The 576,716-nt window shown below is 46.7% G+C and overlaps 2 protein-coding genes and 1 long non-coding RNA gene across 4 annotated transcripts; 2 read left to right on the top strand and 1 right to left on the bottom strand.

Annotated features, from left to right (window-relative positions):
* Positions 1-153,452: 153,452 nt before the first annotated feature.
* TMEM59 (transmembrane protein 59) lies at positions 153,453-294,732 on the bottom strand. 2 transcript variants are annotated; one of them, XM_085602573.1, is made up of 8 exons: positions 294,529-294,732; positions 256,096-256,201; positions 246,875-246,969; positions 228,912-229,064; positions 219,884-219,965; positions 198,264-198,363; positions 173,513-173,630; positions 153,453-155,530 (listed from the first exon to the last, which is right to left on the bottom strand). In XM_085602573.1, the coding sequence occupies exons 1-8, from the start codon at positions 294,694-294,696 to the stop codon at positions 155,375-155,377; spliced, it is 978 nt and encodes a 325-aa protein (XP_085458699.1). In that variant the 5' UTR covers positions 294,697-294,732; the 3' UTR covers positions 153,453-155,374. The 2 variants fall into 2 exon arrangements, with proteins under 2 accessions (XP_085458699.1, XP_085458703.1); XM_085602577.1 differs by lacking the exons at positions 228,912-229,064; positions 246,875-246,969; positions 256,096-256,201; positions 294,529-294,732 and adding an exon at positions 222,590-223,071.
* On the top strand, positions 243,288-286,949 carry LOC146834936 (uncharacterized). The gene is made up of 4 exons (XR_014960671.1): positions 243,288-243,469; positions 244,430-244,595; positions 284,854-285,046; positions 286,326-286,949. It is a non-coding gene; the product is annotated as an uncharacterized LOC146834936 (long non-coding RNA).
* A 373-nt stretch (positions 294,733-295,105) lies between the features above and the next one.
* TCEANC2 (transcription elongation factor A N-terminal and central domain containing 2) lies at positions 295,106-401,489 on the top strand. Its single transcript, XM_085602572.1, has 4 exons — positions 295,106-295,402; positions 308,122-308,263; positions 392,403-392,596; positions 400,603-401,489. The coding sequence occupies exons 1-4, from the start codon at positions 295,301-295,303 to the stop codon at positions 400,789-400,791; spliced, it is 627 nt and encodes a 208-aa protein (XP_085458698.1). The 5' UTR covers positions 295,106-295,300; the 3' UTR covers positions 400,792-401,489.
* The last annotated feature ends 175,227 nt before the right edge of the window (positions 401,490-576,716 follow it).

Below are 576,716 nucleotides of genomic sequence, written 5' to 3'. Positions count from 1 at the left end.
GCAGTGGTCCTGCTCAACAACAAGCAATAACCCCTGGTACCAGCCAGGAACCTCAAACCCTGCACACTCTGCACCCGCCAAGCCTGGGCTGTGCCTGAGTGGACAAACACCCCGAGGACATCCCCCCAGTGACTGTGACCCCGAATCCAGCACCCAAGGACCCACCTTGACGCTCCTGACGACCCCTTTAGCCTCAGAACCAGGGACCCCTTAAACCGCGACCAGCAGAGGGTAAGATTCCCGACGGAAAAAGACACCCCTGCACCCGGCGCCCTGCGGCCCCCTGTGCTCAGCACCTGGGTGCCTACCTAACCTACAGCTTCCCAACTTATCTCTCGAAGTGGTGGTCACACCTGAGGAATCTCCGTCCCCGAGCTTACAGCCTTTGTTCGTTTTGTAGCTTCTCCTTTGAAATCCATTGAGCGCCCGACGGCTCAAAAGCACCCTGCACCCAGCCGCCCGAGTGCCCCTGGAAGTGCAACACCTATCTTCATCTACTTCCGCACTTGCCCTGAGTAAGTGACCAGGAGCCCAGCTCCCACATCCACGTGGCCTGCTTGCCAGCAGCCTCCAACCAAGGGCCCCCTGCCTCCCATAGGATAACATTGGGCCTAACTCACTCTGCACCCGGCTGCCCCTGCGCCGCTGAGGGTGTAACAACTGTACCTACCTGACCCTGGGAGACCCCTGAGTCTATGCTCAGAACCTTAACTCTACCAGTCGAGTACTTACCCAAAAGCCGATAACTCACTTTTCTTCCATAGGGTAACATTGGCTGGTTTTGCTTGAAAATTCTTCTGTTGAGTTTTGAAACTTTAAAATATTCAGCTAAAATCAGCCGAATTACGAAAATGAATTTACTCACCTGTTATCAGGAGAGATCCCAGTGCTGGATCTTGATACCCAGCACTAACCCTGCAAAGTAATTACAACCGTACTTACCGCTAACTTGATTTTCCTCCATAGGATAACATTGCCTGGTTTTTGCCAGAAATTCTTCTAAGTGTCGATTTTTAAAACTTACAAATATTCCTTAAAAATCGCCTGTATAACAAAAAACGCTTTCTTCCAACTGTTTACAGGAGATGCACCAGTGCTGGATCCAGGTTCCAACACTGAGTTAGAAAAAGTAACGATAACCCTACTTACCTGCTATGTGAATTTCCTCCCATTGGATAACATTGGTGATTTTATGTGAAAACGTTTCTGTCAACTTTTAAAATACAATAATATTACTTAAAAATCATTCCTGTAACCAAAACGTATTTACTTACCTGTTTCCAGGAACTGTCCCAGGACTGAATCTAGGATCCAGTCCTGAGGTTAGAAAAGTAATCCTAAAAGTAATCAATTGCATTTACTTAGAAATTCCCATTGAGCTCAATGTTATAATTGTGTTTGAATTGTGTTGCCCATTACAACAACTGTAACTATTGCATTCAAAAGTCTATTGCCTATTGAAAAGTATTTAGCTAAAGCATCTCATTCTGAGAAAGTATATTTTGATACCTATTATTCGTTCTAAAACAAAACAACTATATAGTTTGATACAAAACCATTGGCCTAGAGTTCAGTTCTTGAGTGTGTGAGACCATTTGCTGACTGAGTGTGTACAACAAATGCTTTACACTGTCCTCTGATACAGCCTTACTGCTCGACCAAGCTACCACTTTAGAGAGTAAGGTTATATCTAACTTTAGCCCCTGCCAAACCTCTGGGGACTGTGGACTCTGTGCACACTGTACCTATTTGGGAACAGTATATACAGAGCCACTTTCTTACAGGTGGACACTAACAACCCGAACATTTTTCGACCTATATCTAAACTTCCATTCCTGGCCAAAATACTTGAGCAGCATGTGCTCAGAGCGCTGTCCTCCTTTTTGGAGACACATCAGCTGTTACATGTCCGACAAGCGGGCTTTAGGGCCCATAGCAGCACAGAACTGGTAATGCTTTCAGTGCTGTATGAGCTGAGGCTTGCGGCAGATAAGAAGGAATCATCCGCTTTGATCCTTCTGGATCTCTCTGCCGCATTCAACACGGTGAACCATACCCACCTCTTGGCCCGTGTTCGGTGGCTGGGAATCACTGGTAGAGTACTCCAATGGATCGCCTCCTTCCTGAAGGATCGGTCACAAAGAGTACAACTGGGGAAAAGCATATCTATGAAGGGCACCCTGCTATGTGGGGTTCTACAGGGCTCTGCGCTATCCCCTCTGCTCTTCAACATTTCCCTCCAGCCACTGGTTGAAGCTCTGGCAAAACTGGACTGTCAGGTGTTTAACTACGCCGATGACACTTAGTTAATCGTGAGGCTTGACAGCCCTTCACTGAGACAGGCGAACGTGCAAAACATTCTCAGGTTAAACCTGAATTGGATGACTAACAACTCACTAAAAGTGAACCCGATAAGACGTAAGTACTCGCTATCACAACAGGGGTTAATCTCTGGTCTGATGCCTTCTGGCCACAGGAGCTAGGTACAACTCCAACACCAGTGCCAGTGGTAGAGAGCCTGGGCATTAGATTGGACTCCAAGTTAACACTGAATAATCAGGAGACCTCCGTAGTGGGAAGCTGCATGAGTCTTATGAGGCAGCTTCGGAGACTGGTACCCCTGTTGTCTTTCTCTACCTTGCGTACTGTGTTGTTGGCCTTAATTGTGTCGCGCCTGGACTACGGTAACGCAGTATATCTAGGGCTACCTGACAAGCTTCTGGGAAGACTTCAGGTGGTAATGAATGACGCAGCACGTTTGATTTTTAAACTCCAGAGAAGAGCACATGCTACACCCTTGTTACAACAACTGCACTGGCTCCCAGTAAGGCAGAGGGTCAAGTTCAAGGGGCTCTGCATTGCACACAAGGCCCTTCATGGAGCAGCACCTGGTTATATCAAAGATCGTCTGAAGAAATATGTGCCAGGACGATGCCTCCGATCGGCTGAGGCAAGCCTGCTGGCATGCCCACGCTTTGATAAAAATACCTTGGGGGGTGCATGCTTTTTCAGTTGTGATTCCTCAGCTTTGGAATAAGCTCCTGGATAGCCTGCGTAGGGAAACTTCCTTATTTCCATTTAGGAAGGGTCTTAAGACCTTCCTTTTTACTCAGGCGTTCGGATAGGCTTATCCGAGGATGTGAAGTTTTGGGAAGCATGTTAAGTTCCAGGTTTAGTGTTTATTGTGCGCCTAGAGACCTGTGGTGATTTGGCACTATATAAATATAAATTAACAATAACAATAACATATCAATATAAATGTGAGACCTATATCAATACAGATATGAGACCTATATCAATACAGATATGATCTGCACACAACATTGTGCCGAGACTGAACATTATAGGAGTCTGATTTTCTAAACACTGTAAGTAGGACTGATCACTATCGCAATCAGCCATCTTGCACTCTGTGATGGGGACGATATCATTATGAATCCACCATCCAGCATACCATGAAAAGGATTGTGTCCCTACAGTTGTCTCCTGCACACTGTAGCTTCTCAGCATCTCAGTGACAGTGACCTGGACACTGCAGTGTCTGTATTTGTTTGTGGAACTGTATGTGAATTCAGTACTATGCGAACAAGATATTCATTACCCTAGGCACACATCACTGGTATGTAAGAATTATTGTATTCTGTTATCTTAGAGTATCTCTAAAAATATTTTCAGCATAGGATGCTGACTTGTTTAACTGCTACCAAAGCCAACAAAGTTTGCGAATTGCTCTTCAGATAAGCGAAGGGACCTCCAGTGTGCCCGTGCCAGGTATCAATAGTTCACCAGGTCCTGTTTATTTTCTTTATATTCTGTCACCAGCCACCTTCAGTTCATGACAGGGAAAGCAGAAATACGATTACAAGGGTGGAGAGACTGAAGAAAAACAAGACGGAATCAGCTACAGGGATCTGACATGAGACAACTTTACTTTAGAGACTGACCTATTAGATTCTAGGGTACTCTAGGCCGATCTCCCTATTAGATTCTATTGTACTATAGGCCGATCTCCCTATTAGAGTCTATTGAATTATAGGCCGATCTCCGTATCAGATTCTAGTGTACTATACGCCGATCTCCCTATTAGATGCTAGTGTACTATAGGACGATCTCCCTGTTAGATTCTAGTGTACTATAGGCCGATCTCCCTGTTAGATTCTAGTGTACTATAGGACGATCTACCTATTAGATTCTAGTGTACTATAGGTAGATCTCCTTATTAGATTCTAGTGCACTATAGGCCGATCTCCCAATTAGATTCTAGTGTACTATAGGCCGATCTCCCTATTAGATTCTAGTGTACTCTAGGCCGATCTCCCTGTTAGATTCTAGTGTACTATAGGCCGATCTCCCTATTAGATACTAGTGTTCTCTATGCCGATCTCTCTATTAGATTCTAGTGTACTATAGGCAGATCTCCCTTTTAGATTCTAGAGTACTATAGGCCGATATCCCTATTAGATTCTAGTGTACTATAGGCCGATCTCCCTATTAGATTCTAGAGTACTATAGGCCGATCTCCCTATTAGATTCTAGTGTACTACAGGCCGATCTCCCTATTAGATTCTAGTGTACTATAGGCAGATCTCCCTATTAGATTCTAGTGTTCTCTAGGCTGATCTCTCTATTAGATTCTAGTGTACTATAGGCCGATCTCCCTATTAGATTCTAGTGTACTATAGGCCGATCTCCCTATTAGATTCTAGTGTTCTCTACGCCGATCTCTCTATTAGATTCTAGTGTACTATAGGCAGATCTCCCTTTTACATTCTAGTGTACTATAGGCCGATCTCCCTATTAGATTCTAGTGTACTATAGGCGGATCTCCCTATTAGATTCTAGAGTACTATAGGCCGAGCTCCCTATTAGATTCTAGTGTACTACAGGACGATCTCCTTATTAGATTCTAGTGTACTACAGGCCGATCTCCTTATTAGATTCCAGTGTACTGTAGGCCGATCTCCCTATTAGATTCTAGTGTAAATATTCTGGGCCATGTTCTATTGTCCCACGTGGAAGATTGAGCGGCGGAAAATAAGGTCTTGACAGAAGTTCAATCGAACAATGTTTAAACCTATTCCTTAATTGCGGGGTAATATGAAAAAGCCAAAAGGGGCTTTTTACTGGCATTCATAGACTTATCAAGTGCCTTTGACTTGGTGAATCGCACCAAGCTGTGGGACTTGAAGAGCTGGATGAACGTAGAGACAGAACTACTTCTCATCAGGCACTTGCACCAGGACCTTACTATAAGGGTCTGCTATTCTTCTTCTGGTGAATGCTCCCCCAATATAATGTATTGTCAGACAAGGGTGCAATTTGGCTCCTTTCCTTTTCCTGCTGTACATAAATAGGATTTTGGGCGGCAGGTAATAGTCATTTGTAATGTATATTGAGTTAATAATTAACTGTTGTTGAGGATATCTCTAAATTAGGTGGACAGCGCCACCTTGTGGCAGATGTCACAAGCCCGGTGTTGACAATTAAGTGCTGGTGCCGAGAACCAAAACCACCGGCACAAATTTAGCACTGGCCTCACCCCCGTTATTGTGGATTAAATGTTAGGGGACCCCAGAGGCAGGACTCGCTACAACTTGCATTTCTGATTGCTTTTCCTTAGATGGGGTGGACCACATTCCGTGGCTTTCTTATTTAAAGGACACATTTGATAACATTGGGCTGTTCAATCTATTTAAAAACTCCGTTATCATTGGTTCGGAACATAAAGTTGAGGTGAAAAAACGTTTCGCGCAATAAACAGTCCACGCTGATGTTTTAGGCGTAAAAGGCCATTTGTTAGAAGGCGACCTCAGAGGGGCCCGGAGGGGGCCCTGACTGCCCTGAGACCCACCCTCGAGGTATCGTAGCCGGGCACTGGCGGGAGACTCCTCAGGGGAGGAACCTCGTATCTAGGATCGCACACTCGGCACCACACGACAGAGAGACACCACACGAGGAGTTCTTAAGAGCAAATCTTTATCAGATCGGAGTGGTAGGATCTTTATGATCCGCAAGGCGAAATATATACAAGTAGAGCGCGGGCTCACAAAGTCTTGGAGGGGGGATAGGAGGTAGCGGGACAGTCTTTGGGGGTATGGATCAAATGCAGGAGCGTACCCGGCGCACAGCTCACAATCCTCGAGCTGGGGGATACGCTTGTCGTCGTGGGGTCCGGCGGGACCAAGAGAGTCTGTGGGAGCTGCGAGTTACTCAGCAGGGCTCGAGCACAAGTTCGGAGGTCTTGCGATCTTCAAGGAGCCGCGAGTCACTCAGCAGGGCTCAGGCACGAATTCGGAGGTCTTACGATCTTCAGGGAGCTGCGAGTCACTCAGCAGGGCTCAAGCACAAGTTCGGAGGTCTTACGATCTTCAAGGAGCCGCGAGTCACTCAGCAGGGCTCAAGCACAAGTTCGGAGGTCTTACGATCTTCAAGGAGCCGCGAGTCACTCAGCAGGGCTCAAGCACAAGTTCGGAGGTCTTACGATCTTCAAGGAGCCGCGAGTCACTCAGCAGGGCTCAGGTGTTTCCAAGGCGAATCTGCCGGACCGTCCCAGAGCACCCCTTGTTATAGGGCGACTCCTCTTTGATGTCCGGAGTCTGTGCAGGCAGGGGTCTTGTCACCTGGGGGTCGCTTGTTGGGGGTTTCCTGCCATTGTCCTTTGATTCTTTCAGGGCCTGGTCGGGAGGAGCCCCAGACACCCAGCAGGCGTGGAGCCAGCCCTCGGGGAGGCCGGCGGGTTGATCGAAACCCACCTTCCTAGGGAAGCGCAGAGGTGTGATGGTAACTGCTCCTTCCTTTCTCATCCCAAGGGGAGCGCGATGTCCTCCAGCCGGAGTGGCGCCTAGAGGCTAGGGTCGCGCTGGGGCCGGGCGGCCATCTTGGTGCATGAAGTGGGCACGCGGGCCCGGGGTGGCCGAAGGAGGAAGGCCACGGACGGGGGAAGTCCGGGTCGGGTGTGTGTGTTCTGGCGGGAAGGATTGGCTAAGCCGTGGGCTCGGGGCTGGTGTGAGGTGCAGGGGTCAGGTCTGACTAGATTACGAGGGCCGGGTCTAACACCATTTATTAGGACCAGGCTGCACAACATATTCAATAACCAAATAACGAAATAAAGCCTGGTCTTCCTGCGCGAAAGACCTCGGGGAAGACTAGTCTGCGACTCTGCTTCCCCCGGGGCCCACCATTCTGGATTACCGTATGAACGCTCGGTTTGACAAAGCCCAGGTAAAAGAATCAATAAAAAGTACTCACTGGTGTCAACCACAAGGAGTCTGGAACCCTATTTGGTTTCGATTACTGATCCTACCCAGCGCTCTTACCTCACTCTTTTTAGGTTATGTACATTGCATTTGAAATTCGATTGGCAACATTACCTTTCCCGCTGTTGCTGTGATTATGTTTCCATGCAAAGCACTAGCCATTTAATTCTGTTTTACCCCCTGCATGCAGAAGTGAGGCACTCTTTCTAGACACCAATCTTACGAAAGACAGAGATACAGCACCATAAGGAAGGGCTTGCGCTTCTGCAGCGTTTAGATTCATTAGACACTTGTAATGCTTTGTTAAATTTTGTAGGAGTGGCTTTTAATATTAGGAAGCTAATATTGCTAATATTGCCCCATAATATTGCTTTTTATCAAGAGAAGATTATTCCTTGAGGGTGTGATTTCTTATCCTACTGGAATACGTATCTGTGTGTTTATAGTGATGATGTTGTCTTGCTTTTATGGCCTCGGCTGAATAAATATATTTTGATTGATTGATTGACTGAGTAAACTATAATGTTGCTCCATCTACAATAGGCCCAGTTTAGGATTTACATGACTACTTTAGGGTTTACATGAAGGGCCTGGGGGCTTTTCACAAAGTGCCTTTTGTAGTAGAACTTGTACAAAATATGTGCAACATTTCTCCCCAGCCTTGTGCTGCTATAGTGAAATTATTCACATATGAACTTTGGAAACAAGCTAATTCAACACTAAATAAACAAAACAATCACAACCCGTTGTAACAAAGTAACAATTTCACAACACACAACAAGCCTTGAAACACAGAAACAATTTCACACACCGTAGTGAAAACTGGCACCTTTGTGAATTTTACCTAAAGAAATAAAAAGGAAATCAAAACTTCGGTTCTAACACCAAACAAACAATGAATAAATATACAGTAATCACAATTCAATGCTAGCAAACAGTGTTTTGTGGTGCACTTAACTCTAACAGCAAGTAAAGAGGAAATTATATATGGACGTCTGCTATTTATAGGTGTGGATGTCTTTAGTGTTCTTTTATGTGCTGTGGGCCATACTCAAGGTATATTAAAGTAAGCTGAGTTCAAGTAAGTTTATGAACCTCTAACGAAAACCTATATAAATGTTTCCAGTCAATCCCAGCTGCATCTTGGAACTCATAATTAGTTCTGTCTAGCTAGCCTTGTGAAGGTTACGTCATTCAATGGCTGCCATATTTAAACAGTTCGATATTGCTTGTTGTATTTAAGCTACACACACCCAGTTCTCTGTCCGAAAAGCCATGACACAAGTGGATCCAGTGGAAACCATTTCAAACTTGTCAATTGTAATTTACTTCAGAGAGACAATCTGTCCTGTCCTCTGGTAAATGGGGCAAGTCTATACATTCGTTCAGGTATTTCTCCATACAAGTGCCTTATTCCGTACTTTTTCATGCAAGATTGATTTAAAATTATTTTTCTACATGTCATTGAGATGGGTTGAGCAATCTTCTAATGGACGAGGGTGAGCCGAGAGGTAAGTCACAATATATGCAAGTAACCAGTGCTTAATTTGAGCCGGAAGCAGCATGTGGGGGCTACCAGCTCTAATTTATTGGGACCGGCCCTTACTTTTCCCCATCAGACATTCAAAGAGAGCAAGATATAGAACTAAGGGGCATATCAGCAAGGGCCGGCGATAATTATCGCTCAGCGCTCTTAGCGTGAGGATAATTATCGCCGGCCAACTCTGAATTTTATCGCAGAGATAGCGTGCTATTAGCAACGCTTATCTCCAAAGCGATAAAATTCAGAGCGCAAGCTGCCAAATGTGCGATTATCGCTGGAAATCCAGCGATAATCACACAACTTTTGGCGATAGCTTGCTGATAGAGCCTCACATACTTAGCCATGATATCCACCTTCCATAGAATATCATGGCTAAGTCAATCCTGAAGCAAGTGTAAGGAAAGTAGCGATAACAGAGGTTATCTCTACTTTTATTGTCGCTATGCTGCATTGTGTGAGGCTTGATAATAGGAGAAATGTTGCTTAGCGACATTTCTCCCGTTATCCTGGGGTGGAACGCCCACTTTGCATCTCATTAGAGATGTAAAGATGAGCGTTAAGGGAAATGGCGATAAGGCAAGGTTTCACGCGATAGCGTGACCATGCTGATAAGGCGATAAAATTATCGCCGCTTTTCGTCCAAAAACAGACGCAAAAGCGGCGATAATTTTCTATCGCCTGCTTGCTGATATGCCCCACAGAAAGTTGTTGAAAGAGAAAGAGGTAGAAACCATCACAAATAGAGAAAGCAGAAACCTGCAAGAGTGAGATAAAGAGGGCAGGGAGTGTCTGGCAGTGGATTAAAGAGGCATGGGGAGGTTTTTAAGACTATACAAGTTGGCCTTAGGTGCTTTGACATTTAGTAGCGCTGGCAGCGGGCTTCTAAGCAGAGCTTTGGCCACTGGAACCTATTCTTTTACTCTGTACAGATTGAAAGTACCTGCTCTTATGTAATCTATTAGGAGAGTCTTGAGTAAAGACGAGGGTTGGTGGGAGAATGAGTTTGTATCAATCAAACAAGTCTTTAGTGCATAGGTAATTACAAATGTTCATCTCTATAATACAGAATTGTGTGTTGATAAATAAAATTGAGCTGCATAGTTAGAATCATCAAAAGATAAGTGAAATTATCATAATAAAAGCTGCAGATTTTTTTAGTATGTTGTATGCAAAAAGGCAGTATGAATCGCATCGAAAGTGCATTTGGATGACACAATTTAAAATACATTCATTATAAACTAATAGGGCCAAATATATTAAACAAAATGTGTAAATATGCAAATTACATTACTTAATCTGAAGTGGAATTATTATCAAATAACTGACTCAAATAAATTGATTAAAAATTTGCAAATAGAAGGAATGAATTCCGTCAATGAAATTGTCATGAACAAACAAGTTCAAGTAATCAGATGTAACAAGATTCAATTCATCAGCATTTTACCAAGTTTAATGACTGACGAAATTTCAATATCTCAAAAAGACACATTGTTAGACTTTCCCATTATTCAATCATTTTCTAAATTGGCTGCTGCATCAGGTAGTTGGCATACAATAATTAACAAGAATTTGTTTGATTAGATTATTAACACTTTAGCCACTTGGTACTAATATCAATTATTTTTCCACTGCTTGCAATTTAATTCCATCAAATTCCATAAACTGCACATCTTATATTTAATATTGTATTAGTTCCATTCAAAGAATGGATGAGGGTGTGCCGATATGTGCTGATTTTTATATGATTCAGCTGGGTACCAATAGGTCTTTTATGTTCCTCTAAAAGTGGAGGACCAGCTCACAATATATGTAATATTGCTTACCTCTTGTAGTTAGGGGACCTGTTTTTATTATTTTTAGGTCGAGCATTCGAGACCTCTTGTATATACTTTAGTATATACTTATATGTGTATGTACTTTGTGGGCTCTGGCGATCAGCACTAGGACTTGTCTGCTTCCGCTTAGGGTCTTTTTTTCTGTTCAACTGCCTCTATTTAACTGTCTTGATAGAAAACGACCAGCAGAGTTCAGTAAAATACCAGAATTTTTTTCTTCTGAGAGACTTTCTTTTTTCATTTTTCTGGCAACTGCTTCTATTTAACTTTCTCGATAGAAAAAGACCAGCAGAGGTCAGTAAAATACCAGAATCACTTTAGCATTCTCTAGAATCCAGTCCATAGAAAATGTCTTCCACGAGCACCCGCAGACGATAATATTTTTTTCAAATCTTGAATTTCCAGTGATATGAAGACCAAAGGCCCTGATTTTATATTAAAAACAGAGCTTTGGACTATACCATTTCCCGCTGAAAGGCAATATTTCTCTCCATGTGCTCCTATACCTGGTATGTCACGCAGTATGGTGCTTACTTTCTCTCCATTTTAAAGAACAGTAGATGTTTCAGCACCCAGGCTAATGTGCTGTATAGCTAAATACATATAAGGTCCCAAAGGCGGGCCCAATTGCATTGCAAATGTTTGTTTCCTCCATGGGTGGTTGAATCACTCTATGTTCACCGGCACAATCTAGGAATCATTAGTTTCTATGTAATATCTACTAGAAATTGTTTGCAAAAAGTAACGTTATTATTGATTAGTTGCAATCAATTAATCAACCTGTACTTGTAGAGCGTGGCTTATCACCCATGAGGGTATCTAGGTGCTGAGATGCTTGGCTTAGTTGAAAAGCCAGGTCTTGAGTCACTTCCTGAAGTCCATCAGCAAGGGTGATGTTCATAGGTGGAGAGGGAGGGCGTTCCAGGACTTGGTGGCGGGGTGGGAGAAGGAGCAGCCTCTGCTGTGACTGCGGCGGCTGCACTGCATCAGTGCGAGGGCAAGGAACGCAGAGAGAAGGTTTCTAGATCGTTGGTAGAAGTTCAGGTGGCGGTTCATGTATGCTGGTCCTTGGTCGTGAAGGGATTCGTAGGTGTGTGTAAGTAACTTGAATTGCCATCTTTTTTGAATGGGGAGCCAGTGGAGTTTCCTCGGGTATTGGGAGATGTGTATCTGTTTAGGCAGATTGAGGATCAGTCTGGCCTCTGTGTTCTGTATTATCTGGAACCTTCTCATGAGTTTGGCGGTGGTTCCTGCATACAGTGCGTTGCCGTAGTCCAACTGGCTTGTGATTAGGGCTTGCATGGCTGTTTTTATCATGCTAACGGGGAACCATTTAAAGATTCTTCAGAGCTTTTGGAGAGTGTAGTAGCAGGCAGAAGAGACTGTTGATATGTTGTTTCATGGTGAGTTTGATGTCCAGGATGATGCTGAGGTTGCGGGCGTGGTATTTTGGTATGGGTCCAAGTTCGGCGGGCCACCAGGTGTCGTTCCAGCAGCACTTCGGTCTTGTCTATGTTGAATTTCAGACAGTTGTCTTTCATCCAGTGTGTGACATTCTTCATGCAGTTGTGTGTAAGTTGGTCTTAGTGGTGGTGGGGTCTGGTGAGAGCGAGAGGAAGAGCTGGGTATCATCAGTGTAGGGTATAATGTTGAGATTGTGGGTATTGACAGTGTTAGCTAGAGGCGTCATGCAGTTTTGAAGAGAGTGGGGCTGTGGAATGAACCTTGAGGGACGCCGTAGATAGTGCTCGTGGGTTCCGAGGTGAAGGGAGGTAGGCGGATTCTCTGCATACGTCATTTGGAGAATGTATATCCCATGGAGAATGATGTAACCCAACTGAGTGCATCTCCCTAGATACCGATCTGGTACAGACTCTTGATGAGTGTGTAGTGGTATACGGTGTCGAAAGCTGCAGAGAGCTCAAGGAAGATCAGGGTCACCAATTCTCCTTTGCTGAGTGGGGTGTGGATGTCGTCCTGCTGATGCATTGCTGCCGGTGGTAGCTAAGATAAGGTGGAAGAGCTGTGGAGGCTCTTACTTTTCAGCGTTGGCTGCGGCAGACTGGAATGCACTCCCCTTTTATCTTCGTGCTGCTAAGGATGTGGGTTCTTACAAGCACATTATAAAGACCTGGCCATTTTACTGTGGCTTCTAACTTGTTCCTTTTGAAGTAATCAGTGGCAGTAGTACATGCAGTGCTGGGACGCTCTGTGAGCAGCCGTGCACTTTACAAGTGCAATTGATTTGAATTAATTTGGTGGCAGCAATCAGTGTTGTCTCGGTGCTGTGGTTGGTGCAGAAATTGAATTGGGAGGCATCTGGCAGGTTGTTTCTCTCCAGGTGTTCGGGGAGCTGCTGGTTGATGACCTTTGGCAGGAAAAGTGAGCAGCGAGATGGGGCGCTAGTTCTGGAGTTCGCTGGGGTCTGCGGAGGGTTTTTTGAGGAGATGTCGGACCTCTGCTTGTTTCCATGCGTCGTGAAAGGAGACTTTGGTGCAGCGGCGTCACTAGGATTGGTGTCACCCAGTGCGGTAACTCATGGTGTCACCCGTGGGGTCCACACCCCCCTATTGACGCCACTGAAAACACTCCAGAGCAAATAAAGTTCAAGGCGATATCGCTGCACAGGGTCACAGGTTGCCGTTCAACTTGGAGCGGGTAATAAAAAGCGCAGGTCGCCTACCTGTTTGGCAAGGACAGGCCCGGGGCCTTGACGCACTCCACACGGTGCAGGGAGGCAGGTGCTGCGCGCCGGCTGGGGCTCAGGCAGATCGAGGAGCGACATGGCCTGCGATGGGAGGCATGCAAGCGTTGGCAGATGTCAGTGCAAGGCCGCTCCTCCTGACAGCATCTTGCTCGGTATCCTCAGCGCGGAGCAAAGGTCAGAAGGATGATGGCGACCTACTTCCCTCCGCTACCACCAGCAGCAGCACAGGTCTCTCACTCGGGAGGGCTGCCCCTGTCACGCAGTGGCGTCACTAGGGGGGTGCGGGGGGTGCGGACCGCAACGGGTTACACCATTACATGGGGTGACACCGAGGTACGGGCAGCGCAATCAAAGCTTAGAGGGTGTCTGACCTGGTGATTCAGTGTGCGCGATCTCGGACGAAGATCAGATCGGATAACTAAACGAAATATACGACTGCCAGGAGTTTCAGACTGCGTCTTATTCAAGATGGATTTTGGTTGGTTAATCAAATAAATGTCACCAATTCTGCCAACAGCGCTGCAAAATAATGAGCTGTCATAAGAAAGCGTTACAAAAATTAGGAGTGAGAACAGAGACTTGCAGCTAGTGAAGAAGAACACACTGTCGAGAAACATGTTGACGAGCAGAGAGAGACACATTAGCAACAAAGACTGATACTGGACCAAGAGAAAGCCCAATCAATGCAATTTAAAAGTGGCATTTAGGAGGGCGCAGAAAGCGTATTTTTATGTTAGTATCTTTGTTTGTTTCTGCTTCTTCTGTATTTTGGTTGTTCTGATACTCGTCCCGTTTTACAAGACATCGAGTCATCAAATGACATTTCTTTGGCCAGGTCTGGGACATTTTGACAACAAGTTAAAGGTTGTTCGTTATGGTAAAGAACAACACGGTCCATCCCCTATTTGAGCATTCATGTTCTTGCAGGTGAGCTCTGGGGACTTAAGGACCACTTGACGGTTCTCGTGACAGGGGCAGCCCTCCCGAGTGAGAGACCTGTGCTGCTGCTGGTGGTAGCGGAGGGAAGGAGGTCGCCATCATCCTTCTGACCTTTGCTCCACGCTGAGGATACAGAGCAAGATGCTGTCAGGAGGAGCGTCCTTGCACTGCCATCTGCCAACGCTTGCATGCCTCCCATCGCAGGCCATGTCGCTCCTCGATCTGCCTGTGCCATCTGAGCCCCAGCCGGCGCGCAGCACCTGCCTCCCTGCGCCGTGTGTGAGTGCGTCAAGGCCCCGGGCCTGTCCTTGCCAAACAGGTAGGCGACCTGCGCTTTTTATTACCCGCTCCAAGTTGAACGGCAACCTGTGACCCTGTGCAGCGATATCGCCTTGAACTTTATTTGCTCTGGAGTGTTTTCAGTGGCGTCAATAGGGGGGTGTGGACCCCACGGGTGACACCATGAGTTACCGCACTGGGTGACACCAATCCTAGTGACGCCGCTGCTGTCACGAGAACCGTCAAGTGGTCCTTAAGTCCCCTGAGCTCACCTGCAAGAACATGAATGCTCAAATAGGGGATGGACCGTGTTGTTCTTTACAAACAACCTTTAACTTGTTGTCAAAATGTCTGTCATGATCCGGCGCGCGGCGAAGCCCCGCCACCAAGGAACGGACTCCAAGTCCCAGGATCCAGCGCGCTTACCCGCAACACGGGACCTCCGGAAGCCGATATAGCGCGGGACAACCCGGGAGGCGGGGCCAATGATTCCTATCGTCTGACTCTCGAGTAACGTCCTGGAAGCGACCTCCGAGTTGCTTCGTTCCTGCTTGGCTCCTTTTGTTCGAATCCGGCGCAGAATCCCCGTTGGGAGAACCAAGACGGTGTTATCGGCAGCAAGGCGCAGGTGAGAGCTCTCCCTCTGTTGGCCTCACCCTCAACCCGCGGTACCGGGTTGCTTTCCCCTGGCGGGCCTTCCTGGCTACCCGCGACCCGGCTGTCCTCCCAGTCCTTTACCACACCCCCAGTCGGGGGACCCTACCTGCTGGTCTGGCGCTCCTCTGCCCAAGGATTCCGGGCGTGACGTTGCAGCGCCGGCTGCACTCGATTGGTGGACCTCCCGTCTCTCCGTGACCGGAGACACCGTCTGTCCTCTGGCGCTCCTCCGCCCAAGGATTCCGGGCGTGACGTTGAAGCACCAGCGGCAGTCGCTCTACAGACTTCAGGTCTCTACATGATAGGAACGGAGGAGACCCCTTCAGACTTCGGGCGCTCCTCCGCCCCAGGAGGTGAAAGGGCGTCGAGTGGTAGCGCCACCCAGTCAGGACTCTGACTCTTGCAGTACCCTCGCTCCCTTTTCGCACTTACCCGTGACTTAACGGGATAGAATAGGACGAAGGCACCCTGGCTTCTACCCGCTTTTGAGCACACCCTCAGCCTTGCCCAGTGACGCAACTTGGGCCTAGGTGTCCCGAGGAACCGGACGAAAGGGAGGAAGGGACTACAGGTACTATAAAAGCCAGGCCCGGGGTGGTGGCGGGGTCAAGAGGGTAAGCCTAGGTTAATCCCTCTCTTTCTCTCTTACAGGTCTCTCTCCCCGCTGTTCCTACCCTTCCTTCCCTCACCCACCTGTCTTCTGAGTCCGTGGGTGTTACACATACGCCGGACTGGGGACGGATGGGGGGTGGACCCATACATAGCATCGGCGTCATCCCGAGGAGAGGATCCCTGGGGACCGTGACAGAATCATTGGCCCACGAATTTTCCTCCTCCTGATCACGTCGGTGCGGAAACATGGCCACCTTGGACGACGTGTTAGCCGCGTTGGCCCAAGTACAGTTGGAATTGGCGGCTTCCAGGGCGGATTCCGCAGCGTTGCATACTCGCTTGGACCGCATGCAGCGCAATCCCTTCGACGCAGGGGCTGTCTCCTCTGTCCCTACACCTCAGGTCGTAGTGGAGATGCCGACACAGATACCCTTGCCCCCCCCCCCCGGAGAGATTCCACGGGGACATTCAAAAGGTGCAAGTCTTCCTGACTCAGATACAGCTGCACTTCCACTGCAAGCCGAAACTCTTCCACACCAACCAGGCCAGAGTGGCGTTCCTAATCTCCTACTTGACCGGAGAAGCAACACAGTGGGCGGTCCCTCTTGTACGAAGAGACGATGCCCTCCTATACGACTGGGATGCCTTCCGGCGGGAGTTCGAAAAGACCTTCGACCGTCGGGCCGACACCTTCTCCGCCGATCGCGATCTCCTTGATCTCCGCCAAACCAGTTCCGATTTCTTGGGGTATGTCAACAGCTTTCGCCGGTTGGTGGCCGAAACCAACTGGCCTGAGTCGAAGCAAGCCGCGAGCTTCTATCAAGGTCTGACGGATGAGCTGAAGGACGTCATCGCTCAGATAGACCCGCAACCTGTCACTTGTGCAGCCATGATTGAGCTGGCTTCCAGGCTCGAATACCGGCTCAGAGAGAGAAAAGGAGACCACAAAAGGAAGGACAAGACCCCATCTCTGTATGAGCCCCCACGGTTGCCGGAGCAGACTTCGCCTCGAGGCGATCCCATGGAGGTTGGGACGGTGAGAGCATCCCTGACCCTTACCGAACGGGACCACCAACGAAGACAGGGCCTCTGTCTCTATTGCGGCAAGAAAGGCCATTTCTTGCGCGAATGCCCGGTGCGCCCGAAGACCAGTCGGCCCCGAACCAGTCAGACCGCAGCCGGCCTCGGTGAAGGGGCGTCGGGAAACCAACGCGCTTGAAGGAACCGGATGGGAAGCCTTCAAGCTGTCATTTCATCCCTTCCCTGAAAGCTGACGGCACTAAAGAACCCGACCATCTGTTTCTTACCGTACAGGTGACTCTCGATGGGGGCCCCACAGACGTTAGGGCCATGATCGATTCCGGAGCCACGGGCTGCTTCATGGACATCGAGGAAGCAACACGGTTGAAGATTCCCCTCCGCCGCAAAGCCACTCCCGAGCTGGTGTATGCAGTCGATGGCAAGGAATTGGAATCCGGTCCCATTCGGCATGTCACCCCGTCCCTGTGGATTACCATAGGAGGGGACCACGGCGAATGGCTCGCTCTGAACATCATACAAGCCCCGAGATGTAGGATCATCCTTGGATTGCCGTGGTTGAGGCGACATGAGCCCTCCATTCACTGGCCGACCAACTCGATCTCGTTCAGCTCCCCCTTTTGTCAAGCCCAGTGCCGCCTCAAGGGGGCCCCTCTGGATACAGACGAAGCGGTCTCGCATTACTTGGCCACCGCCGCAGAGAAGGAAGTGTCCCTCCCCGACTGCTATGCCCAGTATGCGGAGGTCTTCGATAAACAGAAAGCCGAAGAGCTGCCGCCACATCGCGACTACGACTGTCGTATCGAGCTGATTCCAGGAGCCACCGTCCCGTGCAGCAGGGTGTATGCCCTTACGGGCCCCGAAACCAGCCACTTAAGAGAGTACTTGGACAAGTACTTAAAACTGGGGTTTATCCGCCCCTCCAGTTTCCCGGCGGCGTCACCCCTATTCTTAATACCAAAGGCGAACGGCGAGCTCCGCTGCTGCATAGACTACCGCTCCCTCAACGCGCAGACCATCAAGAACCAATACCCCTTGACGCTCATTCCGGTGCTGTTGGAGCAGGTCCAAGGAGCGCGGATCTATACAAGATTGGACCTCCGAGGGGCGTACCATCTGGTCCGAATCCGCGTGGGCGACGAGTGGAAGACCGCGTTCAAGACGAGATTCGGCTTGTACGAATACTTGGTGATGCCCTTCGGGCTTTGCAACGCCCCGGCCGCGTTTCAATACTTCCTCAACGAAGTGTTGAGAGAGTTCCTGGACCGATATGTCGTAGTATATATCGACGACATCCTGATCTTTTCACCAGATCCTGAGGAACATGTCGGTCACGTCCGAAATGTGCTGGCGGCCCTTGGAAGAAACCGGTTGTTCTACAAACTCACTAAATGTGAGTTCCATGTCACCACGTTGGAATTCCTTGGTGTTCTGCTCACCCCAGAGGGACAAATCATGACTACCCGTAAGGTGCAAGCCGTCGCCAAGTGGCCTCAACCAACAACCGTGAAGGAAGTCCAGAGTTTCCTGGGCTTCTCCAACTTTTACCGGAGGTTCATCCGTCATTTTTCGCACATGGTAACACCGCTCACTAAGCTGACGCAACAGGGGGCCCACTTTTTATGGTCTGCTGAAGCCCAGTCCGCGTTCAAACAACTCAAGAGAGCCTTCACAAGTGCCCCCATTTTACGACATGCCAATCCAGATCTTCCATTCCTGGTCGAAGCGGACGCTTCAGACGAAGCCGTGGGCGCGATACTATCCCAGCGCCAACCGGACACCGGAGTGCTCCACCCGGTGGCCTACATGTCCAAGAAGTTAAGCCCGGCCGAACTCAACTACACCATCTCTGAGAAGGAACTGCTCGCCATTCGAGAAGCATTCCTGGAATGGCGGCATTGGTTGATGGGGGCTCGGCACCAGGTAACGGTGTACACGGACCATCGGAATCTCCAATTCCTGCGGTCCGCCCGCCATCTCTCACCCAGACAGAAGAGGTGGATGCTCTTCTTCGCGGAGTACCATTTTCTGGTTACCTATCGACCTGGAACGCTAAACAGAAAAGCCGATGCCCTGTCACGCCAGACTTACCCGTGCCTTCCTGCAGGGACCCCGGAACAGTCCATCGTCTCACCTGGGCAGGTCATAGGCAGAGTGAAGACCGACTCGTTTCTACAGAAGGTGAAACAAGGACTCCGAACCTTCGCCTGGACTACATGGCTGAAGAGCCACAAGGAATGGTGCCTCCACCATGGTCTTCCCTTGTGTGGCTCCAGGCTATTAATACCCACGCTCCGGCTCCGGAAGCTCGTTTTCTCCTGGTGTCATGATCTGCCCTGTGCGGGGCACACGGGAGGGACCAAAACCTTGGAAAGGGTGCTGAGACAATTCTGGTGGCCCTCCGTCCGACCGGACATTTTACAGTGGGTAAAACAGTGTGCGATCTGTGTGCAAATGAAATCCGACCATCAAAGAAAACAAGGGCTCCTGATGCCGCTTCCTACCCCTATGAACCCCTGGGAAAGGATATCCATAGACTTTGTGGTGGGGCTCCCGAAGGACCAGGGATGTACCGCCATACTCGTTGTTGTGGATTACCTCACCAAGATGGGTCACTTCATCGCCTGTAAACAAGTCCCCACTGCCGGGGTTTTGGCATCGCTCCTGTTAAAACACGTTGTGCGGCTTCATGGACTTCCGTTGGGGATTGTGTCGGACCGGGGGTCGCAGTTTACAGCCCGGTTTTGGAAGGTGTGGTGTGAACAGCTCGGTATCCGCTCCTCCCTCTCCACGAGCTTCCACCCCCAGACTGATGGCCAGACAGAGCGGCTCAACCAGACACTCAAACAATACCTGCGCTGTTACACTGATCAGGCAGCTGACTCGTGGGTTGACTTGCTCTGGGTGGCCGAAGTGGCCTATAATAACGCACAGCACTCCGCCACACACCACACCCCCTTCTTTCTCGCTTCTGGTTCCACCCGCGCTTTGTCCCCTTTATTCTTCCGCAAGAAACCACGTCTCTTCCCAATCTTCAGACGAGGCTCAGCGCTATACGCTCCGCGTTGAGGCAAGCCCGGACTAACCTTCGGGTGGCCAAGGGTAAATACAAGGACCAGGCCGACAAACATCGCAGGCCCGCACCGGTCTATCACAAAGGGGACAGGGTGTGGTTGTCCACTAGGAATATCCAATTCAGAAAACCCAGTGCCTTCAACCCCAAGTATATAGGGCCCTACCCTGTGGTGCGACACGTGAACCCCGTGGCGGTGCAACTGCGGTTGCCCCCTCATCTGCGGATTCACCCGGTGTTCCACGTGTCGCTGCTCAAACCTTCATTGTGCCCGATAAAGAAAGTCCCGGCCCCCGTGTGGGTACATCATGACCAGGAGTATGTCGTACGGCGAGTTCTAGATTCCAAGCTGGTGAGGGGGAAACTTTGGTACCTCTTGGCGTGGAAAGGCTATGGGCCGGAGGAGGACTCCTGGGAACCTGCTTCGGCGGTGCACGCGGCTCGCCTAGTGGCGGCCTTCCACCGCCGCTCTCCCTCCAAGCCTGGGGGCCCCGGCGGCCGGGGTGCCGGGGTGAAGGGGGGTATGCTGTCATGATCGGCGCGCGGCGAAGCCCCGCCACCAAGGAATGGACTCCAAGTCCCAGGATCCAACGCGCTTACCCGCAACACGGGACCTCCGGAAGCCGATATAGCGCGGGACAACCCGGGAGGCGGGGCCAATGATTCCTATCGTCTGACTCTCGAGTAACGTCCTGGAAGCGACCTCCGAGTTGCTTCGTTCCTGCTTGGCTCCTTTTGTTCGAATCCGGCGCAGAATCCCCGTTGGGAGAGCCGAGACGGTGTTATCGGCAGCAAGGCGCAGGTGAGAGCTCTCCCTCCGTTGGCCTCACCCTCAACCCGCGGTACCGGGTTGCTTTCCCCTGGCGGGCCTTCCTGGCTACCCACGACCCGGCTGTCCTCCCAGTCCTTTACCACACCCCCAGTCGGAGGACCCTTCCTGCTGGTCCGGCGCTCCTCCGCCCAAGGATTCCGGGCGTGACGTTGCAGCGCCGGCTGCACTCGATTGGCGGACCTCCCGTCTCTCCGTGACCGGAGACACCGTCTGTCCTCTGGCGCTCCTCTGCCCAAGGATTCCGGGCGTGACGTTGAAGCGCCAGCGGCAGTCGCTCTACAGACTTCAGGTCTCTCCGTGATAGAAACGGAGGAGACCCCTTCAGACTTCGGGCGCTCCTCCGCCCCAGGAGGTGAAAGGGCATCGAGTGGTAGCGCCACCCAGTCAGGACTCTGACTCTTGCAGTACCCTCGCTCCCTTTTCGCACTTACCCGTGACTTAACGGGATAGAATAGGACGAAGGCACCCTGGCTTCTACCCGCTTTTGAGCACACCCTCAGCCTTGCCCAGTGACGCAACTTGGGCCTAGGTGTCCCGAGGAACCGGACGAAAGGGAGGAAGGGACTACAGGTACTATAAAAGCCAGGCCCGGGGTGGTGGCGGGGTCAAGAGGGTAAGCCTAGGTTAATCCCTCTCTTTCTCTCTTACAGGTCTCTCTCCCCGCTGTTCCTACCCTTCCTTCCCTCACCCACCTGTCTTCTGAGTCCGTGGGTGTTACACATACGCCGGACTGGGAACGGATGGGGGTCGACCCATACATAGCATCGGCGTCATCCCGAGGAGAGGATCCCTGGGGACCGTGACAATGTCCCAGACCTGGCCAAAGAAATGTCATTTGATGACTCGATATCTTGTAAAACGGGACGAGTATCAGAACAACCAAAATACAGAAGAAGCAGAAACAAACAAAGATACTAACATAAAAATACGCTTTCTGCGCCCTCCTAAATGCCATTTTTAAATTGCATTGATTGGGCTTTCTCTTGGTCCAGTATCAGTCTTTGTTGCTAATGTGTCTCTCTCTGCTCGTCAACATGTTTCTCGACAGTGTGTTCTTCTTCACTAGCTGCAAGTCTCTGTTCTCACTCCTAATTTTTGTAACGCTTTCTTATGACAGCTCATTATTTTGCAGCGCTGTTGGCAGAATTGGTGACATTTATTTGATTAACCAACCAAAATCCATCTTGAATAAGACGCAGTCTGAAACTCCTGGCAGTCGGATATTTCGTTTAGTTATCCGATCTGATCATCGTCCGAGATCGCGCACACTGAATCACCAGGTCAGACACCCTCTGAGCTTTGATTGCACTGCCCGTACCTCGGTGTCACCCCATGTAATGGTGTCACCCGGTGCGGTCCGCACCCCCCGCACCCCCCTAGTGACGCCACTGGATATATTTAAACGAACGGGTTGGTGGGGCGGGAGTTTTCTGCCCTTGTTGTTTGGTGGTAGGAGGATTCCTTGCTTGAAGCCTCGGTGTTTGGGTTACTTTATTCCAAATAGTGAAGGGTTTAGTTTCGTGATGCAGCGATGGATGGGTAATTTAAAATCCAGTATAGGGTAGGGAGGGGGAAGTGTGGGATTTTGGGAAGGATTTTGAAAATTGGATTACTGGTCGAGGCAGGTGAAAACCTGCTCAAGCAGTAGCCACAATGTCTGTCAGGGTGAAGTCACAAACATCCCCAAATTAAGCTGTGCTTAACCCTCTGCTAGTGTGGCACAAAAGTAGTCGGGCTTAACCTAGCGGTAATGTGTAAAGTATTTATGCAGTACTTACAGTATTACATTGAAAACACAACACAAGAAAAATCCCATTTCTATTTAGAAAAATAGAGTAGAAAGTAATAAATTGAGACCAAAGTGACAAAAATCCAATCAGTAGGAGTGGAGATATGCAATTTTAAAGATTTAAGTGAAATTACTGCCTGGAAGCACAAAGACCCAACTGTGGTTATCTGGTCACACCGGACTGGGACAAAGCACAACTTCAGGCCGATCGCAACGAAGAGTGGACTGGATACAGGGACCAAGTTAGGACCACTGAACAAATGACCTTAAACCCGGGAGTATTGAAAGATCCCTCATAGAGATGTGTTGCGCAGCAGTGGTTCTGAGGAGATGCAGGGCTACCATGCAGTGTCCTGCATTGTTGTTGAGGATGCTGTTGACAAGGGGCTTGCTATGCGAAGGCCACGCAGCTGTGGATCCAAATGAGATGTAGGGGGGAGTCCAGTGTGGTCATCAAGGATGCCGTTGACCAGGCGCTTGTGATGCAAAGGCTTGCATCAAAGGATGAATCATGCAGGGGCAGTTCCAAGGAGCCTGCATGCTGCGATGTGAGGTCCAGCGTCTGGGATGTGTTGCGCTGCGGCATTTCCAATGCGCTTGCGAGGAAATGCGTCGCAAAGCATCGGTTCTGCCCACAGGACCGCAGTTAGGTTAGGCTGGATCAGCACCAACGGTCCAGGACTGGGGTGGCACTAATTGGGGAGTAGGACTCACAGCAAACAGAGTCCAGATGCTGGGTTCAAGGTGGTTGCCCTTTAAATTGATTGCATGTACTCTAGGTACACTCCAGATTGGATTCTGGGTTACCCTGTTGAGTCCCTAGTATATGGTATACTATGTACCCATGGCATAGGTACCCCAGAGGCCTACCAGGGGCTGCAGCACATATTGTGCCACCCCTGGGAAGCCGTTTAAAATGACACAACAGGTCTGCTACAGCAGCCTGTGTAAGGTGGTGAATGCACCCCTTACTGAGATATAGGTTATCTATATCTCTATATATGACTGCACATGTAAGCCTTAACAATCTTGATGGCAGGGTGCTGGGTTTCATGTGAGAGGGTGCCCATGCATGAGTAGAGACCCTCTGCAGCTTTCGGAACGTTTAGTCCGGGTTTGTTTGTGATGCCGCTAAACCATATACTCTTAAGTGCATTATAACCTCACGGTAAATGCTAACTTTGGAATGGCTGCATGGAAACATGTTGTGTTTGGTATCATACCTCCACACCAGTAACTGGTGTGGGAGGTATGATTTCACCCTACTAGAGGGAGAAACATGATAGCACCGGTATACCCGGTACCAGCTTAACAGACCCTGGCATCACAAAATGGATGCTGCCAGCCACAGACCCGAGTCTGCCCTCCTGCTGCTGGAAGACACTCCGGCAGGGAAGGCCTGGACAATAGGTTTCCTGTCAGAGGGAGGTGTAGCCACCTCCCAGACAGGCTTTAGTGTATTGGGGCTGGGCGGGTGCACTTCAAGAGTGCTTTGATGTCTGCACTGGGGGAAAATTTGGTGTCCTTGTGCATAGTCCAGCTCAAACCGGTTGCAGGGGCACTCAGCCCCTGCTCTGGCGTGAAACTGGACAAAGGACATGGGTGTAGCCACCCCTCTGTCCTGACCCTCCCATAGGTGTGTCCCCAGAGTTTGTCCCGCCCCTTCCTTGGGTATAAAGTAGGAACCCCTGACTACAGGACTTTAGATTTACCTGGACGAAACTTTGCTACAGAATCCCAGAACTTCTACTATCTACACGACATTGGATGATCGAAGAATCTCCCTTGGAGTAAAGGAGTTACTCCCCTGCAAGGCAGGCACCAAAGACACATCTGTCCGGTTTGCATCGACGTTGGTCCCGAAGGACACCGATGATTTTGCAACACAGGAGGTGGGTTTCTAAGCTTCCCCAAGGCCGATCCGTGCTCTCAGCAACTCTGAGATCCAAAGCCCTCGTGGGGACCGTGAAACCCAAACCTCTGGACCCCGCGACCATTTGCAGCAGCATAGGCTTCTTGGCGATCCCCGAGGCTGTGCTTTGGGCTACTTGTAGTCCAGACCCCGAGCAGTGACTCACTGAAGATTGCTGGCCTACACTCCTCGAGTGACCCGTGGGCTGGTATCTAGTAATTCCTCTTGAGGTCCCTTCGCGATCCCCTGTCCGTTGATTTGTGGGTCCCTGAGAAGGGTACTTTGACTTTGAACAGGCTTACCTGGTTGTTCCAGACGTGCCCTGAATCTCCGTTGCTTGGGGTGTCCACAGGACCTTGCTGGTCCACACCAAAGCCATTTTTCTCTCACCGCATGGGTTGCAGTTGCCAAGGCTTGTTGGTCTCCAATCCAGAAACTGACCCCCCAGCACTCGACATCCTTCGTGGGACAGCTCGCCTGTGGACTGTGGTCATTATCGACGCCTCCTTGTCCCCTTAGCAGTGGAGTTAAGCTTCACCTCTTCGCACCTGAAACACCCGACATCGGTGGGCATTCGTCTATCTTGCCCCTGGTCACTGGAAAGTGACCCAGACTCTGTCCCCTCTGCTTTCAGGTTCTTCACATCTTCGATCCAGGCTTGGATCACACCGGACACTTCTCCTTTCCACAGCAGCAGCACTTTGCAGCACATCACCATTGAAATCAACGACGAGTTCCGACACCATTTGACACCTATGCACCCGACTTCCCTGGGTGAAGTAACACGAGTACTTCGGTGCCCCAAAGTCTAAAGAGGTTTTCTCAAAGTCCTCTCCTAAGTGTCCTTATTCTTTAAAATTCCAACCGCGACTTTCCTATTTAATTGTACGGGGCTCGCGGCTGTGTTCTCACACTGCACACGTCCCCCGTGGGTCTCCTGTGTCACTGCCTTGGGTGGTTTCTTGGGGTTCCAGCGATTCTACGTGCTCTAGGCAGTGTGTCTAGTCAAGTCGTGGTTCTTATAACACTTTCTTAATATACGGTTTGGTCTCCCACGGGGCCCATTTTATATTGTGCTATTTACTGTCGTTTAATAACTGTATTATTGTGTGCCTTGCTCTCTAACTGCATAAAGAGGTTAGTAGAGAGTGTTTAGAAATAAATACATATATTTTATATATATACCTTGTGTGGTTCTTCTTTCATTTAGTTATTCAAGAGGTTATAATCTGGTAAACCAAGCTGCTTTACAGTCCTTCAAGACTTAGCCTGAAGGCTGCTCTCCATAGCTACCACTAGGAGAGCTTTCAATGAAGGTTGTCTTAAACCTAATCATCAATAAGGGTTGTTTGGACTGGTGCAAGGTGCCCACTATAACTAGTGGACAGCATATACCAGGCCAACTTCTCACACCACCTAGCCCTTGAAGTCAGTCTGGTGGTCCTAGGTTCAAGATGCTGGTCCAGTCCTTCCTACTCAGGCAGCAGAGTAGCAGTCCTTGTTGCACTGCACAGCACAGCAGTTCTTCTGACGTCTTCCACAGGTCCAGAGGTGTACTGAAGAATTGGGTCTGAGGGTCCATTATTTAATCTTGGTGACCACTTTGAAGTAGGAGAAGGTTCTGGAGGTTCCTACCCCTAGAGGTGTTTGGAATTTCCTGCCTCCCTGCCCTGACTCCAGCATGTCTATGGCTGTTTAGGGTCAACCCTAGGAGTGACTGATATGTAACAAAAAGTAAGGTTTGGGCCCGGCAAAAGTTTTTGTTGATCAGGTTGAAATAGCAGTTGAAAACTGCACACACAGGCTGCAATGGCAAACCTGAAACAAGTTTAAAAGGGCTACTTAAGTGGGTGGCACAATCAGTGCTGCAATCCCATTAGTAACATTTAATGTACAGGCCCTGAATACATGTAATACCACTTTACTAGGGACTTACAAGTACATTAAATGTGCCAATTGGGGTAAGCCAATTTGACCAAGTTTAGAGGAGAGAGTACACACACTTTATAACTGGTTAGCAGTAGTAAAGTGCACAGTCATAAGGCCAACAAAAATGAGATCAGCAAAACTAGAGTGAGGCAAAATGTTTGGGGAAGACCAAGCTAAAGCTCGCAGGTCTAACAGGGGTATGTAGGAAGCTGGCTCTTTATATAGTAGACCAAAAAGAGGTACACTGTGCAGAGTCCAGGCAAACATCAATGGAATTACAGAGGCACAAATGATACCCCAAATGTTCTCTATTGTGGTAGTGTGGGCAAGAAGTTAGGCATATCAGAGGGTAGTGCTAAGCATTTATTGCACACATAAAGGCAATATGTGAGACACAGTCAATAAAGAAATCCAACACCAATTTATAAAAATAGCGTGTTCTTTTATATGAATTTAGATACCAAGATCATCGGAATCAGGTAAGTACTTTTCGAGTTATGAATTTTTCAGTTTTCAAAAGTTGACTGCAATTTTTGGGTGCGGTAATGTTATCCTATAGGGGAAAACATGTACTGCATTCAGGCACTTAACAGCGACATACAGCACTATTCTCCAGGATTTAAGGTGAGTATGAGTCAAGGTCCAAGGCCATACCAACAGGTCACCTCAGGAGGCTCTGGGCCATCCTGGTGTAGAGGTTTATTACAGCGTTGGATGTCCCATTCACTTCAATGGGGAACAGACCAGTCAGTAAGAGGCTGCAAGCTAGGACCGACGAAGCCCATAGGGGGGCAGGACCCTTGAGATGATCGGGCATGCAGGGACACTGTTTGTCCACTTCTGGGCTGTCGGACTTGGGTGCAATGGTGTCTTTTGGCGTCGGGTTCTCTGCTGGAGTCACTCACGGTTGGAGGAGACCTGCAGAAAGAGGCTGCAGGCGGCGACTGGAAGTCCAGTCTGGGTAAACCCAAGGATGGACTTAACTCTTGTGGGTATGGGGACCCCGTTGGCACCATCACCTTCCTTGGACTCAGGCTGTAGAGAGTGAGTGCAGAGGTAGTTTAAGGCGTCGGGTGGTGGCGGTTCGAAGACTCACTTTGTTCTGCAGAAAAAGGACAAACAGGACAGCTGGGCTACTCTCGGTGTGGGTCTCACTGTCCCTAAAGTGCCTTGATGGGCAGGTCCATTTTCCTTGGTGTTGGTGTCCGTTCAGGCCACAACAAGTCTTGGTTACTGGAAGGGTTCCAATACCCCAGGTATTGGTGTTGTGCAGCTCTGGGCAGTCTTGGTGTCCCCAAACTTGGAGGGAGGACGGATCTGACCTGTAGGAGCACAGCTACCACTTTCGGGGCGGCTGCTGTATCAGTAGTCCCCGTAGGCGGCAGGTCGGTGTACCAGGCATTGCTTCTTTGGTGTCTGAAGCTGCAGGGGAGTGACTCCTCTACTCCAAGGGAGTTTCTTTGGCAAATGGCAAAAAACTGGCAGCCCTCCGTGTTTCTTGGAGTCTGCACAGTGGCAGGACTAGTCGGTTGCTCCATGAGGGCTGGATGCTGTAAGCAGACTGGTAGGGTTGGCACCAAGTGAGTAGTGCCCCTCATTTCTCGGGTCAGTAGTCTTCTTTGTCCACTCCTTCTTTTGTGTCCATCAAAATCTAAGGTCCTGGCATCAAGGGGTCCCCAAAATACTCAAATTATGGTCGTAAAGGGGAGTGAGGGGTAGTAACCAATGGGCTACTTACCCCTGGAGTCACTACACGCACTAGATCACCACTTCCTTTGGGGAGTGGGCATCACACAGTCTCAGAATTCCTAATTCCACCACACACAAGATGGTGACATTTCTAAATTTGTCTTCACTTCATGGTGTTCACCCTAGAGGTGTGTCCAGCCTGGTAGTGCAACATGCCTCCTGCATAGCTAATTTTCCCGCCTGTCCTGATGCTGGATGTTCCAGTGCAGGGAGTGGCATATTCCCTGTCTGGGGAAGCATTGAGTTGCATTTAAAAGGCGGCAGAGGCCTTTGAAGCCGCCTGCCTTGATATGCTGATTTACCAGCCTCCCTGGAGGAGGAGATGATAAAATGTCTCCCTTGAGCAGGCATTGTTTCTGTCCTCTAAGAGCGGGGCGCTCATTTCCTTGGGGGTCAGAAACTCGTCTGTGGTGGCAGGCTGGACTGGACCAGTCAGCCAGCACACTAGAAGGCCAGTAGGGTTCACGGGGTACCCTTTCAATCAATCAATCAGGGGTTCGTTGAGCGCGGCTACTCACCCGTAAGGGTCTCAAGGCGCTGAAGGGGGGGGGGGGGGGGTATGTTCCAGTCCATCAAGGAGGAGGTCTGTCGAAGAGCCAGGTCTTGAGGTTTCTCGCGAAGATGGAGAGCGATGTTGTCTGTCTGAGGTGGATCGGAAGGGCGTTCCAGGCCCTGGCCGCAAGGAAGGAGAAGGAGCGGCCTCCCGATCTGGTCTTTCTGGTGCGGGGAACCACGGCATAGGAGAGCTGGGCTGATCGTAGGGTCCTTTGGGGTGCGTCGAATTTGTGTCGGCGTTTCAGGTATGCTGGTCTGGTGTCGTGGAGGGCCTTGAGTGCGTGGGTGAGAATCTTGAAGGTGATTCTAGCCTCGATGGGGAGCCAGTGGAGTGCGCGCTGGTGCTGGGCGATGTGGCAGTGTCTAGGCAGGTTGAGGACCAGTCTTAGGGCGGCGTTCTGGATGTTTTGTAGCTTGCAGGTGAGGTTTTGGTTTATTCTGGCATAGAGTGTGTTGCCGTAGTTAAGCCTGCTGGTGACGAGGGCGTGAGTGATGGTCTTTCTGTGCTCGAGGAGTATCCATTTGAAGGTCTTACGTAGGAGGCAGGATGATGCGACGGAGTTGATCTGGCGGTCCATTTTGAGCTCGGATTCCAGGATGATTCCAAGGTTGCGTGCATGGTCGTGAGGGTGGGTGGGCTTCCGAGGGCAGGGGCCACCATGTGTCATTCCAGGAGTCGGGGTTTGGGCCCATGATGAGTAATTCTGTTTGGTCGGTGTTGAGTTGTAGGCAGCTGCTCTTCATCCATTTGGTGACTGCTTCCATGCCTTCTTGAAAGTTGTGCCTAGCGGTGTTGGGTTCATTGGATAAGGAGAGGATGAGTTGGGTGCCATCTAGACATTGAAGAGCGTGGGGCTTAGGGAGGACCCCTGGGGGACTCCGCAGGTGGTTGGTGTGGGGTCCGAGAGCAAAGGGTAGAGTCTGACCCATTGTGTTCTGCTGGAGAGGAAGGAGTGGATCCAGTCGAGGATCTTGTCCCGGATTGCTGCGTCGTGGAGTCTGCGTGTTAGGGTGCGGTGAGAGACTGTGTCGAACGCCGCTGAGAAGTCAAGGAGGATGAGAGCTACTGTTTCTCCTCTGTCCAGTAGGGAGCGGATGTCGTCTGTTGTGGCGAGGAGGGCAGTTTCTGTGCTGTGGTCTTTTCTGAAGACAGATTGGGAGGAGTTGACGATGTTGTGCTCTTCGATGAAGGTGGCAAGTTGGCGGTTGATGGCTTTCTCAATGACTTTTGCTGGGAATGGGAACAGTGAGATGGGACTGTAGTTCTTGAGGTCGGTGGCGTCCGCCGAGGCCTTCTTCAGGAGGGGGTTGATCTCGGCGTGTTTCCAGTCGTCGGAGACCGAGGCGTTCGTCAGAGAGCGGTTGAGGGTGTGGCTTAGCATGGGTGCGATGGTGTCGGCGGCTCTGTTGAAGATGTGGTGGGGGCAGGGGTCCGTGGGGGCCTCGGAGTGGATTGACTTCATTGTCTTCAGTGTGTCTTCGGTGGTGAGGGCTGTCCAATTGTCAATCATTCGCTTCAGGATGTCGTGTGTGGCTGGTGGGGGTTCAGAGTGTTGGCTGTCCTCATCGAAGTTGTCGTATATGTTCTGGATTTTGTGGTGGAAGAAGGTGCTGAGTTTGTTGCAGAGGTCTTGTGTGGGAGGGATGTCAGTAGACTCGCTGGTGGGTTGGGAGAGCTCCTTGATGATGCTGAAGAGTTCTTTGCTGTTGTGCGCGTGTGTGGAGATTCTGTCTTCAATCACTTTTTTTCTCATTTTTCTGATGAGTTGGTGGTGGGCGTTGGTGGCGGCTCTGAAGTCGTTGTGGGCCTCTGTGGATTTGGAGTTCCACCAGGCCTTTTTGAGGTGGCGGCACGTGCGTCTGCACTCTCGAAGTTCGGTGGTAAACCATCTGGCTTTCTTGGCATGAGTGTTGTTGTTTTTCTTGAGGGGGGCTATGGTGTTGGGGCTGTTGGAGATCCATCTGTGCAGGGTTCGGGCTGCGGTGTTGGGGTCATCGGCTACTGCGATGGTTGGGGTGGAGCTGCTGAGTGAGGAGGTGAGCTGGTCGTCGGTGATACTGGTCCAGTTTCTTCGTGGGAGCAAGTGCTGGTGTCTGTGGATGGTGGGTGTTCTGAAGGTGAAGTGGATGCATCGGTGGTCTGTCCATGGGAGTTTGGTGGTGTGGCTGAAAGTGATGGAGTTTCCTGTTGTGAAGATGGGGTCGAGGGTGTGTCCTGCTGCGTGTGTGGGTTCGGTCACGATCTGGTGGAGTCCAATGTTGTGGAGGATGTCCAGGAGGGATGTGGTGTTGGGGTCCAATTGGTTGTCGAGGTGGAAGTTGAGGTCTCCCAGCAGGGTGTAGTTGGTGGATGCAATGGCATGTGGGGAGATGATGCCTGTGATGGAGTTGGCAAATGGTCTGCGGGGTCAAGGGGGCCGGTAGATGAGAACTCCCCGGAGGGTGGTGGTAGGGCTGGCCAGTATCTTGAAGTAAATGTGTTCCATCAGGTATGTGAGCTTGTTGGGGTGCGTGCTCAGGCAGAGGGTGGATTTGTGGACGATGGTGATTCCCCCTCCCGGGCGGGTGGGGCGGTCCTTTCTGGAGATCTTGTATCCTTGGGGAATGGCGATGGCGATGTCCGGTCCTGAGGTGGTGTTGGTCCAAGTTTTGGTCAAGAAAGCTACATCAGGGTGGTGCTTTCGAGGAGGTCCCAGATTTCGGTGGCGTGTTTGTGGAGTGATCAGACGTTGAGGAGGATGTATTGCAGGGTCTTCGGTTTGGGTGTGTTCTTGCGGGCCGGTTGTGCTGGGTCAGTGCTCCTGGCAGTGCTGTAGGTGTGCCGGCAGCAGTGGCAGTTAAAGGGTCCGTAGGTGTCGGCTGGTGATGCTAGCTTGCAGTTGTTGTTGCCACCTGGGTTGAGTGAGTGGAGTGCCGCTGGGTTGAAGCGTTGGCGGTTTGGAGATCCAGGGTTCCTGGCGCTGGTCGCGGTCGGGTCACGGACGGGTGCAGACAGGCTTGCCATTGGCGCGCCAGCGGCGTACCCACTGTGTGCGGCCGCCATTAAGTAGGGGTCGGGGAGGGCTGGACAGCTGGGAGGTGGAGGCGGGGAGGGTAACAGGCTGGTAGCGCTGGGGGGGAGGGGCCGCAAGGGCAGCAGCAGTGGGAAAAACGGGGGAAAGGAGGCCAAAAGAGCAAGGAAAAGTGAAATAAAGAGAAAGAGTGCAAAAAGAATGAACGGTGAAACGGAGCAGAAAGCAGAGGAAAGTGAAGAAAAGCAAAGAGAATAAAGGGTGAAACAGAGCAGAAAGCAGAGAAAAAGTGAAGAAAAACCTGAAGAGTGAAGAAGCTAGAGGGTGACACGGAGCAGAAGTGAGACTGAAGGGGGCAGAAAGCAGACAAAGGCGGGCCTCGAACACCAGCACTAAGGGTGTGCAGGGGCTCACAGAGGGCCACCCTTAACGGTGGAGCTGCGAGGGTGGGAGAGCAGTTTCACTGACAGTGAGTCAGTGGTCTTGCTCGTCTGTCCACGCAGTGGCCGCCATTAAGTAGGGCTCGGGAAGGGCTGGACAACTGGGAGGAGGGGAAGGGAACTGAAACAAGCTGGTCGCGCTGGGGGGGAGGGGCTGTGGGGGCAGCAGCAGCAGGAAAAACGGGGAAAAGGAGGCCAAAAGAGCGAGGAAAAGTGAAATACAGAGAAAGAGTGCAAAAAGAATGAAGGGTGAAATGGAGCCGAAAGCACAGAAAAGTGAAGAAAAACAAATAGAATAAAGGGTGAAACGGAGCAGAAAGCAGAGAAAAGTGAAGAAAAGCAAAGAGAATAAAGGGTGAAACGGAGCAGAAAGCAGAGAAAAAGTGAAGAAAAACCTGAAGGGTGAAGTAGCTAGAGGGTGACACGGAGCAGAAGTCAGGCTGAAGGGGGCAGAAAACAGACACAGGAGGGCCTCGAACACAAGCACTATGGGAGTGCAGTGGCTCACAGAGTGCCTCTCTTAATGGTGGTGCTGTAAGGGTGGGAGAGCAGTTTCACTGACAGTGAGTCAGTGGTCTTGCTCCTCTGTGCATGTATTAATAAAGCCATCACTGGAATTAGTCTGGGTTTAATATATGAGGTGTTTCATACCAAACATCATAGGTTTCAGTGAAGCCATCATGTAGCTGGGAAACTCATTTTGACCAGTGCTCAGTACATACCTTAAGATGGCTTCTCTGTTCACTTGTACTGTCAGTAATTGAACTGGCCAGCACAGAGGCAAGTCAGCTCATGCAGTTATGTCCTCACATGTTAAATAATGCACCCTGCCTTAGGGCTGTAAGGTCTGCTGTGTGGGTGACTTACAAATATTACATGCAGTGTTTAGGGGACATGGCACACAGGTGTGTGCTATTTCGTATTTTTCGCTTTTTAGAGCACCTGATCCCACAGCCTTCAGGAGCAGTCTGTATGAGTTTGGTGTTGGGTCCTTTAAAGTGGCACAAGACAGTCGCGGCCGGCATGACTCGCTGGTAGGGGTGTGGGGGGAGGGTCACACGTTTTAATAATAATAAAAAATATTTTAACTTACCTTACCGCCGGCCGGGTCCCGCGTCATCTCTGCTCCTCTCCTGCTTTACTGCCTCCGGAAGGAACAGGAGGCAGGCAGCCAGGCTCCCAGTCCCACCCCTAAGCCAATCACAACGACGCAAGCAGCGTTGTGATTGGTCAGGAAGCCGTCCAACCAGGGGCTAATGGCCCTGCCATGTTCTCCATGTAGGCTGCATTGCAGCCTGCATGGAGAAGGGCCGAGTGCGCGTGACTGAGGGCCGACCAAACCAGTCATGCACACTCAGTAGTGGGCACACTACTCCTCCCCTGCCCAGCCCTGCTCGCAGAGCAGCCCCGCCTACCCCCAACCAAACCCTTCTCCTTTCACACAGTGCGAGAAGCAGAAACATACAATGGTAGTTATTACCATTTTATCAGCATACAAATCCGAGCACTCAGGTGTTTAAAAGATAGTCATGTATACAGTAATATCGTAGTAATAGTCTACTTTAATCCAAGTTTTCAGTTCAGGTCCAAGTGGTACAATCCGAGTCTTCACATTAGGCTTGTAGTGAATATCACTGCCAGTTCGTATTCCAAAAGAGAAACAATCCAACACAATTTTCCAAACGAAGAGCAGTTGATATAATCAGCTTAAAGACAATCAGACAACACGTGTTTCGTCGATGGGTCAATAACACCTCGACGTCTTCAGGGCTGCGGACATTAAGTAAATCATCGTTAGGATATATATATTCATGGTGCATCACTTTCCATCACCAAACACTGGTGTCCGAATAAAAAGGGGGAAAAAGAGAAGTAGGATTCACATCTAAGTGCATAAACTTAATGAAAGTGACTCTGTGGTGGGGATAGGGGCTTGTGAATATGCTCCTCAGTTTCCTACAGAATGATTGGGAGAGTTGATTGATGGGGCCACAACTGTGGTCAGTGAAGTGTGGCAACAGTGATTTAGATGGCTTTGGAAAGGTGAAAACACCTAGGAAGGGCTGTCAGCCTTGAGGGGATGGAGGGTTGTGTGTGTTGATGGTAAATCGAGGCAATGGGACATGAAATCTTGGAGAGTACAAAAATCTTAACCTGCACAATTAATGAGTTGAGACCAAAAAAACAAAAGACAGGAGTGCTATCGAATTTCTTCAACAACACAGTGCGGCTATGATACTCCCTCAGGAGACTGCAATGCTGGGCATGCAATGTAAAATCCTTGGTGGGGAGGGGAGGGGGCAGTGTTGGCTTCTGCTAAGTTTACCACAGGGCCCAGTGTTAAGCTGATATTCTTAAGAAAAGGAGTGCTATTTGTGGTGCCGAAGACATAGACAGCTCCTAACAGGTGTTACTCAGTAGTGCTGCTAAACTGGAGGAAACAAGGGAATGTGATCATTTCTGGGTCCCCTACTACGACTGCAGAGTGACAGGCTCGATAAACTGCACCCCAAAGTGCGAGGGACCTCGAATGTTTACCACATCCTAGAAGAGGTCTTTGACGAGATGATGGGTGTGGAGAGATCCCTAGGTGGGAGGAGACGGGATACAGTTGGTGCTTTCCAGCTTTGCACACACTTTGGGTTTAAAGGACATTTGCAGGCTTAAACATGGGACAGGCAGGAAATTAAACCCTCTTTTCTGAAGTGTATTGCTCCTTCCGGACATTACACTACATTGTAATTCCTAATTTGGAGTGCCTTCCGATTGCCATAGTTGAGTTCCTAGCCAGGGACCTTCACGATTGTTCTCCCTCGGTATTGTCATTGGGTGTAAGTAGTACTAACCCTTCAGGGGTATGGAGATGGAATGCATTGGAGTTGAAGGATTAGGAAACAATAGAGGGCTTGCAGGAAGTCACAATCTTTTTTGCAGAAGAACATGGGTTCACACATTGGCCTGGGTGACGCATAAATGAAAGACTCATTCAAAACACACCCTCCACCTGGAGGCTGAATGGGGCAATTCACTGGACCCTCTGAAATTTGCCAAATGGAACAAAACAATATTTATTTATTTTTTGCTGCAGGTGACTAATGGATGCCCATTATTTAGCATCCTAACTATTTGTGGGTAAAAACACAAATTTCAGTACTATCACAAGGTCCCTGCTATTCAGAGAAGGTGGTAGCAGGGGGGATTGTGTAGAGAGTACCCTAAATCAGAACTGTGAGACCGGCCTCGTGGCGTGGGCCCTCCCGACCAGCAAGTCACACTACAACCACGCCGAACCTCGTGGGCACGGCCTTCCGGCTTCCGTGGACCAACATCCCGAGGGCCGACCAGATCCCCAACACGCATGCCCGGCCAAGGGAGAACAAAACCCCCCCCCCAAACCAGACCGAGAGGCGCGGACCCTGTCACACCTCTGGTCTCTTCCCCGAGGGAGGTTTCGATCGACCACCAGGCCCCCGGCGAGCGGGCGCCTCTCCTGCTGGGCGTCTGGAGTCCCTCCCGGACACACCTGAACAGATCAAGGGGCTGAGCGACAGGAAACCCCGACACACCGCCCCCAGGCACCAGACCCCTCTCCGCGAGGACTCCGGACTTCAAAGAGGAGGGGGAGTATAACAAGGGGTGCTGAAGGGACGAGAGGCAGAGAAGACCTGGACTGACGAGAGCCTGCTGACCTGGTTGCGGCTCGATCGCTCACCGAACAGAAGAACGCTACCCGAACTCTGAACCACCTGAGCCCTGCGGACGCTGTCGCGGCTCCCCGAACTCTGAACCATCTGAGCCCTGCTGACGCTGTCGCGGCTCCCCGAACTCTGAACCATCTGAGCCCTGCTGACGCCGTCGCGGCTCCCCGAATTCCGAACCATCTGAGCCCTGCTGACGCCGTCGCGGCTCCCCGAATTCTGAACCATCTGAGCCCTGCTGACGCCGTTGCGGCTCCCTGAACTACGACCCTCCGGTGCCTGCTGAGTGACTCGCGGCCCGCTCCTCCAAGAAAATCGGCAGAGATTGCCGAGAGAAGCAACATCCCCTCAGCTCGAGGATTGAGAGCTGTGCGCCGGATACCTCGCAGAGACACTGATTCAAAGACTGTCCCGCTACCCCTTTTCCCTCATCACGAGATCGCTGCCGCTTGTGGCATTAATTCTGCACCTGCCTGCCGGATCATAAAGATCCCTGACAACTACCGATAAAAGCATATTGTCTTATAACGACCTACTGTGTGGTGTCCCTCTATCCGAAGAGAGAGTAAGCGCAGCGTGTGCGATCCTAGGTGCGAGACCCTTCCAGGAAGGGCCTCCCTGCTCTTGCTCGGCCTAATTCTGGGAAAGGTGGGCCTCAGGGGGGTCAGGAACACATTCCGCAACCTCCCCGGGGAACGCCTTCCAACATTTGGTGGCAGGCGACGGGATCCGAGCCAACACCTAGAGATCGTGCAGTAGACGGCTTGCGCACTACCAAGAAGAAATGGAAGGAGAAACTTCCCTAGGTGCCGCAGGCACCAACCCGAGCACAGCATTTCAAAAGGACCAGTTAGAATCTTATACGCACCGAGAACTGAAACAATTTTGCAAAGACTTTGGAATCGCTACCACCGGACTAAGCACGAAAGAGGACTTCCAGGGGGCATTAAAAACCTGGGCCGAGGCAGAAACTCCCCGGACACAAACAGAAGGAGAGCCTACCAACGAACCACGAAGCCCCCCGGGGAGGAACGGCGCCCCCGAGGGGGGCCTATCCCCAGAGGAACTAGCGGACCGAGAAAGAGGTCGCAACCACGAACTGGAACTAGTAAAATTAAAAATCGAAGGAGAGATAAAACTGGCTGAGAAAAAACTGGCGGTGGAACAGTTACGCCTACAAGGAGAACTAGAGGAAAAGAAACGACAGAGAGAACACGAAGAAAAGAAACTCCAACTAGAGCACGAACGTAGCCTAAAAGAAATCGAGCTCAAGGCTAAAAGGGCGGAGGCCCGACCCTCGGAAACCCAACCCATCTCCTCCACCGTGGAACCGAAGGTCCACATCCCCAAGGATGTGGTGAAAGAATACTATAAGAACGACGACATTCAGCAATGGTTCAAGGCCTACGAAGTCGCTATGACCTCCCACCGAGTCCCGCAGAAAGACTGGGGGGCTGGGCTGTGGGGCCGGTTCCTGAGTGAGGGGAGAGATATCCTGCTGGACCTGCCCTCCACGGTGATGAACTCCTACAGTCACATGAAAGAGGCCCTGGTAGCCAGATATGGGCTCACCCCTGAAATGTACCGGCAACGGTTTAGAGACTGCAAAAAGATACCCGCTACCACCTGGGTGGAGTACGTGAACTTTTACAGCCGGGCCTTGGACGGATGGATCAAGGGCAGCAAGGTCTCCAACTTTGAGGAGCTGTTCGACCTAATCGCATGGGAACACTTGGCCGCTAATTGCTTCGTAGAGCTGCGCCAGCACCTCCTGGACAGCAAACTCACAGACCCTCGAAAACTGGCCGTCGAGGCTGACCGGTGGGTGAACACCCGGGCCTCCCGGGGCCCCGTGGGGGACTACGGTCGCCACAGTCAGGGACCCCCCCGCCAGAGGGGCGGAGGGAATCAAGGCCGGCAAAGGGAGCTCCCGGGGGGATCCCTGCTCAGCCCTCCCAGAGGACAATCTCCGCCCTTTCCAGCTCCACCTCCGGCCAGCACCGGGCCACCAGGGAGGCCGGGGCCCCGAGGGAGGATCACCTGTTTCCGCTGCCAACAGACCGGACACTATGCCAGTGACCCTCAGTGTCCCCTGTACCAGCGGACCGCCACAACAACCCCGCCGGCTCGACAGATGGCCACTGTAGCCCTGGGGGAAGAGATGGAAGACTCCGAAGAATGGGAACCAGCCGCCATGGCCTTGGTCTCCCTAGGGGACCGGGAGATGGTCCCCGGAACGCCCCTGCCCGCCAACACGAAGAAGTACCGACAACAGGTAACGGTCAACGGTCACCGCATCGAGGGGCTCCGGGACACGGGGGCGAGTGTCACGGCGGTCCATTGTCACCTGATTTCCGAGGATCAGATCCTGCCTGACGCCTTTTGCCCCGTCATATCATCAGACAATTCCGAGAGCCTCTGCCGGATGGCCCTAGTCCCCTTCGAATGGGGGGGAGTCACCGGCAAGTTAAAAGTAGCGGTCCGAACCTCCCAGCCCGTGGACTGCCACCTGGGCAACGACCTGGAGAACTCCCCGTGGGGACAAGTGGAACGAAGGGCCCACCTCGAGATGATGGGCCTACCCGAGTGGGTATGCGCCACCACGCGCTCGATGACTCTCCGGGCGCCTTCCTCCGAGGGGGGAGAGGCCATGCCACTGAGCACCGCCACCCTCCCCGAGATCCAGAATACACCACCAGAGGCCAACGACCCCCTTCTGGACGGTCCAACCGCTCCCGACGAAGGATCAGGGCCTTCCGACCCCGAAACCCTGACCAAACTCGAGGACTTGCCAGAACTGGCCCCGTGGCCCTGCGAAGGGGGCCCCTCCCGTGAAGAGATATGCCAAGAACAATCCACCTGCCCGTCCCTCATTGGACCCCGACAACAGGCCGAGGCCCAAGCAGCAGGCGACCGGACTGGCACCCACTGGGTATACTGGGAGAACGGACTGCTGTACAGCGAACAGAAGTCAGGCGAGTTGGGATCGGCCTGAGTACTAGTGGTACCCCTACGCTTCCGAAGTCTTCTCCTGGGCCTGGCCCATGATGTACCCCTGGCCGGACACTTAGGCCAAGATAAGACCTACCAACGACTCGTCACCCACTTCTATTGGCCCAAGATGCGAGCAAATGTGGAGGCCCACTGCAAGTCCTGCCCCACGTGCCAGGCCAGCGGAAAGAGTGGGGGCAAGCGCAAGGCTCCGCTTCAACCCTTCCCCGTCGTCAGTACCCCTTTTGAGCGGGTAGGAATCGACATTGTAGGACCACTGGACCCCAAGACCGCCCAGGGCCACCGGTTCATCCTCGTCCTGGTGGATCATGCCACCCGTTACCCCGAAGCCATCCCTCTCCGTACCGTGACGACCCCCGTGGTGGGCCGGGCCTTGATGGGGATCTTCTCCCGCATGGGGTTCCCCCGCAAAGTCGTGAGTGACCGGGGTACGAACTTTATCTCCCGATATATGAAGTCCCTCTGGCAGCAGTGCGGAGTATCGTACAAATTCACCACCCCGTACCACCCCCAAGGAAACGGCCTAGTCGAGCGCTTTAACAAAACACTGAAAGGGATGATCATGGGCCTCGAGGAACCCCTATGCCGGAGGTGGGATGTCCTCCTCCCATGTCTCCTGTTCACCTACCGGGAGGTTCCCCAAAATTCCTTGGGATTCAGCCCATTCGAACTATTATATGGACACCCCGTCCGAGGACCCCTGAGCCTGGTCAAGGAGGGGTGGGAAACAACCCCCCGGGGGACCCCTCCGGACGTGTTCCGATACATCTTGGCGCTCCGCAACCAGACCCGAAAATTCAGGGAACTCGCAGAAGCAAACCTCGAGGCCAGTCAGGAAGAAATGAAGCGCTGGTATGACCAGAATGCTACGCTGGTCGAGTTTCAGCCGGGCCAACAAGTCTGGGTCATGGCCCCGGTGAGACCCTGCGCTCTCCAAGATAAATGGACTGGGCCCTTCAAGGTGATCGAGCGGAAGAGCCAAGTCACATATCTCATCGATGTGCAATCCCCGCGGAACCCCCTCCGGGTTCTCCACGTGAACCGCCTCAAGCCCCACTTTGTACGGACCGAATTAAGTCTACTCCTGGCCACCGACGATGGGGCCGAAGAAGACACCGAGCCCCTTCCAGACCCCCTGGGGGCGAAGGAAACCGATGGATCCGTGGAGGGAGTGAGACTGTCGACCGCCCTCACAGCCCAACAGACCGACGACTGCCGCCAGCTACTAGGGCAGTTCGCGGATCTCTTCTCCCTGACCCCCGGGGTCACCAGCTGGTGTGTCCACGACGTGGACACCGGAGACAGCCCGCCAGTGAGACATCGGGCCTACCGTGTCCCTGATCGGGTCCGGACCTGCATCCAGACCGAGGTGGCAAAGATGTTAGCCCTCGGGGTGATTGAACCCTCCGACAGCCCCTGGGACAGCCCGGTAGTCCTGGTTCCGAAAGTGACTACCCCGGGTGTTGCCCCCGAGCTGAGATTTTGCGTGGACTACCGAGGCCTCAATGCGGTCACCCGAGCAGACGCTCACCCTATCCCCCGTGCCGACGAACTCATTGACCGCCTTGGGGCCGCCTGCTACCTCAGCATCTTCGACCTGACCAGTGGGTACTGGCAGATTGCCCTCACCGAGGGAGCCAAGGAGCGCTCCGCCTTCTCCACCCCGGATGGGCACTACCGCTTTAGAGTGATGCCGTTCGGAATGAAAAATGCCCCGGCCACCTTCCAGCGGCTGGTGAACAAGGTCCTGTCCGGACTAGAGGGGTTCAGCGCAGCATACCTTGACGACATAGCAGTCTTCAGCTCCCAATGGACCGAGCACCTCCAGCACCTCCGTCAAGTCCTGCTGGCTCTGCGCCGGGCCGGCCTCACCATCAAAGCTAGCAAATGTCAAATTGGGCACGGCTCCGTAACCTATCTGGGGCACCAGGTGGGGAGTGGGCAGGTCGCCCCCCTCCAGCCGAAGATCGACGCCATCTTGTCCTGGGAACCCCTTGCAACCCAAACGGAAGTCCGAGCCTTCCTGGGCCTCACCGGCTACTACCGAAGGTTTATTAAAAACTATGGCATCATCGCAGGCCCTCTCACAGAACTAACCTCCAAAAAACACCCCAAGAAAATACAATGGACTCCCGCCTGCCAGAAGGCGTTCGACACCCTAAAGGCCGCAATGTGCGCGGCTCCAGTGTTCAAAGCACCCGACTACGCCCAGGAGTTTGTGGTCCAGACGGACGCCTCGGAACACGGCATCGGGGCAGTCCTCTCACAGTACGACGACAAAGGCATAGATCAGCCCATAGCCTTCATCAGCCGAAGGTTACTGCCCCGGGAACAGCGGTGGAGCACAATTGAACGAGAGACATTCGCAGTAGTCTGGGCCCTCAAAAAGCTACGGCCCTACCTGTTCGGAACACACTTCCGCGTGCAAACAGATCATCGACCCCTGCGGTGGTTGATGCAGATGCGAGGGGAAAACCCCAAGCTGCTACGCTGGTCCATCTCTCTCCAGGGGATGGATTTCACTGTGGAACATCGCCCCGGGACTGACCATGCCAACGCGGACGGCCTGTCCCGATTCTTCCGCTTCAGCGAGGAGAACTCCCAAGTGGATGGGTAGTTCTCCCCGCCTTTCAGCTGGGGGGGGCACGTGTGAGACTGGCCTCGTGGCGTGGGCCCTCCCGACCAGCAAGTCACACTACAACCACGCCGAACCTCGTGGGCACGGCCTTCCGGCTTCCGTGGACCAACATCCCGAGGGCCGACCAGGTCCCCAACACGCATGCCCGGCCAAGGGAGAACGAAACCCCCCCCCCCAAACCAGACCAAGAGGCGCCGACCCTGTCACACCTCTGGTCTCTTCCCCGAGGGAGGTTTCGATCGACCACCAGGCCCCCGGCGAGCGGGCGCCTCTCCTGCTGGGCGTCTGGAGTCCCTCCCGGACACACCTGAACAGGAAACCCCGACACACCGCCCCCAGGCACCAGACCCCTCTCCGCGAGGACTCCGGACTTCAAAGAGGAGGGGGAGTATAACAAGGGGTGCTGAAGGGACGAGAGGCAGAGAAGACCTGGACTGACGAGAGCCTGCTGACCTGGTCGCGGCTCGATCGCTCACCGAACAGAAGAACGCTACCCGAACTCTGAACCACCTGAGCCTTGCGGACGCTGTCGCGGCTCCCCGAACTCTGAACCATCTGAGCCCTGCTGACGCTGTCGCGGCTCCCCGAACTCTGAACCATCTGAGCCCTGCTGACGCCGTCGCGGCTCCCCGAATTCTGAACCATCTGAGCCCTGCTGACGCCGTCGCGGCTCCCTGAACTACGACCCTCCGGTGCCTGCTGAGTGACTCGCGGCCCGCTCCTCCAAGAGAATCGGCAGAGATTGCCGAGAGAAGCAACATCCCCTCAGCTCGAGGATTGAGAGCTGTGCGCCGGATACCTCGCAGAGACACTGATTCAAAGACTGTCCCGCTACCCCTTTTCCCTCATTACGAGATCGCTGCCGCTTGTGGCATTAATTCTGCACCTGCCTGCCGGATCATAAAGATCCCTGACAACTACCGATAAAAGCATATTGTCTTATAACGACCTACTGTGTGGTGTCCCTCTATCCGAAGAGAGAGTAAGCGCAGCGTGTGCGATCCTAGGTGCGAGACCCTTCCAGGAAGGGCCTCCCTGCTCTTGCTCGGCCTAATTCTGGGAAAGGTGGGCCTCAGGGGGGTCAGGAACACATTCCGCAACCTCCCCGGGGAACGCCTTCCAACAAGAACCATCTTAGCCTAACCCATAATGGCAATGACATCTACTAATCAAACCATTCACGACGAAGAGACAATTGGAACCTGCAGCCCTTCAAACATGGAAGAGAAGATTATAAAAAATTGATTTTGACAACTTTCTTAGAAAATATTTCATGTTACAACAAAATGACTTCACACTGCTACAATCATTTAATACAGTATTGAACTGAAATGATCAGATAGTAAACGTTCTCAATATAGCTATTTACTTAACGTACTATGAAGGAGCGTATTACACGGACTTACATTTCTTTTTAAGGAAGTACTAGTCTGCAACGTTAAATACGAAATTTAAATTTAGTCTAAAAGGGAAAAGGAACCTTTAGCATATTATCAAGAAACGGCGTTAAAATTATCCCCGCTTTAGCGGCAGAAAACTGCCGCTAAAGCTGCGATAATGGGCTTGATAATATGCCCTTGAGAATTCCCATAGAAGCCCATGTTCTGGTGTCAACATGGGCTTCTATGGGAATTCTCTGCGCATATTATCAAGCCCATTATCACCGCTTTAGCAGCAGTTTTCTGCCGCTAAAGCGGCGATAATTTTAACGCCGTTTCTTGATAATATGCCCCTTCCTTCTTAAGTATCTACAGAATGATTCTCTGCCAGAGGAATAACCATGTCAGTGGTAATTTAACCAGATTGCCATTAGATGAGATATGATGGTATCCATGTCTTCTTTTTACATTCATGAGAGAAACAGCGATCAAATGCATGTCTTCTTTTTACATTCATGAGAGAAACAGCGATCAAATGCTATAGGATATCAGTATAAAGAGATAATATATTTATAATGGGTATTTATTGTAGCGGAATCCTTCCCAGGAATCTTCCCATGCCTCAGACTGGAGCTCGTTTGCAGGTTAAAAGAATACAAGTCAATAGACCCGATTCAGGCGGGAAACTCCCGATTGTTTATGCAAAAATGGCTTTATTTTGGCTACCTCCCACCTGCAAATGCCGCTCTATCACTAACAGTCAACGAAAGAAATACATTCTTCCGATTATTATTTTTTCCCCCCTCTTCTAAAATGTTGGCTGGCATCGAGTACCACTTGGAGTCGGCAGCATAGTAGCAAGTTGACTGGAAATGACATCATAGATGCACATTGAATGCCTCATTGCTAGTCAGACAGTTCCTTTTTAGGTCTCGCCTGGCTATCGCGCAAGCGATCGTCAGGCGAGACTTATGTAGGGGCTTCAGAAAATGCTCCCAAAGGCTTCCCAGGCGGATCGGGTGGCGGTTACGCGCACAACCACGCGCATTCCATTTGCCACCAGCTACTTCCTGCGCGTGCGCCGCCTCACGCATTCAGAGAGATTTAGTAAGGGGCACAAGACCTTAGGAATGCGGTTTATGGCCAGTGCATGTGAGGCATTCAAGCGCGAAGCTGGCATCTGGCATCGGACTTGAAAGCAGCAGACTGCTTTCGCCAGCGCGCGCTCGGCCGCACTTCCTGCATCCCCTCTTACAACAATTAACTTTCATCATAACTCACACCCCATATGCTGGTTCCCTCCCACCCTTCCTTTGATGTCCGCTTTTCTTGTTGTTTACAAACCACGCCACACACTGCTGCACGCCACACACTGCTGCACGCCGCACACTGCTGCATGCCGCACACTACCGCACGCCACACACTGCTGCGCACACTGATGCATTACACACTGCTGCATTACACACTGCTGCACGCCGCACACTGCTGCACGCCGCACACTGCTACACGAAACACTGCTGCACGCCTCACACTGCTGCACGACTCACACGGCTGCATGCCTCACACTGCTGCACGCCACACACTGCTGCACGCCACACACTGCTGCACGCCACACACTGCTGCACGCCGCACACTGCTGCACGCCGCACACTACCGCACGCCACACACTGCTGCGCACACTGATGCATTACACACTGCTGCATTACACACTGCTGCACGCCGCACACTGCTGCACGCCGCACACTGCTACACGAAACACTGCTGCACGCCTCACACTGCTGCACGACTCACACGGCTGCATGCCTCACACTGCTGCACGCCACACACTGCTGCACGCCACACACTGCTGCACGCCACACACTGCTGCACGCCACACACTACTGCACGCCTCACACTGCTGCACGCCGCACACTGCTGCACACCACACACTGCTGCACGCCACACACTGCTGCACGCCACACACTGCTGCATGCCGCTGCACGCCACACACTGCTGCAGCCACACACTGCTGCATGCCACACACTGCTGCACACCGCTGCACGCTGCAAACTGCTACACGAAACACTGCTGCACGCCACACACTGCTGCACGCCACACACTGCTGCACGCCACACACTGCTGCACGCCGCACAATGCTACACAAAACACTGCTGCACGGCACACACTGCTGCACGCCGCACACTGCTGCACACCACACACTGCTGCACACTGCTGCATTACTCACTGCTGCATGCTGCACGACACTGCTGCATGCCGCACACTGCTGCACGCCGCACACTGCTGCACGCCACACACTGCTGCACGCCACACACAACTGCACGCCACACACTGCTGCATGCCTCACACTGCTGCACGCCTCACACTGCTGCACACTGCACACGGCTGCACACCGCACACTGCTGCATGCCACACACTGCTGCATGCCACACACTGCTGCATGCCACACACTGCTGCACGCCACACACTGCTGCACGCCGCACACTGCTGCACGCCGCACACTGCTGCACGCCACACACTGCTGCACGCCGCACAATGCTACACGAAACACTGCTGCACAGCACACACTGCTGCACGGCACACACTGCTGCACGCCGCACACTGCTGCACGCCGTACACTGCTGCATGCCACACACTGCTGCACACTGCTGCATTACTCACTGCTGCATGCTGCACGACACTGCTGCACGCCGCACACTGCTGCACGCCGCACACTGCTGCACACTGCTGCATGCCGCACACTGCCGCACACTGCACACTGCTGCATGCCGCACACTGCTGCACGCCGCTGCATGCCGCACACTGCCGCACACTGCACACTGCTGCATGCCACACACTGCTGCACGCCGCACAATGCTACACGAAACACTGCTGCACGCTACACACTGCTGCACGGCACACACTGCTGCACGCCGCACACTGCTGCACGCCACACACTGCTGCACACTGCTGCATTACTCACTGCTGCATGCTGCACAACACTGCTGCACATAGCACACTGCTGCACGCAGCACACTGCTGCACGCCGCACATTGCTGCACGCAGCACACTGCTGCACGCCGCACACTGCTGCACGCCTCAAACTGCTGCACACCGCACACTGCTGCATGCCGCACACTGCTGCACGCCGCACACTGCTGCACGCCACACACTGCTGCATGCCGCTGCACGCCACACACTGCTGCACGCCACACACTGCTGCACGCAGCACACTGCTGCATGCCGCACACTGCTGCATGCCGCACGCCGCACACTGCTGCACGCCGCACACTGCTACACGAAACACTGCTGCACGCCACACACTGCTGCACGCCACAAACTGCTGCACCCCACACAATGCTACACGAAACACTGCTGCACGCCACACACTGCTGCACGGTACACACTGCTGCACGCCGCACACTGATGCACGCCACACACTGCTGCATGCTGCACGACACTGCTGCACGCCGAACACTGCTGCACGCCGCTGCATGCCACACAGTGCTGCATGCCTCACACTGCTACACAAAACACTGCTGCACGCCACACACTGCTGCACGCCGCACACTGCTGCACGCCGCACACTGCTGCACGCCGCACACTGCTGCACGCCTCACACTGCTGCACGCCGCACACTGCTGCATGCCGCACACTGCTACACGCCACACACTGCTGCACGCCACACACTGCTGCATGCCACTGCACGCCGCACTGCTGCACGCCGCACACTGCTGCACGCCGCACACTGCTACACGAAACACTGCTGCACGCCACACACTGCTGCACGCCACACACTGCTGCACGCCAAAAACTGCTGCACGCCACACACTGCTGCACGCCGCACAGTGCTACACGAAACACTGCTGCACGCCACACACTGCTGCACGGCACACATTGCTGCACGCCGCACACTGCTGCACGCCACAGACTGCTGCATTACTCACTGCTGCATGCTGCACGCAGCCCACTGCTGCACGCCCCACACTGCTGCACGCCGCACACTGCTGCACGCCGCTGCACGCCACACAGTGCTGCATGCCTCAAACTGCTACACGAAACACTGCTGCACGCCACACAATGCTGCACACCGCACACTGCTGCACGCCACACACTGCTACACGCCACACACTGCTGCACGCCGCACACTGCTGCACGCCACACACTGCTACACGCCACACACTGCTGCACGCCACACACTGCTGCACGCCGCACACTGCTGCACGCTGCACACTGCTGCACTCCACACACTGCTTTTATGCAAGTTTATGCTACTGACATTGTAAATGACAATGCCTTTTATTTGTTTTAAAACCAAAACATAAATAAAAGGCATTGTAATTTTACAATGCCAATAGCTCAAACTCTTATAAATGCGAGACCTATTGCATTGCAAACGCTTGTTTCCATGGCATTAGATGTGGAATCCAGAGTCTTTCATCTTTGAGGAGCACTTTTGTGATTTTTTTGTCAAAGCTTCCTCTATTTTTATACCCATCCAAAGTTCTTCTGCTTCAAGAGGTGGCAAATCCGCTCCAGAAATGTCTGTCTGGCCATAATTCCTCGGATTAAGAAGGCAAGGGCAGGGGGCTGATCCTTCTCATTTCTAGGCCTCTCTCTCTGGAATAAACTGCCATTGACACTCAGGGATAAAGGAAATCCCAATCTTCCGGAAAAAATGTAAGACTTGGCTCTTTTCCTGCCTGCAGACAGCTCCGTCACTATAGCGCCAGGACGCTCCTCGGCGTAACAGCCACGCTTTAAAAATCACCTACTTGCATACAGTGTTGAAAGCAGGTGAGAATTACAAACCCAACCTCCGGCTTTAGTGCCTGGATCCAAAAAATGATCTTTGGTGTGTGAGGACTTTTGCCAGGTGAAGGCCATTTAAGGCAGGAAGGTGTAGTTTTAGTTGTAGTTAGCTACTTTGAAAGAGAAGTGATGGACCTCATCAAACTCATTCTAGGAGTACATCACAAGAGAGGCGCCAAAAGAGGAAACATTTCTTGTACTCCACTCACATGGAGAAAAAGAGACACAGAAGGTCCAAGGACAGTGGTGGCTGCCACCTATTAGTACCGGTGGCTTGGGGGCACGGAAGATAGAAAACTAAACTAAAAAGTTACTTCGCTTGCTGCCGGCCGCTGCCTTGCCTCCGTCCTCTACTGTTCCTGCGTGAAGCAGGAAGCACACACAGGCTCCCCTAAGCCAATCATGACGCTGCTGTCACCATTCCGGCATGCAGTGACCTCGCAGTGTCAGCTGAGTGCTCCGCTCCCTAAACAAGGAAGTGGTTCGGTGTATATATGATAAAATAGCACACGTCGCAACTCTTGTCAGGCCGCGATTGGTTATTCTAGTTGGATAGTGTCATCACCTGTAGGTCAATAACAATAACGACATTTGCGCAGTGACTCTTATCCCTTGTACTGAATGTTCAAGGAGTTGTGGTAATGTGCCTATGAAGTGGAAATGTAAGCAATGCCGATTCAGAAAATGTTATCCTGTATTGTCAAACATGCAAATGTATGTCAAAAGTCATTGTGTGTAAAGAGAAGGCAACTTAAGAAACATGAGCATGTAAATAGTGGTGTTGCTTAGTGTGCCTTGTAGGAGAGTGGGATCTGCTTCTTATTGTTACCCCCACTTTTTGCTGCTGTAACACTGTTTTTCGACTTTAGTCTGGCTGAGGCCCTGCTATTCAGGACCCCAGCCTAGCTGCTTCCTCTCTAAATTGATTCCTCGTACCTTAGGTACACAACATATTGGATTCTGAGGTGCCCATATAAGTCCCTAGTATATGGTATACTATGTACCCAGGGCATAGGTACCCCAGAGGCCTACCAGGGGCTGAATCATGTATTATGCCATCCCCGGGAAGCCCTCCAAAATGACATCACAGGTCTGCTACTGCAGCCTGGGTAAGGTGGTGCATGCACCCCTTACAGAGATATAGGTTCACTATATCTCACCTATCACTGCACATAAAAACCTTTCAGTCACCCCTATGGCAGGCCTTATCAGTCCTGAAGGCAGGGTGCTTGGTTTTGTGTGAGAGGGTGCCCATGCATGAGCAGAGCCCCTCTGTAGCCTTCGGAATCTCTTCTCCGGGGTTGTCTGTGATGCAGCCTGACCAAATACTCTTAAGTGCATTATAACCCAACGGTAAATGATAACTTTGGACTGGCTGCACAGAAATATGTCGTGTTTGGTGTCAAACACCTTGGAATCATACCCCCACACCAGTAACTGGTGTGGGAGTATGATCCCACCCTTCTAGAGGGAGAGACATGACGGCACCGGTATACCAGGTACCAACTTAAAAAAGCCCTGGCATCACAAAATGGATGCTGCAGCCACAGACACGAGTCTGGCCCCCTGTTGCTGACCGAAACTCCGGCAGGGAAGTACTGGACAATAGGTTTCCTGTCACAGGGAGGTGTCACCACCTCCCAGACAGGCTTTAGTGTATTGGGGCTGGGTGGGTGCACTCTGAGAGTGCTCTGAAGTCCTGCACTGGGGGCACATTTGGTGTCCCTGTGCATAGTCCAGCTCAGACCGGTTCAGGGGCTACCAGCCCCTGCTCTGGCGCAAAACTGGACAAAGGAAATGGGTGTAGCCACCCCTCTTTCCAAACCCTCCCATAGGTGGGTCCCCTGAGTTAGTCCAACCCCTTCCTTGGGTATAAGATAGGAACCCCTGGCAACAGGACTTTAGATATTCCTGGACGAAACTCTGCAACTGAATCCTGGACCTTCGACGATCTGTTCAACGCCAGATGACTGAAGAATCTCCCTTGGAGTAAAGGAGTTATTCCCCTGCTTGGCAGGCACCAAAGACGCATCTGTCCGGTCTGCATCTCCGAAGCTCCTGCTGGACGCTGAAGACTTTGCAACACCAGAGGTGGATTTTCAGACTTCCCAGAGGCCGAAAACCGAGTCCCCAGCAAAGCTGAGACCCGTAGCCCTCGTGGGTGCCGTGGAACCAGAACCCCTGGACATCGTGCACATTTGCAAGTGCATCAGCTTCTTTACGTCTCCTGAGGCTGTGCATTGGGTTACTTGTAGCCCAGACCCTGAGCGGAGAATCCACTGAAGATTGTCGGCCTAGTCACCCCGAGTGACCCACGGACTGCCATTTTGTGATTCCTCTCGAGGTCCCTTCGCGATCCCTGGTCCATCGACTGGTGGGTCCCTGTGAAGGTAACTGACTTTCTTTGGGCTTCCCTGGTTGCTCTAGACGTGCCCTCACTCCTCCATACTAGGGGAGTCCCTCGGACCTTGCTGGTCCACACTGAAGTATCTTTCTCCTTTCTGCGTGGTTTGCTGTTGCCAAGGATTGTTGTGTCCAATACGGGCACCGACGCTGCGCACTCGACATCCTTCATGGGACAGCTCGAATACAGCTCCTGGTTGTCCTCGATGCCTCCTGGTCCTCGTGGCTGAAGAGTCAATCTTCACCCGAAACACCCGACATCGGTGGGCATTCATCTATCGTGCCCCTGGTCACTGGCAAGTGACCCAGACTCTGTCCCTTCTGCTTTTAGGTTCTTCACATCGTCGATCCAGGCTTGGATCTCTTTGGACACTTCGCATCTTCCCGGCAGCAGCACTTCTTTGCCAGCTTCCATTGAAAACGACGACGCAACCCAACACCATTTGACACCTATGCACCTGGCTTCCCTGGGTGAGGTAAGTCGAGTACTCTGGTGCTACCGTGGGTGTTGACCCTAGAACTGTCTAAGTCCAAGAGGGTTTGGTCCTAGTCCATCTCTAAGTGTCCTTTATCTTTAAAAATCTAACCGCGACTTTCCCCATAGAAGCTAACAGGAGCTCGCGGCTGTGTTCTCACACTGCACACGGCCCCCTGGTGTGGTTTCCTTTCATTTAGCCATTCAAGAGATTATAGACTGGTAAAACAAGCTGCTTTACATTCCTTCAAGACTTAGCCTGAAGGCTGCTCTCCATAGCTACCACTAGGATAGCTTTCAATAAAGGTTGTCTTTAACCTATCATCAATAAGGGGTTGTTTGGCCTGGTGCAAGGTGCCCACTATAACTAGTGGACAGCATATACCAGGCCAACTTCTCACAGGCCTGTCCTGACCACATGACACCCACTCCTTGGGCGTGAGTCGATAAAAGCTATCCCCAAACAAATGCTAAAATATAGGGGTCTAGAAGTATTAAAAAAACTAAAATCTAAAAAAGCATCACATTTCTTTAACAGCAAGTGAAAGCTACTCAATAATCAATTAAAGCATAAAAACTATATTAAAACACATTTTAGAATTAATTTAGCATAAAAAAGGAAAGTCAAATTAAAAACAGTCCCACGACTCGAAACTGCCAGATTGTTTATGTATTCCAAGAGGTAGACTAAACATTGCTGTTCCTAGCAACCACAGAGGATGATCCCACAATCATCCATTGGTTCAAATCCATGGAGCAAACATGTTCCCATCCATCCACCTCAGCAGACGCCGAAAGAGGAGCAACCAGTGCAAGATCCGCAGAAGCCGAGCGAAAATCTAGATCACTAGGAGCTGAAGCATATCAGGAGGTCTCATTAACTGCATTCAGAAACAACAGCGGTACAAGTGGGCCATTAGCGGGCTCACCAGTAGGTCAATGTCCAGAGACCGAGCCAGTTGCATTCCTAGGCATATGATCAGGGCACACTCGAAAGTGCACAGAAGACACGGAATACGGGCTGCATGTAGTGTAGCCAAACAGACCGTAAAGACAAGAACCAGTGTTCATTCAGTTCCTGAAGCAAGGGTGTGCCAAAACACTATATCATGCATTCACGACACTGGAGCCCATGTGGAAGTGCCAGTTCCATCTGGCCTCTTGGTGGGACATTTATTGTGGGGCAGAAAAAGTAAAAGCAAAGTCCAGACAATCAGGAACAGGACCAGCGGAAGACCTCCAAAAAATACTTCCCAGCACGGAGTGTATAAATGATGGAATAACTTTGAAGACTGTCTGGAAGGTACTAACCAAGCCAGAGCCTATTTTCTTAAAGAAGTGCACCAATCTTGGAGTACTAGACATGTTAAAAAAGCGGTAAATGAGTTCCCCAAAATGTAACAGGAAATTAGTGCAAAGTAATGACTGTATCATAGAGGAAGACCTTGCAACTTGAAGATCAAATGTCTCCTATGCAGATGTTAAGTCCACATCCTTCTGGAAAAAGTAAGGCTTTCAGTCTGCTCAGGGCATCAAAATGCACCTTTGAAAGTTTTATCGAAGGCCAAAGCCTCGCCTTCCTAACTGTGCAGGGAGGTGGAAACAGTACTTGTGTGCAACAGGCCATGACTGCAGAAACCGTCACCAGATAGGCGATGTCCGGTTTCATGCCACAGCAGTTCTGATAGTTCAATGTCAAATAACTTCCATTTGAGAGTATCCGGATAGCCGGATGGATCACTGCTGCTGGGGTACCCTTCAGATAGCAGCACAAATTTGCCATAGGTGCATTAAATGCACCATGAAGCGAAACCACCCTACATACCAAGTAATGCCCTAAAGTATTCTCGCAGTCAGCCCTGCTAAGAAAGACTTCAGTCTCACCATTCCTACAGTGATATCTAAAAGGTCAAATCCATGACTCGTGCACATATCCTTCTCCTAGCACTTCATATCTCCCTACTTGATGGTGTTGTAAACAGTATTAGAAGTGGAATGTCGACATTGGCAGAGAAATTAATGATCTAATCCACAGAAGGTACTTCTGCAACAGTAAATGGTAATTTCTCCAACTTCTCTATGTGTAACATAGTGTATGTCGCATCTTTTCTTGACATTATGATTTTCTGTTTTGTGAGGTTGTATGGTAAAAATAAGCTAGTGGCATTAAGGTGTTGCCATTGTACGCGACCGGCACAAATTGTCTGAAGAGTCCAGCTTACTATCATTATCGATCTAAGCTGTGACTGCCCATGCTGTAAAGAAGACATGTCATTCTATAAAATGTCCATTGTAGACAACACAATGTTACCTAGTTCTATAGTCCCATGTCATCAGAAATCAGGGACAAGTGTTTTTTTTTCACCTGGAACAATGTTGAGGGTTTTAGAAAATCAAGACATAACTTCCCAACACTGTAGCTTGTTACCACCCCCAACTGTTGTATCTGCAAGACATCTGAAAATACACACACTGGCCAATAAATGAGATTCAGGACTCAATAAGGAGATCTACCCCAATTTATAAAAATAACACGTATCTTTATATATGTTAAGGCACCTGAAGCAATTTGTTCAGGTAAGTATTGTGAGAAGTTGGCCTGGTATATGATGTTCACTAGTTAAAGTGACCACCTTGTACCATGCCAAGCAACCCTTATGGTGTGGTTGTAAGTCAACCTTTTCGGACTAGCTGCCCTAGTGGTAGCGTAGGCTAAGCAGTCTTTGAGGCTAAACTCGTGAAGCGTGTTAAGCAAGCTGTTTTACCAAATGCAACCCCCTTTTATACCAATGAAAGGACACCACACAGATATATATTCAAAATATATATGTATTTATTTCTCAAAGTAACCCCTAGTCTCTTTATGAGCACTGGAGCACAAATCGTCAAACAAGATTACAGTAGAATACACAGAAGTTGCACTTTATATGGATAGGCCCTGGTGGCCGCTCAAACCATATACTAAAATAGTGGTATAAGTACCACGAACAGAAAAGGGAAAAGGCCTAGGGCCTCTAGAATCGCTGGGCCTACAAGGAGCTAACTTCAGTTAGTGACCAGGAGGTCCACGGGTTGCGTGTGCAGAGCAAATAGTCACACGCAGGCTCCCATAGGTTTTCAATGGGTGCGTAAAGAGTACAAAGTTACTGCAAAAAGGATCTTCCGGATGGACTATGAACTCAAGATTCGAAACACAGACACTAGAGATGATACTCTACACTTGGGCACCGGAGTGCCAGCTTTACCTCACCCACAGGAAGCGGGTGCGTAGGTGTCGAAGTGCGTCGGGTTTCTTCTATCTGTTCAATGGAGCCTGAAGACAAAGATGCTGCAGGCGGTCGGTCCGGAAGAGATGCGGTGGATCCAAGAGTGGATCGGAGTTGTTGAAGACCTGTAAGCAGAGGGGACAGTGTTCACAGTCACTAGCCAGTGACCAGCGTGGCACCAGGTGGGTACCAGGCGATGTCGGGTGCAAACAGGAAGGAAGGTGTAGCTTGTCTCTGCAGCCACGTGGTCCCTGAAGGTCAACGACGTCCAGGAGTCGGGTCACGAGCTGTCCCACGCAGGCTCTCGCTATCGGCGGTGTCGGCGACTTGATCGCAGCAAACAAGCCTTGGCAAAAGCAATTGTTGTGGAAAACGAAATAAGCTGATGGTTCTGACCAGCAAGGTCAGAGGGACTGCTCCTTTGGAGGGGAGCAAGGGCCAGTCTGGAGCAACCAGACCAGCGGTGTAGTTCTTGAAGTTCGTCGCCAAGATGGCCACTAGCCAGCGGGCCAGCAACCGGTTAGGCGCGTCGAGTGGCAAAATGCAGAAGGGCCCCACGCAGATCGTGGAGATGCTGGAGGGCTCACCTTTGGTGCAGATGCTGCTCGAGGGTTGGGCTTCTCAGATCCCAAAGCACAACTTGGAGGGAGCCTTGGTTGTTGCGCTTGCAGCTTGTCGTGGTCTTTTCAAGATGGCTGGCTCCACGTGTCTCGGTGCCTCCACGGGTCTCCTCTTTTCAGGGACTGTGGATCGGGCGGTGAGAGGTCTGGAGGTCCAGGTCTTGTCAGTCTCTGGGCTCGGGCTCCGGCGGGAGGCGGCGGCAAAGCAGACGTTGATTCGCTGGATGGTGCTTGCGTTAGCAAGGTGGTCACTCCCTGACCACAGGGGAGATTGGCTTCAGTCCTCTGTGCGGCAGAGCGTCGAAGTTCCCGTCTTCTTCTTAGTTTCAAGTTGATTCCAGGATGTCTGAAGTCTTAGGACACAGCTCCTACCTTTAAGCGGATTCTAGGGGCCGGACTACCTGCTAGGTCCCTCCCTAAGGGTGGGACCAGGAAGGGGGGTGGTTACACCCCCAATCCTTTGTCCAGCTCGCCCCAGGCCCGGGACTGGTGTGCCCCAGGACCGGATTGAACTGGCATATGCACCGAGGCTCCTTGTGAGCCTCAGGCATGTCTGGTTTCTTTCAAGCCCTACCTGACCAATACACAAAATCCTGTCTGGGGTGGTGCACACACCTCCCCTGGCAGGAAACCCTTTGTCCACACCTCCCAAGCTGGAAGGACTCCCAGCAGCAGGAGGGCAGACTTGTGTCTGTGGTGGCAGCATCCATTTTGTTGTGCTGAGGCTATGTCTGATTTTACCCGGGTTTCAGGTACTGTACATGTCGTGTCCCTCTAGAAGGGTGGAATGCTAACCCCGTCGCCAGAATTGGCGAGGGGTTAGTATTCCAATTCGTATGACACCTTACTCGACATGTTTTGATAAAGCCAAACCAAAGATAGTATTTAACCGCGAGGTTCATAATGCACTTAAGAGTATATGGTATGACGATATCTGGAAACAGTAGAAGGAAGTGGTTCCGACCACTGCAGACAGGCTCAGCTCATGCCAGAGCACCATCTCACATGGAACCAAGCACTCTGCCTTCAGGATTGTCAAGGCCTGCTATAGGAGTGGCTGATAGGTTACCATGTGTTCCATTTAAGGTTATGTATAGGTATACTACACCTAAGTAAGAGGTGGTTACACCAACTCACCCCAGCTGAGTGAACAGCCAGTTGTGTCAAATTTGTTAGGCCAGGCCAGGGGTGGCACAATACATGCTTCAGCCCCTGGTAGGCCTTAGATACACCAATGCCCTGGGTACCTAGTGTACACTGGTACAGGGGCTCACAGGGTGATCTAGTTCCAATGGGTTATGCACCTAGGGTACATGGAGTCCATTTTAAAGAGAGAGCAGATGGGCTGAGATCCTGAATGGCAGGATCTCAGGCCCACTAAGTCGAAAAACCAGCTAGACACTAGGCAAAAAATTGGGGGTAACCATAGTCAGATATCCACCTTCCTACAAGTATGTTTTAAATAGGAATTCTTTCCAGTTCAAAAAGTCGACACAGTTAAATTTTTAGAAACTGCAATGTCATCCTATGGGAGGAACAGCCAATGCATCGTTAAGGTACAGTACAGCGACTTAGGGGACCAATCTCCAGGAGTGAAGGTGAGTGGTGGGCAAGGTCCAATGCAGCACCAGCAGAACAACACCAGTGGCACTAAGGCGGCCGGGTGCAGAGGTGCAAAACAGCTTTGGGTGTTCAGTGTTACTCTACGGGGATCGTTTTTCTCTTAAAGAGGATACAGGCTCGGACTGGAAGGCCAGTCAGGCTGAACCAACAGAGGGGCTCAGGACTCACAATGCTCGGGGAGGTAGAGACACCTTTGGTCCCCTTCTACATGGCCCAGGGGCATGGTTCCAGAGGTGTCTTTAGACGTTGGGCTTTTCTTACCAGGAGAAGTTGTGGTAGAGGGGCCTGCGTGCAGAGGCTACAGGTGATGTCGGAGAGTTTACTGGGGCGAGATCGTGGTGGATTGGGTCTCTGGATGGCTGGGAGACCACGATGACACAGTTTGTCCACTTGAACTGGGACTTGGAGCGACAGGTGCAGTGGTGTCTGCAGACGTTCGGCTTCTGTGGTCACAAAGTCCTCACAGGAGTATTTGGATGCCTGCAGCGAAGCAGGTCCGCTACTTCTTGGAAGATCTTGGTTCCTGGGTGAAGTGCTGGCAGGTATCCCAGGCTTTGGGGACTTAGTAGCTTCAGGACAAGTTGACTTTTGGCACAATTGTCGAAGTCAGCACGGAGGCCAGCAGGGTTGGCGCCAGGTCAGTTGCTTGGTCTTCAGATCTTGCAGGATGCGACTCTTCACATCTTTCTTTGTCTTTCAGGTTGTCAGGATCTTATTTCCTGGTACCAGGAGCTCCCCTTAATCCTGAATGTATGGGTGTTAGGGGAGTGTAGGGGGTAGCCAATGGGCTACTGACCCTTTGGGTCACTACGCCCCCTATATGGCCACTATTTGTGGAAAATTGGCATAACCCTGTCCCAGAGTTCCTAAGTGTGCAAACACAAAGATGGCCACTTCTGAAAAGTTGCACCCACATCAGGTTAGGCCACTTTAGGGGTGGTACTAGCCTGGGGGTGGGCACGTCTACCTAATTTCCCACCTTTTCAGGTGCCAAAGGGCTCTGTACTAAGGTGGGCCAGCCTCCTTTCCAGTGAGGGGAGCCAGATTCGCATTTCAAAGTCGGGAGCTTCTTTGAAGCTCGCCGGCCTGGGAGTGCTAATCAGTAGGTCATCTTGAAGAAGGGAGTGTAAACACCCTCTTCCTGTGCAGGCTATGTTTCTGGCCTCCTGAGAGGAAAGGCCCTCCCCTGGGAGGTCAGAAATCTATCTCGGGTGGCAGGCTGGCAGAGACCAGTATGCCAACATACCAGAGGCTGGTAGGTTTTCAGGGGACACCTGTAAGGTGCCCTCTGTGTGCATGTATTCACGAATCCATCACTGGAATCAGGTTGGTTTGTGAATACAAGATGTTTGATTTCAAACATCCCTATTTTCAGTGAAGCCATCATGTAGCTGGGGAACTCGTTTTCACCAGTGTCCAGCACATGTTCTAAAATGGCTTCCCTGTTCACTTGCACTGGCAGCAATTGAACTGACCAGCACAGGGGCATATCTGCTCATGCCAGTATGCCCTCACATGTACCATTAAGCACCCTGCCTTAGGGCTGTAAGGCCTGCTGTAGGGATGACTAACAAATGCTACATGCAGTGTTAGGGTGTATGGCACACAGGGATGTGTGTCAGATCATGTTTTCAGTTTTGTCTGTATCAAAACATGCAGCCTGTGATAGCAGCCCTACATGAGTTTCGTGAAGGGTCCCTTAGGGTGGCACAATTCCAGCTGCAGCCCTTGGGGGACACACTTTAGTACCTCAGGCCCTAGGTACCAGGGGTACCATTTACTCAGGCCTTAAACAGGATGCTAAGGTATGGCCAATTGGGGGAACTATTGTACAGTTTTTGGAAAGAGATCTGGCACTGGGGTCCTGGTTAGCAGGAACCTAGTGCACTTTCAGTTGAAATCACATCATGCATCAGGCAAAAAGTGAGGGAGACCATGTCGAAAACTTTCCTACAAGGAATATATATATGATAATTGCAGAAGTTCAGTTGGACCAAATATATCATACTATACCCTATCCCAAACAATTCCATCAGGAACCGGAACAGCAGAAATGTTCACTAGGAAAGGTCTCTTTTCACTTTGTGTGATGAATGAAGAGGTGCTAGGACCAGGTTCACCAATTGTACAGCAGACCATTCTGGGATATAGTGTCCATTTAGAAGTAGAAAACCGTCACAAAACCAATCCAAAGAATGAGGAAAATAAATGAAATTGTAATCCACAGGTATAGCCATGGAGGAACAAAGTACACCTTCTTCAACCAAAAGTAGAAAACATGCAGTCTACCTCGCAGAGGTGAAGATGGCTTAGATGAATATGTAGAGACGTCATCCAAGTCGAAAAAGGAGCCGAAGGCAGTTTGATCTATTTTTGGCAGCTCTGCAGATTGTGTAGGAATTGAAGTTGACTCGAATTGTGGTGAATTGACATAGACCCTACCCTACCCGTGCACAGGTTGTTTGTACAGTAGTTGTTGATATAACAGGTAGAAGAGGTACTTCATTGCTAGCTATCCCCAGCTAGGGAGTAGAAGCTTCATCGCTGATCAAAGCTTTCAATGGGATTTCCTGTACAGTAGTGAGAGGAGTCAGGTAACTATTGAGGATCCCACACTGCCTACTGTGTAGAATCTGCTACATAATGCAGTTCGATGAGATCTATTGACACAAATCTCTTGTTTTTGGAACCAGCAAGAGGCGGTAAAAGTACAGTTCTGGTACCTTCAACAGCCAGGACAGGTACAGGCACTCTTTATGATGGCTCAAACTCTTTCTTTTCCACTATTGTCTCCCGGACCAGTTCACGGATCGTGAGGATCCAACCAGGAGTTGCTGGTGCTGCCTTCACTTCTCCAGTGACAATGTGTTTTACTTGGACATTGCTTTGTATGTCCCAGAAACCATTCAATTCCTGTACAACAGCCAAACGTTCATTGTTTTTAACGGGTGTTTCCGCTGCCATTGTGCTGGGACTGTTGAGGTCAGGTATCCACATCATAACCCCAAACAGGACCTCATACTCAGGGATTTCCTAGGCAGATTGCTGAGGGCTCTTTGGGCCCGATATCGGTGATGGACCCAACAGCGACCTGAGCCTAATACCCTTGCTGTAAAACAATTGCCAGTTCTTCTTATCCACCACTGAATTTTGCTCAGGGTGGTAGGGGAAGGATTATGGTATGGTCACCCCCAATCTTCCCATGGTGTCTTTGAAGCCTTGGAGGCGAATGCCGGACCCTGGTCTGAATGGAATGAGGCAACTACGTATGTCCCGATGAAAACTTGCAGATATTTTATAACAGTTGGGCGTCAGCCAACCGCTGTGGCCAGACCCATAGGAATAGAGAGCAGGTATCCACTGCAACCAAGATGTACTTGTAAGTCCCATAGGGTGTTAATGGGCCGCAGTGGTCCAAGTAAACAGAAGTGAGAGGCTTGTTTGATATTAATAGAGGTGTTTGTGGTGGACATGCGACTGTAGAACCCTTCAACTGCTGGCAGATGTCACATTTAAGGACAAAGTCCCTAGTCGGTTTATATAATCCTGTCCACCAGTAGTGTTGCCGCAATAGTGAAATTGTAGCTGCCAACCCTGGACTATGCTAGACCCTCATGTGCTGCTAGGATTAAGGAGTTTGGTATCACTCTATCCCCCACTCTGGGAATACGAGCAAATGATTGGTACTTCTCGACCTTTCGGCCGCATTCGACACGGTCGACCACACCATCTTGGTCGACCGTGTCGAACAGGCTGGCCTGAGAGGCTCGGCACTTAGATGGCTGAAGTCATTTATCTCGGAGCGTACCCAGGCAGTGAGATTGGGAACTTTTACAGCGCCCAAAATCAAAAATGAATGTGGAGTCCCCCAAGGCTCGTCCCTGTCCCCACTTTTGTTTAATTTGTACTTACGACCCTTGTTATTTTCATTAAAAAAGTTTAGCGCCTTAATTCTTAACTATGCAGATGATCTGCAACTGATCTTCTGTCTGGACTCCCCTGGCGCTGCCACCGAATTTCGGGAGGTCATGGTTCACATTCAGAGATGGATGGGCCTAAATCATCTGAAACTCAACCCAGGCAAAACTGAACTGATTTTGCCTGGGAAGAGTGAACTGCATTGGGGACCACACTTCTGGCCTCCAGAAATGGGAGATCCTCCAGCTAAATCCCAAACAGTTAAGAGCTTAGGTATCACTTTTAATGAAGATCTTTCGCTCAAAAGCCAGGTAGGGACTGTGGTATCTGCAAGTTTCTTCCAACTTCGCAAGATTAAGAAGATCGCCCACCTTTTAACCCACCCTGCTCTGATTCAGGTCATCATTGCTCTTGTGCTGTCCCGTTTGGATTATTCCAATAGTTTATATCTGGGCCTACCGGCGGGGCAGCTCAAGAGACTCCAACTGGTTCAGAACCAAGCGGCCAGGTTGATCTGTAAAATTCCTAAGTGGCAGTCTATTAGACCTGGACTGGCCAGTCTCCACTGGCTGCCTGTAGCGCAGAGAGCAGCATTTAAAGCGGGATGCATTATCTTCAGGGCTCTACAAGGTAAGGGCCCTGGATTCATTAGCTGCCTGCTGGTCAGTTACACTCCCTCCCGTGCTCTCCGTTCTGGCCAAAAGAATTTGTTAGTCGTGCCCCGGATCAGGAAACAACGCCAGGGAGGAGGATCTTTCCACTTCCTAGCTTCCTCCCTGTGGAACTCCTTGCCACTGCCACTAAGACTCCACGAAGATCTGTTAGCCTTTAGACAGGCTTTTAAGACTTGGCTCTTTAAGCAAGCTTATCCTTAGTTAAATTTTCTCTCTTTCTGTCACATGTTATGTTTTGCTAGTCTTCCACAGCGCCATGAAGCCTACGGGCGTACGTGCGCTTAATAAATTTAATTTAACATAACATAACATAACATATGTTTACACATTTAACTGGTAGGAGTACTTTGCTGGAGAGCCTTTCGGCAGGTGGGTGTTGTCACGCGCAGCGTTGACAGCCAAAATGATCTCTATCTAACCTCGTAGTGGAACGAGTAATCGCAGCGACACTAGCAATTTGCACTTTTGCTGCGTCATCAGCTATGGAATTCCCTGCAATGTGTATTCATACAGGTTGATGGCTCAAGGTATGAATCAGATGAGTCTCTGGCAAGCACTCCTGCAGCTTAGCGCTCTGTGATTGATAGTGTACCCTTTGGAATCCTTGAATCTATTCTGGGCCCAAAATTGTAGGTATTTGTTGTAAGACTGGACACAATAATACGAATCACACACTGTGTGGGGAATCCGCAATCCATATTCCCAAGTGCCAAAATTAGAGCTGTCAATTCAGCCAGCTGCGCTGTGCACTCACCAGGTGACTGCGTGTAGGTTTTCTCAGGGTAGAATTCTCCATCCTGCATGCAACCATTTACGGTGGTGCACGCTGCCGAGTATTGGTGCTTCGGCTCTATAGCAGGCTGGGCAGAACGATAGGTATAGATGATGTAATCATACTGACCAAGTGGCATGACTTGATTAAGCAGAGGATATTCATTTTTGTACTGCAGGTATGCTTGTGTTAATAGTATAGAGTCAAATATGAAGTCTACATCTGATGTGGTGAGAGAGTTGTACCCTTTCCGGATGTACAGCCTTTTGGTTAGGAAAGCTAGCCCTTGTGACAGCCTCAAGGGCTGGAACTGGAGTCATGACAATTGTTAATTTCCTTGAGCCCATACATTCTTTTTCTCATTACAGCAGGGTAGGAGGCTTGCTCAGTATATGGTGCTTACTTATTGTAACACCTTACACTAATCCAGACAACTCTTATGGTGATTTGAGTGGTCTTAGACAACCTTGGAAAGCTCTCTAAGTGGTAGCTGTGGAAAGCAGCCTTCAGGCTTTGTCCAGAAGGAGTGTAAAGCAGCTTGTTTTTCCAGAACTTAATCTTATCGGTGAAGATTAAATGAAAAAGAACCACACAATGTATTTATAAAAATATGTATTCATTATAAGACACTCACTAACACATAACCAGATTTCCTACCCGGAGATACAACACAATTCACATAATACTTTGCAAATAAAAACACAATGGTCTCCAGGGGGAGACCAAACCATATATTAAAATAGTGGAATACGACTTAAGACTCAAGGCGAGAGTGGACTCAGAAGACGTAGAAGAGCTGGGGACCCAAGGAACCACCCAAGGTGAGTATCTAGGAACGGTAAACTCACAAAGAGAAGGGGGTGGGTCCAGAGGAAGTTTAGAGGCCTGCAAGGATTGGTTTCCCAAACAGTATTCATACAAACAGTTTAGCTGGTGTGTGATATGCCTGATGTAAATATTGAAATTAAATATTGAAATGAATTATTGGAAAATTATCATTTGAGGTGCACACACTAGTGAGTTTACAACAACATTCCCATTCCTTTTGTGTAAACTGAGGATTGAGCCTGGCATTCCATCTGTCCAGACTTGCATGGTCTTTCGTTACTTTCTCTTCCCTGGCTACCCTGTATAATTTTGTTATGAGCTTTCGCCGTGTTGGGCTGACTAGGAGGAGTTGGAGCATTTGCAGTGTCTGTGGCTCATCCGGAAAGGTGGGGTAGTGTGTCCGAATTGCCTTCTTGAGTCTGTGAAAGATAAATATGAAAAGCGGGGAGCTGTTATGAACATACCCCATTTTCTCATCCGTGAGTAAACTGCCATTAGGAAATAGGTCCTGCATAGTATCTATCCCTGCCAGCACCAGTGTACGTATAGCGCCTGTTCCTGAGTTACTGATAGCGCTGCATGGTGTACTAGCGGGAGCGATAGGGCGTACAATGGGAGTTTCGCAGACAGTCGGCCTATATCTTGCCATGCCGCTACCGTGGTGTCTATTGTGTTGATTTCTTGTCTAGGGGTGCCTCTGTGTGTGTGCGATACACCTGAGTGGAACTGGATGAGCGTCTCCGTCCTCCACTGCAATGTGCGGTGTGAATTTGTGGTGACTACGCCAGTAATACGCATCCTGCGCCTGCGCACACAGGTAATACAAATACATGTCGGGCACACCAAACCCACCTTTGTCATAATCCAGCGTAAAGACATCCAGACTCTCCCAGGCTTGCTTCAATCCCCAGATTAATCGCACCAGCAGCGAGCGTACGGTTTTGAAGAAACGTTGTGTCAATTTTAGTGGTATGTTGCTGAACAGATGCAGAAAGCGGGGCAGGATGACTATGCTGATGAGGGCTATGTGGTCTGTCAGTGACAGTGGCATCTTTGACCAACGGTCAACTTGCTGCTCTAGTTTGACGCATGCCACACCATAGTTCTCCCGTATGACTATGTCTGGATCCCGGTGTATCCACACCCCCAAGTACTTGACAGGGTCAGTAGACCATACAAGGGGGAAAGTTAAGGGATAACTCTGCATGCATTGAGTCAGTGAGACCACCAAAGACTTACTCCAGTTCATGCTAAGTCCTGAGAAATACCCAAACCTAACACACTCTCGCATTATAGGCGCAAGGTATACTTGCCGTTCTCGGACGAAGAGCAGCATATCATCAGCGTATAATGAGATGCTCACAGGTCTGTGTGCGAATCTCAATGCCGCTTCCCTGTGTCATTTTCTAATAATGCAGGCCAACGACTCTAGCATCAAATCGAAAAGGAGCGGTGATAGGGGACGCCCCTGCCGGGTGTCCCTACCAATCCGAATGGGGCCCTACGTGAACCCACCCACTCTTATACGTGCCATAGGGTTTGTGTATAATTACATCAACCATTGATTGTATCCTTCTGGAAATCCTACGCGTTGTAGGATGCGGAACATATACCCCCATTCAATCGAATCGAACACTTTGGCCGCATCTAAAATGACTGCTACCGCCTGCAAGTAAGGGTCAAGTATATGAAACATCGCAAAGTTTGTACGTAAATTATGTGATGTGGATCTATCTGATATGAAGCCAGACTGGTCCGGCAGGACCAGTTTCGGCATCAATGGCTGAAGTCTGGTGGCCAGAATTTTGGCTAGGATCTTTGCGTCCATGTTAATTAGAGACAGGGGGCAGTACGACTCGTAACACAAGGGCTCTTTATCTTTTTTTAGTAACGTTATGATTAGAGCCTCCCTTAGGGTTGGTGGCAGCATTCCCGTTTCATAGGCTTCCATGTACATTTTCAGCATGTACGGGATCAGGTCATCCGCAAATGCCTTGGAAAAGTCACTTGTGAGGCCGTCCGGTCCTGGCGCTTTTTGTTTGGTAGAGAGCGTATCGCCTCTCGAATGTCAGCAGCTTCCATCGGCTGGCACAAGTAGTCTCGTTGGCCTGAGGATGGCTAGGGCAATGTCCTCTAAGTACTCTTCTAGTTCCGTAGGACCGGTCTCACCTTTTGAAGTGGACATATCGGTGTAGCGACTGCGGAACTGCTCCGTGATTGCTTGTGTGGTATAGTGGTCCTGCCCGGTGCGATCTGTAATTTTCCCTATTACAATGTTTTCAGCCTATATCTTGATCTTATCAGCCAGGATGTGTCCCGGTCAGCCACCCTCGCCATATGCACGAGCGATGTGCCTCTTGGACAAATACCGCATCTCCTCGGATACCAGCTCGTTGTATTCCAATATGCGCTCTTTGATGCACGCTAGCATGACATCAGCTGAGGAGTCTGCGTAATCCCGCTCCAACTGTGCTTATTCCGTTTCTTTGTGGGATAACAGGCTCCGGATGTCCTTGAGAATGCCTGAAGTGGTACTTATGCAGGTGCCCCTGATTGTGACTTTGAAGGCCTCCCATAGCGTGGCAGCACTGTCCACCGACCTCTTATTTAAGCTGGATTATTGCTTCTCTAATTCTGTGTGTGTACAGTGGGTCCACTAGTGCCTCAGGTCGAAAGCGCCAAGTGAATTGACGTGGGATGCTCGCCGGGATGTGTAGAGTAAGCCTGACCGGCTTATGATCGGACAATGTTCTAGGCAGCGGAACCACTGAGTGTATCCATGGATTAACCGCCTTGCTCACTAGCCAGTAGTAAATGTAAATGTGCTTGTACTTATATAGCGCACAGCTACCCCGGTTCGGGGTTTCCCGGCGCTGTACTCATACCGCTAGGGAACCCTTCCTGGCTTTTTCCCTGTGAAATGTCCACTCCTGGGCATCCCCAGGGTGAAGCCAGGCATCCCAGCGCTGTGGGGCCGTTGTGGAGATTAAGCACGCTATTGCCCAGAGTTGCAGCGTGGGACCCATGATTAGAATAGGCACTGAGGCGAGAATATCCGGTCCGCGGAATTTATAGCCCGAGACCCTGCCGCAACGGGAATCGAACCCTGGTCCCGGACCAGTGCTCTGCATCGAGGTCTGCCGCTCTAACAATTGAGCCACACTTCTCCACAAGTAGTCTAGCCTTGACCAGCTGCCATGCGCCATGGACGTGTGAGTGCCCTCCGGCCTGTCAATGTTTTGATATCTCCATGCATCTATGAGACCTATCTCTTCCATCCCGTTGTTTATAACCAGTGCCGTCTTGGGTGACTGACCGCCCTGCTTGCTCAATTTGTCTCTTCTGGGGTCTAGATATGTGTTTAGGTAACCACCCCATAGTATATGCGCTTCAGGCCACTCCCTTAAAATAGTGAGCATGCCCCCAAAGATTGCAGGCGTGTCAGTGTTAGGTCCATAGACGTTCACTACGGTGATCATTTGACCTAAGAGTTTCCCATGCAACATAGCGTACCACCCTTCGTCGTCTATGTGTGATTTTATAACTGTAAGCGTGAGACCTCTTTTCACCAGTTTGAGAACCCCCCTTGCGTAGGACGAGCACGAAGATGCCAGGTGATATCCATCCCACTTGCATCCCACCCTGACCATTGTCTGTTTGGTGAGGTGAGTCTCTTGGAGCAGTGCGATCTTGATATTATGTCTATCTTAATAGGCCAACACTTTTTGTGTATGAATTCGTGGTGACCACACCAAAGAGTGGGAGAGTTCAGTCCGTGGATGTTCCACGTCATACATTTTAACGTTTCATGTTCACAATTTGCCATGTACTTGTACCTGTGTTATCTCGCATGTGTCCACACAGTATAATGAAAAGATATTCGTATGCGTGTTCTTGTGTCTTGGTCGATCACTTAAAAACAGCGATTCATCCCTTTCCCTCCCATTGCTTCCCCCCTCCCACTTCAGCACCCCCAACTTTGCCAGAGACATCCCATAAACATCAAACACCCTCCCCGTATCAAACAGTCATAATCAAGTGCAGGGTACACCCACTGGTGTATCGCCGGAGCGCAGACAATCTCCCGGATGAGAGGGGAGGTTGCTAAATGGTACATGATCGCCTCCGACTAGGTTTTGGATTTTTTGTACTTTAAGGTATCTGTAGCACATAGGCCCTTGCTTTATGAGCCTCCCGCCCCAGCAGTGCAACTGTGTGTCACCTGGCCCATTTTATTTGAGCAGATCTCGGCAAACTGGAGATAACAATGCCCATCTCTGCTCGTCCTCCCACAAGAGCAGGCATGCGACTGACCTACATACACCCCAGAACAGAACTGTTATATTTAAGCAGTTACATCACCACAAGTGTTCAGCAAGTGCTCAGTCTTCTTCAGCTTGCGCTTCAGGCACGCTTCTGGCTTGTCATTTCAGGTTCTTCACATAGTCCATAGCTGCTATGGGATTTGCGAATATTTTGGATTTGCCTTCTGCACCGCAGCATTGCGTAGGGGACTTTTTCAGCTATCAGCAATTTCTTTACCGCCTGGTATTCTCTTCTCGCCACCTGGACCGCCATTGTGAAATCCGGGTAAAACGCCAGTGTATTTCCTTAATATGAGATCTCTCCCTTTTCCCGGGCCAAACGTAACACCGAATCACAGTCCCTGTAGTTCAGGAGCCGGGCGATAATCTGCCTTGGCGGTGCGCCCAGAGGCGTGCAAGTCGACAGCAACTGGTGAGCTCTTTCGACAATCAAAACCTGGGATAGTTGCTCCAGCCCAAATAGCTCACGTAGCATCATCTCTACGTACGTTTCCAGTCGTCCAGTATTGGTTGACTCCGGCAGACTAGTGATTCGTATGATGTTTCGTCAGGACCTGGCCTCCAAGTCTTCATTTTTTGCCTGGATGACGTTGAGCACTTTTTCCATGTCGAGAGCCTTTGATGTTTCTGTCTGCAGGTGGTCTTCCATGTCCGATATACGCTTCTAAGCTTCCCCCAGCCTGGTAGCATGTTTGTCCAGTTTAGCTGACATATTATCCATTCTTGTGTTTAAGGCAGCTATGTTACCATCAATGGATTTCAGGATGTTCTGAATGGCAATAAGTGTAGCCTCCAGTAATGGCGGTCTCTCAGCGGAGGCATCGAGCTCCGAGTCTGATTTTGTCCTAGGTCTCGATTTTGCCGGTGCGCGGGGTTCAAACGTGAGGCGGGGTTGAGCTTTGTCAGTCTTGCCCATGTCTAAGCACAGTGTGCTCTTCAGTTGCGACGAGCAGGCCAGGATAGAGTGCTTAGGTAATCTTTTGGCTGTCTACTGTCCAGCCGAGTGACCCCCGCTGCGCGCACCTCTCCAGGGAGGGTGGTGGCGCTGCAGCATGGCCCTAGATTGTAAACCTCTATCATCTGCACCGTTTGTGGGTAACTTATAGGCTAGTCTATCACACACAGTCCGACATGCAGCAATTCGATACATAACGGTCGTTGGCTTCTGAAGAATGAGTGCAGAGCAACACAGTTATATGCCCTTTCTAGCCCCGCTACGTTCCGCTAGTCTGCTTCTAGCTCGGGTGCCCGAACTCTTCCATCCTCATAATGATAGCCGCACTAATTACTGCCCGGTTCCGGGTGACACACCCCATAATTCTATTCAGATGACCCGTCCGGGCCCGGCTTCACACCCGTTTCGATTGCTCAATGCCACGCTCTCAGGCCTCACGCTGCCAGGCCTATCGACAAATGCAGCATCTGTTTCGCAATCTGCCCCATGTGTCAGTGTTGACTTCAGCAATCGCTCACCTTATGCTGGCGACATCATCAGGTCAAATCAGTTAGTTTACCAGCGCTCCGGCATATCTGTTGTTCCTCAGTGGTTGCCGAGCAGGGGGGAGCGCCCTCACCCGATGTCCGGCGCTCGGGCCCACCCGACCCTGGTCTCCCCCGATCCGAGGTCCGCCAACCACGCACCTCAGGATCACCGTTACACTCGCCGCCTCTCAGGATCTCAGCGATTTTCCCAGTCGCAGGCCTATGGGTTTCAGCACGCTGGGTGGCGTTGATCTGTCTCTCCGTGACGTCCCTGGCTCGCTACGCATAAAAGTGGTGCTCCGTACAGCCGTCTGCCTCTCTCACCAGCCACCGCGGAGTTCGAAGGTATGCTGCTCCTCGCTGGCTGCGCGTTGGGGTCATTTGCACCCCTCCAGCAAGATCGTTCATCCGTGGACAGTTCCATAGCTTCTACCACGGCTGCCATTTTATGCCGCCAGGTGGCCAACTCGTTTAGACCCGTTTGGGGTCTCCACTTCAGTCCGCCAGCCACTGCTCGTCACTAGATCAACTACTGATAGCTTGTTTCATCTCTTGTGCGAGATTGTACTCCGGATGGCACCTAGGGAGCAGAATTTCTGCCGGATTCCATATTCAGCTGGTGGAGCTGCACTACGGCGCAGCCATCTTACTGCGAGCTCTCTAGCAACCCCCTTTATTTCTTATTATCCCACTTCTTCTTAATTGAAGATTTGGGCGGTTGCTTAGAGTCTTTTCAAAATTATCCTTAGTTTGTGGTTTGCTAAGTCTGGCTGGTAAATGATCGCTACTCACTGTTGCATAAGTTTCTTCGATAATTTTTGGTAATTAGTGCTCCTGAATCCCAGAGCGAAATCCCATAGGCTTTGGCATATGGCCAATGCTGCTGCTTCCCCCTAAATATTACTCAGCATAATGGCGGATACTGCAGCCAAATTGCCCATCAGTTTAATCCCCAAATCCAGGGCAGGGGCTGCCCTGTACTCATTCTGAACTTGTTTATGAGCCTCTGGCAAAACAGCTAATGATGGGGAACCAGGAGTCCTGGTATATACTGCAGCAAATACTCTTCACCATGTGCTGCAATCTTCTACTGGATCCCATCCCCATTGGCAAGAATATTGTAAGAATTCTGCGTTTTTACGGGGGTCCCACATGAGGGAACACTGCTTCAAGCTGGTTTGTTTTTTGTGCAATCCAGTACGGAACTTCCTCCCGTCTGGTGGTCATTTTACCCATAACAGCATTTATAGTCTGTGGACTAATGCCTGGTGTAGCCAATTGTGGTTTTGCAGCTTGAGCAGTCCTCACTGGATTGAGTGTCCTTGATCCCAGGACAAACTGGGTCAGGCATCTATAGATTTCAGTTAGACCCATGTTTAGTCTTCATACTTGTGCTGCTGTTAGATTTGCTGTTTGGATGTGGTGTGTAATCAGCTAAGACTGGCCATGTAGCTCTCTCATTAGTAAGTGGACCTAATCTAACTTCTTCTGTAGTGTGGGGTAGGGCACCTTCAAACCAATTTCTGTGTTCTTGGTATGTAAGTTGTATCTGTAGTGCTTCGTAAGCTGTATATTGATTACGAACATCAGCTGCAGTGTAATTGTGAAACAGTTATGTTCAGTAGTCTGCTTCTGGGAATGTAACCTATGAATAGAATACCTATGTCCTAAGTACTTCGTGAGCCTCAACCACAAAAGTAACACCCCACCCTGCAAGTGTGAGATCATGTTGTAGCAGTTTCGGAGTAACTGCAGGTGTGCAGTTTTCAGGCATCTTCTATGCCACAAGAGTATGTGGAAATCAGAGAGGGTACTACTATGGGGTAATCCTTTTGAAAGGTTCAAGCTTAAACATCCTACAGTCAATTTATAGGGTAACCTACTCAGCTGAGGAGGATGTTTCCCTAACACCAAGGACGTTTCCTGTTAATAGGTGAGAAGGGGTCTTTGGGTATACAAAAGAAAACTACTCAGGTGATCCATTTAATAAGAGCCCAAGCTAAAATGTTGGCGGAGCCATATCGTATGGCTTGTACCTCAAAAGTAAAACTGTGTGTTTGTTGTACAACATAAACATCAGCATTGTGCTAGACTAATTCTGTGCACACCCTCAGGATATGTTGCCCTATAGTCCTGCAAGCCCACCCACAGTGCACCATCTGCAACCCGAACATTACAGGGTAACAAATGGGTATGCAATCTTAGAACATGATAACCCTGATCCCCCGAGGAAATCGTGGCAACAGATCTAGAACCTTTTTATTTGGTCTCTCATGCATGCCCAAAGAAATGCACAAGAAATACTCAGCAAGGCATTTCAATATTTATTGAAGAATGGTGATTGTTGTGTAAAACATGTGTGCTGCGATAATGAGGTGAATGAACCGGGATTAGCGTAATTAGCATTATGAGAATAGTAAAAAGGATGAACAATTCCACCATTGTGCTAAGACAGTGAATATATGTGGGCATATACATGCTGTGTATATTGCACTCCTATCTAGCGCTTCCCTTACCAAGTCTTGCCTAGGGTGGGTGATCTGCCAAATCCCTGCCGAGTGGGCTAACTCCCCATTACCTGCAGGTAAGTGTCATCAGGATATCCGTCTTGGTGTAGAGCTTGATAGCCCTCATGTCTGTAAATAGGAATCAGCTGAGCTGGAATTCTGGCATGCAGTGACCTCGCACAAGGAAGTGGTTCGGTAGATATAATAAACAGCACCCATGTGGCCATGTCGCAACCATTGTCAGGCCGCAATTGTTTATTCTAGTTGGATAGCCTCGTCGCCTACTGGTCAATAACAAGAACGACATTTGCACAGTGACTTTAATCCTTTGTAATGAATGTTCAAGGAGTCGTGATAGTGTGCCTACAAAGTGGAAATGTAAGCAATGCCAATTCTGAGAAGGTTATCCTGCATTGTCACGCACGCAAATGTATTTCAAAAGTCATCGTGTGTAAAGAGAAGGCATCTTAAGAAACATGAGCATGTAAATATTGGTGTTTCTTACTGAGCCTATCCTGACCACGTGACAAAGCCAACTGCCTTTTGGCCAGATACCTGCCTGCTCTTTGGGAGATGGCGATCTCGCATTATATGTAAAGTGCTTTGAGGCCTTTGAGTCTACCTAGTGCTATATAAAACCTATACATAAATAAAATAACTAGTCTCTCTAAATATGAGGTAAGGATTCCCTTGGTGATACAAGATGGAATTGAGGATGAGAAACAGCCTCTGCTGATTGGACTAGACATTACTGACACTTGCATATAAGTGACCAGGTGTTGTCTAAAATCAACAGTCTGTGGGGGCGGTTTCACCACAAACAATGGCAGCTGCACGGAGCACATCTTCTCCACTGAAGTGCTATAATCCGCCATTATCGATGACAGAGACTGCACTGAATGCACCTCCCAGCCTAGGAGAAAGTCTGCAACAGGAGTGGGCGGCCGGCAGACTCTGGGATCCCATGCTGTGCCCTGTTACCCTAACTCTGCTGCGGCCTACCAGTAGGAGTGGTAGAGGGACTGCAAAGCCCCATGATGCTCTGCAGCCACCACCGAGAGGACAGAGGCATGGTAGTGGACACTCAGCAACACACCCAGTTTCTCTAACAGAGTGGCAGCCTGTACCGTGGCCTGTCAGACAGTCAAGCATAGCAAACCAACTTTGGCACTTAGTACCATGGCCAGCTGGAGCAGCATGGGGCCAGGAGCCGCGCCTTGGGTGGGGAGTGCCCTAACACTGGGAACAGAGAGCAGCCCACACCAAGTGCGAGAGGCGGAGTTGCAGTCACCCAAAGGACTTGCCACATTCCCCTTTGGGGCTGCTGCAGGACGCTCTGTGCCCATTTGGTGAAGGGATCCTTCCCAGCACTTCAGGCCTATGACCAGCAGCAGTGCTGGGGCCGAGACAGCAGTTGAGCCTCAGAGTGAGCACAAACCAAGGAGCGGAGGACTTCAGACCAGGGGCTGTGAGTGGAACACCTCCCTAGGGACTACACGTGTTATATTCCCCTCCCCCCCCCCCTCCACCAGGGACACTCACTTGCTGCTCAAAGTGAGGCTCCGGACCAATGGGCCTCATGGTCTGACTGTTGGCCCACCCACCACTAAGCCATCTGGGATTTGGCCCCGGTTGCACTAAGCATGGCGACAAGACCTACGCCCCCTCGGTGTGAGAGGGTGGAGGCCATCACACAAACCTGCCCTAACACCTTGACAGTGCATTGCTATGCATCGAAAGGCTCAGAGAACCATGGCCTGCGTGAGGCGCTATTTCAAGTGTGGCTTGAGGGACTATCCCACTCTACAGGCAGATCTTTGGCAGACAGGCCACGGTCGCAGACCCTGGAGTGCGACACTTCTCAATAGCATTTGGAAAGATGAACACTCTCCCCTTGCCCCCTCCTCACAGAGTAAATTAGAGAAATACACAAAACCAGCCTCTGCTCCCAGTGAGGCAGGCCCGCCACCGCCAATCACGCCTCATCGATCCTGCAGCCAATCCATGAGTCGAGAACCTTGCTTGAGGGCAAAATTGGAGAACTTAGCACTGACCTGTCACTGCTCTGTCAGGGCTGATGCAACACTGTAGAGAAAGTTAATGAAGCAGAGGGAAGGATTATGGAGGCTGAATACTCTTTACGCACTTCCAAATTCCAAATCACCACCCCACAACGGACTGTTCACCTCCTTTAAGCACATGTTAAGGATGCAGCAAGAAGGTCCAGACACAACAACATCCGCATTGTGGGGATCCCAGAAAGCTCGGAGGACTATTGCTACCCACTTCATATCAAATTGGCTCAAACCTTGGGTGCTGGCAGATGAGATATCTACATGCTTCCTTTTGGAGTAGTCTCACAGATCTCTAGTCTCTGTGCCCCCTCCGGGAGCCACCTCATCTGATCACTGCCCGCATTCTCAATTTTGCAGAGACTTAATGCTAAGGGTCACTCATTGTCATACGGATCTTCAAAGGCCCTGATGTTCTCGTTTTACACTCTCAAGGTCCAGCAAGCTTGGCACTCCTTCTTGGACATCAAACAAAAGGTGAGGGCAAAGAGCATTAAGTACATGTTGTTATTTCCGGCTCGCCTAAAGGTCCTTTTTGGAGACAAGACACTCTTTTTTGACAATCCCAAGAGTGCCTGGGACTGGGTGGAAGAGAGTCCCAATCTATGCAGACTGGGTGCCTCTCTGTTCCATGGGGGCCTTGGCAGACCAGACCACCCTGGTACCTAGCAGAGATCGAACTGGAGAAGACAGAGGAGCAGACGCCAGATCTGGTCTGTGTAAACCAGGGGTGATGCTGTGCGGACAACAGTCTGCTGCCCGAAGGTGATGAGCAGGCAACCCCACCACACACCCCGTGAGGGCAGGGGTGTCCCCCTACCTGTTTGGAGCACTAAGAGTGACTAAAATGCTGCCTACATGCCTTTTACATTCTCTATTTTGGGCGCGTGGAATGGGAGACATTGGCTGATACCAACTTGTTTCATTGTTTGTTAATGGATTGCGTTGAGGAAGGAGATCTGGAAGGGTTGGTGTGAGAAGTTGGCCTGATATGTAGTGCTCACTATTCTAGTGATCACTGTGTATCATTCCAAACGACCCTTATTGATGATTGGTTGTAAGTCAACCTTATAGACCAGCTATCCTAGTAGCGTGGATACGAGCAGTCTTAGGCTAAACTCTAGAGGGCGTGTTAAGCCAGCTGTTTACCATCACATATACCCCTTGAACACCAAGTGAAAGGACTCCACACAAGTTGTTATGAAAATAAAAGGATATTTATTTATAACAAGACTACCCTGGCTCTTTATGAGTCAGGGAGCTAAGCACACTACAAAACTCTTAGGAAAATACTTCAGTTGCACAATTTACACAAATGCCCGAGGGGCACGAGAAACCATCTACACTAACAGTGAAATGCGAATGGTTAGAGTCTGGAGGTACTGATTCCGGAGTGTTCCGATCAGTGGGACTAAACGAAAAAGGAACTGGACACTTGTAGAGCGAACCTGCGATGGAGCACCGAGATGCTCGAGTTACCTAGCCCGGAGGCTGCGGCTGCGTGAAGTTCGGCAAGATGTCGGGAGTCCTCGTGTAGTCTCAGGAGCCTGAAAGAAGAAGTTGCTGGCAGGCGACCAGTGACGATGTTCAGAGCGATCCAAGCCTGGATCGGTGATGAAGGAAACCTGAAAGCAGAGGGGACTCAGTTCCCTTTGTCCAAGCTCCCCTTGCTGGAAGGTCCCCCAGCAGCAGGAGGTCAGACTTGTGTCTGGTGGCAGCATCCATTTTGTGATGCTGAGGCTTGAGTCAACTTTAACCGGGGTTCAAGGTTACTTCCATGTCGTGTCCCTCTAAAAGGGGGGAATGCTAACCCCGTCGCCAGGACTGGCGAGGGGTTCGTATTCCCATTCGTATGACACCTTACTCGACATGTGTAGGTGATGTGATGCCAAAGTTAGCAAATAACCGCAAGGATTATAATGCATTAAAAGTAGTTGGCCCGCGTCACCATGGAACGGCTATTAGGACTTGGTTCCGCAAGCCGTCGACGGGCTCAGCTCGCGCCAGAGCACCGTCCCACATGATTCCCGGCACTCTGCCTTCAGGATTGATAAGGCCTGCTATAGGAGTGACTGATAGGAATCCATGTGTCCATTTTAGGGTTTAGGTGTAGGAATACTACACCTACAGCAACGGGTGATTACACCACGTGGCCCCAGCTGTCGTGCAGCCAGTTGTGTCAGATTTGGGCGGCCATTCCAGGGGTGGCATAATACATGCTTCAGCCCCTGGTAGGCCCTGGGTACACCGATGCCCTGGATACCTGTGGTATGCTGAGACAGGGACTGACAAGGCGGCCCAGTTCCAATTAGTGGATGCACCTAATGTACATGTGTGTTAATTTCGAGAGAGAACAGCTAGGCTGTGGGTCTGATTGGCAGGCCCACAGCCGGAGAAAGTCGTAAACCAATGAAGCAAAAGCAAAAAAATCTGGGTGATCATAGGATTGCAGACCCTACTCTCCTACAGTTGGTTCAAGGGGATTATTTCTTCACTGCTGCCCTGTTGACATTGGTACCCAGTTTACACCACAACAGGTACTTCCCATTTTTGCATTATGGGGGGGGGGCGAAGTAGTGTTACACAGAGCCTGAACAATTTTAATTGATTGTCTATAACTGCACGAATCGCATGAACCGCGGTCCTGTGTCCCACACTACCTGCTTTACGCTATGTTTGGTTCCAATATAGCCGCACTTTCAGACTCTGATCCGGCAGGCCATTTGGGTCTACTCACCTGGAATGCATATGCCTTTCTCGATAGGATGAAGAGAGGGCAGTCCTGAAATCTGCCCATAGATTGGGACCAGACATACTGCTCTAAGAAATCCACTTTTTAGGGACCAACTGCCCCTTTCTGGTCTGCATGGGCTTCATATGGGTTTTGCACGCCGGCCTGGTTCACAAGAGGCTTGAGAGAGATGGCCCTCCTCCTTTGGAACCACTTACCATTCACGGTCTCCCAGACCCGGCACAACAAGCTTGGCTTCAACATGGCGGTGGCTGAGACCCTCCACTGTAGACCCCTCTCGCTTATGGGCGTCTACAAGCTACCTCCACTATCGATATCATTTGTCAGACTCCTAGGATAGGTGCAGTAACAGACGTCGACTAGCTCCTGTGTGATCAGGGGCAACCTCAGATAATACACTGGACTGGTCTACATATCCTCAAGACAGGGGCCAGGCTTGACGCCCTGGCAGGTTTAATGAGATCCATGAATTTGGCAGCCGGTTCCCGCGGTTGCCGTTGTCCAGGGACAGACATCAACAGTGTTCCACTTCTGCTGCTGCATCAGCCAACTCAGCTTCTGCTTCACTTTGCAGTGAGTGTTCAGAACGACTGACATCCACAGAGCCCCTAGTTCATCCCACAGCTGCCGGTATTTGACAGTCATTGAGCTTGGATGTTGCGTCACCCAACTGAAAGATGTTACACCTTCTTCTCTGGGGCACAGAAGACGTTTTCATGTTTAGGCTTCTTCCTGATGCTTAAAGCAGAACATTCAAGAATGGGTGAAGTCCAGGTTCTGGCTTGCAGTCTCTCAGCCCCCTCCCTGGTAGAAATGAAGCACCAGTGGGGGCAGCATGGATGTGGTAGCGACTGAAGACTATTAGCTCCAGAGTTCAGAGATTGCCTCATCGAGAGCACAGACACCTACCTGGATACAAATGATGGGTCGGTGGACTCGGCGGGTATACTGTCGGATGCATACAAGCCCACAATTAGGGGGGCATCATTAACTACTGCATGAGTCAAAAGCACAAAGCTCAAAAAGACATCACCGATGTAAAAGCCTGGATACAAGACTTAGATGCAATGTACCTAGTCTCCTATTACAGTAATATTCTTATTGACCTGCTCCACGCCCAACAATACTTTATAACAGATCTACCCACCAACAGACTGAATGAGAAGGAAAAGCCCCTCTTGGAGGCAGACGTCATGGTCTAGGAGCAGGACAAATCTGGGTCAAGGCTTTGGCACTTCGGCTTCTGAAGGACAGGGTCACTGATGCACCCCGATTAATTGGGTTTCATGCCCAACAGAGTCACCAGGCACAACATCCGGAGAGAGTCCATAACACGCTTGCCCTCATGCTTCACCTATGCAAAACCATGCTCTGCTGATTGTCTAATTCCACAAGGCATTCAGAGGGCTAGGACTATCTATTCGTACACAGTTTATCAGGTCTGTGAAATTGTTAAACATGTTATTCTCAGCAAGAGCCATTATCAGCAGTGCCATGTCAGAGTCCTTTACAATTAAGATGGGCACAAGACAGGGATGCCCGCTTACACTCCTGCGGTTTGCATTAGAGATAATGTAGTGAAGGCAGCGATTTAGATACATACATTGCTATGTTAGCATAAGCGCGTTAGACGTAGAAACGCCATCTTGCCACTCTTGCCACTTTTTGCGGCTTTTGCACCCGACACTGCAGATACATGTTATTATTTGAAAACTGCTTGCTTGCCTTTTCTTCGCATGAGAACTGTCTGTTGTTCACATCCCTAGACATGTACTGCGACCTTGCTCTGAACATTGTGTGCAATAACAGTCTGAGCCACCAAACAATGTATGTTTTTGAGTTCAGGTTGATCGGCCCACTCTCTAACCATAACACGCACACAGCTGCAAATACCTGAAAGTCGAGAGCCTTTAATATTGCAGTTTGCATGCATTAGGCACACATTCTGGAGAAGAACTTTTCCAGGTGCAGAGCAAAGCTGATCCTGTGATGTGATTCACCTAAGCTGATCTTTGCGGTATGGGGTTCCCCATTCAAACCTAGAGACCTTCTAGTAGTATAATAATACTAGCCTACTAGCGAAAGGAAGGTGGTTGTATTCCACTGTCATTTGTAACATGATTTCTCCCTTCATTTTCTATGGTATTGTAACAATGCTGATGGTTTTAATTTTAATCATGTGTCTGCTTATGTTAGCCAAAGTACTGCATCTTAGGACACGTAGTTTATAAAATAAACCTTTTAAACTTTACCGTGTCTCTGATTACTCTTGTTATGAACTGATATGAGAATAATAACGAACAGGTATTTCTGATTCCCACCATTCCTGAGAGTACTCTAAGTCGCTTGTTCTGGGTTGTCTATACATTGGGATCTCTGAGAGAATACGGATAATGAATGGGACACTGATGCTAGTCTGATTGGGGTTCTGGGTACTGAGGTGAGTTTTTGGTACACCACAATTTACTGAGGTCCTGGTTTCCTGCGCATAGTTCTGTGCATGAGCAGAATCCCTGCAACAATAGAACAACTTCTGAAATGGCTGAGATAGACATACAGGTCAAAGGGTTGGAATGAGCATCGGGAGTGGAGCATAGGGTCATGCTTTATAGAGAGGATGTCCTCCTCTACCTTCAATCAGGGTTGGTAAAGAGTAACTACTCACCCGTGAGGGTCTCAAGGTGCTGGGGGGGGGGAGGAGGGGGGCTGCTCCATTGAGTGCTGGGGCCACCCGAAAAGCCAGGTCTTGAGGTCATTCCTGAACTGGGGCAATGTGGGAGATTGCCAGAGGGGGAGGGTGTTCAAGGCTTTGGCTGTGAGTTAGGAGAAGGACTTTACTCCTGTTCTAGTCTTGCTGATATGTGGGACAGTGGCCAGTGAGAGCTGGGTTGATCAGAGGTGTCTTTTGGGTGCGTGGAAGGAGAGACAACTGTTCAGGTGTATGAGTCCGGTGTTGTGAAGGGCCTTATATGCGTGGGTGAGGAGTTTGAAGGTTAATCTCCTTTTGACTGGAAGCCAGTGGATATTGCGGAGGTGTTGGGTGATGCGACTGCGACAGGGAATGTCGAGGGTCAGTTTGGCTGCAGTGTTCTGGACAGTCTGGAGTTTGCAAAGGAGCTTCTTGTTGATTACGGCATAGAGATTGTTGCCGTAGTCCAGTCTGCTGCGGATGAGTGTGTTTTTCTGGATTCAGTTGGGATCCATCTGAAGGTCTTTCGAAGCATGTGGAGGGTGTTGAAGCAGGTCAAGGAGACAGAGTTGATCTGGCAGAGCAATGAGTTTGGTATGATGCAGAGATTGTATGCGTGGTCCGTCGGTGTGGGGGGATTTCCGAGGGCGGAGGGCCACCAGAAGTCATTCCATGCAGGAAGGGGAGTTGGAGCCAAGGATGAGGACTTCTGTCTTTTCTAAGTTGAGTTTCAGGCAGCTGTTCTTCATCCAGGTGGCAATGGCTTTCATCCCTTCTCGGAAGTTGTGTCTGGTGATGGGTTAGTTGGTTACTGTTGGTGACCAGTCATAGTCTGGGCCGCTTCCCTACAGATATTGTGGATTTTAGAGTATTTCACCGGCCTCCAGTCAAATCATCCATTATCCTGGTTGGAACCAAGTCACTGGATTTATCCTGGACACCTGGATGGCATTCTGTACCAGATAGCTTCCGTTAGCCGGGTCTGGTTGCTCAGTGGACTAAAGCAACCACTGCAGGGGCCTGTGTTCGACCTCATGGTCACAGGTTCAAATCCCGGCGGGTCCACTCAGCCTTTCATCCATCTGAGGTTGATAAAATGTGTACCATTGAGTTGGGTAACAATAAACATCTGTTATTCAGCGCCAAGACACCTACGGGTAATCGTGCGCTTTACAAATACACCTGTTATGTTATGTTACATGGGGGTCTACATGACCACCGACCCACAAAGGGCATGGGACCAAAATTTACAACCACAGGTCAAGAAGGTTAAAGACTTTTTGGAACTCCCTTCCTCTGTCCTTTCATTGGGAGATCGGCCATCTTTAAAATTGTGACGCTTCCGTGTATACGGAGAGGAGTTGGCCTAATGGCTAGGGCTGTCGACCTCGAAACTGGGGAACTGAGTTAGAGTCTCGGCAATGACGCTGAACATCCTGTGATTCTGGGCAAATCACGAAATCTCCCCGTTCCGAACCAAAATGAATGTTTGTCCTCATGTAACGTAACTGGTGCTATGTAAAGCGCTCTGATACCCGATTCGGGTCAGGTTCGCGCTATATAAAACTCTGCAAAAAAAAAAAAAATACTGTATCAACCTCCGAATTTTCTCTACCTAATCCCACAGGCCTTCTTCGATCACCTCAATGCCCTTTTACAAGGCATTTTGTGGAACCATTGCATTGTCCAAATGCTTCAAATTGACCTACGAAGAGGGAATAGGGACACCGGATATGGTCTGTTATGCTCTGCATCTCACTGTGAGGACCTGGCCGGCTTTTTTGTGGAAAAGGTGGAGGCCATATATCGTTCCTTTCCTGACTTATCCGCCCCCTTGGGAAAGGAGGAATTTTGTCTAACGACGACACGGTCTCTGTGTTCTCTCCCTGAGCTCTCGATGGAGGAGTTTAATAAAATTGTGGCAAAAGTTAAATCAGGTTCACCCAAGGACCCTCTTCGTCCTGCTCAGTTTAGAGAATCTGCGTCACTCTGTTTCCCTCCTTTGCGCGATCTTGTCAATTTATCTTTAACGTCTGGCTCTGTCCCTGCTAGTTGGAAACAAGCTCAGGTGATGCCTATTTTAAAAAACCAGCCCTACATCCTTCTAAATTGGAGAATTATCGCCCCATATCGCTTCTTCCGTGGGCTGCTAAACTGACTGAGGCTCATGTCAACGCCATCTTATCTAACCATCTCTATCGCGCGGATATTCTGGATCCTACTCAGAACGGCTTCCGACCTGGCCATAGCACTGAGACGGCGTTGCTCTTTATGGTCGACCATTTGCGAACTTTGGTCGACTCTGGTCAAACGGCGGCACTGGTGCTTCTTGGTCTCAGTGCCGCGTTTGACACCGTCTCTCATGCTATTTTACTACAACGTCTGGGTGAGGCTGGTGTCGGTAACATGGCACTGGAATGGTTTCGATCATTTCTATCCGATCGTACGTTTAGGGTTGTTACACCTCCCTTTCAATCTAAACCTTACCCTATTGCCCAGGGCGTCCCGCAAGGGTCGGCTCTTAGTCCCACACTTTTCAATCTATATGTTCAGCCGCTGGCTGCTGTCGCTAAACGCTGGAACCTGACTATGGTATCCTATGCGGACGACACGCAGCTGGCGGTTGCATTAAGTGGGGCTTCCGACCTTGAAGCTGCTAAGTTCCGTGAGGGAATTAGCTCAGTAGCCCGTTGGATGACTGATAACTGCCTACAATTGAACGCTAAAAAAACCGAAGTGCTCATTGTCGGCAAGCAGAGTCATCTTTGGGGTGACCACTGGTGGCCTTCGGAGCTTGGTCCTACTCCTCTCCCTGTTACGGAGGTTAAAAACCTTGGGATTTGGCTGGATTCTAGTCTCAGCTTTGTCCCCCACACAAAGAAAACTGCTGCTACTTGCTTCGGGATTCTTCGAAGGCTTAGACCCACTTTCAAATTTTTTGATGCTCCAACCAGACAGATCATTGTACAGGCTACGATTCTGTCTCGGTTGGATTATGCGAGCTCTCTTTTGCTAGGAGCCAACTTGGCCGAACTCTCTGGACTCCAACGCGTTCAAAACGCTGCCGCCAGAGATTTGGTCGGCCTACCGAGATTTTGTTCGGCCAAAAAAAATATTGGTAAACTTCATTGGCTCCCTGTTTCTCAGAGGATCAAGTTCAAGTCTCTATGCCTACTGTTCAAAATCCTCAAGCATTCTTCTCCTCAGATTCTGGAGCATCTTATTCAGCCTTATGTTCCTTCGCGCTCTCTAAGGTCCTCTGGTCTCCATTTAGTCACAGTTCCACGTTTTAAGAGGGCTCGGGCTGGTGGCCGCTCTTTTAGAGTACTAGCGGCTAGGCTTTGGAACTCTCTCCCTGCTTATATCCGTGCCATTGATGAACTTCTGGTTTTTAGGAAGGCCGTCAAAACCTTCCTTTTCCCCCAGGATTCTTAGTGTTATGCTCCTGTCTTTGGTTATGCTTTTGCCTGGTAATTTGTCCGTTATAGCGCCGGGACGCCCCTTTGCTGGGGCATCTGTGCGCTTTATAAATCTGGCTAACATAACATAACCTGGCCACACAATTGGCAGTCCTAAATACTAGTGGCTTGGACGGTTCAGTGACCCCGCCTATGCCTCAGAGGGCTGGGCGCTGGAGGGAATGCATCTCTCTCACTTCCTGTATGGCAGGACTATCCCACCGTCCCTCCAAATGCTGACAAATCAGTGTTCAAGTCCTGGAGTGACGCCCTCAGGACCCTTGGCTGGTCCAGTCGCCTGACCTGGGAAAGCCCCTGTAGCTTGACACATGGCTCCACCAGGTCTCCACACAATCTGGACTTGGGAGGTGGGACATCGACATTTTCAGGCTGGGGGACCAGCTTTATCACTTTAGTAAAATCATTAGCAGACTTGCTTGCAGGTGGAGTTCACTCGCCATCGCACCCAGTTTTGTTAACTACAGGCACCCACTTACCATCTGAGATTTAGAACATTCCAAAATACAACCCATAAATCTTTCTCAAACAACTTCACATCTCCCTTATTTATAAGACTCTGATGGTTAACACCCCAGACACATTAATCCACTTGCGGGCAGTATGGTCATCAGACTTGGGCACCTCTGACAATGACAACTTGAAAGAAGCACTGGCATCCCCCCTGGAAGTAGCAATAGCCTCCGAATTACGGTCCATCCAAAAGTACTTACACTGCTCCTACTATGCCTGGAGGTGGTTATAGCAGATGGGGGGCGACACAATCACAAGCGTGCTCCGGTGACTTTTTACACACTGTATGGTAGTGCACCGTTCTGCTGCCTTTCTGTGGGGTGGTGCTGTTGACCTTGGAGGGGACCTTGGGATGTATGCTTCTAAAGAACCCCAAAATAGTCCTGTTCTAGATTTCAGATTCCATCAATGGGAACGGATACAAGCAGGCCCTGCCGTGGTTGAGCTGGTGGCCGCCAAGAAGGAGATCACCAAGCACTAGACAGATACTATAGCACCCTCACTGGAGGGTTGGAAGAGGGTGTGGGACCAGTGCTGTTAGAAGGCGGACCGCTGGGGAGTCGGCGGGACCACCCAGTGGGCCTCCTTACTGCAAGGAAGTAGCCGAGCACTGCTGAGAAGCCTCCGAGGAGAGGTCCTTCCCCTATAATCGTACTAGCCCAGTAACACCACCACACAGGACTCGACACGAGTATCAGTTCTCATATATCTTTATCAGTAATTATCGTAGGTTTCTTTGGCAATATGTAGAGGTGGATCGAGGGATCCGCAAGAGAGTCTCAATGTCTTTGTGGGGAAGGGGTAGCGGGACAGTCTCAGTTTCAGCCTGGTACGGGGGAACCCTACGCCCAGGTATTAAGCCTCAAGCTGGGAGGGGCTCCGGGAGTTGGAACGTCGGGTGCCGGACACAAGGGCAGCCCGAAGAGGTTGAGCCGCGATGGAGTCAGCAGGGCTCAGTGGGTCAGTTCCGCTAGCTCGAGCCGCGACGAAGTCAGCAGGGCTCCGATGGTCGTTCAGCGAGGTTGGGCCGCGACGGCGTCAGCAGGGCTCCGATGGTCGTTCAGCGAGGATGGGCCGCGACGGCGTCAGCAGGGCTCCGATGTTTCCGTGAGGGTCTTGTTCTCAGCAAGGTGGAGTCGCGACGCAGTCAGCAGGGCTCGTGGTACAGGTCCAGATAGAGTCTTTTCTCCGTAGGGTCAGCCGCGATCCAATCAGCAGGGCTCTCGACTCCAGGATACAACTACTGTCCTGGTGCGGGTTCGCCCCAGATATAGGTCTGGAGCCCTTTGATGTCCGGACCCTTGCGTCCGGAGGGGGCGGAGAGGCCGGGCTGGGAGAGGCCAGACGCCCAGCGGGAGAGGCGCCAGTGCCCAGGGAGGCCGGAGAGCGGTTGCACCCAGGCGTTGGGGGATGGTAGGGGGTCCCATCGACACTCCCCTCCTCCGGGATCGGGGGATTGGTCACGTGGTGCCCCCTGGCCGGATCTTGGTGCCTCGATGTCGGGGTTTCGCTGGGGCCGCGGCCGGGGGGGAGGCCGGGTCACGTTGGCTGGTGTGGGTAGATGTGTGCAATCCAGGGGGGACCCCGAAGGGTGAAGGGGTCCCCGGTCGGCCTGAAAAGGGGGCCAGGACCACGCCACGAGGCCGGGTCCAACAGGCGTCCCCCCCAGCTGAAGGCAGGGAGAGTCACCCATCTCCTTGGGGGTTCTCCTCGCCAAGGTGGAAGAAACGGGACAGGCCGTCGGCATTGGCGTGGTCGTTGCCGGGCCGGTGTTCTACTGTGAAGTCCATCCCTTGCAGAGAGATGGACCATCGCAACAACTTCGGGTTTTCTCCTCTCATTTGCATTAGCCACCGCAAGGGCCGGTGGTCGGTTTGGACCCGAAAGTGGGTGCCGAAGAGGTAGGGCCGGAGCTTTTTGAGGGCCCATACCACGGCGAAGGCCTCTCGCTCAATGGTGCTCCATCTCTGCTCCCGGGGCAGCAGTCGCCGGCTGATGAAGGCCACTGGTCTGTCAAGGCCTTCCGAATTTACTTGGGACAGGACCGCCCCCACCCCGTACTCGGAGGCACCGGTCTGTACTATGAATTCCCGGCTGTAGTCGGGGGCTTGCAGCACAGGAGCGGTACAAATTGCTGTCTTGAGGGTCTCGAAGGCCGCCTGGCAGCGGGGTGTCCAGTTCACCTTTTTGGGTTGCTTCTTGGACGTAAGCTCCGTGAGGGGTCCCACAATGCTCCCATAGTTTTGGATGAACCGCCGGTAATAGCCCGTGAGGCCCAGGAAGGCCCGGACAGCGGTTTGGGTGGCTGGGGGCTCCCAGGCCTTGATGGAATCAATTTTTGCCTGGAGGGAAGCCACCTGGCCGCTCCCCACTTGATGGCCCAGATAGGTCACGGATCCCTGGCCTAACTGGCATTTGCTGGCCTTTATCGTGAGTCCGGCTCTCTGGAGGGCGGCCAGAACTTCCCCGAGGTGCTCGGCCCAATGTCTGCTGAATACGGCAATATCGTCCAGGTAGGCGGCGCTGAACGCTTCCAGTCCGGCCAGGACCTTGTTCACTAGTCTTTGGAAGGTCGCCGGGGCATTTTTCAGGCCGAAGGGCATCACCCGAAAGTGGTAGTGCCCATCGGGAGTGGAGAAGGCGGATCGCTCACGGGCGCCGGGGGTGAGCCTGATCCGCCAGTATCCGGCAGTGAGGTCGAAGGTGCTTAGGTAGCGGGCGGCCCCTAGGCGGTCGATGAGTTCGTCGGCCCGAGGGATGGGATGGGCATCGGTCTTGGTGACGGCATTCAACCCTCGGTAGTCCACGCAAAATCTGAGTTCTGGGGTGGTGCCTGGGGCGGCGGCCTTCGGTACTAGGACCACCGGGCTGGCCCAGGGACTGTCGGAAGGTTTGATGACCCCGAGGGCTAGCATCTTCGCGACCTCGGCTTGGATGCAGGCACGCACTCGGTCAGGCACCCTGTAGGCCCGGTGTCGCATGGGGGGGCTGTCCCCGGTGTCGACGTCGTGGACTCACCAGGGAGTGACCCCGGGAGTGAGGGAGAAGAGGGCAGCGAAGGGTTCCAGCAGCTGTTGACAGTCGTGGCGCTGTTCCGAGGTCAGGGTGGTGGAGAGGTTGACGCCCTCTATGGAGCCGTCTTGGTCGGAGGTTCTCAGGAGGTCGGGTAGGGGCTCGGAGTCGCCCTCGCCCCCATCGTCGGTAGCCAGCAGCATGCTTAGTTCCGTTCGGGCAAAGTGGGGTTTGAGCCGGTTTGCGTGCAGAACCCGGAGGGGGTTCCTGGGGGACTCCAGGTCGACTAGGTAGGTGACGGGGCTCTTCTTCTCCACCACCTTGAAGGGCCCGGTCCATTTGTCCTGGAGGGCACAGGGGTCCACGGGTGACATGACCCAGACTTGCTGGCCCGGCTCGAACTCAATGGAGGAGGCGTTCTGGTCATACCAGCGTTTCATGTCCTCTTGGCTGGCCTCCGGGTTTGGTTCCGCAGAGTCAGGAGGTATCGGTAGACGTCGGGAGGGGCATTTCGGATGTTCGTCTCCCAGCCTTCCTTGACCAGGCTGAGGGGACCTCGGACAGGGTGTCCGTATAAGAGTTCGAAGGGGCTGAACCCTAGAGACTTCTGTGGGACCTCCCGATAGGCAAATAGGAGGCAGGGCAGCAGGACGTCCCATTTCCGCCTCAGGGGCTCTTCCAGGCCCTTGATCATCCCTTTCAGTGTTCTGTTGAAACGTTCGACTAGTCCGTTCCCCTGGGGGTGGTACGGGGTGGTGAACCTGTAGGTGACCCCGCATTGTTGCCATAGGGACCGCATGTATTTTGATATAAAGTTTGTACCTCGGTCGCTCACCACTTCCCGGGGGAATCCCACTCTCGAGAAGATTCCCATCAAGGCCCGGCCCACCACGGGGGCTGTCACAGTTCGGAGAGGGATGGCCTCAGGGTATCGGGTGGCGTGGTCGACTAGGACGAGGATGAAGCGGTGACCCAGGGCGGTTCGGGGGTCCAGGGGCCCCACTATGTCGATTCCCACTCGCTCGAACGGGGTGTTGACGGCCGGGAAGGGCTGGAGAGGGGCTTTGACCCGTCCCCCAGTCTTCCCGCTGGCTTGGCAGGTCGGGCAGGTCCGGCAGTGATTATCCACGTCCTTACGCATTCGGGGCCAGTAGAAGTGGGTCACCAGGCGGCTGTATGTTTTGTCTTGCCCCAGGTGCCCGGCGAGGGGCACATCATGTGCCAAATTGAGGAGGAATCCTCGGAATCGGAGGGGGACCACCAGCACTCGACCGGCCCCTAGTTCTGCGATCTTCTGCTCGCTGTAGAGTAGGTCATTGTCCCAATAGACCCAGTGCGTTCCTGTTTGGTCACCGGCGGCCTGAGCGGCCGCCTGCTGTCGGGTCCCCTCGAGGGAGGGGCAGGTTTTCTGTTCTTGCTGGAACTGTTCCCTGGTGGGGCCCCCGTCGTGGCGCCACTGTGCAAGTTCAGGGAGTTCGCCGAGGGAGGCGATCTCGCTCTGGGGAAGTTCGGACGGCCCGGCCTCCGCGTCGGGTTCCTCCTCGACCAAAGGAGGTGGGGGTTCGGGCCCCTCGGGCTCATCGGGGGCCGCCGCTACGGTTGGTCGGTGGGCCTGGGCGGTCATGGACCGGGTGGTGGCCCGTTCAGGCAGTCCCAGCATCCCTAGGTGCTCCCGGCGCTCAACCTGGGCACAGGGGGAACTTTCCAGGTCGTTCCCCAGGAGACAGTCCACCGGGGCGTCGTCGCGGACGGTCACTTTCAGCAGGCCTGACACTCCTCCCCACTCAAATGGAATCCGGGCCATCCGGCACATGCTCTCGGTGTTGTCGGCCATCCGGACGGGGCATAGTACATGAGGCAGGATCTGTTCGGGGGTCACCAGGTGGCAGCGGACAGCGGTTACGCTGGCTCCAGTGTCACGGAGGGCTTCGGCCCGGTGTCCATTAATGGTGACCCACTGCTGGTATTTCTGGGTGTTGCTCGGGATGGGGGTTTGGGGCACCATTTCTCGGCTGCCCAGGCATACGAGGGACATAGCGGCTGGCTCCCACTCTGTGGACCCGGCGTCGGTGTTCTCTTCCTCCTCTTCCCCTTCCCCCAGGGCGGCGGCCGCCAGCTGTCGGGGCGGGGGCCCGGTGGCCCCGCTTCGTCGGTTCATGGGGCAGGATGGGTCACTGGCATAGTGTCCTGGTTGTTGGCAGCTGTAGCAGGTTACCGTTGTCCGAGGTCCTGGTCGGGCTGGGGTTATCCCCCTTCGTGCTAGGGTCGGGGACGTGCGGTTCGAGGGCAGACCCCGAGGAGGACACCGGGGCGGCCCTGCTGTAAAGTCTCGGTTCCGGTTTGATTCCCCTCCTCCGCCGCGCTGGCGGGGGGGTCCTGTGGCGTTCCGCTGGTACTCCCCCATTGAGTTCCGGGGGACCCGGGTGTTCACCCACCGATCGGCCTCGACGGCGAGCTTCCGTGGCTCGGTCAGTTTGCTGTCGAGGAGGTGCTGTCTTAGCTCGACGAAACAGTTGTTGGAGAGATGCTCCCAGATAATGAGGTCGAACAGCTGCTCGTAGGAGGTGACTTTGCTGCCCTTGACCCACCCTTCCAGGGCTCTGCTAAAAAAGTCGACGTACTCCACCCACGTGGTACCGGGGAGTTTCTTGCAGTCTCGGAAGCGCTGGCGGTACATTTCGGCAGTGAGGCCATAGCGGGTGAGCAGGGCCTCCTTCATGTGATCGTACGAGGTCATTATGTCGTCCGGGAGCTGTAGCAGGGTGTCTCGACCCTCGCTGAGGAATCGTCCCCATAGGCCGGCACCCCAATCCTTCCGGGGTACCTGATGGGAGGTCATGGCCACTTCGTAGGCTTTGAACCATTGTTGGATGTCGTCGTTTTTGTAGTATTCTTTGACGACATCCTTGGGGATATGTACCTTCGCCTCTGTCGGCGGAGGAGTGTCCTTGTTACCGGGGATGCCGGTCTCCCCATTTTTGGACTTAAGTTCAAGTTCCTTGAGGCTCCGCTCGTGCTCGAGGGTTAGCTTTTTCTCCTCCAGTTCTCTGTGCCGTTTTTTTTCCTCAATCTCTTCTTGCAACCGTAGTTGCTCTAGGGCCAACTTCTTTTCCGCCAGCAGGAGTTCTCCGTCCAGCTGGAGTCGTGCGAGTTCTAATTCATGGGTCCCGACCCTCTCCCGCTCCCGTATCTCTTCTGGGGATAGGCCGTCTTCCACGCGGTTTCTCCCCCCATTTGCCGGGACCGTGGTTGGCTGCAAGGCTACGTTTAGTTCTGACGTTCCTTCGTTTTGGGGCGATGCTGCTTCGGACTCTACCCAGGCTCTTAGGGCTTTCTGCATGTCCTCTTTTGAGCCTAATCCGGTGGTCGAAATACCTTTGTCTTTGCAGAACTGTTTGAGTTCTTTGTGGGTATATTCCTCCAACCGTTCTTGTTGGAACCCCGCGGTCGTGGTGGTCTCCTGGCTGCTCATGGTTATTCTGCGTCTGGTTAGGTAGTGGGTGAGTTACTTGCTGTACGATTTGCGTCCGGCTTGGATCCCGTCGCTAGCCACCAAATGTTAGAAGGCGGACCGCTGGGGAGTCGGCGGGACCACCCAGTGGGCCTCCTTACTGCAAGGAAGTAGCTGAGCACTGCTGAGAAGCCTCCGAGGAGAGGTCCTTCCCCTATAATTGTACTAGCCCAGTAACAACACCACACAGGACTCGACACGAGTATCAGTTCTTATATATCTTTATCAGTAATTATCGTAGGTTTCTTTGGCAATATGTACAGGTGGATCGAGGGATCCGCAAGAGAGTCTCAATGTCTTTGTCGGGAAGGGGTAGCGGGACAGTCTCAGTTTCAGCCTGGTACGGGGGTACCCTGCGCCCAGGTATTAAGCCTCAAGCTGGGAGGGGCTCCGGGAGTTGGAACGTCGGGTGCCGGACACAAGGGCAGCCCGAAGAGGTTGAGCCGCGATGGAGTCAGCAGGGCTCGGTGGGTCAGTTCCGCTAGCTCGAGCCGCGACGAAGTCAGCAGGGCTCCGATGGTCGTTCAGCGAGGTTGGGCCGCGACAGCGTCAGCAGGGCTCCGATGGTCGTTCAGCGAGGTTGGGCCGCGACGGCGTCAGCAGGGCTCCGATATTTCCGTGAGGGTCTTGTTCTCAGCAAGGTGGAGCCGCGACGCAGTCAGCAGGGCTCGTGGTACAGGTCCAGATAAGAGTCTTTTCTCCGTAGGGTCAGCCGCGATCCGATCAGCAGGGCTCTCGACTCCAGGATACAACTACTGTCCTGGTGCGGGTTCGCCCCAGATATAGGTCTGGAGCCCTTTGATGTCCGGACCCTCGCGTCCGGAGGGGGCGGAGAGGCCGGGCTGGGAGAGGCCAGACGCCCAGCGGGAGAGGCGCCAGTGCCCAGGGAGGCCGGAGAGCGGTTGCACCCAGGCGTTGGGGGACGGTAGGGGGTCCCATCGACACTCCCCTCCTCCGGGATCGGGGGATTGGTCACGTGGTGCCCCCTGGCCGGATCTTGGTGCCTCGATGTCGGGGTTTCGCTGGGGCCGCGGCCGGGGGGAGGCCGGGTCACGTTGGCTGGTGTGGGTATATGTGTGCAATCCAGGGGGGACCCCGAAGGGTGAAGGGGTCCCCGGTCGGCCTGAAAAGGGGGCCAGGACCACACCACGAGGCCGGGTCCAACAAGTGCCTTGGTTTGGAACGGCCTATCTTCCAGGCCAGGGGCTGCACCCAGAAACATGTGAAAATCTGTAGGGAGTCAGGACTGATGAAGTATAGTCGGATCCATTCCTGCGCATAGTTCTGTGCATGAGCAGAATCCCTGCAACATGGCGCACCTAACGTTTGGTCTTTTGATTTGAAACGCCTTAGTAGTGCTTATATTAGTCCACGACACCCTCACTTGTTTCCGGATAGCGGAAGTGACGGTTTTAACCTACCTGTTTGTACGATAGGTTCCCTCAAGCTTGTTAATTAAAAAGGTTTTTATATTTCTGAACCCTTGTGCTACTGTAATATCCATTGTTGTTCTTCTCTGTGTCCTTATGGCGGGCGATATTGCAGCGCATAGCCGGACACCTCTGCAACGTCATTTGACGCAGATTGGGTGCCGGACGATGGGATGGCCATTATTTTTGTGGTGAGTGCTGATGCGTCTTACCCCTACGAGTTGTTTTACTCTTGGGTGACACTGCCGGCAGTGAATGTGGATGATAATACGTTTCACTCCTATACTCACACACGGGTCCCAGCAAATTATACGCCGTATAGGACGAAGGAGATTCCCCTTTCGGCCTGGCAGCATCGCATTTGGTTTAATGGCACCCTTCCCCATGCGGTTACACCGGCTAGAATGGGCCCTTTGTCAATTCCAGGGGCCACATGGCCGGATTTACGCCTCATTCCCACTATCTGACTGTTGCGGTGGATGAGTTGCGTGTACTCCATACAGCCCGTATTACAGTATATAAGGCTTTAGTGCAATACGTTTCACGAAACGTGCAGGTGGGGGCACCTGCTGTTGCGGGACAACCAGCTGGCCAAGCCGCGCTCATTATTAGTCCCGTCATGGTTAATTCGGTAATGGGCAAGCGCCCCCAGAATAAGGATGATTTGCCTTATTGGCTTGCTGAGAAATTTGACCAGCTGGAAGCAGTATTTCCGCACTCTACTCCTGTGGAGAAACACAGGATCCTCACCATTAGTTTGCAGAAGGACTTAGTCCCAGAGGTGTCCGATTGTGACAACTGGGGTAAGGTCTTTGCCGCAGTCTACTCGAAGTGCTTTGGCACCCCGTCTTTGGCTGTGCTTCCCTCCGTCATTAAACGTGTTCAAGATAACCACGGTCCGGAGGCGGCTGTCGAGTTGGGAATGCGGCTTGTTGTTGTGTTCGACGTAGTTGCCTCTCTAATCCTTGGTAATCTCAAGGGAGATGCGGTGCAATTCCAAGTGGCTAATGGCTTAGCCCGCGTCGATGAGCTTGACAAGCCCAAAGAGTTGCCTAAAATGATTGCGGAAGCTTATAGAACTATTGGCCGTAGTAGCTTAGGGATTAAACCGACTATAGTAATTCCTGACTTAATACAGCAGACTAAAGTGAGTTCGTCTGTCAAAGACGATCGTCCAGCTTTTCCTAAACAAAATTGGCGAACAAAGAAACAGGGGAAGCAGCAAAATAAACAGGGGTCTCGTCCTGCCTCTTCCGTACAGGCGACCGGTGAACGCACATACGATTTGAGCGAGCGCTCTAGTATTAGGTCACCTGATAGATTTCAGGTTACTAAACAACGTTCTCCTCGTTCTTCACAGGAAACATCGGCCTCACAGTCCGGTGGCGGAAAACGTGGCAAAGGTCGGGGTGCCCAACAAGGACGTGAGCAACCCCGTCAGACTGATGGTAAAGGCAAGCAGGACGAGTTTGTACATCAACGTCCCCCGTTTCAGAAGAAGAAGGTTGCTGCGCTAACAGCGAGGTATGCCACAGATCGTGAGAACGCAGCTTCAGAACCTGACATGGGCACTAACACTGCTCGACAGCGCAGCGGAGGTTACAGTAGTGCAGCAAGCACTGCGTCCATATCTGGAGGCGACAGCAACTGACACGTTCATTACTGTAGAAACTGCTGACACTAGAGTGGCTCCCCCTGATAGGCTATTTGACATAGTCCTTTTTGAAGGTGACATACAACGTACAAAACAAGGGATTTTTGGGGATAATCTGACCTCTTCCTATGATATTCTCTTAGCGGAGGTGGACTGGCCCCCGGCTTTCATTTTGGATGCTCCCAGAGGGGAGGATTTAATCCTCCCATCCTTTGCGCACACAGTGCCAAAGGAACACGCTGAAAGGTTTGCCGAAGAGTGGGCTCAGGTGCTTGCTCCGGCGTTGTACCGTACTCAGGTTGGGTGGGATAAATTGTCTCCAAGCCATGAGATTCCTTTACGGTCCATGCCCCAGCCCCAATATCCCATGCGTCGCGAAAGCTAGATCTCACGTCGAGGAAATCCTTGAGCAATTGAAATATCAGGGTGTTATTGAAACATGTGTGTCACCAATGAATAATCCTTTTTTCACTGTAACGAAGCCTGATGGGTCGTACCGCCTAGTGTTGGATTACCGGCATTTGAACTCTCATTGCCGGACATGTGCGGTACAGAATACCCATAGTTCTGCCCTCGTTGATAGTCTTGTGCGTAAAAGGTTTAAGACCACACTTGACATATCCAATGGCTTTTACAGCCATAACCTGTCCTCTACTAGTAGTCAGTGGACAGCGTCTACTTCTGGCGGCAAACAAAAACAGTTTAAGAGATTAGCCATGGGCTATAAAAACAGCCCTGGCGTCTTTGACGCACGTGTTGTCTCTCTGTTAGAGAGCACTGACCCTGATGCGTACTCGTATGTTGATGATATCTATCTCACAGACGACAAGTTATGGCCGCATCTGTGTCGCGTTGATCGCATTATTGTTCTGTTTGCAGACTACGGTTACAAATTCAACTTTGCGAAGTCTCACATTGCAGAGTTAACAGTGTTGTTTTTGGGCTACGAGCTCAACAATGAAGGTCGAGGGTTAGCTCCTCACTTTCTGGAGAAGTGCACATGCTTGCGTGCTCCTACAACACTGAAAAAATTGCAGTCTTTGCTGGGCTTTCTGAATTTCGATCGTACTTACATTCCAGATTATGCCCAGTGTATCAAGCCGCTATATGCCTTGGTACAACATACTTTTTCCAAATTGAGCTGGCTGCCAGAGCATTCAGCTATTTTGCAATCTTTGCAGGCTGATCTTCTTGAATCGAAATACTTACTGACACGCGATAACCACACAAACCTGGTAATAAGAATTGTGCCAGGCACAGTGAGTTTCACGTACTTAACATTCAATGAGGGCAACACAGTCCCCATTGCCTACAAATCCCACCTGTACACTTCGGCTGAACTGCGCTTTTCCTCAGTCCAAAAATGTTTGACTGCAGTGCAGATGGCGATTCTTAAAGAACGGGCGCTGTCGCAAGTAAAACGCATGTTGGTGGTCACACCGTATCCTGCCAAAGAGGGAGTGACGAAAGCCAGTGTACCCAATTCAAAAGCTTTGCATCCACGTTGGATACAATGGGCCACTTCTCTGACATCGCCAGATGTCACCTATATCTTTGATGCCTCATTGCAGACGCAGGAGTACTTGCAATATGAATTTGTTCATCCGGCTCCTCTGTCTTTGCGCCCGCTCGAAGATTACCATGGTGTCATTTATACTGACGGTTCGGCGCAACCGGCGACGGAATCGAAGCATGCCTATTCAGCAGCCTGCGCAATTGTAGTGGGTACTTTCGAGAATGGAGAATTCAAGTCTGATGTCATGCATACGCAGTCATTGGGTGATTGTACCGCACAGTTGGCAGAGCTCCGTGCTCTGGTGCTTGCAGTGGAGTTTGCTGATCCTCGGGTTACTACTCTTATAGTGAGTGACTCGTTTTACTGTGTTCAGTACTTTAACGACAATCTATTCTTTTGGTCTCAAAATGAATATCGCGATTCCAAAGGTAGCACAATTAAGCATAAAATGCTTTGGGTTCGAGTGGGAGAACTTAAAGAACATCTGCCTCTCGTGAATGTAATTCACACTCTTCGTCACCAGCGAGTTGGTGTCCACACTGTCGCCAGCAGCTTGGCTGATGAGGCAGCGAAAACAGCAGTGGTGACATATCTAGTAGCAGCAGTTACAAGATCCAAAAGTTAGATCAATGACATTTTGGCAGCTATTGCTGCTACAGAGAAGGGAAGTAACCATTATCACTTAAGGCCTGATAACATCCCATTAGTGAGAATTAACGACGTTGGTGACAGATTGATTCCCAACGCAGACTGCAGACCATCCTTGATAACAGTGGCTCACGAGGGTATGGTCTCTGCCCATGCTGGCGTTGCAGCACCTGTTACTCTGTTACAACAACGTTACTGGTGGCGCGGGTTATATAAACAGACTCGCACTTATGTTCTTGATTGTGACATTTGCCAGCAGATTAAACCTTTAACTGCTGCGCGCCCACCACAAACTCAGTTGTACATATCTAATAAACCACTTGGGTGTGTTTATCGAGATCACTGCGGTCCTTTCTCCTCTGATACTGCGTACAAGTATATCTTAGTTGCAGTGGATTCGTGCACACGTTTTCTTTGGGTATGGCCACAAAGGAGTGCTGATGCCCGTACTGTCATCAGGGATTTGCGTGTCTTTGTGGGAAGTTTTGCGTGTGGTACCTTTCATTCTGATCAAGGCCCTGCGTTCGCCTCTAAGGCGTACAAAGAAGCCATGAAATCATTGGGGGTCAAAGTCAAATTTTCGTCTCCCTACCGACTTGAGGGCAATAGTGTAGTGGAGCGAATGAACCGTGACTTAAAGCAATCCTTGACAGCTAGGACCCCATACATGATGCTCTTTGGCATAAAAATGTTTGTCCCGGACCTTGATGATCTAGACATGGCGGCTTCTGCCGCACCCTTTGACGTAGATGATCACTGTGCTATGTTAGAGTCTACAAGAGACCAGAGACAGTGTCGCAAAGGAACACTTGCCCTCCACATCTGATGCTGCGCTTCAGATTCCGGTAGTCGGCTGGCTACCTCGAGTTGGTGACCTGGTCCGTGAGAAGGTGGAGAACAAGAAGAAGTTCGGCCCCTCTTATCGTGACCCGGTTCCAGTGCTTGGCGTGCAGGGTACAAGAACAGTCATTTTACCTCCACTTCCTGGTCGCAAGGATAACAGGTACATCTCCATTGACAATGCCAAACTACAGCGAGTGGCCGATTCTTCTTAGTACGACTCCAGCGGTCTCGTGCCCTGCGATGCTGAGAAATTCTGTTTTGGCTCCGGCTTCTACCACCATGCCTGATATTTCTATCGAGATGCATACAGTTGCTGATCCTTTGTTGCAACCACCGGCTGGTGGTCCACCTGAAGATACTGAGTATGCTTATCCTGCAGATGTGACATTGCCTGTTTTACAATCAATCGCAGTTACCCAGTCACGTTTCTCATTTGATACTAACTCTATGACTTCCATTGCCCCGTCAAAAGTCTCTATTTTTGCTGTTTGGTTTAAGAGACATTTTTTAATTCCCCCTTGGACTTACATTTGGCTGATGCTCATATGTATTTTTTTTGTTTATGTCCATTGGTTTTCTGGTGGTATTTTTTCGTCTTGTGAATGGACACTACCTTAAAGAAAGATCTACAATTGGACTAATTGAAGGAACTTTGGCCCCCCACTTCTCCTCACACATCATGAAGAGGGACCAGACTTTTGTGAATATTACTGCCTGGCCTGTGTTAGATGGAATTGTGTGGGATGCTGTTAAATTTCAAATTCATGGACCCACTGAAGTTATTTAATGTTCCGAATGTTCTTCGTGTTTCTATGGGAGATGTAGTTAAACAAAACATCCGCTTTGATGATTGGGACGTTCAGGCCATAGAGGCACTGTTCTCTGATTTAAAATATTATGCTGCATTTGATGCTGAAGATTTGAATTTAGATACTGCTAATTACGGGGAGTTGTATTGCTATCAACATTATGGCAATCATTTCCTACATAAAGCCAATACGTATTGTAATTTCATGAATTATACACAATGGGAACATTGTCTGACGCCAATGCTAGGCAGCTCCATGACGTTGGTGCACAAATTTGCTTATTTTACTGATTTCAGTGTTTCAAAACCTGCCGACTTTTATTTTAAAGTGGCAGCGGAGTTTGCCTCGAAGGTTAGGCTGACACACACTAAATTATTGGATTCCAAATCCTTTATGGATGATTTGTCGGTCAGGGTTTATGATCTGTGGAAAGCTACTATTGATCTTAAATCTGTTTGGGGTTCTAAACAAGGTACCTATGATTACTAGTGCGCCATTATTCTTAGCGCTGTGTTGTAGGCGCGCTGCGCATTTACTCCGATATTTTAATCGCTACCCGTTTTTTCATTTTGTTTAATCTTAATTTATTTTTCCTTGTTTTTAACCTGGGGAGTGCCCCTTACCTGCAGTGTAATTTGTAGTAACACTGCTGTTTAGCGGGTCCGGTCCCGGGGTTTCAGGCAGTTGGGAGGGAATCAGCCGCCATCTTGGGAGTGGACTGGGTGACACAGTTTGGGCGCCGTCTTGAGTGTCCCAGTGGTGCTGATCACTCGTGGACACCCTATTTAAGGCGGTGCATCAAGGGGGTCAGCTGGACAAGGTACCTATGATTACTAGTGCGCCATTGTTCTTAGCGCTGTGTTGTAGGCGCGCTGCGCATTTACTCCGATATTTTAATCGCTACCCGTTTTTTCATTTTGTTTAATCTTAATTTATTTTTCCTTGTTTTTAACCTGGGGAGTGCCCCTTACCTGCACTGTAATTTGTAGTAACACCGCTGTTTAGCGGGTCCGGTCCCGGGGTTTCAGGCAGTTGGGAGGGAATCGGCCGCCATCTTGGGAGTGGACTGGGTGACACAGTTTGGGCACCATCTTGAGTGTCCCAGTGGTGCTGATCACTCGTGGACACCCTATTTAAGGCGGTGCATCAAGCGCGCAGCGGTGACGCGCAGCGGGGGCGCCCTCCCTTGCGCCTGAGTCGTGCCAGAGTCCTGCCCGTCTGCGCTCGTCCGCGCCGAGGCATGGCCAGGGCAGGGCTCCGTAGCCTTTTTTCGGTTGTTGTAGTTTTGCACTTTTCTATATCAGTTTTCGTAACTCATCGCCCTGCACGCATATTCCGCTTCATCCTCTCTCTGGCCCTACTAATTGCCCTAAGTGTGTATTTAGACTTCCATCTCCTGTTCCTATCTCTGCATATAGGAAAGTCCCTTTAGGCTGCCCTGCCGCTATTACGCCTCCGTTGGTAGAATCTCAGGATCCGTTTATATTTAAGGTCTGCCATCTTAATGTGAGGTCTTTGGTTAGACACCATCAGGATGTGCATAGTCTACTTACGGACGAAGCCCCTGCTGTTTTGTTTATGTCAGAGACATGGTTGCATGATGATGCCTCGGCTGCAGTGAATTTGGCTCTCCCCCCTGAGTATGTGATTTTTCTTCACAATCGTAACTCGAGAGGAGGTGGCATTGCGGCCGCTATTAAATCCTGCTATCCATGTGTATGGAAAGCTATGGATATAGCTGGCTGCGAAAGTGCGTACTTTCGCATTTCGGTTAATCCTCATTTTACTTTCTCTGGCTTATTTATCTATCGGCCTCCGGGCCCGGATGCCGCTTTCAGGTCAGCTCTTCCTGAAGCTGTCAGTACATTAGCTTTAAGGGCTGCTAACTTTAGCATCATTGGGGATTTAAATCTTCATTTTGATACTCCCCTTTCCTCTGCTGTTAGTAGCACTCTTGTTGATCTGGAAGCTCTCCAGCTATTTCAGCTGGTTAACCATTGTACTCATGTTGGCGGTCACATTTTGGACCCTGTTTTCACCAATTTATCTGCGGCTAAAGTGCTGCCTCCCAGGCCTATGGCCTGGACTGATCACCATCTTATAGAGCTACACCTTGTGATTAGGGACCTTCCTCACAGAGTAATTTCGTCTGTGTCTCTTAGGCGTCCATGGAGAAAGTTGAAATTAGATGATTTTCATCGGCTTCTTGTTCAATATCCTTTGGGTCCTTTTTTGGATGTTGAGTCGGGATATGACCTGTTTTGCAATTGGCTGACTGGAGCCTTGGACTGCTTGATCCCTATTGCGGAGAGTAAACGCCGTCGTGCCGAACCTAGTCCTTGGTATGATGATTCGCTTCGCCTCCTTAGGAAAGCATGCAAACAAGCTGAAAGAACTTGGCGTAAGTCTTATTTGGCCTGCAGGAAAGCGATCTACCGTGCTAGGATTAAGAAATATCACAGAGCGGTTAATAAAGCCCGGGCTGCTTACTATTCTCGCGAACTTAACACCAGCACCAATCCTACTAAATTAGTATTTAAGGTGCTTAAGGATCTTACAGCTAGTAGAGCTCCAGCCGCTGAGATCTGTTCTGCTTCGCACTGTGAGGACCTGGCCGCCTTTTTTGTGGAAAAGGTGGAGGCCATTTATCGCTCCTTTTCTGTTCCATCCGTCTCTGTGGAGAAGTTGGAACCCTGCCCAATGACCACTATGTGTTTGGGCTCTTTTCCAGAGCTTTCGATGGAGGAGTTTAATAATATTGTGGCTAAAGTTAAATCTGGCTCTCCTAGGGATCCTCTTCGACCTGCCCAATTTAGAGATTCAGCGTCATTGTGTCTTCCTCCCCTGCGTGATCTTGTTAATCTATCTTTGACGTCTGGCTCTGTTCCTGCTAGCTGGAAACAAGCTCAGGTGATGCCTATCTTAAAAAAACCTGCCTTGGACCCATTAAAGCTGGAGAACTATCGCCCTATATCTCTTCTTCCATGGGCTGCAAAACTGACTGAGGTTCATGTTAATACCATCTTATCTAATCATCTTCACCGTGCTAGCATTTTGGATCCCTCGCAGAACGGCTTTCGACCCGGCCATAGTACTGAGACTGCGTTGCTCTTCATGGTTGAGCACCTACGTACTTTGGGCGACTCTGGTCAAACGGCGGCACTGGTGCTTCTCGATCTCAGTGCCGCCTTCGACACCGTCCCCCACGCCATTTTATTACAGCGTTTGGGTGAGGCTGGTGTCGACAATGTGGCTCTTGAGTGGTTTCGATCGTTTTTATCCAGTCGTACGTTTAGGGTTGTCACTCTTCCTTTTCAATCTAAACCCTATCCTATCACTCAGGGTGTGCCGCAAGGGTCTGCCCTGAGCCCCACACTTTTCAATCTTTATGTGCAGCCGCTGGCTGCTGTCGCCAAGCGTTGGAACCGGACTATGGTGTCCTATGCTGACGACACGCAGCTGGTGGTTGCATTAAGTGGGGCTTCTGACCTTGAGGTGGCTAAGTTCCGCGAGGGACTGAGCTCAGTGGCCCGCTGGATGACAGATAATTGCCTGCAATTGAACGCTAAAAAAACCGAAGTGCTCATTGTAGGCAAGCAGAGTCATCTCTGGGGCGATCATTGGTGGCCACCTGAGCTTGGTTCAACTCCTGTTCCTGTCACCGAGGTTAAGAACCTTGGAACTTGGTTGGATTCCAAACTCAGTTTTGCTTGTCACACTAAGAAAACTGCTGCCACGTGTTTTGGGATTCTACGTAGGCTCAGACCTATTTTTAAATTCTTTGATGCTCCAATCAGACAGCTCATTGTTCAAGCTACGATTTTGTCTAGGTTGGACTATGCGAGCTCTCTTTTGGTGGGGGCTAATCTGGCCGAACTTTCTAGACTTCAACGCGTTCAAAACGCTGCCGCCAGGGCTCTGGTTGGCTTACCGAGATTTTGCTCGGCCAAAAATACCATTGTCAAACTTCATTGGCTCCCTGTTGCTCAGAGGATTAAGTTTAAATCTCTGTGCCTTGTGTTTAAAATTCTGAAGCATTCTTCTCCTCAGATTTTGGAGCACTTTATTCTGCCTTATGTTCCTTCGCGCTCTCTAAGATCTTCGGGTCTTCACTTGGTCACAGTTCCGCGCTTTAAGAGAGCTAGGACCGGCGGCCGCTCCTTTAGAGTACTTGCTGCCAGGCTATGGAACTCTCTTCCTGTCCATGTCCGCGCAATTAACGAACTCTTTGCCTTTAGGAAGGCTGTTAAAACCTTCCTTTTTCTTCAGGATTCTTAGTGATGCTGTGTTCTTGTCTTTGGTACTACTTGTGTCCGGTATTTTGTCCTTTATAGTGCCGGGACGCCCCTTTGCTGGGGCAGCTGTGCGCTCTACAAATCCGGATAACATAACATAACATAAACCATGGTAGGTACAAGGAACAGAAGCTTTGCATTGTGCCTGCCTCATCCCGAACCACATATTTTTGAATTCAACTATTTTTCAGACCACCTGTTTTGGATTGGCTACTTCTAAAAAGCTGAATTACCCCTCTATTCCAGATCTTGGTGCTTATACAAATTGGGATAATCATACAGATCTGTCCCTTGATGCGTTGCAGTCATACATTAATAACACATCATTCAATATTTCCGAATTAAATTCGGAAGGATGGTTAACTTGGCAGACAAGCTCAGATTCCGGTCAACATCGTTTTTTGGGTCTACAACCTGGGTATACGCAGGTTCACGTAGACCCCCGGTTTGAATCTGCTCATTCTGTTACTACCTACTCTGTTGGGAAGTTATGCCAATCTTGGCTGCAACACTCCACCTTGGCATCTGTTAAACTTCATTTATCTAAATTACATGACAAAATAGGTTTGAATGATTTTGTTAAGGGTCTTGTAGGTGGCAGGTCCAAAAGATGGGTGTATGCTGTGTATAACGAAGTTTGGAAATTATCTCAAATTGAAGCGGCTTCCAGATTGAGAGCAATTGATCAAGCCAATTTGGAAAAAGTTCTGGCTGTTATCGATAATAGCATTAACACCCTTTCTTCCAGAATTTACATATTGGATAATATGGTTTCATCTGTTGTTGATATTGTGCAGGCTGGGAAAGTCCCCTGGGACTACATGAATACTTCATCTTTATTCCTTCCCTTTAATCTAACTGCGAAAGAACAATTCATGTCCATGAAAGATGCAACATACTCATTACTGCATATTGAAAAGTTAGAACCTTTGCCTTTCTCTGTGGCCGAATTGAACTCAGCTGTGTGGCTTATCCACGGGTTAATCACATTGCCATTTCCTTTGTTTAAATTCAGTTTGTGCATGAAACATTATGCCCTAGGCAGATATGAACAGTTGGGTACTGCTTTCCTGCATGAAGTTTGGTCACGCCCATTTACATACAGGTGCATGAGAGAAGGTAAAGAAGTTTATTTGAAGGATGAGGAATGCACTTCCACACCTGATCACTCTGTAGTCTGTAGGCACGTCCAATTGCATGGCACGTACAATGTGCAAGCGCCTAATTTAGCATGCGTCCTGAAAGGGATTCCAGTGCCAGCTATTACACCCTCTTTCACGTTGCTAGCTAACGGTAGTTATTTGCTTTTAAATAACGAGGCTTGCTGCGGGATGCTAGTGGGAATTCTCTACATTGTGACTGTATCACAGAGAGTAGTCTGCTATAAAAATGTCCTTTTCCCACCCCATCTGGACTTCCATTCCAACCTTGAAAGCAGAGTTCAACAAGATGAGCAGAATAAGGGCTCTATTGTCTCAAAAAGAAGTCGCTCTGATTTCGTCCCGTGAAACGTTTGTCCTTCACGTAGCAAACACCCGCAAGGAGGTGCATGCCCTTTTAAATACTGACCTTCCACTGCATTTCAGTGCCCTGATTCAAACTATATTTAATGCCTCGTCAACAACTGGCTTGGTACATTTTTTCAAGATTGTGGGCTCAGGCCTAGTTAACTCTTTCCAAACTATTTTTGGTGCAATACCAGCATTTTTTCATTCTATTTTTTCCAGCGTCTTTGGCGGGCTCCCGTTGATTCTCGCCCTCACGGCTGGGGTGCTGTTGTTGGTCTGCTTACTGCGCAATGGCTGCACAATTTGTGTCACGCGACAGCCTGTCCCGGCTGCTCCATCTTCGTAACCGGAGTCTTGAATATTATGGAACTTTACCACTGGCAACCCTGAGCATAGCCTATGGATTGTCCTTCCGGTTTTCCTACTTTACATACGTCCAACCTGTGTTTCATGCCTAGATTGTCCTTTCAAATGGGCTTTGGATTTGTGGTTGTCAAACTCGGTGTCTCCTGCCCCGGATTATGATCGACTGATGTGTCCATTAGTGGCTCATGAGTTGGACTGTTCTGGTGTCAGGATTATGGCCTGTGGAGCGGCACATGGAGTCCTGGGGAATTGGGGCATCAGTACGGCCGCATACGACTTCCTGGCGGGAAGCTATCTTGGAGAACACGCCAGTTGTCCTCTGAATGTGCTATAGGCTCCAGTGGCCAAAGAACATGTATGTTTGTTTACCTTATTAGACTGGATGGCGGACACCTTTGCAGAACGTTCCAATGACTTTCTCTTGGAAGCTGTCGCCACTTACTGTGCTTACACGTTAATGGATTGACTTCGATGTCGTCACACACACATTTTTTTTTTTTGTGATCCGATATTTGGGCTCGTTGAGCCTTTGCAAAATGTAACGACTTTCCATTATTTCTCCTTCATTTTGGTTTTTTTAACGGTTTTTTTCTTCGAACTTTCACTCCCCTTTATTTGGATTTCCATTACAGACCCCTAGTTCCGTTCTATCGAACTTGAACTCTGTGTTCCTTCTTTGTATCCCTATTTATTTGTAGTCCGATCAAGGGGGGGTGTAGTGAAGGCAGCGATTTAGATACATACATTGCTATGTTAGCATAAGCGCGTTAGACGTAGAAACACCATCTTGCCACTCTTGCCACTTTTTGCTGCTTTTGCACACGACACTGCAAATACATGTTATTATTTGAAAACTGCATGCTTGCCTTTTCTTCGCATTGTTCACATCCCTAGACGTGCACTGCGACCTTGGTCTGAACATTGTGTGCAATAACAGTCTGAGCCACCAAACAATGTATGTTTTTGAGTTCAGGTTGATCGACCCACTCTCTAGCCATAACACGCACACAGCTGCAAATACCTGAAAGTCGAGAGCCTTTAACATTGCAGTTTGCATGCATTAGGCACACATTCTGGAGAATAACTTTTCCAGGCGCAGAGCAAAGCTGATCCTGTGATCTGATTCACCTAAGCTGATCTTTACGGTATGGGGTTCCCCATTCAAACCAAGAGACCTATTAGTATAATATTACTAGCCTACTAGCGAAGGGAAGGTGGTTGTATTCCACTGTCATTTGTAACATGATTTCTCCCTTCATTTTCTATGGTATTGTAACAATGCTGATGGTTTTAATTTTAATCATTTGTGTTAGCCAAAGTACTGCATCTTAGGACACGTAGTTTATAAAATAAACCTTTTAAACTTTACCGTGTCTCTGATTACTCTTGTTGTGAACTGATATGAGAATAATAACGAACCGGTATTTCTGATTCCCACCATTCCTGAGAGTACTCTAAGTCGCTTGTTCTGGGTTGTCTATACATTGGGACCTCCGAGAGAATACGGATAACGAATGGGACACTGATGCTAGTCGGATTGGGGTTCTGGGTACTGAGGTAAGTTTTTGGTACACCACAATTCACTGAGGTCCTGGTTTCCTGCGCATAGTTCTGTGCATGAGCAGAATCCCTGCAACAATAGAACAACTTCTGAACTGGCTGAGATAGACCTACAGGTCACAGGGTTGGAATGAGCATCGGGAGTGGAGCATAGGGTCATGCTTTATAGAGAGGATGTCCTCCTCTACCTTCAATCAGGGTTGGTAAAGAGTAACTACTCACCCGTGAGGGTCTCAAGGTGCTGGCGGGGGGGGGGGGGGGCGGCTGCTCCATTGAGTGCTGGGGCCACCCGAAAAGCCAGGTCTTGAGGTCATTCCTGAACTGGGGCAATGTGGGAGATTGCCAGATGGGGAGGGTGTTCAAGGCTTTGGCTGTGAGTTAGGAGAAGGACTTTCCTCCTGTTCTAGTCTTGCTGATATGTGGGACAGTGGCCAGTGAGAGCTGGGTTGATCAGAGGTGTCTTGTGGGTGCGTGGAAGGAGAGACAACTGTTCAGGTATATGAGTCCGGTGTTGTGAAGGGCCTTATATGCGTGGGTGAGGAGTTTGAAGGTTATTCTCCTTTTGACTGGAAGCCAGTGGATATTGCGGAGGTGTTGGGTGATGTGACTGCGACAGGGAATGTCGAGGGTCAGTTTGGCTGCAGTGTTCTGGACAGTCTGGAGTTTGCAAAGGAGTTTCTTGATGATTCCGGCATAGAGATTGTTGCCGTAGTCCAGTCTGCTGCGGATGAGTGTGTTTTTCTGGATTCAGTTGGGATCCATCTGAAGTTCTTTCGAAGCATGTGGAGGGTGTCGAAGCAGGTCAAGGAGACGGAGTTGATCTGGCAGTTCATTGTGAGCAATGAGTTTGGTATGATGCAGAGAATTTATGCATGGTCCATTGGTGTGGGGGGATTTCCGAGGGCGGAGGGCCACCAGGAGTCATTCCATGCAGGAAGGGGAGGTGGAGCCAAGGATGAGGACTTCTGTCTTTTTTAAGTTGAGTTTCAGGCAGCTGTTCTTCATCCAGGTGGCGATGGCTTTCATCCCTTCTCGGAAGTTGTGTCTGGTGATGGGTTAGTTGGTTACTGTTGGTGACCAGTCATAGTCTGGGCCGGTTCCCTGCAGATATTGTGGATTTTAGAGTATTTCACCGGCCTCCAGTCAAATCATCCATTTTCCTGGTTGGAACCAAGTCACTGGATTTATCCTGGACACCTGGATGGCATTCTGTACCGGATAGCTTCCGTTACATGGGGGTCTACATGACCACCAACCCACAAAGGGCATGGGACCAAAATTTACAACCACAGGTCAAGAAGGTTAAAGACTTTTTGGAACTCCCTTCCTCTGTCCTTTCATTGGGCGATCGGCCATCTTTAAAATTGTGACGCTTCCGTGTATACGGAGAGGAGTTGGCCTAATGGCTAGGGCTGTCGACCTCGAAACTGGGGAACTGAGTTAGAGTCTCGGCAATGACGCTGAACATCCTGTGATTCTGGGCAAATCACTAAATCTCCCCGTGCCGAACCAAAATGAATGTTTGTCCTCATGTAACGTAACTGGTGCTATGTAAAGCGCTCTGATACCCGATTCGGGTCAGGTTCACGCAATATAAAACTCTGCAAAAAAAACAAAAAAAATACTGTATCAACCTCTGAATTTTCTCTACCTAATCCCACAGGCCTTCTTCGATCACCTCAATGCCCTTTTACAAGGCATTTTGTGGAACCATTGCATTGTCCAAATGCTTCAAATTGACCTACGAAGAGGGAATAGGGACACCGGATATGGTCTGTTACTACCTGGCCACACAATTGGCAGTCCTAAATACTGGTGGCTTGGACGGTTTAGTGACCCCGCCTATGCCTCAGAGGGCTGGGCGCTGGAGGGAATGGATCTCTCTCACTTCCTGTATGGCAGGACTATCCCACCGTCTCTCCAAATGCTGACAAATCAGTGTTCAAGTCCTGGAGTGACGCCCTTAGGACCCTTGGCTGGTCCAGTCGCCTGACCTGGGAAAGCCCCTGTAGCTCGACACTTGGCTCCACCAGGTCTCCACACAATCTGGACTTGGGAGGTGGGACATCGACATTTTCAGGCTGGGGGACCAGCTTCATTTATCACTTTAGTAAAATCATTAGCAGACTTGCTTGCAGGTGGAGTTCACTCGCCATCGCACCCAGTTTTGTTAACTACATGCACCCACTTACCATCTGAGATTTAGAACATTCCAAAATACAACCCATAAATCTTTCTCAAACAACTTCACATCTCCCTTATTTATAAAAGACTCTGATGGTTAACACCCCAGACACATTAATCCACTTGCGGGCAGTATGGTCATCAGACTTGGGCACCTCTGACAATGACAACTTGAAAGAAGCACTGGCATCCCCCCTGGAAGTAGCAATAGCCTCCGAATTACGGTCCATCCAAAAGTACTTACACTGCTCCTACTATGCCTGGCGGTGGTTATAGCAGAGGGGGGGGGGGGGGGGGGAACAATCACAAGCGTGCTCCGGTGACTTTTTACATACTGTATGGTAGTGCACCGTTCTGCTGCCTTTCTGTGGGGTGGTGCTGTTGACCTTGGAGGGGACCTTGGGATGTATGCTTCTAAAGAACCCCAAAATAGTCCTGTTCTAGATTTCAGATTCCATCAATGGGAACGGATACAAGCAGGCCCTGCCGTGGTTGAGCTGGTGGCCGCCAAGAAGGAGATCACCAAGCACTAGACAGATACTATAGCACCCTCACTGGAGCGTTGGAACCAGTGCCTTGGTTTGGAACGGCCTATCTTCCAGGCCAGGGGCCGCACCCAGAAACATGGGAAAATCTGTAGGGAGTCAGGACTGATGAAGTATAGTCGGATCCACCTGGAGCCTTGTGAACAGAGACAGTGGTCCTTGGAGTGGAACATGAGGCTGTCTCAGCCTCAGGAGGCCGGAGGGGTGGGGGTGGATAAAACACATCCAGCAGCAGAGAATAGGGACAGAGCAGACTAATAGATATATTTTGATTCTGGGTTGGTGGTACTCTTGCCTGCAATATACCAGTGATGAGATTAGATTGCTGGCTAATGCATTATTGTATGAAAATTGATAAAACATGTAAATATATATATAAAGGATTAAAAAAACATCCATTTCCCAGGCACACTAATTACAACAAAAACACTCAAACCTTAAGTCTGAAGAAACAAAAAAGAGATTATTCAAAAAAAATAACTCTTGCTTCCTCTCCTCACAAGACATTCTTTTTCAACCCTTCCTCCTTACTCACCCCACCTCCCACACATACAGATACACCTTGATGGAAAAAAAAATGCTGGGTTATCAGACAAAGGACCAAGGTGTGATTCGGAAAGTATGCCAGATCTAGAAGGGTGTAAGCACTGTTTCTTCACCTACTTTTTAATTCCAACAAAGGGCAGACGTTTAAGACCAATTTTAGACCTTTCTTCTAGAACAGGTTTATCAAGACAGAACACTACAAAATGACAGTTTTATCCCATGATCCGTATGTTTTGCAGTTGAAAAATTGGATGGTTTCTCTGAATTTGCAAGATGCAGATTTCTAAGCTCGGAGAAGGTCAGGCCGTTTCTCAAATTTGTGCTGGGAAATGGTGTGAACTGCAAAAGTTTTCAGCTTCTCTCATTTTTTTTTTTACGAGACAATTCCTCTTACAGATTATGCCAGTCCAAGCTACTCACCCATGCATTCAAGGCCCTTCACATGTACAGCCTACATCAACCACAGCCTAACCTTCCACCAACCTACCAGTCACCTGCACACCACGTTAGCTCACAGCAACCGAATCCACCGGAGCAGGGCTGGAGGACGCTTTTTCTCCTTACTTGCAGCAAAGGCAAGGAAGGACCAGCCTCTACACCTATGGACCTTGGCTACTCTATCAGAATTTCGCAAGACACTCAAGACCTGGCTCTTTGGATGAGCCTAGGAACCCTGCAGCACTTGGAGACCTTCACGGGTGAAAAGCAGCACTGTACAGATTGACTGTATTTATTTATAAAGCTTTATATAGCGTGAACAAGATCCCAAAGGATATCAGAGCACTTTACAAAAGGATGGAAGGCAGGCAATAAATGCAATATCGACATCAAGTAAGAATAACAAACATGAATAATTACAAAATTACAGGACAAGGGGTCAGAGGAGAGTAATACAATACCAGGTACATAGTGGGCTAAGAGAGGGGCCCACGATGAGGTAAAGAAGAGTAGCATCCACTAAAGGTCTAACGGTTGAAGGATCAGTGACTTAGAACCGATGATCCTAACCCAATTGAGGTAAGAACTTGTGCATTAGGAATCTTTTGGCTTTCAGTTTGAAAGCAATCGTGTAGGAGATTCTGCATCTTCGTAGCAGCGCCGGAGAAGGCTCGGTGGCAGGTTCTTTTTTTGCTAAAGATGTGTGGTTTCAAGAGGAAAGTGTCCGCGCTTCTTGAGGCTCTACCACCACACGATAATTCAAGCTTTTGCGCTAGGTAACTGGGAGTTTTGAAATGGAGGGCTTTGTGCACCAGAACGGCAATTTTTAACTAAATCCGAGCTTTGTAGGGCAACCATTTAGGACCGGGGATATGTGCACATTTCTTTTGGTACCTGTAACCAGTCTAGCCGCAGTGTTCAGGGATGACCTTAGTGGAGCCACAGAGCATAGTGCTACCATAATCTAACCTCAGCAAAACAAGCGCTTGGACCACCTGCTTGCAATCAGTTTGTGGAAGGAATAGTTTGATATTTCGTCATCAAGTGATTGGCTCCCTTACACACATTGCTGATATGAATCTTCATGTTCAGATGCTTTTCCAGGGTGATTCCGAGAGATTTGGCTGAGTCTATGAGGGGGGAGCAGTTGAAAGCGGTGAGGTGATACAACCAAAGGTCTAGCTTGGGGATGTGGCTCGGAGGAGAGATGAGAAGGAATTCTGTTTTGGAGGTGTTGAGCTGGAGGTGGTTCTCAGTTAACCAGTTTTGAGTAGACGTTAGGGTAGTGTTGAGAGCAATGTTATCAGGGGAGGAGATTTTCAAATAAAGTTGTGTATCGTCCACATACATATGGAAGAGAAAGTTCGTGGAGTTTAGTGAATTAGCGAATGGTTCCAAGAATAGGTTTAAGGGTATAGGAGATAAGGCGGACCCTAGGGGGACCCCCATGAGTATTAGAGAGGGCTGGGAGAGAGAGTGGTTCCCCTTGACTCTTTGTGATCTATGTTGGAGGAAAGGCGAGAACCATTGTAACACCCAACCAGAGAAACCCATCCTGTTCTTCAGAATGGATAGGAGGTTGTCGCGATTGACCGTGTTGAAGGCGGAGGAAAGGTCAAGGAGGATTAGGAGGCAGGATTCATTTTGGTCAAGCATTTTTAAAATGTCCTCAATAACGTGAGGTAGAGCCGATTCAGTGCTGTGTCCCCTGTGACTGTATGATCACAGTGAAGCCTTCTTTCCTTCATCAGGTATTAGTATTTCATTTGCCTTTTTTGATTTCCCTGCTGTCATTTTATCCTCCTCCTCATCTCTCTCAAGAAGAGTAGAAATTACATAGTATAGATCCTAGGAACACTCTCGGTCTTTATATCCATAGCACTTTAGATGTTTTTATAATAGTGTTTGAAGCACTTTTTAAGTTACAGCAGATTATATTGCATTTAATATATTTGTGAATTAAACACTTATGAGTTTGGGGGCAGGGGACCTGCTCCAGTATGCCTTTGTTCCCATACAGTGAGAGTGATATTCTTATGTGTTCAATCTGAGTATTAGTGCTCTGGGCCTCAGTACATTATTTTGCAAAACACTATTGGCAGGATAATCATGATCGATTGTGATCCCAATGTAGATAAAACAGTTTTTGGGTGAACAGCCCAATCAGATTCCCCTCACTTCTCTTTGAGATTTCATGTGGTATGGGTTCCCAAGAGCAGGTCAATTACCTGTGGTGAAGTTTTTGTGATGGACATGATGGTTCCTTACGCCTGGCCACCTCCCTTCTTGAGGGGGAAATGGCATTAACAAGGCGGTTGGAACCACGCACGCAGTTACAACGCGAGCTATACCACGTTGCCTTTACCACGCATATTTCTTTACCACGCATGCCTTTACAATGATTTCCGTTGTAAAAACGGTAAAGGCAAATGCGTGGTAAAGAAAGTCAGCGCTCTACATTCGGAGCAAATGGTCGGGGATGGGAGGTGTTGAATATTCAGAGGGATTTCCCGCCCAGACGAGAATGGTAGGATCGGGACGCAGCTTGGTGAGTAGTTTTCTGTTTTTATGGATGAAGGCTGGGTTTTAGGAATGAGGGCAGCGGGTCGGGATGGTTTTTTAAATTTTTTTTTAGAGCTGGGGCCAGTTTCAGGGCTCAGGGCCGTTTGCTAGTGTGTTCTTAGGGCTTGGGTCAGGGTCGTTTTAAGGGGTAGGCTGGGTTTCAGGGCGGGGGCGGTGGGTAGGGTAGTTCTTAAGGCTGAGGGCCGGTTTTAGAGCTGAGGGGGCTGGGGTTTTTTAGCTCTAGGGTTGGGGTAGGTTTTAGGGCTGGAGGCTGGTTTCAGGGTGGGGGCTGCAGTGTTTTGAGAGCTGGGGTCGTTTTAAGGGCAGGGGCCGGTTTTAGGGGTCAGGGCTGGTGGCTCAAGTGTAACCTTTACAACTCATATGTCTTTAGTAATCACGACTTTACAACGAAATTTGTGGTAAAGGCATGCGGGGTAAAGACTGCGTTGTTAAGGCATGCAATGTAATTGCATGGGTGGTTCCGTAGTACAACACCCTTGAAGATGTGTTTGAATTTCTACTTTTTGTTGTTTTGCTCTGCCCGACTTCTCGGTAGCCTGGAGGATGAAGGAAATTGCTTGACAAAACCAGTGTCACCAGCACCAAGTGATTCTTTAAGTATCTATGATGTAATTTCTAGGATTCTGACTTCAAGAGCTGCAGACTTTCAATTCAATTCTTACAAATGCTTGAGAGCAATACAGGCTCTCGTGCATTACAGCAGCAGGAAATCAAGTAAGGTGACTTTTAGCGTGCAAGCAAGTCTTCAGCAGCAGGTATTTGATTAGTTTGACAGAATTTCATGTCTGGGTTCTATTTTGAATACCTACAAAGTTGGCAAAGGTATTGGGGGCAACAACACTGTACAGTGACTGTTTCAAGTAGCTAATGCATTTCCTTTAAGTGCCTGCATACAATTGTAATGTTACAGAGTCTCTTTAGCAGCTTCATAGCAGCTCACTGTGTTAGGGCTGCCTTGTATATTGTTTTGCAATATACAGAATAATTTAGAAGGAGCAGGACTCAGTTTACCCTAACTACATCAACACTACATCCACCATTGGTGCTCTGTACTTTTAAAAAGTGGCTGCAAACATCTCTAACACAGTCAGGCTGCAAACGCCTAACCTGACTTGGCAAAACGTTGATGGTTCAAAATGTGAACATACAGTCAGAGAAGTAGAAATATTTCGCTTTGAAAAGGGCATGTCTGCATGCAAAATAAGTTCAAATCCACCGCTGCAATACCCAAGTGCTGTTTGTGAAAGCGTTGCAACACTTATCTTCCGTAAGTCTTTGTTCACCAAGAACATCTAACACAGAATGAAGCAATAATACAGGCAGAAGAGCATTCAAAAGTGTTGTTTGTAATTCAGTAAGATTTATCAAAAATAGGAACATAAAATAGTTGTCTTAATACTGGTTTATGGTGCCTCTTCAAAATTAAATACAAAAAAAAGTTATTCATGCCGCCAATGAATAATACACATATTTCAAAAAATAAGCACTCCTTTTGGACATCCCCCTTCAATTTCCATTGTACAATTTGCATTGGAAGAATACATTTTTCAAAATATTTTTATTAGTTTCAGTTTTGCAAAGCACATACAAATCAAACAGTGGTGGGCTGTATCGGCATATCTTACAGATCAAGAGAACAACTAGGCTTAACTGTCATGATCATCTTGTGTACTAGGACTCGACCTGAGATACCTACAAACATTACGTTCCTCATCTGGAAGCAGGAGAAATATTGACCAAAAAAGAGCTTATTTTGTAATTCCCAGCGTGGGTGGGACTTGTCTAATTGACGCGTGTGCCTCCCACCCAGAACCATTCTACCTTTACAACGCAAAAACAAGACAAAAAAGGGGGGGCTCCCCCAAGTATAGTCGAATAATGTTCTCTTGTCCTCCACTATATCTGTCATCCTTTCCATCGCCAGAGCTCGCCATATCGGAGCATGCCATTGTGTTCGGGAGGGGGGCCTCCATTTTCTTCCATGCTGCAGCTATTGCCATTTTGGAGGCCCCTAAGCACAACCACATCACAGAGCGGTCCCAGTGTGTTTGACGTTTCAGACTCTAGTCCCGGATTCCCAAGAGAGTGTGCTCTATTGTAGTGGGAATTAGATAGCCCAGTATTGTCTTAATTTAGGATAAGATTTCCTTTCAGAAAGGCTGGATGGAGGGGCAGTCCCACTATATGTGTTTAAAATCTCCCAGGAGACCACATCCTCTCCAATATCTATCGGAGGTGTTAGGGAATATTTTGCTCAACTTCTGGGGGTGCAAGTACCAGTGATACGTAATTTTATAGTGAACCTCTCTTAGATACATGAAGCGATAGTATTTGTGGATGTCTTTATACAAGGAACCCATTGTTTAACCCCCAACGGTGTAGAGAGAAGAGAATCCCAGAACCCATGGTGTCTAGGGTCGGAGCGAGGACCCAGGGCCCGTATGAGAGAGTAAAGAAAAGAGATGGGGGGCCCCCCCTCGAGGAAGCCCCTGACTGCGCAAATTCTACAATCGGGAGTAGATCTCTGGTTGTGGCTAGCCTTAACCGAGGTTGTTGTACCTAATGTTTAAGTTGGCTATAGTGCAATCTTTCAGAGGACTAAAGCTTAAAAGTTTTGGCGCATTCCTCAAAGGTCAACAACTTCCCCCCTTAAAGAGATCCGAAATTATCAGACAACCCCCCCTTCTGCCAAGCCTCGAATGGGCCCTACCGGTGGAAAGTCCAGATTAAAGTGAATGGGGGTGTAGGGGGAAGGGAAAGTGGTCAGGGGAATGGATCGGTTAAGGTCATCCCATACCTGCAGGGTAGTGGCCGTGGGGGTGCTAATTAATACATTTAGTGGTCGATTTTGTTTCGACTTCCAAAGGAGGTTCCAAATCGTTCTGCCCACTATTTGCCTGTTTATGTGCAGCCAGAGTTTTTCCGATTCGCGAAGTGACCAGTCAGTAATCACCTGAAGTTGTGCCGCCCTATTGTAGCCCAAGAAGTCCGGGAGTTCCAATCCCGCAGCCATTCTCGCCTTGGTAAGTAACCAGAAGGATAACCAAGCCCTTTGCCCTTGCTAAATTAATATGGTGACCATCTTTTTCAAGTCACCAAACAAGATCCTCTCCAACGGTATTGGAATGCCCTGAAAGAGGTAAAGTAACCTAGGGAGCACACTCATTTTACCTGCATTGATGCGTCCTATCCAGGAAGTATAGGAGGTTCACTACCTGGTCAGGTCAGCCTGAAGTGGTCGAAGCAAAGGAGGATAGTTGGCTCCATAGAGGTTTGATATCTTAAGGGCGAGTTTGACTCCTAGGTACGTAATGTCTTTATGCGTTTTTTGGAAAGGGGATAGTCCCTCCAAAGCGCTCATGGATTCTCTGGACAGAGTCAGGTTAAGGAGATAGGATTTCGATACATTGACTTTTTACCTCAAAGCCTTTTCGAAGGACACGAGCTTGCTCCGGATGCCCGGGAGAGATGACATCGGTCTTGTGACTAGGAGCAACAAGTCATCCGCGAAGAGGGAGCTTTTGTGTTAGTCTGTTCCAAAAGGCACCCCCCTATGTCTGGGTTATCCCTGATTTGTTCGAAGGGCTTGATACTAAGCGCAAATAGGAGGTGGGAAAGCGGGCACCCCTGTCTGATGCCTAGCGAGAGATCAAAGGGCTCCAATGCTACACCATTTACTAGAACCCGCGATTGAGGAGCAGAGTAGTTAGCCCTGACCATAACTATGAAGGCCATGTCAAAGCCAAATTTCTTCATTGTTCGCGAAAGAAAGACCCAATCGACCCGATCAAAGAACTTCTCTGCATCAAGCGGGAGAAGGGCCGCAGGGATGTCCTTTTTTTTGCACTTTTTCGATGAGGTGTACCACTCTCCTTAGGTTGTTGTGCGTTTGCCTCCCCTTAATGAACCCTGCTTGATCGGGCTTAATGAGATATGGCATGACATTCTCTAAGCGCGTGGCCAGATTTTAGAGTATACTTTGGCATCAAAGGTCTAAAGCGCAATAGGCCTGTAAGAAGCGCAATTTGTGCGGTCCTTACCAGGTTTGGGGATGACCAAGATTAGAGCTTACCCCATAGATGGGGTCACTTGCTGTGTGGTTGCAAGATCGTTAAATAAGGACACTAGACGAGGCATCAGCTCGGGGGCAAAGGTACGATAGAAGTGGCCATTTAGGCCATCAGGGCCAGGTGCTTTTTTGCAAATTAAGTGAGTCTATTGCCATTTGTACCTTCTCGCCGGAGATAGGTCTGCTTAAGTCCTCGCTCGTGGAGACTGGGATCTGCGGAAGTGCGAGCTCTTCTAAGTGTCTCTCCTGGCCCTCAACCACCATGGGGTCTACAGTGTATAGGAACCTATAGAAATCCCCAAAAGCTCTAGCTTTCCACTCTTCACTGTTCTGAACAGAGCCATTATTTTCCACAATTTGCGCTACATGTTCCTTCTCCTGTCTCGCTCTTAGCGGTCTAGCCAGGAGGGATCCCACCTTATTTCCCCCTTCGTAGTTTCGGGCTTGTAGACGCAGGATGGTTCTTTCTGTCCGATTGGTGTAGATAGCCTGTAATTTTCCTTTTAGCTGTGTGACTTTTCTTAAGTTCTGCACTGAGGGATTGACCTTGTGGGCCACCATGCGAGTTGGAGTTCTCCTTCCAGGACTTTCCTCTCCCCCTTATGTTGTTTTTTCAAAGTGGTTTCCAGTTCAATGCACCTAACCCTAATGACTGCCTTGAAGACATCCCAATTGTAAGCGATAGAAGTCACTGCGGGGTCTTTGAAGACAAATAATTCCGTGATTGCTTTTCTTAATTTATCTTTAAGGAGACGATCTCTGCTAAGGAAGTCAGGGAAATACCGTGTGACGTGTTTAGCACGTGGGGGTGGCCAGTCTAGTACAAGCTCTAAAGGGGCATGATCTGAGCGGTAAATCGGATGGAACTGGCAACCTGAAAGTGTGTGACATAGGGATTGGCTAATGAAGTCATGGTCTATCCTGGAGTAGGACCTGTGAGAGTGAGAGGGGGGGGGAGGAGGAAAGGAGAATTCCTTTGTTGATGGGTGAAGATCCCTCCAGGCATCCATTAAGACCCAAGCCCTGGATTGTCAATTTGAGCGTCTTGTTAAATACCCCCCCTGTTGCCCGGTGCGGGGGTGGGTAGTATCTAGTGAGGGGTCCCTGATAGAGTTAAAATCTCCCAGCAATAGGATGTCCCCTGAAGCGAACCCCTCCAGTGCGACTAGGAATGCATTAAGAAAGTCTTGTTGCACATTGGGTGCATAAACTGTGGCGAAAGTGCATGGTCTAACCCTTAATTCACCCCGACCATCAGGAATCTCCCTGCTTTATCAGCTTTAGAATCCTGAAGGAGAAATGGGACAGGAGTGGAAGAGGATAGCCACCCCATTGTGTTTCGTGTGGGCGGAAGACCGAAAAATCTGCGAGTAAGCTCTATGTCTCAGCCCCTGTTCATCTTTTTTTGGTAGGTGGGTTTCTTGCAGGGCCACTATTTGTACATTATGGCCTAGTAGAAACTTCCATATGCTATGCCTGTTATTAGGGGAGTTAAGACCCCTCACATTTTAGGATAAACAGTTAACCAACATTATGTATGTAAAGATACTCCCTTCTGTCCCTCAGAGATAGCCAGTGAGAATCCGAACCTCCACCCACCCCGAATCTGACCATGTAGACTGATCAAAAAAATCTGTGATAGTAATACCAAACTCAACAACAACATGTAAAAACTAGAACGTTGAGCTCCGAGGTGCTCAATCTCAGAAGAGCACCTCAACGTGCATCACCAGGGGCGGACCCAATTCCGACGCCAAGGCCCTCTTCTTAGCTGAATATAACAAAGTTAAAATTAGACCATTGATCTAGGACAGTTTGAAGACTAAGGGCTATGTCTCGGGTCCCTTTCACATGCATGACCCCTCAAGGGTCTATGGGATCTGAGTGGCACAAAGTCACCTTCAAGTAGGGTCAAATCCCCTTGCGTTTTGAGAGCCTTAGGACTTCACCAGCCTGCATCTGACGTTTGAAAGTGTTATCAGTACAGAGGGTTTCTTAGTGTTTCAACTTATTGTTTTCTTGCCGCCTCTTTGTTGTAACCAAGGGCCTCCATAGCTTCTTTTCCTTTGTGACTGTTCCCAAGGCGCCCGCTTCTCTAGATTTTTTTCTGAGCAGGGATTTTAATGCCCAGGATGGATGCTGCTTCATAGAGCTCCGTGCAGTGAACGCTTTTGTTGTCCAACGAGAAGGCCAGGCCAAAAGGATATGTCCATCGATACTTTAGTTTGCGCTCCCGCCGAGCGTCTGATCAGCCTGAACTGCTGGTGACAAGCAAGTGTTGCCTGGGCCACGTCCTGGAAAAACCAGCAGGAAGCATTTTGGAATGTGATTTTGTCCATAGCACATGCCTTTTGAAGAATCAATTATTTGATCTTGAAGGAGCGGAATTTCGCCCAAACATCCCAGGGTTTCCTGGAGTCCCCTCTAGAACTGCACCTCCAGACCACCTTCTCCAAGCACAGTCGCAAACATCCCCACCATGAATGCTTCCAAATTGGGGCCCTTGCAGCCTTCCTCTAGGCCCCTCACACGGATGTTGTTGCATCTAGAGGGATTCTAGTATCGTGGCCTTAAGCTGATTGCGTAGGTCAGCAGATCCTTCTGCAAGAGGCTGAACATGATCCAACAGTTCTTGGCATTTCGCCTCTAGATCTAGGGTGCGAGCCCCAATCGACTCAACGTCCAACAATTTTCCTCCAATCTCAGCCCCCATACCCGCTTTAATGTCCTCCCGGAGTTCCTTCTTAAATTCCCTCAGTGACGCAATCAGATCCTCTAGTGAGCGCCATGTCGCCGCCGGTGGGTGCTCCTCCTTCCTAGTCTGCGCCCGCGGATGCCGGGGTGAAGTAACTAGAAACTTTGGTGTTTTGCGCTTTCTTTGGCGACATGTGGCCCAGGTCACGGTATCAGTCAGAGGCCTCCTTGCAGTGAGGTGGTGAAAGATCAATGGGGAAGCGCAGTAGGAAGGTGCGGAGACCCCCTTTGTGCTGCATCTGTGCTTAGGGTCCCCTTTTCACAGCATTCTAGGTGCCCGAGACCTCTTCACTCCCCCCAGTTTTGGCTTGGACGCCTCTCTGGGCCCTGGATGGCACCACCCAGGTGAGTACCGGCACTGAGCTGCAGGAGATCAGCTCTCGGTCTCGGCCACTCGCTTGTAGGTGTAAGTCCGGAGCCTTTCGACCTTCCCTAAGCCAAGCCCAGGCAGCACCACTGCAGGGCCCTTCTACATATGCACTTGGAACAGGTGGACCCTCGGCTCCACTGGGTAGGGTGCTTTAACTGCTGCTTCTTCTGGGGCCCTCCACCCTAAGTTGTTTGTCTCTCTTCCACATCTCCGGGATCATGCGGTAGCCCAGGAGTATCGAGCCGGGCCTCAGCAGCATGGGAAGAGATACAACAAGGAGGGCCCTCATGATCCTGTGCGGAGCCACGCCGTAGGGCCCGCTCCCAGGGAGGCCCGCTCCCAGGGAGGCCCCCCCCAGGACAGAGCCGGTGCAGCAGAGTGAGGAATCCAGACCACGGCCCAGTCACGAGGCCGCCTCTCTATGACTGGGGTTGCCTGACCTCCGCCATCTTAGGGCCAGGCAACCCAGATCCAATGTTCACCCACAGGGGGTGGCAGGTCAGGGGTCCCCAGCTTGACCCTATGAGCCGCAGTTGTCCACACTTCGCTCAGGCGATTCCCCAGCACCCCACAGGTCCCCGCTCCTCACCTCGAGGGATTCGCGGGGACCTCACTGTGTCCGACCAGGCCGCGGCGATGAGAGCTCATAACCAGCCTCTGGGTCGGGCCCCCAGTCAGACACTGTCTGCAGTGAACCCAGGTCGCAGGCACCGCTGGCACCTTTCTCAGGTGGAAGCACCGACCAGCCGAAGCCCCAGTTAGCGGGAGGCGATGCCGCAGAGTGTTGTCCACGTCTGGGCTGCCATTTTGGCTTTAGCCTCGCTGCCTCGGTCAGGAACGCCGCGACCCGCAGGTCCCCCTCCGTCCAGCAGTGTGGGGGACCCGATTATGGGCATTTGTGGGACTGCTCTGATCAGACTAATTGCTTCCGGCCTGGCGCGGAGCCGAGCTACGTCTGTTCGGCCATGATGGCTGGCCACACCCCCTGAAGAATACCTCTAGAGGTATAAGCGTGTTAAACAATCTCTGCTAAGCACTGCTATTCAAAGAAAATCACCCAGGACTTTTTCCAGCACAGCACCGTAAGTGATTCGGCAACCAGAACAACCAACCATTGGCAAAGCCAATAGGTCTCGACTTTCGGATCTACTGGCTTTGCCAATGCTGTACAACATGAGAACAAATGATGTGATGCGTGCATGATGTTACACATTTGTAGTGCATACCTGTCATTACGCTACTGGCACCTGCATCATTCAATATGCATGTGACATGGCACAGGCACAAGCAATGATGTGCACGCAATAACGTTTACATGCACGTGCTATCACCAAGCTTGCGCACATATACTGAATGACACCACTAACACCATTCTTTTTTAGGTCTCACGTGCGTTGCACGGTAGAGCCCTGCTGCCTCTCCGCGAGAGATTTTGTAGGAGAGGATTTTCAGCAGAGGCCTTTATGCCCCGCCCCTCCCTCCCATTTACCGGAGTCACTGTTTATGTTAACCGTTGGCCTGCCATTGGAAAAGAGGTGTTTTGGTTGCCTCCCTTTGGCTTGGATCTGGACTCGGTGGCCTGCTTCACGGCTGTCGTGAAGCACTTTATCATCTTTATGGGGCCATGTGCACATGGCCCCATAAAGACAAGAGATCAATGCTTGTTTTACATAGTGCGTACTTTGCCCGTGGACAGACAGCGCAATGTAAACAAGCGTCTGCAATGCGCGAGAGCTGGTTATTTCTGTGATTTAAATCCACGTTATTCTTCTTACTTGCTGTCCTGTGAAATCGGACTATACTGCAGAACCAAAAATGTATTTAAAACTGTTTAGGTGGATAAATATCCAGGCGAACTGGAGGATTAAAATAGTTACCGGAGACCATCGGCAGCTAACGCAGCAAGTTGGCGGAAAGTAAATGGCCGATTTTTTATGAATGATGTAACCTTTACAGCGATCGTGTCTGAGCTGGAAGGCAGGCCAGCTGAGCTTCGGACCTCGCGGGGAGAGATGTCAAACGTGTCTGGTGCAGCTTTGTGCCTAGCGTGGATTATGGGGGCGCAGCCAGCCTTTGATGTCATGCACCCTCCCAGGATAGCAGCCTGAAGAGATGACGTCAGAGGGTGTTTGAGGCACGCAGCAGGTATATACTCCCCTAGAGTACCGGCAGTGCGCCTGCGCTAGAGAGCCGCCCGCCACCACCCCCACTCTCCCCACCATCTTCACCCCTCTCTATGTGCCATCCCTCCTGAATACAGTGCCCTGAAGACATGTCAGAGGGTGTTGGAGGCACACTGCAGGTATAAACTGCACTAGAGTACCGGCAGAGTAGAGGAAACCCGTAGAGAAGCACTCATAGGGGGTAATGGAGGCTGCAGTGTGCCTGCGCCAGAGTCCCCTCACCACCACCAGCCCTTTTTATGTGCCATCACAACTGAATGCAGCGCCATGAAGACATGACAGACGGTGTTTGAAGTGTACTGCGGGCTCCTGGTTTCACTCACCTCCCTAGCTGGGTACCCGTTGAGTAGAGGCACCTGTGGAGGTGTGCTGATGGGGTTTATGCGAGGCAGCAGAGCGCCTGGCACCAGAGAGCCATATGGCAAGGCTACCCCCGTAGCGCCATCCTAACTGAAAACAGGACCCGGAACGGACGACTTTTCCGAGGGTGGTTGGAGCAGCGGGTTGTCTATTATAAAAGATGTGTAAGGGCCTCTGATCCCATGCTATCCCAACCCCCGTAGTGGATGCCAAAGAGATAACATGCCAGTGTGCGTCTGGGGCTGTCACAAGAAATGTATATGTATATATATATGGGGCCTCGGCGTACCTCTGGTCTGCTGGCCACACACGCGGAGGAGGGGGGAGGAAATGGGTGTTTTACAGGAGTTGCCAGTGGGTGGCTTTCTGCCGCCTCTCGAGGCGAACCTTCTTGAGAGTCCAGGGAACTCTACCCCTCACGTGCGTGCCCGGTGGGCACCATTCACAAGTCCTTACTTCCTGCAATACGATTTTCTAACTAATGTTATTGATTTATTTTTGTAATTAGTTTTTTTGTTCCCGTTTATGTACACTGCTCCAAAAAGGCATGGCTGCGCTGTATCAAACACACCTAAATAACAATCATTGAAAATGCAATAGGTCTCGCCTTTGATTAAGTTAAAGCTTTTTGCTTTGCTAATGGTATTGTATAGCAAAGAAAATGGCTTTAACTTAATGAAAGGCAAGACCTATTGCATTTTCAATGCTTGTTTAGCTTAGGTGCTTTTAAGCCACGCCCTTAACTGCATCGGCCACGCCCATTTTAGGCCCCTCACTCCCGGATGGGGGGGGGGGGGAAGAAGGGGGAGGCGCCCCTGAACGATCACTGCTCCGTTGGGAAATCTTACAGGCACTTGTTTAATTGTGGAACAGTTCTCGCATTCATTAGTAATGTGTTCATCGGTGCAATGTCACAATAGTGCTTAAAGGTGAAGTAGAAAGGAGGGGGAAGCTAGTGAAAAAGCACTGCTTGCATCAGCAGTGGCAATTAAGATCATCTACTCTAGTCCAGGCAGTGATACTACCCTCTTCTGGTGAACTGTGCAGAGTCACCAGCGTGTGCTGTGCATATGGGGCTGGTGTATAACGCCATAACCCCAAGCGGCCTTTTACTCTCTACTTAGTGACTTTCTTTGTAAAAGAGGCACGTTTTATTCATTTATCCCACAGCTCGGGGACCCCTTTACACCCCCTGAAGGCACTGTATGATAACTCAGACTATCAGCTTTCGGTCGAAGGTTCTTTAAAAGACAAGGCAGAGGCTGCAGGTTGTCAACACCACTCAGACGCGAGTCACCACAGCTGCACACGTGATTATATCCATGCGGAGGTTCAAGTATCTTTAAAGGCCTCAAAAGAAATGAAACTGCATGATTAACGACGCGTGATGAACAGACACCTCAAATTATGACTTGTCCGAGCCTGTTCTTCCCGATTAAAGATTTGATTCACATAGAAAGATGAAAACATATAACATAAGAAATAAGTCAAATCCTCTTATTGAATTCCATTATTGGGGCTTCTAAAAAAAATAATTACACACAAAAGCGAAATACCCTGCAAACAAATTCAGTACTGCGAATTATGAAAAATAATGCTGCTTTGAAACCACTGGCTAACATTCAATAAGAAGGCTTACCACATGTAATAAATATATATGTACACTCACGCGATTAATAGGTAAGCGTGTATTCTTGTCCAGTTATATTTTCAGGGGACAAAGGGCCATAATGCTGAAGGTGGCTTGAAAATGTCAAAGAACATCTTTTTTAAAGGATTAGTTAAGCAGTAAAACAATTATTCATTTGGTGGATTTTAGTGAAGACATGTTTTGCTGAGCTAATAAACACATCTTTACGTTGGTTTAACTCCTTGTACTATGGTTCTGAATGCATACTTTATTTATGCCTTCCACACATGAAACAAGCTCTAACCTGGACCACACCGGAAGCGCAATGCTACATAACCAGTCCTTTTCCGGTGTCCCGGCTACTGCGCAGTTCACTATACTCGTTTCACGTCGTCCCTTGTTTTCGTGAAGCTTGTCACTTCACGCATGCGCAGTTACAAAATAAGAAATCTGCGCTTGTATGAAGCTGGGAGCCATAGTGCACGCCGGGAAAAAGGATTAATGCTCCCGTGCGTTGCTCACTGTAACAGGTAATAATAACCAGCCATCACTGTACCTGGTCATGTTAGTGAGGGATGTCGCATCCTGTCCTGCATGCGGCGAGCGCTCCCTGGATGCGGCTCTATTGTTCCGCGTGTGCAGGAATGGCGATGGCAGAGGGGGTGGAGTCTCGCCACGCCTGGCTGAGCTACTAAGGCACGGTCGGCTTTCACTTTCGTCCTTCGCGAATGCTTTCTTGTCTTTATGGGGCCATATGTTTGAAACACATGGCACCATAAAGATAAGAAAGCTTTTACCACAAACATAAACCAAGCGAGCAAGTCCAACTGGGACGGCTCTAAAAGAGAAAACTGTACGTCACTGGAAGCTCTTTTCCAATGGCTGGCCACCATTTAGCATAAACGGTGACGCCAGCCAATGGAAAAGAGGGGCGGGGCTTAAACCCCACTAGTGAAATCTACTATAACTCATTCAATCTCGCCAGTGAGACTGCGCATGTCTGCGCAGCCTATGCCAGGCGAGACCTAAAGAGGGCAGGTTTACGAAAAAGTCTACGAAATCACAGCGAAGAAAACTAGATCTGATCTCACCAGTTTCATTGTGGCCCCAGTGGTCGAAGTGAGCGGGATCGGGAGGGCACGGCGTGCCCCTACTTCTTTTTTTCAGTAGACTCCGTTCCCCTACTTTGTTTATTTTAAACATTCGCCCCAGGATGGCAGAAATATCCAAGGCCTGCAAAGAAGGTTCGGCGTTCGGGGACGGGTGTAGGGGGCAGAGCACGAAAAGGACTCTTTTCCTTCTTGCCAGAGAAGACAACGACAGTGTGCACTTCTGCTCTGCCACTGGCAGCTGCCCCCAACCCCTTTCTTTCTCTTATTCCCTTTTTGTCTCGCTTCTCCTCACTTACAGAAAACCGTGACTTCAAAAAACGATTCTTACCCTCTCTTTCCTTCTTTCGTTTATTTGTTCCCCTGTGAAATGGATCCAAAAACAGAAAAAACACTTTTGTTGTCTTTTCTTACATTTTTGTTTTCCACAGTGCAGCCTTGGGAATAAAAAGGTTCAAAGTATGAAAAATAAATGAAAAACTTAAATAAAGCAAGACAGAGTGTTCGCAAAGTGTCCAGATTGATTTTATTCTCACCCAAACACATGCAGAGAGAATGTGGCACTATGGTCAGAGCTGCCGAATTTGGAACTGGGGAACCAGGTTCAATCTTCATGACCAGTCCCCCAGACCACTCTCCTGAGGGAGCTCATTTCCATGCTAGACCTTAGAAGGTCCCTTAGACCTTAGAAGCCCTGGTGTCTTAGCACCAGCAGGTGGACCCTAGCGGTGGCAAGTGTAGGTTAACCTTGATGCTTGCCCAACACAATCCATACTGAAGTTCACCTCCAGTCTTGTGGGCAGGCCTATGAAGAAGCACACCCTAAAGCAACAGTGACCTGGTCACTGAGGTCACAAAACTGTTGAGAAGGGGCGTCTCTAGGACCGTGCGACCGAACCAAGCACTAACTTTTGGGTGGGGGTGTCGTTGTTTGCAAGTATATTATGCTTCTAAAAGCTCTTGCTGCCCCCCACCCCCCCCGCCCCGCCCGCCCCGGACACAGATAAATTGTACACTGAAGATACCACGCTCTCTGCAAAGAGCAGGCCCTCTTTCTGTGAGAGACCACAAGTCCCTAGGCAGGCGGGGTTGACCGAGTGGGGTACTGGTCAGTGGTATCAGAAAGCAAACTAAAATAATTGTGGTTTTTAAAGACGGATAACCACCCATAATCACATGTCTTAATTTTCTAGAATGTCCCAAAATCCTTCGTATTCCCCTCAGCTTTATTGGTACCCAGTTACACCCCTTGTGCACCGTAAGAGGAGAGTGTGACCTCTCAGAATAGTTGAAAAAACGAGCCACAGATGAAGTAACGTCAGTCAAATGCATTGGCAGAAGTCGCGAAGTCCTTCAGAAAAAAGTACAATTAAAAAATACAGTAAAGGCTGTAGTGGGGAAGTGCTGCCATTGAAAGTAGTGTGTCTTCGTGAAGTCAAGCGATGGCCGTGGAATATTGAGGCCAAAACAAATCCACGGATCACTGGGGCACGTGAGGTCGCCACGGAATCATGGGCTGCAGAATAAAGTCTGGTTGGGAATATTTTCTGCTGATTTAATGACAGTTGAAGGCTGCCATACATTGGGAAGATGGCACTAAACCTGTTTTGTTCCTGTTTGTTGTACTGATGCGCATTTAATGTGGTCACTGCGAACCTAGAATGCTTTTCTACAACACAGGATGGTTCTTAGCGTGATAAGAACCAGTGATAACCATAGCCCTTCCTTGAGAACATCCAAGTAAACCGAGATGCCTGTCGGACACCCACAGGTACTGAAATCTCTGTACTAGAACTACTGGAAGTTGAGAAGGATCTAGTTCAGCTTCCGTCAAGACTCAGAGCTCTGCTCAATTAGAGCTCTTTATTCCACCGATACTCAGGGCCAGGTCTCACCGGTGCTGAGCACCGGCAGTTTTTTTAAAGGGGGCCTCGAAACGGGTCTCTATCGGGATCGGTTTTGTGCACAGGCAGTCCATTGTCATGGTGTCAGAAGGGTTTTAAGTCGAAGCTTTTACAATATTATATACAAGCCATAGTTGCTGCTTATTTATCTTATGCAACTAACGACAAAGCCAATAGTCATGACTTGTAGGTATGATGTTACTTGTATCATATCTGGATGCAATGACAAACAGCAAAATACAAGTCGGGCGGCATACTATGCTAAGCACAGATTTTTAGTTGAGGGTGTTTAAGTAACACACTTAATTACATTGGCCACGCATAGCGTAACAAAAACCACAACATAGCACAGCACAACAAAGCACAGCACAACAAAGCACATCACAACAAAGCACAGCATAAGATAGCATTGCATAGCATAACATAGCACAAGTTACTACTTGTGTAACAATATATCTGTAAGAGACATTAGTTAGTGATAGATTCCTTACCTTAGAATATCCCCAGGCGTCAGACTGGATCCGGAAAGTTTTGCTAGCAGTACCCCTGCGCGTCAGTAGGTGGCGTCGTGTGGCTCTTCGTCCGTCAGTTCTGTACATGACTTTCCGCGCCAGGAACGCAGAGCCATGCAAGAAACGGAACACAGGTGCCATGAAACTAGGGCCCTGAAAGGGATGACCGTAACCCTAGAAATCAATTCGCAGAACGGGGAGGATGGGTGGGGCGGTAAGGAATCTACCACTAACTAATGTCTCTTACAGATATTTCGTTACACAAGTAGTAACTTGTTCATCTGAAAGAGACATGTTAGTGATAGATTCCTTACCTTAGAATAGATACCCCAGCAATACCAACCCTGGTGGTGGGTCTACGAACAGATTACACCAGAAAGCCACAGAGAACAGAACGGCCAAAGAAGCCGTCTCTCCGGAACGGACTGTCAAGGCAGTAATGCTTGATAAACGTGTGCAGCGGAGCCCACGTAGCTGCCAAACAAATGTCCTGCAAGCGTCCCAAGGAAGTAGTGGCTGCCGTCGCCCAGGTAGAATGGGCACGAAGCCCCACAGTAGGCTCCTTCTTAGCCAACGATTAACAGGCCTTGATGCAGAGAACGACCCACCAAGAGATGGTCGGCTTGTGAACAGCCCGACCTCTTTGGGCACCCACGTAGCCAACAAAGAGCTGGTCATCCACCCAGAAGTGTTGTGTGCGCTGCAGGTAGAACGAGAGCGCACTTTTTGGGTCCAGAAGGTGGAGCCTCTATTCCTCTTTCGAAGGATGCGGAAAGAAGGTGGGCAAACCATGAATGCTTCCAAATTGGGGCCCTTGCAGCCTTCCTCTAGGCCCCTCACACGGATGTTGTTGCATCTAGAGGGATTCTAGTATCGTGGCCTTAAGCTGATTGCGTAGGTCAGCAGATCCTTCTGCAAGAGGCTGAACATGATCCAACAGTTCTTGGCATTTCGCCTCTAGATCTAGGGTGCGAGCCCCAATCGACTCAACGTCCAACAATTTTCCTCCAATCTCAGCCCCCATACCCGCTTTAATGTCCTCCCGGAGTTACTTCTTAAATTCCCTCAGTGACGCAATCAGATCCTCTAGTGAGCGCCATGCGCCATGTCGCCGCCGGTGGGTGCTCCTCCTTCCTTGTCTGCGCCCGCGGATGCCGGGGTGAAGTAACTAGAAACTTTGGTGTTTTGCGCTCTCTTTGGCGACATGTGGCCCAGGTCACGGTATCAGTCAGAGGCCTCCTTGCAGTGAGGTGGTGAAAGATCAATGGGGAAGCGCAGTAGGAAGGTGCGGAGACCCCCTTTGTGCTGCATCTGTGCTTAGGGTCCCCTTTTCACAGCATTCTAGGTGCCCGAGACCTCTTCACTCCCCCCAGTTTTGGCTTGGACGCCTCTCTGGGCCCTGGATGGCACCACCCAGGTGAGTACCGGCACTGAGCTGCAGGAGATCAGCTCTCGGTCTCGGCCACTCGCTTGTAGGTGTAAGTCCGGAGCCTTTCGACCTTCCCTAAGCCAAGCCCAGGCAGCACCACTGCAGGGCCCTTCTACATATGCAGTTGGAACAGGTGGACCCTCGGCTCCACTGGGTAGGGTGCTTTAACTGCTGCTTCTTCTGGGGCCCTCCACCCTAAGTTGTTTGTCTCTTCCACATCTCCGGGATCATGCGGTAGCCCAGGAGTATCGAGCCGGGCCTCAGCAGCATGGGAAGAGATACAACAAGGAGGGCCCTCGTGATCCTGTGCGGAGCCACGCCGTAGGGCCCGCTCCCAGGGAGGCCCCCCCCAGGACAGAGCCGGTGCAGCAGAGTGAGGAATCCAGACCACGGCCCAGTCACGAGGCCGCCTCTCTATGACTGGGGTTGCCTGACCTCCGCCATCTTAGGGCCAGGCAACCCAGATCCAATGTTCACCCACAGGGGGTGGCAGGTCAGGGGTCCCCAGCTGGACCCTATGAGCCGCAGTTGTCCACACTTCGCTCAGGCGATTCCCCAGCACCCCACAGGTCCCCGCTCCTCACCTCGAGGGATTCGCGGGGACCTCACTGTGTCCGACCAGGCCGCGGCGATGAGAGCTCATAACCAGCCTCTGGGTCGGGCCCCCAGTCAGACACTGTCTGCAGTGAACCCAGGTCGCAGGCACCTTTCTCAGGTGGAAGCACCGACCAGCCGAAGCCCCAGTTAGCGGGAGGCGATGCCGCAGAGTGTTGTCCACGTCTGGGCTGCCATTTTGGCTTTAGCCTCGCTGCCTCGGTCAGGAACGCCGCGACCCGCAGGTCCCCCTCCGTCCAGCAGTGTGGGGGACCCGATTATGGGCATTTGTGGGACTGCTCTGATCAGACTAATTGCTTCCGGCCTGGCGCGGAGCCGAGCTACGTCTGTTCGGCCATGATGGCTGGCCACGCCCCCTGAAGAATACCTCTAGAGGTATAAGCGTGTTAAACAATCTCTGCTAAGCACTGCTATTCAAAGAAAATCACCCAGGACTTTTTCCAGCACAGCACCGTAAGTGATTCGGCAACCAGAACAACCAACCATTGGCAAAGCCAATAGGTCTCGACTTTCGGATCTACTGGCTTTGCCAATGCTGTACAACATGAGAACAAATGATGTGATGCGTGCATGATGTTACACATTTGTAGTGCATACCTGTCATTACTCTACTGGCACCTGCATCATTCAATATGCATGTGACATGGCACAGGCACAAGCAATGATGTGCACGCAATAACGTTTACATGCACGTGCTATCACCAAGCTTGCGCACATATACTGAATGACACCACTAACCCCATTCTTTTTTAGGTCTCACGTGCGTTGCACAGTAGAGCCCTGCTGCCTCTCCGCGAGAGATTTTGTAGGAGAGGATTTTCAGCAGAGGCCTTTATGCCCCGCCCCTCCCTCCCATTTACCGGAGTCACTGTTTATGTTAACCGTTGGCCTGCCATTGGAAAAGAGGTGTTTTGGTTGCCTCCCTTTGGCTTGGATCTGGACTCGGTGGCCTGCTTCACGGCTGTCGTGAAGCACTTTATCATCTTTATGGGGCCAAGTGCACATGGCCCCATAAAGACAAGAGATCAATGCTTGTTTTACATAGTGCGTACTTTGCCCGTGGACAGACAGCGCAATGTAAACAAGCGTCTGCAATGCGCGAGAGCTGGTTATTTCTGTGATTTAAATCCACGTTATTCTTCTTACTTGCTGTCCTGTGAAATCGGACTATACTGCAGAACCAAAAATGTATTTAAAACTGTTTAGGTGGATAAATATCCAGGCGAACTGGAGGATTAAAATAGTTACCGGAGACCATCGGCAGCTAACGCAGCAAGTTGCCGGAATGTAAATGGCCGATTTTCTATGAATGATGTAACCTTTACAGCGATCGTGTCTGAGCTGGAAGGCAGGCCAGCTGAGCTTCGGACCTCGCGGGGAGAGATGTCAAACGTGTCTGGTGCAGCTTTGTGCCTAGCGTGGATTATGGGGGCGCAGCCAGCCTTTGATGTCATGCACCCTCCCAGGATAGCAGCCTGAAGAGATGACGTCAGAGGGTGTTTGAGGCACGCAGCAGGTATATACTCCCCTAGAGTACCGGCAGTGCGCCTGCGCTAGAGAGCCGCCCGCCACCACCCCCACTCTCCCCACCATCTTCACCCCTCTCTATGTGCCATCCCTCCTGAATACAGTGCCCTGAAGACATGTCAGAGGGTGTTGGAGGCACACTGCAGGTATAAACTGCACTAGAGTACCGGCAGAGTAGAGGAAACCCGTAGAGAAGCACTCATAGGGGGTAATGGAGGCTGCAGTGTGCCTGCGCCAGAGTCCCCTCACCACCACCAGCCCTTTTTATGTGCCATCACAACTGAATGCAGCGCCATGAAGACATGACAGACGGTGTTTGAAGTGTACTGCGGGCTATTGGTTTCACTCACCTCCCTAGCTGGGTACCCGTTGAGTAGAGGCACCTGTGGAGGTGTGCTGATGGGGTTTATGCGAGGCAGCAGAGCGCCTGGCACCAGAGAGCCATATGGCAAGGCTACCCCCGTAGCGCCATCCTAACTGAAAACAGGACCCGGAACGGACGACTTTTCCGAGGGTGGTTGGAGCAGCGGGTTGTCTATTATAAAAGATGTGTAAGGGCCTCTGATCCCATGCTATCCCAACCCCCGTAGTGGATGCCAAAGAGATAACATGCCAGTGTGCGTCTGGGGCTGTCACAAGAAATGTATATGTATATATATATATGGGGCCTCGGCGTACCTCTGGTCTGCTGGCCACACACGCGGAGGAGGGGGGAGGAAATGGGTGTTTTACAGGAGTTGCCAGTGGGTGGCTTTCTGCCGCCTCTCGAGGCGAACCTTCTTGAGAGTCCAGGGAACTCTACCCCTCACGTGCGTGCCCGGTGGGCACCATTCACAAGTCCTTACTTCCTGCAATACGATTTTCTAACTAATGTTATTGATTTATTTTTGTAATTAGTTTTTTTGTTCCCGTTTATGTACACTGCTCCAAAAAGGCATGGCTGCGCTGTATCAAACACACCTAAATAACAATCATTGAAAATGCAATAGGTCTCGCCTTTGATTAAGTTAAAGCTTTTTGCTTTGCTAATGGTATTGTATAGCAAAGAAAATGGCTTTAACTTAATGAAAGGCAAGACCTATTGCATTTTCAATGCTTGTTTAGCTTAGGTGCTTTTAAGCCACGCCCTTAACTGCATCGGCCACGCCCATTTGAGGCCCCTCACTCCCGGATGGGGGGGGGGGGGGGGGGGGGGAAAGGAGGGGGAGGCGCCCCTGAACGATCACTGCTCCGTTGGGAAATCTTACAGGCACTTGTTTAATTGTGGAACAGTTCTCGCATTCATTAGTAATGTGTTCATCGGTGCAATGTCACAATAGTGCTTAAAGGTGAAGTAGAAAGGAGGGGGAAGCTAGTGAAAAAGCACTGCTTGCATCAGCAGTGGCAATTAAGATCATCTACTCTAGTCCAGGCAGTGATACTACCCTCTTCTGGTGAACTGTGCAGAGTCACCAGCGTGTGCTGTGCATATGGGGCTGGTGTATAACGCCATAACCCCAAGCGGCCTTTTACTCTCTACTTAGTGACTTTCTTTGTAAAAGAGGCACGTTTTATTCATTTATCCCACAGCTCGGGGACCCCTTTACACCCCCTGAAGGCACTGTATGATAACTCAGACTATCAGCTTTCGGTCGAAGGTTCTTTAAAAGACAAGGCAGAGGCTGCAGGTTGTCAACACCACTCAGACGCGAGTCACCACAGCTGCACACGTGATTATATCCATGCGGAGGTTCAAGTATCTTTAAAGGCCTCAAAAGAAATGAAACTGCATGATTAACGACGCGTGATGAACAGACACCTCAAATTATGACTTGTCCGAGCCTGTTCTTCCCGATTAAAGATTTGATTCACATAGAAAGATGAAAACATATAACATAAGAAATAAGTCAAATCCTCTTATTGAATTCCATTATTGGGGCTTCTAAAAAAAATAATTACACACAAAAGCGAAATACCCTGCAAACAAATTCAGTACTGCGAATTATGAAAAATAATGCTGCTTTGAAACCACTGGCTAACATTCAATAAGAAGGCTTACCACATGTAATAAATATATATGTACACTCACGCGATTAATAGGTAAGCGTGTATTCTTGTCCAGTTATATTTTCAGGGGACAAAGGGCCATAATGCTGAAGGTGGCTTGAAAATGTCAAAGAACATCTTTTTTAAAGGATTAGTTAAGCAGTAAAACAATTATTCATTTGGTGGATTTTAGTGAAGACATGTTTTGCTGAGCTAATAAACACATCTTTACGTTGGTTTAACTCCTTGTACTATGGTTCTGAATGCATACTTTATTTATGCCTTCCACACATGAAACAAGCTCTAACCTGGACCACACCGGAAGCGCAATGCTACATAACCAGTCCTTTTCCGGTGTCCCGGCTACTGCGCAGTTCACTATACTCGTTTCACGTCGTCCCTTGTTTTCGTGAAGCTTGTCACTTCACGCATGCGCAGTTACAAAATAAGAAATCTGCGCTTGTATGAAGCTGGGAGCCATAGTGCACGCCGGGAAAAAGGATTAATGCTCCCGTGCGTTGCTCACTGTAACAGGTAATAATAACCAGCCATCACTGTACCTGGTCATGTTAGTGAGGGATGTCGCATCCTGTCCTGCATGCGGCGAGCGCTCCCTGGATGCGGCTCTATTGTTCCGCGTGTGCAGGAATGGCGATGGCAGAGGGGGTGGAGTCTCGCCACGCCTGGCTGAGCTACTAAGGCACGATCGGCTTTCACTTTCGTCCTTCGCGAATGCTTTCTTGTCTTTATGGGGCCATATGTTTGAAACACATGGCACCATAAAGATAAGAAAGCTTTTACCACAAACATAAACCAAGCGAGCAAGTCCAACTGGGACGGCTCTAAAAGAGAAAACTGTACGTCACTGGAAGCTCTTTTCCAATGGCTGGCCACCATTTAGCATAAACGGTGACGCCAGCCAATGGAAAAGAGGGGCGGGGCTTAAACCCCACTAGTGAAATCTACTATAACTCATTCAATCTCGCCAGTGAGACTGCGCATGTCTGCGCAGCCTATGCCAGGCGAGACCTAAAGAGGGCAGGTTTACGAAAAAGTCTACGAAATCACAGCGAAGAAAACTAGATCTGATCTCACCAGTTTCATTGTGGCCCCAGTGGTCGAAGTGAGCGGGATCGGGAGGGCACGGCGTGCCCCTACTTCTTTTTTTCAGTAGACTCCGTTCCCCTACTTTGTTTATTTTAAACATTCGCCCCAGGATGGCAGAAATATCCAAGGCCTGCAAAGAAGGTTCGGCGTTCGGGGACGGGTGTAGGGGGCAGAGCACGAAAAGGACTCTTTTCCTTCTTGCCAGAGAAGACAACGACAGTGTGCACTTCTGCTCTGCCACTGGCAGCTGCCCCCAACCCCTTTCTTTCTCTTATTCCCTTTTTGTCTCGCTTCTCCTCACTTACAGAAAACCGTGACTTCAAAAAACGATTCTTACCCTCTCTTTCCTTCTTTCGTTTATTTGTTCCCCTGTGAAATGGATCCAAAAACAGAAAAAACACTTTTGTTGTCTTTTCTTACATTTTTGTTTTCCACAGTGCAGCCTTGGGAATAAAAAGGTTCAAAGTATGAAAAATAAATGAAAAACTTAAATAAAGCAAGACAGAGTGTTCGCAAAGTGTCCAGATTGATTTTATTCTCACCCAAACACATGCAGAGAGAATGTGGCACTATGGTCAGAGCTGCCGAATTTGGAACTGGGGAACCAGGTTCAATCTTCATGACCAGTCCCCCAGACCACTCTCCTGAGGGAGCTCATTTCCATGCTAGACCTTAGAAGGTCCCTTAGACCTTAGAAGCCCTGGTGTCTTAGCACCAGCAGGTGGACCCTAGCGGTGGCAAGTGTAGGTTAACCTTGATGCTTGCCCAACACAATCCATACTGAAGTTCACCTCCAGTCTTGTGGGCAGGCCTATGAAGAAGCACACCCTAAAGCAACAGTGACCTGGTCACTGAGGTCACAAAACTGTTGAGAAGGGGCGTCTCTAGGACCGTGCGACCGAACCAAGCACTAACTTTTGGGTGGGGGTGTCGTTGTTTGCAAGTATATTATGCTTCTAAAAGCTCTTGCTGCCCCCCCCCCCCGCCCCGGACACAGATAAATTGTGCACTGAAGATACCACGCTCTCTGCAAAGAGCAGGCCCTCTTTCTGTGAGAGACCACAAGTCCCTAGGCAGGCGGGGTTGACCGAGTGGGGTACTGGTCAGTGGTATCAGAAAGCAAACTAAAATAATTGTGGTTTTTAAAGACGGATAACCACCCATAATCACATGTCTTAATTTTCTAGAATGTCCCAAAATCCTTCGTATTCCCCTCAGCTTTATTGGTACCCAGTTACACCCCTTGTGCACCGTAAGAGGAGAGTGTGACCTCTCAGAATAGTTGAAAAAACGAGCCACAGATGAAGTAACGTCAGTCAAATGCATTGGCAGAAGTCGCGAAGTCCTTCAGAAAAAAGTACAATTAAAAAATACAGTAAAGGCTGTAGTGGGGAAGTGCTGCCATTGAAAGTAGTGTGTCTTCGTGAAGTCAAGCGATGGCCGTGGAATATTGAGGCCAAAACAAATCCACGGATCACTGGGGCACGTGAGGTCGCCACGGAATCATGGGCTGCAGAATAAAGTCTGGTTGGGAATATTTTCTGCTGATTTAATGACAGTTGAAGGCTGCCATACATTGGGAAGATGGCACTAAACCTGTTTTGTTCCTGTTTGTTGTACTGATGCGCATTTAATGTGGTCACTGCGAACCTAGAATGCTTTTCTACAACACAGGATGGTTCTTAGCATGATAAGAACCAGTGATAACCATAGCCCTTCCTTGAGAACATCCAAGTAAACCGAGATGCCTGTCGGACACCCACAGGTACTGAAATCTCTGTACTAGAACTACTGGAAGTTGAGAAGGATCTAGTTCAGCTTCCGTCAAGACTCAGAGCTCTGCTCAATTAGAGCTCTTTATTCCACCGATACTCAGGGCCAGGTCTCACCGGTGCTGAGCACCGGCAGTTTTTTTAAAGGGGGCCTCGAAACGGGTCTCTATCGGGATCGGTTTTGTGCACAGGCAGTCCATTGTCATGGTGTCAGAAGGGTTTTAAGTCGAAGCTTTTACAATATTATATACAAGCCATAGTTGCTGCTTATTTATCTTATGCAACTAACAACAAAGCCAATAGTCATGACTTGTAGGTATGATGTTACTTGTATCATATCTGGATGCAATGACAAACAGCAAAATACAAGTCGGGCGGCATACTATGCTAAGCACAGATTTTTAGTTTAGGGTGTTTAACCCCTTCGGTGCTCATGACGGAATGGTTCCGTCATGACCCACGGTTGAGCTGTGCTCATGACGGAACCATTCCGTCATGACCACGCCCGCGCAAGATTCCGTCAGCACAGCGGCGGAATCTGCGCAGCATCGAAGGGGTTAAGTAACACACTTAATTACATTGGCCACGCATAGCGTAACAAAAACCACAATATAGCACAGCACAACAAAGCACAGCACAACAAAGCACAGCATAAGATAGCATTGCATAGCATAACATAGCACAAGTTACTACTTGTGTAACAATATATCTGTAAGAGACATTAGTTAGTGATAGATTCCTTACCTTAGAATATCCCCAGGCGTCAGACTGGATCCGGAAAGTTTTGCTAGCAGTACCCCTGCGCGTCAGTAGGTGGCGTCGTGTGGCTCTTCGTCCGTCAGTTCTGTACATGACTTTCCGCGCCAGGAACGCAGAGCCATGCAAGAAACGGAACACAGGTGCCATGAAACTAGGGCCCTGAAAGGGATGACCGTAACCCTAGAAATCAATTCGCAGAACGGGGAGGATGGATGGGGCGGTAAGGAATCTACCACTAACTAATGTCTCTTACAGATATTTCGTTACACAAGTAGTAACTTGTTCATCTGAAAGAGACATGTTAGTGATAGATTCCTTACCTTAGAATAGATACCCCAGCAATACCAACCCTGGTGGTGGGTCTACGAACAGATTACACCAGAAAGCCACAGAGAACAGAACGGCCAAAGAAGCCGTCTCTCCGGAACGGACTGTCAAGGCAGTAATGCTTGATAAACGTGTGCAGCGGAGCCCACGTAGCTGTCAAACAAATGTCCTGCAAGCGTCCCAAGGAAGTAGTGGCTGCCGTCGCCCAGGTAGAATGGGCACGAAGCCCCACAGTAGGCTCCTTCTTAGCCAACGATTAACAGGCCTTGATGCAGAGAACGACCCACCAAGAGATGGTCGGCTTGTGAACAGCCCGACCTCTTTGGGCACCCACGTAGCCAACAAAGAGCTGGTCATCCACCCAGAAGTGTTGTGTGCGCTGCAGGTAGAACGAGAGCGCACTTTTTGGGTCCAGAAGGTGGAGCCTCTATTCCTCTTTCGAAGGATGCGGAAAGAAGGTGGGCAAAGTGATGGTCTGCCCGATGCGAAGGGCGTGACTACCTTTGGCAAAAAAGAAGGACGGGTCCTTAAAACCACCTTGTCCGGATGAACAGAAAGGAAAGGAGGTTTGGAAGAAAGAGCCTGGAGCTCACTCACTCTTCTGGCAGAGGTGATAGCTACCAGGAAAGCAGTCTTGAGAGTGAGAAGACGCAAAGGACAGGTATGAAGGGGCTCGAAGGGAGCGCACATCAGATATGTCAAGACAAGGTTTAAGTCCCATTGAGGCATTATGAACGGCACGGGAGGAAACGTGTGCGTAATGCCTTTTAGGAAACGGTTAACAACCGGGGACTTAAAAAGAGAAGGCTGATCTGGAAGCCGTAAAATGGCGGGGATGGCCGAAAGATAACCTTTGATCGTGCCCAGAGCAGAGCCCTGCTGGGCCAAAGAAGAAGGAACAGAAGGACCTCGGAAAGAGGGGCAGAAAGGGGATCCACAGCCTTCACTGTGCACCATGCCACAAATTTGTTCCACCTGCAGGCGTATACCGTTTTAGTGAAGGGATGCCTGGCTGCCAGAATTATATTACAGACTTCGGGAGGAAGATCGAAGGCGGTCAACTGTCCCCGCTCAATATCCACGCATGGAGGTGGAGACTGGACAGGTTCGGGTGGAGGACAGTCCCCTGCTGCTGCGACAGAAGATCCTCCTGAAGAGGCAGTCGGAACGGGGGAAATCGATCGCCATGCTCAGTAGCTTGGGATACCAGGATCTTCGTGCCCAAGCCGGAGCCGGAGCCACAAGGATGACTTGGGCCTGGTAGCGCCGAACCTTCTTCAGCACCCTGGGCAGAAGTGGTATAGGAGGAAAGGCGTACAACAGACCACAACGCCACTCGCGACGAAAAGCGTCGCCGAGCGAGTGCCGCCTTGGAAATTCCAATGTGCAGAACTGGTGACATTGCGCGTTCTCTTCGGTGGCGAATAGATGTAACCAAGGCTCTCCCCATTGCAAAAAGACCTTGCGCCAGACGCCATTCGTGATCCATCAAGCACGGCGGCTGAGTTCGTCCACCCTGGCGTTCAGAGAACCTGCCAGGTGTTGAACCACCAAGGTAATGCCTTGATGTTCCAGCCATGTCCAGAGGCGCAGAGCCTCCTGAAATAGGGTCCAGGACCCCACCCCGCCCTGTTTGTTGCAATAACACATGGCGGTGGTGTTGTCCGTGAACACCTGCACCACACTTTCCTGGACAGAGGGAAGGAATGCCTTCAGTGCAAGTCAGATCGCCCGAAGTTCCAACAGATTGATATGCAGCCGGGACTCCACCGGAGACAGAGGCCTCTGATCTCCGCCTCCCCCAAGTGGCCTCCCCATCCCAGGAGGGACGCATCCGTCACCACTGTGTGCTCCGGTTGGGGAAGGGAGAGGGATCTGCCACTGACCCAATCGCTATTCGTGAGCCACCACTGCAATTGTCATGCAGTGCCCTCCGAGATCTGGACATGATCGGACAGGTTGCTCTGATCTGCGCCCACTGGAACTTCAGGTCCCACTGCAGAGCCCGCATATGTCATCTGGCATGTGGTACTAGCAGGATGCAGGAGGCCATCAGGCCCAGGAGCCAGAGGGTCATCCTGACTGAAACCGGGGATAGAGGCTGAAAGATCGGAATCATAGCCTGAATATCCTGGACTCGCTGCTCGGGAGGATAAACCCGAAATATTGTCGAATCCAGAACCGCTCCAATGAAGGGGAGCTTCTGAGAGGGACCCAGGTGCGACTTCGGCACGTTGATGGAGAACCCCAGCAAATGCAAGAGGTCAGCCGTAGTCTGAAGGTGGTTCATGACTGCCTGGGGTGAGCCCGCCTTCAGCAACCAGTTGTCGAGGTAAGGGAAGACTGACACCCCTGACCTGCGCAGGTGATCCGCGACCACCGCCATCACCTTCGTGAACACCCGAGGGGCGCTGGTAAGGCCGAAGGGGAGCACGGCAAACTGAAAATGCTCCTGGCCTACCGTGAACCGCAGGTAAGGCCGGTGGGCTGGCAGGAGGGGAATGTGAAAATATGCATCCTGCAAGTCCAACGCTACCATCCATTCTCCAGGGTCAAGGGCAGCCAAGACCTGAGCTAGAGTCAGCATTTTGAACGTCTCCTTCCGGTAGAAGCAATTGATGTCACTATGGTCGTGCGCAGCGTCGCGCCGGAGGAGCGCCAGAGGAAAGCCCGTCTGTGCCCGTCCGGGCCAGGACGGGCCGTAGGGCCTCCCCCCCTGGTCGGCCGAGGGTTTACACCCCTGCAACCCTTAGATCTCTTCATCAAGGGAGAACTACGCCAGATGAGAGAACACTTGCCAGTCTTCGGTCGGAAGACCTATTACAGGTAGAGGCCAAACCAGCCATCATCAAGTCACAGGGCCTGATAATTGCCTCACTCAACACACGATCCTTACAGAAACACCATCTAGAGGTGGCAACACTGCTGGATGAGGGTGAGATAGACATCTTAGCGCTCTCAGAAACTTGGCTAGGGAGCTCCTCAACACCTGACATCATAGCGGCCTTACCGCCCAATTTCGATGCTCGGTGGTATAACCGCCCTAATGACAGCAGAGGGGGCGGGGTGGCCATCATGTTCAGAAGGAATCTTAAGGTAACACAAATCACCGCAGAAAGCTGTGCTGGGGCAGAAGTTCTAGGGATCAAAATATCACTAAAATCCTCATGTATACTGCTCATTGTAGTACATCGTCCGCCGCAGTGCGCGCGGGAATTCAATGACGCCATTTTTGAGCTGTTGACCGATCTGGCATCCAGATATAAGTCCCTAGTAGTAGTGGGAGACTTCAATTATCATTGGGACGAGATCCCTAGGGGGCCCCTCGGCAGCTGAGTTTGGATCCAATCTTGCGACCCTGTCTCTAAACCAGCTGGTTAGCGGGCCCACCCATGTAAAGGGACATACCCTAGATCTTGTCTGGTCCACCATGCCTCGAATGGAGATCCTTGCGGTCAGCCCCTGCATCTGGTCGGATCATTATCTGATCAAGGGCTGGGTCCCAGGGGAGCCTTTAACTGCGGCCCCTCCACAAATAAGGAGGAAGGTCCGTCCATGGAAAAAGGTCGAGGCCGACTCCTTAGTCACGACTCTTCTCTCCTCCCTCCCGCCGAACAGGATGCAAGGAAACCTGGATGCAGAGACCTTGACCTTCACGACCTGGATTCGCTCTGCCTTAGATAAACTAGCCCCAGAACGACTAGAGCTCACCCGGAAAAAAGGGAAAGGAGCTCCTTGGTTTGATGCATCCCTTAGGGAAAGGAAGCAAGCTCTCAGGAGGGTGGAGCGAAGCTGGAGACGGGATTACGGGCCTACAGAGGCACTAACCTACAAAACTATGCTGGTTAGCTATAAACGGGCCATCCTGGCTAGGAAATCCGCCTTCTATGAAGGACGGATCAGGGAGGCAACGAATAAACAAAGGGAAACCTTTATTATTCTAAGGGAACTCACCCAGTTGAGTGAAAAAAACAGCAGTCTGGCCCAGCCTGACTGCGACGCCTTTTCTTCCTCCAAAAGGTGCAGGATATCCTCTCGGATATCTCTAGGCTCTCGGACAGTTTACCAACACAACTTGGTATGGACAGCTTGCAGGCCGTAGGATCTTTGGTCAGGTTCCCATCCATCAATGGGGAGCACCTGATAGAACTGGTTAGCCGTATAAAATCAGGATCTTCCAGTGATCCCTGCCCTCCGAAAATTTTCAAACTAGCCTTGCCAGGTATCCAATCCCAGCTTTTGCAGCTAATCAGTGCCTCATTGGATGCGGGTTACCTCCCAGCATCCCTGAAGGAGGCCAGGGTTTCACCACTTCTGAAGAAAGCAGGTACTGACCCTTTAGTACTAAAAAACTACAGGCCTATCTCTCAGCTGCCTTTTCTAAGCAAGATCTTGGAAAAACATGTCTTGAATGTAGTCACCCACTACCTTGAGGAACACCATCTCCTACATGTCAGGCAGGCGGGATTCCGACCACAACATAGTACGGAACTGGTGATGGCCACGGTCACCGACGAGCTAAGAGTAAGAGCCGACAATAAACAACCTTGCGCTCTGATTCTGTTAGATCTCTCGGCAGCTTTCGATACGGTCAGCCATTCCATCTTGCTGAGCCGTATCGCGAAGTTGGGGATTGCCGGCCAGGCATACAAGTGGCTGGAGTCCTTCCTATCGGGTCGTACTCAGAGGGTTCAGATGGGGGACCAGCTATCAGGGAGTAGTGATGTGACCTGGGGGGTGCCTCAAGGATCCGCACTCTACCCCCTACTGTTTAATATCTATCTGCAACCCCTGATTGAGCAACTCACGCGGAAGAACTGTGAGGTCTTTAACTACGCAGACGACACACAGTTACTGGTCCGGCTGGGTGACACATCAGAGGCCCAGGAAGCAGTCAGAGATCTTCTGAGATTCACGGTCAACTGGATGACTAACAACTTCTTTAAAGTCAATGCAGATAAAATGGAGGTTCTGGTGGTGACCAACATTGCCAATCCCTGGGATGATCTGTATTGGCCCCCAGAACTCGGCAAAACTCCGAGCCCGGGGACGGTAGTGAAGAGTCTTGGCCTAAAGATCGATGCGGCTCTCTATGGCCCCCCCCCAAGTGTCGGCAGTGGTAGGTTCCTGTACTGCCCTGATGCGGCAGCTGCGTAAACTTACTGCCATTCTCTCTGCCTCCACGCTGCAGACTGTTGTCTCCGCTACCGTCATCTCGAGGCTAGATTATGGCAACATTCTGTATCTGGGCCTGTCACAGAAGCTGATGAGGAAATTGCAAGTCGTGCAAAACGACGCTGCCAGACTGGTCTTTTCTCTTCCTAGAAGTGCACATGCATCCACTCTCCTTCGCAAACTGCATTGGCTTCCTGTGAAGCTTAGGGTCCATTTCAAAGGCCTCTGTATGGCTCATAAAGCACTATTTGGTAATGCCCCGGAATATATTAAACAGCGATTAAGGAAGTATGTTCCCGGTAGGTCACTGCGTTCTGGCTCTGTCCCAAATTTGGCTCAACCTAGATTCAATTTAAAAACTAAAGGAGGTAGGGCTTTCTCAGTGCTCATTCCTCAACTCTGGAATGACCTTCCACCGAGCCTGAAGGAAGAATTCAACCTTCTTTCCTTCAGGAAAAAATTGAAGACATTTTTGTTTGGCACGGTAACATCTTCGGCCTAATTGGGTATTGGCGGATGGTCGGGAGGGGCATGATGTTTGTGGGTCGCCTGTTTAGCGCTTAGAGACCAGTGGTGATAAGCGCTCTATAAGAGCCATATAACATAACATGTCCCTGAGGTCCAAGATGGGGCGCAAACCCCCCCTTGTCCTTCTTGGGGACCAGAAAGTAGTGGGAACAACAACCACGTCTCACTTCTGGCCAAGAAACGCACTCGATGGCCCCCTTGGCCAAGAGTGCCGTGACTTCCTGCTGGAGAAGTGCCAAGTGTTCCCCCGAAATGCGGTGGTACCGAGGTGGCATAGCTGGAGGGGTGGACTGAAAGGGAAGGGAGTAACCCCTGTGGATGATCTGCAACACCCACTTGTCCGATGTGATAGTTTGCCAGTGGGGAAGGTGATGGCAGATCTTGCCACCCACTGGCGTGGGGTGCTCCACAAAGCTCTGATTAGCAAGGTTTGGAGGTAAAAGCAGCGGGGGCGGAGGTGGACTGACCCCCACGCTGATTTCCAGAGCCGCCCCTGTAGAAGCCGCGACCGCGCTGAGGCTAAACTAGGAGTGGCTGGGCTCTTCGCGGAAAGACCGAAGGACTTGCCCGCGGCCCGCAAGTCCTTAAAACGCTCCAGGACACGGTCTGCCTTATCGCCAAACAGGCGAGTGCCATCAAAATGCATGTCCATGAGCGAGCTTTGGACATCTGGCGAGAACCCAGTAGATCTCAACCAGGCGTGGCAACGAAGCGCCACAGTCCTAGAAATCGCTCTACCCAGTGAGTCTGCGGTGTCCAAACCGCACCGAAGGGTGAACTTAGACACGTCCTTACCCTCGGCAATAGCATGGGAAAGCACGGCTTGGGCCTCTTCAGGACACTGAGGCAACACCTGTGCAACTGCATCCCACACCGCGTGGGAATAGCGGCCCAACAGGCAGGCGGTGTTCACCGACCGCAGCCCCAAGCTGGCCGAAGAGAACCGCTTACCGAACTGCTCCAGCTTCTTAGAGTCCTTATCCAGCGGAGCCGAGGGAAAAGCACTCAGACGTCGAGGCTTGGATGACCAGGCTCTCAGGTCTAGGATGAGTGGTCAGGAAAGCGGGGTGACCAGGCGCCGGGGGTGACGCCTGGCGACATTCTTATCCACAGGGACCCCTGTGGCTGGCCGCGACCAAGTGCCCAGCAAGACGTCAGTGAGGGAGTTGTTAAATGGCAGCATGGGCTCAGACAAAGTGGAGACGCCGTCTGGAGCACCTCAGTGAGGAGATTAGTTTTGAGGGCCACTGTGGGGAGATAAAGGTTTAGGACATCAGCTGCCCGATGGAGCACCATCGTATAGGAGGTGCCCTCCTCCATGGTAGGCAGGGGAGTGGCAAACCCCGGGTCAGAGGAGATGTCGAGGTCGCCGGCATCCTCCAAGTCATCCGCCCAGCCCTGCTCGGAGTCACACTGACGGACAAGAGGGCCTCGGACCCCTCCCAGTGATCCTCAACCTCCGTCGCAGGCGGATCAGGCCGCGGCGGCAGAGCAGGAGCCGAAGAAGGTACAAACGGCATCAGGAACAGCACCGAGAACGGCGTCGGCCGGGGCAGTCGGCGCCGTGTCCCAATGCGGATCCCAGGCAGGAACAAAATGGTCCTGGGCAAGGGCGGAACAAATGGCACCCACTGCATCGCCGGAGGCGGAGCAGAGGGTGGCGCTGGGGCCAGAGCTGGCAGCGCTGAACCTTGTGGCGCCATGGCCAGAGCCAACAGCGCAGGATTCTGTGGCGCCGAAGCTGGATCCGCCGGCGGCCCAACAGGATCAGAACACGGGACTGCAGGGCCCAAAGGCACGCCGGCGGGAGCCCAAGGCCTAAAGAGGCGGTCTATGGTAGCAAGAAATTGTTGCACCTGTGCGGGGAGTCGCCGACGGACCAGAGTAAGGTGGGTAGGCCGCGGGACTCCCAGGCGACGAAGGAGCCGCCGGGGCAGAACCCCTGTCACCCTCATCTGCATCCGGGGATAGACAGGGGGACGTCGGAGAGCGAACACGCTTCTTCGACTTCTTTTTGCGTCATCTCTTATCCGAATCCGATGGTGAAGACTTGGAGTCCGTGGAGTGACAACTGCAGCCCCGCGAGCGGTCCCTGGAATGGCCCCCAGACCGGGAACGGTGCTGGGATGATTGGCGGACCTCCAGCAGCTTCCGGCGCCGCTCCCGCAAGGCTTTCGGGGCCATGGCTCGACAGTACCGACAGGACAAGGAATCACAGTCAGTCTCCAGGCAGTAGAGGCAGACATTGGGGGGGGGGGTCCGGCACCGACATATTGCCACGGCAAGCCCCTCAAGACTTCAATCCAAGCATCCCTACGTGCACCAAGCAAACCAAAATTGTACAGGAGACAAAAGTCTCAAAAATGGTAGTCAAAAAGTGACTAAGGTACGTGCCCTAACCAGATCTGCGCTTGCTGGCGCAGAAAAAGAAAGAACTGACATCAGCGCGCATGGGTGGTGCCTAAGTAGTCTCCGTGACGTCATCTCGGCGCTTACAACGCCACCTACTGACGCGCAGGGGTACGGCTAGCAAAACTTTCCTGATCCAGTCTGACTCCTGGGGATATTCTAAAGGTAAGGGATCTATCACTAGCATGTCTCTTTCAGATACATAACATAAGAAAACATAGCATTAAGTTTGATAAACTCATATTAGCGGGCTAGCTAGCTTTAACCAGCAGTGATTGTAAGCAACCCCGTCAACCCAGAAGCAGTCACTCGGTCACCTTTGCTCTTGTATTGCAATGGCTTAGTTTATTAAACAGTGCCCATATTTATACTGTTAGCACTTTACTTGTGCAAATTTCAGGGCTCACAAAACTTTGATGAATAGAAATTCACAACTGAGGCGGTTAAGTTCACGCTACATAAAACCCCAAGGATAAATAAAAAACATTGCCATTTACAATGTGAATAGCTCCAACAAATACAAGACCTATTGCAAAGTAAAAAACACTGCCATTTACAATGCCAATAGCTCCAGCGCCAACAAATGCGAGACCTATTGCTTTTCCAATGCTCGTTTTTAATATACTGAACCACTATGGGTGGCGCACTTGGCACAGTACATTGAAAAAAGGATTTGCTTGTCCTGAAGCACATTTCTGCAAGCTGAGCAACCCAGCAGCACAGGGGAGCTGTTATGCCCTCAATGAATTGTAAACAAAATAGTTAAAAGATAAATATTTTTTTTTTAAACTGTGAAGGGTGGGCGAGCAATGAAGCAGCAGGTGAGGAGAAGGAGGTAGAGAAGGGGACACAAAAATAAAGCCAGATTGGATAAATGGGATATAGGTGGGGAAAAGCATCACACAAAGTAGAGTGTAACACTGAGCATATGGGTAGGCGGGTATATGGCAGGAGAGCAACACACAAATGAGGGAGCTTAAAAAAACAGATCTACTCATGGAGTGCTTAGCAAAAAAGAAAAACAGTTTTCCGAAAAGAGGAATGATGCAACTCACTCAATCATAAGGATGCTAAAGAAGCTAGGTTCCTGGGGAACTACAAAAACAAGTAGAGGAAGGCAATCCAACGAATAAGAAGCAAGCAAATGAAAGGCAATAAAGTCAACCAATGGTAAGCAATGTGTAGTCTCTGAGCTCATTGTGTTTTTTTTATATAGTCCACAAGAGGCTGTCATTTGCACATACCCAAAAGCTGCCTGGTAAGCAAGACCTAAACAAGTTACTTACCTTCAGTAAGGACTTATCTGGTAGAGACTTTATCTAGCTTTAGATTTTTTACCGTAGACTATTCCCCAGGTGTCAGACTGGATTCAGAAACTTTTCAAGCAGTACTGATGTGCGCCAGCAGGTGGCACCATTCAACTCTGCGCTGTCGCCATTGTCTGACCCGGAAGTGATGTGTGCAGAGACTATATAGGTGCAACCCCAGCATGTTGACATCAGTTACTGTTTAAAACATTTCCATGTCAGACATGCAGAGCCATGAAGGTTGCTGATGTACCACTGTGCCGACACCAGGGACCTCATAAGGCTTGACCCTATATGGAGAAATCCAACCACAGAGTGGGGAGGATCGGTAAGGAATCTGAGGCTAGAGCAGTCTCTACCAGATAAGGCGTTACCAAAGCTAAGTAACTTGTTTATCTGATAGAAAGCAATGCCTCCCAGATGCTGGACTGTGACTTAGACCAGGAAGTGCTGGAAGACCTAATGGGCAAAATGCCTGTCATGACAGACATGACTGCCCAGGTAGTAGTGCTTTGAAAAGGTGTGCAGGGATGCCCATGTGAGAGACTGACAATGTGCAGGACAGGGACTCCACAAGTTAATGCGTTGGTCGCAGTCTTGGCTATGGTGGAATGAGCCCTCAGAGGGCTGCTTCTTGGCCAGAGTGCATAGCAGATTTTAATCCAGAGCACAACCCATCATGAGATCATCCATTTCTATACGGCCTTCCCTTTCTTTACACTGACGAATCCAATAAAGAGTTAAACGTCCACCTGGAACTCTCTGGTACAATCATTGTAGAACAACAATGCTCTTTTTGGGTCCAGTCAGTAGAGTCTCTCCTCCTCTTTGGAAGGATGCAGCATAGCAAAGACGGTAAGCACTGGGTTGGTCTGGACTACGTGAAAAGGTGTCAAAACTTTCAGCATGAAAGAGGCACTTGTTCTCAAAATCAGTTCATCTGGGAAGAAAAGTCATGTAAGGAGGGTGCACAGAAAGTGGTTGCAGTTCACTAACCCTCTTGGCTGATGCACTGGCCACTAGAAAGGCTGTTAAGGTCAACAGGCATAGAGGGCAATTGTTTAAGGGCTCAAGGACAAGCAAATCCGGAAAATCAAAACTAGGTTCAGGTCCCACTGGGTCATGATGAAGGGTTTTGGAGGGAACATATGTTGTTGTCCTTTTAGAAAACGAGTCATAACAGGTGACTTGAACAGGGAGGGGTGATCCGGCACTCACAAGAATGCAGATATGGCTGAAAGGTACATTTTAACGGTGCCCAGAGTAAAGCCTTGCTGGGCTAACGACAGAACAAACAACAAAACCTCAGACAAGGGAGCAAAAAGGGGATCAACATTTTTGCAAGCACGCCAAGCTACAAATTTGTTCGACCGTCAGGCGTATACTGTCTTGGTTGAGGGACGCATGGCTGCCAGAATGACATCACAGACTTCTGGATGGAGATTACAAACTTAACTGCCGCCGCTCAACCTCCATGCAAGAAGATGGAACATGCACAGGTTAAGGGTGCAAGATTTTGCCCTGTTGCTGCAACAATAGATCCCCCCGCAGCCTAATAAGAGGACCAATGCTCAGGAGTTTGGGATACAATACTCTCTGTGCCCAATCCAGAGCATCAAGAATTACTTGGGCCTGGTCATTCCTTATCTTCTTGGGAAGTCTGGGCAGAAGTGGTATTAACTGAAAAGCGTAAAGGAGGCCTGAGCTCTCCTAGAGACGAAATGTGTCTCCAAGAGAGTCACCTTGGAAAGTCCAACGCGCAAAAGTTCTGACATTGGGTGTTCTCGGCGGTGGTGAATAGATATGATTAGGGTTCTCTCCAGTCTCTGAAGATGCCTTGCACCACTTTGGATGGAGACACCATTAGTGAATGTCGAAGCATAGACAGCGGAGTTGGTCTGTTCTGACATTCAGAGACCTCGCCAGATGTTCAACCACCAGGAAAATGCCCCGACGTTCTAGCCATATACAGAAATGCAGGTCTTCTTGAAACAGCCACGATACCACCCTGCCCTGCTTGTTGCAATGTCACATAGTGGTGATATTTTCTGTGAACACCGGACCTTACCTTCGCTTGATGGAAGGAAGAAAGGCTTTCTATGGCAGTCTGATTGCTCTCAAGTCCAACAGGTTTATGTGGAGCTGAGACTTCACCAGAGACCTTTGATCTCCACCTCCCCCATGGGCAACCACCGCCCAGGAGTGATGCATCTGTCACTACAGTAAGCTCTGGGTGGGGAAGGGAGAATGTTCTGCCAATGACCCAATTGCAGTTTGTCAGACACCACTGGGGGTCTTTTGCAGTTCCCTCTGATATCTCAACCAGGTCAAAGAGATTCCTCTGATGCCATGCCAACTGGGACTTCAGGTCCCACTGCTGAGCCCGCATATGCCAACGGGCTTGTGTTACCAGCAGGATGTAGGAGGCTATGAGGCCCAGCAGCCTCAGAGTAAGACTCAGTGAAACCAGCAATAGAGGCTAAAACATCAGAATCATAGCCTGAATATCATGGACTCGCTGTTCCAGAGAATAGGCCAGAAACTGCATTGTATCCAGAACAGCTCAAATTAAAGGGATCATCTGAGAAGGAGTCAGGTGTGACTTCTGCATGTTTATAACGAATGCAGAAGGTCTGCCATAGTCTAGAGGTGGGAGACAACTGCCTTGGGAGAGGCCACCTTCAACAGCCAATCATCAAGGATGGTGAAGACTAATAGCCCCTTACCTCTGCAGGTGAGCTGCAACCACCGGCATCCCCTTGGTGAACTCAAAAGGGGCACTGCTAAGGCCAAAACAGAACACTGTAAACTGAATGCTTGTGGCCCGATGTGAAGCACAGAGAACGCCTGAGGGCAGGCAGGACAGAAATAAAGGAGTTGGATTCCTGCAAGTCCAGCACTGTCTCCAGAGTGGTGGGCTTGCACTAGCATCTTGAATTCCTCCTTCTACAGGGCGAAGGACTCAGTTTTCCTTGGACACCAAAAAGTAGCAGGTATAACAACCGTAACCTACTTCAGAAGTCGGCACCCTCTTGATGGCTGCTTTGGCTAAAAGAGCCTGAACTTCCTGATGGAGCAGGGAGAGGTGGTCCTCTGTCAGAGGATGATAGTATGTGTGTTAGGGTTTCTAGAACAGGGATGGCGTAATCCAGCTAAATAATTCATAGTACCCACGTGTCCCATGTTTTGGATTGCCAGTGGGGCATATAATGAAGGATCTTGCCACCAACTGGTTGCCCGTAATGGTACGAGAGCAAACTGAAGTTATTTTGAGGCTACAGCTGCACAAGAGGGTGGCAGACTGGGTTGACTTCTGGCTGTGTGTCCCAAGAGGCCTGTGGGACCGTGTCCATTGCCACAAAAGAACTAGGAAGCCTGTGAGCCTTGGTGGCTGGACAGGAATGGACATGGCTGGTGGCTACGGTAGGGGCCACAGAAGGGGTGAAAGGCAACATGGGGTTGGCGTAAGGCCATGGAAAGGCCCAAGGACAAGGCAGTGGCCCAACTGTCCTTATAGCACTTTAGTGCTGAAGCTCCCCTGTCATCAAAGAGACAGATGCCATCGAAGGGCACATCCATAAGGATGCCTGCACATTCCCTGAAAAGCCAGTAGACCTCAGCCAGGTGTAGCGTCCGAGTACCGCTGAGCATGCAATCACTCTGAATAGCAAGTCAGTTGTATCCAGCCTGCAGCAAATGGCGAACTTTGAATCTGCATCAGCAATAGCCTGTGTAAGTATGCTTTTAGCCTCCTCCGAGACTATTGGCGGTACTTGGTCAACCAAATCACAAAGTGTGCAGGTATATCGGCCCAAAAGGTACGCCGTGTTCACCGACCGCAGTGCAAGGCTGGCAGAAGAAACCATCTTCTTGCCAAAGGTGTCCAGTCTCCTGGATTCCATATGAGGTGGTATGGTAGGGACACGATTTTCAGGGGGCAAAAACCAGCACTGAGAGAGCACCTTCTCCATCCTCCCCTGGCAAACCTAATTGTTGACATCGCAAATTGTACCCCAGGACATTGAGGTGCTGAGGGTCCGGCAGTGGAGGGAGCCATTACTGGGATCAGTAACCCACCCCTCCCTCTGCTTTCAATGTCGGAGGTCGCAGGCGCAATCATGAGGGCCCCCACTTCCACCATAGACACTTAATTTAAACACCTCTTAGAGGGTAGTCCCTGCAGACAGTCATTCCCTACTCTGCATGACATTACCCTATAACCACATTTACAGCAAAATTACTCAACCTATTGTGGATGACATTTTTGGAACGCCACACCCTGTGGGTATGCATGAAGCACCGATATTGAGCTGGCAGGTCTTCAGTGGTCACACACTGCATTTGATAACCCCTCACCCCCATGCAATAGACCTACTGAGAGTGGCCAACTGGCTCATAAACACGAGTATTGCCCACAAGGTCGCAGATTAACAATGGTCTGCGCAAACACCTACTCAATTCACTCAACATATGAAAACATGGGGGCGGCAACAGATTAACATACACCAAACAATGTAAATGCAAACAGGGGAGTGGAGAGAGGGACTGATATTCAAAAAGGAAATATCACCACACTGCTCAGAGGTTACGGTTTGTTTAACCTGTTTTTGGACTGGTCTGTTCGCTGGCTCACGCATGTATTGTATTGATATAGCGCTTACTACCCCGGATGAGGCGCCAAAGCATTTTTTCGGCGAGCAGCACGCTACTATAGAACTCAAAGGATTAGTGCTGAATTAGTTTAGTGAAATATGAAAAGGATTTGAGTGATGGATAGGTTAGTCAGTTATTTGGATTGAGAAGGATAGTGGAGGGATAGAGAAGGGAAAAAGGTTTGCATTTATAAGCGCTTTCTACCCCTGGTGAGGTGTTGAAGTGCTTTTTCGGCGAGCGCTACTCCGTAACCCATACAATGTTAGTGGTGAATTAGTATAGTTAAATGTGAAATTAATTTGAGTGTTATTTGGATTGAGAAGGATAGTGGAGGGATAGAAGAGGGAAGGATTTGGACTTTTTTTTGGAGCTCATAGCAGTAGGAGGAGGCTTGGGATGACTAAAAGGGAGTTGGAGGGTGAAGAGTAAGATGTAGGGTTTAGAAAGGCTTGTTTTGGAGTATTAGAATAGTAAAAGAAGTATGAGATGATGCAGGGAGGGGTGGAGTAGTGGAGAGTCTCTAGAGGGTAATTTTGGGAATCATAGTAGTGGTATGGGGTTAGGGATGAAATGGAGTAGCGGTAGATATATTGATAGAGGAATAGGGTGTGAATTACGGTAGTGCATTGGAAAGCGAGTTTGAGATGAGTCGGAGAGTTGAGGCTGAGAATATATTGAGAGTGGTAAAGGGTGAAAAATAGGGTAAAATAAATATATAGATCCAAAAGTAATAAATATATAGATCCATAAGTACATGGAAGGTATATAGATGCATAAAGGAAGGTAGTATATGTAGATTAAAGCTGCATTAAATAAACTCTGGCTTTCAAGTGTTGTACTCTAAATTAATTGTATTTATTTATAATTCTTTTTGTAAATAAACAGTGAAGTAATTGTAGATATGATAAAAAGATTTACCTATTTATGCAGTCACTTAGTGACATTTTTCGGTTTTTAACATGTATATATCAGTAATATGTACATTTGTTAAGCAGAACTAATTAATATCCACATATAATTTTTTTAAACAATTATTCTACACATTTATACAAAGCAATATACATAAAAAGGTACATATCTATAGTACAAATAAATGGTTATATACAGAGAGATATGCTGAATATTTCTCTGTTTGCATATGTTTGGAGGATATGTGGGGAAGAGCCAATTCTGGAGTAGTTTTCTGAGGATAATAGGGTTATCCGTGGATCTTATGTTAGGGGGTGGGGGGGTAAAGGGTTCCATAGATTGGCTGCTTGAACAGAGAATGATGTGCCACCCATCGTTTTTTGTTGCCACTCTAGAGAAGAGGTTCCTTTGTTGAATGGGTTTGGCGATTTTATTCCTGAGGAAGAGCGGTCCTGTCCTATGTATTGCTTTGTGGGTGATACAAAGCCGCTTGAACGTGGATCTTCTGGCAACCGGTAACCAATGCAGGGCTATCAAGGCAGGGGAGATGTGGTCTTGCGCTTTTATATGTAAGTGTAGTCTGGCAGCAGAGTTCTGAATCTGTTGTAGTCTTTTCATGGTCGTTAAGGTGATCCGTGGTAGAGGCTATTGGCGTAATAGAGTTTGGACAAAACAAGGGAGATGGTAGCCTGGACCTTGTGTGGAAATCCAAAATGGAGGAAGATTTGTCAGAGTTTCTATAGTAACAAAGTTTGATCTGGCTAGTTTGTCCACTTTGGCATGCATTGATAGCTTGAAGTCCATGGTCTTTGAGAGTTCTTACTTCCTTCGATATTTTAGGTGGTGTTCTCAGATCAGGCCATGCGGCAAGCGGGTCAAAGTTTAATCACCACACGTTAGTATTTTCGTTTTGGAAGCATTCAATTTGAGATGGCTCCACGTCATCCATTGAGCCACGGCTATGAGACAACTGAAAATGGGCGAGTTTCCAATGTCTTTGGGGCATTGCAGTTGAAGCAGTATTTGTGTGTCATCTACATAGTTCTAGCACGCGAGGTGAAATTGATCAGTGCTGGAAATGACTTCATGTAGATGGTGAAAAGCTTGGGTGACATAATAGAACCTTGAGGGACCCCTGCTTTTGTGAAGTACTGTTTGGATGAGAAAGGTGGGGTACGGATGACTTTAGCTCTGTAGCAAAGGTAGGATGCGATCCAGTCTAGAGCAGTCCCCACTATGCCGGCTTCGTAGACTCTTTGTATCAGAGTGCCATGGCCAACCGTGTCAAAGGCAGCCGAAAGGTCCAAGAGAAGTAGCGCAGCAACCCCGTTGCAGGCAACTATGTTCTTCAGGTCATCTCAGATGGCAAGGAGGGCCGATTCTCAAACTCTTCCTGGACGGAATCCTGTTTGGAAGTCTGAAAGTATTAAACTTTCTTCAATGAATTGTGACATCTGGGCAAAAGCTGCTCTTTATAAGTTTGCCCAGGAAAGGTCCATTTGAAATTGGTATGTAATTGTCAGGGTTCAGCGGGATGTGCAACCCATCATTCAGACTCTTATCTATTTAATGTATGCACAGTAGTCAAAGAATAATGGACACTGTGCGCAGAAACCTCCATACAGGTAACATACAGAAGGTAGCCGACTACACACGTCATGGTGGAATGTACTCAAATAACTAATTTATTACACAAAGCAGTATATGCCATGTATAATTATGATGGAGATTTTGCACATTGTACACTGTAAATGTAACAGAAAAAATCAATAAAGAGATGGTTTTTGTTGTTGTTTTTTTAAAAAGGTGGTATGGTAGGGAATGCACTAGGGTTGACCTTGGATGTGGAGGCCTGGACAACCAGACAATCTCTGGACTGAGTTGCTGGGTGAGGATAGCTGGGTACTCAGGAGTGGGACAACGTTGGCGAGCAACTGTCTTGTGCACAGAAGCGCATATGCAGGGCTTGGCCCAGGTGCCGAGCATGAGGGCTTCATTAAAAGGGAGGTGAGGTTCTGAGGGGGTGGCTCCCTTTTGAAGCACTTCGGTCAAGACATTTATCTTGACTGAAAAAGAGGGCAGCGAAAGGTCCAGGACCTCAGCCACCCTTACTACCACCACAGCAAAGAAGCCCCGTCCCTCCTTAGCTACAGTAGGAGGAGAGACCAGGCAGTGTCTGGGGAGGTGCCAAGACCACTGGCATCGACCAGTTCCTCACACCTGTTAACTTCTATGATCACACCAGCCCCCTTGATGTGGCTGGTGTGATCATAGAGATGCTCAAATCTTCCCCAAGCATACTCCTCGTCAGGCCGGCTGAAAAAAGCAGGCCCTGGTTTCGACTTGGAAGTTTGAGTTCCGGCCAGAGCTGGAGTTAACGTTGGGAAACGCTGACCCTGTGCCTTATGTGTGTCAGGTATGGGTATGGAGTCGGTGCCGCTGTGGGGTGTCCACAGCACCAGAAACAGTTGTTGGAACAGGCTTCGGGGGTATGGGTATGGAGTCGGTGCCGCTGTGGGGTGTCCACAGCACCAGAAACAGTTGTTGGAACAGGCTTCGGGGGAAGATTGTGGTCTTGCAATCTGAGGCGTTCCAAATACCGAACCAGATCCAGGGGGGCTGCTAGCAGAAATCCAGTGGAGCTACTCACAGAACCCATGGGCCCAAAGGCACCAGAGGGGTCAGCATGCAAAAGAACAAGGTACATGACCTCAAAATGTATTGGGTTGGGTGGGGTGGTGTTTGCTCCAGCTGCAGGAAAGCCAGGGAGGTAGGAGCGGACCCAAAGGCAGCTCCATGTGGGAGGAGGGATGTCATTGCTGCACCTAATCTGACCAGCGCAGTGAAGTGGAAGAGCACTGGGACTTCTTGTGGGATTTACATGATGACTTCCAGCGAGATGGTGAACCCCTGGCATGACTGAAAATGGGCCCAGGCCTGCCACCACGACCGGGATCTGGAATATTGTGAAGGTGACAGGCATCAAGCAACATGGTGCTTTAAGAAGCATTCCCTCAGCACCTTGGGGCTCATGGTGCGGCAGTCCTCAAGTCCTGTAGTTGTGGTCTGGCTCCAGGCACCCAAGGCCAAGAGATCTGTCTGTGGCAGGAACCACATGGCTTAAGCCACACCATTTTTGGGGGCCATACAACACACAGTATGAGACAAAGTCTTGAAAAAGACTTGACGAAATGTTAAAAAAATAACAAAGTTGTGGTCTCCGAATCTCCGCTCAATGGCGAGGAAAGAAAAGAACAGAGGTCAGCGTGCTGGGTGGTTCATTTAAAGGCACTGTTCATGTCACTTATGGTACAGATGATGCAGAAGTGAACAACGCCACCTACCGGTGTGTAGAGGAACTGCTCGAAAACTTTCCAGATCCAGTCTGACGCTTGGGGAGCAGTCTAAGATAAGGAATCTGTGGCTAGATGTCTCAATCAGCTATAGTAAGCACATTGAGTTTAATGAGCACAGATAATTCAGAATGGAAGCAATTTATGTACTGGAAATGAATCGGTTAAATCAATAAGGACATTGTTCCCTGTTGGCGGCGAAACTGAGAATATCGTTCACCTGCTCAACAGAGGAGAAAAAGGTGGGAAGAGTGTGAAGATAGGGAGAGGGAACAAAAGGGGGGGGGGGGGGAAGAAGAAAGAAGAGGAGAGGGGGATAGGGGTAGGATGAAAAGAGGCAAAGAGAATTTCCCCAGTCTCAAGGATCCACTCCTGAAGGGGAGGACTCTATGAAGCCTCTCGTGAGCCCTCACACACCCCGAAGGATGTCTTGCTTCATCATTGGGCTAGTTGTTGCTCCTCGTCGGGCCGGCGCTGCAATGCCCGACGGTCCCCCGAAGGGTCTCTCTATCGGAGGTCTTTTAAAGAGAAAAGCCGTAAGGTGAATGCGGGTGTGTGGGCAAAAAGAGAGAGAGGCGGTGAGATGGATCCGAGAGGTTAGTGGTAAGATGCGTGCAAAGTGTGTGGGTTAAAAAATGCCTAGGGTTGTCCAAAAAGGTGGATATTTAATAATGTGGACCCTCTGGCAGACTAAAAAGACCAAAAGGTCACGGGGTCACTAATCAGCTCAAGGTGCTGGTGTGACTATAATTAAAAGGTCGACATGTTTCACGCCTTGGATGCCCAGACGGGTCAGTGGCGTTTCTTCAGGACCGTAGATAAGTGAAAAGTAGTGCACGGTGAAGACGGGAGTGCCAGAGATTGGAAGGGTAACTCACGTCTAAGGAAAAGGTTAAAAAGGTACGGGACTGCGGGGTACAATGACCTGGTCAGCAGAAACAAGAAGAACGTACCAAACTAGTGTAACCCTCGTGTATCTGTACGGGGCTGCATAGGATCCGCCGAGGCTGCCAGCGCCCTATTTGGGTTGCGTCGGGGGCCGGCTCAGTCAGCACCTACCCACTGCCATCGGCTGCCTGGAAATGAATCGCCCATAGAATGAGAAGGAGAACAACTTTATACTATCACAAATTCAAAAGAAAATAAACCAACTGACATTATTAAAGAGAATTTATTGTAAAATAAAAAAAGAAAAAAAAAAAAAAATCAAACACTGCCCCCAGTACACATTAAGTAACATTTCAGGAACTAAGTAGTACTTATCTACCACAAAAGAAGAGAAAGATGTTGGATAGACAGTCTATTAAAGGGTTACATTTTCCTCTAATTGTAAGTGTCAGTAGTGCATAAATATAAACATCTAAACACATATATGAGTTACAGACTTTTACAAAGAATACATAGAGATCTCAGCATGAACGCAAATGCAAGACTACCAAATGCATTTTCATGCCTTAACTCTATAACGCATCAAATGTAAAAAGAGTGTCTGATTCAACAATTTGAGGCAATTGACCTTCCTTAAAAATATCCACCATTCTATTTTGCAGATAAAGCAAGCAGGCTGGTTAGTACCCATACTCAATAGGATCTGAAATATTACACAAGAAGCCAGTGCAATAAGCCTGAGAAGGTCTTGTTGGGTGTAAAGACAATGGGCTTTGGTCAAATTAAAACATAACATTTTGAAACTGACGGCAACTAATGCATTTGTAAAAAAAATAATCATGTGCAAGTATATCGCCAAGGCTTGTAAAGTGCACTATTCTATCTGTGAATCTGAACCTTCGAGAGTAGGCTAGATACTGCTACTAAAAATGGCATATTCAAATTATACAGCCCTGCAGATCTAAGATGGTATTATTATCCACAAGTATGGACCTTACATATGTAAATGCTCCTACTCTTTTCAGTAATACCATGACTACTAGTGCAAATGTCTTAAGAATTAAAATACATTTGTCGTTTCATTTATGTAAGATCCTAACTATATGAGTTGGGTTTAATGCAGAATAGATCAATTCACAAAATATACAATTAACCCTGATGCTCTACTAAAAGCACAGAATATGTCAATAGAAAATAATCTGTTGTGGTGTGGTAAATGTGATTATGTATTGTGAACTGCCCAACTATGAAGGATCCCTTCTAGAAATTAGATCCGTAATTGAGAGAAAAAGAATTAACCTCCTAGTTATAAATTATTTGAAACTTATTCCAGAATGTATCAAATATTAAGTAGGTTAACTCTGAGGGGATTGTAATCTCTCACTTGGCACACATGTAGATGAGGAGACTTATTTTTCCAACATTGACTGTTTCTTACAGGAGGGAAGTCCTTTACTCCCAAAGGCCAAATATCTGCCTGGTGCAATCTAAGCAAATACTTCTTTATCTACTAAAGATTACAAAGGAAACTGAAATTAACTTCCCCGCCATTCTCAAAACAAGGTTTTGGGGGAGGTAGGGCTGCAGCCCAGGATACTACTTTGAGGACACCCCTTATCTCAAATATCACACCATACACGTCAATCCTATACAGCTTCTTGGCGCATTCAGTTTGCTATTAAAATTGGGAACACGCGCAAATAGTGATTTAAATTAAATGCTTTAGGAAAAAGAATGAAATTAAAGGAGATATTTTCGTTATATTACAACATAACTATTGTACATGTGAACCCTTAAACAGTTTTTTTTAAACTTACTCCAGTATAGAGATAAAAAAAAAAAAGAAAGACTTATATTTGCCCAATGGAAACAGGACACCTCCAAGTATATAAGCAATTGTATAAAGTATCCTTAAAAAAGAGTGAAGATGTGCTCCCAAGGCTCTGTTAAGCATATAGCACCTTCTGTAGTACAAATCAACAAAATGCAGCTTAGACATTTTAAAGCATTTCTCCTTACCAACTATAAAGAAAAATCAGTGGCGTGTTATCTTGTTCCAATACGAATATTTAGATTTATTTAATTTCTACGCTTAAATCCCCTCCGAACATTGCTAGAGATTAAGGAAACAGTCAAGCAAAAATCAACTTTGAGGTCTATTTAGGTCTCAACTTGTCAAAAGCTCTTTAAATTGCTGAGCGAGCTAGGTCAACTTTTGTGGGTAAAGGCCCAGCTTCTTCATGTTCTTCATCGTTGCTTCGAACAAGAACAAGGGATGAGGGTGGATACAAGTTCAGCTTGTGTTCATTCATGTATTCTTGGTCTCCAAAGATGCTCAGCTTCTGTAAGAATGAATGGGTGATTTTAACGTACAAGACATTTCATAACAGTGTGACCAGTACCACTACAATTTGATTGTGCAAGCACAGTTTCTTTTTATTAGGCACCCCAAAGCCCTCATCAATGTTCAATTTATCTGGAGTAATCACGCCTGCAGTAAAAAACTGGATATTGAAAGCATCACAGGGGTCTATGTAAAATTAAAAATTCAGACTTATAACCATGTTAAAACTTTATAGACCAGGGTTTGAATGTCAAATATAGAGCATAAAGTCCTGGAAAAAAAAAAAAAATCAAACCAATAAATTAAAACCAAATATGGAAAAGGGTGACCTCTTTTTTATTATAATTCAACGGAACCCATTCAGCCCCACCATCACAGATCATCTTGCCATCCACAGAAAAGGTAGGCAGCAAAGCCAGAGGACTTACGAATGTTTAAGAAATTGATTAAAGTAACCAAGATGTAGTAATTAAAAAAAAGAGGCACAATGCATTCTGCAAAGTCCATGGAAATATCTCCTCATACACAGCTTACTAAAATGTGTGGGAAAGATTTTAATACATGAACAGTATTGCTGTCTGTGTTCATGTGATAACTTACTCAATTTGTAGCAGTAACTCATACTTTTTGTAACAGAGAAGATCATAATCTCTACTCACATACTTGCTTTGTGGCTAAATCCTATTGGCAGGAGCGGCTGGGTGCAGAGTACTCGGATGGTGATGGGAAAGGAATCCTAGAGTATCATGATAGCTCGCTCAAAGAAGTGAAGTACGCCCACTTCAAAATTCTCCATAACTGATAGTAGTCTCCTTTCAAACTATAAGGCTCGTCTGGTTTCTAGTCTGGTGTGTTGGCGGTGTCTAGACGTTGCATGTGATTTGTATCCCATACTTTGGTAATGCCCAGTATTGGATATATATTGGCATTATGTATGGGAGACACTAAGCTTAACTAGTTTTAATCATTTCGAAGTGTCGGACAAGTTGGCCTTGTTACATGATTTTGTTGCTTCAGATATTGCGACTTCTCATTGGCGAAGATAGATGTCGACGGCCCTTATGGTGGCTAAGATTTGCATATTACGGCATTGGCATACAGCACAGACGCCCATGCATCAAGAATGGCTAGCTGAACTTTACTGGTTAGCTACATATGAATGCCGGATTTATAAGGTTCAAGTTAAAATCCAGGTATTCAACAAGATTTGAGGTCCCTTTTTGTGTTTGTTAATTTTAACCATCTTCCCCTTGTGTGTAGTATGTTTCTTTTATCTGCTCAACTGTGATGGAGATTGGCGTGCTTTCAACTAGGATATACATCGGGATGAACTGTTAGAGGTTGGTGGGTTAATCCATTTTTTGTTGGGTGTATGTGTGGAGATAATTTATCTTCGGCATTGCTTAAACTGTATTTTGCTCCTTAATGGATTTATTTTTCTATTTTTCTTTCTTTTTGTTCCTTTTTGGGGTCTTACTTAGCATAGTATTTATGTTAGAATGGAGTACTTTGTATTTAATTACGGTTTTTATGTAAAATGAAAATTTCAATGAAGAAATGTACAAAAAATATATATCATAACTGTTGGCAGTGGCTTACTCTCCAGTGTCAGTTTGACTTTGCCTTAAAGCACTGCTCTGAATCTTTCTGCTTTACTGTTATTGACGTGTAACTGTAAGGGGAAGTGAAAGAACATTTCAATTGGGGACAGTTGGTTTGATACTTTGAACCCATTAAAAGAGGAAGACCATGATTAAGGGGCAGTCTTGCATAAAGCAGCTACAGTTAACTATGAAAATTATTTCATTCTTTTTTAGAGACTGATCTAGTTGAAGTCCATATCCGAAGCTCAGATTCCAAGACGGATGTACCGTGGTCAGTGTCCTACAGCGGTCTTTAAAAAAAAAAATTATTGTATTTTATTATTTCAACACAACAGAGGAAAAAAAAAAATGAAAAGAAAGCAAACAAAAAAGAAACTTACAATGTCAAGCAGTGAAGGCATTAATATGGATCCCCAAGGTTAAAAAAAAAAAAAACAATAGCAAGGTCACAGTTGTAATACAGAGCAAAGGTGCATGATAATATGAGTGGCAGCAAAGGTGCAAACAGTACATTAACAGACACTCAGTACATTAATGGTGAGGTAATGCGACAGAACCATGCGGGCGCCAATAGCTGCGGACAAGATGGAGGCCGTGTGTCAGAGAGAACCAGGAGGAGGGTATATGCAAAACTATCCAATGAAGTGTAGCGAAATCGTGCAGTCACACTTTAGACATCAGGATCCTCCATTGCAGACTGAGCAGCAGCTCGATATTGAGCAAATAGCCCCCAAAAACTTTTAGGGCGATTAAAAGGGGGGAGCAGTTCGCTGTAGACATCAGATTGGGTGTCGCAATACAACACGTCACGCTCCCACTCCGCAACTGTAGGTAGCGGGCCCCTCAGCCACCGCATCGCTAATCGACGCTTAGCAAGCAGGAGGCCCATGGCAGACAATTTGCGTACAGTATTCTTAAGGGGTTTGGTGTAGCCAAGAAGCGCCAGCAGGGGGTCTGGGGTGAGGAGTAGCCCCAGAATATCGCTTCGCTTCTGGAAAATTAGTTCCCAATAGTGAAACACTGACGGGCATTGCCACGCTAGGTGGAAAAAATCTGCATGTGGGGCACAGCATCTCTCACAATAGGCAGAGTCTAACAACCCATATCTAAAAAGCCGTAAAGGGGAGTAATATACTTAGGCTGTCCGGTTTTAGGTTTAAACCTACAATAACTGATAAAACCCCACTGAAAGAGAAATAGCCCTCACCAGTGAAAACATATAAACACTGAAAAAACACCTGCACAACCACAAACTATATGCAATTCAAAGAAAGGAAAAAGAGAGTGAAAGAGTCATTTTCTTTCTTCCTGAAGGGGCCAACACAATGTAACTTTGTTATACAACCTAGCAGTAAGAAAGTCTGGGCTAGCATTATTCTGCTTGAGTTTTATTGTTTAGGGATGCCACTAAAATATTGTTTTGTGGTCTTTGGTCTAAAGATGCAGGTTTTAGAAGCATGTTTTAGGGCTTGTTTAATTATTGTATAAACTGTAGAGAATCAGGAAATAGCTAAATCATATTTGATATTTTGGCTGTGTTTGGCTCTTTCACTGATAGGTAAAATAGCTAGTTTCACAAGAATCTCTCCTAATATGTGTCATCACATTTACCCAAAGAGAATGGGTAAAAACCCTTAATACATCAGCTCCCACTTTCTAGTGAGTCAGTATTGATAGTAGGCGAATTGTCAACACCTCAGTCTTTAAACATTCAATGCAAGGTATAGTGACAAGTATATGTTAAAAGAGTGCTATCACCAAGCATCTGGGAAAGTGGTTAAAACATGACCACTGTGTCACTTGGAATGCTCTGCAAAAAAGGTTATTTCCAAGTTCAACAAAGATTGGAGTGATATTGTTTGTATTTGCATTGATTCAGCTACGTATATGAAAAAGTTTTGTGATGACCTGACAAAATTGATACCTGAGCTGAAGTGCTTCCCTTTAAGAGATCCTTGCCACTTGTTAGATGGTATGCTGAAAGCATCCTTACAATCTTCAGAGTTAATGAGTAATTCTATTGACTTTTTAGTCCATTCCAGTGCACTGTTTTCTTATGCACAAGAACTAAAGCGTAAATATTTATCATTTTGTGCTTTGTGTGGCATCAAAGAAAGAGTCATCCCAACTGTGTCTCTTAGCTGATGGTTCTCAGTCCAAGAGGCTATGAATGCTATATTATCCATGTGGAAACTGTTTACAGAATGTTTGCTGAGTGAGGATGCTAAAGACAAGAAATGTGAGGATCTTTGGTCACATATTGATAGTGATGTGAAAAAGTATACTACACTGCATTCTTAGATTTTTACAGGAAAACATAACTGCTGTAGTGAACATAATAAAAAAAACTAAAGTCGGAAAACACCCTTGTCTGCCAAGTGTTCAGCATAATTGGTGTAGATGTGAAACATCTCCTTGAGAGTAGGCTGGGTGACACCTTTAGTGACTTTGCACTGCAACATGTAACATGTTAGAGTGCTGGCCGCTTGGTAAGCAAATCGATAGTGAAGAGCAATTCAGGAACTTTTATTTTACAATGTATGAGAAATTACTTGCAATGATGCATAGAAATGTCCCTTCACCACCAATGGCATTTGAAGTCAATGAAACCTCACTGTGGTACCACTTCGATAACTCTGATGGCATAAGCGCCCAGATCAGCGCAAATGTTGCAGAACCAGCCCTGAGAATCGCAATCTTCATGTGAACCAGTATTGGCATGGAAAGCTATGTCAGTGGCCAGAGTTAACAAATTGTGTACTGGCTGTTTTGGTGTTGCCCATCTCAAGTGCCAATGTTGAGAGGGCCTTTTCACAGAAGTTTACATGGGAAGGAAAGATCGAGCATACATGACCAAAGACTCACTGAAGAAGTATTGTATGGTGTACTACAATAAGTTTAATTTTCAAAAATCTATTTGGACCTCATATACACTATACTTACACTGTCTATATACCATGCTCTATCAGCGCAGAAAGCAAGCAATAATAAAAGCAAAACATTCTATAAACACCGGAAAAACACTGTTTCTGTAGTTTTTAATGGCACGACAAAGTGAAACCACTGATAACCACTGTTTTTTTGAGGTATTGAACTCACTTGAAAACACTGAAAAAACCCCACCAGAATTTACCAAAAATAGAAACTGAAAACAGGAAAGCCTAAATATACTCTATTGAGAAATTTAAAATGAACCAGTCGGTGGCGGCCATTCAGGGAGATCCCACGAGTAACCTTACAACAATAAAACCAGATGTCGTCAGAGATGGGAGTTCCTATGTCAGCCTGCCAAGTTTGTCTAATGCCGCTAAGGGAAGACGCTTTTTCACTATGTGCAAGAGTGTAGAGCTTGGGGATGATACCGCGCGGGGCGGGAGCGCTTGGTAGAGTTGTCAGGGGGGGGGGGGGGGGGGGAAATCGCCAAGGGTTCCTTTAAGTCATCACCCAACACCGCCTTCAAAGCGTGCAGAGTACGAAAAAAATTAAACTTGGTGAGGGCTGAATGTATGCCGTCCGTGCCTGCCACCTCATCCCAGGTGCCCAACCGTCCTTGATGAAATAGATCGCCCATTTGATATATACGTAGTTTGTGAAGGGAATCTAGGGTACCTCTATCTGAGCTGAGTACAAACCACTGGCACCAGTCGATATGCATACGGGGCGAGTATAGTTGCGCCCCCTCATATATTCACAGCAGAGCATTCCACGCGTGTACTACGGAATTAATGGAGTCTAATACGCCACTTCGTAGAGTAGGGGCCTGTGTCAATAGTCGAGGCAACGAGTAGGGGGCGGCGACAACCCTCTCAATGTGGAGATGGGGCAGATCTTGAGGACCATGCACCCAGCTATGAGCGTGGGAGGCCTGCGCAGCCCTATAATACAATTCGAAGTTGGGGGCGTTAAGGCCGCCAGCGGCATACGGGACCATAAGCGTGTCAAAGGCGATTCGCGGAGTCTTGCCTGCCCATGCCGGTTTGATCATCAGAGATCGTAAGTCGCGAAACAGCTGTGGAGGAACCACGATCGGTATATTGAGAAACAGAAAAAGTAGGCGAGGTAGCACAACCATTTTCATCAGGGATACTCTGCCAACTAAAGATAATGGGAGACGTATCCATCTGTCCACGTCATCACCTATCTTCCCCATCAATGTGCCATAATTGGCCCGAAGGACCTCCTCGGCGTTCGAATGAACTTGGATACCTAGGTACCGCACCGGTTCGGTGGTCCACTGGAGTGGGAAGTCAAGCGGAAAGTGGACCGTGGTAGGTGTCAATGGGAACAAAAAAGACTTATCCCAATTGATCCTCAGGCCAGACAATCCCCGAAGCGTAATACCTCCCGTATCACAGGGGGTAGGTGGGTCTCAGGGTCTCTGATGTACAACAGCGTGTCGTCTGCGTATGCCGAGACAATGAGGTTGTAATGTGGAAAGCGAAGCCCTCTGTGATTGTGATATTCACGTAATGCCCCTAACAGTGGCTCGACAGCTATCGCATACAGCAGCGGGGAGAGTTGACAGCCTTGCCTCGTGCCACGGCAGATTGAAAAAGGGGAGGAAACCTGCACTTGAATGATCTTTCCTGCTCCACCAGCAGCAATCTTTTACAGGACTTGGCTGCTCTAAATATTATTTTACATAATTCTGGTCCTACTCATAAAGCAGGGAACCTGCTGGACCCCATTCTTTCTAATTTAGAAACCATTATATGTGAGGTTCCTTTACCTATTGTATGGTCTGACCACTATATGGTGACTTTCTCTGTTACGATTGGCTGTCCACCGAACACCCTCTCTAATTCTACAGAATCTAGACTATCCAGAAATTGGAACAAATTGGACTTTAAGAAACTCAACTCCTGTCTTGAGAATTCTAGACCTTTCACGGAAGTCACTAGTATTGACGCAGCTGATGCTGTTAATGCCTGGCTTGCACATGCTGCCGATGCCTGCATACCGCAGCGCATGCAAAAACACAACCTTAACCACCCGCCTGTGCCCTGGTTTACAGCTGCTTTAAAAAAAGAAAAAACCATCTGCAAAAACCTCGGGCGCAAATGGCGCATAAAATATGATCCGTGTTCCAAGCAAATTTACAAAGCTGCCTTAACTAAATATCACTCTCTATGCAAAACTGCAAAAGTTGAACATGTCAACCTAACTATCCTTGAGGCACAAAATCGTCCTAAAGCACTTTTTAAGGTAGTACAAAAACTCTCGGGTGCACTGTGTCAGCCCAAACCACCTTGTCTAGATACTGCACAGTGCAACTCTCTGGCTGAATTTTTTATCGCCAAAATTGATATCATTTATTTTGATTTTGAAAAACTTGCCCCTCCTCCTTCTCTGTCTCACTTACCAGCCCCAATCACATCTTCTGATCGAGTGACTTTAGAGGATAGGTCCCTTAGACCTGCACAGCAGACCCCCCCCCCCCCACAGTATCTAACCTTACGACCTCCTGTGATTCAGGGATCCCACGGGATACCTGTCCTCCTGCTTCACAGTTGATCGACACATGGGATCCTCTTAACATCAATACTCTCTCGGATATCAGTAAAATCAAATCCGGCTCCCCATTGGATCCTTTTCCCCCTCAAATATTAAAAATGCTGGACAATTCGTCCCTTGAACTCATTATGGATCTTATTAACTCCTCCCTTAGAGAAGCTACAGTACCCTCTGCATGGAAACATGCGATGATAGTGCCGCTGCTAAAAAAGGCCAATGCTGACCCTAGCATTCCATCTAACTTCCGTCCTTTTTCACTTCTCCCAGTTTTCTCAAAAATTATGGAAAAGCACATCAACTCTCAACTCTCTTTCCATGTTGAATCCAGGGGAATTTTACATCCATCCCAATCCTGTTTTAGGTCAGGTTTCTCGACGGAATCTACTCTATTGGGGGTCTCTGAAAACATACGATGCCGAGTGGATAGGGGGGAAAACCGTGGCACTCATTTTGCTTGATTTGAGTGCCGCATTTGACACGGTTTCCCACCCCATTCTTATCAATGCCCTTAGATCATCTGGCATCACCGGCTCAGCCCTCAACTGGTTTGTTAGTTTTTTATCAGACCGTACCTTCCAAGTCTTCTCTTCCTCATCAGCTTCCCAAACCTTTAAATCGTCGTACGGTGTTCCGCAAGGTTCCATCTTGAGCCCCTTGCTCTTTAATTTGTATGTCAGACCTTTGGCTACTATTGCGGAGCAAGCTGGGCTCACTATTTACTCGTACGCCGATGATACCCAGGTCATCTACTCTCTTTCTACGGGTTCTCACTCCTCCATCTCTTCCCTCTGCACAGGACTCAGTAACATTGCAGCTTGGATGTATGATAACAAATTGAAACTCAACGGGGGAAAACAGAGCTTCTTCTGTTTGGCCATAATACCACCTTATGGGGACCCCAACACTGGCCCTCTCAAATGGGCACTCTACCTATTCCATCTAAAACAGCACGCAACCTCGGCGTCATTTTTGACGACCAATTATCTATGAAAAACCACGCGGTTAAGACTTCCTCCACTTGCATCACTATCATTAAGTGGTTGCGCAAGATCATCTGGATGCTCCCCCAGGATACCCAGAAAACCGTGGTCCAGGCCTTAATCACCTCTAGACTGGACTACCGGAACATTCTTCTCCTGGGAGCTTGCAAAGAGGTGATTCGTAAATTACAGACAGTCCAGAATATGGCAGCGCGACTGCTCTGTAAACTCCCCAATACATCCCCTACCTCCAACTCTACGCACTCTGCACTGGCTCCGCATTGAAAGCCGTACAAAATTTAAGGCCCTTTGCTTCATGTACAGAATAAATGCTGGCCTGGCCCCACTCTATCTTAACTCCTTGGTACAGCACTACTGTCCCCCCCTCGCACTCTGCGATAATCTAATCAGCATTTGTTCTCGGTTCCTAGAATCAAAAGATGCAGAATGGGTGGCCGCTCTTTCACCTGGCTGGCCCCCTCACTCTGGAATTCCCTTCCTCTCCGGTTACGAACTGAACCGTGCTACCTTAAGTTTCGCAGACAGGTAAAAAATTGGTAATTCAATATGTAACAGTCTTCCTTTCTGACTCTCCCCCTCTCATTTGGTTTTTAGCACCGGGAAACCTACGGGTAGCTGAGCACTTTACAAACTTAAATATAATAATAATAAACCACATCACCCGTGCGAACCAGAGCAACAGGGGAGTTGTATAACACCGACACCATTTGCATGAATTCCTCACCAACTCCAACGCGCCGCAGCACAGCGTACCTAAACCTCCATTCGATGGAATCAAAAGCCTTTTCGGCGTCATGGAATAGCGCGGCGGCTTTGACCTCTGGGCGGATATGCTGCAACGCGCCAAAAACTGTGCGGATATTTTGAGTCAGCGTGCGACTTGGGATGAACCCAGCCTGTTCAGGGCCAATAAGTTGGGGAAGGAGCGGGGCTAGACGATTGGCAAGGATCTTTGCATACAGTTTAGTGTCCACATTGATCAGAGAAAGCGGACGGGGGTCCTTGTTAGGCTTCAAAAGGGTGATAATTAAAGCCTCACGCATAGATGGGGGCATGATGCCGTTCGCGGCCATATCGTGGAAAAGCGTGATATGTGGGATGAGGAGATCACTGAAGGCTTTGTAAAAGGGGACTGTGAGACCGTCAAGCCCAGGTGCGCTGCTTTAGCGCATTAATCCAAGAGCTAGTCGAATCTCCGCCACTTCGACGGGGCGCATCAAGAATTCCCTGTGCCATTTTTGGAGCCAGGGTAGTTGTATATATTCCAAGTAATTGGTGATTTCATCCTCACTCGGGGCAAGTTTGGAGCTATATAGGTCCTGATAGTAAGATAAGAATTGCATATTGACATCAGTGGGGTGCGTCAGTCGTCCTGTCGCTGCCTTCTATCTCAGGAGCATCTCGCGCGTCCAGTCGTAGGCGGGCCATCGCCGCCAGAACCGAGCCAGGCCTATCGGTTTCGCCATACGCTCTGGTGGTAGCGTATTTACCTATGTGCTTGACCTCGCTATCTGCGGCCTCATGAAATTCGGCCAATGTGGACTTAAGGAGTTCTCTCGGTTCAGGGTCATCTGAAAGAAGCAGGCGTGACTCTATATCTGAAAGCCGGGCCTCCAGCAGTGTAAGGCGATCACGGATAGCGCGAAGCACTCACGCATGTTTACTAATAGCAATACCCCGAATGAAAACCTTAAATGTTTCCCACACGGTCATAAAGGAGTCGACCGAACCCACATTTGTATCGAAGAAGGAGGAGACAGTGAGTGTACCCTCCACTAGTGGCAGAGTGGGTGCGCCACACATCTGCCAATTGAAGCTGCAGAGCAATATCCAGCACCGCCTTCGCCGATGCAGAGAGTGAACGGGTGGGGCCTCTGGAGCGGTCTAACGTCGGGTCCATAACACAATTAAAGTCACCCCCCCAGAAGATCGGCAAATTACAGTGTGCTTTAATTAAATCAAAAAGGGATTGAAAAAACCCTGGGTCGTCGTAATTAGGGCCATAGGAGTTGACCACAAGGAACTCCCAGCGAGGGCTGTGACAGTGTGAGATAACGAACCTGCCTGCAGAGTCTGTGTGTAAAGGGGTTAACTTAAAGCCAGCCCTAGGGTTAAGCCAGGTCAAAACACCCCTGGCGTGGGAGGTAAAGCAAGCCGCGTGCGAAAGCCCTGCTAGTTGTTTGCTAGTCAGGAGTGCAGCGCCCGGTAGCAGGTGCGTCTCTTGCACGAACGGGACATCAATCTCCTTTCGCTTTAAATAGGCTATAACCTTCCTCACCTTGCGCTGGACATTGAGACCGCGAATATTCCACGACATAAGGGTCAGATTAGTAGATGATTGGGACCTAGGTCGATGATCACACATATCTAATGCTGACAACAACATGGGGAATTGCAACCTGCACTGCAGCAAGCTGGACATCCATCATGTAGACAGCACGCCTGCATGCAAACCATAAAGCAACGGGGAAGGAGGGACATATAGATCCTTCACATACCAAATGAGGAAATTGGCGATCCAAATAACGCAAAAAACATAAAAAGGAAAAAGGAAAAAGAAAAGACAATCCATAAACACTTGCCACCCCCCACCCACGCCTTGCAATCCCCAACTTAGCGAAGGCAATGCACAACCCACCCAAACATAGGGAAGCAGTCAACGTCCACCTCTCGGGATCCCCAACCCATTGGAGGTAAATCAGCGGTTAACGCAAAGGGGCGGATGTTGCCCAGCCACACAAACTGAGCATAATACGCAAACACCGCCTACATGTGGCAGGTCCACCACAACTCTCAAGGAGATAAACAGATAGGAATGCCAAAGAGTCAAAGCAACATAGCTTAGAAGGGCTAAGGCCTACTGGAGGGGGAACAGGCCCATGTGGGGCAGCGTGGGGAGACGGCCACATGTATCAGAGAAAAGGAAACATGGAAGCGAATGAGGCAAAGCCCAACAAGGGGGAAGAACCACAGCGCTCTGGTAGAGCTTCACCAAGCATACCATGCACCCCGCTGGGTCAACGGCGAGACAGCAGGCAACACAATAATACATCATGGTACCATAAACAGCAGCAATGGAAAGCATCTGGAGCACACAAGTAACACAACAAATCGTTCAGTCATCATCGTCCAGATGCACATGAGCAGTAGGCTGCGAGGAAGGGGGCTTCTGACTGCCCAAAGGTTTGTTGGCTTTCTCCCAATCACGGACGGCCTTGTGCAAGGATTGCGGGTTGGAATAAATCCTGGGCTTGCCATCAAAAAGGACCTTCAGGCGTGCTGTGTAGAGCATGGCATGGTCAATGTGGTAGTCTCGCAGTTTGCGTTTCAGTAGGGCGAATTGCCGGCGCGCCTCCTGCATTTTCAGAGTGAAATCGGGGAATAGAGAGATGTCTGATCCTTCGTACCTAAGGGACCCCAATTCATGTGCTTTGCGCAGTGCAGCGTCTGTCTCGATAGTTTAAGAGTTTAGCAATAATGGGCTGAGGAGGGGCGCCAGGCTGGGGTCGGGGCCCAAGGGAGTGGTGTGCTCTCAACAACGAACAGGTGGGAGAAGGTATCGGCGCCCAGGAGAGTGGTCAACAGGCGCCCTACAAACTGCTCCATGTTCACCGTCGACTCCGCCAGGCCAGTTCTGCGCAGATTGGAGCGGCGCGACCGGGCCTCAAAGTCCTCCGTCTTGTCGAGTAGGGTCGCAAGAGCGCGCTCCATCTGCCTGCCCACTTCTCCCGCGTCGGTCTGGGATTCCTCTACTTCAGCAATGCGACGCTCCGCCATATCCAGGCGCTCAGCCTGCTTATCAACACGCTCAGATACACTGTCCATGCGATAAGCCAGCGTATCAATCTTAGAGTCTATGGCAGTGAGGCTCCGCTGCATTGACGCGATAATCTTTTTTATGTCACCTACAGGGTGGTCGGTTGGGGCGTCAGTTCCAGGGAGGGTCGTGTCCACACCCTCTGCCCCCTCCTCTATGCGACGGGATTTACGGTGTTCAAATTGTAGTTTAGGTTGACTACGATCAAGCTTCCCCATAACGGCGCCGGAAGGAGCAGGCAGGCGCAAAGCAGAAGAGGGGGGGCGCTGAATCTCAGGGCCAAGAGAACCAAACTCACCAGCTCTAGTCAGTCAGCTTTCTTGCAGCAAGAGGAATGGAAGACCCAGAGCCAGGAGAGGAGATGGGCCCCCGAAGACAGGAAGGTGCAGCCCAAAGCAGCAGCAACCACAGCAAGAAATATGGCGCTCACCGTCAGGAGCCTTAGACGGATGCGTCAGGCCGAGGAAGTCAGGCAGGCAGAGAGACCCAGGAAGGTGAGCAGCAGGAGGCAGCAACCCCCAGTAATGTCCAGGTACAGCGCGCCCACATGCGCCAGCCCTATGCCCAAGGGGAAGGATAGTCGCCAGCTGCAGCGCAGGTCCACGGGGCAGCAGCGTCAGATGGCAGCCGGGGGGCCCCCCAGCAGGCAGGGCGCAAGGCAGCAGAGGGCCAAGCAGGCAGCTCCTGGGGAGGGCGTTTCGGGCACACAACACGTCGTGGTCTCAAGCCCCCTTACCGGTAGCAGGAGCGGCAGCCAGAAAAACAGGAACGGAGCAGCAGGCTTCGCTCCAGAAGCGTCCGGTCCGGATGACTGGAGGGCTGGCCGGCACCAAACTCGAGGGCGGGGATTCTAGGACGCACCTCGTCGCGGCTGCCGGGAGCCCGCGGCGCGGGAGGAAAACAATGCCACCGGTGATCGGGAGTGCCCCCCGAAGTCCGCGGGCACCCAGGAAGCCGGCGCCTGCATCTGTCTCGGCTGCGGCAGAAATATGGCCGGATACCTGGCGGATGGCGGCGATGTGCGGAGCTCTAACTGAGCGCAGCCATATTCTTGCTGGGCAAGCTCTGCCCCCTCCTACAGCGGTCTTTAACAGCTGCCTGTTGTGGGCTTTTGAAGGCCAGTAACCAGTCCTATGACACAGAAGCACAATAGTATCCTAATTAGCATGCCACATTTCTCACGTCCTTTAGCTTCAATTTACATCCAAAACCTGTCTGATGCTTAGTCTTTCATACTGCGGGCACTGAATGAAGGCATTTGTAAAGCGCTGGCTTTCACTCCAAAGGAGCATCTTGGCGCTAAAAGCGGGTAAGCGGAGTGTGGTCTCTGATGGCGTCGTTATCAGATAAGCAATAAAGCCAGATTGTCTGGTACTGCAAAGATCCAGGTTTTCAATCTTTTCTTAAACATGGACTCCGGCTGTAGGAGTCTCAGTTGAGTGGGTAGATAGTTCCATGCTTTTGTTCCCAGGACTGCCATAGACTTTCCTCCTCTGGACATCAGACGGAAATGGGGGGGGGGGGGTACTAACAGATTCTGTGGAGGATCTCAAGTTGCGTGTAGATACATAAGCTTTTATTCTAATCCTGAGGTATGTGGGGGCCACTTTGTTTTACAGCTCTGAAGATTATTACCAGGATCTTAAAGGGAATCCTCTGGTGTACTGGCAACCAGTGGAGAATTTGGAGGGCCTCGGAGGCAGATGACCCCTTGGTAGTTTCAGTACCATTAGGGCTGCTGCATTTTGAACAGTCGTATCGACAATGGGGTGACCCTGTGTCCCTCAGAACCTGGGTATAAATGATATGAGAAACAATGAACATTTTGAACAGTCTGCAGCTTTTTCAGAGTACTCTTCTTTACTCCTGCATAGAGACTGTTACAATAGTCTAGGCGTGATAAGATCAAGGCCACTGCCACGGTCTTACGCGCTGTAGCTGGAAGGAGGTCACAGAATTGAAGAGTTTTTATCCAATGGAAACAGGCTCCTGCCACCGACAGTGCCTGCTGGTGAAAGGAGAGAAAGGTATCAAATCTAACCCCTAGGTTCTTAACAGTGTCCACTGTATCAGGGGGGGGGGGCTGTATCTGTTGGCCACCACAATTTGGGCGTGACGATGTTAAATTTTCCCAGCAGCATAATCTCCGTCTTTTGGCTGTTGCACTTGAGGTGATTGGCCTTCATCCATTCAAAAACAGCCGAGAGACATTGTTGGAAGTTTTCTTCTGCTGCTGTGGATTCTTTATCCAGGGTTAGAATAAGCTGCATGTCATCAGCGTAAGATACAGTCTCGATGTCAAAAGATGACACCAGGTCTAATAAGGGCACCATGTATATATTAAAAAGAGGCATCCTATCAACATTCTCCTCAAATGGTATGCTTTAGTAATTTTTTTTTCAAAGAGTGGATATAAGTATTCATTGTGTCACTTACAATTACAATTGTGTTACAGCAGAAAACCGTTACAGCAGAAAACCATTTGAAAGTTATTTTTCATCAGCAGTGCAAACTATTCATTCGTAGAGTAACAAGAGAAATAATATCCTAATCAATAATGAGTTCCAGGTGCATTCATCAAGGAAAATTCCAGTTGGTGCACACAGCTCATGCGGATACTGTAACACCTCAGTTGCTAGTTTGCGCTATACAAGTACATACATAAGATGTGCCACCCAAGTGTTGTGGGTGTGCCCCTGCATACCACCGGGGGCAATTCCCCAACTTGAATGAACATTCAGTTGTATTCAATGCAAGTCCAATTCAAGTCGTATGTCTAAAAAAACGTGTCTTTACTCTCCCGCTTGGGGACTTCTGTTCTATCAGAGGGGCATTGGTTTCTTTCAGACCCTTGCCAGAAGCAGGAGGGCTGACAGCAGCAGAGGGGGAGGGTTGCCCTGGCTCACATACAAAGCTGATGCCCTCAGTAACAACACATTTGTCAATGATGTATGCACCAATTTTTCACTATTTAAACACTTCGATATTGGCTGGCTGCTCTTGAGGCCAGATGTTTTCCAAACATGCCTCAGACAAAATAGGCAGCTTTTAATATGGATTCCCTTTCTAAGCTGGTGCAGCCGCTGTTACTGTGGGACTGACCTGTCTTTATTTAGGCTACAAGAAGCTCACTGTGAGATGTGAAGATACAAGTATCAGTAAACTGTGTATGGATTGTGCATCACCAGTTCTTGAACATGTGTGTACATACACTAGGAAAGTTTCACTTTTACTTCCAGGATAGTAACAAGATTCAAATAGAAGAGATTGGAGTGTTACTTCCAATCCCTCATCAATAGCTCTGTTGACTAAGCTTTCATCCACTAAAGTCTATATTCCCAAGAACCCAGATTAATTTAATACTCCGCTGTAGAGACTACCATCACAATATATCACATGGATTATTTTTTTTAAAGCAGTTTGAAATTAAGGATGGAAAGGAAATTGTTTTACAGTAATAAAATGTAGTAAATAAGTAATTATTGTAGTAATTAGGCGTGTGACATACTAAATATCTATAGCTTTTTTTCAAATTAAAGATATTGAATATATACTTAAACAAAGGTGCATGTTCCTTTTGATAAAAATTGTTTTATAGAACTAGGAAGCTACCCACACAATGGTGATCTCTACCTTTGAATTTAAAGTTATGCAAAAAACTGTTTTTCTTCTTAGGCTCTCACTTAATGTGACTTTGGCCAGTCAGGCTATAGAGCAAAATGACTCGGATCTTTCATTAAATTATATTGCCAATTATTTATAACTTCAAAGGTGGCAATTACACTTTAATTTCTGGAATAATGTTATATTTTGGAATAAACTTTCCCAAAACTTCACATCTCAGGCACTGGTGGAATCATTCATATCTTTGCTAGAACTGGGTTCATAACCGCTGTTTTCATGGAAGATCAGGAAAGCTACCGACTTACCACGTGCGGGCAAACTGAGCCAGAGAAAGACGACTGCTGCCTTTGAGGTGGGTGGGAGTAGCGAGTAGGAATCCAGAGAGCAGAAACCAACCATCACAAACTTTTTTTTGAGATCACATTGTAATGAAAAATGATGGGTGATACATGATGGACAGAAAGGGATAGGCATAGGAGTAGTCTCCAATTAGATCCTATCTTGACTCAGTAAAACACCTTGATGGGCCTCAATAGATTCTATATGCCTCTTTGGAAGGAGTTGCCTCTTTCCCTGCTGAAGAATAAGATTTCTCTTTACCTCTTTTCTGACGCTACTTGACTCAGACTCGTTATTGCTGGTAGAGAAACTACCAGCCACATTTCATTACCATGGCTCAGAGTACCTACTTTGCTGCAGTGCCAGCAAATTTCCATTAGGAGGCCCTTTAAATCAAACCTGTACCTGCCTGGTAGTCATGCGTTTTTGGAGCCATATATACAGAGAGGTTTCCTCCTTCTGTCCTTATAGATGTTACGAAGGACATTCGGATAAGATAAACGTTACGAAGGACTTTCAGGCAAGATAAACAGTCCATGAAAATCCCTCAAAGGCTGTGCCAAGGAGGACAAAGTTCATCAGATTCAGTCTTGAAGTTCTGAAAATTATCTAGGTAGTAATGCTACCATTGGCCAAGTACAACTGAGCAGTAATTAAGCACAAAGTGATGAAAAAGGTTTACATTTTTGTCGAGCCATCAGAGGACCTAAAGAAATCAATTACACACAAAGACAACTTGTTAAAAATTATGCCTTCAGAAAATTCAAGCAAGTAAAACTAGCCTAGTTAAACATCACAACCCAAATTTGTGTATTTCTTCTTTACATCATCCGTTGGGCTAGGGAAAGCTAGAAGGAAAACCACACAGTGATTAAAAAAAACACAAAGTAAGGCATCAACAGTGTCCAAAGATCCTGCCTCCTGCACCAGCCAAGTCTTCAGGCCTCTTCTTTTCACAGACTCATACTGCTTGGGGTACTAGGAGTTGAGAAAACCTGTCCAGGAACAACTTTCAGCCCAGTGGATTGACTGTTGTTGGCTCTCAAAGACTAGGTGCAACTGTAATACCTCTTACAGGCCTCCGTCTCTAGCTCGATCCATACTCTTGTGAATCTCACTGACAGTTCCACAAGGGAATTTATTCCTTTTTGTAAGATTTTTGCCATCTTATGTATAACTGGCTGCTTCCTAAGTGAATGCATAAGGTTATTAATTAGTTTCTATTTCATACATTTGTAACTGTTTTATTAAAACGTGCTATGAACCTTTATGTTCTTTATCACTTAACATTTTTGCCTGGTGTGTCCTTAAATACACACATTGCAAGCACATTTCAAAACAGTATTCTTTCTGTTTATGTGCTTGGCCAAGCAACAAAGGATTTCATCAGGGTTTGTGTGTGGTAACTCAATCCAAGAACAAGAAGCCTGTTCTTTCCGGGTCTGTCCCTTTGGAAGAGTGGGGGCTCAGGACACAATCCCACCTCACCAAGAGGTGTGTTAAAATCTGCTGTATCAGCACAGAAAGAGGCAGGCAAGCCTGCATCTGTGGCAGTGCGCATTCAGTAAGTGAAAACTGTTAGTGTGTAGAGTGCCTCTGAAAGGAGCATGTTACACAAAACAAGGCACAACCAATAATCTGCATAGTGTATGATAATTTGAGCAACATACCCAGCACATTCACATACAGACGGATGCTTCATGTTATTTCACCTACTAGTCAGTAATCTTCTATTTCCATGCGTTCACCTTGATAGGTTTAAGGCGCCCATGTACAAACTACCCAATTTCAGCATCTAACAGTAATGGAACCCTGCACACCTGTACCTACTAACTAGTCATTCAAGACAGGTTGCATGATTTCCCATTGTCACTTGTCACACAAATTAATTTGAAATCCAAATGATCAACTAATTAAATAAGGGTTCTAAGTAACACGCATGTAAACAACTCAAGGAATTCAATTTAGAATTATTAATCCAAGAAGTGGCAAGTCACAAACAATCTTATGCAAAGAGGAGAAAGAAAAAATCTCGTTAGGGTCTATAAAACGGTAAACATACAAAAAAACATTAAATGTACCTCATTAGGAACATACTGGTCCACGGCTGTTGCAACAGTAGCACAGCAAATCCAGAGAAGGACAAGCACAGACAGGACAAGTGTGGTGCTCAGAATCCAGCCAGAGTTCCTAAAAGTGCTGAAAGCAAGCAAATACAGTCATAGGATGTAAAGGGTAAATTAATAAAAGTGAGATTAAAAATGGTTGTCAGATGTAGAAAAAAAATACCAAGGATGCTACTGTTCAGTATCCAATTGGTATAATTGCACTCAAAATATATTTCATCATAACAAAAAAATAATTGTGGCAATATCTACATTGTAGTTGTGATTCGGTTTCACCCCTAAACTGCAAAGGCTTTTCCTGCCCCTGTGCTGAACCACTTCATTGATTTTTTTTGTTTTTTGAAATCTTTTTATTTAACAGGCTCATGAAGTGGTACAGAATGAAAAACAAGCACATTCATTCAGATGTTCAAATATATGGTAACACATTACATTGCAAGAGGATCAATACGCTACAATCATCCTAGTCTATATGAGATAGATTACCATATAGTTAGGTCCTGTTTAAATCATGTGGTGCACCTGGCCTCGAGCCTTCCTCAGTCACGAGCCGTCCGTGGCCCCACTGGCTCGCAGGCTGTCGATTCCTCGCCTAGGTTTCTGTATTTCTACCAGGAGGACCATATTTGATCATATTTTTTCTTGCACCTCCTACTGTCGTATATATCCTTCTCCACTTGTTGGCAATAATCGAGGCCGGTCTCCCACTCTGTCACCGTTGGGGGAATATGTGACCTCATCTGCGCGCGATGTTTCATTTTGCCACTCCGACTGCTAAGGCCAGCCAGGTTCTCGTGTGTCTTGGCCAGTTCTCCTCCCCCTGACCATCAGTAAAAGCCACTTGGCATATACGGGCACCTCTCCTTCCGTGATCCTTCACATAATTATTGCCACTCCGTGCCAAATCGATTAATGACTGGGTACTCCCACAGAATATGAAAGAAGGATCCCTCAGTCTGGTAGCCTCTTATACAATGCTAGTACTGTACCTTTCCCCCCCCCCCCCATCTATGTAGCAGGGTGCAGGGGTAGTATGAACAGTGCAGGACCCTGAGCTGAATCAGTCTTTTATTGATGTGTGAAGCACTTCGCACTTAAGCTTTTATAATGTTTTTGCCACAAAAAGTACCAAGGCCAAATATGCACACACCTTCTCCCCCAACATGTTGCAGATTTTAAAAAGTACAGAATGTTTGTAGAATCCCCTGGAGATAGAATCTGTCGGTCTATCTATATATTCCATAGGAATAGAGTTGTTTTGTGTTGCTCCATGAAACATTCCAAAAAGGTGCTCTGTTTTGGCTAATTTGTGCCTGGGCAGTTTTGGGGAGATCTGTCAAGCAGGGGCCTTGAAGAAAGGGGGGGTCCTAAGGGCGGTCCCAAAATGCTAAATCCCCATGCATTTTCTAAAGACTTCTTTAGACAAGGCTAAAGCAAAAAATGCTTAATGGAATGACACCATATTAAGCAGTCAGCTAGATCTTGGTTTGCAGATTGTGCTTTGGTGTAAACCCATTCAGTAGTTTTTGAGGAATGAAGGTTAAAAAAATAATTGTACATCTGAACGGTTGTGCGGGGGGAGTGCCGATTCAAAAATAGTGTGTTCTAATTGGCCCAGGGAGCTTTCTTTCCCTTCGTCCTACAGGAGTCAGACTCCAGCTGGAGCGAGGGCTTTGAATGGCTGCCAGCAATATGAGAACAAGCATTTGCAATGCAATTGGTCTCGCATTTGGGAGAGTTAGAGCTTATTGGCGTAGTAAATGACAATGTCTTCTATCTATGTGTTTTGGTTTGGAGTGGATGCATGTGGAGTGGAGTGGAATTATGTGGGTTGGTATTGTTAGTTGTGTAATTGTGTGGGGTGTAATTGTGTGGTGTGTAATGTATTTGTGTAGTGGAATTATGTAGTCTGGTGAATAGATAAGGGTGAGAGCTTCACGGAATAGAAAGGAAGATAGAGAAAGATAGGTAGTTTGTTTATGAAGTGTTGAATGAACTCACTATAAAGATGCAGAAGGAGTGTGTGAGAAAGAGAAAGCAGGGGAGAGCAGACCACAGACTCAAATAGGGAGTGCCATGTACGCAGAAGACAACCGAAGAGGAGGAGGGGGTGGCTGTGATGGACGGAAACCTTAAAAAAAGGCACGGGAAAAGAAAATGTGCTCGAAGACCTGAAGTGAACCACATGAAAGAGGTGAGAAGAGTGCTTGAGAGTACGAGAGGGAAGAGTGGGAGAGGAACCCAGAGGTGGACCACTGCACAGCACAAGGAGGTACAGGAAGGTAGCATGTGTGAGTTGGCAGCATAGTGAGGAGAAAGGGAGAGCAAGGGAGGGATGAGAAGGGGCAGTGGGATTGCAAGATGTGTGCGTAGTGGCAGTATGAGGGAGAGATGAGCGTGGCAGTGGGTGTGTGAGTGAAAACAGGGTTGGTAGAAGTGCCAGGGAGAGATGGGTTGTATTGGAATTGCTTGCTGTGTAATTGTGTGGTGTGGTGTTGTGTAGTAGAGATTTGGCCCGTTGTGCTGGGGAATTATGTGGATATTAATTAAATGCTATTAAGTGCACTGGAATTATGTTGAGTGAGGTTGTGTGTTATGGAGTTGAGTAGTGGCATGTTGGGGAGTTGAATTATGTGGTGTACGGTTATATTTGGTGGCATGATGTGGAAATCTGGGGTGTGGATTGGAGGTATGTAGAGGTAGGTTGTGTTGTGAAGATGAAATATGTTGTTTGGTGTGGAATTGTGCGGTGTGTGTTGGAAATGTGTGAAGTTGAATTTTGTGACCTTGGACATGTGTGGCGTTGTGTAATTAAGCTTATTGGAATTGTTTTAGGATGTGGAAGGCATTTATGTGGATTGCTGATATGTGGCATAGAGTGGTTTTATGTGGGGTGCATTTAGATTGTATTGAGTAGAGTGTAATGATGTGGTGCGGAGTGGTAATATGTGGAGTGTAATTATGTTGTGTGGTGTAGAATTGTGTGGCATTGGATTGTGTACTGTGTGAAATGGCGTGGGGTGGTTTGGAGTGGTATTAAGTGGTATGGTGTGGAAAAGTATTATATGGTTTGGAATTATGTTGCATGTTGAGAATCTGAATTTATTTTGTGCAATGCCAATAGGTTTTGCATTTGCAAGAGATAGAGCTATTGGTGGTGTAACTGATAATTCAATGTATCCATGTGTTATACAGTGGAGTGGATGTATGTGGGTTCGATTGGAATGGTTAGTTGTGGAATTGTGTGGCGTGGAGATGTGTGGTGTGGAGATGTGTGGTGTGGATGTGTGTAGTGGCATGATGTGCAGTGGAACTATGTGGATAGTAATTCTGTGTTTTTGAATTATGTGGAGTGGGATTGTGTGTTGGAAAGACAGGAAGGACTGGGGAAGTGTTAGTGGAATGGCTAACCCTGCTTGATGTGCAACTCACTGCCAGTGTAATAGTTGAAAACTATGGTGCGTGTCAGTAAAAGTAAAACATTGCATATTACTGTGTTGGATATACTGGGAGGGCTGTGACAGCATTAGTGGCACGGGAAGTCCTGCTTAAAAAAGGAGGGCTACATAATTTGCACATAAATACGTACACAAGCACATATATAAATAACAGTCAGTAACTACCTAGAACATATACAAGTAGACTATTTAGGACATAGCAATAGAACCCACACACATATATTCAACAGACACGGCATAAGACAATCCTTAACTTAAGGGTTACTATGCTTTTTGGCTGCAGTTGAGGTAATGGGACTGGACTCCATAGATAACATGTCTATAACGGAAACTTCTGGCTCCCCTCACTCACAGCAGTGTTCAATGCTATTAGCATTACGGGCCCTCCTTTGTCTTGGAAACAGTCGATCATCGTACCGATTTATAATAAAGGAGATGGCTCTGATCCTGCAAATTATTGGGCAATAGGGCAAATTGATAGTACGGCCAAGTTAATGGGTCGTCTATTATTAAACAGAATGGAAGACTGGGCAGCTGAGAAGGGGATACTTGCGAATGTACAATATGGGTTCAGGAAAGGCAGTGGGACTGTGGACCAATGTCTGAACTTGGCCTTTCTAGCAGCAAAGTATACACAGGCCAAGTAAGAGAATCTCTAAATGGCATTCATGGGCCTCTCACCGCTTTCGATTGTTTCAACCATAACAAGCTGTGGCACATTGTGGAGAAAATGGGGGTGGAGGCACCAATAATTTTTTTTATTAGACAGCTGTATGCTGGTGCTACCGCAACGGTTCGCCATGGTAGGTATGGTGAATGTACCAGACCCTTTAATATTACAAATGGCGTAAAGCAGGGCTGTGTGCTCGTGCCCTTCCTGTTTATACTGTACCGTAATAAATTAAATGACCACCTAGTAGAAAAGGTAATAGAAACCCCGAAAGCAAGTGCTACCCCATTACCCATTTGGCTCTACGCAGATGATGCGGTTCTTTTGGCAAAAACACCTTTAGCCCTACAAAATTGCATCACCAATAATGCGTCTTTTATGAAAAACCTTGATCTACATGTCAACAAAACGAAGTCCTTGGTAATGTGTGTTGGAAGAAGTAAAAATAAAGGAATGTATGCCATTGAAGATAGAAAAGTTGACGACGTACATAATTTTTCATATTTAGGCATTTTCTTTGACACCAATTTAAACTGGAAAATGGTGACTTCAAGGGTAACTCAGATGAACAAAAGTATAGCCGCAATGTTTAGGTTTGTGACGAATTTGGGCAATAAACCAATACCAGAGATCGTTAAAATGTATCTGGCAAAAATGTTTGGGGCAACGTACGGGGCAGCAATATGTGACACGGCGGATGTCGATAAACCTCCAAAAAAAGAGGACGGGTGTGCTAAGGAGGTTATTGTCCTTTCCAAAGGCTTTCACAAATGAGATTACTCATAAAGAACTAGGCCTACCCTACATCACTGATACAATCAAACTGGCCCCTTTGTTGCTCTGGTTGTCAATATGGAAACGAAAGGTGATACCAACAAATCAATGCATCTTAAATGATATGAAACTGGGTTACGGATATAAAATTTCATGGTTAGATTATGTAAGGAGCACTCTTAATAATTGGGGCTAGTGGTCCCCTATGAGCCCCTAGCTTCTGTTAAGAGTCTCCAAGATGGATGCTGCATTAATTTAGAGCCCACAAATCAAGTGGAATCATTTAATACCTGTTGCAATTTACCTCAATTTAATATACGAAATAAGAGCAGGACAAGTAATTAGTCTATATAATAAGTACTGCAGCATTAGTTTGACATATCCAATCCAGTGTTAGCTCAGATAAACATTTCATGGATTTTATCTCCGGACTGGCAAGCACATCTTGACGGCCAGGAATGTTATTTAGTTAAATAACTGTAAAGGCAGTCAATCGGGGGTGGGGAGGGGGGCAGCTCAGTTTAATTAGGCAGCTCTGTAGAAATCTATCCATGGGCTGGAGGCCGTGGACTAGAAACAGGAGGAGACCAACAGAAGAACCCCTGGATCGAGGGAGCTCCCATTTACTCTGGCGTCGTACCGGCTGCAGGTGTGTGGGAGCAGTATAGGGGGGTTAGGAGAGCAACCATTTATCTGTATTCTAAATAAAAATCGTGTTCACTTTCTGGATGAAACTAAAGTGCACACGATCTAGGAGAGGAAACTCAGGAAGTGATATCACTGCCTGTTAACGTGCCGCTATTGCTGGACGTTGGAATCCAGCGTTGGAGCTGTCCACAGCCCAGCTCATTAACCCTACGTGCGTGGTGGGGTGGGGGCGTGGGGGGGGGAGAAGAGTTAGACAAAAGGATGCAATTAATTAACAAACCGAAGTGCACACTATCTAGGAGCAGAAACAAAGGAAGCAGTAAAAATGTACTAGGAAGGGAAATGCACGAACGTGCGTGAATACAAGCCTGAGGCAGACCCAAACAAAACTAGGAGGGTGAATGCTGAAATAAAACTTAAGCAGCTACGTCTGAGCACCCCCAGTGTAACCGAGGTTGAAAACATAATGAAATAGTATCCCCACAAGCAGATCAACAGAACAAAGAGTGATGATATTGTAGGAAAAAGGAGGGACAAAGAGGCAGGACTGGCCACTAGTAAGCAAGGATTTTTAAAGGACATTGAAACAAACGAATGAGAAGCAAGGAATGGCATTCGGCCCACAGAAATAGATGTATACTAAAGTATACAAGAGGTCATACGCTTACGCTAGACCTAAAAATGTTGCTGGCATCCATTACAGGACTCAGACCTCTGTCCTGAAGTTAAAAAAAAATAATAAAAGGAGACTCCCAAGGGTGCGAAAAAAAAGAAAATGGTGGCTGGTCCACATTAATTAGTTAAAGGCCCTAGGAAGATAACCCATCCACGGGGTTGGATTTCCTTAAACACCTCCGGAGCTCCACAGGCCCCGGGGACTCCATCCCAAGGGCTGATTTCTTTAACAAAGGGGAGGGGGGCTGCGAGCCCCCTTCTCAGAGCCTCTAAAGGTCATGAGGAGCACACCCTAGGGGCCGAAATTACTGTAAATTGGAAGGGGCCAGTGCAAACCCCCTCCCCGAGCCATTAATGGCCCTGGGCACCCCATCCCCCGGGGTGGTGTTAGGCGCTCCGTCCCGGGTGCCCACCCCAGGGACATAGCGTTTTCCCTGCCCACACTGGCGTGGGCAGGGAAACCTGTGATTGCCCAGGCTTGCTGGGAGCATTTTTTCATTTCCCGGCAAGCAGGAGCAAATACAAGCTGGCAGGAACTATTAAAATGCTCCAAACCACCGCTGTAAGTGGACCTTTGATCTGTTTTCCTATCGACACTGAAGTGGGCACGAAAACAGATGAAAATATTGCCCCCCGCCGGGAGGGAGCAGCATTAGGAGCCGCTTCCTGTGGGAGAGAGAAATGCCTCCTCCAGCTGCATACAGAGCTGGCTAGGGCTGCGAGCGCCCACTTTCAGGTGTTCCAGGCTCCTGGGGATAGGGGAATCAGAAACTGCTCGGGAAGAGGGGCAACATGGCCCCCTCTCCTTTAATGCAAAAGCAAACAGCCCTGGGAGATGGAAGTCGCCAAGGGAGGGGGGCCGCGCCGCCCTCCTTCCTTTTAAACATATGTATGGCCCTGGGGATCGGGTCCCCAGATCCCTAAGAAACTGGAGGGAGAGGGGAGGCAAGTGGCCCCCCCTCCCCTTTAATGGAGAGGAAAAAACAACAAAAAAAAAAAAGACCTGGGTGATGGGATCCCCAGGGCCTAAAGCAACTTGGTGTAGGGGGCCATGCTGCCCCTCCTTTTAACATATGTACGACCCTGGGAGACAGGGTCCCCACTGCATAACATGGCTCGCAGAGGGGGGCCATGCCGCCCCCCCCCTACCCTTTCAAACATATATGTACCACCCTGGAAGATGGAGTTGTCGCTGCCAAAGTAGGCTCAGGGGAGGGGACGAGTGGTCTCCCTCCCCTTCAATAAATAAATAATTTAAAAAGGCCCTGGGGAGGAGGTTCCCCTTGCCATTCAAGGCAAGGGGGGGGGGGGGCATGCCGCCGCCTCTGCCCGTTCAAACATATGTACCGCCCTGGGGATGGCGTCCCCATGCCCCCTCAGTTCCTATTAAAAGAAAAAGGCCCTGGGAGAATGGGCTACCAAGTGCCTAATCAGGCTCGGGTGGGGTTGCTTGGGCTGTCCCTCTTAAAAAACATCAGGCCCTGAGGTCCCCAGGACCTATGGGCTCAATTAGGCTTGGAGACGGGGAGGACACATGGCCGCCCCAAAACATAAGGCCCTGTGGCCAACCCTTTGGCAGTGCACAACAGGGGTTTGCTTTATCTATGATAATAAAATATTACTTTACATTGTAAAAACTCTAGAAATTCTCAACAAAAAACAAAGGCTAAAGTAACGTTACAGATAGGTGCATTTTTCAGCGACAATGTTTTGAACTAAAAAAAAAAAAAAAAAAAAAAAAAAACAGAAAATTCACTGGTCATAGATAGCAGAGCTAACTATACCTTGCACCCCCACCATGTACTACTTATGGCCTCACATATTAGATCACTCATATGTTTGATGACATCATCCGAGCTTCTTTTGAACAAATTGCTCTATGAACGGGTAAAGCTTTAGAGCTCTGGATGCAAGTACAAAATCGCTCAGAGGAATAAGAGGTATCCTTATTGCCAGCACAGATATTACTCCCTTAGGTGTTGAAATCATGGAGTATGCGCCACATTGATCATCTACTATAGACTTCATGGGTAGCCTTATTCACATCAACAATCAACCACAGTTGTCTGATAGCTCTTCCCTAGCCTTCATTAACATTGAGCACTCGTCTTCTGGTTTCCTGTTCATGAATCAACGTAGCCAGCTATGTTTCATTCTATACAGCGAAAGACATGTGAGTGTTAAGCTGTGTTTTTTTTATTGTTATTCCATTTTCATATCCCTCTGTTATTAGATAAAGAGGGGTTTCTGGAACCCGATCTCCTGGCTCATTCCCTTTGACATTTTCAGTATTTACAGTACTTTGTATTGTTAATATAAAAATTGATGATTATATTTTATATGTACACTGCAACCTTTCCTTGGCTAACTGAGAAGTAGCTCCCTGTTCATTACAATTTTACAATTATGTACATGTGCAAACATTGAATGTTATATTGCCTATAAAACCAAATAGAAATATGTTTAAAAAACAATCAACCACAGAAAAATGGGAAACAGTCATTGCATACAGTGTTCAATCTGTATAAAACTGTTAAGAGAAAGCCAAGTTCTTAAAAATACTGAATGACTATTCCAAAAGGAATGCCCTAGTACGGACAGGTTTTATCTGTAACAAACCCCTGACAGTCATCTAACCTACGAGATATGAAGTTGATATGAGTAAAGAAGTGCGTACTGTAAACAGTATTGACTGTATGGAAAGAGTTTACCCTGTACCATACGGTTTGCAGACAGTGAAACTCATGAGATACACTACAGAGCACTAAAAATATCTTCTAAGAACAGTGTACAGTCGATGCAACACTTGCCAAAAAAGACACTATTTGCTAAAAATAAGCAACGCCTCTAGTTGCTAAAGATTATACTTGGGGTTCCCAGTTTTATGGTGTTTTATTTTTTTGACATTTCCGTTTTTTGCTAATTTTATCTGTATTTATCCATATTTATTTCGGGTTTTATGGAAAAATGAAGCTGAACTAAGTATATAGTTCCACATTTATTTAACTGATAAATATGCACTCATGCTTGCCTGCCAAGTTTCAATGCTGTGAACACCCGCATAAGATAAATCAATGCACTTATATAAAAATATGCAAATTAAAACATTAACCTCGTCATATCTACTGCTGTTAAAGCCAGTTTACTAAAATTCCTTTCTTTAACCCCTATACCCATCAATCCACACAGCTATTGGCCAGGCAGTCATGGCAGACAGTATTTAGAATTACTTAAAAAGCAACCAAATTTCTGTTTTTATCCACATTTAAAAATAAATACAGGCAAGAAAATAAATGTTTTCTGTCTGTATATATCTTTAAAAATCAGTAAAAAAGAAACCGGGGAGCCTTAATTTTACTACATGCAGCCTTCATAGGATGGTGAACACGTTACAGATAGTCTATCTTCTGAAGAAAAATAAGCACATGTACATAGCCTAATACCTGGTGGACACAATCTTCTATGTTAAGTAGAAATTGTCATGCTGAGACTATTCTGTTTAATAACTCAAGGCTGCTTACAATACTTAGTATGTAGAACGCAGAATCTTTGCCCTGCTGGAAGCTTTTTCTGCTGTACCAATAAAACTTTTGTGAACATAATGAACACAAATCCTCAATTGTCACCTACGCACAGAATTCTAGACTGGAGGCGAGGATTATGACTTCTTTCTTCACTTTATTTGGAAAAGCAGCGTCAAGGTTAACAAAGACTACGTTTCCCATGAACCAGAGGGAAAGGTAGCAAAAAACAAACATGGTAACAGCCAATCCCATTAGGGAACCAGTGTTCAGTCAGGGGCTTCCCAGTCCAACATAGTCCTTTGCTAGTGTCCCCTTTTCCTTCGCTGCTACGCAGCCAGATAAGTGCTCTTCAGTTTAACTGTTTAGTGCTTCGTTAATGCATTTATTCCTATTCATAGATGGATTGTATGTTCATATGCTAATTTGTATTGTAGTTGCGAACGCGCTGTCATATTTCGCTTCTGCTATTGTATACCTTGTTATTTGCTGTGCGCGCCGCGGTCTTATTTCGGTGTTACCGTGTTCTCACTTTGTACAGCGCATGGGCTGCACTTCATAAATCCTGTGGTTTTCAGCGCCGCGGGAATAGGTTTCCCATCCCTACGCGGCGTTCTGCTGGCCTGTGCTCTGCAGACATCCCACTTCAGGGAGGCGGTGCGGGTGCGTCGCGTTGTTTGACCTTCCCTCAGGAATTTAAACATAGCGCGCACTCCCTCATCAGAGCCTCTGGTCTGAGGGGGAAGCCCGGCACGTGTCTGTAGGCGGTAGCGGTCCTAATTACTCATGCCGACCGACTTTTGCGCACTAACGCTCTGTTCCCTGCCCGATTTCAAATGGGAACAAGAGTCAGTATTTGCTTGCATTGAACGCCTAGCTGTGGTCCAGTATTGGCCAATAGGCCTCGCAGGCAACACAACCTAGACCAGTTCCCAATTCCCTAACAGTTGGGCGACTCCTTACTGATACCATAGTTGTCTGGCTCCTTACTGATATTGCTTTGTTTGCCAGCAGTTTCTTGTCCCCTGGGGCTAGAACCCCGTGAAATTGCGGTTTTACCCGCCCATACTTTCGGCTGCCACTCAGCCCCAAAATCTTAGGCCTTCACCAACGGCCTGGTGGGTTTCCACCCTTATATAATATTTTTCTCCTTGTGCTCCACGGTACCCCAACACTATGGAGTATTATGATGATTTTCAAGAGGAGGAAGACACCCTCGCAGACATGCCTGGGGAGGCCATCACTCCTTTGGAGGGCAGGCTTTCCTGCCAGATCAATCAGGCGTTTGAGCGGTTTGCAGAGCGACTTGCTGTCCCCCCAGCCCTGGCCCCCTCGGGCCAAGATAACCTTGCTCCCCGCCACCTGAGCGCCCCTGTGAACCAGGGGTGGATGTGGACGCTTTTGAGCGTTTGAAGCAGGCTTTTTTTATCGATAGCCAACCAGCGCTGCCTCCAGGGGACCCCCCCACCTCCCCTGCCGTCTACCGACCAGGGCACAGCTGGAGACCCCGACTCCGATCCAGGTCCTTCGAGACCCTGACTTCCCTCCCGCCCTTTCCAAACTCGCCAGGGCACCTCTGACATGCTCTATCCCAACAACATTGTCCACCCACGTTCCTCGGAGAGGGCCCTGGACGATACGGTCGCTATGTACGTAGCTAGGCCCATCTGACGGGGGGAGGGGGGGCCAGGGGGGGGGCGTTTGGCGAGCCATTCGTGAAGGAGCTCGGCAAATTTGTTAATACCTTCAAGTCGTTGGACAAGGCCCAGTTCACAATTAAGGTTTTACTGCGTTTTTGAGGGGCCGGCCAAAGCAGGATCAGCTCGGCTGGTCGTCAACCCAATCAGACCACCCTGAGAGGCTCCGGACAATAGCAGAACCAGTCCCAATTCGGGAACTTTTATCCCACAGGAGGACGCCGCGTAAAAGGGAAAGGCTTCAGCGGAGGAGCTTCTACTTCAAATCTCGGACCACTAACAAAAATAGGGGGGCGGTTGGCAGGTTGTTACCAGGCTTGGTTGTCCATCACACACGATGCCTGGGTGCCTCAAACAGTGCGGGGTTTCAGATAAGAGTTTGTAGGGAACCCGGTTCAGAGATCCCACCCCCGGCCCATTCAATTTTCCCCACAAGACGCAGCCCTGGTGGACGAGGAAGTTGCATCCCTTCTCCGCACGGACGTCATCTCCTTACTTCTCTCCATCCCAGGGGTTTTTTAAGCAATGTTTTCTTGGTGGACAAAACCGACAGCGGCAAGAGGCCGGTCATAAATTTGGGCGAATTCAACTAATGGCTGATTTATCGCCCTTTCAAAATCGAGGGGGTTCATCTTCTACGGGACGCGTTACGTCCTCACGATTGGATGGTTTGCTTGGACCTAAAGGACGCCTACTTGGTGATCCCGGTTTTCCCCCTCACCTGCGGTTCCTGCAGTTTGCCTGGCGTCACCTCATTTACAAGTTCATGGCCCTTCCTTTTGGGCGCTCTTCATCTCCCCGTTTCACCAAGGTCCTCAAGCCGGTGGTGGAGTTCCTGAGAGCTCAGGGGTCAGGATGATTGTGTATCTAGACGACCTTCTCCTGATGGCTTCCTGCCCCCATCAACTGACAACTCATCTGTAGATGGCAGTGACTCTGCTCCAGGACCTCGGCTTTGTGATCAACGAGCAGAAATCACAAACAAACCAGCTCAGTCCATTACCTTCTTGGAGTTCGACAGACTCCACAACATCCAGCCAGGAAGGTCACGCTTACACGACATGGACCATACCCGAGAAGCGACGTGCTGGCGCGGATGTGGCCAAGTGGGCAGGCTAGTGCATCTACTCTGGGAGTGCGCACACATTCAACCATACTGGACACAGGTGTTGGATGAGGTGGATAAGCACTTCGAGACGGAGATACCACGCTTTCCGGCATACGTCCTATTGTGTCTTCCTAATCCCTTGACCTACCCATTGAAATCTCGTAGAGGGCGGCAGATCGCCATAGCATTGGGGTCTGCGACACAAAACATTTTAACACATTGGCGCACCCACACGCCCCCAGCCTTCACAGGCTGGTTATATCGCCTGTGGTATGTGTTGGGGATGGAGAAGCTGGCGCTCACCATGGCAGGGGAGGGAACTAAATACGGGGAGCTTTGGCGACCATTTCTGTCGATGTTGGCCACTGAATTTCGAGAAGCCACATGCCCCAGATATTTAAGACTGCTACGGCTCGCGGAGGTGGATCAGGCTGGGGGTTAGAGGCATGGTCAGGGGGCCCATATATAGCTTAGAGGGGAGACGCGGGCGGGGCGGGGGGATGTTTTATTGCTTATTTTTGTATATTATTGCCCTGCGGGCTATGTACAGTTAAGACATATATACAGTCGCCACCCTCGGTGGTATTCATATCGCATCACGTGTTTCTTGGTTTTGTAAATTTAATAAAAATATTTAAACCATAAAGGCAGGGTTGCACAGTATCCACGTGCCATATAGATTAATGTGGGGAACTTTATCCTGAGACAACCAATATATTTCGGTCAAGCTGGTCAAAGCTTTCGAGGTGGAGTTCTTTGTGAGATCAAACTGTTGTATCATAACTGTTGAGCGTAGGTGGCGACTTTGAGAGACAATTGCATCCTTCCAAGGACTGGGTGCCACAGTATCTCTATGGGAGCCTGCGAACTTAAAGATATGGTATGATAGACAAACAATTTAGTGCCAGGATCTGAACAAAGCGAATGAACTGCTGAACCAGTGGGGGGTTCTTGTGCTAGTTGATCAATGATTTTCATTTGCTGCAATTTTTAGGCTCAATTGATCCCTGGCATAGTGTGACCTACTGGGGTAAAGACGGAAAGGAAAATGCTACTTACCAGTATGCATCTGTTCTTGGCATGTAGAGCTGCAGATCCACACACCAAGCATAGATCGCCATCTGGTGTTGGGTCCGGATGTTTGCACTTGTTTTGTCTTGGAAAAGTCTTTGGAAGTCACGAGATAGGAGACTCTTCCTTTGGATGATTGTGCGCATGGGCATCAGCTCCATCTTCAGATTGTTTTTTGCCAGCAGGGAGATGGAGTTTTGTGAGACACTCCAAAGATGCCCATGTATGCTGTATCTAAATAAGATAATACTGGAACAGATAAAGGTAGGTGGGTGGGCGTGTGTGGATCTGCAGCTATACATGCCAAGAACAGATGCATACTGGTAAGTAGCATTTTCCGTTCGAGGCATATGAGCTGCAGATCACACACTTAGCATAGAATGTATAGCAGTACCCATCCTTAGCGGCGACCACCAGTATCTGTTGAGATGGTTTGAAATAATGTTTTGAGTACAGCCTGGCCCACACTAGCTTTCTGTTTTGTTTGCACATCTACACAATAGTGCTTTGTGAATGTGTGCGGTGTAGACCATGTAGCTGCTTTGCAGATGTCATGTAAGGGAATGTTCCCTAAAAATGCCATTGAAGCCCCTATCTTTCAGGTAGACTGGGCTTTAGGGGGAACTGACAATGTTAGTTTTGCTTTGCGATAGCAAATCTGTATGCATTTGACAATCCACCTTGCTATCCCAGCTTTTGATATGGGGTTGCCTTTATGTGGTGGTGAGAAGGATACGAAAAGCTGTTTTGTCTTGCGAAAAGGTTTTGTTCTTTGAATGTAATAAAGCAGGCTCCCTTGACATCTAGAGTGTGGAGAGCTCTTTCTGCGACTGTTTGAGGTTGCGAGAAGAACACTGGCAACTCTACAGACTGATTGAGGTGGAAGGGAGAAATAACGTTGGGGAGGAATTTAGGATTAGTTCGTAGAACAACCTTATTATGATGTATTTGTAAGGTTCCTGAATGGTTAGTGCTTGGAGCTCACTAACTCTAAGAGAAGTGATGGCTACTAAAAAAGCAACCTTCCATGTTAAAAACTGTAGCTCACATTTATGTAGAGGTTCAAAGGGAGGACCCATTAGTCTTGTGAGAACGATGTTTAAATTCCACACAGGTGAGGGTGGTCCTCTGGGAGGAATTATTCTTTTGCTTCCATAAATGCTTTGATGGCAGGTACTCTGAAAAGTGATAAGTGTTGCCTATTTTGTAAATAGGTCGCTATGGCAGCGAGGTGCAACCTAATAGATGTATAAGCCAAGTTACACCTTTTGAGATGTAGTAGGTAACCTAGGATGTGCTTGATAGACACATCTAGAGGATTAATGGTGTTATGACAATTTAGAACAAATCTTTTCCACTTGGCTGCATAGCAGGCCCTAGTGGTAGGACGTCTAGCCTCCTTAACGTTCATACAGTCAGGGGGAAGGTTGAGGTAACCAAATTCTAAGACCTCAGGAGCCAGATCGCAAGGTTGAGCTGAGCTGGGTCCAGGTGTCTGATCTCTCCATGGTTCTGGGTTAAGAGGTGAGGGGAGAGGTGCAGTTTTTGGTGCGGAACCACAGAGTTCCAGTAATGTGGTGTACCATAGTTGTCTGGCCCAAGTTGGAGCAACTAGAATGAGAGTCAGTGAGTGTTGCTGTAGCTTTCGCACCACCAATGGAATGAGTGGGAGAGGCAGAAAAGCGTACGCAAATCTGCCTGACCAATTTATCCATATTGCATTGCCTTTGGACAATGGGTGTGGGAATCTGGTGGCGAAGCTTGGGCATTTGGCGTTTGTTTGTGACGAAGAGGTCTGTGTGGTTGGCCCCATATTTGAAAAAATGGTTGAAGAACTTGCAGATGAAGTTCTCACTCGTGAATCTGTTGCATTTGACGGCTTAGCAGATCGGCTATGTTGTTTTGGACACCCGGGACATGTTGGGCTAGGAGAAAAATGTTCTGCGGTACAGCCCATCTCCATATGCTTTGTGCTAGATGAGAGAGCTGTAGAGAATGTGTCCCGCCTTGGTTCTGTATGTAATACATGGCTGTCATGTTGTCCGTGCAGACTAGGAAAGCCTTGCCGGATATTTGCTTTTGGAATGCCTTTAGGGCTAGGAATATGGCTAGTAACTCCAGGTGGTTGATGTGGAGTAATTTCTGTTGAGGAGTCCACCTGCCCTGCATGGTGTGATGTAAAAGAGGAGCTCCCCAGCCAGAGAGCGATGTGTCCGCTGTCAGGACAAATTGTGGAACTGGCTCTAGGAACGGTTGCCCTTTGGAAAGGTTTTTGGTGTTCCACCACTGCAGAGAGCGGTGAGTCCGACAGTCTACCAACACCAGATCTGTTAACTGACCTTGAGCCTGGTTCCATTGGCGTGCTAGGCACTCTTGGAGAGGATGCATCTGGAGTCTTGCGTGAGGCACTATGGATATGCAAGAGGCCATCATCCCTATGAGTTGCATGAACACTCGAGCTAGAAGAGAGTGTTGAGGCTGAAACTTGGTTATGAGGGCTTGTATGCTGGCTATCCTGGCTGGGCTGGGATAAGAGAGCACTTTTGAGGTGTCTATTGTGGCCCCTAGGTACTGTTGTAGCCCCTAGGTACTGTTGTATGTGGGACAGTTGTAGATGAGACTTTGCGTGGTTTACTGTGAACCCCAAGTTGTGGAGTAGTTGATTAGTGGCGTGAGTGTGTTGTACACACTGACAGTATGAGCTGGCTTTTATGAGCCAGTCTAGATATGGGAAGACGTGAATGTGCTGTCTTCTTAGATGGGCTGCCACTACCGCCAGGCACTTGGTGAATACCCGGTGTGCTGTGGTGACTCCAAAAGGGAGTACCGTGAATTGGTAGTGTTGACCGTCCACTACGAACGTGAGATATTTCCTGTAAGATGTGTGAATGGGAGTGTGGAAGTAGGCGTCTTTGAGATCTAGAGTGGCAAGGAAATCGCCTTGTGAAAGAAAATAAGGACCTGCTGAAGAGTAACCATATGAAAATGGTCTGACTGTATGTAGAGGTGTAGGGATCTGAGGTCCAGAATAGGTCTCAGAGAGTCGCCCTTTTTGGTATGAGAAAATACAGAGTAAACTCCTGTGTTTTGTTGGTGCAGGGGATCTGGTTCTATTGCACTTTGTTGTAGGAGGGAGAGGACTTCCAGCTTGAGCAGTGATAAATGTTCTAACGATATTGGGCGCTGTTTGGTTGGTATGTGGTGGGGGGGGGGGGGAGGGGTAGAGGTGAGTTCTAGACAGTAGCCCGATTGAATGATTTGTCTCACCCACCTGTCTGTGGTGATGTTGGTCCAAACAGGCAGGAACTGTTGTAATCTTCCCCCGACTGGAGTGGAATGGGCCGGTGTGGGGAGGGGGGGGGGGGGGGGGGGTTCGGGGGTACGAAGGGAAGTCACTGGGTAGGGATGGAGGCAGAGCTGGTGTTGTTGATCTTGCCTCTACCTTTGTTATTGTTGCCTCTGTAGCCTCCTCTCTGGTTACCTCTGGTGAATGTAGACTGAGTGGGAGTCTTAAGTGGTGGAGGGGTTGTCAGAGGAGTAGCCTCTGGAGGTGCCCTTGTAAGAGGGACGACAAAAGGAACGTCTGGGAGCTTGCGATTGCAAGGCTCCCATTGATTTAGCTGTGTCCGTGTCCTTCATCTTTTCAAGGGATGAATCAACATTAGGGCCAAATAAGTGTTTCTAATTGAATGGTTGGTTTAGGATGGAACTTTGTACTTCAGGTTTGAAACCTGAAATGCGTAGCCAGGCACGTTGCCGCAGAAGAACAATTGTGTTGACAGCTCTGGAGGTGGTATCTGCCACGTCCAGCGCGCAACGAATGGAGGTGTTGGTGAGGAGTTTCCTCTCTTGTATAAGGCGATTAGCTTTTTCCTTATATTTGTCTGGGAGTTGTTGCAATAGGGTTTCAAGTTGGTCGTAATGTGCCCTATCGTACCTATCTAACAGTGCTTGAGTGTTGGCGATACACCATAGGTTAGCTCCCTGTGAAGCGGTTCTTTTGCCAGAAGTGTCTAAGAGTTTGGACTTTTTATCGGGGGTGGAGCATCCCCTGATGTTTGAGAGTTGGCAGTCTTTCTAGCATTGGAGACTACAAGAGAGTCTAGTGGTACGGGTCCCTTCATGTACGCTGGATCTACTGGGGCAGCCTTGTATTTCTCGATCTTGGGGTTTATAACCCTAGCCCTCACAGGATCTTTAAATACCTCAGCTGCATGCTTGGTAACTCCTTTTAGCCTGGGCAGAATAGTGATGTACCTTTGTGGGTTATCAAAGGTGTCCATAAGGAAATCCTCTTCCACAGGGTCAGTATGTAAGTCAAACCTGTGGTATTGGGCAGTTCTGTGTAGAAGCTGATGGAAACCCATTGTGTCCTCCGGAGGGGAAGGCCTGGAGGGGTAGATGTCATCCTGTGGAACATTAGGAACATCTGGCGTACTATAATCGTCCCAGGGGTCGGGGGAAGAAGGTGGATCCCCCCCCCCCTAGTGGCTCATCATCCGCACCCCTTCCTGTGTCAGAGGTGTCCTCATCATCCATTGGTGGAGGAGATGGTGTAGGAGAATGGTGTGGTGGGGATGGTGGGGGAGGTGGTGGAGAAGGGACCCCGAGGGGAGAAGTGGCAATGTCCCATCTTTTAGGTGGTGGAGCCGATACAGGCGTATCCAATGGTCTCTTCTTTGTACTTAAAGTCAGCTGACCAGTTTTAGGGTCTTTTAGAAGAGTTTTCTGCTTAGAGTCTGGTTTAAATAGCTCTTCTGATAGAGGTTGGTCTTTCGGCGCCGATCGTTTCGGTTGGGAAGACTTGCGCGGCATCGACTCTGGAACGGTTTTGTGCTCCTTTGGCTTAGAACTGTGATGTTTTACAGTCTCTGTGGCCGCTTGTGGAACCGGGTGATTTTTCGGATACGAGACTTTTTTCGGCTCCAAAGGGTGTGAATCGGAAGCTTTAGGGATCGGTTTTTTGCTAGGCTCAGAGTGTTTTTTTTTCGGAGTCGATTGGGCAGTGCCTGTAGATTTCGGTGCAGAGTTTTTGGATGTGGAGGCAGCGATCGGCACAGAGGAGGAGGGCGGTTTCTTTTTCAGTGCCGGTGTCCGCTCGGTACCGATGGTAGACTGACTCCAGCCAGAGTCGCCTGAAGGTTTAGTAGGCTTCTTTGCTGGGCCCGAGGGTGGGGCATGGGAAGCAGTCTCTCAGTGTGCACCTGGGCCTGAAGGTGAAGGTGTGACGGAAGCCTTTTTCGATGGTATAGGGAGGGGGGTCGGGGTCAACGTCTCTACTTATGACCCGCTGCCCAGGAGTGATGTCCTCGATGTCAGAGTCAACGACTTCGGAGGCGCTAACGGGGCCTTCTTCGATGCGCTCCTGTTCAGGTACATAGACGCCCTCCTGGAAGAGATCATCGGGAATGGGCGCCCACGAGCAAGCCAGTGTTCTCCTGGCTCGACTATCTCGAACGTCCTCTTCGAGCGGAAAGAGGCTCAAGCTGCACAGTCTCTGGCCTCGTGCTCCGGAGACAAGCAGAGGTTGCACACCTCATGCAGATCGGTGTGGGGAAATTTCGACCCACATGGAGGACATTTCTTGAATGGCGTCCTTTCCATGAGCCAGATACCAAGGCCCAGGTAGGCCCGAAGGCCTTCGTCAATGACCGGAATCGAGGACTTCGATGTTGAAGAGATGCACGATGACTAGGGATCGTGATCGAAAACAATACCGGAGAAGGGTGAAGGATTGCATGTCGAAAGTGGAATCGGTGACTGTTCCGAACTGGAGCTCGAGAAACACATCCGAGCCCGATGGCGGAAAAAAACAATCTGAAGATGGAGCCAATGCTCATGCGCACGATCATCCAAAGGAGGAGTCACCTATCTCGTGACTTCCAAAGACTTTTCCAAGACAAAAACAAGTGCAAACATCCGGGCCCAACACCAGATGGAGATCTATGCTTAGTGTGTGATCTTCAGTTCATATGCCTCGAACATAGGTTTATTACTGGTATGCTGTAAACTGTAAATCTGAATCCAATTAAGCTGGCTAGCTTATGGCTCAAGTTGGTCCTTGTTCTGGCCTCATTGAGTGTTGTTTTCATTAGTTCTCTAACCAGACTCTTGGATGAGGGCATGGCAGGGCTCCATGGTTTTGCTCAATCAGCTCTATTGTTCTTTGAGGATTCACTAGGGTGGGGGATGGGGCAGGCCGTTATAGTCTTGCAGTGTTCACCGACACAATAGATGGGGGTTACAGTTTTCCGTGTCCTATTTTCCTTTGGGAAAACAGGACTGGCATGGGTGTTGGCTTAGGTGAGAAAAGATGAAATATATCAGAGAAGAATTTGCCCCTTTAAGCCCCTACCTTCTTCGTATCCAAGAGACTCATCTTGCCCACAGCGAGATTAATAAATTGAACAGTTCACTCTTGCTGCTGCTGTGATTGGTGCCCCTAAGAGGATGGTGGTGTTTAGGAATGGGGACGGTGAGGTCAAGCTGAACACATACAGGTGGTGACTGATTGCCAGGACAGGGATAGGTAACTTCAAATTAACGAGCTGTCTTTTACATGGGCCAAATGAGGATAATGCAAAAATATTTAATGTGCCCCTCGGTGAGCTTAGCATGTGGCAATATCCAATCATCATGTGTGGTGACTTCAATCTGAAAATCCATCAGTGGCGGGATTCAAATGCCACTTCTAATCAAGTTCAGGGTTGTAAGCCGAAGTCCCGGGCCACGTTGATGCAAGTTCTTGAGACTCGTGCCTTAGTTGATGTCTGGCTTGCTTGCCACAATGGGGTGAATGAGTTTACCATTTATTCTTCCACGGAACATCTTCCCGCATGGATGTGTTTTTGGTCAGCCATAATACTAAATCTGCCCTTTCGATTAAGATAAATCCTAGGCTAGTATTAGCTTACAATTCACTTTCAGTATTTATCAGTTGAAGTAGAGTGAGTGATACTGCAGCGTCCAGTCGCTGGACTTTTGATCGGTGGCTGCTATTGGACCCAGATTATGCGACATTTATGGAGGATGACTTAAGGGACCTCATTAGAATCAACAAAGGATGGGCCTGTTTAACAGTCTGGGATATCCTTAAGGCATTCTTCAGGGCTCAAACACAAAGGTTATACAACTCAAAAGGGCAAAAATTATCAGGATGCCGAGTCGCAGAAGTGGGATAGACTTCTCAAGCTGAACTGGGATATGCTCCTTGTCGGAGTAGTTCAGCAAATTCACTTTGCGTATTCGAACAGTTGACCACTGTGCAAATTCAATTAAAGAAAAGGATTTGAGACCGGGTTTGTATAAAATATCAGATTAAAGGTCTGTCTTATTTTGAAAATAACGAGATTGGCCGCCTTCTTGCCTTTCAAATAAAGGAAAAGAAAACATGGGTATACAGAAATTCAACGGGCAGGATAGTCACCAGTCGCTCTGAAATACTGGCAATGTTCAAATCAATTCTATGGTGAATTGCATTTGGATGACTGCAGGGCTACTCAGAGTATGATGAACAGTTACCTATAAGCAATTAATATAAAACTCGCACAGGAACAGGGAGTATCTTTGGATGCCAGGATTACTGACGAGGAGATTGTTAGAGCTATCTCACAACATGCACCTGGAAAGGCTGCTGGCCCAGACTCCATCTCAGTGGATTTCTATAAGAAATTCTAAGGAGTAATTAAGCCACTCTATCATGAAATGGTGAACTCGACAGTTTTTAGGTCTCGCCTAGGTAGCGATTGCGCAGTCTCTGCGAGATATGCGGTATTCAGGATATGGGCTTTAAAAGCTCCGCCCAATGACAAGGACTGCCCCGTTACATGTGTTGTGAGCACTTTTTCCTTTCTTTAAGCTGGAGCACTTGAGCCAGTGCTTGTGGTTTACAGAGCTCAGTTATAAACAGGGCTGTAAATCTTGCCACACTTGCTGTGTGTTTGAAGACAGAGGTCTGTTTCGGCTGCAGCAGTCTCCTCCTCCCTCCTGCTTTTGAAACGCATGGCCTGACATCACGGTCCCTGCCTTCTTATGGCTGCTGCCGCCTCAGTCTCAGAGCTCAACAAGCATTTGCAATGCAATAGGTATCGCATTTGTGAGAGTTTGAGCTATTGTAAATGACAATGTTTTTTTAATGCACTTTGAAGACCTGCAAGCGGTGTGTAAACACGCACTTTGTACTTCTAGTCGATCCTTATGAGAAGTAAGGCTGGCAGTAACTGCACCTCTGACTGCCAGCTTTGCTTCTCATAAGCAAGAATTAGAAGTAAAAAAATTGAAAATGCAAGACCTATTGCATTGCAAATGCTGGTTTTAAATGTGGTTCTGTATTTATGGAGTGAAACGTATATTGCAGTATTAGACAAGAAGAATGAGGACCCTCAATTGTCTTGGTGACCAATCTCTCTAAATTGCGACTCGAAAATGTATACTCTGATTTTATCCAATCGCCTCACTCACTTAATTGATCCAGTCCAACATGAATTCATTCCTTTCCGAGACACTACTTCCCATCTCAATCTTGCTTCATTTGCTCTGAATGTGTAAGGTATATAGAAATGTCCCGCTGGGTTGATTCGGTTGGATGCAGAAAAAGCAATCAACAGGGTCTCCTGGGGTTACCTTGGGCAATTATGGTTTTGATGGGTGCTGGACATGGGTTTATCACACGGAGTAGGGCACTCTACTCTTCTTTAACCGCTGGAATAGTTTGTATGGGCTGCCTCTGAGATCATCCAAATCAAACGAGGAACAAGGCAGGGATATTCCATGTCCCTGCTTTTATTTGCTTTTTACCTGGATCTATTTATTTGAACCCTCAAGTCATCCCCGCTTATCTCTTCATTGCGGCTGAACAAGTGGGAAGCCAAATTGTTGACATAGGCTGATGATATCGCCATACTAACTTCATACCCTATAAATGCTTTGCTGGCAATTGGAAGAACATTTTTAATATTTGGGTCAGTCTCTGGGTACAAGTTGAATACAGATAAGACCGAAATTCTGGCTAACATAAGCCTATCAATTCCCCATCCCAGATATGTCAATTAAGTTAAATATTTGGGTATTCACATCTCATTGGATATGTCCATCACTGTTTCTTTGAATTATGATGCTTTGTATGTTAACACTTTCTATTTTTAAAATATGGGGCAGGTTACACTTGGGGTCTGTGAGTCAGTGGTGTAACAAAACTTGAGGGCCCCCCTGCAAGTTCCTTGGGGGTGCTCCAGACTCTCCGACCAGGGCACTGTGCTGAGGGGGCCTATGTAATGCCACTGCTGTGAGCCAGATGCGATGTTATCAAGCTGGTCATCCTGCATCGATATCTTTATTTAGAACAATCCCCCCCCCCCCCCCCATACGTGTGCCAAGGATTCATGAAGAAGGTTAAAAATAGCTGGCCAAAATGTATGACAATTCAAAACCATTAGGTGCGCAATACGCTATATGCACTTTTTGCAGAATGAGGGACATTCACTCCAGCTTCATTATGGTTCGTCTTTTACCTTCAGACTCTCAACCCTCACCGGACCCAACAAATGGGATCTAGCCTATCTGCACCCTGAGTATATAGTATTCTCTAAAAAGATTCACCCAGGTAAAGGTCTAATAGATACCTTTTACTTCAAGCACATGTGTTTTAAAGCTCTAATTGTCTACCACAAGGCCTCACAGGCCACCTGTGCCATCTGTACGATACTCTTGTATCGCCAATACCCCGCGATAAATTATAATCCTAATTTGCCACCATTTGTTCACAAGGGCTGCGTCAGTTGATGGAGGGGTTCACTAGGTTTTAAACAGGGTCCATTAAAATGGAATGGTAATTGGTTATCCTTGCAGGAGTTAAGTCAGGAATTTGTAATACACAAACTGATTGTTTTTTATTTTGCAGTTATTTTTGCTTCATCTTTGCTCCACAGAAATTAGTCTATCTGACAATGATTTTTTTACAGCATTTTGTTAAAGCATCGGGCGGCCTTACATGTGCACCTTCAGGATAATAAGATTAATAGATTAGAAGCAGTTTATTCTAGATGGTCTACTAATCTCGGTATAAGCATCTCACTTGCAGATCTAACAGGTATAAATGTCCTTGGGCAGAAAATGTCTCCCGTCTTAAGGCTCATTTTTTTTTTTTAATCTTCAGTGATTTGTATTTTACACCTTATAATTTATATAAGAGGGAGCCTCAGGGAGACATCCAACTGCTTTATTTGTAACATATCTCAGGCTGACAACACATTTTTTCGACTTGTGCTATCATTACTTCCTACTGGGCCAAAGTATTTGATCTAATTAATCGCGGATTGAAGACTGGTATGCATCCCGAATCCAAGATTATGTTGGATTATTCCTCTAGTGTTCCAGCCAAAGTTGTCGGGTTGATTTCTTTGCATTAACTACTGCCATGCTATTTCTTGCCAGAGCATAGCTTCAGAAGGCGGCCCCGGATCCCTTTGCTTGGTAGCATGATTTCTTTCTCTGCGTGGCTTAGAAATGGCACTTGTTAAAAAATTCCAGACGCAGACAGCTGCTGAAAATTTGTGAGCCAGTTAGGAAAGGGCTTTCCAACCTCACACCCGAATAGGTTTTACATATATGAAGGTATACCGGGTCATTTTCTTAGTGTTCTGGCCGCTGTGTCTGTTTTTAGCTGTCTATTAAAGTCACGGTTCTTTACACATGTATGATCCACACTTTGTTTTGATCAAGTATTATGTTCCCTTGGACTTGTTTAAATAATGGGGTCTTTGTAATTGCCCTGATAAACTACTTTTTTTCATCTTTTTGCAATTGAAAAAGAGAGAAAATGCTAAAACTGGTATGGAAATGGGCACTGTAGCAGAGAACAGAGGTATTTGTTCTTCGTGTCATAGCTCTCCAGAGTATTCTCATAAACACATGTATTGCTAGAAACAAACTAACTACAGCATTCAAACGATAAGTGGGTTATCAGGTGGTCCTAACTTATTCATAAATACTGGGTATTCTATGAGAAGCAACTTTTGTAGGCGAGAGTTAACCTATATGATGCTGTGATTCAGAAACATTTTAAAAAGAAGCAAACAAATACTCACAGAGAAAGACATCTTAGAAAACTGTCTCCTCCCTCTTGTTCAAAGTCCCTTGTTCCTTGGAGCCATGATCTCTCTTGCACAGAGCCATCAAGCAGAAGATCTACAAAAATAATCAGCAGAACAGATTAAGAAACGTTATGGACACAAATTTCAGCCCAGAAATTGCTCCAGAAAATATTATGCTTGAATCCCTCCCTTAATTTAGCCATTTAGATGCTAACAATTCGACTGAAAAGTACAAGAGGGTATTCCAGATCTGTAGATCACATACAAACAAGTAGCCAAAATACACTGACTAATCTAAAATTATGACTAAGGAATTAACCATGTATGCACAGCCATGCTTAATCCAATGCAATTAATTGTATTGCACAATATATATGCTTAAGGTTGTTGAACATGAAATAAGATTTATTCCCTAATTGCATGCAGGGTTCATCAAACAAGCAAGTCTTTTAGGACAGTGACCCAGACTGGTCTTCATTTGTGTACTGGTTCTCAGAACTACTGGCTCCTTGGCTAAAGGTGAGGCCTCCGGCCCGATCAGATTAAGCTGGAGTTGAATGCCACCTTTTCACATATCTTGGCTCTGACCCGTAGGTATCTGTTTAACTCCTTTGAAGTATCTGGTCGGGTTCCTAGGACATAGGGTGAGAGTAATTGTTATTTTTTCTTTTTTTTTAGTGAAAGATCCCACTCTCTGTGGGTCATATTGCCCCATTTCTTTAATCAATGCAGACGCCAAGCTTTACACAAGGACTTTTGCTTGCTCTGCAGTTATCTTGGGCTTAGTTGATCCAAACCAGCATGGCTTTATTCCGGGACGCGATACAATATTTCTCATGTCAATATGGCAATCACGGCCCTGGAGACAGCCTCCTTTTGTGGGGGACAACTAGGCATGATCTTTCTAGATGCTAAGAAGGCCTTTGGTTGAGACTCCTGGCTCTTCCTCTGGGTAGTGGGGGTGGTGGTGGGGGGGTCATGGAGATCGTGAGACTAGCCTCTGGTTTCGTCTCCAGAATTCAACACATTTACATCGGTTTGAAAGCCAGAATCCAATGTTCAGGCTCCCTCTCAGATCCCATAACCATTTCTCGAGGTACCAGGCAGGGGTGCCCGCTGTCACCTCAGTTATTTGCATTATGCATCTAACTCCCGAGATCGTCTGAGGCAATTCAGACCCCGAGGATACATCGGTTTGAGATCAAGGTTTTTGCATTCGCAAATGATTTGGCCGTTTTAACCCCTTCCTCGATAAGCAGATTAGTGGCAGTGGTGGCAGCTGTTCAAACATTTAAGCAAGTTTCTGGATACAAGCTGAACACATATGACGCAGATCTTGTCCAATGTTACTACCGCTGGTCATGATAAAGATGGGTACAGTCAGATGTTTATTTAGGGGGAACCTTATCGATCCATATGGTCGACATTGTCAAGAATAATTATGGGAAGCTTTATCAAGACAGCTATTGTTTTACTAAATTGAACCGGCTCCATCTAGGTTTGCTTGGACGCTTTAATCTCATCAAAATGAATATTCTCCCGACGTACCTTTATCTGTTTCTATGTCTTCCACATTTCCCCCTTGTGGTATTTAAAAAAAAAAAAAAGTTTTACACGGGTTTGAGGCTCTATGCAGAGGTTCTTCTGGTGTTACAGAAAACCTCGCTGTGAGATTCAGTACCTTCAACTGCCTAAGGAGGATGGTGGTGTTTCACTTCTGGTCTTGCGGTTTTATTATCGCGTCTCAATTCTTTTTCTTCACAACTCTACTTGGTTCTGGGGTGGGGATGTGGCTACAAGGGTGTATGTTCACCGCGATTCTGCCGTTCGGGGAACCAATCATTCCAGGTGTCAGTATTGTTGACTCAATGTATTTCAAGCGGACTCGATTTAAGACCCTAAAGTTTTTTCATCTCATTGTCAGGTTTTCTAAAGCACATAAAAAAAAGTTAATTTATCATGGATATAACCCCAATTTACCTTCCGGTTTGCAGGTTTTAGCCGGGGTCAATTATTTGAGAGTGGAGTTCTTCTCGAGAATCTGCAGCAGCAGTTCACTCTTCCCCATACTTGTTTTTAAAGGTATATGCAAGTTCAACACTTTACCTAGTGTTCGAATAATCCTTTATTAGAGCTAGTAGCGAAAGCTCCAGCAAAAAGAAATATTAGTCAGGTCTATAAGCTAGTTTATCAGCTCTCTCGGGATCACACGGAGGATCCGTTCCAGTACAGAGCTAATAAATGGAACCTACTTCTCAACACAGAGGTTGTCGATCTGAGGCATAGTAATATTCTGGCGCAGTCGGGTCTCAAAGTGTCACGCATTGAGGTGCATCATTTTAAATGCATTCATGACTTATTATATTCCTCACGGCCTTTTTGTTATTAAGCTTCAGGTGGAAGATTGCCGTTTCCGTTGCAGCTTTGAGGAGTCTAATGTGGTTCATATCTTTGCATCTTGTCCTTCCTTCATCTATATTGTGAGTTTGTTTTTGGCAAGATGTACTGTATCTCAAATTTCTGGGTGGCGATGGATCTGAAACGGATAATCTGTGGACACTCACCGGCTATGCCTCCACATTTAATGGGTTTATATTTCTTTTCAATCTCTCTGGCCAGACTTGCGCTGGCACGCTCCTGGCTTTCCAGTGATAGCCCTGTTCATATGAACTGGTGGCAGGGATTCATGAATAACAGAATGCTGGAGAGGATACTAGTAGAGAATGAACCACGGAGATGGAGGCTGCGGCGTATATGGGATCCAATGCAGCTTTGGATGACAGATGCATTTGCTGGCACGGACACTCTGGTTTAGCCCTTATTGCTCCCCTCTATTCTGAACAATGTATTTCTTATCGTGTGGATGACCCTTCTGGCTGCTTCCCATAGAATGTACTTCATCTTAGAATGGCTCTCATTTTGAGTCAGGATTTGCTTTTTATGCTGTTCTCCAATTTTGTTGTATGTTCCTCATAACTCGAATTTAAAAAAAAAAAAAAAAAAATTGCTCAAGAACATATGCTTGAATCCCTCAATTAGCTCAGCCATTTAGGTGCTAACCATTCGCTTGAAAAGTCCAAGAGAGTATTCTAGATCTACAGATCACATGAAAACAAGGAGCCCTAATACACTGACTAATCTAAAATTATTCCTAAAGAATTAACCATTTATGCATAGCCATGCTTAATCCAATTCAATCAATTGTATCGCACATAATATACGCTTAAGACTGTTGCACATGAAATTAGACTAATTTCCTAATTGCATGTGGTGTTCATAAAACAAGCAAATCTGCTAGGACACAGTGACGTCGATTGGTATTCAGTTGTGGACTGGTTCTCAGAACTTAAAACAAAAATTTGTGGCATGTGGAAAATACAGATCCTGCTCACTGCATGAAATAGTTAATCTGGCACCTCTGCTCACTACAAGGGACATACATACGAATAGGAGAAAGATGCTCCCTCTGTAGACGAGGGACTCCGAAGCAGGAACGGATTAATGTTTTTAGAAGCCCAATTCATGTCAAGGGGGTTGTTAGGGCAGTATATTACATGTTTAGGTAGAGCCTGGGCAGCGCACGCGTTGCTGCGAGGCATGCAGTAGTGGAGGATGGACTTGAAAACCCACCCACTATCCACCCATACTTGTAATTGGCTTGGGTCATTGTCCTTCGTAAAGGCTGGCTTCCGATTCATTATTAGACTAGTTAGTCCCTCCTTGGTACTGCCTTGTCTGCATGTGTTAACTCCCATAATGACTGGACCTTTTACTTGTCTTGTTACACGTCTGCTTCATGTTGGTTCGGAGCACTATTTTATTTAATGATCTGCCCCTATTCCACCTAGTACCTCGCAGGACACCCCCCACTTGTATTAAAATGTTTACTAATGGCGGTCCGCTTGAATTATACCAGCCTTATTTTTTAAATTTATTTTAGCAGCGCAGTCGCATTAAATATAGTGCTTCGCTCATTTATAATGTTTACTAGCGCCCATGCAGCACTTTCATATTCAGAGGCTACGCCCCTTCCTTTACACAAACCGTGTGTAAAGAAAGGTACGCAGTCGACATTAAAGTGAAAGCACGGCATGGGAGCTTTTACCTCCAAAAAAATCTGTTTGTCAGCTTGACAAACATGCTTTTTTTTTTTTTAAATCAAAGCCCCCATGCAGCAGTTTCACTTTAATGTCGGACACGCCACTTTCTTTAGACGAGGATTGTCTAAAGAAAGGGGTGCAGTCGTCATGAATGTGAAAGTGCTGCATGGGCGCTAGTAAAATAAGCATTTGCAATGCAAAAGGGGGGAGTTAGAGCTATTGGCGCTGTAATGGAAATGTGTGTTAGTTATGAAGATTGTTTTTAGCACCCTTTAAGTGCCCTTAAGTAATGTCTCACATCTGCATTTATTTTTTAGGGTGTTTGCATCATTTTATATGCAGTAACCTGGAGATAAAAAAGCAACTAATTACAGTCTGACGCCCCTCTTTCCCCCCCAGCAATCGGGATCAGTTCACACACTGCTTTTTATGCACTACACACACTGGCTTCATTAACTCCATCTTCTAGAAAACAAATTGTGCCAAATGTACTTTTCAGGGTCAGTCGCTAGGTTCAAAACACATTAACATATGCAACCAGTTTTGAATCCAAATATAGCAATAAGCAACACAAATGTGGTATGTCAAGCTTTTGAAAGGGCCTCCCAGTGCGCTGCAACACTTTTTTTTGTGTCTTTAGTAACTTGTGATCTGTATAAACTAGAAACAAACGTTTTTGCTGTAGAAATCTACAGATTATGCAGTGGATGATATGTGGCAAATGCAGAAAATCTATATCCATGCAAAAATCATTGTCGCCCCACAATCACATAATTCCAGTGGCCTGGATATAATCATACCACTGGAATTATGCGGCAGGGGAAAACCAAATGATAGGACTGGTTTGACTAAATCTTGCAGCAAGAAAAGGCAAATTATGCGGCACACTTAATGTTGGTATTACCTCACTATTTTGGCAATTTTTACACAATACTTTGTGAGCAAAGCTTTTGTCTCAATAGTACCAATTTGACACCCATTTACAGAAATAAGCAACAGAAACTTGCAAATCAACCTATGCAAAGGACCTTTCACTACCCTGCAACATGTATGTGTTGCAACGTTTTATTTGTAACTTTTGATTTACAAACAAATTTATCAAATCTGCAAATAAGGTAGCAGATGATCGATTATGTGGTAAATACGGCAAATCCATAGTTATGCGGGAACCGCCACAGCCGTAAAATCGCCTAATTCCAGTAGTCTTGAGCATAGATGGGACACGGTGATGGTTATGAATGCTTAGATGGGCCTTAAACGCACAGGTTCATATAAAGTGAAAGCACGCCCTCTTTCCATCTGAACAATCCATCTGCATTCTCAGTGCAATTTTATGTTGTCCATTACAGGGGGTGAAGTTTATTCTCATGGGGTACTCGGAACGTGTACGAAGCGCACAAACGTCTGTGCTGAAGACGGAAGCTGCTGTGGACACGATAATGTTTTCAAGTATATATTTGTCCCAAAAAGCATGCGCTGCTGTATATTTATTTACAAGTCTTTTTAGTTTTTTTTATGAACAAATTGCTTAAGCGATAACAAGCAAGTTCACGTAGACATTGCAAAAAGTGATGGAAAAATCAAATGGATGTATTAAATGATGGGTAACAGCCTCTGGCAAAGGAATTACCGTAGAAAAAGCTGTTTGCTCTGTAAATTGAAACTAGTTGAGTTCGGGATCCTCCATCCAAAGCGATTATTTGGTCTGGCCCGTCTGTAGGCTGTAAATGCTTGAGAGGTCAGAGGGTGGGGGAGGGCGCAGGTTGCCACATATGCAGGAACAAGGAAGGGCTCTAGCATTCACTAGTTCAAAAAAATAAGAGGCTTTTTGTGGATTTTGTTTTTAAAACAAATTAGGGAACGTTTGTTCCAGAAAATGCATGTGTACTTTACTCCCTGCAGGGTCTCATGCTGCGATTATAAAAATTAAGTGGAAATTCGCACAGATGCTGCCCAATAAATCCTGAGCACTAATACGGGTCAGTCAATTGCACATCTTCAAAGGCAAAGCAAGGAAACCTAATCCGTGGGACCAGATCGCAATTACTGAGCAATTTCCACGGCTCCAGGGGGGTGGCCTGCGAATTGTGGCACGGCAACTTAAAACTGCTGTGGTCTGCCTTTTCCAGGCACTTATAATCAAGGAAGAGGGACCAAGGGCTTTTTTGAGGTCCCAGTAAGGTGACCTAGGTGCTACAGTAAAAAGTGAAGGACTGGTCTCACACCACCTGGTGTCATGCTTCATCATTGACCAGTCCTAGCCCTCTAAAAACTTGGTTTGATAGAGGGCGGGCATACACCTGACAACAGGGATGCACTTCTAAACTAAGTGGGGGCCCTTGCAGACAAATAGTGGGATTAAAAGGCCAATATAGATGTCAAATCAATTTTAATATAACTGGCATCTATATGGTGACTAAAATAAGTGATCGGTGTGTTGGGGATTCTATTGTCCCCCCCACCGTGGTGAATACGGTAGACATGTTTCTGCCAGTTGGCCCAGTAGGGTCCAGGGCATTCAGCAGGACCTAAAGATCAGAAAACAGGCCCCACTCTTACCAGGCTGTGGTGAGAGGGTTCCACTAGGTGGGGTGATCTAGATCATGCTCCACTATTATACGGCTAATGCGTTCAAGCCCTAGAGATGGGATCAATTTGCACCATAGGAGGTTGAGGGAGGAAGACCCCTGTGGTCAAACGTGTTCCGTGGTGCGTCCTCCACGTCTGCACTTAAATGTATGCGCCTCACCTCCATCATTTGTGCTGCACATATGTTGGAGGCTGCCTGCTCCTAGTGTCCCGTGCCTCTGGTTCCATTCCCCAGATCTTCTCTGGGGCTTTGGTGGTTATACTTTTTTGGAGGTTCAGCATACATGACCAATCAAGATCAAAGCAAACTAGGGTATGCAGTTCCTAACAGTGGAGAATGGGAGTGAAGTCCCAGTAAGACAGTAGGTTGTTCTCTATAAAAGGAGGGAAAGGGGAATCACTCCTTTCGAAATTAGGGCCCTCACACACCCAGCCAGCTAGGTGTCATGCTTCATCATAGGGCATACTCCTCATCAAGTCGGCGCTGCCATACTGGACGGGCACCCTATGAGGGGCTCTTAGGCAGAGATCTTTTATTCCTTGCCGTTTGGTGCCGTGGGTGTGAGGGGCCTAAAAGTGTAGATGTGTTGCTAGTGAAGGTCAATAGACCGTGCAAATTAAAACAGGAATTGTAAAGTCAGGCAGAACAATTTGAATGACCCTGGCTTCCAACCTGGTTAAAAATTAGAGTGGCGACTACCTGAAGTGATGTTTCAGGATGTTGCGCTCAGTCTCGCGTGGTCGATATGTTTCTTGCCTATTAGTCGGGATGATCGGGCGGCAATTCTTCAGGGCCTATTATGTGAGTATCTATCTACACTACATATAAGGTATTCTGGGGTACTGATCTCGATATACCGCGATTGACACCTAAAGGTGAATTACCTGTAGATGTAGTGGCCAAACAAACAGTAATGTTAAACAGTAGTAATCATGTCTATTGGTCATCAAACCACCACTTTCCCCTGCAAATCACATCATGCTAAGATATAAGAGTCAGCGTGAGGTCACATGCACTCAGGTCACCGAGCACATGAGCCATTCTCTTGAACAAGGCACAAATCCCCACTGGTCGTTATGCATCTGGTCTTTCAGGACTGCATTCAGACGTAGTGCCTACAAGTTTCGAAAGACATTGTCTGTATTCAACATGGACAACAGTCTATATGCATTACGGCCTGTGGTATCCTTGCCTGGTTTCAGTATGCCTAGGACAATGGCTTCAGTAAAACCTGAGGTTAGTCTAACAATCACCCATATGTCCCACATAGTTCCACATATAGGCCATCACAGCTTGGCATTCTGTCTGTGTTTAGTTCTTTGATGGTAGATTTATTTCAGATACATTTATAGGTAGGCTCCTTTTGCACCTCTGAAGATTTGAGCTTTGTAGATGTTTTACGCAGCAGTATTAACAGTATGACAATATGATCATTCCAACTTCTTTATTATTTTTTTAAGACTCTGGTATAAGATTCTTGCCCCAGGATGGCTTTAGCACAGTGGCACAATCTAGGTGCTGGTGCACCATCTAGTAGTTTATTTATTGTATGACCAATTAAAATCTTCACGATATCATCAGAACACGTAAAAAGGAGCTTGCAATACATCTAAAAAATTTTTTTAAAAAATAAATAAAAGGAGTAAATGAGTCTGCCGTATAGCAATGGTCAAATAGCTCCCCAAAACATATGGCGAGCAATGCAGTAGTCCCAAGTGGATATCTTACATTCAGCTCAAAACAGTCTATCAGAACTTTCTCTACATCCTCGGATGCACCTTGCTGTACCTCCCTGGATGCACCCGGCATAACACGCATTGGTAAATACATTAGGTTTCGCCTATGTGATTCGGATCGGAATTCAACACCTTTCCCATATGCAGAGCGCAGCCCCTGAACTGATACAGATAAGCAGAGACAAGCTCTGCATAAAACACGAGGCAGATCCTGCAAGCCCGGTGACGTTGAAAGGCAAAGACGCAAGATATGCAAGGCAGGTGGGTGCAGTTGGGTGTCACAGTTTAATATCCAACGTCTGTTACCACATGCACTGCACGGCCCGCTGGGCACGTGCCTCAAGAGACTGAAGCCACGCCAGGAACTGGGTCACATCAGATCAGCGTGGCTGATATCCACGTGGAAGGGCAGCAAGAAATTTGCACTGTGCATGCAAAACCTTCGGCTCGATCAGCATTTCTCCCTCAAGTGTCTCAGGCTGCTGCATGCAAAACCTGGGGTGGGAGGTGGGGACTAGGGGAGGGCTCAGGGCTGAAAGAGGATTGGGAACAAAGTGTTTAAAGCCTTGTGAAAGAGAAATGAAAGTTAAATAACAAACACGTAAATTGCACTATGAAATGCGTGCTAAAGAAGTTTAAATGAAAGACACTGGAGAAAGCAGGGAAACATGTATAAAGGCCAAAACAGAATATTTGGAAGGTGCACTGGTTTCAAAGTCAGTGAAGTACTTCAGACAATCAAAACTTAAACGATGAGGAAAAGTGGCTCGTATGGCATGATAACCAGCAGTAACCTGCTGGCTATCATGCCATACGAGCCACTTTTCCTCATCGTTTAAGTTTTGATTGTCTGATATACGGTGGATTGAAGAAGCATGACTCATAGTTGATGCTATTTATCCTATGGACATCACTTTCGCTTCTCTTGGCAAATTGTAATGGAGAGATATTTTCTTTCACTAAATATAAGTGAGTGGTTAAGGCTATATAAAGCATTCGACCGGGACTTTTGACCCTGAGAGAGCTCAGTATATGCTCTACATTTTTTAGGCCAAATTGTGACTTACTACATAGGAGCCCTGACGAAGTTCCCTCTGTCAAAGAATCGGGAACGAAACGCGTTGGCTGTGTGCCAGTTCTGAATAATTTATTGAATAAAAGGACTTTTTGTATGGAATAACTGAATCCCGTTACTTTATTGACTTTGAAACGAGTGCACCTTCCAAATATTCTGTTTTGGCTTCTATATAACACCCTTGGACGGCGGGTGTGGGAAGAGTTTGCACCACCATACGAATTGGTAGTATACATGGACTGGAAGTGCTTGGCCTTGGTCTGCAGTTTGTTCTTTTCTCGAAACATGTATAAAGGGAATGGAGAGTATGTGGCACAGTGGCCAGAGCTGCTCACTCGAGATCTGGGGATCCCGATTCGAGTCTCCGCAGTGCAACATCCGGTGATTGAGCAAATCTCTCCGGGTAATAAATTGGGCTATATAAATCTGCTAATTTAATTTAAATTATCACACAAGCCAAAAAATCAGAAAGAGGCAAAACTCCATGAAAAAATAGGTCCACCAAAGCAGATGTTAACAGTATTTCAGCTACGGGAAATGGATAAGAGAAGCAGATGAGGAACAAGCATTGGTAAATGCAGGAAAAAATGTGACAGCCATTAGAACTAGAGTGAAAAAAAGAAAGTGGCTAGCAGAGGAACCAATGAAAAGCCAGGAAAGTGAGGGGACAGGACGTAAGCCCCTTTGAAGAATCATTATTAAAAACAATAGACAATAGCGAAACTTAAAACAGCCAGATCATTTCATATTTTAAGGATAGCGTGTGGGGTAATCATTATTTTCAGAGTAAAATACATAAAACCAGTGTCCAGCTCATTTCAAGCACTAACATCACTGCCAACGTAAGTGCAGGTGCGATTTCACAGAAAGTGCCAAGACACATGCTTTCAAATTAACCGTGATAAGGTTTAATGTTGTGGAGGCACCTTGAAGATAACTTGCCAGAGGACTTCTTAAGTCATTAAAGATCACCAGCAAGGCCCCTTTTATCGAACCCAAACTGCAACCGTATGAAGGACCACCAAATAAATTCCTGTATGTCGTGGTGTGACAGTGCTCGAGTGTGTTTGTGAGCATTCCAGGGTAGACTAGTTGCCAATAGCTTATGATGGGTAACAACTTGGCTGGGATTCCTGCCAAGATCCCTTCTGCTGATGGGCTATGTAATTTATGATGCCGTTTTGCTAGGGCAAATGAGATATTAGCTGCCTTCTCCTCTACTGCCCTTGCTTGTAGAAAGACTTTTCCTGCATCTGACAACCAGACAGAGGTATTTTTATTACCAGTCATGGTGAGATTTAAGGGCTCCAAACCCCAGGTTAGCTGAGGTTTCTTTCGCTCATTGCCCAAAGATTAGGACCTTGGTTTTTGTAGTGTTTACTATTAAAGAATTTGTGGAGTTGTAGTTATTAAGTATGCCCACTGGGGAGTCCTTTTGGCAAAATCAAGTTTGATACAAAGGGATAATGTTATTATCCGTAACCCAGGCCTTTAATATATGCAGAAGTAGCTTCGCAAAGGCTTTTCCCTTGCCCGTCCAATAAGGCGATTCATCTGTAGTTAAGGTGAGGTGTTGCCTTTTTTATGGCTAGGATACAGGATAGAACCCCTCCACTATCTAAAAAGTGTGTTGTGCATGTGGGGTGTCCAAAAAAAAAAAAAATCAACGTCTACCCTGAAGATACTGCCTGGCAGTCCATTTGCCCCTGGGGCAAAGTCTTTGTGAATGAATTTAAGAATTTATGCGGTTTCCTCCTCAGTTACATACAATAAATCCTCTAAGTGCATCAGTCGCATTGCTAAATGACTCACCCAAGGTGCCCATGGGTTTCCCAGCATCCAAGTAAGTACAAGTTACATGTTCTGTCCATTTTTCTGCACAGACAGTGTTCTTTTTACAGGTGGTTTGGTTTACCAGACCATTTACATATCCCCAGAATTTCTGTGAGTTGCACGCCACGAGTTAGAGGAATATGTGAATGTTCGCCGAGCATTTGATCAAGCAGGGGTGTATTTTAGCCCCTTTCCTCTTCCTGCTTTACATAAATGGAATTAGCGAGTTTTTGATCAGTAATAGTAAAGATGTCCCCTGCATGGGCCATACTTCTATACCCATCCTATTATATGTGGATGACGCATTTCTAAAAGCCGAACTGCACATAGCTTCCAGTGCCCTCTTAGACTTGTTTTTAACGTATATGGAGGACTTAGGCCGTTAAGTCCTACCATGACCTGTGGTAGCCCCGGCACCAAGGTAAAGTCTCTTAAGATGGCGAGTCTGCCCCATCAAAGGTTAAAAATCCCAATTATCAGTTTTTTTTTTTTTTTAATCAGTCTTAAGGCTGGTCATCGCTCATAAAACTGAGAGGCCAGATTTTTAGCCGAAATATTGAAGCCATTTTTAGATTTGTCAGCAATCTTCAAAATAAACCAATTGAAGCAATGCTGAATATTTACAAGAGTAAGTGTAGGTCAGGGTGAGTTTATGGTGCTGCCCTCTGGGGGCATAATAGCTTGGAACCTTTACAACACATGGAGAATCAATTTATGCATATACTTTTATCAGTCTCAGAAAGCACTCCCTATCTAATTTGTCACAAAAAGCTTGGCATGCTGTTTCTGAAAGATGTGAAAAGGCGAGCACCCCTATTACTCTGGACGAAAATGTGGTCAAGAGGCTGGATTAACAAGATCTTGTATCTCAGACAGCATGCCATTAGATGGGGGCAGATCAAATACCAGGGCTTAAGTATGTGAAGGTTTGTTTCTTTTGCGTACTTGGGTCTGTCCGATTTTTACAATTTCCCTTTTTTTCATTAGCCCAAATTTGAAGCCACTTGTTAAAAAAAGCATACCTTGAGCACTGCATGAATAACTACATAGATGCTGCCCAAAAAATGCAAAGGATTGTAAACTATGACAAGTAACAACAACCTCTGGCCTAGAGCCTTCACTGGGGTGGATTATATCCCCTACTTATCGTTACTGGCTTACCCTTTTTAGACTAAGCACTTTGCACTTTAAAGTTGCCTCTTCCACAATGGGCACCTGGCCTCAAGACCTACCCTCCCGCGGGTGAGACAATAGCTCAACTCACAGTATCAGCCAATTTGTTTTGCCACTTGTACCAGGAGTCAACACTTTGTTTCTAGGCAATCATTTTCGGAAGGCCAATGTGAGACAGTATAAGGAAGGGCTACTGCTTATGCAGGCACTACTAGATTCTTTCGCAGTTTTCTGTGCAGTACTCAATTTTTATAAAATCAGCATTTCACATTAGGAGGGGTTATGAACCTTGGAATTAGTAGTTTCTGTATGAATTTGTTACCGGCAACACCTTTTAATCTCATTAAATGTTATGAAGTTTACTGAATATCATAGATTGATCTGGCTCAGTGATGTGTTTTTATTCACTATACTTTTATAAATATGTGATCTGGCTTTTTGTGTGCTTTTATGATCTTTGGCTGAATAAATTTATCTTGACTGGACTATGTGCATGTACTCTTCATCCATGTATTTTTGTTTTAAGGCCCTGGCTGTCTTTTTTATGTTTTGTCAGTGCCTCTTCTCTCTCTTTCAGCCACAGCTCGTTTCCGCCTTTTATGCCGGATTTCGGCCAGCCGGCACAACCTTTTTCTATGTTGAAATTCTATTTTCTTAGTATATGGTTTATGCGTGAGACTCATTAGCAGCAGCGATAATGACAACCTTAAATAAAGTTAGCGCGCCGCGTAGACCTGTTATTAGAGTCCCCCATTCTTTTTCTACCAAGGTCAGTTCTTCATCGGAGGCAAGGGGTCTATGTCATTCTTTGCACTTTTGTTATTGAAGTTTACTGCAAAGCCTCCACTTAATTCTTTTCAGGAGAGGTTTGGCTTCGACTGACTGCAACTGTCCGGCTGGTATAGCAAGCATATGGACATTGGAGCTCAAATGAATCTTAATTGACAAGGGATTGTGATCACTTACAGTTCTAGTTGGAACTTTGCATTCTGCGCATCTTGTGCGCAGATAGCTGCTCAAGAACGCATACTCCTGCTCCATCTATGAACCCAAGATTTCTGTTGCTCCCCCCACTCCAGTCATATTGTTTAATACCAGTTTTCCTTTTACCTTTATAACCTGAAGAGCTACCCCACAGCTTCAGCCCTCAAATGCACAGCTCATTTATTTTTATTAAATCAACACCAATCCTTTGTTTGGAAAGAGCTGCCATAAAAGAACATAAAATACCAAACACAGAACCACTTAAAATCACTGCGATAAAAATTAGGAGAAAATCCAGGAAAATAGCAGTATATGTAGGGTTAAAAAGGTACATAAAAGTCATACATAGTACTAAAATTCCAAAATCATGATAATAAAGAACATTAAATTAATTTGATAACAGCTGATTGTGTGCTGCAGGCATAGGCTGCATATAGGTCTCCACACCTAGTCTATGAACACATGAGAGGCCCTTTTCTGTACAATTGGCTGTGCTGTGTTAGATCTAAATCCTGGAGGCTGTTCTATAATCCCTGGCCCCCAGATTACGAAACAGCAGCACAATTAATTTCCTCTGATAAGCGTGGTAATACAGTCAAAAACAACAAGTTACTTACCTTTGGTAACGCATTATCTGGTAGAGACTATCTAGCTGCAAATTCCTTACCTTTGAGTTTCCCAGGTGTCAGGCTGGATCTGGAAACTTTTGCTGAGCAATACCACTTACGCGTGACGTCGGGTGGCTCCATTCGGCTTCGAGTGACGTCCATAGCGTTGGTTATGACGTTGCGTGTCTATATAGGTGCCACCCAGGCGCGCGGACGTCAGTACTTTGATTTTTTGCCACGCCGGAAGCACAGAGCCACGAAGTGACTGACGTAATCATGTGCAAAACTAGGGCCCTGAAAGGGGAATAACTCTAGACCTACTACATCAGTCCGCAAGGCAGGTAGGCATTGGTGGGGCTGTAAGGAATCTGCAGATAGAGTCTCTACCATTTAATGCGTTACCGAAGGTAACCTGTTCATCTGATAGAGACTTCTAGCTGCAGATGCCTTACCTTTGAATCAGATACCCGAGCCATACCATCCCGGCGGTGGGTTGCGGACTCATGACCTAGACTAAGAAGTCTTGCAGGACTGGACAGGCAAAGTGCTCATCCCTGCGCATTTGACCATCAGGCAATAATGTTTGGCGAACGCGTGCAATGATCCCCACGTCGCTGCCTGACAGATGTCTTGGACTTGGACACCCCGAGCGAAGGCCGTAGTTGCAGCCTTTCCCCTGGTGGAGTGGGCCCTTAATCCCTCAGGGGGCTGCTTCTTTGCCAAGGCATAACAGATTTTATTGCAAGAGAACTACCCAGCGAGATATGTTTTTTTTCTTCACTGCCTTTCCATTCTCTGCTCCCACATACCCCACAAAGAGTTGGTCATCCACCCGGAACTCTTTTGTGCGGTCAAGGTAGAATGACAATGCTCTTTTTGGGTCCAGCCGGTGGAGACGCTCCTCTTCCTTACAGGGATGTGGGGGAGCACAGAAGGTGGGCAAAGTAATGGATTGGCCCAGATGAAATGAGGTCGCAGCCTTTGGTAAAAATAATGGCCTGGTGCGAAGCACAACTTTGTCTGGAAAGGACATAAGATAAGGAGGCGAGCTGGATAACGCTTTCAATTCACTCACCCTCCGGGCCGATGTTATCGCCACTAAGAAGGCTGTTTTGATGGACAACAGCCGGAGGGAACAATTGTGTAAAGGCTAGAAAGAAGCGCACATTAGGTAAGTGAGGACCAAATTAAGGTCCCATTGCGGCATAATAAAGAGCACGGGTGGAAATAAATAAGCCACCCCTTTTAGAAAACTATTTACAATCGGGGATTTAAAGAGAGAAGGCTGGTCTTGCAGCCGCAAAAACGCAGGCAGAGCAGGGAGGTAACCCTGAGAGTTCCCAAGGCAGAGCCCTGCTGGGCAAGGGTTAGAATGAATAAAAGGACAGTAGATAGAGGAGCAGAAAGAGGGTCAATGGACATCTCTGTACAGAAGAATACACATTTCTGCCGGCCATAAACTGCCACCGCTCAATCTCCACTCATGGAGGTGCAGTGTCGACAGGTTCAGGTGGGAACCCTTCCCTGTTGCTGCGACAGAAGTTCCTCCGGTAGGGGCAGGCTGATCGGAGGCTCAATACTCATGCCCAGATACTCTGGATACCAGACTCTCCTTGCCCAGTCCGGCGCCACAAGGATGACTTCGGCCAGGTCGCTCCTGATTTCATTCGAACCCTGGGAAAGGCGTACAACAGGCCTGAGCAACACTCGTAACGAAACTAGTCGCCGAGCGATAGTAGCTTTGGAAACTCCAGCACGCAGTACTGTGGACATTGCGTGTTCTTTTCGGAGGCGAATAAATCTAACCAAGGTTCTCCTCACTGCTGAAAGAGACCTTGCGCCGCCTCCGACTGGAGACACCATTCGTGATCCTGAAGGCATCGATGGTGGAGATCGTCCGCCCTGGCGTTCAGAGAACCTGTCAGGTGTTGAACCACCAGCGTTATGCCCTGCTGTTCGAGCCATGTCCAGATACGCAGGGCCTCTTGACAAAGGGTCCACGACCCCACCCCGCCCTGCTTGTTGCAGTACCACATGGAGGTGGTGTTGTCTGTGAACACCTGCACTAACTTACCCTTGACAGACGGAAGAAATGCTTTCAATGCCAACCAAATTGCTCAGAGCTCCAACAAGTTTATGTGGAGCCCAGTCTCCGCCGGAGACCAGTGACCCCTGTTCTCCGCCTCTTTCAAGTGGCCGCCCCATCCCAGAAGTGGTGCATTCATCGCAACTGAAATCTGGTTGGGGAAGGGAAAGAGGTCTGCCGTTGACCCAATCGCGGTTCGTTAACCACCACAGCAGATCAATCCGAGATCTGAACCACGTCAGTGAGATTTCCACGATGCTGTGCCCATTGGAACTTCAAGTCCCACTGCAGAACCCGCATACGTCACCTGGCGTGTCTTACCAACAGGATGCAGGAGGCCATGAGACCCAACAGCCACAGAATCAACCTCACCGAAATCCAGGAAAGAGGCTCAAATTTCAGAATCATAACCTGAATATCCTGGACTCGCTGCTCGGGAGGATAAGCCCGAAACTGCACTGTGTCCAGAACCGATCAGATGAAAGTCAGCATCTGAAAAGATGTGACTTTGGCACGTTTATAGAGAACCCCAGCGAATGCAGGAGGTCCGCTGTAGTCTGAAGGGGGAAGAGGACTACCTGGGGCGAGGACGCCTTCAACAGTCAGTCATCTAGGTAGGGGAAGACTGAAAACCCCAACCTGCGCATATTAGCTGCAACCACTGCCATCACCTTGGTGAACACCCGAGGGGTACTGGGAAGACCGAAGGGGAGGACGGTAAACTGAAAGTGCTCGTGGCCTACCTTGAACCGCAGGTAATGCCTGTGGCCCGGCAGGACAGGAATGTGAAAATATGCATCCTGCAAGTCCAACGCCACCATCCACTCTCCTTGGTCTAAGGCAGACAAGACCTGAGCCCATGTGAGCATTTTGAATTTCTCCTTTTTGGAGGAAAAGATTAACGGTCCGAAGATCTAAAATGGGCCACAGCCCCTTGTTCGTCTTCGGAATCAGAAAGTAGCGGGAATAACAGCCATGGCCTACTTTTGAAGCTGGGACCCTTTCTACAGCTCCCTTGGCCAAAAGGGCTGTAACTTCCTCTTGGAGCAACTTCAAATGATCCTCCGCCGGTCGTTCCCGAGTTGATGGAATAGGAGGAGGAAAGGAAAGGAAGAGAATAGCCCTCCTGGACGATCTGCAAGACCCACTTGTCTGTTCTAGATCTTCAGCGGAGGAGATGATGAATTCTCCCACCCACTGGAGTAGTGTGGTCCTGCAGAATTAGCCTAGGAGTGCTTGGAGGCTGCATGGCAGACTACTTCTGGCCTCCATTCCCAGGACTGAATATACCGCTTGCTCGTCCACGTAGTCTGTGCGGGACGTGGCTAGGATAGGGCTGACGCGGCTGGAAACCCCTTCAGTTGCCACGAAAGGGGCAAAAAAAAGACTGGCCACAAGGAGTGGAGGAGAGGCCCAAGGATCTGGCCATAGCTAGGGAGTCCTTTAACCTAAACAGGGCTGAGTCTGCCTTTTCCCCAAAAAGGCGGATTCCATCGAAGGGCATGTGCATCAAATTGGCTTGGACATCCCACGAGAAGCCAGTTGTACGAAGCCAGACTTGGCGTCTCAAGGCCACCGTTGTTGAAATGGACATGCCCAGCGAATCGGTCGTATCCAAACCACACCGAATGGCAATTTTTGCTGCATCTCTACAGTCCTTGACAGCTTGGGAGAGCACAGCCTGGGCCTCCTCTGGGACTTGTGGCAGCACCTGCGCAACCGTCCGAACCGGGAGAAATGGCTCAACAAGCATGTGGTATTCACCGACTGCAATGCCAGACTGGAGGAAGAAAATATCTTCCCAAATGAGTCCAGTCTCTTGGATTCCCTATCTGGAGGGGCAGAAGGGAATGCATCCTGGGAAGTAGAGGCCTGCACCACCAAACTTTCTGGGGTGGGGTGTTGGCTGAGGAACTTTGGGTCGTCCGGATCTGGGTGATGGCGGTGTGCAATCGTCCTATTCACAGGAGCCCCTGTGCTAGGCTTGGACCATGTTCCTAAAAGGACATCCGTAAGGGCCTCATTAAAGGGCAATAGTGGTTCTGAGGTGGAAGCCCCAGGTTGAAGCACTTTGGTCAGGAGATTAGTCCTGACCAAAGTGAGGGCAGTGAGGGCAGTGAGGGCAGCTCCAGTCCAAGGACCTCAGCTGCCCTCTTAAACCCCCGTGGCATAGGACGCCCCCTCGTCTTTAGCCACTGTAGGCGGACAGAGCATGCCAGTGTCTGGGAAAGTGATCAAGTCCATAGTCTCCTCAGAGACATCCTGGTTTCTCTAATGGGTCTCCAGACTCCTCCCATTCCTCTCCTGAGCCCATCACGTCCACAAAGTGCTCAGGCGACAACTTAGAACCCATAGGTACTGTTGACGTTGGAATTAGCGTCGCTTGACTTTGTTCCGGCTTTGTCATCTGGGATGAGGATGGGGCTTGCGCCGCCGACGTGCACCGGCGACGTCGCAGGTTTCGACTTTGGGTTCGACGCCGGGGAAGGATGTGTTGGCACGACCGGCGCCGACCCAGATCTGGAATCGGATCCCTGAGGCCCCACCAGCGCTGAAGCCGATGGTGTCGAACCTGATGGGGCCCCATCCGACCCAGCAGGGCCAGAGGGCTCACCAACGGGGTCGTTACATCAAATACGTGGCGCATGGCCTCGTAAAAATCTTTAATTTGAGCGGGAGTCACTCCGGCTCCCCGAAAGGGTGGGAGGCGCGAAGTCAACTCATGCTCCGGCTCCGCAGAACCATGCACAGCACGTCGGTGCTCCTTACCTCTCGACGACGGACACCCGTTGAGTTTAAGTCGAAGTCCGCTTGGACTACTTCTTCCTGTGCCTCTTCCCCAAGTGTCCAGATGACCTTTGGGCTCCGTGAGCGGTCCCACGATCTCCTCTTCTTCGAACGGGACATTGACCTCCTCGGAGTCTCGCTTAATGGTGTCGACTGCCGGGCCGCGAGCAACTGTATCGCCTGCTCCCTCAAGGTCTTCGGGGCCATCGCCCGACAGTCTGAACAAGACTTCGAATCGTGGTCAGGTTCAAGACATCACAGACATGCGCGGTGGGAATCGGTAACCAACATCATGCGGGAACAAGTCCTGCATGGTTTAAAACCTGTCTATAATACCAGACATCCCTCGCACAAGAAGTCGCAAAAATAGCGACAACAGTCGAGAAAAAAGCCTGCCAAAAAGCGGAAGAGGGGTAGCTCTACCCGTATTGGAGCCTAAAAGGAGCAGAAAGAAAACATCCGATGTCCGCGTGCCTGGGTGGTGCCTATATAGGCACCGCGACGTCATAACTGACTCCAACGACGTCACACGCAGCGGAATGGAACCCCCCCCCCCCCGATGTCACGCACAAGTGGTACTGCTCAGAAAAGGTTTCCGGATCCAGCCTGACGTCTGAGAAATTCAAAGGTAAGGTATCTGCAGCTAGAAGTCTATCAGATTTAGAGAACATGGTCAATACATTCTTTTGTGTCGGGACAGAAAGTGCAACTCAGATATAATTTGTTGGGGCGGACAATACCATTTAGCAGTGAATGATCGAAGAAGCAAAGTCAATCCCGAAATGTAATATACTAAGTTTTAACCAGCGGGGCTCAATCATATCCATGTATTCTTCCAGGGAGAAAGCATCCTTGAACTCAAGAAAGACTGAAGTCAAAGAGTCCACCCTAACAGTCCTGTGGAGCCCTCCATCCATGTGTCTCGAAGAAATCCCCTTGAGTGTGGACTTTGATACACTGGATGCAGACTCTGGATTTACCCAAAAGGTTCTCACACCCATCTCTGCTAGGCCACGTTTGATAAACCCCAGGCATGAGATCCCAGCCGCCCCAGGGAGCTTTAGAATTTCAACTAAACCGATCCGATAGGGAGTAAGCTGGGTACTAACGGGTAGGTTAGTTAGGAGTCGTATAAAACGGTCCCGCACCAACTCTAGGTCACTTGTATTCTTGTGCCCCCAAAGTTCACCACCATATAAAGACACTCCAGGGCTTGCAGGTTATACATTTGGAGGGTCAGGGTTATCGGACAAACACTGGAGCCCTGCATGGCTCAAGATGCCTCCTGCGTAGTGCTCTAACCTAAGTTTGCACTTCTGTATCTGGGGAGACCAACCAAAATGATCACTGAGAGTGTACACTAGGTATTGGAATGTGCAAACTCTCTCCAGGGGAACATCATTGAAAACTGGGCATATTCGAGGCGCAGGGGTGAAGGACCATGTATTTGGTTTCATTAAAGTTGATCTCCAGTCTTCTCTGAATGCAGAAGACACCACACTGGTCCAACAGGTTTTAAATACCCATAGGGGATTTCAAGACCGGTAAGGTATCATCCGCAAAAGGAGCTTTCTATTGGCCAAACTCGGCAAGGTGTGCTTACATAGCTCAAGCAGAGCCACCAGGTCATTAATGTATAGCAGAAACAAGGTCGGAGCTAGGGCACATCAGACCTGTGCATAGTTGTTAATGTGTAGCCTTCTAATAACATCTACAAGATATTTCGGGCACCCAGGTCAGTCATGAGTTTCCAGAGGACCTCCCTTGGGACAAGGTCAAATTCCGACCAAAGGTTGGCAAAGATTACATATTGCCTACTTACAGACCATGCATTTTTAAGAGTTCCTTTATTTTACTCGACTTGGTGTTTTCCAGAGATCTTTGAGCTCCAAGCTATGCCTTCAACCTTTTACCACGTTGCTTTATCACTCCGCCAATAGGCTCAAGAGCTTTACCATCAGGACTCAGTTGTACACATCTCTCCTCAACTGTTTTTTTTTTTGCCACAGCGAATTCCATACCCTGGTAAATACAGCCTGTTATCACTCACTCACCGTTGGAATTTCATCGAATTTTAAAGCTACTGAACTGGTTTACGAGGGATGCAAATGTGAAGTATTACATACTTTTCTGTAAAACAAGTAGAGTTAACAATATTTTCTACATAATTTTATTGACGGATGCTATAGATTGCATACAAAAGAAACTGGAGTAAAAGTATTTCACAGTCCTTAAGTGACCCATGCATTTCCCCACCAGCAGAGATGTATATATTTAGTGTCCTTAGGAATATGATGGGAACATTGAGGAGACAATTGCCATCTTTGGAAAGGTGATCCTACTGGAGTACAGAACTCACTGTAGCATAGACTTTCGGGTACATTACATTATCTGAGTATCACCCTAACCATAGCATTAACTCTATTTGAGAGGACAAGCCAGAAAAACACCCTGGTCACCATCTCGAGTGCACAAGGAACACCCAACAGAAGAGTGTGAAATGTTGCTGTTTTTGCTTGGAGGCATTGACCTAGACTACAGTCAACAACAACATCCTTTGTATGGCATTTGGTAAACCTATATCCAACTACTTCACACATAGGGTTTATATACAAATTACTATAATGTGAACATTAACATACCACACTTTTTATGGGCCGGGGAATCATTCAGATCTGTGGAATCCAATAATAGTTCTGGCACATACTGTACGTCAGGCTTTGACTGAAATAAAACAAAAGCACAATATCAAGAGCGCTTTCTTAAACATTCATAATTATATAATGTAAATGTGGCTAGAGACAGTGGAATTGCAAGGATTGCAGTACCCAGTCCATGTGAGAACTTAGGAAGAATACTTAATGAAAATTGAATTTTTCATCTATTCCTGGAGAACCAGGTTGGCACATTGATTAAATTATTCACATCATCATAACCAAGATTAAGTTTTACAAAATTAATTCAAAATGATAGCTGCATTTATAGGCAAGTTTTTTGGAGCCCAAGCTTGCATCTCGATGCCGTTTTAAATACCTCGAGAACTCAAATGTGTATTATATAAAACTCTAAATGTCTTATTTGAAATCTGGACAAGTTTAAAACTGTCAAAAGTCCATCTAGAAACTGTACCTGCACACGATTTCCCTGCCAAAGTTCTGCTGTATTGCGTTTCAGAATTTGACGTTGCATACCTTAATTTCCTTGATGTTCTGCCTCATGGATAGAACAGCAAAGCGAAGGTGCCAAAGTATTTTTAAAGAAGGAATTGAAAAATGCAGTTTCCAAGTCTACTACTGTTAGTTGAAGTGAAAGTGCTGTACTCAACACGTGAAGTGCTGCATTTCATGCTTTTACTCTACACACAAAGCAGTAAGAGAACATGTAAAAACAATTCAAAGAATTAGAGCAAGTCAATTTAACAATATTCGATCCTCTTTTGAAATTACTTGTACACTGATCTAACTAAAAGGAATACAAAATGGTGACAAAGGATGGAAAAACTCAAAATATCCTGCACTTTTTTGTCATGTCCGAAAAGGGTCGCTTCTAGGATAAATAAACCAGAATGACAGTTCTAAGACTTTCCACCTAATTAACTGGAACAAAAATTCCTAGAATGTATGGATGAGGTGTTAACAGTTTGGTCAATCAGGGTTTAAATAGGGGGGCGGGGGTGAAATATTGCATGTTGATGTCATCTACTTTGCTGTTGTACGATGAACAGCAGAAGCTTAGCAAAATGCATTAAATCAGTGCATTGATATAAAATCATATATCCTTTTCCCTCCTGAATTCAATAATTAGGAAACACCTGTCCCAAACACGCACCTTAATCCAAACTTCCCCGCCATGCACATCTGGGAACAGAAGACTTCTTACACCCTGGAAATAAAAACCTTCTTACTCCCTGGAAACTTCCACCCACGTATTTCAGTGATCTCAGGAAGGCACCCTCCTCTTTTGAAGCCCCACTCCTAGGTCATCAAATCAACTGCAAAATTAAATTTAATAGAGAGGGTACTCATATAACACTATCTAAAGCCACTAGCACCATATCTGATACCATAAAGTCTCACTCCAAGGAAGTGAAAGTGTTAACCACAAAACTCTTCAAAAATAAGATTCAGGTGAATCACAGCCCCTTACTGGCTGAACATCAATCTGAATCAGCTCAGAAGGTCGACCACAAGTCCAAAAAACATAGCCAGAGATAGCGACTCAATCTTGGACATGGACCTAGATTGCTTGATTGTGATAGAGACGTGGCTCAATGAAACCTCCAACCTGACTGATCCCATCTGACTATGCCACCATCTGTCTGAGTTGTGAAGGAGCCTTTTGCTTAACTTGCTGCGATATATAAACATTTTACAACTTTCAACTAGATGGGGCAGTGCCTCAAACTGGCCACTAATTCTACTGCCCCTAATACTGGACTAAGATCATCTACATTCATCAAGCATTTCTTGAATACTGTATAGACTTCGTCATTTTGCAGCTTTTCATGGCCAACAAACTTCTTTGTGACTGGACTTCGATCTGCAATGTGGGATGCTAAGAAGAATTAAAGTCAAATACATTCTTTCTTCCAGATGAATAACGACTTGTTTAATACTTTCTGCAACCCATAGACATCATCAGGTGCTGCTACAGATCTGATTATTGCTGAAAATGATCTCATCCAAATTGCAGGCTCTATTCTAGCCAAATGGTCCGATCTTTATCGAATCCCAATCACCCTTTTTTAGGTCGAGGACTACCGGTCTGCCGAAAGGCAGAACCGGAAGTCGGAGATTTAATGACTTGGAGAAGAGGGGCTTGAACCAGCCCCTTTTCTCCCCTGTTCTCCATTGGCTGGCCTCGTAAATGCTGGCCAGCCACTGGAGAAGAGGTCAGTCACTCCATTTAGGCCCCGTCCTTTTCGGATCGGGGGCGTGTTTTTTGCGAGAAGTCTCAAGGAGGAGACAACAGCAAAACACGCCCCCGAATCCGAAAAGGACGCTGCGTTTCTCCGAGGCATTTCTGCTCTGCCTCGGAGAAAGGCGGTGGTGTCTTCCGGTGCCCTAGCTTGTAAACAGACTCCGTGTCACTGAAAGCCTGTAGTGTTCTGTCCTTTTTTTAAAGATTCTACATTATACATATCCCCCATTTGAGCATTTAAAGCGTATGGAGCTTTGGCGCCATTACATACTTCAAGGGGATTGAGGGATTCAGATGTAGCCGTCCCTCCTGCGGCATTCGATACACTGTTGCTAACAATGTTGCTAGCCATATCTGTAACTCTCTCCCCCGTTGAAGATTTACTTGGAATCTTGTCTTAACAGGCTAAACCCCTGTCTTCCGCTTACCCTTTTCACCGAAAACATCCCGGGCACCGTCTGTGTCCTAGACTTCGTAGCACCATCCGCAAGACGCCATTCGCCGCTGGTAGTTCCATTTTTACTCTCCGCCCTCTCCTGGGTAGGTGTGCAAGCAGCTTCTGATTCCTTAGGGGTAGCCTGCTTCTTAGGCGCTGTTAAGGTCTTAGCGCCGGTCGCTCCTTCCTTCAGAGCGAGTCTCCGTGGAGCCATCCCGCCTAGCCGTGAACTCCACCGCCGGCTCCCAGCAAGCAGCGCCGGCAACAGGTATGACCGGTTTCTCAGGTGCAGAGCGCCGATAACAAACACCTCCGATGCGCGTTGTAATAGTTTGTATAAATATTGCTGAAAAATCATCCGGGCTCAGGTTCAGCTTTTTTTCACCACCGTGGCTCAGCTGGGCATTGGATTTCACCAAAAATTACCATAAAGCAGAGCAGCGGTCAGGGAGTGACTCTCGCACGGGTCACGCAGCCGCCGTCTTGCCGCCAGATTTTTTCAATGTTGTTTGTTCTGACTTCAGGGAGGCAGGGGAGAGGACTCCTTGATTAATTTACATAATTGGTTCATTTTAGCAAGTACGAGCATTTCTCCCCTTCATATTGACCGTTTGCATTTCGGAGAAACGTAGGATACGTTTAAGGGAAGGGAGATCGTGGATACAATTTTACTACTTCTAGAAGAAGAACTCGTGAGTTTGATGTCCAATCGAGAAACGTCCTACTTTTTCAGGGAGCTACCTGTTGCGTTTGTTTTTAAAATGTTTATTCCTCAACGCACAGCTCCTTTTGGGCGTTCATAAATTCTTCTATACCTATATTCGTTTGGGGGAGACACCATCTTTTATAACCAAAATAATGTAAATTATTTTTGTGCGTGAGGTGCTTTGCGAAATACTCCCGTTCTGCAATTTTACAATCTGAGAGCAAACTGAAATGGCGACCAGTCGACACATAGGAGCGCCAGTCCGGACAAGAGGAGTGCGGTGAATCACGCGGAGTAGACGATATCTGTTTTATCAAACACATTTGCAAGTGTTCAATACTACCTCACATTTTATTCCACGGGTTGTTTGAGATCTTGAAAGCTGACAAGAAAGCATGTTACAAGCTTCGAAGGGCACAAAACAGAGCCAACCTCCCTCCGCAAGGATTTAAACACGTTATGCTGGAGCAAGCGCATTATCCCACCGAACTACCTTTGGCTAGATTTATGTCGGCAAGTCTCGCAGCCGGATACGACCAACTCCGAATTCCACGCGCTGCGTCCTCTTCCAGCTTTTCCTCTTGACTGCTGGCTTAGATCACCTGTGGAACAGCCCCCTCGCCCCCCTCCCCTGATCTACACAACTAAAGAGGAACCTCATTTTATCAGCTAATTGGCCACTTGGCTGGTGTTAAGAGGTCAGCTGCTCCCCTGGGACTCTCCGCTGTGCTGAATGCACATTTCGGCCTTGCACGTTGTGTGAGAGAAAAGGAATGCAGTTTTCAACGCCCACCTTCCCACAGACTGGATGTGCGGGCATTGTGGGCTGATTGGCAGCCTGCAGGGGGAGGAAATGAGAGCTCGAAGCCCCCCTCCTCTGGCATACTCATAGCTCGAGCCAGGGAACACTGGGCCTGACCTGGGGCATGCATCCTGGTTGCTTAGGGGTAGCGCGTGTTTGTTACCAATATTCTTTTAAAATAAAATGAAGCGAGTTACTAACTCGGAGGCATCGGAGCGCTGTGCTTCTTTCATTGGGAGACGAGAGACCAGCTAAAATCGTTTTAATCTACAGGGGAATTCACCCCATTCAGTTGCATTTCACACATTAACAATTGCATTGCCGCAAAGGGAGAATACATGATCTGCCTACGATCACACGTTTTCAGGCATGTCCTCTGACCTGGCACGCGTGTTCTCTAAATACAGCTGACTGGCTCTCACGCATGCCTTTATATAGCACCTAAGCCTTTCAGAATAAAAGCGATGTAAATGCAGGTTTATTATTCATGCAATATAATTAGTGCTAATTCTTCCCATTTCGGAGGATTACATACTTTGAACTCCAACGTGCAGATGTGCGGGCCCGCATTTTACAAATGTTGACACCTTAAGCCACCCAGGTTTGGAGGGGGGGGGGGGGGGTCATTCTGAAGCTCGTAGTATCTTTGAGTAAAGGCTAAAAGAATTCGATCTAAGAATTTCATTGTTTTTTGGCTAAAAATCCAAACCTTACGAAACGTTTCACTTATGACGTGGAGTCATTTGGCAGCTGTGGTTGAGGTGACTCCGACCACAATTTAAAAGGGTTCTCCCACGGGCTGGGTGGAAGGGTTAGGCTGAAACACATTTCCTTTCCGTTCACTGCAGAGCTCTTGTTTACTGACCTCCGCTTCTTTCGAAAGGGGGCTGGCGCTTGCACCCGTCGCATCTTGTAAACAATGCAGGGAGGAGCCTAGAAGGGGCCGATTTTCTGCAGATGTGGTGGGACAGCGGCAGTGATATCCTCACGTTATCGTAACTCTTCGCTTTTGTAACAGATGTGGCACGATGTATTGAGGGGGCCTGAGACCAGCGAGTCACCTCCTAGCTGGTAAGATAGTACAAAGTGGTAAAATGCCCGGCGCTGGCTTCCTTTGCTATTTGCCGACTTGCTAGTTAATGTTCCCCCATGACCCTCCAGCTGGTCAGACATAATTGCCAGGCCTACTTTGGGGTTCCAGTTCGGCCCTGTTGTTGAGTATCCTACCCAGGGCTTTAAGTGGGAGAAAAAAACATGGGTGGGGGTGGGGGACGGTGTTGCGCCGGGTCTATACGAATTGTATTTTGCTGTCTCTTTTGTCATTGCATCCAGGCATAATGATACAGCAAGTAACATGCTACCTACAACAAGTTAGGACTATTGGCTTTGTCAATCGTTGTTAGTTGCAGAAGATAAATTAGCAGTAACTGTGGCTTGTATATAATATTGAGAAAGCATCCACTTGAAGCCCTAGTGACACCACGACAATGTTACTGCTCCTGAGTTTCAAAAAGAGACAATATAATCATGCAGTGGCTGAACTCGACAGATTAAGAAATATATCCCAAATTATATAGAACAGTCGGTAGACGCATGCCTCTACAGTGTTCTATTATATTTTGAAACCAGAATTGCTCAAGTTCGTATCCTTTCAAAGTTCCCTTTTCAAACAATCATTATCAACGCCAAGTCTGGCCCTGGCACGGGAGTGCGATTTTTGTTTAGTATTAATAAAATTTGACACTTCAGAGAGCAGTTTCAGCAGAGAGGACAAAGGAGGAATGGGCATGGGATCCAAATACTCATCATGCATATTAGTCTGGGCCACTGGCATTTTGCGATGCTGCAGCGTTTTCCTCATAATTATGGGTTTGCCAAACTTCCCAAATAATGCTCGCATAATAAATCTCGCTTTTGAGAGTGATTAAGCTATTGACATTGTAAATAACAATGCCGTTTCTTTAAATGTTTTAAAAACAAACAAAAAAAAGCATTTACAATGCAACGGTCTCGGCATTGTTAAAGTTAGAGCTATTGGCATTGCTCATGACAATGCCGTTTCTTTAAATGTTTTAAAAACAAACAAACAAAAATAATGTCATGAGCAATGCCAATAGCTCTAACTTTACCAATGCCGAGACCATTGCATTGTAAATGCTTGTTTTTTTTTAACCTTTAACTTGTGGTCAAATAAAAAGACCCAAAATTCAGATTAAGGATACAAACTTTTAATCTGAGCCTTCGTTAGGCCGTTCTGCATCCTGTCAGAAAAAGAGAGAGGAAGAAAAATTCTTCCTTAGTTGGCAAAAACGGGCCAAAAAAAGCTTTTTGAGATAGGGCAATGCTGTGACAAAGCCCACAGCTCTGTTAAAAATAATCGAAATGTAAAAGCAATGTAAGGAATTTGCTTAAGTCTACGATACTAAGATTAAAAGTAACAAAGCAAGTCTCTTTCTTTGCTACCTAATAATCTTTCACCTGCGCTTGATAGAAAATCTGCAAACAACTGGTCCAGTTCAGAGAAAAAGGTCAGATTAAAATTCTCAACACTACATCCAAGCTCAATCCTTCGTGCCACTTCTCAAACGCTTTGCCTGCTAAATTGGCCAAAAAGAGGGGCAACGTCCCAATTCCGTACTGGTCGAGGCTCATGAAATTACCATAAAAAGAATATTCCCAGACTGCTTAAAAAATAGGTCAAGTGACTACTCTCCTAAACTATTATCCATGGCTGATCCAGAGGATTTCACTACCTACTCTGGGCTTCTATTCCTAACCATAATCATAGAATGTTGCTTCAACACTCAATTAAAACTATTTGTAAAAGAGAACAACCTTCTTGATGAGTTCGTCTGGGTTTAGAGCTGGTCGTACTACCTTGGCTACTCTACAAATACTCAATTGACTCTTCACATTTTGGAAAGCAGGAACCCGTGCCTGCTAATTCCGTCTTTCAGCAGCATTTGATAGTCAACCACAAAATTCTTATGCACACCTTAAAAGAACAGGGGAACTTCTGGGCTGGATCAAATCCTAACTAATCACAACTTATTGGAATTGGATCACACACTATATAAGCTGGTAGCAGTCAGTCAAAGGATACCTAAAGGCTGTTTTGACGCCTGCCTCATTTGATCTTGATGTTCAACCAACCAGAGAAACTTCCAGATGCCAAGCGCTATTGCGCTCCAGAGGTACCAACACTATAGAATCTTAGGGGAGGCAGAGGTAAGTTGTCGAGAACCTGCAGAGCAGCAAATGGGGGAACACCCAGAGAAGACCCCCCCCCCCGCCCAGTAACAGAGGCTGCAGATGGTTTAATTAGGCAGGGCAGGAACACTGTCTGTGGTGACGAGAGCAGCCGGCTGGGATAGGAGAGTGGGCCTAGCACTGTAATGCATGCACTCTGATGCACAGAGCGAAATAAAGGAGAGGGAGAACACACTGAACTGAGGCACCTCATCTGCCATATCTGAGGAGAGTTGGAGTAGTGTTTCCTCTTTGGTAAATTTCTGCCAGATTGGGGTCAAGTGGTTGGGTGAGGCACTGGGTCAGAGACATGCCTAGCACATCCAAGGAGATGTGAAAGAAGAAGTGAAGCCAAATGTATTTACTCCCCTGGTGTCCTCTAGTGATGGAAAAGCCACTAAATACCACTATTCTAGAATTGAAAGATTACCAATCCCACGAAAGACCACTTCCCCCAAAGTGCATACATGTGCAACCCCTACCATGATGCCATCTTTGAGTGACAGAGTTGAGGGAACATATCTTACAGATATCAACTCAATTTGCACAGGAGGGCCAAACTACTTCCTTTATGGATACTTCACAAACCATAGAGAGGCACTGATGGGATTTTGCTCCTGTCCAACAAGAATTCAAGTCTATAGGAGCACTGTCAAGAAAAATCTCCCCAGCTATGATCAGTGTGTTACACAAGGAAACTTAAGTGTGCTTCACCTTAAGGATAGATTGTACTTGCACAATGAGGCGGCTGTAGGATACCAACAGAATTTCAGTGTTGTGTATTTTCAGATTTCAAGCCACTGTTATGCCCTGGACTAGTCCTTGGCAGCCAAGCTGATCCATCCTCATCACCAGCTTGATTCAAACCCATTTCCATTACCTTCCTTCTTTTCCTGCCCAAGTTATGGTTTTAGTTTACCCTATGAACACCTAGGTTTGACCTTGGGGCTCCCAGAGTTGGTGATGTAGATGAGTCTTGACATGAGGGAGATAGTTGCGATGTTGAGAAGGAAGCTGCTGTCTAGTGGATTATCACGATACTGAAGGAAGGACTCCTCTGTGTAGCGTAATTTCTCTAATAGTTATTTTTGTTCCAGGAACCACTGCTACTTGAAGTACTTATATGTGTTTAAAAAAAATCAATAAAGCTCAAGTTAAAAAAAAAAATGCTTTATAACTAAAAACCCAAAACACATGACTAGTGCTGTTCTCCAATGAGTATTACCAGTACTACAAAAGGAGTGTTAACTCCAAAGCTGGAGTGAAAATGCAGCTGAAACTTTAACAAATAACCCATTTCACAAAAAAAGGTGCTGGTGGATTTATTTCACCCTTTTGACAGTACATAAATGTATCAATGGACATGTGCATTACACAATACGTATGTCAATCCACTGGACCATTGTTCATTATTCATCGCCAAATCTCTACCAGTAATAGCAAATGTACATGGTATTTGGCATTAGTTAAACATTTGTGCTGCCCTTCTTGTTCAAAGCATTCAGGTAAGATGTAAAACAGCAATGCTCTTAATTTACAAGTGAAAATGAACAATACCTGGAATACCACAATTTTGTCGTCATCTGCTTGAAGGTAGAAAGTCCATGATGATGTTATAAAACCATGTGCAGAGCCCATCATGTCGCTCCAAATCGATCTCACCAGTGTCAAAGGGTAAAGAAGGTGAATTTTTGGTCTCATTGCCAACAGCTGAAAAAATATGGTCAAACGTTAAGAGGATGCATAGTGGGGCTGTGACAATTTAGTGTTAAACTCTCTTTGATATGTAGTTGTATGTGCATGCGTTGATTGGTAATGCTTATAAACATAAAAACCTTCCAAAACAAGAAAGTCCTTTTGGCCTTCTAACCCTCCGCCCCTAGCAATGGCATATCCAGTGTGATGATTTAATCTTACTACCCTTAGGCGCGCTCCTGCCCCATGCATGATGTCTCATGATCTAGCCTACTCCTGCACCAGTTACCATGACCCTTCCTGGTGGGGGCAATCAAATGCAACAGTTGTACATATTTAGGGCAGGACAGCTCATTAAATCCAAGTGATAACAATAAGGTCTTGATAAGGCTGCAATCGGTGTTCTATTGTCCGTGTCAGTCGTTCCATGCCCAAAAGGTGCCATATTCGGTGAAGCCAGGATGTATAGTCTGGCGTCCTATCTGATGCAGAGCAAAAGGATCGTCTGATGTGCTGCTCCTAGTTCTAGGGTCATTTGTTTGCCCCTCAGGGACTTCAAAGGATATGCCAGGTGAGTAGGCAGCCCGAGAAGCACATATGATGTAAAGTGGGAATGTGTGTGTTGAAGACCAAATCTATATCCTTAAGAATCTTTTCCCAGAACCGAGTCAGTTTGGGGCTGTTCCATAACAGGTGCACCAGAGTACTGGTGCCACCAAACACCCTCCAACACTCCTTGCTGCGCTCTTCTCGCAATTTCTGTAATCTAGCACGTGTCCAATACCAGAATAAAACGACCTTAACAGCTGTCCCAGGTACGTGCCATACGTTGTGCTCTTTAAACTATATCCTCCTATTCTTGGGGTGATAAGAATCTGCCTATTTCCACATTCCAGTGCTCCTGACCAGTGCTCTTGGGCTAGGAAATGAGGCAGCCTAAGAGGGAATACAGCTCAGAAATCAGGCGGCTATCCTTAACAGCCTCTTCTCGAATGGCGTTAAAGTGAGGTAGGCATGCAGCTTAACATGCTTCACCCAATAGCGGGCTTGCAGATGTTGCATGCAGTCAGCGTCTGCTAGATTGAAATCTTTTTTGTGTATCAAAGGGGATAATCCCAGATTCATCAAACAATTGCCTATCTGCTTACACCCTGCAGACTGCCAGCACTTTAAGAGGGTTATCAAGGGGGGGAGGGTGGTTGTTAAGGGAAATGTGGTAAGTCGCTTTCGGGCCACCACCATGCCCCACACCACTAGTGTGGCTTGTGCGATGGGTGACAAATACAGCCCCCCAGGCCCTGCTCGGTCTAGGGAGACACGGTAGCTCCCATACTTCAGAGCCCGCTATGGTCAGGTCCATAAAACACCAGTGTTTCTTGAATGCAAATTGCCCCACTCAACAAGAAAGCGAAGTTGCAAAGCTTGGCAGTAACATTCGACAATGGGCGCCCCCCAAATCTGTGTGTTGAGTGATATGCAAGGTGCCACTCCACGATTCCATCTAACCAAGAGAGTTGAAGACACTGCCAATTCTGGGGTTCAGCGGTCACCTGTCCAGTGAGGCGGTAGTGGTTACCCTCAGCTGTTTTGGATGCATGAGGTGTGAACTGTATCCCAAGGTAGGGTAGAGAGTCTGGATTATGCGATTGGGTATCAGGCCTGCAGGTACTCTTGATGAGTTGTGGCCACTGCGAAGTTCAATATTTGGAATTTAGGAAGGTTAACCTTGAACCCAGAAACTTCCTCAAAAAGCAATAGTTCTTGAATTAGCACCAGCAAGGACATCATGGAGTCCGCGAGGGCCACTATCACGTTGTCCATGTAAAGGCTGATAGTATGCATATTGAGCCCAAACAAAAAGTAGCCCTGCCGAGTCCCGCGGTGTATGGTGAATGGACAGGAGGCACCTCCATTCACCTGCACTGTAGCCAAAGGACACTGTATCGTATCCACTGAAACCAATCAGTAAAACTACTCTTGAAGCATCTCTGGGTGGAGAGAATGTAAGGCCATTGAAACTGCTCAAAAGCCTTCTCTGCATCTACAGTGAGCAATCAGGCCACCATTTAAGACCTCTCTCATTAGACATACAGCCAGTCTGGTTGGGGTCAATCAAGTTTGACATGTAGGGGGGTTGAGTCTAGAAACGAGTACACTAGTGCATGTATTTGCATTAATGATAAGTAGAGAAATTGGTCTGTATGAGCTACATAGGTGAGCGTCCTTACCTGGTTTGGGCAGGACAGTAATGGCAGCTTCCAACATGGACTGCAGGAGTGTCCCGGAATCCACAAAAGAGTTGTATAACCTAGTAAGTATAGGAGCCAGGGTGTAACAAGATCTTGTAAAAAAGTGGTGTAAAGCCATCCAGTCTGAGCACCTTCAGGGGTTGTAAGTGCGATATCGTAGCGATTACCTCAGACAATTCAATATGTTCCTCCAGTGCTTCTGCCTGTGCAGGTGTAGTCTTTGTCACCTGTGCCTTTACCAAGTATGCCCTAGGCCAGAGTCTTGGGAGGAAGATGTGTGGCTGGCACAGCACTTTTTGTTGCAAATGTTCACACTCCTCGCCTCTCGCCATCTCAGTGTCTCCATGAAGGATATCCTGTCCTCCATAGTGCTCCGATCCTGAAGCACCTCTCGCAATTCTGACATGAGGTAGTGTTTCACAGTTTGGATGTCTGTTCTCAAGAAGTCAAACAGGGCTTTTATGAACACCTTTGTGAGTGGGGTCTGATCATTGTTCTGCTCCTCAGGAGATGGGTATGTCGTGACAAAGTGCCCTCCTTCACCATCGCATTCATGGATCTCATCAGCATGTCTCGGAATGATTGATCCTTCCTGCCATTGGACACTGGTAGTCCACTCTTTCTATGCCCTGGTTCTTGTGCCGCACAGCAGATGCAGGTTGCTGCAGTGATTAACCGCTACACGCAGCTGTTGCGGCTGATGGGAACAATGTCGGTGTGGGCAGAACCAGGTCTGTCTTTGCTGCGAGATGGGCTCTCACATCCCAGTCCACCCACGGCCTCTTTGCTGGTGTAGAGACACGTTTGCTAGGGAATGCTGTGTTTTCCTCACGTAGGCCTCAAATCTCCAACTTGTAACCCCTGTCGAGGGCCAGGAGGTATTTGTTGTTGCTGTGGACAGTCTTGTGCTGGGCCCAGTGAGATCAAGGATGTGGCGTTGCAAGCGAGCCCAGAAATTTCCTCTTCGGAAGCCGCAGAGCGCACGTGTCACCCCTCTCCTTGCCTACACCGGGCTTGAAGCAGTGACTGTAGTCCAACACAATGCCTCATTTAATGATTCTCGGAAGAGCCGCAGTCGGGCAATGGGCCCGTAGGGAATCTTTGAAGACATAACTTAGATGTAAGTGTCTACATAGTCTGTACCATCAGTGATCATTTCAATATGCAACACTGTCTTTGCACAGGGAGAAATTAAACAGGAATTTGAAAATAATTTTCATAGTTGTTGGCAGGGTGGTATCAGAGACTACCCAAAGCTCTAACCCATAAAATTGGTTGCAACGGTCTTTGTCCTATGTAATGCTCTAGTAAAAGACACATTATTTCATACAGGTCTATTTATGAACCTAGATAGTGATGACATAAGGAAAGTTTCAACTATCCTACATTTTGTTTAGGAGGTGGGGTCATTTGTCTACTATAAACAATTAACCGGATCCAAGCAATCAACAAATGCTTAATGCTCTCACATTTTAATGTATACTTTATGCCACTATTGAACATCATGTAGATCGAGGGTATCCAGCCTTTCATCATCCAAAGAGGGCTGTTCCCTCATGTCTCACTAAAGATGAAGATGGCCCAGCAATTTAAATACTGCTGCCAGATGAAGTCTGCTGTAACCTTTAGATCATTAGTTCAAATTTCTGAAAGGACAACTTAGCCTTCCATTCTGCGAAGGTCAGAAAACCAAGTACAATCAAATTAAACACAATTAACACCCTCTTACAGAGTTTAGTGATTGTTGTAACATTTAGTTATAAAGCACTGTAGAAAAAAAGTTATTATAACAAGCACTGGCAAAGCCAATAGGTCTTGCCTACAACACACAGGGAGTTTCTGTTAATTTGCACATGTATGCATTATGTATTGCCTTTTTGCATTGGTAAGATGGCTAACCAAGTAATCAGTCTCTGCAAATGTACTATGGAGTTTCCAGGCCTCCTTGCTTTGACAGTGATTATTTTTTTTTCATTTCCTTTTACTCAGCATGACCTTTAGAGAGGATGTGCTCTTGCAGTGTTGTTTTTCGTAACTGAAGCTAAGATGGAAATCTTCTGAGCAGATAATTTTAGCATTCCCAAGTGAGCGGTAAACATCAGGAACTGTTGGGGAACAGAGACAACTGTGGTAGCGACAATTGTAGCAGTAACAAGGAGCCCACACAGTGTTCTAAATGTTAAAAGTGAAATCTGGAAAGATGGGGGTGTTGGTTTCCTGTTTATGTGCAATACCCCTGTTAAGCAGCATGAAGCAGTTATAAATTCTTTGTTAGAATATGAGCCGATATCTCACCTATCGGACTACTGGCAAGCAGATAGCTGGGAACCTATGAGCTCACAGTTAGGAAGGTGGTCACCCCTCGCTCCAACTTACTCCTTACACCCCCAGATCCAGCTCTGAAGAAGCAACAGAGGTGATGGCTACAATACAGTTCTAATGGATGAGGACTATTTAACATAAAGACTAGTTCGCCCCTCCCCAAAGGGTGGAATATGGCTAGGTTTTCAACAACTTCGCATCTGAAGAGCTATTGATTAAAGCACATTGGATTTTTCACCCACTTTGAAACAAATATCTAATGACGCTATGAAACAAAAACACATGGACAGCATCTAATGGAAGCATTTTTGCACATGCTGCTGCCCAGCTCTATACACATAGGTAAATGGCTAGTTTGTAGTAGTTTAATCTGCTGTAAAAGTTGCGAATCTTTGTAGATAACAAAACTGAGGCAAAACAGAATATCTGAATCCTTTATTGCAAAATACCCCTTTTACAGTAACCAAACACCCACCTCCAAGTTGGTTTATCATAACGCTGAATTGAGTTACCTTCCTACATAAGCATTGCTTAAGCCAACGAGTGTGGCCTATAGATAAAAGACGCTCTTCATTTCAGCACTCAATAACTCATGCATGCTCTCTCATTCGACCTTGAACTCTTGAATTCATGCATTCATCCATTGACTCGATTTTTCATTCACCCACTTTTCCATCCACATTGTCACACACACTTTGCAGACAAACCTGACTCTCTATACCAGGTTTTACAAAGGCTTGAATTCAACGAGAAAATCCACATGACCAAAATATTGCGCAGTACCAATAACAATTCTAGTATTTGCAAGAATTATGTTAAAGTCATAAGAGAAATGTTTCACAACTTTGCATACCTCCCAGACATGATTGACTGTTGTGTCAAAGTGAAACACGGTGCAATTCAAAAGGTAACATATTATTAGACTGTCATGCCAAATAGATACATCATTCTCCACGTTTCCTGAGTGCACAAGAAAATTTATCAGCAAAATCTCTGAAGATCAACTGGTGCTGTGTAATTTGCTAACTAGTGCTGCTCGGCTCCTTGAGACAAATTCCTAAACCTAGAGATTGGTCACATCAGCGCTCCTGGCACTGCTCTGGACAAAAATGGTCATCCTGTTCATATCCAGCCGAAATTACGTTTTACGATAACACTCAGAAGGTAGCATTTTAAAGTAATAAGTACTCTGTTACGCACTTCTGTAAAAGTAATTTGAATAGGACATAAAATGCTACCCTGAGTTTACGACTGGCTAACAATAGCTGTGTGTCGATGCCCTGCAAACGCCGCAACTAGTCTTGAACAGTAAAGAAACAAGAAAAGAAAACGCTACGACGTGGCCAGTGTTGACCGCGTCTTATCGCTTTTTTTAAGCCATATTGCACAGCTGCTTTGCAACTGTAAAAAACAAGTTAAAAAAAAAAACACCTGAATCACAGTACGAGCAGTGGAAAGACACTTATTAAAAAGAACCAATCTGTGCTTAGTCCATGCGCAAGAGAAGAAACACAAAGTGAAGCCTGGCCAGTGCTGTCCAATTAGGAGGCAGGGACACTGAAGCAATCAAATAGTATGCAATGGGCGGACTCCAAGCCCTTTTTGTAAACAGTGTCTTGCAGGCTCGACCCTCTTCTGCCGACAAAATTTGAGCCACAGTGATTAGGAACCTGGATAAAGAGCTTATTCTCGAACCAATCTTGATTTTAGAGTGTTTCCGTATGTAGGCTTTTTGCAATATGTTACAGCCGTGAACATTGCACCTGGAATGCGTGAATACCAGATTACCTACCACACCGACTTCATGACTTAATAGTGTGCATAGTGTGCAAAAAGCAGCTCCAAGTTTGCGGCTGGGCATGCATGAGGTGTCACAAATATCATCTGCTCACCGTAATTGGCAACTACTGCCTCTCTCAAAGAGGCTGAATGCTATGAATATGTACACACTGGTGCCCTTCGTTTCTTGCACTATTCTCCAAATCACAAAATGGGGTCTTCACAATCCAATACTGTGCCTCGTATCTGGAAAGCACAGACTGTGGGCAAGTTTGTTCCCTGTCTGACTCCGAGGGGAAGCATTCATCCTCTGCAACGGCACTGTATATCTAATCATCACAGCTTGAAGCAAATAAATAAAACCCAACTTTTAACACATTTGAATCTAGTAGTACCTTTATGTAGATCCAGGCAAGCTGCAAGAGGCCACCTGTGATGGTATACATTATAAGATACAAAAAACATGCTATACCCCCACTTTGTTTAGGAAAATATATTAATTTTGAAGTTCTTGAGAATTAATCCAACTTTGTAAAGAGTTGCAAATGTCATCATTCAAGAAACGTCAAATAAAAGTATAATTAATTCTATAGTTTCCCCATCTGGGTTTCCTTTATACACATAACATTTGTAAAAGGGGAAGGATATTTTTCGATCCAAAAAACACGGACGGGAGTATCATTTAACAATTTATTTTCAATAATTTAGCCAAATTATTAGACATACAAGGTCCAAATGCACTATACGGCAATTCCAAGAGGATCTGCAGATAGAGTACCAACTTTTGTCCTCTTGGTGGAGCAGGGTAGTTCCTCAATAAAAACGTGCTATGGTGTAAATTATATTTCAGCAAATTTACTTATCAATGCATCAAGATACACGGAGTCTCTTAAAAGTGGATTTATCCAACTATTACCATCTGCCATGGTCTTTTCAGCTTGTGCTTTCTGCTTTCCTTTACAGGGCAGAACTTTGATTTCAATACAAGACCGGAGGCTACCATTATGCATATTTCTTTTAATGCAGACTCCAAGCCGCATACATCATGAAGCAAAAGTTCCAGAACGTTAACAATAATAAAAGGCATGAGCCCATAGCAATCTGCCTCTTTTAAATGCGGCTCCAAGCAAGATAAGTCCTTTTCATTTTCTCTCTCGCTACTTCCATTTAATTTTATAACGTTTAATTGTTTATTAATACTGCCATTACGCTTAATTCTGTTTAATAATACTGCCATTTGATTTACTTTCTCTAAAATGTAATTACGTTTTTTTCTAAAAGTGATTGTTCTTTCTTAATGCCTTTATATTGTTTGCCAACCTCTCTTTTCGGGAATAATTCCCCCTACCTTTCTATTCTCTTCCTTCAAACGACCTCCAATTTACGGAGATCGGCTTTAAATCTATTTTTCAACCTTTTTATAATTAAATAAATAGACAAAGCTACGCTTGTACCCTCTTTCCGGGGGGAGAGCCTCGCCTCAACGATGGCTCTCCCCTCGTTTCTCACCCGCTTTTGCGCATCTCAATCCCCCGTTAAGCGCCGTTCGTTGACACCATTCTTCACGGACACTGCCTATAGAGGAATGCACCTTAGCAACGCACGCGTTGCATAGCCTCTCCGCTAAGGTGCATTCCTCCTTTACACTCATCCTGCGAGCTTCTGTCAGTTGATCCCTCGATCGCAGAAGCCCTTCAACTGACGCCTGGTTAGCTCCCTACACGGAGATTATTCAATATATTGCCACGTATGGTTAGCTCAGCTCTCCACTCGTTTTAGCTTCCTTACACGCAGATAATTAAATTTATTAATAAAAATATTTTTAGTCAGCTCATATGACTAAAACCCTCATTTAAACTTACCCGAGATCCTTTACCCAAATTTAAATAAAATAATAAGAATAAATAAAATATAAAAATAAATAAATAAAATAAAAAAAATGGGAAATTTAGGAGTTTTAACAGTATTGAATACTCCTGGTCATCTACATTATGTCGGACGTTGAATCGGAGAAGGTAACTCTATACCTATCATGGACAACGACAGAATCAAAAGCATGATCCACAAAGAAATGAGCTCTTGTATGTTTCAAACACTTTCGAAAGCCATAACCTCTAAAAGGTCTCATGAATACGATACCACTGAGTTATCTATCCCTACCTAACGAAGATCTCAGTGAGATAAGGGGGAAAAGAATTAAGAAGAATAAAAATATTGATCATGCAACCCCCAAGAGCACTATGGAAGGTCTCAGTACCTCTACCCTTACGGGAGGTCACCGCACCTCAAACTCAATGGGTGTCCTTAGCGGCACAAATTATCGGAGTGCTCATAAATATGATCTCCAATTTGGAGATGAGGAATTCCAGGATACCGATAACGATTCCTCTGACCCCCCAGATGAATATATCCTGGACCTCGACGAAGATGACCAAGAGTTTAATTCACAACCACTTGACGAAGAAAAGCCATCTACTTCCAACGACAATATTAGCGATCCTCTTGGCGAAGAAATGTTTTCGCCCCTCAATTTAAAACACCCTAGGAGTTCCGAATGGTTTCCCCAAGAACATGTCAGTAAATTCATCAAAAAATGGTTAAGATTCCCTCGAGAAAGAAATACCCGTAATTTATGGAGAGCTGAATGCTCAAGACCTGAAATAGATGACAAAAACTGCCAAACCCCAAATTTGGACCCTGAACTTATCAAATATCTATTTAAACTTGGAAGGGACCCAAGGAAAGGGATGGAGAGATCCCTAAAGGGAGGCCAAGACCGGGTCCTCGATATCCTTGGCCCACTAGCTAGGATTATCGATACAGCAGAAGACAGTCACATTAATGGGACCCCCCTTAATACTGAGTTAATTAGAGGCTTAAGCCAGAGAGCCTTGGTTCTATTGGGTAACGCCAATGCCAGCCTTAACTCAGAAAGGAGGAGAGTGGTCCTTAATAAGATCTCTCCTAAACTAAGTGACCTTGCTGATAAGGAACCCTCCCTGAACCCTAGAGGGCTTCTTTTTGGTGAAGACCTTATCAAGACTCTAGGCAAATACGCGTCTTTCACTGCCTTAGACAAGGCCCATCAAAACATGAAAAAGGTCTTTAATACCAACAACCTTTTATACTAATGCAATGCCTTCCTCCTACAGACACTAAAGCACTACTACAATAAAACAAAAAATCGTGAGGGCTGAGAAAATTGTTCAGAAGAAAAATAAATGTTTGTCGTGCAAGATCCTTCTCTCAACTCAAGCTAGCTTTCCTCTTGATCTTCCTTCTGGGTGTCGTCCTTTTGCTCTGAACAAATCTTCAATTGGGAATTTTCAGAGAGATGTTGGAGAGACTCAAAGAGCTCCTCTAAAGAAGTGTGGAGAGAGGTGGACCGGCAGCCACAGAAACACTACCATAGAGATATGGTGGTGTGCAATAAAGATTTACTTTGCGCTCATAACAAGCTAAGAATAGATTTCCCATGGAGCAGCTACGGCTTCGGGGGATAGGGGGGGTGGTACTAGGGAGTACCGATTCCGGAAGGGAAGACAAGCTGGGAAACCATTGCTGATAGGACTCTATAAAGAAATGCACGGCTCAAGTTGATAAACTATTATGTCTTACACAGAGCGTATCTCACGCCTGCACGAATCAGATGCTACTTCCAAGTGGAGGAGGCGGCTTGTCCTAGGTGTGGGAAAAGAGGCACATGTGCTACACATGTTTTGGGACTGCCCCAGTCTTCGATCGTTCTGGGAGGAGGTGGTAAGCATGGTAGAAACAATCATAAGTAAAGAGATACCATGCACACCAGGCCATTGTTTTTAAGCTGGTTTCCACACAAGGCCAAGACAAAGGCTACAGGGAAGCTCCAGCCCCTTGCATACATAATAGCCAAGCGGTAAATCGGTAGGAACGAAAAGTCGCTAGGGGGGCAGAGAGTAGGGACTTGGAAGACAGAGCTAGAGAAGTGTGCAAGCGCCGAAGGCAGAATCTTGTAGAGAGAAGGGGGGCGGGGCATAGGCACACTGGATACAGTAAGGGCTTGGGGGAGGCTAGTAGATGACATAAGGGCACTGTACTCTGATGCGGCTGCAGCGACCCCTCATGCTTCCAGACGTCTGAAAGAGAAAGGAACAAAGGGGGCCAACGAGAAACCGACACCTGACCCCTTTAGCCATGGCCACAACAGGGCCGGCAGATGCACTTGAAGGTGTAACCACACATCAATAGACTTGGCAAGCTGCCATCAAGTGACTTGTTTGGGAGGGGGGGGGAGGGGGCGGTGAGGGTGTTGAAACAATATTGTACCAGAAAAGGGATGATGAAACTTCCCAATAGAATGTACATGAAAGTCCTTGGGAAGGGACTATTGTAATATGATCAATAAAACCCCAATAAAATCGGTTTAAAAAAATGGCACAGATTACAGAAAAACTGGGGCTGGGGATGCAGTGTGTCATAACATTTCAACACAATTTCTTTTAAGTCAATCAAGTGTATAACGCACTACTAACGGTGAAGACATTAACATAATAGGGCTTGGCAAGGAACTTGTAGACCCAAGAATATAGATAGAATGAAGGATACTATTCTTACATCTCTAAACACTGATAATTGGAAACACAATAGGGATCGAGTAATTAATTCTGAAAGAAACAAGCAGTTGGAGTATGCGTAAGGAAAGGCCTCTTGCTCCCACTTGTGCCATGGAACACAGAGTGGACTTCTAGGGTTAATTTTCTAACCTCCTGTTAAGCTCCAGGAACACAAACGCTGAAGAAACTCTGCATCTGCCACAGCCCAGCTGACTAGCTAAGAATAAAATTACCCAGGAGATCGAGATTAGCCCCCCAGCTCCTGAACCCTTGGCTTGAGTGTACTCTCGACATCAACTTTTGCCCCTTTGTGGGTAGCCTTGAACTATCGTCAAGCACAAAGGCACTCAGACCACTGTACTTCACCTGTCTACTAACGTTGAGCCTAATGCGGGCTACAGGGATGTGGTATTCCAATAGCCGGACGTCCAGGACATTGTTTGTGGTCAAGGGCAACAAGTTTATGTGTATTTTGCCCTTGGGACAAGAGGCCCAACCCCTTGCAGCACAAACCCTTTGGCTGCCAGTTTCCAGTACCACATTATGGATCAGGGGAGGGCCCTGTCTGCAGTTAAGGTAATATTTTTGCCCGTATGTTAATGCTGTTCAAACTTGTATTTATGGTTCATTAATTGAAAGCCTTAATTATTAGGGTGAGCGCTTTAAGTAAATGTAAGCTCCGACCACACTACTGACAGTGATTCCAGTATAAAAATGTGTACACACGATTTCAAACGTTTAGCAATAAAAGGCTATATATAATGCTCAAAGAATACTGTGATTTGATGCAAATATTTGCAGAAGCATGAAAGCATGATTGATGATTCCTTGTTTTCAAAATAAAAAGTTCATAAACAAATGAAAGCAGTAAAAAAAATAATTTTGCTAAAGTACTGTAAAATTTCAGGTAACGTTTCTTAATAGCATCATTTAGTGTTGATGCATGCTAGTATTTACCAAAAATATTCATAATAGAAAATCAGTGTAACCAGTTTCAATAAGATTATGGGAAACAAAAATAAACATGAATTGGCAAAGCCTGTAGGTCTGAAATAGGTGGTCCGTTTTTTAGTTTTGTCAATGTGTGACTTGTTTTGGCATGGTTTTTGTAAAACCGTATTGGTGTTGGAGCTGCCGGGGTCTCACCATTATAACAAACATTGGCAAAAGCAAGAATTGTTTTCTGGTCTCAAAAAGCACACACTGCCACAGTATTTACTGGCACTGAACAAAACTACTTTGTGTGCCGACATGCTCCTTATAAAAGAGCAGAATGCTGTCACTCACAGTGAAGCAACCGATAGAGAGACAGACAGAATTTTAATAAACACAAAAGGTCACGGTCAACGCCAGACCAAATTAGAGGCCTAATTATTAGAGAAAGTCTCAAAAGTGCACATATGGACCCATATAGCTGCACTTGTATTAAGTGCAGCTATATGGCTTTCGTGAATTCCAAAGAATTTACAGAAGTAGAACAAGAAATAGTACTCCTAGAAAATATTTGTAAACTGCATTTTAGCATGAGCAAATTTGCATGTGTAGATTTGCTCATGCGAAAATCTGAGTGTTTGCAAGTTCAGTTTCCCTCCAACCACTTTTTACCCAACTCTGGAAGATTTACGTTTGCCATTGCCAGGAGTAAATTTCCAACATTTCTCAGTATGGGAAAAGATTAGAGAAGGTGTTGAAAACCCTTAAAACATGCATGTTAGTAGGTTTGCACAGGCTCAAAAGGGCATTCTAATCCTGGAACTATTGCTTACCACTACCTTCAGCCCCAGTATGTAGATCTGCGGAAATGTGGCAACATAAGGGAATTGCAATTATTCAAACACTACTATGGTATGAGCCCTGGCATAATCAGAGAGGCTATAGCTCTTATATAATGTGATTGCTGCCATAATTTGTCGTTGCACTACATGGCATCAAAGGGGCAAGTGGATTTTGTTACAGGAAAACTAGATTTATGTAGCAACCTGCCCCATGGACAAGTAGACATTTTATTAAATTCCACATCCATTTGGATACAAACTGCAGAGGACCCCGCTGACAAGCCCATCGACGAGAACCAGGAAAGATTAGCCTGACTGTTCAGTGCCATAGCTGCCCAGTACGGAGCTACAGTTTAAATTAAAATAGCCCAACTAGACCAGATAAAGATAAGAGGCATGGTTACTTGGTGAGGTCTCCAAACCACCCTAACTAAATCTGTAAAGGTTCAATACAATTCCATTTAGTCTTTTTACTACATGGTTTACCGGGACTTTTCCATAGAGCCGTTTTCCAGACAAATTTCTAAAACAAAGGCAGTGAACCACTTTGTTCCAAGTTGATGCACACCTCAAAACAGTCAAAAAGAATGCAGTGATGTGCAGTACTGTACTGAACGAAAGGTGTGCTTTATCCATACAGAATGACATTCAGAATACATACAAAACCGAACAAACTATTTGTAAAGTACATTTTGGGTTTTTCAAACAATATACATAAAGGACATATACAGAAAAGGATATTTCCAGTGAAGGCTGTGGTTCTATGGTTAAGCATTCATTTTTGAAGCACAACGAGATCTCAATTCAAATCAGCCCCATCTTTTTTTTACCAAATGCACACGTTTTAACACAATGCAAATTGGAAGGAGGTGTGGCTTGCCTTCAATCATGATGGCTGACTCCTGCGGAGGCCCTTTAGCACCATGCTCTCTGATCTCAGTTTACTCGTGGACATAAAGCAGTTTCAGTGAAGTTGTGAAGTGGAGCCTGCCTGACAGCCCCGGAACGTAAGGTGTTGCTGGGAGGACAGAACACTTTTCAAACCGCTTAAACTGAGGCAGAGCCACAGTGAGGGAAGGGCAAGGCCAGCTAGAGATATCCACTGCACACTGTGCAGTCATTAATGAAATCTGGATGCAAAACCTGGAGGCAAAAATTGGGGGGTGATATGCTGCTTCTTGCACAGACACTGAAGTAGGCCGTGACTGGAGTAGCAATTGATGAGTGATTAGACTACCTGGGAGGTAAAGGCGCTTATGCGACCACCATATGCGGTTCACCATGCACCCCTCTAACCACCAACATTTGCCTATGATGTACAAATTCATCTTCGCATAGGAGGATTTGACCCCAGAGCCATGGTGGTCGCACACACAGGAGTTGCGGAGAACATTACTATGCATCTTTAATTACATGCTGGTGAGTGCCAGACGTCTTCCCCCCCCCCCCCCACGTTCACCTACCTGGTCAACACCTTCTAGTGAGGACTGTCAAGGCGTACACGAAGGGGGCTCAAAGAACACTGCCAAGCCGCGCTCGAGCGCGCGGTGCCAGGAAGGAACTACACATCTCGTGAGCCTTGGCGGATTCCGGACGGCAGGGACATCAGGACGTTCACGCAAGGGTGCTCAAAGAGGTTCCGGGGCACAGTTTGGATGCCGCTTACTCTATCTCGAGAGCTGCGCTGGACATCGCGGAGGCTGGTAAGGGTGCTCTGAGCACCACGCTATTTCACTACGGATGTGCGCAGTCTTGATTTTGGTGGAGAGGCGAGGGGGCAGTCCTTTTCGGCCATTAAGAACGGAGACCCGGATTGGGTGTCTCCGTGTAATGTTTCTTGTTGGAGCCTAGGGCCATAGGCTCGAGTCTTGCCTCATTTTCAGCATACTGATCCACCCTTCGAGATCAGTAGTGTCTGATTACGGGAGATCTTGTGTATATTCATCCTGTGGTGCATTCTTCCTTCGTTGGCGAACTCGGAGGCAGTAGTTCATGCGAGGAAGAAGGGCACCTGTAGTAACCTTGGTGGCAGTGCACAGTTGACAACCAAGCTGGGTGTTGTATTGCAATAACAAGCTGCGCTGCTACGAAATTGAGTGTCATTCAATATCATTTGAAGTTATTTGACTATTCACACTAAGAGTTAGTGCCTGAACTTTGCTATACTCGTTGTGGTGGAAGCTGATGTTTCTGAAGGGGGCATAAAGCACTGTGATGAACACTAGTCACTGTCTCATGAATCAATGCAGATGTGTGTCCAAATTACAAGTGCATACTACTTAATTATGGAATGTTAAAGACCTACGGAATTCTATTGTTTTCTTTTCTTATATTATGCAGCAGGGGTTCCAAGAGTGAGCAAGAGGTCGGCTCTTCTGCTCCCCTGTTTTCTTCATGAGCTTTTACTCCTGGGTAGGTGTCATCCTGGCGATAGGTTGCGGTGCGGCCAGAGAGGGATCAGGGTATTAGTGCTAATGCTGCCTCTTCTTTGCCTGTAGATCACTGAGAGTTCGTTCTTAAGTGTTGTGGGTCCACTGACAGAAGCTGTGTATTTTCTTCCTTTACAGGTACTGTTCCTTCCACTAGTAAGGGGTGGAGCAGGGTAGAGTAGGAAGGAAGATAGGCAGGGAGTTACTGATTGCTGTCTGGTTCTGTCTCCACAGGTCTCCCTCCCTGCTGTCCCCATCCTTTCCTTCCCTCGCTGGACCACTCCATGGAGTCTAATTATAAATCAGACCGTGGGGGTGTCGAGAGGTGGACCCCCTATAGAGCAACGTACCATCCTGAGGATTCCGGCCACAACAGAGGACAGCTGTATGAAGAATGAAGGTGCTGTCCCATTTACAACCCAGGACACAATTCTATCTATTCACCTTTTCAATTAGTCTGAACTTAATATGAGTGCTGTATATACCCTGTACACCTTTAAGTGAACTAAAGGACTACTAAATTACCTCAAATAAGTGCACAAATAACAATCGCATTTAAGTAGTATCACAGATCCTACTGACAATATCCATCCTATATTGTGACCTTGTATGCACAGCCCGACAGGGTGTAGAATTCCAACAGCAATATAGCTAGTAGACAGTCATACTACTGATGCAGATGCATAAGAGTCAAATTCTGTACGTTGATTTTCATATATGGCATACTCGTCCCAATTTGAGAGATTCCACCAAGTCACAACAGATACCACCAGTTCGCCATCTACACATTGATATGTCCAAATCCAGACCATCTTGTCAAATTCTTTTCCCAGATGCTGCAATAGAAAAGGCATACATAGCTACTCCAATCAGGCATCCTCAGAGGTGATTGACATTTTCATCAAGACACTACTGAGGGAGCGCACAACATTTAAAATTAGTGGGGCAGTCCATGTAGATAGGGCATTAGTGGGGCAGTCCATGTAGATAGGGCAGCAACGTGTAGTGATCAGAAAACACTAAGAACAGTTGCAGTGTCCTTTCAGACTTGCTTAAACTCAGCAGACATCAGAACTGGAAGAATAGCAGACAACCTCGTTCAGAAGTACAAAGGCCCTGACCTGGGTCAGGAGTTATGGAACCAGACAGAAAAATAAGTGACGTGGAATATAAATTGCCAGAACAACTTATGATTTGCTACATACCTGAAGGAGTAGAACTGAAGGAGCAGAACTTGATGATATGGTTCTTTTCTGACATCATTCACACCAGAGCTGACTAACTTTGTATTTAGTCATTGAAATGGCAAAGGGCACTCCGAATCAATTCCAGGCCCATGATGAAATCAAACTCTCCAAGGCCTGTGATAGCATGCTTCCTAGGCTACCAAAATGCACCAAAGGTGAGCACCACAGTAGGGAAGCAATGGACTACTCATCTTTAAAAATCCTAAAATTTATATTGTAGCTGATTTCTCTGCTGAAACAAACTTTAAAAGAAAAGGATTCCTGCTCTTTGTCTCATGGTTTACAAAAAGGACTTTTGATGAAGCTTCTTGGAACTGGCTTCCAGGCTTATCACAATGGATTGGAAGACCAAAGAGGTTCCAGTAACCAGTGGACCTAGAAATGTACTAGAGGCATTGGACCAGTCAACCCCTAACAACCCACAGCAACAGGAAAAGAACACCACAATAGCTGAACATAGCAATGAAAGGGCTGACGTGCAGAATCTGCACTGATGAAACATGAGCGGGTGGGGACACTAAGAAAAATAAAAGTGGGCTGATAAATATTGGTCTGTAGTTGACACAAGAAGAGAAACGGAAATTAAGGTCTGCTCACCGGTAAACGAATGATGAAGCATTGTCCACTTTCACACAAATCAGTCCTGGGCCAGAAGTCATGTCACATGGAGCGAAAGGAATTATTTGTCATATTCAGGAGTGCAAGGACTGCGACATGTAGCTCCAATTACATTTTTGTATGCAGGTATGTATTTACCATGGTGTACTCCTTCACCTGCGCTAGCATTGGCAGGATTCTAGTTACAACACTGCTCCTTTTTTGATATGTTGTGGTCTTCTGCCATTTTTGGGCAAACATTTAGTCCCTAGTTGACGTGGTAATGATTGATTGCACCACGATATACCTTTTTGGCCCTGCTGACCACAGGCAAATACTCGGGAGTACTTGTTGAATGATCATTGAAGGGGACCAGGCAGGGTGGTGAAGCCTGGAGACTATACCCACCATAAACAGGTGAGTTGGGTTAAATATGGTTAAGCCCCTTGGAAATAGATTACTGCTTAAAAGACTGAGTCCACTGACTCTACCACATCCCTTGGGATGAGGCTTTCAGGCACTGGTAATAGGCTTCTCCCTATTCCGGTCCACTTTAATATCAGAGTCCTTCTCAAAACCATCTTTTTCTAGCACCCCAACATTACCCCATCTCTCCAATGCACCCTAGGAAGGAGTGTGCCACCCCCAAAAAAACCAAAAAGACTCAAACAGACTGAATCCTCATTCATTTAGGTTGTTTTTCATGACTAACATCTCTTACCTAGCACATTGTTATAAATATACAGTGGGTTGTTCAAAGTAGCTCTTGTATGCAAGAAAGTGGGGGTGAATGTGGCAAAGTAAAGAATAAAGTAAAAGGATGTGAAAAACGTACTTGTTCCTGCCTCATTTCAGCAAATGGCAGTTGATTCTGGCATCCAAGATGGCAAGCATACTGTTCATCAGATTGAGAATAGGCTTCCAAACAGGCTGAAAATAACAGAAAATATTTGACTTATTCTAAACATCAAATAAGCTCCCTAATACAATCTCCCAAACCTTAAACTGTAGGAGGACACAGAAAACATTAGAAAGCTTGGGCACAATATGGTGCATAAGACAGGAAGATCCCAGTGCACAGATCTTTTGACCCAAGTGATCTAGCCTCCACACCTCATCTTAATCACTTTCTCAGCAGCAAGCTGCCAAATGAAGATATCTGTGCATGCACTGCTAACTCACAGCGAAGCATTGCACTGCTGGGCCTCTGACATGTGTGCATGTGTGGGTGCTCCCACCAAGTGCTACTATACCTTGTCCAAGAAACTGTAGCTTAGTGAACTATGGGAATTTAAGAAAATGGTCCAAATTAACCAGAGCAGTGTTGGTCAAACTCACACAAACGCACACAAAAGGGAAGGTGGCAGTACATGCTTGTGTAACTGCTTCTGCTTCTTCTTCCCCAGTCATTTAGTATGACGTATCTTTCCTAGCTTCTTTAAACTATCTACAAATATATTCAAAAATATACCTTGCCTTAGGGATTATGTGTTGTCACCTACCCGAATGATCCAGGTCAAACTGACAAGTTTTCGGATTTTATATCTAGGTGGCAGCGCTTCCTCATGATCACGTAATCATGTGTAATTGTTTAGCACCACCTGACAAACTAAATTTGTAACTGATTTGGAAGCAGCATTGGGTGCACCTACTTTTTAGTTTAATACATTATGACATAGTGAAATCTGTGTATGATATTTGTCACACAAGGTTAGAGTTACCTACTGTTAGGACTTGGCAAAGACTGCACGAAGGTCATATGTGTCTTAATACATAAACCACAGAATCTTAAGAGGCTCCATTTTCTTTTTTTACCTTACTGTATAATACTTGCAGTTTGGCTTTAAGATTTGTTATAGTGCTTATGTCTTTGGTATAAAACTGGAGTTTTAGCGTAAGGAATATAAAATTAAGGTGTAGGGCAGGGGTCTTCTCTGTAGTGAGAGCTTCATCTGATCAGTGGAAATCATTATGAGCTACTAAACGCCAAGCCACTCGGGCAGTGCTACCAGGCACCCCCACACCTAGCTTCATGGACTTAAATCGTAATGATACTATGGTTTGAACAAAATGCTTGTATAATTTACATAAAACTGAAAAATACAGCAGTTTTTATATGACACCGTGTCTCCCAGGCGAGATTCTTGCTGTCTATAAATGCAACACTTTAAAATAGGAGAAAATTAAACTGAAGTTAACTTTATGTATACATGGAGTCCATAAAACTCATCATTTACATTTTCTCCCATTTCAAAGTGTCACATATACAAATAGCAGTCATCTTGCACCCAGTGCCCTGTAGATAGGGTGCAATATTTATAACAGAAAAACACAGCCATTTGCTTAAAGGGGAGGAATTTAAAGTGAAGAAACATGCTTGATAAAATTTAAAGAGACAATTGACTCAACTGAAAGTTGAGAAAAACAAACTGACTCAATGTTTCATAGAAATATTTTTCTTCACTTTAAATTTCTACCCCCCCCAAAAAAAGACTATGTGTCAGTTATAAATATGGCAAAGTATCTACTGGCCGCTGGAAGCAAACGGCCTGCTGTTTGTAAATGGGACACTTTGAAAAGGGAGAAAGTTCAAATTAAGAGTTTACTTAAGGCAACTCTTCATTTTAATTTTCTCTTATTTAAAAGTATGCAGAGGTATGCAGAGGTATCATTTTGTTATCCCTAAATATGGAGTTAATAAGGCCATTTAAGGCCCAATGCTTCAGTTCTTCATCTCTGTGCCCTTGGTCAGAAATCTGTCATCAGCACACTTTATTATCAGTCGCAGAAATCTGCAGCCTTGAGATAATAATGTAAAATAAACCCTGCCTCCCCTTAACTTTAGAAGGAAAATGTGACCCAGTGCTTACTTATGACCTAAAATCTGTGAGCTTCTCTGAAGGGGTCTGAGAGCTACAGGTAGTTCACAATCGACTGTTGGGAGACACCTGGAAATGTGTTTAGTGATGTTAAAGTTAGATTAGGGGTGTAAGGTTTAAAATGGGGGCTTAGGATCACAGGTGGCTTGGGTACATTTAGGCAACCTTTAGATGTATGGCTCATGCGTAGGTGGTGCATTTCAGTTTATATTTAGGGCTTGGATACAAGCAGAGATATCATGAAAATTGCCAAATGCCGACAAGGCACTGCCATAAATGCAAACAAATCTCAGATCCACTACACACTGAAAACGAGAGGATCATACGAATAGTAGAATGAAATGAAAAAACCATATATGGCACTCTAAACCTGCAGGTATCAAGGTTGTGTATTGCGGAATTCCCAGACCCCCATGGGTGAGTCCGACCCAAGAAGAAAAAAGCCAGGTCTTTAGGCGTTTTCGAAAAGCGGCAAAATAATCAATTTTTGAAATGTGACTTGGCAAGGTATTCCATATTTTGGCAGCTGCAACTGAGGAGCGTGTGCCCAATCTTGCCTTTCGGAATTTGTGAACAGTGACTTTCCTGCTTAAAGCTGATCGTAAAAGCCTAGGTTGGTTTATACAGATGAAAGGAAGACCTATAAAGGTAGAAGAGCCTCACACAATGGTTACAGCCTGCCTTCTCAGTCTCTCTCAATCAGCACCTCCTTCCAAAACACGGGGGCAGTGGGGGGAAGCGGAGGTGACTGGCATGAATGGGATATATGTGCATGAGTGAATCAGAGCCTGTGTCAAATGTACTTGTGGCAAAGGACATACCTTTCACCGTATGTGGCAGTCTGAGATGTCCTCAGTGATCTCATAAATCAGGTCACAGAACAGGTCATGAGTGATTTAATATGAGAGGTAAAAAGCAGTGCATGGCCACCGTTAACTAGAACAGGTGATATTGCGTTTTTTTAGCTCACAATGTTAATGTGGTCACTGTCGAATCCACAAATATAACTTTACTTTAACACTAGTTGTTTTCCAGTGAATTTTTTATTTTTTTATTTTTAACAAAAACAGATCTTTTATCATACCCAACTACAACGTAACATTAGCCTTTTTTTTCCAGTGAAGAAAAAAAAATGAAAAGTTTAAATAATTTTTTTTTTTTTTAAAGCTAAAGAAAATATGCAGTATTCCAGTAGTTCATTCAAGAAAGTACTTTAATTGTATCACTAACACCAACGCGTTTTGACTGTGAAGTCTTCGTCACGGTTGGGTGAGTCCTGCTTTGATTGAGATATATATATATATATATATTACCTACTGGCGATAGCCAGTAGGTAGTTATAGTTAGGACCACGTTTCCATAGGAAAACCTCAACATTCTATTTTGAATAACTTTGGCGCCGGTCGACGAATCCTCGCGAATTTCTCAAAATAGGTGGGGCGCTACGCTCCGCTCCTACCCTGAAAGTCTCGGGGGGATTCGTCAAGCGGGGGCTGAGATAAAAGGGGGGTCCCAAAACGCGTTTTTCCCATGCATTTTTCCATAGGACCTTTAGAACGAGCTACAGCCCGAATGGCTGAACAGAATTACTCAAAATTTGGCAGAGAGGTAGTCCCCTAGGTCAAGGAAGTGCCTTTTGTAGGTTTGGTGTAAATCTGTTCAGTAGATTCTGAGAAAATAGCCTTTAAATCAATATATATATCTGAGCCAGCTTACGGTACGCTTACCGTACGCTTACGGTAAGCGTACGGTGGCGTGCGCGAGCGCGATTCTGATTGGCTCTTAGATCTTAGTAAACATTCGAATCGGCCGAAACCAGGAAGCGGCGGCCGCCATTTTGTCTCTCGCACTGAGAGAGATTTTTAAAATCGGAAGCCCAAAAACATGTAAAGGGGCTGTTTTGACAACTCCCTCCCACATAGTCATGTTGAGGGAGTCCCCAAACATCCCCCAAGTGCAAAAACGGTTTTATTTTTTTTTCGGCAATTTCGCGGGGTACGCTTACCGTACGCTTACGGTAAGCGTACGGTAAAAAAATAAAAATAAAAAAAACACTATCCACACTTACCCCACCCCCTGTGCTTTTGGTGGCCGAAGGCCACCAAATGTGCTGGGCTTATTACAATGGAAAAAAACACTATCCACACTTACCCCACCCCCTGTGCTTTTGGTGGCCGTAGGCCACCAAATGTACAGGGCTTATTATAAGGGAAAAAAACTTAGCATTTAAAAAACCGTACTAATTCACTGAAAAAACCATAGGTTTCACACACGTTATAGTTAGGAATTAGCATTTAAAAAACCTTGCAAATTCACGGAAAAAACCATAGGTTTCACACATGTTATAGTTAGTGGAAATTTTACTGATAAAAAACCAATGAAATTGCCCCGTTATAGTTAGCGCAGGCAACTATAACTCACGCGACCGCAATCCTCTGCTGATGACATATGTGTCTTTATGAAAAAAAAATATTTGTAATATATGTATAGCTAAAAATGTATGGAAGAAGACATGGGCAAATAAGTGTCTAAATACAGTATTAGCATCAGCAGAGGATTGCGGTCGCGTGAGTTATAGTTGCCTGCGCCAACTATAACGGGGCAATTTCATTGGTTTTTTATCAGTAAAATTTCCACTAACTATAACATGTGTGAAACCTATGGTTTTTTCCGTGAATATATATATACATATATATATATATATATATATATATATATAGAGAGAGAGAGAAAGCGAGAGAGAGAGGGAGTGCGTTCATCACCTTGCTGGAAGGCGAGAATTGGTTCTTTGACACCGGCGTGGCTCTGCCGGAAAGACACGCACCTCCCCTCACAATTGTAGCGCCAGCGTCAAACATTTGGGCTGAAGACTGATGATATATATATTACCTATGGTTGGTCGCCAGTAGGTAGTTATAGTTAGGACCTATTTTCCATAGGAAATCCGCAACATTCTATTCCCAATAACTTTGGCGCTGATTGATGAATCTTTGCGAAATTTTCAAAACTTTTGGCCAGCTCCGGTCCGCTCCTATCCTGAAAGTCTCGGGACGATTTGTGCAGCGGGGGCCGAGAGAAAAGGAGGGTCCCAAAACATGTTTTCCCCATGCAATTTCCCATAGGACCTTTATCCGCAGCTACAGCCCGAAATGCTGAACGGAGTTACACCAAATTTGGCAAATTTGTCAAAGAGGTAGTCCTCAGTTAAGACTTGTGCCTTTTGCACATGTCATGAGTGATGTAATATGTGACATCATCAGCAGTGCAATGCGGGGGCGCGTGTTATAGTTAGCTGAACTAACTATAACGGGGGAATTTCTAGGGTTTTGTACGAGGGAAATGTCCAGCTAACTATAACGCCCCTGAAACCTATGGTTTTTTTAATGAATATATATATACACACACACACACATATACACACACACACACACCCACACACATATATACATATACAAACAGCCCAATTATCCCATTAGGAGCCATCATGGGATATGTAGTTTTAATCATTAGTTTAAAAAAAAACAGTTACTGACTTACGTTTTGTACAAATATTGCTATTGCAAGATGTTATGAGCCATAATTCAAAATTAATCAATACTTTACATAAGAAATGTTGATATGTTTGATAAGCATTGTTGCATATATGTGTGGTGCACTTCATGTTTGCCCTAAATGATGGGTATAATTAGTGACCTTGTGCCATATAATTATTTCACTATAATCTGACCCAATTTCGAAACATATGTATGTATCAATTCAACATATGAATATATCAATTCAACATATGATATTACATATAATGTTCATTACATGCTGCCTAAGTGATCTATCAACATTTTGGCTAAGTGCCTCTAAGCAGACAGTTTCTTGTGTCCTAAGTAATAGGAATAGTTCCTGTATTACATTTGATTTGTGATTGATCATAATGGCATCACCTGTTCTCATATGTAAACAACGGGGCACATTCATGCTTAGTCTTATCTAGGTGGCCATTGTTATGAACCAAAGATTTCTGGATTATGGATTAATTTCATGGATGACGAAATAAGGTGCTGCTACGCCTGTGTATCTGCTGGTCCAATGCAAGTTAAAGATGGACATATAGCTCCTCGTCGGCGTTCAGACCTTGTGGCTGTTTAGTCCTGAACCGTATTATCATACGCGACTCCAGGCATCTTAATTTCAATGTTCAGTCTCCAACTCTTTCTTGTTTAGGAACATGGGCTATGCCATAGTATCTCGTATTTTGCTATGTATAGCCTTCATGGGTATCTAGGTGTTTCGCCATGGCGTAGTTGGTATCTTTGTTGTGTACGGCTCGGATATGTTCCAGTATTCTCTTTTTTAATGGACAGATGGTACTTCCTATATATTTCAAGCTGCGGTCACATTCGATCATGTATACTACATGACTGGTTTCACACGTCATTTTGTGATTGATAAAGATTGTTTTTTTAAATCAATAAATAGTTTGTTACTTCCAATTTTGCAAGCCTTGCATCTATCACATTTGGTGAAACCCGATAGTCATCCAAGAATCATTCTTTGATCGTGAAAAATTACATTTTACTAATTTTGCGCTCATTACCTGACTTACACAAGGGTGTTGTGAAGCAAAATATTTTTGAAATGCGCTAACACTGAACAATGTTTTACCAACTTTGAAAAAACAAGCCATGTGTTTGTCCTATGTTTTGTTCCGTCCCTTCCTTTCAGGTCGGTCTAAGAAACAAGGTAGGATTTAGCCTTGTAAAGCACAGCAGGACTGGTTACTTGAACTATCTGCACTCCTTGAAGAACAAGACACGCAGTAGTGCAAGATACAAACAAAATTTTTTCTCGGTCCTGTTGAACTGCCAATAGACCCCTTAGGGGCTGTATGAGGCAAGAAACATGTTGACCACGCAACTTCACAACATAAATGCTCTATAGGACCACTGCATTCCAAATGAGCTACACTGATTTTATTTAGGTTAGTGAACCCCAGCAATAACGTTTAGGAAACCCCAGCATCACTAGACCTATTTTAACCACTCCTTTCACTTCACTACTTATCACAGCCCATATATCCTCATTCACCCAACAGCTTTATTATAAAAAGAACTCCGGTAAAGAGCCCCTTCGTGGGTGCCCGTCGAGCATTGCAGCATCGGCCTGACAAGGAGCACGCCCAGATGATAAAGCATGACACCTCTCTGGGTGTGTGAGGGCACTTACTCCAAGTGGAGGGTATTCCACTGACCTGACCTCCCCCTGGCCCAGGAACTGCACACCCTAGCATTCAATTACTACAGAAGGGATACAATCTCCCAGTTCCTCTTGCTTAGATGACTTTAAACCCCTAGAAATCCATGAAGGCTATACATGGCAAAATATGAGATATTATGGCATAGCCCAGGTTTCTAAACATGAGGTTGAGACAGAACATCGAAATTAAGACGCCTGAGTCTCATAAGATAATACGGTTCAGGACCAAACAGCCACAAGGCCTGAACGCCGATGAGGAGCTATACGCCCAGCTTTAACTTTGATTGGTCCAGCAGATAAACCGGTGTAGCAGCACCATATATCGTTATCCATGGAATTCATCAGTAATCGGGAAATCTTTGGTTCATTACAATGACCACCTACATTAGACATAAACGCACGAATGTCCCCTGTTGGTTACATACAAGAACAGGGGATGTCATTATGATCAATCACAAATCCAATGTAATACAGAAGCTATTACTTAGGACAGAGGAAATTCTCCGCTTAAAGGCCTTCAGCCAAAATGTTAATAGATCACCTAGGCAGCATGTAATGAACATAATATGCGACATCATATGTTGAATTAATACTTGTTGAATGACTACTTGTACTATTCATTTACAAGCAGTTTGAATGATTTAGAAAAAGAAAACTGACATTTTACTACATTTTGTTTCACAATTATAATCAAATAGCTCACTTGACAAAAAGCATTAACTGTAAAGAGAAAGAAAAGTAAACACCATTTTTCAGGAACACATGAGTAACAATTAGTAAAAAGACAAACTGACATTTGACCTCTGTCCTTGAGCAGTTGGCAAATGTGTCAAGATAAAACAACGTTTAAAGGCATTCTAATTACGTGTTCACTTTCTGAAGGAACAGAACACTTGCTTCTTCTAGCTTAAGTTTAATCCCGAGCAGGGTCGAGTAAGTGCTAAAAATAGTTCGTCCTGCTAAAATTTCACTTGCAAATACAAGAGGGCGAGTTGATTTTTTGAGGCGTGATATATTTCGAAATTGGGTCAGATTATAATGAAATAATTATATGGCACGAGACCACTAATTATATCTATCATTTAGGACAAACATCAAGTGTAGCACACATATGCAACAAAGCTCCTCAAAAATATCAAAATTTCCTATGTAAAGTATTGATTAATTTTTAATTAGGGCTCATAACATCCTTGAAATATTTGTTTGTACAAAATGAAAGTCAGTAACTGTTTTTTAAACTAATGTTTGAAACTACATTTGCCATGATGCCTCATTATGGGCAAATTGGGTTGTTTGTATATATATATTGCAATCAAAGTAGGACTCACCCAACCGTGACGAAGACTTCACAGTCGAAACGCGTTAGAGTTACAATTAAAGTACTTTCTCTTAAATGAACGGCTGGAGCGCAGCATATTTCCTCTTGCTTTCAAAACTGATTACGGTTTGATTTCACCCGACATGCTGGGACCAGCGATGAGTGTTGTTTTTGGAATCCTTTTGTGATATATATATCTTCAAATAGCACATTTCCAGTTTAATTTAATCAATATACAAAATAAATGCATTTAATGGTATGTAAGATGCATCAATGCACTCTATCAAAACAGAAGTAATGTAGTAGAAACACATGTACATTTGCAGCTGTTTAACCAACAGAAGGAAATCCCTCCTTTTTTATAAACTTCGCAACCTCCTATGGTGTTAGTCCGGCTGTCATTCCTGACTGCATGGACAGTCCTTAAAAATGAAAAATAAGTGACTTTATCATTCATATTATATCAATGTAATAAGGGAAATAGAGGGTACACTCTTTGTATGCCTTGGTAAAAATAAGTAAAAGCAGAAAACTGGGAGATATCATATGTAATAAAATAAATACAAGATACACTAATTATCTTGCATTTTGAGCTCATGAAAATGACCTTACCGGATTCGCATTCAAGCTTGGTTTGATTCAAGTTGTTTCCATCGCCCACAAACTGGCATATAGAAAACAAACGACAACCTCTTTGACATGCATACAACTCTTCTGCCTGAAGAATCAAAAGAAAAAGTATATAGTTACCAAACTTCTAATTGGGCATGATAGTCACAATATAGAATAAAAAGACCCCTTCTCCTCGAATTAAGATTATGGAATTTGAAACTAGAAGGTGGACCACTGCTGCCTACCAGTAGTTAAGCAGGAAGGGTGTGCGAGCAGTTTACCGATGTATATTATTATATCATTATAATACAATACTATTCTTCCGAAAGAATCTTATTCATCAAAGACACATTGCACAAAATCAGTGTAACATAGTTTATATATACACAGAAATAACTAGAAAAGTAAATAACGTGGAAAAGAAGTCTAATCAATTTCAGTATAAACATTTATGACAAAAATGTATGCTTGCAATTTCAAAAGTAGAGCACGAAGCCCAAACACATTAAAACCAGCAAAATTCAATATACATAGACAGTTACAAAAAATGTGTCATGAAGGTGATTATATATATGTATATACACACACACATACATATAGACACACACACAGAGAATCCTTCTACACCAACTAGGCACACCACACTGCATAGAGGAGTGATTACCAGTCACAAGATAATGTAGCCAAATCTGATGACGTGTCGGCCTTCAACTGTATTATTTGTACAAAGCCATCGTCGGGAAAGACTAGACAAATGTGACAATAAGGCTCTGCTGAAACGAACTGTCCAGAAATTTAAATAACTTCATATGTCATCTTATGGAACAGTTCTATGTGTATCACCATATAGCTCTTCGGGTAACGTGTCCAGTATCACCAAGGCAGCTAAGCTCATGGAGATGAGAATACACAACTTGGCTGCATTGAGGACACAATCCATTTTAGTACACTGTACCAATGGAATGAATGTTGTATACTAATGGCGTTGCAGTCAAAGTCCCTGTTATCCATCATGCTTGCTTCCCTGTGCAAGAACCTATGGGATGTTTAAGAAACTGGGTTATTAGTTAAGGGTGGAAGTACCCACTTCAAGAAATAATCACAATGCTTGTCAGGGTGAACCACTAGACACTAAATAAACCTGAGCTCACCCCCGTTGTAGCTATGGCAGAGAGCAGATAGCCTTAACTTAGAGGCAATGCTTGCAGTATTTATGCAGTACTAACAGTAAAAGTTGAAATGCAAAACAACAAAAGTCCCAAAATTAGAAATATTAGAGAAAAATGTAATAAACAAAATGACAAAGACCTAATAACAGAAAGCAGAGGTGATTTTTATTTCAAGTTTTAAGTGCCAATAGCGTTAAGAAGCCAAGTGCCAAATATAGTCAATGGACAATTAGAAAAGGACCTAGACGGAATTTGACGCGGATTGCAATGGAGGGCAGGTCTGATAGACCAACCTGGTTCATCCTGGGCAAAAGATTTCACAATCTAACTTTAGTCCTGTAAGCCCCAATTTAACACAAGAACACTTCTAAACCCCCCCATGACCAAATGGGAGTTACTTTAAGACTTATGGGATGTCAGGCAGAGTCTAGTCACGATACAGTTGACACTGAACAGGAGGTCATGCTTATGACAGGTCGTGTCCTCCAGGGCTTTGCTCAGGTTGCAGACAGCAGTTTCAGTCCTCTTTTGGTCTTCCTCAGGTTCAGAAAGTGTTCCAAGGGGGTGCATGGCGATGCAACATTTATGCCTGGCATGGGCTAGTGGTGGGAATGATTCCTGGGAAGACCTAACCAATGGTGTAATGGTTAACGGGGCTAACCCTACCCACTTTGGGCATTTTCAAGATGGCTGAAGTCTTCGGCCACACTGAACTTGGGTTGGGTGTGTGGGGAGCTTACTATGGTAATCCGAACGTCCTCCCACATCTAACACCAAAACCAAGCTTGATGTTGTTGTGGTTACAGGACAGGACCTGCCTCGAAGACAGACATCTGGTAGAACAAAAGCGGAGTTTTCAGCAACCAGACAGTAGAAATGCACAAACTGTTTTGGCATCCGGCTTCCCTCATTTGAAGTGTACACCAAATACTAAATGTAAACTCAACAGACTTGTCAAACAGGCCTTGACACTCTAATGTCAAACAGATGCCCACTGTGATGGATTGTGGCCTGTCCGGTGGGGTGGGGGGCAATGACCCTATATAAGTGTCAGCTAACATTTGCCAGTGACAGGGGAGGCCTCTGAAGTGTGCCCCTAAGTGTCAAAACTTACAGCAGGCCTGTCAAGTAGGAGGTGACACTTTGTCAAAAGGGATCCTCGTAACCCCACCCTGCATATTAAGGCAAGCTCAGATGGGTCACCTTTGCCCATACAGGTCAGCCTGTTGCTTGCTCCCAGGAGCTAGGTCAAACCTCATTCACGCCTATTCAAATGCTAATTACTTGACGGCAAAAGTAGGAGAACAAAATGCAGATTCAGCTTCCAGGGACTTCCAGCTGGGCAAAGGAAACTTTCTAAAAGTAATCTTTGCAAAATATTTTTTTACAAATCAGACTTCCCCTGTGAGTTGGGCTTGTAATAAATATTTCAAATGGACAAAAAATGAAATGGGTAGCTGGTTCCTAGATGGAGCACGTCCACATGGTAGACGTGTTTTATCGGATTGGCATCGAGGTAATTTTGTTGACACTTGTGTAGTAGACTATTGTCGTTAAATATCAAACCCCACACTCATTATTATTATTAATATTTATAACGCGCAGTCTGCGACCCTACGGGTATCCAGGCGCTCAGACAAAACATGATCACTTATGCTGAGAGGGGTAGGTCAGGGGACATCATGCTGGTGGAAAAAGCTAGGTCTTAAGGCTCTTTCTGAATTCCAATAACGATGACTGCATTTGTCCAAGCTCCTGTGGGAGCTCGTTCCAAATCCGCGCTCCCGCCACACTAAAGGCCCTCCCGCCCAGCCTTGAGCGTTTAAACCTGGGAAGAACACACCTGCCTTACGGGGGGGGGGGGGGGGGGGGGGGTGAGTACCGTGAAAATCTTTCCTGGAGAGAGACCGGTCCCCTCCCATGAATTGCTTTACGGACTAGGCAGAGGGACTTGAAAAGAACCCTTTCTCTAACAGGCAGCCACTGTAATTCACGTAGCGCCTGAGCGGAGGAAGAGTCGTAGTTGCGGTTTAGCGCCAACTTTGCTGCAGCTGACTGAACTCTCTGTAGCCCCTGCAGAATGTATTGGGGAGCTCCTAGATACAGAGAGTTACAGTAATCCATTCTGCTTAGGACCGCACTCCTAACGACCGTACTACGAGAATCTTCGGGCAGCAGTGGAAGAATACGGCGTAGAAGCCGCAGTAGCCCAAAGCATGTGCTGGATGTCTTATTCGCCTGCGAGTCCGAACTCACTCATGGTTACAATTTTTTCATTTCACAGTACACTCGTTCCTCTTCCGCTTTTTTTCAGAGTGTAGAAGTTGCTCCCCGTTGTTGATGTGGCTTTACTGGAAGCAAAATCCTGAGTTTTCTTCTGAGGTTTATTTAGAGACAGTTGAACATGGGTGTTACATCAAAAAGTACTCTAATAGCATTACGTCTTTGTTTTTACAGTAATTTTGTGGTATTCGTGCACTGTGGAAGTTGCAAACTCAGTCTTTCGTTGTCAAAATTTTTTGGGGGGGGAGTAAGTGAAACATCAAGTCGTTCGTCAATAGCCACAAGGTGAGGCTATTGGTCTATCAATTCTTTGTTCACTTCCACAAGCAAACTCACACAACAATGCAGGACTTTATTACAAATTAGAGCATGTTCACAATTCTTTTCAAAATTTCTAAACTTTATTTCACTCACCATACTTTCCTTGTATTGCCTTGGGTAACAATGTATTCAGGAACGTGGCTGTTAACTCTGGACATTACAGATGATGTATCTGCAGCATTTGATATTAGTGGCATATTTGCATTTACGGCTTGACAATGGTTGTTTTGTTGGTTTCATTTTCACAGTGGCCCCTGAAGAAGGTATTAGTTCAATCCCGAAATGCAGTGGGCTCGACTGATCAACCTTATAACAATGATTATATATTCAAATGACATTCATGTTTATGAGTTCGCATAATATTCGATGTTTATTAAGAGTAAAGCAACGATGAATTTGCAATTTGGTTTGTGTAAGACAAATATCAAAATATTTTGATTTTTTAACAATATATTACAGATAAAAAAGCAACGTTGTAACTAGAAAAATAACCAAAGATTCTTAGTTGAATAACACAGTTCAGTTTATATACATGATTTAGGCTGTGCACCCAGTATACTGGTGGTGTTCCACCAGAGGAATCGTACAATTATTAGGCTGGCTACCTTGACACTGGGTTGCACGCACTCCTTAGTGAAAGCACATGATCCAGGATTAATTTTAAGAATTGATGTGCGCAGACTTGACATCATTTTCCTAGATGGACATGACATTTTATAAGTATTGTACCCAAATACTTTCCGATTGAACTGGCCAACCCTGCTACGGGAAAAATATCTTTTAAGGACTTTTTACTGCAAGGACATGCTTTACATTAAACGTATTCAATGTGCATATGCCCTTCTTTTAAATACCTGCCTTATGGGCAATAAGGTTTATTTAGGAGTGACTTATTATTCAAAAGGAAGGTGTAGGCCTGTCAAAAGCAGTTATATGGACTGGCTGAATTTGCAGTTTTAATAGTAGGCCTGGAGACACACTTAATAGGGCCAATGCAGGGGATGGCACAACAAGTGCTGCAGTCCACTGGTAGCATTTAATTTACACGCCCTGGGCACACTGTCTATAAGTCCCGAGTAAATGGTACAAATTATATAAACCAGTGAGGTATATACCAATTTTAACATGTTGAAAGGAGGAGCACAAGCACTTTAACTCTGGTTAGCCGGGGTAAAGTGTACGGAGTCATATAGCCAGCATAAATAGGGCTTGTCAAAAAGGCAAAAAATATTCAGGGTTGCCTTGCAGAAATGACAAATTTCCAACAGGAAATTACAAATATAATGTGCTCATATTTCTGATAGCTCCTAGTGGTAGGGTCTAGAAGTTGTGGAAATGTGGATTTTCCTGATCAGTTATGTCCCCTATCTTGGACCCCAACGGTTCTATGTGCATGTCACAAGTACATGTATGTTTCCCTCCAGTTCCAGTTATGAAGACGCAAATACATGTGCGTCCACCGTCAACATGTCCTCTGTCAGATCCGCCATCAATGGGCTGGATATTCAATTCCTAAGTATGAAAGGCCACCGACTTTATATGGCTAAAGTTACTCCATCTTTGCAGTTCAGGCAGAGTAGGCCCGATTCTGTCCTCAAAGCCTTTTCCTGCTCTCTGCCTCTGACAGCATCAGTTTGAGCCCGCATCTGCATCCATGAACTTTGTCCTACTTCCTGTGCAGCTAACGGTGCCTGCCTCGGCCAGTTTCGTCTGCCTGCCAAGAAGCTGTATTTCACCTTCGAATTATCTACTTTGCTCCTCAGCCGATGCATTCCTGTCTAGTAGTTTAGGTAAACATTTCCTTCAGCTCCCAAGCAAAGGGCTCGGCCTTTCTGTCCTCATGCAAGTAAATCTTAGCCCTATTGCCATGGAAAGTTTCTGCCTCTCGCATCTCATATAGACACTTAGACGCTTGTACACGCACACACACAGTCAGTATAGAATAGATTCTGTCCGAGAGTCCTTCCTTGTGGATAACATAGTTCTTTAAACATAGGATGTTAGATATGATTTGGGATTAGGTTGACTTGACCCCCTAGACTTTTTGTCTCCACATGTAGAGCTAAATGTCAAGTCCCCTTCACCCCCTAGTTACACGTCAATTACACGTCATGCTGCTGCGCGCGCATCTATGCCAAGTATTATCTTATAGATCAACCTATGCACAACATCATGACCAATCATGTTTCTTTTTACTCCTTATTACGCCCATTTTCGGTTACGCACTTATAGCATTGTTTCTCTTATCAATTGTTACGCCTTCTACATTGGTTTCATTGTAATGTATGATCTATAAAAGCAATTTCCTGTCAATAAAATATTGTACTTCACTTCCTGAACCCCCGTGGTGACGGAACCTGAAGGCCGCGACTCGAGTCGGCCATTTTTGGAATAAAGCCCATTCAGAAACCTCTTATACCACGGATTCTGCCTCTTATTATTCTGAGCTGTTTTATTTAAGATTCCGTATGAAATTCAGTCCAGGTAAAAGAATATTTACCACATAATGGCGCCCGAACAGGGACACTTTCTCATCTCACGCGCCGGCGGTGCGTTGCAGGCCCGGTCTCCTGCCACAGCTGGACGGACCATAACGCGTACCAGCAGGATTTCCTGTAGCTCCCTCCGGTCAAGCGGGGGCGACTGAGGCTGCGATCAACCCAGACGAGGCGGTGAGAAGTGCGAAGTATCCCGACCAGAGCCTAGCTGAGAGAGCAAGATCCGAGGTATACAGAGGCCCACCAGGTTTTCGAAGTCCCGATGTCCAGAGGGTCCGATGTCCACAGTCATCGAGTCCAGTCCATTCTCCGAGGCCTTCCGTTTCAAGGAGCTACCCGGTGAGTACCATCGCCGGGGAGGCGTGTTGACGCGCACATAGGTTGTGCCGGTCAAGACGGATTTGGGTACACGAATCCGGTCTGCACTGTTTAGCAGTGTATATGTACTGTTTAGCAGTATATCAAGTATTCCGAAGTATCTAGTTATTGTCGAGATTTCTGCTTGGTGATTAGTTATGCAGACTGTCATCATTGTTGGTCATTTTTTATGTTCAATATTTAATGTGTTAAAATGTCCTGCATATTGTGGTATGAGTGATTGTTCATTATTGTGTTTTTCGTGTTAAGTGTGTTCAAGACCAGGTATCAGATCAGTTGTCAATATGCCGCTCTTTTCGAAGTTAAGACAGATTACTACTAGAAAAGGGGTGCTTGAAGAAGCAGTTCCTATTCCTCCTAGGGACACTCCAGGGCATTTTATGTATCACAAGCATGGCTTAGATGCCATATTATTTCTTGATTTATGGGTAGATTATACCAAGGGATTGCCAGAAAGTCAAAGGTGGCCCGCAGCGGGAACCTGGGATGCAGAGTGCATCATGAAAGTCGAGGAAGAATTATGGAAAAGAAAGGTTAGACAGTCACAGAAAGACGCTGTTGAGTTATGGCGTAAAGAATCTCATAGACGTACAGAAAAAGCACGTAAACAAGAAGAGAAGAGTAAAGAAAGTTCAAATAAAGTTCAAGAAAATCTATTAATTGAGGAAGGTATCCGAGTGAAATCAGAACAAATAGATAGACAAAGAAATGCCCTTATGAATGGTATGTATCCCCTTCTAGCCGAAGGATTACCTAAAGCTGCTCCAGAGATACCGAAAGACTTGCCACCCCCATTATTTCCAATTAAGGTACATCCTAAAGGACATCCCAGAACCGCAGAAGATGTTTTTCTTTCCTCATATCTAGACGACGCAGCTCCCGAGTATGCTAACCCCGCACCACATAGACCGTCTGGCGGGGGGGTTCAACGTCAAGATCAGGTATCTGTCCCTGTGCAACAGCAAGTCCCGACACAAGCTTCGGCAGGCACATCCGTTTCCGCATCTGTCTCCGCAACCGATTCTACAGTGGTGTCCACACCTATAGTTGCTGTGTCACGTTCGACGAATCCATTCACACCCGACACCCCAGATGGGGCTACGGGAGGTGCTAGCAATACTTTTACGCCACCCAGAATAAATAAACTTGTTTTTCAAGAGTCAGCGCATTCACGTACACCCAAATTCGTAAGTGAACGTGCGCTTAAGGAACTTCTTATAGATTGTAGATATGACCCGGTGGTCGGTAAAGAGGACGAAATGGTTCTGGCATCATTACGCATCAGACGAGCCGCAGGGTATTTAGCGAAGTTACCAGGAATGACTGCGCATCTAGATAAAATATATCATTTTGTTCAAACAGGACGAGATCCAGAAAGTATTAATAGAGCTATGGAATTCCAGAAAGTAGAGATACAGGGGGAACTGTTACGTTTCCTCATAAACTGTGTGATCAGAAATCAAGACCGACCGGGGGTAGACCCGAATGCAATGCTTATTCTTACAAGATGGAGCCAGAATATATCAGAAGGGAGACACGATAAGCAAAATTGTATAATAGCCATGTGCCGAAAGATCCGTAAAGAAATAGAACGTATTCATGAAGAAAGATTGGAAACAGACGAGTTCGAGCAAGATGAAGTGTCCGAATCAGGGGATTCCGTCAGACAGTCAGAGACCATAGCCTATGTAGGTAGAGGAAGATCCTGTAATAACACTAGATGTTTTTCTGATCCAATACACTCTGTATGTCCAAATAATAGCAGAACGTATCCGACGCCAATAATAAATCTGAAGTCTCCTGAACATTTGTTTCAAGCCGCAGATAAAATACTCCGAGAACGAAGGGGTTACCACCTCCTCGATTCCATGGATGAGCAAGAATTAGCCAGATCAGCCGTCCACTGGATTGACAGTCCTGGAAAATACGGTGATGAGACCGTAGCACACACGTTTTTTAACCTCAGTCCAGATGAACAACGTTTAGCTGGAATCTATATGATTCAGCAACTCCTTAAATTATATAAGAGCCAACATGCCGATCCTGGTCCTTTATCTGATATATTAACGGAACTACTAACGAATAGATGGAGAGGTTCTAGTAACAAGTTGATTAAAGAAATATTAGTGTCACGTAAACAGTACGTCCTTTTTGTAAGCCCAGATCCTTTCTCGCTGCCCAGCAAGGAAAGAATGCCGTATTACATGGATAGACAAAATCCCTTACGAGAAGTGCACCCAATAAAAGGCGAAGACAATCAGTTCCACCGTGTATTTGTATACACACCCATAACAAAAATTGAATTGTTAGAAATGAAGAAAGTAGTACCGAGTCATGACAAAGACCCAGCGGGTTTTCACCGAGAAATTAAAGACATGTTACTGATGGGAGAGTATACCTATCCTGATATTATGACGATATTAAAGGTGCTAATGCCTGCTGGCATTTATGAAAAGCTGAAAGAAAAAGAGTGGGAAGTGGGAGACCAAAAAATAGATTGGACAGCATTAGAAGCAGAGGAAAGGGCCCGAACTGCAGGTTCAGGGCTCGGGGATAAGGTTAAAGCATTACCAGGTTTACTAGTACAAGTATTGCCACGTTTATTAACTACGAAAAAGGAAGATTGGGGTGCAATCTCAGCCTGTAAACAAAAGCATGATGAAGACACAAGTGATTATTATGCCCGATTTGAAAAATGTTTTGGTGTAAATAGTGGTATAAAAGCAAGTAGTGAGTCGTATCCACATTTATTTGTGACAAAATTAGTGGAAAATGCATTGCCTCCAGTGAAGAATAGAATATTGAAATTCGAGAGTACCTGGCAAAGTAACACCCCGTCACAAATGCTACAAATGTTACAGTATCATCACAATAGAATTAGAGATGAACAAGAACACGAACAAAGACGTATGAAGGATACAAAAATGAAAATGCTAGTTTCCCAGACAGTACCATCGGATGGTCACAAAAAGGGTGTGACACATTCCGGAGATTCAGCAGTTCCTGTAAAAGGAACATGCAATTACTGTAAACAACTAGGCCATTATGTACACGATTGTCAAGTCCTGAAGCGTAATATAGCTATAGGTATTGCAAAAGAAAGACCACGACCACTCAGACAGGATCAGAATGAACAAGGAGCTACGCAGCATGGACAGTCCATGCCAGCTCAGCAACAGTCTATGCCAGCCTCACAACAATCCATACAATTTGTGCCAGCTGCACCACCGATGCCTGCTGCTGCCACACAAACCACAACACGACAAATGTATCAGACTGCACAGTATGAATATCCTGAGTATCAGCGTTACGCATGAACTAGCCTAGAGAGGGAAGTTGACTTACCCCTTATTGAGATTCCTGTAGATCAAGAAGGACCTTATGTACATAGTGAATTATTAGGTCAAGATAGAAAATTCTTACTCGATACAGGGGCAAGTCGAACTACAATAAAACGTAGTGAAGTTCCAGGGGCACCCCTCTCAGGCTCTCAAAATGTTTCCCTTGGTTTTTCAGGAAAGCCTATTGTTAATGAGGTATCACAGCCACTTCCACTTACGATTGGTCCCTTGACACGAACCACAGATTTATTGCTTACCAAATCTTGTCCAGAAAACTTGTTAGGTATAAAGACATTAAAAGCCCTAGGGGCTATTATCTGTTGTTCTCCGGAAGGAGTACGATTGTTTTTACGTGATTTTAAAGGTCATTACGTATCCAGAGACATGGATCGCCGATTACAGACTTTACCAGCACATCTATGGGCACAAGGCCCTACTGATGTTGGTTGCATGAACATTACACCATACCGAGTCACATTAAAGGCAGGAGTGGTACTACCACGAATACGACAATACAAGTTACCGCAAGATGCTGTAGTGGCTTTGCTGACAATCATTGACGAGCTAATTGCCCAAGGAGTAGTTGTAGAAACAGACTCCAATGTATGTAATTCACCGATAATTCCGATTCTTAAACGAACAGATCCTACAGCCCCGCCAGTGTATCGATTGGTTATTGATTTACGCGAATTAAACAAATGCATTGTGCCACAATTTCCTGTGGTCCCCGATATCTCATCATTATTGACAGCCATTGATTCCGAAGCAACATTCTTTACTGTAATTGATCTCAAGAATGCCTTTTTCAGCGTCCCCATAGATCCGGACAGTCAATATTTGTTCGGATTCAGTTTAAATGGGCGCAGTTTTAAATTCTCACGCGCACCTCAAGGATTCACAGAAAGCCCCAGCATCTATAGCCAAGCACTGAAACGAGAACTTGACAGTATCCACATGCCAGTTAACACTGCCCTGCTTCAATATGTCGATGATCTGCTGATCACCGCGAGAAGCGAACCCGAATGTGAAAAGGCTTCTCTGACAGTTTTACATTTTCTAGCCGACAAGGGGCACAAGGTGTCTCCTTCTAAGCTGCAATTCTGTGTCCAGCGAGTTATTTATCTTGGTCACTCGCTGTCCAAGGAGGGAAGGCAGCTTACACCAGATCGCATTCAGTTAATTGCTAACATGTCAATACCCAAGACACAAAAGGAGGTGCGGGCTTTTATAGGCCTCACTTCATACTGTAGGCAGTGGATCCCTCAGTACGCATTTCTAGCAAAACCACTCATTCAGTTGACAACACAGGAGGCAGCCACATCGACTGTCCTCCCTTGGACCCAGGAACACACACAAGCCTTTGAAAGCTTAAAGAAAGCTCTATGTCAAGCACCTGTTTTAGCGACACCATGTTACAGCAAACATTTTACACTCTTTGTTACAGAACGCGAAGGTACTGCCTTGTCAGTACTCACTCAGGAACAAGCAGGATCACGCAAGCCATGTGCTTATTTTTCCAGTACATTAGATCCCGTAGCTCAGGCTTTGCCTGCGTGCCTGAAATCAGTGGCAGCAACAGCTTTAGCAATCAGACAAAGCGATGCCATAGTGTTAGGACATCCATTGACAGTACAAGTACCACATGCAGTAGAAGTCCTTGTGAACCGAACGCAAACACAACACTTGACCATAGCAAGACTTACCGGTTATGAACTGACATTGTTTCAGCCACACATAGAGATCCGACGTTGTAATACATTGAATCCTGCTACACTTTTACCTGTAACTGGAACAGACCCACTAGCTCATGATTGTGTTGAAGTTATTGAAATAAAGACGAAACCCAGACAAGACTTAACAGACGTTCCATTGTTAGATCCAGACCTGACGTTGTATGTAGATGGATCGTGCATGAGAACAAGTACAGGAGATTTAGTGGCCGCGTATGCAGTCACAACAGACACTGAAGTTATTGAAACGAACTGTATAGATACTTTGTCAGCCCAAGCAGCGGAACTTATTGCTCTAACACAAGCCTGTATTCAAGCCACAAATAAGAAAGTTAACATATACACTGATTCACGTTATGCATTCGGAGTCGTACATGACTTCGGGGTGCTTTGGCGAGAGAGGGGTTATTTAACTTCCCATGGGACCCATATTCAGCATGGGTCTCTCATTCATGCTTTGTTAGACGCAATCCATCTGCCCACTGCTATATCAATTATGAAATGTAAAGCACACACGAAGGCTACGGATATCATTTCTCAAGGCAATGATTTAGCTGACAGAACAGCTAAACAGACTGCTCAGACTCACACATCCGACATGACAAAGCCAATAGTCCCGACACCAACACAATGTATGACAATTAAGGATCCCGCACTTGATATAATTGACATACAGTCACATGCCACAACAGAAGAAATAAAGAAATGGACTGAACTAGGAGGGATCCAGACAGATCAGGGATGGATGACGAAGGAGAAATCTGTATGGTTTCTTCCTGACTCTATGGTCCAAGCCATTATAGCTACAATTCACAGTCCGGCGCATCTAGGAGAGAAAGCTATGCTAGATAGCATTCAACACATTTGGTTCAATAAACATTTACGAGCAGCAGCTAAACAAAAAGTCCGTACCTGTATGATATGTTGTCAGTTCAACCCAGGAAAAAGTGTTTCCGTAGAACAGGGTGGATTTCATACTCCTGATCATCCTTTCGAAGCTCTCCAGATGGATTATATCCAGATGGAACGATGTCGAGGATTCAAATATGTTCTTGTAGTTGTCTGCGCTCTTTCCCGATGGACTGAAGCGTACCCAGTGTCAGATTACACTGCCCCGACCACTGCCAAGCAGCTAGTTCGAGAATTCTTCCCACGGTACGGTTTACCACGTGTTGTATATTCAGATAACGGCCAGCCTTTCTCATCTGAATTAATGAAACATGTTTCACTTTTGCTGGGATATCAGTGGAAGTTTCATTGTGTCCGACACCCCGAGGCAGCAGGTCTCGTGGAACGACATAATCAAATTTTGAAAATCAGACTGTCAAAAATATGCCAGGAGAAAGGTGTTGACTGGATAGTAGCCTTACCAGTTGCACTATTTTACATAAGAATGGTAGCACACTCTCGAACAGGGCTATCCCCGTATGAGGTGATCTTCGGCAGACCACCGAATATGTGGGGGACGCCTATACCCCGTAAAATAACTGATGTTGATTGTAATATGCTGACAGATTACCTGGCTTCCTTGATGTCTGCACTACAATCTTGTCGTTCACAGGTAGCTGCAGCCTTTCCTGACAACACTGAGGTGAAACCCCATGACGTAATCCCGGGCGATTATGTCCTTGTGAGGAACTTTGACAGAAAGACCCAACTGGAGCCGAGGTGGAAGGCACCCAAGCTAGTCCTGTTGACCACAAGGACAGCCGTGAAGATCGAAGGAAGAAAAGGTTGGATCCATTCAAGCCACATCAAGAAATTTCATGGACTTCCTTCAGATATAAACAGTCCCCCTCGTGTGTCTTCACCCATTGACTCAAAGCTACCTCTGGCTGAGGCCAGTAGCACAGACCTCTACAAACTAAAACTTAGACCCAGGCCGTCGGACGATTTGATTGTTTAAGTCCTCTCCTAGGTGAAGCGGTTGGATCTGTCCCGACATGTATCCCTTAGGTCTGACTCATGAACAATCAAGAACAATGTTGAAACGACATACATACTGTAAAGCACTGCGTAGCCACTGTATAGTGACATTATTAATTTTGTTTTTCTTGAGTTTTATAATAATTACTGCAAGTATATTGTTGCATATGTATTATCCTGTTTCTAAACATATTTTTAATATAACTGACGAACATTCTTTTAGTGACCTACCCCCACATGAATTATCCTATAGACTTGCGCTGCGTAATAACACTTTCATTAGTATGTTACACCATTCCCATCAGACTAGTAATGCCACTAATTGTTGGGTGTGTGGCCGACTTCCTCCCTATCAGAATAACAAAGGAGTTCTGCCTTTCTTCCCCCATCCGTTCACACATAATGGCTCCTGTGGAGCATGGTTTAGTTTACTGAATTCCATAGACTCAGACACAGCAGTTTATCAATACCATTGGATATGGGGAAATCTGAATCTAGTTTTATTCAAAGTCTGTTACCCTGATAAGGAGGGTCACCCCAGTAGAACAGGAACTGATCTAGAAAATGAAGTGTATGGATTAGGTAATTTTACACCTAATCTTATGATTCTGAATGTCGAATCCGAAGTTGAACTAATTCTGCCCACTATGTCAGTATTTCCAGTTAAGGGTGAATTATGTGTAAGAAAAGTTGGTTCCATACATATGGGCCATAGCAAATGCGTTACTACAGTAGAATATAGTGATCAAGGTAAATCTTCATTTAGAGCTTCTCGCCATTCCTACTTTATATGTGGTCAGACCGCATATATGCGTCTGCCTCTAGATTGGGATGGTACCTGTTACATAGCATTCCTTTTGCCACCTGTTTTCCTAGCTCCTCCTGATTATTATAGAAATGTTCATTTAGTACACAATAGAGAGCGAAGAGATCTCCCAGTTGTCGATTATACTGAGACGGCATGGGATAAGTATGTAGATTTCAATAAAGGGATCTTTCCCTATATAGGTACAATTTCAAATAGTAAGCTGATACGTAGGCTAACCAAGACTCTTGAAGCTGTAGTGAATGAGACTATAGCCGCCCTAGGCAATCTGACAGAGGAGCAATCAGTGATGAGAATTGTTGTTCTTCAGAATCGTCTTGTCCTTGACGTCATCCTGGCCGATAGGGGCGGAGCTTGTAGGGTCATCGGATCCAGCTGCTGCATATTCATACCAAAAAAAATTCGCCATCTGTATATAAAGCTATAACACGCCTTCATAAGATTGTGAGCCAGATACACGAGAATCCAGGCACTTGGACGTGGTCCGGGTGGTTGTGGAGTGTGATATCAGCCTGGGGATGGAGAGTTCTGTCCTTCCTAGGTATTGGCCTTCTTATACTATTCAGTTGCTGCTTATGCCTGCAATGTGGACCAGCGATTTGTGGTCTGTGTGCCACATCGTGTATTCCACATCAAGGTTTCCGTTCAAAATCCCGGAAGAAGAAAGAAGAAATGATGCTCCATGAGCAAATCGATGGATTAATGAAGATCGATATCTCTTGAAGGGCAAGTAGGGGACAAGGAGGGAATGTGGAAATGTGGATTTTCCTGATCAGTTATGTCCCCTATCTTGGACCCCAACGGTTCTATGTGCATGTCACAAGTACATGTATGTTTCCCTCCAGTTCCAGTTATGAAGACGCAAATACATGTGCGTCCACCGTCAACATGTCCTCTGTCAGATCCGCCATCAATGGGCTGGATATTCAATTCCTAAGTATGAAAGGCCACCGACTTTATATGGCTAAAGTTACTCCATCTTTGCAGTTCAGGCAGAGTAGGCCCGATTCTGTCCTCAAAGCCTTTTCCTGCTCTCTGCCTCTGACAGCATCAGTTTGAGCCCGCATCTGCATCCATGAACTTTGTCCTACTTCCTGTGCAGCTAACGGTGCCTGCCTCGGCCAGTTTCGTCTGCCTGCCAAGAAGCTGTATTTCACCTTCGAATTATCTACTTTGCTCCTCAGCCGATGCATTCCTGTCTAGTAGTTTAGGTAAACATTTCCTTCAGCTCCCAAGCAAAGGGCTCGGCCTTTCTGTCCTCATGCAAGTAAATCTTAGCCCTATTGCCATGGAAAGTTTCTGCCTCTCGCATCTCATATAGACACTTAGACGCTTGTACACGCACACACACAGTCAGTATAGAATAGATTCTGTCCGAGAGTCCTTCCTTGTGGATAACATAGTTCTTTAAACATAGGATGTTAGATATGATTTGGGATTAGGTTGACTTGACCCCCTAGACTTTTTGTCTCCACATGTAGAGCTAAATGTCAAGTCCCCTTCACCCCCTAGTTACACGTCAATTACACGTCATGCTGCTGCGCGCGCATCTATGCCAAGTATTATCTTATAGATCCACCTATGCACAACATCATGACCAATCATGTTTCTTTTTACTCCTTATTACGCCCATTTTCGGTTACGCACTTATAGCATCGTTTCTCTTATCAATTGTTACGCCTTCTACATTGGTTTCATTGTAATGTATGATCTATAAAAGCAATTTCCTGTCAATAAAATATTGTACTTCACTTCCTGAACCCCCGTGGTGACGGAACCTGAAGGCCGCGACTCGAGTCGGCCATTTTTGGAATAAAGCCCATTCAGAAACCTCTTATACCACGGATTCTGCCTCTTATTATTCTGAGCTGTTTTATTTAAGATTCCGTATGAAATTCAGTCCAGGTAAAAGAATATTTACCACAAAGTTATTAACCAGTATCCAGGTTGGGCACTTATTTGCAACTGAAATCCCAGGGCCACAAGTACTGGGGCACTCCAGTGGGACTACCAAGTTACTCCTTTTTGCGCATTTGACTCTACAGGTGTAGTGAACTTGAAGTCATGGCTTGCTCCAAGAGGCTCTAGCCGACTAGAAAGGAGATACTGTACAGCCCAGTCAATAAACCAACTTCTTGTTCCGCCAGGTGTATTCTTTCAAAGTAAACAGTACTTGTTTTGCAAGTAGGTTGTATAGGGCAGCTAAATATTATATAAACAAAAAGAAAATAGATAGTGCTTACACCTTCGTGGGCTGAGGTACAGCTGTTAACACTTCTACACCATTTATGTTTCAGGTGTTAATTTTCTTTCATTTGACCCTAGAGCCAATGTAAACCAAAAGTGAAAGGTTCGGGCATTCAGCATTTTTCTACTCTCACCAGTCAACACAAAGATGTCAGACATAAGGATACAGAGTAATTATCTGGATATGTGTTTGTCCCTTGCCTAATTTATTTTTGGGATCAGCCCTTTGTGAGTCATAGGACTGGGTGGCAATGGCGGCTGTGATTTGTACAAAAACAGTACTAAAAACTTGTAAGCACAAAACCACACCAAACAAACTGAAATATGCTTGCACCAAGGCACATGAATTCAATTTGGGTTGCCAATAGCAAATTTACAACAAGCATTGTCAAAACCTGCGGGTCTGGCTTTAATGTGCTATTGTATGCAAACACAGGGATGCATAAATATTATTTTTATACTGAATCACATTGCCATGTCTATTACCATTAACAATGCCATGCGTCTCAAGAGTGAACAGAAACAACCTGCAATACCATGGACTGTTTAGGTGCCCCAAGATTACAAAACCACAGATGTAACTTATTGCAATGGCACGCCCAAACGAGACAGTACTTATATTAGCAAGAATGCATTGATGGTTTCTCTAAACGTACTATATTTGGTAGTAGCACAATAGTATGTGCAACCAGAATTAGAAGCCCAAATGGGTCTTGCTTATAACTTAGAGGGCCTTCATGCTTACATCAGTGAAATTACTCATGTATTCATCCATGCACTCAATCACTCATCCACCTTGCGTTAAGTAATTCATATATATTTAGTTATATTCTCTCTCTCGCTCGTGGGTGGCACTGTGTATATAGCTTCCGATTGTATAAGTAATGGTACTAGATGGTTCCATGCAATCGATCAACCAAGGGTTTATAAAGCGCGCTACTCACCCAAGAGGGTCTCAAGGTGCGGGGGGGGGGGGGGGGGGTCCAGGTCTTGAGGTTCTTCCTGAAGGTGTGAAGAGAGGGGGAGCATCTGATGTTGACCGGGAGCTTGTTCCAGGTCTTTGCTGCGAGAGAGGTCGGTTCCTATTGGATACGTGGAAGGACACTCTTTCATTGAGGTATTTGGGTCCGATGTTGTGGAGGGATTTGTAGGCGTGGGTGAGAAGCTTGAAGGTTACTCTCTTCTCAATGGGGAGCTAGTGGAGCTCTCGTGGTGCAGGGTGATGTGCTCGTGTCGTGGGGTTCCTAGGAAATGTCTGGCTGCGGTGTTCTGGATGGTATGAAGCTTGTGTAACAGGGTTTTGTTGATTCCGGCGTAGAGGGCGTTACCGTAGTCCAGTCTGCTAGTTACAAGTGCGTAGGTGACGGTCTTTCTGCATTCGTTGGGGAGCCACTTGAAGGTCTTGGAGGGAGTTGAAGCAAGTCGAGGCAACGGCGTTGATCTTACGGGTCATGGTGAGGGAGTAGTCTAGAATGATGCAGAGGTTCCGGGGGTGGTCCGTTCGGGTGGGTGGGTTTCCAAGGACAGATGGCCACCAGAAGCTGTCCCACGCCATGGGGGAGGAACCAAGGACGAGGACCTCGGTCTTCTCCGAGTTCAGTTTTAGGCAGCTGTCGTTCATCCAGGCTGCGACTTTATTCCTTCTTGAAAGCAGAGTCTGGTGTTTTCGGGGCTCTTCGTTAGAGAGGATGAGCTGGGTGTCGTCGGCGTAAGATACTATGCGGAGCCCATGCTGTCTGACTATGGCGGCGAGAGGGGCCATGTACTTTTCTGCGACTAAGCATTGTTTTTAGGTGTTATTCTACTCCAATTGGTTCCACTATGAATCATCCATGGGTTCAATTCAGCACCAAATCTGGACTCCAAAATCTGGAATGCTTAGGGCCAGTCATGTGGCGCACATTGGCTCTTCCTCCTGGACTTCCAAGTGTTTTGCAATTCAGAAAGTTCGAACTCAAACATGCTGCTTGCATTTCACAGGTACCCCATCTATCCCCATACCCTTGCCACAGTAACACAGTACTGAGTGCATATGCGCTTGGAATACTGCAAACTTTTTGACTGTATATGGAGTGGCTCAGTGAAGCAACCGTATGTTGGGGGGAATGGGGAGGGAGTATCCTTATTTCAATTCATTTGCCTCACATTAGAACATTAAATATGGCAAGTAAACTAATCATTAAGGTATCTAACTCCAAGGATGACAAAGAGGCCACCACTTGTATGAATACTGGTTTCACAAGTTAGGAAAGTTATTTGAGACTGGTGCTTTTGAGACACTGCGAGAAAAACAGCTCATCTCTATTCCTGGCACACCATTATTTGAGAAATTAACTGATTAAATTGGTTAGGGAGTATCTTCCCTAAATCTAGTGAGCCTTGCAGATCAAAATGCCGTATCCAAAAGGGTTTGACAGGATTGACTTTGGGAGAATGCAGAGGCTGATATTTCTACAGCTTATTAGTACTATTATAGATAGTAAGATTCACTAAAAAGTTAAACAGCTTATGTAAAATCTAAACCACACAAAAAGCTGAGAAGAAAAGCAGTCAGTCATCCTGTGTGGTAAAAGCACATTAATGATCCCCACAATTGAAATAATCTTCAGTTGAAACAGTATAGATCTGAAGCCACGGCTTTTAGTGAGTTTGTGATACTTGGATTTGAAGATTCTATTAGAGAAATGAATACCCAGGCATTGCAACTATTTTCTAAATGGTGGCCATCTATCTTGAGGAGGTTATTCCAAGAGGTAAACAAGCATAATGCCATACAACAACCTCATCAAGGAATGATAATGGTTCCTATCTTTAAGAACAAAGCTAAGGATGTCCATGGTAATTGACGCCTCCCTGAAATACTTTGCCCCATTATGAGGTGTACGCCCGAATCGTAAAAGAATTGTAACACTTTGATAAATACTCAGAACTTCCAAAGACCCAAACAGGGTTTGATAAAAATATGTCCACCGTTTGTAATATGATGGACTTTGTGAGATGGATCACCTCTGTATTAGTAGAAACTAGTTTCTCCCCTGTATTTAAACCTTCGTATTTAGAACCTTCATAGACTGTTCCAGAAAATATACAAATACATTCTAGCATTAATAAGCAAAATGTTGCTACTTTATGAAGAACCTGAGCGGTGTTATTCATGGGCAAAAACAACAGTGTAGCCAAGTAAGTTAGCTACAATCTGAGGGGTGAAGCATGGCTGTTTGTTAGTCCTATTAATGTTCAATCTATGTATTTCCAACCAGTATGACACTTTTGAATATGAATACTTCCCACTTAAACTTAGAGCAGACACCTTCCAGCTTTGTTTTATACCGATTAAATTATCTAAGCTAGTAAAACAATAGGCTAGGACCGGTAACTCAATTGTAGACCTACTGTGTGACAAATCAAAATGACAAAAACCTATATTTATTATCTCTTGCCTAAATATATATGTAATTCAACAAAACATCCCCAGTTGAAGACGCACTCGAACAGCAGATGCATTCCACTGATTCTTTAATAAAAAGGTAACCGGCATTATCATTCAGATGCATAGCATAGCATACCTTACACGTTTCAGAGCACAGCTCCTTGGTCACAGGCTTCATGATACTGGACAGAAATGGAGAAAAGGCACTCCCCTCTGCATCTCACTGAAAATGCTGGTTTCCTTTTATTAAAAGAATCAGTGGAATTCATCTGCTTTTAGAGTGCGTCTTTAACTGGGGAGGTTTTGTTGAATGAGGTGGGACCGGTAGGCAATGCAGGCTTTGACTGGACTTGTATGGTTTATGGTGGTAGTTTGACATCTCACAATGTGCTCTTGCTGTACGATCAGCCCTTTCCTCTCATAAAGAAAGGCTACAGCCATCTTACAAATTCTACCCTCTCATGCTCTTCTTGTACCTCAATATCACCCAGCTGCCTTCCCTCTGGGGAATAGTACTATAAACCCATGCCCACTGTGGCACAAACTGTCTTTATCTGTGGCTCTGAATGTTACTGTCCCATCTAATATTCCTAGATATGTAGAGACATAGTGCTGCTATGGCTGAGGAATGTCATCGTACAACTGTGCCAGCATTGAAGTCTCAACTCAAACCTTTTCTAATAAAAATGGATTGTTTACATGTTCCCATATTACTCAAGTCTTTATCATAGTTAAATAATTGCAATCTGAGCTACGTATATAGATATTTTAACCCCTTCGCTGCGGCGGGAATTCTGCTGCAGCGCTGGGGGGCGCGGGGGGCAGCGCGGTGGCGCTGTGCTCATGACGGAGCCACTCCGTCATGAGCCACGGTTGAGCTGTGCTCATGACGGAGCGGTTCCATCATGACTCCGCCCAGTTGCGTTGTCCCCCCGCACAGGCGGGGAAACAGCGCCGCGTGGGCGGAGCGGCCGCCAACGGTCGTGGCATGACGGAACCGCTCCGTCAAGAGCACACGGCAACCGTGGCTCATGACGGAGCGGTTCCGTCATGAGCGGGGAAGGGGTTAAGAGTTGTACTGTTTGAATCATGCACCTTAGGTTCAAACAGGCATGTTCCTTTGGTGGTTCATTCTCACCCACCTAAATCAAAGGATATTGACCAGATCAGATGTTTTACCTGGACTCAAGCTGGTAGCCATCTAATGACATGCATGCCTCACCGTCTCACTGTTTATCTACTCATTTCCTGGATACCATGTCACTTGCAGTTCTGGAATAGTAAAAGGGCATCACCCACTAGATCACCTAAAAATGGTTAAGGATGGGATGGGATGAATGCTTACTTGTCTAGCACTTGAGATTCTGCACAGGTACCAAGGACTGTTCTGATGCAGGGCTTTTCCCACAACCCCTCCAGGAGGGTACCTGCTAGGTGAGACTCTGCCCGTGCAAGAGGAATATTCTCACTTCAGTCTCTCTATTCTCTCAAACAAAATACGTAGCAACAATGGCAACTATACACCCTTCACAACTTAAAGTACCTAACCCTGCTGCAAGACAGATCTTTCCTGACTTGGCTACGGAATTGCTCTGCATACGGGCAACCCAAACCAATACTTTCACCTGTGAAAACTGCCCTGAACGTAGCATCGAGATTTAGATCCAACACAAAAAAAAGAAAATCTGATCACATCTCGACAATTTCAAGATCTCTGGACTGGCTCTCAATTGACAGAATATGCTTTCTTAGAACAGCATGCATTACATAAACGGCCTACATCAGAGCTCATCTTCATACCTAGAAGATAAATTAAAACTTCTAGGGAAAAAAACAAAGGAAAACACAATCTCTCTAGAAAAACGAAATTGAATAAATAAAATATCATTAACCAGTCCTTTTCTGAAGCTGCCCCAAAAATGTACCATACCTTCAGCGCTCCAAAGAAAAACAACTTGCAGTGCCTTCAAGAATGGGATTAAGCATTCTAACCAGATAGCCCACTGAACATTAAGGGGTGCCTTCTCCTTACATGATAACACCAGATGACTAGCTGTGTTCACAATTTCTTAAAGTCAGCTGTTTACTTGGGTAACAATGCAAAAATGCATTTTTAAAGACAATAGGTCTGGCCATGACATGCACACAATCATATGTTCGCAATAAAAAATATAAATAGCATTCACTGGTGTGGCTGTTTACTAGCAAAAGTATTTTTTAATAAGAATCCTTCCAGTTGTGTATTTATTACTTTTTGTGAAGGTGACGAGAAGAAAGCAGCACGCAACCAAGTACTCAAATCGCAGGCAGATACAAAGTTAGTTTATAACAGTAACTTTATTAAGCACTGGCACATCCAATAGGTCTCATCTTTGCAAACAGTATTTGTTGATGCTGTGTATTTTTCTTCAGCACAATGGTTTTCCCCCCTATTGCTGTAGAGCATAGGCAAAGAAAACAAGCATTGGCATAGCCAATAGGTCTCGCCTTTGGGACCTTATAAGTATTTGGCCATGCAGCACATTATCCATTACATTAGCCATTAAAGACAACAACGTTTGTGGTAAATCAATGTGTGTAGCGAGGACCTCTACATAGGATGTTACAAGCAATCACAGGTTAGATGTGATGAGAAGGATCTCCATGGTTCAGAGTCCCTGCACACCTTTTATTTGAAGCACTTTTCAGGACTGCTGCGAGCTCTGGCATTCTTCAGGCGCAAACGAGTGCTGTGTAAAGCAAGACTCTGCGCTTCCCTATTTCGCTATAAACCCTGATCACAGGAAAAAAGCTCACATTCACAATAAGAGATCCGTGTGATTATTACAATAGGGAGACGGGTCATTGCATAAAGTGGCTTCCCAAGGTAACCATAAAAGACGTGACAAAATTTTCTGAGCAACAGAATATTGAAAAATTCATGCGTACAGAAAAGGTTAGTATCATCCCAAATTAGATAAGACCTGAGTTGTTTGTAGGTTACGATGATGTTGAGAAGCAAACACCCCAAAGCAGAAATACAAATTTAAAGCCGCCTTAAGGTGCCTTAGGCCTTAAATGAGTTTAACTTGTTGACATTGCTCCTTGCTCAATATATGTTTGAGCTTTGCTTTGAATATGTTGGGTGGGCACTTTCGGGGACCCCTAATGTCTTGGCCTCTCCAGCCAATAAAGAGAAGTGACGGGGGGGGGGGGGGGGGGAGAACAACGAAAGAACATTGCAAGATACCCAGAGAGCAAGGCAAACACTCAGAGGGAAGAGGGGTACACTAAGAAGGACAGCAGAGGAGAGGCCAGAAAAAGGAAAGATGTGGGGCACAGTACATAGAAAAAGCAATAAAACAGAAGCAGAAGAATGCACTGAAAAATAAGACGCAGAGCTTAACACAGGAAGTAGAATGCCACGAGAGAATGAATAGAAAGAAACTGTGAAAGAAGCAGACAGCCAAAAGATCAGTAGCAGACAAATATGACAGACAAACAAAGAAAAGGGCAACAGAAAAGTGGAAAAGCTGGAGAGCCAGAACATATAGAAAACGAGTGATTGGCTTTGCTAATCGGCTGAGTGTGGAAAACAGGATTGGAGGAAGGGATTAACTAATTAATTAACTAACAGGCATTAAAAACAAGTCCTGGCTTCGGCTCAAAACGCAGTGATTCTGGGCAAGTCCAGTAATGTACCGGAGCTAGTTCGCGCTAAATAAAAACTGCCCACAAAGTTCCAAGGTATAAAAGCTGTGTGCCTTCTGGGCTGTGCTTTCCAGCTCGTTAAGAATTGGACAGTTAGTTACCAGGCAGGCCTTTTGCGCTGGGCTGTTGCACAATCTCCTTCTATTCCCTCAGAAGCTTCCCAGTCATGCTCTACTGGTCTTCTGCCACAGGGACGACGAGAACCTCAACAAGATGCCACTACTGTTGGCGCAACGACAGTCACCTCTTGAGTAGCATGCTAATGAGCCCTATGTCCGGGGCAGGCCTGCGGTACACCCAGACACATTTCAGCTGCAGTGGGCTGGGCAGATGGATTTGTTTCGCCGGACCGGGAAAGAACGTTTCTAATGGGGCACTACTGGTGTGTAGCAATATGAGTCTGCTCCGCATTCAGATTCATGTTTCAAGCTCATGATATTGATAGCTGCAAGGGAAAGGGTGAGAGCAGCTAGCTTGGCCGGTGCTGTGACCTGCTCCACTGGCTATAATCGCCAAGGTAGAAAACTGCAAACTAAAGTACAGCGGGAAGGGGGGCGGGAGCATAGTAAAAACGGCGGGAAGGGGGGCAGGAGCAAGGTAAAACAAGAGGAGATTAGGAAACAAGCCACACAAAACAACAAGCGCGGCTGCTAAAGTGAAAGTGACCACGCTGTGTTTAATTAGTAACCTGATCCATGACGAGGAATGCAGTTGCCACCCTGCGTGCCGCTGCTCGCTCCCGAGAACAAAACGCCGTGGGAGTGAGCCTTTGTAGAAGAGGTGGGACATGCACCCGCTTTTGGCCATTTGTGTGCTTTCATTATTGAAAGACACACTCAAAGGCCAATCCAATGTGTGGGAGGAGTCAGACCCACACAGATGTTTAGAGTGCTCACATGAAGCCTCCCATAGAGTAGCGCATGCGCGCTGCGCTAGGCTCGACCTAAAAAGGAGACAGTAGCATGTAATGATTTGTCGTGTACATGAGCACATACGTATCATAATGTCATGTGGCTACGTCATTCAGTTAACAAGCACATGCACAAGGACATATGCATCACTATGCACGTAGGCTACGACTGAATGATGCAATTGCATTTTTATGTATGTTTTTTAACTTAGTGATCCAAGATGGAGTTATCCAAGATGGCGGGTAAGCTTGGAAAGGTAAAAACATTTTTAAAAATTCACTTGCACAAAAGTCGATTTTTTAAGTGGAGGGGCTCGGCAGTGGATGAGAATTGCTGGGCCATCCAAAAAATGTATTAAGGACTGCGAAAAGTGATGGAGCAATAAAGGAGAATGCGCGCTGGCTCAGACTCTACTTAAAAATAGTTTCTTAAATGTAAGCACCGGATGTATATAAAAATATAAGTCGTCTAATCAATGGGAGGTCTAACAGGCTATGCTCCAAGGGAGGGAAAAATAAAAGTTGAAGGAACGCCTTTGAATGTGAAGCAAGCTAATGAAAGTGACAATAAAGTCAATCAGAGGTAAGCTATGGAAGAGTTATAAGCCCACTAAGCTTTTGGTATGGCCAATAAGAGGCTTTTGCCTACCTAACAGCTTAAGAGCCGTCTACGTTTGAGACCTAAAAAGGAGAAATTAAATACAATAACTACTATTTAAAGATGACAAACAGAATGAAAAACAGCTTTGCCACTGTAGAGAAATGAACTCTTAAGGAACACTGTGCCCATGCTTGTGTTGTCACTTAAAGTAAAAGGAGCCAATAGGTAAAGTTAGCTTGCCTATTGTCCTGTGCGGTCAGCTGTGGTGGGGCAGTTACCAAAATGGGAAGGACTATTTAACAGACCCATGTATGGAGCTTACTGGCTTACAGACCCTCCGTGGATATTACATGCGATTTGTTTTTGTTTTTTAATAATAACCCGACAAAACAGTTAAAGCAGCTCCTCAAAGGCCACATTTGAAAACCTGTTGTGGCAATTCCCTTTTGATCATCTATTATGGCCACACTACTGTCAGGGACACTGGAGTTATGGAACTTTGTGTCTTCTACGTTTCCCACATAATAATGGGTTTGCTGTATGCGCCACATAATCCATCATCTGCTGCATAATCTGCATATTTTAACATACACAATTGTTTATCGCTCTAACAGATCGAAAGTACCTAAAAAAATCTGCAACACATTTTGTCAGGCAGTTGCAGGCCCCGCTCAAAGATTGACTGGTCACCTTTCTCTTGCATATTTCTATATTTGGGTGTCAAAGTGGAACTAATGAGGAGAAACCTTTGCCCAGGAAGTGTTAACTGTAAACAAGTGTTTGCAATGCACGAGGTCTCGCATTACTGATAGTTGGAGATATTGGCGTTGCAAATAATAATGCAATGCTAATAGCTCATACTTTGTAATGCAAGACTTAGTGCATTGCAAATGCTTGCGTAGTGGGCCACGAACCAAAGTTGCATGTCTCAGTGCAGTACTGCAAGCTGCTCCTAGCAGTCCCTAGTGAGCAAGGAACCAGCACTGCATGGTAGGTGCAGTACTGCCAGCTGCTCCTAGAGGTCCCTAATGAGCAAGGCAACCAGCACTGCATGTCTAGGTGCAGTACCACAAGTTGCTCCTAGAGATCCTTAGTGAGCAGCATAAACCTTTGGTCACATATGGTACTGCACCCTGCAGAATATATGGTAAATCCACCCTACCCATAATGCATTGCATGCAAGACAGTACCACAAGTACATTCAAGTAGATATGTCTGTATATACAATTAGTAGCTTTGAAATGTGACAAAATAATTATTATATTAATTTCGGATTAGGTTGCACTCTATGTGGAGCTGATGAAGGGAAATTTATAGAAAGTCTAATATAAATGTGAGATCTGCAAACGAGTAAAGTAACCACAGCCAACCTAGTTTAGGACCAAGTGAGTGTCCTGTCTGAAGGCCTTTAAGAAAATAGCGCCTTGCGGCTGTAATTAAAACCTTGGGCTTAACACGTAACAAGGGGTGTTCTTATGGGAAAATACAAGAAGAGACAAGGCGGTACTAAGGAGGGACTACTAAGCCACCATTTACAAAGGACAGGGACCAGAGCCAATTAAAAAGATGTGGGGAAAGTAGGCAGAGCTTTATGGCCATATCCTGACTACAGCATGTCTCGAAGAGACAGTACAAGAGCTTCCTAGGCAAGAACTAAAAAAAGACAAAGGGAATTATGTATTATGAGGCAGATTGGCTGCAGTCTTAAGAGATAAAAGTGTACCCTACTCCTTTAAGGGAACCTCCAGCTCCACAGCTCACCAATGCGCTGAACTACCAGTTTAAGACAAGATCATTGATTTGTTCCCTGAATGCATCTCTGAGCACCGGGTGCTGTTCAGTTTTTTCGGTCTTGCTTAAGAACAGGGTATGCACGATGAGAGCTTTTGTGAGCTTAAAAGTGCTTAGAGCTTGTCCATTACTTACCATTATTTGGCTTCTTCATCACTCATTTCCTTGCTTTTCATTGGTCAACACGTCGCCACATCACTTGCTTTTCTTGTGTTTGTCACTTCTATGGAACATGGGTGAGGACTTATTGATGTTATTGGTGTCCTCTTTGTCTACCAGTGCACCCCCCCCCCCCCCCATCGTTGATGTCACCCCCATCATTGTAACTTGCTCTGTTGCTTGTTTTCTTTGACATGGCACAGACTGTCTGTTATAGTGCAGCTGAGGCGAGCCGGCTCGCTTTGTTTCTGTATTTTCCTGGGCTTAGGTATACATAGGCTGCAAGTCAGAAACTATAATCGGTGGTTCAGTTAATAACAACAATAGGTGCTTCTCAGTGGGAAGATCAGGTGCCTCCACTTTTGGGGAATGGAAAAATTTACTTTTTTAGAACAGTTAATGTTCACAGCTTGTCTACAGTCAAGATGGTAGTGGCTCATAATGTGCAGCAGGGGTGGGATGGGCGCGTGTACACACATACTCACACCCAGCACAAACATGCACACAGCCATTCACAGCATACATGAACAAATATGCAAACATTTCCTGGTGGAAGGAAGATCCCGCCGTCTTCTCTAATTGGCTGACCGTGTCAAAGGTACGGCAGTGAGTGGAGGTCCTTCCTTTACTCGTCAATGAGTGGGATGGGGTTAGTTGTATTTGCTAACACCCCCCACAACAAGCATAACTGATGGACACTTTCCAGGGCTTAAAACTGAAAGAACATGGTACGAGTCCGGCAGTGACGCTCCTCCTCGTCAAGAGGGGGAGGTAAATTTTAACTCAGCCAGCCAGGTGCCTGCGCAATTAGCATATGTATAGTGCCGGACTGCATGACCAGGCCATGAAGAGTCTACCAGGCTGGCCTCGGCTTGAAATGACCAGCACTTTTCATGCGTCGCCAGACCACAGTTTACAAAAAGCTGTGGGTGCAAGACAGTTAACTAGAATGTCAAATTTCATTTTTGGACACATTGGTTGCAGCTGTGGAACAAATTAGACCGATTACTACTTCCTGTGTATAGTTCTCACTTCTTTTTTTTACGATTTTCTCAATCAACAATGGCTAAAGTATGGTGTATTATTTGTACTCCAAAACTGCTAATAGAATATATAGACGTGTATATAAAACAATAATAGTGTCACATTCAAAAGTGAAGTATCTTTATTGGTTCAAGTGATCAGCAGCCCCACCAAGTGAATGTAGGCCCGGCTGCCAGCCTCTGTATGCCACACAAGTTTCACACCGTCTCACAGAATGCTTTCTCACACCACGTTCCATATATCGACTAAGAAATCTCAGATACCTCATCCAAACTACAACAGATCATCCTCCTACACAAACAAGCCAAAGCAAGTCACAATACAAACCAAAGAGAAACATTTACTTGTATAATTTAATATGTGAAGTCCCAAGAACAGCAAGTAGTATGATAATCAACTTTGTGTATTGCACAGGCCATAGTACAGTGCCATGCGGAAGGCCATCCAGACGTACCGGCTACTGATCACCGACCTCCGGGTACAGGGTACGCTTCTGAGGGCACAACAGGCTGAGCAGCAGTCAGAGAATGCTGAATTCAAGGCCTACCAAGTAAAGCAGGCGACTCTGGAGGCACAGATGGAAGATCCACGTGTGACCCAAAGGCTGGTGAGAACTCTAGATGCTACAGAACTGTGGTATCATCTCCCCGAATGGAGGCAGGCCCTCTAAATACCTTGTGAAAATGCTGCTAGAGTACTGGATTGTGGTTTTGGCTTCTGGGTGGAGTTGTAATCTCGCCCTGTGCTTTTAATGCTACATTGAAAGCTATAGTGTGTGATATTTCCTGGAAATATTGATTGTCTTATGCAACTTCACCAGGAGAGCTGTAGGCTGTGTTTTGTCCAAAATACAGCTTAAGTGTTTGTGTCTTTTTTAAGCTGCAGCAATAATTATAATTTATAAGCTGTATTTTGTGTTGTGTACACAGAGCTGCACCTACTCTCTTTCCTGTGAGAGCTGCATCGAAATCTGAAGATTGTTTTTGTCCTACATCTAAATGGAGCTGGGGCTATTCACTATCTCTTGAAAGTTGCAATAAGAGCGCTGTGCTGTGCTTTTTGTACTGGGTGGAGGTGCAAACTCGCTTTCTCTTGAGAGAGCAACAGGCTGTGATTTTCCCTCAAGATGGATCTCAATTGTTTTTTATCTTATGAAAGCTAGAGTGTGATATGTGGTTCTACAAAAAATTGGACCTTGCCTTGTGCCTCCCACCCTTGCTAATGATGTCTTCCCCAGTAAGAGTGACCCCAATATAGGTCTGGGTTATGCCTCCTGTGAATGCACCATCACCCCTCAAAACTAAGCACCTCTCCTTGGTTTCACACCGTGCCTGAGCCCAGCCCAGGGGCGCCTCCTCCGCTAAGGTGGAGGAGAGCCGCCCCACTGAGCAGGTTAAATAGGAAAAATAACAGGATAACTCATTGTTGTTATTATTTAATTTTTCCGTCCTTGATCAGCGGGGTAAGGGTGGGGCTGCTCTTCTCACAGGGCAGGGGAGGAGTAGTTTGCCCACTCCAAGTGTGCATGACGCTTTGGCCGGCCATCTCAGGCTGGCCAAACTGTCATGTGCACTTTGTACGTTCTCCACCCAGGCTGTATTACAAGCCTGGGGCGGAGAACATGCCCAGGCTCCTATTCCTGGGGTGAGCGCCGAACCACAGCGCACAGACCAATCACAATGCTGCAATGCAGCATTGTGATTTGCTATGGGGAGCCTGGGGGCTGGGTGCTTCCTGCCATGGAGGTGGCTGAAAAGGACCCAGACGCGCCGGCGGTACACAGGTCTTTATTTTTTCTCATTCCCTCCACCTGCAACCCCCTCCTCCATTAAATACTAGCCGCCACTGGCCCAACCCCTGATATTTTCTCCCCTTTCTTGCTGCAGAGAGAAGCTCAGTTGATGGAACAGCCCTCCGCTGGCTGTAGCTGCCAGGACACTGTGCTGAAGGCAGATTTCGCCCTCAAGTCTTTAGGTAAGGGCGGTGGTGATTATCCTGTATCTGAGGTAGGTCAGCACAGGGTGCAAATTCTTTTACACACGCAGGCCACCAAGCGATGTTTAAAGAAAGGGCAAAGTAGGCAGTTGTCCAGGATTCCCTGGTACCATAATCATAACAGTCAGAAAATATTCCCGGTTGTCGCTTTCTCTCTTTTCTCCCGCTCTGTTCTTATCTCGATCTCTCAACATTTATGTATGCCTCTTTCTTTACTTCATCTTTTGTTCTTTCACCCAACACTACACTGCTCACCTCTGTTGATCTTGGTTTATACTTGTATGGATCTAGATTTTCTTGGCCTTGCAACTACAGTGTGTATGGAATTCAGTGTCCAACACCCTGTTCCTCCATTTCTAGCAAGGACAAGGATAGATATTATAATGAATGGATATTATGTGACCTACGTTACCATGTCCTTTCTGCAATTTGAGACATAGGGCGGTCGGACAATCAGTTCCATGTGAAATATTTATATTAAACCTTTAATTGTGATCCCAAAATGTACATCCAATGACAAAACAAGCATTTGCGATGCAATAGATCTTGCATTTGCGAGATTTTTAGAGTTATTTGCATTCTAATGACCGTGCTTTTAATTTATGTGTTTTGAAAACCTGCAAGGGGTGCATAAACATGCACTTTGTAATTATAGTTGATGCTCACGAGAAGCAAGGCTGGCAATAACTGCCCCTTTTTCTACTGCCAGCCTTGCTTCTCCTCAGCAAGGACTACAAGTAATAAGTGCGTGGTTACACACCGCTTGCAGGTTTTCAAAATACATAAATAAAAGGCATTGTCATTTTGAATGCCAATAGCTCAAACTCTTGCAAATACCTGTTCTCTACGTGAGGGAAGCTTGCACTGCTGCGGACTGTACTGAACCGGTTATCAATGTGCGGGAAACTCGCAGTGCTGCCAACTATACTGTACCTGCTCTTTTCAGGAGGGAAGCTTGCACGGCTACTGCCTGTGCTGTTTCTGTAAGCAAGAGAAGCTTGTAGTGGTCTGTGTGAGGGAAGCTTGCATTGCTGGTGACTGTACTATACCTGCTCACGGGAGGCTTGAACTGTTGCTAACTAATGTACCTGCTCTCTACGGGAGGGGCGCTTGTACTGATGCTGCCTTTGCTGCACCTGTTCTTTATGGGAGGGACGCTTGCAATGCTGCTGACTATAGTGTACCTATTCTGTGTGGGAGGGACGCTTGCACTGCTGCCGACTGTGCTGTACCTCTTCTGTCTGTGAGGGAAGCTTGCGGTGCTGCTGCCTGCGCTGTATTTATATAGAGGCGATGGAAGCTTGCACTGCCTACTCTCTGCCTCTTTGTGGTCACATTGAAGCAATGTTCTTGTTCTTTTTCCTTCTGCGAGGCCTTAAGTACAGAGTTCTTTGCCATCAGTTCACATGTGCTGTACTCTGAATAAAAATCTAATTCTCCTGCCCAGCAAAAAAGAGTCAGTTTCCTCTTCTCCAGCATCTAGTACCTGGTCATTCTAGTCCCTCACCCCACTCGGGCCCGCACATCTTCAGGCTCCTCCCCCAAGATGAGAGTTATCAGAGCTTCTGGCCAGATCACGGACGACTTCAAAGCACTTACCAAGAAAACAAGAAACCCGCAAGAGATGCCAACCTCGGTAATTAGAGAAAACTGAAAATGTTAACATTTTGCTAAATATTCTTTTCTGCGAGTTTGGAGCACATATGACGGACTTGAGGACTGGAAAGGGACTAGGGGGGCGGGGGGGCTGCCCCCTCTCAGGCACCGGACAGATCCTTCATTCTTTAACAGAGAGAGGGCTTTAATGGGTACCCTGATTCCAAAGTGCTGCGGGTGCTCAATCATGACCGGGGTCTCTGTTCAACCTTGCCCCCAACACAGGTTTAACTGACATCCCACTCCCTCCATCCTTTGCTGGGGGGGTGCACCCCATGTGCAGAGCATTCCATGAGGGAGAGAGGGCTAGGCTCCAAGTGAACAAAGATACAAAACAGAACAAGTTATCAAGCACCAATTAAAATAAAACAATGGTGTAGGAGAGTAGGATCTGCACTTATGTTGCCCCCACTTTGTTTTCTGATGTTAACACTGGTTTCTGGCTATAGTCTGGCTGGGACCCTGCTAATCAGGGCCCCAGTCTCTGTTCTCTCTAAACAACTTGGAGTGCATATTAGATGGACTAGTGATTGGATACTGTGGTTCCTTATGAGCCCCTAGTATATGGTACCTTAGGTACCAAGGACAGAGGTGCTTCACAGGGCTACCAGGGGCTGAAGCATGCATTATGTCACCCATGGGAAGCAGACTAAATCTGACACCACAGGCCTGCTACTGCAGCCTGGGTGAGGTAGTGTTAGCACTCCTCACTGAGGTATAGGTTCCTATATCTCACCATACACACACATATAAACCTACCAGTCACCCCTAAGGCAGGCCCTATCAATCCGGAGGGCAGGGTGCTTGGTTTACAATGTGAGGGGGTGCCTCTGCATGAGCAGGACCCCTCCGCAGCTGGCAGAGTCTATTCTCTGTGGCGGTTTGTGGATGCGGTTAAACCATATACTCATGTGCATTATAACCTCGCGGTAAATGCTAACTTTGGAATGACTGCATCAAAACATGTCGTGTTTGGTGTCAAACAACTTGGAATCATACCCCCACACCAGTAACTGGTGTGGGAGTATGATCCCACCCTTCTAGAGGGGACGACATGTACCCACTGTGGAAACACTGTAGAAATCTGAAAGAGCCCTGGAATCACAAAATGGATGCCACCAGCACAGACACTGGGCTGCCCTCCTGCTGCTGACAAACTCGCAGTGGAGGAGGCCCAACAATAGGCATCCTGTCACAGGGAGGTGTCACCACCTTCCAGACAGGATTTAGTGTATTGGGACTGGGTGGGTGCACTCCTAGAGTGCTTTGAAATCCTGCACTGGGGAAGCAGTAGGCTCCTCTGTGCATATGCCAGCTCAAACCAGTTTAGGGGCTACCTGTCCCTGCTCTGGCGCGAAACTGGACAAAGGGAAGTGGGTGTAACCACCCCCTACCCTGACCCTCCCAGAGGAGTGGTCATAAAGCTAGTCCCTCCCTGTCTTTCAGTACAAGATAGGGAACCCTTGCCATTGCAAACTAGATATCCCTGGACGACGCTTTAAAAGAAGAATCCTGGCCCTTTGACGTTCCACTACCTTTGGAAGACAGAAAAATCTCCCTTGGAGTCAAGGAGTGACTCCCCTGCTTGGCAGGCACCAAAAACTTGAATCAACGGTCGCAAACTTTCCTGCTCCCGCTGGAGCCCGAAGGTTTCCTGACCTTGACGGCCATTGTGAGTCCTCAGCAGAGCCGAGGCGAGTGGACCCCACGAGTGACTAGGAACATCAATACCCGGGTACCGTGCACTATTGTCAAGTGCAACCCCTTCACGATGTTCTACGAACTTGTGCATTGGACCATTTGTGGCCCAAGCCTTCAGCAGGTTGTGCACCGAAAATCAGAGGCCTACCCCGTCCAGAGTGACTGTGGGCTCCTGTAAAGCATTTCCTCACGAGGCGTCTTCGCGATCCCTTGCCCGTTAGCTTGTGGGTCCCCTGAAGACTTTATCGAACCAAAGGGCTTCCCTGGTTGCTCCAGGCCTGCCCTCACTTACCCTCGCTGGGTGAGTCCCTCAGACCTTGCTGGTCTGCACCGCTGACTTTCTTCAGTTTCCACGAGACTTGCTGTTGCCAAGGCTTGAGGGCTCCAATCCGGTTGCCGACACCTCAGTAAGCTGCAGACGTCGTGGGACACTCCGAATCCAGCTGCTGGTCATCGTCGATGCCTCCTGGACCCCATGGCTGAAGAGTCAAAACACCCTTGATCACCCGACTTCCGTGGGCATTCATCTTCCTGGCCCCGGGTCACTGGCAAGTGACTGAACACTGTCCCTTCTGCTTTCAGGTCTTCATCTTGAATCCAGCCTTGTATTCCACCTTCACAAGCAGCAAAACTTCTTCGGCTTCCATAGAAAACGACGACACGACCCGACACCAAAAGACACCTATGCACCCGGCTTCCCTGGGTGAGGTAACTCGTGCACTCGGGTGCTCTAGTGGGTGTTGGCCCTCGAACTACTTACCTTGTAAGTGACTTGCTTGTAGACTTCCTAAAAGTACCCTTAAACTTTAAAAATCAAACCGCGACTTGCTCCATTGAAATCAATAGGGAACCCGCGGCTGTGTTCTCACACTGCACGCGTCTCCTGTGGGTCTTTCACTTACCTGCCTTGGGTGGATTAGTGAAGCCCCAGCGATTCTACGGGCCCTAGGCCTTGTCCCCTTGCAAGTAGACATTCCTAAACCTCTTTTTTAGTATATGGTCTGGTACGCCCCTAGGGCCCCAGCCATATTGGTGCTTAACTTATAGTGAAACGTTGATATTTGAATGTGTTCCTGACTTTTTAATCTCAAAGAGATTAGTAGCGTCTAGAAATAAATACATATATTGGATATATATACACACCTGTGTGGTGTCCTTTCATTTGGTAATTCAAGAGATTATAAGGTAAAACAAGCTGCTTTACATTCCTCTGAGACTTAGCCTGAAGGCTGCTCTCCACAGCTACCACTAGGATAGCTTTCTTTAAAAGGTTGTCTTAAAGCTATCTTCCATAAGAGTCGAATTGGACTGGTGCAATGTGGCCACTTTAACTAATGACCAGCATATGCCAGGCCAACTTCTCACAAATGTTTTCATGTATGTAGCAACAAGGATGAAAATGCCAGTGTTTCTTGTATTTTAAGATTTATGAACAACAATTTTTCTCCCAACCACTTAAAATGCGATTTTCGTGAACGTCTGGATTATATCTTCAGCTGGGGCATGGGTAGGTGTTACTTTGTGTAGGTCATTGTTTGCGTGCAAGAACGGTTTGTTTCACAGCTGGTGTGACTATGCAGATTGGCTGCTTTTCCTTAAATAGATGGGCTGTGAGGGGGAAAAAAGCTGCTTTTCTTCACAGAGCAAGAGCGGGCAATGGCAATGGCCGTGAGCCGATGAGCAAGCACAGCCCAGCCCAGTCCACCACTTCGCTATTTCAACTTGTTTGCTCCAGAGACTAAAGCAGGGCCAGCCGGGGAGAAGCTCGACACAGACTAGCCGTAAAGGCATCACGTCGATGCTGCTTGTGAAAGAGCGCCGTTCTGGTATAAACTAAGAGTTCATAGAAAGAGCTCAGAGCTGCAGTTCTCTCCAGAGACAGTCCACAGCAGGGGCAGCTGCGAGGAGCAGGGCAGGCACAGACAGCAGTGCTCCTGCTCTGAAGCAGGCTGCAGCACAACCTTCCATCTCACGAGCCTGCTGACTGATTGGGTGGGGAGGGAGAGCACAGAAGAGAGACTAAGGAGCTGGGAAATAGACAACAATGAAAGAGAAACCAGCACAGCGCTCGTGAAACGGGAATATCTTGAAATTTAGTTCTTAAAGCTTAAGGCTCCAACAGGGGCCTGGTTGCGCTTGATCAGGACAAATCCAAAAGTTCAGGCGACCGCAATGATACACGGAGCAGGCATGGTCTGCTGAAACAGTACCTTGGTTCGGGGTCGCTTTGACGTCGATGACGAGATGCAAGGCGGAAGGGAGGTGATGCGTCTGCGTCGATCCTGGAGATGTAGGCGATACGTCGGTTCCAAGCCACACAAAACAGATGCGTCGTCGAACCTCTCTGATGTAGGCGATGCATTGAGCCGCGCGCCGGCAATGCAATGTCCTCGATCCTGGCAGCATTAGCGATGTGTCGGCATTGAAGGAGATGCGCTGGCGCCAAGCCACGCAATGATGGCCGTGTGTGGGTTTTTGCAGTTGCAGCAATTTAAACCCATTTCCAAAGGCCCAGGACTGGATTGGTACCACTTGGCAGGGCAAGACTCTCAGATGGCAGAGTCCCGGTGCTGCTGATGAGTGGAGTGAAGGCTTTGATGTCTCTGAGGCTTCCAACAGGAGACAAGCCCATGGAGCAATGCGGGGTACAAGTGGTGGAGAGATGCATGTGCAGTCCTCTCTCACTCCCAGGCAAGAGGGTAGAAGGCAGCAGGTCAGCAACACAGAGCAGGAGTCCAGCAGAGTGACAGTCCTTTCAGCAGCACACAGTCCTTCCTGGCAGAGTACTGCTTTGGTGGTGTCAGGGATTCAGTACTTATACCCAGTTGTGCCTTTGAAGTGGAGTAGACTTCAAAGAGAGGCCTTGGAAGTGCATAAAGTCCCTGCCCTTTCTGCCCTGGCTCCAAGCTCACTACAGGGTGGTATGCAGTCCTTGGGCAGACTTAAGTATTGGCAGTCTCCAAGATAGATCTTATGAGATCAGGCAGCAAGCAGAAGAAAGTATTCTGGAACATCCTGCAACTCAGATGGGGCTCAGAGTTGATTGAGTTTTTTTTTTCTCTGAGTCCTACGATTATGCTGCCTTAATAGTCTCTGGGCTTTGTCGGACACTCCCAGTCTGGTACTGGTAGTTTTACAACGAGGGCCATCTAGGTCTTGGAGCTCAGCAGAAGAGTTATCTCAACGGGTTTCTTCATTAGCACCCAAGCAAGTTCTCGTACCGGTAGGCGGGTTTTCCCCATCTCCAGACGCCTACCTCTCAGCTTGCTGAGTGTGGGTATAGACGAATGTGTACTGAAGTGAGATTGGTGGAGAATGAAGATTAAGAGGAAAAAAAAAGGTAATCTCAATGTTAACCTATGGGAGAGATAGGACTTGCAGTAGAGAAAAACGAATTTAAGACGTTTTCAATAAATGGACATGTAAAACTTAAGAGTAAATATCCAACTTTTTAAATACACTACATCCTTCCCTTGGGGCTGTCCAGGACATACCTTAGGGGAGACTTGTGTGTATTAAAAAGATGGTTTGGGTTAAAACTGCACATACAGGTTCTGCATTGGAAGGACCGAGACAAGTTTAAAGGGCTACTAAAGTGGGTGGCACAATCAGTGCTGCAGGACCACTAACAGCATTTAATTTACAGGTCCAGAGCACATGTAGTGCACTTTACTAGGGACTTCTACGTAAATTAAAAATGCCAATTGAGGATAAACCAATTTTACCATGTTTTAAGTAAAAAGAACATACATTTTGGCACTGGTAAAGTGCCCAGAGTTATAAAGCCAGCAAAACAAGGTCAGGAGGCAAACAGTCAGAGGAAACAACACCACGGATGCCCTTCAATTTTTATGCTCTGTTGTTGACAGGGATGTGGTTTCCGCGATTTAAAACTTCAAAAATAAAATAGGTACACTTCAAGCACAGCTATCCCTTTTGCCCCATGGTTAATCGCCCTATTAAGACAGGTACGCTGGCAGTCACGATGAGAAACACTGATAATCCTTAGATTTGTAATGGGAGTCCTGGCAATTACCAGCCCCACTAGGCAGTGTAAATGGGATTATGGTTCAATCTGGATGCTTAAATGTTGCTATGCTTCAACTGAACTAATTAGACCGCCAACACAACCAAACTCAATGATTTGTGACAGGAAATGTAAGGACTAGATACGGTTTCCGTAATAACCTGCAGTACAGTGATCAACCTAAGCCCACAACACTCAAAGAAGGTGAACTCAAGCATTTGCGGCAGACGAACCGATTGCGTTTACAACCGTTTTTAGGAAGGTGCGGAAGATTTCGAATGCGGACGTCACCCACTCCAGTCTGTGGAAAGCGTTTTGAACTTAGGGAGGGTAAAGCGATTCCAGGGAGGGTAAAGCGATTCCAGGGAGGGTAACAGTCGCTCTCTGGACGAGCGCAAGCTTAGAGATACACCTACATTTAAATGTTTGCAAGCGAGTGACTAGGAAACCGCATTCTGTTGCGCTCTCCTGAGTAACGGAGCACACTAATGCCACAAGCCCAGGCTCAAAAATTCATATTTGCCCCAGCTGTTTAGTCTGCACAATGTTTGCAGGCTGCCTTAAATTGGGTCGGGGCGGTACCCTAGTGTCTCGTCCAAGGAGGGGGCGGGGGTTGTGGTAGTGAGGCCGACACATCTAGTAGAGGGAGGGGTGGCGGGAGGATTTGGGGATCATCATGACGCACCTTAGGAGTAGAGTTTACAGCTCACCTGTGGAGAAGTGTGTAGTGGGTAGGTCAGCTGGCAGGTACCGTGGCAGGAGAAAGAGTCACCCAACACGGAGTTGAAGTCATCTGAGGAAGAGGGCGAGTCTGCCCTAATCGTCGAACAACAGCCTAGAAAAATGAAAAGTGCTAGAGGAGCACATACAGCAGCCATCTTATCCGTCTCTGTGTTTGTTGTTACTGTGTTGATGATATAGACTTCCGCGTAGACATAAATGACGGCAGTGGCGCAGGAAGGGCTCCAGTATGTGTGAAGGAGGCGACCATGTTTGAGTTTGCATGTTGAGGCTCATAGAAAAACGTTAAACAACAGAAAAGTTGTGAAGATGAAGTAATTACCAATGTTAATTAAAAAAGTAGTGCTTCAATACATTGTTATGTTTAAAACATTTTATTGATCAATTTGTTTGCGGGCAGTTACTTTTGATAATGTGTGCAGGGGTTAATGTAAAAAAGTTAAGCTCTATTTTCAGGGCATTTTTTGTGCATGTTCAGAGAATCGGAATAGTACATTTTCACTTATTAGGGTTTCAATTTGTGACCAACTATATCCGCCAGTCTTACCCAAGGACTGAAAAATGGCAACGCGTGTTTGCTGAACGGATTGACTGATGAGTTTATGCTGGTGCAACTGCATTATTTGATTGTCTTCTTTAGTCGGCGAAATCTGGCCGTGCTGTTTTATTGAGCCAAGCGTTCCGAATAAGCATCGGTTCTGACACTGGACAAATATTGTAAGGGAAGCCTTGATTTTAACGATGGATAAATTTGTAATTCGAAAATCGAAGAGTGACCCTAACCAAGAAAAGCGTGAACCAAGAGGAAAGGTGTACAGACAAGCAACCATAGAATCCCTAAAGGTATGGAGCTAATATTGAAAAAAGAAATACGTAGAAAATTACTATTTGTCCCTAGCGGGCATGCTATTACACAGCTGCCAGGAGTATAATTCCTCAAGCCAGACCTCGCTGTCTTTTTTGTGAACGGCACTGTGCATGCTGGAATCGTTCGGTTAATACTTAACAAGCATTTACAATGTAATGGTCTCGGCAATATTATAGGTAGAGCTATTGGTATTGCTCATTATTTTTTAATTATTTTTGTATCCCTAAATACATGGCATTGTCATTTCTATTGGCATTAGCTTTTTTTTTGCATATGTGATACCTATTGCATTAGCAGAGAGAGAGTGAGTTAGTGAGATACAGAGAGAGAGTGAGGTATTGAAATAGAGAGTGAAGTAGTGAGAGAGAGTGAGGTAGATAGAGAGTGAGGTAGATAGAGTGTGAGGTAGTGAGATAGAGAGTGAGGTAGATAGAGAGTGAGGTAGTGAGATAGAGAGAGTGAGGTAGTGAAAGAGTGAGGTAGTGAGGGAGAGGGATGTTGTGAGGTAGTAATATATAAGCATAGAGTGATGTGATGTAGTGAGATAGAGAGAGAGGTAATGAAAGAGAGAGTGAAAGTGAGATAGAGAGTGATTGAGGTAGTGAGTGAGAGAGAGTGAAGTTGTGAGGTTGTGAGCTAGAGAGTGAGGTAGTGATGTTTTGAGAGAGAGAAGTTGTGAGATAGTGAGGTAGTGAGATAGAGTGGAGTAGTGAGGTAGAGAGAGTTATGTAGTGAGAGAGAGTGAGGTAGTGAAACAGTGATGTAGTGAGGGAGAGGGATGTTGTGAGGTAGTGAGATGTAAGCAGAGTATGTATAGTATGCATATGTTAAAAAAAAAATTGTAACATTAGGCACCAATCACTCTCAAGTAAGACCTAAAGAGGCAGCAGCAGCCCCGTGCCGTCGTGTAGGCTCTGGCTGTAAATCAAGGTCTATTTTGACATTCTATTTCAGGGCGGAGCGCGCGGCTCGGCCTGCACCGCCGCTGTTCACCCCACGCATGACCTGATTACCCCATAGTCTACTGGCACGCTTGGCTTTTCTGCAGTGTCAGCCATTAGACATGTTATGTTGAGATTTGCAAGTGTCAGAATATAAAAGAAAAAAACTGAGACTGGATGAAATGCTCGAGTGGCGAAGTTGACAGTGCGCTCGTAAGTTTTCCGGGGGTTAGGATATTTTACAAAAGTGCCACTGTCCGCGGGAATAAAGGTGGGAACGCAAGTGGGACACAGCCGCCCTCGTATCCTCCCTGGGGCCCGGGTGACGCCGCCACACATACACACGCCATCCACACCCAAGCGCCACCGAGCACGCCTACAGGTCACGTGCTCCGCTCCCATAGGAGAGAGGCGCCAGAGAAGCCCTCAACGGCAGGTGGGAAGGTGACTGGGGTCAACAAACTTCGAAAGGGGGGGGGAGAATCTTTTTTTCTATGTTGCCCCACGTCTCTGGATCTCGCTCTCCTGTGCCTTACGTAAGTGGCCTAACTTGCTTAAAATCAGAAAACTATTAAAAACAGAGCTTATTAAAGATTGAGCGCCCTCACGACTTCCTCGCTTCTATCCGCTGCTAGCGCGGAGATACCCCTGCCGGGGTGATTCCAGCGCTTTATAAATTCCTCATTCATTTTTAGTAGAAGTACCAAGGAAGGAAACACAGTCTGCTCTATACACCCACTTCAGCAGCAAATCGCTAAAGCTTAGTTATTAAGACGTTTTGCATTGGTTCAATGAATGGTGAGTGAACTGAAAACAATCATTGGTAAAGGCAATAGGTCTCGGTTAAATGATTTAGGAAGCAAGAAGGAGCAGAAAAAGGATGGTCGAAGAAAGCCAATGATTTAAAGGGGCGGATCACAAGCCTGTCCAAAATGCTTACTATACAATCTAACATCTCCTTAAGAAGTCCCAGCTAGTCACCGGTGCCTTTATGAGATTGAAATTATTACTCAAAACGAGCCGACGCTGTATGCCGACCTGGCGATAGTAAACCGAGTTAATGTATTTAAATAGAAGGGCCACATAATGGTCACTTAAGGGGCCGACAACCTTTCGTCCTTCGTCCCAATGATGTCAAAACCTACATCACCGCGCAAGCGCATGTCACCAACATGGAGTCCCACCTCCTTCACCGTCACGAAGACAGAGCACCATTTACCGGGCCAATGCATTATGGGGCATGATCGGGTCGGCTCGCGCGCTATGTACACGTTACACAACTCGATTCGGTGATAAGGGTAACACGCTCACCTCCTGCGCTACCGCCGCTGGCTCCTGCTCCACGGCTGCCGCCGCTCGTCCTCCTCTTTGTCCTGGGCATGTCCGGCGCGCTGTGCCGTGCCCGGTGCCTGGCAGAGATCAGCCGATAGACGAACACTTTTTACTAAACCGCCTTTCGGGTATAAGATTCAAGTCCCCTAACGATAGAGGCGAGCAACGGCGGGCAGAACAGAAGCGGGACCAGGAGAAGCCGATGAGAGCCTGTGAACGAAAACGATGCATCTTCCCTCTGAAAACCTAGGGCTGAAGGCGAGCTAAGCACGCGCGGGGATCTTTATAACCACCGGCTGTGGACGCCATAGGAGAGAGGCGCCAGAGAAGCACTCAACGGCAGACAAGCCCTGGGGTCATGGAGGGCGCGCACGCGACCCCTGCGAAAGTAAGGGGCCAAGCAGCCACCCACCCAGAGAAAGGGAAAGTTGCGGACAGAGATCTAAAATAATTAACAAATGCGTCCGGACGCCGGGACACCACCGACTTTCTCCGAGGCGAAGCAGAAATGCCTCAGAGAAAGGCAGCGGCGTTTCCGGATTCGGGGGCGTGTTTTTCTGTTCTCTCCTCTTGCCATTGGCTGGAGGAGATAATTAGAAAAGTTGCAAAAAACACGCCCCGAATCCGAAAAGGACGGGGCCTGTTCGGAGTGACGGATCTCTTCTCCAATGGCTGGCCAGCATTCAAGAGGCCAGCCAATGGAGAAGAGGGGCGGGTTCAAGCCCCTCTTCTCCAAGTCATTATATCTCGCGAGCGAGACTGCGCAAGCGCAGCCTTCGCTAGCCGAGACCTAAAAAGGTAAAATTCCTAGTCTCCGAAAGCAAGGGTCATTGTTGGCTAAATTTGTCACTTTTGCCAAAATATTCCTGGATGGGAGTTAGACTAGAACAGAGGTTCTTTCGTTTTTTGCTACTGTGGCAAACCTTAAATCACTACTCCGAACCATGGACCCTCGCATAAGTAATTTCGATGATTTGAACAATAAACAGTTCACAAAAATACAGAAACCAGTATGCATCAAACAAATACGCTCATTATGAAATATCTCATGTAATTCATGTAGTGTTCTGGCCAATATAACACACCATGGACAAGTGGAGCGTGTGTAATTAACTTTATTACTCCGGAGCGCCGGGACACATCCAACCGCCGCTCTGCCTTGCGGCTATCTGGCGCGAAGCCGCGCCTATTCCCGGCATGCCCCTGGGCGCGCTCTGAACACTAGAGCGCGTCGCTACATATCTCCCCCCTTTAGCCCCTTCACCACAAGGCCACTAGCTGACCTAAACTTTTACAGTCTTACTTGCTTTGTGTGTCAAAGTCCTCAAACCTTCTCGGCATCCTGATCACTCTGCCCGATCTCGTACAGTTCTGTTCTTGCAATTGAGTCGGTCTTTGGCCCCCTGTCAAGCGTTCACCATCTGCTCCCGACTCTCCTCGCATCTCTCCTTCCTTTGCTTTGGCCCCCCCGTTCATGGGGTACCCTTGTCTAGTCGTTTCTCCTTCTCTGCTTCCACCTGGGGCTGCCCTTGCTCTCTGTTCTCTGGACTTCCATCTATCTCCGGCTCACTTCCTTCTTCCGTAATCAGTGCCCTTCTGTCCTCCGGATCTTCCCACTTCATGATTTTGTTGCACTTCGCCATCCTGTCTTGCGACCATATCTTCCCGTCACTCAACAGAGCCGACCTGGCGTAGGGTTCTACCACCTGCAATTGTGGGCTGAATTTACTGTCTCCTTTCCTCCTCATCGTAGCTTGTTTCACTCTTACCCACTCTCCCTTCTCTAGGGTTACTTCCTTGACGTTGCGTCGTTTGTTATAGTACTCAGTGTACAGGGCTTGCGCCTTGTCCAAGTTGCGCCTTACCACTGCGGGCGACCATCTGCTTTGCACCAGGAGTTGTTTCCACGCCCCCGTAGGATCTTGAACGGGCTGTACCCGGTGTTGGTCGGGGTGATGCGATACGCCCACAGCATATGTTGGAGCTCCTTTTCCCAGTTGAGTCCTGCACTTATCGCCGCTTGTACCGACCCCATAATCACTCGATTAAATCTTTCTGCGAGGCCATTCCCTGCTGGGTGGTATATTGGCGTGTGTTTGACCTCTATCCCATTTCTGGTCATGAATGCGTTCCATCTCGCTGATACGAATTGTGGGCCGTTGTCACAAGTTATCACTTTTGGGATTCCTTCCCTCAGGAATGTGGTCGTGAGGAATGCTAATACTGCCTCAGTGTCTGCCATTGCGCATACTTCCACCTCCGGCCATTTAGAGTACCTGTCCACTAATACTATGGCGTATTTGGACACCCCTTCTGCCTTCAGGATTGGACCCAGTATGTCCACGGACAGCATTTCCCACGGGCTAGACAGCCCCGTGAATTTTCCCAGTGGCGGGCGTAGTAATATGTGTTTTGTCTGCTCTACTGCACTGTTCGCACATCCTGACATGTCTCTCCAGTTGCCCATCCATCCCTGGCCACCAATATGCCTGCTTCGCTCTCGCCTTGGTCTTCATGACCCCAAGATGTCCTTTGTGTAGAATTGTTAGGAGATGGCTCACCAGGGATTGCGGCGGGACTACTTTATCCCCTCTCAGTAGGAACACTGGATTGTCTCCAATGGATAGTTCCTCCCGAACTTCCCAGTATTTCCTCAGCTCACTGTTGAGGTGTTTCTTGTCAGGCCATCCATGGGTCACGTAACTTTTCACTGCTCCTAGGGTCTCGTCTGCTGCGTACGCTTCTTCCCACTCTTGTGCGCTGACTGCTCCTTCATGGTCTTGGGTGATTGCTACCATGTATTCCTCCCAATCTGAGGATTCTTGGTCTTCTGCTGGCTCCATTGCGGCAGCTCTGCTAAAAAAGTCAGCTACCTTGTTCTTGGATCCCGGGAGGTACTCCACGTCGTACACATAATCCAGGAGCCTCAGGGTCATCTTCGCGATGCGGGGGGTTGCATGCGCATGTCCGCTTGAGGTCAGGACTTTCACCAGTGGTTTGTGGTCGGTGTGGAGCAGAAACTTCGAGCCCCACAGAAACTGTCTGAACCGTTCCATTGCCCAGACGGTTGCCAGCATCTCTTTCTCTATAACGCTGTATTTCACTTCGTTGGCTGCTAAGGATCGCGAGGCAAAACTGACAGTGGTGATGTCTCCACTCCGGGATTTTTGCATTACATTAACTCTGCCCCCAGGCCTTTGTCGCTGGCGTCGGTGGTTAGTATGGATAATGCATCTTGGTCGAACCCCTCCAGGGGAACTGCTGTGCAGATGTCCTGTTTTATCTTCTCAAATTCTTCTTGCTCCTCGTGTGTCCATTTGAAGGCGTTCTTTTCTTTCAGAAGCTGCCTCAAGTGGTGCGTTTTGGTTGCGAAGTGAGGGACGAATTTACTGTAGAACTCCGCCATGCCTAAGAAGGACCGAACATCTTCCTTCCTTGTTGGTGTTGGTGCTTCTTTGATGGCAGCCATGTTCGCTCGCTTCGGTTCTATGCCTCACCAGCTGATTTCGTGGCCCAGGTATGTCACTGATCCCACTCCAAATCTACACTTTTCCCATTCCGCCGTGAGTCCATTTTGAGCTAATATCGCCAATACTGTGTGCAATTTCTCGTCGGGATCTTCCTTTGATTTCCCCATGATGAGGATGTCGTCTTGGAAGTACTGAACTCCTTCCACCTTCTGGAACAGCCGATGCATGAGTTTTTGGAATACCGCGGCAGCTGATGCTAGGCCGAACGGCATCCGGAGAAACTTGTAACAGCCAAAAGGCGTGATGAATGAGGTCAGGTGGTTGCATGTGGCATGCAGTGCGATTTGGTGATAAGCAGAGGTGAGATCTATTGTTGAGAACCACTTGACCCCTTTCGTTTTCGCCAACATCTCGTTTATCCGGGGCAACGGGAACTTGTCCACCAAGATGTTCTTGTTGAGTTCCCTCACGTCCACACACAGGCGTACCTTCCCATTGGGTTTCTGGGCGACCACCAGTGGCGCGAGCCATTCCACACTCTCGATCGCTTCTATGACTCCGTTTCTCTCCAGTCGTCGCAATTCTTCTTGGACCGCTTCTCTGCTTCTGAAGTAGATGTTGCGAGCTTTGTGGCTTACTGGATTTGCCCCGGCCTTGAGGTGTATTCTGTGCGTGAATTTCATCATCCGTCCTATAGTTCCCTTGAATACTTCTGGATATTCCGTCTTCCATTTGCTTTCTCCATGCGCTTGTTTTGCGTCAATCATTAGTACTTGCGTGGTCCCGCCAGGGTTGAGTTGTATCCCTAAATTTCCTTGGTCCATCCATCCTATTACGGAAGGTCCCTTCTCTGCCACGTACAGTTTTCCCTCCGCTCTTCGTCCTTTGAACTCGAATCGTAGCCTTCGGTACCCCACCATGGGTATGGGTTCTCCGGTGAACGTGACTGGGTGGATGTCTGTGGGTAGTCGCTCCTCCCCTACTCTGGGTCTGAACTCGTTTTCCCATATGGTCCTTTGAATAATTGTGTATGGGAAGCCGGAATCCGCCACCATGTCCACTTGTACGCCGCCGATCTCCATCTGTAGCGCTGGTTTCTTGGATCGCGTGCAATTTACTCCCAACACCTGGTTGTCGATGCACAGGACTTCATCTTCTTCGTTTCCCTCTTCCTGGGTTTCATCCTCACCCTCTGTTTCCTGGGCAACGTACTTCACCTCTGTCCTGCTGAGCTTGCGCCGGCACACTTTTTCGTAGTGCCCCATTATTCCACAGTAGGAGCATTTGGCTCGGAATGTGGGATATGCTTTGTCATTGCTGGCATGTGTTTGGCTACCGCATCTGTAGCACGTGTGTTTGCTCTCTCCTTGCGGTCTTTGGGTTCTCGTGGCCTTCTGAGGGTATTTTCTCTGGTACGTCGTGTTGGTCGGTACATGCTGCCTTGGAGTTTCTAGTCTGTTTTTGTCAGATATCCTACAGACCGGTGTTCTGTCGCCACTCTCTTTTCTAGCCGCTTCTGCGCACCTTTTAGATAGTTCTGCCTTCTTCACTAGCGCCACCACCTCCTTCAGCGGGGCATCGCCGTTGACCCACAGCTTCTCCTGTATGGCCGTGTTGGATGTGTGCATTATGATCTGGTCTCTGATGAGTTCGTCATGCAGGGTGCCGAATCTACACGTCACCGCCAACTTCCGTAAGGCTGATACGTACTCATCTATCGACTCTCCACTACTTTGTTTTCTTTGGAAGAAGTTGCATCTATCTATGGCCGTGCACACCACTGGGCGGTAGTGTGAGTCTAGATCTTCCAGCACATGTTGGAACACTTCTGTGTCGTCCGCAGGTCTTGTCGCCTTCACTAGGCTGTCGTACACCCTGATGCCCTCCGGGCCTAGGTTGTGTAGTAGTATTTTCTTTTTCCTTGAACTGGAGAACTCCCCTTCACCTTCTTCTTCTAAGGCCTCGAGATAGTTCAAGAAATACCGCTTCCAATCTTCCCAGGGCATCGCCGGTTCACCTCTCTTTGGTAGGAAGGGGACCAGGTTGGTGAGGGACGTCGCCTGCGCACACATCCTGCCCCTGTCGCGTTGGACCAAGCTATGTCTGTCGTCTGTCTCCGGTGGGCTCCCTGGAGCCTGCCTCTCGCCTGATCTGCTGGCTTGTGCTGGTGAGAGGCTTCCTTGCCCTCTTCGCGATGACCCTGGAGTCGCCAGTTCTGTTTCTCCCCTTTTTCTTGCTGGCCGCAGGTCACTTCCTCTGGCGCGCACCCGTCGCTCTGCGTTGGACTGCCGCGCTCTCCTGCTCCCACGTGTCGCTTTGCGTGCAACTCTGTGAGTCTTGGCTTGGTTCGGTGGAAGGTGGCTCTTTCCGGGCGTCGCCCCCTATGGGTGTCCTGCCTCTTCTATGGTGATGCCTGGGACCCTTCCCTTCTGGCCTAGGCCTCTGGTGTGTGCGTGGCTTCCCGCTTGGTTCCCACCTCTATGGAGTCCCTGGCCTCGCTTGCTGGTGCTCCTAGTGCTCACCTGTGGCCTGAGGTGGTGCTGGGGACTGCGCTGGACTTCTCTGCTCTGTCTATGTGCCCATGGTGAGGATGCTCCGCTGCCGCGCCCGGGGTGTTGCCAGGTTCTGTGTGTCTGGGTCGTAGTTGCTCCTAAATATTCCTCTGTAGAGCCAATACCATTCTCGTCGCCATTTTTGTAGTGTTCTGGCCAATATAACACACCATGGACAAGTGGAGCGTGTGTAATTAACTTTATTACTCCCGAGCGCCGGGACACATCCAACCGCCGCTCTGCCTCGCGGCTATCTGGTGCGAAGCTGCGCCTATTCCCGGCATGCCCCTGGGCACGCTCTGAACACTAGAGCGCGTCGCCACAATTCATACTAAAAAACATGCATGTGTTGAGGAGAAAACGAGTCATGACCTGTGATATAAGAGCATGGGGATTTTTTCCATTAAGATGGGGAAATAATTGAGGTCAGGCATCTTCAGAATGAGCCAGGTGTGGAAATAAAGTATGTATAAATGGATCATTTGATCAAAAAATCAAAGGAGGGAGTAAAGAGGAAAAAGGTAGAATCGTCCTCCTCTTGATACTGTTATCCAACATAGGGATTCTACCATGTATTATGTGAATATATATGCACCCATGTGTGTGCTGCTATTTTTATTTTTATTTGAAGTGTTTAGTCATACGTGAAAAATGGTGCAAAAGGTTCAGAGCTCCTTCTCTCAATTTGTGGGAAGGGCAATGTCTCAAAAAATTGTAAAATACCCCTCACACACTGAAACCTGATTCAGTGTCATGCTTCATCATTGGGGTCTTCCCGCCCCTCTACGGGACGGGGCGTGCTACGACTTAACGTAGACGCAGGAGCACTTTATTCAGTGATTGGTGAGTATGTGTAGTGCGTGGGATCGTGAAAAAAAATGTGAGATGGTTAAAAATTCTCTGGCTAGTGGAACGAAAATACTTTATTGTCTTCCCTGGCTGAGAATAGTAAAAGTGGGGAGGTGTAGATGATGTACTATAATGAGTCACCTCCTACAAGGTCGACATGTTTCAGAAGCCATTCCCTTGGCTTTCTTCCTCAGGACCAAAAAACCGATCCCTGTTACACCTCAATGGGTAATAGAATAAATGTACATATGCCTGATAGTCACAATGCTGGAAGGAGCGCAATCACCAAAGGAAGTACCTTCTCGTGGCTCGTCGGAACCTGACGAGCCACGAGAAAGTACTTCCTTTGGTGATCGCGCTCCTTCCAGCATTGTCTATTTGAAGGCGCCCTACACCGCTCGTGTGAGCTCATGGAACGATAACGATAAAATTCTAAAGTTCTTAAGATATACAAGTGGTATATTTTTCAACTCCCATAACAGGGAACAAAGGACAGTGTTTGTGACTATCAGGCATATGTACATTTATTCTATCACCCATTGAGGTGTAACAGGGATCGTTTTTTTGGTCCTGAGGAAGAAAGACAAGGGGATGGCTTCTGAAACATGTCAACCTTGTAGGAGGTGACTCATTATAGTACACCATCTACACCTCCCCACTTTTACTATTCTCAGCCAGGGAAGACAATAACGTATTTTCGTTCCACTAGCCAGAGAATTTTTAACCATCTCACATTTTCTTTTCACGATCCCACGCACTACACATACTCACCAATCACTGAATAAAGTGCTCCTCCGTCTACGTAAGTTGTAGCACGCCCGTCCCATAGAGGGGCGGGAAGACCCCAATGATGAAGCATGACACTGAATCAGGTGTGTGTGAGGGGGATTTTACCATTTTTTGAAACATTGCCCGTCCCGCAAATTGAGAGAAGGAGCTCTGATCCTTTTGCACCATTTTTCACGTATGACTAAACACTTCAAATAAAAATAGTAGCACACACATGGGTGCATGTATATTTACATAATACATGGTAGAATCCCTATGTTGGATAAATGGATCATTTGCCATCCATATGAAGACCAGCCTTCTCTTGGTTAGTGGTTATTTTAATTGTAGGTATTTCCATATTTGATTTTTTTTAAATATAGACACACTTCTACTACTGCAGTTCAGAAACCTTTTTGAGAAAGCGCACAGTTGCAGCTCTTCATCCCCCTAAAACCCATTTCACTCCTGGGTATAACTGCAGTAAATTTATATAAATTCTAGTCCGTGAGGTACAGTTGACACAGTGTACTGACCTTGCGCTGTGTTGTCCTTTTTGTGTTTTTTTTTACTTGTGTGTAATATAAGTGTTAGTCTATGAGATACAGTGGACACGGTCTACTGACATTGTGCTGTATTGTCCTTTTTATGTGTTTTACTTGTGTGCAATACATATTGTATACATAATTAATGTGGATTATTTATGTTTGACTTTACTTAAATCCAGTTTGGCACCGGTTGAAGGTTGGGACTAGAGCAAGGGTAAACATCTAGGTAATGGCTTGAGTCAGGATCATCGTTAAGCTAATGTCTGGGTAACGAGAAGGGTAAAGTATCAGACATGCATCAAGATTAGGATTTGCTGCATGGTCAGGTTAGTGAAAGTGCATGTTAGTAGTAGGGTCCAGGTTTATGGCTACCATTGTTTTCTCGGTTGGTGTTATAAAAGATCAGAGTTCATGTCAGATCAGTAGTTTTGGTAAAGTCACTGTTGGTTAGTGGTAGGGTCCAGTTGGATGAGATACAAGGTGTGGGTGAGTTAAGAGTTAGGTCAGGATTTGGATTAGTATGAGAGTGTGGTGTAAAAATTGGGGTTACGCCTAGGGATAGCTGTCCAAGTATTTATAGAAATGTTATTACAATATACACATCATTTAAAAATAAATTACTTTTGTACACCCACCTTCTTTAGAGGGTTCGAGCATATTGATTTATCCAGCCCAATTTTTACAGTGTTTTCCTGAAATTGTTTTGAAATTTAAAAGAAAACCGTTTGATTTATAAAGCTACGTGCAAAAACAAAAATAACCTTTATACTGCATTCTGTCATCTGTTAGAACCTGTTACCTCCTCTACAAAGCCCATTACATAAACAGACAAGTATAATCTGGCAATTTTGAGCTGGGTAAGAGCTTGCTACCATTGTTGCATTTTATACAACAAAACAATATGTCTCATGTAAAACAAAGTTTTTTTTTACTTTTAGGCCTTGCAAAGCAGGGAGGCAAGCAAGGAATGAAGTTAGATGAACCATGTCTAATTAAAGAGTATGCTAGATCAGAATGTAAAGTTGCCATAAAAGAATGCACATTGAAGATTTATCAGATATTCAAGGCAATACGGTGTAAAAATGAATATACTTTGTTATTTACTAAGTGACCTTTTGTTTTGCATCTGTTACCGATTGAAAATGCAATACAGACAAAAAAGATAGAGAAAATGCTGGTAAATTTGAATTGATGACGTTTAATATCTATTCTCTGATTATGGTCATTTCGTCTAAAATCTATTGTGTGCCAAGAACACTGAGAGTGAGGTTTTTGTCTGAATGACAACATTTAAAGGGAAAAATGATGACTCAGAGAATTGGGCCTCCAATAAAAGTGCAAAACCTCTAGAAGGTGTTGCAGATTGTTGGTCTGATCTATGATAAACTATATACAATAGTGTATTGCACCCAGCTAATCATAAGACTACATGCAAGAGCATAGTGTGCAGTTTGTATCATGCTCAGTACTCCCCTTTTCTGAACAGAGGAAAAGGAGAAGTACTTGTCATATTTATTCAGCAGATGTTGTTTGAATCTACAGTACAAGTAATCTAACCCACAGCTCATGCTTACACCATACAATGGGCCCATACACTCTTGTATCCAGTTAGCATTTGCAATTTGGTAATACCTCCTTCTTGAAACATTGAAAGGGTGTGGTAGATCACTAAGGTGAATCGTGATATTTTTCTTTCATGGCCACATACTGTTCTTGGTGCAAATTTCTCTAATTGCTGCTTTGGCTTTTATAATGTCTCCTGCTTGCTGCCCCCACCACCCTGCCTGCGTCACAACTCATGATCTTGTACTGGCTGGTCACCATCCTCCCCACCCTTATTACACAGATTACATAATACACTTGCTTTTCCTGCTTTCATTAATCGCATGTTGGATAAGCACACACTTCGCCGCCCTGCAATAATAGTAAGGGATAAGGATTTAATGAATTTTACCTCTACATAAATATTGAGACTTTGTCTGGCGTTAAGGATTATTGGTCTAAACTTGCTCCTATATTTAATTTTCGTCTTTTTAGGATCTGGAGGTTCACATTGTGGACAGAGATATGTATATGGGGTATTCAGGCTGGAAAGTGTGAGCTGACATTTGCAGGTTTTAGTCTCCCAAAATATGACTCCTTTGGGTTCTGAGTATATCAGCACATACACGAGTCCTGACATGCCATGTGTTGCTCAGTGAATGTTTTATTTCTATATGTTTCCATTTTTTTAGAGAGTTGTGGTTATTGAGGATATCAGACGTTGGAAATGCATTCTGGAACATCCTGGGCAAGAACTTGAAAAACTACTTGAAACGTTAGAGGAACTCAAGAAGAAAATACCCTCAAAAGAGGTGTTAAGTTCAACAAAAATAGGTACTGATGCAGAATGACAATGTGCATATTACACTTTTTCAGCGGGTGCAGGGTGTCTGTTCCTTTATGTAATTTATATTTTTTATTTTGGAAATGCTTTGTATTTGGCTACACCACCAATTAAGTGCTAACTGAACCATTGTTGCATACTTCTACAGAGAGAATGTGCATTTTATAACGAAGAACTCAGGTGAACCCGTGGTAATTGTCTGTCATGAACTTGTAGACCTAAGTTCCAGTCCTGGGTTCTACAGGTGACTAAATTCCAGGTGAATTGTATTTGTCTTCTTGTCCTTCTGTTGCCTTATCTGTCACAATTGACAGCACTAAGAAATATCAAGTTCTATGTTAAACAAGTATTGAGCAAACCAATATGTCTGGCTTTTGTGCAAGTGAATGTACAGTTTAATGGGTAGATGAGTATATGCAGAGCTCCGATTAACCTTTCAGGAACGAAAGCCCTAAAATTCCATGCCTAAAAATGCCATAGCTATTCCATTTGCAGATAATACGAGTGGGCTATCTGTAGATGGTCACCCTGAATTCTCAATGTTGTAAGAGTTTGGGTGGAATCTTGGGGCAGGTGGTGGTGATGTTCACACATTTAGTAGCTGTTTCCATAACCCTGTGCTGCTTTGTACCCTTCCTCCTCGTTCACACAATACAGTTTTCATCTATCTCCTTCTCTTAACCACCACCAGTCCTCTCACTGCACTTTCCGTCCTATACTATTGTCCTTTCAGGAGGACAGTGTTACTGAGATCATTGTTAGACTCCTAATTTGACCTTATGAGGAGGGGGCAAAGTTTTCTCAATCTCATACTGTAGGTGAATTGGTCAAGAAAGGATGTAGACATTCTGGTGGCACCTTTTGATGTGCTGCCACCACTGTGAGTCTGTTGAGTCAGATGTGTTCTACTAAAGTGAATGTGGCTGAGAGATCATGTAGATTGTCCCACATAGTTTTAGGTAGAAGCCTACCAGACAGCAGAGCTGCCCGGTTTGCTTATGACTTCTTGTGGGCATTCTGAAAGCTTTCCTTGGAATGCATTTTACCCATTCCTTGCTATTGGCTTTGTGATTTGTAACTCACAGTTGCTTGCTTTCTATTTACTGGTTTTATTTGCTTTAGGCTGTCCAGCATGAGTTTGTCCCCCCTGAGCATTCCTCGTTTACTGTATCCTTCCGAGTACTCGCTTTCGTAAACAGGCTTTTAAATCTTGTTCTCATCTTGTCACATTTACTGTGCATTCAAAGAGAGAGAGATCAAATGTCAGGATCGGTCTTCCGAGGGAGCATGGTGTTCACTTTTCTTTCTCTGACTTCAAAGTGAGAATATTTATGTGACAATTCTGCTGAGTACTCATGTGAGAAAAGAGTGATGTTAATTTTTCTAACACACAACAAAAATGAACTGTGCTGATGTTTCTGAATATATCAGAAATAGGAAAGTGCAAACGAAGCACATTGGTTTTGTAATTCTGAAGTTTGGTGGAAACAAACATTTGAATGCGACTAAAACAGAAAAACACACCAGGTGATGACATTTGCACATATTATATTGTTTATGTACAGTAAAACTGTATGTAGGTGCAAATGTAATGGTCATTGCGATTGTAAATGTTTTGTCTGCAATGGCTGTGCCCTACCACACCATGCATACTCCAAATTACGCCACTCCACTCTATGTCCTGCCACTTTACGCCACTCCACTCCATTCTATGCCATTCCTCTCGACTGTACTCTACACCATGCCACTCAACTTCACAACCCGCCACTCAGTCCACAACACACCACTCTACTGTATGCCCCTCTAATCTATGTCCCTCCACTCCATTCTACACCACTCCAATGTACCCTACTCAATCCCACTCCACTCCAGTCTACCCAATCCACCCACTCCACTCTACCCTAGTCCACTTCACTACAATTTACCTCACTCCAATCTACCCCAATCCACCGACCCCATTGTACACCACTCAAATCTAGCCCATGCCAGTCTACCCTACTCCAATCTACCCCAATCTATCACACTCCATTCTAAACCAATCTACCCCACTGTACCCCACTCCAGTCTACACCAATATACTCCACTACGATCCAATCTACCTCACTCCACTAGAGTCTACTCCAATGTACTCCAGTCCACCCCACACCACTTAAATCTACCCCACTTTGCCACAATTTTCCCCACTCCACTGAATCTAACCCAATCCACCTACTCCAGTCTACCCTAATCCAATCCAACCCACTCCACTACACCCAATCTACCCCCTCCACTCCAGTCTACCCCTCTACACTTTACCCCAGTCTACCATACTTCACTATACTGTACCCCACTCTACCTCAATCCACTTCACTCCTATCTGCCCCACTCCACTCTAGCCTACTCCACTCTGCCCCAATCTAACCCACTCCCATCTACTCTACTCCAATCTACCCTATTCCAATGTACCACAATCTACTCCACTCCAATCTACCACACTCCACTCCAATCTACCACACTGCACTACAGTCTACCCCACTTTGCCCCAATCTTCCCCACTCCATTGTACATGAATCTACCCCACTCCACCCAATCTAACTCAATCCACCCACTCTAATCTACCCCAATCCAACCCACTCGACTGCACTCCACTCTACCCGACTGCACTCCACTCCGCCCAATCTGCCCCTCTCAACTCCAGTCTACCCACTCCACTCTATCCCAATCTACCACACTCCCCTCTACTGTACCCCAATCTACCCCACTCCTGTCTACCACACTCCACTCCAATCTACCCCACTCCACACTAATCTACTTCACTCCAATCCAATCTACCTACTGCAACCTACCCTAATCCATCCCATTCTACTCTACCCCACCCCACTTCACTGTACTCCAATCTACCGTACTCCACTCAATCTAACCCAATCACATCCATCCCAATCTACCTCACTCCTCTGGAATCTACCCCACTCCAATCTACCCTACGCCATTTCAATTTACCCCAAACAAATATGCTCTACCCGACCCCACTCCACTCCAATTTACCCCACTCCAATCTACTTCTCCCACTCCAATCTATCAAAGTCCTCCCCACTCAACCCTACCCCACTCATCTCCAGTCTCCCTCGGTCCACTGCAATCTATCCCACTTCAAGCTTCTACACTATACCCGACTCTAATCTACCTCAGTCTACCCCACTCAAATCTATAACAATACACCCCAATCCACTGTACTCCAGTCTACCTCACTCCACTTCAATCTACCCCAATCTACCATACGCCCCTATACTCTGTCCCAATCTACTCCACCCCAATCTAACCTACTCCCTCCCACAGGCCACCCCACCCCACCCCAATCTACCCCACTTAATTCCAGTCTACTCTAATCTACCCAAACTACTCCACCCCAATCTACCCACCCCACTCCACTGCTCCCCAATCCACCACACTCCACTCCAATCTACCCCACTCCCTCAATCTACACATCTCCTGTCTACCCAATCTATCCCACTCCACTCCAGCCTACCCCACTCCAATCTACAAGCCAATCTACCCACTCCCCCACTATAATTTACCCCCACTCAAATCTAGTCAACTCCAATCTACCCTACTCTACCCCAGTGTACCCCACTCCAATATACCCCCTTGTTAGAAATGGGATTTCCGGTAGGCTAGGGCAAGGGCCAAAACCAGGCAAAAATCTCTACTCTAGTCAGGATAAGGGAGTTACACTCCTAAAATAACCTCTGCTCACCCCCTTGGTAGCTTGGCACAAGCAGTCAGGCTTATCTTAGAGGCAGTGTGTAAAGCATTTGCACATAACCCACAGTAATACAGTGTACGCACTACAAAAGGACACCACACCAGTTTAGAACACGATCCAATATTTTTATATAATTAAACAAGACCAAAAACAACAAAAATCCACAATACTATAGGTGAAAAAAAATAGTCTGTAGTCATCAAATAAGTTTAAAACTAAGTTCCTTGATGTCAGTAGCTCTGTCCGGGGCTACTACCACGGTGTCGTGAACAACAAATCCAACAGTTCTGGCTAGTCGTGGGCCAGCTACGGTGTCAGGAAGAACTGCAAAAAGTATCTGTGAGAAGGGCAGGGCGATGAGGCCCTTGAAGTCACTCGCGTTGCAGGTCGAGCTCCTCTCTGCTGGAATCAGGAGCGCTGGCGTCGGCAGGCGTCAGGTGCTGTGGTGCGAAGTGCAGCGGTGTAGCGTGCGGTGCCCCCAGGTTGGGGTGCGAGCAGCAGCTCGGTGGTGGCGTCAGATGGCGTAGTCGGTGAGACCAGGGTCGCGGTGTGAGTTGAAGGCGGTGCGAGTCACGGTGCTAGCAAGTCACGTTGCAAGCAGCGTTTTCGTCATTGCTGAGCGCTGTCGTCTGCTGACGAGTGGGAGTCGATGGTGCCGGGGTCAGTGGGCCAAGGCTGCGGTGCGGGATGAGGTCGGTCCTTCGTGTGACTTACGAGCGGTGTCCTCAATCCACGGTGCAAGCAGCGGCATTGATTTCGGCATGGAGCGGCAGCGTCAGGGAAGCCAAGGTGCCCTCGTGAAGCAAGGCGGTGTGGAGTGCGGTGCCCACAGGTCCCGGTGCGAGCAGCGGCTCGGTGGCAGCGTCAACAGGCGTCATCTGTGAGACCAAGGTCGCGGTACAGAGTTGCGGCGGTGCTCTCTGCGAAGCCAAGGCTTCGGCGCGAGGCGGTGCGGTGCCCACAAGTCGCGGTGCAAGTAGCGGCTCAGTGGTGGCATCAACAGGCGTCATCGGTGAAACCAAGGTTTCGTTGAGGCGGTGCCCTCTGCGGTGCCTTCAGGACATGGAATCGGCAGCGGCGTCGTAGACCTCGTCGAGTTGCTTTTCCTCTGATACAGCACAAAACACACAGTCCCCAGTGCTGCGGGCAGAAGGGCTTGAAGTCTTTGCTGTTCCTGAGAATTCGTGAACAGGGGGCAAGCCCTGGAGAGATTCACAAATTAGGTTGCAGAAAGTCCAGTCTAGGTCTTTCACTGCCCAAGACCGAAGCAGCCACTGCAGGTCAGCCCAGTAAAGCACACAGCAAAGTGGTAGTTCCTCCTCACAGCTTCTCCAGCTTTTCTTCTTGGCAGTCTTCTTGATCCAGATGGGTTCTAAAGTTCAGGGGTCTGGGCCCCAGTCTTTGTACACAAAAATCCTTTGATCTTGCAGGCAGAGGGTATCTGTGCCCGGCCAGAACCAGTTCGGCCTTCTCTGGTATGATTTCCTGGCAGGAGGTGGAGATAGCATTGTCAGGGGCAGACCAGGCCCTTTGAGGTGCAAGAAAATCTCCTCCCCCTTCTGAAGTACTGGGTTTTTAAAACCCAGCGGTGCAGGGGAACACACCCTAAGACTTCGGGTTCTTCCTGTTTCAGACCTACAGAAACACAGAGTTTTCTGGGTGAAGTCAAAGATCGATTTATTGGCTGCAGACCAATTACAGGTATCCGAGAAGTACAACACAATGTATGTTCTCAGGAGACTGCTTAAACTTACAGAAACGGGCTTCTCCTTAAATACAAAATATCATGCTTCAGGCACACATTCCTAGTTTTACGATATGGTCATTCACATGTATTCATTACAAACGAAAAGGCAGAGTCATGATGACCATCCCACATTCCAGTTAAGCCAGCCCACAATTATTTACCCAGCAAGGCTCAGATCCCACATCAGATATCAACAGACCCCAATAAACACGGGCATCTCCTGTTTGTAAAACAAGCCATAAAACAGGAAGAGTCAGGTGTGAAAGAGATTAGCCGGAGGCTTGTGTGGGATGAAAAAGGCTTTATGGTGTGTCAAACCCTGATGCTAATCACAGGTGGCCGTAGGACGGGCAGCTCGTGGGACCGGACTGACCCGGGCGGTGGAGCCAAGTTGCACAGGTCACAGAGAAGTCAAAGGAAGGCACATGTGTTCTAAAGGCCCGTACTTGTTCGTAATGTGTAGCCTATGTGAGGGCAACCATAAGATGGCCACCGCTCCAAGATGGAACCCACGAAGTCAATGTGTAATATCGTATACAAAGTGCGTTTATCGCTAAAACGTTATGCAAAGCACTTGTACATACCGCATTGACCATTCGCGGTTCGCTAATACCGGAATAGACAGAGGTAGGGCCCTGCCTCCTACGCGGTCCCAAATTTCAAAGTACCACAGACCCTCCTTTTGCCCTTACATAGGCAATAACTATGCTTATATCAATCCGAGTCCAGGTCTATATTCATGAAGTCATGGAGATGTTGCTGTAGCATCATCCTATTGCTTAGCTCGTCCCTCGATACAGGTTTCCTTACACATAATGTAGCACAGAGGCCACATATCGCAGGAGCACACTGTATACACAGACAGAACAGGAAAAGAATGGCTAAGATCATTCCAATGACCATCAGAATCTTCCAACCCCAGGCAGATATCAGTTCCCAGAACCACCCCATCAGTGACCAATCTCCTTTATCCACGTGTATGGATTCAGATATTTTATGCAGTTTGGAGATGGCTTGATAAACTGTTGGAGCGTTATCTGGTATGAAAATGCAACAGCTAGATTGGATAACCTTACATACCCCACCGCGGTCTGCAAGTATGACATCTAGAACCATACGGTTCTGCAAAGTCATGAGGCGATCCGTTTGGAGCTCAGCTGTCAAATTACCAAGGGCACCAGCCGTAACATTAACAGTGGATTCAACCACACGTGTCAGTTGTCTCAGGTTCGTACTATTCACCATCGGTCCCCAAAACGGCAGGAAGCCCAAAAAGAAGTCTCCTGCTTCCTGACCGGCAGTAGCCTCCTTACTAATCACGCCTCTCACAACTCTGGTCTTGTGATAATCAGAGGCAGCAGTAAATGTTGGCGGTAGCAAATTTGCAATATAACATGTGCCCGAGAAATCAGGGGGCAACCATGTATATGCTCGGTCATTGCAGACAAAATATGTACCCTTGGCAGCCAAAAACGCAGGGGAAAACTGTGATGGAAAAGTGTACGTTTCAGTACAGTCACTTTTCCCCAGTTGAGCTCTTGGATTCTGACCATTACCTTGTAAACAGAACCGACCTATGTGGGGTACGACCCAAATTGGGGATGAGATTTTTCGCTGCCTTTCACCCAGACTAATACTATACCCCGTCGCGTTCCACCCTACATAAGCTCGCAATTCATCCTTGGGAATAGATGAGTATGCGTCGATATCTCTGCTCATATCGGCAACTCCTTTCATTAAAGCTTTATTATTGGTGCTAGGTCTGATGGAACGCGGTTGTCGCGGGGAGTAGGCATCTAATGCAAAAAGAAACATGGTCTGGAATGCCCATGACGATCCATTACAGCTAAACGGCAGCACTAGATAAGGAATACCCTTGTTAATGGTATGTGGCATTAAACCACACACCCAGTAATTGGTTGTATTCATGACTAGTTGGTGCTGGTGCAGGAGCTGAATGAACGAGTTGTTTACAAACTCGGACGTCTAGCTTGTTCGTGAGCAGGGTGGAAAGAGTGCAAGGAGACAGTAGGAGGAGGTATAGGCTGTTCAGTGGGCGCAAATGGTACTTGAGAGGAGAAGAATACATAACCTACAGTAAACACCATCATACTAAATAATACAAACAGACATAATAATACAAAACGTTTGCTCTTCATGATTCTACATATTTCGTTTTAAAGTTCATTTCCTCAGCGGGTCTCTCCATCTTGAAAAACTCCATCCTCTAATCGTGCCGCTCGCGGCGGGTGAGTATCTTCTGCTAAGGAGTACGCATGTCAGTCCAGGGAACGCCCTAGACCAACCAGAACCGTTGACCTAACGTCTTCGGCCTGTACCCCAAAGTCTTGGCACCGCGACCCTGCGGCTGAACCCGGATGGTGGTTCGAAAAACAAAAAATCAAGAAAGTCCTTCAGATGGGAGAGTTACAATATCAAAAAATAGTAAGTGAAGGGAATCTTTATTTGTCCATAGGCCTTGGTCTCAAGTTGTATCTATTTCTGCCAGGTACTGTCTGGTCTTGGAACAAGAGTTCAGGCTCTGTGTTGTCCAATCGAATTGACGGTGGCACAGCTTCTTGCAAAATATCGTCACTTTCTTGTTCTGAAGTTGTGCCTCTTATGCGTGCATCACTAAATGGTACAAAACGAGGCACAGTGTCTGTTTCAGAGTCAGCGATACCCTCCTGGACCCACTGGTCATATGGTAGAGGCAAAGGGATCCGTTTGCAGTGGGCGCCGTGGATCCAATTCTTTTTCCCTTTTACTCGAACCGCTGATCTTGTCGATAGAAGTACGAGGTGAGGGCCAATCCAACGGGGCTCATCGTTGCTCTTTCGCTGAAAGTTCTTCACGAGAACCCACGTGCCAGGGTCGATATGGTGTCCAGTAGCTTCAGAGGCCTGGGGGAGAGTATCATGCACCTGTTGGTGTAAAACACGCAATTTAGCCGTCAATTCGTACAGATAGTCAAGCAGTACTGTATGTTCGATTTCGCTGAATTTTGTCGGTCTTGGCACACCCCATACATTGGCCGGGCGGCCAAAAATGATCTCATATGGGCTAAGTCCCACTCGTGAGTGCACAGTCATTCTGGTGGATAGGAGCGCTAAAGGCAGAGCGTCAGGCCATTTAAGACCGGAGCTCGCCTGGATTTTGGCCAGCTTGAGCTTCAGAGTGCCATTGTAACACTCTACTAATCCAGCTGATTGGGGGTGATTTGCAGCGTGAAATTTTTGCTTTATCCCTAACCCCTCACACACATTCTTCATCACTCGACCCACAAATTCACTCCCATTATCACTCCACACCATTCTTGGCATTCCAAACCTAGGGAAAAATTCTTTCACAAGGGCCTTGGCTGTGGATAAAGCAATGTTGTCTTTTAGGGGATATGCTTCTATCCATTTTGAAAAAGCACAAACAACAACCAGTACATATTTCAAGTTGTTGCACCTTTCCATGTGGATAAAATCTAGCTGCAAAACCTCAAATGGATATGATGGAGGCGCAAAATGACCAGCTGGAGTTGGGGTTCCCCTACCAGGGTTGTATTTCAAACATACCATACAATTCTTGACCACATTCTCTGCACACTTGGGAATTCCAGCGTTCTGCCATACCGGAGCCAACAACTTACAAATTCCATTCACACTGATATGTGCCATTCCATGTGCCATAGTAACTACTGGAAGCACATATGCATCAGGTAGCAACCATCGCCGATGTTCTGACAAATAAATCCAACAACTATTCTCATCCAATTTACCCGTACTTTCTCTCCACTTGCTCAACTCTTTCTCTGTGGCTTCAGCTTGAAGGGACTTCACACTCTATCGTGTCTTCACACATTCCAACATCACCAACCCATCTTGCAGGGCCTGCAACATACATTCGAGTCTTCACATCTTTTGCTGTTTCTTTCGCGATTTCGTCAGCAAATGCATTACCACGACCAACATCATCAGTGACTTTCTTGTGCGCACTGCATTTCATAATCGCAACTTGCAACGGTAGGGTCAGTGACTCAAGGAGATCATTCACCAACTTGCCATTCTGAATTTTAGCTCCATGCGAAGTCAGGAATCCACGTTCCTTCCACAATCGCCCAAAACTATGAGCCACGCCAAAGGCGTACTGGCTGTCAGTATATATGTTCACTTTCATTCCTTCAGACAACACGCATGCTCTTGTAAGGGCAATTAATTCTGCTGCTTGAGCCGATTATGTGGCACACGTGCAGTTTCAACAATCGTGTGCAAAGTCGTGATAGCATATGCAGCAGTCGTATCACCATTTGGAAGCTTGAAGCATGAACCATCCACCCATAAGGTACCATCACACTCAGTCAGGGGAGTATCTTTAAGATCTATTCTTCCTTTTGTCTCTTCTTCTGTTCTGAACAGACAATCATGTTGCTCAATCTCATCCAGGTCTGCTGGAATCGGCAATAATGTAGTGGGATTCAACGTATTGCATCTCTTTATGTGTATATGATTTGCCAACAGTGTCAATTCATATCCTGACAATCGAGCACTAGTTAAGTGCTGTGTCTTGGTCCTGTTTAACAATGTATCCACAGCATGTGGAACCATTACAATCAATGTATTATCCATCACTAGTCCAGCAGACTGTCGAATAGACATAGCTGCTGCGGCTGTAGCTCTCAGACAACTTAGCAATGCCCTCGCTACCGGGTCCAAGGTTGACGATAAATATGCGCATGGACGCGGTCTGTCGCCAAAAGGCTGTGTTAACACTGATAATGTGCAACCGTCTTTTTTATGAACATACAATGTAAAAGGCTTACTGTAGTCAGGGGTACCCAACACAGGAGCTGAACATAATGCATCACGCAATTCCCAAAAACTTTTCTGACACTCTTCAGACCATGGGACAGGATTCGGTGTGTCTTTACATGTTAATGCTAACAAAGGTTTTGCCAGCAAAGAAAAATTCGGTATCCAATGCCTACAGTATGAAGTAATGCCCAAGAAAGCACGCACTTCTCTCTGTGTTCTTGGCACACTTAACTGTGCAATGGCTTGAATTTTTTCTGGGGTCAGTTTCCTTCCCTCCTTCGATAAGAGATGACCTAAGTAGGTCACTTCTTGTCGACAATATTGCAGTTTTGAGAGAGACACTTTGTGATGAAAGGCAGACAAATGACGCAACAATGACAATGTAGCTTCTATGCAAATCTTTTCAGTATCCGCGGCGATTAGTAAATCGTCAACGTACTGAATAAGGATAGCGCCACTAGGCAAAACAAGTGCATCAAGCTGCGCCTTTAAAGCTTGACTGTATATTGATGGACTTTCACAGTAGCCCTGTGGATCGCGTTTAAAGCGGAAGCTTCGACCTCCTAAACTGAAGCCAAAAATGTCCCTACTCTCCTCTGCAATTGGGATGCTAAAGAAAGCATTCTTTAAATCGATCACTGAGAACCATGCAGCGGAGGCTGGAATCATAGTTAACAAGGCAGTTATATCAGGGACAACTGGAAACTGTGGCACAACAGTCTTATTTACCTCTCTAAGATCAATCACAAATCTGTAAACAGGTGGCTGTGAAGGGTCCGTTCGTTTTAAAACAGGTAAAACAGGACTATTGCAAACGTTGCCTCTTGTCTCTTCAATTACACCCTTTTTAATCAAATCACTGACAATTGCTAACAACGCTTTCTGACCTTCATTGGAGATCTTGTACTGGGGAATGCGTGGCAATCTGACATTGGCTTTTAAAGTGACCACGTATGGCGGTATTTCCAAGAGGCCTACATCATTGGGACCAGTAGCTCAAAGGACATCCGGAAGGGATGACAATTCAGGCGGCAATGTGTTCTTAGACAAATACATTGGGGAAATCACTTCCTTACCTAATGTAAGTTGTACTCCTGAAGGAGAACAATACAGCGTTGCATGCAATCTTTTTAGCAAATCTAATCCTAGCAGATTTTCACCACAACCTGTCGTTAGGATGAGGGGTGCTTTTAGCTCACAAGGTCCAACAGAAAGGGGCATAGGACTAGAAATCGGGTTCCTAACTGGGGCGCCAGAAAAACCTACTGAAACATTCATTTCGCCAGACAAAGGCGCGCCAGGGAGTTTTGAATGCATAATTGAACTCTTTGCAGCACCAGTGTCCAGCAGAAAGGGCTCTGTTACATTCGCTGTAGTCACCTTAACATACGGTCCACTCTGATCCACTGGTACTGAAACAACTCCCTCTCTCTGTCTATGGCTGTCCTAGTAATCATTACCTTCCACATTGTGGTCTTCTGCATAATAGTCATTATTATAGTACTGAGCTGTATTACCAGTCGCGTTGGCTTGCTGATCAAAGCTATTTATCGTATTTTGAGGCGGAAGAGGACGCGCGTTCTGGGGAACATTTCCACGCCCTCTACCTCTAGGAGCTTGCTGACCACCTCTACCTCTTGCGGCATACGCATTATTAGTACGCTGCATTAATTTAGGACAACTATACTTGAAATGACCTTCCTCTCTGCAATATGAACATTGATTGGGACCTATAGGAATACATGGTTGATAATACCCATTCATTTGCTGGTTATTCTGAAACTGTTGGGGTTGCTGATAGATACCTTGGGTCTGCCTGTAATTATTCTGTCCTCCACGTGGCGGATAAGCCTGCTGTAAAAGGACCTTCGTTTTCAGTTCTTTCGTTTTCTTGTCTGTTCTATCCTTCTCGTCTTTATCTCTATTTTCGTAATACTGTGCAGTAGCCAGTATTTGCGCTGAAGAGGAAACAGCCCAAGAACTCTCCGAATCTTTTAATTTCTTACACAACTCGGGAAGTAGATTCTGCACAAATTTATCAACAAATAACCGTTGGCCACCTTCAGTACTCATGTCTTGACCACTGTGGTCGATAAACGTTTCTTCAAACCTTGTAAAGAAATCGGACACTGTCTCATCTTTCTTCTACTTGCATTCAGATAGTTTATCCCAATTCACGCGCATCGCGGGCATTAAAGTTTTCATGTATGTAATAATTCTACCAGGGAGTTCTGCTACCAAAGGGTCAGGCTTCAAGCCACCAACTTGTCTAGTGTCTGCAGCAACGATATTAGCCCATGTGCCCCCTAGTTCTACAGCATGATCCGTATTACGGATGGATCCCCATAAAGGCTGTGGAACCACATTCCCGAACAACATATCTTTGTCAGCCAGATTCATGACACATGAGTCTGCAGTTTGTGATAACTCCTTATAATATCCTGCAGGGTTTTTACGGGGGTCAGGCAATGTCTACTTAAGCGCTAACACCTCAGAACGCTTCCATGGGACATGTACCCAAACACGCTGAAAATGTGCTAAGACAGGTGGAACAGCATTTGGATCAGCAGGTCTCCAAACTGGGGGAACCTCACGCATCGGATATTGGCGCACTTTTACCTTTTTTTCCACAGGGAATTCCTGTTCGAACAATGATTGCTGACAATCGCCATTCCTGAAGGACAGTAAAGTCGCAACTGCTTTATCTACATCGGGACCCACAATTGTACCTGTTCCAAAATCAAATCGCACGCGACACAATTCCTGCAGGATTGTGTTTGAACCATGATCCTCTAATTCCTCACAGAGGAATTCACACATTTTGTCAAACACATACCTCTGTTTCGGGGCATCCCATTGGTGAAAAACGTTAACAACTGATTCCACCTCATAGAGTGAAGGGAAACCAATCCACCTACGCGCCAGATGATCTAACACCTCCTTCTCTTCAGGACCAGGCAGCTGACTGTGCAATTGCTTACGTTGTAAACCAGGGGTCACACTAGATGACCCAAAGAGAGGCGACATTAAACTAGTAACTACATTAGCTAGTCGTTGTCGTGCTGAAGGAGAAGTTGAGGCGAAAATGGGGGGAAAGACAGAGGGAAGAAAAGCGGATGCAGATACAGGTACCTGGGTAGTGTAAGAAAGAGCGCCAGGGGAGGCAGCTAATGTGCTAGGCAAAGTCGCAGGAAGCGCGGGGGCAACAGGTAACAAAACTGGCGGCCCTTGAGAGGGCTGTACTGTAGGGATAGGAGCCAGCTGAGGAGGAGCTGGCGGCTGTGGGAAGGCTTGCGGCACATTAACTGAAGGCTGCACATTCACGAGCTGTGGAGGCGCTGTGGCATTTTGCGCATACGGGGGTGGTGAACTTAGCAAATGGGACATTAGGGAATCCTTTTCTTTCTCTTTTGTCTCATCTTGTACAAGGGGTGACAAAACTGGGTAACATTTATCGATCCCTAGTTTGCGCTGTCTATGTAACTGCTCATTCATTTGTTCCTCCTCATTATCTTTAAATTGCACAGCTGCTTGCATCATTGACATACCTCTTTCTCTCTTATTCCTTTTCGCTAGCTTAATTACCTTCTGTTTGGCTTCCTTTCGCCATAGGCGGAAAGAATCAAACATCGCCGGCCGGGCTTTCTTTTTAAACAATTTAACCTCCAAATTATCTAAGATATCGGTATCAAAACTACCATTTTGGGCCCATTTTAAAACACCGTCCTTTCTGGTGTATCGGATCCATACTTCATTATTTGCAATGGGGCCCACGCCATGTTTTACATAAAGCTCATAAGTTGGAGTTCCAATTGGAGGAACCGGACATGAATCCTCCAATTGGGAATCCCTTCTACAACCCAAACAAAACAATCTTCCAAATACACTAGAACCAGGCATCTTCGCTCACTAGTCTAGTTTCAAACTTCAAAGGATTATCGAATACGATAGTCTCGTGAATACACGAGTCCTCTGGCTTTGGCACTTGCAAGTTCCAAATCAAAGCGATCCCGAAGGATACCAAATTCCCGAAGGATACCAAACAAACTGGGAGACGCTCCACTTATACTTAACTGAATATCGATGATCGATGGCGTCACCAGAAGACTCTCTCGATTGTTTCGCTCTACCAAAATCGTCAAGGGTCCAAAACAGGGCGATTAATCAGGGCAGCAGTCCTTCGTAGCCGTCGGGACGCGGAGAACCTCGCAGAAAAGACTTTCGGACCACGTCGACATGCAGGGGTCGATGAAGTGGCGGCCTTCCTCCGGAATTTCCACACGAAGCTCCTCACAAACCTCTGGCTTGGACCAGTACCACTGAAATCGCCCCACGTTGGGCGCCAACTGAAGTACTGGGTTTTTAAAACCCAGCGGTGCAGGGGAACACACCCTAAGACTTCGGGTTCTTCCTGTTTCAGACCTACAGAAACACAGAGTCTTCTGGGTGAAGTCAAAGATCGATTTATTGGCTGCAGACCAATTACAGGTATCCGAGAAGTACAACACAATGTATGTTCTCAGGAGACTGCTTAAACTTACAGAAATGGGCTTCTCCTTAAATACAAAATATCATGCTTCAGGCACACATTCCTAGTTTTACGATATGGTCATTCACATGTATTCATTACAAACGAAAAGGCAGAGTCATGATGACCATCCCACATTCCAGTTAAGCCAGCCCACAATTATTTACCCAGCAAGGCTCAGATCCCACATCAGATATCAACAGACCCCAATAAACACGGGCATCTCCTGTTTGTAAAACAAGCCATAAAGCAGGAAGAGTCAGGTGTGAAAGAGATTAGCCGGAGGCTTGTGTGGGATGAAAAAGGCTTTATGGTGTGTCAAACCCTGATGCTAATCACAGGTGGCCGTAGGACGGGCAGCTCGTGGGACCGGATTGACCCGGGCGGTGGAGCCAAGTTGCGCAGGTCACAGAGAAGTCAAAGGAAGGCACATGTGTTCTAAAGGCCCGTACTTGTTCGTAATGTGTAGCCTATGTGAGGGCAACCATAAGATGGCCACTGCTCCAAGATGGAACCCACGAAGTCAATGTGTAATATCGTATACAAAGTGCGTTTATCGCTAAAACGTTATGCAAAGCACTTGTACATACCGCATTGACCATTCGCGATTCGCTAATACCGGAATAGACAGGGGTAGGGCCCTGCCTCCTACGCGGTCCTAAATTTCAAAGTACCACACTTCCCCCATCGCAGCCTAGGTCTATTCAGCCCTTTCCAGACCTACCTAGACTATCTGGAGCCCCTCTGGCTCCCCAGCCTTCTGTCACCCAAAACCCAGACAGGCAATCCACATTCCAGCAGAGGCACACGGGATGACTGAGCAAAAAAATACCTACTTTCTAAAAGTGGTATTTTCAAACACAGAATGTAAAAATCACCTTCACTAAAAAATGCATCTTTAGATTCTGAGTTCAGGCATACTATACTTCATTTTCCTACCTAATTCACTGGGCCAGTTACGTTTATAAGATGTTATAAACAAACCTCCCATTCTCTCCTATGGGGAACCGGTAGCCTTGCAATAGTGAAAAACGAAATTGGCTGTAAAGGTGGGACATGCCACACACACTCGGGCATGCCCCACCTTTCACATACACTGCACCCTGCCCACAGGGGTACCTTGGGCCTACCTTAGGGGTTCCTGACATGTAAGAAAAGGGAAGTTTAGGGACTGGCAAGTGTGTGCACTGGCCAAGTCGACATGGCAGTTACAAACTGCGCGCAGACTCTGCAATGGCAGGTCTGAGGTACCTTTTCAGGGCTACTCATGTGGGTGGCACAATCAGTGCTGCAGGCCCACGAGTAGCATTTGATTCACGGGCCCTGGCACACTCAGTGCACTTTGCTAGGGACTAACAAGTAAATCAAATATCCAATCATGGAAACACCAATCCATAACACAATTTACACAGAGAGCGCCTGCACTTTACCACTGATCAGCAGTGCGAAACGTGCGCAAAAACGTTATGCCTGCAAAAACGGAGTCACAACCGGGAGGTCAGAAAGCAAAAACTCAGGGGAAACACGCCAAAAGATGCCAAGTCTAACACCCCTCTACTCCACTACAATGTACCCCATGCCAGTCTACCTCACTCTACCCAATCTATCTAACTCCAGTCCCCCCCATCCTACCGCACTCCACCCCACTCTATCCCACTCCTCTTCAATCTGCCCCACTCCACTCAATCTAACCCAATCATCCCCAGTCCAACCTACCCCTCTTCACTCTACCCCAATCTACTCCACTCCACTCCACTGGAATCTGCCCCACTCCGCTCCAATTACCCCACTCCGCTCTAATCTGCCACACTGCACTCCAAACAACTTCAGTCTACCCCACTCCAATCTTGCCCATAGGACTCTACATACTGTCCTCCTGCTAATCCGTAGGAAAGTGATCGATCTCACCATTTCAAACGTTATATCATTGGCATTTACTTAGTTGCCACATTTAATTTACTTATATCCCTAGTGTATGGCACTACATGTACCCTGGGCCTGTAAATTAATTGTCTCTAGTGGGGCACAGTACTTATTTTGTCACCCACTAAAACAGCACTGCAAACCATGTCTCCAGGTCTGCGAATGCAGCCTGGGTGTGCAGTTTTAAACCTGCCATTTTAACATGGCGAAACAAATCTTTTGTCGGCCTCAGGCTTAAACCTTTCTATTTAATACTTATAAGCCACCTCTAAGGTAGGCTCTAAATGCCCATAGGACAGGGTGCATGGTATTTAAAAAGTGGGGCACGTGTAATTTATGCTTACATGTCCTATCATTGAAAAACCTACAAAGTCAATTTTCACTGTGGCAAGGTTGGCTATCACATAGGTTAGCCCTGGTTTACTCTATTACCTTTAATATGCAGTAAATTCATTTTGGGAGTAGCCAGAAAAATGGTGCAAGCACTCCTTTTAACAGTTATTTAAAATTCGATTTAATGGCTTAATCTGATTTTAGATTACTCTTTTGGAAATTACACTTTTAGAAAGTTGTCATTTTCCTGCTTAAAACCAAAAGTATTTCCTGCCAGCGTCCAGCTCTTTTTCACCATTACATTTTCCAAAGGTAAACTTTACACTTAGATGAACCTGGTCACTGTCTCCGCCTGGTGAGTAATCACAGTCGGCCTTAACTTTTGACTTTGGTCTGGTCTAGCACGACCAGATAACCACGCTTTGCATTTTGTGCTTTTTGGCACTATTTTTTATTCAAAGTTTTCAAAACTTTTTTTTCCGGTTCTACTTAGTAGATTTTTGTCATTTTATTTAGTAAAATGTACTCTATTTTTCTAAATTTGTTCGGGATTTTTCTTGTATGTTTACTTTATTAATACTGTATATATACTTTACACATTGCCTCTAAGTTAAACCTGGCTGCTTTTAGCAGTCTATCAGAAAGTTAAGCACAGGTTTATTTTAGTGACTTTAGTGGTTCACCCTGACTCTGGGAAGGTACTGCTATTTCTCTACTTCAGAATTGGGAAGGGGAAGAGAGGGCTAAACGCCTTCTGCTCTTTGGAGACCACTCAGATGAGAAGCGCTTTAAAAACCTGTTCTACACTGCTTTTCGTGGCATGTTCTCTCTAACGGGAGTAACATAGCACTGCTCTGTGAGATTTCCTTCACCCTACGGGGCTTTACAACTCACTGTACTGGACTGCAAGTGCCGTCACTTACATATAGAACTAGTGCCCTATGAAGTGCTGTCCACCACCGCAGTGTTTAAAAAAAACAAATAGTTGCTCTCCATCCATTGCAGGTATTTTAAAACAGCACTGAATCTAATCAGTTCATGCCCGTGGTGTCGGTACATGGACAAACGGCAAAAAGGCTGCTCCACGGTTAATCGATTTTTTTTTTTTTGTAAACATATTTTATTGGCATTTTCATTTCCTACCGCACAACAGTATAAATACATTTTAATCATCAGTTGTACATGTCATGGTAATCCCGCAGCGTGTTCGCTACTTAGGTTACAGTAGTTCAAGTTGCTTGTATCATTCACTGTTTATCGTTGGTCAGGATCTCATTCCTAACAGTGTTGTCCTTCCGACTTCCGTTTAAGAACTGTCCCCCCCCCAACTTCCCAACTAACCCCCCCTCCCACCCCAGCGCTACTGTCAACTAAGAAACCTATGGCTCTCTGATGTGTGTGCGTGATCTGGGTCTTCCTCTACTGTGGCCAGGTGTGTTCGGCCGTGTACACCTTTCCAGGGCTACTGGTTCGGCATGTCATTGCGCTCCATGCTGCTCATGCTCTCCTACGGGGTCTACTTGGGCCAGACTTACAGGTCGGGACAGTCCCGGAGGCGTGCTAGGCACGGACTCCTTTCCTTCGTTCCTAATGTCATCGAGTAGTGTTCCCCATGCCTGTGCCCACCTCTCCAGCCTCCCTATTCCTCGTTCTGCATTTCTGAGCAATATTCTGTGTTCACAGCCTGCCCATTTTGCTAATTCGCACTTCTACCTGGTGACTCCAGAGCCTGCTGGAGCCTTCCACCTGCTGGTCAGTTCTCGCTTCGCCAGTATAAAGGCCTAGTCCTGGAACCTCGCAGTCACTTGAGTCTTCGCTGAGTGGGGGAACAGGTTGAGCAACACGTGGCTTGGCGTGCATGGTACTACCCTTCCTGTGATTCGTGCTGTTTCCCGAGTCACTTCCTGCCAATACATGTCTAAGTGTGGGCAACTCCACATCATGTGGATGTAGTTAGCATTGTTTTCTCCACAGCGTGGGCAGCCTGCATCATCCCTATGGAAGTATCGGTTAATTCTATCTGGGGTGATGTATGCACGGTGTAAGGTATAGAAACTGATCAGCCGAAATCGCTCGTTACGGAATACTTTAGTGGCCCTCTGAAGTGCATTTTGCCATTCCTTATCTTCCAAAGGGTTTCCCAGGTCTGTTTCCCATTTGGTTCTCAGCCCCTCCTGCTCCACGGTTAAACATTGTGTGCCCTGCCCATTTATGACGGTCAAACAGTACCTGCACTATAATGCAAAATGCACAAATGGTGCATTATGCAGCTTTACCAGGGAGAAAGACATAATTCAAGGACACGTTATATTGTTCAATAGAGTGCACATACTTTTTTATGTAGATCAGGGATGTCCAGCATAGATTGTTGAGAGTCAGATTTGTGCCAATGTTGTTGGATAGCAATACATCGGCATACAGTTCATCCAACTAGAAGTTATTTACATATCCTGTGGTCATCCTCACAATCTGGACGTACTTTGGGTGCTCCTGCTCTCAGTTCATTAGCCCTGTGAAACTACTAACATACTGTCTAGCCCAGGGGTCTCCAACCTTTTCTGTAGTGAGAGCTACTTCTGATCAGTGAAAACCACTGTGATCTACTAAAAGCTAAACAACTCGCACTTTGTTAGCAGACACCCCCACGCCCAACTTCTTTGATTTTAAGCGTAATGTTCAAAGAGACAGATAGTATGATTTAGTCAAGATTCTTCATACTAGGGGCACTATGACAGGGCTGTCGTGTGCCAGTGAGAGCATGCTATTTGGGGATGTATGAACATGTGTGATTATGAATGGGATATATTTGTATGGGTGACTGAGAGCCCGTGTCAAATGTACTTGCAGCACAGGACATACCTTTCGCCATATGTGGCACCGTTACATGTATAACACAAACATACAATCCTTTTTTTTAAATGGGAGAACATTTCTTTGTTGTTAGAATCTGCAGACTATGCAGCAGATGATGGATTATTTGGCAAATGCAGCAGGTACATAATTATGCGGAAAATGTAGCAGTTGTACAATCGCATAATTGGCCCATGTTATACTTATGGCACAGTGTCTATTGGCCACAGATAGCAAGAGGCCTGCTATTTGTAAATGCGACCGTTTGAAATGTGAGAAAATTAAAATGAAGAATTTAGGTTAATCAACAAGGTAACTTTTAATTTTTAATTTTCTCCCATTTAAAAGCTTCCAGAAACATAATTTTGTTCACAGCTCCAATACTGAGTTGTCAGGGACTTTTATTGAGTTAAATACCTCAGTGCTTCTGTTGTCACCTCTGTGCCCCAGCGGCGTAGCTAGGGGGGGGCGCACTATTTAGGGGCGGCGGCCGTGCAGCACAGGTGGCCCGTTGCGAATGCGACAGCCTTTATCATTTATTTGGGGACATTCACTGACACTACTGTCAGTCATTATAGTAGTGTCAGTGTTCCCCAAATAAATTATAAAGGCCGCCGGAGCAAGCAAGCCTCTAATGAATGAAATAGTGCGCACTGCACATCCGGCGTTTTAATTAATTAAAAGGTGCGCATGTCTGCCGGACCCCCAGCGGGCCTCTCTGAGCCAGGCTCTTTATTAATTATGGTGCGCGGATGTCTCCGCGAGTGCGTGTGGGGCATAGGGTGGGGCTGGTGTCCACCATACACATTGTCATGCGCATTGCGCAGAAGCGCAATTAAAAGTGAGCGTGCCGCGACGAGGTGAGGCATCCCACCAAGAGTCACTACTGAGAAAGAGACCGACCGTCACCGTGCGGCGGCCCCGGCCCGGCCATAATGAATTAATAATAGCCCCTGCTGCCTGGCTAGCCAGTCTTGCCCTGTCTTCGGCTGCCTGCTCACGCCTGCCTCTGAAGCTGCAGGCTGCCCAGGCCTCAGGTGAGTCTGTGTGTTCTTTTTCAGTGTTTATTCCTGTCAGGATTGTGTTATTTGGCAATGGGCTGGTAATAATAAGCTGCAGGCACTGATTAATACCACTCAGTTACCTCCAATCACGGCGGAAATGTTTCAGGGATCCCGTGCGTTGACGGGCCCTGGGGTGAGTGTCGATCAATTTCAGTGTATTTTGCAGCAAAACCTTTTACTGTTTAAAATGCAACCTCGCCAGGATGGGAGGCTGGGACTTACTCATTCAGGTGACCTACCCGGGGATAGGAAGGAGCTTTCTTCTTTACAAGACTCGAAAATGGAGCAGGCTCGGTGGTGTCAGCTCTTTGTGCCTGTGTGTTGAGCAGCCTTCATTTAACCAGAGCTGTGCAGGTTTCAAAGCTTGCATTTTGTTTTAACTTGCGTAAAGGCGTATAGAAAACTTTCCAACTTTCTGTCACGATTCAAACCTTTTTCAGGACGAGTCAAAAAAGTTCTGCGTCAGACGCACTCTTTACAAAGTCGTGTTCTTTCCCAGACATTATTGTGCATAGAAAGAACTCCTCAGCAAAGGGTGAACTTGCAGAGAGGAATGCAGCGTGCCTTTCCTAGCTTGGCTGTCTTCAGTTAGGCAGTTATCACACAAATTGCGTTTAAAATTAATTTGGAATTTACAAAAAAACTTTGCACGGGCAAAAGCGAATAGGGAATCTTCACAGAGCAACAACTTTGATAAAAGTTCACCAGTATAAAGCAAACTTTTCTCACCTCTACATAGACCCCTATTTCATTTCAACCTCACAGCCCTACACAGGAGACGGGCTCATAAACCGGGTCTGGTGGCTTAGTAGACTAATGCATCCATTCACTCTAGGGGCCTGTGTTTGACCTCATAGTCACCGGTTCAAATCCTGGTGGGTGCACTCAGCCTTTCATCCTTCTGAGGTTGATAAAATGAGTATTATTGAATTGGATGACAACAAACATCTGTTATTCAGTGCCAACATGCCCGTGTGGGTGAACATGTGATTTACAAATAAACATACTATGTTTTATGAACCGACTGGCATTGCACCCTAAGAACTTCTGTTCTGAGCAGTGCTGTCACTGCCTGTCTTGAGCTAAGGCGGGTTTGCTGAAAAGTGCTGGTCCTGTTCAGATAAACGTTATGTTATATACTGAGTTGTATTATTTACAGCACATATCCAATGATGTTTATATAGGGTTTGCCTTCCAAATATTGGCCTCTTGACACCAGGTTTTATACCATCTCCTGACCTTGAGATGGTCCATGGTTGCCTGATTGGTGTGGACCAAAGAGTTACACAGTTTCGAGGCACAGACTAAGACCACACACTTTCCAATCTCTGTGGAAGGAAGAAACTACTACCAGACAATTGTCAGCCAAGTGCAAATAATGGCCTAGAACATAATGGAAAGATTTGGAAATAAGGTCTGGTGAGAATAAGTGAAGGAGGTGTAAGGATTTGAACTCAGTCCTTGTGCAACGTCAAGGCAAACAGACCAACACCTGGGTGCAGCGCTACAGTTGTAGAGCCTGAAGAAAGTGGCACACGCGCATTGTGGACTTATAGGGGCCTATTCACATAGGCAGTTTGGAGAACGTAGAGTAGAACTTGTGTAGGACTCGTGTACTTACTCTTACATGCGTGTGTATATTGGCACAAAACAATTACAACTGGAATAAAGTGACAATATCCAGGGAATATGTTTATGCAATTCTTACAAATAGAAATGTATTTTGCCCTCTTTCAGTGGCAGCTGGCATCTATTTGGGAGGGGATATGTGTGAAAACATTATTTAAAAAACACTAACATGCACACCACACCGCTCTGGAGGCCTGCACTTGCTCTAACTTAGCTGTTCAGACAGCTGAGTTATAGATGTTTAAAGCACGCATGTGTGGTTGGCCATCGCAAGATGGCCGGCCAAACAGATATGCACACTTTAAACAGTGCAGACAGCCCACACTCCTCCCTGCTGATGTCACTCAGCAGGCCCCGCCCCATCCTGAAGTTCTGGTTGGGACGGGAATGAAAAATAAAATGGTAATGAATTACCATTTTATTTTTCATCTCTGGGGCTTTGGGTGTAATTAAGTGGGGCGACAGAGGAGCCGCCCCTACCCTCTTTGCACTCCTACCAATCAGAGACATCTTAAGGATTTGGGGTGCCCTAGGCCAAGCATATGTTGGGGGCCCCTGTGAGGAATAGTTTTGAATTTATGATCCTATTTCAGCTCTTTCATGCCCTCTTTGGCCAAGCCACTGACAGTGCACAGAGACACTCATCTAAATTCTAAATATGTTTACATCTAATATTCAGGGATAGTGACCTGTGTTTTCAATGTTGTAACACAGCAACAGCGCACTAATATCACTGCGAATAATCTCTGTGACACCCTACCATTTCTCAGAGAGGTCCTGTTTTGATCTAAAAGAAACTATTTTATGGATGTTGAAACAAACACATTTCTCTATAAAATGTCTGCTGTAGACCCACATATCACCCGCATTTAAAATAAAGCAAAGGAAAGTGGTATTTAAAACAATATGTTTAAGAATCATTCAGTGCCATCAAGCCAAGACACTGCAGAACAGAGGTGGTTCTATCAGGGGCCCCCCTTAAAGGCTGGGGCCCTGGACCAGAGCCCACTTTTCCCAAGCCTTAAAAACGTCTCCTCTACCAATAGGGAGTTGGATGTTTTAGAGCTGATTCATAATGTGGGGTCAGAGTTTGTAAAAGAGTACTCCTGCTGTACTACTTCAAGTGGAGTAACAAAGGCCCCGCAGTGCAAGGTGGGGGGTCCCCGAGCACCAGGGTCCCCCTCAGCACAGTAACCTGGCCTGAGAGCTTCAGAGTGAGTCCTTAGGGGGCCCCTTCATGTTCTTTGCAGGGGGGCTCCCTCGAGTTTCGTTACGCCACTGATCCTGCCTCGCGCGTTGTGACACGCACGGGCATCTCTCAGCCTGTTGAGTTCTTCTGCTACCCGTTACCCTTGTTGTACGTTGACTCCTGTGACATGTGGTGTGGAGGGAAAGCTCGCACTTTCATTACGTTATGTTGATTGAATGGCGGACGTGGAACTAACATGGCTGACGATGAGTGAGGGGAGGTTACGTGGTACTCTACTTTTGCTTTTCCGTTATACAATCCATCTGTGATTTATAACACTACGAATTCATGTCCTGTCCATGGCTCATCGCGGAACCCACAATGCCTGTGTTTTCTCAAACGTATGTGTATCTGTTCCTATTCTACTGACCATACCACAATGTATGATAATGTCCATGGCAAAAGGATTTATGTTTACTAAAATCCAATCAAATACATAAAAAAAAAAATAATGATATGGAAAGAGTTAAACAAATCGATAGGGCACACCGTGAAAAAAGGAACGGGGGTTCTAAAACACAAAAATGGAACTTGTCTGTTTTATCACTGAATCTAACACACTATCATAGAAAGAAATTTGCTAAATATTTTCATTTGTGTAAGGCTGGAGACTTAAAGTAATAGATTGTCGTTCAGTAACATTACTTGTCACGTAACAGGATACATTGGTCATGTAAGCCTTATTTTTAACCCAAAAACCAGGTGTAAAATGCTTTATTAAAAACAAGCACTGTCAAAGCCATTAGGTCTCTAGCAGGCTACCAGCTTTTGACTTTGTCAGTGCTGGCCAACCCCTGCCATAGATACCCTGGCTGCTGGAGTACAGGAGGCTGTGTGAGGTATGAGCTAAACGGTTTTCAGAGGGGAAGAAAGGATCTTTAGTGAGTGGCAGACAGCTCACGCACAAGTCCTATAAAACAATGCAATAGGTCTCGCATTTACACGAGTGTGAGCTATTGACATTGCAAATAACAAAGCTTTTTATTTGTGTTTTAGGTTTTAAGACAGAAATAAAAGGCATTGTCATTTACAATGCCAATAGCTTAAACTCGCGTAAATGCGAGACCTATTGCATTGCAAATGCTTGTTTATATAATTTCAAAATACTGTAGGGGTTAAGCCCAAAGGACCGGGGCCAGCTAGGGCTATTCAGATATCAAAACACAAAACGGAAACCTGGCTCCGTGCTGTCTTAGACTCCTATTACTAATGGAGTAACGAGCAGATGATTTTTCTGTTTTTGTAATTTGTTGTAAGTAATTTTTTATTGTGTGTATGTCCATTTATGTCCATGATTGTAGGTCATTGTGAATTGTTTTACATATGTGTTGTGTTTTGTGTGTTAATTTGAGGAAATGGTGTTTCTTTTACAGTCATTTAAAAAACTTTTTCCGATCAATCTAAAGACTATTTAAAAAAGGAATGGTTTAATAAAAATTCAATTCGAACAGATAAAAAAGTAGTCTGTTTGTTACTCCATTAGTAATAGGAGTCTAAGACAGCACGGAGCCAGGTTTCCGTTTTGTGTTTTGAATGTTTATATAATTTAGCAGCAACTGAAGCAATTTTGTGTTGAGTCTGAAGCAGAACTAGCTGGGACTCTGGAGCAGAAGAGAACGGTTGCGTATTCACAATAGGCAACAGATTTCATATAAATACCAATCAATAGCAATATATTAATGTGCATTTGCGCTTGTGATGTGTACATATGTATGTGTATAAGTAAAGAGAAAGGGTATTTAAGTATATGTCTATGGGCATCTGTGTTAGTGGAACAATACATAGATCTATGCTATGACAGTGAAAATGAATGTGGCTAAATGAAATATGCTTCTGGGGAGAATGTATACTAATGCATGTATGCCCTCCCCCCACTCCCATTTTATACCACAGAACAAATGTCAGATTTTATGTTATTGCCATAGAGCAACCCATCTAATGTGGAAAAAACACTCTTCTTCTGCAGAGATTATTTGCTACTATGTCTTTAGAGTATACTATCTCTGCTGATGCTCACAAGGCCTATTCAGTGTGCCTGCATCTCACTGTATGGATTTAATCCACTATCTCTTCTTACATTTTTATTATATATAAATGTATTTGTTTATAACTACTAAATAAGTCATGTTATGTACTACCAATTTTGAGTTAGGGAATAGTCCTCATGACACACTTGAGGCTTTGCTTCTTGTAAATCACTTCCCCTCCTATCCAGAACATTGCTGACAAATAATAGATTACACTTTGCCCATAGATAGATCGATAGTTAGTTAGATAGATAGATATATTGCGTTTAGTCATTGTTTTCTTTCATGCAATTGAAAAGCTTTCGATTAACTATTAGATAACTAATAGATACAGAAGCTAAAATTAAGCCAGTTAATTGGGGGGACCATGATATTTGGTCATTTAATGTCAGCTGTAGATGATCGATCCCCGAACAGTGTCATGTATGTGCTGAGGGGATTACCAGGTATTCGTTCACGCAGCTCTCTGATGGATGTCACATGCGTTTTTTCTGAGTCCCCAGATAGATCATGCAGTCTGTGTTTTCTTCTTTGTACTGCCGGTCACAGGTGTATTCAACTGTGTAGCCTTGGATTGGACCGTGTCATGTATGTGCATGTAACTTGCATGATCGAGGTAACTATTAGCGGCGATACTACGTGTCTCTCGGACCTCTTTCAAGTGCTCGCCGTCCTTTTTCCCAGCGAACCCCCCCCCCCCCCCCACCCCCCCCCCCCGGCAGCAATCTGAGTGATGGCCCCGGGGCGCCACAAGCTCTAGCTACGCCTTTGCTGTGCCCCAGCCTGATTCATAAATCTGACTAAGCACTCCTCATTATCAGGCCCTGCTTTCTGCAGCCTGATGATTATAATGTAAAATAAACACAGCCTTCCCTTAATTTTTAAAAGGAAAATATGACCTTGTACTTTTTTTAAAACTAACTCAAGGCTGTGAGCTACTCTGGAGGTGTCTGGGAGCACATGAATGACTGGTTGGAGACACCTACTCTAGCCAAACTTAAAAATGCACATAATGCAGCCAGAAGTGGTTTCCCCAATTCAACACAAGGTGTTAACGCCTGGAAGACTGGCAAGACGCATCCCTCTTAACTGCAGACCTCGATTATGTAAGCATCCAGAGGCCTTGGGGGGAGGTCTTGTCCTCACTGTGAATCGCTGTCTTGATGCATTCGTAAAGAGGCTTCGAAACTGAGTCGTCGTTCTTGAACCCAGCCCAAGAGGATTCAAGGTCTTGGTCTACGCAAATTGCACGAGTTAACACTTTATATGCCAAAGGGTGAAATTCTTTAAAAATCTATTTCAGATGTGATTTTCTTTATGGTCAGATTTCCAGCAGTTGCGTGTTTTCTATTATGCATAGGTATTTGTGGAGACCTTGTGCTACAGCTGCCCGACATGACAATGAAGGACTAACTTTTTGTTGAAGGCTTTGCAGATGAGGGTGTAGCATTTCGAAAAAATAAAGGCCCTTCAGATTCACTTTCTGCAACAAGCTTGGCTAGAATGCAACTTTAAAACGGGTGAAATGCCCTTGAAACAGAAATCGCAAAACAAATGCATGTCTGTCTGTGAAATGTAATCATATTCACTGTCATACTTTGAATTGTGCAGAGCACATTAAAGTATCCCTTGAAAATAAGCTATCTAGGGCAGGCGTAGTGGCATCACACCTCCCGAGATAATGGACCAAGCAGCAGACGCTGCGCGGCAACCACACTATGATGCAGGATAGGTCACCAGATACCCCACGATACACTATATTGTCTTGGAATGTTAATGGGTTGGGCAGCAAGGCGAAACGAGGTCTGGTCATGCCTTATTTCTGCCATCACCAGCCAGATGCCATGTTGCTCCAGGAAACCCAACGTCGTTTCCTGGGGAGGGGGGCCTATACGGCCCTAGCACATGCGGGGTATACCTCCGGTTTGAGGGGGTTGGCAAGACTTGTTAAGAAACGCCTCCATTTGTGGTATCCAGAACGTAGGTAGGCCATAACAGTAGATATGTGGGTATCCAGGGGTGTTGAAGCAGGATGACAATGACCCTACTTAGTGTTCATGTGCCATCTCGCCTCCAGCAGCAGGTACTTTATCAGGTGACGATCCTTTTGGAGGCCACATCGGCTATACATGTGTTTGGAGGGGACTTCAACGATGTTATGCTTCCGGCCTTGGGCCGTTCAAATGAGATGGCCACTCCGGCGGGAGTCATGCCTCTGGGAAAATGTGCACACTCCCTAGGCCTCCACAATCTGTGAAGGTGACATCACCCCACACGTACAGACTACTCCAACTGGATACATACGCTGTCCTCCCGGCTGATCTACATCTTTGTCCCAACAGGGGAGGCAACCGTGATCCTCCGAGCAGACTATCTCGCTCCAGGCCTGTCATACCATTACCCCCTCTTGATTACTATGAAGGGTACGGATCGACCTCGAGAGGTGGGTTGGCATCTCAATGAGTGGGAACTGAGAGACATGGCAGTCACAAGGGAGCTCAGAATTGACTCCGAGTTTTACTTGCAGGAAAAGCAGGGGTCAGTTGCTTCGGCGGTGTTCCTGTGAGAGGCCTATAAAACGGTGGCGAGGGATAAAGCGCAGAATATTCTGGCCCGTAAACAACGAAAAGAGGCGGCAGATACAGAGAACCTAGAGCAACTAATTTTGGCCCTTGAATGCTCTCCTGGGGTCTGCATAGATCCACACGCTTTGCGGTGCCTTGTGGTGCCCAGTAGGGAATACCGAGACCTAGCTATCAGGGATGTCCAAAGAAAGTTATTGGACACACATCGTCTCTATGATGTAGGAGACAAGGCGGGCAAGTTAGTGGCCTGGCTTAGTAGACGAGAGACAGTGTTCCGCTGGATTCATAGAATAGTAGACGGGGTAACCACCATACAACTGATGTAGTCATCACTGAGGCCTTTCCGGGCTATTATGCCTCATTCCAGTGGGCCCGCCCGTTTGCGGAAGCATCTTGTATAGCTGAGTACCTAGCTGGAGTAGGTCTGTAGACAGTTCCTCCTGACGATCGGAGGGCGTTGGAACATGATATCACTCTGGAGGAGGTCATGGCAACCGTTACAAAGCTGAAAACGGGAAAGTCACCAGGTCTGAACAGCCTATTGGCGGAATTCTTTAAAAGTTAACCAGGACTGTTGGCCCCCCACATCCTCAGGCATTGTAAGGAATCAAGAGATTGTGGAGCACTGCCACCAGACCTCCAGTGCACGACCATCGTCATGATTCACAAACCGGATAAGCCTAAGACTGACTGCTGCTACTACCAGCCCATCTCTTTGCTGAATATTGAGGTCAAGGTGCTGGCTACCGTCCTTGCCATGAGAAGCCTATCAGTGAACGTCCCACTCATCCATAGGGGCCAATCCGGATTTATGCTGGCACGATCCACGAGGCTCAATCTCTGGAGACTCCATAATTGGATGTCTGCAGTTGCTCTGAGGAAAGACCCATACATCTTCCTAGCATTAGACGCTGAGAAGGCGTTTGATGCCATTCACTGTCCTTTTCTCTACCAGATGCTATATCAATTTGATTAGGTCCTCGCGTTCAGCAGTGGAACTCCATGCCATATCAGGCCCATATGGCTGCAGCTCGAGTGATCGGGGTTCTCTCTTTACCTTTCTCATACAACGCGGCACCTGACAGGGATGCCCCCTGTCTCCCTTGCTGTTCGCTCTTACGATCGAGCCACTGGCGGCAGTGATTTGTTCCCACCAAGACATCGGGGATTCAGTATCTCGGAGTAGGATGGATGGGAAGAAACAAATCTCGCTTTACACGGATGACATCCTGTTGTATGTTACTGAACCCGAAACCACGATACCGATGATCCTTAAGACATTGGAGTCTTACGGGGCCCATTCGGGCTATCATATCAATTGGAATAAATCTGTGCTGTGCCATCCCTATACCCCTTTGGACTGCACCGGTCTCCCCTGGGTGGTACAGGTGGTGACCGAAGGTTTTCAGTACCTGGGTGTTTATGTGACACTGCATCGGGAGATGTGTTTTGCCAGGAACCTTGGCAGGGTGGTCTGCGCCTTTCATGATGAAGAGGAGCGGTGGTTTGCGTTGCCCCTCATGTTGCTGAGACGCGCAGCCAAAGTTGCTGTCCACCATGTAGAATACATAGTAGCCGCTCCCCGAAGCAGTGTTTACCAGGTTGGAGAACAATATGCGTTCCCTGATATAGTGCGGCAAAAACCAGAGAATAACTCTCCACTTTTCAGTGCACCCCGTATTATGGAGGTATTGCCCTCCTGGACGTCGGGTCCTACTAATGGGTGGCATGCCTGGTGGTGGTGGTGAACGATTGGCTATTTGCACATCAGGACCATCCCACATATAAGTTGACACGTAATCACTTCACTGGCCGATCTTGTCTCCACTACCTCTATGGAGGAGGGGGTGGGGGTTAGTATGACAACTACTGATGGCCACTCAAGATGCAATAAAAGTCTGACAGAAGGCCACCGGCCATATAGGCTGGTCAGGTAAGTTGACACAGGAGACGCCACTCTGGGAGGGAGTGTGGTTGAAAGAGATCGGGAAACTATGAGGGTTCCGTAGCCTGGGATTTGCTGTGGATCTCACCGTTGGGAGATCTCCTTGAGGGCGGTGATCTGCTGCCGTTTACATCTCTAATGCAGGACCACGCCATGCACAACAACCAATTTCTGAAATATGCCCGGCCACACCATGAGTGGAGGGCTGAGGGCATTGCGTCGATGGACCTACCAGAGTATGAGCCTCTGGAGGGACGGCTGTTAATGGAAGAATTATTTTCGAAAGCCATTTCCATTGCATACAAAACTTTAAATAGTCACATGCCATACAGATTGGCCAAATTGAGAGAACAGTGGTGCCTAGAAGTGGAAGACCTGGAGGATGTGGACTGGGAGGCAGCCCTAACGCACCCGAAGAAGGTGGCGAATAAAATCCCACCTGCGCCTGATCTAACTCAAAATCTTCCACTGGGTGTATTATGTCTGGGATCAGCTACATCACATGGAGAGAGCAGACTCTCCAAACTGTCTTCACTTTGGGGGGCGAGGAGTTACTACTTCCATACCCTCTGGAGCTGCCCGACTATTCAGACCTACTGGACACGGGTGGTGATGGAATTGAGTCAGGTACTGGGTGAAACCATTCCACTTGATCGGAGGTACATCCTGTTGGGAATGCCGGGCGATATGTTATGCTATGTTATATAATTTGTAAAACGCATGGCTGTCCCGGCAAAGGGACGTCCCAGCGCTAGAAGCAGAGAAAGGAGGATAACTAACGGTCAGCGAAAGAACCAGGTCTTCACTGCCCTTCTGAAGGTCAGGAGGTTGGAAATGCTTCTGATGGAAAGAGTCAATTAATTCCAGAGGGCCAGCGCAAGCATCTTGAATGAACGCCCTTCGGCTCTGGTTCTGTGAAACCAAGGACCTCCTGCCAGATGGAGGTCGGTCGAGCGTAGGTCGCGTTCGGAATGTAGGGAAGGCATAGATTGCACAAAGTCACGGGACCTGAACCTGAGAGAATCTTGTGAGTGAGGCAAAGCGTTTTAAATTGATTTCCAAGGGTGCAACTTCTCTTCTGCAATTTAAGGCTGGTGGTGTGAGGTGGCGCAATGTTGGGGAGTGCCTGACAGAACCCACCCCCACACTGATGGAGTGAAGGAGAGGAATGAACCTTTATATGGCAGCCGAATGGGTCAAGTACACAAGTAGGGGGTGCCCTCGTAAATTCTACAAGATCTGCGGCGGATGGTTTTGACGCTATAATATTCTTCTTTTGCTGGGAGATGCAACTCCCCTGCCATGAACTCTATTGGGGGTGACGAAGAGGGGAACGTTACTGCAGCCATTATTGTAATTGCTCTTGTAGTGTGGAAATGTAGTATATATGGGCTTTCTGTGATTCCTCTTGGGGTGTGCGTGCGCCGCCCTTCATTTGTTCAATGTTTATTGATAGTTGCGTGTTTTAGCGCCCTATTTGCAATGCTTTTCTGCATTGTTGGTGAAATGCCATGAAATACAAAACCAGATAAAGTTTAAAAAAAAGAAAATACATTTATTTATCTAGGATTTAGGTTTCGGGTAGACTGTGGTCATTTCACCAAGTGGACCCCAGGTTCTGGTTCTGGTACTAATCCTGTTCTGACCCACTCCCAATGTATGCACAGCATGAGAAAACAGCACTCCGCAAAGCAAACGAACCAGTTCAGCAGGGTGGCATTTTTATGTAACCGTACTCCTATGCAACGACATTAGCATTCGTGTGGAAAAGTAGTTCTGTGAGGAAAAATAGTCGGCGAGAAAGAGAGGCTGACAGGGAAATAAAGTTCCTTCCATGAATATGGTGTCTGCGTCGTTTATTAGGTCTCGCCTGAGCCAGCGCTTTAGCGCTGCTCTCGCGAGAGCTTTTGTAAAAGGGGGATCTGGAAGTGCAAACTAGTGCTTTTCAGGCCTCCAAATACAGTGCATGTGCGCCGGGCGCGCCCACCATTTGGCAGCCTGAAAAGCACTGCCTGATCACTTTCGCGGTCGCTTTGATGTCCTCAGTGAGCCGCGCGGCCACTGAGGACATCAAAGCGACCGCAAACGTGCACACCATTTGCCACCCCATTCCTGCTTGTTTTTACTGTGCCATGATTGGCACTCGACTATTCAGGTTTCTTAAGAAAACATTTAGCCGCTTCTGCCAGGACCCAAACAGACTGTGCATTACGTATACCCAATTCAGAAAGCAAACGTCACCCCCTAATGTATCAACATGATTATACGCATCTGTATCTAGAAATGGGCATCCGTGAGACGTGAACACACACAGAAAGGCAGTGAGTGTTTGTAAAGAAGGAAGGACGCAGTGACAGCAAAAGCAGTTTTCTTTTTTATCCTAGCAAGTTAGAGACGCCAGCCCAGCTGGGCCCTGCTTTCATCCCCTATTTCAGGAGCGGTTCTTGTTTATTCGTTCTTGCTGTGCTCCGGGCACACAGCCTCCCACAGAACCGCGCAGGCCTGCGTTTTCTTTTTCCATTCTCAAACACCGTACAGCGGCACCAAGGTAAAATGCACGGAATAATAGCCACTGTCTAGTGCCCCCAAATGATGTGATGTATGGGGTTCAGTCGGGCTGCGTACAGGAGTTTAAAAGGCCGAGGAGCTGTCCTTCCGTCATTCTCACTCAGCAGAACTTCGGCAGCAGAAACGATGTCGCTCGGGTCTAATGTCTATTCCACGAGGCTTGTTCGCAGACAATGCATTCAAATAAAATTGGTAAGCGTAGTTTTGGAAATTGTCTATTTTTCCAGTAAGAAGAACCCAGGTTAAATAAATTGGTGGAATATCTCATCCAGCTTTTAACTCTATTTTTTATTTTAGGAAGATAAACACCTGCTCCTTAAAAACATGCGACTATTTCACGTCTTGTGAAACGAAATTTGAATACGTGCTCTTGATTTACTGTTTCTTTAAAGTCGCATAAAACCTTAAAGTTTCGAGATGCAGGCAGGGACAGACTTTATACCGCCGTTTTTTAAATAACTCCGCATTTATGACACCAGTTCCTACTCCAAGCACAACTACATAAAGCCCTTTCCACCGACGAGGTGCACTCATTCGCAGTACGCCAGACCCAAGCGTGAATGCACTACAGTGTTTATTCAAGCGAGAGTTTTACTGTACACGGCGACGGACATTCGGGGGCCTAGGCAGACGCATTTTCTGTTTTGGTTTAGATAGCCGCGCGGGGACGGGGGGACAGGCATGTTTTTTTTTTAACCTGGAGCAGCTAAAAATAACAGACATGATAAAACTGCATTAAGCCTTTAAAAATGCATTTGTTGTAAAAGCCGAGACATACTGTGGCTTCGGCCAATAGGTCTCGCTTTTGGGACCTTATAAGTATTTAGTTATGCAGCACAATATCATTGGTGCAACATCAACTGTTGCATGGCTAAACACTTATAAGGTCCCAAAGGCGAGACCTATTGGCTATGCCAATGCTTGTATGATAAGGGCGACACTACAGCTCCCTCGGCGTCTCTGAACTTAAGTAAACTCTCAGTTTACTTAATTTCAGAGACGCCGAGGGAGATCTGACAATCATGTCAGTCAGCATGACGTCGGACTGCCCACCTCCTTCAGAGTCTGAAGGGGGTGGGCGTTCAGGCGTCATGTTGACTGACATGCTTGTCAGACCAGGGGCAGGCAGCAGCATGTTTGTCTCGCTACACCCTGCTGGTGGCATGTTTCTCTGATTGGTGTTAAATTGCCAGTGAGTCTACGCATTATTGTTTACTTGTTTTGGGGGTGAGTTCCTTTCTTAACCATGTGCGAGGGCAATGCCGTGAAATGTTTAATTTGAGCTCACGCCGCCTTGGTGCAGTAGACGCATGTGCAATTAGGAGAAATGTATGTTGCTGTGTCAGGGAGACCCACCTCTTGTGCGACGTATCTATCGCTGCATATCTTTCAACGGGACTGTTGTATTTGTGTCTATTTTCTAACCTAAGCGTCTTGCTAATTTTTTCAGTGGAGGAAGAAGCGTATGCGCAGCTAAGCTTGTTTGCTTTTAGAGACTTGCTTTTGCTATGTATTGGTCTCTCGCGCCCTTCTTATGAAAGTAGTTTTCCATCTGTTAAACAGCTTCCCATGGTATGTGCTTATGTTCGCATCTGCTATCACTAATCTTCCAGCCACCTCCGTTTCTCCGGACTCCTACTTTTACAAATCCCATGCATAGACAAGGTCCAGCTGTCATGCCTTCTACATCGCTATTAATGACTTCTTACAACATAGAGCCATCTACTCATTCCAATTCTACAGGAAGTTGTAGACCTGCCTTTTTGAGTGGTCCCACAAGGCCCTAGGTGTGCCTAGACTAGCTCCTTGGAGCCACGCTTACCCTATGATTTGTACTGAACTCTACAAATATGCATGACTCAATTATAACACATGGATGTTTCATATGCCATAAATGTTCTGTGACGCCAACTGATTAACTTGCAGCCGCTGGCCAAGGCTAATTGCTGATGCTCTTAAACCCTGCGACCGCAAAGTAAGGGCACCCCATGTGTTGCACTGCAGGTACAACATCTTTCCAAACTTTTGGTTGTGTGCTGTACATTTACAGTACTAGTGAGTGCAGTTTAAGGTGTTTAGTTACATATTGGCATTGCATGGAGAGGTCACACTAAATTTGTTCTAGGATTGCAGTCGGGCTCTATTCAGTCGTACTTAATATCGTGATTTCTTTATAAATCAATCAGCAGGCAATGGGGTCATAATTAGATTTCTAAAATGGAATGGGTTCTGAACCGGTTCATGTTACATAGTGGGCGTGTCTTCTTGTGCTTCTTGGCACCAACTGCTGACCTCGATAGTTGTATCTTGGGCAAGTGCGACATGGTATCAAATCTGTAGGGGCGTATTTAGGTTTTCTCTCTGTGGTTTGGAACACTGCTGGGTGCGGTGATATTCAAGTTTTCAAAATTGAAATAGGTTTATCTTGGCGAGTTCGATTGCGTTCTTTGGGCATTTATATGGAATATTGTGCTCTTAAGGTGTTGTGTACTTTTTGTCCATCTTGCCTAAAAGCGGAAAGTACATGGCGAGGCTTGTATGGTCGCCTTTATTGAATCTTCATGGGTAACTAGCCTCTACTAGAATGTTCGTCCTCTAAAATACCACTAATGCATGTGTAGCTTGATACAGCAATTGTACAAAACATATTATACGCATTTAAGGTTATTTTGCAAAGTGGGCTAGCAACGACGGTAGTCTGATTTACCTAAGTAGCTAATGCAGATACAAGTATTGGACAGGCACATTGACTATATAGGGGGGGTGGTGAGGGGGGGGGGGGGGGCTAAGCCTAAATAACTTTTCAAACCGCAAAAGAAAATGGCTTAAACCTGGAAGGTTTTTCTGCTTGCTGCCATTTTCAAATTTTTAAAGTGTAACTGTGATGGTCCAATATCGTTAAGTTATTTCTAATTTCCATCACTTTTCTGGCATCTCCGCTTCTACTGCTTGGGTTTCGAGCTGTCGACTCGTGTACCTGTACCCTTCTCTATCCCTTTGCATACCCCGACTGCCCCAGCCCTTACTAAATGTTGCTTTCGCGTTCATTTTTTGGGGTGTCCCCTGCTGACCCTTTTTCCTGTCCCCGTAGCTTCTGATCCCACCCCGCTCATTTGAAAAGAAAAGCGCTTGCAGGCTGCAGCGGACTCGTGCTTTTTCTCAAGATTTGCGGCACGTTTGTTTTCCCTTTATAGACCAATACTCGCAGGGAAGGTGTAACAATAAGTGACTCTATTTCAGTATATTGTCTCTGAATCTGAGCATCACAAATCCTTAAATTCCTCCAGCCTTCTGTTCTGTACGCAGGTACCCCGTGTCCGTACTGATTCATACAATGGTTGCAGAGAATTTTGAAGCACAACGTTTAACACGATTAACACCGTAGTGGAGGTAATGGCTGTCGGCAAGCTGCGTATTAGATCTAAATTGGCTGTGGAAGACCTGGTGACCTTGCAGCGGGCCTACCGCCTGCCAATCGCTTACAATTCGTCTTTATTGTCTCAGATTGGCTTGCTTTTTATTCCTTGCCTGGTATGAATTTGGCTTCCTCTTCTGCCCTCTCTCCCTGGGTGGCACGACCTTATAACTTGTGGCTTTCCACTGCTTACTTGACCTGCTTTTTTCCCTCCTTTTGGTTAAGCAGTCCATGAGTGCTTGTGTTGCAGCAGTCTCGCATGTCTCTTCCTAGCTGTGCTCTTGCACTCAACTTTGCTAGTCACTGCTTCCGGTGGTGTGCTTGCGTGATTCCTCTCCCCTGCACTGCTTTCTCGCACACGTGCTATTCCCTAGAGTCCTTTTCTCTCCGTAATCCTAACTAATGTGTGCAACAAGGGAGCCGTGCCAAATTATGGCTCCGGACACAAAACTGTTCAATTCCTAGCAATGCACACTGCCTGTGAGCAGGCCCACACATCCAGGCTAAAACTGCTAGTCTTAGCCGCCTCAAAATGTATCTTAGCCCAGACTGCTGCAACTTCCAGTAATCTCTAGCTGTTTAATGGAGATGGGTCCGGGTACTCAATTGGTCTCATACAAGTAATTTTGTAGGTCATCCAGAGACTTATTCGCATTAAAGGATGGGAACTATTACCGTCACTGCGGTGGGGCCCGAGTAATGGCCAGAAGGCAATATTCAGCAAATATCCTGTACTTCTACTGTCTGGTATATGTATCATCATCATCATAAATACTTTATTTCGGTTCTTTTGTAGACCATAAAAGTACATATACAATACAAAATACATAACACAAATATAAACACATTTCAGATAAAATGCCAGATAATAAATACTTGCAAGTGTTGCCACAAAATACAACATTACCAAGGATAAAGGCATAGAATAGTGCAAATACACGAAGAGTCATTACTGGTCCATACAGATTCTTAGTTTAACTGTTAGTTTTAAAAATTCCTTCATTTGAAGGATACAGTCACTGTCAAAAGTTGTAGATACATTAATGCCGGTCTGATTTGAGTAAAATCAAGTTTTTTTAAAAGAGTCACCAGATAGCGCTTACGGGGGAAGTCATAAAATTTACATAAAAATATAAAATGCAGCATATCCTGCGGAGACTTTCCGTCGCAGTCGCAGGGTGCTACCATTTTTTTAAAAGTGTCTATTTTTGGTCGAATCAGCAGGTGATGAAAGAGGTTTAGCCTAAACCTTGTCAGCAAAAAATTTTCATGGGTAGTCAAAGAGCCAGACAGGTACGGTTCAATTGTTTCCCAAGTTTTTAGCATGGCAAATTTCCTCATGCTTTGTTTCTGGAGCTCCACGCATTCCCTCCGGGACCTCCTGACCATAAGGAAGGCCCGTTTTAATGAGCTCCAGATCCCCTTGTACAATTTTGTTCGGGTGTTCAAACAGTTCTAGTCGACCTAACCTAGAAAAGTTCGATTTCAAATATTTGATCCAAGGAGTACACAGTATCCTGTCCCGGCCCAGAAAATCCCTCAAGATCAGGTGCGTTAATGGTATATCCTGGTTTAGCCATAATTTAAGCCAACAGGTCAGGGGACGTAAGGAAAACAAGTCACTTAAGTATTGCACCCCTAGCTCTTCATGCACAACAAAGTTAGATGTGCCTGTAGGGACACATAAGAGACGCTACAAAAAAGAATTGTCAGCAATCTGCAGCTGCTCACCAGCAACATATCCCCAGATTTCGCTGCCATAAATTACAGTTGCCACTGACTTTGCGTTATACAGTTTAAGCATGGCACAAATGGGTTTTTTCCCAATTTTGGCAGCAAAGTTAAATATCGAGGCATTAACTCTTGCGAATTCTCCTTTCTTTTTTAAAAGTTGCGGGGCCCAGTTAAGTTTAGAGTCAAAGAGAACCCCAAAATAGGAGAATTTTTTCGTTTACGGAATTATTGCTTCATTAATTTTATATGTAAAAGTCCTCCTTGATTTTTGCCCTACTTGCATGACAAAAGATTTAGAGTTATTGACCATCAGATCTCTATCTGTCATAAATGAGTTAAAAGCATCTAGAAGAGATTGCAGGCCCTTTTCCGTTCTTGAAATTAAAACTGCGTCATCTGCGTACAATAAAATGGGAATTCCCCGCCTCCCTACTCTAGGATAGTCGGCCTGGACATTCTGTAACACGCTATCTAGCTCATTAATGTAAAAATTAAAAAGAAAGGGGGCCAGGATACATCCCTGACGTACACCTTTACTAATATTAAAATTATTTGATAACCACAATTCTTGAGAATATCTCACATTAGCTCTAGTATTGTTGTGTAAGTCAGACAGAAAGTCGACCACACCACCATCCACCCCCTTCTCCCTCATGGACTGCCACAGCTTTCCCCTGTTAACACAGTCGAAAGCTGAGGACAGATCCATGAAGGCGAGGTGGATGGTGCCATTCTGCGCTACAGTATACTTGCTTAGAATTAGGAAGAGATTAAGACACTGGGTGATTGTAGAGCGACCCTTACAGAATCCATACTGTGAATTGGACATAATATTATTCTCCTCTGCCCAATCAGAAAGTCGCTGCAATAAGATTCTGCCTACAATTTTGACCGTAGAGTCTATTAAAGAAATAGGTCTATAACAATGTGGGCTGCCTTTGTCCCCTTTCTTAAAAACCGGGACAATTGTAGAGACGCCCCATGATTGTGGACACCCAGCTTTCACAGCGGCATTAAAAACAGATTCAAGTATAGGAGCCCAAAAGTTAGGCTCAGACTTATACAGGTCCGGAGGGATCCCATCTGGACCTGGTGCCTTACCGGCTGTAAGCCCCACAATTCCATTAATAACTTCACCACGATTGAAGGTAATTATTTCACCCCCAACAGAGGTGACCGGACTGGGAGGTTCAACTACCGAGCTACAGTACAGTTTCCCATAGTGTGCCTCCCAGGCCTCCTTAGAGATGTGACATTCCAGGCCATCACCCGGCTCCTGAGCCAAAAAAGGCTTCCTCATTACTGCGCAGAATCTAGAGCTACTTTGCAGGGTAAAAGGATCAAGTAGCTCACTCCATGCCTCTTCCCTAAGAAAGTCCTTATGTCGAGCAATAGCAGTTTTATATATCTTTCGAGATACCTGGACTTCTGCCTTTATCCTAGGTTTAGCTGTCAGCGCTATTTTTACATTTCTAGCGGCTTTAGAACAGTCATGGTTAAACCATTTGGGTCCCCTAGTCTCCAGCTTCTTTGCTGGAGCTGACAACAGCTTTGAGACCTTATCCGCTAAGCTTTGAAAGGCATTGAGGACGTTATGTGGCTGTGCACCATCTTGTATACAAGCCAGGATGTCGTCTGCACCTGCAGCTTTAATCTCATTGGACAATAAAACTGGGGTGATTTGAGACCATTTTAGGCGACGTCTTCCATCTGTCAGACTCACCCTACCTAAAGAGGTATTCGTGCCTTCCTTTGCTAGCCACTGACCCGTCATATGTATAGTGAGGGGGTTGTGATCACTGAACTCACTGGCTTCAATGGTAAAGGAATCCACAAATGACTACATTAAAGATGATATTAGTACGAAATCGATAAATGTACCCCTCCCGTGCCCCTTAAAGGTCGGTATCTCAAAACACACAGTGGGGTCAGTCATAGCCATAGTCACCATTAAGTCCAAGTCATTAAGCATATCATTTAAATGTTCCCCCTCATTTGTGTGTTCAAAGTGAAAATCAGTGATTCTGGGACAATTTGAATCTGTAATACTATTAAAAAAAGGATCCTTGCAAGGATGAACATTAAAATCACCCATGATCATAAGGTTATGTACACAATCCTTCATGGAGTTACTTACAAAGACATTCAGTGCAGCTATCTGACTCTGAGCTAAACAAGGATTAAAAGCATTGTAAAAATTGACCAGACCGGCCAGACGGTTTTCACCCTTTAAAGCTAAACCAATGAGACCAGTACTGCTTGTTGAAATTCTGCGTATTTGACAGGATAGAGCAACCGAGATGAATATGACCATGCCCCCTTTAGGCCTACCCCTTGCTGTTGCTGTAGCGGGGACATAATAAGCCTTTAATCCTTCTAAAAAATGGTTACAATCAGTGGACCAGGTCTCCTGCAAGCAAATGATTTGATACTGCTTAATAAACCTAATCCAATTGCTAACCTCCATCTTAGCACCCAACCCCGCAATGTTCCACGAAATAACATTATTTTGACTACTATTTGGCAATATTGGCTCAGCACAACCCATACTCCCCTTTTCCTGACCCACAAGTTCCTCACGTCAATCACAGGATTCTAAACCTGAGAGGGTGTCAAATCTGTTGTGTGTTACAATATTGAACCCTGACCCACACTGCTTGTCAGCATTAAACAGGTATGCGCCGTTAGTAAACGAAGACTGAATAGGAGTGGAGGGTCGAAAGAACCCAGGAAACGGCGGGGCTTTAATCAGATGGGTATAAAAATAACCAAGGGGACGTACACTTATGCCGTTCGCATTGTGGACTAAGGAAGCTGCTCTCAATAAAACTGTGGCAACATGCTGAGGATGCTTAAAATTGACTATGATACAGTCACCAGCTATTGATTTCCTCGATGTACCAATCCAGCTCACCCTCCTGGTTGACAGTATTTGGTCAGCAAATATAACTGGAAACCCACAATTTTTGTTCAACCATGATACAGTTCTATTTTTCAAGGTATCATGGGATTCCTCAGTTGGCTGTTGAGAAAGGTGCTCAATGGGAGGGACATTTATAAGAACAGCCACATAAGGTGCGCAGTCTGGGGGAAGATTAGCATGGCAATTTTTCTTGACATGCATGAAAGCTGACGTGCCCTCAGAGGCTACTATGGCCTTTTTTTGCTGGATGGGTACAGAGGTAGACGCTAGAGGGGCTAATTCAATTACAGGTATTGGTTGAGTAGATTGCTGAGAATTTATTTTACCCGAACCCTGTCCCTCAACGTCCAAGCGCTTATCCACCATCTTAGGTCCTTCTCCCACTAAAGCCTGATATGTTACTAGAAGGCCACCGAGTCTCTCCACCTCTGATGCCACTGTATCTAGTTTAGAAATAAGGGGTTTCATCAGCTCTAAGAATTTAGCCTCTATCTTGGCTTCTATGGTGCGAGTTAGCAGAGCAAACTGGTCCATTAGATTAAACTTTGTGCCTGCCATATTTAAACTATCCTGGCAGACAGTAGTAGCCCCAGTGCTATTTGGGGCAGGGTGACTTTTATCTGCTCTTTTTTTGCTGATCTTCCCCCCGCGTTTGGTTTGTGCCTTTCTACATAGGCGCACTGGCCTGGGTGAAGTTGGTATCTTTTCTGCGACTGAATCAAGGCTTATATCAGGTGCAGCATCATTTAAAACAGCGTGCACTTGTACTGCTGCCGAAAAAGTTCCCCCAGCACCGGCCCCCAAAGTATCGGATGCAGGCTGGGCCGGCATAGGGAAATACACCTCCTCATGTGTGGTTGGATAGTCGCCTTTACCTAGTGAAGCCCTGCGCTCATTATTAATTTGATTCACCTTTTTCACCAGGAAGTTATCCATGGAACCTAGGCCAGATGCAGTTTTATCGATTTTAGATTTTGCCATGATTTCACTTGCCTATGGATCTCAGGGCACAGCTAATAACTAGTGACCAGCATGCACAAACACAGGTAGATTACTCTACAAACAAGGTAGCAACTCACTACAGCACATCGATTTGTCCAACAGGTCCGGAGTCCGTGGTCCAGCCCAGCCTCCTCTGGCCTCTGAGGGCCACAGAGGGCCCGCCCTTTGCCCGGGCTTCGCCCGACGTGGAGGGAGCCTCTGCTTTTTAAGCGCCTCCGGGCGTGCTGGTGGGCGGAAGTGACCTGGTGCCGCTAGGAATCCTGGGAAATGTAGTCTCCCCCAGCTGCGGCCGGTGATGTCGTTCGGCGGCAGGGGAGACTTACAGCGTGGCCGCCCCGTTGATTCTGTGTCCAGGTGAGTGTCCGCTTTCCGCTTCCCGCTTTGCCGTCTGTTGAAAACTGGTATATGTATATAATGCACACCTTAATGATGGCAATTAATTTCCCACCACCTCCTATTTGCAAAAGCAACATTAATTGGTTAATGACTCTGCATTGAAAGGACAGAAAAACTCAAGACATTATTTATTGTTAATACTTTTTTAATAGGGTCGTTCAGTTGTACATAGTGCTTTCTTGGTCATATATAAGGTCCCAAAAATGCTTCTGACACTTCTTTATTAAAACTTTTCAGCATGCTGCAGACTTCGGTACACCACAGGTTAAAGACATAGGCAAAGTCGATATCTCTGGCTTAACACTTATAAGGTCCCAAAGGCGAGACCTATTGGCTATGCCAATGCTAGTTATTCTTGCGATAAGAAACTGTTTCGATTTGCTGTGTTACTAATAATAGTATCATGGCTACCAGACACCCTTTTGATTAGAGGGTTAGATATTCGCTTGGGACTATGCGATTGTTTATTGCTTTTCACTGCAGGTTTCTACCAACCTACCGATCTTGAAGGGGAGGGGGAGTGGGCCATTTGCATACTCTCTGACAGGAATACTATTTTTAGAACCCTTTTTTGAATAGAGTGGCAATGTAGTTGGTTGTTTTCTCTTTTTTTTTATCAATAAAGTTTTTCACGAATTGACTAATTTTGAGCCCAGGTTGGTGTGGCTCATTTACGTATTTTGTAATGCGTTATTGACGCGGGACCTGATGGAGTTTTACGGCAGCCGAAGTTTATTATTGGCTTAAACACGGTTGGCGCCGTGACCCTTTCCACTTTCCTGCCAGTTGTGAACCAGGACAGGTGAGTACCGCTGTGATCTGACTGTTGTTCCGAACTAGTCAGTGTGAGTACCATGCGTTACGAGCGAGGCGCGGGTTCCATATACCAGTGCAGAGTATTAGGTGGGAGTCTTGTCAGCGTGCAACGTTGTTTTCGGAGATCCGTAATGTCGCATGTTATGATTTATTGTTGGCTGAACTTTGGTTATTTGTATTGACAGGAGGGCCCTCCATTTGTAAAGTTTTGCACTGGAGACATAAAACAAAATAATGTGCTATGTTTCCGTTAATGGAGGGAACAGTTCATTGTGTTCGGATGCAGCATTTAAGCGGTTGTGTGATTCATCACGGATGTGCAGGGCCCGAGCGATTTGGTATATTCTCTGGGGATAATGTATTCCACTTTGTTTAATCGAGGGGGTGCATACGAATCATCCTCAAGAGAATGACCGAGCCTTGGTGCGCGTGAATGTGCCGTTATGAGCCAGCGCTGCTCATTGACAACAAATATGGTTCTGGTGATCATGTTAGATATCTGATGCGTTAGGTCTCCAAAAGTAGATTTTGACTTATAGCAAAAACTTGGAAACATACTTGGGCTCGAGACATGATTTTTTAAATTTTTTAGATGAATAGGAGTTTTTTCCCCCCTAGAAACCAGTACTGGTACAAGGATTTAGAGGGATTCATTAACTATTATTTTGATTACTTGAGCATTCCCTGCACTCTGGGGGAGGGGAGTCCTCATCCGGCCCCTTTTCAGTAATTCCGCACCATTAGGTTGCATTCTAAAGCTGCTCCCTTACCTCACCTTATGCACGCACGGGCCCTGTAGGAAATATGGAAGTAAGTCTACTTACAGAATTTTTTTTGTGAATGGGCCTTGTGTGCTCGTCTCATTCACTGGTCTTTAAAATAGTCCTGAGACGAGTCGATAACCATCGGCTTTGTGAAGGAGTTAAATCTCGATGTAAATCTATTTTACTTTGAGAACCCTCTGGTCCAGTGGGAAAGATAACTGGGTATGTGAATGCATGAACTGCAGAGGCGCTATTTTAACCAGACTGCCGAATGTCAGAATCTAGATGGGCCCACTCAGCACCTCATCCTTCTAAGGTCAACCACGCCTTATCCCATCCTCCATTCTTTTTTGTAGAGTCAGCCCAATATGTGCACTACTTTATATAAGTATTTCTTTTCAAGGGAGAGCGCACCTTCAAGTTCTACAGGCCTGTACTTCCAGTTAATGCAGCCTCATTACAGTTACAGAACTTGGCATAGTACAGTCTGTGCTTCAGTCCCCCCCGGTGGCCTTTGATTACTGCACTGTGACCTGCGCTCCCCCCAGCACGAGGCAATAATCGGCTTCACCTCATGAAACGCAACAGTCTGTGAAGGCGCAGTGAGCAAAATGGCCTCTCGCTAGACCATAAGCTTCTGAAGTGTACGTGTGTTTTTCCACAAAACTGCACACAGACTAGTGCTGTAAGATTAGTATTCCGGTAACAGAACAAAATCAGTACAAACCTGATGACGTAAAAGTGTCAAAATCATTACAGAATTGGCTGCGTTTTTCTCAGTAATCCGTCTATAAATTCTAGTCAACAAATTAACGTAGAAGTATCGACCAGAGTGATAGGGTTAGGCCTACTAGGCGCTAGGTGTGCCTAGGCTCATACCTGCTCAGTGCTAGAATACCCTCCCGGGTCACAGTGCGCTCTACAAATCTGCACAACTAACATAGTCAGCAGCACTACTCAGTCCGTTTGGTTGTAGGAAGACTTTGTAACTGGCGCATTTTGGACCGTTTGCCTCAGGTGATCTTAACTTCCCATACATGATTACAGAGGATTTGGGACTGTCTTGTCAACCTTAATTTTATCGTCTTTTTTATGCTTCTGGCTTTTCGTTATTGGAGTTTGTACAAACAAAGTTTTAATACATACATTTATATGCGAAGGAGACTGCCTTGAAGTTTGAATCCGCGTTGTACACATTACTTGTAAGTCAGCTACGATCTGCAGCCGCATTCCTAATCATGTGTCTCATCATCGATCTTACCCTCATTAGGAAATGTCAAAGTGAAAAGTATATTTTGACTAATAATTCTAAAAAGCACTCCAGCCAAAAATACGTGTACGAAAATATTGCAAGAGCTCAAAAGCACGTGATATTTATTAGGAAATAATGATCTGAAGGCAATCCTACTACAAACCTTTCAACAAGTCGTTTTTACCAGCTGCAATGCGCTTTTGGTCTGTGAATGATGGCAGAGGCCTGGGGTAGCTTAGGTCTCTGTGAGAGATGACACACGCGAGAGATATGTGCTTACTGTGTAACATGTGCTTACAGTGGCCAGTTCTCTGATGTATGGCATTAAAACTGGCCCTGTGTAGTTTCCTCTAAGTTAACACTGATGCCAAAAAAATTGATTGACTTGCAATCAATGAATGTTAAAAACATCGAGGGAATGCATTTCAGAGATTTTAGTTCCTCTCTTATTTTACATGTTTACTTAATCTTGCATTCCCCACGAGTTAGCTATTTTATAATGGTGTTGTTTATCTGTATTTTTTTCTGTGCATACTTTGAGGCTTGAGCCATGCCAGGTGTTTATGAGGGGCTTTGATTGAGATCGCAGCCGCTAAGGCTAAACCCAAACAAAGTGCCTGTCAGTGGGTTGGCCTCTCTGACTGCAGAGCACACACAACAATATTTGTGTATTCCATTTGCAACTGAAATTCTTTGGAAATGTGTGTGAAGGGGGTGCACTGATGTCAAAATATTTCAAGGCAAAAGTAGGAGAAATTAAAGTGCTTATATTTGAGGGAGGGCAGTGCATGTTGCGGCGGTGAAGTGACAGAGATGTGAGGAAGGGCATTCGAGGAAGAGTGAAAAGAGGATGCTGAAGAGGAAAGAGGGTGGGTTGAAGATGTGCAGATAGGCAAGATATGCAGAGGAAAAGATGATACATACTTAACATAAAGCACACATAATTGAAGGCCAAAAGTCCTTCCACAGGCCTCAATGCTATTAAATTCACAGACTCACTATTTAAGAATTTCAGAATTTAAACGTTTTCAATGTTAATTATTTATAAGAAATCATTGTTGTTACTCATTTATCTTAAACAGCTAACAACCAGTGACAAAGCCAATCATACTGACAGGCTTTAGGCAAATGTCAATTGCTATGCCATTTATCTGGATAAAATTACATCTCAGAGAGAAACCAAAATACCGGTCAGATGGCACACTATGAGAATCACAGAAATGTATTTGGCATGTTCCTTTATAGGGAGCACCCACTTTTTTTTATCTCACTTAAAGACCTGTCTGCATATATTTCTATATGACTGGTTACAACCAGCAGCTGTGGGTGCTTCCCGAAGTCTGGTTAGAGCATATTTTTCCAAAGTTATTGCTGCATGCAGTGCAAGACACTGGGCAAACATACATTTTAAAGGGCTAAAGTTGTTGTCATGCAGAACAATTTACATATTACAGTAACTGTTGAACAAATTAATGCAAGGAGATACGGGGCAGTTTTTAATGTGTTTAAATTTTCAAGACTATACGTTCCCACTGCTTAATAAGCCTTGCTTTATCGCTGCATTCATTTGCTTTAAAATGCACCTATTGCCAATCTTTTTTAAATTTCTTTCTCAGGAGAGGTACTCTCCCTAGACCCCAGGATTGTCCATTGAACTTGTTCACATCGCTAACTAGTGTTTTCTATTGGAAAGGGTAGAGCCAAAGCAGTCTTGCTTAGTACCCTAGCCCCCATCAGAAGTCCGACTTGCTTGGCAACCCAGAAATTCTCTGAAATAATGTATGAGTTTTCTTTTATGAATGCCTAGAAGAACTCAATTTTTAGTCCATTTGTCACATAAATAATGCTGAAAACCGCACCAAAAAGATGCCAATTTTTTAAAAAATGTCTTCACGTGGGAGAACCCCTCCGAATCCCCCTTATTGCCGTCAGGCTCGCTCGCTACGCTTGCTCGCATACGTTGATTAGATCTGCATACGCTTTACCAGTTTCAAATTCCACCAGCCGCCACTGGTAGCTCGTGGTAGTTTTCCATATGCATTTAGTCTGGCACACCTCTGCATTCCATTGTTGACTGAGTGTGTACTTTACTCCAAAAATGTCTCTCTGCAGTGCAGTGACCATGACCTAATTTCAAGGACTTCAGTGACTGTATTGTCTGAAGTTATTTGCTACCCGGTGCAACCAAACTAGTTACATTGGTGTGATTTCTATCTCACTATCCTCCGGAAGTGAACAACTCACAGGTGGCTCTCAGATAGCTTGGTAGACTGTTCCTTAAAAGCTGACATGCTAGTGTTGTTCTGTTAAGATAAATCGTCTGTAAAATCTTTGTTAGTTTATGATTTTCATTGAAAATGTACACGTCGGGGGAGGAGCCTAGCGCGCAACCAAGATGGCCGCGTAGGTGCGAGGCTCCCGAGGACCTCCGCGACCTCCTGCATAAATCCTGACTATATCCTGTCCTAGATGAGGGGACTGTGTTCGTGAGACCGAGCTGAGGTGCCACCCGTTTTCCGTTTCCAAATCGGACCTCGGACACCGGCGGGAGCATCGATTGAGGTTTGCGGCCTTCTCCACGCCGGCCCCCCGGATTGGAGTTGTGGGGCGATCCGGAGACAAAGTGAACAACAGCGGCGGGCGAGGCTGGGCGATTCACGTACCCCGCACTTTCACTTTCGCTTTCGCGCCCTCCTTGCTGCCAAGCGAGGTGGGTCGCAGGGCGGCGTGCGGTGGTGTGACTTCATCGGGGTGCCCTGCCGGCCCGCCAGCTGTGATCCGCCCTTCGGAGCTGTGGTCGCCCTCCCCCGGAGCCCGTGAACCGGTCTGTCAGCCCTTTTCAAGGAGATTGGCACGATTTGGGGACTGGAGCCATGTCCACGAAACAAGATGGCGACCGGGCAAAGGTGAAATCGACCCGCCGTGGCGCAGCCCCTCAGTCTAACAACATGGACCGCTACACCCTCCAGAAGGGATCTCCGGAGGCGCCGCGTAGGTCCCCTGTTGGCCCGACTGATGCCCCTGCTTTGCCCGCGGATCTGACCCTCCGGGACGTCATGGGCGCCATCGCCGAGATGAAGGCCTCAGTGGACCAGCGCTTTGACACTCTGGCGCAAAAGATTGACTCGGTCCTCGTGGATGTGGGCCTGGTGAGGGCCGATCTGTCCAAGACGAATGACCGGGTCGACTCTTTGGCCCACACCACTTCGGGCCTCACAACGGACGTGGCGGCCCTCCAAAAGGAGGTGCGCCGACTGGGCCAGGCGAGCGCCCTGATGGATCGTCGACTGGAAGATTCCGAGGGTCGGGCCCGGAGGAACAATGTTCGCATTGTCGGGGTGCCGGAGGGACGTGAGGAGGAGGCGGCGGATCTGTTTGTGGAGGACCTGATCCTCACCCGTCTCCAGCCCCGGGGGCTGAGTAAACTCTTCGCAGTGGAACGTGCCCACAGGGTCCCCGGAGGGAGACCTAAGATCGGAGCCCCTCCGAGGCCTCTCATTGCCCGGATCTTCAACTTTCGGGACAGAGACGCTATCCTGCAGACTTCTAGGCAACAAGGACCGGTCAGACTCGACAATATGGACGTAAACTTCTATCCTGATTTTACTCCGGCGGTCCAGAAGCAGAGACTGAGTTTTCTCGGAGTCAAACGTCGCCTACGGGACCTGAACCTCAAGTATGCGATACTTTTTCCAGCGAAGTTGAGGGTAGAGGTGGATGTCCGCACGCACTTTTTTGATCGTCCCGAGGCGGCCGGGGACTGGTTGGACACTTTGCCCGGGGACCGGGGCCGGGGGGGGTGGGGGGGGCGCGGTTGGTGGGGAGGGCTTGCCGGATCAGGACTGAGGGACTAATAGTAGGCCTTGCTCTGGACAACATTATTGTCATCACTGACTGATTGTGTAAGTTCCCCTCCCGTGGAGGTCGTACGGGGTCTCTTGGGGGCTTTCCCTCCTCCTCTGGGGGACTAGTTAGTGTTTTCATCTATGGGGCGACAGGCACACTGCACTTTGGGGGGGCTGTTCGGGCTCATGCAGGGGTGCAGGGAGGGGGGAGTTCTGTTGGGACGGGTGGGTTGGGGTGGGGTGTTGTTCGTTTTTACCGCAAGGCAAACCCTCTACTGTATTGGTGTTTTTGAGGTGCTCTCGGGGGGACAAGTGATGGCTTCTGTATGTGATGGGGGGTAGGGACTTGACTTTGTTGTCTTGGAACGTTAATGGACTGGGGGATAGGATTAAGCGAGGTGTGGTCCTGCAGTATCTGAAACGAATTTCGCCAGATGTGGTCTTTCTGCAGGAGACACACCTTATTGGTAATTCCTTCTTTGCCATGAATCGGCGTGGCTATCGTTTGGTGGCCCACTCGGGCTTCACGTCTGGCTCGCGGGGGGTGGGCATTATGGTTAAGAACTCGCTCCCGCTGGAAATAGATGAGGTGCGCCATGATGAGAGGGGACGCTACACTGCCTTGGTGGGGAGAATGGAGGGTAAAGTAGTTGTCTTTGTTTCAGTGTATGTCCCACCGGGGCTACAGTCTACCACCTTTGCGGACCTGGGGCGCCTCCTCCTTGACCTTCCGGGGGGGCTTCTGGTGGTTGGGGGGGGATTTCAATGCGGTGGTTTCTGGGACTATGGATCGTCACCCCCCTAGGGACCTCCCCCGGGCGCAGGCGTGGCTGTCCGGCCTTTTAGATACATTGGGATTGGTGGACTGCTGGCGCTTAAAACATCCCACGCAGCTGCAATACACCTTCCATTCGGGTGCCCATGGTAGCCTCTCGCGGCTTGATCATATCCTTGTCCCTGCGGCCTATGCTGGGAGGGTGGGAGAGGTGCGCCGTCTGGCGCGGGGTATTTCAGATCACTCCCCGCTCCTGTTGCACTTTGGTGTCCTCCCGAGGGGGGAGGGCAGGGTAGCTCCAATCAATGCCTGGTATCTGCGCGACCCCACTATTCGCGCGGACCTGATTAAATCCTTGCAGCGGTATTTCGAGGAGAATGTGGGGTCTGTCCCTTCGGCTATCTCCCTTTGGGAGGCCTTTAAGACAGTTATTAGGGGGGAGGCCCTCTCCTTCATATCCCATGCCCGGAGGCGCGAGCATGAGGAGGTGACCCGAGTGGAGGCCGAAATTACTGAACTAGAGGGTGATTTGGGGAGTGGGGTGACGGATGCTGCACTGCATGTTATACACCTTAAGCAAGCGGCCTATAGGGCCCTCGTCACGGAGGCAGCCAGGGGCCTCAGTAGAGAGCAACAGGGGCGACTGTATGATGTGGGTGATAAGGCTGGTAAATTGATTGCGTGGTTGGATAAAAAGGAGAGAGCGAGTCGTGTGGTTCCGCTGATTGAGAGGATGGATGGTGTACGTGTCATCGAGCCAGAAGACATTGTCTCTTGCTTCGCGGATTATTTCCGCGAGGTGTATTCCCCGGTCTCTCCCTGCTCGGAGGCGGATTCTCATGCCCTGCTTCGAGATATCGCGCTGCCCTCCCTTTCGGTGGAGGACAGGGAGTCGTTGGATGCTGCTCCTACCTCGGACGAAATTGCCCTCGCTATACGCTCGGTTGCATCTGGCAAGGCCATGGGCCCGAACGGCATCCCTATCGAGTTGTATAAGCTGCGACCGGACGTACTGGCACCCCACCTCCGCGCGATGTTCCTAGCGGCCCACTCGCGGGGCTCCCTCCCGCCGGACCAACGTCTGGCTACAATCGTGGTGATCCACAAGGAGGGGAAGCCCCGAGACCGGGTTACCTCCTATCGGCCTATCTCGCTCTTGAATGCGGAGCCCAAAATCCTTGCCAAGGTGCTTGCCAACCGGCTGGTCGGCGTGGTGGGCGAGTTGGTCCACCAAGACCAGTCTGGCTTTATCCCCCATCGCAACACGGCCCTCAATCTGCGGCGCTTGCACGGGGTGCTCGCGCGTGTTCCGTTTGTGCGGGAGCCGGCCATCTTGGCGTCCTTAGACGCCACCATGGCGTTTGACACGCTCGAATGGCCATACATTTGGGCGATGCTGGCGAAATTTGGTTTTGGACCGGGATTCATCAGCTGGGTCAAATTGTTGTACTCGGGCCCGTTAGCGCAGGTGGTAGTGAATGGGCGAGTCTCGGCCCCGTTCGCGCTGGGACGGGGCACGCGACAGGGTTGCCCCTTGTCGCCGCTCCTGTTTGCATTGGCCTTGGAACCCCTGGCGGAGTGGCTGCGGTGGCACCCTTCCATCCGTGGTCTCCGTTGGACCCCCGAGTATGAGGACCGCGTGTCCCTCTACGCTGACGATATCCTTTTGTACCTAGCCTCCCCGCGCAAATCACTGATTGTCCTGGTTGATGTCCTGCGTTCCTTTGGCCGTAACTCAGGCCTTGTCATCAACTGGGCTAAATCATGTGTCTATGTGCTTTCCGGGGAGGCTCCCGTCCTCCCGCGGGGATGTCCGATCCAGATTGCCTCGCAGGGGTTTCGGTACCTGGGTGTCTATATCACGCTGGACCCGGCGGCCCGCTACGAGCGAAACTTGCTTCCCCCCCTCCAGCGCTTGAAGGAGGACGTCGCGCGCTGGCGGCACCTGCCGCTTTCGCCGCTCGGCCGGGCGGCATTGTTTAAGATGATGTCGTTGCCGCGCTTCCTGTACGCTCTCCAGAACACTATGGACCTAGTCCCGGCGCGCTACTTCCGTGAGGTGGAGAGTCTACAGCGCCGCCTGTTCTGGGACGGGAGGCCGCGTATAGCCCTGGCGAAGTTGACGCTCCCGTGGTATGACGGGGGGATTGCCCTCCCGGACATTAAGCGGTATTACTGGGCCTCCCAGCTAGCTGCAATTAATCACGGCCTCTATGGGCCCGCCTTGAACCCGGCATTTGAAATGGACAAGATGCTCCTGCCCGGTGGCGACTACAATCGAGCACTCTACTCTGGCGCGCCGGATCCCCGCTTGACGGGGCCCACGCGTGTCATGGTGCGGGTGTGGCACGCGGCCAATGCAGCTATGGGGTGGAAGGACCGTTTGACCCGGGCGTCGCCGTTGTATGCGCCTCAGCGGTTGGGCTCCCTGTGGACCTCGAAGGGCTTCGAGAAGTGGGACACGATTGGCATCAGTAAAGTGGGGGACCTCTGGACGAGAGGGGGATTTAAAACATTCGAGACGCTGCAGACGGAGTTTCAGCTGCAGGGCAGTGAATACTTTCGGTACTTGCAGGTCCGTCATGCGCTGGGCTCCGTCTTCCCAGACGCCGCCTCCATCCCGGAGTCTTCCCCCCTGGAGGACAGAGTGCTGGATGGCCACGTTCCGGATGGCACGATCTCCCTCATTTACAAAAAATTGATTAATGACCGCTCGGGCCTGCTGACCGGCCTCCGTGGGGCTTGGGTTGCCGACGGGCTGGAGTTGGACGACGAAGACTGGATTTCCGCGGTGGCCTCTCCGAAGGAGGTGGCCATACCGGCTCGCCTTCGCTTCGTCCAGCTTAAGATACTCCACCGGGTTTACATGACGGGGCCAAGGCTTCTGCGTATGGGTTATGCTGAGGATGGGTTGTGTAAGCGTGGGTGTGGTGCTTTGGCGACTTTTTTGCATATTTTGTGGGAATGCCCGAAGGTGGAGCGATTCTGGCGTGGTGTGCATGAGGTCCTGCGTCTGGTTACGCATGTCGCACTGTTGCCTGATGCGAGGAGATGCTTGCTGAATGTGTGGGAACCAACTGATTACTCGGTTCCGCAGACGCGATGGGTGACTCTGGGATATATGATAGCTAAGCGTGACATCGCTCAACTGTGGGGATCCCAGCGGCCCCCGGCGGTGTCGGCCTGGAAAGAACATATGGATTGGTGCATGTTCCGAGAAAAGGTGGTGTATGTGGCGAGGGGCAAGCCTGGGGCGTGGGTGAAGATATGGGGCCCCTGGAACGCCTACCGCGGGGGTATTTGCGAGCCACCACTGCTGCCTGCTGCCTCACCGGCTCCGTCCCCCTAGTTGACCCCCTCCCCCAGCCCCGGGCACAGAGTTCCCCCAGTCCTGGACTTGTTTCCCTTCCCCCTCTTCAGATTCCTGTGGATGGTCGGGGTCCCTTATTCGAGGAGCACGTGTGGTTACCTTCGATTGCGGGTTGCCTTGCGGGTGGGTGTTTTTTTTTTTTTTATGTTGTTGCGTGTGTATAAAATGAAACCGTATTGTGGGCTTAGAGTCATGTGGCTTACGTCGTTGATGTCTCCTGATTTGCTTCTCTGTAACGCCAAGTGCCCTTTTGTAAGTTTGTCAGGTGCTCCTGTCACTCTAGCGGCCGGCCGGAAGGTTGTAGGCCCATACTTGTATATACTTGAGATTGCAATAAACGGTTTCAACAAAAAAAAAAAAAAAAAAGAAAATGTACACGTCAGTAGAGTGGCTGCAAGTGTGGCCCTCTTGACATGGTTTATGGAGCCCACTGTGTGTAGGTGGGAGGAGGTGTGGGCGTTTTACTCTCCTTAAGTGCTCTCTACAGCTTGTCTGTTTTTAGTGTGGCGTATGCATGTTTCAGTATGGGAACAGGACGTGTGCAGAGAATGTTCTGCGAAATGATAGACTGATGCATACGTGACAGTCAGAGGAGTTTTGGCTGTTGTGGGAGTTTGTTGATGAAGAGGCATCTAACAGGAATGTACTGATTGGTAAGGCTTTAGTGTCGTTCTCCTTGGTTAATGAAAATGTGTGAGTTCTCCTTGGTCTCTCTCTTGCTAGTCAAAAAGAGCCCCCTCGTGCGCACTGTTTGCATAGGGGAGGTGCCAATCATCATATGCTTGCAATGTGGATGGTAGATTGACCCGAAATTGCTAGTATTCTGGCTGAAATCCACATTTCCGTTTGTTAGTCATAATATTATGGTGACCTTATTGACTAGATATTTAAGGGCAGAAAGATGCCTATCGCTACAGGGGTAACAGATTTGTGTGATAATTTTTTGTAACAATGGAAAATTGGCAGGTTATTACTTTAACTTTGGAGAAAAAGGCGTTACAGACTCCATAACAAGAATATGGATATGAGCTGGAGGAGTTGACAGTATGTGCTGAAGCTTATTGAAAAGATAAATCCGTATTGGGTATGCCTTGTGGGTGACCAGCCCTAATAAATTACTACCTTTGATGTGGAGAGATGTGTCTGGAAGTAAGGTAGCAATAAAATCTCATCGAATAATAGTCCAAAGAGACAATGTACTCCGTTATGGTGTACATTTCCGCTGCTGATGCATGTAACAAGCTGTGTCCATAAGTGTAGGACAAGGTTGCAGGTGAAACTTATGCTATCTGGTATAGGATAATATCTTGGACAAACCTTCTTTAAGAACTATCTTGAAAATTACAAGGACAAAAGGTAAAAGATCGAGACCCAAACAAATTAATACTAGCGTTGGTAATATCGGCCTGCCATTCTTGCCAATTTTCTCCAATTTTCTCCGTACTCCAGGCTGCCTACAGCATTTGTTGCACCCTTATTCTGACACCGTTAATCCTTCAGGTTCTGGACTCAAGCATATATTTGATCAATCTCCGCTTCTCGCTGGCCATTTCGTAGAGTTGATGGCAACTCCCCAAATGAAAATAGATACTCGTCCACCTCACTTTTCATCTGATGAATAAGACTCGCATTCACAGTTCGTTTGGTCAAGGGCCTTTCGTGATTCTTACCCAAATGGGTGGTACTGAACTAAGTCACAGTGCTGTGAATCCTGGGCTTTTTATGGTCCTCTTTCTCAATACACGAATGCGTATCACTAGGGATCCACTCATCCACTCTTTAGAAAGACATATAGCAGAGGTCCTCTACCCCTGTGCTACTACATGGCCAAAAGGATATTTCTAGCTGACCATGACCAATGGAGAGTGTTGCTCCCAGGCTTCTTCGGACCTGGACAAGGACGCAAAAGCAGGGGAAACTCAAGGAAAGAGTGATACCAAAACGCTCCCTCCCCTCTCTTAAAGTGCTTGCTATAATCTCCAAAATTTGGACTGTCCTGACAAGTTTGTAGATAGCATATCTTCCCCTAGAGGCCACTCAGCAGTTTAAGTGTTGTCTTTTTGAAGGAAATCAAGATGCTCTTGAGTGTCTTCCCATTAACACGGATGTGATGGCTGCAGCTGGTAGAACCACGACAAGCTCAATCTGCAAGCACCTATTCTTTTCACTTTGATCTTAGGCAAAGTAATGGATTTATCATGCAATGGGAACACAAGGTTTCCTACCTGACTTTGAGTTTTGGAGAAGTGTATTACAATTTCTATTTCCACACAAAATTGCGAGGGGCACAGGAACATTTGCCTATATCCAAATTATTCAAATGGTAATCACGAAACATGTGTTGGTCTTATAAAAACGGAATAATTAAATACATTTGGATATAGATGAATGTTCCTGTGCCCCTTGCAATTTTTGTGTGGATTTGACATTTCCTTATGCTTGTTGAGCAAACGGGTATATGAATTGAGGGAGCACTGTGCTAGTAAGAATTGGTGTTATTGCCCATTTTGTAGTTTAACAATGTTTATGAATGCTAAATGATTTAGCACCATCTCCTTCACTCATCCTAGGCAGTGGTCTTACCAGCTCTCTAGGAGTTCGAAACTTTTAACACATGGTTGGCACAAACAGGAAGAAATTGTATAAAATGAAGTCAGGCTCTTGTATCGAATCCACTACAACAAATGGAAAATTCACCCATTACTCTGCTAGAAAATAGGTCTAACTCTCTTGTGAGGATGCATGTTTCTCTCCCTTCTTTCTCAGCTGATTACAGATTGCTTAGTGTAAGTGAATATTGACAATCATGAAAAAGAACTTGTGCTCAGCATTTCACCAGTCCTACTAAAATCTCCACAAACACTGCACTTGTAGCTGACACACCTAGATTCCAAGAATGGGGTTTCAGACAATAAAAAATTTCTCTGGTGCTACTTTAGATTGTCCCCAAAAAGAGCAGGAATATCACACCTGAGCAGTCAGACGTTTACAATTAGACCTAATTCCCTTAGTGAAATCATTCCCCATCATGAGACTTGCCCACATTTTGCCTAGGAATAAGCTAGAGGATTGCACAATGAGTGCAGGTGGAAGAGGTGTGGTGCAGCGGCCAGGGCGGCTGTCTCCGGATCACGGGAGGTCATGGTTCGATCCCCGGGGCCAGCGGCAGGTTAGCCCAGCATCATGTGACTCTGGGCAATAACTCGCTTAATCTTTCCGAAGGCCCCCAGCGCTGGGACACCTCGCCTGAGGTAGCTGTGTGCTTTACAGATGTTGGTAAAAAATATTCAGAATATTTATTTTCACATTCTCATAAAGAAAGCATATTGTCATTACAGGGCATTCACGATAAAGAGATAAACTTTACCAGCGTAGGCTCCTTGTGCGTTGGACTTCAGGGAGCGCATCTTTAGAAACAATCTGAATGGCTGGCTAGTGAGTGCTTGGTTTCCAGTCTTCATTTGGTTTGCAACGCTTGGCTGCATGGAGAGTGTTGCAGACAAACAGAAGATAACCAACAAGTTAGATCCTAGCCGATTCCTTGTTCAAAGTTGTAGTCTGTATGCGCCCCATGTGGCAGCTCACAGATTGAAACCTTTTTCTCCTCCTGAATGGGTAACAGTCCTGGGACAAACAGCACTCCTCTTAAACTAACAGACCCACACATTTGCTAATGGTTTGCTTGGCCTGAAGACATCTTACATCCATGTAGTTCCTCTTTCCCGCCTCAGAATGACAGTTCTCAATAATTTGGCCCTTCGTTGGCACCAAATCAGGTAGCATCAATGGAAGAAAATCCCAGGATCCATTCAGAATGTAGTCTCTCTTTGTTTTTGGACTCATTGGCCAAACTTCTTTAGACTTCTGTAAAAGTGACCCTCCAGGGAGTGAGAGGGAGCAGGACCTAGGTAACGGGCCAGTTTCTGGGTGTTCAGACTGACCCTATATAGCAAAGCCGGGAAAGGTAGAGTGATGGGTTGTACAGAACAGGAAATAAGTGGAGAAAGTGCATGACGGAGGTGCAGTTGTGAGGATTGATGAGGCTTTTGTGTGCATCTGGTTGGCAAACGTTTTAATGTATCATACAACATACCTAAATGGACTATGGCACTTTCTTGTCCAAACACTGTTGCCAAGGGATATTGCCCTGTACTTTGTTGGCCGTTTATTTGGATAGCTAGACACTAATGTAAAATGAGAAAACATTGTAGAAGGGGTAGGTCACATTATCCTAAAGTGTGCAACCAACATTTCCTGCTAAGAGATTCATGTGATTGGAATGAATAGGAGGCGCTGGTGTTTCCCTCCAGCTGAGGAGCGCTGGTGTTCTTCCAACAGCACAAAAGACTGAGTGTGGCCCTTATGTGACTTTAAAGGTTCCTCTACACATCGAAGGGTGATTTATGCATTCCACCACCTCAGCAGCCTATTGGCAATCACAACATTTTCAAACTGTAATACATCATTCACCTACCAAGATCCACCAACTCCTGTGGCTTCTTGTGTTTTCCTTGCAGGATATTCTCTGAGCTAGGTCCATGAGGAGCTGCGCCTCCAGGTTCAACTTCGTCTGTTTAGTAGTCCTGTACTTATTGCAGTGAAGATGCTCCCATTGCGCGGCAACAAGTTCTTGGCTCCACCGGCTCAAACCTCCAGAAAACATAAGAATTGTCGTAAATAAAATATTACGCTCTCAGAATTTCAGTATATAAATAAGATCATGCATAAAGCAAGAGGCTGAGTCTGTGGTATCAGGTTCATAAAGGGCTTTATTCCAATAACTCGAGTCAAAGGGAGAATATTACCATCACCACAAGGGATCTGGAAGGGACTCAAAAGTATTCTCAATATTCTCAAAACATTATTCACAGAGTACAGTATATATACATCGGAAACGAAAAGAGCAAAAGAGAGTGAGATAAGAGCATGTGGGCGTGTAAGAGGGTGTGAAGGTGGGCGTCCATGTGGGCGTCCACTTGATGATAATGGGTAACTTGTCATGTGTGGGTGGATACCTGGAGGGGGTTGCGTGATCTGCTGGAATTGTACTGGAACTTTGCCTTACTTGTGCTCAACTCGAGCATGACGTGTAACTGACGTGGGGAGGGTTGCTATGCAACCGGACAAGTCTGGAAGTGAGGCCTTCAGTGTCAGGACGACCAACACATCTTGTTTTATCTGATATCTGATGTCTGGAGCAGGGACTGATTTGTGACATAGGTTGCTCATCACCAAGAGCCGATGTGGCATCTATTTCTTCATTTACTTCATTTACTGCAGAGGTCTTGCACGGGGGCTATGGGCTTTTCACTGACGTGAGCTTTGTAATCACACAAAAAGAGACAGAAAGGCTAGGCTTTCTCCTTTGCAGATGGGTCATGTTTATATTCCTCCTTCTCCAGGCAGGAATGTGGTTTCAGTAGGAGTAAGCAGATAACCGTGCTCAATACTGTCTCGGTACCTTGTGACAGGGCCCCTTTGGCTGAGGCCCAAGTGTGTAAGGCCAAGGATACGCAGCTGCAGCTTTCTGAACGTCCGAGGCCTGAAACCTCTGTTCGAGTCTAGCTGAGCCACAAACACGGGTTTGTATGTGGTGCAGGAAAACATGATGCAAAACGTGTAGGCCTTAATACAGATTTGTCGTTTCTCTCATGGGGAACTGAATGATGACAGGCCACGTTATAGCATAAGTAACATGATAGGAAAGGCCATGGAGGGGAAATGCATAGGTTACATGCATGCGCACATAGGCGTTGGGGGGCACATGGGGACATATAGGCCTCATAGATTTTTATTTTCCACAGAATAGCCCCCAGTGTTGCCAACTGAGAAGCATAAGGAAAGCCAGAAACTTTGCTACCCAAGAAAGATCGTGGCCTATACCACAGCATACTTCCCATTCCGTCTTTCTTTTGTTGCGTGTCATCATTTTCATTCCCATCTAGCCACTTTTTTGTAGATTCTCTGCATTCCATCAGTCTGTAGAGAGCCCAGACAAGTCTGCTGGTATCTGCAGCAGTTTCCTCTACCTCACCAGATTCTTCATCCGACTTTGGGCTAGTAGCAGGTGGTCCGGCTTATCTCAGCTGTACTTTCTTTATGCTTTGAAGCTGCAGAGATCCTCCCTCTGTGTTGGTATGCTCACAACATGGAAAACATGATTCATATCATCATTTTGTAGTATTTCTTCGAATGTTTTGCAAAGTTTTATACAGCACCGACTAGGCCCAGCAAATGAACAGTTGAGCAAGGTACAAACAGAGCAATAGGGATTAAAACAGCAGAACTATCTCCTCGAAGGCAGGTTAGTCGAGAGCATGAGCAAACATACACTTCTAAGGTATCTTAAAGAATTTAGAATAGCAAGATGATATGTAGAGTCAATGGTTACATATGTTTTTGATGAAAAACTAACATGAAGGAAATGGCTCTGCAGAAATATTTTTATCGAACCGTGCTTGATGATTTTTTGTTTTTGAATGCTTTTCACCAGGCTGACAAAACTAACTCATGAAAGCCATTTATAAAGAAATATGTATCTTCATATTGGACTTAGATTTGATTCTTTTTAAGGAAGAGTTACCTTCCCTTAGCCTCATGTTCTTTTTTGGAGGGGGGTGGGGTGGATGGGAAGGGATATTCACCATCCTGTCTTAAAAAACCCTAGTGCTGCTCCCCCTCCTATTTTAACATATTTTTTTCTACCTATTTAAAACTCAGATCCCCATCTACGCCATAAATCCGCCTCTAAACCCACCCTCTTTCCCTTTCTTTACCTTTCCCTTTCCCTTTTCCATGAAAATATATTTTTGTGGAAAAGATAATTCATCATTATGACACCTCCGAAGTTACGTTTTGTCAACCCAATTTCATCATACTGATTTTTATTTTTCCCACATTGAGCTCTATTTGAGAGGGAATACTCGAACCGTCTGAGACCTTTTCTTTCTTGTTTCATACTTTCATTTATGCTCTTAAAAATGCTAACAGTTGAAAGGGTCATTGGTCACTGACAATTTAACTAGTATAAAGAGGCAAGTTCCCATGTGCAGTATGTGATCTGCTAGTTTTAAGGTGCTGGTTGGTTTCTGTGCCGTGCCATTAAATGATAAGCTTGATATGAGGTAGAAATGTTCTGCTTTATTCATATGCGCCGTAGGCTTTTTCACGGGTGGGTTTAATGAGGCCACTTTTTCAGTGAGTAGTGATGGACCCTGTTTCTTAAGACATGAGTACTATTATTATTTTGAACCGGGTATAGAAGTTTTATTTTATTTTTATTTTACTAGGTGAGCAGGGATTGGATCATCAGAATAATGGGAAGGAACTTTTGTTTGTGATACACTCTTTAAGAGTGAAGGACTAGATGAGTCCAAGTTCTGAGCAAGATCATGGAAGGTGGCAATTTTCCTCATGAACCAGGATATACTGGTTATTTGTAGGAGTGCACAATTCTTTTATTCATTCAACCCGACTTTAAGACCTATTTTGGACACATCAGTCTCCGGTTTCTTTGATATTTCTTCCTCCATTGTCTCTCAAACTGGCCGAATTTACTTCTTTTACTCTTAAGTTCCGAGGAGGACCAATTTGAAGTTCTTACTTTTTTTTATTTTTAAAGTTATGTCTTCATTTAGGATGGTTAAGTTTGATTGTTGGCATGGTCTAACTTAGCTGTTTATTAGGGCCTGGGGGATTTCTGTTGCCTTTCGTTGCTCAGAAATAAATTTTATATCTTGCAAGTTTGCTAGAATTGGTATGTTATTATCTTGAAGGGTTCTCCCTCTGATAATTTTATTGGGATTTGAGGCAGTTAAAAGTAGAGGGCGAAAGTAAAAAAAAAGGTGATCAGACCAGTCTTTTGGTTTTCGTGTGTCTAACTGTAATGTTTTTTTGACCTAAATCAGATTCATGATATCCTCTTCCTTCTGAGTAGAAACCTTTGAGTGTTGTGAAAGTTTGTGGCTGTCCACAAAGTGGGAGAAAAGTCAGGGGACTCAACCATTTTGAATGCTCCACTTCAAGGTAAAATCTGATTGGGAGATGCTCGGTGAGCAGAAGAGGAGTTGACTTGTCATGTAGTCTATACATTCCTTAAGTTAAGACATATCTGTGTTTACCCGGCTCGTGGCGTGTGATGTGGTTTCTTTTGGAATCTTTTGTGGAGTTTTGAGTCAATGATGTGGCTTTGGAATGATTGTTAAGTTGGGTTGTTGAGGATGGTGCAAGTGGGGACGGTATGATGGATCTTTTCGCTTGTTTCTTCTTGGCCTAGGAGGCTGTACCGGGAAGATTTGCATGTCTGGTTAACCAAGTCTCTTTAAGGAATGTGGTATCCATGTTATTGCTGATCACTGTTGTCACGGCCAGACTGTGGAATTCCCTCCCCCAGCAAATTAAATCTTGCCCAACCCTACCGGCATTCAGAAAGCTAATAAAAACCTGACTGTTTAACCAATGAGTAGCACACCACTGTACCATCGCCTCCTCAGTCTATAGCGCCGAGACACCCACGGGTATTTGCGCGCTCTAAATTGCTCAAATAAATAAATGACTCCTGTCAGTTAAGAGTTTGAGAGGGCTCGTGGAGTTTGAGTGTTTATTTCAGATATATGGGATTCTCTGGTTTGGAGTGCTGGAATATTGGTTGAATTTAAATGATCGAGTCATGGGTGAACTGCAGGCTTCTACGGAGGTCTAAATTCTGTTGTGGTCTGATTGGGGATGGAATGTTTTGATTGTGATTCGAGTACTGAACGAGATGTGAATTTCAAGTACCAGTTTGAGTAGTTCGGGTTCTAAGTGTATCAACTTTAGGTGACATATGTTGGGTTGGTGAATTTTTTTGGGGGGCTGTAGGAGAGTAGGATCTGCTTCTTATAGTTACCCCCACTTTTTGCTGAAGTTTCACTGTTTTCGACTTAGATTGACTGGGATCCTACTATCCAGGACTCCAGTCTAGCTGCTTTCTCCTCTAAATTGATTGCATGTACTTTAGGTACACTCCAGAATGGATTCTGGGGTACCATTATAAGACCCTTAGTATATGGTATACTATGTACCCAGGGCATAGGTACCCCAGAAGCCTCCCAGGGGCTGCAGCATGTATTATGCCACCCCTGGAGTACCATTCAAAATGACACCACAGGTCTGCTACAGCAGCCTGTGTAAGGTGGTGCATGCACCCCTTACTTAGATATAGGTTCACTATATCTACTCTATATCACTGCACATATAAACCTATCAGTCACCCCTATGGCAGGTCTTATCAATCCTGAAGGCAGGGTGCTAGGTTTTATGTGAGAGGGTGCACCTGCATGAGCAGAGCCCATCTGCAACCTTCTGAACCTACTTTCCGGGGGTTGTTTGTGATGCAGCCAACCATATATATTTAAGTGCATTATAACCTCGCTGTACATGCTAACTTTAAAACGGCTGCATAGAAACATGTCGTGTTTGGAATCATTCCTCTCCGCCAGTAACTGGTGGGGAGGTATGATTCCACCCTCCTAGAGGGACAAATGTGACATACCGGGCTACCCGGTACCAGCTTTCTCGACCTGGGCATCACAAAATGGATGCTGCCAGCCCCAGACATGAGTCTGCCCTCCTGCTGCTGAGCCAAGCTCGAGCAGGGGAAGGCTTGACAATAGGCTTCCTGTAACAGGGAGGTGTGAGGGAGGTGTGACCACCTCCCAGACAGGCTTTAGTGTATTGGGGCTGGGTGGGTGCACTCTGAGAGTGCTTTGATGTCTGTACTATGGCACATTTGGTGTCCCTGTGCTTAGTTCAGCTCAAACCCGTTGCAGGAGCCATTTGCTCCTGCTCTGGCGCGAAACTGGACAAAGGACATGGGTGTAGCCAGCCCTCTTTCCTCACCCTCCCATAGGTGGGGTCCCCAGAGTTTGTCCCACCCCTTCCTTTGGTATAAAGTAGGAACCCCTGACTACAGGACTTTAGATTTTACCTGGACTAAACTCTGCTACAGAAACCAAGTACTTCGACGATCTGCACGATGCTGGACGACTGAAGAATCTCCCTTGGAGTAAAGGAGTTACTCCCCTGCAAGGCAGGCACCTAAACGGATCTCCCGAGCTCCTGAGGACTCCGAAGATTTCTGCATCACAGGAGGTGGGTTCCCGTGGTCTCTGAGGTTGATCTGCGCTCTCAGCTATTCTAAGGCCCGTATCCCTTGTGGGGACCGTGCAACCCGGACCCATGTGCACTGCGTACATTTGCAGCAGCATATGCTTTGCTGTGCTTTGGGCTACTTGTAGTCCTGACCCGAGCCGTAATTGCACCAAAGATTTCCGGCCTACACTCCAAGAGTGTTCCGTGGCTGGTATTTTGTGATTCAGCTCGAGGTCCCTTCGCGAACCCTGGTCCGTCGGCCTGTGGGTCCCTGTGAAGGTAACTGACTTTCTGTGGGCTTTCCTGGTTGCTCCAGAAGTGTCCTGATTCTCCATAGCTTGGAGAGTCCCCAGGACCTTGCTGGTCCTCACCGAAGCATCTTTCCTCTGACCGCGTGGGTGGCAGTTGCCAAGGCTTGTTGGTGTTCAATCCGGACACTGACCCCCCAGCACTCGACATCCTTCGTGGGACAGCTCACCTCCGGATTTTGGTCATCATCTCCTGGTTCCTGTGGCTGCAGAGTCAAGCTTCACCTCTTCTCACCTGAAACACCCGACATCGGTGGGCATTCGTCTATCGTGCCCCTGGTCACTGTGAAGTGACCCAGACTCTGTCCCCTCTGCTTTCAGGTTCTTCTCACCTCGGATCCAGGCTTGGATTCCACCGGACACTTTTCATCTTCCTGGCAGCAGCACTTTTCCACATCACGCCATTGAAAACTACGAAGGTTTCCGACATCACTTGACCCCTATGCACCCGGCTCCTCTGGGATAGTTAACACAGGTACCTCGGTACTCACAAGGGTGCTGGCCTTAGAACCTTCTATGTTCCAAAGGGTTTGCTTGAAGTCCTCTCCTAAATCTCCTTAATCTTTAAAATTCCAACCGCAACTTTCCCATAGAGTTGTACAGAACTCGCGTCTGTGTTCTCACACTGCACCCGTCCTCCATGGGTCCCCTGTGTCACTACCTTGGGGTCCCAGTGATTCTACATGCTCTATGGACTATGTCTAGTCAAGTCGTGGCTGTTATACCACTTTCTTAGTATATGGTTTGGTCTCCCCCTGGAGCCCACTGTGTATTGTGCTATTTACTGTCGTTCTAGTGATTTAATATTGTGTACTTTGTTCTCTAATCTCATAGAGAGATTAGTAGAGAGTGTTCAGTAATTAATACATATATTTTATATATTCCTTGTGTGGTTCTTTCATTTGGTCATTCAGGAGGTTCTAATCTAGTAAAACAAGCTGCTTTACATTCCTTCGAGACTTAGCCTGAAGGCTGTTCTCCATAGCTACCACTAGGATAGCTTTCAATAAAGGTTGTCTTTAACCTAATCATCAATAAGGGTTGTTCGGACTGGTACAAGGTGGCCACTTTAATTAGTGGGTAGCATATACCAGGCCAACTTCTCACAGGAAGGGGTGGGGGGGGGGGGAGTTGTCACTCTGGGGGAGCGTGGTGCAACTTTCAAATTACGTGTATTGACTCGGGGTAGTGTGTGTGTTGGGGGGGGGGGGGGTGCGGGGAAGGTTAGCTACTTTTCTAATGACTTCGAGGACCTAGAACATTTCTTTTCAAGCTGCGAGGTAGCTCTTCTTGTCACTTTGTTGTTTTTGTTGATAGAAGAGCTAGTGTATGGTTTCCTTTTCAATAGGATGGAGGAGTTTAGAGGTCTCGCGATGCCAAGGATTCTTTACCCTCTTATTGGGTGATATTACCTGGGAGGGTGTATGACGAATTTGATTTGCCTTGAGGTTGTCTGTCTGCTGTTGCTTCATTGACTGCTCGTGGGTGAAGTAAATGCTAGTCTTGTATTCACGTTTCTTTAGCTGGTGCTGCTGAGCAAGTATCTGGTTTTAGGGTGTGGTACAGCGTTCGGTAGGGAAGCGGCATGCTGAGACAGGTCCTCCTGCTCAGCGATGTCGCAACATCATCTTTTGCCCGTTTATTAATATTTTAATGCTGGAATTTCAAAAGCCTCTCTTGAGGAAGCTTTTGTGAATCCTTAATTCACGATTTTGTGAAAGTGTTGTGACGTCATGTAGCTATAACCCGATGATGGAAACTATCAGCAAACAGAGAACAGATCTTCGCCGGTGGGTGTTTACAAGTAGACTGGGCCCTCCTGAAGGTCCTTAGTGAACTGTTTGGCCACCGGGTGGCGCTGCTGCACCATTAGTTGCTCGTCTTCTATTATATTTGCAGTCTAACTAACACAGGCAACGTCGGACACATTGATTGACTGTAGGGTTGATGATAACTCAATTGCATACCAGCACCTTTCCTGCTTTTAGTTGTTCGGTATATGTTAATATTCACAGAGCTGCTCTCAGAGGTACTTGGATCTGTCACGCTGAAGTGTAGGCAGGGTTAGGTAGATGCACAGGGCACAATGTTCTAAATGCTGGACTCAGTGCTTCAACTCAAAGTGACAAACATTGCTCATCTTTGCAGACTTAAACAAGCATTGGCAAAGCCAACAGCTTTTGCCTTTGTAAGAGCTATTGGCTTTGCCAATATGTTTTAGCCATGTTGCACACCGGCATGGCTGCTGTTTAGCATGGCTAAAAGTTTGTGGGGAAAGGAGAAGGGCGTGGAGTAGAGTGTCATAAAGTTGAGTTGCCATTCAGGCCATGTATAAAATAAGTCAAAATATCTTATTTAGGCATTCCAAAATTTAACAGCCTAACACTTCAACCAACAGGATTCATTATCAGTTCAACAGCCAAAATATGGAATTCACTACCCACACACATAAGATCCACTGACAACCATCTTAACTTCAGAAGATTAGTCAAGAGCTGTTTTTTCACACACTGTACTCGCAACACAACAGTGTTCTCAGTATTCTCGAACGTGACAAACTGTTTCTCATGGCATAGAGATGAAGTTGTCATTGTTCGTGTCATTATCCATTGAACTATGCTTCCTGTTATGAGAAAATCCATTTATATAAGTGGACACATGTAAATTATACAAGATGCATGTGTATATAAGGCAATGCCCTAATTGCTGTTTTCTGTACATAAAGGTGCATATGTAAAGGAACTAAATTTGCATTCTTCACCACAAGAGAAGTCATAGTCATAGTTTATTGTATCTGATTAATTAAAATCTTTACAAATTTCCCCAAAAATAAAAAATATATCTTTACATTCACGATTTAAAACCAGACAACATTAATGGGATCCCGTTGGTTATTAGCTAAAGTGCAGGTGCTTAACCATCAGCATATAATATTATGAATGCATTATAGAGATATTTAGTGAATACATCTTTTTCATTGCTAGAACCATGATAGTGCTTTGAACCTTACGATCAGTATTTTAAAAACAACAAGCTGGATAATTAGAAGCCCTGATTAAAATAGCAAGTGCGGTTATACAGTAAAATGTAAAATGTATTTTAAAAACCAACTTCTGAGGTCCTGCTAATTAAGTTGTCTCTTAATGAATTTTACATTCAGTCCGTTTATTACATAAATAAGTCAGCTAGGCCCATGCCGGCATTGGTCATACTTCTTTGTTTTCCTCCAGATTAGCTTACCGTAAAAGTTTCCTTACTTCTGCCAGGTATTTTACTCCCCGGCAGGCCAAGATTATAGAGGAACCTTCCAACCAGCGTATCATGGCTTGCCTGCATGTGCGAATATTCAATTTTGTTAAACATTGATTTTAAATACAGTCTCCTCAGGTCAATAACTACTGGGCATACACTTAGCAGATAAGTTAAAGATTCCTTGTAAAAGCCACATAATAGACAATGCGCTGCTTGTTGAGCGTTTTTCCAAGATGGCTGTAGGTCTTTTGAATCGTGCAAGCCCATCCGATAGTCTGTGAAGCTCTTGTTTAGCACAGGCTAAAAGGGGGCTGTTAAATAAGCTTCCAGCTTTAGAGATTTGTAAAAATTGATGACGGTCCACCCATGCCGACGTTTGGAAATTGCTTTTATATCTTCCAGAAAATATTTCTTTTTTGCTGCGTCATTGACAACTTTACTGATGCTTGCTCTATCTGCCATGTTTTCCCATGCTGTTTGTATTTCCTGCTCAGCCAGTGATGTTCTCAAGTAACTTCCCCATGAGTTCAGTGTTTCTTGATCCATCTGGTATTTAATTTCTTGCCAGCATAATCTGTTCATTGTGTCTGGATCGGAGGAGCAGAATTTATGACATAGCTTAACAAAGCCGATCATACCCCGAAATTTCTGATTCTGGAGGCCGAATTCCAGCCGGACCTGAGCTGGGGAGGCAGACTTTGGTAGATTGAAGACGGCCTTAAAAACCTTCGTCTGAAGTTTGTTTAACAAATCACCCTGCTTGCCGCACCAAGTGACTAGACCGTATGACAGTGTGGGCAGGATTTGTGCAGCCATCACTTTTAAGAGGCGGTTATGGTTCGGGCAATCTAATTTTTTATACAGTAATCTGTGTGCAAAGATTAACGATTGTGCTTTGGCTTTTATGGCCAATTTGTGTTCCTTGTGTCTTATGCCCCGCCCTATAGTTATGCCAAGATATTTGTAGGACACTTGCTCTTCCACCGTTGCCCCTTTTACAAGCCATTTAAACGTAATTGTTTTTAGTGTCCACTAGGCGAACAACTTTGGTTTTCTCTTTGCTTAGTTCCAAGTTTTCCTGGTCCAAATAGGTTACTAGGTTATTTATTGCTCTTTGTAATCCAATAGGACTTAGGCTCAACACCACGATGTCATCAGCGTACTGTAAAAAGGAAATATATATTCGGCGGATGACAATCGGCTGCTTCCATGTGTTTACTAATATCTGAGAGAAACAAGTAAAAAAGGGTTGGGGCGAAGAAGCAGCCTTGTTTTAAACCTTGCTGCGTATGGATGCTCGAGGTTGTACTGCACCCATCGCCCAATTTCACTCTTGCCCAGGTATCACTGTATAAGGCAATTATTGCATTCAGTAGTGAACTCGGCAATCCCCATGCGTTTAGTTTTTTCCAGAGACTGTTTCTACTCACTCGTTCGCAGGCGGATTTTACATCGACAAAACATGTGTACAGCCGTGTTTTTGTTTTTTACCGCTTTTTCTGTTAAAAGCCCCAAGATGGCCAAATTTGTTATAGTGCCTATCCCTTGCCTAAAACCCATTTGGAACTTGGGAATTATGTTTTTTCATCCATCCAATCTCAAAGCTGGACAAGGAGACAAGAAGCGTAAAGCTTGGCCTCTACATCAATCAGAGATATCAATCTATAGTTTCCAGGCTTACAGTGATCTCCATGTTTAAAACTTGGATGGATTATGTTCCCTTTCCAGGAATTGGGGATGTTGGTCTGACTATAAACCTGATTGAAGAGCGGCATAAGATAGTCCGACCAGAGATCTGGGTCATTTTTAAAAAGCGCATTGGTGAACCCGTTTGGACCTGCGGCCCCCTCGGTCTTAAGTTGTTGTATTATGCCTCTTGGTTGTTTAATATCAGTCAAGTTATTTTGTTCATTACTACATATCTCTAGTCCTGAGTCTTTACGTTCTGCCCAATCCTGAATGGGTATTGTTTGCGTTTTTTCCGATTTGAGGAAGGGCCCTCGGGACCCTTCTACGGCCCCTGATACCGTGCTGCTGTACATGTTTCACACGTGTTAAGTCCACATTTCCTCCCCGATTCCTGCTTCTTGTTGTAGTCTTGAGCCTTTAGTCAAATTATTTATAATGCCCCAAAAGTCCCTACTATTTGGGAGTTTGCTTGCACACAGTAGTTTTGTCCAGATGGTTTCCTTATACGCTGTTTTCGCATCCCTCAACATCTTCCTATAGGTGTTCCTTATTTCCTTCTGATTACTTTTATCAATTTTACTGCCCATTCTTGCCACCTGTGTTTGTAATCGCACCTCTCTTGCGATCCTTCTCGTTTGGTCTCTTAATTCAATATTAAACCATGGTTCCCTCCTGGTATCTGGTCTTTTTTTGGCTTCCAAGAATGGCTGGATATTTTCGGATGAGGACCAGGGCCAACTGGTCGCAGTTTTTTACGTGCTCCTCTTCCGTCGGCAGCCCCTGTTTGCTCAAGTGTTGCTTGACTGTGTCCTGTGTGATTTTCAAGTCCGCTCCCCGCCATTTTAATTTTCGTAGATTAAACTTTTCTGCGTGTCGTATAAGGGAATTTGTTTTTTGGGCCTGCGCGAGAGTTTTGTTAATTCTCGTAATATGAGGAAGGTGATCGCTTTCTATTCGCGGGTCGATTTGAAATGTGTCAATACGTGGGACTAACTTACTGCTGGTAATGGTGAAGTCTATTGTTGAACGCACTTTTCCACCCAAGTGTGTTGTTGCCCCTAGTATATATCCCTTTGTGTTACCGTTCAAGATTGTCAGACCAAGGCTTTCTAATTCATTCGTTATTATTCGTGCTCCCCAGTTCTCCGGCCTCTTTCTTTCATTCTGATTTTTGGTTATGAGATTACAGTTGAAGTCTCCTGAGATGAACATAGGGCAACGCTCGTGAGATCTTTGCATTGCTTTTTATCAAATTGATTAAAGTAGTGTATTTTTCTTTCTGATTCTTACTCTCCAGGTGAATGTAAACATTAAATAGTAGTAATTGGCAATTTAATTTATTGGGCGGGAGCTTACCATTAATTTTGATCACTTGAATCCAGTTAACCCCAGCATCCAGTTCCTCAGTTGACCAGTCATGCTTTTGGGCAGCATATATCAATAAATCCCCTCGCGGGTGCCCGAAGATTGAAAATCTTTCTGCAAGAATGTGGTGTTCTATGTATCCTGAAATTGAAACGAGGGTCATATTCCAAGTTTCCTGGAGCAGGATTATGTCTTGTTGTTGGAAAAAGGATAGAGTTTCATGGTCCTGACCCAGTCCATGAGCAGATCATAATCCTGGCCGGCCGTACCTCCCCCCAGTTATGGTCCTGCATCTTGTCTTCCGTAATCGGCTTAAGCTCTTCGTTAGGTACGCTTGTTACTTAACACCTTCGGCACCCAAGACCAGTCCATGCTATCCAATGTTCGGCCCTCCGCATTTAGTGTACTCACTGTTATGTTGGCCCTGTTTACGTCAGGAGGCCTTACGGGAGTGGTGGATCGGGCGCCGCGGACACATGATTTTTTGGCTTTTCCCATATGTCTCTTCCTCTTTTAAGTTTCTAGAAGTTTTTAGGAGGGGGTAGGGGTACCTTAGGCGTTTATGTAGTCTCAGCGTGATTCCCCAGGCACCAAACCTTCTTCTCATAGCGTATATCTTGTCCACTAATTCCTTTGTGGACCATGTTGTCAAAGATTCTTCAATGTCTGGAGTTGATGTTATTTGTTGAAATTACACAGCTATTAGATCTTGTGAGGCTATTCCATTTAGTTCTGGGATTTCTTTAAACAGCTTTAACAAGTTCCGTCGATTCAAAATGTCTTGCCTTTCTTTGGTTGAATATTCAGGCGCAAATGTCAATTTTGATTCAAACACCTCCGACTGGTTTTGGTAACTACTGGAAGATTGAAGAGTTTCATTTTTTCCTGTGTGAGACCGGCCTCACGGCGTGGCCCTCTCCATCATCCAGCCAACCTGCAACCACCCTCAAGACACGACATCCCCGACTCCGGCCGCCCCAGCCACCCCCGATCCGCGGGCCGGCCAGAGGCCTGACCAACTCACCACCCTACCACGCATGTCCAACCAAGGAAGCGGGAGCCTCAACACAGACCCAGAGGCGCCAGCCCAGTCACACCTCGGGTCGCCTTTCCCGGGAGGACTCAATCGGCCACCAGGCCCCTGGGGAGCAGGCGCCTCCCCTACCGAGCGTCTGGGGTCCCTCCCAGGCCACCTGAAAAGACCAAAGAAGTGAGCGGCAGGAAATCCCGCCGAACCCCCTCCGTCACCCCAGTCCCCCCTCTGCGAGCACTCCGGACTTCAAAGAACCAGCGGAGTATAACAAGGGGTGCCGGAGAAACAAGGACAGAGAAGACCTGGAACCATCTGAGCCTGCAGACGCTGTCGCGGCTCCTGAACGCTGAAGTCACCTGGGCCTGCTGAGTGACTCGCGGCCTCTTGCTATTGAACCATCTGAGCCCTGCGGACTAGGTCGCGGCTCCCGAACACTGAACCACCTAGGCCTGCTGAGTGACTCGCGGCCCCCAGCTATTGAACCATCTGAGCCCTGCTGACGGAATCGCGGCTCCTGAACTTCGACCACCTGTGCCTGCTGAGAGACTCGCGGCGCTCCCCTTGAGGACGACTCGGGAAGAGATCGCCCAGAGACACAACACCCTCCGGCTCGAGGATTGTGAGCTTCCGCAGGGTATTTCGCAGAGACACTATCTTGAAAGACTGTCCCGCTACCCCCATTCCCCACGACTGACTTGTGGTACGGTGTGCCACTGCTGTACTATTCGCCTTTTGGGTCATAAAGATCCCTTGAAATCATCGATAAAAGAACTTATCGTCCTACAAAGAATACGTGTGGTGTCCCTCTGTTCACAGTGCAGTTCAGGGTGTGCGCGCCTGGTTCGGCTTATTTGGGAGAGGTGGGTCAAAGGGGTGGGCAGGACGTGTATCGAACCCCCTTCCGGCGAACGCCTTTCCAACATTTGGTGGCAGCGGTGGGATCCGAGCCGACACCGAAGGAGAGCGTGCAGTGAACGACTGACGCACTACCAAACAGAGATGGAAGGAGAAACCCCCCTGGGTGCCGCAGGTACCGAAATAAGCTCACCGTTCCGAGAGGATCAATTGGACTATTACACGCATAGAGAACTCAAACAGTTTTGCAAAGACCTTGGCATCGCTACCACCGGACTAAGCACAAAGGAAGACTTCCAGAAAGTACTGAAAGCCTGGGTCGAGACGGGGGCGCCCCCGACCCAAACGGAAGAAGACTCTACCCATGAACAAACAAGCACCCCGGCGAGAAACAACGGGCCAGAGGGGAACCTGTCCTCCGAGGAACTAGCGGACCGAGAGAGAAGCCGCAACCACGAACTGGAACTGGCAAAACTAAAAATCGAGGGAGAGATAAAACTGGCAGAGAAGAAGTTAGCCGTCGAGCAGTTACGGCTACAAGGGGAACTCGAAGAGAAGAGACTCCAAAGGGAGCACGACGAAAAGAAACTCCAGCTAGAACATGAACGCGGCCTGAAGGAGATTGAGTGGCGGGCTAGACACGAAAAGTCACAGCCGCACGGGAATCCACAGCCCGCTCCCGCCGGGGAAACCAAAGTTCACATCCCCAAGGATGTGGTCAAGGAGTATTATAAGAACGATGATATCCAGCAGTGGTTTAAGGCCTACGAAGTCGCCATGACCTCTCACCGAGTCCCGCAGAAGGATTGGGGGGCTGGCCTATGGGGCCGGTTCTTAAGCGAAGGAAGGGACACTCTGCTCGATCTGCCCTCCGCGGTCATGAACTCCTACAGCCACATGAAGGAAGCCCTCGTGGGCCGGTACGGACTCACCCCCGAAATGTACCGACAACGGTTCCGAGATTGCAAAAAGATACCGGGCACCACGTGGGTCGAATACGTGAACTTTTACAGCCGAGCTTTGGACGGGTGGATCAAGGGCAGCAAGGTCTCCACCTTCGAAGAACTGTTCAATCTGATCGCCTGGGAACACTTAGCGGCCAATTGCTTTATAGAACTGCGCCAGCATCTCCTAGACAGTAAACTCACCGACCCTCGGAAGCTGGCCGCTGAGGCTGATCGTTGGGTGAACACCCGTGCCACCCGGGGCCCCGTGGGGGACTACGGCCGCCACAGTCAGGGTCCCCCCCGCCAGAGGGGCGGAGGGAACCACGGCCGACCAAGAGACTTTGCCGGGGGGTCCTCCACCAGCCCCCCCAGCAGCCCACCAGCGGCGGGTTCGGCCCAGTCTCCAGCCAGCACCGGAGCCCCAGGACGACCAGGTCTACGAGCTAGGATCACCTGCTTCCGCTGCCAGCAGCCCGGACACTACGCCAATGACCCCCAGTGTCCCCAGTATCAGCGAACCACCACGACCAACCCCCCGACCCGGCAGATGGCGTCCGTGGCTCTGGGGGAAGAAATGGAAGACTCCGAGGAATGGGAACCAGCGGCCATGGCCCTGGTCTCCCTGGGTGATCGAGAAATGGTCCCCGGGACACCCTTGCCCGCCAACACAGAGAAGTACTGACAGCGGGTGACCATCAACGGCCACCGAGTCGAGGGCCTTCGCGACACCGGGGCGAGTGTCACCGCGGTCCACCGCAGCCTAATTTCCGAAGACCAGATCCTAGCCGGAGCCCTCTGTCCGGTCGTATCCTCCGACAATTCTGAGAGCCTCTGCCAGATGGCCCTGGTGCCCTTCGAGTGGGGAGGGGTCTCCGGAGAACTGAAGGTAGCGGTCCGGACCTCGCAGCCCGTAGACTGCCTCCTGGGCAACGACCTGGAGAGTTCCCCGTGGGGGCAGGTAGAACGAAGAGCCCACCTGGAGATGATGGGCCTACCAGAATGGGTCTGCGCCACCACGCGCTCCATGACCGCACGAGTGGCCCCCTCCAAGGGCGGTGAAGCCCTCTTACCGAACACTTTCCCCGAGAGCAGGGACCCCCTACCAGAAGCAGACAACCCTCCTTCCGAGGAAGAAGGAGACACTAACCCAGGGGAAGGACCGGAACCTTCCGCCCCAGAGGCCCCGATGGAACTCGAAGAACTGCCCGAGTTGGCCCAGTGGCACTGCGAAGGGGGGCCCTCCCGCGAAGAGTTCTGCCAGGAACAGACCACTTGCCCCTCCCTCGAGGGACTTAGACAACAAGCCGAAGCCCAGGTCGCCGGTGACCAAACCGGAACCCATTGGGTCTATTGGGACAATGGCCTCCTCTACAGCGAGCAAAAGTCCGCCGAGCTCGGCGCAGCACGAGTACTGGTGGTACCCCTGCGGTTCCGGAGCCTCCTCCTGGGCCTGGCCCACGATGTACCCTTGGCAGGCCACTTAGGCCAAGACAAGACATACCAGCGATTGGTTACCCACTTCTATTGGCCCAAGATGCGAGCGAATGTAGAAGCACACTGCAAATCATGCCTCACGTGCCAGGGCAGTGGGAAGAGTGGCGGAAAACGCAAAGCTCCCTTACAACCGTTCCCCGTTGTGAGTACCCCGTTCGAGCGGGTCGGCATCGACATCGTGGGACCCCTGGATCCGAAGACCGCCCAGGGCCACAGATTCATCCTTGTCCTGGTGGACCATGCCACCCGCTACCCCGAGGCCATCCCCCTCCGCACCGTGACGGCTCCCGTGGTGGGCCGGGCTCTCATGGGGATCTTCTCCCGTGTCGGATTTCCCCGCGAGGTTGTGAGTGATCGCGGCACGAACTTTATATCCCGCTACATGAAGTCCCTGTGGCAGCAGTGCGGAGTCACGTATAAGTTCACGACCCCCTACCACCCCCAGGGCAACGGCCTGGTGGAACGCTTCAACCGAACTCTGAAGGGAATGATCCTGGGCCTCGAAGAGCCCCTGCGCCGGAAATGGGACGTCCTCCTCCCTTGCCTCCTATTCGCGTACCGGGAGGTTCCCCAAAAGTCTCCGGGGTTCAGCCCCTTCGAACTGCTGTACGGACATCCCGTTCGAGGACCCCTGAACCTGGTCAAAGAGGGCTGGGAGACAAGCCCCCGGGGGACACCCCCGGATTTGTTCCGCTACATCCTGGCGCTCCGCAACCCGACAAGGAAGTTTAGAGAACTTGCAGAGGCTAACCTCGAGGCCAGCCAAGAAGAAATGAAGCGCTGGTATGACCAGAACGCAACCCTGGTCGAGTTCCATCCGGGCCAGCAGGTTTGGGTCATGGCTCCGGTGAAACCCTGCGCCCTACAAGACAAATGGACTGGCCCATTCAAGGTGGTCGAACGGAAGAGCCAGGTCACGTATCTGGTCGACGTACAGTCCCCACGGAACCCCCTCCGGGTCCTCCACGTAAACCGTCTCAAGCCCCACTTCGTAAGGACAGAATTGAGTTTGCTACTGGCCACCGATGAGGGGGCAGAAGAAGACACTGAACCCCTGCCCGACCTCCTGTGCACGAAAGAACTGGACGGTTCCGTGGAGGGTGTGACACTGTCGGCCACCCTCACTCCCCAGCAGGCCGACGACTGCCGCCAGCTGCTCGGACAATTCGCAGACCTCTTCTCCCTCATTCCAAGGGTGACCGACTGGTTTGTCCACGACGTGGACACCGGCGACTGCCCGCCTGTGAGACACCGAGCCTACCGGGTGCCTGACCGGGTCCGCACCTGCATCAAGACCGAGGTACAGAAAATGCTCAACCTAGGGGTCATCGAGCCCTCCGACAGCCCCTGGGCCAGCCCGGTGGTTCTGGTCCCGAAGGCGGCCTCCCCAGGGGTCGCCCCCGAACTAAGATTCTGTGTAGACTATCGGGGGCTCAACGCGGTCACCCGGGCAGACGCTCACCCTATTCCCCGAGCCGACGAGCTCATCGACCGCCTGGGGGCCGCCCAGTTCCTCAGCACTTTCGACCTGACCTGCGGGTACTGGCAGATCGCTCTCACGGAAGGGGCGAAAGAGCGCTCTTCCTTCTCCACGCCAGATGGCCACTACCGCTTCAGGGTCATGCCGTTCGGAATGAAAAACGCCCCAGCCACGTTCCAGCGGTTGGTGAACAAGGTCCTGGCCGGACTCGAGGAGTTCAGCGCAGCATACCTTGACGACATCGCCGTATTCAGCTCTCAATGGCACGAGCATCTCCAGCACCTCCGACAAGTACTAATGGCCCTGCGCCGAGCAGGCCTGACAGTGAAAGCCAGCAAATGCCAACTCGGGCAAGGCTCTGTGGTCTACCTGGGGCATCAGGTGGGCAGCGGCCAGGTCGCCCCTCTCCAGCCGAAGATCGATGCCATCAAGTCCTGGGAGCCCCCCACCACGCAGACAGAGGTTCGGGCCTTCCTGGGCCTTACGGGGTACTACCGGAGGTTCATTAAAAATTATGGTAGTATCGCAGGGCCCCTCACAGAATTGACCTCCAAGAAGCTTCCGCAGAAGGTGCAGTGGACCCCCCAGTGCCAGCAGGCGTTCGACGCCTTGAAAACCGCCATGTGCACCGCTCCCGTACTCAAGGCCCCCGACTACTCCCAAGGGTTCATGGTCCAGACCGACGCATCCGAACATGGCATCGGGGCCGTGCTCTCGCAGTTCGATGACAAGGGCATAGATCAGCCCATAGCTTTCATCAGCCGAAGGCTGCTGCCGAGAGAGCAGCGTTGGAGTACTATAGAGCGAGAGGCCTTTGCCGTAGTCTGGGCCCTCAAGAAACTGCGGCCCTACTTGTTCGGAACCCATTTTCGAGTACAGACGGACCACCGGCCCTTGCAATGGCTAATGCGGATGAGGGGGGAGAACCCCAAGCTACTACGATGGTCCATCTCCCTCCAAGGGATGGATTTCACTGTCGAACATCGCCCCGGGACGGATCATGCCAACGCCGACGGCCTGTCCCGGTTCTTCCGCTTCGGCGAGGAGAACCCCCCAGTGGATGGGTAGTTCTCCACGCCTTTCAGCTGGGGGGGACGCGTGTGAGACCGGCCTCACGGCGTGGCCCTCTCCATCATCCAGCCAACCTGCAACCACCCTCAAGACACGACATCCCCGACTCCGGCCGCCCCAGCCACCCCCGATCCGCGGGCCGGCCAGAGGCCTGACCAACTCACCACCCTACCACGCATGTCCAACCAAGGAAGCGGGAGCCTCAACACAGACCCAGAGGCGCCAGCCCAGTCACACCTCGGGTCGCCTTCCCCGGGAGGACTCAATCGGCCACCAGGCCCCTGGGGAGCAGGCGCCTCCCCTACCGAGCGTCTGGGGTCCCTCCCAGGCCACCTGAAAAGACCAAAGAAGTGAGCGGCAGGAAATCCCGCCGAACCCCCTCCGTCACCCCAGTCCCCCCTCTGCGAGCACTCCGGACTTCAAAGAACCAGCGGAGTATAACAAGGGGTGCCGGAGAAACAAGGACAGAGAAGACCTGGAACCATCTGAGCCTGCAGACGCTGTCGCGGCTCCTGAACGCTGAAGTCACCTGGGCCTGCTGAGTGACTCGCGGCCTCTTGCTATTGAACCATCTGAGCCCTGCGGACTAGGTCGCGGCTCCCGAACACTGAACCACCTAGGCCTGCTGAGTGACTCGCGGCCCCCAGCTATTGAACCATCTGAGCCCTGCTGACGGAATCGCGGCTCCTGAACTTCGACCACCTGTGCCTGCTGAGAGACTTGCGGCGCTCCCCTTGAGGACGACTCGGGAAGAGATCGCCCAGAGACACGACACCCTCCGGATCGAGGATTGTGAGCTTCCGCAGGGTATTTCGCAGAGACACTATCTTGAAAGACTGTCCCGCTACCCCCATTCCCCACGACTGACTTGTGGTACGGTGTGCCACTGCTGTACTATTCGCCTTTTGGGTCATAAAGATCCCTTGAAATCATCGATAAAAGAACTTATCGTCCTACAAAGAATACGTGTGGTGTCTCTCTGTTCACAGTGCAGTTCAGGGTGTGCGCGCCTGGTTCGGCTTATTTGGGAGAGGTGGGTCAAAGGGGTGGGCAGGACGTGTATCGAACCCCCTTCCGGCGAACGCCTTTCCAACATCCTGCTACAGGGTTTCCAGGTGCTTATATGTTGTGATCAGCGTGGGATTCTTGCTCCATTAATTCTGCGTTCACCTCATCCTTTTTCTTCTCTGCTTTTCCAGAGTTTTAGTTGTTGGTGTCTCTGTTGGCTCAGGTTCTGGTTCAATGAGAGGAAGCCTGCAACATCGGCCCTTTCCAATTATTGTGACTTTTATCGGTTTATGATTGCTTTGAGCTTTGATGTTTGTTTTCTCCTGCAACCTCTTGCCATTTGAATCTTCTCTGCTTCCTGGTTCGCTCCATTTTTTACTCTCCTCATTCCGATTAGATGATTTATCTCCTGTATCTGCGCTTGGATATCTATTACTCCGAGTTGCATTTTTCTATAGGACTTGAGATGTTTTTTCTCGCCCTGCACCTTTCTCAATTAATTGGTTTCGATCTGATCGCCACTTTTCCTGTCTATTATTTTGGTCTGCTTCTTTTGCTAATGAGTATCCTGCAGCTATATCGAGATCCTGATTCGTCTGTTTTTGGATAGTGGGGGCGATGGAGATCGAAGTATCTTGCATTGGCTTGGGTTCTAATATACGTTTCGATTGTTCTGCGGCTGTTGAGGGTGCCTCACAAGTGGACACTTTCAATGATTTTTTTTCCCCCTTGGGATGTTTTGATTGTAAACATTGGAAAGTTTTTCTTCGAACTTAAGCTTTGTTGTTTGTTATTTTTAATCCTGGCCTTCCTTGCGTGTTTTCTTTGCCTTTTTGTTGGTTTTACAGTAGGCGAGGTCTTAAGGATGCTCTGTGTTGCTTCCATTTGATAATCCGTTATGTCCGGTTGGTCATCACAACCCTCTTGCTCTGTTTCACCCTTGGCTTTACTACTTCACTTTGTTATTGATTTATTGCCTTTTGATATTCCCTTTGTTTAAATCTTATTTTGAGTTTCCCTGTTCTGCTTGTTGTTACATGTTTATTTTTTACGGCCCCTAGAATGTCCTTTAAAATTTTGGGCAGAATTGCCAATTTCTCAATTATAATGCCGCAGCCACAATTAGGCAGTTGTTTGTAATTGTTTGTTTGAGGCTCCAAGTTTCCCCTGAGTGTTAGTAGGGACGTGATTAAGTTCATCTTGGCGTTTATGCCTGAGATGTGGCCAGCGATTAAATTAATGAGGTCTATTTGGGCTTCCATTCTAACTGATTGGTAATTCAGTACCCTTGTTGCTAGATCCAGCGTGCCTAACACGGTTTGACTCCATTGTGTATTTGGATAATCTTCACGGCACTTCCCCGAATCGCCTGACCCGTGATCGATCCTACTAACGGATTAAATTGTTATTTGGGATGACAGGTTTAATTGGTTTATTTTTGTAGAAAAACTACTGCCATCCTCTGGTACGATCACTTGTTGGTCATTACTGAGGGACAGGCTTAATGGAGTGGATACCACCATTCCCAATCTACTCTGCTGTGCTCCCCTGCGGCTTTCCAGTGGCAAGAGATTCCCTTGGGTTTCTTTTTTCTGTGTTTTAGTTTCCAGAATTTCTAAAAGGTTGGAATCATTAGATAAGGAAAATGAGTTTGACCAGGTTTCTTCCGCGAGGACTACCCGCACTGCTGATTTGTTTAACTTTAACTTTCCCTCCATCGATTCCTTTCTGTTTCCCTCAATTACTACGCTTCTGGTTGCTTCCTTTACATTTCTTGTGGACTTGAACTGGTGTACCTGTGCAGTTACGGTTACCAGCTTACATGCTGGTAGATCTGTCATTGATTTCTCTGGGGCTGGTTCCCCTGTTGGTGCGTCGTTGGTGTTTGCCAGTACCTGTAAGGAGGAAGCACTTGTTATGACGTGAATGGGGTCGCTATTTGTTTGTTGAGCGGGTGTTCCTGTCTCGAAGAGGCCCTTGTTGGTCCTAATATCTGAGAAAATTGGACTTGGCAGCTGGGTAGCCTCAACTGTTGGTGCATAAATAGCAGCCATTGGGTCCTGTAAAAAGAAGAATTTATGAATCCCGGTTTTGCTTCACGGACTCAGAGTTGTTGTTTCCGGATCGGCGCTGAGACCAACCTCTCTTTCGGTCTTGAAGCCTTTCCTTATCGGCTTGATGGAGCTTTCTTCAATAGGTTTTTTTAGATTTTGGTTTTATATGGTTTTTTGCCTGTTGCCACTTGACGAACTTTCCCCGATCTCATTTCCTTTGTGGGAAAGTTGAGTTGGATGTTACAAGATTTTAAAAAAATTAGTTTTAGTTATTGGGGGTCTGGGTTATTCTGTATTATTCCCTCTTTGGTGCACTGAGAGCTCCTGTGTGCTCCTGTGTGCTCCGGTGTGCCGCTTACTAAGTCCAATTCTGCTGACCCTCCGTGCCTCCCTTGGTGGCTGTTGCTGACGGGCACTGTTGCCGGAGCTTGCTCTCTGACGTTGTTGCTGCTGAGGCACTCGATTTACTGTGCCCGAGGAGTTTTGAGGATCGGGCTAGTCAAAATCTAGCGCCTGCCCACCCCCTTTACTCCTTATGCTTTACTTTTACTGCTGCTGCTTTTGCTCACCTTGGCCCCCTTGTGACCTCTGAGCCTCTATACCTGAATGAAGCCGAGGGGTAACGCGGTAATACTGCTGTAATACTGCGGTGAAAGAGGGTGGCGGGACCGGAGTGGCTACAAGTGGTGACACACTGAAGATGCTGCTGCCATACCCGCACGGTCTCCACTGTCTCCACTGTGTCCACCGCTACAACCACTGCCCCAGAACAGCCATACCAAGTCCGCTTGCAACCAGCAGCTCACCTCTGCCTCGGCCTCCTGAAATCTCTGTAGTCTCTGCAGTCTCTGCGGTACTCAGCTCTTCTGGGAGGGGCTGCTGTCGCCCCTCACAGCCTCCTGTGACTCCCACGCTGCAGCCTCTATGTGGCTCCCGCAAATCCTGCTATAACTCACGGGATTCGCGACTCCCGGCTTCCCACAACACCACACCGCTGCCGTCACTGCTTCTATGCCGTTCCGCTCCTGATGCGATCCTTAACCTTAACGTCTGGCTCCTGTCGCGGCTCGCGGTTCTCGGTTCTCCTGGCGGGTTCTCCTGGCCTCTCGCTGCCGCTACACCGCCGCCGCAACTACTGCTCACGTGCTCATCCACAAGGTGCTCCACTCCACAAGATGCAAGACCTGGACTGGATTATTCCACACAGGATAAATGTGCACATGAGACCATGTAAATAATAATGTTTCTATGCACATATTGATATTTATAAAGAGGGGTTTTCTCCAGCCAAAGAAACCTTACTAAGTGTCATGTGCATATATGTACGTATAAAATAATTTCAGTATTCTGCTATTAAAAATCCTCCTTTCATTCATCCTTTGTCACATGCTTCCTCTCTGACTCATATCAAACCTTTCTGAGCCCCCAAACATCGTTCTCAAACTTCCCCCTCCTTTTTTTAGCCATGTCACCAAACTAACAGGTTCACACCTTTTGCTACTTACAAAAACAACATACTACTTCCCCCTCCAGATCCATTCCCATCATCTTATCCCAACTCTAAACTCTACTAAACACACAAGAAATCAAGAGCAAAGACCGAACACAACTAATGTTCAGAGAAACAAAAAAAAAAATTATTAACAATCTGCTAACTATTAACCTCTAATCTTGGGTTCCGAAGTAGCGTACTATTTGCCCCAAAGCGCTTCAACGCTTCGTCAGGTGTAGTAAGCACCTTATAATTGCAATTTACAATTCAGTTGTGTATGATATCCAAGATCCTTCATAAAAATACTGGCTGCCAGTAGAATTTAGGGCCATATGTAAAACTTCTGCAATTATCCAAAAAGTATGCATGGTCTACAGTACGGTTAAAACGTTTGCTGTAGACCCATAAACCATTTATACTGACAATATTCTGGCTCTGGGCTTCCTATGAATTTTGTTGCATACAAGCCATTCCCTGCCAGCGTCTGTGTATTGATGGTGCATGAGGGTGCAGTGATAGTGCCTTGAGTTAAAGGCCGCCTTCGACCTCATCCCTAGAAATCTCCTCTGGAAATCCTTAAAAATGGGGTACCGGGGGAGATGCTCATTCAAATTATAAGATTGCATGAGGATAATTTTGTGAAGGTTGGGGTCTGAGGGGTGAGCTTACTGACCGAATTCGAGTAGACAGGGGCGTAAGGCAGGGATGTGTGCTGTATGTAAATGGTATTCCGGAATACTTATTGGGCTGCGAACATGATTCTCCCAAACTAGGTGGGGTGCCAGTACCTGCCCTTTTATTTGCAGATGACACCATTCTAATATTCCAAACTCCAAAAGGTTTACAATGTTTAATAGATACCTTTGGTGCATATTGCGAGACTAAGGGCCTGGAAATAAATTCTAGCAAAACAAAATATATGGCAGTCAATCCTCAAAAGTCTTTTAAAAAATAATTTAACTGTTAAAAACCAGAGGCTAGAATATGTGCATAATTTTAACTATTTAGGTATAACCTTGGACACTAAAATATCTTTGAAATCGCAATTGGAAAAAAGCAAGATCATTTTACTCCAAAACTCTCTACCAATAGTAAAGAAACATGAGAGTAGTATCTCTAAAGCGGTATCCCCTGCCCTTGAGGTATATAAGTATAGGGCACAATCGGCATCCCTTTACGGGGCAGAATTATGGGGGCCCTCAAACAATAACACTTTTATGGTAGGAGAAAACACGTTTTTTAGGAAACTACTGCGCCTTCCTATGCGTACACCACTAACACCTATTGTAATGGACCCAAATGTACGCCATATGGATCACCAGGCAATTTTACGACCATTATTGTTCTGGGTGCGACTGTGGTCTACAGCAGAGCTTGTGCTTTATAAAGAAGGGCTAGAGGAAATCTTAAGGCTCAGCCACAGCACAGGTTTGCCTTGGCTCAAGCTTGTTCATTGTTGGGTCAATAAACTAGGGCTGAAGCATTTTTGAGAGGAGCCTGCTCAATTGTCTATGGTTTCTAAGAAAATATTAAAATCAACTTATTGGGCCTATATTCAAGACAGCGCGTCTCATAGCTCAGCCATTGGTACACTAACAAACGGTTCCTTTTAATGAAACAAACTAGGAGCTTTGAACCATTTTTGGACGAGGTGCAGCAACAGTTAGCTAAATCCCTATATATGAAAATTCTATACAGCATTCTTTACATTAATTCAAACACATCGAAATGGGCTTGTAAACAAGGGGAGGAAAATACTGAGTGCTGTACATTGTGCCAATCTGGTGCAAGTGAAAATGACCTACATTTATTATTCTTCTAACCTGTTTATGTAAAATCTAGAAGGAAATGGATCAAACCCATTTGTCGGATATTGGGAATTAGGTCATGTTATGAGGCAGTAAGAATATTGAGAACTGATACCTCTCAAAAGGTCGTTTTTAGCGTCAGTAGGTACTTGTTTGCTGTAGGTTTAATAAGAGCAAATGAAGGTTTGAAATTCGAGTATTTTATATTTGGAATATTGTCACCGCATACGTTCTGCACTTGCACCCTATGTACTACATTTGTAATACTGTTACTATACTAGTTTTGCACCTGCACTTTATGAATCATCAAGGAAACTAGTGGAATGCCATATCAAGTATATATGTTGCTCTTAAAAGCACTTGCACTTTTTGAATTGATTTCTAACCAGGAAGTTTTATCTAAAGGATGCCAGATAGGTATTTATGGTCATTGGCTATCTATAATGATATTTGCTGCAACTCCTCAATGTTTTATTTATTTATAAAGCTTAAATTTTAACTGTATTTTTTTTCAAAGATAATTGAGAAAGGTCCTGTATTCAAAATATGAATTTTCATACTTATGCAAGTGTCTAGCGATACCGTTGGAAATGTTTTATGATGTGCAAATTGTTGTTGTTTATCTTTTATGGTTTTTCAAACCGAAATAAAGACTGAATTGAATTGAATTGCCCTGAGTCTTAACATAGTTCCAAAAAGGGCTGGGGAATCTGGCGTTGGCGGCACTTATGGTGAAAAACAAATATGTTTTCTCTGACATATACAGGTTTTTTGGTTAATCTCAATTACTGTAATCTTGGCGAAATGCTAATTTGTCAAGTTTTTTTCCTTTTCTTTCCTTTTTTACTTGTTAATCAGGTCACACTGTAAATAAACTGCGTAAGCACCCAGATTCGGAAGTTGCTGGTCTGGCCAAAGAAGTTTACAACCAATGGATAACGTTTATTAAAGAGAACGCAAATAAGACATCCATAGAAGTGCGAAGCGACTCCCAAACCGAGAGCCTAAGAAACAATGCACGAAGGTTGCTGTCTGAGTCCTTGCAGCTTGAGGTAGGTGGTTACAGCTTTCTTTTTAAGTCGTGTGTTTTATTCCCTCATCCAATGTGTTGTACAGATCTGAGTCACAACAACCTCCCATCGCCCTCTGGCGTAAATCTTCCCTCCCCCTTTTAGTGTTTTATTATAATTTGCTAAATACATTCTATGACATGTGGTACCCTTCATTTTTTAACTTCTATTAGTAAGGTTGTAAATGTGTTGTGTTGTTCCCTCCACTATTGCTTTGTTACAAATCCTGATGCCCACATGTTTTTGCCATTTTCAGTTTAACAAAAAATGTGCAGATAACACTTGTGATACCGACTTTAAACCTAGGTGTCACACACAGGTGTTGCACATTTTATAGAGGAAATATTTCAAAATCGCATTACATGACACTTTGCTGATTTAGAGGCAAAAACCTGAATGTGCACATGGCACAAAATAGACCAAGTGATACAACCGTAGAGACAAGGGAAGTAACAGCACCGTAAAAGCGTGCTTGAAAGAGTTATAAAAAGAGGAAATACATTGCTAAATAGTTATAACACTTAATAAAGTTTTTCATAATAAGATTGCTCATGAAATTATGTTTTATTATTTACCTACTGATGAAAACTAATGAGTTTAATCATGAGCCCTAACAGTTCTATTGCCTTTCATTGCATATGCATTATAAATCGATTGTGGTGCAATTATGCGATAAAATTAGCTAGGAAGTTGAAATTTACAGAGGTGATTGTAGAGACCTTAATGATTTTAAAAAATGTAGAAACGATTTTGGTAAAATGGGTTTTAAGAATAATTTACATGTATGGAAGTTGAAACATCTGTCGTAGTAGACCATAGCTAACGCTAATCTACTTTGTGTAATAATACATTGGTGGAACCTTTATTTTTATTCTTTTATTATGAAATAATGATTTGATGCATTATATTTGTTTCCAGTTAAGTTCAATTCATTTAGAAGCTTCTGTATGTATTTTAAGCTTTAAGCATGTTCTTTCTTGAGCTGCAATTTCCCCTTAGCAAGCATAATAATTCATTGACATTTTTGCAAATGTTGCTTTATTTGTTCTGTGCAAGTTTCAGTATACATGCAAGGAACTTTCTTTCGAAGTTCATGGTGAAATGACTTGTTGGGAAAGTCAGTTCTCAATGATGACATTGTATATTTTCTTACCATTGACAAACCTGTAAGGCCCAGAAACCTGAGTTGTTCTCATGAAATGCTTGGGAAAGAATGCATGAGTAACTAAATGTATTTTGTGACTACATACGTAAAATAATGATGCGATGGACTGACTAGTGGAGTTATACCGTGTCATAAGGACTATAAAAGAAGAAACCCCAAAGGAGGGGAAATGCCATACTCTCTCTTCCTCTGGTGCAATGCAACACCAGACTTTTTTTCCTTTTGACAAGGCATCATTATTTTTTTTCATAGGGCACCACTCATTGCACTTTGGATTTATCCTTTTCTTGCAAACGCCTAATTTTTCCTATCTTGAACTGCCCTTTACCTAATGCTGCTTCATTCATGCAGTCGTCCTGGAATTAATCTTTGCCGAACTACTTAATTTTTACTTCATGTTTTCTTTTTGCTAATGCTCATAGACTCGCCCTTAGAGGACTTTAAAATTGATTCTTTTTCCCCTTGCTTTGAATCTTAGATAGAACCGAACTATTCTTCTGCCTCTAATGGTGGTGTAGAAGCCTGTAATCTTGTATCTGATGTTTGTTTAAACTCATCCGTTTGGATTTGAACTTCTGACTAAATGTGTCGTCTCGTACTACATGCTTTAATATTCTTGACCGAGATGATTAAGAAGTTGCTTATTTGTATAAATTACTCTCTTAATCTAAATGCGTTGTTGCAAAAATCAGCAAATGTTTTCAGAATATCAAGTTTCTTCTATTCTGTGGTGCAGCAGCGGAGCTTCTAGTTTCTATTTTTCTGGTTAGACTTCATTTCTTCAGAGATTGGGTCTCCCCATTGCAATACTTTATTTGTACAATATGGTCCTGAGAGTAGTGTATCTGAACCTTATTTAAAACTTGTGAGTTGGTTACCAATTAATTGTCCTCATTGGGTGGCTAATATTGATGTTTTGGACACCCTAATTCCCACCCTTCCTATCAGTGGAGAAAGATCCATCCGGGGACCATTGGCCTCTGTGGTGAGGGTAATTCTGTAGTCCATCTAACTGTAGGGAGACTAGTGTAGTTAGAGGGATAGATGAGCAAGTAGTGAAGTGGAAACTAAACTTAAAATATTTATACTGCTTACGGTGGATCACATTCCAGATTCTTACTGCCAAATTTATCAGCCGTTTGTACTGTATTTCAAGTGATTTGAATAAATAACAATTTTTTTAAGGAAATGGAGCCTGTCACCGTGTTCTGTCAAGTACTGACACAGCATGCAACCTAGATTTGAGATTTTAGAACAAATATATTGTTGCCACTCCCGAAAAACATGCCCCATCACAATTTGGCCATAAAATTGGGTGCAAATTGAACGTCAACCTTTGAGATGGAGCCTGCTGTGCACATTAGTGGGTGTGCAGTTTGCACCCAATAATGCACCAATGGTGCATGTTATTCCTCATTTTCAGGACGTGCAAAGCTGCATGTGCACTATTTGCTTTTCCAATCTGATCCCTGATTGTAAAACATTTTGGGGTAAAAGGGAGTTTGTGCCATGATGTGGTTCTGCAACCTAATGTAAGGAGCGCTTTTGCTGTATCAGTTGATCATCATTATTTAAATGGTGCCAACAAGGACAACACAAATGTAAAAGCAGAATAGTATTCTGGTGGGGACATGAAGAAAGAGATAACTTTAGTACAGTTTTTGCAAGTGTCAGTCAGCTTAGCGAGCAGCTTAATTTAATTTCTCTCTTTTGTTGTGGTTTCATTGGGTAGACCTAAGTGAGTATCACTGTAGGGAGACTATAATGGTTTAATGAGGTATGAAGAATGGCACCCTTACAAGCATGGGGTGGTTTGTAAATTATAGTCCAACAGGTGGATTAAGAGACAGGGTTTTGAATTGTGGCCTACCTTTCCCTAATGTTAAGCAGCATTTGTAAGAGGGTGAAAGAAAGTTTGAGTTGGTGTCTGTAGTATTTGTTTAGTGGTAATGCTGTGGCCAGTGGTCTAGAACCAGTTTAGAGGCTCTGTGTGAAGCTAGAAAAGCGTTGTGTTAAAAAAGAATTAAAACTAACAAAAACTAAAACAAACATAACTCATTTTATTGTCTGCCTATGTCGTGTTAAGTGCAGAGCCTGACTCCTGGCCAGGCAGGGGTTGGAAATTTGGTAAATCGTAAAAAAAAATCAAATTCACTGAAAAAATATAGTTGAAAGCTGAGGTATGTATGCTTCTGGCTTATACGTGTAAAACTATGGAAGTTTGTCAGTAGCAGACTGGACTATGGCAACACTATCTAGGCCTGAATCTACAAGAAAGTACTGTGCAAGCTCCAGAACGCCAAAGCCAAACTGATACCCGACGTCCCCTGCCACCACCACATCACCCAACACCTCCACAATCTCCACTGGCTCTCCATCGAAAGAAGAATAACCTTCAAGCTCCTCACTCACGCTTACAAGCCTCCACAACATTGGACCAGCATACCTAAAGAACCGCCTCTCCTTCCTCGCACGTAAGAGGCACCTGCGACCAGCTAACCTATCTCTGCTCACCATCCCAAGTATCTACGAGACCAGAACGGGAGGAAAGTCCTTCTCCTAACTCGCAGCAAGGCCTGGAACGACCTCTCTCTCCACCTCCGGCAAACCCCCCACTGCCCCAGTTTAGGAAGGACCTCAAGACCTAGCCCTTCAGATCATCCCAGCAGTCAACTGAGCCAACCCCTCCTCCCCTCCCCCCCCCAGCGCCTTGAGACCCTCTCGGGTGTGTAGTTGCGATTTACAATCCCCTGATTGATTGAGTTATGGATACCAATGCACATAACACACGCCATATTTTGCACTACCCACCATGCTCGAAACTCAAATTTGCCTGTAGTACAGAAGAAAAGAGCAGCACTATCAAGAGAACAACATGGTTGACAGCGTGAGTTACGACATGTGTTGTGTACATTGGTATCCATAACTGGTGAACTTCATTGGTTTTGCACTTATGAGCCAGAACTAGAAATCACTTTTTCAGTTAAATAAAATAATGTGTTTTATATGTATACATGTATATTACACAGTAGCAACCATCACTGTGTCGTCATAGTTTGGTCAGAGTCTCCATCGGAAGAGTGTTTTTTTTTGTTGCTAATTTGGCGTAGTGTGACAAATCTTCAAGAAACTTAAAATTTTTTTTTTTTTTAAAGTTGATCTACCTCTGCTCCTTCCTGCAGTGTTTTGGGGTTATCATTAAATGGGAGCTGAGAAAAAGGGGTTTGTCCCAAAGTGTTGTTTTCACATGTTAATTCTAATATGATATTTTGTGAAGTGACACAGAAAAAATGGCTCAACAGAATTAAACCAAATTAGACAGAAAATTAGAAATCTACTCAGAAAGCATGCTTTTTGTTATTAAGTGTAAATCCATTCAGCTGGTTTGAAGAAATGTGGATTTAAATCATAATGATTTCTGGACCACTGCTCCTGCAGGACACAGATAGAGTGATCTGATTGGCTGAGAGAGTTTTTCCATCTGTTGTTTTGGTTTTACTGGTACCGTCCCTTGGGACTGAGCATTCTAACTGACTGGCCGCAGCATAAAGGAAAAGGTTGTAGCTGCCATTACAGGAGTCTGGGACCTCATCCTTGTGCCTTGAATTTAAAATTCTGTGTTTTTTTAAATCATAAACGTATTTGTTTAATCTTATTTCAACACCTAACTATAATGTCACTTTAACGTTTATTTTTTCAGAGAATTTCTGTTTCTTTTTTTAACATAAGGTAAGATCTTATTGCCATGCCTAACTATAATGTTACTTTAACCCTTGTGTTTTTCCAGTGAACTTCTGTGTTTTTTTTAAATCATAGTCAGTCAACTCCTCTGCAGCTCAGCGGGCGGTTGGCTGATCAAGTTCCCAAGTCCTCTCTGATGGCCACAACCTTTTGTTCTGAGTTGTGGCCAGTCAATTAGATTGCTTGGGGAAAAAAGCCCCCTCAGCCAATCAGAGGGCCCTATATTTTAAGTTTTCATTACTGCAGGACTTCAGTGAAATCAACTGTCCAGACATACCTTACTTTGTAACCTCTTCAAGCCCAACCCAATACCTCTTTAAATGCAAATATCTTGAAAACAGCTAAACGGACTCCCAGCAAATTTTAAACAGCACGCTTTCTGAGTATGTAAAGTTCTTTTTACCAAATTTGTTTAATACTATTCAGCCTTTTTTTCTGAATCGAATAGCATAGTGTACTATTGAAATTAACAGGGGGAATCAACTTTATGGGATGCCCCTTTTTCCCCGCTTGACAGATCAGTGTGAAACTTTCCATGAAAGAGCTACGGTGGATGGATTTTTTATTGTTGTTGAAATTTTTGTGGAGATATGTCAAAGTTATTAACAAAGCAGAAAACACTCTTCCTAAGGAAACTCTGACCTAATCATAACTAAATTGTGGTGACAGCCACTGTGTAAAATGTATATGTAAAAAATATATATGCATATATATTCTCTTTCTCTCTCTCTCTCTCTCTCTCTCTCTCTCTCTCTCTCTCTCTCTCTTTCTCTCTTTCTCTCTTTCTCTCTTTCTCTCTTTCCCTCCCCTTTTAATTGGGGGTGGCCAAATTCCCTAAACCCATTCTTAATTTTTATTCTACAACTCTGCAACCTTTTTGTACTTGTATTTTCATATTTATTACATATTTGTTTTTTCTTAAGTCATTATAAGGATGGTTTCTGTATTTTTATATACTTACCATTTCTTTAATGACTCGTGATATAATGACAGCAAAAGAGACACAGATGATGGACGAAATGCAGAACAAATCAAATATTCACCCCACCCAATAGATCTGGGTTAAATCCATAATTCTTTTGCTCACTATACCACTGGATTTAAGCTAGCCTGGTTGATGAGGTGTGAAACCTTGAAACCAGTCCTAGGATGCTTGTTTCCAGTCCAGGGAGGACCTGGCTTTGCAGTTAGGGCCGGACTGTTCCCATGTGGGTCAAGACCGATTTGCATAATGGCTAGATCTCAACTGGAATGGCATGGGGAGCAAAACAACGGTGGATTTAGGTCTAGATCTCTGTACTGGGGTGAATGTATGAGGTTGTTAAGCATTCTGACTATCAATTGTTCTTTTTGCCTTCGTGATATAATGACAGCTAATGTAAATGTCCTCCTGTTGTATTTTGTGTGTGATGCCATGAATGCATTGTTGTAGCCCCTTGAGTTCCTGGATGGAACACACAGGAACCACACCTTAACCAGTACTCTGCAGCATCAGGAGTCCACTGGGATGCATGGATGGACTTTTGTCACGGGCACCTATGCACAATGATGCACAGAAGGCTGAGGATAGGCAGTACAGGGCTACTAGCAGAGAGCTTAAAGCATAACGAGCAGATCCTAGACAGGGGAACATTTGGCTGAAGCTGAATATTGCTGTGAACCAGATTAAAGCCAGGCTGCTTCAGAAAGCCGACGGCTAGTCGTATCCTTGTGTTTCAAGTCAGTGAAAAAGTAGGGAAAACAGGTGTTTAACTGGCATATTCTCTTAAGGATTGTGATCAAGGGCCAGCCTTTGAATTGTGAGCCTAAGTTCAAGATTGATGGGTCAAATTTATGCATTTGTGAAGTTAGCACTAAGCAAAGATGCTGGCTTCTTTGCAAAATAAAGGTTCTAACTCGCAGTGTACGGAAGTGCATTGCACTATGTAACTGGTACTGTGGAAGCGTGCAAGTTGCAAAAGAAAGTGTATGATAAAGTGGGTGTACTCTCCCCCTGAGACTTCAAGAGTGTGACTCAGTACTGCATTGAATGCTTACCGACAAATGAGGGCATACTATAAACATCAGTAAAGTTGATATAGCTGTGTGTGTGTATGTGTCTCCATCCACGTTGAGCATCAGTTGGAGAATATAGGGGCCTATTATGAGGGCAGTCGGTCGGACGATCGACCGCCATCACAGCAGGAATGGGACTGCCCGATAAGGAGTCGGAGGTCCCACCCGCCTTATTACGTTAGGGCTGCCAGCACAGTGGTCACAATGTACTCAATAATACTGCGGCATGTGCTCCGGCCCTAGAAAAGGGCCAAAGCGCAAGCTGCCGTGTTCTCGGGCACTTGGTTCACATCAATGCACCATGTTCCAGGCACCATGTGGTGCCTGGGGCACGGCGCACGGGTGTGTAGCAGGGCACCACATGTGCCCCCATGGGCCTTTAACAGTGGCCCTTGGGTGTCGGGCCCTGGGGCCCCTGAAGTCCTCTTCCATCTGTCTTTACATGGCAGTGGGACTGCCATGTAAAGGCTGAGTGAAAGGGACATCGTAATCCCTACAGCGTTGCCTGCGCAGACACTGCCTCCATTGTAGGGGTTACAGTCCTACCGCCGCCCTTGATGTTGGGAAAACTGGCACCGACAGTCTATCCGGTGGTGGTCTGGCCGACACCATTATTGGGGCCTTAGTGTCCCATGGATCAGTCCATGCTGCTGCTCAAGCAGTACGGCACAGGAAGGTGTAAGGGTGGCAGTGCCAAGGCGTTGTGATAGAATAAGCGAACCTAAAGGTCTGCAGTTCCGTGAAGGACTTTGCTGCTACATTTGCTGTTGTTTGCCATCAGGCGCTTCGCTGAATCCCACCTAATTCATTGTAACCTGCCAGGTCATCTGTGCATTTTTATTCCGTGCCCAGGTAGTAGATGGGGTGCATGGTAAAGGAGTGGTCTTTGTGCAGCGCTATGCGAAGGCCAGTTTGTGCACCTTGTCCCATGTGTTCCTCTGAGTGAGGGTGAGACTGAGGCACTGGGCTGCAGACTAGTCCCACTCGCTGCTATTTTCTAACCTTGATCTCTTATTTTTCCCTCTAGGCAGATCATCCACTGGTTGAAAACATTGAGCGCGAGGCTTTCCATGTGTGCTCCCGGCTCATCAATGTCCCCTACCGGAAGACGGTGCGAGCCCTGGTGTTCACCTTAAAGCACAAACCGGAAGTCCGTAGCCAAGTGAAAGACAGCGCACTGACAGTGAGCACGCTTGTTCGGAGCCATAAAAAGTGATGCTTCTCCAGCCAAGGCCCTGCGGGATACAACCACCGCACATTCCGCTTTGAGTTACAGTGTCAGCCCAAGACAGGTGCCCCCGGTGACTGCCAGATGGGCTTATTTCTTTTGGTTTCTTCGTCCAACAGATCAAAAAACTGTTATGCCAGTCATTGGGAGATGCAGTGACTTTTTTGATGAACTCCCCAAGGTTACATTTTTTGTGTTTACTCGGTGTATTAGTGCATATTCTTCGGCAAATATTTCACACACATTCTGCACCGCTGATAAAGGCATTCCTTAACACTTGGCTTTTGGTGACTCTGCAGTGTTTGCACACTCTTGCAATATCTGACTGCGCGTGACAGTCAGTCAAGAACCCACATGGGCCTTGTCTGCAATAAGCGGTCGCTCTTAATGCTTTTATACACCACCACCCCCTTATTATTATTTTTTAAGTGAATAATTCCTGTAATACAGACTAGAGGAGGTATGAATGCTACAAAGAGAATTGTGAACAATTAACATCTGCACCAATATGTATCAAGAAAGGCCCTTAAAGGCAAGATATGTCGTGCGAAGAGCAGTGTTTTCATGGTGGGATAACTGGACAATAACCTTAATTGCTCAATCAAATGGCAGAGGGTAAAGGTAAAAGTGGAATCTTTAATATTTTGTAAGCATTTTTTTAAACAAATAAATGTTTATTAATTGAAGTATGCAAATAAATCATTGGGCTCAAAAAGATCATATTGAAGTGGGGAGAAAATTTGAAACTTTCAAAACCGAGCATTACTTTCATTGTCTGTTACATTTATTACACTTGGATGACCAGGCCTCTTATGTTCCCTTTGTAATATCCTTGAGTGAATGTTGCAGGCTGTAACACAGTGGTTGCTTGTAGTGTTGGACGGCTGACTTAGTGATACTTAAACATTGACTCCTAAAGTGTGCCTTATAAAGCAAACCTACTTGGGCCAGAAATGGGAAGACATGGTTTCTGCCGGTAAGTGTTGGTCCGACCATTAGAAGCAAGTTTAGAGAAAGCACTAATGCTGCTTGTGTGGTGTGTTACTGTTACATTGGGAGCCTTTCACGGTTAGGTTTTCAGTATTTTACAATATTGGCCTTTACTCACAGATGAGTAATATTTTGATGATCTAATGTGGCTTAATTTTAATTTAACTAATTATCAACGCAAAATAATTGAATTATAAGTGATAACATTTAAATGTAATTATATGTGATGAATTCTATTATATTTAAGTAACACATAAACAATTACATTTTAATAGAATATACATAATAAGCTTTAAGTAATTCTAAAAATATAAATTAATATCTGGGTTTTCTGGTCCTAAGGTAGTAGGGTTTTTTATGGATGGGTAATTTATAGGGGTCTTAGTGTTTTTTTGGGTTCAGGGATGGGTAGTGTATAAGGGTATTCAGGGGTACTAAGGGAATTTTGGGTTCACGTTGTGTAGCGAAAAGAAGTGGCAAGAGGTTCTAGGTTTCATGGATGGGTAGTGTATAGGGATAATAAAGATGTTTAGAGTTCAGGAATGGGTAGTGTATTTGAGTAACATGGCGGATTTTAAGGTTTAGGGTGGATAGTGCCTAGAGATAATAGGGCTTTTTATCTTTCAGAGAGGTATAAATTATAATTACATGTACGTTAAAATAAATTAGTGTTATTTGATTAATTTGCAACAGACCTAGTATATTAAATAAATATATATATATAAACATTCAATGCATACCAACTTACCTGGGTAGTAAAGTACTTCCAGCACTAGATCTAATGGCACTCTCGATGTAGTGGCTGTGATGTAATGACTCTTGATGTAGTCACCTGAGAAGTAACCACTGACAAAGCTTCACAGATTGTGTAAAGTAACCTGCAGGCACCCACGTGAAAATGTGTAGCAGTCAAAGATGCTAATGGATCACACAATTACCATAATTAGTATGGGGCTTTAATCTCTCTTGAATGGAGTTTCTCATTTTGATGCCCTGAGTCTTGTGCCCCACTGGACTCCTGTATGTTGTGCACTCGTATGAAACTGAATCCACCCCTTTGTTCTTCCTTCACTTGTGTATGTCAGTCAGGGTGAATTGCTGTTTTTTCTTCCTCTCTGCTTAGGAGTGGCCCTGTACTGACAGTGGAGGGCTGTAGTGCGGGCAGAGAGATGCAGCAGAGTTCCAAAGGATGTTGCAGTTGGAGATTGTATTATTACAGGGTCTGAGTTGAGGCCATGGGAGAGCCATGCTACATGGCCCAGAAGCTTAGGGAGGAGCAACAGTTAACATTTTCTAGACCACGTCAAAGAAAGTATAAATGACACAGAGGCGAGTATTTTGCTTAACTTTACTTTTTGTCAGCAGCAAACAACATCATTTATTAAATATAAACTACAACTCCCATGAGTCTTTAGTGAACCATGTTAGAAAATTATTTGTATTGATTGTAAGAAACCTAACACAGTCCACCTATCCGCATCTTTGCCAGACCATAACTGCACAGACAGGTGGCCGACGAGCAGCTCCACCTCTTTTCTTTGTTGTGAAGACCTCAACTAGAATCCTTTCTTCTAAGCTTGCAATCTTGAATGTGGGCTCTATAAGAGAAAATGAAAATTTCTCTCAACCTGAAGCTCCATACCGTTTTCTGTGAGTCTCCCAAAAAACAAGTCAACAATCGTAAACATCTGGGAGGGCAATCAGGAAAAAGAATCTACCATCTGTACAATAATTGTTCCTAATCTCCAACAATCTCATACAGCATTGGTAAGTAAAATAATTTACATGTAAACACTAGTTTGCAGTATTAAAAACTTCATACAACAAACTAAATCCAGATGCACAATACACCTTGGGTGGGATAATACTTGCCTCCAAGTCATTAATAGAATATTTCCCTTTTTAGGTCTCGCCTGAGCCAGCGCGCATGTGTTGCTCAGCGAGGCTTTAGTAAGGGCTTTTAAATTCTAAACACACGCTTGTGCGTGTGCTTTTTTTTGTTATTACCCGCAATTGGCCTTTGCATGCGTCTTTCTAAGAAAGACAACACGCAATTTTTCCAAGGCGGGTGATTGTCCCGCCTTCTTTGTTCCCTGGCCTAGGAGCGATCATTAATGTCTTCTGTTTCCAATTTTCGCGTTGATTGGAAACAGATGGCGCGATGGCGGTCAGCGCTGGTCGCGCTGGGTTTTCGCCTGCAGCGGCGGGCACAAGCGCACGCGCGCACACCACTCCCGGGCTTGTTTTAATAGAGCTATACAATATCAGATCTTCGGTGACCAGCGCCACGCATTTAAAAAAAATTCCACTGTTAAGGCAAACTTATCCCGCGCCATCATTCGGCAGTTCTCTTTTAGAGCAGACGAGTATGACAGAGTCCTGATTACGTGATAAAATCATATGTCAACAGGCAATATGCAACTTTCTGCCATCCCCTTTGCTAATTTCCATACAGTTCACCAAAGCTTCTAATCAGCCTCACTTTGCAGACGAATTAGGGGGACTTGCCGAGGATCACCCAGTGCATCTAAGTGGTTGTAGGAGCTGATCAATGTCTCCGTGTCAGAAACTAAGGACATAGCTAGCACGTTTTCTGTCCATAGGTTCCCCTGTTTGATAAACAAAACTACAGCCGTATTGCACCCGGCCCTCGAGCAGCCATTTAAATATACTCGGGAGCACTTATTTGAAGCGTCAATGGCATTGTATTGATGAAGCCGCATGCGCTGGGTTTGCCATTACAAAGCCCACTCAGCATATTGCATTGGGTGGACTTATTCTGCAAATGAGCAACACAAAACGTGGGTGCACAAAGTTCCAGCTGCCAACTGAAAGAGAGCGGCAAAGCTAATTAATGAGCTGTGCTATGGGTTCCGACGTTCCAATCACCCCACGCCTGAGGCCCTCGTGTAGCCAGCCCAGGTCAAGGCCCCTCGTCCTCATTATCATTCTTCTTCCTACTCTTCAAAGAGCAAGGCCAAGAGGGGAAAATAAAGCTTCAAATGCCTTCCTCCACGACGCCACCCCTCCAGGTGCTATTTCTACACACGGCTTCAAAGGGCTGGGGGTGCTCGGGCTGCGAGAGGTTTGGAAACCCCCCCCCCCCCTTTTTTTTATTTACAGGTTTACAGGCACTCCAAGAACGTGAAACAGAGTACGAGAGGAGCACACATATGTAAAATAAAAATAACACACAGAGAATATCCTTGGGATTTTACCTACGATGTGGCGTGCCACTTTTTACGAATTCGCACTGCTCGCTTGATTGTAATGTAGAGTGGCCTATCGGCCTGAGCTGCCATCTGGGGAACCTGGTTGGAGTTTAGGCGTTGGCTCGACACACTGACATTCTGGGCGGACACATCAGAATCTGATCTTGTGTAATGTGGTCTTCAGGTAAAGTGCTCTGGTGCCTTTGGGCTCAGGGCCAGATGTACGACCATTGGCAGCGACTTTCTAAGAAAGACAGCACGCACATAAAAACACTCTACTGAATGCAACATACACTCCACACAATACCACTCAGTGCCACATAATTATATGCTACATAATTACACTGCACTCAATGCAACATACGCTCCAAATAATGCCACTCAGCGCCACATAATTACATGCCACATAATTACACTCTACTGAATGCAACATACACTCCACACAATACCACTCATTGCCACATAATTATATGCTACATAATTACACTGCAATCAATGCAACATACACTCCAAATAATACCACTCAGTGCCACATAAATACACGTCACATAATTAGACTCTACTGAATGCAACATACACTCGAAACAATACCACTCAGTGCCACATAATTATATGCTACATAATTACACTGCACTCAATGCAACATACACTCCAAATACCACTCAGTGCCACATAATTACACACCACATATAAGCACTCTACTGAATGCAACATACACTCCACACAATACCACTCAGTGCCACATAAATATATTCTACATAATTACACTGCACTCAATGCAACATACACTCCAAATACCACTCAGTGCCACATAATTACACACAACATAATTACACTCTACTGAATGCAACATACACTCCACACAGTACCACATAATTATATGCTACATAATTACACTGCACTCAATGCAACATACACTCCAAATAATACCACTCAGTGCCACATAATTATATGATACATAATTACACTGCACTCAATGCAACATACACTCAAAATAATACCACTCAGTGCCACATAATTACACGCCACATAATTACACTCTACTGAATACAACATACACTCCCCATAATAACACCAATCAACATAAATGCACTCCACACCATGACACAATTTCACTAAACATAATTTCACTCAACACCACAGTTCCAGGCCACACAGTCTAACTCCACACATTTCCAATACACACCACATAATTACACACCAAACAACATATTTCAACTCCACAATCTACAACGTACCTCCAATCCACACCATATAGTGTCACCACCTGAGCACCAAACATCATTCACCACCACCATTTTGCATCAGCGCCCCACCTAAGCATCACGTCAGTCTGCCCTTGGAATCTGGCATCTGTTGATTCTCCCCTAGTGTCCGTCCGCTGCTCGTGTTCTAATTAAATTACTGTTTTCCAACCTCCACTCCCCCGTTATTTATGTCCCGTTCTCCCATAACAATTTTTTTATAACAAACAATCATGAGAACAGGCAGGAAGAAGTTGCCAGCATTGCAAGTACAAACAAACTAGAAGACATTTTTTATATTAAAATCTTTTTTTAATCAGGTTTTTCAGTTGTATATAATGTCGTCTTCGTTTGTATAAAGGTAACAAAAATGCTTAACACTTTTTATTATAACTTTTCAACATAATGCACAACATAGCCAACATAGCCAAAAGTTCCGGCTAAACACATAAGGTCCCAAAGACGAGACCTATTGGCTATGTCAATGCTTGTTTATGTTGTAGAGAAGTAAACATTTTTTTTACATGACAATGAGGCTTGTATTATGCTTCATTTAAAGCTTCTCTGTTACATTCTTATCGGGACCCATCATAGGTTTATAGTAGAATTATATAAAACTGAGTCCCCTGATCAACATGCAGTCCTCAAAATCTCTTCCAGTCGAGTGCCGATTGTGAACGTTTTTTTAGGCCATGGCACTTCTGGCAGAGTGTGCACCAAAGTCTCCAATGTCAGCACCTACAGATTGCATTATTTGTTTCACCCATAAGGTCATAGTGGGAGAGGTCACCACTTGATAGAAGGTTTCAAGGCAAAAATACTAGTTTTTATTACCATTGGCCTAACTTGGGATGTCCTTGCCTCATATACTTTTAGGCACGTTACCACAGAGAGTTTTGGCTGTCCCGTGAAGGCAGGGTAAGCAACTAACTTGCAATTGGTCTCTGTCATTCCAGGAATAATAAAAGTAACTCCTTCCAGAGTGAAAGACCATCCATCTATAGCCAATGCCCTTTTGTCTAAAACTTGTTTACACCAAAACATTAAATTAATAAAATTCCCTGTTAATTTTCCATTGTCTGACATGGATAGTAACAAAGTAAGTACTTTATTTAGATCCCATAGCAACATATGCCTTGACCCATGAGGAAACTGGATTCCACCTTTCAATGATAGTCTATTATAAATGGTATTTACCTACTGGAAACACATCTGTGTGGGAATGGCCAGCCATAATTGTGGGCCAGTAATTATTTATTGTACTTCATTTATTTTCATGAACCAATTAAGACAGAAAACTTAAATAGGTACTAGAGGGTGTGAGGGGGGGTGCAGAGTCCTAGCCAAATACCAGCTAGACCTTCTATTCCAGGCTGTGTGGCAACTCCGAATCCAACTATTCTCTGACGAGAAAATCAGGCTGGCCCAAAAGGCCTCTGAGGTTCAATTGGACTTGAAATTCTCTAGAGCATAAGGCACAGTATGCTTTCTAGTACTAGAGGATGTGTGTACCCTGTCAAGTTTCATATTGTGTTGTATACAGGAACAATCTTTGAATGTCTACTGACAAATCAAGCAGGGTTGGGTACCACACTTGGGTTGTCCACCATGGCATAGCTTCTAATCCGTTCTGCAGATTGGTATCTGACCTGCATCATTGGCCTCACAATCCTCCAAAATAGATAAAAAACATAGTACAGTTGAGGGCCTCATACCTGAAGATACGCATCTGATGCTCGAACCTTTGGGTCCAGCCTCCAACTGAAAAACCGTCGGTGCTGTCGAACCTTAGAGATTCTGAAGTTGATCTACTGTCATCTAGTCCAAATTCCAATCTATTGGTTTGTTGACATGGCAGGATTGCTAATCTGCTTACTTCGTTGAATATTTCCCTTAGATATTACGCAATTGCCTCTATCCTTTGTTATAGGCAGAAGTGCCAAACCCTTTTGCTAACTCCGCTAGCACTCTCAACGGAGTGCCCTTTAGACCACAGATTCTTAAACTGTGGTCCTCAAACCCCTTGTGGTCCATGAACCCTGCTCAGGCGGTAAGTCAAGAAAATTAATTAATATTAGTAGATTAATCCAGTGCCAGCTGTAGGATTGTGTGACTGGTGCTGCCGGACTGGGCCCCAAGCTCAGGGGCACTTCACTTTAAAATATACAGGGTTGAAGACACAGGTTGCAGATTTCTTCATGTGACCTGCAATTTGCAGGCAGTAAAAAAATGTCAAGTTCACTGCGATGATTGATGTATTTGCTGGAGAGGTCTGCATTTTGTCTACTGGAAGCTTTGACTCCTCACAAACATAGAGGGTAAATGTGCCGGCTGATCACAGAAGCCCAGTGGGTTAATTATTTTGTCCTAAAGATCCTTTTATTATTTGCATAATTGACAGGCATTCTAATATAGCACAGTAACCTACATTAAGCAGCTGGATGGAAATGTCAAGGCATTGGTTTAGAAACGTATTGTTTTTTTCCCCCTCAATCTTTTTAGGTCTCGCCTGGCGTTAGCAGCGCACATGCACTGTTCTCGCCATGCGAGGGCTTCTTGGAATCAATACAGTTCCAGAAGTCGTGTGTCCACTCCGCCTGCAATTGACATTGGCGTGCGTCTTTTTTCTTCTCTAATTATGCTGAACATGTTTCGTTGATTGCACTGGAGGGTTTTTAGTCCCTCCTGGTTGCCACCCTGTCTGCTTTAGGCCACGCCCACCGGAATTGGATGTTTTACTGGCATCGTGAGACGGAGGCTTTAATGTTTACTCTTGGCACTTTTTTTTTTACTAATGCATGCGTCTGCGTGTGGGGTGCATTTACCACTGTGGGGTAATGTTTTACTAAATGTTTTGTTCATATGTTTGGTTATATAAGCTCGCTCGTACTGCAGTTCCAGTTATTTATCCAATTTGCCCCAGCCGTAAGACCGTTCTAAAAGTTGTTTATGGCGCAACACTGGTCACTGTCTAACCTACTGATACTATGTTGTCTGCATAACCCATAAATGAAAGCTCAAAAGAAGTTTATAAAGTCGAACCGGTATACCTTGAGCTGAGCCCTCCTGACTCCGTTGCCAGCCCGCGCTGCTGAAGGTTGGTGCCGGAGGCGCTTCTAGACACGGTTTTTCAGACTGAACTGGGGGAGGACATTGCGGACTTCTTTGCTAGAAATAAAGGCTCTGTTGAACATATGGGCACGTTTTGGGAGGCTTTTAAAGTAACTGTTAGGGGCATATGCATTTTCAAAACCTTTGGGGTTCTCCGCGATATTAGGAGAAATCTGTGGTGCCTGGAAACTGAAATCAAACAACTCGAAACAGCCATGTGGAGTACTCCCTCGGGTGCCCAGAGTGCCGAACTTCGTGAAAAACTCACGAACTATACTGCTACTGCAGAGCGTGAAGCGAAGTTCCGGGGCAAATACTTCATCGCTCGTAGATATGGGGAGGGTGAGAGGCCTGGTCGGGCGCTGGCGAACACTATCAGACAACCTTGCTTTTCTAATTATGTCCTGGATCTAATAGATAGCGCTGGACTACGCCGTAGGGATAGTCTGGACATATTGCACACCTTTGCTATGTACTATGAAGATCTATATAGCTCGAAACGCACTTCCCCTCCCCCCCCCCCCGACTTCACTCCCTACCTCGAAGATATAACGCTCGGGTGGTTAGGAAACTCTCAACCTGAATTTTTAGCAGCCCCATTTGAGGATGATGAGCTGCGTGAAGCCATCATGCAAATGAAGTCGGGGAAGGCGCCGGGCTCCGATGGCCTCCCCATCGAATTCTACAAAACCTACATTGACCAGCTGATTCCAGTATTGAAAGAGGTGTTTTTGGAGGCCAAAGAGGCACGGATACTGCCAGCTTCGATGGGTGAGGCGCTCATTACATCCCTACTGAAACCGGATAAACCTGCGGACTGGTGCAAGTCTTATCGGCCGCTCTCTCTTATAAACACGGACACAAAAATCCTTGCCAAGCTGGTGGCGAATCGCCTCAGCCTACTGATGGACAAGCTGGTGCTACCAGACCAGTCAGGCTTTATCTCCGGCAGGGCTACCTCCCACAACCTCCAGACATTGTTCTCTATCCTACAGACAGTAGACCCACAGTTGGCGCTTGTGGCAGTGTTCCTTGATGTCCCTAAAGCCTTTGATTCGGTGGAGTGGGACTACCTCTTCACCGTCTTGCAGTGTATGGGCCTTCCCATAGGCTTTATATCTTGGATTCGGCTGTTATATACTTCTCCAATAGCGAGGGTTATGATTAATGGCCACACCTCGTCACCGATATCTCTCTCGAGGGGCACTCGCCAGGGGTGCCCGCTTTCCCCGCTCCTTTTTGCTCTAGTTATGGAACCCTTGGCATCCAAAATCAGACAACATTACCATCATGTGAGTCTCCGCTGTCTTCTCCGCCCCATACTAATTTCCCTTTACGCTGATGATGTCACCTTATACATTAAAGAACCTCTTCAAAATCTTAATCCGTTGCTCCATGAGTTTAAATTTGGAGGTCAATCCGGAATTCATATTAATTGGTCCAAATCACAGATCTTTCCATTAACCAGCTCCGTTACTCGGTTTGACACAGACTTTCCCATTTCCTGGTGCGAGGATGAAATTAAATATTTGGGAATCCAAGTTACGACCGACAGGGATGAGTTAATGCGACTAAATTATGGCTGTGCTTTCGAGCATATTAAAGGATGCATTGATCGGTGGATCGCCCTCGCCTTGACCATGGCTGGCCACATATCACTTATTAAAATGATAATACTTCCCAAATTCTTGTATTTGTTCCTCAATATCCCCTACGACCCTGGACGACACTTCTTCGCCTCCCTCTGCTCTGAATTGACTCGACTGGTATGGGGTGGTAAGCAACCGCGCATACAGTGGGACACACTCATGCGGCCATACTCACATGGAGGGTTCGACATCCCTAACCTCGAGCTCTACTACATATGCGCCAAGGCACATTATGCCCATTTTTGGTTCCACCCACCTCGCTACACCCCCCATGTCACCACAGAACACTGGCTTGCGGACCCTGTCCCTCTGGATGGTGTTCTGCTTTCTAGGGCCGCACCTGCAAGAAGGAATATTTAAGAAAGTTGCGCGCACACGAAACATCCAATGCTGAGGTGACTTATATAAACACGGTAAATTTCATACCCTCTCTGAACTCTGCCCTGACCCCCCGCCCACCACCATGGAAACTTTCTTATACGCTCGCCTTAGACATGGAGTTCAGGCCTGCAACCCACATACCCATCTGAGCCTGAGACATTGGCTCCTCTGCATCAAATTATGCGCGCGCCCACTGCTTCAAACTTAGTCTCCATACTCTACCGCACCTTATATGTAGATATTGAATACCATCCATGTGTGGCCCGGTACTAAGTGGGAAGCGGAACTGGGAAATGTCATCACTGACGCGCAGTGACTTTTCTGCTGCAAACAGACAGAGCAGATTTCCTCCAATAGCAGACTCCGAATAATACACTACAGATTCTTACATCGCAGCTACTATACTCCAGCTAGGCTCCATAACTTTGGTTTATGGGACACCAGCAGATGTGATAGGTGCAAATCGGAACACGCCGACTTTCTGCACCTCGCGTGTCCTGTGATACATGCTTATTGGCAACGGGTCCTCTTGGCTATGGATTGTATGATTGCCGTGCCCATCCCGAAGACTCCCCTTGTAGCCGTTCTGGGATACACAGCACAAATTCCTGCTAAATACCGTACATTTGTGTCATTTTGTCTGGCCTTGGCGAAAAGGCGAGTTGCTTGCAGATGGGGTAGGTGGCGGGCGCCCAAATTTAAAGAATGGCTAGGGGATATGATACTTTGGCAAGATCAACTTTGTACTTACGCTGAATTTCTACCTACCTCCTCACGCCCTCGTGACATTTGGAGCCCACTGCAGACATATCTGCTGGACCACCCGGCCGCTACTGCGGACATACCCTGAAGTCAGGTTTTACCATCTCATAAATATGCCAGTTACTGTAAGATAGGGACCTCTTCCCCCCCCCCCCCCCCCTCTCCCCAGTCTCCCTGATGGATTATATGTACCCTGCGGGCCTGCGCAGCACTCTGCATTCCGTGCTTGACGTACTGAGGTGATGATGCAACGATACGCTCCTACTCTACCGTCACTCTTTCGTAATGTATCATTGATAACAATGTCTGAATGTAGTTAATTGCATAGATCTGTATGTAACTCTGAACATGATCTCGACTGGCTGCTCCTGTTACTGCTGTACACTTGCTGCATAAACTGAAAATGTGACTGTAATTTCTTTTATGTCTGACAAAAGTTCCATAAATAAAAATATTTAAAAAAAAAAAAGTTTATAATGTCGAACCGTGGTTATAACTTGCGGATCACATTTGACATCAGAGACTACTTAAAGCCGTATTTGTCCTGTAGTACACAGTTTGCGACTGCTTAGTAAAGATACGAGCGTTGGCATCTTATCCATTGTTCTGGTCTGTATACACACTAATACATCCCACAGCAACTGAGTAAAAGTGTCCCAGTAGTTTTCATTTGCCTCCGGGGTCAGAAAGATGCATTGATTTTAAGGGCTGGGTGGAAATCTACCGCGGAATTTGAATGTCTGTGAATGCGACATTTCATGGCTCCCGGCGTTTAGGCTAGTACTGTTGTGCGGGTTCACCTGCTGGTCTTATCAGCCCTTCGAGATCCTCTCTCTATCGCTCCCAACCCCTACCCCCCCTCATCGCTGGCATGCCTCCTCGTTTACTCTTGGCGCTTTCCTCTCTAGGCACATCCTTTCACCCCTTTCCCTTCCGGTGCTTGTCCCATAAAACCATCTCCAGCCCAAGTCACTTTCCTCTCCTTCCTCTGTTTTCCCACACAAACGCATCTGGCATGCCTGCGCGTACAGCATGAAACGTAAACAGTTGTCAAAAGGTAAGAAATGATGCACCGTGCAGGGGATCTGAAATGAGAAGTGATGGTAACATGCTGTTTACAAGCAAGATGCCCGACACTACTCTGGTTTTGTTTCACGGTTCCATGGTGACAAATTTATGGCCGATTTTGTCGTTGAATACTTCTGATTATTGGTTGTTAGAAATGGGATTTCTGGCTGGCTAAGGCGTGCGCCAAAGCCAGGCAGAAACTACCACTCTAATCAGGGCAAGGAAGTTACACGCCAAAGACAACCCCTGCTCACCCCCTTGGTAGCTTGGCACGAGCAGTCAGGCTTATCCCGGAGGCAATGTGTAAAGCATTTGCGCACACACCCAGCAACAACATCCCAGGCCCACCACAAAAGAAACTCCACACAAGGTTATATCTAAAAGCAGCCTTTGTATTATCATAACACATTAGAATAGTAAGCACATATTATACAGGGTGCCACCTGGCACTAGGTCATATTTACAAGGGATTATTTACACCTGACATGGCCCACTGGACCACTGTCAGTACCATCACAAAGTGAACTTAGTAAATGTAGAATTTATCATAAATATAGAACACCCCCAGTGACTACTGGTAATCACTGTACTTCGCATCGGCCTGTAACAAACTACATTATGCACAGCATCACACCAGGCGCACATTACATTCTGCGCCAACCTCACCATCATAAACACATGAGGCAATCACCTCACCAGTCTAAACGCATTGGACCCTAACCTCCTAAGTACAACTACATTAGGGAATAACTCTCACTAGCATAAACCATAATATGCGAACCAACCTCATAATCATAAAACAGATTTAGAGGCATCAACACGGGTGCGTAAATCATTCTACAGAAATCACATTTCCTAGCACCCAAAATCACAGTAGGGCCTGGCGCCCTCTAAACCTAACAATCCCAACAGCCCCCCTGGCCAACTGGCCATCTCAAAAAGTGCTCAAATGCCCGGAGTCCCAAAAGTCAGGGCGCGCTGCCAATGTAGTGAAAGTCAAGGGTGCGCAATCTGCGCAGGCCTAAACATAGCAGCTGGCACTAAGTCCTGCGCAGCTGTGAGTGTCCGGGGTAAAGGAGTGCATCTCACTCCTAACTCAGGCATGTCCCCCAAAGAAACAAATGGCCTAAACGTTGCAGCTGGCACTAATTGCTGCGCAGCTGTAAATAATCAAATGAGTCAGGGGCTCTCACTGGCCCTGGAACTAACTGTGCCCCAAGTTGGAGCCATCTGGGCTCTAAAACAAATCTGCGTTGTGAGGGGAGCCACCTGGCTCTAAAACAAATACTGTGGAGCGTTGGAGCCATCTGGCTCTGAAAATAAATCTGCCCATGTGGAGCGCACTAGCTTCTGAAATAATCCTGCCACAATTAAGTGAAAGAACGTGCCCCCTCGGTGGAGCCATCTGGCTCTGAGATACGGAGGCCAATCGTTGGAGCCACCTAGGCTCGAAAAATAAACATGCCCACAAGCGTTGGGGCCATCTGGTTCCTGGAAGTGACTATGCCCCAAGCCCCTCACTGGCACCACACAGAGTTTCTAAAGAAGCTTTGCCCATAGTTGGAGCGCCTTGGCGCTCAAAACAAATATGTCCCACCAGAGGAACTGGCATCCGATGTTGGAGCGGCCCTCTGGTAGGCGGGGCTGCTCAAGGAGATGATGCCGGCACTGGATCCCGCCCAGCCCTCACTTTCTGAGGCTGACGGGGCACTCCTCCGCACTTCACCCGGGCCCCCTCCTGGGACCCGGGACTTCTCTTTTCCGGCAACTGCCACCGGGGGGGCTCTCTCTCACCCATGGGGACCCTGCATTCCGCCCGGCGCCGGACTCTTCTCTCGCGGGGCTTCCCTTCCGTCCTGGAAGTCCCGCCCACGACGTTGCAGCCTTGCCTACCTTCCGGGTCGCACTGGGCAGAGGCCCGGAAGGGAATCGATGTGCGGCTCGGGCCGCGGCGGTGATTTCTCTCGGAAGCGGGGTGGGCACCCGCGAAAGCGCAACACGGTGGGGTGGGCACCCGCCAATTCAAATCAAGATAAAGCGGGGTGGGCTCCCGCTAGTTAAAATAAAGATACCGGCGGGGTGGGCACCCGCCGAACAAGGCACACGGCGGCGGAATCCCTACGCTGGGGATTCCCTCGCTTTCCTCCGGCAGCGCAGTGCTGCAAACGCCAGCTCCTCTCTCCTGGCGAAAATGAAAACAAGCGCTCACAGGGCGCTGGAAGCACCAAAAGCCCTGTTCTCCAAGGTGGGTAAGTCCCAGCAAAGGTTCTGCCCAAATAAGGAAGAGAATAAGTCCATGGGTATCAAGAAAAGCAAGAAGGGTCCAAAGAAGCAGTCCTCCAGGCATCCAGGGGCAGGGCAGGGGCCCAGGGAGGCAAGCCTTCCCCTGAGCCCCAGCAGCAGCACGCCCCTGGTAGATTCAAGTCCAGAACAAGAACACTGTCATGGGGTCACAGTCCCTCTATTTATATCAGCAAATCCTTTGTTTTACAACTGTAGGGCAAGGGGAGAACCAGATACAACTGGTTCAGGAGCACTTTGTTTTGCTCAGCTCCCCTCTCTATTCACAGGACAGGCCAGGGACATCAGACACACCACAGGAGGTGGAACCAGTATTGTGAAGGGAAGGCCCAGCCCATTCAGGTCCTCCCTCCCATCTACATGCAGATCTCTCCATTCACCACCGGGCAGACTCACCCTGGCTCCTGGAATTCCCCAGCCCTCTCAGCTCCTGTCAATCACAAGCCAGACAGGCAATTCACATCACACAGCACACAGACATGCCAACTTCTAGAAGTGGCACTTCTCCACCAGTCACCATAAATCTGCGCACACCATTGTGCAGCATTTATTCTCACGAGTTCGCACATACCAAACTCGCCCCTGCACTCCTCTCACATCAGGAACTACCATGGACACACATATCCCCCATGCATTCCAATGGGAGGGCAGGCCAGTCTCACTAAATGTAACACAGAGCGCACACACTTTACACTGGGACACAGTGCTAAAGTGCCTTGAGGCCTAAAACTACTGACACTACATAGGGGAAAAGGCCAGGATCAATGCAAAAAGTTTAGGGGTGAACCTGCCAAAAGGGGCAGGTCCAACATTGGTTTAAATCCCTTATTTTTGAACATGTAACTTGCAAGGTTAGAGTAACAACGTCGAACCATGATCTTCGGTGATGTATGCACAGCTCCAACCCGTGCTGTACCAGGTGTGAGAGAATTAACAACAATATCTCAACTGGTATAATTATGGAGGACAGTTAGAAATGCATGTCAAATACATTGCAACAAAGAAAGAGGAAGACTCTTGGCAAATGTTTTTTGGAAGGTGCACTAGGCATCGTACATTCTCAAAGCATAATCAAGTACAGTTGTAGCAGCACTGTAGGCGAAGAATTGCATAAAAACAACTCGAAATTGGACTTGGTGCTCAATTGTGTAAGTGATACAACAAGTGACGACGCAAGTGACAATGTGTATTCAGCGGAAAACGGCGCAAAGTGAGATTGGTGAACTAATATATACAGTGAATATTGGTGGTTCAGATACCGATTACAATACATATGTAAATAGAGGCAATTGTTCGATATAGTGCGCTATTATTTGCGCTGAGCAGTCGACTACGTTTCGATCCTCTAACTCAGGATCATCTTCTGGACCGGGTTGTTGATTTAAAGTGGTGCTGTACAAGGTGGGGGGAAGAAGAAGAGAGGAAAGGGGATCAGGGAGGAGGGAGAGGTGTTGGTGCAGCGTGTGCAGATCAGAGCCGAACGAGCAAGAATGTCGTGGGGGGTTAAAAGGTGGGTGAGCATTAGAGCAAGGGTAGAAGGGGTGGGGGGAGCGCGCTTGGATAGGAACGTGGCTAGGGCGAGGAAAAGACTAATGTGTCTGGGGTAGTTACCTGGAACTGACACGATCCCGTGTCCAAGTCTGATGAAGGATGTCCTGGGGAGAGGAGATGACCGTGAGTACTAGAATCAATTGGTGAGAATCAGTGAGGAGTGCACTCAGGTAGCGGGAATTACCTGAAAGTACACGCCGGGACGCGTGTTTTAGTGGATGCCGGGTAGCAGTCAGGCATCGGTATGAGGCGAGGGCGAGAAAAATCAACCCGTCATCGAGGTATCGCGAATCGGTGCCGGAGGTGGAGAGCTGGGGGAGAGAAGGAGGGATGCCGGTCAAGGGCGGTGGTACATGGATACCGCAAGAATACCTGGGCGTGAGTAATAAAATCAGAGAGGAGTGCACGCAAGTTAGCGGGAATTACCTGAGAGTACACGCCGGGACGCGTGTTTTAGTTGATGCCATGTTGCAGTCGGGCATCGGCATGATTTCCGCTAGTTACAAAACATGCGTTCTAGTTGGTCCCTTCTCCTACCTCTCCCCACCCTTCTCCCACCCCCCACGCTGCTACGCCACCGGATCACGGGGCTTCACCACACTCGTCAGCTCCTCGTGGTCACATGACCCGGAAGCACGGCATATTGCTTTTAAACACCACCGTGGCCGCTTAGTTCGTCCACCTGCACCTATTTGCAGCGGAGAGTCGCCAGCCCCGGCAACCCCGGTCGATCGGATTTATTCCTGCATCACAAGTAAGTCCTTGCCCTGCCCATGTATTCTTGCATTATTCATGTAGCACCGCCCACCGACTAGCCCTTGACCGTCTTCCCTCCTCTGGCACCGATTCGCGGTACCTCGAAGACGGGTTTATTCTTTTCCCGCCCTCGTCCCATGCCGATGCCTGACTGCAACACTGCATCAACTAAAACACGCGTCCCGGCGTGTACTCTCAGGTAATTCCCGAGTGCACTCCTCTCTGATTTTATTACTCACGCCCAGGTATTCTTGCGGTATCCAGGTACCACCGCCCTCCGGCTAGCCCTTGACTGGCATCCCTCCTTCTCTCCCCCAGCTCTCCACCTCCGGCACCGATTCGCAGTATCTCGATGACTGGTTGATTATTCTCGCCCTCGCCTCATAATGATGCCTGACTGCTACCCGGCATCCACTAAAACACCCGTCCCGACGTGTACTTTCAGGTAATTCCCGCTCCATGCGTGTACGCCTCACTGATTCTCACCTATTGATTCTAGTACTCACGCCCACCTCCTCTCCCCAGGACATTCTATCCGGAGACCGGAGACATCCGGGGGATTCCAGGGAGGTATGGCTTGCGGGGAACACTGGATGGTAGGAAATTTGTGTCAGCCCGGTGATGCCACAACTTTCCCACACAAAAATGTTTGAAAAAGGTGATTTTTGTCAGCTAAATTTGAGGTTTGCAGGGCATTCTGGGTAAGGAAACTTTGGGGGACCCATGCACGCCATACCTCCCTGGAATCCCCCGGGTGTCTAGTTTTCAGAAATGTGTGGGTTTGGTAGGTTTTCCTAGGTGGCCGCCGAGCACCGGGCCAAAAACCCAAGTGAACCCCCCTTGCAAAACCAAGGCGTTTTGAGATAGGCAATTTTCAGAAATGTGTGGGTTTAGTAGGTTTCCCTAGGTGCCGGCAGAGCTAGGGTTAAAAAACTACAGCTAGGCAATTTGCCCAAAAAAGTTCATTTTTCACTGCGAAATTGAGGTGTGTCCACGATGCGTTTTGCGCCGTTACCTGTCGCGGGCACTAGGCCGACCCACACAAGTGAGGTGCCATTTTTCCCGGAAGACTTTGGGGAACACTGGGTGGGTGGAAATTTGGAGATCCAAGTAGATTCCAGAACTTTCCACCACAGATATATGGGGAAAATGTGTTTTTTTTGGCAATTTTTGAGGTTTGCAAGGGATTCTGGGTAACAGAACCTGGTGGGACGCAGTCAAGTCACCCCATCCTGGAATCCCCTGGGTGTCTAGTTTTCAAAAATGTATAGGCTTGCTAGGTTTCCCTAGGTGCCGGCAGAGCTATGGTTCAAAAACTACAGCTAGGCACTTTGCTAAAAAAGGGTAATTTTGCATTGTGAAAATGTAGTGTGTTCATGTTGGGTTTTGAGCCATTTCCTGTCGTGGGCACTATGCCTACTCCTACAAGTGAGGTACCATTTTTATCAGGAGACTTAGGGTAATTCAGATTTGTAAAGGAACTATTATTGCCTATTGACTTTCGATGCATTTCTTCATTCCAAATGAAAGACATTGTGTAAAAAAGAAGTCATTCTAAAAAATGACTGATAATTCTCATGCTAGTATGAGTATTCCCAAATTCGGAAATGTGCAAATATCTACTGTTTCTAAACTCTATATTTTGTTCCCATTTCAGAAATACATAGGTGTCTTTCATACTGATTTTTCCATGTACACATTTTTACAGAATAATTACTATATACCTGGTTCATAATAAAAAACCATTGCAAGTTGCTGCTCAGTTTTTGGCTCTGGGTTCATCGGGTTCTTGGTGAACCTACAAGTCCTATATATCCCCACAACCAGTAATGTCCAGCGGATGTAACGGTATATTGCTTTCAAAGAGCTGTCATAATTAGAAGAAGTTACAGGTGATAACGTTGACACAAAAGGCGCTTTTTTTCAACAAATTTTCAATTTACCCTATATTTAACTGTTAGTTTCTATAAAGAAACCTTGATGGATCTACACAAATGACCCCTTGCTGAATTCAGAATTTTGTCTACTTCTCTAAAATGTATAGCTTTCCAGGATCCATTATTGCTTTTGTACCCATTTCTACCATTAACTGGAAGGAGGTCGAAAGCACAAAAAATAGCAAAAATAGGCTATGTCCCAGAAAAATGCCAAAACTGTGTAAAAAATGTTGGGTTTCTGACAAAAGTCTGGTATCCCCTAAAAGCAGGGAAAATGGTGATTTCAGCCCCACAAACCCTTTTTTGATAACACTTGCAGGGAAAAACCCAGATGCTTTCATTTGCAGCCCGTTTTTCCCATTTTCCCCCCAAAAAACCTACATTTTGCTGTATTTTGGCTCATTTCTGTGACCCCTCCAGGGGAATCCACAAACCCTGAGTACCTTCAGAATCCCCATGATGTTGGAAGAAAAGGACGCAAATTTGGCGTGGATACCTTATGTGGTCAAAAAGTTACAGGGGCCTCAGCGCGCACTACCCCAAATAGCCAAAAAAGGGCGTGGCACAGGAGGGGAAAAAGGCCTGGCAGCGAAGGGGTTAACCCCCCACGACATTCTTGCTCGTTCGGCTCTGATCGGCACGCGCTGCACCAACACCTCCCCCTCCTCCCTGATCCCCTTTCCTCTCTTTTCCCCCCCCCCTTGTACAGCACCGCTTTAAATCAACAACCCGGTCCTGAAGATGATCCTGAGTTAGAGGATCGAAACATCGTCGACCGCTCAGCGCAAATAATAGTGCACTATACGTTGTGGTTCCATCGAACAATTGCCTCTATTTACATATGTGTTGAAATCGTTATCGGAACCACCAATATTCACTGTATATATTAGTTCACCAATCTCACTTTGCGCCGTTTTCCGCTGGATACACATTGTCACTTACGTCGCCACTTGTTGTGTCACTTACACAATTGAGCACCAAGTCCAATTTCGGGTTGTTTTTATGCAATTCTTTGCCTACAGTGCTTCTACAACTGTACTTGATTATGCTTTGAGAATATACGATGCCTAGTACACCTTCCAAAAAAACTTTTGCCAAGAGTCTTCCTCTTTCTTTGTTGCAATGTATTTGACATGCATTTCTAACTGTCCTCCATAATTATACCAGTTGAGATATTGTTGTTAATTCTCTCGCACCTACCCACATCTCAACGTGGTTTATGGGCTATACTCTTGTTGTATTATACAAGTACCAGGTGTGAAGCTTCAAGTGCTGATGCATTGCCTCTACCTGCACAGTGAGAGAGAACTGCGCTGTGCGCTTTGCTTTTTTTTTGGGAGTGGGGGAGGAGGAGGGGTGGCCGCCGGCGTTGGAAGATTGCTCTTCTTATCCTGTAGCCTCTCTGTGTTACAGAACCTTGCTTTGTTATCATACATTTGCACATGTTCTGTATGTTATTGAAGCTGTCACTGTTTCCTCCGCTGTTCTTGGTGGGTGCTTGTACTGCTGATGTTTACTCTGTACTGGTGTGGTGGGTGCTTGTACTGCTGATGTTTGCTCTGTACTGGTGTACAGGTTCTGTGTGTACAAATTTAGCACTTGCTGGCATCAGTGCTCCAGAGTACTTTGTTTTCTATGTTTACCCACGCTACCCCCAGTTTCCGAGAGCAAGGAAAGCTTGTCTGGTTGTCTATGTGTGGTACATATGTGTGGGAGAGTCTTGCACCGTTGCTCAACTTGCCCCCCTGTTCTTTCTGGAAGCTAGGCTGCACTGCCTCTGTCAGTTTTTAAGGGAAGCCTGCACCGTTGTTACACATGCTCTTCATGTGAGGGAGGCTTGCGCTCCTGTGTTGTATCGGTTCTAAGTTTGGGAGGAAAGCACACAGTGCTGTACGTGATATCATCTGTTTGCTGCTTCCGTAGTTCCAGTTCCATGTATAATTAAAGCAGCACCCGCTACTGTGTACGCTGAGTGCACATTCTGTCAGAGGGAAGCTTGCACAGCCACTGGTTTTGCTGTATCTATTCTGGGTTAAAGGAAGCATGCAGTGCCGCAATGCCTTTATTTAACTTGTATATATGAGGAACTCTTTCCCTCTTTTACAAGATGTGTGCTTCAGGGCAGCGTGATATTCTGCTGCCTGTTCTATACCTGTTTTCTAAGCCAGTGAAGCTTGTACTGTGCTTGAGTAAGCTTGAAGTGCTGCAGCCGGTGCTGTACCTGCCTGGGTATCTAGATAGTCTGTGGGAGGGAAAGCTGCACTACAGCAGCCCAGTCAGCTTATTTTGTGCATAAGGGACACTTGCATTGAAAATGCAATACGTCTCGCCTTTCATTAAGTTAAAGCCATTTGCTTTGCTATACAATACCATTAGCAAAGCAAGTGGCTTTAACTTAATCAAAGGCGACCTGTTGCATTTTCAATGCTTGTTTATTGTGCGGTTGCTAAAAAGGGTGCATTTGTGTAGTAATATTTTTTATTTAGGGTAGGCAACCCCAACCACTGCGTTACATTTTAAATTTTGAAGGGCTGTTTCTCCAGTCCAAGGACTCAATGCCTACCAGTATGGTAGCTAATACACCCTGTAGCCTTCATTTCCTATACACTGATTTACACACTTGTATGAATCATTGTCTTTGTATAATATGTGTGTGTGTGTTTATGTGATGTAAACACTCTGACAACCTTTGTTGGGAGGAGTAGCTCTAAAAAAAAAAACCTCAGTAAATATGAGAGGGGCTATGAAGAGATGAGAAGCAAAGTTAGTGGGTGGGGGTGAGGAAATCCATGGAAAAGAAGGTAATTCTAGAGAGTGTCAGCAAAGATTGCCACGATTGCCGGCAACAATGCTAAAACTGGCCCTAGATTGATAAAGAATATACACATAGCAAAGCTAAAATGAAAATTGCTAAATTCTCTGTAAATGTTAAGGGATTTGAAACTGGGGGCTTAAAATTTAGTTGATATCCGTAGCTTGATTCACGGTAACAGCAAAAGTAAGCCCCTTTTAGTGTCCTCAACTGAAGCACTAGCATGCTCTGACCAAAAAGAGAGGGTGCATTAAAGGCAAAAAAGAAAAAGCAATATGGTGGAGCATAGCATACAGCTTGGACTTTTAGAAATAAACCTAAATTCTGAAAAACGCCATAGTTTCCATTTAAATAATAATTTCGCTTTTTGTTTGTGAATTAAAGAAAATATTTTATAATGTGTTTGATGTATACTTGTTTCTATAGTTTTGAGTATGTTTTTTTAGTTTCCCATCCTAGAATGTGGTTAGGCAGGGGTCATCAATTTCCTCGAGTGATTCAGTTGAGGTCCATGGAACACTATCCTAGGCAATTGACATAGTGGACCGCTGAGATGTCCATTCAAACTCTGTCTTTAAAAAAGGTCTTTATTGTAAAAGCTCATACCAACAGTTCTAGACAATTGCTTTGGAACTGGAGTTCTTGTTCTGACAAACAACCTCCAGTCACTAGTTTGAAACAACAGGCTCCCCAACCCGTGCGGCTAGCGTTAGAATCTCCAATCATGTCTAGCAATGTTCTGAATATGCGTCTGCCATTCCCTGCCTGTACATATTAGTTCTTGTACCAGATCCCAAGGAGGAAAAAGGAGTGGGTCCAACTTACAAGGTAAGTTGGACCACTGCAAACTAAAACCAAGGGGGAAAAATGCAACATATGAACATATTGAATGAATCAATTTGTATGATCAATTAATTAATTTGTTTTTGATCATTGTTAACACATTCATTTGATTAGCATACAGGCAAGGTCCTTTTTCCTTGGTTTTGGATGTACATGGTTTAGTCACCACTGCAATTCCTCCTAACTATCTGCTGTCCATGGAAACTGATCTGCATAAGAGACCACGCCACAGATGGCAAATCTTCATCCTCAACAGGGCTCTGTAATGCTGCAACCGTAGAAATATTGCCTTAATTAATGCTGACAAGCAACCCGATATTCTGGATAGTAATCTCAGAGAAACTTTCTACTTCAGCTTAAACTGTTTGATCTCTTTCGAGATATGTTTCATTTTCCTGTTGGGAAGCTGTAGCATTGACTGGACCTGATCTACCTTGAATCCTAGATCTGGGTTGACGAAGAACCAATTTTTGCCAGTTAATGATGAACCTTAGACTCTGTCGCTATATTTGTCTGGTGATGAACCAAGTCAGGCTTCTGCACCATGAAAATCATTTGGTCCAGATTGACCATCATATTGATTCCTCTCAATCTCAGAAAGAAGGGTAGCAAAGAGCATTTCCAGAGCCAACTCTCCCATTTGAACCACAGAAAACAAAAATATGGTTCCCAGATGTGTACAGCCAGATGCACGCCTTTTAGGATAAGACACTTCATGCAGTGCCCTTGTCTCAACACATCTTAAAGTGTCAGTATAGCAGCCATTGATTTAATTATCGTAGATTTATCATGGGGCACGTTTCCAGCAAATAATTTTTTTGGAACTAGGAAGCCCTTTTTGCCGCTCAGCCGAGATTAAGTAATTGGTCTTGCCCAGTAAGCACACTGCTGTCTGTGCCCAGTCCCTGAGGATCTCGCTATCAACAAGCACACTAGTCTGCTCGACCTTTTTTTGCAAGGTCCAAGGTTTTTGCCACTGGCCTACAGGCATCTAAAGGCCGATCTTGACAAAAGTACTAGGACCCATCAAATCAATCCTTTTTATGGGTTCCCTAGCAAATTTTGATAAACGCAAATAACTTGATGTCCACCTCCAGTGTTTCAGTGATCTTACCTTTAATATCTGCACAAGAGCACTCAACATATTCATTATTTCCTTTTCCAAAGGCTTGCACATTCTCTTATGGAGGTATTAAGCTGATTCTTGGACTGGACCCAATAAGGTGACCTGGTGTGAATTATGTTTTCTGGACTGCAGTTGTCTCACAGACCATCCTCGATCATCTCATTCTCCAGGGATGACGCCTTGTAGGCGCTTTCAGAGACCATTTTGGCTGTAGTGAATCATCCCCCCTGGATTTATAGTCGATACCTGAACCCTGGGAGGCCAAAAGTTGGGGCAGTGTCCAACCTGTTTGACTAAACATCCCCTTCCCCCACTCTTATTAGGTTTACTTTTGCCTACTGGCTCCTCATTCTGCTGTTCAGAGCAGCCCATCCACAAGTAGGTCCTTGAGCTTCTCAAAGGGATTCACTTCCCGCAATTGACCCAGCTGTGGCTCTCTGGTCAGCTCCTCTGTCACAGGAATTCTCAATTGGTTTTAGCTGGCATCATAGCTCCTCATGGAGGGACTGACCATTGTCTCCTGCCTCAGAATGGGCTCATTTTTTGGACTTCTTTCACGTATTTGGCCTACAAGATCATTCCTGGGAACCTTCTGCACTTTCAGTTAGGCTCAAAGGGCTTGGGGCATGTTGGGAAAATTTCAGTAACATCTCCTTTGAGGGCTCTACGGCTTTCAAAAGCACTTGCCTTACGGTGTCATCGTCAGAAGCCCCCACTTAAAGTTCTGGGCCAGGGGTGAGTCACATTCATCTGACTCCACCTCAATAGGCTCTGGCTCCTGATCCATGGATGCACATCTTGCAAAAGTGTTTGTCATCCAAACTAGCCAAGCAACTTTATTTAATCATTTATTATTCTTTTTCTTTTGTATTGTTTTCCAAGATCAACAAAAGCACACTTTCACTTTAATAAGCTAAGAGAAGTCTGATTTCCATGTCGCTTCACAGGTACTTAATTCAGATATCTTTTCCTTTCATCTGTTAGTTCCGGAAATGATTCATCACTGCCAAGGTACTCCACTAGTATTGTGCCCTATAATCTCAGTGTCACAGTAATGACAGTTCTCTGTGCAGTCATTCACTGCATTCAGTTAGTCATTTATTTAAATACTTTTTAGGTCGAGCCTAGTGGCAGCGTGCATGCCCTGCTTACTCTGCGAGACTGCTGTAGTAGAGTATGGGAGAGAACCCGTCCCCACTCTACTCACATATTTTTCATTGGCTTGTGCCATTGTCTTTCTTAAATGCTGCCTTTGAAACCCTCAATAGGCTTGTTCGTCCCTCCTTAGGACGACCTTGTCTTCATTTGTACCCTCCCATGGCGACTTGCCCCTTTACTTCGGTTGTTTCACAGGACCTGTTATTTGGTCTGTAAGCACGATTTACTTTATTGAGTTTCTCTTACTTCAGGTCGGATATGCACTGCTTCAGCTGAAACCACTTGTGTTATTTAAGCAGCATGGCCACCCCCGTAATACGGGCACCTGCTTTCAATCACTTTAACCCGGCATTACCTCGTGTCTGTTTCAAACCCTCCCCCCAAGTAAAATGGATTTAGAAATGATGAGCAAATTAAGTCCTGTAAATTCTAGGTAGTACATAATCCTGTGCTAATGGGTTGAAGCTGACAACAGCACATCTGTGTTAAATGCCATCTGTACTAAAGCCACCTGACGGGCTGTTTTCAAAAGCCTGTTTTATTAACAACACCACCACCAATACCACCACCATCAATACCACCACCTCCACCAATACCACTGCCAATACCACCACCACCACCAGTACCACTACCACCACCACCAATACCAAAACCACCACCACCTCTACTAACACCACCAATACCACTACCACCACCACTACCACCACCACCACTGCCACCACCATCAATACCACCACCAATACCACCACCAATAAAACCACCACTACCACCACCACAACACCAATACCAACATCACCAATAGAGCCACTACCAATCCAATACCACCAATAATACCACCACCTATACCACTACCAATACCACCCCCTATACCACCACCATCACCAATACCACCACCAATACTACCACCACCAATACCACCACAACCAGTACCAATACCACCACCAATACCCCACCACCAATACCACCACCACCAATACCACCACCACCAATACCAACACCTCCACCAATACCAACACCTCCACCAATACCACCAATGCTACCACTCCCACCAGTACCACCACAAATACCACCTATACTATTACCACCAATACCACCACTACTAATACCACCACCACCAATACCACCCCCTCAGTGCCTCTCGCTCACTAGTAATAGCAGGTGCACTGTACGAGGCCGGAGCTGCAGCCGAGACCATCCCTCCCTCCCTCTCTGCCTGCCATAAAGCACAGCCCGCCCTGCACCAGGAGGTGAAGCCAGGGCCCTACTACAGCTAAAGTGTTTATTAGGCCAAAGATAGCAATGACATTTCTCAATGCCACACTGCACACTCAAATTACAGAGAGGGCAGGAAATAACCCCTCTTCCCCCCCGCTCTTCATCCTGAGCCGCAACAGTGTAATCACAGAGCGAAAGGTGGTGGAGCGCTTTTAGTGTTTATAGCTCAGATCATATGTAACTCTCACTTCACACTTTGTGTCTGTGTAGTTTGCAACACTTACACATCTTCTTCACTGCACTATTTATCACTACTTTGAAGACGTCGCAGGCCGGTCTCTTCCTCTGATATTTTCAATCTAAGAAGCAGTCGAGAAGGCCCTTTATTGCAATGCAATAGATCTCACATTTGCGAGAGTTTTAACTACTAGTATTGTAAATGACACTGCCTTTTATTTATGTTTTAAAACCCAATGCATAAATAAAAGGCATTGTCCTTTACAATGCCAACAGCTCAAACTTGCGTGAATGCGAGACCTATTGCATTGCAAATGCTTGTTTCTATGTGGTATTAAATGTGCATTTGTAAATATGACCCTTCAATATTTTAAGTGAAAATAGAATACACGCACCAGCCCAGTATAACAAGTGAATTCTGCAGATAATAGTGGTACACTTGCAGTTTTTCAAATAATTTAAATGATTTTGGATATGTGACACACGTAAAAAAGCTGGGTCACGTAGGGTACAAACCATTGAATGCAAGAAAAGTCAATGCTAAGGTGTTGACCACTACTCCAGTCAATGCTTGCGTTCCATTCAAAACGTTGTTGTGCATTTTGCTGTGAGAAAGGCAAAAAGGTGTTTCCTATGCTAACTGTTCTGGGTCAGAAGCTTGTGGGGTAGTGAAGTATGTAGGGGGTTGGGAGGAAGAGGATTATTTTGGGGTTTAGGAAAGTGAGCTGCACAGAGGGGAAGAAGAGACAAAAGTGGGTATTATAATACAAGGAGCATTACAAATAAGAGAGCACGAGAAAGTAGTAGTGAGTCACGGTGGTAACCTCAAATTTCATAAATAATCTGGATCACCAAATACCCTTCCTAAAAATCATACTAGAAAAATTGATGAAAAGGACTCGAGGTTTGCAAATTGACTGTGATATGATCAACATTTTGCTTAAACATTTTTATTTCACTTTTAGGATAGATAATACAGAAATTATAAAATGTTATCTTAGGTCAAATATGCAATTACTATTGAATTGTACTGCAGCATTTGTATAGCGCTTACAACCCTTGTGTGGAGTACTGAAGCACTTACCTATAAGAACAGCAAGCTACGACATGCAGAGTGTGTGGCCTTTGTTTTGTGGCGCTGTGTGGGAAGTATTTCCATGTCGTGCATATTGGGCGCAGAGGTGCAGTTGTTATGCTAGGGGGTGCAGCACATAGTAGTGTGGCGGTATGAGAGGCAAATGCACAGTTTATGGTTTTCAGTTCACGGGCAACTTTGAGCAACTCTGCTAATCCCTCTATGGTATTTCGTATGATTATAGTCCTCTTAGCTGGTAACTACACTTGGTCGTCCAGTCTGAATTTGTGTTAATAGTTGTGGTCCTGAGCTGGCATGGTTGGAGGGACAGAGAAGTGAAGAGATCTGGTGGGATGGGCATTGCTAGTATCATCTCATATCTGAGTGTCATTGTATCATAATCAAATACATTGATAGATATTATTTAGAGCAAACCTGCAACTACCGCAAAATACTACACTATATATATATTCACTGAAAAAACCAAAGGTTTCAGGGGCATTATAGTTAGCTGGACATTTCCCTCGTACAAAACCCTAGAAATTCCCCTGTTATAGTTAGTTCAGCTAACTATAACTCGCACCCCCGCAATGCACTGCTGATGACGTCACATATTACATCACTCATGACATGGTCAGTGACATCACTGATGACATCTCAAATGACATCACTGATGACATCACTGATGACATCATCCAGTAGGTATGTGTTTCTGTACAGTTTTAATATGTTTAATATATATAGGGAAAGGTCTGTTGAAGAATGAGTGGGTGTACAAGTGTGTGAATGGATGATTTTGTAGGTGCGTAACTGACTCTATAAGTGAGTCATTAAATGTATCTTACTGCAGACTAGTGACTAAACTGAGTGAATGTCTGTATGTGTCTGTGTGTAGGTGTATAAGTGGCTGCATGGTTTTGTGAATAGCTATATGAGTGTCTATATGGGTTATTAATTGGTTGTCTGAGTATCTGTATGGGTGCCCGAGTGTTTGTGTGGGTAGGATGTGTGTGACTCTATGCATAGATGTGTGAGTGGTTGATTCTATGGGTGCATGGTTTTAAGAGTGCATCTGTGATGGACTGTATGGTTGGGTGAGTGTATATATGGGTGTGTTAGGGATTGAATGTATATCTCAGTGGTACATGTGTGACTAACTACATATGTGAAAGGCAGTATATATGTGTGTAAGAGTATATAAGTGGAAGTGGGTATATGTGAGAGTGTGTGATTGTGAGAGTGGCTGTATGGATGAGTGTGTGCTTGTATCAATGATTCTATTAGAGCGTAAGAATGTGGTACTATTTTTATGAGTAAGTGAACTTGAGTGTGTTTAACTGCATAGGTGAGTAAATTGGACTGTGTTTAATTACTTGCACGACTGACTAGGTGTGTCAGTACCTCAATGGATGATTGGCGGTGTGTGAGTGTCTATATAGGTGTATAAATGCATATGAGAGTCTTGTACGGAGTGACTGTACAGGTGAGTGAGTGGAGGTGTATGTAAACCTAAGAGTTAATGAGTGGGTATGTAGTTATTGGTATTGGAGTATCTATGATTTTCAAAATGGCCTTCTGAAATTTATATCCAGTGTATCAAAGGTTATATTAGGGTGTGAGAAGATGCACTAATTTATCACATGGATGATGTCATCAGTGATGTCATGAGTGATGTCATTTGAGATGTCATCAGTGATGTCACTGACCATGTCATGAGTGATGTAATATGTGACGTCATCAGCAGTGCATTGCGGGGGCGCGAGTTATAGTTAGCTGAACTAACTATAACAGGGGAATTTCTAGGGTTTTGTTCGAGGGAAATGTCCAGCTAACTATAACGCCCCTGAAACCTTTGGTTTTTTCAGTGAATATCTAAGGTTTTTTAAATGCCAATTCCTAATTATAACGCCCCTGAAACCTATGGTTTTTTCAGTGAATTTCAAAGGTTTTTTAAATGCTAATTCCTATCTATAACTTATCTCTGAAGATATCATGAAAAGCATTCTTTTTTAAAAGTAGGGTGCACATTAGTTTTGTGGAAAAGTATCTTTGTGATTGGTTAAGAAAAAGCAGTTTCAACGTGGAGTACATATCAAAGGATAAAATTTGCCCAGATCAACCACACCTGCTACTTGCATTTGAAAGGCACTGTTCGAACTTAAAACAATCGTCAACTTTTAACCTGCACGTGTCGTTAAATATTCAAAAAAATGTTACAAAAAAATATCGTTAAGTTTTAAAAAATTGATGAACTTTTAACCTGCACGTGTTGTAGAATGTTCTAGAAAGTGTGTTGATAGAATACGTTGCACTTCTGACTTCTATGTGTTGTTCAATATTAAAAAAACGGTTCATATGGAAAATTAAAAAGAAACCAATAGAGAAGTTTTGAAACCTAAAAGAATCAAGGAACTATTCTAATTTATTCTTTACATGTATTTATGCGTGCAGCAACATAATTATAGACAACAGCAGTAGGAAGAGGAAGAAGCAGGGAGTGGGGGGAGGGGGGAGATGGGCAGAATGGCACACATGCACAATTAAGTACAACACACATATAGACTAACAATGGCCAAAATGAAACACACCAACAAGCAGCACAAGTCACACAACCCGCCAACATCACACCACTAAATGAGCATAGAAGTGAAAACCACGCTGCATTCATACAGGATGTGTACAAAGGCCAGTCGTTGGTGTTGTGGGATGTCTGCGACCGTGGTCATCATGGATGAGATGCCCAGCATGTGGCACATGGTCGAGTTCACTGTGTGTTATGTTGCCAAACGGCAGCACCTCCCTCCCACACTTTTATACGGTGCGTTGTTGTAGCTCGTGCACTCGTACAGCACACCATTGTAATGCCTATTTGCGCATGTCCTGCTACATTCCAACTACAACATCACAGTGCCGTTTGGAGGTGGTGCATGCCAGTTTACAACATCAACTGCTGCGGCTCTTGTAGCAGGCCACACCAGAACACAGAGACACACTTACCGCACTTCCTGTACACGGACATGTCCAAGACACCCCGTTCCCCTTGCCGGATAGGCACACCCCTGAACTGACCTGTGAACCCCAGACTAGCACACGCCAGTTGTGCATGCAGGAGGATGCGTGCGTAGCTACACATCCAGGCTCACTGCCAACGCTGAGGTGACAGCACACTGTGATGTTGCAGGGCTCGTGCCTATCATGCTAAGACAATTACCACAAGGACACACTTACTAAGATGTGGGTTTGGGGGGCATTGGCGGTCCTGTAGTTGTTGAGATGAGTCTTCTCTCCCTCATGGGTATCCCTGTATCATGCTCATTGACTCTATGGTACCTGTGGGTGTTCTGGTGTGGCTCTTGACTGTCTTCCCTTTCATGGTGCAGGTAGTTGTCCTGCTTAACACCAGCAGAAAGCAGGTGTAAAATCCCTGTTGCTAACGTGTCTTATCGCCGGAATTTGTTTCGCATTGCAATTGGTGTGAAAGTTGTGATGGGATTTTTTTCGTGTGCAGAACAATATACGAACTGAGCAGTGTATCTCATCAAGATCCAGCACCTGACGCACTATTCCCAATCAATATAAATACAATGAGATTTCTTAATAGATTTTGTGTGTACACTGTAACTGCAGCCAATACCTCAGTGCAATTCAATACAGGATTTTAGTATTTAGAATAAATCGGAACGGTGCACCTCGTGTCTTTTTGCACGGGAACGGCTACTCTCCATTTCATTATCAGCACTTTAACGGAAGTAAAGTTGAGATAAATCTAACACACTATTCAGAAGTTAGTGCAAACTGCAGATATCACCAGTATTCCAGCGATAAGCCCCCCAAAATTTAACACCATGGTGGACTCCATCAAATAACAGTAATAAGAACAAGAAAGAGTCACACAGCAGTTAAGAGGACAACCAAAAACATTATTAATTTTTTTTTCAAACTTTATTTTTTATAATAATAAATATATAAACGAAAAACTATTTTCAAACTTTATTTTTTATTAACATATATATGAACAATAAACTAATAAACAAAATGTAACAACAATAATAAAAAACAACAAGGCGGAACACTACTGTGGGGACAATGGATGTCGACAACAGACCTGAAAATAGGAAAGATTGTTAAAAAAAAACCAACATGGTATTCTCAACAAAATATCACAAGAAACAAATCACAGATATATAAAATGCATACAGCTAACAAAATTTTGTAAGTTTAACTTACAAAAACTGTAAATGTTGCCGCTTTAAAATATTTACCGAATCTGAAGAAAAAGTTTTGTAGAAGGCACCACACAAACAACGTTTTTCTTCAGTGGTGAGGACATTTTTTACTTTTTCCAAGGAGCAAACAAAGACCAATGCCACCTTCGTCACTCGCAAGATTTGCCAAAGAGTTCTGTTACGAGGAGATCCAAAAAATACTCGTGCGGCACAGCAAGTATGATGAAACACCTAAGGACCCTTCATCCAAACAATCTTGCACGAGAAGAGTGCAAACAGATGAGAAACACTCCTGTTCTGTATCTGTAAAAAAGAATCACAAATAAATGTATATTAATAACTTTCAAATGTATACTATTCCATTACTGTACAAACACATTTTATATAAAAACTGACTAAGAAACTATAGCCCTGAACCACAAGTGTGACGATCATTAAAACACTACATGCATAGTGCATACTACTTTGAAGCAGTTCATGCCCTAAAGCCTACCTCACTAAAACAATACATGCGAACTGACTAAATGATTACAGTAGTATAAGGAGACACACTTGGTGACTCACAGGGTGTTTGCTAGAAGAGTATGAATACTAACTAGGGAATAGAACGTGTGAAACACAACTGTGTAGGTGATTAGAGGACTGCATCCATACTGCATAGGCATTTAAAGCAGTCCATGTGCTAAGGCCTGGCTCACTGCATGACTACTTGGGTACTGACTGAATGATTATCGTACAGCAAGGACAGTGCCTAGGTGAATTTATAAGTGCTAGGCTTTTCGCACAGAGAATAGATTAGTACTTGGTACTGAATGGGTCACTAGAGGAGTGCAAAGGCAGTGACAAGTGCTGGACTGTATGGATACTGACTAGGAAATTGAAAGTGTGAAAGACAAGTGTCTAGGTGGTTAGAAGACTGCATGCATAGTGCATAGGGGTTTGAAGCAGTCCATGTGCTAAGGCCTGGCTCAGTGTATGAATACTTAGGCACTGACTGAATGATTAGAGTACTGCAAAGATAGTATCTTGGTGAATTTATAAGTGTTTGAGTTTTAGCACAGTGAATGGATTAGTACATGGTGCTGAATGGGTCACTAGAGGACTGCAAAGAGAGTCACAGGGTATTTCCTGGAAGTGTATGGATACTGACTAGGGAATTGAAGGTGTGAAAGACAATTGTGTAGGTGGTTAGAGGACTGCATACATAGAGGATAAGGGTTTGAAGCAGTCCATATACTAAGGCCTGGGTCGCTGGATGAGTACTTGGGTACTGACTGAATGATTAGAGTACTGCAAGGAGAGCGCCTGGGTGAATTTATTAGGATTTGGTGCTGTGAATGGATTAGTACATGATGCTGAATGGGTCACTAGAGGAGTGCAACGGCAGTGACAGGGTGTTTGCTGGAAGTAAACGGATACTGACTGGGGAATTGAAGGTGTGAAAGACAAGTGTGTAGGTGGTTAGAGGACTGCATGCATAGTGGATATGGGTTTGACGTAGTCCATGTGCTAAGAACTGGCTCAGTGCATGAATACTTAGGCAGTGACTGAATCATTAGAGTACTGGAAAGAGAGTGTCTAGGTGAATTTATAAGTGTTTGAGTTTTGTCACAGTCAATGGATTAGTACATGCTGTTGAATGGGTCTCTAGAGGACTGCAAAGGAAGTGACAGGGTGTTTCCTGGAAGTGTATGGATACTGACTAGGGAATTGAAGGTGTAAAAGACAAGTGTATAGTATGTCAGAACACTTTTATTTGAAGCAATCTATTTGGTACTTAGAAACTGACTAAATAATCAGACTACTTCTAGGACAGTGCTTAGGTAAAACTTTTAAATTTTCACTTCTGCCACAGTGAACAGAATAGTACATGGTACTGCACCTTAGTGTCAAACACTGACTCATTTTATCAATGCATAAGCAAAGACTAGCTTCTAATGCTACTAAAACTTGACAACATGAGAGGTTTTAAATTAGTTATCTGTCAGCAAATACACAATGTTACCAAATGCTTCTCTCACAGTGGTTCTCAAATGCACACAGACTCACAGTATAATTCTAGACAACAACCACTATACCTAGGAGTTCAACAAAAATCATTCACTGCTGTGGAAGTGGTAAGCGAACTGCACACAATCTTTATATTTCATGACTGCACTTTTGTGTCAATGCCTGACTCCTCTAATAAAAGCATAACCCATAACTGTCTTCTAATGCTACTAAAACTTGACAACATGACAGGTGTTAAAACAGTTATCTGTCAGCAAATACACGATGTTACCAAATGCTTCTCTCACAATCCTTACCCAAATGCACACAGACTCACAGTGGGATTTTAGACCAGCAACACTATCCTAGGAGTTTACCAAAACTCATTCACTAGTCTGGAAGAGTTAATGGTACTGCACACAATCTACATATTTAAGTACAGCACATGAGTGTCAAAGCATGCCTCATTTAATCAACGTATAAGCAAAGACTGGATTCTAATGCTACTAAAACTTCTCAACATAACAGATTTTAAAACAGTTATCTGTCAGCAAATACATGATGTTACCAAATGATTCTCTCACAGTGATCCCAAATACACACTAACTCACAGTATGATTCTAGACAAGCACCACTATCCCTATGAGCTTACCAAAACTCATTCCCTACAGTGCAAGTAGAAAGGGAACTGCACACAATCTACATATTTCACAACTGCAATTTAGTGTCAATGCCTGACTCATTTAATCAACGCATAAGGCATAACTGTCTTCTAATGCTACTAAAACTTGACAACATGACAAGTTTTAAAACAGTTTTCTGTCAGCAAATACACAATGTTACCAAACGCTTCTTTCACAGTGGTTCCCAAATGCACAAAGACTCAGTGTGATTCTAGACAAGCACCAGTATCCCTAGGAGTTTACCAAAACCCATTCACAACACTGGAAGTGTTAAGGGAACTGCACACAATCTACATATTTCACGACTGCTCTTTAGTGTCAATGCCTGACTCTTTTAATCAACACATAAGCAAAGACTGGCTTCTAATGCTACTAAAACTTGACAACATGACAGGTTTTAAAACAGTTTTCTCTCAGCAAATACACGATGTTACCAAACGCTTCTCTCACAGTGGTTCCCAAATGCACAAAGACTCACAGTGTGATTCTAGACAAGCACCAGTATTCCTAGGAGTTTACCAAAACTCATTCACTACAGTGGAAGTGATAAGGGAACTGCACACAACCTACATATTTCACGACTGCACTTTAGTGTCAATGCCTGACTCCTTTAATCAACACATAATCAACGCATAAGCAATGACTGGCTTCTAATGCTACTAAAACTTGACAACATGACAAGTTTTAAAACAGTTTTCTGTCAGCAAATACACAATGTTACCAAACGCTTCTTTCACAGTGGTTCCCAAATGCACAAAGACTCACAGTGTGATTCTAGACAAGCACCAGTATCCCTAGGAGTTTACCAAAACTCATTCACAGCACTGGAAGTGATAAGGGAACTGCACACAATCTACATATTTCACGACTGCTCTTTAGTGTCAATGACTGACTCATTTAATCAACACATAAGCAAAGACTGGCTTCTAATGCTACTAAAACTTGACAACATGACAAGTTTTAAAACAGTTTTCTGTCAGCAAATACACGATGTTACCAAACGCTTCTTTCACAGTGGTTCCCAAATGCACAAAGACTCACAGTGTGATTCTAGACAAGCACCAGTATCCCTATGAGTTTACCAAAACTCATTCACTACACTGGAAGTGATAAGGGAACTGCACACAATCTACATATTTCACGACTGCACTTTAGTGTCAATGCCTGACTCATTTAATCAACACATAAGCAAAGACTGGCTTCTAATGCTACTAAAACTTGACAACATGACAGGTTTTGAAACAGTTTTCTCTCAGCAAATACACGATGTTACCAAAAACTTCTCTCACAGTGGTTCCCAAATGCACAAAGACTCACAGTGTGATTCTAGACAAGCACCAGTATTTCTAGGAGTTTACCAAAACTCATTCACTACACTGGAAGTGATAAGGGAACTGCACACAATCTACATATTTCACGACTGCACTTTAGTGTCAATGCCTGACTCATTTAATCAACACATAATCAACGCATAAGCAATGACTGGCTTCTAATGCTACTAAAACTTGACAACATGACAAGTTTTAAAACAGTTTTCTGTCAGCAAATACACAATGTTACCAAACGCTTCTTTCACAGTGGTTCCCAAATGCACAAAGACTCACAGTGTGATTCTAGACAAGCACCAGTATCCCTATGAGTTTACCAAAACTCATTCACAACACTGGAAGTGATAAGGGAACTGCACACAATCTACATATTTCACGACTGCTCTTTAGTGTCAATGCCTGACTCATTTAATCAACACATAAGCAAAGACTGGCTTCTAATGCTACTAAAACTTGACAACATGACAGGTTTTGAAACAGTTTTCTCTCAGCAAATACACGATGTTACCAAAAACTTCTCTCACAGTGGTTCCCAAATGCACAAAGACTCACAGTGTGATTCTAGACAAGCACCAGTATTTCTAGGAGTTTACCAAAACTCATTCACTACACTGGAAGTGATAAGGGAACTGCACACAATCTACATATTTCACGACTGCACTTTAGTGTCAATGCCTGACTCATTTAATCAACACATAAGCAAAGACTGGCTTCTAATGCTACTAAAACTTGACAACATGACAAGTTTTAAAACAGTTTTATGTCAGCAAATACACGATGTTACCAAACGCTTCTTTCACAGTGGTTCCCAAATGCACAAAGACTCACAGTGTGATTCTAGACATGCACCAGTATCCCTAGGAGTTTACCAAAACTCATTCACTACACTGGAACTGATAAGGGAACTGCACACAATCTACATATTTCACAACTGCAATTTACTATCAATGCCTGACTCATATAATGAAAGCATAAGCCATAACTGTCTTCTAATGCTACTAAAACTTGACAACATGACAGGTTTTAAAACAGTCATCTGTCAGCAAATACACGATGTTACCAAATGCTTCTCTCACAATCCTTACCCAAATGCACACAGACTCACAGTGTGATTTTAGACAAGCAACACTATCCTAGGAGTTTACCAAAACTCATTCACTAGTCTGGAAGAGTTAATGGTACTACACACAATCTACATATTTAAGTACAGCACATCAGTCTCAAAGCATGACTCATTTAATCAACATATAAGCAAAGACTGGATTCTACTGCTACTAAAACTTCACAACATGACAGATTTTAAAACAGTTATCTGTCAGAAAATACATGATGTTACCAAATGATTCTCTCACACTGATCCCAAATACACACTAACTCACAGTGTGATTCTAGACATGCACCACTATCCCTATGAGCTTACCAAAACTCATTCACTACAGTGCAAGTGGTAAGGGAACTGCACACAATCTACATATTTCACGACTGCAATTTACTGTCAATGCCTCACTCATTTAATGAAAGCATAAGCCATAACTGTCTTCTAATGCTACTAAAACTTGACAACCTGACTGGTTTTAAAACACTTATCTGTCAGCAAATACACAATATTACCAAATGCTTCTCTCACAGTGGTTCCCAAATGCACACAGACTCACTGTGTGATTCTAGACAAACAACACTATCCCTAGCACTATATGAAAACACATGTCTTCATCTAGAAGTAGTACTACATTTTAGTATAGAAACATAACATAACTCATTTCACAAATTCATAAACAATGACTGGTTTCTAATTCTACCAAAATATAAAAACTGCACAGTTATCTCTCTACAAACACATGAAAAACACAAATGCCAATCACAGAATGGTTTCTACATGCACACACATTGTAGAGAAAAAAAGTACTCCCTACACTTTAGCAGGAAAAATACATTAGTCTGATTAAAATCAAAATAGTCCACATACATCCCCTCACAATTAAATAACTCATCTTTCAAGTTCTTTTGTAGATTAAGGAGTATATCAATCACTCACCATATTTTCTTTTACAGAATCACTGCACTGTGCACCTCTCAGCAAAAGCAAAGAATGGAAAAGTTTCCCTTTCATTTTCCACACATATACATGTAAACATCAAATCACAATCCTTCGCACATAAACTCAAAAGCAAACACACATTTCTATTGGTTAAACATTTCAACCCTTTTCAACTGAAATGCATTTCAACCCTTCCCCCAATCTGCCTTCTGCCTGTTACCATAGAAACAGGTCATGGAACACTGCACTGAGCTCACAGGTCACAAGTTCAGCACACAATGTTCCTACACAAGACAGGAAGTGTGCTTGACTTTTCAACATATCAGCTTATCATATATAATGTTCCTTACAATCTGTTTTTGTTAACCAATAACAATCATACCTTTAAAAAACAAAAATATACACCCTACCTTTCAGTATAGAAAGTTGTTATACAACCAATGATTTCTTGTCGTCTTTCAAAAAACGTTGCCGTGGATCCGCGCACCCACCGCGAGAGAATCCGTGCATCCAACGCAATAGGATGCACACACCGTGCGCGCATTTCGACGCTTTTTTTTTTAAAAAAGGGGGGCCCCAGTGGGTCCTTCTGGGACCCCCTAAGCACCTCTAGATTGTCAGAGTATTTCCACTCTGCCCCCTTTATATGTTTTACGCACTTATTCCCCTTGCTTCTTCAGCCTCGCTTCTACCGAGGCAGAAAATGGCCGCCAACAGTTCCTGGTTTCGAATGTAGAGAGACGCTCGACAGCCAATTAGCATTCAGCGCGCGATCGGAAGGGTGCACGCTCCGTTCGGGGAGGGTTCGCTTACGGTGCGGGTAGGGTCCGCGGATCCTCCCCGGCCATAGATATCACTAACTTTTTTACCCTAATTTTCTCAGGAACTACTGAACAGATTCACACCAAATATGCAAAAGGCACGAGTCCGAACTGAGGACTACCTCTTTGCCAAATTTGGTGTCATTCCGTTCAGCGGTTTGGGCTGTAGCTGCGACAACAGATGCTATGGGAAATTGCATGGGGAAAACGCGTTTTGGGACCCCCCTTTTTTCTCGGCCCCCGCTTGACGAATCACCACGAAACTTTCAGGGTAGGAGCGGAGCGGAGCTGGCCAAAATTTTGGAGAATTTCGCGAAGATTCGTCAATCGGCGCCAAAGAAATTCCCAATAGAATGTTGCGGATTTCCTATGGAAAATAGGTCCTAATTATTACTATCTACTGGCGACCGCCAGTAGATAATATTTCCACAGATAAAAATACAATACATGTAATGAATAGGAATATAAAATCGTCTTGGAATCAAGAAGGCATTAGTAGATTAAAAGAAAAACAAGAACGTGCTTGTGCTTTACAAAGTTTTGTAGGTTGGACATAATCATGATACTTTTAGGACTTTTATAGAATGAGAATTGTTGTGCTACTTTTATCCCTCCATCCTCTTCATTCAGCTCTGGCACTCATTCTGTGTGCTACTACTGGTAAGAGGTGCCTCCTGAGCCACCTGCTTTGAATGCAGAGCAAGGTGTGTCATGCTATTGGTTATGAGGTCCATTCTGACCAACCTTCCTTGCATGCAGAGCAAAGTGCAGCAGTCCCTAAAGAGATGTTGGATTTTATAAGGAAGAAGAGACAGCCAGTAAGTACAGTGTCTCAGCCACGTGGAATGTAACAGTTGACCTTTTATGCCAGCGAGGTAGCAAAGCATTTGCAGGTTAACTATTCCTGACCCTACATAAATAGTGTAACCATGAGATAGGTGAAAATGTGACTCTCCATTGAGACCCTTGCACTCCACTGAAGACTCAGAGCATCCATGACTTGACTAATGCAATCAATTGTGCACAAAGTCTGGCCCTAACCATGAAGACTGAGGTTCCCGAGCAGTCTCAGTAGATCTGGAGAATGCCTTTCTGCAAGAATGACTTTTTGAAGGCAGTGGATAACACATCTAGGGAACCCAATGATTCTCATTTTAATCAGGGAGCCTCCAAACCAGCTGTGTTGGTGATGACGTCTTCACTCGTGTAAAACATTGTCCTCATACATAGAGAGGCCAAAAGTCTGGAGAATGTACTAGTCCAATGGCTTCTCACTGAGATAGGTAATGGCCAACACCATTATAGCCAGCTAAGGGTTCCATCACTAGCAGAAGTTATACAGGTACAATGCCTTATGTTAATCCATGCTAAATGTGGTCAGGGAGTTTGCTAAACAGAAGCTGCTGATGTCGAGTGACATCATGGCCCAAGGACTGTGAAACCTGTCATGCACCGGCAGTTTTGGCTTTAGTCTTAGACCTAAAGCTTGAGACCATGGAAGAAGTCCTTCATTGATAATCTCTTAAATGGGAAGAAGTTGTTCAGACCCCCAATCAATAAAGCCTACCAGGAATGTAGCCTGTAAGTCCTCCCTCTCTCTGTCACATCCGGCAAAGGCTTTCAGTCTAGAAAGAATCAGGAATTCTTTCACTACAGTAACTTGGCAAAGTCAGAGAGGTGGTGCCTCTGAGAGAACAAGATCCCTACCCTGTCCTCGGCAGATGCCAAGTCGTCCTAATGATTCATCTGGGGGCAGCCACCATCGGAGGAAGCACACTAAATTCAAGTGGGGTTGAAACTTGTTCTCACTACAGCCACTGGCCCAAATAACTAGTGACGCATGTGTCCTCACAGTAGTGATTAATAGCTATGCTATTTATTTCTTCCTATACTGGTCATCTCTACCACACATGGCATTGTATGATTTTCTGCAGGACGTAGAGCGGCTCCTCCAATTGGGAGAAATCAGTTGTGGTGCTTTCAGAAAGTACATTATTTTCTAATAAGGAAAAAATTAGAAGGACTTTGGCCCTTTCTTAGATCTCTATGATATCAACCAGCCCCCCTGCAAAATTGTAAAAAGGTGACTTTGGCCCAGGTTCTGTCAGCTGTCCAAAACAATAAGAGAACCAAGCTCTGTCAACCCTCACAATACTTACTTCTTGTGTTCCTCCTGGTCAGGTACATAAAACTACCTTTGTTCAGCAGCAATCAACCAGTTCTATTAGTACATTACACTCTGTTCCCATCCAGTCTTCTGGTGCCTCAGTTACAGCCTTTTTACGACAGCAGTTCCTCTTTGTACCTAGATGACTGTATTATCAGAGCAGTCTAAAAGTTGGATGCAGGGCCAGGTTTGGTTCTGCCTCTAAATCCTAAAAAAACTTGGGTCCGTGGTCAACAACCGCAAATTGTCATGGTTTCCATCGAAGATTATTCAATTTATAGGAGCAGATCTGTACTTCTGACTTGCAAAAGCTGTCCCAGAGAGGTCAACAGGGATCCCCAAAACAGAGGATCATTACATGACCAACTAGACCTTAAAGACCTTTCTGACAATCTAGGCAATCTGAGTTGGGATGGTACTCTATGCCAAGATACAAATGCGTTACCTGCAACTCAATCCGGTGAAACCTCTACTTTCATCCACCCTTGGCTCCGACATTGTGGTGGTGGATACATGCTACCAACCTGCCAGCTCTGTACACTGCTCACTATCACAGAATGGGTGTTAACATTATAAAGAACTCTCGATCAGTGACTCTTTGAGAGTGTGCATTACAACACGCCATGTTCCAGGTTGTCTTCCACATTGCAGAGATTGACAGCACCAGAACAGTCATCCTGGACAGACATCTTCATTTGTTTCGCAAGTGGAAGGCTCTTCAATAAGCCCTCAGCCACATCTTTCAGGCCTGGGGTTTTCTACCCAGAGACACCTTTGGAACCCATTTGTGCAACAGGTATGTTCATTTTTTCGTGCGGTCTGATGTTGGATTTAACTATGGCATTCCTATACTCTTACTCATCACCTCTTTCAATAGTGAGGTTTCTCAGGAAGATCATTGCAAACTTTTTGGGAGCTCAGTCATCCAAATTGATCTGCTTAGCCTCAGCCAAATCTGAGATGTTACAATTACTTAATGCTGACCATGTCCACTTCCCCAGAAGAGAGACCTCTTGTCTATGTAGTTAGATTCCACATCCCTGTGTACCATTGCTTACCTTGGTAAGTGCATTAGTTCGAGGAGAGATGATCTTCCAACATTTATGTCTCTTTTTATTTTTTAATGGTACTAGGAGGTCCTTCTAGCTGCTAGCGAAAATCCTTCAGAAGAGCTGACTATTAGAGCAAATGGCTGAAGTCCTGTCTCTGAGTACTAGTGAACAACGTCAACCTGCATACATGCTCAGCGAATGTGAAGTGATGTCTTTTTCGTATCACCAGAAACACAATTGATGGACGGAATGCAGAACAAATCAAAACATTCACCCCCAGTCAAGAAATCTGGGGTAAATCCATCATTCTTTTGCTCACTATGCCACCCCAGTTTAGACCTGGCCATATGCAAATCAGTCTTGACCCTGTGCCTCATGGGAACAGTCCAGCCCAAACTGCCAAGCCAGGTCCTCCCTGGACCGGAAACAAGCCTCCTAAGAGCCTTTTTGGGGTTCCACCCCTCATCAGCCAGGATAGCTTGAATCCAGTGGCACATTGAGCCCGGGACCCACGTTTGGGCATACCCGGCGCACTTAGGGCGAGAAAGCAAAAGACACACAATTGATGGACGGAATGCAGAACAAATCAAAACATTCACCCCCAGTCAAGAGATCTGTGTTAAATCCATCATTCTTTTGCTCACTATGCCACCCCAGTTTAGACCTGACCATATGCAAATCAGTCTTGACCCTGTGCCTCATGGGAACAGTCCAGCCGAACTGCCAAGTCAGGTCCTCCCTGAACCGGAAACAAGCATCCTAGGACCGTTTTTGGGGTTTCCCCCCTCATCAGCTTGGATAGCTTGAATTCAGTGGCACAGTGAGCCCGGGTCCGAGAGAGCAAAAGACACACAATTGATGGACGAAATGCAGAACAAATCAAAACATTCACCCCCAGTCAAGAGATCTAGGTTAATTCCATCATTCTTTTGCTCACCATGCCACCCCAGGTTAGACCTGGCCATATGCAAATGAGTCTTGACCCTGTGCCTCATGGGAACAGTCCAGCCCGAACTGCCAAGCCAGGTCCTCCCTGGACCGAAAATAAGCATCCTAGGAAAGGTTTCCCTCATCAGCCAGGATAGCTTGAATCTAGTGGCACTGGGAGCCCGGGACCCACGTCTGGGAATACCCGGCGCACTTAGGGCGAGAAAGCAAAAGACACACAATTGATGGACGGAATGTAGAACAAATCAAAACATTCACCCTCAGTCGAGATCTGGGTTAAATCCATCATTCTTTTGCTCATCATGCCAACCAGTTTAGACCTGGCCATATGCAAATCAGTCTTGACCCTGTGCCTCATGGCAACAGTCCAGCCCTAACTGCCAAGCCAAGCCCTCCCTGGACTGGAAACAAGCATCTTAGAACCGGTTTCGGGGTTTCACCCCTCATCAGCCAGGATAGCTTGAATTCAGTGGCACAGTGACCAACATCTGGGCATACCCGGCACACTTAGGGTGAGAAAGTTGAGTGAGAAGTTTATTTAATTGTATGCGCGCTCGCTTTGCTTTGCTCAATTGAGTTTTATCTGAGTTTTATCTGTTTTATCTGCTACGCTGCGCTTTTAAAATCTTTTAAGTATCGCCACATCCGGCTTACCTTTGCCGCTTGTTCAGGGTGTTTGGGCCAGGCGGTCTAACTTGATCGGCACCCCGGCCTCAGTCACAGTTACCGGGGGGACGCCATCTTGGGAGAAGTTTGGGCCCGCACCAGTCTTTTCTCGCCTGGCAGCACTTAAACCGTTGCTACCACGGGCGCGACACAGTTGGTCTCCTGAGGCTTGAGCCGGGAGGTAGTGTCTGCGCTCATTATTACTACTTGAAGTTTATTTAATTGTATGCGCGCTCGCTTTGCTTTGCTCAATTGAGTTTTATCTGAGTTTTATCTGTTTTATCTGCTACGCTACGCTTTTAAAATCTTTTAAGTATCGCTACATCCGGCTTACCTTTGCCGCTTGTTCAGGGTGTTTGGGCCAGGCGGTCTAACTTGATCGGCACCCCGGCCTCAGTCACAGTTACCGGGGGGACGCCATCTTGGGAGAAGTTTGGGCCCGCACCAGTCTTTTCTCGCCTGGCAGCACTTAAACCGATGCTACCACGGGCGCGACACAGTTGGTCTCCTGAGGCTTGAGCCGGGAGGTAGTGTCTGCGCTCATTATTACTACTTGAAGTTTATTTAATTGTATGCGCGCTCGCTTTGCTTTGCTCAATTGAGTTTTATCTGAGTTTTATCTGTTTTATCTGTTACGCTACGCTTTTAAAATCTTTTAAGTATCGCCACATCCGTCTTACCTTTGCCGCTTGTTCAGGGTATTTGGGCCAGGCGGTCTAACTTGATCGGCACCCCGGCCTCAGTCACAGTTACCGGGGGGACGCCATCTTGGGAGAAGTTTGGGCCCGCACCAGTCTTTTCTCGCCTGGCAGCACTTAAACCGATGCTACCACGGGCGAGACACAGTTGGTCTCCTGAGGCTTGAGCCGGGAGGTAGTGTCTGCGCTCATAATTACTACTTTAAGTTTATTTAATTGTATGCGCGCTCGCTTTGCTTTGCTCAATTGAGTTTTATCTGAGTTTTATCTGTTTTATCAGCTACGCTACGCTTTTAAAATCTTTTAAGTATCGCCACATCCGGCTTACCTTTGCCGCTTGTTCAGGGTGTTTGGGCCAGGCGGTCTAACTTGATCGGCACCCCGGCCTCAGTCACAGTTACCGGGGGGACGCCATCTTGGGAGAAGTTTGGGCCCGCACCAGTCTTTTCTCGCCTGGCAGCACTTAAACCGTTGCTACCACGGGCGCGACACAGTTGGTCTCCTGAGGCTTGAACCGGGAGGTAGTGTCTGCGCTCATTATTACTACTTGAAGTTTATTTAATTGTATGCGCGCTCGCTTTGCTTTGCTCAATTGAGTTTTATCTGAGTTTTATCTGTTTTATCTGCTATGCTACGCTTTTAAAATCTTTTAAGTATCGCTACATCCGGCTTACCTTTGCCGCTTGTTCAGGGTGTTTGGGCCAGGCGGTCTAACTTGATCGGCACCCCGGCCTCAGTCACAGTTACCGGGGGGACGCCATCTTGGGAGAAGTTTGGGCCCGCACCAGTCTTTTCTCGCCTGGCAGCACTTAAACCGATGCTACCACGGGCGCGACACAGTTGGTCTCCTGAGGCTTGAGCCGGGAGGTAGTGTCTGCGCTCATTATTACTACTTGAAGTTTATTTAATTGTATGCGCGCTCGCTTTGCTTTGCTCAATTGAGTTTTATCTGAGTTTTATCTGTTTTATCTGTTACGCTACGCTTTTAAAATCTTTTAAGTATCGCCACATCCGTCTTACCTTTGCCGCTTGTTCAGGGTATTTGGGCCAGGCGGTCTAACTTGATCGGCACCCCGGCCTCAGTCACAGTTACCGGGGGGACGCCATCTTGGGAGAAGTTTGGGCCCGCACAAGTCTTTTCTCGCCTGGCAGCACTTAAACCGATGCTACCACGGGCGAGACACAGTTGGTCTCCTGAGGCTTGAGCCGGGAGGTAGTGTCTGCGCTCATAATTTCTACTTTAAGTTTATTTAATTGTATGCGCGCTCGCTTTGCTTTGCTCAATTGTGTTTTATCTGAGTTTTATCTGTTTTATCAGCTACGCTACGCTTTTAAAATCTTTTAAGTATCGCCACATCCGGCTTACCTTTGCCGCTTGTTCAGGGTGTTTGGGCCAGGCGGTCTAACTTGATCGGCACCCCGGCCTCAGTCACAGTTACCGGGGGGACGCCATCTTGGGAGAAGTTTGAGCCCGCACCAGTCTTTTCTCGCCTGGCAGCACTTAAACCGTTGCTACCACGGGCGCGACACAGTTGGTCTCCTGAGGCTTGAGCCGGGAGGTAGTGTCTGCGCTCATTATTACTACTTGAAGTTTATTTAATTGTATGCGCGCTCGCTTTGCTTTGCTCAATTGAGTTTTATCTGAGTTTTATCTGTTTTATCTGCTACGCTACGCTTTTAAAATCTTGAATCTAGTGGCACTGGGAGCCTGGGACCCACGTCTGGGAATACCCGGCGCACTTAGGGCGAGAAAGCAAAAGACACACAATTGATGGACGGAATGTAGAACAAATCAAAACATTCACCCTCAGTCGAGATCTGGGTTAAATCCATCATTCTTTTGCTCATCATGCCAACCAGTTTAGACCTGGCCATATGCAAATCAGTCTTGACCCTGTGCCTCATGGCAACAGTCCAGCCCTAACTGCCAAGCCGAGCCCTCCCTGGACTGGAAACAAGCATCTTAGAACCGGTTTCGGGGTTTCACCCCTCATCAGCCAGGATAGCTTGAATTCAGTGGCACAGTGACCAACTTCTGGGCATACCCGGCACACTTAGGGTGAGAAAGTTGAGTGAGAAGTTTATTTAATTGTATGCGCGCTCGCTTTGCTTTGCTCAATTGAGTTTTATCTGAGTTTTATCTGTTTTATCTGCTACGCTGCGCTTTTAAAATCTTTTAAGTATCGCCACATCCGGCTTACCTTTGCCGCTTGTTCAGGGTGTTTAGGCCAGGCGGTCTAACTTGATCGGCACCCCGGCCTCAGTCACAGTTACCGGGGGGACGCCATCTTGGGAGAAGTTTGGGCCCGCACCAGTCTTTTCTCGCCTGGCAGCACTTAAACCGATGCTACCACGGGCGCGCAGCGGACGCGCCGAAGGCGCGCCTAAGGCAAGCCTGTCTGCGCCCGTCCGCGCCTGGACGTCGCCAGACGCCAGACATGCTGCTAGTTTAAGCCCTATGTTGCTTAAATACACTAGGGAATCACTAATATCCATCGGCCAAAGTGTATATCCTTGTAATTCTCTACCTAGAGTAGTGCTGGAGGGGCCCTTCTGTTGTAATAGTTGTAGGTATAACTCATACCCTGCACCACCTCCTCCACCCTCCAATCGGACTAAGACCCCTTTTAAAATACTTTATCTGAATGTGCGTTCTCTAGTCAAGCATTACAGTGAGATTCACGACCTCATTGAGCATGAGTCGCCGGATGTATTTTTTATTACTGAAACTTGGCTCAACAAAGACACAGTAATTGAACCAGGCCTCGCTCTTCCTTTGGGATATACCATTCAAACCATTAATAGAGAAACTAGAGGTGGGGGTCTGGCTGTGATTTTTAAATCTTCCCTGCACTGTATTTTTGTCAAGGAGGACATGGCAGGATGCGAGTGCGCCCGTTTTACCCTATCTCAATGCTAACTTCTCTTTCTCTGGCCTTTTGGTCTATCGCCCTCCTGGCCCCTCAGCAGAATTTAAAGTAGCGATTATGGAAGCCGTCCATGTATGGGCTATGAGATCAGCCAATTTCAGCCTTATTGGTGACCTAAATATCCATTTTGATTTCCTGTTAGACTCAGAAGTCAGCACTCTGATTGTAGATTTTGAAGCCTGTCAATTAAGACAACTGGTACTGAGTCCCACTCATATGGCTGGGCATCTACTAGATCCAGTCTTTTCCAATATCTCCTCCCTCTTGGTTCAACCACCTAGTCCGGTCTGTTGGACCGATCACTACCTCATTACCATCTTTCTTCCCCAGGTGGGGCTATGCCTAGAGCTCCCTCCAGGGCCACTCTCAAACGTTGTTGGCACAAACTTAGGCTGGACGATCTGCTGGCCCTCCTAGCCTCCCGCACTCCTAGCCTTGATACCAACCCAGAACAAGCCTATAAAACTATTTGTGAGTGGATCTGTGCGGCATTAGACTCTCTTATTCCCGCTAAATGGTCTAAGGGCCGTGACTCTGGCTCCAATCCTTGGTACTCTGACTCCCTGGCGGCCATGCGGACTGTTTGTAAACAACGTGAACGAGCCTGGAGGAGGAACTACTGCCCTTTAGAAAAAAACAGTATCAGGATGCTATTAAATGTTATCACAAAGCCATACAGTCAGCACGCGCTGCCTTTATCACTAACCAGATAGCTTCTAGCAACAATCCCACCAAATGTATTTTCAAGATTCTGAGTGATTTTAAAAAGAGGAAGGATCCATCTACCTCTCCTATTTCTTCGGCCCAATACTGTGAAGAACTGGCCTCCTACTTTGTGCAAAAAATGTAGAAACCATTTATAAAGCCTTCCCCAACTGTTCTAGGGTTTTAGAGAATCCTTTAATACCAATCTCTAAAGTCATACTAAAGGTCATTCCCCCCATTTCTCAGGAGGAGTTTCTTACCTTGAGTGCCAAAGCTAAGTCTGGCTCTCCTCTTGACCCCATGAGACCGGCTCAGTATAGGGAGTGCCTACCTGTTCTTCTCACTCCTCTATTGCTGACCATTAATGCCTCTTTCAGTATGGAAATGGTCCCCACGTCCTGGAAGCAAGCTAAGTGCTCCCATTGCTCAAGAAACCATTACTGGATCCCACTAAACCATAAAACTTTCGACCAATCTCTCTCTTGCCCTGGGTTGCTAAAGTGGCGGAGGCCCATGTCAATAAAGTCCTTTCGGACTTTTTAAACAACAGTAAGATCTTAGACCGGTCTCAGAATGGCTTCCGCACTGGCCACAGCACCGAAACAGCTCTCCTTGCGGTTAGTGAGCATTTGCGGTCCATTCTAGACGAAGGTCAAACTGCGGCACTCATTTTGCTTGATTTGAGTGCCGCATTTGACACGGTCTCTCATAAGATCTTACTGCGCCGGCTTGAGGAAGCTGGAGTAAAAGATCTAGCTCTGGAATGGTTCCGCTCTTTCCTGTCAGATAGATCTTTCCAGGTTTATGCTCCCCCTTTTGCTTCTTCCATCCAGCACATTAAGCAGGGAGTCCCGCAGGGCTCGGCCTTAAGTCCGGCCCTGTTTAACCTTTATGTTCAGCCTCTGGCAGTAGTCGCACGCGACCATGGTCTTAGTTTGGTCTCATATGCGGACGACACCCAGATGGTGGTGGCCCTCTCGGATGATCATGCCAACGGTGCCCCCCAGTTCTGTAACGGACTTGAGGTGGTGGCTGGCTCCCTGACGGAGAACTGTCTTCAGCTCAACGCCAGTAAATCCGAGGTGTTACTGGTGGGGAAGGATAAGGGACTCTGGAACACTCAGTGGTGGCCTTCCTCCTTGGGCTCGGCCCCCACCCCCAAGTAGGTGGTAAAGAACCTTGGTCTTTGGCTCGATTCCACCTTAAGTTTCCAAGATCACACCCAAAAAACTGCAGGCACCTGTTTTGGCCTTCTGCGTGGTCTAAAGCCCATTTTGGGGTTCTTTAACGCGACCACACGCTGTCAAGGTACCAAATCTCCACAGGAGCCGATGATGGTCCCAACGCCCCGCCACCTCAGGCACCACCCGAGATCAACTCGAGGTAGCGACTAAAGCAGGGGGGAAAGGGGAAGTGGACGAGAAACAAGAGAGACAGCCTGGTAAGTTGATGGTACTTCACACGGTCGTCTGGGTGGATCTTCTACTGCACCTGGATTTTAAAGACATACATGTAAAAACTGCCTAAACATGTTTAATGCTTGATGTATCACCACAACACTAAATTTACCCTGTCGACCCCAGGCTATTGCTTCTCTCTGTGATGTTTTATAATTGGGTTAATTCTGCATCTGAATATAAAGGAAAGAAGACAGCACTTGTAAATACTTTTCCTAAGAACTAGTCACTCTGAATATGTACTTTTAGTTAGCGCTCTCCTATTTACCTTAGCTACGAGTGGTAGCTTATTAATCCAACTGTCTGTATTTTATTCTGGAATGAGCTAACTCACTGAGATTCTCCCAGATGCACAAATAACTGGAAGCCCCAAGTCTATTTTAAGTCTCTGTTTCATGTGCTTCTGGCAAGAAAGCTTTTATAATATCACATAAGCACTGTTGTTCATTTAGGTTGAAATTTCACCACACTGTCATCGGAAACACGAAGCATTACAAAGGTGTTACCTTAGGTATGCTAGGAAGGTTGGAACAAATACCGCAACTGGAACATAAAGACTAAAGCGCTGCTTGAAATTCTCTTCCTTCGATAATTTCTTGTCAGAAAAGTTGAATCCCACGTTGCGCATGCGTAATAGAACCAAAAATTGAGATAACGTTATTTCCTGAGGTAAATTCAAAACAAGTTCTGCGCCTCACTGTGACGCTACACTCTTCCAGAAGACTACAGTTGAAGTGCGCAGTTCCCCTGTGGAACGCGCACCTTGAGCTCCCTAATTGTCGCGTGAGGGGAAACACTAGACCGCCGACCTGCTTTGGATCTGTGCCCATCTGCGCGGCCATTTTCCTCACCTGAGTTTCTTATCATTGTTAAGCATTGTTTCAACAGGATTTTGGGCGCCATACACTTTCGTTTCCTGCACGGATACTTAATTTGTTTTGTCCATGAGTTGCCTCTCGCTATGGTTGTAGTAGTGGCCAAAGTCTTGACACACGCCAACTTATAGTCCAGGCCACTATCTTAGCTAGACTCGATTATGCGAACTCCCTGCTGCTAGGAGTCAATAAAGCGGAATTGAAACGTCTGCACGGCGTTCAAAACACTCCCGCACGAACTTTACTTGGACTCTCAAGAACGTGCTCTGGTACGGACGTGGTCCGCCGCCTTCACTGGCTCCCTATTTTAAAAAGAGTTGAATTCAAATCTTTATGTCTTACTTTTAAAATTTTAAAGTCTTCCACACCTGAGATTCTGTCGGGCCTGATTACTCCCTATGTTCCGGCCCGCCTACTGCGATCTTCCGAACTGGTTCTGGCTTCTGTCCCACGTGTTAAGAGAACCAGAGCAGGTGGCAGGTCCTTTCGTTTCCTTGCTGCTAAGCTGTGGAATTCTCTTCCTCTGAAAATCCGCAGCTTAGACTTGTTGACATCCTTCCGGAAAGCTATCAAGACTTTTCTTTTCCCCATGGCCTAACCGGAATTCCTCTTAGAAACTGCTGTCAGCGCCGGGACGCCCCTTTGCTGGGGCAGCTGTGCGCCTTATAAATGGTTTAACATTAACATTAACATTAACATTAACAGAAAGCAAAAGACACAGAATTGATGGACGGAATGCAGAGCAAATCAATACATTCACCCCCAGTCAAGAGATCTGGGTTAAATGCATCATTCTTTTGCTCACCATGCCACCCCAGTTTAGACCTAGCCATATGCAAATCAGTCTTGACCCTGTGCCTCATGAGAACAGTCCGGCCCAAACTACCAAGTGAGGGAGGTCCTCCCTGGACCGGAAACAAGCATCCTAGGACCAGTTTTGGGGTTTCACCCCTCATCAGCCAAGATAGCTTGAATTCAGTGGCACAGTGAGCCCGGGGCCGAGAGAGCAAAAGGCACACAATTGATGGACGGAATGCAGAACAAATTAAAACATTCACCACCAGTCAAGAAATAGGAGTTAAATCCATCATTCTTTTGCTCACCATGCCACCCCAGTTTAGACCTGGCCATATGCAAATCAGTCCTCCATAGACCAGAAATAAACATCCTAGGATGGGTTTTGGGGTTTCACCCCTCATCAGCCAGAATAGCTTGAATGCAATGGCACAGTGAGTCCTACCCACGTCTGGGCATACCTGGCACACGTATGGCGAGAAATCAAAAGACACAAAATTGATAGACGGAATGCAGAACAAATCAAAACATTCACCCCCAGTCAAGAGATCTGGGTTAAATCAATCTTTCTTTTGCTCACCATACCACCCCAGTTTAGACCTGACCATATGCAAATCAGTCTTCATCTTGTGCCTCATGGGAACAGTCCAGCCCGAACTGCCAAGCCAGGTCCTCCCTGGACCGGAAACAAGGCTCCTAGGACCGGTTTCGGGGTTCTACCCCTCATCAGCCAGGATAGCTTGAATCCAGTGGCACAATGAGCCCGGGCCCCACGTCTGGGCACACCTGGCGCACTTAGGGCGAGAAAGCGAAAGACACACAATTGATGGACGGAATGCAGAACAAATCAAAACATTCACCCCCAGTCAAGAGATCTGGGTTAAATCCATCATTCTTTTGCTCACCGTTTGCTCACAGTTTAGACCTGGCCATATGCAAATCAATCTTGACCCTGTGCCTCATTGGAACAGTCCAGCCCGAACTGCCAAGTCAGGTCCTCCCTGGATCGGAAACAAGCATCCTAGGACCAGTTTCGGGGTTTCACCCCTCATCAGCCAGGATAGCTTGAATTCAGTGGCACAGTGAGCCCTGGGCCGAGAGAGCAAAAGATACACAATTGATGGACGGAATGTAGAACAAATCAAAACATTCACCACCAGTCAAGAAATATGAGTTAAATCCATCATTCTTTTGCTCAGTTTAGACCTGGCCATATGCAAATCAGTCTTGACCCTGTGCCTCATGGGAACAGTCCAGCCCGAACTGCCAAGCAGGGTCCTCCCGGGACCGGAAACAAACTTCCTAGGATGGGTTTCGGGGTTTCACCCCTCATCAGCCAGAATAGCTTGAATCCAGTGGCACAGTGAGCCCTGGACCCACGTCTGGGCATTCCTGGCACACTTATGGCAAGAAAGCAAAAGACACACAATTGATAGACAGAATGCAGAACAAATCAAAACATTCACCCCCAGTCAAGAGATCTGGCTTAAATCCATCATTCTTTTGTCCACCATGCCAACCCAGTTTAGACCTGGCCATATGCAAATCAGCCTTGACCCTGTGCCTCATGGGAACAGTCCAGCCCGAACTGCCAAGCCAGCTCCTCCCTGGACCGAAAACAAGCATCCTAGAACCGGTTTCTATTGTTCTTTTTGCATTTGTCATCCCAAGTGGGACGGGTATGCCCAGACGTGGGTCCTTGCTCTCCATGCCACTAGATTCAGGCTATCCTGGCTGATGAGGGGTGAAAGCCCGAAACCAGTCCTAGGGAGGAGCTGGCCTGGCAGTTCGGGCTGCACTGTTCCCATTTGGTGCAGGGTCAAGACTGATATGCATATGGCTGGGTTCAAACTGGAATGGCATGAGTAGCAAAAAACGATGGATTTAGGCCCAGAACTCTGTACTGGGGTGAATGTATGACGTTGTTCTGCATTCTGTCCATCAATTGTTTTTATTGTATTTTTCGTATCACCTACTGAAATAAACATAGGTGAAGGCTTGCAAGACCTACCTTGTGGTAATGGGGACCTACCTGAACAATTGTGGATACCTGCTACACAGTCAAGAAGGTTGCCAAAGGGCATCAGATAGGTCTAATGAACATGTTGCCTCTAGTACAGCTTACATCTGCTTCAGAGGACCTGAATGCGCTTCCAGTCAGGCTGATGCACCAAATAAATTAGTGTGGAAAATAATGTATTACCTTTTCACAAAATAAAAACATATCCATTGCTTTGCTGCCCCTTGTTAAATGCCACATAACCCTTCCTACACCAGGTTAGGAAAATAGACCTTAATTTAATAAATAGTCAAATGCTTTATTTACAAGAAATACATTCGTACAGAATTGTAACATAATTTTCCAATACATTAATACAATACATTTAGAAATATCATTAAATCTCCAATAAATAAAAGCAAATCACATCAATACAACCGACGCAAAACACAGACCTAAGAACATATATAAATCCGTGTATAGAATACCTCCTCACAGAATGTGCATCTTGAGGGAAGATCTGCAAAACTCATTAATTCCATACATATCAAATTTTTAGGAGTGCATCTGTTTGAGCCTATTGAAATACAAAACTATTTTTTAATTGCTTAAGTAAATACTAACGTGCATTGTGCAAGACCAACATGGCATAAACCAGCTAGGGGACACTCCATATTTAAAATACCTTTTAAAAGTACATCTTAAGTAAATCCGCAGTAGAACACTTTCATAAGCATACATATCATATTCAGGTAAGGAGATTTAGCCCTGTTAAAATATAAACATCATGAAGTTTCAGTTATAACTATAATAAAGTGCATTGTGCAAGGCTAAGATTACAAAGAGCTTAAACCTGTGTTGCCATACTAAAGGACCCCATATACCCAGATTCAATGTCAAACCCAGGGCATCCTCCTAGTTTAATCTGCATGTTCTCAGTTAATTCAAAGATGATCCCCACATCCCATGACAGGACATAAACGCTATACTAGGGCAGCTCAGGAGGGGAAATCCTGGGATATAGTGATACAATTTTGTGCAAATATATGCCAATGGCAGTAGCTATATCTTGATATCTCAACCCACATACCAGATTTAAACCCAATTCTCTCGACCTTATCCCATATATTTGAATATTGGTCGCAGGATCTTCTGTCTTTCCTCTAAGAAAAATCCACAATCCACCAGTAGGCGGTTCACTGAATACGTTTTTGGCCTGCTTACATGGAAAGACCATGGTTATCAACTATCTACTCTTACATACTTGGCATCCACACCCCTGGATCAATTCCCACCCTCAGGTACAGAATTTCATTTTGAAAAGTCCTATATGGGATTCTGTATAAATATAGGGAGAAGTCAGTACCCTCCTGGGATAGTACAAAGGCTACAACAGATTTCTTGTTCCTCAATAACAACAGATCCTCACTCCAGCTAGATTACTCAGCACAACACTTAAGAGTGCTCTTTATTTGACAAATCTGTTTCACTTCGCCCCCTTCAAGGCGTATATTTAGAAAAGATAAGTATTCCATAATGACTTTCACTGGATTTCTCTTACCAGGGAAAATTGCCATTACCTCAGAGAGGATTTGCACAGATATTTTATCACAGGGAATCCGTTTTTAATCGAAAAATTATATCGCAGGGACTTTGCATCTGCCAGAAAACCACAGGCTACAGTTTTCAACTCCCTCTTTATAGCCTGAATCATTGTGTTTTTTGGTAGCAATGATTTCAGGATACTACCTTATAACACCTCTCATGCAACCGGCTATCCATTGCAAGCACCTCCACTCCATACAGAGCCTGAGCAAGTAGCTTACTCAGAATGACTTTACTTAGTGGCTCAAAGATATAACTACTGCATTTGTGGTCAAACTGTTTCAAGCCACTCACTTTAGTCATTAGTGTAAACCACCAACTGGCCAGATGTTTATCCCATCTTAGGTCCTCTAAAAAGATCATTCCCCAAGTATTTATAATCGCGGATCTGCTTCAGACATGTATTGCCTAGGAACCAAGAGAATCTCCTTTGCAAATAGCAAAGTTTTTGTCTTCTCAATATTGATCAACAATTTGTTGTCTAGGCCGTAAGAGCTTAATGCATTTAATTTGCAATGAACCCCAATGGCCGTGAGATCCATCACCACCAGATCGCCCACATACATAAGGCAAATTGTATGCCTACCCCCAATCTTAGAAGAGAAACTGTAGCACTTAGTACCAGAGGGAAGTCCGCTATACTTGTATCCAGTTATTACTATGTAGTTTTATTGGAAGATCCAACAGGGTCTGAGATATTCTCCTCTGTCTGTGCCTACCCCATTGCATGCTTCTGTCCACCTTGTTGAATGCTGCCTGGAAGTCAACGAAGCGGCAGCAAAGACCACCTGCACACTCCATTTACCACCTTGCGACTCCCAATAGAGTGAAACAGTGGTCTGTTGGTGAGTATTTTGGCCTAAATCCTCCTTGCTCCACAGGGATCAATCCAGTGTTGAACGCCCAGGCAGCTATATGCTTTGATAAGGTCTAGGCTAATAGCTTAGAAGTGAAATCTAATAAAGATTTCAGATGATAGTTAGCTGGTTGGTCAGTTTTACCTTTTTTATGAATAGGCTTCACTATGGCTCCCTTCCATGAATCTGAAAGGATACCCGTAGTTGTTACGTACATGAAAAACCCACTCAGGATTAGGCCCCACTTCCTGGTATCCTTCTTAAAAATAACAGAATGGAGACCATCTGGACCACCAGTCCTAGAAGATTTCATATTACTGATCATTTCAGATAGCACCATTGCTGTCTGGGAGTTTGCGATAGCCTCTATATCAGATTGGGAGGTAACTGGGGTCACCAACACATTTTCTGACTTTCCACCACTGTAGAGGGAATAGATAAAGGTATACCAATCGCCCTTCGTTATCTATGCCTCAAGGGAGGATGGTGAAATAAAAGTAACCAAATTCACTAGCTGTCAAAAGTGCTTACTATTCTTCCCTACAATAGTTTCCCAATTTGATTTATAAAATTCCCTATTTTTGTACGATAAGATATTTCCGAAGCCTCCATCGCTTCTCTTATACTTGCGTTGTTTGGATTTGTATTAAAGCGCTGATGACAATTATTCTTCTCCCCTCCCGACAATCGTCGTCAAACCAGTCATTCCTCTTTTCTCTACTACTACAAATTAACTATGAACCAACATTCTCCTGTTTAAAATGGGCTAATAGTTGCTTCGCCTTCCATACTTAGGAGCTCAAATTTAATCAAAGATAGAGCCTGAAATGAGTTTTCTGTGATCAGACCCAAATATCTTTTATGGTAAACCACCTAATTTAATAAACAAAAACAAGACAAAAATGACAAAAATCCAATCAGTAGAACCGAAGTCAGGAATTTTTTAAGATTGAAGTGAAAAATAGAACCTGAAAGCATAAAGTGCCAACTGTGGATATCTGGTCGTGCTGGCCTGGGTCAAAGTCAAAAGTGCATGCTGATTACCATGGAGTGCAGGTCGAATACAGTCCCAGATTAGTCCCACTTAAGTTTTACCTTCTAAAGTTTGGTGCCAAGAGTCCCGTTTGCATTGGAGAGGGCCCAGTGGAGCAAGGAGAGCATCGCAGGCGGTGATCGGTGTGGTGTAAGGAGCATGTCAGGTGCTGCAGATGGGTGAGCTAGAACTTTGCATTGTCAGTCCTCCACGGGCAAATGATGCTTGCTGTGCGAAAAGCCTGTGTTCGGTGCAAGGGGCGCTGTCTTGGTCCAAATGGCACGTTCACAGTCACAAAGAGCCCAAAAGCTTGATTTAAAAAGCCCGTGAGCCACACCAGGGGTCCAGGTCCTAGGAGGCACCACTTTGGGGTCAGGAATGCGCTGCAGTTGGGTCCAGGTGCTGGTTAGACAGCCTTGTATGTAACCGAGGCTCAGATCAGTCCAGCAGACTAGCCCTTGGAGTCACTCTTGGGTCCCGGGTTCAAGATGACATTGAAGGTCCAGTTCCTCCTCCCGAGGCAAGAGTGCAGCAGGTCCGCACAGCAGGGCAGCAATTCCTTTAGAGTAGTAGTCCAGAAGAATGGCAGTCCTTCTTGGCAGAGTATCCACGGTCCAGAAGTGTACTGAAGAGTTGGTATCTGAGGTCCTTTCTTTTTGCCTTTGAAGTGCACAGATGCCCTGCCTCTGGCTTTAGACTAACTACAGAGGGTATGCAGCCCTTTGTGTGGAGACAGGACACAGCCTATTGAAGTGCAAGTGGGGCTGGGCCCAGCTCCTCCCTTCCATCCTGCCAGTGATGACCTAACCAGTCACATCTAAGCTCCCCATTGTGGGTGGTTGTCTAGGAGGAATACATAAAGCTCAACTGTCACCCCCACCTAGTCATGTGACCCAGAGACAGGCTCCAAATGGCTGAGGCAAGAAAATGCAAACTTTCTAAGAGTAGATATAGGAACAATGGTTCCGTGTGTCTCAATCCACATCACATCTTGTTTAGTTCCTTTAGCTTGTTGAACCCAAAAGTGGACATGGCTGAATTGACAGAATTGAGTTTTGATGATACGATGTTACAATCTATTTTAACAACACCTAGCATTCTTGACATACAAGTCGCGGAGACCATAGCTCAATCAGACAATTGAACTAATTTAATGAATCTAAAGAAGTTACAAACACACACCATATTGCATGGGGCATTGATGATGGAATACCTATGGAGCAGTTTTGCACCGATGGGCCTCATTGTGACTAATGCACCATATCCGTTTTTACAGGAAAAGACATTCAGGGAGGATTGGTCCTTAATAGCTTGGCGCTGTACCAGGGATTGTCTAGTCTTAATTATCAATACTGTGAAGCGTCTGTCTGATGCTTTACTAATGGAAAAACAACTATTAGAGACACATTTGAAAACCATAGTTTCAGCCACCTTGCTTAAGAAACGGTTGGATGACACTAATAAAACAGTCAAGGGATATAAAGCCTCCTTGTTTAATGGTAAGATTACCAAATTTAAGAGAGACTTGTCTCGGTTTTGTCATGAAAAAGTCTATCCCTATACCAGCAACAGTTATAACACCTGGTTACAGAATCGGAGTGAAAAGTATCCCAAAGGTAGAAAGAATGATCAGCACAGACTAGCCTACTAATCAGATGCCCAGGGCTCTGGTAGAGCCTACTCTGGGGCTAGTGGGTCTAACAGTTCTTATACACATATAGCAAGAGAGTCTAGAAAACCTGGACATTACTTTGGTCTCCCCAATCCTTGGTGGCCGCCAAATCCATGGGGTAACCTTATACATCCCTTTTAGCTCCCACCTCCTTTGTTCCCAATTCAGAACCTGTCTTTTTTAGGACATGGCAGAGGAAGGTCAAGAGGCAGGAGAGGACGCAATACTCACGTGCATTGGAGTACTAACAGTGTCACCATGACAGACACTGAGCATGACCAGGTGAGATACGCAACCGAGCACCAGCAATATAATGAGCTTGTAGTTGTAGTCAATCTCTGTAGTCGTGATCACACAGAACAGGAAACACATCTGTTAAATAATGGTTTGGGCTTTTTCCCACTTTTCAGGGTAAGGAGCTGGCATATTTATTTCAGAAATTACTCCTCCAATATTCTTTCAAAGACAAAAAAGACACAGGATGATGAAAACCTAGTGAACACTGGTTTGAAAAAGAAAACCTCTTTCAGCCCCCACACTCCTCTTTTACCACCCGGAGTGTTGACATTTGAGAGCGCAGTGTTGAAGGATTTCAACTAATGCAAATCACACTTGCCTAGACCCTTCTTCAGTCTGTCTAGAGAGGAGAAGGAGACTGCAACACGTTTATGGTCAGACCCCTCAATTGTAAGAAAAACCAGCCAATAAAGGGGGAGTCATTGTCATCTTGGACACCTCAACATGCAGGGGAGGGTGCCTGCGCCAATTGTGCAACATTCTGTATTCCCCTCTACTGAAACAGGACTCCACCAAATGTATCCACTTTTAAAATTGAAGGATAGTTGAAGAGGCTAAAGATGTAGGGAGGATTACTCAAAAGCAGGATGATTTTCTGATATCTGATAACCTGGTTACTCCTTATTTCTATGTATTACATAAAATTCACAAGCCTCAACGTTCCCCACCAGGCAGATCTATTGCCAGGGCATAGGTTCTTTGTTAGAACCCCTGTCACAATTTTCTGATTTCTTTATGAGACCGGGGTTCATGAAGTGCCCTTGTATTTTCAGTATACTAAGGATGTTTTGAGACACCTGGACGGGCTTTCTTTTGATATGGCTACAGATTACTTGGTCTCTTTTGACGTGGAATCTTTGTACATCTGTATTGCACAGGATGAGACCTTAGAGACAATGTGGTCTTTGTTGCTGGATAACAATCATGACTATATCACTCCAGTGTCCTTCATTATGAAGTGTGCTACCCTGCCTATGAAGGAGACGTTCTTTCAGTTTGAGAGGGATCTGTATTTACAGGTCTCTGGTACATCAGTGGGCAGCACATTCTCTTCCAGCCTAGCGAACCTCTATGTGCATAACTTTGAGAACACTTATATTTTCTCAGAAGACAAGCCTTTCTGCTTCCATATTAAGTTATGGAAACGTTACATAGATGATGTCTTGGTCATCTGGGTAGATGACATGAACACTATCTTAAGATTCCATACTTGGCTCAACTCAAGGAATAAATTCCTTAGATTCACTTGCGAATATACCAAGAAGAAGCTATCCTTCCAGCATTTGTTGACATATCCTTCGGAGGGCACCCGTGAGATAGAATTATACAGGAAACATATGACCCGAATTCACTGTTCTCACATAAGAGCTGCCATCCAAAAGCTTTGAGGGACAATTTACCAGTGGGCCAATTTTTTGTGATCATGCGCAACTGCTTACAAATATTCAAGTATAAGGAACATACATGTGACCTGGCCATGCAGTTAGTACATAGATACTATCCTCAAAATCTAGTAAACACTGTGGCAAAACGAGCAAGAAATAACAACCACTCCATCGTACTGGAGACGAGATTACAGGAACCCACTACTGCCAGAATAGTCTGTTAGCACCTTCAGTTATTTTTCAACTGCCATCAAACGGATGGTGCATAAGAACTGGCACATTTTGAATAAAGGTAAATTCTCTTGACAACTGCCTCTATTTGCCTTTAAGAAAGAGCAACAATTCTCAACAGGTATTATTACGCTAGACAATTAAAATTGTATGTCCAAGACATCAGACCGGAAGGAAAAAGGAAGACTCTTTGAAGAATTTTAAAGAATGTATTTAAGTCAAAACATCATTTAAGCGTCATTCGTGGAAACACGAGAAAGTAATTTTACAGTTGTATCAGCACTGTAGAAATGCATATTTGAAAAAACACAATAACAACCCAAATTGCACTTGGTGCTGGATGTGAAGGTGAAAGTGGCGACACAAGTGACAATTGTGAAAAACAGCGACGGCGGCGCAAGAGAAGTGACAAATAATGTACAGTGAGAACAATTTATATAAAATATACTGTGGTCGAGGAAATAAATTGATTATTTTGGTAGTTCAAGACAATCGTTTGAAAGGAGAAAACCACAGGAGAAATGTTGCGCGATTAATGGCGCTGAACGGTCGACGGCGTTTCGATCCTCTAGGTTAGGATCATCTTCAGGACCGGGTTGTTTGATTTACAAACGGTGCTGTACAGGGGGCAAGAACAGGAGGACGTAAGGACAGAGAGGGGGAAGGTATGAGAAGAGGGAAAGGACCACAGTGGGCCCGAGTGCAAGGCGAGTTGTATTTGAAAAAAGCGAGGTAAAAAGGGAGAAAAAGAGGAAAGGGCATGGTGGAGTAAGGAAGTAATGAATTAACCTGAGGGGGCGTCGGACAATAACGTAGGAGGGTCCGCATCAGAAGGAGAACGTTGTGTGCTGCAATTAAAGGGGGACAGAGGATAAGGTTAGGGTGAAGGAAGGATGAACGGGGGACGAGGTTCAAGCGAACCGGAGTGAGGGTTACCTGGTGGTGGTCGTCAAGTTAATCTAGAGACGCGGGGCGCGTCTGTGGATGAACGTCGCCGGGCGGTCAAAGGATCTTCGGGGTTTAGCCAGGTCCCGTCAGGGGTACTCCTAAATACAAAGGCCAATGAGAAGCGATCCAGGGACAGGAAGTGGTGAACCAAATTGGAGGCCATCCACAAGTAACGAAGCACTTACTGGAAATGCGGAATGAATCCGGAGCATATCGGGGGTGCAGCTTGTCTTCGTGTGGCAATTCGAATGAGGAGGCCTTAGCGGGGAAGTGTTGAAGTCAAAGCCGGTGGGATCACGTGAGCGCGACTAGGGGGCGGGGCTTACTGGCTGAGTTAGCCCGGTGGAAGACTAGAGAGCGGAAAAAGGGAAGAGGGGCGCGCGGGAAGAAAAGGTACAACTCAGAGAAGACAGACTAAGGTAGAAAGATAGGTCATGTGTAAAAAACATTTGGAGATGATAATACATTTGGAGACAATAATTTTATAACACAAAGCACTATATTAATGAGAGTAATTCTACATTGTGATTAGTAAAGGGAGGAGAAAAAAGGAAAGAGGAGGGGGGGGGGGGAAAAAGGGGAAAGGAACGGGTGGAAGAAGGGGGGGAAAAAAGCAACAATGAACACAATATCTCAGTTATGGAAGTTAGTCACAGGGGTGCGAAGGGTCAGGACAAGGTTCAGAGTAGAATGGTGCTATTCCATTCATCAAGTGTGTTCAGGCCAGCATGGACTGAGTTACAAGTGGAAATCCATTTACATTCGCATTTATTGAGGAGTGCTTTGATGTCGCCCCCTCTCAGCGGTAGTGTGGGTTGCTCTATTACTTGCCAAATCATATCAGTCTCGCAGTGGTTTTTGAGAATGTAATGTGCAACCAGGGGCGCAGTAAGGACCTTGCAGTGGATTCTACTTTTGTGTTGGATAATCCTTTGTTTGACCATTTGGGTGGTTTGTCCGATATAAATGAGGTTGCAAGGGCAGCGGATGGCATAAATCACATTTTGAGATTTGCAGTTGGTGAATGCTTTGAGTTTGTAGGTGAGATTGTCGGTTTTAAACTCTTTAGTATTGACTGTAAGGTCGCAGACACTGCAAGACGAACATTTATAGTGTCCGATGGCAGGAGGTAGGCCCCACATGGACGAGATGGTGTTTATTTTGGGGTCTGTAGTGGGCCATGTAATAGCATGTACCAGATGGGTAGCCAAATTACTCCCTCGTTGGTATGAAAACAGTGGAGGTTGGTCAAAGGTTTCAAAGGGTTGAAGTAACTTCCAATTACGCTTGATGATCTTATTGACTTCGTTACTGCAGGGACTGAACTTAGAAACAAATGGAATCCTCGTCATAGTTTTTTTGGGTTGTGGCATGAGTAAATGTTCTCGGTGGCAGTACCAAGCTCTCTTGCGGGCTCTGGTAACGAGGCGTTTAGGGTAACCCCTATCGAGAAGTTTCTGGATGAGAATGTCTGATTCTCTGAAGTAATCTTTGCGCCACTTACAGTTCCGGCGGATCCGTAGGAATTGCCCATATGGGAGGCCATCTCGGAGACTGCGGGGATGATAGCTGGAATATTGAAGTAAAGTATTTCTTTCAGTCGGTTTCCTGTATAGACTTGTGCCAATTTTGTCATCTTCCGCATGTATTAGGACATCCAAGAAGGGCAGGTCATTGGATTTGGACTCATGGGTGAATGTGAGATGGGCCTGAGAGTGATTTAGCCATTGAACAAAGTTCTCAAGAGTCTGGGTTGAACCTTTCCAGAGGAGGAGGACATCATCAATGTAGCGACGCCATAGGCTAATTTGGGTGATAAATGGGTTTTTTGTGTTGAGAATGAGGGTCATTTCCAGATTGTGGACGAACAGGATGGCAAAATTAGGAGCAAAACAAGCACCCATAGAAACTCCCTTAATTTGGAGGTAGAATGTATCACGATACAGAAAATAGTTATTTTCTAAAGCCACTTGAAGTAGATCCATGATGAATTCCGTAGGAATTAAGGTGGGTCTTGGTCTGGATTCAAGTAAAGTTTTGATGACCTGTAGTCCCTCTTTGTGGGGAATGTTAGTATAGAGAGATTCAATGTCTAATCCCACCATCAGGTCAGTTTTGGTGTCAAAAGGCCGGTCCTCTATGGTGCAAATGAGGTCCATGGTGTCTTTAATGTATGTTTCGGTTGATGGGACAAATTCTTTTATAATGGCGTCAATGTATTTACCCAAGGGTTCGAGAATGGAGCCACAACCCGAGACGATGGGACGGCCTGGTGGGTTGATATTGTCTTTATGGATCTTGGGAAGGATGTACAAGACTGGCGTCCTGGGGTTGGGATTGTTGAGAAACAGGTACTCTTTCTGGGAGATAATATTCTGTGATTTGGCTTGTTCCGTGAGGACATTGATTTTGTTACGCAGGTCTGGTAAGGGGTCCTTGGTGAGGGGTCGGTAATGAAGGGTATTAGAAAGTTGTCTTTTGATTTCAGTGTCATATTTTTCAGTGTTCATGACAACGATACCTCCACCTTTGTCTGCTGGTTTGATTATAAGATCGGTTTGTTTCTTTAAGTTGAGAAGAGCTTGTTTTTCTGCCAATGGTAGGTTGTAAGGAACAAATTCGAAGCTACGTTGGAGGGTCATGATTTCACGAAGAACAGCTCGTTCAAACGTAAGGATTTCAGGAGGCATGCAGGAGGAAGGGGGATTGAAAGAGGATGGAGGGTGAAAGCGGGGTGTGGTAGGAGCAGGGGTTTGCGGTTTATCAGAGAAAAATTGTTTGAGTCTGATTCTTCTGAAGAATAGTAATAGACTCGATTGTAGATCCAAGAAATTGGTGCGTTCGGTGGGCACGAAACTCAGGCCTCGACTTAGAAGGGTGGTCTCTTCGTGCGACAGGATGTGGTTAGAGAGATTGAAGATGGGTATGGATGTGGGGTCCAAGGAGGCCCGGGCAGGTGTTTGTACAGTAACTAGGTTGTTCACCATTGGTAGTACCTGTTGCGTGTTTGTCTTTCTCCTGAGAATGGAGGTTGGTATCGACGGTTGCCCCGTGGTCGGGAAGGTGGACGGCCCTGACTGCGGCCGCGTCCTAAAAAACCTTGTGGTAAAAGTGGTGGGGGTCTGTTGGTAGTCGTTGAAGAGCTGGGACCCTCACCCGGGTCTGATTCTTCTAGTGAGCTATTGGAGGAGTTAGAGAAGGTAATCTGTTGGTTATTACGGTATCGACCCCAATTGCGAGTCCTGGGAGGGATGTAAGGAGTGTTGAAGAATTCGTCGCGTAGATATGGGTATCTGTGAGATGCAAAAAACCTCCTAGAAAAAATCAACCTTACTATCGCCACTTTCAACACCTTTGAACTCAACAAAAAAGTTACAAAGATTGAGAAAGATATAAAATTCTACAACGTTGAAAAAACATACCCATATCTACGCGACGAATTCTTCAACACTCCTTACATCCCTCCCAGGACTCGCAATTGGGGTCGATACCGTAATAACCAACAGATTACCTTCTCTAACTCCTCCAATAGCTCACTAGAAGAATCAGACCCGGGTGAGGGTCCCAGCTCTTCAACGACTACCAACAGACCCCCACCACTTTTACCACAAGGTTTTTTAGGACGCGGCCGCAGTCAGGGCCGTCCACCTTCCCGACCACGGGGCAACCGTCGATACCAACCTCCATTCTCAGGAGAAAGACAAACACGCAACAGGTACTACCAATGGTGAACAACCTAGTTACTGTACAAACACCTGCCCGGGCCTCCTTGGACCCCACATCCATACCCATCTTCAATCTCTCTAACCACATCCTGTCGCACGAAGAGACCACCCTTCTAAGTCGAGGCCTAAGTTTCGTGCCCACCGAACGCACCAATTTCTTGGATCTACAATCGAGTCTATTACTATTCTTCAGAAGAATCAGACTCAAACAATTTTTCTCTGATAAACCGCAAACCCCTGCTCCTACCACACCCCGCTTTCACCCTCCATCCTCTTTCAATCCCCCTTCCTCCTGCATGCCTCCTGAAATCCTTACGTTTGAACGAGCTGTTCTTCGTGAAATCATGACCCTCCAACGTAGCTTCGAATTTGTTCCTTACAACCTACCATTGGCAGAAAAACAAGCTCTTCTCAACTTAAAGAAACAAACCGATCTTATAATCAAACCAGCAGACAAAGGTGGAGGTATCGTTGTCATGAACACTGAAAAATATGACACTGAAATCAAAAGACAACTTTCTAATACCCTTCATTACCGACCCCTCACCAAGGACCCCTTACCAGACCTGCGTAACAAAATCAATGTCCTCACGGAACAAGCCAAATCACAGAATATTATCTCCCAGAAAGAGTACCTGTTTCTCAACAATCCCAACCCCAGGACGCCAGTCTTGTACATCCTTCCCAAGATCCATAAAGACAATATCAACCCACCAGGCCGTCCCATCGTCTCGGGTTGTGGCTCCATTCTCGAACCCTTGGGTAAATACATTGACGCCATTATAAAAGAATTTGTCCCATCAACCGAAACATACATTAAAGACACCATGGACCTCATTTGCACCATAGAGGACCGGCCTTTTGACACCAAAACTGACCTGATGGTGGGATTAGACATTGAATCTCTCTATACTAACATTCCCCACAAAGAGGGACTACAGGTCATCAAAACTTTACTTGAATCCAGACCAAGACCCACCTTAATTCCTACGGAATTCATCATGGATCTACTTCAAGTGGCTTTAGAAAATAACTATTTTCTGTATCGTGATACATTCTACCTCCAAATTAAGGGAGTTTCTATGGGTGCTTGTTTTGCTCCTAATTTTGCCATCCTGTTCGTCCACAATCTGGAAATGACCCTCATTCTCAACACAAAAAACCCATTTATCACCCAAATTAGCCTATGGCGTCGCTACATTGATGATGTCCTCCTCCTCTGGAAAGGTTCAACCCAGACTCTTGAGAACTTTGTTCAATGGCTAAATCACTCTCAGGCCCATCTCACATTCACCCATGAGTCCAAATCCAATGACCTGCCCTTCTTGGATGTCCTAATACACGCGGAAGATGACAAAATTGGCACAAGTCTATACAGGAAACCGACTGAAAGAAATACTTTACTTCAATATTCCAGCTATCATCCCCGCAGTCTCCGAGATGGCCTCCCATATGGGCAATTCCTACGGATCCGCCGGAACTGTAAGTGGCGCAAAGATTACTTCAGAGAATCAGACATTCTCATCCAGAAACTTCTCGATAGGGGTTACCCTAAACGCCTCGTTACCAGAGCCCGCAAGAGAGCTTGGTACTGCCACCGAGAACATTTACTCATGCCACAACCCAAAAAAACTATGACGAGGATTCCATTTGTTTCTAAGTTCAGTCCCTGCAGTAACGAAGTCAATAAGATCATCAAGCGTAATTGGAAGTTACTTCAACCCTTTGAAACCTTTGACCAACCTCCACTGTTTTCATACCAACGAGGGAGTAATTTGGCTACCCATCTGGTACATGCTATTACATGGCCCACTACAGACCCCAAAATAAACACCATCTCGTCCATGTGGGGCCTACCTCCTGCCATCGGACACTATAAATGTTCGTCTTGCAGTGTCTGCGACCTTACAGTCAATACTAAAGAGTTTAAAACCGACAATCTCACCTACAAACTCAAAGCATTCACCAACTGCAAATCTCAAAATGTGATTTATGCCATCCGCTGCCCTTGCAACCTCATTTATATCGGACAAACCACCCAAATGGTCAAACAAAGGATTATCCAACACAAAAGTAGAATCCACTGCAAGGTCCTTACTGCGCCCCTGGTTGCACATTACATTCTCAAAAACCACTGCGAGACTGATATGATTTGGCAAGTAATAGAGCAACCCACACTACCGCTGAGAGGGGGCGACATCAAAGCACTCCTCAATAAATGCGAATGTAAATGGATTTCCACTTGTAACTCAGTCCATGCTGGCCTGAACACACTTGATGAATGGAATAGCACCATTCTACTCTGAACCTTGTCCTGACCCTTCGCACCCCTGTGACTAACTTCCATAACTGAGATATTGTGTTCATTGTTGCTTTTTTCACCCCCTTCTTCCACCCGTTCCTTTCCCCTTTTCCCCCCCCCCCCCTCCTCTTTCCTTTTTTCTCCTCCCTTTACTAATCACAATGTAGAATTACTCTCATTAATATAGTGCATTGTGTTATAAAATTATTGTCTCCAAATGTATTATCATCTCCAAATGTTTTTTACACATGACCTATCTTTCTACCTTAGTCTGTCTTCTCTGAGTTGTACCTTTTCTTCCCGCGCGCCCCTCTTCCCTTTTTCCGCTCTCTAGTCTTCCACCGGGCTAACTCAGCCAGTAAGCCCCGCCCCCTAGTCGCGCTCACGTGATCCCACCGGCTTTGACTTCAACACTTCCCCGCTAAGGCCTCCTCATTCGAATTGCCACACGAAGACAAGCTGCACCCCCGATATGCTCCGGATTCATTCCGCATTTCCAGTAAGTGCTTCGTTACTTGTGGATGGCCTCCAATTTGGTTCACCACTTCCTGTCCCTGGATCGCTTCTCATTGGCCTTTGTATTTAGGAGTACCCCTGACGGGACCTGGCTAAACCCCGAAGATCCTTTGACCGCCCGGCGACGTTCATCCACAGACGCGCCCCGCGTCTCTAGATTAACTTGACGACCACCACCAGGTAACCCTCACTCCGGTTCGCTTGAACCTCGTCCCCCGTTCATCCTTCCTTCACCCTAACCTTATCCTCTGTCCCCCTTTAATTGCAGCACACAACGTTCTCCTTCTGATGCGGACCCTCCTACGTTATTGTCCGACGCCCCCTCAGGTTAATTCATTACTTCCTTACTCCACCATGCCCTTTCCTCTTTTTCTCCCTTTTTACCTCGCTTTTTTCAAATACAACTCGCCTTGCACTCGGGCCCACTGTGGTCCTTTCCCTCTTCTCATACCTTCCCCCTCTCTGTCCTTACGTCCTCCTGTTCTTGCCCCCTGTACAGCACCGTTTGTAAATCAAACAACCCGGTCCTGAAGATGATCCTAACCTAGAGGATCGAAACGCCGTCGACCGTTCAGCGCCATTAATCGCGCAACATTTCTCCTGTGGTTTTCTCCTTTCAAACGATTGTCTTGAACTACCAAAATAATCAATTTATTTCCTCGACCACAGTATATTTTATATAAATTGTTCTCACTGTACATTATTTGTCACTTCTCTTGCGCCGCCGTCGCTGTTTTTCACAATTGTCACTTGTGTCGCCACTTTCACCTTCACATCCAGCACCAAGTGCAATTTGGGTTGTTATTGTGTTTTTTCAAATATGCATTTCTACAGTGCTGATACAACTGTAAAATTACTTTCTCGTGTTTCCACGAATGACGCTTAAATGATGTTTTGACTTAAATACATTCTTTAAAATTCTTCAAAGAGTCTTCCTTTTTCCTTCCGGTCTGATGTCTTGGACATACAATTTTAATTGTCTAGCGTAATAATACCTGTTGAGAATTGTTGCTCTTTCTTACATACCTACCCACCTCTCAACGTGGTATATGGGTTATACTCCTGTTGTTATATACTCTATTTGCCTTTAAACACAGTCAAAATTTAAAAGACCAGTGGGTACACACAAGAGCACTCCTTCCTCTGACATCCAGAAAGGACATACTATGGACCCTACCACCTGCTAGGGGGCACTTTCCATGTGGCTCTTGTGGGGTCTGTGCATACACTGCTCACTCCACATTCCTGGAGCTTGGACCCAGCACTCCATGGAATTTATAACAGCACGCTAATTGCAACACCAACAACCTGATCTATCTGATCACATCATTGTGGTCTCTCGTAAGTAGGGATGACGACCAGGAAGATCAAGGCCCGCATCAGGGAGCACCATTAGGTGCAAACAAACTTTGATGAAGTTGACGAGACACTTTGTAGACAGGTGACACACAGATCAACTCTCTAGGAATGTACAAGACAATCCAACTATTCCAACTAATATCCATGATGTGTCACAATATCTGTTTGTCAAGGAACAACTTTGGGTGTTCCGACTGAAGGGTAACAATGTTCTAAATGATGATTTCCGTGGATAGCTCTGTCCTAGATAGCTCAGAGAACTGGGGTGTGTGATTCATGGGGATCATATGACTTCGCAGTAGGTGCCATTGTGATCAGAAACTAGACAACTATGACCAGCTATAGGCAAAACAATGGGATTGTATGTACTGCCCCATCCTAGCCTGTGCTACATTTATGACATATACAGGATGATATATCTGGGGTCTATATGATTATGTTATAGGTCCTGGTAAAGAAGATTAGATCATATGATCGTTATTGTATGCACATTTTCACTGGTTGTTTTGCATTAGATAGAGTAGGCTGTGGTATGCTTGTAACATTTAGTGACATGGCTACTATTTCATTAAGACATTGTGGTATTTCCCCTAGTTTTGTGACCTCACACAACCTCTGAAGGCCGTGTTGCGATATTTGCAGTTATTTTATTGAGAGTGACTTGAATATGTCAACGGATGGTTGTATAACATCTTGCAATGTGCAAATATAGTGTTGCAACACCATTCTCTTTTTCTCAGGTTCGGAGAAACTTGCGACTCACTATGCATTGATCCGCATCGGGAGTGTAGTGTCCTGCGAGACACGTTCTAGTGTCTTACAGGAAACTGTAATCGAAGCCACTCCCTCGAGGGCTGAACACACTGCACCCACACACCCATCCATCACGGGTGCCACGAGTGACGTGGCCCCGTCAATAAAAAGGCCCGAGTGCACGTTCTCGGGGCCAGTTACTCCCCTACCTCGCCTGGTGTCTGTGTAAGTCATTAGCCTAATGTGGGCCTGAGGCCCAACATTACACTGGCGACGAGGCGGGTAGGTGACCCCGCAAGCCTGCTGAGCTGCTATTCGCCGTTCCGCGTGGGGGGGAGAAGAATCCCAGCATGCGGCACCCCGGCGCGCACTGTCACACCACCAGTGACGGAGGAGAGATATGTGCCCATTGAGACGTCCATTCTCGCTTTTTTTTCTCCGAGAGGATCAGTGCTGTCTGCACAAGGGCTCGCAGATGGCCCCATCGCCAACACGGTGGCTGTAGCTGTGCTGCAGAAGGCGAAAGACACCAACTCCCTGGACTGGCCGCGGAAGCCTATGCAAGCGCCTGGTGACACCGACGCACTGCCAACACTGCACCCCGGGAGCCAGATTGCAACACGACTGAGGTCAGTCGAACGCTGCGAGCCCTGAAATGCCCGCAGGCTGCCTTGCTCGAGGGGAAAAGAGGGGACTCGCTTAACCCCAAGGGAGTGCCAACCCCGCCAGGATCACAATTGCCCGCATCCGCGCAGAGATAGCCACCTCCTCGACCCACACGGTCCAGTGACCCACAAAAGAGCGCGACAGAGCAACACTCAGGGCCCCACCTGCTCCCTCTTACCGCGTCACTGTGGGCGCGACGACTGTCCTCTCACTACGACGGATGAACAGCAGAGGAGTGCCACAGAGGGTGATGTCGGAGCCCGCAGGCAGCGTTGTCTCGCGGCCGCCTCCGCAGACAATCTGCCCATGAGATACTCAACGCAGCAGCAAGCCTCCCTGCCCACTAACAGCGAGAGTGCCGCAGCACGCTCCCTAGAACAAGCGGTGTCCCTACCAGGCGGTAATTGAGCTCCTCTCCTCCAAACGCTGCCAGCAACTCCTCACGGGAGTCTTGGAGCCCCTCGCCCATCATCACGGGAAAAGGAGAAGAACTCTCGCCTGCGTTGGTGGCTCCATGTGGCCTGCTCTCAGAAGAGGAGCTACTGCACGCCGCAGGCGCCGACAGCGCCCCTAGCGCCCGCTCGTCCTTCAGCACCCAGACACCGTTAAAGCCTGCAAGGACGCTCTACAAGCAGCGCCAAACCCGGATTCGCATGCTCAGCGCCAGAATCAGCAGCGTGTCTGCGCCGAAAAAAACCCACAGAGCGCCAGCAAGGGTGACCCCACATAAAAGCTGCCGTGGCCCAGAAAGAACCAACCAAGATGCAGCGCCACCCAGCAGCCACATGCCTGTACCGCACCTTAGGAGTCAGAGCAACCACCGGACGCAGGAATCCGTGGAAGAGCTCCAGCACCTGGAAGCCCGGCAAGGCACTAACCCTGGAACACCCCAGGCGACCCAGGCACCACGGTGCACACCCATGCACAAGGCCTCCCCAATAGGAAGACAACACAGGGCGGTCCTCCAGAAAGGGCACACGGAAGAACGGGCACACTGCGTAGCCAGAGCAGGCAGCCAGCCATACCCCCTGCGCCAAGGGAACCACACAGTGTCCTTTAGCCCACAGACGGCCACAGCACAGAATCTTTCGCCACCCCGACAGTGCCCAAAACCTGCAGCAGACAAGTCAGAGCAACAACCACGACGCCACCCGGTAGCTCCCTAGACGCAACGCGCCACAAGTCGGACAGACTGGTTGGCCAGAATGGCTAGCTGGCCGTGACCGTCAGCCCAGGCAGCACCACGGACCAGAGGAGACACCCAGATACCCCACTACTCTGCCAGAAGGGCAGGATCAGCAAAAGGAGACTTCAACGGAGTCCTAGCAGGAATATCCACACTAGCGCGTTTACAGAGCAGGCGAGCACACTGACTGCTCACCGCGACCGACATCAGGGTAGCTGCACTGCACCACACATACCAGCAGTACGAGAGCGCAGCATCCTGCTAACCAACCAGCAACAGCGGGCAACAGATCCAAGTGTGTGCACCACCACCACCAGGAAGACTGCCTGGCCACGACCGGTAACTGAGACGGACGGCACAGGCACTGCAAGACGCGTCCTCCGAGAAGAATGCTCACAGAGTGACCCTCTGCGCCCTGCAAGGGAGAACAGCCAGGACGCTTTCGAAGAAAGCGAAGTCTCCAGGCTGCGGCCACACTCAAGAGCCCCCAAGGTGCCTCTAGCCGCACCAGTGCAAACCAGCATCATAGAAACAAGAGCACTGCCTGCCACCTCTGCAAAGTAGGGGGAGAGGCTGACAAACCCCGCAAAGAGCTGCCGGAAACTCAGAGCTACACACGGACAGCCACCACACGCAAGAATAGCCGATTAGCTAAGACAAGAACGTCACAGGAGCTGCCCCCCCCCCCCCCCCCCCAGAACCAGCACAAGAAAAACTGGTGCAGAGCACGCACCACACGTTGCTGCCCAACACCACCGCCGGGGAAGAGATCGCATCACCCGCCCCTTTCTGGTGAACAGGCACAACCGCCAACCACACCACAGGCGCACCAGTGCCGGAAGGGAGCGCCCAAGGCGAAGACGGAGCGCACGTGATCCGAAGCACGCAGAAGACCACCCCAGCGAATCCGACAGCACGGGCAGGCGCCCAGAAGAAAGAGACTTCTCCGCAAAGAAGCACTGCTGAACGCAGGTGGGAGAGTGCCCACATCTCCACCGCCACAGCAACAGGTGCTCCCACGCACCCGCAGCCCCGCAGTGGGCCGAAAGCAACAAGGTCCTCCTCAACACAGCCTCAAGATGGAGTCGGCGGTGACCCACAACAGGCAAGAGAGGAGTCGCACCCACAGCGGCCAGGAAGCGTCACAGTGTCCGCGACACAGTGTCCGCGACACAGTGTCCTCAACTCAGCCTCAAGATGGAGTCGGCGGTGACCCACGACAGGCAAGGAAGGAGTCGTACACTCCACGTGGCGGCAGCCACAGCAACAGGCGCTCCCACGCCAGTGACACGCGACTGGACGTCACGTCGCCCAGCAAGCAGGGAGCGTGCCGGAGCGAAGGCAGAAGCCGGCGCCATGACATCGCTGCCTCGAGGTCCAAGCGCAACGCCCTCGAAGAAAGAAGAGTGACAGCCCTGTCACCCTGAAGAACCGGAAGACTCAGGTAGTCTGAACAGACCAGCAAAAGGAGAAGACCAGAGACTCACAGCAAGCCAAGAGCTCACCCTGACACATCCGACAGCCACCAAGGTGGACCACCGTCCCTGGACACAGCCTCACGGGAGAACCGAATGTAAGTCGCAGCAGTCGCGAACCGCGTCTCTCCACAACGCTTCCCCAGGTGAACGGCCACTCCCCAAGTGTCGGCAGTCCAAGTCAAGTGGCATCCCTGCTCCTGTCCACAGATGCCACGGGTGAGGATCTGCTCTGAGTGTCCGTCCTCACACCGCCTCAAGATGGAGCCGACAGTGGCCCCAAGCCAGGCAAGAGAGGATCAACACACACTACGTGTTAAACCGCCACGGACACTCAACATCAGCAAGGCGGAAGCACGTGGCTGCCCAGGTCCATTCTGACATCCGAACTCCCTCAGCAAGCCACCACCACCTGTCATTCCGACTCACCACATGGCTGGCAGCCATCACTACGCCAGCCATCAACACATGCGTCAAACACCACTCCCCGAGTACCGGTGGACTGGAGTCCGAAACCGTTGCCACACAAGCCGACTAAATGGAACCAGAAACCACCTGTGAACCTGGCCTACACCGGAACCGCGGCAGCGAGTGCAAGTCTTGGCCAAGTCTCATCCACCCGGGAGCGTTGTGCGTGCGACCAAGCAACGGCTCCTCGGCGGTCCTGCAGCTGCCCCCAGACGGCACACAAGCAGCGGCTCCAGCGCAGCCTTCCTACAGTCCTGCAGCAACCTCGACGACGGGCCTCCCCATGCGGGAGAGTAAGGAGAGACATTGCCCCACCGACAGGGTACCGGTCACAGCCAAGCGGTTCAACAGGGACAGTCGGTCCAGCAACACCTTTGTGAGACTCCATCCATGGTCACGACGCAGCACACTAAAAATAACTGTTAGAGCCCGCCACAGATCATCACCGACGTCAGTCAAGATGAGGCCAGGCAAGACAGCAAGACATGGCATTGTCAGCGAACGGACGGTACGAAGCGGACGTCTCCAAGCCAGCGGTCGTGTCCTGAGTCCCTCAGGTTAAACTACGGGTGCCCGCCGAGGAGGTCCTACTGCAAGTCAAGTTCACCAGCCCACGTCTGATGTCGTCCTGCCACCTGACTCGAGAAGCTGATGGACCATGTGGTATTTAGTCAACGGTGTGTTTTCTTCCCCACAGGTTGGACTGACACTTTGTCCTTCAATAAAGTTGGGGAGGAATGTAGTGTCCTGCGAGACACGTTCTAGTGTCTCACAGGAAACTGTAATCACAGCCACTCCCTCGAGGGCTGGACACACTGCACCCACACACCCATCCATCACGGGTGCCACGAGTGACGTGGCCCCGTCAATAAAAAGGCCCGAGTGCATGTGCTCGGGGCCAGTTACTCCCCTACCTCGCCTGGTGTCTGTGTAAGTCATTAGCCTAATGTGGGCCTGAGGCCCAACATTACAGGGAGAACGACTTCTCCCAATATTCCCACGCGACAGCGACAGCATCTTCCTGACGACTCTGTGTTCCTTAAGTTGTAATCAAACATGTCGAGGCAGTCCGGCGTCCTCGGATGTGGCTTGGAACAACAGACGGGTGAGAGGCATGGCGCCACCTGCTGTTTGATATTTTTTTATGTGACATACTTTGTTTCAATCAGTTCAGAACTATGTTGGGAACATCAGCCCGCATTTTGCCCCCACAGGCATGGTTTTATGAAGCAAGTCGCTTGGAAGGTATTTTGCATTGAGAGGCTTGGATATCGTGCTTTCTACTATGCGGCACTGGTGCTTCATTATCATTGAGACTTCAGTGGGAATGTTAGCCCTCATGCCTAGGCTTCTTGTGCGGACATTGTGAACCCAGTGAACAGTAGTGGGCCGCTTCTACGAAACACGCGATTGTAGATTGGGGTCTGTAGCCCCCTTGAGTTACACCGGATGTTTTTACTTGACATTTTGAATCATGTTCTACTACATAACCAATCCGAAAGAGAGTGGCGCTAGGAGTATAATCTGAGAGAGAAGGAGGCATATCGGCTAGCACCAAGAAAATATCATGGTCTGCTTAAAACTGTGAAATGAGAATACTTTGAAAGCATGATTGAAAATGCAGGCAATAAGTCTTGCGAAGTATTTAAGATCGTGAACAGCTTTATGTCCCAAGTAGCTTGTCCTAGAGAAGTCCCTCGATCACGTGAATAGTGTAATAAGCTGGCCATGTTTTGTAAGGAGAAAATTATGAATCTCCAATTAAGCCTTGCTCACTCCTTGCCGGAGCGTAGTGGCTCCATTCCCTATGGAGAGGCGACTATCTACGTGATTGAGTGCTCCCTCTCATCCTTTATACCCATCTCGTGTGAGGAATCTCTAGCGGCCATTTTACATCTTAAATCTGGCTCACCCTCTGATCCCTGCCTCATTAGTGTTCTAGTTATGGCGGTGGAGGCAATTAATCCTGGGGTGAACACACTATTGAATGAGTCACTAGCTACTGCGAAAGTCCCGAGAGACTGTAAACAGGCTAAGATCCTGCTGCTGCTGAAGAAGCCTTCAGTTGACCCTAATTTGCCCTGCAACTATAGGCCCATCTCCCTGCTGCCTGCAGTCTCCAGTATACAGGAAAATCAGTGAACAAGCAGCTCTTGCTTTTTAGAGAAGAATAACCTCCTACATCTGAGTCAGTCAGGTTTTAGGAACAACGTAAGCACAGAGATGGCCTTATTAGATGTGGCTGAGGAAATTAAAGGTACATTGGATGTCAAGGGCACGGCGGTGCTGATCTTGTTGGATCTGTCTGCCGCCTTTGATACGGTCCTCCATTCTTTCCTCCTAGACCATCTTGCAAGAATTGGAGTAAATAATCTTGCCCTTATCTGGCTATCCTTCTTTTTAGATAATAGAAAACAGGAGGTTTGGCTGCCCCCTTTTGCCTCTGGTAACAGGTCTATCTCAGTCGGGGTTCCACGGGGCTCAGCCCTTAGCCCTACTTTTTTAATGTGCACCTTACCCTACTTGCTTTAATTGTTAAGACATTTGGTGCTAAGATTGTGTCCTATGCCGATGACAAGTAGATTCTCTCCTCCTTAAAGGAGGAGGAGAATCTGGCTCTTGACTCTATCAAATCTTGCTGTACAGCAGTTTTTGCCGGGCCGCATCACAATCAGCTGATGTGCAATACTGACAAAACAGAAATTCGTTTTTTGGCACCTCAGCGCCCTCCGACTGGTCCGCTTGCTAGCCAGATGGTTCCATCCCACCTGTGTTTCATACAGACACAACCAGGAACCTTGGAGTTAAGTGTGAAATTTCTTTCTTACCCTAGATTAGCGCAGTGACTGGTATGCGCTTTGGTATATTAAGGGTGTTGAAAACATTTCTGTTTCTTCTATCCTCTGCCAGGAAAACAGTTATCCATGCTCTCATAACATCTCACCTCAACTATGCTAATGCCTTATATCTTGGCCTACCAGAATCTGGCATCCATAGATTGCAAGTGGTACAAAATGCTGTGGCGCGCCTCTTACTGAATCTAATGAAGAGTGCGAGGATCTCGAGTCATCTCTCCTCTTTGCACTGGCTCCCAGCAAAGATGAGAATTCTGTTTAAAGCCATGGTATTGATTTTCGTACTCTCCATGATATTGGTTCAGGATATCTGACTACCCATGTCCTTTTCTATACTCCTGCGAGGAGCCTATGGTCTTCTCATTTGGCTTTGGCCAAAGTGCCGAGAGTTAGACTCAAGGATTGGAGGGTGCTCCTTTTCCTTGCTAGTGCCTTCTGCATGGAACTCTCTCCCGATGCTTCTGAGACAGGAAACTTCAGATTCTGCTTTTGGGAAAGGATTCAAAACTTGGTTAATCTCTATGTAATCTGACTTGCTCTTGGTTTACCGCCGGGTCATTCCTAGGAGCATCTGTGCGCTTTACAAGTTTGCTATTTTATCTTTTTTGACACTCTGTGCCATTCACCTACATTCTCCACTTAGATAGGGACTAGGAACATCCTAAGACCTCCTCCTAATTTCATTAGGAGTTGTAGCCCACACCTCAACTCTGTTGGTCGTGAGGAAGAACCCTGTGATGAAGCATGCTATCGATTGGTGGGTGAGGGTTTTTGTCCTTAAAAAAGGAAATATTTCCTGTGCTTCCTAGGACACATACCAACACTTGGCATTCCATAAAGTGGGTATTTTATTGTGTTTTCAAGTTGTTGGGAGTGGATACCCGCTGCTTTTTCAATCCCTCCCAGCCCTCTCTCTTGTGTACCTCAATGAAAATTCCCATGAAGTTAAAGTAACATGTTTAGGTTTATCATTTGCGTTTGATGTTCATCCAAGAAAGTGCATAAAAATCGATCAAAAACTGCAGACCACGCCATAAGTGCAGTAGTGAAAAACATTAAAATATGATGCATGTATACAATGTGGGTGTCCACAAATAGAGTTTGCAGTCCAATGTTATTGCTGTTCTAGATACAGAAAATTATTCAGTATGGGACAATCCCCATTACAGTGTCGACGTTTTGACCCACAGGTAATTTACATGGGTCTCATCAGGACAAAAAGGGTCCTTCTGATAAAGCACCTAGAAAAAGAATCATATAAACTCCTGTTAACCTCATGGGCTTATCCTGTGCCAAGTATACACCTGCCGGGGATGAGGGGTCGGAGCTTGACCGAGCTTCAAGATGGCTGCTTGATAGAGAATCTCTGCCGACTGGATCATTACATCTATCAGAATCCGGCTCAAGCCCTGCACCAACTCACCTCAATTCGGGAGAGACATTGGGGGACCACAGATACAATATCAGAGAGGCACTCCGGGACTTGTGAGACCCATGCAATAGTGGAAACTGCTATGGCAGTCCGAGTGCCTAGCGGGGCCTGCCTCGCGCCCCATTGGAAACGATTTGCGGCCTGTGCTCCAGGTGAGCTGTACTGCGACTGAGAGGCCGACGCCCGCAGGGACTTTGGTTGTGGCCGCTGCCCTGGTTTAATCCTGGAGGAGATTGCGTGAGGCAGGACGGCTGCTGGCCCTGCAGCGAGGCAATCGCTGGAGTCTGTACTCGACCGCTGGTGGGTGAGCCAGCCTGGGCCTGCTGCTTTGTGGCCATTTTGGGTGAGCGTGGCTGACAGGATGAGGGACGTGCTAGAGACTGCCAGGCCACGGGCGCCCCCCCCCTTGGCCTCTCGGGCTGCAGGGTGGGGGTGTGCAAAAGGGGTGGGGGGGTGCAAGGTCGTGGGTGCTGTATGGATGATTCTGGCACCCTGGGTCATCGCACGGGCCGGCAGAGAGGATCACAGGCCTGTATGTGTCTCTGGTTGTGCCAGGGGGGGCTCCAGTTGTGAAATAGCACCCTGTGTGCTCCGTGGCAACCTGGGAGCTGGTGGGATTGCTGGCCATTCGCACTACAGTTGAGGCAGCGTCTTCTAGCAAGCTGACATTCTGAGGCAATCGCCCCCCCTTTAATTGCCTGCTCCATTCAACCACCAACTTGTGACTCGCCACTTAGCAGAGACATCTCTGGGCCAGATATAGCACAGAGGGCAATCCCACTGGGCCTGCTCGTGGCCCCCAGCTGGACGCTGGATGTGGCGGGGCCCGCCAGGACACGAGCTCATCACCTGGGCGCATGACTAGTGGGTGGAAGAACCCAGAATGCTGCTTTGTGAGTGGTGTGCGCAGTGAGAGCCTGGGAGCACTCACCATTACTACCCTGAATCTTGTGGAAGCGATGGACAAGCAAGACACTAGGCACCCTAAACTCATCTTTGAGAGAACACTTTAACCGCCAAGCAGACCAGGAAACGCCATCGGACACCGCGTCCGAGATCCTGACACTTAATGTCAAAACCAGCCTCAGAGACATTGATGCTAAGTTAGACAATCTCTCTACCAGGCTGGATCATATCTAGAAAACAGTGGACAAACATGACTCCAGACTCGAACAGGTAGAAAGCAGAGTCTCTGACGCCGAGGATGCTCAAACGGAATATAAGGAACATTTACTGCGGATGGACAAGGTCATAGACCTTATTAGAGCCAAGAATGAGGATCTTGAATCATGATCACGGAATAATAACCTTTGTATTACTGGCATTCCTGCATTCTCTGCCATCACCACCATGGAGGGGTTCGTGGAGTCGCTCCTCCAAGACCTGTTTGGGGAGGCCTTGTCACCACGAAGGTCCGTGCCCCGGGTGTATGGGCATGGCCCATTGCGTGCCTACTGAATTACAAGGATAGAAATACGATCCTACGTCTGGTCCGCGAAAAATAGTCCATAACTCATCAGGGTAACGCCATATCCTTTTACCCGGACATCACCATTGCTGTCCAAAACACCAGACATGAATTTCTTCCTGCTAAAACACTTCTCCAGCAAGCGAACATTTCGTATCCGCTCCTTTATCCTGCAAAGCTCCGCATTACACAGGACGGCAAGCCCCATTTCGGCAGCTCTCAAGTTTGCAAAGTTTCTCACCAAGAAACAAGCATTCCCGGCGAGAATGGTGGGAGATCCTCTAAATGAAAATGACTGAACTAGCCCAGATATGCAGGTACATTGGCAATATTACCACAGAGAGGGCCGTAGCGGACCAACTCCAGATAAGTGATACGGGGTGTACCACGTAGCCTTCTGGTACCCCAAGATGACTAATGTATTACTGTATAACTGTATATACATGTTTGCCGGGCGTATACACAGGGCTTTGGCCCATCCGGTCACCCGACCTTGATGGAGGGGAGTTAGCCCGGTCCTGTTCTGCCTCCTGAGATCTTGCCTCCTGGGGCGTTCCCCGTTGTATTGTTTGGGGAAATTAGGAGGAGCTGGAAGAAGGGAGGGTACTGAAGCTCAACCATGTTCAGGGGTTGGTGTTGGAGGTGGGTGGGCTATTAGGGGTTTACCTTATTTCAGTTTTCTTTCTTTGTGACCATTTGTGGCACTCAGCGACATTTCACTACATGGTCAACCCGTTATAGCTCATGTATTAGACGATGGAGACGACAGCACAATCTTAAGCAAAATACACTGGTTCCATTTATATGTCTATAAAATGTCTGACCTGGAACATCCTTGGTCTCAATGATTATTGCAAATTCCACCTCTCCCTCGCATATGTGGTACGTAGCCAGATAGACATCTGTTTTCTACAGGTGCTACATCTCACTACACGCACTGCTCCAGGTCTGAAAGACGGATGGTATGGGGAGGCATACAACTATGCTAGAGGGGTAGCCATGTTACTTCATAAAGGATTGCCCTGGCGCTCTAAGGACGTCATTGCAGACACAGAGGGGCGCTATGTTTTTGCGACAGGAACACTGTATCAATAACCCCTGACTCTTGTGGTGATGTATTGGCCGAACGAGGATGACCCCGTTTTGTTTAGCCAATCCTTGGCGACTGGTGGCAGTGAGGTCGTATGGGGTGATACTTTGGGGAGGGGGCTTCAATGTGGTTTTGGACGAAAGCTGTGATATGTCAACTGGCAACTATCCGGAGAAAATATCGGACTGTACGGTGAGGCAGAGCAAGAGGTGCGGTACTTGTGTAGAAATGTCCAGGCCTGCCGCAATGGTGAGGGGGATAGACCTGGGAAGACACTGCATGCCTGCTGAGAAGCCCACACACTTCTACATGTATTCTGGAATTAATGGATGATGGTGACTGTGTCCAGGATACATCCGCAGGAATCTTGGACACTATGTCTACTTTTTATGCCAGGCTATAAACCTCTACCCCGACCCTAGCCAGAGATGTGCTGATTGCGTATCTTGACACACTGCAATCAATTTGGCTTGATAATGGTCGTAGAGAGTTCCTGGACATGCACATCACGGTGAAGGTAATTACGTGGGTCATTAGTTCCTTTCCAAGTGACAGGGCAACTGGCCTTGACAACTTCACCGCTTCTTTTTACAAGGAACATGCCACCCGTCTGGCCCCCCCCCATCTGCTGGCCAACTTTGAGGATTCCCTCAAGGAAGGTATTCTTCCTCCCTCTCTCAGAGAGGCTGTAATCATTTTGCTTCTCAAGCCCGATAAACCTGCCAACCGATGTGACTCATATATGCCATTATCATTTTTAAATGTGGATAATAAAATTCTGGCAAAATTCCTGGCGAATCGCACACTACCCTTGCTATCCAGGATGGTGCGGCCGGATAAGGCAGGGTTCATTACAGGTTACTTAACCTCACATAATCTGCAAACGCTTTTTGCAGTGATGCCTCACTTAGACCCACATAAGCAGGCTGTGGCTGCCCTGTTGGACGCCACTAGGCGTTCGACTCCCTAAAGTGGGACTATCTTGTTCCACTGCTCCAACGGGTGTGACTCAGCTCCACTTTTATTTGCTATATTCATTGTTATATACACTTCCCACAGCACGTGTTCGCGTGAATGGGCTCCTCTCTAAGCCCATACAGTTCACTCGTGGAACATGACAGGGCTGCCCCTTCTCCGATATTGTTCACTATAGCAATGGAACCCCTAGCTGCCAGGCTCCGACAACACCAGGCTTCTCTTCTAGATATGCAGATGATGTTACGTTGTATATAAGAGATCTGCGAGCGAACCTGGTCCCGATAATACGGGTGGTGATGCGCTTCGGAGGCCTCTCAGGCATAAATATAAACTGGGCAAAGTCTACACTCTTCTCCCTCACACATCTGAGGTCATTACCGAATACCCTTTGAAATGGGTGACTGACCCAGTGCGTTACCTTGGAATATGGCTAAGCCACGACACGCAAGAGCTATGGACTGCAAACTTTGGCTGAGCAATGAAATTGCTGGAGGACCGAATTCCAATATGGGATAGGTTACCACTCTTGCTGGCCGGCCGTTTTGCCATAGCCAAAAGGATAGTGATACCTAAATCTGTATATCTATTTCAGAACCTTCCCTTACCACCCACAAGCGCATTCTTGCGACACCTCCGTTCCAACTTGATCTCTTTAGTATGGGCAGGTAGGCAGCCAAGCATATCTTGGGAACTACTCACATTACCGCTCGCACAGGGAGGAATGGGCGCACCGGACATGACTCTTTACGCCTGTACAAAAAACTGTACACTTTTGGGTCCACCCAACTCCCTTCCAGCCCCATGTTGCAATAGAAAAGGACAGAGTGGGCCCATGACCGCTAAACATAGCCCTAAACGCTCCATAGAAGGCACCTAAAGGCGAAATCAACACAGTAGAATGCGTCCGGAGGGCATTGGATGGCATAAGGAAAAGGAGTAGGCTAGCACAGCTAAATGCGCTGTTGCAGCACAACCCAATGATGCCGCCGCTTCAGGACACGGGGCAGAGCAGTGAGCTGGTCGTCTTAACATTTACACTTTTTTCAGACATCTATCCTGAGGGCACGTTCCTACAAACAATGCCCACCGATGATGGGCACCCACCTACTGCTCAAGATCTCTTTCTATATTACCAGATTAGAGCCACGTGCCGCGCACTGAACAACACCTTCCCGACACAACCCCAGCATTGGAGCATACCCTCACCAAGAGAGCACCAAGCTAATTGATAACAAGGTTATATTAAATAGTCCAGTTTAGCACCCCAGCGCAGCCTCTTCGTGCTAGAAAGTTATGGGACACTGACATAGGCCCTGAATTGACAGATCACCACTGGTCATTCTGCTGGGGCCATATGGAAACAATATCACCTAATTATAGACTCCGGCTGATACTTTTAAAATTTCTACAACTGATTTATCGCTCCTCACCACAACTACATAAAATGGGGCTGACTGGCAACAACAGTTGCCTCAGATGCCCGGCGCCACAGGTGAAATATTTTCATTTGGGATTGCCCAAAGGTGGCATCTTCATGGAAAGAGGTTTTCCTGATAATTCAGTCACTAATAGAAACTCATATTCAGAGCTCACCAATATTAGGCTTACTGGGATATGATATAGACGTTCCAACTCTTAGCCAGGAAACTTTCAGCCATGCTCCTTCCTCTAGCCAAGCGCAGAGTGGCTATTAAGTGAGGCAGAAGGCCGGTGCTTAGAGTGAAAGACTGGCTACAGAATGCTGCTTATTGTTCCGACCAGCTGATGCATTTATGGGACATGATGCCACCAAGGTCCATCCCAAAGACATTTGTGAACCTGTACTGGCATATCTGATATCCAGGGACCTCATGGGTCCAACATCGCCTCCAACCCACCTCACTGCGTCGTAACAGAATACACATTGCCACCCCTATCCACGAAGCATAGAGCAACCTCCTCCTGTGATATAGCCTCCTGTACTATTATACAGTGTTAGTAGATAACCAAACGTATGCAATTACCTATATAGTGCTGCAGAATACAGTGAAATGTAACATGCATTGTCTACATGAAGAGAAATCGTCGACGGGGTGTTTTTTTTTGGACCTACTGTATACTGAACAATATATTCGCAAATAAATGTAACACTTTACTGTTTTCTATGCTATACCTCTATTCTCTCCTTTTTCAGTATTAGGTTGAGGAGTGGACCTACTGTAACTGATTATATTCATGTCTGTTGCCGCTTGTGTAGTGTCAATGTCAAAATTATATATATATATATATATATATGTATGTATATATATATATATATATATATATATACTCATTCACACACACACCTACCTACCGGGATAAACATGTATGTATTTGCGTTTGTCCTATGTCTGTAGGGGTCTCTAGATGGGCTCCACAATGGTCCCTTCTGTACTAATGGAGCACATACAACTCAAGTAGTGTAACTAAAATGTGGTCCCTCCCTGTACACCTATACAATTAATGATATGTACAAGAGGCCTGTCTGGCAAGTTATATGCACATTATATAGGGTAGGGAAGAGGCTGACACCCTCCACTGACCCATCCTACTGCTTGGAAGAAAGGAGGTTGGGCAGAGGTTCACTCTCCTCTTCCGCCCCATTATCCTTGACCAGTAGCATGGTTAACTCCGACCTCTCAAAGTGGGGTTGGAGGCAACTGACATGCAAAACCTGTAAAGGGGTCCTGGGGGCCTTCTTGGGAGCTTGCTCCCAGCCCTCCTGACTAGACTGAGAGCTCCTCTCACAGGGTGCTCATACAGACGTTCAAAGTGGCTGAAGCAAATCCCCTTCTGCAGTACCTCCCTGTAGGCAAATAAAAGACAAGGAGGAGGATGTCCCACTTCCACCTCATGACAGCCCATGATGATGCCTTTAAAGGTCTTGTTAATTCTCTCAACAATCTCATTAGTTTGAGGGTGGTAAGGAGTGGAGAACTAGTAGGTTACCCTAAACTCCTTACACATGCCAGTTGGCCAGCTCAGGTAGGTTCCCCAGGGTGCAACATTCTCCCCTGTACGCTCTGGGTTGTCCCCCTCAGGTTCAGCCTCGTCTGGACTGTGGTAGTTTTCAGGAGCAGGTTTCCTGCACCCTTTGCCCTTCCTCTTTTTGGCAGGCACCTGGGCCATTCTTCCAGACTTCAGGTCCTTCTGACCATCCTCTTGTGCAGCCATGGACCGTGTAGTCAGGCACATCCACTCAGGCAGCCCTAACTTCTCCAAATGGGACCTGATCTCCACATCTTTCCAGATGGAGTGCTCCAGGTCATTACCATGCAGATAATCCACAGACATGGATGGAGTCACAGCAACCCTCAAAGAACCTGAGACGTCTGGTTACTCAAAAAGAACCACAGACTCTGGATAGTAACTCTCATGGTTGGCAGCTGCAACAGCTTGCTGTACTGCATTAGGGGCTACCTGCTCGAAGGTCACCAGATGACATTTGATGGTTGTCATGCTAGCACCAATGTCTCTGAGAGCCTCCACTCTTTGCCCATTGATACACACTGCCTTTATTTCTTAGTGTTACTAGGTATGTGAGTTCTCTGGACCAACTATAAATTCTACATATTTCCACTATATATATATATGTACTGCACGTCTATCACCGAGCACCCAAAATGTCACTTTGGATATACAGCTTGTTACACTGCACTCTGCTTTGACGGTCGTGTTGACAATTTGCGAATGTATATGAATACTGGAATCTATATAAATATCACCTATTGCAAGTATTTTCAACCCCGCCTATTTTTTCCTGTGTTCCATTGCTTCCATGTTTGCATTTATGGCTTGATTCAATTTATTATATAAAGTAAATGTTCTTTCTAACGAAGTTGTTATTTGCAAAGGAATAGTGTATTCCCGACAGAACCACTGTTGTTGTGCATATACTTACCCAAGTTCTGAGTTGCCCCATTATTGCTTAATTTCACTTGCAACACTTGGCGTCTTCCTTGAAATGCCCTTCCTGTTGGTACTCATTGCACTTGGGGTGGAGGGGTGCCTTCTCAGAAGACCTACTGTCCGGTAACTAGCTCTTCTTTTTCTCAGTTGGGGCATGGGAGCTAGTGCTAGTGAAACTAGTTTGGGGCCCTTTAGAGATCTACTTGTTTCTATGCTTGTCTCCCCTCTTTCCTCTGGTGGAGACCAAGCCCACCCTTTTGGTGGTCCCTCCAGACACCTTGTGGACCCTGAACCCAGCTGTCTGTCTCCTTAGCAAGCTCCCGGGGGTCAGAGAGCTTATTTTAAATCAGGCGTTGGAGGAGAACTGCAATAAAAAGATGGGTAATTGTTCGACCCGGTCTCGTAGCATGGCTCTTCCTGTCCTCGCACTACCTAACCTGGTACCAGGGACCCCACGCACACGGCCCAGCCGATCCTTCCCACCAGAACACACACATGCAGCCCGGGCCTCCCCGTCCATGGCCTCTCTCCTTTCGGCCACCCCGGGCACGCGTGCCCACTTCGTGCACCAAGATGGCCGCCCGGCCCCAGCACAACCCGGGCCTAGAGGCGCCACTCCGGCTGGAGGACATCACGCTTCCAGGGGATGAGAGAGGGAGGAGCAGTTTCTATCGCACCTCTGAACTCCCCTGGGACGATGGGTTTCGATCGGCCCTCCGGCCTCCCTGAGGGCTGGCTCCACGCCTGCTGGGTGTCTGGGACTCCTCCCGACCCGGCCCTGAAAGGATCAAAAGACAATAGCAGGAAACCTCGACAAGCGACCCCCAGGTGACAAGACCCCTGCCTGCACAGACTCCGGACATCAAAGAGGGGTCGACCTATAACAAGGGGTGCTCTGGGACTGTCCGGCAGATTCGCCTTGGAACATCTGAGCCCTGCTGAGTGACTCGCGGCTCCCCGAAGAACGTAAGACCTCCGAACCTGTGCTTGAGCCCTGCTGAGTGACTCGCGGCTCCCTGAAGATCGTAAGACCTCCGAACTTGTGCTTGAGCCCTGCTGAGTGACTCGCGGCTCCCCGAAGAACGTAAGACCTCCGAACTTGTGCTTGAGCCCTGCTGAGTGACTCGCGGCTCCCTGAAGATCGTAAGACCTCCGAACTGGTGCTTGAGCCTGCTGAGTGACTCGCGGCTCCCCCTGACTCTTTTTGGTCCCGCCGGACCCCACGACGACAAGCGTATCCCCCAGCTCGAAGATTGTGAGCTGTGCGCCGGGTACGCTCCTGCATTTGATCCGATCCCCCCAAAGACTGTCCCGCTACCTCCTACCCCCGCCAAGACTCTGTGAGCCCACGCTCTGCTTGTAAATATCTGCCTTGCTGATCATAAAGATCCTACCACTTCGTTTTGATAAAGCTTGAATCCTAAGAACCCTCGGTGTGGTGTCTCTTTGTCGTGTGGTGCCAAGTGTACGATCCTAGGTACGAGATTCCTCCCCTGCGGAATCTCCCGCCAGTGCCCGGCTACGATACCTTGAGGGTGGGTCTCAGGACAGTCAGGGCCCCCTCCGGGCTCCCCTGAGGTCGCCTTCTAACATTGGTGGCAAGCGACGGGATTCGGGCCCATAACCTAGAGATCGTACCGTGAACGACTGACACACTACCGACAAAGATGGCAGAAGGAAGCGCCATGAGCCCCGCAGAAACCAACACCAACAGGGTGTTCCAGGTGGAACAACTAGAAGAATACACGCACAAAGAACTGAAGCAATTCTGCAAAGAACTTAAAATCGCTACCACCGGTCTCAACACCAAAGAAGATTTGCAGAAAGCACTGAAAGCTTGGGTGGATGCCGGGGCCTCCCGCCCAGAAGGCATGGGGGAGCGACACGACGAAGCAGAACCCACCCAAGGCGAAAGCAGCAGCAATCAGGTGCGAGGCTTCGTGCCAGACGGGGGCCTTTCCCCGGAAGAGCTCGCAGACAGAGAGAGAAGTCGCAATCACGAACTCGAGTTAGCCAAACTCAAAATCGAAGGCGAATTGAAATTAGCAGAAAAAAAGCTAGCAGTAGAACAAATGCGCGTACAAGGCGAATTGGAGGAGAAGAAGCTCCAACGGGAGCACGAAGGAAGGAAGCTTCAACTAGAGCACGAACGCAGCTTGAAGGAGATCGAGCTCAAAGCCAGAAACGAGGAAGGGAGGCCCCCGGGGAACCGAGAGGCGACCTCCCCGGCGGAACAGAAGGTCCACATCTCCAAGGACGTGGTCAAAGAATATTATAAAAATGATGACATTCAACAATGGTTCAGGGCCTACGAGGTCGCCATGACCTCTCATCGGGTCCCGCAGAAGGACTGGGGGGCAGGGCTGTGGGGACGGTTTCTGAGCGAAGGAAGGGACACCCTGCTCGACCTACCCCTCTCCCTGCAGACCTCCTACAGCCACATGAAAGAGGCTCTCCTCACTAGGTACGGCCTCACCCCAGAGATGTACCGTCAGCGATTCCGGGACTGCAGGAAGATCCCGGGCACTACCTGGGTGGAGTATGTAAACTTTTTCAGTCGGGCCTTCGATGGGTGTATCAAGGGCAGCAAGGTCACCACCCTCGAGGAACTCACCGACCTCATGTTGTGGGAACACCTGGCGGCGAACTGCTTTGTGGAACTACGCCAGCATCTGCTCGACAGCAAACTCACCGATCCCCGGAAGCTGGCTGTGGAAGCAGACCGCTGGACCAACACCCGGGTCCCCCGGAGCAGTGTAGGAGAATACCCCCGAGCCAGTCAGGGACCACCCCGCCAGAGAGGGGGAGGGAACCAGGGAGGGCAGAGAGAGTCCCAGTCGAGTCCCCCGAAGGCCCAACCTCCACCTTTCCCGGCGACCCCCCCACCAGTCTCCGGACCGCCCGGGAGACGGGGGCACTGGGTAACCATCACTTGTTTCCGTTGTCAAAGGCCCGGGCACTACGCCAATGACCCGGAGTGCCCCATGGCCCCCCAGGTTCCCCCTGCTGCAACCCCTGCTAGACAGATAGCCAACGTAGCCCTGGGGGAGGAGGTTGAGGACACCGGGGAGTGGGAACCCGCAGCTATGGCCCTAGTGTCCCTGGGAGACAGAGAGATGGTCCCTGGTAGCCTCCTGCCCTCCAACATGAAGAAGTACGGGCAGCTCGTCAAAATCAATGGCCACCAGATAGAAGCCCTGCGAGACACCGGGGCCAGCATCACCGGTGTCCTCAGGCACTTAGTCCCCGAGGAGCAGATCCTACCCAACGTCTTTTGCCCCGTAATTTCCGCAGATAATAGAGAGAGTATGTGTCAGGTAGCCCTGGTGCCGTTTGAGTGGGGAGGGGTGATAGGTAAACTGAGGGTTGCCGTAAGAACCTCCCAGCCGGTCGACTGCCTCTTAGGGAACGACCTGGAGAGTTCTCCCTGGAAGTACGTCGAGCGCAAGGCCCACCTAGAGATGATCGGACTCCCCGAGTGGGTGTGCGCCACCACCCGATCTATGTCCGCCCGACTCACCCCCCTGGGGGAAGTCGAGGACCCCCCGACCGAGGGAGTCAGAGCAGTCCCCGCCGAGGGTCCTCCCGTCCCCCCATCGGGAGGGTCAGTCGCCAGCGACAAACCCTCACCGTCCGACACCACCCCGGTCCCCGAGTTAAGCGATCTGGCCGAATTGGCCCCGTGGCGCCACGAGGGCGGGCCCACCCGGGAGGAGTTCTGCCGGGAGCAAGCCACCTGTCCTTCCCTGGTCGGACTACGGCACCAGGCCGAGGGCCAAGCCGCAGGCGACCAGACCGGAACACACCGAGTTTATTGGGAGAATAACCTCTTGTACAGTGAGCAGAAGTCGGTGGAGCTAGGATCCGGCCGGGTGCTGGTGGTACCCCTACGCTTCCGAGACTTCCTCCTGGGCTTGGCCCATGATGTCCCCCTCGCCGGCCACCTGGGTCAAGACAGACAAAACCTACAGCCGTCTCGTGACTCACTTTTACTGGCCTAGGATGAGAGTAGCTGTAGAAGCCCACTGCAAGTCCTGTCCCACGTGCCAGGCTAGTGGGAAGAGTGGGGGGAAGCGCAAGGCTCCCCTCCAACCCTTCCCGGTCGTCAGTACCCCATTCGAAAGAGTCGGAATCGACATCGTGGGGCCCCTGGATCCCCCCACCTCCCAAGGTCACTGTTTCATTCTGGTCCTAGTGGATCACGCCACCCGATACCCTGAGGCGATCCCCCTACGCACCGTCACGGCTCCCGTGGTGGGCCGAGCCCTGATGGGGATCTTTTCCCGGGTGGGTTTTCCCCGCGAGGTCGTGAGCGATCGCGGCACTAATTTTATCTCGAAATACATGACGTCCCTGTGGCAACAATGTGGGGTGTCCCATAAGTTCACCACCCCGTACCATCCCCAAGGGAACGGCCTAGTAGAAAGGTTTAACCGGACTCTGAAGGGGATGATCAACGGCCTAGAAGAACCCCTCCGGCGTAAGTGGGACGTCCTGCTCCCCTGCCTCCTGTTCGCTTACCGGGAAGTCCCACAGAAGTCCTTGGGGTTCAGCCCGTTTTAATTACTATATGGGCACCCCGTCCGAGGTCCCCTCAGTTTGGTTAAGGAAGGGTGGGAGGCAGCACCCCAGACCCCCCCACGAGATGTGTTCCAATACGTTCTGGCCCTCCGGAACCAGACCAGGAAGTTCCGAAAGCTGGCCGAGGCCAACCTGGAGGCCAGCCAAGAAGAAATGAAGCGCTGGTACGACCAGAATGCCACTCTGGTCGAGTTCCAGCCGGGCCAGCAGGTATGGGTCATGGCCCCCGTGAAGCCTGGCGCCCTCCAGGACAAGTGGACCGGGCCCTTCAAAGTGATTGAGCTGAAGAGTCCAGTCACGTACTTGGTGGACGTCCAGTCGCCCCGGGATCCCCTGCGGGTCCTACACGTGAACCGCCTCAAGCCTCACTTCGTACGGACAGAACTGAGCCTCCTGCTGGCCACCGATGACGGGGCCGAAGATGAGTCCGATCCCCTCCCGGACCTCCTGTGTGTCAAGGAGAAGGATGGCTCTGTAGAGGGAGTGAACCTCTCCCCATCCCTCACTGACCAGCAACAAGCGGACTGTCGCCAGCTCCTAGGACAATTCTCCGACCTCTTCTCCCTGATCCCCCGAGTCACCGACTGGTGTGTCCATGACGTGGACACCGGGGACAGCCCGCCAGTAAGACACCGAGCCTACCGAGTCCCTGACCGAGTCCGGTCCTGCATTCAAGCTGAAGTCTCGAAGATGTTGACCCTGGGGGTGATCGAGCCATCCGATAGTCCCTGGGCCAGTCCCGTGGTCCTAGTTCCGAAGGCAGCGGCCCCCGGTGTCGCCCCCGAGCTCCGATTCTGCGTGGACTACCGGGGGCTCAATGACGTCACCCGGGCCGATGCCCACCCCATACCCCGAGCCGACGAGCTCATTGACCGACTCGGGGCGGCCCGGTTCCTCAGCACATTCGACCTCACCTGCGGATACTGGCAGATTGCGCTCACAGAGGAAGCCCAGGAGCGGTCCGCCTTCTCCACCCCAGATGGGCATTATCGCTTCCGCGTAATGCCCTTCGGAATGAAAAATGCCCCGGCCACCTTCCAGCGACTGGTGAATAGGGTCCTGGCCGGGATGGAACAGTTCAGTGCGGCCTATCTAGACGACATCGCTGTTTTCAGTTCCGGATGGAGTGAGCACCTCCAGCACCTCCGGAGAGTGCTAACCGCCCTGCGCCAGGCAGGCCTCACAGTAAAAGCCAGCAAGTGCCAGATTGGGCAAGGATCAGTAGTCTACCTGGGGCACCAGGTCGGGAGCGGTCAGGTCGCCCCTCTACAGCCCAAGATCGACGCCATCCTAGCCTGGGAACCACCCACCACCCAAACGGAGGTCCGAGCTTTCCTGGGCCTCACTGGCTACTACCGAAGGTTCATCCGGGGGTATGGCAGCCTGGTTGGCCCCCTCACCGAACTCACATCAAAAAAACAGCCCAAGAGGGTGCAGTGGACAACTGCCTGCCAGGAAGCGTTCGATGCCCTAAAGAAGGCCATGTGCACGGCCCCCGTCCTCCAGGCTCCCGACTACTCCAGGGAGTTTGTAGTCCAGACCGATGCCTCCGAGCATGGCATTGGGGCCGTCCTGTCCCAGGTGAATGACCAAGGCCTAGACCAGCCCATCGCCTTCCTCAGCCGGCGGCTGTTGCCCAGAGAACAGAGGTGGAGCACCATTGAGCGCGAAGCATTTGCCGTAGTCTGGGCCCTCAAAAAGCTGCGCCCTTACCTGTTTGGCACCCATTTCAAAGTACAAACCGACCATCGGCCCTTGCGATGGCTCATGCAGATGCGAGGAGAAAACCCTAAGCTACTGCGGTGGTCAATCTCCCTCCAGGGGATGGATTTCACCGTAGAACATCGCCCTGGTACGGACCACGCCAACGCGGACGGCCTCTCCCGGTTCTTCCGCCTCAGCGAAGAGAACCCCCCAAGATGATGGGTAGTTCTCTCCGGCTTTCAGCTGGGGGGGACGCGTGTTAGACCCGGCCTCGTAGCATGGCTCTTCCTGTCCTCGCACTACCTAACCTGGTACCAGGGACCCCACGCACACGGCCCAGCCGATCCTTCCCACCAGAACACACACACGCAGCCCGGGCCTCCCCGTCCATGGCCTCTCTCCTTTCGGCCACCCCGGGCACGCGTGCCCACTTCGTGCACCAAGATGGCCGCCCGGCCCCAGCACAACCCGGGCCTAGAGGCGCCACTCCGGCTGGAGGACATCACGCTTCCAGGGGATGAGAGAGGGAGGAGCAGTTTCTATCGCACCTCTGAACTCCCCTGGGACGATGGGTTTCGATCGGCCCTCCGGCCTCCCTGAGGGCTGGCTCCACGCCTGCTGGGTGTCTGGGACTCCTCCCGACCCGGCCCTGAAAGGATCAAAAGACAATTGCAGGAAACCTCGACAAGCGACCCCCAGGTGACAAGACCCCTGCCTGCACAGAATCCGGACATCAAAGAGGGGTCGACCTATAACAAGGGGTGCTCTGGGACTGTCCGGCAGATTCGCCTTGGAACATCTGAGCCCTGCTGAGTGACTCGCGGCTCCCCGAAGAACGTAAGACCTCCGAACCTGTGCTTGAGCCCTGCTGAGTGACTCGCGGCTCCCTGAAGATCGTAAGACCTCCGAACTTGTGCTTGAGCCCTGCTGAGTGACTCGCGGCTCCCCGAAGAACGTAAGACCTCCGAACTTGTGCTTGAGCCCTGCTGAGTGACTCGCGGCTCCCTGAAGATCGTAAGACCTCCGAACTGGTGCTTGAGCCTGCTGAGTGACTCGCGGCTCCCCCTGACTCTCTTTGGTCCCGCCGGACCCCACGACGACAAGCGTATCCCCCAGCTCGAGGATTGTGAGCTGTGCGCCGGGTACACTCCTGCATTTGATCCGATCCCCCCAAAGACTGTCCCGCTACCTCCTACCCCCGCCAAGACTCTGTGAGCCCACGCTCTGCTTGTAAATATCTGCCTTGCTGATCATAAAGATCCTACCACTTCGTTTTGATAAAGCTTGAATCCTAAGAACCCCCGGTGTGGTGTCTCTTTGTCGTGTGGTGCCAAGTGTACGATCCTAGGTACGAGATTCCTCCCCTGCGGAATCTCCCGCCAGTGCCCGGCTACGATACCTTGAGGGTGGGTCTCAGGACAGTCAGGGCCCCCTCCGGGCTCCCCTGAGGTCGCCTTCTAACAGTAATCTCCTTTGGAATCAAATTGTACAGCTCCTGATAATCCTTTACTTCTCTGCCCATGACCCAACATTCTCAGTGCCGTGCAAATGGAATCCCCACAATCAACCGAGGTTTGTTGTGCCAGTTTCTGACTGTCCATAAACTTCTGTATGTACTTCTCTGGGGTCAGACCATACTTCCTGACCTGGGCCACTTCATGTCTCCCTTCTCTAAGGCCAGTAGGATGTGGCTCCCTTCTCTAGGGATACACCTTCACAGAGTATTCCTCCAATCCGGGATCTTGTGCCTCTGTAAGGCAACCTTATAAGCTCCAAACCACTTGCCAATATCGTCCCCCACAACAAATTCAGGCACCAGGCCTTTGGGAAAATGGACGCTCTTGTATCCAGAGGGCAATGTAGAAAGGCTTCTGCCATCACTGCTGGATCTGCCTACCTGGCCTTGATGTCCAGCTCCATAATACTCCTCCCATGAGCCAAACACTCCAAAGTAATTGTCTCCTCCAAGGCCAGTTTCTTCTGTTCAGCCTCCCTGGCCAGTCTCTTTTTCTCCATCTAGTGCTTTGCCGCCTCCGGCCTGTACTCTCTCTCCACCTTCCTTTACTGCGAGCTCCTCTGGGGACAGGTTGCCAGAAGACACACTGCTCCCTGCACCATAGAGGAGTGAGAGGGAGTGGGGAGGATTTCAACCCTAGCAGTAGCCCCCCCCCCCCTCTCAACAGGCTGCATTCCCAGTCCTTCCTGTAGGTCCTTCCTGATCCTCCTAATCATCTGTTGTGACTGGCAACTGGTGGGCCTCTGCCCATGTCTTAAAGGCCTTTTGGAACTTCAACCTTTTTAATGTTACTCTTAGCGGGCAGCCCCCTACTGGCTAAATTCCTTAAGCTGGGCCACACTGTCGCGCTCCAGATTGACAAGCTCAAACTTTGCAGACACAATCAGTCAGGTAGAGTAGGAATGCATTTAAAACAAAAGTCCAATCAAGGAGAATTTAAAACTCAAATTGGTCTTATATATGGGATGGTAGTGTACACCAAATCACTGTATGGCACTGCACAAACACAAGTCCTGTCCTCACCGCTGATCACCAATGCTAGAAATGTTGTTACTGGTTGACTGGTCAAGCAACAACCATGGTCTTTGTCAGGGTAAGGTACAAGTAAACCTCAAATTAACCGCTGCTCAATCCCCTGGTAGCTTGGCACAGAGTCAGGCTTAACTTAGAGGCAACGTATAAAGTATTTTTGCAACACTTCAAACAGTAAAAACACGATCAAAAGATTCCTACATCAGGCTAGAATGTAATAAATAAAACAAAATATCAAAAATCCAATTAGTAGAACCGGAGTTCTAAATTGTTAAAGATTAAAGTGAAAAATGGCGCCTAGTATCATGAAGTGCGAATCGGGGACATCTGGTAGCATTGATCTGGGCCAAAGTCAAAAGTTCAGCCTAACCACAAAAAAGCGCAGGTCAGATACAGTCCCAGATTAGTTCCGCTGAGATTTTACCTTCTCAAGTTTGGTACCAAGAGTCCCATTTATGTTGGAGAGGACTACGTTGTGCAAGGTGAACTTCATAGGCGGTGGCCGGCGTGGCACGTGGAGCAAGCCCGAGCATCGCAGACTGGCGGCCTGGTGCTTCTTGTTGTCAGTCCTCCGCAGATGAACAATGCTTGGTGTGCGAAGAGATGGTCCTGCGGCAGCTCATGCTGAACTCCGGTGCGAGCTGTGTGTTCTTGGTGTTAACATGCCCGTTCTTGGTCGCAAAGGTCCCAAAAGCTTGATTTAAAGAGCCTTGAAGTGGGAAGAAGCTTCTAGAAGCTTGCCTTTGAAGTGTACACATGCCCTACCTTCCTGGCCCTGGCTCCAGACTAACTACAGGGAGTATGCAGCTGTCACCCACACCTAGTCTTGTGACCCAGAGACAAGCTGCAGACTCCAAAAGCCTAAGGCAAGAAAATGACAGCTTTTTAAAAGTATTAAGCTGCGTATCCAATAATGGGATGCGTCCCCCTATGCACTACTAGGACCTGTGAAGGTTTACTTCATTAGTACGAATGTATTAAATGTCCTGTTAGGTAAGAACATACGTTTTTTTCAAAGCAATTGAGGTCTTTCAACAATTTTTATTCCATGATTCATATATTAATTCAATCCATATATGATTTTTCTTGTATTGAAGAGTTACACGACTATCTCATTTTTGTTCCAATGCATTTCGGGTAATATACCTGTCTTCAGGGAACAGGCTACAAGTTAATCAGAAAAATACATGTTGAGGAGACTAGTCTATATGTGAACTTGTATATTCATCCTTCCAATAAGTCACATAACCCATGATTAAAACGGCCGCCACACTTTCGAACTTCAGAATGTAGTCCTATGTTTAGTTTTACTACTAACAAAAGCCATTTAACTAACATTTGATGAACCGGGCGCATAATACTGGAACCGTCACAGCAGCGCTAACTAGCTGAATTCGTAAGTCGTTTTAATCGTAAAGCTCTGCATGTTACTAAATGGGTAACTAATTAATACTTTTAACGGGTGACGAAACCCATGGTGTACTTTTCTTTTATAACTGCACGCTCATCAATGTCTTTGCGATTGGTTTTTAATGAGGACAGACTGCGCCTTTCAGTAGGCCGGGTCACCCCCTTGCTCCAGCCGCTACCTGACGATCTGCTGAGGACTGCGGAGGACTCCCGCCCACCTGCTCCTGTCGCCGCTGCCCTCCCTGCACCCGAGCGACCCAGCCACAGCTGAGCCGCCCGGCCGCCAGTTTTCCCGCCGCTGACCCCCTGCGGCCCCGCCCACCTCCAGCCCATTGGCCGCCCCGCTCCCGCCTACCCAGCTGACCCGCCCTCCCGTCCCCCTACTTAAGGGGATCGCCGGGTGCACTCGGGAGTGACCACTGCGCCTTTCAGTAGGCCGGGTCACCCCCTTGCTCCAGCCGCTACCTGACAATCCGCTGAGGACTGCGGAGGACTCCCGCCCACCTGCTCCTGTCAGCGCTGCCCTCCCTGCACCCGAGTGACCCAGCCACAGCTGAGCCGCCCGGCCACCAGTTTTCCCGCCGCTGACCCCCTGCGGCCCCGCCCACCTCCAGCCCATTGGCCGCCCCGCTCCCGCCTACCCAGCTGACCCGCCCTCCCGTCCCCCTACTTAAGGGGATCGCCGGGTGCACTCGGGAGTGACCACTGCGCCTTTCAGTAGGCCGGGTCACCCCCTTGCTCCAGCCGCTACCTGACGATCCGCTGAGGACTGCGGAGGACTCCCGCCCACCTGCTCCTGTCGCCGCTGCCCTCCCTGCACCCGAGCGACCCAGCCACAGCTGAGCCGCCCGGCTGCCAGTTTTTCCGCCGCTGACCCCCTGCGGCCCCGCCCACCTCCAGCCCATTGGCCGCCCCGCTCCCGCCTACCCAGCTGACCCGCCCTCCTGTCCCCCTACTTAAGGGGATCGCCGGGTGCACTCGGGAGTGACCACTGCGCCTTTCAGTAGGCCGGGTCACCACCTTGCTCCAGCCGCTACCTGACGATCCGCTGAGGACTGCGGAGGACTCCCGCCCACCTGCTCCTGTCGCCGCTGCCCTCCCTGCACCCGAGCGACCCAGCCACAGCTGAGCCGCCTGGCCGCCAGTTTTCCCGCCGCTGACCCCCTGCGGCCCTGCCCACCTCCAGCCCATTGGCCGCCCCGCTCCCGCCTACCCAGCTGACCCGCCCTCCCGTCCCCCTACTTAAGGGGATCGCCGGGTGCACTCGGCAGTGACCACTGCGCCTTTCAGTAGGCCGGGTCACCCCCTTGCTCCAGCCGCTACCTGACGATCCGCTGAGGACTGCGGAGGACTCCCGCCCACCTGCTCCTGTCGCCGCTGCCCTCCCTGGACCCGAGCGACCCAGCCACAGCTGAGCTGCCCGGCCGCCAGTTTTCCCGCCGCTGACCCCCTGCGGCCCCTCCCACCTCCAGCCCATTGGTTGCCCCGCTCCTGCCTACCCAGCTGACCCGCCCTCCCGTCCCCCTACTTATGACGCCCCCAGAGCGACCGCGCAGCGGACGCGCGCAGCGGGAGCGCCGACTGAAGGTGCGCCGAAGGTGCGCCGAAGGTGCGCCAAAGGTAAGCCCGTCTGCGCCCGTCCGCGCCTGGACCGCGCCCAGCGCCAGGACCCCTGGCCCCCGCCGGACCTATGATGCCACCGAACTCTACGCACTCAACGCCGGTCGAATCCCGGGATGCTATCGAGCCACCCCGAGACGCACCCACGGACCCTTCTGCTGCCACTCCTGCAAGTTCACCTGCACCCGGACCTGCACTACACCAGCACCGACCAAGCCGAGCACCAGCAGCAACCACCTCCAGTGCATCCTGCTCAACACCCGCTCCATCCACAGGCACGCCGTCGAACTCTGGAACCTGCTCGACACCACAGCCCCAGACGTCGCCTTCCTCACAGAAACCCGGATGAACGCCTCCTCAGCGCCCGACATCGCCATCGCCATCCCGGACGACTACAAGATCATCCGGAGGGACCGCGTCAACCAGACAGGAGGAGGCATCGCCATCATCCACAGGAACACCATCCGCATCACGACCAACACCGACGACACCCTCGCACCCGCCGAACACCTGCAATTCCAGATCCACATCAACCCCAAGACCACCCTCAGAGGCACCCTCATCTACAGACCCCCGGGCCCACGCACACAATTCAGCTAAGACATCGCCGACTTCATCAGCCCGCACGCCCTCCTCTCCGCGGACTACATCCTCCTCGGGGACCTCAACTTCCACCTGGAGAACAACAACGACCGCAACACCACCACCCTGCTGGACAACCTCGCCAACCTCGGTCTCAAGCAGCTGGTGACCACCCCCACCCACTACGCCAGACACACACTGGACCCCGTCTTCTCATCCAGCAAGGACATCGCCGTCAGCCACGCCACCGGACTCCACTGGACGGACCACAGCTGCGTCCACTTCAGCTTCAGTAGGACCACGATCCACCACCACCAGCAACAGGTTGCACGCAGAAACTGGAACAAGATCACAGCCGACCAGCTCGCGACTTCCCTGAGCATGAACCCTCCCACCAGCGCAACAAACCCAAGCCAGGCGGCCACCAACCTCGCGAAGTGGATCAGCAACTGCGCAGACGACCTCGCCCCTCTGAAGACCCCGCCCAGCAGACCCGGCAGCAAGAAAGCCCCATGGTTCACCAACGAACTCAAGGGCTCCAAGAAGAACTGCCGAGCACTCGAGAAAACCTGGCGCAGAGACCCAACACCAAACAACATGACTGCCCTCTAGCTCGCCACCCGAAAACACCACCAACTGATCCACGCCACCAAGAAAACTGCATTCAAGGACCGACTGGACAACAACGCACACAACAGCAAGGAACTCTTCAACATCGTTAAAGAGCTCTGCAACCCCAACGCCGGAACCAACGACATCACCCCTTCGCAAGACCTCTGCAACTCCCTCGCCTCCTACTTCCACAACAAGATCGCGGACATACACAACAGCTTCAACACTTAACCGAAGCACGCCATGACTGAACCACCGCCCCCCACCACCACCCTCCTCGCCTGGACCCCGATCAGCACCGAAGACATCATCCGCACGATGAACTCCATCCACTCCGGATCTCCGACCGACCCCTGCCCTCACCACGTCTTCAACAAGGCCGACGCTGTCATCGCACCCCACCTGCGGGACATCATCAACACCTCCTTCGACACCGCTACCTTCCCGGAGAGCTGGAAGCACGCCGAACTCAGCGCTCTACTAAAGAAGCCATCAGCCGACCCCACCGACCTCAAGAATTACCGCCCCATCTCGCTGCTCCCGTTTCCTGCAAAAGTCATCGAGAAGACCGTCAACAAGCAGCTGGCCGCCTTCCTCTAGACGAACGGATCCCTCGACCTCTCGCAGTCTGGATTCCGGGCCAACCACAGCACCGAGACCGCCCTGATCGCAGCCACCGATGACATCCGGGCCCTGCTCGACAACGGAGAAACAGCGGCCCTTGTCCTCCTAGACCTCTCCGCGGCCTTCGACACTGTCTGCCACCGTACCCTAGTGCGGCGCCTCAGCAACGTCGGAATCCAGGAGAAGGCACTGGAATGGATCATCTCGTTCCTCACCGGAAGGACACAGAGAGTCCGCCTCCCCCGTTCAGATCAGAAGCCACCGAAGTCATCTGCGGCGTTCCTCAAGGCTCCTCGCTCAGCCCAACCCTCTTCAACGCCTACATGAGCCCCCTCGCAGCCATCGCACGCCAACACAACCTCAACATCATCTCCTACGCTGACGACACCCAGTTGATCCTCTCCCTCACCAACGACCCCGCCACCGCCAGAGCCAACCTACACGAAGGGATGACAGACGTAGCCAAGTGGATGACGAACAGCCGCCTGAAACTGAACTCGGACAAGACGGAAGTCCTCATCCTGGGATCTTCACCCTCCGCCTGGGACGACTCCTGGTGGCCCCCCGCCCTGGGCAGCGCACCCACACCAACAGACCACGCACGCAACCTGGGCTTCATCCTGGACTCCTCCCTCTCCATGACCAGACAAGTCAACACCGTCTCCTCGTCATGCTTCAACATCCTGCGCATGCTACGTAAGATCTTCCGGTGGATCCCCACCGAGACCAGGAAGACGGTCACCCAGGCCCTCGTCACCAGCCGTCTGGACTACGGCAACTCCATCTACGCCGGAACCACCGCCAAACTCCAGAAGAGACTCCAGCGGATTCGGAACGCCTCAGCACGACTCATCCTGGACATCCCCCGTCGCAGCCACATCTCCGGACACCTGAGAGATCTGCACTGGCTCCCGGTCAACAAGAGAATCACCTTCCGTCTCCTCGCCCACGCACACAAGCCCTACACAACCAAGGCCCAGGATACCTCAACAGCCGCCTCAACTTCTACGCTCCCACACGCCAGCTTTGATCGACCGGCCACGCCCTCGCCGCCGTCCCCCGCATCCGAAGAGCCACCACAGGAGGATGGTCCTTCTCCTACCTGGCCGCCAAGACCTGGAACTCCCTCCCGACCCACCTCCGCCTGACCCAGGACCACCTTGCCTTCAGGAAGCAGCTCAAGACCTGGCTGTTCGAGCAGTAGCGGACCCCCCTCCCCTAGCGCCTTGAGACCCTCCGGGTGAGTAGTGCGCTATATAAATGCCTTGATTGATTGATAATAGGAACATCACGGAGAACCGCCACAATGAATTAAGCACTAATACGTTCACATCAGTATTCCTTGTGATAATAGGAGCATGACCACTTAACAACTTGCACCGCGTTTTCCGCACAAATCGTGCTTTTGTTATAGAGGTGGTGAGAATACGTTTTTTTGTTCACATTTTTCACATCGTCTTCATATTTTTATGCACACCCTTTTTTTGCACAACGTTCCCATATAGACTAGTCTCCTCAACATGTATTTCTCTGATTAACTTGTAGCCTGTTCCCTGAAGAAGGGTATATTACCCGAAATGCATTGGAACATATATGAGATAGTCGTGTAGCTATTCAATACAAGAAAAATCATATATGGATTAAATTAATATATGAATCATGGAATAAAAATTGTTGAAAGACCTCAATTGCTTTGAAAAAAACGTATGTTCTTACCTAACAGGACACTTAATAAATTCGTACTAATGAAGTAAACCTTCACAGGTTCTAGTAGTGCCCAGGAAGACGCATCCTAATATTGGGTACGCAGCTTAATACGTATCATATGACATACTAGATCGGAGTACGTTACCCCAGGAGCACACAACAAAAACAAGTTGATGTAAATATCGTAAATAAACCAGGTTGTGCGCTCACAAAAATCATATTGTAGCTTTCTAAAAGTGTCATTTTCAGAATTGCAATTCAAAATCCGACTTCACCATAAGTTCGGATTTTAAATTGTGATTCCACAGACACCAAACATGATCTGGTTATCTCTTCCCATTTTGAAATTACACTCATAAAATGTAAGAAGGCAACTCCAATGTTAACCTATAGGAGAGATAGGCCTTGCAGCACTGTAAAACAAATGTAAGAGTTTTTCAGTACCAGGACATGCAAAACTTAAAGGTACATTTTTTAATTTTAAATACATCCACCCTGCCCTCCTGGCTGTCAAGGGCCTACCATAGGTGTGACTAATATGTATTAAAAAGGAATGTTTGGGCCGGCAAAAGGTTTATTTTGTCAGGTCGAAATGGCAGTTTAAAATGCACACAGACTCTGCAATGGCAGGCCTGAGACATGTTTATGGTGCTACTTAAGTAGGTGGCACAGCCAGTAATGCAGGCCCCCTAGTAGCATTTAATTTGCAGGCACTGGGCGCATGTAGTACCTCTTTACTAGGGACTTATAAATAAATTAAATATGCCAATTGGGGATTAGCCAATGTTATCATGTTTTAATTAGAGAGCACATCACTTTAGGACTGGTTAGCAGTGATAAGTGCGCACAGTCCTAAGGCCCACAAAAACAAAGTCTGCAAAAACAGGAGGTCTGAAGGCAAAAGAGCTGTGGGAAACCAGGCAAAGAATGCCAGGTCTAACAAAGAGTGATAGACATGATGAAAAAACAGTGCAGTGTGAACACCTTGGGGGGGGTAATGTGGGGAGACAAATAATACTCTTATTACTGCTTCCCTGCCAAGGCTGAAGTTGCTGGCACCCAGATTCCTACATTATTAGGTGGGGGGCACCTAGTGAACTGGGGCCACTTTCACCTGTAATAAATTAAATTAACTGATGCCGGCCCTGCCAAGATTCTTAAAGCTTTGTAGAGCTGTTGCTAACACAGGTAAAAATCATTATTTAAAACTATGGTTCACAGAGAGGATTTATCATATTTTTAAGAAAGGAGCTCGGGCACAATGAGATAATGAACAGTGGACAAACTAAATGGATGCAACTTGGTTTCAAAGTGAGATGTATTTAGGACATCTTCTGTTATATTCCTGAGTTAGGCCCATGTAGTGAAGCAGCCTTTTTCTTACATTGCCCTGGAAAATAACATTTCAGCGGTGTACTTTTTCACACATTTACATGCACAACAATGTTGAATTAGGTACTCTGAAACTACTTAGTTTACACATCTAGCTCCGCACAACATTATCATAATGCCTTGAACATCATGTACTAGGCCTCTCAATGCACTAGGTACAAAAGTTGTCCTATCTTCATCCACGAGGCAGCAGCGCTATCTACATATCTATAACATCACTAACCTAACACGCACATCTTGAAGGCTGGTTTTTGTTATAAATAATATGCATTCCGATAGATTGGTAGAGGAGGTACTTCCACTGACATGAAAGGTCAATGCATGCTCAGAATCCACCACGCACCGGTCTAACATTCTGTGGGGTGTGTCCAACTCGAGACCATGACTGGGTCCTTCACTCTATCTGATGAGGTAATGGGGTTGGATCGTCCCTTGGGGGGATTCTTGGCTCTACACCCATACAAACTCTAGGTACACTCAGAGTACTGTCCACATCGTAGGATTATGTTAGATTACCATATTCTGCATATTTCCCTGCAGATATTCATTGCTTCAGCACCATGGTAGAAATGTATCTACTGTTCACTCTTTCAGTGCTTGTAATCTCCTTTATTTTCTTCTGTCCCCTAGTCATTGAAGCACATGTACTTTATACAAGAATAACGGTTCAATAAATATATTGAAAACGTCCCACTGTGTAGTCTGTATAATTCTCTGACAATAAGTGAGCACGAGTGACTAAGCAAAATATTCTGTACTGTTTCCACGATTCTTAAGGAATCAGGGTTGTCATGTTCAGTGGTTGCCAGAGTCCATTCACTCTCTGGTAAGGTTAAGGGGACTTGTGGTGGCACTGTGAGCCAGCTGGTCTGTCGGTCAACGGGAAGCTATCTTTACATCGTGATACATTCACAACGTGGTCGTTACAACGACCGCTTTGTTACAACGCAGTGCCATTACTACGCATGCCGCTACAACGACTTGCGCTGGATGGCGCTCTAGACTAAGGAATAGTATGATTTACTATTCCAACACCTTCCCTAGTGTCATTGTAACGACTGCGCTGTGAATGTATCGCCATGTAAAATCTGCTATGTAAAGGTATATATTCTAGGCCAACATATCCTGCTGGGATGTCCGGAACCAGTCTAGACACCAAGCCCTTAGTTTATGTTGTCCAAACAATGTGCTGATCCTACGGATTAGTAGGAACTGCATAACATGGCGCCGTCAACTTTGGTTAGGCACTTATTTAATGGACAAATCTGAGTAGTTCAGTCGTGCTTTCTCAGAGACTCCTACTAACATTAAACTGGAAACGTCCATAGTGGGAAAGGTAATCCACCTCAGCTGAGTAGGCACGCCCTATGTATTGTCTATGGGTTTTATCTAGCTTGGAGGATTAAAGATGTTTCCCATATTGTACAAACAAAATCTCAATAAGTTAAATTTTTCTAAAACTCTTCATTTTTAACAATGACTGAACAAGCTGACGAAGTTGAAGTATAAGTAGTTACTCTAAATATTTCAGAAAATTGCAGACAGGCAGTTACTATGAAATTAATACAACATGGCCTCCCGGCAATGGGTGGAGATGTTACTTTCGTGGTTGAGGCACAGGAAGCATTTAGGACTGAGGTATTTTATTCTTGGGTTAGATTCCCAGCTGCGTACGCACGCACACAATTGCTTCACACCTAAATTGAAGATGAGACACCAGATGAATACTTTCCATTTGTGGACATAGAAGTCTTGTTAACGTACCAAGAGCATATTAATTGGTTTAAAGACGCCCTCCCCCTCACAGTAGAAAACACGAGACTTGGTCTGCTCAGTAAAAAAGGAGCAACCTGGCTGGTCTTAGCTTCGTATACACCACATCCAGACATTCACATGTTACCAGCTGCAGAAGTACGCACACTATACGAAGATTTAGTCAAAATATACAGAAATCCTACATAGTTCATAATGCAAACACTTATAGTTCAACCTAGGAGGGCTGCTCAGGCTGCACAACCTCAATTGGCTACTACGGGTATCAGCCCTCAAAGGCTGAATGCAATCATGGGAAAGATTCTGACCAGTCGGGAGCAAGTGCCGTTCTGGATAGCACAAAAACCAGCACAGCTTGAAACGGTTTTTACACATACGGGCCCACAGGAAAAACACAGAATTTTAACAATTTGCTTGCCAATGGGGATAGCTCCCCCGATAGAAGATTGTACCACTTGGGGTACAGTTTTCGCTGCCGTTTACACCAGAACTCAGCTTGTGCACCGCCTGTAGTTAATACGTGAATCTGTATTGGTGTTTCATGCTCCAGGGTATCACCTTCTGAATAGGGTGTAAAATACTATAATGCCAGTTGCACCCCCAAATCCTTGGGGTATGTCCCCCGGGCACAGAGACGGTCCTAGTAAAAGGATTCAATAGTTTCTCTTGAGTTCAATAAACCAGATATAGTCCATAGGTTTTAATGCTGTTTAATATTGTTATTCCATCACAATATTTGTTAATAAACTTCATCTCCCAACATGCATTATTCTTAAAGAGTTTGTTTCATGAAATCCAATATTTGTTCAATTGGTTTTCCAAACCCAATGCATTTCGGCGTTCCGCCTTCATCAGGGGATGATCTATAAATGAAATGTATTCGCTATAAATCTATGTCATACAGAAGAACGCCATCATTCTCGATGCTTAAACTCTTAAAGCGTGACTTTGTGTAAAGTAATTCCGAAAGCGCGTGAAATTGTTGTGAAAAAGAGAACCCAAAGATATGTCCACTTTAGATATTGTGCGTAAGTAAATATGAAGACTTGTTATCTTAGAAAGCTTAATAATGCCGACGTTAATGGTCTGTATGAATTGTTACCGGGAAGTTGGAATATCGATGTTAGTCACCGCGTTCCTAAGTTTTAGTTTAAGATGTGCCTAATAAGTTTAAAACAACGTGGTTTATTCTTGTACTATAGTTAGTACACATCACTATTGGACGTAAATCTATGGTAACAATTAGCCGCCGCGAGCCGCGTTCCTGTGTATTAGTTTGGGATGTGCCCAACGAGTTTAAAGCAAAGTGGTTTATTCTTGTGCTATAGTTAGTAAATGCCACTATTGGACGTGAATCTAAAGTGGCAACATGCCGCCGCTTACCGGTGTGTTCATAGAAATGAACGTTTCAGGTTCCGTTCTCCGCGGAAAATTCAGCTTGTGAACCTTAACCCGGACGTTCTGTTTAAATCGGCCTGTCGTACTAGTGCGCATAGGAAGCGGACTGTGATTATTAGAATCTGTGGGTGAGGGTGCCGGCTAAGGACAATTCTATGTTATCGGATATTAAGGATCCTATTGTGTGTATCACCTAAATTAAAATCTTAATTAAAATCTTAAACATGAAAATATGTCGTATATAAATAAACGTGAAAAGTGGATGAGAATGATGCGTGAGACCAATTGACGAGTGTGTGTTCTACACTAATACTAAGTGTTTGAAACTCTTAATGTCTGGTGTTATACATAAATAAATAAAAACAGTAAGGTAGTTGTATTAATATGCTTTGTTCATAGATAAATCAAAATACAACAGTACAAATACAGTCTTATTAATCAGGCTTATAGGTAACATTGGGATTCCATACGTTCGTTCATCCCATAAGGTTTTAAGGAATTCAAATGGTTAATCCGGTAGTTTTCACGTTGCAACAAAAAATTATGGTTGTCTCTTCCTTCCTGTTTATCTATGACTTCCAAAACACAAAATTTTAGTTGGCTGATGTTATGGCCTGCTTCCATAAAGTGTTGTACAACAGTAGATTTGGATTGTTTAACTCTTATGTTACTTTTGTGTTCATTCAAGCGTGTCTTGATTTTTCTTTCAGTTTGACCGATGTATAATTTTCCGCATGAACTAAAGAATGCACTAATCCAAATGGGTAGTGTCCTGTGGAAATATGGATTTTTCTGATCAGTTATGTCCCCTATCTTGGACCCCAACGGTTTCATGTATGAATCACAAGTACATGTATGTTCCCTCCAGTTCCAGTTATAAAGACGCAAACACATGTGCGTCCACCGTCAACATGTCCTCTGTCAGATCCGCCATGAATAGGCCGGATATTCCATTCCTAAGTATGAAAGGCCACCGGCTTTATATGGTTCACTTATGCCATTTTACAGTCCAGGCAAGTAGGCCCTGATTCTGTCATCGAACTCTTCTTGCCTTCTGCCTCTGAAAGCTCCAGTCTGAGCCTGCATCTGTGACCATGAACTTTGTTTCATTCCCTGCGCGGCTCACGAAGCCTGCTGCCTGCCAAAAACTGTATTTCACCTTCGAAATTATCTGCTCCGTTCCCTGCCCGATGCATTCCTGTCTAGTAGTTTAAGTAAACATTCTTCCAGTTACCGAGCAAAGGCCCGGTTTCTCTGTCTTCATGCAAGTAATTCATAGCCCTGTTACTATGGAAGATTCCTGCCCTCGCATCTAGTGTAGACACTTAGACGCTTGTACACGCACTAACAGTCAGTATAGTCAGTATAGAATAAGATTCTACTCGAAGAGACCTCTCTTTTGGATAACTTAGTTCTTTAAACATAGGATGTTAGATATGATTTGGGATTAGGTTGACTTGACCCTCCAGACTTCTGTCGCCACATGTAGAGCTAAATGTCAAGTCCCCTTTACCCCCTAGTCGCACGTCAATCACACGTCATACTGCTGCGCGCGCATCTCTGCCAAGTATTTCTGCTGACATTGCGAAATTATTTCATAGGTCCACCCATATGTGACATCATAACCAATGACGTTTTCCTTGTTACACCCAATTACGCCTCCTTCAGCTACGCATGTGAAATGTTATCTTTGCTATCAATTGTTACGCCTCTTGCATTGACCTCACTGTAATGCCTATTGTATAAAAGCGAATAATTATCAATAATGTATGTACTTCACTTCCTGAACCTTCGTGGTGATGGAACCTGGAGCAACCGATTATAATCGACCACTGGAATAAAGCCCATTCCGAACCTCTAATACCACTGATTCTGCCTCTTATTTACTGAGCTATTTTATTATGTTTCTGTATCAAATTAAGTCCCGGTAATTAAATTATTTACCACATGAATGGCGCCCGAACAGGGACACTTTCTCATCTCACGCGCCGGCGGTGCGTTGCAGGCCCGGTCTCCTGCCACAGCTGGACGGACAATAACGCGTACCAGCAGGATTTCCTGTATCTCCCTCCGGTCAAGCGGGGGCGACTGAGGCTGCGATCAACACCCAGACGAGGCGGTGAGAAGTGCGAAGTATCCCGACCAGAGCCTAGCTGAGAGAGCAAGATCCGAGGTATACAGAGGCCCACCAGTTTCCGAAGTCCCAAGTCGAGTCCAGTTTCCGAAGTGTTCGAGTCGAGTCCAGTCCGGTTCAAGTTCAGTTCAGTTTCCGAGGCCTTCCGTTCCGAGCTACCCGGTGAGTACCATTACTGGGGAGGCGTTCTGACGTGCACATAGGTTGTGCCGGTCAAGACGGGTTTGGGTACACAAATCCGGTCTGCACTGTTTCAGCAGTGTATCTGTACTGTTTAGCAGTATATCTAGTATATCAAGTATATAAATTCAGAATAATCCAGTTAAAGTCGAGTATTATGTTTAGTGATTAAGTTTTCCTTAGATCGTCATTATCATCGTTGCTCAGTTAAATGTTAAATGTTAAATGTTTTAATAACGTTCTGCATATTGTGGTGTGAATGACTGTTCATTATTGTGTTTAATGTATTAAGTTTGTTCAAAATCAAGTATCAGATCAGTTTTCAATATGCCGCTCTTTTCGAAATTAAGACAGATCACAACAAGAAAAGGGGTACTCGAAGAAGCCGTTCCTATTCCTCCTAGGGACACTCCAGGGTACTTCATGTATCATAAACATGGCTTAGACGCTATATTATTTCTTGATTTATGGGTAGACTACACCAAGGAATTACCAGAAAGTCAGAGGTGGCCCGCAGCGGGGACCTGGGATGCAGAGTGCATCATGAAAGTAGAAGAAGAGTTATGGAAAAGGAAAGTCAGACAGTCACAGAAGGACGCCATTGAGTTATGGCGTAAAGAATCTCATAGACGTACAGAAAAAGCACTCCGACAGGAAGAGAGAAATAGAGAGAATTCAAATAAAATCCGAGAGAATATATTGATTGAAGAAGGTACACGAGTGAAATCAGAACAAGTAGACAGACAAAGAAATGCCCTTATGAATGGTATGTATCCCCTTCTGGCCGAAGGATTACCTAAGGCTACTCCAGAGATACCAAAAGACTTGCCAACCCCATTATTTCCAATAAAGGTACATCCTAAGGGGCATCCTAGAACCGCAGAAGATGTTTTTCTTTCCTCATATTTAGATGACGCAGCTCCCGAGTATGCTAATCCCGCCCCACATAGACCGCCTGCCAGGGAGGTTCAACGCCAAGATCCAGTACCCGTATCCCTACAGCAACAAGTTCAGACACAAGTTCCGGCAAGCACATCTGTTTCTGCATCTGTTCCTACAGCTACTTCTATAGCTGTATCCACACCTATAGTTGCTGTATCACGTTCAACGAATCCTTTCACACCCGATACCCCAGACGGGGCTACCGGAGGTGCTACCAATATCTTTTTTACGCCACCTAGAATAAATAAACTTACTTTTCAAGAGTCAGCACATTCACGTACCCCCAAACTCATAAATGCCCGTACGCTTAAGGAACTTCTTGTAGATTGTAGATATGACCCTGTGCCCGGCAAAGAGGACGAAATGATCATGGCATCATTACGTATCAGACGAGCCGCGGTGTATTTAGGGAAGTTACCAGGAATGACTGCGCATCTAGATAATATATACCATTTTGTCCAAACAGGGCGAGATTCTGAATGTATTAACAGAGCTATGGAATACCAGAAAGTGGAGATACAGGGGGAACTGTTACGTTTCCTTATAAATTGTGTGATCCGAAATCAAGACCGACCGGGGGTAGACCCGGAAGCAATGCAAATTCTTACCAGATGGAGCCAGAATATATCAGAAGGGAGACATGATAAGCAAAACTGTATAATAGCCATGTGCCGAAAGATCCGTAAAGAAATAGAACGCCTACACGAAGAAAGATTAGCGGTAGACCAGTTTGAACAAAATGAGGAGGAGGAAGGATCAGGACTGCCCACAGGACAGTCAGAAACTATAGCCTATGTAGGTAGAGGAAGATCTTGTAATAGTACTAGATGTCTTACTGACCCGATACGTCCGATATGTCTAGAAAATAACAGGAATTTTCAAACACCTATAATAAATATAAGGTCCCCCGAGCATTCGTTCCAAGCCGCTGACAAATTACTGCGAGAACGAAGGGGTTATCATTTTCTCGATTCTATGGATGAACAAGAATTAGCCAGGTCAGCCGTTCGTTGGGTTGACAGTCCCGGAAAGTATGATGATGATACAGTAGCACACACATTTTTGAATCTCACCCCAGATGAACAGCGTTTAGCTGGGATTTATATGATTCAACAACTTCTTATACTATATAAAAGCCAACATTCAGATCCTGGTCCCTTACCTGATATATTGACTGAATTACTCATGAATAGATGGAGAGGTTCAGGTACTAAATTAATTAAAGAAATACTAGAATTAAGAAAGCAGTACATTCTTTTTGTATGCTCAGAACATGTCTCATTGCCCATCAAGGAAAGAACCACGTATTACATGGACAGACAGAATCCCTTACGAGAAGTGCATCCAATAAAAGGCGAGGACAATGAGTTTAAACGCGTATTTGTATATACGCCCATATCAAAAATAGAATTATTGGAAATGAAGAAAGTGGTACCCAGTCATGACAAAGACCCAGCGGGTTTCCACCGAGAAATTAAAGACATGTTACTCATGGGAGAGTATACCTATCCCGACATTATGACCATATTAAAGGTATTGATGCCTGCTGGCATTTATGAAAAACTCAAGGAAAAAGAGTGGGAGGTGGGAGACCAAAAGATAGACTGGACAGCATTAGAAAATGAAGAAAAGGCCCGAGGTCCAGGTTCGGGGCTTGGGGACAAAACTAAAGCACTACCAGGTTTACTAGTACAGGTACTGCCACGTTTATTGACTACGAAAAAGGAAGATTGGGGTACAATTTCAGCCTGTAAACAGAAGCAAGATGAGGACACTAGTGATTTCTATGCCCGATTTGAAAAATGTTTTGGTATAAATAGTGGCATAAAAGCAAGTAGTGAATCATACCCACATCTGTTTGTGACAAAATTAGTAGAAAATGCCTTGCCTCAAGTAAAGAACAGAGTATTAAAATTCGAGAGTACCTGGCAAGGTAACACTCCATCACAAATGTTACAAATGTTACAGTACCATCACAATAGAATTAGAGAGGAACAAGAACATGAACAAAGACGCATGAAAGACACGAAAATGAAAATGCTAGTCTCCCAGACAGTTCCAGCTGAAGGACATAAAAAGGGTACGACACATTCCGGTGATTCAACAGGACCTATAAAAGGGATATGCAACTATTGTAAAAAGCCAGGTCATTACGTACACGATTGTCCAGTTTTGAAACATAATATCGCCATAGGTAATACAAAAGAAAGACCACGGCCACCTAGACAGGATCAGAATGAACAAGGAGCCCCACAGCATGCGCAGTCCATGCCAGCTCCACCACAGTCTATACAGTTTGTGCCTGCTGCACCAGCGCTGCCTGTTGCTGCCACACAAACGACGACAAGACAACTGTACCAGACCGCACAGTATGACTATCCTGATTATCAACGATACGCATGAACAAGCCTAGAGAGGGAAGTTGACTTACCCCTTATCGAGATCCCTGTAGATCAAGAAGGACCTTATGTACATAGTGAATTATTAGGCCAAGACAGAAAATTTTTACTCGATACAGGGGCAAGTCGAACAACTATAAAACGTAGTGAAGTTCCAGGGGCACCCCTCTCAGGCTCACAGAATATTTCCCTTGGTTTTTCAGGAAAACCTATTGTTAATGAAGTGTCACAACCTCTTCCACTTACGATAGGACCTTTGACCCGAACTACAGATTTATTGCTTACTAAATCATGTCCAGAAAACCTGTTAGGAATAAAAACACTGAAAGCTCTAGGAGCTATAATATGTTGTTCTCCGGAAGGAGTAAGATTGTTTTTACGTGATTTTAAAGGTCATTATGTGTCTAGAGACATGGATCCCCGATTGCAGACTTTACCTACACATCTATGGGCACAAGGCCCTACTGATGTTGGTTGCATGAATATTACACCATATCGAGTTACACTAAAGGCAGGAGTGGTACTACCACGAATGCGACAATACAAGTTACCACCAGATGCTGTAGTGGCTTTACTACAAATCATTGACGAGCTCATTGCCCAAGGAGTGGTTGTAGAAACAGACTCCAATGTATGTAATTCACCGATAATTCCGATTCTCAAACGAACAGATCCGAAGGCCCCGCCAGTATATCGATTGGTTATTGATCTGCGCGAATTAAACAAGTGCATTGTGCCACAATTCCCTGTGGTCCCCGATATCTCATCATTACTGACAGCTATTGATTCCGAAGCAACATTCTTTACTGTAATTGATCTCAAGAATGCTTTTTTCAGCGTCCCAATAGATCCGGAAAGCCAATATTTGTTCGGATTTAGTTTAAATGGACGTAGCTTTAAATTCTCCCGCGCACCTCAAGGATTTACAGAAAGCCCCAGCATCTATAGCCAAGCACTAAAACGAGAACTCGACAGTATCCGCATGCCAGTTAACACTGCTCTGCTTCAATATGTCGATGATCTGCTGATCACCGCTAGAAGCGAACCCGAATGTGAGAAAGCATCACTGACAGTTTTACAATTTCTAGCCGAAAAGGGGCACAAGGTGTCCCCTTCTAAGCTGCAATTCTGTGTCCAGCGAGTTGTTTATCTTGGACACTCGCTGTCCAAGGAGGGAAGGCAGCTTACACCCGACCGCATTCAGTTAATAGCTAACATGCCAATACCCAAGACACAAAAGGAGGTGCGGGCTTTCATAGGCCTCACTTCATATTGTAGACAGTGGATCCCTCAGTATGCATTTCTAGCAAAACCACTCATTCAGTTGACAACACAGGAGGCAGCCACATCGACTGTTCTCCCTTGGACTCAGGAACATACACAAGCTTTTGAAAGCTTAAAGACAGCCTTATGTCAAGCACCGGTTTTAGCAACACCATGTTACAGTAAACAGTTTACACTCTTTGTTACAGAACGCGAAGGTACTGCCTTGTCAGTACTCACACAGGAACAAGCAGGAGCACACAAACCATGTGCTTATTTTTCTAGTACATTAGATCCCGTAGCTCAGGCTTTGCCTGCGTGTCTGAAATCAGTGGCAGCGACAGCTTTAGCAATCAGACAAAGCGATGCCATAGTGTTAGGACATCCATTGACAGTTCAAGTACCACATGCAGTAGAGGTTCTTGTGAATAGAACGCAAACACAACACTTGACTATAGCGCGACTTACAGGGTACGAGTTAACCTTGTTTCAGCCACATATAGAAATAAGACGCTGTAACACATTGAATCCTGCCACACTTTTACCTGTAATCGGAACAGACCCACTAGCCCATGACTGTATTGAAGTTACTACAATCACAACGAAACCCAGACAAGACTTAACCGATGTCCCGTTGTCAGACCCAGACCTGACGTTGTATGTAGATGGTTCATGTATGAGAACAAGTACAGGGGAATTAGTGGCCGCTTACGCAGTCACAACAGATACTGAAATCATTGAAACAAATTGCATAAATACCTTGTCAGCTCAAGCCGCAGAGCTCATCGCTCTGACACAAGCCTGTATTCAAGCCACAAATAAAAAAGTCAACATATACACTGATTCACGTTATGCATTCGGAGTCGTACATGACTTCGGCGTGCTGTGGCGAGAGAGAGGTTATTTAACTTCTCACGGTACCCACATTCAGCACGGACCCCTCATTCATGCCTTATTAGAGGCAATACATCTACCCACTGCAATATCAATTATGAAATGTAAAGCTCATACGAAAGTTACGGATATCATTTCTCAAGGTAATGATCTAGCCGACAGAACAGCTAAACAGACTGCTCAAACTCAAACATCCGACATGACAAAGACAATAGTCCCGACGCCAACACATTGTATGACGGTTAAAGATCCTACTCTTGACGTAATTGACATACAGACCCATGCTACACCAGACGAAATAAAGAAATGGACTGAATTAGGAGGGATCCAAACCGATCAAGGATGGATGATGAAGGAAAAGTCTGTGTGGTTCCTTCCTGATTCAATGGTCCAAGTTATAATTAACACTGTACATAGTCCAGCACATCTAGGAGAAAAAGCTATGCTAGATAGCATTCAACACATTTGGTTCAATAAACATTTACGAGCAGCAGCCAAACAAAAAGTTCGTACCTGTATGATCTGTTGCCAGTTCAACCCAGGAAAAAGCGTTCCCGTAGAACAGGGTGGATTTCAGCCTCCTGATCACCCTTTTGAAGTCCTCCAGATGGATTATATCCAGATGGAACGATGTAGAGGATTCAAATATGTTCTCGTAGTTGTGTGTGCTCTTTCCCGTTGGACGGAGGCATACCCGGTTTCAGATTACACTGCCCCGACTACTGCCAAACAGTTGGTTCGAGAATTCTTCCCACGATACGGTTTACCACGTGTTGTTCACTCAGATAATGGCCAGCCGTTCTCATCCGAATTAATGAAACACGTTTCACTTTTGTTAGGCTATCAGTGGAAATTCCACTGTGTCCGACACCCCGAAGCAGCAGGTCTCGTAGAAAGACATAATCAGACTCTGAAAATAAGATTGTCCAAAATATGCAGAGAGAAAGGTGTCGACTGGGTAGTAGCATTACCAGTTGCACTCTTTTACACAAGAATGGTAGCACACTCTCGAACAGGGCTATCGCCGTATGAAGTGATCTTCGGCAGACCACCAAATATGTGGGGGACGCCTATACCACGCAAAATAACGGATATTGACTGTAACATGCTGACAGATTACTTGGCTTCCTTGATGTCTGCACTACAATATTGTCGTTCACAGGTAGCTGCAGCTTTTCCTGACAACACTGAGGTGAAACCCCATGACGTAGTTCCGGGAGACTTGGTCCTCGTGAGGAACTTTGATCGAAAGACTCAGCTGGAACCTAGGTGGAAGTTGCCTCAGCTGGTGTTGCTCACCACAAGGACAGCCGTGAAGATCGAGGGCAGAAAAGGCTGGATTCATTCAAGTCATATCAAGAAATTTCATGGACTACCAGCAGATGTGAATACCACACCTCATGTGTCTTCACCCATTGACTCAAAACTCCCTCTTGTTGAAAAGAGTAATTCTGAACATTATAAACTGAAACTCAGGTCCAATCAGTCGAGCAATTTGATTGTTTAAGTCCTCTCCAAGGTGAAGCGGTTGAATTGTCTCTGACATGTATCCCTTGGACCTGAATAGAGAAAACACCCGAAAAATGTTGAAAGGACAGGCGTACTGTAAATCACTGCGTAGTCATTGCATAGTGACATTAATAATTTTGTTTTTCTTAAGTCTTTTAATAATTACTGCAAGTATATTGTTGCACATATATTATCCTATTTCTAGACATGTTTACAATGTTACTGCTGAACATTCTTTTAGTGAATTACCTCCGCTTGAGTTGTCTTATAGATTTGCGCTGCGCAATAACACGTTTATTAATATGTTACATCATTCCCATCAGGTTAGCAATGCTACAAATTGTTGGATATGTGGCCGACTCCCTCCCTATCAGAATTATAAAGGAATTCTACCTCTCTTTCCATACCCGTTCACACACAACGGCTCCTGTGGAGCATGGTTTAGCTTAATCAATTCCCTAGATTCGAATTCTGCAGTTTATCAAGATAACTGGGTATGGGGAAATTTGAATTTAGTTTTACTTAAGGTCTGCTATCCTAACAAGGAGGGATTTCCCCAGAGAACAGGAACTGATCTAGAAAATGAAGTGTATGGATTAGGTAATTTTACGCATAATCTTATGATCCTAAATGTCGAATCCGAAGCTACTCCAATTTTGCCCGCTATGTCAATATTTCCAGTAAAGGGTGAACTATGTGTAAGAAAAAATGGTTCCATACATATGGGCCATAGTAGATGCACCACTGTAGTAGAATTTAGTGATCAAGGCAAGTCTACATTTAGAGCTTCCCGCCATTCCTATTTCATATGTGGTCAGACGGCATATGTACGTTTGCCTCTAGATTGGGATGGTACTTGCTATATTGGATTCCTTTTGCCACCTGTTTTTCTAGCTCCTCCTGATTATCGCAGAAATACTCATTTAGTATATAATAGAGTAAGGAGAGATCTCCCAATAGTCGATTACACTGAAACAGCATGGGAAAAATACACAGATTTCAATAAAGGTCTCTTTCCCTATATAGGTACCGTTACTAATAGTAAGCTGATACGTAGATTAACTAGAACCCTTGAAGCAGTAGTGAACGAAACTATTTCCGCCTTAGGCAATTTAACAGAAGAGCAGTCTGCTATGCGGATTGTTGTGCTTCAAAATCGTCTTGTCCTTGACGTCATCCTGGCCGATAGGGGCGGAGCTTGTAGGGTCATCGGATCAAGCTGTTGCATTTTCATACCAGAAAATTCGCCATCTGTATATAAAGCCATAACTCGCCTTCATAAGATTGTAAGCCAGATACACCAGAATCCAGGCACCTGGACTTGGTCCGGTTGGTTTTGGAGTGTATTATCTACCTTTGGATGGAAGGTCCTATCTTTCCTAGGTATTGGCCTTCTCATACTATTCAGTTGCTGTCTATGTCTACAATGTGGACCAGCGATCTGTGGTCTGTGTGCCACATCGTGTATTCCACCGCCAGGATTTCATCCATCACGGAAGAAGAAAGGAGAACAAATGATGCTATATGAACAGATCAATGGATTGATGAAGATTGATATCTCTTAACGGGCAAGTAGGGGACAAGGAGGGAATGTGGAAATATGGATTTTTCTGATCAGTTATGTCCCCTATCTTGGACCCCAACGGTTTCATGTATGAATCACAAGTACATGTATGTTCCCTCCAGTTCCAGTTATAAAGACGCAAACACATGTGCGTCCACCGTCAACATGTCCTCTGTCAGATCCGCCATGAATAGGCCGGATATTCCATTCCTAAGTATGAAAGGCCACCGGCTTTATATGGTTCACTTATGCCATTTTACAGTCCAGGCAAGTAGGCCCTGATTCTGTCATCGAACTCTTCTTGCCTTCTGCCTCTGAAAGCTCCAGTCTGAGCCTGCATCTGTGACCATGAACTTTGTTTCATTCCCTGCGCGGCTCACGAAGCCTGCTGCCTGCCAAAAACTGTATTTCACCTTCGAAATTATCTGCTCCGTTCCCTGCCCGATGCATTCCTGTCTAGTAGTTTAAGTAAACATTCTTCCAGTTACCGAGCAAAGGCCCGGTTTCTCTGTCTTCATGCAAGTAATTCGTAGCCCTGTTACTATGGAAGATTCCTGCCCTCGCATCTAGTGTAGACACTTAGACGCTTGTACACGCACTAACAGTCAGTATAGTCAGTATAGAATAAGATTCTACTCGAAGAGACCTCTCTTTTGGATAACTTAGTTCTTTAAACATAGGATGTTAGATATGATTTGGGATTAGGTTGACTTGACCCTCCAGACTTCTGTCGCCACATGTAGAGCTAAATGTCAAGTCCCCTTTACCCCCTAGTCGCACGTCAATCACACGTCATACTGCTGCGCGCGCATCTCTGCCAAGTATTTCTGCTGACATTGCGAAATTATTTCATAGGTCCACCCATATGTGACATCATAACCAATGACGTTTTCCTTGTTACACCCAATTACGCCTCCTTCAGCTACGCATGTGAAATGTTATCTTTGCTATCAATTGTTACGCCTCTTGCATTGACCTCACTGTAATGCCTATTGTATAAAAGTGAATAATTATCAATAATGTATGTACTTCACTTCCTGAACCTTCGTGGTGATGGAACCTGGAGCAACCGATTATAATCGACCACTGGAATAAAGCCCATTCCGAACCTCTAATACCACGGATTCTGCCTCTTATTTACTGAGCTATTTTATTATGTTTCTGTATCAAATTAAGTCCCGGTAATTAAATTATTTACCACAGTCCCTCTACGCACAGCCGAAAGGCAACAAAGTTGCAAAGTTTCAAGGAAAGTTCCAATATGCTGTTTTATTATCAAAAGCTTAATCAATATTCATTCCACGTTGTATTCACGGGTTTGTAACATGAACATTGTAATTCAGCGCAGGACTTTTTAATGCACTCAATGCATTTCGGGTCACGCACGACCCTTCATCAGGAGAAGTCCTAAAAGAATTCAAAGGGAGAGTTTTTTTTTTTTTGAAAATTTTATTGAACAATAAATCAATTACAAGCATGGGCCTACAACCACCGGGGCCGGCCGCTAGATTCAGAAAGGCTCATACAGTACTTAAGGCAGTAGTCGACTCCCGGGGCCCAGTCCCGTACACGGCTCCGGATAGTCCTAGGGAAGCAGGATACATAGGTTTAACATAAATAACAAATAAAAAACAAAAGGCGAGGCGTAAGGACAAAAAAGTGTGGGTCAGGCTACCTCCGGGGGACTCTACTTCAGACCTTCAAATAGCTATCAGGAGGAAGGAGTACTGATAGGTCGGGGGGGGGTCACGGGAGAGGAACGTCTATAGTCGGTTATTCCAAAAGTCGGAAGGAACCATCAAGGGTCAGGGGGACAAAGCAATATCGGTGTCCACTAGGGGGGGAGTACAGATACCTCCACGATACGCGTTCCATTGCCCCCAGATTCTACCCCATGCCCCCGGTTTACCACGAGCCACATACACAGTCTTCTCCCTGAACATGCACCAGTCCATGTTCTCCTTCCATACGGACACGGTGGGAGGCCGCTGGGAACCCCATAGCTGCGCTATATCTCTCTTGGCAATCATGTTCCCCAGGGCCGCCCACCGAGTCTGAGCCGCGTTATAATCATTGGGCTCCCACACATTCAGGACACAGCGACGCACCTCTGGCAACAGCGCAACCCCGGTGACTTGTCCCATGACCTCATGAACCCGGCGCCAGTATTCAGCCACCTCGCGGCACTCCCAAAGGATATGAAGAAAGGTGGCACTGAGCCCACATCCCCGCTTACAGAGCCCGTCTTCAGAAAATCCCATCGAGACCAAACGGGGACCCGTCACATACACCCGGTGGAGAATCTTAAGCTGGACCAGGCGGAGACGGGCTGGAATGGCCACTTCCTTGGGGGACGACAGTGCGGACTGCCAGTCCTCGTCGTCCAGTTCCACCCCATCCCCCGTCCACGCCTCCCGGAGGCGCACCAAGAGGTCAGCCCGATTATTGATAAGTTTTTTATAAATTAAAGAGATAGTACTGTCGGGGACATGACCATCAAGTATGCGGTCCTCGAGGGGCGAAGAAGCCGGGATCTTGGTCCCCTCCCCAAAAACCGAGAGCAGGGCATGCCGAACCTGGGCGTAGCGAAAGAACTCCCTTTCCGTAAGTTCGTATTCGCTCTGGAGCGCCGCGAATGTTTTAACCGCACCCTTTATCCATAAGTCTCCCACTCTACTAATACCAATCGTGTCCCAACGTTCAAACCCCTTCGTTGTCCAGAGGCTTCCCAGTCGGTCGGAGGCAAACAGGGGAGTAGCACATGTTAATCGCTCACTCCAGCCCATGGCTGCATTGGCCGCCCTCCAGATCCGTACCGCAATCTTAGTAGGGCCCGTAAGGGTCCGTCCAGCCAAGCTGGAGTAAAGTGCCCTGTTATAATTTCCGCCGGGAAGCAGGAATTTATCCATCTCATACGCCGGATTCAAGCCAGGCGCATACGTGGCATGGTTAATGGCCGATAGCTGTGAGGCCCAATAATACCTGCGAATGTCGGGAAGCGCGATGCCCCCGTCATACCAGGGGAGAGTAAGTTTTGCCAGAGCGATACGAGCCCGTCCGTCCCACACCAGTCTCCTCTGCAGGCTCTCCACCTCCCGAAAGTAGGACACAGGAATGACATCGAAGGAGTTCTGAAGTGCATAGAGGAATCTGGGAAGGGACATCATTTTAAACAGCGCTGCCCGACCCAGCGGGGACAAGGGCAGCTTACACCACCGAGCCGTGTCCTCCCTCAAACGCCGAAGTGGAAGCAGGAGATTCTGCTCATAGCGAGCCACCGGGTCCATCGAGACGTATATTCCCAGGTATTTAAAGCCGGACAGAGATAATTGGATCGGAAGCCGAGGCGGCAAGAGAGGAGGGTCGCCGGAGATAGGATAGACACAGGATTTAGACCAGTTGATCGTTAGACCCGAATTTCTCCCAAAGGAAGTCAGAACATCGAAGAGAACATTAAGCGACTGCCGCGGCGAGGTGAGATACAGGAGAATATCGTCTGCATACAACGAGACCCGATCCTCGAAGCCCGGGGCCCACCGAATCCCTCTGAGCGAGGGCTCCCAGCGGAGCCAAGCAGCGAGCGGCTCCAAGGCAAGAGCAAAGAGCAGAGGGGACAACGGGCAACCCTGCCTCGTACCCCTACCGAGAGCGAAGGGCCGAGAGACCCGACCATTAACCACCACCTGAGCCAGGGGTCCCGTGTAGAGAAGCTTCACCCAGCCAAGAAATCCTTCCCCAAAGCCGAATTTGGTCAAAACAGCCCAGAGGAATGGCCACTCGATGGTATCAAAGGCCATCGTGGCGTCTAAAGAAACCAGCACGGCCGGTTCGGCGAGGTACGCCGCCCTGGCGAGGGCGCCGTGAAGACGCCGCAAGTTAAGAGCGGTGTTACGGTGAGGGATGAAGCCGCATTGATCAGGATGAATCAGATCGCAGATAACGCTCAACAAGCGATTGGCAAGGACTTTGGCCAGGATTTTAGGCAAAGGGAGAGTTTTAGCGACCTACTCAAATGTAGAAATATCGGTAAATTGAGCAAAAATCCACCGGTTTAAACGAAAACTCCGAAATGCCGTCATGTTAAACGAGAAGAGAACGTGGTTGATCACAGAAGGAAAACCCAGTTAAAAATGTCCAAAAAGAAGTGATGTTAAACGTGAGAAAAACATGGTTGGTCGTAGGGAGAGAAGAGACCCTTCAAGGAATCCCAAAAAGTAAACGGTGTTCAGAAAACGAGCTAGAAGTGATCAGTTGATTTTATGACAAGAGTAAATGGAGACACGCTTTTTACCAATGATAGAAAACACAAAGTCAACCCATTATCAAAACCGCTTGTGCAAAGAAAAGAGTTTAGGTGAAACATTATGACAGACCCAATAAATTACATTTAAAGAAGCATACCTGAAAGATAAGGAATCAAAGGTTTCGAACGTCCGAAAGACGGACGGCAAATACGCGTGTCGTTCAAACACCAACACCTGTGGTATGTAATCGAGAGTGAAAAAGGAAGACGCTGATATATGTGACGTGAAGAATAGAAAGAGAAGAAGGGTTGGAAACATCCTGAAGGCAGCCATATTGGAATGGAGTCATAGTATAACAATGTTGATACAGGATAATCACAATGTGTAACAAAAGAAGGAGGAGGTTAAAGAAATTCTCAAAATATAGAAAGTAAGATATGCAGAGTAAGAATATGAGGGTTCAAGACAGAAAAAAGTGAGGAGAAAAAACGAAAGTTTATTAATAATAAACACGAATGAAAAAAGTGGGTGAATAAAGTTATTCAACATACAAAGAAAAAATACGAATCAAAGACAAATTAATAAATCAGTGGAGATTGCAATGGAGGTTACAGAAATTCAAGGAATGTAAAGACGGAAAAAAGGGGGAACAGAAACGAGGGTTAGCTGATGATATAATTGAATACAGAAGGCAAGTGGATAGAGTTGAAAGAAAACACACCTTAAGAACCATTTGATGATCAAGAGTGAGAAGATATGAAATGAAACTAAACAACATCAAAACAAGTAAATAGTACCTAAAGTGTACATGAGACAATGAAATTGGCAATTACTGTGCTCAAGTAAATAATACTGTGTTAACATTAAATGCAAGAAAACATAACCGATGTTTGTCATTCCATAGGATTGGGTTGCACAGAGCAAAGTTTATAGGAAACCACGTTTAGTTAAATATAAAAGCTGTTTAATGTTGCTCTGTGCTGTGCCAGTCCCGGAAGTGGTCGGTTCAAACTCTCCGATTAGTGAATATATTCTTTGCACTTCCTCATCGCCGAATGCGAACGTGTCAGCTCTTTTATCAGTGAGGATTGTAATATCTTGGTAAGCCATGTTGAGATGGGTGCTGTGGTAGTGGTTTAGCGAACTGTAAATGATCAATGTGGAAAGACCACGCACACCAATTTATGAAATAGGATTAATCCAGTTAGGGCGTGCTTTAGAGGAAAACGCCTCCTAAACCAGGGCGCAAATATGAACTAAAGAATGCACTAATCCAAATGGGTAGTGTCCCTCTACGCACAGCCGAAAGGCAACAAAGTTGCAAAGTTTCAAGGAAAGTTCCAATATGCTGTTTTATTATCAAAAGCTTAATCAATATTCATTCCACGTTGTATTCACGGGTTTGTAACATGAACATTGTAATTCAGCGCAGGACTTTTTAATGCACTCAATGCATTTCGGGTCACGCACGACCCTTCATCAGGAGAAGTCCTAAAAGAATTCAAAGGGAGAGTTTTAGCGACCTACTCAAATGTAGAAATATCGGTAAATTGAGCAAAAATCCACCGGTTTAAACGAAAACTCCGAAATGCCGTGATGTTAAACGAGAAGAGAACGTGGTTGATCATAGAAGGAAAACCCAGTTAAAAATGTCCAAAAAGAAGTGATGTTAAACGTGAGAAAAACATGGTTGGTCGTAGGGAGAGAAGAGACCCTTCAAGGAATCCCAAAAAGTAAACGGTGTTCAGAAAACGAGCTAGAAGTGATCAGTTGATTTTATGACAAGAGTAAATGGAGACACGCTTTTTACCAATGATAGAAAACACAAAGTCAACCCATTATCAAAACCGCTTGTGCAAAGAAAAGAGTTTAGGTGAAACATTATGACAGACCCAATAAATTACATTTAAAGAAGCATACCTGAAAGATAAGGAATCAAAGGTTTCGAACGTCCGAAAGACGGACGGCAAATACGCGTGTGGTTCAAACACCAACACCTGTGGTATGTAATCGAGAGTGAAAAAGGAAGACGCTGATATATGTGACGTGAAGAATAGAAAGAGAAGAAGGGTTGGAAACATCCTGAAGGCAGCCATATTGGAATGGAGTCATAGTATAACAATGTTGATACAGGATAATCACAATGTGTAACAAAAGAAGGAGGAGATTAAAGAAATTCTCAAAATATAGAAAGTAAGATATGCAGAGTAAGAATATGAGGGTTCAAGACAGAAAAAAGTGAGGAGAAAAAACGAAAGTTTATTAATAATAAACACGAATGAAAAAAGTGGGTGAATAAAGTTATTCAACATACAAAGAAAAAATACGAATCAAAGACAAATTAATAAATCAGTGGAGATTGCAATGGAGGTTACAGAAATTCAAGGAATGTAAAGACGGAAAAAAGGGGGAACAGAAACGAGGGTTAGCTGATGATATAATTGAATACAGAAGGCAAGTGGATAGAGTTGAAAGAAAACACACCTTAAGAACCATTTGATGATCAAGAGTGAGAAGATATGAAATGAAACTAAACAACATCAAAACAAGTAAATAGTACCTAAAGAGTACATGAGACAATGAAATTGGCAATTACTGTGCTCAAGTAAATAATACTGTGTTAACATTAAATGCAAGAAAACATAACCGATGTTTGTCATTCCATAGGATTGGGTTGCACAGAGCAAAGTTTATAGGAAACCACGTTTAGTTAAATATAAAAGCTGTTTAATGTTGCTCTGTGCTGTGCCAGTCCCGGAAGTGGTCGGTTCAAACTCTCCGATTAGTGAATATATTCTTTGCACTTCCTCATCGCCGAAGGCGAACGTGTCAGCTCTTTTATCAGTGAGGATTGTAATATCTTGGTAAGCCATGTTGAGATGGGTGCTGTGGTAGTGGTTTAGCGAACTGTAAATGATCAATGTGGAAAGACCACGCACACCAATTTATGAAATAGGATTACTCCAGTTAGGGCGTGCTTTAGAGGAAAACGCCTCCTAAACCAGGGCGCAAATATGAACTAAAGAATGCACTAATCCAAATGGGTAGTGTCCCTCTACGCACAGCCGAAAGGCAACAAAGTTGCAAAGTTTCAAGGAAAGTTCCAATATGCTGTTTTATTATCAAAAGCTTAATCAATATTCATTCCACGTTGTATTCACGGGTTTGTAACATGAACATTGTAATTCAGCGCAGGACTTTTTAATGCACTCAATGCATTTCGGGTCACGCACGACCCTTCATCAGGAGAAGTCCTAAAAGAATTCAAAGGGAGAGTTTTAGCGACCTACTCAAATGTAGAAATATCGGTAAATTGAGCAAAAATCCACCGGTTTAAACGAAAACTCCGAAATGCCGTGATGTTAAACGAGAAGAGAACGTGGTTGATCATAGAAGGAAAACCCAGTTAAAAATGTCCAAAAAGAAGTGATGTTAAACGTGAGAAAAACATGGTTGGTCGTAGGGAGAGAAGAGACCCTTCAAGGAATCCCAAAAAGTAAACGGTGTTCAGAAAACGAGCTAGAAGTGATCAGTTGATTTTATGACAAGAGTAAATGGAGACACGCTTTTTACCAATGATAGAAAACACAAAGTCAACCCATTATCAAAACCGCTTGTGCAAAGAAAAGAGTTTAGGTGAAACATTATGACAGACCCAATAAATTACATTTAAAGAAGCATACCTGAAAGATAAGGAATCAAAGGTTTCGAACGTCCGAAAGACGGACGGCAAATACGCGTGTGGTTCAAACACAAACACCTGTGGTATGTAATCGAGAGTGAAAAAGGAAGACGCTGATATATGTGACGTGAAGAATAGAAAGAGAAGAAGGGTTGGAAACATCCTGAAGGCAGCCATATTGGAATGGAGTCATAGTATAACAATGTTGATACAGGATAATCACAATGTGTAACAAAAGAAGGAGGAGGTTAAAGAAATTCTCAAAATATAGAAAGTAAGATATGCAGAGTAAGAATATGAGGGTTCAAGACAGAAAAAAGTGAGGAGAAAAAACGAAAGTTTATTAATAATAAACACGAATGAAAAAAGTGGGTGAATAAAGTTATTCAACATACAAAGAAAAAATACGAATCAAAGACAAATTAATAAATCAGTGGAGATTGCAATGGAGGTTACAGAAATTCAAGGAATGTAAAGACGGAAAAAAGGGGGAACAGAAACGAGGGTTAGCTGATGATATAATTGAATACAGAAGGCAAGTGTATAGAGTTGAAAGAAAACACACCTTAAGAACCATTTGATGATCAAGAGTGAGAAGATATGAAATGAAACTAAACAACATCAAAACAAGTAAATAGTACCTAAAGAGTACATGAGACAATGAAATTGGCAATTACTGTGCTCAAGTAAATAATACTGTGTTAACATTAAATGCAAGAAAACATAACCGATGTTTGTCATTCCATAGGAGCAAAGTTTATAGGAAACCACGTTTAGTTAAATATAAAAGCTGTTTAATGTTGCTCTGTGCTGTGCCAGTCCCGGAAGTGGTCGGTTCAAACTCTCCGATTAGTGAATATATTCTTTGCACTTCCTCATCGCCGAAGGCGAACGTGTCAGCTCTTTTATCAGTGAGGATTGTAATATCTTGGTAAGCCATGTTGAGATGGGTGCTGTGGTAGTGGTTTAGCGAACTGTAAATGATCAATGTGGAAAGACCACGCACACCAATTTATGAAATAGGATTACTCCAGTTAGGGCGTGCTTTAGAGGAAAACGCCTCCTAAACCAGGGCGCAAATATGAACTAAAGAATGCACTAATCCAAATGGATAGTGTCCCTCTACGCACAGCCGAAAGGCAACAAAGTTGCAAAGTTTCAAGGAAAGTTCCAATATGCTGTTTTATTATCAAAAGCTTAATCAATATTCATTCCACGTTGTATTCACGGGTTTGTAACATGAACATTGTAATTCAGCGCAGGACTTTTTAATGCACTCAATGCATTTCGGGTCACGCACGACCCTTCATCAGGAGAAGTCCTAAAAGAATTCAAAGGGAGAGTTTTAGCGACCTACTCAAATGTAGAAATATCGGTAAATTGAGCAAAAATCCACCGGTTTAAACGAAAACTGGACGTTCGAAACCTTTGATTCCTTATCTTTCAGGTATGCTTCTTTAAATGTAATTTATTGGGTCTGTCATAATGTTTCACCTAAACTCTTTTCTTTGCACAAGCGGTTTTGATAATGGGTTGACTTTGTGTTTTTTATCATTGGTAAAAAGCGTGTCTCCATTTACTCTTGTCATAAAATCAACTGATCACTTCTAGCTCGTTTTCTGAACACCGTTTACTTTTTGGGATTCCTTGAAGGGTCTCTTCTCTCCCTACGACCAACCATGTTTTTCTCACGTTTAACATCACTTCTTTTTGGACATTTTTAACTGGGTTTTCCTTCTATGATCAACCACGTTCTCTTCTCGTTTAACATCACGGCATTTCGGAGTTTTCGTTTAAACCGGTGGATTTTTGCTCAATTTACCGATATTTCTACATTTGAGTAGGTCGCTAAAACTCTCCCTTTGAATTCTTTTAGGACTTCTCCTGATGAAGGGTCGTGCGTGACCCGAAATGCATTGAGTGCATTAAAAAGTCCTGCGCTGAATTACAATGTTCATGTTACAAACCCATGAATACAACGTGGAATAAATATTGATTAAGCTTTTGATAATAAAACAGCATATTGGAACTTTCCTTGAAACTTTGCAACTTTGTTGCCTTTCGGCTGTGCGTAGAGGGACACTACCCATTTGGATTAGTGCATTCTTTAGTTCATATTTGCGCCCTGGTTTAGGAGGCGTTTTCCTCTAAAGCACACCCTAACTGGAGTAATCCTATTTCATAAATTGGTGTGCGTGGTCTTTCCACATTGATAATTTTCCGCATGGACATTTTAGCATGTATACTACGTTTGATGTATCACATGTTGCATTCACCCTTAGTTTGATTTTGTGACCTTTCATTGGGTGGGTGATATATGCTCCTTTGATTAAATTATTACAGTTGTTACAGTTCCAACACGGAATGTTACCTTTATACATGGTTTGCACTAGAACTATATTGGCTTTTTTTATTATTTCTCCCATGTTTTTACTGCTACTATATACGAAAATAGGTTCTTCATCGAAAATGTGATTGAAATCTTGTTCGAGTTTCAGGATAGGCCAATGTTTTTGGATAATTTTTTTGTATGCAACGCTCATCGTTGAGTACTTTGAAACCACCGTAATACGTTCTTTAGTTTGCTTCTGACGGGGTCCAAACAATTCTTCTCTGTTTTTTAATGCACTTCTATTTTTGGCTTCAGTCAGTACCTGGTCTGAGTATCCACGTGCCTTAAATCTATGTAGCATGTTGTTGATTTGTTCCTCTGCTCTCGTTGGATTAGTTACTAAGTTATTGGGCACATCTTAAACTAAAACTTAGGAACGTGGTGACTAACATCGATATTCCAACTTCCCGGTAACAATTCATACACGACCATTAACCTCGGCATTATTAAGCTTTCTAAAATAACAAGTCTTCATATTTACTTACGCACAATATCTAAAGCGGACATATCTTTGGGTTCTCTTTTTCACAACAATTTCACGCACTTTCGGAATTACTTTACACAAAGTCACGCTTTAAGAGTTTAAGCATCGAGAATGATGGCGTTCTTCTGTATGACATAGATTTATAGCCGAATACATTTCATTTATAGATCATCCCCTGATGAAAGCGAAACGCCGAAATGCATTGGGTTTGGAAAACCAATTGAACAAATATTGGATTTCATGAAACAAACTCTTTAAGAATAATGCATTTTGGGGGTTGAAGTTTATTAACAAATATTGTGATGGAATAACAATATTAAATAGCATTAAAACCTATGGACTATATCTGGTTTATTGAACTCAAGAGAAACTATTGAATCCTTTTACTAGGACCATCTCTGTGCCCGGGGGAGATACCCCAAGGATTTGGGGGTGCAACTGGCATTAAAACAAATACACTCATTCTGTATTTATTTCAATGCATTGGGGCAGAACCTGGCCTGGACTTAGGGATTAAACTAATAAGCAATTTTCGTCAAGTTTCTGCAACTATGTTAAGTATCATAAAAGGGGAGGCAGCCGCGATGGTTATATGCCAATGCCTGAAGCAATTCACTCCTACAACAGGAGCGGGAGCTACCTAAGATTATCAAAGAAACATACGCTTCTATGGGAAGAGATAATATGTGAGCCAGACCCATTTCTTTATAGAAGAATTAGGATAATAAACAAAAAAATAAACAACAATCACGGAGTGGGTCTCCTCAACAGGAACACACAGAAATGAGATACAATCTCAGGAATGGTGATAATATGAGAAAGCCTGACAGATATCAGGATAATGATACACGTTCCTTTCAGGATAAATCGGAGAAACGCTCGGAGAGAGGTGGACGGTCAGAGCAAAGATCAGAGAGCGTGTCAAGACAAAACAGGAGACACATCGTACTTCAGACAACATCATCAAACAAGAAGATAAACAAAAATCTACAAATCCTCCATTTAATAAAAAGGTAGCAGAGATTAAGATCAGAAATGCCCAGGCTGCTGAGGACACTGCTTCTGAACGGGGAATGGGCAGTGACGATGCTGGACAGCACGGCAGAAGTCACAATAGCTCACCAGAACCTGATGGATTTTCTGGAAGTAGTAGCAGCGGAAACTTCATTTCCACAAAATAACGCTCCAAATAAAGTGGGACATACAAAGACAGGTGAAGGGTCTCTTTTGGGAGGACCTGAAATATGGTTACGTCCCTCATATCACAATCAGTTAAAAATGTATACGCACAGGAGTAGCCGTCAGCTTTACATCCTGCTCTATACCGCAATCATTTTGGGCGGAATGATGAGTCTCCTCATCACAAGATCTCGCTAAAAACGATTCCCTCGACCACACAAAGATGTGGAGAAGGTAGAATAAGCCTGTGTCAGTCGAGACAAAAACGATGGAGCATGGTTTTCTACTCGATCTCCTACCCCTATTATCTTATGACATGGTATGATGGGAGAGCATGTGCTCGTATGGATCTTCTTTTCTTGACCTATTCTGGATAATGCGTCTGCTTTTCCTTGTTGAGAGCCAGGGCTGTGATGATGAAGTCGTATTCGCTAAAGAAACGAACCCATCGCATATGTTGGGGAGCCAAGGCTCTAGCGGATTTAAAAAACTGTAAATTTTTGTGGTCTGTATAAATAGTAACAGTGTGAGGGGAGCCTAATAGATAATGTCTCCATTCTTGGAAAGCCATCTTTATGGCCAATAACTCCCGTTCTCCGATGGTGTAATTTTGCTCTGCAGGAAGGAGTTTTTTTTAGAAATAAGCTACTGGATGCAAACAGCCAGTTATCTGATCACGTTGTGATAGAACTCCTCCTACCGCAAATTGGGAAGCGTCTGCTTCAACATAATAAGGCTGGGTGTTGTCTGCATGCTTAAGGATAGGAGAAGTAGTAAATCTTTTCTTTAATTGTAAAAAAGCCTGTTCTGCCTCATGGGACCACTTAAAGACCACTCCTTTGCGAAGTAACCGAGTGATCGGAGAAATAAGATCAGAAAAATGGTCAATGAATCTTCTGTAAAAATTAGCAAAACCTAGAAAGGATTGTACTTCCTTTACTGAGATGGGGCTGGGCCAGTTAATCAAGGCTTCTATTTTCTTGGGGTCCATGTGAATGCCATCGGGAGAGATCACAAAGCCTAGGAATTCTACTTTCGTAGTATGAAATATACTCTTATCTACTTTAGCAAATAAGTGATTGTCTTTGAGTCGTTGTAAGATCTTCTTTACATGCTCTACATGCTCCTCTTCATTCTGAGAGTAAATCAAAATGTCATCTGTATAGACAATCACAAAGAGATCTAGAGATTCCCGTAAAATCTCATTAATGAAAAATTGAATGGCCGCAGGGGCATTACAGAGTCCAAAAGGCATGACACAATATTCATACAATCCAAATTTTGTTTGAAACGCGGTTTTCTATTCATCTCCCTCTCTAACGCTTATCAGATGATAGGCCCCTCTAAGATCTAATTTGGTAAAGATTTTGACTCCGCGTATTTGATCTAATAGCACTGGAATGAGTGGCAAGGGATATTTATTCTTTATAGTTACCTTATTCAATGCGCGGTAGTCCAAACAGGCACGCAGACCTCCTTCTCTCTTAGGAATAAAAAAAAGAGTGATGATACAGGAGATGTAGAATGTCTAATGAACCCTTTCTCCAACATTTCTGTTATGTATTTTTGCAAATATTCTGTTTCAGAATCTGTCAAGTCATAAACTCTACTGACTGGTAACACAGCCCCTGGAACCAAATCAATTCTACAATCATAACTTCTATGTGGGGGAAGGGCAGTAGCACTAACTTCATCAAAGACTTCTTTGTTAGTTTCATAGATAGAGGGGATTTTGTGTGTCCCTTCAAGAGTATCAAGTGCACAACACATAGGGTGTTCTATCCGGCTGGGTTCTTTATAGCAATGTAACAGGCAATGGGGGGACTTCAGGGTAACTGTACGCTTAGTCCAGTCTATAAGAGGATTATGAGTCTGCAAACATGGAACTCCTAAAATGGCTAAAAAATTGGGTGTATCTATCAAATCAAATTGAAGAGATTCTGAGTGACCATTACTGCATACCAGGATTAAGTCAGGAGTATGATAAGTAACCCAGAGGAGAGTTCACTCCCATCTACCGCCCTCACAGGTTCAGGCCGGGATTTAGGTAGAAAAGGAATGCCTAACTTATGAGCTAACCGGATATCAAGAAAATTACCGGTAGCACCAGAATCTAAAAGGATGGAGATGGCTTTTCTCTGTTGGTTCGATATAATTAGTGTCACAGACAAGGTAAAATGTTTAGCAACAGGGGCTGCTAATTGGGCTGAAGGTTGAGAGACCTCACGAGACCCACAACTTGAGGAACCGGTCTCACGTTTCCTCAAGTTGTTTAGTTTTCCGATGGGGAAGCATAATTTTGATTTCCATCTATTGTTTTAGAGAAGGAGCGGGTTTTAGCTGGACACTCTTTAGCATAATGTCCCCCTTTACCACAATATAAACAGAGATTGTTTTTTCTACGTCCATCTTTTTCTAGCATGGATAAGGGGGCCCGCAAACCACCTATCTGCATGGGTTCACTCGTGTCTTTGGTGTCTCTAACTTCTCTTTTCTCCCCTCGTGCTAGAACAAGTCGAGACAGAGTGGTGCGTGATTTCTCACCCTTTCTCTCGTTCAAACTATGATCAAGCTTAACCACCAAATCAATGAAAGCATTACAGTCTTCTGGAGGATCAACTATTTGTGGTCGCCCGCTCTGGTGCCGGCGGATCCAAAGACGCAACTATACACTATTGTGGGGTGTTGGGAATCCTTTGTAAATGCAATAAGTCAAGACTCAGCTTCTCCTCCGGGTTTATGTGTTCGGGGCAAATGCTAATCACGAATCGTTGCCCCAGGGAGTGGGGTCGATTCACGTATCCAATTCTTTTAAGTGTGGGCGATAGGCACTCTGCAAGTTTGGGGTGGCGGGAGATTCATTGCCCGTCATGCAGGGAGGGGGAGGGTGGGGATCATTTTGGGGGCGGGGGGATATCTTGTTTAGCTTTTGGGGGATGGTGGGTTTGTTTTTGGGTGGTTTTAGTCCTATGCAGCAGTACTTTTTTCCTACAACAACACAGGTCACTATGTATGCTCACATTGAGCTGACATGGGAATCACAAGAGACACCCTTGTATACTACTAATGGACTGCCCGCAAACTGCATGATGGAACAGACTGGCTCACAGATTTACTACACGGCCACTTACTTCACACGGGTCGGTTGTCTATCCACCTATGGGACCACACGTAGATCTTAAGTTCCTCATGTGGAATGTTAACGGTCTCGGGATAAAATCAAATCAATATCTGAAGAGACAGGCACCAGACATCGTCCTTCTTCAAGAAACGCACTTAGTTTCCAACTCCTGCGGAGCCTTGAATAGATGGGTATATCGCCTACTTGTGCAAGCGGGGTTTACATCGAGTTTGCGAGGGACAGGGGTACTTCTACGTAAAGGCTGTCCATACATGATACATAAGACCTAGTCTGACGTGCAAGGCAGATACGTTGCGCTATCCGGCAACTGGGAGGGAAAGACTCTCAATTTTATATCAACATATGCCCCCCGCTGGGCTGCAGCGCCTCACTCTGCAGGTCCTAGGAACACTCCTTCTTGATCTTCCGCTTGGCCTGTTGGTACTGGGGGGGACTTCAATCTTGCAATGAATGGCACTAAAGATTGCCTTCCGCGACGCAGAGATCCTTTGAGGGGATCCCAACTTGCCGAATTCCTGTCTGCCATGGGCCTCGTTGATATCTGGCAACGACTCAACCCCACCACCTCACAATTGACATTCCACTCTGGGGCCCACAACAGTCAATCACAGATCGATCACATGTTCACACATGCACAAGATATCCACGAGTTCTCTGAGTGCCGTTGCCTTGCTCGCAGTATCCAAGACCACTCACCTATCCTCACTAAGATTACAACTGGCTCTCCCTCGCAACGCTCGACCCTGACCATAAACCCCTGGGCGCTCAAGATACCCCATATCAAGGAGACATTGATCAAAGAGACCGATCTGTACTTCAAAGAAAACGTAGGATAAGTCTCCTCAGCCCAAATTCTATGGGGTGCGTTTGGTGTAGTGATGAAGGGTAGGGCCTTTGCATTGATGGTCGGCCATAAAAGAGAACTCGTTAAACGCATAGAATGGCTCGAGGAAGATAGACAACAGGATGTGGGAGCACACCGCTGACCTCTCAGGCAAGGTTCATCCCTGGCATTCTGGGTAATGCAGTCTCTTATAGATCGCTCCGATATTTTCGAGTGTTTCGCCAAGTTTGGGCCAGATAGTGCTGATCTCTAGACGCTTGTTTCTGGTTTATTAACCGTCATCAGTAGAGAATACAGTCTTGTATTTTGGGGTTTGCTGAGTAGGCTGCCAAACATTATATCAGGTCCGGTACCTCTCACTGGCGCGCAGGTGCTTCATCCACGAGTGACTCACAGGAGTACTTTAAATAGACAACAGGATGTGCGAGCACACCGCTGACCTCTCAGGCAAGGTTCGCCCCTGGCATTCTGGGTAATGCAGTCTCTTGTAGATCGCTCCGATATTTTCGAGTGTTTCGCCAAGGTTGGCGCAGATAGTGCTGATCTCTAGACACGTGTTTCTGGTTTATTAACCGTCATCAGTAGAGAATACAGTCTTGTATTTTGGGACTCGTGGAAGATATCCTACTTAGGGAAAGGGCACTTGCACTCACCACTGACCATGACGCGTAGCATTCGTTGGCAGTCGTGCGTCTTGATTACCAGCAGCTCCTTACAGACGCTGCCAAGGCAAAGTACAAGTCAACATATCATAAGATATACGAGCATGGAGAGAGAACAGGCACGCTTCTTGCCTGGCTTGAAAAAAAGGAGCAACTATTGAGATGGGTTAATTTACTGCGTGGGTCCAATGGGGAGGCAATTACCGATCCCCAGCGGATTGCGGACCCGTTCGCTACTTACTTTTCATCAGTATACACATCTACCGGGACAATCCCGCCGCTTGTGGCTGCAGAATTGCTAATGACTATAAATGTCACCTGTTTGTCCACTGAGGATAGAGACTAGAGGGAAAATTTACTGAACAAGAAATCCAATTGGCTATTCAAAATGTCCGTTCGGGTAAGGCCATGGGACCCAACGGGCTCCCGATTGAATTCTTTAAACCAATGGCTTCCAAACTATCCCCCTACTTGCTCCAAATGTACATCGCATGCTTCGAAAAAGGGATGCTGCAAAAGATATCAGGACGGCCTCCATCGTGGTATTCATAAACGGTAAACCACCAGATGACTGTAGGTACTACCGGCCCATCTCACTCCTCACTGTTGAGGCGAAAATATTAGCGAAACTGCTGGCCAATAGACTCATCCCCTATATCACTGGACTGGTACAATCCGGCTTTATGCCCGGGCGGAATACTTCCCTGAACTTAAGACGATTACATGGGGTGCTGTGTAGACGCAGTACGATTAGGGAGGACGCAGCCCTGTTATCACTAGATGCCAAAATGGCATTCGATACAATCAAATGGGATTTCCTCTTTGCAGTATTGGAGAGGATGGGATTTGGGCCTAACTTTATAAAGTGGATCCAATTACTTTATGCATGCCCGACCGCACAGGTAGTGGTGAATAATCACACCTCTAGACAGTTTCAATTAGAAAGGGGAACCAGGCAGGGGTGCCCCCTATCACCCTTGCTTTTCGCCTCGAGTCACTCACGGTCTGGGTAAGGGGGGACCCACTGATCCGTGGACGGAGAATCATGAAGACCGCATTTCATTATACATGGATGATATCCTTTTATATATGGCCTCACCATCGCAGTCCCTCTGCTGGGTCCTACACATATTCCACATATTTAGCACCCATTCAGGGTACACTATTAATTGGACCAAGTCTCGGCTTTATGTACTATGGGGGACACAACCATGTAACCAAAGAGGGTATGACATTGAGGGGCTTACAATATATAGGCATCTACATCACACTTGACCCGGCCCTATTTCATGAGGTGAATCTACTTGAACCCCTGGCACGTTTTCGTGCCGTTAAACACTGGCGCTTCCTCCCCCTCACTCTCTTGGGACGTGCTGCCCTCTTTAAGTTGCTTGCACTACTGTGCTTCCTATATGTGTAGAAAAACGCCCCAGATAAAATCCCTTACACTTATTTCACCAACATCAAAAGTGCAGTGCGCGCTTTGCTGTGGGACAGCCGAACTCCACAGATAGCCATGAACAACTTAATGGCGTGGTGGTGTAACGAGGGCATTGCATTACCTGACATTAGACTCTACTACCAGGCGTCCCAATTGGTTGTGGACAACAGATGGGTACATGAGGCCCACGATTACCTGAATTTCCGCACAGACCGGTGGCTTATGGGACAGGAGCGATACAACAGGGCACTGTACATGAACCCCTGGAAGTTAAACCTTACGGGGCCCACTGCGCGTACAGTCAACACGTGGCATAGGGTGAATAGGCAATTGGGCTGGCATAATAAACTTGCATGAGCCACACCACTCTGGGAACCAGATTTCTTGGGTCATCTTAGCACCTGTCCTGGGATTGATAAATGGGACCTTATTGGCATCTCCACGGTCGGGATATGTGAATCTCGGGGAGATAGGCCACCTTCGCAGACCTCCAGCAAAAATACCAACTTGCACAGACCGAAACATTTTGATATCTACAAATCAGTCATGCAATCAGGGCGGTGCTACCCAGGGATGACACACCGCCTGAGGCCTTTCCACTGGAAGACAGGCTATTACTCGACCCCATGAACAATAAAGCCATATCCCTCATGTATAAAAAGTTACTAAATAACCGCCCGGACCCTTTGGTACACCTTCGGCAATATTGGGAGACGGACCTGGGTGAACTCAATGATGATGACTGGCGAGATGCACTGGCCTCTCCCAGAGTGGTGGCTATCCCCATGAGATTACGCCTGGTCCAATTGAAGATCCTACACTGCGTTTACCTAGATGTGGGACCCTCTGTGTCTTAGACAATGTCACCAAAAGGGAAACTTTTTCCACATCATCTGGGATTGCCCATCTGTGCGAACATACTGGGATGATGTCACCAAGCAAATGGAAAGGACAGGGGTAAAACTCTGTAGGCCTCCCCACAGCTCTGCCTATTAAACGTATGGGACGCCACCGATCTTACTCAAACTGAGAAAACATGGGCCTTGTTGGAATGAGCCATTGCAAAACAGAATATTACACAGAAATGAGGGGTGGGGGTAATCCCTACTGTCTACGACTGGGTAGTTGATATGGCTAGAGCAATGGTAGCAGAAAAATACGTCTTTAAATACAGGGGATGCCCCAGAAAATGGGATCGTAAGTGGGGTGGGTGGAACAGATATAGGGGGGACATATGCCTGTCTCCGACAGTTGAATTGTGACGTAAACGACTCAAACTGGTGGACGTTTCTGATATTGACAATGTGATTTTGCATGGGGATATGTAATGTGATTGCCTGAATGTCGACCAACTCATGACATTTATAAATATGTATACTGTGACCTTGGTGCACTGCTGTACTGCTGCTTTATGTTTTCTTTTGATCAATTAAAAAAAAAAGTCTGTTAAAGCCTGGGCTATTCGGACAACCTGTAGTCGGAGGTTGCTCGCTTGGCGTCTGTCTTCTGAAAAATCGGACAGATTGCAATGCTCTAATTCTTGCCCTGAGTCAAATGTCATGGAAGCTGATCAGGAGATTTATTGAAAACACTGGAGCGGTGCACTACCAGGTGAATAAACTGTCAATAAGGAAGCTCGATCAGTGTCTTCGTTGCAAAAATATATATCTTTATTTCAAACTGTCCATGCAAAGCATCAGCCAACACGTTTCGTTCAATTGTTGAACTTCGTCAGGGTAAGCGTGAAGATATGCGGATAGTGGTGAGCAGTGCTTCTTAACAGAGTTGCTTTGATGGCCCAATGTGATCCGGGCGTTGAAGTGAAGGCCAAAAGGATTGGCCTCTGGAATGGCTCAGTAGCAAGGGCCTCCTTAATAAGAACCCGGTTATTGTCCCTGCAGTCAGGCGCAGCTTCGTCTCAAATCACGGAAAAGCATGCTTTTCCAGAGGCCAATTCTTTTGACCTTCACTTCAACGCCCGGATCACATTGGGCCATCAAAACAATTCTGTTAAGAAGCACTGCTCGCCACTATCTGCATATCTTCAAGCTTACCCTGACGAAGTTCAACAATTGAACGAAAAGCGTTGGCTGATACTTTTCATGGACAGTTTGAAATAAAGATGTATATTTTTGCAACGAAGACACTGATCGAGCTTCCTTATTGACAGTTTATTCACCTGGTAGTGCACCGCTCCAGTGTTTTCAAAGTATTGTACATCTGACTGGCAGTTGGCATCCCACAGCGGTGGGTGCCGTAGCTGATTGTGCCCACTGATTCATTAAACACCTCATCACCTGGGGAACACATCGAGGAGGTGCGGCTATTGGAGTCCGCCGTTGGTTCCTTTCTCTCATTGATCAGGAGATGCAGATCGATACAGCTCAATCCTTAGTTGAGATGGTCCAGCAACTTCATGAAGAGAACTTAACCCTATGCCCAGCTCTTGCTGACAGAGTTTCCGATATCCCCAGAGTATATTCTGCTATGTCACGCTTCTCAGGGGATCCAAGTAAACTGAAGGAGTTTTTGGATTCTTTGACTGTTTATTTTGCCTTCTGCCCATCTCAATTTTCACAAGAAAATGCAAAGGTAGGATATTTGATCAGTGGTTTATCTGGCCCAGCTTTAGCATGGGCGACCCCTTTAGAACCACAGAAGACCCGTGCTTATCAGACTGTTTAACATTTCTAACAACATTCAAACAAATGTTTGAAAGGCCCTATCTTGAGTTTCCTGCTGAGGAAGCCTATGTGACATCCAGCAGGGCAATCAAGAGGTTGTAAAATACATCACCTGTTTTTGTCAATTGGCGACAGAGACCACGTGGGTTGAGCAGAGTCTCGTTACACTCTTTTTCAGACGTCTCAATGAAGAAATCATGGCTCAGCTAGTTCATTCAGTCCGAGCCAAGACCATGTCTGTATTAATGGACCATGTATTAACTGTTGGACACCGGCTATGTGACCGTCGATCCGAGAGACGTCGGTCCCGAGTCCTCCCTAGCCCAGAGGGTACCCAAGGACCAGTCTGGAAAGCAGATGCCACTCCTGAAGAATCAATAGCTTCACCTAGTCAGGAACCTGTGCAAATTGATGTAGCCTGAGGACCTCCTTTGGAAACTGAATAAGAATATCACTGCAGGCATGGACTGTGTCTAAAGTGAGCTTCACCTGAGAATCTGATATATGCCTGTTCAGTTCATCCTCAGATGGTCTCGGGAAAATACCAGGGGAAAGGATGGGAATATCTTCTAGCCCTTTGATTGGTTTCTCAGGAGACATAAAAGCCTTGTTGTTCTTTCTATCCATGCAGCTGGAACTACCTTCTTGGCAAACTGAGCGAATACTGTCCCTACTTGCAGAGCTAGCAGAATGGACTTGGATTCCGATTTGGCTCATTAAAAAAATATTTCCTGGATCACTGAGGTGCAAACCATTGATGGGATACCCATGGCCTCTAGTCCTGTTAAGTAGATGACGACCTTTGGGAGACATTGTGAGGTTGTGCCCACCTGATTGCATCTCCTAATCATATATTGATATCAGGTATCCCATGGCTGGGTCGTCATAACCCTTTGATAAACTGAGATAAGAACCATATCCTTTTCCTCTCAGTTTTGTCACTGGTTTGTTTTTATCCGCAAGACTACTGGAATCCCAAAGAAGTTTTAAACAATCTCGGACACCACCTCCTAGGGCTTCCTGTTCCTTATCAAGCTTATGCTAATCTTTTTTAGAAGCCAAAAGAAGTGTCCTTACCACCACATTGGGAATTTGATTGTGCCATTCCATTAGAACCAGGGGCTGTAGTTCCCTTTGGTCTGATTTATTATCTTTCTGAGTCAGAAAAGGAGGCCCTGAGACAATACCTGGAAGAAAACGTACGGAATGGGTTAATAGCTTGATCCTCTTTGCCTGCTGGGGCCTTTGTGCTTTTCGTTCCTAAGACGAGAAATGACTTGGGACCATATATTGACTTTAGGGGTCTAAATAAGATTACCATCAAAGGTAGATACCTATTTCCCCCTTTTAAGGACATACTAGAATCTGTTCGAGAAGCCAGGATTTTCACCAAATTTGACGTTCATAGAGCATACCATCTACTGCAAATTAAGGAAGGAAATGAGTGGTAGACAACATTCAGAACCCCTCTCGGACACTTTGAATATCATGTAAATGCAGTTTAACCCACACGCAGAGGTTGAAAACTGCATATCCATTGGGGCCTTTTTATTTTTTCTCTTTGTTTACTGAAAACCAAAACCTCTGTTGGGAGTTTGTTTTCTCTCAGTCTGTTTTCTGTGAACAAATAGTTTGCCATGCTGGTGCTTTAAACAGAGGACCTGCTCAGCATACCTTCAGTGATGTAAAAGGAGTCGCCATTGCAGCGACTCCCTTCCCCATCTTATGCCATGCTGCTTCCTCACACCTTCTTTTCCTATCTACTCTTTTGTGGTTTTTTCGACCCCCTTTCATTTTACATTTAAGAATGAGTTTCCCATTCTTTTCTTCTGCTTCCCATCCTTTGTGATAGTTCTGAATAGCCAAGACCTTTTACTAAAATATCTTTTATAATATACTTATTCGATCTAGCATTAGGCCGCACCGCTCTAAGCCCCTGCGCTTTATGCCTCTCTTCTGTACTCTGCACCACTCTACGCCACGGCTCTCTGAGCCACTGCACTCTACTCTGCACCACTCTACTCCAGGCCACTGCACTCTATGCCACTCTACTCTGCACCATGCCACTGCACTCTATGCCACTCTGCTCCACTCCACTCCACTCCACTCCACTCTGCACCACTCTATGCCACGGCACTCTTCACGACTGTACTTTATGCCACTGCACTCTATGACACTCTACTATGCATCACTGCACTCTACGCCACTCTAGTGTGCGCCACTCCACACTACTGACCTCTATATCACTGCACTGCCATTCTACTTTCCACCACTCTACTCTATGCCACTGAACTCTACCCCACTGTCCTCCACACTACTCTACTCTGTGCCACTGCAATCAACTCTGCAGAACTCTATGCCACTGCACTCTGCATCACTCTACTCTACGTCACAGCACTGTACTCTGCACAACTCTATGCCACTGCAATTTACAGCAATGCACTCTACGCCACTGCACTCTACTCTGTACTATTGGGTGCAATGGCACTCTGTCAATCTACCTTTCCCTCGAACTACTCTATGCTACTGCACTCTTTGGCACTATACTCTACTCCACTCTGTTCTACTCTGTACAACTGTACGCCACTACACTACACTATACTTTGCAACACTCTCCTCTGTGCCATTGCACTCTATGCCACTGCACTGTACATCACTCTACTCTATGCCACTGCACTCTACTTTGCACTACTCTACTCTACTCTATTCCACTGCTCTGTACGTCACTCTGCTCTATGCTACTGCACTACTCTGCACTCTATGCCAGTCCACTCTACTCTATGCCACTCCACGCCACGCCACACGTCACAATGCCACTGTTCCCCACTGTAGTCCACACATTGCCACTCTGCTCTACGCCACTCCTCTATTACTCTAGGCCTCTCCACACCACTCTACTCCATGGCACTCCACTCTACGCCACTCCACTCTATGACACTCTAGTCTACCCCACTCTGCTCTAAGTCACTCTACTCTACGCCACTGCACTCACCACTTTAGCCTACGCCTGTTCACTCCACGCTACTGTGTGCCACTCTAGTTCATGCCACTCCACTCTAACCCACCGAACTGTACGCCACTCTACTCTGCGCCACTCCAAGCCACTGTATACCACTCTGCTCCACTCTGCTCCACTGCACACCACTCTACTCCACACCACTCTGCTGTACAACATGGCTAAAAGACATTGGCACAACCAACAGCTCTCATGTAGGCATAACATTTGTTTTGCCAATGCTTGTTCTTGTGTGTGTTCCTGGACACAGATTTAATTTCTTGATGACTTATATTACCAAATTCTTTACAGTATATTTGGTGGTAGGTTTCTCCACATGTTTGGCATTGTAATTAGAATCTTCAAAAGTATATGATTGGTAGCTTTGGAAGGGCTGCTGTGTTTTTTATCACACTTTGTTTATTTTTCCCTACATTTTGCTAGGCAACAGTTCACCAGGGCCACCTTGACCTGGATGCAATTTTCTTTGGCCTTATATTATCCTGAAATCCCCTTACCTCTAATGACAATTAAGTTCCAAGGCTTGCCTAAATTGCCAAAGACGTAACAGCTGCCAGTTGTTCTCCTTCCTACGAATGGATCAATACCTCCAGTCGAGATACAGAGACCTCATGAAGGTGAAAGAGCTAATAAGGTAGATGTCAGTGGAGTGGAGAGCATACTAGTGGGAGGGGAGGTAGGCTTGTGAATCAAAAGAATGCAATCAGTGTCAGTGGGTGAGATAAGAAGGTGAAACGTATAATATGAGGGTAGTTCACTTGACAGCGGATTTGTAAGAAGGGTTTCATTGTAGGTACAACCATACCTGTCCCAACCAACGAGGTGCAATATTCCTGCACACTGTATGGCTCAAAGTGATCGGATTACTGAATATTGGTAGGCAGCCACAATTTCTTTTGAAATGATAAGCGGCAGTGCTGAAATAAAGTAGTTCAAGTGTCAATGATTCCATGTATAGGGGCATGGCCAAGCTGTTTGTTCAGGGATAGTGGATGCCACATGAACTGGAAATTTTCATAGGTGGTTTGTAATAGTGCAGCTTGAGGCTTTTAATGCTTCCTAAATCACTGGATCGCACAGTGTAAGGAAGACCTCATAAGGCTTTGACAGGGTTTATGTATGTCTAGCTAAGAAACCTGAAAAACTGGCAGCATTTTCTGCGTGGACCCCCATTTGGACCCAGAAAAGCTTGTATTGTGGTTGTCTCTAGTGTGCTTGCTGGACAAAATGCACATTGCTGTGCTCTGTAGTGTCCCAGGTCCATGAACGAGTAATTCACATACTCTTGTGTTTTTGCTTTCTGTGAAACGTAATTTTCTCTATCCCATTAAAAAATCTGAGCTGCAAGTCTCAATGCAGACAAAAATGTTAGCTACACATGTGTCAACATAGAACACTTAAGAGCTTCTCCAGGTGAAGAAAAGTATCACAAGTTTTTGCAAATAGATAACAAACATTGGCAAAGGCAATAGTTCTTGCGTTGTCTGCCAGCCTTTTGGGAATTCTTGTTTTGTCATGATTTTTGCAAACCTTTATTGCTCAGGATGCTGCCTGTTGTTCATCAATCTAAAAAAAAAGTATTGACTATAGGCAAAAAGGCTATTTGATCTAAAAAAAAAGCACACATTACCATAGTACTTCCTGACACTGAAAGGAACTACTTTGTGTGTAGATGTGCTCAGGTGAAAGAAAAGCATTCTTTAACTTATAGTGAAGTCAGACAGTAGCTGAAGGGGGTGGACGTGTTGCCCCTTGATGCATGCTCGATTGGTTTGAGAAAATGTGAATGGCACAACCACAGACAAATGGATGAAGTGTAGCTGAAAACCCCTATAAGTAACTGTGTCATACACTTACCTTTAGTAAAATCAAAAGGTCTTGGCTAGCATAGACCTAAAAAAAGCCAATCGTTCTGCCATTGACTGCCAGCCTCTTGCCTTTCAGAAAAAAAGAAAGGAGACCGGAAAGAAGACAAGAAAGAAAGAAATCAGTAAAAGAAGGAAATAAAGCGAGAACATATGAAGGAAGGAAAGCAAGAAATAATGAAAGAGAGGATAAAAAGAAGGAAGGAAAAGAAAGCAAGAAAGATTGAAGAACAAGAAGGTAGGTAAGAAAGAAAGTAGGAAATAATGAAAGAAAGAAGAAAATATGAAAAGATAGAAAGGCAGAAGAAAGGAAAGAAAGAAAGAACAAAGAACGGAAAAAGAAAAAAGAAGGAAGGAAAGATAGAAAGAAAGAAAGTAGGAAGGAAGGAAAGAAAGAAGAAAAAAAAAGTGAGACAGAAGGAAAGCAAGAAAAGTGAAAGGAAAGCCAGAAAGGTGCAAGGAAGAAAAGAAAAAAGAGTAAAGAAAGAAAAAAAGAAGAAAAGGAAGGAAAATAGAAAGAATGAAGGAAAATGAAGGCAAGAAGGTAAGATGGAAGGAGTGAGGTAAGGAAAGATGGAAAAAAAAGGGAAGTAAAAAAAAAGGTAAGAAACAGAAAAAGGAAAGAAAACACAAAGTGAAGAAAAAAAGAAAGTTAATGAAAGAAGCAAAATAGGAGGGAGAAGGATAGAAACAAAGAAAGAGGGAGGAAGGAAATAAATAAATAAAATAAGTTACAGGTGCCACCGCAATTTAAATCAAGGCATATGCAATCCAGTCTTGACCCTGCTCCTCATGGGAACAGTCCAGCCTGAACTACCAGGCCAGGTCCTCCCCGTACTGTAAACAAGCATCCTGGGACCGGTTTCGGGGTATCACCCCTCATCAGCCAGCCTAGCTTAAATCCAGTGTCACAGCGAGCAAGGGGCCCATGTCTTGGCATTCCCTTGGCCACTTAGGGCAAACATAGCCAACACAACAAGATGATGGACGTGGTGCTGGAACTTTTCAATCACTCACCCCCTGTCAAGCGATCTGGGTTTAATCCATAGTTCTTTTGCTCACCATGCCACCCCAGTTTATATCTAGCTACATGCATATCAGCCTTGACCCTGCTCCTCATAGGAACAGTCCAACCTGAACTGCCAGTCCAGGTCCTCCCTCAAACTGGAAAAAAAGCATCCTGGGACCACCCAGACGTGAGTCCTGGGCTCACTGTGCCACTGGATTAAAGCTAGCCAGGCTGATGAGGGGTGAAACTGGCCCCAGGATGCTTGTTTCTGGTCCAGGGAGGACCTGAACCACAAGGGAAGTGACCACTCACGTTGGGAAGGTCCCATAGAGGCCGTTACGCGGACCCATGAGTTTCCGTAGTCTGATGTGTACCAGTACATCTTTCAGGTTGTAGGTGCGTTTGAAGGCAAACCGTGGCAGTGTAAATGAAAGATTGCCTGTCTGTAGAATAGCCCAATGTTTCCTGATGTGTGTGATTGTATTGGAGTCAGGTGTGAAAGTAGTGACACATTCCAACATGTGAGGTTGTAACAGGGCGGCCCTGTTGTTATATTTGGACCATTTACACGCTATTTTCACACAGTGTTGTGGGTATTGTTGTGCTTCTAAACTGGCCACCAGAAGGTGTGCTTGTGTTTCAAAATTTTGGGTAGCTCTGCAACTGTGGCGCGATCGTGAAAACTGTCCATAGGGCAGGTTATCTCCCAGTGATTTGGAATGGTGACAGACATACAGTAGAAGGCTGTTACTATCTGTAGGTTTTTTGTGAGTGGTAGTGTGTAGTTTGCCATCAGCATGGTAAATGATTAAGTTCAAGAAGGCACACAAAAGGTTTTTAGTAAATCGCAAGTTTCTATTCATTGTGTTCACCCAGTTGCAAAAGGCATCACAAGGGGCTTTTACTCCTTTCTAAAAAATCTAAATATCATCGATATACCAGCTACAAAGGAGGATGTTAGTGCTATAGGGACTGGTGTAGCAGAAAATCTCTTCCTATACAAAGTTGTCATGTAGAGGCATGTCACACTTGGGGCGAAGGTACTCCCCATAGATGTCCCCTGGGTCTGATGATAAAGTTGGTGCCGTATTGAAAGAAGTTCTCAGTTAAGGCTAGGGATGCACACTCCATGATAAAACTGACTGGAGTTGGAGATATCAACTCTTGGGGTCCTCTCTATCACCTCCTGGGAGGCATCCGGGGGGATATTGGTGTAGGGGGCCTCTACGTCGAGAGTTACCAATAGGTATATCTGAAGTGTGTCGTTGGTCTCCTCAATGCTATTTAATACATCTCTAGTGCCCTGCACAAATGAGGGTGTTTTCTCCAGCAACGTTTGTAGGCAGTGATCACAAACTGTCGATAATGGTTCCAGGAGTGAACCAATACCTGAAACAATTGGCCTGCTTGGAGGGGGTGTAACCCCTTTGTGAATTTTGGGGAGAGTGTAAAAGTAGGGGATCTTATGATGTGCATTGACCAAGAATGTGGCTTCCTTCTTACTGCTCCACCCTTGTGTTTCTGCTGTAGATTAAATGGAAGTGATCTGGGTACTGAGGCACCCCGTGGGGATCTGATTGAGCGGTCTGCATATTTGTGGTTTGCCAGTTGACGGAGACAATCTGTATCATAATCATGTGTGTCATTGGCTACGGACCTTACTGCTTCTAGTTCATTGTTCCAGTCCTTGAAAGATTTGGCTATAAAATATAGTGTGGTCATGGTGCCTTCTTACTTTTAATTGTGTGATTAGTCGCTATAGTCTTTAGAAATAACAGATCGCTTTCGATATCCATTGGAACACATTGGTCCGTTTTTAGTGTCTAGTACCATCGTGTTTATATGGAGACTTACTTCCGCGTTGTACGCGGCGGCTTGAGTGGAGTACGCGGTAGAAGGAGAGAGGACTAAGAGCTCTATTTTTCAGCGATATAAGGTACTTATATATGATCATGCTGTAGAAAGACATAACGAGAACCTTGGAGATATCGAGCGGGAATCGATTGATGTAATTGGTTTCCCTTTTGTTTGTGTATAGTGATGTTGCCAGTAAGAACTCGTCATTGAGTGGAGTACGCGGTAGAAGGAGAGAGGATTAAGAGCTCTATTTCTCAGCGATATAAGTGATGTTGCCAGTAAGAATTCGTCAGTAATAGAGAAAGAAAACACTCGCATCAGAAGGTGCAAGGTATGAGGAGTAGTCTCCCGAGGTTGGAAACTTAATGTATATATATTACATAACATAAATAAGTGATAGAGGTTTGCACATGTTTTTTGTATTAGGAATAAAAAAGAAAAGAAAATATAATTGAGGAGAAGCCCCTTAGAAATTCGGTTACAATACGAATATCCCGCTCTTCATTCAGTAAGTAATGAATTCAACTGATAAATGGTAATGTTAGTAGGAAGGAGATATATCTATTTTTATTAAGTTGCCTTAGATATATTTGAATTAACAAGGCAAAGTATTGGGCTCTCTTCCTAGTGTGTGAGACAGTGAGGCAATTGGATATAGCCACGATTGGTATTCTTTTCGAATTGGTGACGGTTTAGGTCTGTTTAAATACACCACACTTTTACTTTTTCTGAGCACGTTTTGATTTCGAGCATTTTGAAAAAATATTGCTTTTAAAAAACGCACAATATAGGGTGTGTTAATTTAGTGGTTGGACGCCTCTTCAGATAAATACTTGAACAATATATCTTGTTAGACTCATTGAGTCTGTGGTTCCCATGGATGTATATTTGTAAATAATGGTAAACATGTTGTACATATTGAGTAAAAAAGGTGTATTTAATTTTTAGGTTGAATTACGAAGTTGCACATTCAACTGCCCTAGTCCTAAAGAGGCCTGAAATAATTAAGGCTGAAACGCGTCGACAGATAATTTGAAGACACCCATATGAATTTAAATATGATCAAATAGATATAAAGAATACTCTATGAATATATGGTTGAATAGATAAACCCTTAAGTTTCTTTAAGAGAGTGATCTTCATTTCAAAGGAATGCTGGTGTGATAAAGTATTTAAAGCATCCTGATTGATTAGTAGGGCAAAGAGAAATGGTGTAAAATGTAAATGTGAAATATAAATATGTGTATATATATATGTAAAATTTGTTTATATATATTACGGAAAATAAAATAGCAATGATTGTTTTTGACATGTATTAGTCAAGTGTATATATTTTTGCGCTGGTCTTCCTTTGATTTAGGATTTGAATATTTAGATTCATCGATAAAAATAATTTGTGCAAGAAGAGATAACTAAACTACCTCTTCATTTAATAGTATTTTGTATCGATCCCGAGGCATTATTTTCCTTTATGACTTTTCTAGTTTATTGTTTGACATGTTATGGAAACTGGCTTTTGTATTTGGCGTACTTTGCTGAAGAAGTTGTGGAGCTCACAGTTCATCTGGAACCTGTCAGTCTTACGAGTTGGTACAAAACCTAAACCCTCCTGTAAAACCTTTGTCTCTCTCTCAGTGAGTACTCTTGAAGATAGGTTAACAATCAGTTTTCCTTCCGTCAGTGGCTCCAGAGTTGCATCAGTGGCAGGGGTGGTTCCTTCCATTTAACTCTTTTATGACCCCACGCTTCTTCTTCCTCTCCCTCTGCCCCAATCTCTGCCTAAAAAGAGTAGGGTTGTGGAAAAACTTGTTGAGGGCCCTGCGGGAACATCGGATATTGGCATATTGGTTGGCCTTGAAAGGGAGCCATACTATAGCCAAACATTAGGGGTGAGGGGCCCCTTGTACCATCATTACTGCCCCAGCTGTCAGAGCTTGAGTATTCCTTTTACGTGATGACTGACTCTCGTCTGATGAGGTGTCACCTGCTGTAGGTGGATAGTCTTCCTTCAGGTAAAGATAGATATTCTTACCTTTTGGTATCCTTTTGGAGTTTGGCTATTTTTGTTTCATCAGATAATCTTTGTTTTCTGTTATTTCGCTGTTGATCTCAGTCAGTTTTGTCTTATAAGCTGATATCAGGATACCCGCTTTCAAGGCACCCTCTGCTATGTTGATCCTGATTATCAAGGCATCCATTAGGCGTTTAGCCATATTGATAATCAGGATCAGCCAGTCTCTGGTGCTTTTTCATGCTACCTGTGACCATTCCTTTTTTAAGATAGCATCTTTGAGGAAGATACGTGGACATTGGTGACATCCAGCCCATATAGGGGAGATATTAGCCCTAAGATATTCCCTCATAATCGCCCCATGGAGTGTGATTTTCGCAAGTTGTCAACCCAGGGCACCCACCATATACTGAGAGGGTGCGGGGGAGCCCCTGCGGCCCCAGTCTGTTCCCTGCATGCTGCGGGAGCTGGCATTGGTACCACCTGCAGGGAGCAGCTATTAATGCTACTCCCTCCGGGTGGGAGCAATATTATGATCTATTTCCCTGCCCCTACCCATTTTCAGTAATGTCAGCCCTGGGTGGGCTCCTTGGGGCCTTTAGAGGCTTGGGGGGCAGAGGGGGACACACAGCCTTCTCACATTTATTATTGAAATGTGCCCTGGTGGATAGGGTCCCTGGAGCCTCAGAAGGCTTGAGGAGGTGGGCTGTGTGGCCCTCCTCCCCTTATATGCAAATTTCATCCCCTGGGGCGGGCTCCCAGGGGCCTTTAATGTCTTGAGGAGATGGACCGCGCTGTCCACCCTCCCCTTATTGAATACAGTCTAGGGGTGGGCTCCCCTGGGTCTATAATTAATGAATGTGGCCTGGCTGGAGTCCTGTGGGATTGTGGCAATTTGTTCAGATTTTTTGGTTTGTTTTTGGCCCCAGGGTGGGTTCTTCTGGGTTCCCCCAATGGGGCCTAGAGGTTCCAGTTATCCCTCCCCTGCCCCTTATATTACTTTTCTTTGTTAACTTCAGGAAAGGGACTAAGTCTCCGAATCCTGTAATGGCTGCCAGCAATTTTTCTTCTCATGTTGCTGGCAGCCAAACCACGGGAGCGAGATGACCCAGGGGAAATAAAGCTCCCTGGGCCAATCAGAACGCTCTGTTTTTAAATTGGCACTCCTGCAAGAGTCTCTTGAGCCTTATGCCGACTTAACCGTCCATATATACAATAATATTTTAACCTCACTACTGACTACTGACCGAATTTACACCAAAAAAGCACAATCTGCTGACCAAGATCTAGCTTCCTGCCAAATTAGGTGTCATTCCTTTCATCAGTTTTTGCTGTAGGCTTGTCTAAAGAAGTCTGTGGAAAATGCATGGGGATTGTGCATTTTGGGACCCCCCTTTTTTTCGGTCTGCACTTCATGGATCACCCTGAGCCTTTCCATCCACAAACTAGTCAAAAAGTAGCACCTTTTTTGAAGGTTTCATGAAGATTCCTCAAACGGGGTCAAGAATATTAGCAACACATAACATGCTTTTCCTATGAAACAGCTGACCTAGCTATAACTACTCAGTGGCACCTGCACATATACACCTTTGTATACACGTACATAGGTCGTTATGGGGGTTGTATTTTTCTCTGCCTCCATTGATTTCTATGTTGTTCCGTTGCTGTATCGGTCAGTGGCCGTGTGGTGTGAGACCTACTCTAAAGCTTGGCTGGAGTTGATCTGAGCCTGTTTGGGCTGCAGTGCTGCTGGAGTAGATATGTGCATAACTTTGGTGAACTGCAACTTACTTACACTTTTTGAAGGCCACCCTGCCTTGCCACGCCCACATTTATGTCTAAGATCTAGAACTACGTGTATGGAGTTCCACGCTCTCGCCTAGAGGATCATCCTAGATGTAGATCCATGTCCATGCTTTTTACAATTGCAATTAAGACTACCAGAATTAGTACTACAGGAGTACTACTACACATGCTCTTAAATGTCTTGTAAATTGGGCTCATTGAGTAGTTTAGTGTAGTAGTTTGTTTCTTACACTATTCTTTAATATGTTCTATCGTATCTTTGTTTTGCTTTAGTATTTTTGCATGCCAAGTTCTTGGGTAATTTAGACTGATGATATGCTTATTTATATTTTCCATGGAAATAGTTTAAACACTTTGAGCAAACTATTAACTACAACAGAATAGAAGTGGTTAGTACCCAATACTGTTTTTAGGTATGATACTCCCTTGAGAGATCCTTTGTTAACATGATTAATGCAAAGCAAATTGAACAGGTAGATTTCGGTATTGCACAAACACAAATTTCCCCTCCAACCATTCTATTTGCATTATCTATCTCATATTATGATAATTTATGCAAGTTCTTGACCGTCAACGTGATGTAATATGCTGTGAACAATTGTTTCTGCTTTGCAGTTTACCAATTTCGGGATTTATTTAAAAAAGAGTTGCTCAATTCTGTAATTATCTGCATTTACAGATAATATGCATTTTCTTTGCGACAGAAATAGCTGTTGCTTCATCGACTAAAATCGAATGTGAGATGTATGCTTTCACCATAGCAATTACATATTCCTAGTCCTGGGAAAGCAAACAAAGCTGAGGTGGCGCTAAATCTGTGGAGTTGGCGTTCTGATACATAAGACACAACCAGTTAAAGTTTCATCTATTTCAAAGGAGTAGCAAGAGAAAATGGGTGTTCATAAAGTTGATTGCGAACTGAACTGTTGCAACATTGATGAACATATATTTAACAATTATCATAACACCTTAAATTCATTGACGAAACAGTGCAAATGTTTTTTATTTTATTTTATTTAAATTTCAGACCTCATCCTCCTATTGTAGCATTGGAAGCACGGTGGAGCCCATACAATTATTGCATTTCTTCGAGGCTAATAATCATTGGACCTAGAACAACCTTCCTCACCATCAGGATCATTGATTTTATTATTATATTCTCTAGGGAATCATGATGGCAAAGTATATAATTACCTTCCCACCTAAAGGTTTAATCTCTTTTTACTCACCCATTAACTAATCTTGCTGGTGCCGGGAGTGAGTGAACCATCAGCCTGAAAAGGATTGCTATTTATTTGAGAAAGTCCTAGCAATGTTTTTACAAAAAAGTTCAATTGCCACACCCAGCTGTATGATTTTGATGGGGAAAATATTTGTGCGGCCAATGATTTCAATATTGTTTCTACCCTAGTGCCTGATGAATGTGTAAGTTCTGTAATGGAATGTATTTGTTTGTTCTATAATCTCTCAAATGTAAATTTGGCCCTACGGATGTATGGAGGCTTCTAAATACAACACAAATGGATTTCACTTTTCTGACCTCTCCACAGGAGTGTTGGAAAGTGTATGGCTGCAAAAATGATGATGCCTCCTTCTCACATACTGTAATGAAAAATTTCCTATATATCGTAATGGAAATTTTCAATTCTATTTAGGACTCAGAGGCGAGGATTATGCCTTCTTTCTTCACTTTTTTTTTCAACAGCGGCCATGTAAATATCAACAAAAACTACTTTTCCCATGGTACAACGGGGGAAAATCATAGTGAGAACAACCAATGAGAACAACATTGTGAACCAATCAGCATCCAGACAGTCCCATATAGTCCTTTCTCTTTTCTCCTTGTCCTCTTTCGAAGCACGGTGTCAGCCAAAGGATCACCATCATGTATCCTGTTTGTTAACCTCAGAACCTGCAACAATAAGAATAACAGTCGCCATAAAGATCTTCCACAAATAGCAAACCTGTGGAAAGATATTTGATACCTGTAGGACCTGGGGTCTCCAGGCCCTATGGGGCGGTAACGTGACACGAGCGGTCGGGCACCCAAAGGTCTTGTGTAAAGCAACCATACAACACGCACCTCACATGGGACGAGGAACACACACAATAAGGGACGCCACACTGTAGAAGTTATGTAAATACTCAAGTTTATCCAAGTAGATCACGTTAGATGCAGTTCATGAGGTAGCAGTACATTTCATAAGCTGGTAATACCATTCCTAGCGATGTACATGTCAGTCAGGATCTATAAATGCTGGTCATACCATAAATGACATTCATGACATATCAGTACTGCCTGAGGTACAACTACCCTTCACATGGAGGTACACGCGCGCTTCACTTTCCTGTAGCGCCTTAGGGGGGGTGATTATGGCGCTATGCGCGCTAACTGGTGACGACCTCAGAACGGGGCATCTAGCACAGAGAGCTACTCGTAATCGATGGCATTTAGCACTTCAATATAGAACATGAATCACAGAGCGCTACTCGTAATCAATAGCACGTAGCACTTCAATATGGCACATAATAACAGAGCGCTACTCGTAATCAATGACATTCAGCATTTCACTACGGAGCATAGGTAACATAGCGCTACTCGTAAGCAATGACATTCAGCATTTCACTACGGAGCATAGATAACATAGCGCTATTCGTGAGTACGGATATTTAGCACTTCAGGTCGGAACAGGGCTATCAGAGCGCTACTCGTACTGAGGGGCAGTCAATGCTTCACACGGGGGCTGTCCGCAGGGAGCGCATGGGACTTGCGGAGCGAGTCTCTCGGGCTCCGGTGCAGGTCGTAGGGCACCGCGCTTCAGTGCAGTCACGGGGGCACCCGGAAGGGATCCCTCGGTGGGGTCTCTCTGTCGCGATGACAAGGGGGACTCCCACGGAGAGGGGACCCGGGCTGAGGGTGCGGTGTGGCTCCCAACCAGTAGGGGGCGCACCAGGGACAATCCCAGCCTCCGGGCTTACCTCGTTCTCGACGTCGGAAGGCGTCCGCTCCAGCGATGATGGGGGGACCTCGGCCTCGCGCACCTTCTCACGCAGCTGCGACGGCAGCGGCGGGGCCCCGGGCTTCTCCACGGGCCTCGCAATACGGCAGGGTGCTTCTTCCGGCCTCCGGGCCGCAGCGGTGAGCGCACTGGCTTCCACGTCACAGGGGGGTGCTCAAGTTAAGGATGGGGGTTCCGCGCTCAGCGGAGCACACTGCCGGGGGTCCCAGGCCAGATCAGGGAGCGCAGGGGTCACAGCGCTAATACCTGGCCGATCCCCGGTGGCTCTTCAATCTGCTTTACATACCGCTTCAGGGGTCAGTCTGGACACGCAGTCTCAGCGCTTGGCATATAGGTTTAGAGTTCAATCTGGACACGCAGTCTCAGCGCTTGGCATATAGGTTTAGAGTTCAATCTGGACACGCAGTCTCAGTGCTTGGCATATAGGTTTAGAGTTCAATCTGGACACGCATTTTCAGCGCTTGGCATATAAGTTTCTGTTCTCAGATGTGAGATGATGTCTTGTTGGCGCAGATGTATCTGGCGCCCTTCAGGGGTTCTGTTACAGGGGGTAGGGATGGAGAAGCCGACTAGGTCCTTCCTAGTCAGTCTGGGCAGAGGTTCTCTGGGTCCTCCTACTGCTGGGCAAGATCAGTGGGTTTCACAGGGTCCCTCACTCACTTAAGAGGCAGCACCTAAATCCTGTCACTCTCAGAGGCATAAGTCCCTGGCTAGGCCCTACCGCCTACACTCCTGGTGAATTCTTCCAGCTCTGCTTTACCCCACTGGCCAACTCAACACAAAAAGTTCCCTCCCTCACTTAAGTAGCCCTAGGTCAGGTGACCTCTGGCCAAGGCGGCAAAAGTAAAACCCCACCTCCCTTCTAGAAGGTTCCAGCACATTCCAGGAGCTTCCCCATTCTACCTATGGGACAAAAAGGCAGGCTGGTGTTGCAACATTGTTGTGGGGTTCCAGCCAGCACCTGGCAGCTAGGGTGCTACTATGAAAGACCACTCTGCAGTAGCAGGGGTCTGTGGCAGCCATCTTGGGAGAAGGGAGCACCTGCACCTTAATACTGTAAAAACGAAAAAATTCAGGGAAAAAGGGCCAAGTCCAACAATACCAATGAGTCATACACTGTAAGCCAACATGATATCCAACTACATGGCTATACATAAGAGTTACACATGGTTAAACATAAGAGTTACTTACTCCAATACGAGGAGGGCGATTTCCATGACGAAATCCCTAGGGTGGGATAATCCTCGCCTCCGAGTCCTTAATAAAATTGAAACTTTCCGTTTTTATAGCTAGGAAATTTTTCATTCTATGTCAGGACTGCAGGCGAGGATTATGCTAGTTTAAAGCTTATTGACCACCAAATGTGCCATGTTAAGCACTGGTTTGAAATAAAAACCTTTTAAATGTGAAGTCCGAAGACCAATTCGCCGCGTTTAGGATATCTTCCAAACGGGCGCCCAAGCCAAAAGCTTTAGAAGCCATCGCACCCCTGGTCGAGTGTGCACCAAAACTTCTGAGATCTATTCCAGCTTCTTACATCACCCAACGGACCCACTGAGCAATGGTGGGAGAAGAGACCGCCTTAAAGGGCTTATAGAGAGCAATGAGAAGCTGCCGCTCTCCGGGCGGACGGAATTCCTTCGTCATCTTCTCATATGCCTTCAGGCATCGCACTACACATAACTTTGGAGCCTCTGAAAACTCGGGTAGGAGATAACTCTTGTGTGGCATTTCGTCCTACTGTGTACAGTAGAGGTGACTTCATTCAGGGAAAGAATTCGGCATGTGATATCCAATGCTTTCACATCAGAGTCACGGCGACAAGAAATGAGACAAAGCAGCATAGCTAGCTTGGCCGACAACTCCTTCCTGGAAAGAAAACGGTTAGGTTGCCATGAAAGGAAAAGGTTAAGAACCTGATTGACATCCCACAGGGAGGAATAGCGAGGCTCTAGGGGAAGGGACAGCCTGATACCCCGAAGTAACCTGCAGACTAAAGCATGTTCTCCTACAGCTGTATCAGTAATCGGGACGTGGCCGTCCAAAATCGCCGATCAGAAGGTATTGACAGATCTGTATGCTAAGCGCTTTCGAGCCAAATGAGCCAAGAAATTGAGGATATGGACTACATCTGTGTCCAAGGGATTGAGATCCCTTCGCATACACCAACCGGACCATCTGGCCCAAGCGGATTCGTACCTCTTGACCGTACTATCCGCCCATGCTCTGGACATGAGGACTTCAGCCATCTCCGAAAGTCCTGGGATTTCCCAGCGTTTCCGGTAATCCGCCACGCCATGAGCCACAGTGAATTCTGCTGAAGTAGAGGAAGAGGAATTTGGTCTGGACACCTGAGGAGAGTCGGAAATTGGGGGAGTAGGATTGGAGAATCCCATGAAAGTTACAGAAGAACTGGAAACCAGACTTGAAACCGTCAGAGGGGGGTTACCAGAACCACCTCTGCCATTTGCCTCCTGACTTGTGCTGTCACTTTTGTGATCATCGCAAAGGGGGGAAATGCATACCCCATCTCCCGACTCCAGTCTTGGAGGAACACATCCGTGGCTAAAGCCAGCGGGTCTGGTCTCCAACTGAAAAAACGAGGAAGCTGATGATCCGGCCTCGAGGCAAAAAGGTCTATTGAGAACGGACCCAACCAGGAATTCAGGGTAGAACACTTCCGGGTCCAGCTTCCAGAAACAGGAATCCCTGAGATTGCCTGTTCAGAAGTCTACCTCCTGGTTCTCGCACCCGGCAAGTATTCCGCTGTGACCGAGACCTGATGGTCCAGGCAATATTGCCAAAAGGCCGCTGCAAGGTCCGACAGAGCCCGAGATCGTGTGCCTCCCAAATGATTGATGTAACGGACCGCAGACACGTTGTCCATCTTCAGGAGGACACACGATTGAATCAAATCTTTTGTCCAACAGCACACTGAGAAAGAACCCGCTAGAAGTTCTAGGCAATTTATGTGTAAGCCTTGTTTTTCTCGTGACCACAAGCCTCCCGTGGAAACTTCGCCGCATCTGGCCCCCCAGCCTGTTCTGCTGGCATTGGACTCTATAACTAAATCTGGCACTGAGCCGAATATCGCCTGGCCGTTCCAAGCCTCCATGTGACACAGCCACCATGTGAGCTCTTCCCAAGACTCCTCGGACAGAAATACCTCGTGCGAGTAAGGACAACCGCTGTGTAGGTGGGACACCTTTAGACGTTGAAGGGCCCTGTAATGTAAGGGACCCGGGAAGATTGCCTGGATCGAAGTGGAGAGGAGGCCTACCACTCGAGCCACCTGCCTGAGCGTCACCTGAGGCCTGGACAGAGTACGCCTCAATTTGTGACGAATCTTTGCCACCTTTCTGGATGGAAGACTCAAGGTAGAGGTGATGGAGTCTATCACGAAACCTAAAAACTTTACTGACTGAGAGGGAATCAAGAGGGATTTCTTTCGGTTTATGACAAAGCCAAGGCTCTGCAAAAGATTCACTGCCAAATGAAGATGAGGGAGGAGTCTTTTCGAACAAGAGTCCTTAAGGAGCAGATTGTCCAGATACACCATCAGCCAAACTCCTCGAGTCCTGAGGTGTTCCACCACCCGCTTGAGAACTTAGGTAAAGCACCACGGGGCCAAGCAGAGACTGAACGGAAGGGATGCAAACTCGTAAGTCTGATCCTTCCAGGTGAACTATAGGAATTTGCGGTGAGGAGCAAATATCGGGACTACTAGATAAGCATCTTTGAGGTCCAAACGGACACTGCAATCTAGAGGCCGCAGAACGTCCCGGAGAAGGTGGATCCCTTCCATTTTTAAGTGGTGATAAACCACCCATTTGTTGAATTCGCTCAGGTTTATTACTGGCCGTTGGCCACCATCGACTTTTTTGCCGAGGAAAATATTGCTGATGAAGGAAGGTAGGTTGAATAGCGCCTTTGGACAGAAGAGAGTTTCCCTCTTGATCTACCAGAATGGTATCCTGCTGAGAAAAATGGAGTGGATGAGGACTCACTCTTTGGACAGGGTTCCCGAAAAATTCCAGGTGGAATCCCTGAACCGTTTGAAGGACCCATGCATCCTTTGTGATGGAAGGCCAGGCTGGGAAAAAATTCGCCAGACACCCCCCCAGCTTTAACTGGGAAGGAGAGAGTATACTCACCGGGGCTTGCGGAGGAATTCGCTTCTCTGTATCCTCTACCCTTGCCGCGGCGTCCTCTTGTAGGGTAGAAATTCCCGAACCTCATCTGGTCCTGGTACTGTCAGGGGCCTGGTCCCTTTTGCTGGTACTGGTTTGCACCACAGCCGGTCGAGCGACCCCTGCCTCAACCGGCCCCGCAGAAAACCAGAGGGAACACCCTCTTGATCGTAGACTGCGCCTTATTTAACGAGGTGAAATTATTAACAAACTTTCCAAGTTCTTTAATAAACGGATCTCCGAAGAGACCACCTTGGGCGATAGCCCCCACCTCCGAATCAGACATATCCCCCAATTTTGGGTCCATTTTTATGAGGCGAGATCGACATCTCTCAGTTGACAGGGCATAGTTCGCATTGCCCAGAAAAATTATAGCACGATGTGCCCACCCAGAAAGGGACTCGGGGGAAATAAGGGCACCAGAAATCTTGGCTTCCTCCACCATGTCAAGAATTTCAGTTAGGAGCCCCAAAGCATCCAGGAGTTTGTCCTGGCATGCACACCATGAACGATCTATTCCCTTTTTGGGATCCTTCATACATTTCTGCAAGAAAGTGGCCATGCGTGGGTCAATCTCGGGGGTTAAGGCCACCTTCCTCACCAGAGAATGGTGAGGGCACTACGCACAAAGACAATTCCGAGCCTCTTTTTCTCAAGTGTCTACGTATGCGGCTTGCAACATAACAAACGACCCTATCAGCCGGTGCCCAATCAGAGGACCAGGGATGTATTATATCCTCCGGGTCTAAGATGTCCAACAAATCAGTGGTTGAGATGGATGGACATGAGGATCCATCGGGACCCGACGGACCCGAGATCACATCTGGATCTCCTGAACCTTTAGGGGTAGCAGGAAGAATGGCAGGGGGCAAACCCCCATTCCCTGATGTCAAAATGGGTTGAGATGCCATAAAGGCTTGGCGTAACCTATCAAGGGCATCCTAATCCCCCCCTGCCTCATGAGTACTCTTCGCTGGGGGACTGGATGGGTCAGCAGACACAGGAGTAGGAGCAGGCGGTACCGACGCGCGAGGTGGAACCCATTTTTCAAATGCCTGGGCAATTTGGCGGTAAAGTCTTTCCTCCAAGAGAGTCATAGCTTCCTCCACCGCCCTATACATAGAGGCATCCACCGCGTCATAAAAGTCATCGTCCCAAGGGAGGTCCGCCATGGGGTCCGCCACTCCCTGAGACTCATCATCCTACTCCATTTTTTAAGCAAGCAACTGAAAATTAGGTAACCCCAAAAGGACAGGGAAAACAATTGTAACAAGCCTGGGTGTCAGACTGGAGCCCTTTTAAACAGCGGCCTTTTTATGAGGGACTGGGTGTCAGTCCAAGGCAATTTGTTTGCGATCACCTCGCTGATTCAATAGTGGGTCTCAGCCCTGGGACACCGCCTGGAGCAGCACAGGTTAACAGCACTTGATAGAGGAAAATGCCGGGGAGAAAAACGTGTCCCAGAAAAAGGCCAACAATGGCTGTACCTGACCTCAACGAGGCGTCAATACAGACTCTGTCAAAGGCAGCAGAACGTGAGTAAATCAACTCGCGTTAGCTAATAACCACAGCTAAGCGAAATACAGGACCCCTTAGGGTGTCACCCTCACTGACAACTAGGCAGCAGGAAGCGCGCAAACGAAGAAATTCCTCCTGAGAGGAATTCGAAGTGTGCGCCGCATCCGGCGGGCCTCTCACGCCCTCTAGTGGCGGGAGGCCAACTGTGCTGCAGGATCAGGACGCATAAGAGCGATCGAACCGCTCTCATATCCTAAACCGCCCACAGCGTTTCACCCCCAATATTACGGGCACTCACCAAACACAGTAAAATCGTGACGCACGCAGCAAAATACAAACGCAAAGCAATTACTACCACAAAGGTCCAAACCTAATAACAGGAACTCAAAGATTGAAGAGTCACGTCGCGCTCAAAAAGCGGTGGCGACTCTAAGCAAAACACTTTAAATATAGAATGAAACTTAATCAAAGGTAAGAGGAAAAATCACAGGGTACTTTTCTTGGATGCGCAGCAGCGAAGAAAGAGGACAAGAAAACAAGGAGAAAGGACTATATGGGACTGTCTGGATGCTGATTGGTTCACAATGTTGTTCTCATTGGTTGTTTGAAGTACGTTTTTCCCCCGTTGTACCATGGGAAAAGTAGTTTTGTTGATATTTACATCCCTGCTGTTGAAAATAAAGTGAAGAAAGAAGGCATAATCCTCGCCTCCAGTCCTGACATAGAATCTCATATCATGCCCAGTTTACATTACTATCATCCTACAGACTTGATGGTATAGCTTTTCTTCAACATTTTCAGCAGTGAACTTTTAGCAAAAGCACAGAATACATGCAACACAGATGTGAAAAAATAAAACTTAGAAAGAATAAAAAGGGACGGTAAACAGAAGTTAGACCATATAAAAAACTTAGATACTTGATTAAGCTGCAGCTCACTGTTTGACCTGGTCCTCTCTGCAGGAACACCCTCAACATTTTTGCCTTTACCCTTCCTGTTTTGTTGTAGTAGTTTTTGTTGGCTTTAAGTTTCTGCACACTTTACCACTGCTACCCAGTGCTAAAGTGCTTGAGCTCGCTCCTGTAAGCATGGTAAAGTTGGCTTACACCCAAGTGGTTACAAAACAAATTGGAGAGAAAAGGGAATGATCCAAAAAATGGAGGGAGATGCACCCAAGTGGCACATATCATTTATATATAAGTCCCTAGTAAAATGGTACTACATTTCCCCAGGGCTGTAAATTAAATACTACTAGTGGGCATGCAGCACTTATGTGCCACCCACTTAAGTAGACTTTTGAAACATGTCTTAGGCTTGTAATTGTAGCCTGTATGTGCAGTTTGATGCTGCCATTCGAACTAGCAAAATAAACCCTTTGCAAGGCCTAAATTTTCCTTTCTAATACATTCAATCCACCCCAAGGTAGGCCCTATACAGCCCATAGGGCAGGGTGCGTTGTATCTAAAAACTAGGGTATGCACTTTTACGTTTTACATGTCCTGGTAGTAAGAAACTCTCAAATTCATGTTTTACTATTACAAGGCCATATTTGGTGTCTGAGGAATTGCAATTAAAACCCCTCTTTAATGGTAAAGTCGGATTTTAAGTCACAATTTTGGAAATACCACTTGTCCCAGTCTGCCTGCAGGCACAATAGGCTAGTGTGAAGTCCTTTTTGTGCGTGAACTAAGGCAGTGTCTTTGATATGCATGTGTGACAGGTGACAGCTTTGCTCCCTCATTAAGTCAGGATGGCAATCCTTCCAACACCTGGGCCCTCTATTGTGTGACTGCCTGAGAGGAATACACAAAGACCAACTGCCTACTACACCTAGTCATGTGACCCAGGAACAGGTAGTAGGCACCAAATGGTTACGGCAAGAAAATGGCAACTTTCTAAAAGTGGGGGGCGGGCCAGCAGCATGGTTGACTAGACGCAACCGCCAGAGCTCCAGCTGCCCCACTTTAATCCGAACAGTAATCCTGCCTTAAAACACCACTTAAGGGTTTCTAAAAACATCCCTAAGGTTTACAATACCTGGCGACGCGGCTACAGGGGGAATTCGATATGCGAGAAGCTGTGAAAAGAGCCTTGGCGGAACTGCGTCAGAGAGATGAGGAAGGAAAACATGGCGACCGTCTCCAAGAAGGGACTCGTAGAGACGCAATAATCCCACCTCTGCCGGATTGAACCTGGACGCCCCAGCCCAGCAGAAGAAGCATCGGTAGCTGTGCTGAGAAGTCAAGTCCACAAAAGTTACCGAGTGAAACGAGACGCAGCCGCAAGATAGCGGAGACTCCAGCTCACGGCTGGGTGAGCTCCGCCCTTGAGGCCCTCACGGAGAGACGTAATCAGTGGTCCCCAGTTGCGGCCTAGCAAACAATAGGGAGCAGAGACGGAGCTGGTGGCAGGTAGCCAAAGAGGAGCGGCGAGCAACTGGAGGAAATAAAGAGGTTAGACCACTCTCACCGGGTGCTAAAGAAGGGCTGGATGTGGGCAGAGGAAGCAGGGCCCTGATCCCAGTAGAGGTGCAGCCACAAAGCCGGGAGGAGACCGCATTGCATTCAGCTGGTGCCCCAGGGGGAAGAGAATAGTAGGCAAACCTTGGACCCAGGCTTAGAAGCAGAGGGACGATAGAGGCTGCCCGAGGTCGCAGGTGTGAATTTTTTTCAGCGACCGACCGAGTACCCACCCCAAGGACTACATACAGATTCTATTCCTATATTTAATCTATCTCAGGTAGAACTTGACGACCACTCCCTAAATCTCCTCACTAGGGGACTATCATTTGTTCCCAGTGTGAGCATTAACAAATTTGAACTTTGTCGGGATATACACTCGTTCTTCAGAAAGGTAAGACTTAGAAAGTTTTTCGACAATATGGCTGTTTTCATCAATAACAATTGAGCAGGACTCAGACCTCCCTCTATCTTTACTCCCACCCTAGGCTAGGTAAGCCCAGAAGTGGGTATTTTTGAGAGAACTGCGTTTTCTAAAATTCAATCAATGTTGAGATTTGTTCCTAAACCTCCCTTCAATCTTAATCTCGACGAATATAATGCACCTAACAGATTACGCAAAAATTGTGAGGTTACGATCAAACGCATTGACAAAGGTGCTGGTATCGTGGTTCTTGATGCCAAAGACTATAAGGATCATATCCTTAAGATGTTAGAGGTACTGGAACACTACTCTAAAGTAAATATCTTTCCTGAACAGAGGATTAAAAAATAAATTCTCTATATTACGCAGAGAGCTTGTGAATACAGGCACCATTTATAAGCAGGAATTTGAGTTTCTTAATAGATCTTACACCAAAATGCCTGTACTATATGGAGTACCGAAAACTCACAAAGATCCTATGAAGCCTCCATTTAGACCTATTGTGTCTACTATTGGATCCATAACAGAACCCCTGTCCAAATATGTCGATATCTTTTTTTAATCTTTGGTGTCTGCCCTTCCAGCTTATGTCAAAGATACAGGGCATTTGATATCCAAGATTGAAGGTATCCCTTTCAATCCCAACGTGGACATCCTTGTCACGATGGACATCGAGCCATTGTATACTAACATCCCACAGTGGGGAGCAATGGAATCAGTTAAGATTACCCTTGAAAGAAGTGACAGCCAAGATGATCATATGTTTCTCCTTGAATGTTTGGCTATTGTGCTACAAGAGAACTATTTTGAATTCAACAACTCCATCTACAAACAAGTCCAGGGAGTTAGTATGGGTGCTGTCTGTGCCCCCAATGTGGCCAACATTTACATGGGGTCTTTGAGGAACGTTTCATATATAACAAAATAGCCCCCTTTGCTGAGCAAATCCATCAGTGACAAAGATTTATCAACGATATTTTCTTCATATGGAAGGGAGAGGAAGAACAACTTAACAAATTCCTCCTGTGGATCCACTTGTGCGATCCCCATATGAAGTTTAGCCCTAAGACCAGCAAAGAAAAGATTGCATTTTTAGAGAAATGGCTTTACACTGCCAACAATGAGATCCAAGTGTCCCTGTACACCAAGCCCACAGCTAGAAACACCATACTCCATTATGAGAGCTACCATCCCAGGTGCCAAAGAGACAGCATTCCTTTTAGTCAGTTTTTGAGATTATGCAGGAACTGTACTAATGCCAGGAATTTTGACCATCATGCAGAACAACTTAAACATAAGCTATGCAGTACAGGATATCCTAACAGACTCATTAAGGACTCCTACAAAAGAGCAAAATATTAGAACAGGGAGAGCCTTTTTCAGCACAAAACCAAGAAGGATGACATGAAACTGGTATGCATTACACAACATTCCGACCTCAACAACAAATTGCGCCAGATAATTGGGTCCCAATGGCATATTCTTAACTCGGGTGAACAATCGACTCATCTCCCAAGACCTGTTTTTGCGTTTCGACAAAGCAGGAATCTTAGAAATTCCTTGATGAGAGTTACCTTTAAAGAGGAAAAAGAGTTTATTCAGAAACCCATTTCAGGTTCCAATCCCATTAAAGGCAACCACAAGTGTGGTAATTGTCATGCTTGTAATTTTGCAATTGTCACCACTACCTTAGAATGGGGACAATGTATCCTCATTTAGATGACCAATTATAGAACAGCTAACGTCATATATCTTATCCAATGCCCCTGCAATCTAGGATATGTGGGCGAAACCAGTCGTGAATTTAGAGTTAGATTTAGCAAACATAAATCCGCCATTAAAAATAATCGTGCAGGAGCACCTCTTCTGGTTGAACATTGGTCTCAAAAACATCATTCTGAGAGAGACCTCAAATGGATGATTCTGGAAAAAATAAGATGCCCCAAAGACAGCAATACTGATGGCCTCAGGAAAAGAAGAGAAGTCTTCTGGATATATACTCTTTAGACAGCTAACTCTGGTCTTAATGAACTCCTTCCTCGGGAAAATGCGATAATCTAGACCTATTTTGCCAGGTGTTCCCTGTTTCATTTCCTTTCTCCTCGGTATTAGTTACTCTGACTGAGCTGTTCTGTACTATAGAAAATTTGCTCTTGCTTGTAGGTTCCAGGAATCTATATATATGCATATATCTATCGTTAATTTTGCTCCGTCTTGCAAATTCCTCTCCTTTGGAAAAAAGAACGGGCACGGACCACAGTGTTGTGCTTGAATATTTATTGCTGCTCTCGGACCTCTACAGCCATGACGCGTTTCAACCCTCCCCGGGCCTTGATCACATGATATATATATATATTGCCTTGCTTTCTCTTGGTACATATATATATATATTTATATGAGACGGTATCTTTTTTACATGGTGTTGTGGTGACTCTCTCCTTTATTGTCCGTTTAGTCATGTCTTCCCATATCTTTTGGACTCGACGGGTCTCGATTCTTTTTTTCTTGATCTTCAGGATTGGTCTTTTCAGGTTTTTTAAGATCTGATCTCTTGTACGTTCACCTTTTTTTGTGAGGGGTTAATTTACCAAGGCCCTTCTTTACTGAGCCGTCGTTGTTTGCATCATACAATATGGCGGCCGCGGTTTCTATTTCTCCACAATATGGTGGCCAGAGATAGACTTTCTTACACAGGCAATCGGTCTATACCTGTGACTCGAGTCCCAGGTGTTACACATTGATCGAGCGCGGGCTCACGTCTTCCGTACTTTTTAGCCCACCCGTAGTTAAGCCAGTACACAGGTCGAAAACCAGGAGGAATTTTCACGTTGATAGGATTCGTGATGCAGGTAAGCCTGACCAGAGTCAGTGCAAGTGTTTGCCTTCTTTCTATCCTTCTGGTTAGTGTACCCATGGTTGTGTTTTCTACTCCTTGCAGACAGCCTTCTGTTAGTATATCTGTTGGGACCACGTCCGGCTGTCAAAGCATATCGACGCTCTGCTTAGACCAGCAGAAATTCCCACGTGTCGGCTCTACTCCAGTCTCGGGTAAGCCTGGCCACAGTTAGGTGGCAATTACGATCCGGCAAAAAAATTCCCCGTACGACTCGTATCCGGTCTTTTTACCGTACGAATCGTACAAGTGCCGTACAAACTGCCAATCACGATTCGCATGGTAAAAAGTCCATACGAACCGCATTGGGAATTATTCCCCACACGTCCTCGGGTCGGAAAATGTGTCCGACACGTCCTCGGACGATTTACCGTACAAATGTGAAAAGTGAAGTCCGACCGCGGAATCACGATCCATCCACTGCGTCCGTGGTTACAACTGGATGGAAAAAACACCGTCCGCACCGAACACCCATAGCAACCATGGAGACATGTGCCCGCATACGCGCCGTACCCCCCCCAGCCACCGTACGTACGTGCCGACCCCCCCAGCCCCCGTACGTATGCGCCGACCCCCCACCCAGCCCCCGTACGTACGTGTCGAACCCCCCCCAGCCCCCGTATGTACGCGCCGACCCCCCCAGCCCCCGTACGTACGTGTCGACCCCCCCCAGCCCCTGTATGTACGTGTCAAACCCCCCGTGTATGTACACCCGTGTACGTGTCGTACCCCCGTGTATGTACACCCGTGTACGTTCGAGTCGTACCCCCACCCGTGTATGTACACCCGTGTACGTTCGAGTCGTACCCCCACCCGTGTATGTACACCCGTGTACGTTCGAGTCATACCCCCACCCGTGTATGTACGGTGCGTACCCCCAGCGCGTACGACTCGAACGTACACGGGTGTACATACACGGGGGGTACGACACGTACACAGGTGTACATACACGGGGGGTACGACACGTACACGGGTGTACATACACGGGTGGGGGTACGACTCGAACGTACACGGGTGTACATACACGGGGGGTACGACACGTACACGGGTGTACATACACGGGGGGTACGACACATACACGGGTGTACATACACGGGTGGGGGTACGACTCGAACGTACACGGGTGTACATACACGGGGGTTCGACACGTACATATGGGGGCTGGGGGGGGTTCAACACGTACGTACGGGGGCTGGGGGGGGCGTACCGGGCCACCTACTCTGGTCGTTTCGCGCCGTACTTCGCTTTTCCGGCACTTTTTGGGTGCCGTGAAAATATCGCCGTCCGGACTGCTGTCGGTTCGAATCGTACTTCCTGGGTCATGAAACGCTGCCTGAAAGCGTCCCGACGTCACGTCGCAGCATTCCCGGATCACATTCGTACGTATATTTTCGTCGGTCGGTGTTTTTTACGATTCGTACGGAAATGGTGTTTCCGTGCGAATCATAATTCCATGTTTGTAAAGTTTTCCGACCGGGTACGACTCGGACGGAGAAAACTCTCCGACCGACGGTTCGTACCCGGTTTTTACCGGACCGTAATCGGCACCTTAGTGTATTTCACTGCTATTTTTTCCCATCAGCGGTCTAATTAAACAAAGTTTGTGACCTTCATACTTTGCCGACTTCCCTACATCCAGTCATACTATTATTCTTCATTTGGTGGGATCAACTTACCTTCGTTCCTGAGCCATGTTGCTCTTTGTTCATTCCCAGTATGACTAGGTATGCCATCTTTACCGGGTCCCCTTATTTTTGGACTCCTTTATAGTCCGTTTTATTTATGTTTGTATGTTTTTGTCTCATTTAGACATTCCAGAGGTCCAGTGGCACTCTCAATATACACATTAGAGATGTGGATCCCACAGCACTAATTTGCCTTCGATATACCATTCCCGTGAACTTCGATTCACAGTAGGTCTTACATTTGATTTATTTACATCTGGATTAACACCTAAACCACACGGTCCTTCTGGTGTTCTCTTGATCTGCACTTCGTTTTTTCTCCTTCTAATGGTGGGAGCTTGCCTTGCTTGATGCACTGTCATAGTTTTTTCTGTAAAATAGCATTGCTATATCTGGTTTTCGCCTGGCTCTGTATTGCCCCCTTTTTTAATTGTAGTATGTAATTTTATTTTTACCTTCTGTTCCTAGACCAGTGGTTGTGAACCTTTGTGAGCACCCTGCACAGTCAGGAAATGAGTGTGACTATATTTTGAGTGGATGGCCTCCTGCCAATGAACACATCCAGACAGACAGCGCCCTGATGAAGGATCATTCCATCTACTGTCTACTTCCGAAACACGCGTCGGCGCATTTCTGTTTATTAAGTTATTCATTAAGTGTAGTACTGATTACACCATATACATTTATACAATGAGCAATTATTTTAATTTTTTGTTAATGTTTTTTTCTATATGTTAACCTGTCTTGTATAATTGTTTTGCCTTGCCTTAGGATCTATGTTGGTTTTGTTATTATTGCACTGTGAATTATTATGTGGTTTGTATGTATGTGTACTATTGTATTGTTTGTGTGGGTGCTCACCAATTAAATAAATATAATTATTCTACTGTATATATTCTTTCTCATGTTTTTATATCTAAAAATAATGATCCACATATATTTAAAAAAAAGATGAAGAATTTATGAATATATTTTTGTATGTTAGATAAATAAACTTTTGTTGCAGGGATTCTGCTCATACACAGAACTATGCGCAGGAAACCAGGACCTCAGTGAATTGTGGTGTACCAAAAACTCACCTCAGCTCCCAGAACCCCTATCCGACTAGCATCAGTGTTTCATTCATTCTCTGTATCATCTCAAAGCTACCAATGATTAGACAACCCAGAACAAGCGACTTAGAATACTCTCAGGAATGGTGGGAATCAGAAACACCTTTTCGTTATTATTCTCATATCAGTCCACAACAAGAGTAAGCAGAGACGAGGTAAAGTTTAAAATGTTTATTTTTAACTACGTGCCCTAAGGTGCAGTACTTTGGCTAACATAAGCAGGCAAATGATTAACAACAAAACCATCAGCATTGTTACAATACCATGGAAAATGAAGGGAGAAATCATATTACAAATGATAGTGGAGTACAACCACTAGCTAGTAAGCTAGTTTTATGAAAGTAATAGAAGGTCTCTAGGCTTGAATGGGGAACCCCATACCGTAAATATCAGCTTAGGTGAATCACATCACAGGATCAGCTCTGCTCTGTGTCTGGACAAGGTTTTTCTCTAAGTGCCCTAATCATGCATGCAAATGCAATATTAAAGGCACCCGAGTTTCAGATATTTGCAGCTGTGTGCATGTTATGGCGAGAGTGTGAACCTGAATTCAAAAGCATACATTGTTATTTGACCTTGACGGTTTCTGCACGCAGTGTTCAGACTAAGGTTGCGGTGCACATCTAGGGATGTGAACAACAGACCGTTCTGATGTGAAGAAAAAGCAAACAAGCAGTTTTTCTTGTAACAACAGCTACCTGCTACCTGCAGTGTCGTGTGCAAAAGCAGCAAAGGGGCAAGATGGCGTTTTACATCTAAAGCGCTTATGCTAACATAGCAATGTGTGCACATAGAATTCCGTCTCCACTACACCCTCCCTTGATCGGACCAAGAACAAAAATAGGGAAGCACTGTAGGAACGCAGAGTTCAAGTTCGATTAAGACAGAACCAAGTTCATGTATTGCCAATCCATATAATTGGTAGTGACAGTTCGAAAAATTTGTTTGAAAAAGTAAAAAACTATAACATCTCGCAAAGGCGTGGCAGAGCCTAGTGTGGAGTAAAAAAGGAAAAAATTAAAAAAATTTGAGTTGGACGTTTGGAAGGTGGACAACCCCCAAGTCAATCCATCAACATGTAGGCACAATAAGTAGCAACTGCCTCCAAGAGGAAGTCATTAAAATGGTCAGTAAAAGATTCAGCCATCCAGTCAAGTTAAGTAAATGAACATACATATTCTTCGATAACCGGAGCCTTTAGCGCAATCAGAGGACAACTTGCGTGTTCTTCAAGATAACTTATCGCCAAGAAGTCATATACTGCCGCATATATATCCAAATTCCCTAGGACTCCATGTGCCGCTCCACAGGCCATAATCCCGATGCCAGAACAGTCCAACTCATGAACCACTAAGGGACTCATAATCCGGGGCAGGAGACGCCGTGTTCGACTTGCACAAATCCAGAGCCCATTCGAATGGACAATCTAGGCAATGGAAAACAGGTTGCACGCAAGTAAAGTATGAGGACTGGAAGGATAATCCATAGGCTACGGTTAAAGTGGCCAGTGGTAATGTTCCATAGTATTCAAGCATCCGGTTACGCAGTTGAAGCAGCCGGGGCAGGCTGTCGTGTGATACATATCGTGCAGCCATTGCGCAGCAAGCAGACTAACAGGAGCACACCAGCAGTGAGGGCGAGAATCAATGGTAGCCCACTGAAGACGCTGGAAAAAATAGTGTCACACCAAATATTGTTTGGAAAGAGATCACGAGGCCGGAGCCTACAACTTTAAAAAAATGCACTAAACCCGTTGTTGACGAGGCATTGAATATAGTATGAATCAAAGCACCGAAATGAAGGGGGAGATCAGTATTTAAAAGCGCATGAACCTCGGTGCGGGTGTTTGCCACGTGAAGGTAGAATGTTTCACGGGAGGAAGTCATAGCGACTTCTTTTTGAGACAATAGAGCCCTTATTCTGCTCATCTTGTTGAACTCTGCTTTCAAGGTGGGTATGGAAGGCCAGATGGATACATCCAGTCTCCCATGCGGAGGCGGGAAAAGGACATTTTTACAGCAGACTACGCATTGTGAGACAGTTTCAATGTACGGAATTCCCACTAGCAACCCGCAGCATTCCTCATTATTTAAAAACTAATAGCTACCATTAGCTAACAATGTAAAAGTGGGCGTAATTGTTGGCACAGGATTTCCCTTCAGAATGCAAGCTAAATTCGGTGCCTGAACGTTGCAGGCGCCATGCAATTGAATGTGCCTATAGACTACTGAGTGATCAGGTGTGGAAGTGCATTCCTCTCCTTTTAAATAAACTTCTTTACCCTCTCTCAAGCACCTGAATGTAAATGGGAGTGACCAAATTTCGTGCAGGAAAGCAGTACCCAATGGTTCATTTCTGCCTAGAGCATAATGTTTCATACACAAACTGGACTTATACAATGGAAACGGCAAGGTGATTAAACCGTGGATAAGCCATACAGCTGAGTTCAATTCGGCCACAGAGAAAGGTAAAGGTTCCAACTTTTCAATCTGCAATAATGAGTATGTTGCGTCTTTCATGGACATGAACTGTGGTTTTGCAGTCAGATTAAACGGCAGGAATAAAGACGATGTATTCATGTAGTCCCATGGGACTTTCCCAGCCTTCAAGGTTTGCAAAGTCCATGCAAACTGCATTATAGAACACAATTGATTTTGACCATGGTATAAAACAGACATATCATCCTGTACAATATCCACAACAGATGAAACAATATTATCTAACGTGTAAATTCTAGAAGAAAGGGTGTTAATGCTATTATCGATGACAGCTAGCACTTTTTCCAAATTTGCTTGATCAATAGCTCTTAATCTGGAAGCAGCTTCAATTTGAGATAATTTCCAAACTTCGTTATACACAGCATACAACCATCTTTTGGACCTGCCACCCACGGGACCCTTAACAGAATCATTCAAATCTACTTTGTCATTCAATTTTGATAAATGAAGTTTAACAGATGCCAACATGGAATGTTGCCGCCAGTTCTGACATAACGTCCCTACAGAATAGGTAGTAACAGAATGGGAAGATTCAAATTGGGGGTCAACTCTAACCTGTGTATAGCCAGGGTACAGACCCAGAAAACGATGCTGACAGGAATCTGAGCTCTTCTGCCATATTAACCATCCTTCAGGATCTAAGTAGGAAATGTTGAAGGATGTATTAGTAATGAATGACTGCAATGCATCAAGGGACAGATCTGTGTGATTATTCCATTTTGGATAAGCGCCTAGATCAGGAATAGAGGGGGAATTCAACTTTTTAGAAGTAGCCAATCTGAAGCAGGTGGTTTGATAAATGGTAGAATTCAAAAACAACATGTGATTTGGGATAAGGCAAGCACGATGCAGAGCTTCCGTAGCCTGTACCTGCCACGCTTTAGAACCCCAATCAGATTTAAGATCAATTGTATCTTTCCACAGCTTATAACCCCCTACCGCCAATACATCCATAAAGGATTTGGAATACAATAATTTAGTGTGGGTCAGTCTAACTTTGGAAGCTGACTCAACAGTCATTTTAAAATAAAAGGCTTCAGGTTTAGATACGCTGAAGTCAGTAAAATATGTAAATTTGTTTACTAGAGTTTTGGAGCTGCCTTCAATGGGCGCTGGGCAATGTTCCCATTGAGTAAAATTGACAAAGTTTCTAAATGTACTCGCTTTATGCAGGAAATGATTGCCATAGTGTTGGTAGCAAAACAACTACCCATAATTAGCCGTGTCTAAGTACACATCTTCAACATCAAAACCAGCATAATATTTCAAATCAGAAAAAGAGCCTCTACGGCTTGGACATCCCAATCATCAGAGCGGATGTTTTGTTTCACAACATCCCCCATAGAAACACAAAGTACATTGGGGACATTAATCACCTCTGTGGGACCATGAATTTGAAATTTAACATCATCCCATACAATCCCATCTAACACAGGCCAGGCAGTAATATTCACAAAAGTCTGGTCCCTCTTCATGATGTGTGACGAGGAGTGGGGTGCCAAATTTCCATCAATTAATCTAATTGTAGACCTTTCGGTGAGATAGTGTACGTTTACTAGACGAAAAATACGACCACAAATCCTATTGACATAATCAAAAAAATAGTTATGAGCACCAGCCAAATGTCCAAGGGGGAATTAAAAAATGTCTTTTAAACCAAGCAGCAAAAATAGAAATTTTCGATGGGGCATTGGAAGTCATAAAATTAGTGTCAAATGAAAAACGTGACTGGTCAACTGCACTTGATTGTAAACCAGGCAACGACACATCTGTGGGATAAGTATACTCAGTATCTTCAATCGGACCACCAGCCGGTGGAGGCAATAAAGGATTAGTAACTGTATGCATCTCAATGGCAATATCAGGCCTGGTGGTATTTGCCGGAGCCAAAACAGAATTTCTCAGCATTGCTGGACAAGAGACCGCTGGAGTCATACTAAGAAGAATCGGCCACTCGCTGTAGTTTGACATTGTCAATGGAGATGTACCTGTTATCCTTGTGACCAGGAAGTGGAGGTAAAATGACTGTTCTTGTACCCTGCACGCCAAGTACTGGAACTGGAGCACGATAAGAGGGGCCAAACTCCTTCTTGTTCTCCACCTTTTCACGGACCAGGTCACCAACTCGAGGTAGCCAGCCAACTACCGGAATCTGAAGCACAGCATCAGTTGTGGAGGGCAAGTGTTCCTTTGCAAGACTGTCTCTGGTCTCTTGTAGATTCTGTAATACAGCACAGTGATCATCTACGTCAAAGGGTGCGGCCGACGCTGCCACGTCTAGACCATCAAGGTCCGGGACAAACATTTTTATGCCAAAGAGCATTTCGTATGGGGTCCGCCCACCCAGAGACCTTCTAGGGAGATTATTAAGTGCACGTTGAACGCTATACAGATGGGCCAACCAGTTCCTGCCAGTACCTAAAACCCTAGCTGTCAGGGATTGCTTTAAGTCACGGTTAATTCGCTCCACAACACTATTGCCCTCAGGCCGGCATGGAGATGAAAATTTGACTTGGACCCCCAAACTTCTCATGGCTTTTTTGTACACCTTAGAGGTGAACGCAGGACCTTGGTCAGAACGGATGGTTCCACATGCGAAAATTCCCTCAAAGACATGCAAATCCATGATGACAGTTTGAGCATCAGCACTCCGTTGTGGCCAGACCCAAAGAAAACGTGTGCACGAATCCACTGCAACTAAGATGTACTTATACGCAGTATCAGAGGAGAAAGGACTGCAGTGATATAAATAAACACACCCAAGTGGTTTATTAGATATGTACAACTGTGTTTGAGGTGGGCGCGCAGCAGTCAAAGGTTTTATCTGCTGGCAGATGTCACAATTAAGAACATAAGCACAAGTCTGTTTATACAATCCGCGGCACCAATAACGTTGTTGCAAGAGTGTAACAGTCGCCGAAATGCCGGCATGGGCAGAAGCCATACCTTTGTGAACTGCTGTTATCAAGGAAAGTCTGCAGTCCGCGTTCCCTATGTGAGAATTAACGACGTTGGTGACATACATTGTTATTTGACCTTGACGGCTTCTGCACGCAGTGTTAAGACTAAGGTCGAGGTGCACGTCTAGGGATGTGAACAACAGACCGTTCTCATGTGAAGAAAAAGCAAGCAAGCAGTTTTTCTTGTAATAACATCTACCTGCAGTGTCGTGTGCAAAAGCAGCAAAGTGGCAAGATGGCGTTTTACATCTAAAGCGCTTATGCTAACATAGCAATGTGTGCACATAGAACTCCGTCTCCACTACACTTTAAATACCACTGGTTGGGTACAAGGCCTTTTGTATGTCATGGACATATTGCATTCTAATATATGAAATTGTTTGGAGAAGTACTTGTTTGTATTTTCCATCCCAAGGACTAACATTGGGTCAGGCTGGCACTACCAATAAGGAGAGGGAGAGGCAGCCATAGGCGATATGAGCGAAAAAGGCCTGAAATGTATCCCCAAAGATGGGCAAGTGTGAGAAAGAAGATTCCCCTCCACGTGGTCAATTGAATACAGAAGACCCGTGGGTCCCCTAGCCCTCTTCTATCTGCGTCGGGCTTTTTCCGGGCGCTCTCACCCACTCCCCCAGCTTTGCCTCAGAACCTCTCTTTCTGTGTATTGCAACAAGCTATTTGTTTATGATGTTTTATTTGATGTATGCAATGAATGTGGTTCTCCTCCTTTATTGCAGACCCTCCGTCTGCATATACTGTAACCTTGTAGTGCAATTCCTTTTCAATAAAGGTGTTTGAATTTTTTTTAAAAGAAGAATACAGAAGATACGTGGGGGAAGGGGGCAGAATAGTAACCTTCCCTGCGCTGAGGGGTGAACTCACCACTTGACAGAAGAGAGGCGGAGGATGTAGATGCCAATGGAGTGTCTCGGCAGACTGAATTAATACATAAGAATCCCCGGAGGTCTCCTAACTCAACGCACTTTGCAACCAGGGTGAACCTGGCAATGACGGGCCGGGTAAATAGTGGAAGACAAGTGCCGGCCTGATGGAGCGCCGCCTCCTTCAGCTGAAGTGATGGAATTCTATTGGTAAAGGAGTACAATCAACCACACTCTACAGCTGCAAAGAAATAGTGGGGACACGCGATGTCACAAAGAGCTAGAGGGATAGAGGCCCACGGCGACAGAGCATCAAGTCACGTGCAAGGGTTTGCTAAACAGGTTGACACCCCAGAGGCGATCAGACTGTTTCATAGAGGTACAGGAGTACACTTTAATGATGGCCAAAGAAAAGGACCCTAAGCCCCAGAGACATGGGAAAATGGACAAATATACCAAAGTGGTAGCTCCGCCACCTGAGGCGGCCGAGCACCCCATCTCCATGCCAGACAACGCAGCTCTCCTACAGGCAATACAAGTATCAAGGGAAGCATTGGAAGGCAGAATAGCCGAGGTACGTGCCGATGTGACACTGTTTAGGCAGGACCTCTGCAATGTAGCAGAGAGAGTGACGCAAGCGGAGCAACGCATCTCGGAAATGGAAGACGCAGTACACGATCTGAAGGGAGAAGTCACTAAGTTAAAGACCTCCTTGAAGGAGACCATGTGGAAAGTGGATGACGCCGAAAATCGAGCAAGAAGAAACAACCTGCGTTTTATAGGTTTCCAAGAGGGTATTGAAGGGTCGGACACAGGGACATTCCGCCTCAAATGGTTTAAAGACACTCTCACATGTGCCCAATTCTCCACCTGCTTTGTGATTGAGTGGGCACATAGAATGTCTGCCTCCAGGCCACCGATGGAGACGCCCCCCAGACCAGTCATAGCCCGTTTCTTAAATTACCAAGACAAGGGCCTCATACTACGTGAAATGAGGCGCCTGGGTGAGGTCTGGATCGAAAACCCAAAAATAATGGTGTCCCCGGACTACTCCAGAGAAGTCCAGAAACTGAGAAGAACTTTTGACTTTGTTAAAGAAAAATTGAGAAGCCTCCAAATTCAGTACATGCTGCTTTTCCCGGCCAAGTTTGCAGTCATATTACAAGCCAAAACATTCTTTTTTCAGACACCTGAAGATGCTTGGTTGGGGATTGAGGAGAGGCCTCCCAAAATGCGAGGCATAGAGCAGTAAAACTCTCATTGCCGAACCCCAGAGACAGTAGTAAGGCCCAGAACTGTGAGAATCAAGATCAAACACCGCCTGGGACATGGGCCAAAATCTCAAGGCAGCACACCCAGAAGACTTAGAGCAACGAGGGAACGAACAAGCAGAGACCTAGATTCGACTTGAGAACCAAGGAAACTGCCACGGACTGGAGGACGACCAAGGAGACAAGTCTCACCAGATCTGCCTGATCTCGAAAGCCCAGGGGGGTCAGACAGTCGCCAGACAGGAGTGAAGAAGGCTGAAGATCCAGGGCATGTCGGATGCCAAAGGACAGTAAGAGAACACTAGGTGCCCATAGAGACTGCTACAGCCCAGTCTGGGGTAGTTCTGAATTTGGGACGGGAGCCCTGCGGGATTCCTACTTTGATTAGTTCATCAACGTATTGTTGGGTAGGAAGGGGTAGGGGGAGGGGACATAGACCTCTCAGGCTAATCCTAAGACACAGTTGTCATGTTGACATTTGGGGTAAAGTGCATGGGAAGTGGAAGAGAGTGGGTAGGGGGGATTTGGGGAGGTGCGGTTCAGCAGGACGACATAATTAAAGGAAACTTCAGTTTTAGCAAAAGCAGAGAGGCATACTAATGCACATCCAGGCACAAACAACACATAGAGACATTGCACCCAGAACAGATATGAAGGAGACAACCTCACAGAATATGGCTAAAAAGGATTACACAGTAATGACGTGGAAAGTTAATGGGCTGGGTAACCAAATCAAGAGAGGCCTGGTAGCTTGATACTTAAAGAGACTGAAGCCAGATGTAGTGCTCCTCCAGGAGACACACCTTAGAGGGACGCAATGCAGTTTCTTGGGGAGAGGCATGTATACAACCCTGGCCCATGCAGGGTTCACATCGGGCTACAGGGGGTTGGCAATCCTCATTAGGAGAACTGTGCCCTTTCATGTCTCCAACACATAAACTGACCCAAATGGCACATCTGTGGTGGTACAGGGAGTATGGGGACACAGTGATATTACACTAGTCAGTGTTTACGCGCCCCCACGACTACAACGACAGACACTTGAGAAGGTGACAGAAATCCTGCTGGCCGCAAATTCCCCCTTATACATAGTGGATAGAGATTATAATGACGTGGTAGACCCCAGCATGGACGGATCGGGTGGGACCGATGGGGGGGAAGGGCAACACAACGCTGGCTGACTTTGCTCACTCACTGGGATTACAGGATATTTGGCGCAGACACCACCCAACAGATCGGGCATACTCTTACTTCTCAGGTACCCACCGGGTGTTCTCTAGACTTGATTATTTTTTTGCTCCAGCGGCGGAACTGGTCAGGGTGACTGAAGTAGATTATTTAGCGTATTGTCTGACTATTCGCTCCTGTGGCTAACAGTAGGCAGGGAAACCCATGGGGAGAAGGGAGGGTGGAGACTAAACGCCTGCGAACTCAGAGAACATGTATATCCTGGAGAATTAAGGCACAGTACCTTCAGCAGTGGTTATATGGAGGCATTTAAAGCAGTGAAGGGACAGAGCACAAAATGCGATTGCACATAAGAATAGGAAAGCGATGCAGGAAATGGTGACGCTCGAGAATAAACTCCAGCAATTGGAGGAGGATATGGGTGGTGAGCCCAGTCAAACCGTCCTCCGCCATATAGAAATAACCAGCACGGAATACCAATCGTTGGCACGCCAAGAAGCCAAAGTGATGTACCTTGTTTTGAGACATCCCCTCTACGAAACAGGGGACAGGGCTGGGAAGCTGTTGGCATGGTTGGGTAGGAAAGAGACGGAAGCCAGATGGGTGCACACCATCCAGAGAGACAGGCAGAATCTCACCACAACACAAGACATTGCCAATGCCTTTGCAGTATATTATGCTACCCTTTACATAGCAAAGAAACAGACAGGAGACACCCAGATTCAGGACTATCTTAGTGAGATAGACCTGTCAGGCCTGTCCTCAGAACACCCGGAAGACCTTGAGGGAGAGCTCACGCTAGAGGAAGTAACGGGGGCCATACATAAACAGAAGTCAGGGAAAACCCTGGGACCCAACGGTCTGCCCGCAGAATTGTTTAGGGCTCATACTCCTGGGACCATACCTCCTTGAGATGTTCCAGGCGGCCCCTGAAGACGGTATCTTACCCCCTGATTTGCGAAATGCGACGGTAGTGGTGATTCATAAACCAGGGAGGCTGGCAACGGGATGCGGCTCATAACGGCCAATCTCTCTTCTAAACGTGGAGGTGAATGTTTTGGCATCTATCTTGGCAAATAAGCTCACCGCAGTGGTTACCTCACTTATACACGAAGACCAGTTGAGATTCATGCCGGGATGGGCGACGAGGTTCAACTTACGGCGACTAGCAAACTGGATCAGTATGTTCCAGGACAGTCTGGAGGCACACTTGCAGCTATCATTGGATGCAGAAAAAGCCTTTGGTGCTGTTCACTGGCCTTACATGTGGCAGACATTAAAAAGGTTTGGGTTTGGTCCCAAATTCATGTAGTGGATCGAGCTGGTCTACAGGACACCGAAGTCGAGGGTCCGGGTCAACGGGACAATGTCACAGGAGTTTGAAATAGAGAGGTGAACTAGACAAGGGTGCCCATTGTCCCTGATGCTCTTTGCGTTGACCTTGGAACCGTTAGCATGCATAGTAAGAACACACCCAAACGTAAAGGGATTAACGGCACATGGAAACGAAGAACACATCTCATTGTATTTAGGGATGTATATATCCACGGACATTCTGCACTGCTTCACACGGAATATACGAAGAGTAGTAGCAGACTTCCATGCAGACGTGGAAAGATGGAGACGA

This window comes from Triturus cristatus, chromosome 4_2 (genome assembly GCF_964204655.1).
Source record: "Triturus cristatus chromosome 4_2, aTriCri1.1, whole genome shotgun sequence".
Lineage (NCBI taxonomy): Eukaryota > Metazoa > Chordata > Amphibia > Caudata > Salamandridae > Triturus > Triturus cristatus.
The sequence above is the reverse complement of the archived record's forward strand: the minus strand, read 5'-3'. Positions and strand labels throughout refer to the sequence as shown.

Coding starts and splice junctions, on each gene's coding strand:
- TMEM59 (XM_085602573.1), bottom strand. CDS start 294,696: ATGGCTGCTGTATGTGCTCCTCTAGCACTTTTCATTTTTCTAGGCTGT. Junction 219,966..228,911: donor ACAAAATTGTGGTATTCCAG/GTATTGTTCATT, acceptor GTTTTATTTCAG/TCAAAGCCTGACGTACAGTA. Junction 173,631..198,263: donor TTTCTAAGATGTCTTTCTCT/GTGAGTATTTGT, acceptor GCTTGCTTTCAG/CACTTTTAGGAACTCTGGCT.
- TCEANC2 (XM_085602572.1), top strand. CDS start 295,301: ATGGATAAATTTGTAATTCGAAAATCGAAGAGTGACCCTAACCAAGAA. Junction 295,403..308,121: donor CAACCATAGAATCCCTAAAG/GTATGGAGCTAA, acceptor CCATTTTTTTAG/AGAGTTGTGGTTATTGAGGA. Junction 308,264..392,402: donor GTTAAGTTCAACAAAAATAG/GTACTGATGCAG, acceptor CTTGTTAATCAG/GTCACACTGTAAATAAACTG.